The following is a 566,244-nucleotide window of genomic DNA, read 5'->3' as shown; positions in this document are numbered from 1 at the left end:
CGATAACTTTTCCGTGCACCACAAATGGCAGTTTTATTTATTATGTAGGCTTATAAATTTGACATAAATATATATATTGTCTGCTAAGCTCCATTATTAACAGATTTTTTTGTTAAAACATTTTTTTAAATTATTTTTTTTAAATTTTAGTCTTCGGGGTTTAAGATCCAAAAATTATGCGGAGATGGAAAACCCAGAGATCCCTAAAGATGAGGAGGAGGACCAAGAAGAGGATGACGACGAAGAAGAACAGGAAGAAGAAGAAGGTAAAAAAATTAAAAAATTTTAAAAATCAAGAAACTTCAAATTTTAATTTTTTTAAATTTTTAGAAGATGAAAATTCAACACGAAGATCTTCAAGATTAAGAGGCAAAAAAACAAGTACAAAAATCTCAGTTTATAAAATTAACTTTTTTAAAAGTATTTTTTTTTAAACTTTATTGAATTTTGATATTTTCAGCAAATAAATATCGGAAATATGACGAAGATTTTGAGGAGGTTTTAGATGACAATGAGAGTTGGGAAAACTCGAAGAAAAAGAAACAGAAAGTTACCCCAAGCAGAACAAGTAATTTAAAACTTATTTTTATGTTTGTCCTCAATATGAAAATGTCGACTTTTAAAAGGTTAAAGGGTTAAAAATAAGGCCAAAAAGTTAAAAATTAGGTAAAAAGTCAATTTTAAAGGGTCAGGAGGTCAACGTAAAGTCGCAAGGTCAAAAAATAAGGTCAAAGGGTCAAAAAAACAAGGTCAAAAGGTCAAAAAAAAATTTAAAAAATCTTAAAATTTCAGGCACACGATCTCGAAGCAAGAAAAAATATGTTGAGTCATCCAGTGAAGAAGAGGAAGGGGAAGATCAGGAGGCATCTGAGGAGGAGTCAGAAGAAGATCAAACTTCTGAGGAAGAAGAAGAGATTGATGAGTCGGCTGTGTGTCGTAGCATTGTGGAGAAACTAATGAAATATAAATACACCGAAATTTTTAGGTTAGTATAGCTAAGGTTCTGGGTTCAATTCCTGCTGGAGGTATTTTAATTTTTTTTTCTTTTTTTGTTAAATTAATTTAGGGATCCAGTTGATGAAGATGAGGTTCCCGATTATTACGACGTCGTTGCAAATCCAATCTCACTGACGGGAATCCTGGACAAAATCGACGGCGTAAATCTCAGTTCGGACTCGGGTACGAGAAGGTCGAGCCGACGCAACCAGGCACCGAAGTACCAATGCGATAACCTTATGAGCGACGTACGGTTATTACTCGATAACGTTGAGTTATACAACCAAGTCGATTCGTACCCGTGTAAACAGGCTTCGAAATTAGAGCAGGCCTTTGTGCGTTTGTGTAAAGACAGCTTTTGCGAACCAGCTCAACATAAAAAACTGCGTAGTCTATTTCGAAGGTCTTATTCGCACTAAAAACTCGTTTTAAAATTAAAAAAAATGGAAAAATTAAAAGTTTAAATAAAATCTATTACTTAAAAATCTAAAATAAGAAAAATTTTTATGATTTCCGGAAAAAAATGCATTTAGACAAACTAAAGTTTAAAAAATACTTTTTCCTTTTCAATCTTATATTTCACTAAAATATAACTTATTTGTACGAATGTCTAAAGGGCTGTCATTATTTTTTACCAAAAAATCGTTTTCGTTGTTGGTGAAATTTCAGCCGCTAGGTGTTGCCAACGAGTAACACTCAGACGAACCATTTTGTTATTTTTGTACCAAAATCGATTGTTGTACCTTGGCGTATGTTTTAGTAAATTCCCCATGGCTTAATGGGTAATAAAAATCAACAACTGCCAATAATATAAAGTAATACTTGAAAAAAAAACAGTATAAACTAATTTTACCAGTGATAATATGTAAAAAAAAAACAGGCTCCGAGTTCAATTCCCTCTGCTGCCACGCTGTATTACCCTTAACCTATGTCAAACCTAAAAAAATTTCAGAGAATGAATTATCATGCAATTATTATTAATATTATCCCAAACTGGCAAAGTCAACTTAAGACTGGGTCTGGTAACTTATGTTACTCTACGTTTAGGCCGTGAAGTCGACCTTTCTAAATTGTAAACCTACATATTATTACCATCTTTATAAATAAACGATTTTTAATGTCATATTTATTAAGAACGAATTGTGAATAAATAAAAGGGAAAAAAAGACATAAATATTTATATAAGGCGCGGTACAATCAAATAGGTAACAAAAATAAACAAAAAGATAGCTTTTATATTAAAAATAACACCTTCATCTTTAGACTTAAAAAAACAACAAATAATAAAAAATACAAAATTAACACTTTGACGTTTTTAATATAAAAACTAGTTAGCAAATTTAAGCACTAAAATGTGGTGTGTTATACGTTAAAAACATATAAAAAGTGATTGTTAATATTTTTAATTTATTAAAAGTATTATTTTGATGTCTACTCTTGGCTTAAAAGCAAATAGTAAGTTGTATTTTGTTATTAAATCTGTTGTTTTACACAAAATAAAAAAGTAAAATTTTTCGCTATAACGAACAAGTATTTCCAATAAAGTTTTGTCCAATCATCGGCCAGGTTCGCGTCACGTGGTTTCTCCTGTGATCACGTGACCGTTGTGGCCGAAACGAAAAAGGGGAATTACAGGGGTAAAGGGTGTCAGAGCGCCCCAAATTGTCATGTGTAGGGGTGGATCCTGAAAGAACTGCTGTGTCCCTAAAAATCACAACAAAAATTTAAAAAAATATTTTTAAAGAAAATTGTAAATTTAAAAAAAAAAATGTCATTTCGATATACTAGGTTCGATTACCGCTATAGCTAGATTGAAATTTCTTAAAGGTAAGTATTTTGCAATCAGGCAATATCGCTAAAACATTAACATGAAAAATTGGTTTAGGTAATACAAAAACTTGGTCTCGGTAGTAAAAGTTAGTTTAAACTTGCATTTATATGTCAAATAACGGCGAAAATTGGAAATTTTTTAGAATGTTAAATTTTTTACAATCTAAAATATGTTTATACGCCTATACCCTTTTTATTAAATTTTAACGTTTTTGTTTTTTTTGTCCCGAAAAAAATTTCTTATTTTTAAATTACATCTAAACGCGCGCTTTCACTAGGTTGTTTTGTCAAACAAGACTTATTTACCCTTGCTAAATTGTTATAATGATTAATGATGTTATGCTGCAAGAACAAAGTCAAAATTCAGACCAAATTGGGCAGAAAAATGATTCATAGTAGGTGCGCATACAAAAGATTTTTAATAAGTAAACGTTAGTTATCTAATTTAATTTTTTTTAAAATAGCTGAATTACAAACCTAAAAATATCGCCTATTTTTAATATAGTATTCCCCCATTTAAAAATGTTTAAATTTTCTTTTCAATGAACCGTATTAAGAAAGCAATAACATAATTTAACTTATACACTTTTTATTTAGTTTTACAAGTTTAAGTTTTTGTAAAACAGTTTACCACATTTAAAGGCCGCTTTAAAGCAGTGCCAAAATGGGTGTGCCGTTTATGCCTAGTTTAAAATAAGTACTTTCGCAATATCAAAACATTGAAAATATACGGGTTTTTGTCACGAAAATTTAAAAAACCGTAAAAATAATGAAAAATTTGGCAGGTAAAAACAGTTAAAAGCATATGACCGAAATATAAATCCTACAAACAAAAATTCCAAATTAAAAACGAATAAAAATAATTAGAATAAATTATTGAAATTCGATTCTATTTTAAAAGTGGTTAATTAACTTAAGTATCAATTTCCTATGACATTTTAATATCCTGTTATATTAGCGACTTTATTAGTTAACATATTGTTCAATTAACAAACAACATATGGTTTAAGTTAGCTAAAAGTTCAAGTTATATTACCTCTAAATGTCTAGAAACAATTATTGAACATTTTTTTAAATTTTTGTTTTTTTTTAAGGATTTAAAATTTAAAATTAAATTTTTATGTTAATAAAACGTATTTAAAGAATTTTAAATTTTGTTATAAATATAAGTTACGAATATTTTAAATGTTTTATTAATTAAAAATTTCTTCATAATTTTGTAATTATTTTCTTGAATAAAGTGCAAGTGACTTTTAATAATTAAGCTATGCCCTACCGCTGGTAAACAACATCTATATATTTTACTTTCATAAGATCAAGGTAGTAGTTAACCAAAATTGGCGCCAAGTAAAGGTAGTTAGAATTAAGTATTAGGTTTAGGTTGTTATGTATAGCGCGCGATTTTTGAGGATAAACGTAAAACCGCCTATGTCTCAAAGCGAGTGAAAATAACGCGCGGTCCTTTGGGGCCGATATCGCTTCGATTGAACTTAGGTTAAATCTTACCTTCTTGGTAATAGACCCAAATCCCAGGAGTCGAAGCTTGTTGGAACGCTTAAATTGGCAAAAATACATTCCAAAGATGAATCTACGCTTGTTTCTAGGCCTTGGTTGTTGTTAAAAGGGTTGTAAATGCTATTTTCTGCTCCGTCAGAAGAGCTGTAACTTACGCAAGGCGTACGAGACCTTTCACAATTCTATAAAAAACAAAAATTTTGGTAAAGATTGTAATTAAGTAACTTTATTGGGTAAATTTGGGGGTAAAGTAAGAAAAAATTTAACAAAAACCATCCTTTTTGCGCAGCTTTAACATAGGTTAAATTCCGATTTGCTTATTATACACAAAAATTAGTTAAATAACTTCAAAATTGCCTCCTTTTTTAGCGCTATAAATGTATGTCTACAAATACCTTTTAAAGGCCAACTACCATGTACTGACCTTTCTATATACAAGTTTGTGCGCTAATATATAAGGTTATAGGAATGATGTAATTACTTGTTAAATTTGTGGTATATAATTAGCGTTTAAATGGCAAGATTAATTCTTAACATTTTGGCGTTATTTTTCAATTTTGAATAGTTTTTTTCATTGTTTAATAAAACTAAGCAATTTTTGAGCAGTATTTTATAGAATTAGGGTCTTAAAAATTTAATAGTTTAGAATTGAATAAAAATGTAAATTTTAAACGATTTTTACAGATTTTAAAAACCAAAAAAAGAGTAATTTTTAGCCTTTTTATTTTCGGCCGTTTTTTGTAACTTATAACCGATCTTTAATAATTTTCCGTTTTAAAATTAAAACAAATAAGGCCGGATGGAATAAAATTGTAATAAGGGAATTAAAAAACCACAAATAATTTCAATAAATAACGAACTGTAAAGAGAAATAAACTAAACTTAACACACGAATATAAAGTAACTTAAGCGCATATGTTATCTATTAAAATGGCGTTATAGTAAAAAAACGTAATCTTTAATAATTAAATTTTGTTTTTATTCGTAAAGTTTGTTATATAGGTAAACTTGTTAAGTTTTTTTTTACATATATTTTAACAAAACATCTTATTTAAAAATCCTATTATAAATATAAATTTGTATTTTAATATTACCTTAACACGAGACGAAAAAGTAAAAAAATATTATTTTTAGAAATAAAAAACGCTAAGTTTTGTAACATTTAGCGAGTAAATAAACATTTAATTAATTCTTAAAATTTAAATTTTAAAAAAATGCTCTTTTTAAAGATATTTTTTATATTTTTAAACCAACTAACCTTAGTATGAAAACCCGCCTCCACAAATTCCCGATTTTCCGACCACGTGGCGTTATCCAACCGTGACGAACTCGTTGACCCGAAAATTGACCTCGCGCTGGTGTCGGACCCGTTTCCGGGCCCCCGGTCACCAGTCTCAGTCACCCTAAACAGTCGGTGCAGCCCCGGGGGCAGTTCAGGGGCGTTTTCGTCGCTTAGTTCCGGGGAGTCGGCAAGGTAACCGCTCCCGAGCGACGGACACCGTGAACCGGATACCGGGCGGGACCGGAACGGGTCCGGTGTTAAGTTTTTGTTTAAATAATAATTAAAATAATTATGAGGTAGTCTGGTTTCGGTGTAATGGTTGTTATACAGTCGTTGTTGCCTAGTAACCGATGACGTATATTCGGGCAAATGACTGTTTATAGTCTCGTAGGCTGGAGGTAAGTCGTGTGCCACGAAATCCGTGGCATTTTGGGCCATGGCACATGTGTCACTTGCTGTTTCAAACACGTGTTTTTTCGAGGACGGGCCGCCGTCGTTTTGTTGTAGCGGGGATAGTTTTCTTCTAACCCCGTGTTTTTTCTGTATTCTCCCCGGCCTTTTCAAGCTGGAGTTGGGGTCTGATATGGTGTGACGATTTGAGATTGTTTTAAAGTTATATCTGTCAAAACTCCCGCCTTTAGGAGGGTGAGCAGGGATTTTAACCCATACGGGACGAGTTCCTCTTTGAGGCACAGTGTTGACTGCTCGTGGCCTGCCATGGTCACAAAACCTGGCACATGGCACAACCTGAAATTCGGGGGATGCTATTCGAGGGGCGTCGCAAAATAACTCCCTAAATCTAGGTTCTTGACCCACGAAGTACCCCCTGTTTGTTTCGTTTATATACCCCGAGAAATCTCGTCCCGTTGTCGCCGGGTTTTGGGTTCGATTTTCCCGCGGAGGACCGTTGTAATGTTCCGGACTGTACCGGTAATGTTCTATATCGATAAAACCGCGCGATTGCGTCATCGTATGACTAGATGACGTCATAATTGGGTTGGGTTGTTGTCGTGCGCGCGTGGTTCTCGTTTGCGTGTTATCTAAAAACAAGAAATAAGAATTTAAATTTGTAAAAAAAAAATTTTAAAAAAATGACCCTTAATAATTTAGTAAATAAAGCCTAAATTTTTTCATATAGAACTGATTAAAATTGTTATATTTACCCAGTATATTAAAGTTACAAAGAGGGCAAGTATATTTATCTGATAACCAGGGGTCGACACATCTTTTATGAAATTCGTGGCTACATGGTAATACACGTAACACCTAAAAATAAAATGTAATTATTTTAAAATAGATTTTTAACATAAAAAAACTTGGTTAACACCAAAAATTAAATTAAAATTTGAATTTTTAATTAATTGAATTTAAAAATTAGAGTTTAAATTTTTTTTTTAATTTACTCTAAAAAATTTTTTTTACAAAAAATTATAAATAGTTGTTTTACTTCTAATTCGATGAACTCCTCCAAACAAATCGCACACAAACTGCCACCAGAGGTCATGCTAGAGTTATCGCTCTCGTGCGAAATATTGGTTTTATATTTTAAATTATGATTTCTATGTTTTCGATATTTTCGTGTTTTCATTTTATGTAAAGTATCGGTAGCTAAATGATTTAATTCCTAAAAAAAAAAATTTAATTAAATTAAAAAAAAAAATTTGCTAGAAAACTTTTGGAATTTCAACAGTTTTTATGTATTTATATTTAAATTTTAATAAATCAATTAATAATCCACATTATTCACAAACAAAATTAGATAAAAATTTCTTACGTCATTTTTTTTCCAGCATTTAAACTAAAAAAATAAACAAATAAATATTAAAATAAAGCAAATCCTACTATATAAACTTTTAACTTAAATAAACATAACAGTATCAGTTACAAGTTAATGCACTTAGTTTAATGGACAATATTGGTGGGTGGGCCCAAATTCCTAACAATAAATATGGGAATAAAGTTGAATTTTTTCTCTATTTTTCACTCATATATTTTATAATAATATGTATAGTAAAGAAGTATAGCAAAAATACTATAAAAAAAGGACAAAATTGGGTTTAAAAATCATACTTTTTTATACTATTTCTTATTTTTGGTACAAAAAAGGGCTAAAAATTATAAATATTAATAAAATTTTTTTTTTTATAGGATTTTTATGTTTTAAAAACTTACTTTATATTTTTTAATCTATATTTACTATTAAACATATTAAAATTTAATTTAAATTTGCAATATTTAAATATATATTTAATTACCTTTGTCAGAAGTACTATCAGTATAATAATAATTACTAAAAAACACCCCATAAAAATTGCCATACTCATATATTGGTTAGAATTGTCATCCTAAAATTTAAAATAATATTTTTAAAAAATCGGAAAAAAAAAACTTATTCTTAAAAAAATGTAGTTTAAATTTTAATTTACTTTTAAAAATCAGATTTTCTTTTTTTTAACATTGATTTTTTTAATAACTTACAAGATATAATTTAATAAGAACACAGATATAATTTAATTTATGCATAATTTCAATTTTAAAATAACAAAAAATATTTTTTTACTGGTGCAATTATTTTTCGATGAATTCTGGCTCTTGCTACTTTTTTGTTTCGAATTAATTTCATTAACTGTAAAGCTTCTGATCCTTTTACTAATACTATTGGTCTGTCTAATGATGCAGGTCTTGCTGAGTTTAACTAAAACATAAAAAAAATATAATTTATTAATAAAAAAAAAAAAATTAAATTTTTAAACTTTTCATGTGTTTTGATTATTTAGTTTTTATTTACAAATCTTTGCATTATTTATTTTAATTTTTGTTTATTTATTTATAATTTACTTTAAACAAGGCAGTTGGGTGCTTTGTTACATCGAAAATAACAGCGGTTGCTCCTTTTTCTAATGCTCTTTGGGCCTAAAAATATAAATTAAAATAATTTTGCAAATTTTAATAGAACTTATTTATTTATTACAAATGCTTTTTTAAAATTTAAACTACCCAAGTTAATAATAAAAAAAAGGAATTTCATGCTTTTAAAATTGCAAAATATTAGCCTAAACATTGTGATATCAATTAACAAACAGAAAAAGTTACTCAAACACATTTTAAAAAGTTTGAATGTTAAGTTTTTACCCCTAAAAATTATTAAATAAACTAAAGGTTAGAAATAGGTAACGCTAACATGAAAGATTAATATATTAAAATAAATAAGTTAGTATTCCAATCTGTTTTAATATTTACTTTTTCCAAAGTCAAAAAATTTAAAAAAAAACTTATTCTTAAAAAAATGTAGTTTAAATTTTAATTTACTTTTAAAAATTAGATTTTCTTTTTTTAGCATTGATTTTTTTAATAATTTACAAGATATAATTTAATAAGAACATAGGTATAATTTAATTTATGCATAATTCTAATTTCAAAATTAAAAAAAATATTTTTTAAAACTATAGCGATCAGTCAGTTATGAGGATTAACTTATTTGTATATATTATAAAGTTTGAATAAAACTTAACAAAAATTTTTCACAACTGAAATTTATAATTTAATTTTAAGATTTATTTTTTCAAAATAAATCAAAATATTTTTCATATTAATGTAAACAAACTGGTCTAACCTAAAAACACAAAGTCAATACAAAATAAATTTAATAATAAATCAATACCTGAGTTTAAATTTACGACAATATTAGGTAAACAATATCAGAATATTCAATAAAGATCAAATAAAAAATGACATATTTATAATATTAACCCCGGCAGTTTATTATAATCTTCGAAAATATTTGTTTTAGAAAATCAGGCATAAAATTCGTAAAAATAAATTTTAAAATTATTATGATGGATTGGACAAAAATATATATTTTTTGTATGTTCAATTTATAGGCCTTTAAAATTAATTTAAACTTATTTAATTTTTTTTTACATTTGTTGTGTCTATAATAAGACAGTTTAAATGCGATATATTTTATGTTTTTTAGTTAAAACCCAAAATAATTGAATTTATTATCGTTTTTATACCTTTCCAAATACAGATAAACAAGGAATAGGTTGTATGTCTGGGTGTTCTAATTGTACTACCCCGACCCAGCCAAAATCATACCGAGTTTTATCGTCATTTTTACTACACAAAGTTAATGGGTGAATCTGAAAAAGTTTTTAAAAATTAAAAATATTAGAAAACTACAAAGTAAAATTTATAAAAATTTCAATTATAAGAAATCATAAAAAAAGGTTTTTGGTCAAAAGACAAATAAAACACAATTAAAACAAAGTTAGTATTTAATTAAAAAAACAATTAAAAGTTTATATATATACATATTTATTAATTTCTTCGTTTATTTTAAATTAAAAATACGTTTATTAGATGTCTATAAAAAATTAAACATTTATCGTAATGTGACGTCATAATTTATACAATACGCGGTAAAATACAGCAAAAAATCTAAATTTTTACTTGGACGATTTCTCCTTCCGCCGAGCTACCAGTTCCCGCAGTAGAAAAAATTCCAGTTAGAGCAGTTTCGTGCGTCGTATATTTCCCACTACTAGGGTCAGGTTCGTATAAAACTACTTCCAAAAAGGCAGTTTCCATTGCAAAGGCGCTGTCTAACTTTACCATGACATGTAGTAGCAGAAAGCCTATCAAAAACGCTAGTTTTTTAGGCTTCATACCGTTGCGACCAGCAGTTGAAATGCCGCTAACTCGAACAGTGTCATGTCGTACTTTTACAATCCCTTTTTTACAGTTTTAAGCCGTTTTTGTTGTCCTAAATGTTAAGTTTTTTGCACTTTAACAATCTGTTAACACCCTTAAAGGCGTGTACCCAAAAACAGTTTGTCAATTTTCAAGGCAGAACCGACGATTGAGCTTTTAAACCTTTTGTCGCGGTTTATATTTAAAAACCTTCTAATGTTAAAAATAATTCAAAGTAAATATTACAAAGTTAGGAAAATAAAAACCACATTTTTCCTTCTATTTTTTTAGTAGTACCAAAAATTTCCGGTGTCTACTGATAAGAAGTTTAATCTGTTTATCCTAAAATATACGCTATACCAGTATACAAATATTTAAGTTCAATCAACATGCTATAAACACGTAACTTACTTTATATTATCTAAAAATACTTCGTTTTTTTATAGATATATCTAATAAAAATCAAACTAAAGATTAAATCTTGGTTGTGACTGAATTTATTTATTTAATGAAGGAATTTTTCAGTCCAATCATAACTGACTGATCGCTATAGTTTTAATAATCTGGCAGGGAATTAGTCTAAGCTAAACTACCTTGTTGTAACCTTTTTCTGTTATCGACTATTTCTCTTTTAAATGTGTTCTGCCAAGGAGTAAGCTCTGTGCTAACCGCTAAACAACACAAGCTGAACTACTTTGATGTTCATAAGACTGTGCCTATTTTCTTACGCGCTATAGGAATGTAAAGCGTTGCAATGTAAATAGACCAGGCAGTAAGTCGCGCAGCACATACGGCTATAACATAAGAGAGGTTAACCGTCATTTTTTCATGGCTTAAACTCGATTTACTGGATCGTTTAGCCTCACTGTGTGTAAAACGCACGCGTTTTTATAAAGGAAATCAAAATGCTATTACCATACTCTCTCTCCGCGCTGGGTTAAATGTGCGCGCCGAATTAAGGTTCTATAAAATCAAAGCATGTTCTGTAAAATAACTGGCACTGTACCCAGAGCTTCGGCATTGCGCTTTGAAGCTAGGTCACGTGACAAAAGAGGTCGTCTGCTCGGCCGCAACTGGTTAGTTCGTTAGCATGATCTGACGACTTTACTCTATTTGCTGACGCAGTGAAGCTTAGCAAAAAGATGAAAGACAAAATTTCGATTTAAAATCTTATTGTCGATCGTTTTTCTCTTTGCGTGTGGCAGGGTGGCGTCAAGGGTTCGGATATTATCATAAAAGTGTCGTCTAAAAAGTTTGTGATTTTAGACTTAATGAACCATAATTGATTTCAAGAGATAATTTTGAAAGATTTTGTAAAATTGAATAAAGTTTCTATGAAAAATAAACGTACCAATTTTTAATTTTTTTCGTGTTTTTCCGTGACAAAAATTTAAAAGATACAATAAAGATTATAAAAATGCAAATAAATTAAAATTTAAGATTTAAAACATGCCATAGTTACTAAAGCAGGTACCAATTTTGTGAAAAACTTAACAAAAAAAACAATATAAATTTCAATTGAGTGTACAAAAACAAAAAACTAATTAATTTTTCTAGCTTCTAAATTTTTAACATAACATTCTCAATTGGTCATTAGTTCTTATTCCCTAAAGTATTAACGTAACTTAATTATTTAGTTTGGAATCTGTTATTTATCAAGTTTAAATTAACGTGACCCAGCGTAAACGTTTGGCCTTTCATCTTTAAGTTATTAATTTTGCATAAAACCATATGACGTTGGTTGTTACGTATTTTAATTGGCCAATAGCGTTGACCTATTTTTTTCTTAGTGTTTTATTGAGTCTTTAAGTGTTATTCGGTTTATTTAAAATGCTTTAGTAAATAATAAAAAAAAAATAAAATGATAACTTGAACGGTATTTCTTTCTAGTAAAAATGCAAAAAAAATTGAAAAAAGAGCGTCCCTGGGTGGGCTCGAACCACCAACCTTTCGGTTAACAGCCGAACGCGCTAACCGATTGCGCCACAGAGACGACGTGAACGAACGGCTAAAATTACTGTTTTCTTCGCTGAAAAACGTGACCGTTTAAGACATATAATCTTTATCGCCAACTCGCGATTTAAAAAATCTTGATTTTACAGAAATAAATACCAAAAATTATTATCTGTAACATACATATGCGTTTTTAATATGCCTAAAACATGATTATATGTCTCTAAAGTTTTAAATAGTTCATTTATTGCCTTTAAAAATAAGAAAAAACTAAACTTTTTTGTAATTTAGTAAATTAAATAAATCATTTGTGGTTTTTGATTTGTTTTTATAAGCAGCTTTAAAGTTGTTTTAATTAATGTGCATATATTGTTAAAACAACATTGCAGATTACCTATATTCTAGCAAATAACTAAAACCAACCTTAAAAAGTTTGTCTACTAAAATGTTATAAAGTTTGAGAACTGCAATTTATATTTTATTAACTTAGCCTGTATGCCTTTATAATAAAATATTATTTTTAATGTTATGTTAATACCTATGCTACAGTTAGTACTTTAAAAAATTTTTCTATGAGTTAAAATTACACATTCATAAATCTTACAGATGACTTTATATATTTTTTTATTGGAACAAAATAATAAAAATAAAACAAAAAAGTTAAAGTAACATGATATAAGTTGTCATGCAAAAATATTTTTTCTTTATTTATGTACTTAATATTAGCTTCGCAAATAAATAATGTTTTTTTATGCAAAAAATGGAAAAAAACTGCATAGTCAACAAAAGAAGGTTTTACATTTACCCCAAAAAAATAATTTATTTTGTTTCTATATTCGCTCTGATAACCAAATAGCAGCTGTACAGCCTGCCTGTATAGTTGATTTAATTACTTTAAAACCAGGAGCCTTTTCAGCATCATTTTCGATCCCATGGTCGTGATGTTCCATTTCTTCATCCCGAAAAGTTTTTATTGTTTGTAAAAGTTTAGCATGTTTTTGTTCACCGTCTTTTTCCAGTTCTAGTAGCTCACGAATTTGTCTAAATTTCATATAAAAAAATTACAAGCCTTTTATACATAATTTAAGCTACATCATGCCATAGTGATTAAAACCTACAGAAGTACATAAGGTACTGGTTTGATCCCCACTGTTGGCATGTCAGTAATACGGAAAAATTCATAAACTTACTCATTATAATGTTCAGTTATAGATTCTTCTACAGCAACAGTACATGCCATAGCTGCTTCTTTACCCAATAAGGCTGTACCAGCACCTAATGCAAAACCTAAAAAACAAATAGTTTTTAATTGAAACTATTAACTAAAAAAAAAGGTTCAAAATTTACAATGTCAACTTTATATAAACAACAATATAAAATTAAAATTACCTGCAATATTCCAAAATGGATGCAAAACAGTCGGTCTTACTCGATATTTTGGAATCATCTCGGAAAATGTTTTTAAATGATTTTTTTCTTGATCCCACATGTGCTAAGAATAAATAAGTGCAAGTCATATGTTGTAATGATACAAAAATATTAGTATACTAACTTGTATTAAAGGTCCCACATCAGTTTTACCAAGTACTGCCATTTGCCCAGCGTAAATTCTATCGGCTCCAAATTCACCTTAATACAAAAATTTTAGGATTTTAATTTGGCATGTGAGCCATTTAATTGTTACTCTTTTTAGAACAACTGTATAAAAAGCTTGACATTCAGACATTGGTAATAAATCCATAGAAACTCATAAAAACTTTAATAAAAAATAGATTGCAAAAAAATTAATACCTGCGTGATCAACTCTTATCATTCTATCGTAAACTTTTTTCGTTTTTTCATCAAAACTTTCATATTTAGGGTACTCTGCTTCATCTGTTGAATTTAACCTAACAACAGCGGTAGTCTGTGGTAATTTTTGTTTTAACTGACAGAAAACTGTCCTAGTTAATACTGTTTTAAACATTTTATTGTGTAAACTTGTTAATTTTCTTGTAAACGTGACTTTTTATTGGGATTTATAACCAAAACAAATAACATGTGGTTAAGGACGCTTCTTTTTTATGGTTGAATAATTTTGACTACCTACTGCAAATTATTACAGATTTCTCACTAAGAATACTGTTGAATAAACTTTTTTTACAGGTTTACGAGATAAAACAAGCATATTAACGTTAAAAGTAAAGGAGCAAATGTTCATAATAATTCATAACTTTAAAACCTTTCAATATTGCATTTTAGTTTTTACTTAAAAGCGGTTCAACGCAAAATTGAGGACAACAACCTGCATGTACTTGTTTACCAACCCGTAGAGTTGTTAAACATGTTATATAATCATTTGCAAGGTTTTGTTAATTTGAAAAAGGCTTTTCTAATATGTTTTATTCGTAAATTTTAAGTTTTAAGTTTTACTACGAGATTTTAAAGCTTTTCTCCGTTCCGTGCTTGATTGAACTTGCTCTCATTCACTTGATTGGTCACGTGATCAGACCGGCCAATAGAAAAGCGTTGTAGATAAGGCCGATAGAGCAGCTGTCGCCATGATCTTTAAAATTATATCATTACGGAATTGAGTTAATTTAGCCTAATTTAACATGTTTTTTTAATGCTTAGGCTTAGTAGAATATAGTTGGCTGTATAAATATGTGATATAGATGTTCTAAAAGTGCTTTGGATTTATCATTAGCTTGGATTTTACTTGGAGTATTCGAAAAAAAAACAATTTTACGGTTTCTTAAATAAGCATGTGTAGACAGTCGTTGAAATGTTGTCTACGACATAATTAAGCTTTATAATTCGCAATGAGTACTTCTAATTCAGTAGCAAACGGGGCACGTTTGGATGACTGTCATTCAACTGTGTTTTCATTGGTAAGTTGAAAGATAATTTTGTTCCTCAAATTTTCAAGTTTAAATTTTGTCTGATTGTAACCTGTTTTTGTGTATTCACTTTTTGTTTTTCTTTACTCTGACATTATTATTGTCAGAAGTTTGTATGTTAAAATGAATGCAATTCAGACAATTATAAACTTAAATTTTTTAAAAATAAAAAAAAAATTTTCGTCACAAGTTGTTACAGTTTTAAATGAGAGTGGTACAATTGTAAATCTAACTCGAAAACCTAAATTAACAAGCTAGTTATTAATCTGAGTGCTTTAATAAACATTATGTATACATATTAACAAAAAGCATTGGATTATAATTTTACATAAATACATAAATTAACAAAGTTAAATATATAATATGAATAAAACGGCCAATTATTAAATTTTATAACAAAATTAAGTTTAAAAACTTTGTAAAGATTTTGAACAATTCAAGAAATAGCTTTATAAATCTGCATTTAAAATGTAAGTGGGAACAATAAAATTGTTGTTTGAACTGCATTTCAAAGTCACAAGTTTTTTGCGTGCGATTAATGTGTAAGGACAATACAATGTTTATTTAAAGGGGTTACACATTAACAGTGGACCTATTTAATTATTTATAGATTTTTTTATCATTGTAACTCTAATCTTTGTTTTAAAGAGGATATTAATATTGTTATTTAGATTTTGCTTGTGTTAGTTTTAGAAATTAAAACACAATGTTTTTTTGTTGGAAAATATACAAAATTTTTGGACGGTAAATTTTGGCAGTTTAAAAATCATTTTATTATAAAGGATGGATTTTACAAATTTAGAAATCCCCAAAAACTGGTTATCAAAAATTTTTTAATTTTCATTTTCGTTTTTTTTAATTCAAGAAACAATTGATAGGAAAGTTGTCCTTTAAAAACAAAATGTAAATGCATTGAAAATCAACACATAAACAATGGCTAAGCTCAGGAAATTATGACATAGAACACACTAGTAACTATTTCTATATCTAATGAGTAATCACAATTTTTTAGTATTATATATAGTTAGGCAGTGACAATGCCATTTTATAGTACAAACGCCATGTGTAAAAACTATAGCATCTTTTGAACCATAAATTGGGTAAAATTTGGCTTTATAATTTTTTTAGGGTCGCCCAAAAAAATTTTTAAAATTTAAAAAAATGTTTTTCAATTTTTTTTTTACAAAACTCTTTCTAAGTATTCTGAATATATAGGTTTTTGTAACTATTTGGCATTTTGTGATAAGTAATTAATAATTTTAATGATTGATTGGTTCCAGTTTTTGTAAAACCAATTATATTTCTTATCGCAATTCAATATTTCTGAAAGTTGAGAAATGTTAATTACATTTTTAAAATACTATTTTTATTATAAATTGTATAGCCTACTTACTATATTGTGTATAAATTTACCAATTTTATGACTTAAAAAGTTTAAATTAATATAACAATTTGAGAATTATTAAATTTCACTGTAAATTTTAAGAGCTTTTGCCCCATTAACTTTAAAACTAATAAAAAATATTTGTTTAACGACAGATTACAACTTATAATATACATTACTATAAAAGTACTGTATATATACATATATTAATTTCTAAAATGATTTAAAAATAAAAAAATTGTTGTTTTTAGGCTGATCTTAGTGGAATAAAATGGTGCCGATTTGCTTCTATGTCTGCTGGGCTGGGATTGTCAGATGACCCCGTTTTATCGGGGTTCACTAAATGTCTGGCAAACGATATTCTTGCAGTGTGGCGCCGGGCACCGAAGAAAAGCTCTTCAGTTCCTCTTAACAGCTCAAACCCACAAGTAAAACATATTTTTAAATGTCATTTTATTTAAATCGTTGTTTTTTATAGGGTTTATAACTACCACACTTTACATATAGGCTATACTATTTATAAAACTAACCACAATCTGTACTTTGTACTTTTCATTTAAAGGACACGTATGATAAAGAATTGTGGATTTTTTGGTGGGGGGACGAACCTCATGTTGATGAAATATCACAACACAAAGGATTAAAAGGTAAACTAAACACAAAAAATTATGCGTAAAGTCAGTAAATACTATTAACCTCTTATTTAAGAATGCTGTAAATTGGTAGTAGTGGGAATCAAACCCAGAACCTCATGTAGTGACACCCGATGCCTTTTTTTCACACACTAAAACCAGTTTTGAACTATATTTTATTTTTTAGATGAATTGAGGGGGAGTTGGGACGAAGGGTTAACTTATGAATGTAGGACTTTGCTGTTTAAAGCAATTCATAATCTAGTAGAAAGGTGAAGTATTACCAAAATTTGTTACTCATATTTCATAAAAAATGGCTATTAGAAAAAAAATAGTTGATAGCCTGCACTACGGCCAGATTTTATTTGTCGAAATAGGGTTACAACTTTTAACTAATATTTGCATGCAATAATTTACTCCCATACCACAAACGGCCATTTTTTTTTATTTTGAAGGCTATAAATTAGACATAAATCTATATCAGCCACTAAGCTTTATTTTATTTAGATTGTGTGTGTTTTTTTTGCTTCACATACAAACTTATGTTTTTTATTTTAGATGCCTTTTAAATGAGAATTTTGTGAGACTTGGAAATTGGTTTGTTAAACCGTACAGTAAAGAATATGATGAAGACATATGGTAAGTTAATAGTTAAGGTAATTTTAGAGCTAAGCTAAAATAAGCTTAGTACATAACTGCAATTTTGCAAGGCAATATACCTTCTTAATTTTGTATGTTATTTTTGTAATGTGGTCTATACAGAATTTTTTTAATTTGTTAATTGGTAAAAAAACTTTTTTACTTTTAATATATATATATATATACAACTTGTTAAATTTAATATTTATATGACTAAACGTATATGTGATATACTTTAAGTTGAACACTATAATTGATAAATTATTATACTTTTCAAGTGTTATCAGCCTAACATGGCTTTATACCATAAAAATTTATTAATAAACATGATATAAAATAACTGATCTGACTGGCATTAAAGCATATTTTGTCTGTGATATGTGAATGATTAATTAGTATAATAGATTTGTTTTTTGTTCATTTCCTGGCGTATGTAGTAAATGGAATAAAAAATAGTTTTACAAATGTGATTATTTCAAAACTATTACTATATATATACACTATTTATATATTACAAAATTTGTTAGTAAAATAGCATATGTGAAATCATTTTTCTATATCATTGTTATTTATTTGAGCAAATTTTATATTTTGGCTATACAAGTATGTAGATACTTATATGTATATTTTTAAAAAACTATTATAATAAAAATTTGGTAGTAAAATCAATTTTATTAAACCAGTTATTATCAGATTTAAAAAAAAGCTAATATACTTTGTTTTAGTTTAGCATTAATGTATTTAAATATTAACTATAAGGCCCTAACACACATACATTTTGATATTCTTTTTTGTATGTGTACTATGTAATATAATAGCTGGGAGAGCTTATAAATATTTAATAGCATGTCGTTGAAAATAAAATAACTTTTACTTTCCGAAGGTTGTTTTTTAAGAATTTAATCCATTTTTTAGGGTTCTAAACCAAATTTAAATAACATTTGTTTATCAAATGTAAAAAGTTAAATCAAAATTTTAACTTTGATTTTTTTCCTTTAAATATGCTTTTAATTTTTGTTTTGTATTATTGTAATATACTTTTAGTCTTTTATAAGCTACTATACAATGTATATACAGTCTATGGTTGTTTTTTAATGATTAAATATACCATAGGGAATATAGAGTGGTGTCTAGAATGTAATTTATACAATATGCTTAAAAACAAATCATTAGTATATACTCCTAGTTCATTTTAATACTAACTGATAATTGCGATAACAGTTTTTGTTATTTTGTCAAAAAAATTATGTTAAGATAACTAACTTGAACAGTATGGAATAATATATATGGTAAAAAGTATGTGTTTAATGTAATATAGCCTACTAAAATAAATTTGCTAAATATTCTGATTTATTTTTTAGAAGTAAAATTTGTAATTTTTGACTTGAATTTTAATTTTCTAAACAATCTGTTAAAAGATGTATTACAATTGTATTAGATAAATTTATTTTTCAAAATAATACCGGTTAAATTTTGTGCTAAATTCATTTTTAGTTTTGTTTTATTTTGAAAACGAAAATCGTGTTTTGAAACTATAAATTTGAACCTAACACTACCTAGTATATTATAACATGCATAAGCCATTCAGGAAGTAATAGAAAGAAGGAAAGGCTTAATAGTAACCTTTGCAGTACATAAAACCCTTCTTTAAACACTTTGCTTTTGTATTTGACTGTGCAGGTTTTTATTTGTGTCTGAAAAATCTATAAAAGATTTTAAAATTTTTGCATTTAAAATTGTACTTATCTATTATAAATATTTTTAAATGGTCATAATTTAAAGTTTTTAAAAAAGTTTTACCATACATACCTTATCATTATTATTATTATTATTATAATAGTCGGGATTATTTCGTACTTAAGCATACATGTAACATCCAATATTTACATTTCATATGCTTAAAATTTAATGGTATAAGTTGTGCTAACTTAAACATAAATATTAGCATGAACCTTATGATTTATATAGCCTATTTAACAATATTTTATCATTTATTTAATGATACTAAATTGTTTTTTTAAGTAAGAATGATATTGTTTTGGGGAGTTAAATATTATTGTTTCAAAAGGTTCGGTTATCATGTTGTTTAAAATGTAGGTAATATGATATTATTATTATTTTAAAACACTGCTAATAGTTTGTTTTTTTAATCCTATATGTCTTAAAGGGTAGTACTTAAGTTTAAAAGCAGAACTAACGATGTAATATAAACATAGGTGTTAAAATTCAACAAAAATTGGACAGCATTAATTTTTATATTAAAGCTATTTTATATTAATAAAAAACTTAATAATGTTTTTCAAAATTTAAATTACGATTTGTCAATATAATATTACCGGTTTGAAACCTTAAAAAAATGAACAAGGTCGCCTAAAAAAATGTTCATTCTTGTAAAGCGTTGTTGCATAAGACTACCAATAATATATGTGAACAATCCTGCTTAGCATTTAACTATCAAAGCGTAACGTCTGCTCGCTTTTATATTATGCTGTTTAGTAAAGACTCTTTGATGGCAAGTACTGTTATTTGATGTATATACTTGGCGTTTTTTGTACTTGTTCTAAAAACTGTATGTGTGTGTTTTTTTAAGATTTTTAACTTTTTTTAATAAATAATAATTTTGTTGTTTTAGGTTTTTATAATTTATTTTTATTTATACATTAACATAGAAAATACTAATAAATTTCATATTAATATACACTATATAACACATTAACTTTGGTTTTAACTAGCTCAATTTAAGTGTAATAGCCATGTTGTAAAATACGTTGTAAAAGTGGTTTAGGTGGTTTATATATATTAGCACGTTTATATCAAAAGTACATAAAGCCCTTGTATAGAAAAGTTAAGTTTTTTTTTGAAATCTTTTTTAAATGAATTAAAAATAAACGACTATATTAAAAATATTGTTAAAAAAAAATTTTTTTTTAATATACTAATTTTTTTTGTAAATAAATGTTTGAGTTTTAAATATTTTTTAGAGTTTTATGTATTTTTAGCACCCCCTAATTTTTTGTAAAAGGCGCCTATGCTTAAGTTTACGATGTTATCTTATATTTCGGTCGCACTTTTCAAATGGTAATTTATGTGTGCCGATTTAAATGTAATATAATAATATACTAACCTCAGTTTAATACATCTATATCTTACACCTTTAATTTATACAAAAAAACAGAAATTTTTATAAAAATGTGATAATTAAAATATATATACGTATTTTATTAAAATATTAGTTAAATTTTGTGTCTCAAATATACGTCTCTCGTTATTATTGGGTTACGTATTATATGATTAATAACCGTTTGCCGACCAATTGCGTTGCAAATACTCGATCTTGGTCGTGAAAGAGTCGCGGTTTGGTTTTACTATAATCACGTATTTGAAAACGTTTTTAAATCCAGCTAATTACAACGTTTTTGCTATGAATGCTTTTGCTTGTTTTCCATTTCCTGTGAAAGATATTTTTACTTAAAACTAAGGCTTAGGAAATATTTATTTTTTGTGATTTTTTTTTTGGTTAATATTTTTGTGATTTTTTTTGGTTATGTTTTGTAACTTAAAAATTTTTATATATTTATTAAAAATACTTTAAAAAATTTGTTGATTAAATATTAAAAATATGTTTAGAGTAAACGTATGCATTTATAAATTTAAAAAAGCTTATAAAATAGCTTACGATATTAAAGTTTTAAAAAATCTTTTAAAAAAATAAAAATTTTACTTTATTATAGATTTATTATCTTTTTTTGTTTATATAAATTTAAATAGGTAATTTTTTCTTTTAATATATTGCCTATATTACTGTTATTATTAATTAAAAACAAAGCCATACGTTTATTAGAAATGTTCTTTTATACTTACAATAGAAAACGATACTGTAGTTTCGATTTATTGTATTTCATTCATACTGTGTTTTCAAAATATTATAATCAGTTATATATACTATAGTACGCTTATTAAATATTTTTAATTAATAAAACAAAATGGTAACGTTAAAAACATTAAATTTAAATTTAAATATAAATATAAATAATCAGTGTCTGTTTTCTTAATATCACTATTAAAAAAACATACAAACTTTTTTTTTTTAAATAAAAAATAAAATTTTTAAATAAAATAAATTAAAAAATGGTAAAAGTTTTTAGTTCAAGAATTACTACTTAAAATTAACCATAATTTTTAATACACATTTTTTTACCTAATTTGCAAAGTTAAGTGAGGTACCAATTTAACTCTTAATACACAGGGTAACATAATACCCCAAAAAGGATATTATATTTTATGGGTCCTGGTTGAGGTTTTGGGTAATTTGTTTTTCTTTAGAAACTAGTAGTTGTATAAAATAAATATATGGGCCGTTTTAACGATTTTACAAAAAATATTTTTTTAATTATTATTTATACATTTTAAATGATATATTTTTAATTTATTTATATTTTTTACATTTTTTAAGATGCTTCTATCAAAAAACGATATTTTAATTTATGTTATCTTAAAAATGGTAAAATTGTAAAAAATATTATTTAATTTTTGTGGTAGTTATAAAACAGATTTAAAAGATAAGATAAAATATATATATACATTTTTAATCAATCAATTGTATATATATTTAGGTTATATAATACCCTAAATTAAATCAAATTTTTACGTAATTTTTAAAGTAAAAAACTTAATCTAACCTTTTAAATTTTAAAGCCATTATCAGAATATGTGGTTGCCTTTTTATTATATTGAATAAACATTTTTTATTGGACTTTTTTGCGCCTCGAATTAGATATGAAATACGGTGTGTAGTATTGCCCTCAGGCTATAAGTTACGAAACGGTATAAAGCATAGGCGTGTGGTTGTAAAAAATTATGGAGTGCTCATTTTTTGTATTTAAAATGTGTTAGTATATAAAAACGGGTTTTAAAAATTTGTAAACATGTAAAAATTTGTGAATTTATACTTTTTTTCTAAATGCTGAATTACTAATTTTTAATTTCACAAATAAAATATGAAAATAAACTTGATTGAAAACTACATAAAATAGTGAAAAAAAAAAATTTTAAACCAAAAAAAAAAAAATTAAAAATTAATTTTTAAAATTTTTATGCGTTCCCAAATTTTGTTGCCACTGCTTCTAGTTAGTGTGTGTATAAACTAGCAATTGGTGCACGCTACAGTGCTCTCTTCTGTTATTTCAACGCTGTTATATCTATAGTGTGTTAAAACTAGATGTTGTATATTGATTTTGTACATAACTGTTATCGCTACTACTTACTTATACAGCCGCCGAAATTGACCTAATACAATGTATCTCTTATTGAAAAAGTTTTTTACTTATGTTTTTATGCAAAATAATTTCAACAATATAAATTTAATTTTATGATTTAAAAAATGCCATATTTACTACATTTTTACACATGGTTTTATTACATGACATAGTTATTACATTTTTACACATTGTTTTTAACAGGACATAGTTATTATATTTTTACACATGGTTTTTAACATGACATAGTTATTACATTTTTACACATGGTTTATAACATGACATAGTTATTACATTTTTACACATGGTTTTAAACATGACATAGTTACTACATTTTTACACATGGTTTATAACATGACATAGTTATTACATTTTTACACATGGTTTTTAACATGACATATTTATTACGTTTTTACACATGGTTTATAATATATCATGACATGGTTTTTAAATTTAACCAAATATATTTATTTTTTTTTAAATAAATATGTTTTTAAATGGTTTTTATTATATTTATATAAAACATTTTTTACAATAATATAGATTGTTTACTAAATAGTTTTAATTTACTAAAATGGGCTTTTTTTATTGTCATGTCAGTTTATAACTGATTTATGGTCCTATTTACTACTGGTATAGGTTAATTGATGTTTTGTTTTAGCAACTATTATCTTATTTTGTATATATTGTAATCTAAACTCTGTTATATTAAGTTTAAAAAACAAAGGGTACTGTGTTTGATTCCCACTGCTTGCATGTCATTTTGTTTTTTTAAAAGCAAATTTAAACTGGGTCGGGGTAACAAATGTTACTTTATGTTTAGATTGTAAAGTCGACTTTTCCATATTTACAATATATAAATATGAAAGTAGAATAAAATATTATCTAATATTAAATACGCATTTAATTTGGTTTTTAAGATAAATTTTTTTTGGAAAGTTATTAACATATCTTAATGTGTTATAACTATAGCCAAATTTTTACTATATTACATAGTTTAGTAAATTTTTACCCAATTTTGGATATTTAAATTAAAATTATCAAAATTTAGAAAGAATTTAGAAATTTACACAATTTTAAATTTTTTCTATAGCTTAAAAAATACCATAGAATTTAATAAACATTGTGAATTACGTATTTTCATTTTCCAAAATTCCCTTAACAAGGCATTTATAATAATATCAAAAATATTAACTTTCTATTTTAGCTCTGTTTGAATCATGGTAATTTTAAAACGTGATACTTTGGTATAAGATATATTATGAGTCATTTTAACATTAAAACATCATATTTAATGTTTATATAAATGTAAAAATAGTATAATATAGTAAAAAATATATTTTGTATTTTTTTAAATACGGTTTATAAATTTTTAGATTAAAATTTTTTTGTAATATTTTAATAAAAAAAATTTAACTTTTTTTAAGATTTTTTTATATTTTTTATCTAATTTGTTTTATATCATGAAGAAATATTGTTTATATATTTAAAATATGTCCTTTTTAGCCTATTAAAATATATATAAAGCATATGTTTTTATTTAAAAAAAAAACTGACAATGTTTTTTAAAAATTTATTTTAGTGCGTTATTTAACATAGGCAAATAAAATTTATTGTCATTTTTATTTACTGTGGAACAGTGATATTTGTAATTATATCGGGGATTTTATTAGTTATATTTTGTGTTGTAATCTTTTTCGTGATGCAATGTCTTTGACTTAACTTACGGTCTTGTTTTTAATTAAAAATTAAAATAAATTAGATATCTATTTATTTATATTTTTAGTATAAATTTTGATTAAGAATCTGATATTATAGTATAACATTTTTATTTAATTTTGTATTTTATGTAATTTAATTTATGTATAACTTATTTAAACATATATTGGGTAAAAAAGTTACATTTTTGGTATTATTTAGTTTTTAGTCATTTTTTTTGTATATTTCTTTTTCTTCGATGTGGGAAAGTCGAATGTGCGACCTAAACATAGAGTAACATCAGTTACCCGGACCCAGTCTCGAGTTGCCTGTGCCAGTTTGGGATATGATAGATTAGAATTGCCCAGTAATTATGCTGTTAATTAAGTGCTGGCTCAGCAGGAGTTTATACTGTTTATAGCGCTTTACTCAAGGGCGCTACAGCATGAGATCAGTGGGGATTGAACCCACGACCTCATAGTGTTGTAGCAAGTGTTCTTACCACTACACCACATTGCCGGTCATTATTATTTTATCTGTTCTGAAATTGATTTTGTATTCCTTCAAAGTAAAGGACTTAAATTTATTTTGAATAACCTATTTTGTAAAATTGTTTTATTGTTACGTATTTTAATTAAACAACATTTTATTTTGATAATTAATTGGTCACATATACGTCATTACATTTGAATTTGTTTTTGACCTAGTATTCAATAAAAACTAAACTTTTAAAGCTTAATTGTTAGTTTCTCAAACAGGAAATTGGGCAACCTTTTTTATCATGTGCTTATAATATTGTAATAAAATAATTTCAACATGGTATCTTAAAGTTTTAGATTATTTAAATGGAATATATGTTTATATTACTTGGGATTTATGTTTTGTTTTGCTATTTATTGGAATTTTTAATAATTTTGTGTTTGTAAAAAATGGGAATATTAATTTAGATTGCTTTTTGTCTCAAAATACTTTTTATAATCTATTTTTTAACTTGATTTAAATTATTTTTTTAATTTTTTTAATTTTTTTATTTTTTTTTTTAGTGACCGGTTTTCTTTCTCATTTTCCTTCTTCTTGCATGGGGAGAGTTCAGTTTGTACAACAGTGGAAGTTGCTAAACATCAATCTCTTGAACGACTTACTTATCAACATTTACAAACTGTTAGAACTGGCACAACACAAAATACTGGCAAGCTATTTAAAGTTTTTTTATAATTTATTTTTTTTTGTAAATAATGACGTTAAAAAAGCAGTTTTTTAGTTTTTTTGAGGTCTTTGGTTTGATACCCAATAAAAGTAACTCGATAAAAAGATTAAGGGTTTAATTCTTGCTAAAAGTAACTACTTTATATGGTCTTAGGTTTAATTTCTACTAAAAGTAACTGCATTTAGGTCTTAGGTTTGATTCCCACTAAAAATAACCAATTTAGAAGGTCTTAGGTTTGATTCCCACTAAAAGCAAATAATTTAGAAGGTCTTAGGTTTGATTCCCACTAAAAGCAAATAATTTAGAAGGTCTTAGGTTTGATTCCCACTAAAAGCAAATAATTTAAAAGGTTTTAGGTTTGATTCCCACTAAAAGCAAATAATTTAGAAGGTCTTAGGTTTGATTCCCACTAAAAGCAAATAATTTAGAAGGTCTTAGGTTTGATTCCCACTAAAAGCAAATCATTTAGAAGGTCTTAGGTTTGAATCCCACTAAAAGCAAATAATTTAGAAGGTCTTAGGTTTGATTCCCACTAAAAGCAAATAATTTAGAAAGTCTTAGGTTTGATTCCCACTAAAAGCAAATAATTTAGAAGGTCTTAGGTTTGATTCCCACTAAAAGCAAATAATTTAGAAGATCTTAGGTTTGATTCCCACTAAAAGCAAATAATTTAGAAGGTCTTAGGTTTGATTCCCACTAAAAGCAAATAATTTAGAAAGTCTTAGGTTTGGTTCCCACTAAAAGCAAATAATTTAGAAGGTCTTAGGTTTGATTCCCACTAAAAGCAAATAATTTAGAAGGTCTTAGGTTTGATTCCCACTAAAAGCAAATAATTTAGAAAGTCTTAGGTTTGATTCCCACTAAAAGCAAATAATTTAGAAGGTCTTAGGTTTGATTCCCACTAAAAGCAAATAATTTAGAAAGTCTTAGGTTTGATTCCCACTAAAAACAAATAATTTAGAAGGTCTTAGGTTTGATTCCCACTAAAAGCAAATAATTTAAAAGGTCTTAGGTTTGATTCCCACTAAAAGCAAATAATTTAGAAGGTCTTAGGTTTGATTCCCACTAAAAGCAAATAATTTAGAAGGTCTTAGGTTTGATTCCCACTAAAAGCAAATAATTTAGAAGGTCTTAGGTTTGATTCCCACTAAAAGCAAATAATTTAGAAGGTCTTAGGTTTGATTCCCACTAAAAGCAAATAATTTAGAAGGTCTTAGGTTTGATTCCCACTAAAAGCAAATAATTTAGAAGGTCTTAGGTTTGATTCCCACTAAAAGCAAATAATTTAGAAGGTCTTAGGTTTGATTTCCACTATAAGTAACCCTTTTATAGGATTGTATTTTTTTTTTGACTATAATAATTTTAAATATTAAATTTTTTTAGTTATTCTTGCACCATATGGGTTGGAGGCAAAATTAACCGGAGATTCAGTAAGGTCTCCTCATGATCCAACTGTAAAGAAATTACTGGAGGAGTGGAGACCTTTTTATCCTCTTGGATGTTGCGAAGACTATATGATGGTAAAAACGATTTTGTTTTTTTCAAAATTTTTAGGGAATTTTTATTTTAAATTTTTTCCTCCCCTTGTTAGGATGAAAATGACGAAGATGTTGAGGAGCAGATTCCGGTTCCCGCTGTCATAGAAATAATTATTGGTAAATTATTTTTCTAAATAAAAATTTTTTTTAAAAAAACTTTTTTTTGGAAAAAATTTTAAATTTATTTTTATTTTGAAATTTTTATTTAATTTGTTTTTTAGGTGGGGCTCATATGAATTACCCCTCACACTTCGTGCTTACCCCAGTTGGGGTTAAGAATGAGGGGAAGTTTAATACTCCCCAAATACCTTCATCTCCAGCTAAACAAAATTCTACAACCCAAATGCACCAAGAAAAAGGTAAAAAATTTTTTTTTTAATTTTTTTTTAAATGTTGAAAACTTTTTTATGTAAAATAATTTTTTTTAGGCAAACAGTCGTTTTCGTCAGGCAGGTACAGTTTAGGTGATGCTCGGACACCAACGGCCGCTTCTATTGTAGACGGACCACTGTCAGTTGCCAGTCAGACGGGTCCACAGTCGGTCAATTCAACCCTAAATAATTCACCTGCACGATCCCTAAATTATGCAAGATCTACTTGTAAGTTTAACTAAAGGCCTTGGGTTCAATTCCCACTGTCAGCATTGGAAGTTTTTTTAAATTATTTTATTTTTTTCTAGCTGTAACAAGTAACAGTACTGTCAGTCTCCCAACAGACAGCCAACGGACGAATGTATTACCGACTGCATGTCTATCATCGTCTTTAGTCGACCGAGTGAGAATCGAGAGCCAACTCACCTCTTCTCCTTCTTCTTCAAATGATCTTCCCCCAACATCCGTATCAAGGTAAAAAATGACATCTTTTTTTAGAAAACTTAAAAAAAAAAATTTGGAAATACTTTTTTATAAATATTTTTTTTTTTTTTTAATTTTTATATTTTTACTTTTTAGTTCTCATATTGACATCAAAATGGAACCTCCGGATCAAATAAATTCAACACAAAACCAAAATAAACCAATCTGGAAGTTCAAAGATTCTTTTAAAGGAGTCAGGTAAAATAAATCAAATTTTATTAAATTTTTCACTTTATCCTCGATGTGGAAAGGTCGACTTCACGACCTAAACATAGAGTAACATTTGTTACCCCAACCCAGTTTCAAGTTGACTCTGGCAGTTTTAGTAACTATATATGTTAATATTTAATCTGCTGAATGGTTTTGACTTAGCAGGAGCACATACTGTTTGTTGTGTCTTTGATAAAGGTACTAAAACATAAAAGCAGTGGGGATTGAACTCAGGACATCATGTAGTGAAGCCAAGTGTTCTAACCGTTAGCAGCATAACCATAGAGTAACAATTGTTACCACTTTCAGTAAAAATTTGACTTTTCTAGCCTAATATATATATTTTTTTTTCCAAAATTAAGAATCTGACTTAACAGACTTAATTGATTTCTTTAGGAATGATTGCATGACATTAAACAGTCAGGATATCAACTACAACATTAAACTAGAAAACAACGGCTACCCAATTAAACTTGAAAAACAACAAAAATCCAACAACAACAACTCAACTCCGACTGCATTTCATCGGAGGATTACCGAGAACTCAACCGAGCGTAACTCGGACACAGTGTTGCCAAATTACAATCAAACGTTGCCGCAAATACGAACACCAGCGTTTCCAAATGAAAATCAGACGGAAAATGTCGATTTCGATCCACATTCAGATCAGAATTTTGTAAATTTAAAAACTAACGCGACTCAGTTTTTGCAAAACAGCGTTTCCGATAAATTCAAAGTCCCAGGGTTGTCAAATATTTTACCTGATGATGTTAACGAGTCAAAACCATTTGTATCACTCGGGAATAATAATAACAATGGCCAACAATGGCAAAACAATCATTTATTACAACAAAACAATAACTTTGAGCAATGTGTTGAGAATAACGGAAATATTGTAATTGAAGATTTAGAAGTTAGAAGAACGGTAAGAAAATGACAATTTTTATTTCTAAATTTTGTGTTAGTTTGTACATTAATTTAATCCTAATGTAAAAAGATTAAATTTACAGCCTAAACATAGAGTAACATTTGTTACACTAGCCCAGTCTTGAGTTGACTTTGCAAGTTTCGTATATTGTTGATTATAGTTGCCTGATCATTTTCCGTTAGTTTTTGTGCTCATAAGAAGTAATTCTTTTTCTCAAACATGAGTTGACAGGGTCGTTATTACTTATCAGCAGTGGTAATCGAACCCAGACCCTTATGTAGTGATGTCGAGTATCTTGACCTTTGCAATTTCAAAATTTTTAAACTTTTTTAACTATTACACTTCTACAGGTTGGTGAATATAAATCTTACAAACTACCCAAAAAAATGGAGATACCACTTATTAGTAGACCTTCTTTGAAACGAGATAATTTAGAAAGATGTTTTAAACCTACTAGATCAACCGTTGATTCTTTGTTACAATACCAAAGGTATTTTAAATCATTTTTTTAATATTTTAATATTGCTAACTTTAAAAAAAAAAAAAAAAAAATATGCTCACAGTAGGGATTAAACTTAAGACCCAAGCTTCTATATTTTTAATTATTTAGTTTTTTAAGGTATAGTTTTTTATACTTTTTTTAAATATTTTTTTAGTTTAACCTCAAAAAGATTAAAAGTAGAAATGACGGAAAACTTAACCGAAAATATAAAATTTGAACAAAATCCGCAATTAAACCAACTCGAAAATAATAACCTGAACCCACAACATGTTACCTTTGGTAAGAATTTAAACTTTAATTATAAAATAAAAAAAATATTTGATTTAAAATTTCACAAAAAAAAAATTAAAATTTTTTTTTAATTTTAAAATTTTGGTAAACACTTTTAGGTCCCTCCAAACCCCACCTAGCAGGCATGAGGGTACCGAATGACCCCTACGACTTTGACGATGATGTCGAAGACTCAATCACCCAAAATACTTTTACTAATCTCTCCGAAATTAGCCTCAAACCTGGTTCGCAGTCGTTGCAGACGTCTGGATGGCCGACTTCGAATCCTTCGTGGTCTACTGTCTCGATTAATAACAACAACGACAATAATTATAACCCTTCTGTGAAATCTGTGAGTTTTTGTAAAATTGTTTCTTATTTTATTAAAAAAGTAAAAAAGTGTCATCCAAGTTATCTTAAGCTGAGGCCATGGGTTTGATTTCCACCGTTCTGTGTATTTACTTTTGTTGTAAATTATCACAAAATGTTATTTTATTAATATTTTTTAGTTCGTTTTAATATGATTTTTAAAAGTTGGTTTAATTTTTTAGGAAATTGGTCGTAATGTTTTGGAAGCCCTGCTAAAGTCACCAATAAGATCAGGTTAAAAATAATCTTTTAATATAAAATAACTTTGAAATTTTTGTAAAAAATTTTTCAGAATTTTTTTATTATTCTGTAATAAGAAAAATAATTTTTTTTTTTTATTTTTTTTTATTTTTTTTAGAATTTTTTTATTATTCTGTAATAACAAAAAAAAAATAAGAGTACAAAAAAATAATTTTTTTTTCTTTTTTTTTAAAAATTTTCTGATTTATGAGTAGGTACAACAACAATTTCTCCCTTCCCAGGAAATCTTTCATCAAAATCTATCAAAAAGTCATCAGATTTAGAGGTACATGTAGTGTGATAATGCTTAAAATATATAAATAACGGAGCTTAGTGTAATAAATATATATGTTTTAGTCTAATTTATAGGCCTACAAAATAAATAAAACTGTCGTATGTGGTGCACTGTTAAATTATTGAGGACAAATATTAAATGAGAGTGAGAGAAATGAGAGAAAAAAATTGATTTAAAATTCCGACTTTTTTCAGTTTTCGATGGATGATCTTACCGAGGAGTTATTTGCTGACGAGGACAACACAGGAGGAGCTCCCACTCCTCCAGATGATGTCGGAGACAGAAAACATCTTCCTCCGAGCAACACCAACAACGTTGTTGTATCAGGTTTGTTGTTGTTAGCTTTTTTATCGTTTTTTTTTTATTTTTCTAAAACCAAAATTCTTTTCAGACTTGCAATGCATCCTTCCAACACCTCCTTCCAATGAATCATTCTCTCCTGAGGGGAAATCCCACACAAATCTTACCCACTTACCCCAACATGTAGTTGAACCAGACCTGATGCAACTTCATAGCATCGAGTCGGCCTACAAACACACTCTAGGAGGCGACAGAGGGGATTCTACCATTCAAAAACAACTCGAGTTTTCGTTGCAACGTGGTATTGCAAGCGAATCAACAAAACAATGTCGCACGACAAATCTGTCGATTTTCCCGATTCCGTCGATCTATAAGCCGTTAAACATGAAGTACTTGTACTCTGCGGATAATTCAAATTACGAACTACCTCACAATTCTATAACATATACCCCCTCATGGATGGTAAAAAGTTTTTGCTAAAATATTAATTTACTGATTTGTTTTGATTAAGGTGTTATATTTGTTGATACATTTATAGGCTGCCATGGGAATCTAACTCAGGACTTTATGTTGTAATTTCCAGAGCTTAGTCATTGACTTACGACTGCTTAATTTTAAATAAATTAAAATTATTAGTTTTTAGTTGAAAATTCTGTTTTTCATTTTGTTTTTCGCTCAGTAAATTGACGAACTATCAAAAAACAGTTTTTTTAAGGTACATTTACAGACTGCAATGGGAATCAAACCCAGGGCCTCACGTTGTGATATGCAGTGCCTTGTGACTCTACAACTTTTGCCTAAATTAAAGTTTAGATTCTTTTATTCTAAAAAACTTATTTTTTTATTCAAAAATTTTAATTTTTAGCTTCCTCCTGTAATGCCAGCATCTGAACCTTATATTATCCAAGATCAATCATCAGACTTCCTGAACTTTCAACCTGTGACCCCTGCGACTCCTGGGGTCAGTATCAGTGTAACCCCTGGCACCCCTAACCGCTCATCATCAATCCGAACCCCCGCCTCAACACAACCCCTTCACTCCCCTGCAACATTTTCAGTGCCAACACCCAGAACCCCTCGAACTCCGGGAAGAGGTGGGATTCAAAGTGTTGACCCCCTAGAGTCACCCGCTTCATCGTTACAAACCCCGAACTCCCACTTTGGGGGTAACCGGAGCTTGTGCGTGGACCGTAACGGCAATGCTGCAATTTGGATGACACTTTTGTTGTCGGACTCGGTTTTGAATTTATTTCGGGATCGATCTTTTGATCAGTGTGCGTTGTGTGTTTGTAACATGAATATCAACGGAGACGATGTCGAAATGGGGTATTTACCCAACGTCACAGCTGAGCCCCAGTACAGATGCAGTTGTGGTTTCAGGTGGGTGAAGATTTATCTAAATTTTGGGGTAAAAATTTAAAAAAAAATTGGAGGTAAAAATTTTAAAACATTTTTAGGGGTCAAATTCAAAAAAAAAATTGGGCGTAAAAATTTAAAAAATTAATTTTTAAAACATTTTTTTGCAAAAGTTTTTAACATTTTTGTAAACTTTTTTTAGTGCTGTTCGTAATCGTATGGCCTCCGTAGGAACTGGTTTATTCCTTGAAGATGAACTAGAAATAGTCGGCCCCAAATTTGAAGATGTTATTATGAGGTCATTGAGACCTAATTATAAAAAAGATGCACCAAAAATTGGAAATAAATTGCAACTGGCTGTTAAAGAAACTACAACAGGTAAAAAAGTTAATGTTTTAGAAATATGTATAAAATAAAACTGGCAGCGTGGTGTAGTGGTCGGAACACTCGGCTTTACTACATAAGGTCTTGGGTTTAATCCCCACTGCTTTTATGCTGTAGCGCCCTTGAGTAAGGCGCTATAAACGATATGAACTCCTGCTGAGCCAGCGCTTAATCAGCAGTTTAATTATCGGGCTATATTATCCCAAACTGGCAAAGGCAACTTAAGACTGGGTTGGGTAACTAAGGTTACTTTATGTTTAAGTTGTGAAGTCAACCTTTCTACATCGAGGATAAAAAAATAAGGAAAAAAAATTTGATTCTTAACTAGGATTTTATATAAATTTAAATTTCAAAAACTTTCAAAAACTTTTTTATTTTTTAGATGGTCTCCAAGATGTGTTGAAACTAGCAATGTCATGTTGTGCAACTCCTTTTCATTTTAATGTTTATAATCGAAGAGAAATTAGCGATAAAATGCAACAAAATAATACTGGCTGTGATAACATCATTGTTAAAAGAGGTAATAATATAAAAATTAAAAAATTACAAGATTCATTCAAGCAGTGGGAATTGAACCTATGACCTCATGTAGTTATGCCTACTGTTTTTAAAACTGCATGATTTATTTAAAAAAGTTTAAATTTTTTTTAGTTTAAGTAAAAAGTTAAAAGTAGAAAAATTTAAAAAAGAAAAAATACAAAATTTGAAAAATCACAACATGGAAGCAGTGGGAATCAAACCTATGACCTTATGTAGTAATGCCTAGTTTTTTTTGTCACTACATACATCAATTAAAAAATATATTTTAAATTTTTGTTTTAATAAAATTTAAATTTATAAAAAAAAACTTTAATTTTTAGACCAATGTGAAGCCTTTGCCCAAGCACTTAGTGTCAGCCTTTCATCTGTGGAGAACTCTGGCAAAATTGACCCCGATTCGCTTCTAAATCCTATTCACCCTTGGAAAGAATCTGAACGTAAATATCTTAACTTATTTAAATTATATTTTAAATAAAAAAAAAAAAAAATTTTCAAATTATTTTTTTCGAATATTTTAATAATTTCTTACCACTAGGTGATGTGCTGTCCTGTGCGAGCTCACTTGATGTCTATCGCCTTCTAGTGTCGCTAAAACCTGTCCTCCAGGATGCGATCCAAAGACGAGATATGTCAAGGTCTTACAAGATGACTCAGCATGTTAAAGGACCGCTTACTTGGCGAGAATTCTGTAAAGAAACGGGAAAAAGTAAAAATTTTGAGGATAAAGTCAAATTTTTGCAATAAAAAACTATTTTTTTAAATTTGAGGTAAAAATGTAACTTTTTGTGTCACAGACCACGAGCCGCAACCAATACCCTCGTTCTTAGTCGGCTACGACCAGGACCGCATGTCGGTGTCACCACAGGCGCTCAAATATTGGGAGAAATTGATGTTGTTACCATATTCTCAACAACGAGATGTTGCTTATGTTGTTGTGTGTCCAGATGGTGATAATATCATGGCTGCTACTAAATTGTTTTTCAAAGAACTGAGTTCGTTGTATGAGGTAACTAAATATATTTTTTATTTAAGTTTAATTAATAAATAGAAGAAGCATGTTTATACCAACCTTTGGTATATATATATATATATATTTATACATTCGTGATAAATTGATAAATCTCTAAAAAAACTACTAGCTATTAGTTGATAGCCTGCCCTATGGTTGGCATTATAATTGTCGTAATATTGTTTAACTCTTAACTAACAATTGCCAGTGATAATTTACCAGTGCACCACAAATGGCAGTTTTATTTATTTTGTAGGCTTATATATATATTTGACATACACATCGAGCTACATTATGCATATATATTTATCTTTGGTAGATTATTATTTTTTCTAAATTGCGATAATTATTGTACAATGTTCATAATAACTTTTACGGTTGTAATTATTTTTTTAATTAATTTTACAAATTTTTTTGCATGGAATCTATTCAATAATAATATAATATGTTTCAAATTTAGTATTTTAAAAATTTAGTTATTTTTTTGTTTTTATTTATTAAAATTTTTATTTTTTTTCATAAGGCCTGTAGGTTGGGACGATTAAAACCAATAAATCGAGTTTTAAAAGAAAACGGAATTTTAAAAATATCAAAGAATTCTTCACAAAAATTAGCAAATTTACCGCTAGACCCTGCATTTGAACAATACCTGAATTCAGGTAAATTATTTAGAATTTTAATTTAATTAAACAATTTTAAAAAAATTTAATTTTTTTAAACTCTAAAATTTGTAATTTTTTGCAGCTAATTTAAGTAAAAACAACGGCAAAAATGCAGAAGTCGAAAATTTGATTCTTTATGCACAAACCTGTTTGCATAGCTTAGGTAAAAAAAATCTTTATTTTTTAATATTAGTTCTACTTTACCATTTTTTTTACACATTTTTTTATCCTCAATGTGGGAAGAGGTTGATTTCACGACCTAAACATAGAGTAACATTTGTTACCCCAACCCAGACTTGAGTTGCCTTTAGCAGTTTGGGATATTATTAAATATAATTACCCAATAATTAAGCTTAATTAAGTGTTGTTAATTAAATACAAAATGTCTATTTTTACTTAATTTTCAAATTAATATTTTTTTAAAATTCATTATTTTCCCCTTTTTAGCTCCTTTGTTAAAAGCCGAGGAAAGTCTAGAACTCAACTCATTACATGTTCGTGAAAACAGGTCAAGAGGTCAATATCAGGGCACAAACCCGTCGACCCCCAGCGGGAGAAACACCCCTTTCTCACAGCTGGGGTCACGACCTCAATCCACAGGTTCAGGGGGTCAAATGATGGGACAAAATTTTCAATCCAACTCAAATAATAAGTAAGTTAATTTTAACTTTGAAAAAAAAAATTAAAATTAATGAAAATATTTTTTCCTTTTTTGCAGTACCAAAGAAAATGCCCGTAATTTGTACCCTCCCCCCTATAATGCACAGACAGCGTCGACTATAGTGGTATACATAATTGACCCATTTAACGGAACATTATCACACGGTTTATGGAAAAGTTTTATTTTGCTGCAAAATTCGTTGCCGAAACCTATAAGAGACCATGTAGTGTTACAGGTAATTAAAAAAAAACTAGTCAATCGCTAGCCCTACAGCCGGCATTTTAAATGTCATAATATGGTCACAACTCTAAACTAATATTTGCCTTTGATAATTTACCGATGCATCACAAATGGCATTTTGAGTGATTTTCTGGCATATAAATTGCACAACAGCAATATATATGTATATAAAATTATCGTCTACTAAAATTGGTAAAATGGCTCGGACTACGAGCCAAAAGGTTTTGGGTTTAAGCCGCACCAACGCCACACTATTCACTCTTAAGCCCAGTGTTTATGGATAGCTCAAACTTGTCCTAATTGCACACCCCTATCCCCCCCTAAAAATATATATACATAGAATTGGTAAAATAAAAATTAAATTCTACAAAATAATTTTTTTTAGATAATTCCGATTGAGAATGTGGTCCAAGCCTCGTCAACGAACAAGCAAGAATCGTTTGTCCAATTTATCAGAGGGCTCTCATTTAACACGTACGCACAATGTAGACGTAACCTACCTTATGAGGTTAACATCAGGTCCATGACATGTTTCGGTCCCTCTGCTTGCGATCGAAAAATGATAAAAAATGTAGAACGGGTAAAAATATTTTAGTTTTCGTTTTTGATAAAAATTATTTAAAATTTTTTTTTTTTTTTTCCGACTTTTTTAAATTTTTTTATTTTTTAAATTTTTTTAAATTTTTTTTCAGAACAAAGAAGTCTCCAGTCTCTACTCACCTCCTTACATTCTTTCCGCTCCCAGGAATCAGACTCTTGACACATTTAAGAACCAGAGTGAAGCTGATAACTGCAACGTGCTCTTCGTTACGTATTGTCTGTCACATGACCAGAAATTTTTGCTGGCAAGTGCCACAGACCAGTGTGGTGAAATTCTAGAGACATGTTGTATCAATATAGAAGTCCCAATAAGGTGAATTTAAATATTTATTTGTAAAAATAGTTTTTTTTTTCCGAAACTTTATTTAATTTAAAAAAATTATCGGAAATAAAATATTAAAAATTCCAAATTTTTTTTTAAAATTTATTTTTAGGAGGTTATCGGTTAAACGAAAACACCGCGTTTCTGTTCGGAGCACAGCGATCGGAAAATTATGGCGGTTCTGCATCAACGCAACCACTAGGGTGTCCACTGAACCATGGAGAATTGTCCTCGGAAAGTTGGGAAGGCTGAGTCATGGCGAAATAAGAGGTAAAAATGACGAGTCATCCATTTTTGAAAAAATATTGTGTTTTTTTTATTAAAATATTTTTTTATATTTTTAAATTTTTTTTTTTTTAGATTGGGCAAAATATTTGAATCGTAAAAGTTTGCTGACCAGCGGAAAAGTATCTCAATGTTCACAATGTAGATTACAACAGAACAACGAGAATTCCTCGCTTATTATAAGTGCTTGTTTAACATCTCTAGAACCTGATGCTGCTATCATGCTAATGCCTGGTAAGAAACGAATTTAAATTTTTGAGATAAATTAAAAAAATAAATTTAATTTTACAACAAAATTTCGAAATACATAAATTTTTATAAAAAAAACTTTTTTTACTTTTTTTTTAGATATTGTTCAACAAACTACTTTTGGTCGCTCAAGTGCAGCAGTGAGTCAGTCGTCCCAATTAAAAACACCGGGTGATGTCAGCGTAACCCACATTTACGTTTACCCCACCTCAGCCATGGCTCAACTCCCCGCTCCAAATTATCCAGCAGGGGGCGAAGAAGAGCTCAACTTAGGGACCACTGACACAGGTAAAAAAAATTAAAATAAAATTAAACAAAAAAAAATAAAAAATTTTTTTTTTCTAATATTTAAATTTTTTTTAGATGGTTTGCTTCCTCCTGACATCCTTAATTTCGAAGAGGATGCGATCCTGATGGAGATTACGGGATTGGGAGGACTCATGAACCCAACTTCTCCTGTGAACAATTCTCATTCTTTTAACAACATTGACGATGACATCATCAAGGTATGACATCACGGGTCGAATTTCAAGGAGTCAAATTTAAAAAAATTTTAAAAAGTTTAAAAATATTTTCAGTTAAAATTTCTCAAAAAAAATATTTAAATTGTTTATCCTCTAACCAGCCATCCACGACCGATCGCTCGCTGTCGACAGAAGGGGGTGAGGATGCCTCGTTGTCCCAGCAACCTCTCGCACTCGGCTACCTAGTCTCTACTGCCCCCCCTGGCCCTTTACCCCAGTGGTTTTGGGCAACTTGTCCCCAAGCGCAAAATCGTTGTCCGGTGTTTTTGAGGTCTGCACTTCACATACAAAGTAAGTGGTTTATTTATTTATTTTTAATTTGGAAATAGTGTAATGTTGTGACGTGTTTAAGCTATCTGTAAGTGATGGACTCAAGGGCAAATAGTGTGGCATTGGTGCAGCCTGAACTTTATAATTTTTGACTCATAATCTGATGCCATGACCACTACCACACCACCGAACTTAAACATAGAGATAGGTGGATACAAATATATATGTATGTCCAATTTTTAGGCCTTTAAAATAAATAAAACTGCTGTTTGTGGTGCATAGGGTAAATTATTGCAGGCAAATATTAGTTGAGAGTTGCAATCATAATATGACAATTAATATGCTAAACGTAGGGCATATATAGGGACATCTTGTGATATTAAATATATTTTTGTATTGAATTCATGAAAAGTCACTTTTTATAATATATTTATATTTTGTAGCATCAATAACGGATAGTGGAAGTAGACTGGGAAAAAATGAACACCCACTAGATTCAAGTAAAACTGCTGTTGTGCTTAGGTAATTAATGCTTTTATTATTATTTTATTTAAAAAATATTTTAAATCAAATAATACATATTTTTTTTTTGATAGATTTCTTTTATTAGATTTTTTTTAATTTTAGCAAAATTATTTTTTTCTTATTTTTTTTAACATTTAGTTACTAATGAATTTGCTAATTTTTTTAAATTTTTCATAGATTTGTTCTTGAAAATTACAATGCATTGTCCTGGCTCACTAGAGACCCAGTTTCTAAAGACAGAACTTCCTGTTTGCCCGTACATTGCTTATCATTAATGCAACTTTATAAAACCATACAAAATATTTTATGAAATTCCATAAAATGAGTTTAAAGCACTTAGATTGGTTAAGAAATCGTGTTTATTTTATGGTTTCAATGCAGCACTTGGGTTTAAATATAAGGGAAAAAATGTATTATTAGTTAGTTTAAAATAAAATGGTAGAAAAATTTTTTTTTTTTGAGGTAAAATTTGGGATTTTTTTTACTTAGATTTTTTTGGTCCGATTCAAAATATTAAAAAATGTACACCTAAAATCCATATTTAAATAATATACAAATTAACAGTATTAATATTAATTTTACTTTAAGATAATATTAATTTTACAGATTTTGAAAAAATTTAACATAATTTGCACAAACAAAATCTAATTATAATAAAAAAAAGGTGTCCCTGTAATAATTAAAATCTTAATTTCTGCCAATTTTAAATTCTTGTATTGTACAAATATCCAAAATCTAATTAATATTATTTTTGCTTTTTTTTAATAATTATTTATAATAATTTAAAAAGAGAGAATTCAGCATTTTTGAACTAGTTAACAAAATGTGAAGGTGTTGATTTTTATTTCTATTTAAATTTAATTTATTTGCTTTAATTTAATGAAATATAACAGAAACTCACTTATTAAAGTCAATTAATTCTTTAATCTTTATGAAAATATTTTTTTTTGATTTTGTTTGAAATTTTTTACAAAAAAAAATTTTTTTGGGTGATTTAAAAAAAATTTAAAATTTCGTCAAAAAATTTATTTTTTTTCATTTGGCTCTTTGCTGCTACAAGTGCTAAAAAATTGCTCTCGAACTGTGCAATACCAAAATCCTAATCCCAGAAAATAAAATCAAACATTTAATTTTTTTCAACTCTATAAAAAAGTGTTTTTTTTGGTTGTAACGATTGCTTTAATGTTGCATTTTGCATATTTTTTTTACTGCAAAACAACCCTTTTTCTTATTAAACTCATCCTTTTTATAATAATTTCTTTTTTTTGCTCTTTTTTAAAGATGGTATTAATTATTTAAACTGTTAGTTATTTTTGTACCGCCGTGTAAGCGACGCGGATATTTTTTGAAACGCCGTGTAACAAAACTGCCTAATTTGTAAAGCGTATTTTTCTCGCAAATGCGATATGTACAATAAGAAAAAAATCATTTATATTGTATAAAGATGAATAAAATCAAATAATTCACGTTTTTTTGTCGAATTTTTCGCGAATTTGTTATTTTTGCGCCGTTTTTTACCCGTTTTCGTGCGATTTTTTTTACGCCCAGAAGTTAAAGAGATGTTTTTGTATGTTGCTATAAGAGTTGACCCTTAAAAAACGACTTTTTGTTAGAAAATACATTTTTAAATCGCTCTACAAACGTTTGGGGAAGCTCTGTTTTTTCCAGGGTTGCCAAACAATTACCCTCATTTTTCCCAGGGTTGCCAGATAATTTGAGATGCATTGTATTTTTTCTATCAACGTTTTAGTACTTTTCCATACTGTTTCATTTTTTCGTATTTTTTCTTTTTTTTTGGTGATTTATGAATTGATTCTCTTTTTTGTATATAGTGACGTCACATCTCTCGCTTTTTTTTTCGTTAAATAATAAACAAACTTGTCTTTTACGAAAACAAAATTTTTGATTTTTTTAAAGCTATTTAAAATATTTTAGATCGTTAGAAATTAAGAAATCAGTTTTAAAATGTCCTTGCCTGGTATTAAACCTAGGACCTTATGTTGTAATTGATGCTTGTGTATAAACTAAAGCCTTATGTCACAAATTAAGGCAAAAAATACAACATTTAAATTAATTAAACAAAACTAGATCAGAAAAATTAAAACTAAAAAAAAAAGATTTGATTTGTCTTGAATTTGCGGTTAAAAAATCCTAGATTTTATAAATGAACTAGGGTTTTAATTTAAACAAAATATTATTTTGGATATTAAAAAATTATGTATTCAATCTAAAAATGTTGTGGCAATAACTATTAAACATTTTTACATTTTTTTAAATGACAAAAAATCGATAATTTAAACAGTAACGTGTACCTTAATATTATTTGGTCACTTTCACATTCCATGACGTCATCCACTTGAACAACCTCTTGACGTCATCAATATAAACGTTTTCTGTAAATCGGAATTACATTTTAAAAATACTCTTTTATACAATAATAATTTTTATATAGTAACAAAAACATTAAACTTTAATTTTTTTAAATAAGTTCTTTAACTTTTAATCAATAAGTTTTTTAACTTTTAATTTTGTTATATAAATTTGTTCTTTTATTATACTTAAACATCCAAAAAAACGCTTAAAACAAAATTAGAGGCCTGCTGAAGACTTTTAGGCTAACAACATACACAAATATTTTCTTAAGTTGCCTAAAACGTTTTTTTTTGCCTAATTTAGTTGCTTTAAACGTTTTTTTTCCTTAAAGCGCCGCAGAAAAAAGTGCTTGGCCTACGTTAGACTTAAACGAATTGTTACGAATTTGAAGGAACAGAATAATAACTAGATAATTTCAAGTTTGAGCGTTTAAAATTAGGCTTTAAAAATTAAACTTTAGATTAGATTATGTATCAACTTATAATATTAAGGAAAATATGTATTAAAAAGGCTAAATTTGACTGTTTATTTCTATAGAAAATTTACAGATCAATAAATAAATGACGGACAAAAATGGCGGTAAATTTAAGGACTAAAACAAGTAGCCTTTTTCTGGTCAAAAAAGTATTTTACAAAGAGTTTAAATGTAAAGTTACTAAATCAAGTTATATCCGTGATGTAAAACCACCAATGAAAAACTACATCCGCTTGCAGAACTGACAAACAGCCACTCTGCTGGTTTAATTGAACTTTAAAAGCTGACAAGGTGTCAGTCACTAGACCCCTTTACTGTTCGGCCAAGTATCGAGCCAGCTGGCAGTTATGAACACTTACACTATAGAGTCACGTCGAAAAATAACAGAACTGTCGAAATGTTGCAGGCTAAACATAGCAAAGTGCTCTAATATCCGGATATTTGCGATGGCAGCACCCGGATCTTTAATATTTGTTTTAAAACTTACAGCAGGCTTGAAGTGTTGTTGCTATCTACGGGCTAACAGCTCACGTACTTTTACCGGCGAATCAATTTTTGCGGGTCATGCAGGCATATAAAAGTCAGGAAATTTTGGTTTCTAATTCAAAGGAAGCATTTCGCTTATGCACCTTTATTTAAATCTGTTCTTGTCTAGAATTGTTCTAGCTTTCCAAACTTGCACTGGCAGTTGGATAAGAAAATTCAGATGTTTTTTGGAGCCTTACTGCTCTTAATTACCGCCTTGGCTGCTACCCCCCATAGGCAAGTACAACATTTTCTTAATTTAAATGTAATTTTTAAATTAAGTCCTAAGTTAGTTGACAGTAAGGGTAAGAATTTAGGCTAAGTTATGGCTTAAATAAAGGCGTTAATTTTGCTGGAAAAGGTAAGAGCATTACCACATGGACTCCTGGGTTTGATTCCCACTTCTGCTAGGTTCTAATGTTCTTAAGTAAGCCGCTAACGGTTTTTAGTTCTAAAATTATAATTGGAAAATTATTTTTTGGCAAATTTTTTTTTTATTTTTACACTTTAATTAATTGGTAATTTTTATTCTATTTTTTTAGCATCCATGGCTTTTGTACTGGTAAGTAAAAATATTTAATTTGTGTCATAATTTTAAAATGAAAAATAAAAAATTGTTAGAAGCTAAAATATATTTTATAATGGAAAAAAAGCGCTAAAAATATAACCAACTAAAACTTGATTTTTAACAAAGTCTGAAAATTTTCTATAAAAACTTGTGTTTTAATTTTGCAGAGGTATTCGACCTTGGCTTTTGTAAGAACCTGAAACCCTCGGAGTTTGGAGAAATTGACTGTAAGCGTGTGGACGATGAAATGTAAGTTCGGTTCAAAAATTGCATTTTTTTTGCAATTCCCTTAAAAAGATAAGTTTTTGTATTAGTACTGGGTAAGGGTGTAATATTCGGTCCTAATTTCGAATAGTGTGGCATTGGTGCGGCTCGAACTCGAAATCTTTTGGCTCGTAATGCGACGCTATAACCGGTGTACCACACTACCGGACTAAAGTGTATAAAAACTGCCAAAAATGTAGCGTAACGCAGTGGTTAAAAGCAGTTGTTTTCGCTTTTTAATGTACAGAGTTCAAGTTACTTTTTAACTTCTGCCTAACTTAAAATAGCGTCAAAATATTTTAAAGTAAATACTACTTAAAACTGGGTTCTATACACAAAAATTACAATTTAAACTAAGCCTGGCCTTAAAACGCTGTTTTTTTTAAATGAAACATATTTAAAATAAAGTGATATTCCTTTTTCAAACCATTTTTAAAGCGAACCATTAAAAAAAATAGTTGCAAATTAAAATTTACAACATTCTTTTATATTAAAGCTTCTATTTGTTTACATATGACGTCAGAATTAAAACAATCACAATGCCCTATTCAATACGTCATAGTTCTACAAATGCCACCATGGCAATACAAATTTTAACAAAAAAAAAATCATTTTTTTAGGATTTGTTCGGCCTCGTGCCAAGCAGGTTACAAATTTGAAAACATGGCGGCAGGAGAAATGGTTGTAACTATGTGCGACACTAACGAAGGCACATGGACGAAAACCGAATTTCCGAAATGTGTCGGTAAGTGAAAAGACTTTTCATTTTACTTAATTATTACAAGAGTAACTACTAATGATAAAAACAAAGCGAATATAAGCTAACTGTATAAAATAGTGATTAAATGGCTTGTGTAAAATAACTTATTTTTATTTTTTTCTTACTGTATACGTAAAGTAAGTTGTCATTATTATATTTTTCACATTTTACTGCTAATAGCCTTAAAACAGCCTGGTCTTTTGGACATTGTTTTAAAACTGAGTAATTGCGTTATATTTCTGTTGGGCAAGGGTGTGCTGTTGTGAAGTGTTTTAGACTATCTGTAAACGCCAGGCTTCAGGGCGAATAGTGTGACATTGATGCGGCTCGAACCCAAAACCTTTCGTCCCATAACCCGATACAATAACCAGTCTACTACATTAAAAAAAATTTTCTTACTTTTCAGAGGCTCACTGCGAAGCGATGGCCCCCGAGAACGGGATCGCCGATTGTAGTGACGTCAACCATCTTAAAATTTGTGACCTCACTTGTGACGAAGGCTACCGACCCAGCCACGCTCACTTATTTGTATGTAACTGGGACTCTGGTGTCTGGGAACCTTCATTTCCGGAAAATAACCGATTTCCTGCTTGCATCAAAGGATCGCAGAAGTAAATTTAAATTTTTTTTTTTTTTTTTTTTAATGCTATTGAATATTGTTTTACTTTAAATTTAATAAAACTTTAGTTGGCATTTTTTTTTAAATGGCGATAAGTGCTTTTTGTTGGGATTCAAACCTAAAGCCTTTATGAGTGTAATTCGATACTAGCTAGTAAATCAAATTTTGGGGATTATAACTTAAATTTATTTAGAATATAGAATTTTTTATTGATGTAAAAAAATGGAAAAAATACAGCATTGATAAGACTCGAACTTGGAACCCTTTGGTCCGTAACTATTTGCCATATCTGTTATACTATACCAGTTAACTCTTTTCATTTCTTTATATCACATTAAGATAATCGGGTTTTATATTTTTATTGGAAAAGGATGTGGTGTTGTAAAAAAGGTATCCCTAAACGCCAGGCTTAAGGGCGAATTGTGTGGCATTGGTGCGGCTCGAACCCGAAACCTTTCGGCTTGTAGTCCTACGCCATGACCGGAATACCACACTACCGGGCACTTTAAACTCATTTCTTTATTTTCCAGGTGTAAAACTCTGCGACCTCCAGTGAACGGTTTTGTTGCTTGCAATGTCACAGATGACGAACAACGCTGCTTCCCATCTTGCCCAACTGGTAACTTTTTTATTTAATTTTTTTAACAAATTCGTTATTAAAATAATTTATTAAAAACTTTAAGATAATATTTATCGCGAGTATATACCAAACATTTTTTTTTTGTTTTTTAAATTTAACTTTTGAAAAATGAAAAAAATTAATTAAAAAAAATAATTTTTAGGATTTGAATTTTCATTCAATATTCCAACAAGTGGGTATTATAGATGTAGCGAAGATGGAAATTGGTTGCCTGGCGACGAAATTCCAGAATGTGTGGAAAGAGCTGACGCTGTAAGAAATCTAATCGTTTTATATTTATTTATTATTAGTGTAAAAAGACTGACTTTACAACCTAAACATAGAGTAAAAAATACTCAAACCAGTCTTAGATTGTTTTATTCAGTTTGTTGCAATTATTAAGTTGCCAATTAATGCTTGACTCGATGAATATGAGTATTTTTAAAGTCTTATCAAAAATGCTAAAAAATGGTAGCAGTGGGAATCGAACCCAGGACTCTGCCTTTGTAATAAAGCAAAAACACATTTGTTTGTATACTTTTAAAATTAATATAAACTATATATATTTAATTAAAAGAATATCCAATTATCATTTTGAAATTAACCACCTACAGGTCAACCCGATCGGCGTTGGTCATTTTACTGGTGTGTACACCAACGTGAAAGCACCAGTGGACCAAACTGGTACCTGTTTCACCTGGGGACAACACCATTACCGCACTTTTGATGGTTGCATCTACAGATTTGATGGTTCCTGCACTTACGTTCTCGCGAAAGATATTTCTGATGATGATAGCTTTGCTGTTCACGTCGTGAATGATGGTGATTGTGATGGAAGCAGTGCTACATGCAAGAGGTAGGTCACGTCGTGATAGTGAAATTATGTGACGTCATGTTGTTCGTGATAATGTAGTAACTTCGTGATATGTTACAAATTTCATGAAGTTGTAAATTCGCGATAATTTGTCGTAATAAATTCGTGGTAACTTTAAGACGTAGTTAATTCATGAATTTTTGTGACGTAAAAAATCGTGATAACTTTAAGACGTAGTTAATTCATGAAATTTTGTGACGTAGAAAATTCGTGTTAATTTTATGACCCAATATATATGTGATAACTTAATGTCATAGCAAATTCGTGATAATTTTGTGAGGCAAAAAATTCGTCATAACTCTATGACGTAGTATACCCGTGGTAATCTCCTACGTATAAATTCGTGATAGGCTTGTGACGTACAAAATTCGTGATAATTTTATTAAATGACAAATTTTGTAAAAATTTTCTTTATATTTATATAACAGGAGTTTATTGATCGTATATGGCGACGACTTGCTTCGGTTAGAGAAAGATCCAGAGACCGGGGATCCGAGCGCATACAGCGGGGATTCGAAACTCAATCTACCGGAATATGTTTTCGGGCTTTCCGTTGAACGAATCGCAAATTACATCGTTGTCAAGGCAAGTCAAATTTTTTGTTCAAAATAAATTTTACATTTTTTACCATCAGTTTTCATAAAAAAAAAACTTTTTTTAAAGACATTTCAACGATTATATTTCTAAATTGCACTTGAAAATTACAGATATATAGTAAATAATATTCGTATGTCTAAAACAATGCTCAAAAATGTTTTAAATTTAAAAAAAATATGACCAATAGTTAAATGATAGGCTAAAAATTACTAGTGATGTTAAGAAAACGACAAAAATTAAATGAATTTATATTTGTTTTTCAACTAATAGGATAGTAGCAACAACTTGAATATTAAATGGGACGGAGACCAACAAATTTGGATTCACTTAGATGAAGATTTATTCGGTAAAACTGCTGGACTTTGTGGTACATTTAACAGGTCAATATACAATATTAAATATTTTAATTAGTATTTTTAGGTAGAATTTAATACTAAATGTTCAAAATATTGAATTTTATTTTATCTAATGCACAAAATACTACAAAAAAAACACTTCAAAAACTATAGGCTTTATGTAAATGTCACCTAATTATTGGAATGTTCTATATTTTTGGATAATGGTATTTAAATTGGTTAAAATGGTAACTTTTTAAAAATTATTACCCCTTTGATTTTTTTTAGACTTTGCAAAACTTTTTTAAAATTTTTCACTTTAAGCCAGGTTTTTTTTATAGACGTTCATTTTTTCTTTTCTTTAATTTACTATTGACCATTTAAAGACAAAAAGCAATTTTTTTTACTAATTTAATTTTTAACATTTTTTTATTATCAGGGATCTTACTGACGACTTTACCATCTATGACAACGACAACCCAAGAATTGTGACCGACCTTGCAGTGTTTGCAAACAGTTGGAAAGCACTTTCAACCTGTATTGAAGCAACCAGTGAACCATTCTGTAAATGGGGAGATGGAGCTACTTACGAACAAAGACTTTTAACTGGTAAATTGGTGTTTTTAAACCAGTTTTCGTGAATTATTGGTTACTTTGGTTAGCTGAAAAATTGGTGTTTTTAGACTATTTTAGATTATTAAAAGATAACTTTTTCTGTTGTTAATTGGTGTTTTTTAAACCATTTTTAAACAATTTTTTATTGGTATTTGGGGTGATACTGGGTAAATTGGTGTTTTTGGACCATTTTAAATTTTAGCAACTGGTAATTTTTGTTATCTGGTATATTGGTGTTTTAAACCTTTTTTATGAGTAATTAGTAACTCTGGTTAACAGCAGAATGCAATTGGTGTTTTTAAAACATTTTATTAGTAAAGATTGGTAACTTTGTTAATTGGTAAATTAAGGTTTTTAAACAATTTTATTAGTAAAGATTAGTAATTTTGTTAACTGGTAAATTATGGTTTTTAAACTATTTTATTAGTAAAGATTGGTAACTTTGTTAACTGGTAAATTAATGTTTTTAAACCATTTTAGTAGTAAAGATTGGTAACTTTGTTAACTGGTAATAAAGTGTTTTTAAACCATTTTTTTATTAATGATTGGTAACTTTTGTTAACTGATTTAAATGGTTACTTTTGTTAACTGGTAAATTAATTACTTTTGTCAACTTGTAAATTGGTGTTTTTAAATTAATATAATATTAGTAGTTGGTATCTGATGTTAACTGGTTAACTAGATTTTTAAATTACTTTTTCTTAGTAATATTTTATGTGTTGCGATAATATTATAACCAGCAATTTTAAATGGTAACTTACCAAACCAAATTTATTAAAAATGCAAGCATTATAAAAATTTTATTTCCAAATAATTTTTTTTTTAAATTAGAAAAAATTTACAAAATCTTCTTACCTTGTTTAGGCCAAGCAATCTCGATGTGTGGTTCAATGATGGATACCATCTGTAAAGATGTAGTTGATCCACTTCCCTATTTTGAGTCCTGTAAAGAAGATGTTTGCTTCTACAATGCGGATCCAAGTTCAATGTGTTTATCTATGACATCATACTTCAGAGAATGTTCTAGAAGGGGAGTGAACGTGGACTGGAGGAACGATGAAGTGTGTCCAGTTATGTGCCCACTTGGTAAGTTTAAATTAATTTTTCTATAAAAACACCATATTTGTATTAAAACACCATTTTCCAACTTGTATAAAAGTTTTAGGCACCATTTTTTAAACTTGAAAAAAACATTTTTCCATTTGTAAAAAAACACCATTTTTAACTTAAATATAAAAACACCATATATTACATTGAATATAAAAACACCATTTTCCATGCTGTATAAAAACACCATTTTTATATTATATAAAAATACCATTTTTTAACTTGTAAAAAAACACCACTTTTACATTGTTTAAAAATACCAATTTTTAACTTGTATGAAAACACTATTTATAAAGGTATGGTGTTTGACAACTGTGGTTCATCTTGTCCATTAACCTGCTCTGGTCGTGAATATAATTGTGAAGATCGACATTGTATTGATGGTTGCCATTGTCCCGACTGTACTTACTTACAAGAGGATAGATGTGTAGAGAAGTCAGCTTGTCCTTGCCAGTTTGGAGACAAGGTCAGTTTATTTCAAAACTAAAAATGTTAAAAAATTTTGATTTAATAATTACAAAAAAAAATACCCCAATATGACCCACTTTTAACCCCTTGCCCAAATACCAACTTTCAACCCTTATCCCTAATACCTACTTTTAACTCTTACCCCGAATACCCACTTTTAGCCCTTACCCGAATTACCAACTTTTGACCCTTACCCCAAATACCAACTTTTGACCCTTACCCCAAATACCAACTTTCAACCCTAACCCCTAATAACCACCTTTAACCCTTACCCCGAATACCCACTTTTAACCCTTACCCCAAATACCAACTTTTGACTCTTACCCCAAATACCAACTTTCAACCCTAACCCCTAATAACCACCTTTAACCCGTACCCTAAATACCGACTTTTGACCCTTACCCCAAATACCAACTTTCAACCCTTATCCCTAATACCTACTTTTAACTCTTACCCCGTATACCCACTTTTAACCCTTACCCGAATACCCACTTTTAACCCTTACCCAAAATACCAACTTTTGACCATTACCCCAAATACCAACTTTCAACCCTAACCCCTAATAACCACCTTTAACCCTTATCCCGAATACCCACTTTTAACCCTTACCCCGAATACCCACTTTTAACCCTTACCCCAAATACTCACTTTTAACCCTTAGCCCTAATACTGCTTTTTAACAACGAAAAGTTATTTACTATAACCCCATTTTTTACCTTCTACCCTTTTGGGAAATACCCTTTAATTTCTAAGAATAAATTTGACCTAAGTTTCGGTAAAATATATTTTTTTAAATTTTTGTTTTTCGGAAATATGTCCATTTAGTAAAAAAGTTTTGGGTAGTGTGTTCTATACCAATATTGCATGAAAAACATTTTATTAAATTTTTTACCCTTTTTTTAGAGTTATCAACCCAAGAGCAAAATCCGAAGAGATTGTAATCAATGTGTTTGTGCAAAAGGAAAATGGATTTGCACGAGAAATACTTGTGATGGTGTTTGCAGAACTTTTGGAGACAGGTTAATATTCATCTTGTTTAAAATATAAAAAACCATAAGTTTTAATAAAAATTTTTTTAGCAAATAATGTCTAAAAAATGAACTACGGTTACAATTGATTTTTACCACATTATACCAAGACAAAATAGATTTTTATTTTTTTTCATAGAACATTTTTTTTAAATAATAACTGGTATCAAATAAATTAACCAAGCTCTACAAGTGTATTTTTATTATTTGCATTATGCTAAGATACAAATATTAAATTGTTGTTTTTAAATTTATAACATTTTGCAAAATCTAAAACAATTTTTTTTACATTTCTATAAGTTTTACATATTTTACTTTTTTTTATTACAAAAATTTTTAATTACAAAAATATACTTTTTTTTAGACATTATGAAACTTTTGATGGAGCAGAATACAGCATGAGAGCAGATCAGGATTGTTCTTACATTTTAACTCGATCCAGTGGAAATCAAGATATCTCATTCCAAGTTGTAATTGAGAACTCTAACTGCGTGTAAGTCTCAGAAAATAATTTAAAAAAAATTGTAAATTTATAAAATTGAATAGTCTGCTATTACAAAGAGTTAGAGTATATATATATATACTTTTTATCTAATTTTTGACTTAGAAATTAATTAAAATATTAAATCACCTTATAGAGATAGATTTTTATCTTTTATTGGGTAAGGGTGTGTTGTGACGTGTTTAAGCTATATGTAAACCCCAGGCTTAAGATCGGATAGTGTGGCATTGGTGGGGTTTGAACCAGAAACTATCCAGAAGATGAACCAGAAGACTCTTGTTCGATGCTATACCACACTACCAGGCTAAAATTTATCTTAAAATTGACAGATATTTTTTTTGTAGTAAAACTGCATCAAGTGGTGTCAAAGAATGGCAGCAATGCACCCGTAACCTTGTAGTTACAGTCAACGGACACACAGTTAAATTAATGTCCGGAGGAGTCGTTCTTCACAAAGATAGGCAAGAAAAACTCCCTTATGTTGGCGACTCTTTTGCTGTTGAAGATGTAACATCTCAATTCCAAAAAGTAAGTTTAATTTTAGAATATTGTTAAAGTAAGTTAGTATTTATTATTTATTTTTATATTGTTTAGGCCTGTTATAGCTATTTAAATTTATTAAGTTATCTTTTTTACCTACATTTTTTACCATTTTTTAAAAAGAAATTTACATACAAATTCTATCCTTAATTTCACTAACTTTTAAAAAAAAAAATAACGCAATTTTATGCATTCTTTTTTTAAAATTACTATTTTTTTGTGTTTAGGTTACAATCTGGAATGGTATGACGATCTTATGGGACAAAAAAACTCGGTGTTTCATAAGAGCAAAGAGTAACATGTGTGGTTTGACTGCTGGTCTCTGTGGTAACTTTAACTCTATCCAAGATGATGATAAATGGGCTCCTGATGGTATAACTCACGAGGATGTCTATGAATTTGCTAGTCTTTGGCAGGTGAGTTGGTTACTCTTTGTATTTTTTGCAACATTAAAAGAGTAAATTTTATAGAAGTACTAAGAATCAAACCAAGGATCTTAAGTAACGATGACAAAAAAGTTTAAATCTTGCAAAATTTTTGAAACATCAAATTATGATTTTATATGGAGGCTGTAAGAATCAAACCCAGGACTTCAAGTGATAAGTTTGTACTGGAAATCAAACCTAGGACTTAAAGTACCAAAATGAAGACACTGAAAATCAAACCCACGACCTTAAGTCATGATGGCGAAAAACTTTAAATCTTGCAAGTTTTTGAAACATGAAAGTATTATAAAAAAACATGGGAGCACTGGTAATCAAACCCATGTTCTTAAGTAAAATTACCAAAAACTACAAGTCTTTCGAATTTTTTCAATATTAAAATATTATACAAAATGAAAGCACCAGTAATCGAACCCAGGACCTCAATTAATAATGACTGAAAAACTCTAAATCTTGCGAATTTCCAAAAAATTAACCCAATGAGTATAAATTGCAAAATAATATTAAAAATTTTCTTAAAAAAATTAATTTACTTATTTTTTTTTCAGACATCAACTTGTCCAGGAGCTCCAAGATGGGATCCAGGTCACGAACATCCATGCAAAATTTACTCCATTAACAAACCAGTTGCTAAAGATGTCTGTGCTCAACTTAGAAGACCTCCATTTTTACAATGTCACGACATTATTGAATACCAAGTCAGTCTTTTATTACATGTTATTGTTTTATTTTTATGTCTTTTTGATTTAAGTTTTTTGTCTAAAAAAAAATACCAAGTATTTAACAAGTATTAAATTAGAAGAATAAATATTTTAATTTTTTTCTTTTGATAACTTTATTTTCTAATAGTTTTTGTTTTATATCACCTTAAGGTAATTTATTTTTCGTAATTTTTTGGGGATTTTTGATAATTTTATTGAGTCTTCGGACAGGACCTGTTTAGACTATCTCTAACTAAAGCTCAAGGGCAATAGTGTGGCATTGGTGCGGCTTGAACTCAAAACCTTTTGGCTTGTAGTACAATGCCATTATTAATATACCATACAATAGTTTAATTATGATATTATTCTTACAGCCATACTATGACGCTTGCTTGTACGACTACTGTAACTTACCAACCAATAAAATGGCTTGCGATATTTTTGCAACTTATGCACTTTCTTGTAGCAAACAAGGAGTTGTATTTGACTGGAGAGAGGCCACAACCTGCGAGGTATGTTAAGTAAAATTAAAATTAAATTATTGTATTATCTTCAAGAAAAAATTGTAATAACCCTAATAATAATTTTATTGGACTTTATGACCCAAAGATAGAGTAAGATTTGAACCCGAGCTGTCTTTGGCAGTTTTGGATATCAAAAACCCAACAATATTGCCTGATTGTTAGATTAGTATCGGTAATTGATTATAGCCCAAGCTGTGGTTTGCACAGTTAAAAGTGCTTTACTCAAGGGCGTTACTGTAAAAAAACAGTGGGAATCAAACCCAGAACCTTATGTTCTATACTCTTGAGTTAACCCACTACACCGTGCTGTCAGTGTCAAGATCTAATGCCTTAACAAGTTTACCATTTTAGTTAAGAAATAAAATACTAATTAACAATAAAATTGAATTTAATTATAGGAACCCTGTCCAGGTGGCATGATATGGTCAGAATGTGCAAAATCATGCGAGGCATCGTGTGGGGCCATTCATGAAGAAATTCCATGCAGTGAGGAATGTATTCCAGGATGTACCTGTCCTGAGGGTCAAGTATTAAGTTATGATGGAGCCTGTATTGCAGTGGGTAGCTGTCCTTGTTATTATGACGGAGAAAAATTCTTGCCATCTGAATCAAGAATGTTGGTAAGTAAAGGTTAAAAAATTGAAAAAAAAGGAAAAAAGTTTAAAAAAATGAAAAATAACTGCGCTAAAATTTTTTTTACTTTTTGGTCTAGTTACATTTTTTAACACTATTTGTATAGTCAATATTTTAATTTTTATGTTAAACAAAATATATTTTTTTATTAGGATTGCAATGTTTGTGAGTGCCACAAAGGCAAATGGGAATGCACTGATAATTATTGCCCAGTTAACGAAGACTGTGCAGAAAATGAGGTAAAAAAATAACTAAAAATATTTAAATCTTAAATTTAATGACAAAATATAATTCTAAAATTTTTTGTCTATTTTTATTATAGGAATTTGTGAAATGTAAATGGACAGAACAAATCACATGTTTCAGTATGCATTTACCACATGATGAACCAGTAAAACCAGAGCATTGCTTGTCTGGTTGCCAATGTTTGGATGGTAAGACCATTAAAAAATATTTAAAAAAATATGGTTCAAATTTAAAAAAAAATTTTTTTAAATTTAAAAAATTTTTTATTTTTTTTAGGTTATGTTCTTGATGAGAGCATCATGCAATGTGTAACCAAAGAGCAATGCCCATGTGTGTATGGTGGTAAGAGTTATCACGAGGGTGAAGAGATGAAGAAAGATTGTAACACATGCCAATGCGTTGGTGGTGTATGGACCTGTACTGAGAATGTTTGCCAAGGGGAATGTCATGTTTATGGACCAATGCATATAACAACTTTTGACGGACACTACTATAAATTTGGACAAGTAAGCAGAATTTCTTTTATAACTTTTATTGCACTTTTTCAAAAATTTTGTTTTTTCTTGACTTTATATTAATTTATATATTTTTTTATTTTGAATTTACTTTAGGTTATTACCCTTTTAAAAGCATTTTACTTAAGGATGCCACAATAATTTTTTTTTGTATATACCTTTATCCTCGATGTGGGAAGATTGAATGCGCGATTTAAACATAGAGTAATATCAGTTACTCCGACCCATTCTAAAGTTGTCTTTGGCAGTTTGGGATATTATATAGATTATAATTGTCTGATAATTATGCTGCTGATTAAGTATTGGCTCAGCAGGAGTTTATACCATTAGTAGAGCCTTACTCAAGGGTGCTACAGCAGAGGAGCTGTGGGAATTGAACCCACAACCTCATGGTGGTGTATCAAGTGTTTTACCACTACACCACGATGCTATTTTTAGATTATACCAATGTTTTTGGAATACATTATTGATTACATTTGACATTTATTGTTCTAGAACTGTGAATATATATTAGCTAAAAGCACTGAAGAAAGTATCAACAATTTTAGAGTTAGTGTAACCAATGTACCATGTGGTTCTATGGGCACTGTATGCAGGTTAGATCCTTATTTTTCAACTAAAATAATAAAACTGTTTTTAATATTGTTGTTTCGTGCTAATTTAAAATTTTTATTTCACCTTATAAGTAAAATTTAATAGAATGATGTACTATTTTTACTTTTTTAATTTGTTAAACTTTTGTTTTTTAGTAAATCGATTACTATGATTGTAAACTACGGAACTCCTGAAGAAGAAACCTTAACATTGGTTCGTGGAAAACGAGTTGAAACAAAACGAAACTCGGCATTTTCAGTTCGATTTGCCGGTCTATACATCTTCATTGACACTGACATTGGTGTGACTCTTCAATGGGACAAAGGCACTCATTTAATCTTGAAAGTAACTGGAGAATATTCTGGAAAAGTTGAAGGGTTATGTGGCGATTATGACCAAAACTCAAAGAACGATTTTAAAACTAGCGGTATGTATTAGGTTTTTTGTAATTTCTCATTTTTTGGAGGTTTAAAATAAAAGTAAAATTAATTTTTTGAGCATGTAATTTTAATTTTGTTACATATGAGTTTATTGCTGTTATACAATTTATATTATACTTAAAATTTTATCGAATTTATTAAATTTAATTTGTTTTTATTTTTTAATATTTAAATATTTTTGTCAAAATTTTAATTTAAGGTGGAATTGAGACTGGTGATAGATTGATCATGGCCGAATCCTGGCAAGTTGGTATTTGCAAGGACCCAGTAAGCATTGAAGAAGTGGACGGCTGCCAAAACAACCCCAGTAGACGAGCATGGGCCGAGGCAAGATGCGCTGTCATCAAGACAAAATTCGCTGACTGTCATTCCCACGTAAACCATGAGCAGTATTATGAGCGTTGTATCTTCGACACATGTGCATGTGACACAGGCGGTGAATGCGAGTGCTTCTGTACCTCCATTGCGGCATATGCACAAGAATGTAACAGACATGGCGTACACCCATATTGGCGTACCCAAGATATGTGCCCTATTCAATGTGATGGGTATAGGGTGTACAACCCTTGTGTAACTGCATGCCCTATTACCTGTGAAAACTACAATCAACGTGTACAGGTAGAATTTAATTATTTTATATGTTTTTATATGGTATTGGTGATTTTGCAGAAAAAGTCGAAAAAATCAGTTTAAAAAATATTTTTGAATTACAGGTTGATAAAATTAGTTTTTTTTATTCTTTCATTAAATAATATTGCCTTAAACTGCATTGACTAGGCTAGCACAAACTTAATTTATTTTAAACTTTCAGATTGAAGCGGATTGTATGGACTCCTGCGTTGAAGGTTGTTCTTGTAAAGGAAAACTTGTATATGATCGTGAGGAGAAATGTTGTGTAGAAAGATCACAATGCGTATGTACTGTGTTGGAGGGTGTTCTTTATGGGGAGGGAGATAAAATCTACAGCATGTCAGATGAATGCAAGAGCTGGTAAGCGGATAATATTATTTTAATTAAAGTACATCTATATATATATGGGCTATTTGACTATATCTGTTTTAAAATGTAGCTATTTACTTAACTATCTTAAATTTATGTAACAATTGTTAAGGCTTGAAAGTCTACCTACATTTTTTATATTTATTTATCCATGATGTAGAAAAGTCAACTTCACGACCTAAACATGGAGTTACATCAGTTACTCTGACCCAGTCTTTAATTGACTATAGTAGTTAGGGATATTATAGATTTTATTTGCCCGATAATTGAACTGCTAAATGGGTGGTGACTCAGCGGGAATTTATACCAGTTCTAGCATCTTACTGAACATCGTACTCGGGACCTTATATAGTAAAGCCAAATATGTTTTTTTAACATTACATCTGCGCACTTAATATAAGACTAACTTTACAACATTACCACATCATTATTTACATCTATATTTGCAGATTACTATCATAACAATCACTATTTCTATTTAGTTACTGCATGGACCATGAAATTCACTGCCTAGGTTTACCCTGCCCAGATGATTTTACTCCACCGGTTATGCCTTGTACAATTCGATACTGGGAGAGACGTGATACTAAGAAATATAATCCATTTTTACTTAAACCAACGAGAGAAACTTGTTATTCAGAAATCTGTAAAGCAACTGGTACATTAAGTTATATTTTATTTGTTTAGTATTTTGTGATTTGAAATATTTTTTTGATTTTTTTTGATATCTTTTGTATTTTTGACGTAACCTTTAAATAAACAAATACTTTTTTTTATAATAATTTACGTATTTTAATATTAATTTTTGAACAAAGTATTTTATTACTACCTTAACTAGGTATTTCAAGTTTAGATATTTTATACTATTTTTATCAAATTTGAGTGTTTTAAAGTATTTTTAACAAATTAAAGTTTTTATTACTACTTTTAACTCATTTTTTGCTGTTTTTTTAGAGCTTTGCCCACCAGGCCAACGCAATGAATGTGGTTACCGATGTCGATCCCTCTGCCACGCATGGAGGGTTGCCACCTATGATTGTATTTACGGGGATGATAACACTTGTTGTTTAACCTGCGGACAGACTTTAACTGCTTGCTCAGCTGGACAGGTACTCCGGGATGAAAATCAATGTGTTGACCCACAAGACTGCCCCTGTCTTTTGCCGAACGGAAACATTTTGGCTGTACGTGTTATCAATTTTTAATTTGTATAATTTGGTTGTTGTTTAAATTGGCTTTTTTAAATTAAGTTTTTTTTTTGTATATATCTTTATCCTCGATGTGGGAAAGTCGAATGCGCAATCTAAACATAGAGTAACAACAGTTACTCCGACTCAGTCTCAAGTTGCCTTTGGCAGTTTGGGATATTATAGAGACTATAATTGCTCGATAATTAAGCTGCTGATTATGTGCTGGCTCAGCAAAAGTTCATATTGTTTATAGTAGCTTATTCAAGGGTGCTGAAGCATCAATTTACTGGATATGGATCACAGGACCTTATGTAGTGTAGGAGAAGTTCTGACCACTACACCCTACTGTTGGTTTTCTCTTTAACAAAGTAACCTTTTTTTTCTAGCCTGGAGATAATTGGGACTGCCGTGTGAACTGTGTAAGGTATCACTGTTGGAACAACGTCTTGGAAGAAACGGAATTAAAAGGTTGTATTCCAGAGCCAGTGGCTAAAATCGAGGAAATCCCATGCGAGGAAATTTCAGATTATCAAAGCTACACTGCAATGTCTGTGAAATATCCAGAAAAAGACATTGTGGTCGAGGAGATTATACCAGAGGTTTTCGTGCCAGAGTCTGTACCATGTGTAGTAGCTGATCAGGCAAGAAATAATACTTATGTGCAACACAAATATATGTTAAACTATTTTATTTAAATTTTAAATATGTTTTGCAGGTTTTGGACATCAGCTTTGGAAATACTGAAGAAGCAGTTACCATATTAGAAATGGAAGATAGCAAAACTCAAACTTTTGACATAGCAAAGGCCTTTGATGAACCGTGTTACGACTATCTAGATATAGAATCGCCAAATTTTATCCCATCATCCACTGTTGTTGATGTTCCACTTCCTTATTCAGTTGACTTTGTTTCTCCAGATTTTGTGCCAGCTCCATGCTACACTGATGATCAATTTCCTCATTTTGTTGATGTCCCAAAACAAACATATTTGGATACACCACTTCCTCATCCAGTTGACTTTGCTAGCCCAGATTTTATTCCAACTCCTTGCTACACTGATGCTCCACTTCCTCATTTTGTTGATGTCCCAAAACAAACATATTTGGATACACCACTTCCTCATCCAGTGGATTTTGCTAGCCCAGATTTTTTGCCATCCCCATGCTACACTGATGCTCCACTTCCTCATTTTGTTGATGTCCCAAAACAAACTTATTTGGATACACCACTTCCTCATCCAGTTGACTATGCTAGCCCAGATTTTGTGCCATCCCCATGCTACACTGATGCTCCACTTCCTCATTTTGTTGATGTCCCAAAACAAACTTATTTGGATACACCACTTCCTCATCCAGTTGACTTTGCTAGCCCAGATTTTGTGCCATCCCCATGCTACACTGATGCTCCACTTCCTCATTTTCTAGATGTACCTAAACAAACATATTTGGATACACCACTTCCTTATCCAGTGGATTTTGCTAGCCCGGATTTTGTGCCATCCCCATGCTACACTGATGCTCCACTTCCTCATATTGTAGATGTACCTAAACAAGCATATTTGGATACACCACTTCCTCATCCAGTTACACATTTTGGCCCTGAACCTTGCAATTATGTTGATACTTTTATTCCATCTCAACCTAAAGTACCTGTAGAATTTGTTGGTGATAAATATATCCCAACTCCCTGCACTTTTGGCCCTGAACCTTGCAATTATGTTGATAATTTTATTCCATCTCAACCTAAAGTACCTTTAGTTACCCCAACCCCAATTGATTTTGGCCTAGCACCATGTGATTACTTTGACGGTTACATTCCCAACCAACCCAAAGTACCAATTGGATATGCTGAAGATCAATTTATTCCAACTCCTTGCTACACTGATGCTCCACTTCCTCATTTTGTTGATGTCCCAAAACAAACATATTTGGATACACCACTTCCTCATCCAGTTGACTATGCTAGCCCAGATTTTGTGCCATCCCCATGCTACACTGATGCTCCACTTCCTCATTTTGTTGATGTCCCAAAACAAACTTATTTGGATACACCACTTCCTCATCCAGTTGACTTTGCTAGCCCAGATTTTGTGCCATCCCCATGCTACACTGATGCTCCACTTCCTCATTTTGTTGATGTCCCAAAACAAACATATTTGGATACACCACTTCCTCATCCAGTTGACTTTGATAGCCCAGATTTTATTCCAACTCCTTGCTACACTGATGCTCCACTTCCTCATTTTGTTGATGTCCCAAAACAAACATATTTGGATACACCACTTCCTCATCCAGTGGATTTTGCTAGCCCAGATTTTGTGCCATCCCCATGCTACACTGATGCTCCACTTCCTCATTTTGTTGATGTACCTAAACAAACTTATTTGGATACACCACTTCCTCATCCAGTTGACTTTGCTAGCCCAGATTTTGTGCCATCCCCATGCTACACTGATGCTCCACTTCCTCATTTTCTAGATGTCCCAAAACAAACATATTTGGATACACCACTTCCTTATCCAGTGGATTTTGCTAGCCCGGATTTTGTGCCATCCCCATGCTACACTGATGCTCCACTTCCTCATTTTGTAGATGTACCTAAACAAACATATTTGGATACACCACTTCCTCATCCAGTTACACATTTTGGCCCTGAACCTTGCAATTATGTTGATACTTTTATTCCATCTCAACCTAAAGTACCTGTAGAATTTGTTGGTGATAAATATATCCCAACTCCCTGCACTTTTGGCCCTGAACCTTGCAATTATGTTGATAATTTTATTCCATCTCAACCTAAAGTACCTTTAGTTACCCCAACCCCAATTGATTTTGGCCCAGCACCATGTGATTACTTTGACGGTTACATTCCCAACCAACCCAAAGTACCAATTGGATATGCTGAAGATCAATTTATTCCAACTCCTTGCTACACTGATGCTCCACTTCCTCATTTTGTTGATGTCCCAAAACAAACTTATTTGGATACACCACTTCCTCATCCAGTGGATTTTGCTAGCCCAGATTTTGTGCCAGCTCCATGCTACACTGATGCTACACTTCCTCATTTTGTAGATGTACCTAAACAAACATATTTGGATACACCACTTCCTCATCCAGTTACACATTTTGGCCCTGAACCTTGCAATTATGTTGATACTTTTATTCCATCTCAACCTACAGTACCTGTAGAATTTGTTGGTGATAAATATATCCCAACTCCCTGCACTTTTGGCCCTGAACCTTGCAATTATGTTGATAATTTTATTCCATCTCAACCTAAAGTACCTTTAGTTACCCCAACCCCAATTGATTTTGGCCCAGCACCATGTGATTACTTTGACGGTTACATTCCCAACCAACTCAAAGTACCAATTGGATATGCTGAAGATCAATTTATTCCAACTCCTTGCTACACTGATGCTCCACTTCCTCATTTTGTTGATGTCCCAAAACAAACTTATTTGGATACACCACTTCCTCATCTAGTGGATTTTGCTAGCCCAGATTTTGTGCCAGCTCCATGCTACACTGATGCTCCACTTCCTCATTTTGTAGATTTACCTAAACAAACATATTTGGATACACCACTTCCTCATCCAGTTACACATTTTGGCCCTGAACCTTGCAATTATGTTGATACCTTTATTCCATCTCAACCTAAAGTACCTGTAGAATTTGTTGGTGATAAATATATCCCAACTCCCTGCACTTTTGGCCCTGAACCTTGCAATTATGTTGATAATTTTATTCCATATCAACCTAAATTACCTTTAGTTACCCCAACCCCAATTGATTTTGGCCCAGCACCATGCGATTACTTTGACGGTTACATTCCCAACCAACCCAAATTACCAATTGGATATGCTGAAGATCAATTTATTCCAACTCCTTGCTACACTGATGCTCCACTTCCTCATTTTGTTGATGTCCCAAAACAAACTTATTTGGATACTCCACTTCCTCATCCAGTGGATTTTGCTAGCCCACATTTTGTGCCAGCTCCATGCTACACTGATGCTCCACTTCCTCATTTTGTAGATGTACCTAAACAAACATATTTGGATACACCACTTCCTCATCCAGTGGATTTTGCTAGCCCAGATTTTGTGCCAGCTCAATGCTACACTGATGCTCCACTTCCTCATTTTGTAGATGTACCTAAACAAACATATTTGGATACACCACTTCCTCATCCAGTGGATTTTGCTAGCCCAGATTTTGTGCCAGCTCCATGCTACACTGATGCTCCACTTCCTCATTTTGTAGATGTACCTAAACAAACATATTTGGATACACCACTTCCTCATCCAGTGGATTTTGCTAGCCCAGATTTTGTGCCAGCTCCATGCTACACTGATGCTCCACTTCCTCATTTTGTAGATGTACCTAAACAAACATATTTGGATACTCCACTTCCTCATCCAGTGGATTTTGCTAGCCCACATTTTGTGCCAGCTCCATGCTACACTGATGCTCCACTTCCTCATTTTGTAGATGTACCTAAACAAACATATTTGGATACACCACTTCCTCATCCAGTGGATTTTGCTAGCCCAGATTTTGTGCCATCCCCATGCTACACTGATGCTCCACTTCCTCATTTTGTAGATGTACCTAAACAAACATATTTGGATACACCACTTCCTCATCCAGTGGATTTTGCTAGCCCAGATTTTGTGCCAGCTCCATGCTACACTGATGCTCCACTTCCTCATTTTGTAGATGTACCTAAACAAACTTATTTGGATACACCACTTCCTCATCCAGTTGACTTTGCATCTCCAGATTTTGTGCCATCCCCATGCTACACTGATGCTCCACTTCCTCATTTTGTTAATGTACCTAAACAAACATATTTGGATGCACCACTTCCTCATCCAGTTACACATTTTGGCCCTGAACCTTGCAATTATGTTGATACCTTTATTCCATCTCAACCTAAAGTACCTGTAGAATTTGTTGGAGATAAATATATCCCAACTCCCAGCACTTTTGGCCCTGAACCTTGCAATTATGTTGATAATTTTATTCCATCTCAACCTAAAGTACCTTTAGTTACCCCAACTCCAATTGATTTTGGCCCAGCACCATGTGATTACTTTGACGGTTACATTCCCAACCAACCCAAAGTACCAATTGGATATGCTGAAGATCAATTTATTCCAACTCCTTGCTACACTGATGCTCCACTTCCTCATTTTGTTGATGTACCTAAACAAACTTATTTGGATACACCACTTCCTCATCCAGTTGACTTTGCATCTCCAGATTTTGTGCCATCCCCATGCTACACTGATGCTCCACTTCCTCATTTTGTTAATGTACCTAAACAAACATATTTGGATACACTACTTCCTCATCCAGTTACACATTTTGGCCCTGAACCTTGCGATTATGTTGATACCTTTCTTCCATCTCAACCTAAAGTACCTGTAGAATTTGTTGGTGATAAATATATCCCAACTCCCTGCACTTTTGGCCCTGAACCTTGCAATTATGTTGATAATTTTATTCCATCTCAACCTAAAGTACCTTTAGTTACCCCAACTCCAATTAATTTTGGCCCAGCACCATGCGATTACTTTGACGGTTACATTCCTAACCAACCCAAAACTCCAATTGGCTATGCAGAAGACCAATTCATTCCAACTCCTTGCTACACTGACACTCCACTTCCTCATTTTGTTGATGTACCTAAACAAACATATTTGGATACTCCACTTCCTCATCCAGTGGATTTTGCTAGCCCAGATTTTGTGCCAGCTCCATGCTACACTGATGCTCCACTTCCTCATTTTGTAGATGTACCTAAACAAACTTATTTGGATACACCACTTCCTCATCCAGTTACACATTTTGGCCCTGAACCTTGCAATTATGTTGATACCTTTATTCCATCTCAACCTAAAGTACCTGTAGAATTTGTTGGAGATAAATATATCCCAACTCCCAGCACTTTTGGCCCTGAACCTTGCAATTATGTTGATAATTTTATTCCATCTCAACCTAAAGTACCTTTAGTTATCCCAACTCCAATTGATTTTGGCCCAGCACCATGCGATTACTTTGACGGTTACATTCCTAACCAACCCAAAACTCCAATTGGCTATGCTGAAGACCAATTCATTCCAACTCCTTGCTACACTGATGCTCCACTTCCTCATTTTGTTGATGTCCCAAAACAAACTTATTTGGATACACCACTTCCTCATCCAGTTGACTTTGCATCTCCAGATTTTGTGCCATCCCCATGCTACACTGATGCTCCACTTCCTCATTTTGTTAATGTACCTAAACAAACATATTTGGATACACCACTTCCTCATCCAGTTACACATTTTGGCCCTGAGCCTTGCAATTATGTTGATACCTTTATTCCATCTCAACCTAAAGTACCTGTAGAATTTGTTGGAGATAAATATATCCCAACTCCCAGCACTTTTGGCCCTGAACCTTGCAATTATGTGGATACTTTTATTCCATCTCAACCTAAAGTACCTTTAGTTACACCAACTCCAATTGATTTTGGCCCAGCACCATGTGATTACTTTGACGGTTACATTCCCAACCAACCCAAAGTACCAATTGGATATCCTGAAGATCAATTTATTCCAACTCCTTGCTACACTGATGCTCCACTTCCTCATTTTGTTGATGTCCCAAAACAAACTTATTTGGATACACCACTTCCTCATCCAGTTGACTTTGCATTTCCAGATTTTGTGCCATCCCCATGCTACACTGATGCTCCACTTCCTCATTTTGTAGATGTACCTAAACAAACATATTTGGATACACCACTTCCTCACCCAGTGGATTTTGCTAGCCCAGATTTTGTGCCAGCTCCATGCTACACTGATGCTCCACTTTCTCATTTTGTAGATGTACCTAAACAAACATATGTGGATACACAACTTCCTCATCCAGTTGACTTTGCTAGCCCAGATTTTGCTAAACAAATATATTTGGATACACCACTTCCTCATCCAGTTGACTTTGCTAGCCCTGATTTTGTGCCAGCTCCATGCTACACGGATGCTCCCATTCCTCATCCAGTTGACTTTAATAGCCCAGATTTACTTTTGGTGGAGCCACCCAAAGTTGAAAATGAATTTTCATATGAAATTATAAATGAAGAACCTATGTGTGTTGACTTAGATGGAATAGATAGAGCATATGGTGAATGTTGGTGGAAAAATAATGACCCATGTCAGATATGTACTTGCTTCGATCAACAGGAAATAAAATGTAGAACTACACAATGCGCTGCTAAGCCCGATTGTGCATTGGGAGAAAAGTTATGGCAAGAAAAATCTGATGAATGTTGCGACTTTTATCGATGTGTGGACGGTAAGTTTTTCAACCAAATTGATTTGAATTTAATATTGTTTGGTAAGATTCTTTTTATTTCTAATATTTTAAAACATTTAAACCTGAAATATAACTTTTAAGAGAATATAACAATATGTAATGGTTTTAGTTTAAAAAGATTTTATTAAACAGATACATGTGATATGGAAAGCTGTCCGAATACTGTACCCATGTGTAAATACTACGAAACATTAGAAACTACACCTATAGATTCCTGTTGCTTTTCTTATCAATGCAACTGTGACACAAATAAATGTTTACCAAAGGGTAACCCTGAATGTCCCAATGGTTGTATCCGACTAGAAATTGATTCAAATGTTTGTTGTTCAATAGCTAAATGTGTTAAAACAACCAGCATAATAACACCAACTCCAGGCGGTTTTGGCCCAGCACCATGCGATTACTTTGACGGTTACATACCCAACCAACCCAAAGCACCAATTGGTTATGCTGAAGACCAATTCATTCCAGCTCCTTGCAGCTTTGGACCAATACCTTGTGACCAAGTGGGTGGATACATTCCATCCCAACCTAAAGGTCCTGTAGAATTTGTTGGAGATAAATATATCCCAACTCCCTGCACTTTTGGCCCTGAACCTTGCAATTATGTGGATACTTTTATTCCATCTCAACCTAAAGTACCTGTAGAATTTGTTGGTGATAAATATATTCCAACTCCTAGCACTTTTGGTCCTGAACCTTGCAATTATGTTGATACTTTTATTCCATCTCAACCTAAAGTACCTTTAGTTACACCAACTCCGTGTGGTTTTGGCCCAGCACCATGCGATTACTTTGACGGTTACATTCCTAGCCAACCTAAAGGACCAATTGGTTATGCTGAAGACAAATATATTCCAACTCCTTCCACCTTTGGCCCTGAACCTTGCAATTATGTTGATACTTTTATTCCATCTCAACCTAAAGTACCTTTAGTTACCCCAACTCCATGTGGTTTTGGCCCAGCACCATGCGATTACTTTGACGGTTACATTCCTAGCCAACCTAAAGGACCAATTGGTTATCCTGAAGACAAATATATTCCAACTCCTTCCACCTTTGGCCCTGAACCTTGCAATTATGTTGATACTTTTATTCCATCTCAACCTAAAGTACCTTTAGTTACCCCAACTCCATGTGGTTTTGGCCCAGCACCATGCGATTACTTCGACGGTTACATTCCCAACCAACCCAAAGCACCAATTGGTTATGCTGAAGACCAATTCATTCCAGTTCCAAGCAGCTTTGGACCAATACCTTGTGACCAAGTTGGTGGATACATTCCATCCCAACCTAAAGGTCCTGTAGAATTTGTTGGAGATAAATATATCCCATCTCCTTGCACTTTTGGCCCTGAACCTTGCAATTATGTTGATACTTTTATTCCATCTCAACCTAAAACAACTGTAGAATTTGTTGGTGATCAATATATTCCAACTCCTAGCACTTTTGGCCCTGAACCTTGCAATTATGTGGATACTTTTATTCCATCTCAACCTAAAGTACCTTTAGTTACACCAACTCCATGTGGTTTTGGCCCAGCACCATGCGATTACTTTGACGGTTACATTCCTAGCCAACCTAAAGGACCAATTGGTTATGCTGAAGACAAATATATTCCAACTCCTTCCACCTTTGGCCCTGAACCTTGCAATTATGTTGATACTTTTATTCCATCTCAACCTAAAGTACCTGTAGAATTTGTTGGTGATAAATATATTCCAACTCCTAGCACTTTTGGCCCTGAACCTTGCAATTATGTGGATACTTTTATTCCATCTCAACCTAAAGTACCTTTAGTTACCCCAACTCCATGTAGTTTTGGCCCAGCACCATGCGATTATTTTGACGGTTACATTCCCAACCAACCCAAAGCACCAATTGATTATGCTGAAGACCAATTCATTCCAGTTCCAAGCAGCTTTGGACCAATACCTTGTGACCAAGTCGGTGGATACATTCCATCCCAACCTAAAGGTCCTGTAGAATTTGTTGGAGATAAATATATCCCATCCCCTTGCACTTTTGGCCCTGAACCTTGCAATTATGTTGATACTTTTATTCCATCTCAACCTAAAGTACCTGTAGAATTTGTTGGTGATAAATATATTCCAACTCCTAGCACTTTTGGCCCTGAACCTTGCAATTATGTGGATACTTTTATTCCATCTCAACCTAAAGTACCTTTAGTTACACCAACTCCATGTGGTTTTGGCCCAGCACCATGCGATTACTTTGACGGTTACATTCCTAGCCAACCTAAAGGACCAATTGGTTATCCTGAAGACAAATATATTCCAACTCCTTCCACCTTTGGCCCTGAACCTTGCAATTATGTTGATACTTTTATTCCATCTCAACCTAAAGTACCTTTAGTTACCCCAACTCCATGTGGTTTTGGCCCAGCACCATGCGATTACTTCGACGGTTACATTCCCAACCAACCCAAAGCACCAATTGGTTATGCTGAAGACCAATTCATTCCAGTTCCAAGCAGCTTTGGACCAATACCTTGTGACCAAGTCGGTGGATACATTCCATCCCAACCTAAAGGTCCTGTAGAATTTGTTGGAGATAAATATATCCCATCTCCTTGCACTTTTGGCCCTGAACCTTGCAATTATGTTGATACTTTTATTCCATCTCAACCTAAAACAACTGTAGAATTTGTTGGTGATCAATATATTCCAACTCCTAGCACTTTTGGCCCTGAACCTTGCAATTATGTGGATACTTTTATTCCATCTCAACCTAAAGTACCTTTAGTTACACCAACTCCATGTGGTTTTGGCCCAGCACCATGCGATTACTTTGACGGTTACATTCCTAGCCAACCTAAAGGACCAATTGGTTATGCTGAAGACAAATATATTCCAACTCCTTCCACCTTTGGCCCTGAACCTTGCAATTATGTTGATACTTTTATTCCATCTCAACCTAAAGTACCTGTAGAATTTGTTGGTGATAAATATATTCCAACTCCTAGCACTTTTGGCCCTGAACCTTGCAATTATGTGGATACTTTTATTCCATCTCAACCTAAAGTACCTTTAGTTACCCCAACTCCATGTAGTTTTGGCCCAGCACCATGCGATTATTTTGACGGTTACATTCCCAACCAACCCAAAGCACCAATTGGTTATGCTGAAGACCAATTCATTCCAGTTCCAAGCAGCTTTGGACCAATACCTTGTGACCAAGTCGGTGGATACATTCCATCCCAACCTAAAGGTCCTGTAGAATTTGTTGGAGATAAATATATCCCATCCCCTTGCACTTTTGGCCCTGAACCTTGCAATTATGTTGATACTTTTATTCCATCTCAACCTAAAGTACCTGTAGAATTTGTTGGTGATAAATATATTCCAACTCCTAGCACTTTTGGCCCTGAACCTTGCAATTATGTGGATACTTTTATTCCATCTCAACCTAAAGTACCTTTAGTTACACCAACTCCATGTGGTTTTGGCCCAGCACCATGCGATTACTTTGACGGTTACATTCCTAGCCAACCTAAAGGACCAATTGGTTATGCTGAAGACAAATATATTCCAACTCCTTCCACCTTTGGCCCTGAACCTTGCAATTATGTTGATACTTTTATTCCATCTCAACCTAAAGTACCTGTAGAATTTGTTGGTGATAAATATATTCCAACTCCTAGCACTTTTGGCCCGGAACCTTGCAATTATGTGGATACTTTTATTCCATCTCAACCTAAAGTACCTTTAGTTACACCAACTCCATGTGGTTTTGGCCCAGCACCATGCGATTACTTTGACGGTTACATTCCTAGCCAACCTAAAGGACCAATTGGTTATGCTGAAGACAAATATATTCCAACTCCTTCCACCTTTGGCCCTGAACCTTGCAATTATGTTGATACTTTTATTCCATCTCAACCTAAAGTACCTGTAGAATTTGTTGGTGATAAATATATTCCAACTCCTAGCACTTTTGGCCCTGAACCTTGCAATTATGTGGATACTTTTATTCCATCTCAACCTAAAGTACCTTTAGTTACACCAACTCCATGTGGTTTTGGCCCAGCACCATGCGATTACTTTGACGGTTACATTCCTAGCCAACCTAAAGGACCAATTGGTTATGCTGAAGACAAATATATTCCAACTCCTTCCACCTTTGGCCCTGAACCTTGCAATTATGTTGATACTTTTATTCCATCTCAACCTAAAGTACCTGTAGAATTTGTTGGTGATAAATATATTCCAACTCCTAGCACTTTTGGCCCTGAACCTTGCAATTATGTGGATACTTTTATTCCATCTCAACCTAAAGTACCTTTAGTTACACCAACTCCATGTGGTTTTGGCCCAGCACCATGCGATTACTTCGACGGTTACATTCCCAACCAACCCAAAGCACCAATTGGTTATGCTGAAGACCAATTCATTCCAGCTCCTTGTAGCTTTGGACCAATACCTTGTGACCAAGTCGGTGGATACATTCCATCCCAACCTAAAGGTCCTGTAGAATTTGTTGGTGATAAATATATTCCAACTCCTAGCACTTTTGGCCCTGAACCTTGCAATTATGTGGATACTTTTATTCCATCTCAACCTAAAGTACCTTTAGTTACCCCAACTCCATGTGGTTTTGGCCCAGCACCATGCGATTACTTTGACGGTTACATTCCTAGCCAACCTAAAGGACCAATTGGTTATGCTGAAGACAAATATATTCCAACTCCTTCCACCTTTGGCGCTGAACCTTGCAATTATGTTGATACTTTTATTCCATCTCAACCTAAAGTACCTGTAGAATTTGTTGGTGATAAATATATTCCAACTCCTAGCACTTTTGGCCCTGAACCTTGCAATTATGTGGATACTTTTATTCCATCTCAACCTAAAGTACCTTTAGTTACACCAACTCCATGTGGTTTTGGCCCAGCACCATGCGATTACTTTGACGGTTACATTCCTAGCCAACCTAAAGGACCAATTGGTTATGCTGAAGACAAATATATTCCAACTCCTTCCACCTTTGGCCCTGAACCTTGCAATTATGTTGATACTTTTATTCCATCTCAACCTAAAGTACCTGTAGAATTTGTTGGTGATAAATATATTCCAACTCCTAGCACTTTTGGCCCTGAACCTTGCAATTATGTTGATACTTTTATTCCATCTCAACCTAAAGTACCTTTAGTTACACCAACTCCATGTGGTTTTGGCCCAGCACCATGCGATTACTTCGACGGTTACATTCCCAACCAACCCAAAGCACCAATTGGTTATGCTGAAGACCAATTCATTCCAGCTCCTTGTAGCTTTGGACCAATACCTTGTGACCAAGTCGGTGGATACATTCCATCCCAACCTAAAGGTCCTGTAGAATTTGTTGGAGATAAATATATCCCAACTCCTTGCACTTTTGGCCCTGAACCTTGCAATTATGTTGATACTTTTATTCCATCTCAACCTAAAGTACCTTTAGTTACCCCAACTCCATGTGGTTTTGGCCCAGCACCATGCGATTACTTTGACGGTTACATTCCTAGCCAACCTAAAGGACCAATTGGTTATGCTGAAGACAAATATATTCCAACTCCTTCCACCTTTGGCCCTGAACCTTGCAATTATGTTGATACTTTTATTCCATCTCAACCTAAAGTACCTTTAGTTACCCCAACTCCATGTGGTTTTGGCCCAGAACCATGCGATTACTTTGACGGTTACATTCCCAACCAACCTAAAGCACCAATTGGTTATGCTGAAGACCAATTCATTCCAGTTCCAAGCAGCTTTGGACCAATTCCTTGTGACCAAGTCGGTGGATACATTCCATCCCAACCTAAAGGTCTTGTAGAATTTGTTGGAGATAAATATATCCCATCTCCTTGCACTTTTGGCCCTGAACCTTGCAATTATGTTGATACTTTTATTCCATCTCAACCTAAAGTACCTGTAGAATTTGTTGGTGATAAATATATTCCAACTCCTAGCACTTTTGGCCCTGAACCTTGCAATTATGTGGATACTTTTATTCCATCTCAACCTAAAGTACCTTTAGTTACACCAACTCCATGTGGTTTTGGCCCAGCACCATGCGATTACTTTGACGGTTACATTCCTAGCCAACCTAAAGGACCAATTGGTTATGCTGAAAACCAATTCATTCCAGCTCCTTGTAATTTTGGACCAATACCCTGTGACCATATCGAAGAATACAATCCTTTATCATATGACCATGGAATTTCGCCATTAGATTATGTTAATAACTTAATCTCTCATGATCCTAAACCAATTATAGAAGTAATTGAAGAAATTTTTACGCCCTTTAATACAGATAATTTTAATAACCCAATAGATTTTATTAATCCTAACGTTCCCCAAGCCCTGAAACCTGTTGAAGAAATTGTTGAAAAGATATATATTTCACCAACTCCTTCCACTTTTGGCCCAGAACCTTGCAATTATGTTGATACTTTTATTCCATCTCAACCTAAAGTACCTTTAGTTACCCCAACTCCATGTGGTTTTGGCCCAGCACCATGCGATTACATTGACGGTTACATTCCCAACCAACCCAAAGCACCAATTGGTTATGCTGAAGACCAATTCATTTCAGCTCCTTGTAGCTTTGGACCAATACCTTGTGACCAAGTCGGTGGATACATTCCATCCCAACCTAAAGGTCCTGTAGAATTTGTTGGAGATAAATATATCCCAACTCCTTGCACTTTTGGCCCTGAACCTTGCAATTATGTTGATACTTTTATTCCATCTCAACCTAAAGTACCTTTAGTTACCCCAACTCCATGTGGTTTTGGCCCAGCACCATGCGATTACTTTGACGGTTACATTCCTAGCCAACCTAAACGACCAATTGGTTATGCTGAAGACAAATATATTCCAACTCCTTCCACCTTTGGCCCTGAACCTTGCAATTATGTTGATACTTTTATTCCATCTCAGCCTAGAGTACCTTTAGTTACCCCAACTCCATGTGGTTTTGGCCCAGAACCATGCGATTACTTTGACGGTTACATTCCCAACCAACCCAAAGCACCAATTGGTTATACTGAAGACCAATTCATTCCAGTTCCAAGCAGCTTTGGACCAATACCTTGTGACCAAGTCGGTGGATACATTCCATCCCAACCTAAAGGTCCTGTAGAATTTGTTGGAGATAAATATATCCCATCTCCTTGCACTTTTGGCCCTGAACCTTGCAATTATGTTGATACTTTTATTCCATCTCAACCTAAAGTACCTGTAGAATTTGTTGGTGATAAATATATTCCAACTTCTAGCACTTTTGGCCCTGAACCTTGCAATTATGTGGATACTTTTATTCCATCTCAACCTAAAGTACCTTTAGTTACACCAACTCCATGTGGTTTTGGCCCAGCACCATGCGATTACTTTGACGGTTACATTCCTAGCCAACCTAATGGACCAATTGGTTATGCTGAAGACAAATATATTCCAACTCCTTCCACCTTTGGCCCTGAACCTTGCAATTACGTTAATACTTTTATTCCATCTCAACCTGAAGTACCTGTAGAATTTGTTGGTGATAAATATATTCCAACTCCTAGCACTTTTGGCCCTGAACCTTGCAATTATGTGGATACTTATATTCCATCTCAACCTAAAGTACCTTTAGTTACACCAACTCCATGTGGTTTTAGCCCAGCACCATGCGATTACTTCGACGGTTACATTCCTAGCCAACCTAAAGGACCAATTGGTTATGCTGAAGACAAATATATTCCAACTCCTTCCACCTTTGGCCCTGAACCTTGCAATTATGTCGATACTTTTATTCCATCTCAACCTAAAGTTCCTGTAGAATTTGTTGGTGATAAATATATTCCAACTCCTAGCACTTTTGGCCCTGAACCTTGCAATTATGTGGATACTTTTATTCCATCTCAACCTAAAGTACCTTTAGTTACACCAACTCCATGTGGTTTTGGCCCAGCACCATGCGATTACTTCGACGGTTACATTCCCAACCAACCCAAAGCACCAATTGGTTATGCTGAAGACCAATTCATTCCAGCTCCTTGTAGCTTTGGACCAATACCTTGTGACCAAGTCGGTGGATACATTCCATCCCAACCTAAAGGTCCTGTAGAATTTGTTGAAGATAAATATATCCCAACTCCTTGCACTTTTGGCCCTGAACCTTGCAATTATGTTGATACTTTTATTCCTTCTCAACCTAAAGTACCTTTAGTTACACCAACTCCATGTGGTTTTGGCCCAGCACCATGCGATTACTTTGACGGTTACATTCCTAGCCAACCTAAAGGACCAATTGGTTATGCTGAAGACAAATATATTCCAACTCCTTCCACCTTTGGCCCTGAACCTTGCAATTATGTTGATACTTTTATTCCATCTCAGCTTAGAGTACCTTTAGTTACCCCAACTCCATGTGGTTTTGGCCCAGAACCATGCGATTACTTTGACGGTTACATTCCCAACCAACCAAAAGCACCAATTGGTTATGCTGAAGACCAATTCATTCCAGTTCCAAGCAGCTTTGGACCAATACCTTGTGACCAAGTCGGTGGATACATTCCATCCCAACCTAAAGGTCCTGTAGAATTTGTTGGAGATAAATATATCCCATCTCCTTGCACTTTTGGCCCTGAACCTTGCAATTATGTTGATACTTTTATTCCTTCTCAACCTAAAGTACCTTTAGTTACCCCAACTCCATGTGGTTTTGGCCCAGCACCATGCGATTACTTTGACGGTTACATTCCTAGCCAACCTAAAGGACCAATTGGTTATGCTGAAGACAAATATATTCCAACTCCTTCCACCTTTGGCCCTGAACCTTGCAATTATGTTGATACTTTTATTCCATCTCAGCCTAGAGTACCTTTAGTTACCCCAACTCCATGTGGTTTTGGCCCAGAACCATGCGATTACTTTGACGGTTACATTCCCAACCAACCAAAAGCACCAATTGGTTATGCTGAAGACCAATTCATTCCAGTTCCAAGCAGCTTTGGACCAATACCTTGTGACCAAGTCGGTGGATACATTCCATCCCAACCTAAAGGTCCTGTAGAATTTGTTGGAGATAAATATATCCCATCTCCTTGCACTTTTGGCCCTGAACCTTGCAATTATGTTGATACTTTTATTCCATCTCAACCTAAAGTACCTGTAGAATTTGTTGGTGATAAATATATTCCAACTCCTAGCACTTTTGGCCCTGAACCTTGCAATTATGTTGATACTTTTATTCCATCTCAACCTAAAGTACCTTTAGTTACCCCAACTCCATGTGGTTTTGGCCCAGCACCATGCGATTACTTTGACGGTTACATTCCTAGCCAACCTAAAGGACCAATTGGTTATGCTGAAGACAAATATATTCCAACTCCTTCCACCTTTGGCCCTGAACCTTGCAATTATGTTGATACTTTTATTCCATCTCAGCCTAGAGTACCTTTAGTTACCCCAACTCCATGTGGTTTTGGCCCAGAACCATGCGATTACTTTGACGGTTACATTCCCAACCAACCAAAAGCACCAATTGGTTATGCTGAAGACCAATTCATTCCAGTTCCAAGCAGCTTTGGACCAATACCTTGTGACCAAGTCGGTGGATACATTCCATCCCAACCTAAAGATCCTGTAGAATTTGTTGGAGATAAATATATCCCATCTCCTTGCACTTTTGGCCCTGAACCTTGCAATTATGTTGATACTTTTATTCCATCTCAACCTAAAGTACCTGTAGAATTTGTTGGTGATAAATATATTCCAACTCCTAGCACTTTTGGCCCTGAACCTTGCAATTATGTTGATACTTTTATTCCATCTCAACCTAAAGTACCTGTAGAATTTGTTGGTGATAAATATATTCCAACTCCTTGCACTTTTGGCCCTGAACCTTGCAATTATGTTGATACTTTTATTCCATCTCAACCTAAAGTACCTTTAGTTACACCAACTCCATGTGGTTTTGGCCCAGCACCATGCGATTACTTCGACGGTTACATTCCCAACCAACCCAAAGCACCAATTGGTTATGCTGAAGACCAATTCATTTCAGCTCCTTGTAGCTTTGGACCAATACCTTGTGACCAAGTCGGTGGATACATTCCATCCCAACCTAAAGGTCCTGTAGAATTTGTTGGAGATAAATATATCCCAACTCCTTGCACTTTTGGCCCTGAACCTTGCAATTATGTTGATACTTTTATTCCTTCTCAACCTAAAGTACCTTTAGTTACACCAACTCCATGTGGTTTTGGCCCAGCACCATGCGATTACTTTGACGGTTACATTCCTAGCCAACCTAAAGGACCAATTGGTTATGCTGAAGACAAATATATTCCAACTCCTTCCACCTTTGGCCCTGAACCTTGCAATTATGTTGATACTTTTATTCCATCTCAGCCTAGAGTACCTTTAGTTACCCCAACTCCATGTGGTTTTGGCCCAGAACCATGCGATTACTTTGACGGTTACATTCCCAACCAACCAAAAGCACCAATTGGTTATGCTGAAGACCAATTCATTCCAGTTCCAAGCAGCTTTGGACCAATACCTTGTGACCAAGTCGGTGGATACATTCCATCCCAACCTAAAGGTCCTGTAGAATTTGTTGGAGATAAATATATCCCATCTCCTTGCACTTTTGGCCCTGAACCTTGCAATTATGTTGATACTTTTATTCCTTCTCAACCTAAAGTACCTTTAGTTACCCCAACTCCATGTGGTTTTGGCCCAGCACCATGCGATTACTTTGACGGTTACATTCCTAGCCAACCTAAAGGACCAATTGGTTATGCTGAAGACAAATATATTCCAACTCCTTCCACCTTTGGCCCTGAACCTTGCAATTATGTTGATACTTTTATTCCATCTCAGCCTAGAGTACCTTTAGTTACCCCAACTCCATGTGGTTTTGGCCCAGAACCATGCGATTACTTTGACGGTTACATTCCCAACCAACCAAAAGCACCAATTGGTTATGCTGAAGACCAATTCATTCCAGTTCCAAGCAGCTTTGGACCAATACCTTGTGACCAAGTCGGTGGATACATTCCATCCCAACCTAAAGGTCCTGTAGAATTTGTTGGAGATAAATATATCCCATCTCCTTGCACTTTTGGCCCTGAACCTTGCAATTATGTTGATACTTTTATTCCATCTCAACCTAAAGTACCTGTAGAATTTGTTGGTGATAAATATATTCCAACTCCTAGCACTTTTGGCCCTGAACCTTGCAATTATGTTGATACTTTTATTCCATCTCAACCTAAAGTACCTTTAGTTACCCCAACTCCATGTGGTTTTGGCCCAGCACCATGCGATTACTTTGACGGTTACATTCCTAGCCAACCTAAAGGACCAATTGGTTATGCTGAAGACAAATATATTCCAACTCCTTCCACCTTTGGCCCTGAACCTTGCAATTATGTTGATACTTTTATTCCATCTCAGCCTAGAGTACCTTTAGTTACCCCAACTCCATGTGGTTTTGGCCCAGAACCATGCGATTACTTTGACGGTTACATTCCCAACCAACCAAAAGCACCAATTGGTTATGCTGAAGACCAATTCATTCCAGTTCCAAGCAGCTTTGGACCAATACCTTGTGACCAAGTCGGTGGATACATTCCATCCCAACCTAAAGGTCCTGTAGAATTTGTTGGAGATAAATATATCCCATCTCCTTGCACTTTTGGCCCTGAACCTTGCAATTATGTTGATACTTTTATTCCATCTCAACCTAAAGTACCTGTAGAATTTGTTGGTGATAAATATATTCCAACTCCTAGCACTTTTGGCCCTGAACCTTGCAATTATGTTGATACTTTTATTCCATCTCAACCTAAAGTACCTGTAGAATTTGTTGGTGATAAATATATTCCAACTCCTTGCACTTTTGGCCCTGAACCTTGCAATTATGTTGATACTTTTATTCCATCTCAACCTAAAGTACCTTTAGTTACACCAACTCCATGTGGTTTTGGCCCAGCACCATGCGATTACTTCGACGGTTACATTCCCAACCAACCCAAAGCACCAATTGGTTATGCTGAAGACCAATTCATTTCAGCTCCTTGTAGCTTTGGACCAATACCTTGTGACCAAGTCGGTGGATACATTCCATCCCAACCTAAAGGTCCTGTAGAATTTGTTGGAGATAAATATATCCCAACTCCTTGCACTTTTGGCCCTGAACCTTGCAATTATGTTGATACTTTTATTCCATCTCAACCTAAAGTACCTTTAGTTACCCCAACTCCATGTGGTTTTGGCCCAGTACCATGCGATTACTTTGACGGCTACATTCCTAGCCAACCTAAAGGACCAATTGGTTATGCTGAAGACAAATATATTCCAACTCCTTCCACCTTTGGCCCTGAACCTTGCAATTATGTTGATACTTTTATTCCATCTCAGCCTAGAGTACCTTTAGTTACCCCAACTCCATGTGGTTTTGGCCTAGAACCATGCGATTACTTTGACGGTTACATTCCCAACCAACCAAAAGCACCAATTGGTTATGCTGAAGACCAATTCATTCCAGCTCCTTGTAGCTTTGGACCAATACCTTGTGACCAAGTCGGTGGATACATTCCATCCCAACCTAAAGGTCCTGTAGAATTTGTTGGAGATAAATATATCCCATCTCCTTGCACTTTTGGCCCTGAACCTTGCAATTATGTTGATACTTTTATTCCTTCTCAACCTAAAGTACCTTTAGTTACCCCAACTCCATGTGGTTTTGGCCCAGCACCATGCGATTACTTTGACGGTTACATTCCTAGCCAACCTAAAGGACCAATTGGTTATGCTGAAGACAAATATATTCCAACTCCTTCCACCTTTGGCCCTGAACCTTGCAATTATGTTGATACTTTTATTCCATCTCAGCCTAGAGTACCTTTAGTTACCCCAACTCCATGTGGTTTTGGCCCAGAACCATGCGATTACTTTGACGGTTACATTCCCAACCAACCAAAAGCACCAATTGGTTATGCTGAAGACCAATTCATTCCAGTTCCAAGCAGCTTTGGACCAATACCTTGTGACCAAGTCGGTGGATACATTCCATCCCAACCTAAAGGTCCTGTAGAATTTGTTGGAGATAAATATATCCCATCTCCTTGCACTTTTGGCCCTGAACCTTGCAATTATGTTGATACTTTTATTCCATCTCAACCTAAAGTACCTGTAGAATTTGTTGGTGATAAATATATTCCAACTCCTAGCACTTTTGGCCCTGAACCTTGCAATTATGTTGATACTTTTATTCCATCTCAACCTAAAGTACCTTTAGTTACCCCAACTCCATGTGGTTTTGGCCCAGCACCATGCGATTACTTTGACGGTTACATTCCTAGCCAACCTAAAGGACCAATTGGTTATGCTGAAGACAAATATATTCCAACTCCTTCCACCTTTGGCCCTGAACCTTGCAATTATGTTGATACTTTTATTCCATCTCAGCCTAGAGTACCTTTAGTTACCCCAACTCCATGTGGTTTTGGCCCAGAACCATGCGATTACTTTGACGGTTACATTCCCAACCAACCAAAAGCACCAATTGGTTATGCTGAAGACCAATTCATTCCAGTTCCAAGCAGCTTTGGACCAATACCTTGTGACCAAGTCGGTGGATACATTCCATCCCAACCTAAAGGTCCTGTAGAATTTGTTGGAGATAAATATATCCCATCTCCTTGCACTTTTGGCCCTGAACCTTGCAATTATGTTGATACTTTTATTCCATCTCAACCTAAAGTACCTGTAGAATTTGTTGGTGATAAATATATTCCAACTCCTAGCACTTTTGGCCCTGAACCTTGCAATTATGTTGATACTTTTATTCCATCTCAACCTAAAGTACCTGTAGAATTTGTTGGTGATAAATATATTCCAACTCCTTGCACTTTTGGCCCTGAACCTTGCAATTATGTTGATACTTTTATTCCATCTCAACCTAAAGTACCTTTAGTTACACCAACTCCATGTGGTTTTGGCCCAGCACCATGCGATTACTTCGACGGTTACATTCCCAACCAACCCAAAGCACCAATTGGTTATGCTGAAGACCAATTCATTTCAGCTCCTTGTAGCTTTGGACCAATACCTTGTGACCAAGTCGGTGGATACATTCCATCCCAACCTAAAGGTCCTGTAGAATTTGTTGGAGATAAATATATCCCAACTCCTTGCACTTTTGGCCCTGAACCTTGCAATTATGTTGATACTTTTATTCCATCTCAACCTAAAGTACCTTTAGTTACCCCAACTCCATGTGGTTTTGGCCCAGTACCATGCGATTACTTTGACGGCTACATTCCTAGCCAACCTAAAGGACCAATTGGTTATGCTGAAGACAAATATATTCCAACTCCTTCCACCTTTGGCCCTGAACCTTGCAATTATGTTGATACTTTTATTCCATCTCAGCCTAGAGTACCTTTAGTTACCCCAACTCCATGTGGTTTTGGCCTAGAACCATGCGATTACTTTGACGGTTACATTCCCAACCAACCAAAAGCACCAATTGGTTATGCTGAAGACCAATTCATTCCAGCTCCTTGTAGCTTTGGACCAATACCTTGTGACCAAGTCGGTGGATACATTCCATCCCAACCTAAAGGTCCTGTAGAATTTGTTGGAGATAAATATATCCCATCTCCTTGCACTTTTGGCCCTGAACCTTGCAATTATGTTGATACTTTTATTCCATCTCAACCTAAAGTACCTGTAGAATTTGTTGGTGATAAATATATTCCAACTCCTAGCACTTTTGGCCCTGAACCTTGCAATTATGTGGATACTTTTATTCCATCTCAACCTAAAGTACCTTTAGTTACACCAACTCCATGTGGTTTTGGCCCAGCACCATGCGATTACTTTGACGGTTACATACCTAGCCAACCTAAAGGACCAATTGGTTATGCTGAAGACCAATTCATTCCAGTTCCAAGCAGCTTTGGACCAATACCTTGTGACCAAGTCGGTGGATACATTCCATCCCAACCTAAAGGTCCTGTAGAATTTGTTGGAGATAAATATATCCCATCTCCTTGCACTTTTGGCCCTGAACCTTGCAATTATGTTGATACTTTTATTCCATCTCAACCTAAAGTACCTTTAGAATTTGTTGGTGATAAATATATTCCAACTCCTAGCACTTTTGGCCCTGAACCTTGCAATTATGTGGATACTTTTATTCCATCTCAACCTAAAGTACCTTTAGTTACCCCAACTCCATGTGGTTTTGGCCCAGCACCATGCGATTACTTTGACGGTTACATTCCTAGCCAACCTAATGGACCAATTGGTTATGCTGAAGACAAATATATTCCAACTCCTTCCACCTTTGGCCCTGAACCTTGCAATTATGTTGATACTTTTATTCCATCTCAACCTAAAGTACCTGTAGAATTTATTGGTGATAAATATATTCCAACTCCTAGCACTTTTGGCCCTGAACCTTGCAATTATGTGGATACTTTTATTCCATCTCAACCTAAAGTACCTTTAGTTACACCAACTCCATGTGGTTTTGGCCCAGCACCATGCGATTACTTTGCTGGTTACATTCCCAACCAACCAAAAGCACCAATTGGTTATGCTGAAGACCAATTCATTCCAGCTCCTTGTAGCTTTGGACCAATACCTTGTGACCAAGTCGGTGGATACATTCCATCCCAACCTAAAGGTCCTGTAGAATTTGTTGGAGATAAATATATCCCATCTCCTTGCACTTTTGGCCCTGAACCTTGCAATTATGTGGATACTTTTATTCCATCTCAACCTAAAGTACCTTTAGTTACACCAACTCCATGTGGTTTTGGCCCAGCACCATGCGATTACTTTGACGGTTACATTCCTAGCCAACCTAAAGGACCAATTGGTTATGCTGATAACAAATATATTCCAACTCCTTCCACCTTTGGCTCTGAACCTTGCAATTATGTTGATACTTTTGTTCCATCCCAACCTAAAGTACCTGTAGATTTTGTTGGTGATAAATATATTCCATCTCCTTGCACTTTTGGTCCTGAACCTTGCAATTATGTTGATACTTTTATTCCATCTCAACCTAAAGTACCTTTAGTTACACCAACTCCATGTGGTTTTGGCCCAGCACCATGCGATTACTTTGACGGTTACATTCCCAACCAACCCAAAGCACCAATTGGTTATGCTGAAGACCAATTCATTCCAGTTCCAAGCAGCTTTGGACCAATACCTTGTGACCAAGTCGGTGGATACATTCCATCCCAACCTAAAGGTCCTGTAGAATTTGTTGGAGATAAATATATCCCATCTCCTTGCACTTTTGGCCCTGAACCTTGCAATTATGTTGATACTTTTGTTCCATCTCAACCTAAAGTACCTGTAGAATTTGTTGGTGATAAATATATCTCATCTCCTTGCACTTTTGGCCCTGAACCTTGCAATTATGTGGATACTTTTATTCCATCTCAACCTAAAGTACCTTTAGTTACACCAACTCCATGTGGTTTTGGCCCAGCACCATGCGATTACTTTGACGGTTACATTCCGAACCAATTCAAAGCACCAATTGGTTATGCTGAAGACCAATTCATTCCAGCTCCTTGTAATTTTGGACCAATACCCTGTGACCATATCGAAGAATACAATCCTTTATCATATGACCATGGAATTTCGCCATTAGATTATGTTAATAACTTAATCTCTCATGATCCTAAACCAATTATAGAAGTTATTGAAGAAATTTTTACGCCCTTTAATACAGATAATTTTAATAAACCAATAGATTTTATTAATCCTAACGTTCCCCAAGCCCTGAAACCTGTTGAAGAAATTGTTGAAAAGATTTATATTTCACCAACTCCTTCCACCTTTGGCCCTGAACCTTGCAATTATGTTGATACTTTTATTCCATCTCAGCCTAGAGTACCTTTAGTTACCCCAACTCCATGTGGTTTTGGCCCAGAACCATGCGATTACTTTGACGGTTACATTCCCAACCAACCCAAAGCACCAATTGGTTATGCTGAAGACCAATTCATTCCAGTTCCAAGCAGCTTTGGACCAATACCTTGTGACCAAGTCGGTGGATACATTCCATCTCAACCTAAAGGTCCTGTAGAATTTGTTGGAGATAAATATATCCCATCTCCTTGCACTTTTGGCCCTGAACCTTGCAATTATGTTGATACTTTTGTTCCATCTCAACCTAAAGTACCTGTAGAATTTGTTGGTGATAAATATATTCCAACTCCTAGCACTTTTGGCCCTGAACCTTGCAATTATGTGGATACTTTTATTCCATCTCAACCTAAAGTACCTTTAGTTACACCAACTCCATGTGGTTTTGGCCCAGCACCATGCGATTACTTTGACGGTTACATTCCTAGCCAACCTAATGGACCAATTGGTTATGCTGAAGACAAATATATTCCAACTCCTTCCACCTTTGGCCCTGAACCTTGCAATTATGTTGATACTTTTATTCCATCTCAACCTAAAGTACCTGTAGAATTTGTTGGTGATAAATATATTCCAACTCCTAGCACTTTTGGCCCTGATCCTTGCAATTATGTGGATACTTATATTCCATCTCAACCTAAAGTACCTTTAGTTACACCAACTCCATGTGGTTTTGGCCCAGCACCATGCGATTACTTTGACGGTTACATTCCCAACCAACCAAAAGCACCAATTGGTTATGCTGAAGACCAATTCATTCCAGTTCCAAGCAGCTTTGGACCAATACCTTGTGACCAAGTCGGTGGATACATTCCATCCCAACCTAAAGGTCCTGTAGAATTTGTTGGAGATAAATATATCCCAACTCCTTGCACTTTTGGCCCTGAACCTTGCAATTATGTTGATACTTTTATTCCATCTCAACCTAAAGTACCTTTAGTTACCCCAACTCCATGTGGTTTTGGCCCAGCACCATGCGATTACTTTGACGGTTACATTCCTAGCCAACCTAAAGGACCAATTGGTTATGCTGAAGACAAATATATTCCAACTCCTTCCACCTTTGGCCCTGAACCTTGCAATTATGTTGATACTTTTATTCCATCTCAGCCTAGAGTACCTTTAGTTACCCCAACTCCATGTGGTTTTGGCCCAGAACCATGCGATTACTTTGACGGTTACATTCCCAACCAACCCAAAGCACCAATTGGTTATGCTGAAGACCAATTCATTCCAGTTCCAAGCAGCTTTGGACCAATACCTTGTGACCAAGTCGGTGGATACATTCCATCCCAACCTAAAGGTCCTGTAGAATTTGTTGGAGATAAATATATCCCATCTCCTTGCACTTTTGGCCCTGAACCTTGCAATTATGTTGATACTTTTATTCCATCTCAACCTAAAGTACCTGTAGAATTTGTTGGTGATAAATATATTCCAACTCCTAGCACTTTTGGCCCTGAACCTTGCAATTATGTGGATACTTTTATTCCATCTCAACCTAAAGTACCTTTAGTTACACCAACTCCATGTGGTTTTGGCCCAGCACCATGCGATTACTTTGACGGTTACATTCCTAGCCAACCTAATGGACCAATTGGTTATGCTGAAGACAAATATATTCCAACTCCTTCCACCTTTGGCCCTGAACCTTGCAATTATGTTGATACTTTTATTCCATCTCAACCTAAAGTACCTGTAGAATTTGTTGGTGATAAATATATCCCAACTCCTAGCACTTTTGGCCCTGAACCTTGCAATTATGTGGATACTTATATTCCATCTCAACCTAAAGTACCTTTAGTTACACCAACTCCATGTGGTTTTGGCCCAGCACCATGCGATTACTTTGACGGTTACATTCCTAGCCAACCTAAAGGACCAATTGGTTATGCTGAAGACAAATATATTCCAACTCCTTCCACCTTTGGCCCTGAACCTTGCAATTATGTTGATACTTTTATTCCATCTCAACCTAAAGTACCTGTAGAATTTGTTGGTGATAAATATATTCCAACTCCTAGCACTTTTGGCCCTGAACCTTGCAATTATGTGGATACTTATATTCCATCTCAACCTAAAGTACCTTTAGTTACACCAACTCCATGTGGTTTTGGCCCAGCACCATGCGATTACTTTGACGGTTACATTCCTAGCCAACCTAAAGGACCAATTGGTTATGCTGAAGACAAATATATTCCAACTCCTTCCACCTTTGGCCCTGAACCTTGCAATTATGTGGATACTTTTATTCCATCTCAACCTAAAGTACCTTTAGTTACACCAACTCCATGTGGTTTTGGCCCAGCACCATGCGATTACTTCGACGGTTACATTCCCAACCAACCCAAAGCACCAATTGGTTATGCTGAAGACCAATTCATTCCAGCTCCTTGTAGTTTTGGACCAATACCTTGTGACCAAGTCGGTGGATACATTCCATCCCAACCTAAAGGTCCTGTAGAATTTGTTGGAGATAAATATATCCCAACTCCTTGCACTTTTGGCCCTGAACCTTGCAATTATGTTGATACTTTTATTCCATCTCAACCTAAACTACCTTTAGTTACCCCAACTCCATGTGGTTTTGGCCCAGAACCATGCGATTACTTTGACGGTTACATTCCCAACCAACCTAAAGCACCAATTGGTTATGCTGAAGACCAATTCATTCCAGTTCCAAGCAGCTTTGGACCAATACCTTGTGACCAAGTCGGTGGATACATTCCATCCCAACCTAAAGGTCCTGTAGAATTTGTTGGAGATAAATATATCCCAACTCCTTGCACTTTTGGCCCTGAACCTTGCAATTATGTTGATACTTTTATTCCATCTCAACCTAAAGTACCTTTAGTTACCCCAACTCCATGTGGTTTTGGCCCAGCACCATGCGATTACTTTGACGGTTACATTCCTAGCCAACCTAAAGGACCAATTGGTTATGCTGAAGACAAATATATTCCAACTCCTTCCACCTTTGGCCCTGAACCTTGCAATTATGTTGATACTTTTATTCCATCTCAGCCTAGAGTACCTTTAGTTACCCCAACTCCATGTGGTTTTGGCCCAGAACCATGCGATTACTTTGACGGTTACATTCCCAACCAACCCAAAGCACCAATTGGTTATGCTGAAGACCAATTCATTCCAGTTCCAAGCAGCTTTGGACCAATACCTTGTGACCAAGTCGGTGGATACATTCCATCCCAACCTAAAGGTCCTGTAGAATTTGTTGGAGATAAATATATCCCATCTCCTTGCACTTTTGGCCCTGAACCTTGCAATTATGTTGATACTTTTATTCCATCTCAACCTAAAGTACCTGTAGAATTTGTTGGTGATAAATATATTCCAACTCCTAGCACTTTTGGCCCTGAACCTTGCAATTATGTGGATACTTTTATTCCATCTCAACCTAAAGTACCTTTAGTTACACCAACTCCATGTGGTTTTGGCCCAGCACCATGCGATTACTTTGACGGTTATATTCCTAGCCAACCTAATGGACCAATTGGTTATGCTGAAGACAAATATATTCCAACTCCTTCCACCTTTGGCCCTGAACCTTGCAATTATGTTGATACTTTTATTCCATCTCAACCTAAAGTACCTGTAGAATTTGTTGGTGATAAATATATCCCAACTCCTAGCACTTTTGGCCCTGAACCTTGCAATTATGTGGATACTTATATTCCATCTCAACCTAAAGTACCTTTAGTTACACCAACTCCATGTGGTTTTGGCCCAGCACCATGCGATTACTTTGACGGTTACATTCCTAGCCAACCTAAAGGACCAATTGGTTATGCTGAAGACAAATATATTCCAACTCCTTCCACCTTTGGCCCTGAACCTTGCAATTATGTTGATACTTTTATTCCATCTCAACCTAAAGTACCTGTAGAATTTGTTGGTGATAAATATATTCCAACTCCTAGCACTTTTGGCCCTGAACCTTGCAATTATGTGGATACTTATATTCCATCTCAACCTAAAGTACCTTTAGTTACACCAACTCCATGTGGTTTTGGCCCAGCACCATGCGATTACTTTGACGGTTACATTCCTAGCCAACCTAAAGGACCAATTGGTTATGCTGAAGACAAATATATTCCAACTCCTTCCACCTTTGGCCCTGAACCTTGCAATTATGTGGATACTTTTATTCCATCTCAACCTAAAGTACCTTTAGTTACACCAACTCCATGTGGTTTTGGCCCAGCACCATGCGATTACTTCGACGGTTACATTCCCAACCAACCCAAAGCACCAATTGGTTATGCTGAAGACCAATTCATTCCAGCTCCTTGTAGTTTTGGACCAATACCTTGTGACCAAGTCGGTGGATACATTCCATCCCAACCTAAAGGTCCTGTAGAATTTGTTGGAGATAAATATATCCCAACTCCTTGCACTTTTGGCCCTGAACCTTGCAATTATGTTGATACTTTTATTCCATCTCAACCTAAACTACCTTTAGTTACCCCAACTCCATGTGGTTTTGGCCCAGAACCATGCGATTACTTTGACGGTTACATTCCCAACCAACCTAAAGCACCAATTGGTTATGCTGAAGACCAATTCATTCCAGTTCCAAGCAGCTTTGGACCAATACCTTGTGACCAAGTCGGTGGATACATTCCATCCCAACCTAAAGGTCCTGTAGAATTTGTTGGAGATAAATATATCCCATCTCCTTGCACTTTTGGCCCTGAACCTTGCAATTATGTTGATACTTTTATTCCATCTCAACCTAAAGTACCTGTAGAATTTGTTGGTGATAAATATATTCCAACTCCTAGCATTTTTGGCCCTGAACCTTGCAATTATGTGGATACTTTTATTCCATCTCAACCTAAAGTACCTTTAGTTACACCAACTCCATGTGGTTTTGGCCCAGCACCATGCGATTACTTTGACGGTTACATTCCTAGCCAACCTAATGGACCAATTGGTTATGCTGAAGACAAATATATTCCAACTCCTTCCACCTTTGGCCCTGAACCTTGCAATTATGTTGATACTTTTATTCCATCTCAACCTAAAGTACCTGTAGAATTTGTTGGTGATAAATATATTCCAACTCCTAGCACTTTTGGCCCTGAACCTTGCAATTATGTGGATACTTATATTCCATCTCAACCTAAAGTACCTTTAGTTACACCAACTCCATGTGGTTTTGGCCCAGCACCATGCGATTACTTTGACGGTTACATTCCTAGCCAACCTAAAGGACCAATTGGTTATGCTGAAGACAAATATATTCCAACTCCTTCCACCTTTGGCCCTGAACCTTGCAATTATGTGGATACTTTTATTCCATCTCAACCTAAAGTACCTTTAGTTACACCAACTCCATGTGGTTTTGGCCCAGCACCATGCGATTACTTCGACGGTTACATTCCCAACCAACCCAAAGCACCAATTGGTTATGCTGAAGACCAATTCATTCCAGCTCCTTGTAGTTTTGGACCAATACCTTGTGACCAAGTCGGTGGATACATTCCATCCCAACCTAAAGGTCCTGTAGAATTTGTTGGAGATAAATATATCCCAACTCCTTGCACTTTTGGCCCTGAACCTTGCAATTATGTTGATACTTTTATTCCATCTCAACCTAAAGTACCTTTAGTTACCCCAACTCCATGTGGTTTTGGCCCAGCACCATGCGATTACTTTGACGGTTACATTCCTAGCCAACCTAAAGGACCAATTGGTTATGCTGAAGACAAATATATTCCAACTCCTTCCACCTTTGGCCCTGAACCTTGCAATTATGTTGATACTTTTATTCCATCTCAGCCTAGAGTACCTTTAGTTACCCCAACTCCATGTGGTTTTGGCCCAGAACCATGCGATTACTTTGACGGTTACATTCCCAACCAACCCAAAGCACCAATTGGTTATGCTGAAGACCAATTCATTCCAGTTCCAAGCAGCTTTGGACCAATACCTTGTGACCAAGTCGGTGGATACATTCCATCCCAACCTAAAGGTCCTGTAGAATTTGTTGGAGATAAATATATCCCATCTCCTTGCACTTTTGGCCCTGAACCTTGCAATTATGTTGATACTTTTATTCCATCTCAACCTAAAGTACCTGTAGAATTTGTTGGTGATAAATATATTCCAACTCCTAGCACTTTTGGCCCTGAACCTTGCAATTATGTGGATACTTTTATTCCATCTCAACCTAAAGTACCTTTAGTTACACCAACTCCATGTGGTTTTGGCCCAGCACCATGCGATTACTTTGACGGTTACATTCCTAGCCAACCTAATGGACCAATTGGTTATGCTGAAGACAAATATATTCCAACTCCTTCCACCTTTGGCCCTGAACCTTGCAATTATGTTGATACTTTTATTCCATCTCAACCTAAAGTACCTGTAGAATTTGTTGGTGATAAATATATCCCAACTCCTAGCACTTTTGGCCCTGAACCTTGCAATTATGTGGATACTTATATTCCATCTCAACCTAAAGTACCTTTAGTTACACCAACTCCATGTGGTTTTGGCCCAGCACCATGCGATTACTTTGACGGTTACATTCCTAGCCAACCTAAAGGACCAATTGGTTATGCTGAAGACAAATATATTCCAACTCCTTCCACCTTTGGCCCTGAACCTTGCAATTATGTTGATACTTTTATTCCATCTCAACCTAAAGTACCTGTAGAATTTGTTGGTGATAAATATATTCCAACTCCTAGCACTTTTGGCCCTGAACCTTGCAATTATGTGGATACTTATATTCCATCTCAACCTAAAGTACCTTTAGTTACACCAACTCCATGTGGTTTTGGCCCAGCACCATGCGATTACTTTGACGGTTACATTCCTAGCCAACCTAAAGGACCAATTGGTTATGCTGAAGACAAATATATTCCAACTCCTTCCACCTTTGGCCCTGAACCTTGCAATTATGTGGATACTTTTATTCCATCTCAACCTAAAGTACCTTTAGTTACACCAACTCCATGTGGTTTTGGCCCAGCACCATGCGATTACTTCGACGGTTACATTCCCAACCAACCCAAAGCACCAATTGGTTATGCTGAAGACCAATTCATTCCAGCTCCTTGTAGTTTTGGACCAATACCTTGTGACCAAGTCGGTGGATACATTCCATCCCAACCTAAAGGTCCTGTAGAATTTGTTGGAGATAAATATATCCCAACTCCTTGCACTTTTGGCCCTGAACCTTGCAATTATGTTGATACTTTTATTCCATCTCAACCTAAACTACCTTTAGTTACCCCAACTCCATGTGGTTTTGGCCCAGAACCATGCGATTACTTTGACGGTTACATTCCCAACCAACCTAAAGCACCAATTGGTTATGCTGAAGACCAATTCATTCCAGTTCCAAGCAGCTTTGGACCAATACCTTGTGACCAAGTCGGTGGATACATTCCATCCCAACCTAAAGGTCCTGTAGAATTTGTTGGAGATAAATATATCCCAACTCCTTGCACTTTTGGCCCTGAACCTTGCAATTATGTTGATACTTTTATTCCATCTCAACCTAAAGTACCTTTAGTTACCCCAACTCCATGTGGTTTTGGCCCAGCACCATGCGATTACTTTGACGGTTACATTCCTAGCCAACCTAAAGGACCAATTGGTTATGCTGAAGACAAATATATTCCAACTCCTTCCACCTTTGGCCCTGAACCTTGCAATTATGTTGATACTTTTATTCCATCTCAGCCTAGAGTACCTTTAGTTACCCCAACTCCATGTGGTTTTGGCCCAGAACCATGCGATTACTTTGACGGTTACATTCCCAACCAACCCAAAGCACCAATTGGTTATGCTGAAGACCAATTCATTCCAGTTCCAAGCAGCTTTGGACCAATACCTTGTGACCAAGTCGGTGGATACATTCCATCCCAACCTAAAGGTCCTGTAGAATTTGTTGGAGATAAATATATCCCATCTCCTTGCACTTTTGGCCCTGAACCTTGCAATTATGTTGATACTTTTATTCCATCTCAACCTAAAGTACCTGTAGAATTTGTTGGTGATAAATATATTCCAACTCCTAGCACTTTTGGCCCTGAACCTTGCAATTATGTGGATACTTTTATTCCATCTCAACCTAAAGTACCTTTAGTTACACCAACTCCATGTGGTTTTGGCCCAGCACCATGCGATTACTTTGACGGTTACATTCCTAGCCAACCTAATGGACCAATTGGTTATGCTGAAGACAAATATATTCCAACTCCTTCCACCTTTGGCCCTGAACCTTGCAATTATGTTGATACTTTTATTCCATCTCAACCTAAAGTACCTGTAGAATTTGTTGGTGATAAATATATCCCAACTCCTAGCACTTTTGGCCCTGAACCTTGCAATTATGTGGATACTTATATTCCATCTCAACCTAAAGTACCTTTAGTTACACCAACTCCATGTGGTTTTGGCCCAGCACCATGCGATTACTTTGACGGTTACATTCCTAGCCAACCTAAAGGACCAATTGGTTATGCTGAAGACAAATATATTCCAACTCCTTCCACCTTTGGCCCTGAACCTTGCAATTATGTTGATACTTTTATTCCATCTCAACCTAAAGTACCTGTAGAATTTGTTGGTGATAAATATATTCCAACTCCTAGCACTTTTGGCCCTGAACCTTGCAATTATGTGGATACTTATATTCCATCTCAACCTAAAGTACCTTTAGTTACACCAACTCCATGTGGTTTTGGCCCAGCACCATGCGATTACTTTGACGGTTACATTCCTAGCCAACCTAAAGGACCAATTGGTTATGCTGAAGACAAATATATTCCAACTCCTTCCACCTTTGGCCCTGAACCTTGCAATTATGTGGATACTTTTATTCCATCTCAACCTAAAGTACCTTTAGTTACACCAACTCCATGTGGTTTTGGCCCAGCACCATGCGATTACTTCGACGGTTACATTCCCAACCAACCCAAAGCACCAATTGGTTATGCTGAAGACCAATTCATTCCAGCTCCTTGTAGTTTTGGACCAATACCTTGTGACCAAGTCGGTGGATACATTCCATCCCAACCTAAAGGTCCTGTAGAATTTGTTGGAGATAAATATATCCCAACTCCTTGCACTTTTGGCCCTGAACCTTGCAATTATGTTGATACTTTTATTCCATCTCAACCTAAACTACCTTTAGTTACCCCAACTCCATGTGGTTTTGGCCCAGAACCATGCGATTACTTTGACGGTTACATTCCCAACCAACCTAAAGCACCAATTGGTTATGCTGAAGACCAATTCATTCCAGTTCCAAGCAGCTTTGGACCAATACCTTGTGACCAAGTCGGTGGATACATTCCATCCCAACCTAAAGGTCCTGTAGAATTTGTTGGAGATAAATATATCCCATCTCCTTGCACTTTTGGCCCTGAACCTTGCAATTATGTTGATACTTTTATTCCATCTCAACCTAAAGTACCTGTAGAATTTGTTGGTGATAAATATATTCCAACTCCTAGCATTTTTGGCCCTGAACCTTGCAATTATGTGGATACTTTTATTCCATCTCAACCTAAAGTACCTTTAGTTACACCAACTCCATGTGGTTTTGGCCCAGCACCATGCGATTACTTTGACGGTTACATTCCTAGCCAACCTAATGGACCAATTGGTTATGCTGAAGACAAATATATTCCAACTCCTTCCACCTTTGGCCCTGAACCTTGCAATTATGTTGATACTTTTATTCCATCTCAACCTAAAGTACCTGTAGAATTTGTTGGTGATAAATATATTCCAACTCCTAGCACTTTTGGCCCTGAACCTTGCAATTATGTGGATACTTATATTCCATCTCAACCTAAAGTACCTTTAGTTACACCAACTCCATGTGGTTTTGGCCCAGCACCATGCGATTACTTTGACGGTTACATTCCTAGCCAACCTAAAGGACCAATTGGTTATGCTGAAGACAAATATATTCCAACTCCTTCCACCTTTGGCCCTGAACCTTGCAATTATGTGGATACTTTTATTCCATCTCAACCTAAAGTACCTTTAGTTACACCAACTCCATGTGGTTTTGGCCCAGCACCATGCGATTACTTCGACGGTTACATTCCCAACCAACCCAAAGCACCAATTGGTTATGCTGAAGACCAATTCATTCCAGCTCCTTGTAGTTTTGGACCAATACCTTGTGACCAAGTCGGTGGATACATTCCATCCCAACCTAAAGGTCCTGTAGAATTTGTTGGAGATAAATATATCCCAACTCCTTGCACGTTTGGCCCTGAACCTTGCAATTATGTTGATACTTTTATTCCATCTCAACCTAAACTACCTTTAGTTACCCCAACTCCATGTGGTTTTGGCCCAGAACCATGCGATTACTTTGACGGTTACATTCCCAACCAACCTAAAGCACCAATTGGTTATGCTGAAGACCAATTCATTCCAGTTCCAAGCAGCTTTGGACCAATACTTTGTGACCAAGTCGGTGGATACATTCCATCCCAACCTAAAGGTCCTGTAGAATTTGTTGGAGATAAATATATCCCATCTCCTTGCACTTTTGGCCCTGAACCTTGCAATTATGTTGATACTTTTATTCCATCTCAACCTAAAGTACCTGTAGAATTTGTTGGTGATAAATATATTCCAACTCCTAGCACTTTTGGCCCTGAACCTTGCAATTATGTGGATACTTTTATTCCATCTCAACCTAAAGTACCTTTAGTTACACCAACTCCATGTGGTTTTGGCCCAGCACCATGCGATTACTTCGACGGTTACATTCCCAACCAACCCAAAGCACCAATTGGTTATGCTGAAGACCAATTCATTCCAGCTCCTTGTAGTTTTGGACCAATACCTTGTGACCAAGTCGGTGGATACATTCCATCCCAACCTAAAGGTCCTGTAGAATTTGTTGGAGATAAATATATCCCAACTCCTTGTACTTTTGGCCCTGAACCTTGCAATTATGTTGATACTTTTATTCCATCTCAACCTAAACTACCTTTAGTTACCCCAACTCCATGTGGTTTTGGCCCAGAACCATGCGATTACTTTGACGGTTACATTCCCAACCAACCTAAAGCACCAATTGGTTATGCTGAAGACCAATTCATTCCAGTTCCAAGCAGCTTTGGACCAATACCTTGTGACCAAGTCGGTGGATACATTCCATCCCAACCTAAAGGTCCTGTAGAATTTGTTGGAGATAAATATATCCCATCTCCTTGCACTTTTGGCCCTGAACCTTGCAATTATGTTGATACTTTTATTCCATCTCAACCTAAAGTACCTGTAGAATTTGTTGGTGATAAATATATTCCAACTCCTAGCACTTTTGGCCCTGAACCTTGCAATTATGTGGATACTTTTATTCCATCTCAACCTAAAGTACCTTTAGTTACACCAACTCCATGTGGTTTTGGCCCAGCACCATGCGATTACTTTGACGGTTACATTCCTAGCCAACCTAATGGACCAATTGGTTATGCTGAAGACAAATATATTCCAACTCCTTCCACCTTTGGCCCTGAACCTTGCAATTATATTGATACTTTTATTCCATCTCAACCTAAAGTACCTGTAGAATTTGTTGGTGATAAATATATTCCAACTCCTAGCACTTTTGGCCCTGAACCTTGCAATTATGTGGATACTTATATTCCATCTCAACCTAAAGTACCTTTAGTTACACCAACTCCATGTGGTTTTGGCCCAGCACCATGCGATTACTTTGACGGTTACATTCCTAGCCAACCTAAAGGACCAATTGGTTATGCTGAAGACAAATATATTCCAACTCCTTCCACCTTTGGCCCTGAACCTTGCAATTATGTGGATACTTTTATTCCATCTCAACCTAACGTACCTTTAGTTACACCAACTCCATGTGGTTTTGGCCCAGCACCATGCGATTACTTCGACGGTTACATTCCCAACCAACCCAAAGCACCAATTGGTTATGCTGAAGACCAATTCATTCCAGCTCCTTGTAGTTTTGGACCAATACCTTGTGACCAAGTCGGTGGATACATTCCATCCCAACCTAAAGGTCCTGTAGAATTTGTTGGAGATAAATATATCCCAACTCCTTGCACTTTTGGCCCTGAACCTTGCAATTATGTTGATACTTTTATTCCATCTCAACCTAAACTACCTTTAGTTACCCCAACTCCATGTGGTTTTGGCCCAGAACCATGCGATTACTTTGACGGTTACATTCCCAACCAACCTAAAGCACCAATTGGTTATGCTGAAGACCAATTCATTCCAGTTCCAAGCAGCTTTGGACCAATACCTTGTGACCAAGTCGGTGGATACATTCCATCCCAACCTAAAGGTCCTGTAGAATTTGTTGGAGATAAATATATCCCATCTCCTTGCACTTTTGGCCCTGAACCTTGCAATTATGTTGATACTTTTATTCCATCTCAACCTAAAGTACCTGTAGAATTTGTTGGTGATAAATATATTCCAACTCCTAGCACTTTTGGCCCTGAACCTTGCAATTATATGGATACTTTTATTCCATCTCAACCTAAAGTACCTTTAGTTACACCAACTCCATGTGGTTTTGGCCCAGCTCCATGCGATTACTTTGACGGTTACATTCCCAGCCAACCTAAAGGACCAATTGGTTATGCTGAAGACAAATATATTCCAACTCCTTCCACCTTTGGCTCTGAACCTTGCAATTATGTTGATACTTTTGTTCCATCCCAACCTAAAGTACCTTTAGTTACACCAACTCCATGTGGTTTTGGCCCAGCACCATGCGATTACTTCGACGGTTACATTCCCAACCAACCCAAAGCACCAATTGGTTATGCTGAAGACCAATTCATTCCAGCTCCTTGTAGTTTTGGACCAATACCTTGTGACCAAGTCGGTGGATACATTCCATCCCAACCTAAAGGTCCTGTAGAATTTGTTGGAGATAAATATATCCCAACTCCTTGCACTTTTGGCCCTGAACCTTGCAATTATGTTGATACTTTTATTCCATCTCAACCTAAAGTACCTTTAGTTACCCCAACTCCATGTGGTTTTGGCCCAGAACCATGCGATTACTTTGACGGTTACATTCCCAACCAACCTAAAGCACCAATTGGTTATGCTGAAGACCAATTCATTCCAGTTCCAAGCAGCTTTGGACCAATACCTTGTGACCAAGTCAGTGGATACATTCCATCCCAACCTAAAGGTCCTGTAGAATTTGTTGGAGATAAATATATCCCATCTCCTTGCACTTTTGGCCCTGAACCTTGCAATTATGTTGATACTTTTATTCCATCTCAACCTAAAGTACCTGTAGAATTTGTTGGTGATAAATATATTCCAACTCCTAGCACTTTTGGCCCTGAACCTTGCAATTATGTGGATACTTTTATTCCATCTCAACCTAAAGTACCTTTAGTTACACCAACTCCATGTGGTTTTGGCCCAGCACCATGCGATTACTTTGACGGTTACATTCCGAACCAATTTAAAGCACCAATTGGTTATGCTGAAGACCAATTCATTCCAGCTCCTTGTAATTTTGGACCAATACCCTGTGACCATATCGAAGAATACAATCCTTTATCATATGACCATGGAATTTCGCCATTAGATTATGTTAATAACTTAATCTCTCATGATCCTAAACCAATTATAGAAGTTATTGAAGAAATTTTTACGCCCTTTAATACAGATAATTTTAATAAACCAATAGATTTTATTAATCCTAACGTTCCCCAAGCCCTGAAACCTGTTGAAGAAATTGTTGAAAAGATATATATTTCACCAACTCCTTCCACTTTTGGCCCAGAACCTTGCAATTATGTTGATACTTTTATTCCATCTCAACCTAAAGTACCTTTAGTTACCCCAACTCCATGTGGTTTTGGCCCAGCACCATGCGATTACATTGACGGTTACATTCCCAACCAACCCAAAGCACCAATTGGTTATGCTGAAGACCAATTCATTTCAGCTCCTTGTAGCTTTGGACCAATACCTTGTGACCAAGTCGGTGGATACGTTCCATCCCAACCTAAAGGTCCTGTAGAATTTGTTGGAGATAAATATATCCCAACTCCTTGCACTTTTGGCCCTGAACCTTGCAATTATGTTGATACTTTTATTCCATCTCAACCTAAAGTACCTTTAGTTACCCCAACTCCATGTGGTTTTGGCCCAGCACCATGCGATTACATTGACGGTTACATTCCTAGCCAACCTAAAGGACCAATTGGTTATGCTGAAGACAAATATATTCCAACTCCTTCCACCTTTGGCCCTGAACCTTGCAATTATGTTGATACTTTTATTCCATCTCAGCCTAGAGTACCTTTAGTTACCCCAACTCCATGTGGTTTTGGCCCAGAACCATGCGATTACTTTGACGGTTACATTCCCAACCAACCCAAAGCACCAATTGGTTATGCTGAAGACCAATTCATACCAGTTCCAAGCAGCTTTGGACCAATACCTTGTGACCAAGTCGGTGGATACATTCCATCCCAACCTAAAGGTCCTGTAGAATTTGTTGGAGATAAATATATCCCATCTCCTTGCACTTTTGGCCCTGAACCTTGCAATTATGTTGATGCTTTTATTCCATCTCAACCTAAAGTACCTGTAGAATTTGTTGGTGATAAATATATTCCAACTCCTAGCACTTTTGGCCCTGAACCTTGCAATTATGTGGATACTTTTATTCCATCTCAACCTAAAGTACCTTTAGTTACACCAACTCCATGTGGTTTTGGCCCAGCACCATGCGATTACTTCGACGGTTACATTCCTAGCCAACCTAAAGGACCAATTGGTTATGCTGAAGACAAATATATTCCAACTCCTTCCACCTTTGGCCCTGAACCTTGCAATTATGTTGATACTTTTATTCCATCTCAACCTAAAGTACCTGTAGAATTTGTTGGTGATAAATATATTCCAACTCCTAGCACTTTTGGCCCTGAACCTTGCAATTATGTGGATACTTTTATTCCATCTCAGTCTAGAGTACCTTTAGTTACACCAACTCCATGTGGTTTTGGCCCAGCACCATGCGATTACTTCGACGGTTACATTCCCAACCAACCCAAAGCACCAATTGGTTATGCTGAAGACCAATTCATTCCAGCTCCTTGTAGCTTTGGACCAATACCTTGTGACCAAGTCGGTGGATACATTCCATCCCAACCTAAAGGTCCTGTAGAATTTGTTGGAGATAAATATATCCCATCTCCTTGCACTTTTGGCCCTGAACCTTGCAATTATGTTGATACTTTTATTCCATCTCAACCTAAAGTACCTGTAGAATTTGTTGGTGATAAATATATTCCAACTCCTAGCACTTTTGGCCCTGAACCTTGCAATTATGTGGATACTTATATTCCATCTCAACCTAAAGTACCTTTAGTTACACCAACTCCATGTGGTTTTGGCCCAGCACCATGCGATTACTTCGACGGTTACATTCCTAGCCAACCTAAAGGACCAATTGATTATGCTGAAGACAAATATATTCCAACTCCTTCCACCTTTGGCCCTGAACCTTGCAATTATGTTGATACTTTTATTCCATCTCAACCTAAAGTACCTTTAGTTACACCAACTCCATGTGGTTTTGGCCCAGCACCATGCGATTACTTTGACGGTTACATTCCTAGCCAACCTAAAGGACCAATTGGTTATGCTGAAGACAAATATATTCCAACTCCTTCCACCTTTGGCCCTGAACCTTGCAATTATGTTGATACTTTTATTCCATCTCAACCTAAAGTACCTGTAGAATTTGTTGGTGATAAATATATTCCAACTCCTAGCACTTTTGGCCCTGAACCTTGCAATTATGTGGATACTTTTATTCCATCTCAGTCTAGAGTACCTTTAGTTACACCAACTCCATGTGGTTTTGTCCCAGCACCATGCGATTACTTCGACGGTTACATTCCCAACCAACCCAAAGCACCAATTGGTTATGCTGAAGACCAATTCATTCCAGCTCCTTGTAGCTTTGGACCAATACCTTGTGACCAAGTCGGTGGATACATTCCATCCCAACCTAAAAGTCCTGTAGAATTTGTTGGAGATAAATATATCCCATCTCCTTGCACTTTTGGCCCTGAACCTTGCAATTATGTTGATACTTTTATTCCATCTCAACCTAAAGTACCTGTAGATTTTGTTGGTGATAAATATATTCCATCTCCTTGCACTTTTGGTCCTGAACCTTGCAATTATGTTGATACTTTTATTCCATCTCAACCTAAAGTACCTTTAGTTACACCAACTCCATGTGGTTTTGGCCCAGCACCATGCGATTACTTTGACGGTTACATTCCGAACCAATTCAAAGCACCAATTGGTTATGCTGAAGACCAATTCATTCCAGCTCCTTGTAATTTTGGACCAATACCCTGTGACCATATCGAAGAATACAATCCTTTATCATATGACCATGGAATTTCGCCATTAGATTATGTTAATAACTTAATCTCTCATGATCCTAAACCAATTATAGAAGTTATTGAAGAAATTTTTACGCCCTTTAATACAGATAATTTTAATAAACCAATAGATTTTATTAATCCTAACGTTCCCCAAGCCCTGAAACCTGTTGAAGAAATTGTTGAAAAGATATATATTTCACCAACTCCTTCCACTTTTGGCCCAGAACCTTGCAATTATGTTGATACTTTTATTCCATCTCAACCTAAAGTACCTTTAGTTACCCCAACTCCATGTGGTTTTGGCCCAGCACCATGCGATTACATTGACGGTTACATTCCCAACCAACCCAAAGCACCAATTGGTTATGCTGAAGACCAATTCATTTCAGCTCCTTGTAGCTTTGGACCAATACCTTGTGACCAAGTCGGTGGATACGTTCCATCCCAACCTAAAGGTCCTGTAGAATTTGTTGGAGATAAATATATCCCAACTCCTTGCACTTTTGGCCCTGAACCTTGCAATTATGTTGATACTTTTATTCCATCTCAACCTAAAGTACCTTTAGTTACCCCAACTCCATGTGGTTTTGGCCCAGCACCATGCGATTACATTGACGGTTACATTCCTAGCCAACCTAAAGGACCAATTGGTTATGCTGAAGACAAATATATTCCAACTCCTTCCACCTTTGGCCCTGAACCTTGCAATTATGTTGATACTTTTATTCCATCTCAGCCTAGAGTACCTTTAGTTACCCCAACTCCATGTGGTTTTGGCCCAGAACCATGCGATTACTTTGACGGTTACATTCCCAACCAACCCAAAGCACCAATTGGTTATGCTGAAGACCAATTCATACCAGTTCCAAGCAGCTTTGGACCAATACCTTGTGACCAAGTCGGTGGATACATTCCATCCCAACCTAAAGGTCCTGTAGAATTTGTTGGAGATAAATATATCCCATCTCCTTGCACTTTTGGCCCTGAACCTTGCAATTATGTTGATGCTTTTATTCCATCTCAACCTAAAGTACCTGTAGAATTTGTTGGTGATAAATATATTCCAACTCCTAGCACTTTTGGCCCTGAACCTTGCAATTATGTGGATACTTTTATTCCATCTCAACCTAAAGTACCTTTAGTTACACCAACTCCATGTGGTTTTGGCCCAGCACCATGCGATTACTTCGACGGTTACATTCCTAGCCAACCTAAAGGACCAATTGGTTATGCTGAAGACAAATATATTCCAACTCCTTCCACCTTTGGCCCTGAACCTTGCAATTATGTTGATACTTTTATTCCATCTCAACCTAAAGTACCTGTAGAATTTGTTGGTGATAAATATATTCCAACTCCTAGCACTTTTGGCCCTGAACCTTGCAATTATGTGGATACTTTTATTCCATCTCAGTCTAGAGTACCTTTAGTTACACCAACTCCATGTGGTTTTGGCCCAGCACCATGCGATTACTTCGACGGTTACATTCCCAACCAACCCAAAGCACCAATTGGTTATGCTGAAGACCAATTCATTCCAGCTCCTTGTAGCTTTGGACCAATACCTTGTGACCAAGTCGGTGGATACATTCCATCCCAACCTAAAAGTCCTGTAGAATTTGTTGGAGATAAATATATCCCATCTCCTTGCACTTTTGGCCCTGAACCTTGCAATTATGTTGATACTTTTATTCCATCTCAACCTAAAGTACCTGTAGAATTTGTTGGTGATAAATATATTCCAACTCCTAGCACTTTTGGCCCTGAACCTTGCAATTATGTGGATACTTATATTCCATCTCAACCTAAAGTACCTTTAGTTACACCAACTCCATGTGGTTTTGGCCCAGCACCATGCGATTACTTCGACGGTTACATTCCTAGCCAACCTAAAGGACCAATTGGTTATGCTGAAGACAAATATATTCCAACTCCTTCCACCTTTGGCCCTGAACCTTGCAATTATGTTGATACTTTTATTCCATCTCAACCTAAAGTACCTGTAGAATTTGTTGGTGATAAATATATTCCAACTCCTAGCACTTTTGGCCCTGAACCTTGCAATTATGTGGATACTTATATTCCATCTCAACCTAAAGTACCTTTAGTTACACCAACTCCATGTGGTTTTGGCCCAGCACCATGCGATTACTTCGACGGTTACATTCCCAACCATCCCAAAGCACCAATTGGTTATGCTGAAGACCAATTCATTCCAGCTCCTTGTAGCTTTGGACCAATACCTTGTGACCAAGTCGGTGGATACATTCCATCCCAACCTAAAGGTCCTGTAGAATTTGTTGAAGATAAATATATCCCAACTCCTTGCACTTTTGGCCCTGAACCTTGCAATTATGTTGATACTTTTATTCCTTCTCAACCTAAAGTACCTTTAGTTACCCCAACTCCATGTGGTTTTGGCCCAGCACCATGCGATTACTTTGACGGTTACATTCCTAGCCAACCTAAAGGACCAATTGGTTATGTTGAAGACAAATATATTCCAACTCCTTCCACCTTTGGCCCTGAACCTTGCAATTATGTTGATACTTTTATTCCATCTCAGCCTAGAGTACCTTTAGTTACCCCAACTCCATGTGGTTTTGGCCCAGAACCATGCGATTACTTTGACGGTTACATTCCCAACCAACCAAAAGAACCAATTGGTTATGCTGAAGACCAATTCATTCCAGTTCCAAGCAGCTTTGGACCAATACCTTGTGACCAAGTCGGTGGATACATTCCATCCCAATCTAAAGGTCCTGTAGAATTTGTTGGAGATAAATATATCTCATCTCTTTGCACTTTTGGCCCTGAACCTTGCAATTATGTTGATACTTTTATTCCATCTCAACCTAAAGTACCTGTAGAATTTGTTGGTGATAAATATATTCCAACTCCTAGCACTTTTGGCCCTGAACCTTGCAATTATGTGGATACTTTTATTCCATCTCAACCTAAAGTACCTTTAGTTACCCCAACTCCATGTGGTTTTGGCCCAGCACCATGCGATTACTTTGACGGTTACATTCCTAGCCAACCTAAAGGACCAATTGGTTATGCTGAAGACAAATATATTCCAACTCCTTCCACCTTTGGCCCTGAACCTTGCAATTATGTTGATACTTTTATTCCATCTCAACCTAAAGTACCTGTAGAATTTGTTGGTGATAAATATATTCCAACTCCTAGCACTTTTGGCCCTGAACCTTGCAATTATGTGGATACTTTTATTCCATCTCAACCTAAAGTACCTGTAGAATTTGTTGGTGATAAATATATTCCAACTCCTAGCACTTTTGGCCCTGAACCTTGCAATTATGTGGATACTTTTATTCCATCTCAACCTAAAGTACCTTTAGTTACACCAACTCCATGTGGTTTTGGCCCAGCACCATGCGATTACTTTGACGGTTACATTCCTAGCCAACCTAAAGGACCAATTGGTTATGCTGAAGACAAATATATTCCAACTCCTTCCACCTTTGGCCCTGAACCTTGCAATTATGTTGATACTTTTATTCCATCTCAACCTAAAGTACCTGTAGAATTTGTTGGTGATAAATATATTCCAACTCCTAGCACTTTTGGCCCTGAACCTTGCAATTATGTGGATACTTTTATTCCATCTCAACCTAAAGTACCTTTAGTTACACCAACTCCATGTGGTTTTGGCCCAGCACCATGCGATTACTTCGACGGTTACATTCCCAACCAACCCAAAGCACCAATTGGTTATGCTGAAGACCAATTCATTCCAGCTCCTTGTAGCTTTGGACCAATACCTTGTGACCAAGTCGGTGGATACATTCCATCCCAACCTAAAGGTCCTGTAGAATTTGTTGGAGATAAATATATCCCAACTCCTTGCACTTTTGGCCCTGAACCTTGCAATTATGTTGATACTTTTATTCCATCTCAACCTAAAGTACCTTTAGTTACCCCAACTCCATGTGGTTTTGGCCCAGCACCATGCGATTACTTTGACAGTTACATTCCTAGCCAACCTAAAGGACCAATTGGTTATGCTGAAGACAAATATATTCCAACTCCTTCCACCTTTGGCCCTGAACCTTGCAATTATGTTGATACTTTTATTCCATCTCAACCTAAAGTACCTTTAGTTACCCCAACTCCATGTGGTTTTGGCCCAGAACCATGCGATTACTTTGACGGTTACATTCCCAACCAACCTAAAGCACCAATTGGTTATGCTGAAGACCAATTCATTCCAGTTCCAAGCAGCTTTGGACCAATACCTTGTGACCAAGTCGGTGGATACATTCCATCCCAACCTAAAGGTCCTGTAGAATTTGTTGGAGATAAATATATCCCATCTCCTTGCACTTTTGGCCCTGAACCTTGCAATTATGTTGATACTTTTATTCCATCTCAACCTAAAGTACCTGTAGAATTTGTTGGTGATAAATATATTCCAACTCCTAGCACTTTTGGCCCTGAACCTTGCAATTATGTGGATACTTTTATTCCATCTCAATCTAAAGTACCTTTAGTTACACCAACTCCATGTGGTTTTGGCCCAGCACCATGCGATTACTTTGACGGTTACATTCCTAGCCAACCTAAAGGACCAATTGGTTATGCTGATAACAAATATATTCCAACTCCTTCCACCTTTGGCTCTGAACCTTGCAATTATGTTGATACTTTTGTTCCATCCCAACCTAAAGTACCTGTAGATTTTGTTGGTGATAAATATATTCCATCTCCTTGCACTTTTGGTCCTGAACCTTGCAATTATGTTGATACTTTTATTCCATCTCAACCTAAAGTACCTTTAGTTACACCAACTCCATGTGGTTTTGGCCCAGCACCATGCGATTACTTTGACGGTTACATTCCCAACCAACCCAAAGCACCAATTAGTTATGCTGAAGACCAATTCATTTCAGCTCCTTGTAGCTTTGGACCAATACCTTGTGACCAAGTCGGTGGATACATTCCATCTCAACCTAAAGGTCCTGTAGAATTTGTTGGAGATAAATATATCCCAACTCCTTGCACTTTTGGCCCTGAACCTTGCAATTATGTTGATACTTTTATTCCATCTCAACCTAAAGTACCTTTAGTTACCCCAACTCCATGTGGTTTTGGCCCAGCACCATGCGATTACTTCGACGGTTACATTCCCAACCAACCCAAAGCACCAATTGGTTATGCTGAAGATCAATTCATTCCAGCTCCTTGTAGCTTTGGACCAATACCTTGTGACCAAGTCGGTGGATACATTCCATCCCAACCTAAAGGTCCTGTAGAATTTGTTGGAGATAAATATATCCCATCTCCTTGCACTTTTGGCCCTGAACCTTGCAATTATGTTGATACTTTTATTCCATCTCAACCTAAAGTACCTGTAGAATTTGTTGGTGATAAATATATTCCAACTCCTAGCATGTTTGGCCCTGAACCTTGCAATTATGTGGATACTTTTATTCCATCTCAACCTAAAGTACCTTTAGTTACACCAACTCCATGTGGTTTTGGCCCAGCACCATGCGATTACTTTGACGGTTACATTCCTAGCCAACCTAAAGGACCAATTGGTTATGCTGAAGACAAATATATTCCAACTCCTTCCACCTTTGGCCCCGAACCTTGCAATTATGTTGATACTTTTATTCCATCTCAACCTAAAGTACCTGTAGAATTTGTTGGTGATAAATATATCCCATCTCCTTGCACTTTTGGCCCTGAACCTTGCAATTATGTTGATACTTTTATTCCATCTCAACCTAAAGTACCTTTAGTTACACCAACTCCATGTGGTTTTGGCCCAGCACCATGCGATTACTTTGACGGTTACATTCCGAACCAATTCAAAGCACCAATTGGTTATGCTGAAGACCAATTCATTCCAGCTCCTTGTAATTTTGGACCAATACCCTGTGACCATATTGAAGAATACAATCCTTTATCATATGACCATGGAGTTTCGCCATTAGATTATGTTAATAACTTAATCTCTCATGATCCTAAACCAATTATAGAAGTAATTGAAGAAATTTTTACGCCCTTTAATACAGATAATTTTAATAAACCAATAGATTTTATTAATCCTAACGTTCCCCAAGCCCTGAAACCTGTTGAAGAAATTGTTGAAAAGATATATATTTCACCAACTCCTTCCACCTTTGGCCCTGAACCTTGCAATTATGTTGATACTTTTATTCCATCTCAACCTAAAGTACCTTTAGTTACCCCAACTCCATGTGGTTTTGGCCCAGCACCATGCGATTACATTGACGGTTACATTCCCAACCAACCCAAAGCACCAATTGGTTATGCTGAAGACCAATTCATTTCATCTCCTTGTAGCTTTGGACCAATACCTTGTGACCAAGTCGGTGGATACATTCCATCCCAACTTAAAGGTGTTGTAGAGTTTGTTGGAGATAAATATATCCCAACTCCTTGCACTTTTGGCTCTGAACCTTGCAATTATGTTGATACTTTTATTCCATCTCAACCTAAAGTACCTTTAGTTACCCCAACTCCATGTGGTTTTGGCCCAGCACCATGCGATTACTTTGACGGTTACATTCCTAGCCAACCTAAAGGACCAATTGGTTATGCTGAAGACAAATATATTCCAACTCCTTCCACCTTTGGCCCTGAACCTTGCAATTATGTTGATACTTTTATTCCATCTCAACCTAAAGTACCTGTAGAATTTGTTGGTGATAAATATATTCCAACTCCTAGCACTTTTGGCCCTGAACCTTGCAATTATGTGGATACTTTTATTCCATCTCAACCTAAAGTACCTTTAGTTACCCCAACTCCATGTGGTTTTGGCCCAGCACCATGCGATTACTTTGACGGTTACATTCCTAGCCAACCTAATGGACCAATTGGTTATGCTGAAGACAAATATATTCCAACTCCTTCCACCTTTGGCCCTGAACCTTGCAATTACGTTGATACTTTTATTCCATCTCAACCTAAAGTACCTGTAGAATTTGTTGGTGATAAATATATTCCAACTCCTAGCACTTTTGGCCCTGAACCTTGCAATTATGTGGATACTTTTATTCCATCTCAACCTAAAGTACCTTTAGTTACACCAACTCCATGTGGTTTTGGCCCAGCACCATGCGATTACTTCGACGGTTACATTCCCAACCAACCCAAAGCACCAATTGGTTATGCTGAAGACCAATTCATTCCAGCTCCTTGTAGCTTTGGACCAATACCTTGTGACCAAGTCGGTGGATACATTCCATCCCAACCTAAAGGTCCTGTAGAATTTGTTGGAGATAAATATATCCCAACTCCTTGCACTTTTGGCCCTGAACCTTGCAATTATGTTGATACTTTTATTCCATCTCAACCTAAAGTACCTTTAGTTACCCCAACTCCATGTGGTTTTGGCCCAGCACCATGCGATTACTTTGACGGTTACATTCCTAACCAACCTAAAGGACCAATTGGTTATGCTGAAGACCAATTCATTCCAGTTCCAAGCAGCTTTGGACCAATACCTTGTGACCAAGTCGGTGGATACATTCCATCCCAACCTAAAGGTCCTGTAGAATTTGTTGGAGATAAATATATCCCATCTCCTTGCACTTTTGGCCCTGAACCTTGCAATTATGTTGATTCTTTTATTCCATCTCAACCTAAATTACCTGTAGAATTTGTTGGTGATAAATATATTCCAACTCCTAGCACTTTTGGCCCTGAACCTTGCAATTATGTGGATACTTTTATTCCATCTCAACCTAAAGTACCTTTAGTTACACCAACTCCATGTGGTTTTGGCCCAGCACCATGCGATTACTTTGACGGTTACATTCCTAGCCAACCTAAAGGACCAATTGGTTATGCTGAAGACAAATATATTCCAACTCCTTCCACATTTGGCCCTGAACTTTGCAATTATGTTGATACTTTTATTCCATCTCAACCTAAAGTACCTGTAGAATTTGTTGGTGATAAATATATTCCAACTCCTAGCACTTTTGGCCCTGAACCTTGCAATTATGTGGATACTTTTATTCCATCTCAGCCTAGAGTACCTTTAGTTACACCAACTCCATGTGGTTTTGGCCCAGAACCATGCGATTACTTTGACGGTTACATTCCCAACCAACCCAAAGCACCAATTGGTTATGCTGAAGACCAATTCATTCCAGTTCCAAGCAGCTTTGGACCAATACCTTGTGACCAAGTCAGTGGATACATTCCATCCCAACCTAAAGGTCCTGTAGAATTTGTTGGAGATAAATATATCCCATCTCCTTGCACTTTTGGCCCTGAACCTTGCAATTATGTTGATACTTTTATTCCATCTCAACCTAAAGTACCTGTAGAATTTGTTGGTGATAAATATATTCCAACTCCTAGCACTTTTGGCCCTGAACCTTGCAATTATGTGGATACTTTTATTCCATCTCAACCTAAAGTACCTTTAGTTACACCAACTCCATGTGGTTTTGGCCCAGCACCATGCGATTACTTTGACGGTTATATTCCTAGCCAACCTAAAGGACCAATTGGTTATGCTGAAGACAAATATATTCCAACTCCTTCCACCTTTGGCCCTGAACCTTGCAATTATGTTGATACTTTTATTCCATCTCAACCTAAAGTACCTGTAGAATTTGTTGGTGATAAATATATTCCAAATCCTAGCACTTTTGGCCCTGAACCTTGCAATTATGTGGATACTTTTATTCCATCTCAACCTAAAGTACCTTTAGTTACACCAACTCCATGTGGTTTTGGCCCAGCACCATGCGATTACTTTGACGGTTACATTCCTAGCCAACCTAAAGGACCAATTGGTTATGCTGAAGACAAATATATTCCAACTCCTTCCACTTTTGGCCCTGAACCTTGCAATTATGTGGATACTTTTATTCCATCTCAACCTAAAGTACCTTTAGTTACCCCAACTCCATGTGGTTTTGGCCCAGCACCATGCGATTACTTCGACGGTTACATTCCCAACCAACCCAAAGCACCAATTGGTTATGCTGAAGACCAATTCATTCCAGCTCCTTGTAGCTTTGGACCAATACCTTGTGACCAAGTCGGTGGATACATTCCATCCCAACCTAAAGGTCCTGTAGAATTTGTTGGAGATAAATATATCCCATCTCGTTGCACTTTTGGCCCTGAACCTTGCAATTATGTTGATACTTTTATTCCATCTCAACCTAAAGTACCTGTAGAATTTGTTGGTGATAAATATATTCCAACTCCTAGCACTTTTGGCCCTGAACCTTGCAATTATGTGGATACTTTTATTCCATCTCAACCTAAAGTACCTTTAGTTACACCAACTCCATGTGGTTTTGGCCCAGCACCATGCGATTACTTTGACGGTTACATTCCTAGCCAACCTAAAGGACCAATTGGTTATGCTGAAGACAAATATATTCCAACTCCTTCTACCTTTGGCCCTGAACCTTGCAATTATGTTGATACTTTTATTCCATCTCAACCTAAAGTACCTGTAGAATTTGTTGGTGATAAATATATTCCAACTCCTAGCACTTTTGGCCCTGAACCTTGCAATTATGTGGATACTTTTATTCCATCTCAACCTAAAGTACCTTTAGTTACACCAACTCCATGTGGTTTTGGCCCAGCACCATGCGATTACTTCGACGGTTACATTCCTAGCCAACCTAAAGGACCAATTGGTTATGCTGAAGACAAATATATTCCAACTCCTTCCACCTTTGGCCCTGAACCTTGCAATTATGTTGATACTTTTATTCCATCTCAACCTAAAGTACCTGTAGAATTTGTTGGTGATAAATATATTCCAACTCCTAGCACTTTTGGTCCTGAACCTTGCAATTATGTTGATACTTTTATTCCATCTCAACCTAAAGTACCTTTAGTTACCCCAACTCCATGTGGTTTTGGCCCAGCACCATGCGATTACTTCGACGGTTACATTCCCAACCAACCCAAAGCACCAATTGGTTATGCTGAAGACCAATTCATTCCAGCTCCTTGTAGCTTTGGACCAATACCTTGTGACCAAGTCGGTGGATACATTCCATCCCAACCTAAAGGTCCTGTAGAATTTGTTGGAGATAAATATATCCCAACTCCTTGCACTTTTGGCCCTGAACCTTGCAATTATGTGGATACTTTTATTCCATCTCAACCTAAAGTACCTTTAGTTACACCAACTCCATGTGGTTTTGGCCCAGCACCATGCGATTACTTTGACGGTTACATTCCTAGCCAACCTAAAGGACCAATTGGTTATGCTGAAGACAAATATATTCCAACTCCTTCCACCTTTGGCCCTGAACCTTGCAATTATGTTGATACTTTTATTCCATCTCAACCTAAAGTACCTGTAGAATTTGTTGGTGATAAATATATTCCAACTCCTAGCACTTTTGGCCCTGAACCTTGCAATTATGTGGATACTTTTATTCCATCTCAACCTAAAGTACCTTTAGTTACACCAACTCCATGTGGTTTTGGCCCAGCACCATGCGATTACTTTGACGGTTACATTCCTAGCCAACCTAAAGGACCAATTGGTTATGCTGAAGACAAATATATTCCAACTCCTTCCACCTTTGGCCCTGAACCTTGCAATTATGTTGATACTTTTATTCCATCTCAACCTAAAGTACCTGTAGAATTTGTTGGTGATAAATATATTCCAACTCCTAGCACTTTTGGCCTTGAACCTTGCAATTATGTGGATACTTTTATTCCATCTCAGCCTAGAGTACCTTTAGTTACACCAACTCCATGTGGTTTTGGCCCAGAACCATGCGATTACTTTGACGGTTACATTCCCAACCAACCCAAAGCACCAATTGGTTATGCTGAAGACCAATTCATTCCAGTTCCAAGCAGCTTTGGACCAATACCTTGTGACCAAGTCAGTGGATACATTCCATCCCAACCTAAAGGTCCTGTAGAATTTGTTGGAGATAAATATATCCCATCTCCTTGCACTTTTGGCCCTGAACCTTGCAATTATGTTGATACTTTTATTCCATCTCAACCTAAAGTACCTGTAGAATTTGTTGGTGATAAATATATTCCAACTCCTAGCACTTTTGGCCCTGAACCTTGCAATTATGTGGATACTTTTATTCCATCTCAACCTAAAGTACCTTTAGTTACACCAACTCCATGTGGTTTTGGCCCAGCACCATGCGATTACTTTGACGGTTACATTCCTAGCCAACCTAAAGGACCAATTGGTTATGCTGAAGACAAATATATTCCAACTCCTTCCACCTTTGGCCCTGAACCTTGCAATTATGTTGATACTTTTATTCCATCTCAACCTAAAGTACCTGTAGAATTTGTTGGTGATAAATATATTCCAACTCCTAGCACTTTTGGTCCTGAACCTTGCAATTATGTTGATACTTTTATTCCATCTCAACCTAAAGTACCTTTAGTTACCCCAACTCCATGTGGTTTTGGCCCAGCACCATGCGATTACTTCGACGGTTACATTCCCAACCAACCCAAAGCACCAATTGGTTATGCTGAAGACCAATTCATTCCAGCTCCTTGTAGCTTTGGACCAATACCTTGTGACCAAGTCGGTGGATACATTCCATCCCAACCTAAAGGTCCTGTAGAATTTGTTGGAGATAAATATATCCCAACTCCTTGCACTTTTGGCCCTGAACCTTGCAATTATGTGGATACTTTTATTCCATCTCAACCTAAAGTACCTTTAGTTACACCAACTCCATGTGGTTTTGGCCCAGCACCATGCGATTACTTTGACGGTTACATTCCTAGCCAACCTAAAGGACCAATTGGTTATGCTGAAGACAAATATATTCCAACTCCTTCCACTTTTGGCCCTGAACCTTGCAATTATGTGGATACTTTTATTCCATCTCAACCTAAAGTACCTGTAGAATTTGTTGGTGATAAATATATTCCAAATCCTAGCACTTTTGGCCCTGAACCTTGCAATTATGTGGATACTTTTATTCCATCTCAACCTAAAGTACCTTTAGTTACACCAACTCCATGTGGTTTTGGCCCAGCACCATGCGATTACTTTGACGGTTACATTCCTAGCCAACCTAAAGGACCAATTGGTTATGCTGAAGACAAATATATTCCAACTCCTTCCACTTTTGGCCCTGAACCTTGCAATTATGTGGATACTTTTATTCCATCTCAACCTAAAGTACCTTTAGTTACCCCAACTCCATGTGGTTTTGGCCCAGCACCATGCGATTACTTCGACGGTTACATTCCCAACCAACCCAAAGCACCAATTGGTTATGCTGAAGACCAATTCATTCCAGCTCCTTGTAGCTTTGGACCAATACCTTGTGACCAAGTCGGTGGATACATTCCATCCCAACCTAAAGGTCCTGTAGAATTTGTTGGAGATAAATATATCCCATCTCGTTGCACTTTTGGCCCTGAACCTTGCAATTATGTTGATACTTTTATTCCATCTCAACCTAAAGTACCTGTAGAATTTGTTGGTGATAAATATATTCCAACTCCTAGCACTTTTGGCCCTGAACCTTGCAATTATGTGGATACTTTTATTCCATCTCAACCTAAAGTACCTTTAGTTACACCAACTCCATGTGGTTTTGGCCCAGCACCATGCGATTACTTTGACGGTTACATTCCTAGCCAACCTAAAGGACCAATTGGTTATGCTGAAGACAAATATATTCCAACTCCTTCCACCTTTGGCCCTGAACCTTGCAATTATGTTGATACTTTTATTCCATCTCAACCTAAAGTACCTGTAGAATTTGTTGGTGATAAATATATTCCAACTCCTAGCACTTTTGGCCCTGAACCTTGCAATTATGTGGATACTTTTATTCCATCTCAACCTAAAGTACCTTTAGTTACACCAACTCCATGTGGTTTTGGCCCAGCACCATGCGATTACTTCGACGGTTACATTCCTAGCCAACCTAAAGGACCAATTGGTTATGCTGAAGACAAATATATTCCAACTCCTTCCACCTTTGGCCCTGAACCTTGCAATTATGTTGATACTTTTATTCCATCTCAACCTAAAGTACCTGTAGAATTTGTTGGTGATAAATATATTCCAACTCCTAGCACTTTTGGTCCTGAACCTTGCAATTATGTTGATACTTTTATTCCATCTCAACCTAAAGTACCTTTAGTTACCCCAACTCCATGTGGTTTTGGCCCAGCACCATGCGATTACTTCGACGGTTACATTCCCAACCAACCCAAAGCACCAATTGGTTATGCTGAAGACCAATTCATTCCAGCTCCTTGTAGCTTTGGACCAATACCTTGTGACCAAGTCGGTGGATACATTCCATCCCAACCTAAAGGTCCTGTAGAATTTGTTGGAGATAAATATATCCCAACTCCTTGCACTTTTGGCCCTGAACCTTGCAATTATGTGGATACTTTTATTCCATCTCAACCTAAAGTACCTTTAGTTACACCAACTCCATGTGGTTTTGGCCCAGCACCATGCGATTACTTTGACGGTTACATTCCTAGCCAACCTAAAGGACCAATTGGTTATGCTGAAGACAAATATATTCCAACTCCTTCCACCTTTGGCCCTGAACCTTGCAATTATGTTGATACTTTTATTCCATCTCAACCTAAAGTACCTGTAGAATTTGTTGGTGATAAATATATTCCAACTCCTAGCACTTTTGGCCCTGAACCTTGCAATTATGTGGATACTTTTATTCCATCTCAACCTAAAGTACCTTTAGTTACACCAACTCCATGTGGTTTTGGCCCAGCACCATGCGATTACTTTGACGGTTACATTCCTAGCCAACCTAAAGGACCAATTGGTTATGCTGAAGACAAATATATTCCAACTCCTTCCACCTTTGGCCCTGAACCTTGCAATTATGTTGATACTTTTATTCCATCTCAACCTAAAGTACCTGTAGAATTTGTTGGTGATAAATATATTCCAACTCCTAGCACTTTTGGCCCTGAACCTTGCAATTATGTGGATACTTTTATTCCATCTCAGCCTAGAGTACCTTTAGTTACACCAACTCCATGTGGTTTTGGCCCAGAACCATGCGATTACTTTGACGGTTACATTCCCAACCAACCCAAAGCACCAATTGGTTATGCTGAAGACCAATTCATTTCAGTTCCAAGCAACTTTGGACCAATACCTTGTGACCAAGTCAGTGGATACATTCCATCCCAACCTAAAGGTCCTGTAGAATTTGTTGGAGATAAATATATCCCATCTCCTTGCACTTTTGGCCCTGAACCTTGCAATTATGTTGATACTTTTATTCCATCTCAACCTAAAGTACCTGTAGAATTCGTTGGTGATAAATATATTCCAACTCCTAGCACTTTTGGCCCTGAACCTTGCAATTATGTGGATACTTTTATTCCATCTCAACCTAAAGTACCTTTAGTTACACCAACTCCATGTGGTTTTGGCCCAGCACCATGCGATTACTTTGACGGTTACATTCCTAGCCAACCTAAAGGACCAATTGGTTATGCTGAAGACAAATATATTCCAACTCCTTCCACCTTTGGCCCTGAACCTTGCAATTATGTTGATACTTTTATTCCATCTCAACCTAAAGTACCTGTAGAATTTGTTGGTGATAAATATATTCCAACTCCTAGCACTTTTGGTCCTGAACCTTGCAATTATGTTGATACTTTTATTCCATCTCAACCTAAAGTACCTTTAGTTACCCCAACTCCATGTGGTTTTGGCCCAGCACCATGCGATTACTTCGACGGTTACATTCCCAACCAACCCAAAGCACCAATTGGTTATGCTGAAGACCAATTCATTCCAGCTCCTTGTAGCTTTGGACCAATACCTTGTGACCAAGTCGGTGGATACATTCCATCCCAACCTAAAGGTCCTGTAGAATTTGTTGGAGATAAATATATCCCAACTCCTTGCACTTTTGGCCCTGAACCTTGCAATTATGTGGATACTTTTATTCCATCTCAACCTAAAGTACCTTTAGTTACACCAACTCCATGTGGTTTTGGCCCAGCACCATGCGATTACTTTGACGGTTACATTCCTAGCCAACCTAAAGGACCAATTGGTTATGCTGAAGACAAATATATTCCAACTCCTTCCACTTTTGGCCCTGAACCTTGCAATTATGTGGATACTTTTATTCCATCTCAACCTAAAGTACCTTTAGTTACCCCAACTCCATGTGGTTTTGGCCCAGCACCATGCGATTACTTCGACGGTTACATTCCCAACCAACCCAAAGCACCAATTGGTTATGCTGAAGACCAATTCATTCCAGCTCCTTGTAGCTTTGGACCAATACCTTGTGACCAAGTCGGTGGATACATTCCATCCCAACCTAAAGGTCCTGTAGAATTTGTTGGAGATAAATATATCCCATCTCCTTGCACTTTTGGCCCTGAACCTTGCAATTATGTTGATACTTTTATTCCATCTCAACCTAAAGTACCTGTAGAATTTGTTGGTGATAAATATATTCCAACTCCTAGCACTTTTGGCCCTGAACCTTGCAATTATGTGGATACTTTTATTCCATCTCAACCTAAAGTACCTTTAGTTACACCAACTCCATGTGGTTTTGGCCCAGCACCATGCGATTACTTTGACGGTTACATTCCTAGCCAACCTAAAGGACCAATTGGTTATGCTGAAGACAAATATATTCCAACTCCTTCCACCTTTGGCCCTGAACCTTGCAATTATGTTGATACTTTTATTCCATCTCAACCTAAAGTACCTGTAGAATTTGTTGGTGATAAATATATTCCAACTCCTAGCACTTTTGGTCCTGAACCTTGCAATTATGTTGATACTTTTATTCCATCTCAACCTAAAGTACCTTTAGTTACCCCAACTCCATGTGGTTTTGGCCCAGCACCATGCGATTACTTCGACGGTTACATTCCCAACCAACCCAAAGCACCAATTGGTTATGCTGAAGACCAATTCATTCCAGCTCCTTGTAGCTTTGGACCAATACCTTGTGACCAAGTCGGTGGATACATTCCATCCCAACCTAAAGGTCCTGTAGAATTTGTTGGAGATAAATATATCCCAACTCCTTGCACTTTTGGCCCTGAACCTTGCAATTATGTGGATACTTTTATTCCATCTCAACCTAAAGTACCTTTAGTTACACCAACTCCATGTGGTTTTGGCCCAGCACCATGCGATTACTTTGACGGTTACATTCCTAGCCAACCTAAAGGACCAATTGGTTATGCTGAAGACAAATATATTCCAACTCCTTCCACTTTTGGCCCTGAACCTTGCAATTATGTGGATACTTTTATTCCATCTCAACCTAAAGTACCTTTAGTTACCCCAACTCCATGTGGTTTTGGCCCAGCACCATGCGATTACTTCGACGGTTACATTCCCAACCAACCCAAAGCACCAATTGGTTATGCTGAAGACCAATTCATTCCAGCTCCTTGTAGCTTTGGACCAATACCTTGTGACCAAGTCGGTGGATACATTCCATCCCAACCTAAAGGTCCTGTAGAATTTGTTGGAGATAAATATATCCCATCTCCTTGCACTTTTGGCCCTGAACCTTGCAATTATGTTGATACTTTTATTCCATCTCAACCTAAAGTACCTGTAGAATTTGTTGGTGATAAATATATTCCAACTCCTAGCACTTTTGGCCCTGAACCTTGCAATTATGTGGATACTTTTATTCCATCTCAACCTAAAGTACCTTTAGTTACACCAACTCCATGTGGTTTTGGCCCAGCACCATGCGATTACTTTGACGGTTACATTCCTAGCCAACCTAAAGGACCAATTGGTTATGCTGAAGACAAATATATTCCAACTCCTTCCACCTTTGGCCCTGAACCTTGCAATTATGTTGATACTTTTATTCCATCTCAACCTAAAGTACCTGTAGAATTTGTTGGTGATAAATATATTCCAACTCCTAGCACTTTTGGCCCTGAACCTTGCAATTATGTGGATACTTTTATTCCATCTCAACCTAAAGTACCTTTAGTTACACCAACTCCATGTGGTTTTGGCCCAGCACCATGCGATTACTTTGACGGTTACATTCCTAGCCAACCTAAAGGACCAATTGGTTATGCTGAAGACAAATATATTCCAACTCCTTCCACCTTTGGCCCTGAACCTTGCAATTATGTTGATACTTTTATTCCATCTCAACCTAAAGTACCTGTAGAATTTGTTGGTGATAAATATATTCCAACTCCTAGCACTTTTGGCCCTGAACCTTGCAATTATGTGGATACTTTTATTCCATCTCAGCCTAGAGTACCTTTAGTTACACCAACTCCATGTAGTTTTGGCCCAGAACCATGCGATTACTTTGACGGTTACATTCCCAACCAACCCAAAGCACCAATTGGTTATGCTGAAGACCAATTCATTCCAGTTCCAAGCAACTTTGGACCAATACCTTGTGACCAAGTCGGTGGATACATTCCATCCCAACCTAAAGGTCCTGTAGAATTTGTTGGAGATAAATATATCCCATCTCCTTGCACTTTTGGCCCTGAACCTTGCAATTATGTTGATACTTTTATTCCATCTCAACCTAAAGTACCTGTAGAATTTGTTGGTGATAAATATATTCCAACTCCTAGCACTTTTGGCCCTGATCCTTGCAATTATGTGGATACTTTTATTCCATCTCAACCTAAAGTACCTTTAGTTACACCAACTCCATGTGGTTTTGGCCCAGCACCATGCGATTACTTTGACGGTTACATTCCTAGCCAACCTAAACGACCAATTGGTTATGCTGAAGACAAATATATTCCAACTCCTTCCACCTTTGGCCCTGAACCTTGCAATTATGTTGATACTTTTATTCCATCTCAACCTAAAGTACCTGTAGAATTTGTTGGTGATAAATATATTCCAACTCCTAGCACTTTTGGTCCTGAACCTTGCAATTATGTTGATACTTTTATTCCATCTCAACCTAAAGTACCTTTAGTTACCCCAACTCCATGTGGTTTTGGCCCAGCACCATGCGATTACTTCGACGGTTACATTCCCAACCAACCCAAAGCACCAATTGGTTATGCTGAAGACCAATTCATTCCAGCTCCTTGTAGCTTTGGACCAATACCTTGTGACCAATTCGGTGGATACATTCCATCCCAACCTAAAGGTCCTGTAGAATTTGTTGGAGATAAATATATCCCAACTCCTTGCACTTTTGGCCCTGAACCTTGCAATTATGTTGATACTTTTATTCCATCTCAACCTAAAGTACCTTTAGTTACCCCAACTCCATGTGGTTTTGGCCCAGCACCATGCGATTACTTTGACGGTTACATTCCTAGCCAACCTAAAGGACTAATTGGTTATGCTGAAGACAAATATATTCCAACTCCTTCCACCTTTGGCCCTGAACCTTGCAATTATGTTGATACTTTTATTCCATCTCAACCTAAAGTACCTGTAGAATTTGTTGGTGATAAATATATTCCAACTCCTTCCACTTTTGGCCCTGAACCTTGCAATTATGTGGATACTTTTATTCCATCTCAACCTAAAGTACCTTTAGTTACCCCAACTCCATGTGGTTTTGGCCCAGCACCATGCGATTACTTCGACGGTTACATTCCCAACCAACCCAAAGCACCAATTGGTTATGCTGAAGACCAATTCATTCCAGCTCCTTGTAGCTTTGGACCAATACCTTGTGACCAAGTCGGTGGATACATTCCATCCCAACCTAAAGGTCCTGTAGAATTTGTTGGAGATAAATATATCCCATCTCCTTGCACTTTTGGCCCTGAACCTTGCAATTATGTTGATACTTTTATTCCATCTCAACCTAAAGTACCTGTAGAATTTGTTGGTGATAAATATATTCCAACTCCTAGCACTTTTGGCCCTGAACCTTGCAATTATGTGGATACTTTTATTCCATCTCAACCTAAAGTACCTTTAGTTACACCAACTCCATGTGGTTTTGGCCCAGCACCATGCGATTACTTTGACGGTTACATTCCTAGCCAACCTAAAGGACCAATTGGTTATGCTGAAGACAAATATATTCCAACTCCTTCCACCTTTGGCCCTGAACCTTGCAATTATGTTGATACTTTTATTCCATCTCAACCTAAAGTACTTGTAGAATTTGTTGGTGATAAATATATTCCAACTCCTAGCACTTTTGGTCCTGAACCTTGCAATTATGTTGATACTTTTATTCCATCTCAACCTAAAGTACCTTTAGTTACCCCTACTCCATGTGGTTTTGGCCCAGCACCATGCGATTACTTCGACGGTTACATTCCCAACCAACCCAAAGCACCAATTGGTTATGCTGAAGACCAATTCATTCCAGCTCCTTGTAGCTTTGGACCAATACCTTGTGACCAAGTCGGTGGATACATTCCATCCCAACCTAAAGGTCCTGTAGAATTTGTTGGAGATAAATATATCCCAACTCCTTGCACTTTTGGCCTTGAACCTTGCAATTATGTGGATACTTTTATTCCATCTCAACCTAAAGTACCTTTAGTTACACCAACTCCATGTGGTTTTGGCCCAGCACCATGCGATTACTTTGACGGTTACATTCCTAGCCAACCTAAAGGACCAATTGGTTATGCTGAAGACAAATATATTCCAATTCCTTCCACCTTTGGCCCTGAACCTTGCAATTATGTTGATACTTTTATTCCATCTCAACCTAAAGTACCTTTAGTTACCCCAACTCCATGTGGTTTTGGCCCAGCACCATGCGATTACTTTGACGGTTACATTCCTAGCCAACCTAAAGGACTAATTGGTTATGCTGAAGACAAATATATTCCAACTCCTTCCACCTTTGGCCCTGAACCTTGCAATTATGTTGATACTTTTATTCCATCTCAACCTAAAGTACCTGTAGAATTTGTTGGTGATAAATATATTCCAACTCCTTCCACTTTTGGCCCTGAACCTTGCAATTATGTGGATACTTTTATTCCATCTCAACCTAAAGTACCTTTAGTTACCCCAACTCCATGTGGTTTTGGCCCAGCACCATGCGATTACTTCGACGGTTACATTCCCAACCAACCCAAAGCACCAATTGGTTATGCTGAAGACCAATTCATTCCAGCTCCTTGTAGCTTTGGACCAATACCTTGTGACCAAGTCGGTGGATACATTCCATCCCAACCTAAAGGTCCTGTAGAATTTGTTGGAGATAAATATATCCCATCTCCTTGCACTTTTGGCCCTGAACCTTGCAATTATGTTGATACTTTTATTCCATCTCAACCTAAAGTACCTGTAGAATTTGTTGGTGATAAATATATTCCAACTCCTAGCACTTTTGGCCCTGAACCTTGCAATTATGTGGATACTTTTATTCCATCTCAACCTAAAGTACCTTTAGTTACACCAACTCCATGTGGTTTTGGCCCAGCACCATGCGATTACTTTGACGGTTACATTCCTAGCCAACCTAAAGGACCAATTGGTTATGCTGAAGACAAATATATTCCAACTCCTTCCACCTTTGGCCCTGAACCTTGCAATTATGTTGATACTTTTATTCCATCTCAACCTAAAGTACCTGTAGAATTTGTTGGTGATAAATATATTCCAACTCCTAGCACTTTTGGTCCTGAACCTTGCAATTATGTTGATACTTTTATTCCATCTCAACCTAAAGTACCTTTAGTTACCCCTACTCCATGTGGTTTTGGCCCAGCACCATGCGATTACTTCGACGGTTACATTCCCAACCAACCCAAAGCACCAATTGGTTATGCTGAAGACCAATTCATTCCAGCTCCTTGTAGCTTTGGACCAATACCTTGTGACCAAGTCGGTGGATACATTCCATCCCAACCTAAAGGTCCTGTAGAATTTGTTGGAGATAAATATATCCCAACTCCTTGCACTTTTGGCCTTGAACCTTGCAATTATGTGGATACTTTTATTCCATCTCAACCTAAAGTACCTTTAGTTACACCAACTCCATGTGGTTTTGGCCCAGCACCATGCGATTACTTTGACGGTTACATTCCTAGCCAACCTAAAGGACCAATTGGTTATGCTGAAGACAAATATATTCCAACTCCTTCCACCTTTGGCCCTGAACCTTGCAATTATGTTGATACTTTTATTCCATCTCAACCTAAAGTACCTGTAGAATTTGTTGGTGATAAATATATTCCAACTCCTAGCACTTTTGGCCCTGAACCTTGCAATTATGTGGATACTTTTATTCCATCTCAACCTAAAGTACCTTTAGTTACACCAACTCCATGTGGTTTTGGCCCAGCACCATGCGATTACTTTGACGGTTACATTCCTAGCCAACCTAAAGGACCAATTGGTTATGCTGAAGACAAATATATTCCAACTCCTTCCACCTTTGGCCCTGAACCTTGCAATTATGTTGATACTTTTATTCCATCTCAACCTAAAGTACCTGTAGAATTTGTTGGTGATAAATATATTCCAACTCCTAGCACTTTTGGCCCTGAACCTTGCAATTATGTGGATACTTTTATTCCATCTCAGCCTAGAGTACCTTTAGTTACACCAACTCCATGTAGTTTTGGCCCAGAACCATGCGATTACTTTGACGGTTACATTCCCAACCAACCCAAAGCACCAATTGGTTATGCTGAAGACCAATTCATTCCAGTTCCAAGCAACTTTGGACCAATACCTTGTGACCAAGTCGGTGGATACATTCCATCCCAACCTAAAGGTCCTGTAGAATTTGTTGGAGATAAATATATCCCATCTCCTTGCACTTTTGGCCCTGAACCTTGCAATTATGTTGATACTTTTATTCCATCTCAACCTAAAGTACCTGTAGAATTTGTTGGTGATAAATATATTCCAACTCCTAGCACTTTTGGCCCTGATCCTTGCAATTATGTGGATACTTTTATTCCATCTCAACCTAAAGTACCTTTAGTTACACCAACTCCATGTGGTTTTGGCCCAGCACCATGCGATTACTTTGACGGTTACATTCCTAGCCAACCTAAAGGACCAATTGGTTATGCTGAAGACAAATATATTCCAACTCCTTCCACCTTTGGCCCTGAACCTTGCAATTATGTTGATACTTTTATTCCATCTCAACCTAAAGTACCTGTAGAATTTGTTGGTGATAAATATATTCCAACTCCTAGCACTTTTGGTCCTGAACCTTGCAATTATGTTGATACTTTTATTCCATCTCAACCTAAAGTACCTTTAGTTACCCCAACTCCATGTGGTTTTGGCCCAGCACCATGCGATTACTTCGACGGTTACATTCCCAACCAACCCAAAGCACCAATTGGTTATGCTGAAGACCAATTCATTCCAGCTCCTTGTAGCTTTGGACCAATACCTTGTGACCAATTCGGTGGATACATTCCATCCCAACCTAAAGGTCCTGTAGAATTTGTTGGAGATAAATATATCCCAACTCCTTGCACTTTTGGCCCTGAACCTTGCAATTATGTTGATACTTTTATTCCATCTCAACCTAAAGTACCTTTAGTTACCCCAACTCCATGTGGTTTTGGCCCAGCACCATGCGATTACTTTGACGGTTACATTCCTAGCCAACCTAAAGGCCTAATTGGTTATGCTGAAGACAAATATATTCCAACTCCTTCCACCTTTGGCCCTGAACCTTGCAATTATGTTGATACTTTTATTCCATCTCAACCTAAAGTACCTGTAGAATTTGTTGGTGATAAATATATTCCAACTCCTAGCACTTTTGGCCCTGAACCTTGCAATTATGTGGATACTTTTATTCCATCTCAACCTAAAGTACCTTTAGTTACACCAACTCCATGTGGTTTTGGCCCAGCACCATGCGATTACTTTGACGGTTACATTCCTAGCCAACCTAAAGAACCAATTGGTTATGCTGAAGATAAATATATTCCAACTCCTTCCACCTTTGGCCCTGAACCTTGCAATTATGTTGATACTTTTATTCCATCTCAACCTAAAGTACCTGTAGAATTTGTTGGTGATAAATATATTCCAACTCCTAGCACTTTTGGTCCTGAACCTTGCAATTATGTTGATACTTTTATTCCATCTCAACCTAAAGTACCTTTAGTTACCCCAACTCCATGTGGTTTTGGCCCAGCACCATGCGATTACTTCGACGGTTACATTCCCAACCAACCCAAAGCACCAATTGGTTATGCTGAAGACCAATTCATTCCAGCTCCTTGTAGCTTTGGACCAATACCTTGTGACCAATTCGGTGGATACATTCCATCCCAACCTAAAGGTCCTGTAGAATTTGTTGGAGATAAATATATCCCATCTCCTTGCACTTTTGGCCCTGAACCTTGCAATTATGTTGATACTTTTATTCCATCTCAACCTAAAGTACCTGTAGAATTTGTTGGTGATAAATATATTCCAACTCCTAGCACTTTTGGCCCTGAACCTTGCAATTATGTGGATACTTTTATTCCATCTCAACCTAAAGTACCTTTAGTTACACCAACTCCATGTGGTTTTGGCCCAGCACCATGCGATTACTTTGACGGTTACATTCCTAGCCAACCTAAAGGACCAATTGGTTATGCTGAAGACAAATATATTCCAACTCCTTCCACCTTTGTCCCTGAACCTTGCAATTATGTTGATACTTTTATTCCATCTCAACCTAAAGTACCTGTAGAATTTGTTGGTGATAAATATATTCCAACTCCTAGCACTTTTGGCCCTGAACCTTGCAATTATGTGGATACTTTTATTCCATCTCAACCTAAAGTACCTTTAGTTACACCAACTCCATGTGGTTTTGGCCCAGCACCATGCGATTACTTTGACGGTTACATTCCTAGCCAACCTAAAGGACCAATTGGTTATGCTGAAGACAAATATATTCCAACTCCTTCCACCTTTGGCCCTGAACCTTGCAATTATGTTGATACTTTTATTCCATCTCAACCTAAAGTACCTGTAGAATTTGTTGGTGATAAATATATTCCAACTCCTAGCACTTTTGGCCCTGAACCTTGCAATTATGTGGATACTTTTATTCCATCTCAACCTAAAGTACCTTTAGTTACACCAACTCCATGTGGTTTTGGCCCAGCACCATGCGATTACTTTGACGGTTACATTCCTAGCCAACCTAAAGGACCAATTGGTTATGCTGAAGACAAATATATTCCAACTCCTTCCACCTTTGGCCCTGAACCTTGCAATTATGTTGATACTTTTATTCCATCTCAATCTAAAGTACCTGTAGAATTTGTTGGTGATAAATATATTCCAACTCCTAGCACTTTTGGTCCTGAACCTTGCAATTATGTTGATACTTTTATTCCATCTCAACCTAAAGTACCTTTAGTTACCCCAACTCCATGTGGTTTTGGCCCAGCACCATGCGATTACTTCGACGGTTACATTCCCAACCAACCCAAAGCACCAATTGGTTATGCTGAAGACCAATTCATTCCAGCTCCTTGTAGCTTTGGACCAATACCTTGTGACCAAGTCGGTGGATACATTCCATCCCAACCTAAAGGTCCTGTAGAATTTGTTGGAGATAAATATATCCCAACTCCTTGCACTTTTGGCCCTGAACCTTGCAATTATGTTGATACTTTTATTCCATCTCAACCTAAAGTACCTTTAGTTACCCCAACTCCATGTGGTTTTGGCCCAGCACCATGCGATTACTTTGACGGTTACATTCCTAGCCAACCTAAAGGACCAATTGGTTATGCTGAAGACAAATATATTCCAACTCCTTCCACCTTTGGCCCTGAACCTTGCAATTATGTTGATACTTTTATTCCATCTCAGCCTAGAGTACCTTTAGTTACCCCAACTCCATGTGGTTTTGGCCCAGAACCATGCGATTACTTTGACGGTTACATTCCCAACCAACCAAAAGCACCAATTGGTTATGCTGAAGACCAATTCATTCCAGTTCCAAGCAGCTTTGGACCAATACCTTGTGACCAAGTCGGTGGATACATTCCATCCCAACCTAAAGGTCCTGTAGAATTTGTTGGAGATAAATATATCCCATCTCCTTGCACTTTTGGCCCTGAACCTTGCAATTATGTGGATACTTTTATTCCATCTCAACCTAAAGTACCTGTAGAATTTGTTGGTGATAAATATATTCCAACTCCTAGCACTTTTGGCCCTGAACCTTGCAATTATGTGGATACTTTTATTTCATCTCAACCTAAAGTACCTTTAGTTACACCAACTCCATGTGGTTTTGGCCCAGCACCATGCGATTACTTTGACGGTTACATTCCTAGCCAACCTAAAGGACCAATTGGTTATGCTGAAGACAAATATATTCCAACTCCTTCCACCTTTGGCCCTGAACCTTGCAATTATGTTGATACTTTTATTCCATCTCAGCCTAGAATACCTTTAGTTACCCCAACTCCATGTGGTTTTGGCCCAGAACCATGCGATTACTTTGACGGTTACATTCCCAACCAACCAAAAGCACCAATTGGTTATGCTGAAGACCAATTCATTCCAGTTCCAAGTAGCTTTGGACCAATACCTTGTGACCAAGTCGGTGGATACATTCCATCCCAACCTAAAGGTCCTGTAGAATTTGTTGGAGATAAATATATCCCATCTCCTTGCACTTTTGGCCCTGAACCTTGCAATTATGTTGATACTTTTATTCCATCTCAACCTAAAGTACCTGTAGAATTTGTTGGTGATAAATATATTCCAACTCCTAGCACTTTTGGCCCTGAACCTTGCAATTATGTGGATACTTTTATTCCATCTCAACCTAAAGTACCTTTAGTTACACCAACTCCATGTGGTTTTGGCCCAGCACCATGCGATTACTTTGACGGTTACATTCCTAGCCAACCTAAAGGACCAATTGGTTATGCTGAAGACAAATATATTCCAACTCCTTCCACCTTTGGCCCTGAACCTTGCAATTATGTTGATACTTTTATTCCATCCCAACCTAAAGGTCCTGTAGAATTTGTTGGAGATAAATATATCCCAACTCCTTGCACTTTTGGCCCTGAACCTTACAATTATGTTGATACTTTTATTCCATCTCAACCTAAAGTACCTTTAGTTACCCCAACTCCATGTGGTTTTGGCCCAGCACCATGCGATTACTTTGACAGTTACTTTCCTAGCCAACCTAAAGGACCAATTGGTTATGCTGAAGACAAATATATTCCAACTCCTTCCACCTTTGGCCCTGAACCTTGCAATTATGTTGATACTTTTATTCCATCTCAGCCTAGAGTACCTTTAGTTACCCCAACTCCATGTGGTTTTGGCCCAGAACCATGCGATTACTTTGACGGTTACATTCCCAACCAACCAAAAGCACCAATTGGTTATGCTGAAGACCAATTCATTCCAGTTCCAAGCAGCTTTGGACCAATACCTTGTGACCAAGTCGGTGGATACATTCCATCCCTACCTAAAGGTCCTGTAGAATTTGTTGGAGATAAATATATCCCATCTCCTTGCACTTTTGGCCCTGAACCTTGCAATTATGTTGATACTTTTATTCCATCTCAACCTAAAGTACCTGTAGAATTTGTTGGTGATAAATATATTCCAACTCCTAGCACTTTTGGCCCTGAACCTTGCAATTATGTGGATACTTTTATTCCATCTCAACCTAAAGTACCTTTAGTTACACCAACTCCATGTGGTTTTGGCCCAGCACCATGTGATTACTTTGACGGTTACATTCCCAACCATCCCAAAGCACCAATTGGTTATGCTGAAAACCAATTCATTCCAGCTCCTTCCACTTTTGGTCCTGAACCTTGCAATTTCGTTGATACTTTTATTCCTAATATTCCTTTAATTTCTCCAATTCGCGAGGATTTGTCTTCCTACAATGATCTTTTATCTTTTGGTTCTCAGCCAATTATTAAAGTTGTAGAAGAAGTTATAATGCCTAATAGCCAATTTATTCCTAATACTAATGTTGTTAAACCAGTTCTTTCTGCTACACCATTTGTTGAAATTGTTGAGGAAGTTTTCGCTCCTCAAAATGACATATCTACTTTTGTTCCTTGTAGTTATGTTGATAAATTTATCCCTGGACCAACTTTGGAACCTACTGTACCTTGTGTTTTCGACATCTCTGGCGTATGTCCAGGCTTCCAAGGCACTGAAGATACAAAATGTCCTGTTGGAACTTTGTGGGATGGTGAAAATTGTGTAGCACCACAAGATTGTCCATGTTATAAAGCTGATATGGAATACAAGGTATTAATGTTATATTTTTTGCCAACTTTTTTGGTGCGACATTAATTTCATTTAAGAAAGCATTTCGTATTTAAGTAGTCACTTTATTTCCATACAAAAATACAATCACTATTTTTATAGACCGGTTCGATTTGGAAAGAAGACAATGGTTGCACAAACTGCATCTGCATCGCTGGTGAGATTAAATGTACTCCACAACTATGTGATCCAATTTCATGCCCAGTTGGATATATTGAAACTATACCTGAGGGAGAATGCTGCCCTGTTTGTACACCATCTTCTGTTTCTTGTCTTGATGGCACTAAACAGGTATTGCATTGAATTGTATTTTACAAAAAAGGAATTTTTTTAATTTTTTTTTTAGAAATCTAAATACTGTTAATTATAATTTGTCCAACAAATATTATATAAAAGTTCCTTTCACAACTCCAAAAAATCTACAAACAATTTCAAAAAATAAAAAGTTGATCAGCAGTGTAAATCTGACAATATTATATTTTATTGTTTACACTTAATATATATTTGTATATATCAACTGATTTTAATATGTTTTTATGTTTTAGAATTGAAATAAGTATTGAAAAAAATGTTTTTAAAGGTTGGCGAGTGCTGGTCTGCCGACTGTGAAGATTGTACTTGTACAACAACTGGCGTCGTCTGCAAACCTGTTGAGTGTCCACCAATTGTTAAACCAGTATGCTCAAATGGTTACGAACTTGTACAAAAGGTCGGAGGATGTTGTCCAGTGTTTGAATGTGTTTGTGACCAATCTAAATGCGATGAAGTTGTGCCCACATGCGAGCAATATTATGAACCTACCATTGTGTCTTACGACTGCTGTCCCGTTTATAAATGTACTTGCCAACCCAGCAAGTGCCCAGTCACGTTCTGTGGATTGAATGAACGTAAAGTAAGAATCAATTCAATTGAGGCATGCTGTCCTGAATACAGGTTAGATATTTCTTCATAAGTGTAACATAACGAAAGTTTTTCGACATAAACCCTTTGCAATGGTCTAATAGTGTTCTAAAACACGCTAAAGTTATTTCATTTTTCATCTAAATTAAAACAAATTCTTGAAAAGTTATTGCTAAAAACATTTTTTTAGGAAATTTATTTTTTTAAATTGCCACTGTTGTAATGAATTGTTAAAAGTTATTACTAAAGCAATATCATCAATTCAGTAACTCTTTTAAAAAGGGCAAGGATATTTCAAAGCAAATAAATTGTTTAATCAAAAGTACATCACGTAATCCAAACTACTCTCATGCTGTAGCGCCCTTTAATAATGTAACGAATCCGCCATCTTGTTGTTTACGCCAAAGTCTTATATATTCCTCAGATCACGTGTTTACACATATTCCTCAGATTATATATTCCTCAGATCACGTGTTTTTCAACTGGCAGCGTGGTGTAGTAGTAAGAACTCTTGCTACACCACACATGAGGTCGTGGGTTCAATCCCCAGTGATCTGATGCTGCAGCGCCCTTGAGTAAGGCGCTATAAACGGTATGAACTCCTGCTGAGCCAGCACTTCATCAGCAGCATAATTACCGGGCAATTATAGTCTCTATAATATCCCAAACTGCCACAGGCAACTCGATACTGAGACGGAGTAACTTATGTTACTCTATGTTTAAGTCGCGCATTCGACTTTCCCACATCGAGGATAAAGATATAAACAAAAAACAAAAAAACACCTATTGCCGATATTTTAGCCCTCATCTCTATCACGTGTTCTTTATCACATGATGTATTAGTTTAAGTGTTTCGGATGTATTTGTATATAGTATTCGTGTTGCGAGTTTGTGAACGGTTGCATGTGTATCTATCCGGAATAATACGAAAAACAATCAGACTCGATCGTTACAATAAGGCGCTATAAACAGTATGAACTCCTGCTGAGTCAGCTCTTAATCAGCAGCATAAAAATTGGGCAATTATAATCTATAATATTTCAAACTACCAAAAGCAACTTGAGACTGGGTCGGAGTAACTGATGTTACTCTGTGTTTAGGTCTCGACCTTCCCACATCGAGGATAAAGAAAAATACAAAAAAAAAACTAAATTTTGTTGCAGTTGCCAGACTATCGGATGCCGAGACACTGCTGGTACATCATACGTTATCGGAGAATGCTTCGCCGATCCTAAAGATACTTGTTCTGAATGCACGTGCGTTGCCGACGATGTTATAACATGTGAAAGAAAGGCTTGTTACACTGGACCAGCTCCTACATGTAGTGGTGGAACTGTTGCTACATTAGTGCCAACTGCTGATGGCTGTTGTACTGAATATGCTTGTGACTGTAAGTTGTAATTCATAGGCTATAAGTTGATAGTTAAAATCTAGTTTCTTACATAAATTTATTGTTGTTGGTATACAAATGATTATATATAGAAGTGCTTTAGGTTTTAGTATTACCAACTGGTTAAATATTTTTAATATTAAAAATGTAGCAAAAAAAACAAGATGTAATAAATGAGCCAAGTGCTCTAAATATTATGCCAAAAAATTGTTTTTTCAATTATTTTAATATTTATTTACTTTTTTACTAATTTTACTATTATTCATTTTTTTAACAGGCTTCTGTAGCGGAGTAGACATTGCTTGGAATACCTTCGATTCAAGATCAATGACCAACAACGGTATCGGAGTATTCACTCTTGCTAAAGACCAAGGTGATGAAGACTTCGAAGTTACAGTTAGTCGAGTTGCTTGTGGCGATTCGGTATGTGTTGAATACTTGGAAATATTGGACCGAGTAGCTGGAAGCACTGCACGTCTCGTTGGAGGAGATATGGTAAGCTTTCAATTATTTTTTTAAGATTTTTTGTACTGTATATTCTAAAATGTCATGTATATTCAAAAAAAAAATTTTTCGTTTTTTTTCTTTTTATAATTCTTATGGTATCATATAATATGTAACTACTGCATAACAAAACCTATACGAAAAAAAATTATAAATTTTAAATATTTTTTCAAAGGTTCAAATCGACGGAGAAGAAATGGCCGTTACCAGCGAAAACACGATCTACAAGAACGGCTTCACTGTTTCTTTGACGTCATGCAATGACGTAAAAGTTGTGTCGTCAGCAAGCAGCGTAACAGTTACTCTTAGCTCCGACGGTCATTCCTGGACTGTACGAGTACCAACCAGTTATAGAGGAACTACGCTTGGTCTTTGCGGACAGTGCGATGGAGTAAAAGATAATGATATGTTCTGTGGCGTAGATGTGAGTTTTTTTTAAACTTTTTTGTTAAAAATGCTTAGTATTGAGGTCTGGCTTATTAGTTATCACACAACGTTGTAACAAAAAAACGGCAGCGTGGTGTAGTGGTCAGAACACCACTACATTGGGTCTTGGGTTCAATTACCCTTGCTCTCATGCCGTAGCTTTCTTAAGTAAGGCGCTATAAACGGTATAAAATCCTGCTGAGTCAACACTTAACCAGTAGCTTAAAATAACCTATAATATTCCAAACTTTCGAAGGCAACTTGATATTGAGTCGAGGTTACTGATATTACTCTATGTTTATTTATTTATAGCCTTTAACATTGGTTTTCCATATATTTTAACTTTATTTTTTTTGACTGTTTAGGTTATAGGAAGTGTTGACGATTTTGTTGCATTCTACTGCGACTCACCAGTACCAATGTACATGACTTGTGTCGATTATTGCTTAGAAGGAGATACCTGCTCTACTGTAGCTACCACTACATTCGATAGCTGCCCTGTGGATGCCGAAATGTACGTTTCATCGTGTGTATCAAGCATTTGTAACGGTAAGTGTCAGAACTTTGTCTTATTGTTTTTTTTAATACGTTTAGTCACTACACTTTATGATGTCCTGGGTTTGATCCTCTGTGCTTTCATGCTGTTGCGCCCTTGAGTAAGTCGCTATAAACGCTACAAACTCCTGCTGAGCCAGCACTTAATCAGCAGATTAATTATCAGGCAATTACAATTTATAATATCCCAAACTGCCACAGGCAACTCGAGACTGGGTCGGGGTAACTGATGTTACTCTATGTTTAGGCGGTGAAGTCGACCTTAACGCATCGAGGATAAATAAATATAAAAAAAATATATGATATCCTCATACTTTTACTTTTTTAAAGGTGGAACTGGCTGCGAAGCCCTTTCTGCTTTAGCTTCAGCTTGTAGAGTACAAGGACATTGTATTGAATGGAGAGACGAATTCTTCTGTCCAATGATGTGTTCTGCTGACAAGGTTTACAGAGCTTGCGGACCAAGTGTTATAAAGACTTGTGACAATTACAAAAACTATGAGAACATTGCAAACGAATATGTTTCCGAAGGTTGCTTCTGTCCAGATAATACTGTGAGTGTTTTTATAAATAGATGGTATTTTTGTAAACTTTTTAACCATAGTAGAAATACTTTATTTTATTTATTCATGATGTAGAAATAACGACTTTACAGCCAGTCTTAAGTAGCTTTTGGTAATTTCAGATGTTAATATTTTTGTATATTGCTTGAGCAATATTTAAAAAAAAATATTTAAAAAAAAAAAATAAAAAAAAAACATTTAAAATACAATTCCTAATTTATTTTAATAATTAATACCAAAGCCTAAATATAATTTTTTTAAATTGCTTAGGTACTTCTTAATGGAGTTTGTGTCTTACCAACCCAATGCCCAGTCTGTATTGATGAGTTAGGAAACGGACGAAGCGCTGGCGAATTCTGGACCTTCTGCTCTGATCCTTGCATCACAAGAACTTGCTCTTCCGATGGAACAATTGTACGTTTATCTTTAGTTTGTCTAAGAATGATTTTTTAATTTTTTTTTAGTTTTAATTTTTTTTTAAATAATTTTTTTTTTAGGTTCAATCCGTTACCACTTGCCCAGCTGAACCTACTTGTAAAGAAGACGAAATCTTAGTGAAATTTACCCAAGATATCTGCTGTCCTGCATTCGAATGTATACCCAAAGAAAAATGCGCTGTAAGCATAATAGCACAAGTTATATTAAAAGTTAGAAAATACAAAAATAAATAAACTCTTACAGTTGAAGTGTTTTAAACTTTTTTGGTTACATTTTTGGTAAATGAAATTTTATTAATTATCTTAGTGACATTTATTTATTTTTAGGATGTCATTTGCCCGATTTACAGCCAACCAAAATGCGGCCCTGGCGAGGAAGTACAAAGTATTGTCCACGACGAATGTTGCGTTGAATTTACTTGTGTATGCAACACCGCATTATGTCCAGTATCCAACGTCATTTGTGAAGTAAGTTTTTTTTTATATTTATTTATCCTCGACGTGGGAAGGTCAACTTTACAACCACATAGAATAACATCAGTTACTTCGACCCAGTCTTGATTTGCCTTTGCCAGTTTGGAATATTATATAGATTATAATTGACCGATAATTAAGCTGCTGATTAAGTGCTGGCTCACCAGGAGTTCATACTGTTTATTAGCGCCTTACTTGAGGACGCTACAGCATGAAAGCAGTGAGGATCGAACTTAGGACGTCATGTAGTGAGGACAAGTGTTTTGGTCACAACACCATGTTACAGTTAATTTATAGCAGTAGTATTTCTATACAGTCTATGTGATATAATATGTTTAAAGATAATTTGTTTTTAACGTTTGATTTGTAGGAAGGTGAAACTGCTGTCTCTGTCAAAGGAGATTGTTGTGAATCTAAAGTGTGCGAATGCAACCCAGAAGACTGCCCTGTTACGCCACCTTGCGAGGGAGAAGGAATGCAACTTCAACTTGTTTCGACCGGTAGATGTTGCTCGACCTACGAATGCAGGCAAGTTCATTTTCCAATTTTTTTTTAAAAATATTAAATTAACCAGCTTAGTTGTAGTGTCTTTGGGTTATAGCCCGAAGGTTCCAGGGTTCGAGTCGCGCTAAAAGCAATTTATTATAACATTTTTTTCGTATTTGAATTTTCTTACTAATGAATCAAGATCGTTAAAATACGAAAAATATTTAATAAAGTTCAACTTTTAGATGTGTACGCGCTACTTGTCCTGTATGCGTGCAACCAGTTTGTGGTCTTGGTGAAGTATTGACTGCAGTCAACCCTGGTGAATGTTGTGTAACTTACACTTGTGTATGTGATAAATCAACCTGCCCAGCCGATATTGTATACTGCCCATCAGGATACAAGATTGAGGTATTAAAAATATTTTTTGAATTATTTTGTAGTTTAAAATGGTTAGGGAGAAGCACTTTATCATTTTTTCATTGTATATATTTTTATCCTCGATGTGGCAAGGTCGAATGCGCGACCTTATTATGGTGTAACAACTGTTATCCCGACCTAGTCTCGAGTTGCCAGATATTATAGATTATAGTTGCTCAATAGTTAAACTGCTGATTAAGTGCTGGCTCAGCAGGAGTTGATGGTATGGAAAGCGCATTTAAAATGTTTTTGAACAAGACAGATAGTTTAAAAAGCACATGTAACTACATGTTTATTGAAGTATAGCCTAAAATTGTCTATTTTAATCTATAATTCTTAAAAATTAATAGCTAATATATTTTTTTTAACTAAAATATTTTACAAATAACTTATAATACTTTCAAAACCTATTGTTAAGATATATGCAGTCTTATACTTTTTTTAGCAAACTTTTAAAAATCATTTTTTAAACAAATATAGTAGTATAACGAAGTATCAAAACTTAAATTTTTTTTCAGAAAACTACAACCGAAGGTTTATGCTGCCCAGACTCAAGCGAATGTGTATGCGATGAAGATGCTTGTCCTGTATATGACGGACCACGATGCCTTGCCAGTGAAGGTTACAAATCGATCACAACCGCTAGCGTATGGTGTCCATACAACTTACCAAGCTGTTGTCCAACAGTATATGAAGAAGTCTGTGTATGTGATAGGTAGGAGGTTATATCTATTTCTACAAGTTTAGCTTTAATTTAATATATCTTTTTTTATAGAAAAGTAAAGTTAAGATTTCTTATTTAGTAACTGTTTTGTTTATTTATTCTTGATATGTGAAGATCTACTTAATGACTAGATATGGAGTAACATCAGTAGTTACTCTTACCTAGTCTCGAGTTGCCTTTGGCATTTTGGAAAATCAAAGATTGTAATTGCCTGATAATCAAGCTGCTGATTAAGTGCAGTCTTAGCAGAGATTTCATTTTGTTTATAGCTTAATATTTCTCATCTAAAAGCCTTTTTTGTTAGGTCACCAACCATGGTACTAGAGAAAAATTATCATTTTTTTGACTTTGTTTTTTTAGCTCTCTTTGTCCAGTCGTTGATGCTCCACAATGCGAATCCTACCAAATGTTGGTCTACTTACCAACATCGTCATGCTGTACCGCACCGAAATGTGTCTGTGACGTATCACGATGTGCTGTTGGCGCCACCTACTGTTCAAGCAATAAACATATCGAGATTGTTGTCGAGAACGAATGTTGTGAGCAAGCTACTTGTGTTTGTAATACTTGCGTGGAACCAATTGAATGTAAAGAAGGATGGGAAGCTACCGACTTAACCGACGATTGTGGATGTATTTGCCGTAAGTATTTTTGTGTTTTTTAAGCGTTTTAATATACCTACTTTTAAAGAAATAATAAAGGTGGTTTATTTATTAATTATTTTTTTTTTTATGACTTGTACTACTTGGATGTTTAACTTTACCTGCCCCTAATGGCATCTTAAAGTGAGAAGTTGAGGGCACTTTTGATGTTGAGGGCACTTTTGAAGTTGAGGGCACTTTTGAAGTTGAGGGCACTTTTGAAGTTGAGGGCACTTTTGAAGTTAAGGGCACTTTTGTTAAGGGCAAGTTGGGGGCACTTTCGAAGTTGGGGGTACAAACCTATAAATCGTTTGCGATAACGACCACAAATATATGAAAATAGCAAAACAAATTAGGACTTAGTTGGGTTATAAAAGTTTTTTTATATTTGGCTAAGAAATCGGCATTCTTACGTCAAGGATAAATCTCTTATTTAGGTATACGCTACAACATGCAGGTAGTACTCAACTTAAACTTGTAAAAAATTTTTTGTTAAAGCTAAATTCCCTTTATTCTACAGGAACTTGTACTGCACCACAATACTGTGTATACAACGGCGAACAACACAGCCCTGGTATCACCTGGAAAGAAGATGTTTGCTTGGACTGTTCTTGTTCTGCCTATCCCAACGTTAACGGTGAGTACGAGTCCGAATGTACTTCAATCCAATGTGGTAAATGTAGCTCTGGTTACACTTATGTTCCAATCTCTGGCGCCTGCTGTGGTGATTGTGTACCAGTAACTTGTCACTACGATGGTGAAGAACACTCGGTAAGTTTTAATAAATTTTAGAAGATAAATAAATATCGAAATAAAGCTTAACCGCCTTACGAGTTAAGGTATTTAGGTTTTTAAAACTAAGTTATTTTAACCTAATTTTACTTTGATTGCTGTGGGTCACTAAAGGTGTCTCAACTTAATTTCTGATTAGGATTAGTTCTTGTTTAAGGCACTTTTCTAGCGGGTTAATTTTTTAACTATTTAACTTAAGTTTAATCCGCAACTGGCCTTAACTTGAGTTTACCTCAACTTTAGTAACTCCGTCCTTGCGTACTTAAACTTAATTTTTTATTCAATTTTAAATATTGATATCAATTTTTATCAAAGGTTGGCCAATCTTGGAGTCCAAGCGGTGACACTTGTACTACTTGTACTTGTGGCATGAACCCAGTCACAGGCGAAGTTTACACCACTTGTAGTGCTGTTGCTTGCTTACCAATGGACGAGAATTGCCCAGCTGACTTAATTAGAACTACTCCAGATGGATGCTGTACTTATTGCGATAAAGGTGAATTGGAATTTATTTTATTTAGGTTTTTTACTTACTATTAATAACAATTAAACCACACATTATATACCGTGGCTATGCATGGTTTTAACTTTAAAAACTTGTTGTTTTTGCACTTTTTTATTAATATTACCTGTTTCAATTTTATTTTTAATTTAAAATTTTCAAACTCTTTTACAGAACGAACTACCAGCGAATGTCAACCAATCACAGGCTGCGCTGAAACTCTTACAGTCGACGGTTGCACTAGCGACGAGGCAATTGCATTTACAACTTGCGAAGGTACTTGTATCAGTAAGTCGACCTACTCTTTAGAAGCCAACAACTTTACTAAGATGTGCAGCTGTTGCTCTACTGTGGAGACTGAAGAGCGTACCGCTACGTTGACATGTCCTGATGGCTCTACGAAAGAAGTAACATATAAGGTTGCTACACAATGTGCATGTCACTCAAGCAAATGCGAGGACTTGCCATAGTTCTTATGACGTTTTTTCTTTATTGACTGATTTTAACGGAACTGACGGAACGAACTGACCCGATTTAATTCTTTATTTTGTTTTTATTTTCTTATCATTATTCTCGTTCTTAGTTAATAGATATAGTTTTATCATGTAAGCTGACAGCTTGGCCGATTATGTTTGCGGATCGTTTTTATTTATTTTCTGAAAGTTCAATATTTTTTGATGAATCTGTTTTTTACTTGATGTGCGATTGGTTAAAGGAGGGCATAATGTTGTCGCTTATTATTATGGTGCCAGTTCATAACATTGTGCTTCTTGATTCATTGAATCTGCACCAATTCAGAGCACCTTTAAGGTTAGGGACTTGTCTTTTTCAGGTTCTTCTTTTTGTTCCTAATTGGCGACGTGTATTTGAAATTGGTCGTTTTCATGACCTTGGAACACTTGGGATGCTAAGTCTGGGATCGTTTTTTGTTGGGGGACAGAAAATGAGCTTTTGACTTTGCATTGGTTTCACATTTGACCTCGAATGGTTTTTTAAGAGATTTAATTTCGTATTTTGGTGTCATTTTTTGCATTTTGAACGAGAATAAATATCATTGCAATTAAGTGACTGTATTAAGTTTTAAGTGTCAAGAAAAGTAACATTGTTTATTTTTTTACGATTATAAAGAGTAAGTCTCGAAAAGTCAAACTGCAATGAAAATAAAGAACAAAGAAACAAATCTTTGTGCTCATTAAAATGTGTTAACCCGATAATCGATTCATCTTTCAAAATATTAACCACAAGTTCTTTTTTCGATACATTTTTTTAAATTTTTTGATTACGTACGCAGAATTGCATGTTTGTTTCGAAAGGTAGTGCTAGCTTAGTGGTAAAGACGTCTGCCCTATTATCAAAAACTGAAAGTTCGATTCCCGCGTCAAAAAATTTTTTTTTTTTTCAAAAAGATAACACATTTGTTTTTTTTTATGCAAAATAGGTACTTGCAATCTGCTATCATTTAACGTTTTTAAAATGGTCTCAACCATTTAAAAATTACGATTTTATTAAAAAAACAAAACATAAAAAAAGACTCTTGTTCAACATCTTGCGGTAAAAAAACAAATATATATTATAATGAACTTATTTTACGAATATTATTTAAAAATATTAATATTCATAAAAGGTATGAACATATTTCATATAAATTGCTGTTTCTCAAAAATCAAAATTATTAGCTTTAATAAATGCGCATTAAGCCAAAAATATCACGTGACCTAATTAAACCCAAAATAAATTAGCTCTAACTTTTGTTCTACCAAAAATTTTTGCGAAATGTTTTATCTTGAATGTTAGTTAGGCCAATGTACGTCTAAAAAAATATAAAATTTTAGGTTTTGAGATTTCTTAAAATTTTATTAAAAGTGTCATAACTTTTATGAATATTAATATTTTCAAAAAATATTTTGTGAACACGTTAATTGAACCTGTGCAGTTCTCACGAAGCAGGTATTTTCTAATTTAAAGATTTTTTATTTTTTCAAAAAATTTATATGCAATATCATTGGCCAAAAATATCACGTGACCTAATTAAACCCAAAATAAAAATTAGTTCTAACTTTTGTTCTACCAAAAATTTTTGCGAAATGTTTTATCTTGAATGTTAGTTAGGCCAATGTACGTCTAATAAAATATAAAATTTTAGGTTTTGAGATTTCATAAATTTTTAATAAAAGTGTCATAACTTTTATGAATATTAATATTTTCAAAAAATATTTTGTGAACACGTTAATTGGACCTGTGCAGTTCTCACAAAGCAATTATTTTTTAATTTAAAATTTTTTATTTTTTTCAAAAAATTTATATGCAGCAATATCATTGGCCAAAAATATCACGTGACCTAATTAAACCCCCAAAAAATTAGCTTTAACTTTTGTTCTAATAAAAAATTTTGCAAAATGTTTTATCTTGAATGTTAGTTACGCCAATGTGCGTCTAATTAAATATAAAATTTTAGGTTTTGAGATTTCTTAAAATTTTAATAAAAGTGTCATAACTTTTATGAATATTAATATTTTAAAAAAATGTTTTGTGAACAAGTTAATTGGACCTGTGCAGTTCTAAAAGAGTAATTATTTTTTGATTTAAAATTTTTTATTTTTTTCAAAAAATTTATATGCAATATCATTGGCCAAAAATATCACGTGACCTTATTAAACCCAAAATAAATTATCTCTAACTTTTGTTCTAATGAAAATTTTTGCAAAATGTTTTATCTTGAATGTTAGTTACGTCAATGCGCGTCTACTTAAATATAAAATTTGAGGTTTAGAGATTTCATAAATTTTTAATAAAAGTGTCATAACTTTTATGAATATTAATATTTTCAAAAAATATTTTGTGAACACGTTAATTGGACCTGTGCAGTTCTCACGAAGCAATTATTTTTTAATTTAAAATTTTTTATTTTTTTTAAAAAATTTATATGCAATATCATTGGCCAAAAATATCACGTGACCTAATTAAACCCAAAATAAAAATTAGCTCTAACTTTTGTATTACCAAAAATTTTTGCGAAATGTTTTATCTTGAATGTTAGTTAGGCCAATGTACGTCTAATTAAATATAAAATTTTAGGTTTTGAGATTTCTTAAAATTTTAATAAAAGTGTCATAACTTTTATGAATATTAATATTTTTAAAAAATGTTTTGTGAACAAGTTAATTGGACCTGTGCAGTTCTAAAAGAGTAATTATTTTTTGATTTAAAATTTTTTATTTTTTTCAAAAAATTTATATGCAATATCATTGGCCAAAAATATCACGTGACCTAATTAAACCCAAAATAAATTAGCTCTAACTTTTGTTCTAATGAAAATTTTTGCAAAATGTTTTATCTTGAATGTTAGTTACGTCAATGCGCGTCTACTTAATTATAAAATTTGAGGTTTTGAGATTTCATAAATTTTTAATAAAAGTGTCATAACTTTTATGAATATTAATATTTTTAAAAAATATTTTGTGAACACGTTAATTGGACCTGTGCAGTTCTCACGAAGCAATTATTTTTTAATTTAAAATTTTTTATTTTTTTAAAAAAATTTATATGCAATATCATTGGCCAAAAATATCACGTGACCTAATTAAACCCAAAATAAAAATTAGCTCTAACTTTTGTATTACCAAAAATTTTTGCGAAATGTTTTATCTTGAATGTTAGTTAGGCCAATGTACGTCTAATAAAATATAAAATTTTAGGTTTTGAGATTTCTTAAAATTTTAATAAAAGTGTCATAACTTTTATGAATATTAATATTTTTAAAAAATGTTTTGTGAATACGTTAATTGGACCTGTGCAGTTCTAAAAGAGCAAATATTTTTTGATTTAAAATTTTTTATTTTTTTCAAAAAATTTATATGCAATATCATAGGCCAAAAATATCACGTGACCTAATTAAACCCAAAATAAAAATTAGCTCTAACTTTTGTTCTAATGAAAATTTTTGCAAAATGTTTTATCTTGAATGTTAGTTACGTCAATGCGCGTCTACTTAAATATAAAATTTGAGGTTTAGAGATTTCATAAATTTTTAATAAAAGTGTCATAACTTTTATGAATATTAATATTTTCAAAAAATATTTTGTGAACACGTTAATTGGACCTGTGCAGTTCTCACGAAGCAATTATTTTTTAATTTAAAATTTTTTATTTTTTTTAAAAAATTTATATGCAATATCATTGGCCAAAAATATCACGTGACCTAATTAAACCCAAAATAAAAATTAGCTCTAACTTTTGTATTACCAAAAATTTTTGCGAAATGTTTTATCTTGAATGTTAGTTAGGCCAATGTACGTCTAATTAAATATAAAATTTTAGGTTTTGAGATTTCTTAAAATTTTAATAAAAGTGTCATAACTTTTATGAATATTAATATTTTTAAAAAATGTTTTGTGAACAAGTTAATTGGACCTGTGCAGTTCTAAAAGAGTAATTATTTTTTGATTTAAAATTTTTTATTTTTTTCAAAAAATTTATATGCAATATCATTGGCCAAAAATATCACGTGACCTAATTAAACCCAAAATAAATTAGCTCTAACTTTTGTTCTAATGAAAATTTTTGCAAAATGTTTTATCTTGAATGTTAGTTACGTCAATGCGCGTCTACTTAATTACAAAATTTGAGGTTTTGAGATTTCATAAATTTTTAATAAAAGTGTCATAACTTTTATGAATATTAATATTTTTAAAAAATATTTTGTGAACACGTTAATTGGACCTGTGCAGTTCTCACGAAGCAATTATTTTTAATTTAAAATTTTTTATTTTTTTAAAAAAATTTATATGCAATATCATTGGCCAAAAATATCACGTGACCTAATTAAACCCAAAATAAAAATTAGCTCTAACTTTTGTATTACCAAAAATTTTTGCGAAATGTTTTATCTTGAATGTTAGTTAGGCCAATGTACGTCTAATAAAATATAAAATTTTAGGTTTTGAGATTTCTTAAAATTTTAATAAAAGTGTCATAACTTTTATGAATACTAATATTTTTAAAAAATGTTTTGTGAATACGTTAATTGGACCTGTGCAGTTCTAAAAGAGCAAATATTTTTTGATTTAAAATTTTTTATTTTTTTCAAAAAATTTATATGCAATATCATAGGCCAAAAATATCACGTGACCTAATTAAACCCAAAATAAAAATTAGCTCTAACTTTTGTTCTAATGAAAATTTTTGCAAAATGTTTTATCTTGAATGTTAGTTACGTCAATGCGCGTCTACTTAAATATAAAATTTGAGGTTTAGAGATTTCATAAATTTTTAATAAAAGTGTCATAACTTTTATGAATATTAATATTTTCAAAAAATATTTTGTGAACACGTTAATTGGACCTGTGCAGTTCTTACGAAGCAATTATTTTTTAATTTAAAATTTTTTATTTTTTTAAAAAAATTTATATGCAATTTCATTGGCCAAAAATATCACGTGACCTAATTAAACCCAAAATAAAAATTAGCTCTAACTTTTGTATTACCAAAAATTTTTGCGAAATGTTTTATCTTGAATGTTAGTTAGGCCAATGTACGTCTAATTAAATATAAAATTTTAGGTTTTGAGATTTCATAAATTTTTAATAAAAGTGTCATAACTTTTATGAATATTAATATTTAAAAAAAATGTTTTGTGAACACGTTAATTGGACCTGTGCAGTTCTAAAAGAGTAATTATTTTTTGATTTAAAATTTTTTATTTTTTTAAAAAAATTTGTATGCAATATCATTGGCCAAAAATATCACGTGACCTAATTAAACCCAAAATAAAAATTAGCTCTAACTTTTGTTCTACCAAAAATTTTTGCGAAATGTTTTATCTTGAATGTTAGTTAGGCCAATGTACGTCTAATAAAATATAAAATTTTAGGTTTTGAGATTTCATAAATTTTTAATAAAAATGTCATAACTTTTATGAATATTAATATTTTCAAAAAATATTTTGTGAACACGTTAATTGGACCTGTGCAGTTTTCACAAAGCAATTATTTTTTAATTTAAAATTTTTTATTTTTTTCAAAAAATTTATATGCAGCAATATCATTGGCCAAAAATATCACGTGACCTAATTAAACCCAAAATAAAAATTAGCTCTAACTTTTGTTCTACCAATAATTTTTGCGAAATGTTTTATCTTGAATGTTAGTTAGGCCAATGTACGTCTAATAAAATATAAAATTTTAGGTTTTAAGATTTTATAAATTTTTAATAAAAGTGTCATAACTTTTATGAATATTAATATTTTCAAAAAATATTTTGTGAACACGTTAATTGGACCTGTGCAGTCCTCACAAAGCAATTATTTTTTAATTTAAAATTTTTTATTTTTTTCGAAAAATTTATATGCAGCAATATCATTGGCCAAAAATATCACGTGACCTAATTAAACCCAAAATAAAAATTAGCTCTAACTTTTGTTCTACCAATAATTTTTGCGAAATGTTTTATCTTGAATGTTAGTTAGGCCAATGTACGTCTAATAAAATATAAAATTTTAGGTTTTAAGATTTCTTAAAATTTTAATAAAAGTGTCATAACTTTTATGAATATTAATATTTTCAAAAAATATTTTGTGAGCACGTTAATTGGACCTGTGCAGTTCTAAAAGAGCAATTACTTTTTGATTTAAAATTTTTTATTTTTTTCAAAAAATTTTTATGCAATATCATTGGCCAAAAATATCACGTGACCTAATTAAACCCAAAATAAATTAGTTCTAACTTTTGTTCTAATGAAAATTTTTGCAAAATGTTTTATCTTGAATGTTAGTTACGCCAATGCGCGTCTAATAAAATATAAAATTTGAGGTTTTGAGATTTCATAAATTTTTAATAAAAGTGTCATAACTTTTATGAATATTAATATTTTCAAAAAATATTTTGTGAACACGTTAATTGGACCTGTGCAGTTCTCACGAAGCAATTATTTTTTAATTTAAAATTTTTATTTTTTTTAAAAAATTCATACGCAATATCATAGGCCAAAAATATCACGTGACCTAATTAAACTCCCAAAAAATTAGCTTTAACTTTTGTTCTAATTAAAATTTTTGCAAAATGTTTTATCTTGAATGTTAGTTACGCCAATGTGCGTCTACTTAAATATAAAATTTTAGGTTTTGAGATTTCATAAATTTTTAATAAAAGTGTCATAACTTTTATGAATATTAATATTTTCAAAAAATATTTTGTGAACACGTTAATTGGACTTGTGCAGTTCTCACGAATCAATTATTTTTTAATTTAAAATTTTTTATTTTTTTAAAAAAATTTATATGCAATATCATTGGCCAAAAATATCACGTGACCTAATTAAACCCAAAATAAATTAGCTCTAACTTTTGTTCTAATGAAAATTTTTGCAAAATGTTTTATCTTGAATGTTAGTTACGTCAATGCGCGTCTACTTAAATATAAAATTTGAGGTTTTGAGATTTCATAAATTTTTAATAAAAGTGTCATAACTTTTATGAATATTAATATTTTCAAAAAATATTTTGTGAATACGTTAATTGGACCTGTGCAGTTCTCACGAAGCAATTATTTTTTAATTTAAAATTTTTTATTTTTTTCAAAAAATTTATATGCAATATCATTGACCAAAAATATCACGTGACCTAATTAAACCCAAAATAAAAAACAGCTCTAACTGTTGTATTACCAAAAATTTTTGCGAAATGTTTTATCTTGAATGTTAGTTAGGCCAATGTACGTCTAATAAAATATAAAATTTTAGGTTTTGAGATTTCTTAAAATTTTAATAAAAGTGTCATAACTTTTATGAATATTAATATTTTTTAAAAATATTTTGTGAATACGTTAATTGGACCTGTGCAGTTCTAAAAAAGCAATTATTTTTTGATTTAAAATTTTTTATTTTTTTCAAAAAATTTATATGCAATATCATTGGCCAAAAATATCACGTGACCTAATTAAACCCAAAATAAAAATTAGCTCTAACTTTTGTTCTATCAAAAATTTTTGCGAAATGTTTTATTTTGAATGTTAGTTAGGCCAATGTACGTCTAATAAAATATAAAATTTTAGGTTTTGAGATTTCTTAAAATTTTAATAAAAGTGTCATAACTTTTATGAATATTAATATTTTTAAAAAATGTTTTGTGAACACGTTAATTGGACCTGTGCAGTTCTAAAAGAGCAATTATTTTTTGATTTAAAATTTTTTATTTTTTTCAAAAAATTTATATGCAATATCATTGGCCAAAAATATCACGTGACCTAATTAAACCCAAAATAAAAATTATCTCAAACTTATGTTCTACTCAAAATTTTTGCAAAATGTTTTATCTTGAATGTTAGTTAGGCCAATGTACGTCTAATAAAATATAAAATTTTAGGTTTTGAGATTTCATAAATTTTTAATAAAAGTGTCATAACTTTTATGAATATTAATATTTTCAAAAAATATTTTGTGAACACGTTAATTGGACCTGTGCAGTTCTAAAAGAGCAATTATTTTTTGATTTAAAATTTTTTATTTTTTTCAAAAAATTTATATGCAATATCATTGGCCAAAAATATCACGTGACCTAATTAAACCCAAAATAAATTAGCTCTAACTTTTGTTCTACCAAAAATTTTTGCGAAATGTTTTATCTTGAATGTTAGTTAGGCCAATGTACGTCTAATAAAATATAAAATTTTAGGTTTTGAGATTTTATAAATTTTTAATAAAAGTGTCATAACTTTTATGAATATTAATATTTTCAAAAAATGTTTTGTCAACACGTTAATTGGGCCTGTGCAGTTCTCACGAAGCAATTATTTTTTAATTTAAAATTTTTTATTTTTTTTAAAAAATTTATATGCAATATCATTGGCCAAAAATATCACGTGACCTAATTAAACCCAAAATAAATTAGCTCTAACTTTTGTTCTAATGAAAATTTTTGAAAAATGTTTTATCTTGAATGTTAGTTACGTCAATGCGCGTCTACTTAAATATAAAATTTGAGGTTTTGAGATTTCATAAATTTTTAATAAAAGTGTCATAACTTTTATGAATATTAATATTTTTAAAAAATATTTTGTGAACACGTTAATTGGACCTGTGCAGTTCTCACGAAGCAATTATTTTTTAATTTAAAATTTTTTATTTTTTTTAAAACATTTATATGCAATATCATTGGCCAAAAATATCTTGTGACCTAATTAAACCCAAAATAAAAATTAGCTCTAACTTTTGTTCTACCAAAAATTTTTGCGAAATGTTTTATCTTGAATGTTAGTTAGGCCAATGTACGTCTAATAAAATATAAAATTTTAGGTTTTGAGATTTCTTAAAATTTTAATAAAAGTGTCATAACTTTTATGAATATTAATATTTTCAAAAAATATTTTGTGAACACGTTAATTGGACCTGTGCAGTTCTAAAAGAGCAATTATTTTATTGATTTAAAATTTTTTATTTTTGTCAAAAAATTTATATACAATATAATTGGCCAAAAATATCACGTGACCTAATTAAACCCAAAATAAAAATTAGCTCCAACTTTTGTTCTACCAAAAGTTTTTGCGAAATGTTTTATCTTGAATGTTAGTTAGGCCAATGTACGTCTAATAAAATATAAAATTTTAGGTTTTGGGATTTTATAAATTTTTAATAAAAGTGTCATAACTTTTATGAATATTAATATTTTCAAAAAATGTTTTGTCAACACGTTAATTGGACCTGTGCAGTTCTCACGAAGCAATTATTTTTTAATTTAAAATTTTTTATTTTTTTTAAAAAATTTATATGCAATATCATTGGCCAAAAATATCACGTGACCTAATTAAACCCAAAATAAAAAACAGCTCTAACTGTTGTATTACCAAAAATTTTTGCGAAATGTTTTATCTTGAATGTTAGTTAGGCCAATGTACGTCTAATAAAATATAAAATTTTAGGTTTTGAGATTTCTTAAAATTTTAATAAAAGTGTCATAACTTTTATGAATATTAATATTTTTTAAAAATATTTTGTGAATACGTTAATTGGACCTGTGCAGTTCTAAAAAAGCAATTATTTTTTGATTTAAAATTTTTTATTTTTTTCAAAAAATTTATATGCAATATCATTGGCCAAAAATATCACGTGACCTAATTAAACCCAAAATAAAAATTAGCTCTAACTTTTGTTCTATCAAAAATTTTTGCGAAATGTTTTATTTTGAATGTTAGTTAGGCCAATGTACGTCTAATAAAATATAAAATTTTAGGTTTTGAGATTTCTTAAAATTTTAATAAAAGTGTCATAACTTTTATGAATATTAATATTTTTAAAAAATGTTTTGTGAACACGTTAATTGGACCTGTGCAGTTCTAAAAGAGCAATTATTTTTTGATTTAAAATTTTTTATTTTTTTCAAAAAATTTATATGCAATATCATTGGCCAAAAATATCACGTGACCTAATTAAACCCAAAATAAAAATTATCTCAAACTTATGTTCTACTCAAAATTTTTGCAAAATGTTTTATCTTGAATGTTAGTTAGGCCAATGTACGTCTAATAAAATATAAAATTTTAGGTTTTGAGATTTCATAAATTTTTAATAAAAGTGTCATAACTTTTATGAATATTAATATTTTCAAAAAATATTTTGTGAACACGTTAATTGGACCTGTGCAGTTCTAAAAGAGCAATTATTTTTTGATTTAAAATTTTTTATTTTTTTCAAAAAATTTATATGCAATATCATTGGCCAAAAATATCACGTGACCTAATTAAACCCAAAATAAATTAGCTCTAACTTTTGTTCTACCAAAAATTTTTGCGAAATGTTTTATCTTGAATGTTAGTTAGGCCAATGTACGTCTAATAAAATATAAAATTTTAGGTTTTGAGATTTTATAAATTTTTAATAAAAGTGTCATAACTTTTATGAATATTAATATTTTCAAAAAATGTTTTGTCAACACGTTAATTGGGCCTGTGCAGTTCTCACGAAGCAATTATTTTTTAATTTAAAATTTTTTATTTTTTTTAAAAAATTTATATGCAATATCATTGGCCAAAAATATCACGTGACCTAATTAAACCCAAAATAAATTAGCTCTAACTTTTGTTCTAATGAAAATTTTTGAAAAATGTTTTATCTTGAATGTTAGTTACGTCAATGCGCGTCTACTTAAATATAAAATTTGAGGTTTTGAGATTTCATAAATTTTTAATAAAAGTGTCATAACTTTTATGAATATTAATATTTTTAAAAAATATTTTGTGAACACGTTAATTGGACCTGTGCAGTTCTCACGAAGCAATTATTTTTTAATTTAAAATTTTTTATTTTTTTTAAAACATTTATATGCAATATCATTGGCCAAAAATATCTTGTGACCTAATTAAACCCAAAATAAAAATTAGCTCTAACTTTTGTTCTACCAAAAATTTTTGCGAAATGTTTTATCTTGAATGTTAGTTAGGCCAATGTACGTCTAATAAAATATAAAATTTTAGGTTTTGAGATTTCTTAAAATTTTAATAAAAGTGTCATAACTTTTATGAATATTAATATTTTCAAAAAATATTTTGTGAACACGTTAATTGGACCTGTGCAGTTCTAAAAGAGCAATTATTTTATTGATTTAAAATTTTTTATTTTTGTCAAAAAATTTATATACAATATAATTGGCCAAAAATATCACGTGACCTAATTAAACCCAAAATAAAAATTAGCTCCAACTTTTGTTCTACCAAAAGTTTTTGCGAAATGTTTTATCTTGAATGTTAGTTAGGCCAATGTACGTCTAATAAAATATAAAATTTTAGGTTTTGGGATTTTATAAATTTTTAATAAAAGTGTCATAACTTTTATGAATATTAATATTTTCAAAAAATGTTTTGTCAACACGTTAATTGGACCTGTGCAGTTCTCACGAAGCAATTATTTTTTAATTTAAAATTTTTTATTTTTTTTAAAAAATTTATATGCAATATCATTGGCCAAAAATATCACGTGACCTAATTAAACCCAAAATAAAAATTAGCTCTAACTTTTGTTCTACCAAAAATTTTTGCGAAATGTTTTATCTTGAATGTTAGTTAGGCCAATGTACGTCTAATAAAATATAAAATTTTAGGTTTTGAGATTTCTTAAAATTTTAATAAAAGTGTCATAACTTTTATGAATATTAATATTTTTAAAAAATATTTTGTGAACACGTTAATTGGACCTATGCAGTTCTAACAGAGCCAATATTTTTTGATTTAAAATTTTTTATTTTTTTCAAAAAATTCATACGCAATATCATTGGCCAAAAATATCACGTGACCTAATTAAACCCCCAAAAAAATTAGCTTTAACTTTTGTTCTAATGAAAATTTTTGCAAAATGTTTTACCTTAAATGTTAGTTACGCCAATGCGCGTCGTCTACTTAAATATAAAATTTTAGGTTTTGAGATTTCATAAATTTTTAATAAAAGTGTCAAAACTTTTATGAATATTAATATTTTCAAAAAATATTTTGTGAACACGTTAATTGGACCTGTGCAGTTCTCACAAAGCAATTATTTTTTAATTTAAAATTTTTATTTTTTTAAAAAAATTCATACGCAATATCATAGGCCAAAAATATCACGTGACCTAATTAAACCCCCAAAAACTTAGCTTTAACTTTTGTTCTAATAAAAATTTTTGCAAAATGTTTTATCTTGAATGTTAGTTACGCCAATGTGCGTCTACTTAAATATAAAATTTTAGGTTTTGAGATTTCATAAATTTTTAATAAAAGTGTCATAACTTTTATGAATATTAATATTTTCAAAAAATATTTTGTAAACACGTTAATTGGACCTGTGCAGTTCTCACGAAGCAAATATTTTTTAATTTAAAATTTTTAATTTTTTTAAAATATTTATATGCAATATTATTGGCCAAAAATATCACGTGACCTAATTAAACCCAAAATAAATTAGCTCTAACTTTTGTTCTAATGAAAATTTTTGCAAAATGTTTTACCTTAAATGTTAGTTACGCCAATGCGCGTCGTCTACTTAATTATAAAATTTTAGGTTTTGAGATTTCATAAATTTTTAATAAAAGTGTCAAAACTTTTATGAATATTAATACTTTAAAAAAATGTTTTGTGAACAAGTTAATTGAACCTTTGCAGTTCCTTACAAAGCAATTATTTTTTTATTTAAAATTTTTTATTTTTTTCAAAAAATTTATATGCAATATCATTGGCCAAAAATATCACGTGACCTAATTAAACCCCAAAAAAATTAGCTCTAACTTTTGTTCTAATAAAAATTTTTGCAAAATGTTTTATCTTGAATGTTAGTTACGCCAATGCGCGTCTACTTAAATATAAAATTTTAGGTTTTGAGATTTCATAAATTTTAATAAAAGTGTCATAACTTTTATGAATATTAATATTTTCGTAAAATATTTTGTGAACACGTTAATTGTATCTGTGCAGTTCTCACGAAGCAATTATTTTTTAATTTAAAATTTTTTATTTTTTTTAAAAAATTTATATGCAATATTGTTAACTTAAATTCAAGATAAAGAAATTTGCAATAAAAAATTTTCGTTTTTAACAATTAAAAATATTATATTTAATGAATGCGCTTGAGGCTAACTTAAATACTAGATAATAAAAGAAATGCAAAAATATTTAAAAACAAAAAAGTTTGTGCAAATTTTTTATTCGACTAATTCCCTTATAGCAGTGGTCTTTATATGAATATATAATTGGTGAAAAAAATTATGGATATATGTTTTATTGATTTATAAAATGATCTGGAATAAAAATAAAAAACAATAAAACAAATTTTTGTGCTCATTAAAATGTGTTAACCCGATAATTGACTCGTCTTTTAAAATATTAACAATAATTTTTTTTTTGATAAATTTTTTTTTATATTTTGTGATTACGTAAGCAGAACTGTATGTGTTTTTAAAAAGTCTTAGTGGCCTAGTGGTAAAGACGTCTGACCTACGATCAAACATTTCGAGTTTGATTACCGCGGTTGTCCGCCTTAGATTAAAATTTTCATAAATTGTTGTTCAAGCGTCCTTCAACTAATAATGTACCCTTGAAAAAGTAGTGCCATAGAAACGCTTCAGTAAAAGAAGTTGTTAGTCAATTGAAGTCCAGGTGTTGCAGGTTCAAATCCTGCCAGATTCGAATCCTGTCTGTAAATTAAAGACAATAGTTGTTTATGCAACATTTAAAATCAAACTGTCAAATACAAAAATTCTGTAACTTTTGTTTTATTGATTCTAGACAAAAAATACTTCTGCTTAAGTCTTAGTTATAATATGATGATTTTTTTAATACAATTTCTGTCAAAACTCCCGCAATTCATTTTATAAAAACGGCTCTTGTGCATCATCTTGCGGTAAAAAAAACAAATTACAAAAATTAAAAAAAAATTTGTTTTAAATATTTAAAAAAAAAAAACACTTTCATTCTTTTGTAATTCACCTAAGCATCTTAAAAATCATTTTTTTTAACAAATTTCGGCGATATATTTTTTCCTTCAAAAACAGCGATTTTTGCATTTTCTACAAGAACCTTGGTGTTTTTGCTAAATTTGGCCAAAAACCGAAAAAAAAGTTTGTCCATTTTTATGCAAAAAAGGCATTTTCAGTCTATTTTAAGTCATCTAAACGTATTTAAAGTGGCCTAAATTATTTAAAAATCACGTTTTTATTAAAGAACAAAACATAAAAAAACGACTCTTGTGCATCATCTTGCGGTAAAAAACAAATTACAAAAAATAAAAAATAAAATATTTTTGAAACATTTTTTTTTAAATAACGCCTTTATTCTATTGTAAGTCACCTAAGCATCTTAAAAATCATTTTTTTTAACGAATTTCAGCGATATATTTTTTCTCCTAAAAACAGCGATTTTTTGCATTTTCTACAAGGGTATAATTTTTAGGAAAAAATTTTTTTCGTCGCCGAAAAAATGTTGTTTTTTGGCGATTTAAAAAAAAATATTGTCATAACTTTTTAATATTTTAAGTTTGTGTTTAAAAAAATATGCTCACTTTTTGAACAATATTGTTATTAAAAATAACATACCTTTTAAATGCAATTGGCGAATAATCCAAAATTCATAAATAATTCCAATCCAACATCCAGTATTTCTCAACACGAAGTTTAAATAGATGTACACTTAAACCAACTTATAAATTTTTTTGCTGTTAAAAATAGTAAAATTGATTCTATTTTGTATAAAACTAGCTGTAGTACAATGTAAGTTCTATTATCTTGTCTGCTAAGTTTTAAAACCAAAACAAACGTTACTTGCTTTAGGGGGTAAATAAAGACGAAACTTAAGTCCAGCTGTTTTTGTCCTCAGGTTCAAGCAAGTATTTTTATTGAACACAATAGAAATTATCAAGTTGATCTATTTGCGAGTTCTTTTAACTACATGGCTAGTCACTAAATTGATGCTATTTGGTAATTTTAACTAATTCAACCTGTAAAAATGTGCTTAATTTTAAGATCACTTTAATTTTTTTTATGTGCGTATGTGTATAACATATTTTAACTCTTCATGTTAATCTCACATATTTAAATCGTGTTAAATATTATTGAATGTGCTTTTCAAAACCTTGATTAACCCCTTTTTTCAAACATATATACCTCGTAAGCTATGTTAATTACGATAACCAATATTTCATATAAAAGTAAAGTTTAATAATAAACAAAAACAAATAATTAAAAAAATAGAAATATTTTAAACAATGAAGAAATCAAAGATAGCACCAACAAAATTTATCAGTAAGACTAAAAATCTGATTGATTCCCCGTCGGTAAATTGGCATTATTTTGTTGTACGACTTTCTTAATAACATACCCTGGGGCTGGGGTTAACCGAGGTGGGGCCGGGGTTAGTTTAGGCAGAGCGGGTAATGTTTTTGATAAAGATGGCATTGTTTTTGATATGTCTGGACTGCTTCGTGGGTCATATAAAACAGGGGTTGGTATTTTTGGGGTCGGTAAAGGTGGGGTAATGGTCCTGGGGGTTGTTGTTGTCGTTGTTACTTTGTTGTTGTTGGAAAGTCTGGGGTCATAGGAAACAGTGGAAGCTATTGAGAAAATAAAAATTGTTTTAATTAAACAAAAACTAAAATATTTTTGATTAACTAACACTTAGCAACACAAAAAAAATTTTTTACAAAAAAGTATAAAAAAAATCTAAAAAATTAACCTGTTGAGTTGGGGGAAGCCCCAGAGGTGATAAATCTTGGGTCATACGGTGCCACAACAACAGGGGTTGACACTTTATCCTCATTTTTCGGTGACGTCACGACAGTGGGTTCTTGTTTATGCAAAGGTGAGTCATGACTGGCCCGAAGTAATTTGGGTAAACTTGATACATCTTCGCTGCTACGGATGATTGGTTTTGGTTTTGGAACAGGAGGGGTGATGGGGGGTGTTTTTAAAGGGGTTCTGTCAGATAGTTTTGCTAGATCAAGATTAAGTTCTGGCAAGCTAGGGATAGCAGAAATGGAAGGGGGTTTCACTAATAAAGCAGAGGGTTTTTGGGGAATAATTGAAGATTTTGAATTCGGGGTTGTGGAATTGTTTCTTGTTATTGATGACGACCTGCCCCTTAATCGAGGGTCATTCGGTTTAATTTTAACCCTGGGGTCATTTAATAATGCTTGTCTAGCAAGTCGTGGGTCTCTTTTTTCGGTTGGTTCCGGTTTTACCCCCTCCGAGGATAAAGTTATTTTAAGTCCAGGCAATTTGCTTGGCCCGTTTATGACAATGTCTTTACTGAATGGCGGTAGTTGGCCTTTAAAATACATTTTCTTTTGTCCAAATAATCGACTTAAGGTTATCCTCGGGTCGGGGTGAGTAGAATGAACAGAATCAACATTTTGTTTCGCAACAAGTGGGATTGTTGCAGGTTCTTTGTTCAATTCACTCGACGACAACTTTCGTCGTATCGCGGTGTGATGTCCGTGAGCCGGCGATTTCATGGAAGAGTGACTCGGACTCACGTCGCTACTCGTGCTACTCTTTCTATCACGATGATGACTTGGCTGTTGCCGTGGCGGTGACATCATTGTTTTTGGTGACTCGTGACTTCGTGATTGTGAAACTGATGTTGGAAGGTTGATAACATTTGCAACTTTTGAGAGCAAGTTTGTGTCGACGTTTGAGTTCGATTTTGTTTTGTTCGACATCATTTGGATAATGGATTGTGCCGACGAGGATTTTGATTTGGTTCTGGATGAGTGGTTTTCATCTTCATCGCTTGAGTAGACCCAGTTGTCTCCAGAATTTCCTAAAAAAAATAAAAAATTGAAAAAAAAATGAAATTTTAAAAATAAAAATTATAGACTTTTGTAATTGACCAGTTTTTATAAAAGTAGTTTTTTAATAAATAATTCACCTTTTCCATTACTTTGGTCTTCACTTAATTTGCCCTCATTCGATAAAGTTCTTTTTTGGTTGATTCTCATGAAAAGAGCTTTTTGTTTGGCTGGCAAAAAGTCAGGAGCTTTCACGTTAGGCTCAGATTCTAAATTCAGGTATTTAAAATCAGTTTTGAGTTTTAATAATTGATGTGTTAAATTAAAGTAGAAATTTAAGTAAAATTAAACAGTAAAAATTTATTAAAAGCCTTTATATTATACAAAAATATGGGTAAACAGAACTGTTGTATTGCTTCTATAAAGTAATAAATCTAAAAAATTTAATTTTTATTCTAGTACCTGTTATGACATCATCATCCTGTCGTATGACATCATTATGGCATCTTATAATGTCCTCTTCCTCTTTGATTACTTCCTCCTCTTCATCGTCATGATGATCTTCCGGATGTTGATCCACCTTAGGGGAGGAAGATTGTTTCTGAGATTTTTCTGCAAGAAAAAAATTTAAAAAATCAGAAATTTTTTTTAAGTTAATATAATTTAACTTACATTAAAAATAAAGTTTTTACCCCCAAAAAAGTGCTTACCGATATTTTCTGTCTTGGCGATTGGTTCTTCCTTAGCTATATTAGGAGTGGGTAGCAATCCGACAGAATTATTCTTGTTTCCGTAGAAATTGTCGTAGAAGTTCTTACTACTTGGTTGTTGTTGTTGCTGTTGTAGCATAACTTGTTGTCGTTGAATCCAGGGGGGAGTAACACCTCCTAAAATATATAAAAAATTGTCATTATTTCATTTACTTAAAAATATTAGGCATATACATGTAGTACTATATACACATTGAATCAGCAGTTTGACCCTGACATTGTGGTCTAGTGGTCAAAACACTTGGCTTTACTACATAAGGTCCTGGGCTCAATCCCTCCTGCTTTCATGCTGTAGCACCTCTTAGTAAAGCCCTATTAATGATATAAACTTCTGCTGAGCCTATAATTAATCAGCAGATCAATTATGGGCACTTATAATTTATATTATCTCAAACAGTCAAAGACAATTTGAGACTGGGTCGGAGTAACTAATGTTACTCTATGTTTAGGATGTGAAGTTCACCTTTTAACATCGAGGACAAATAAATACGACAAAAAAATGTACATTCTGAAGTATGTATATTAGCATTTTTTTTAAATATCTTTTTTGTACCTGTAATTGCTGTCATTCTGGCTGCAGCTTGCATTTGAGGGGTTGGTATCATCATAGGGCCATGGGGGACAATTGGGGGTGGAAAGGGTGGCATAATTGGAGGCATGGGGGTTGGTAGTAACCCATTACCTTGGGGTAAGGGTAGCATGTTTACAGGGGGTGGGGGCCGATCAAACAAAGGGTTATTCATCCCTATGGCAACCTGGTGAGCTTCTAATTCTTCATCAGTCATTGTGATAGAAGCAATTGAACTACAATTTAAAAAAAAAATTTATTATTTATTTATCCTCGATATAAAAAGGTCGACTCCCTGACCTAAACATAAAGTAACATCAGTTACCCCGACCCAATTTCGAGTTGCCTTTGGAAGTTTGGGATATCATAGATTATAATTGCCCGATAATTATGCTACTGATTATTGGCTGGCTTAGCAGGAGTTTATACCGCTTATAGCGCCTTACGTAAGGGCACTACAGCATAAGAGCTATAGGGATCAAACCCATGACCTCATGTAGTCAAGCCATGTGTTCTTAGCGCTACACAATGCTGTCGGTTAATTTTTTCAAATACAAACAAAATTTATAAAAATATAAAAGTTGTAACTGCTGGTATTTAATTTATATACTAGTTAAGTTTTCCTAATATAATTCTGTAAGCCTAGCGTCTTTATTCTACTTAAATATTAAATTTTTTTTACCTGACAAACATATTGAAAGGCATAAGAGGTAATTTTCCCGTTTTCCAACTTTTCTTATTTGGTGACTTTTCTATCTCACTGACAATATATAAAACTATCTTATCAGCTGTTTTATTATAGGCAATGTATTGCCACTGTATTGGATATAACTATAAAAAGTCATTGAGACTCTTGATCAGATCATGCTAATTATATGTCTGATATTTTTTTTATATTTGTTACTAAACTTATTTTAAAAGTTTTATACACTGATAATATATAGTCTGATACCTAACTAAATATTGCTCAATTTAAATCCTAAAACTAAAAACTGTTTGTAAAGAACTTAATTAGATTACATAAACTACAAATTTAAAAAATAAATAAATTTAAAAAAATTTTTACCCGCTGTCAATTTTTTTCTGAAAATCTGATGTTGGGCTCACATCAAGATCTAACAGTGATTTTAGGGTTCCACCACTAGCAGGCATACTCATCTGGTTGCCAGGAGTAACCCCGGGTACTGCACTAGGGGGTGTTGGTAGCAGACCATGACCTGGAGGGGGTTTTTGAAGGGGTTTGATTCCCGCTTTTTCAAGTTCTTCCCTCTCTTTTTTGTCTTCGGCTGTAAAGGTTTCTTTCATCTAATAATAAAAAATTATATTTATTTTTAATAAAAATTTATATTTTTCAAATTTAATTAAATTAAAAATTTTATTAAGACATTTTTTTCAATTAATTTTTTTACGAAAATATTTTTTTGAAAAAAATTTTGTGCTCACTTTTTGTATGATGTCTTTAGTTGAATCATTAGGAGGGTCGTGAGAAAATCGACAAGTTGCTTCAGAAAAACAATTTCCAGTATGAAAATACTTGCAAGGGTAATCTTGTGTGAACAAAAATGGGGAGAATTAAGGAAAAAAACTCAAATTTAATTTGTGTTTTGGTCCAAAAAATTTATTTAAATTTATAGCTTAGTTTTTTTGTAATATGTTTAAACTAATTTAATTTTAAATCCAATAATCACTCAGTAAACTTTAAGTTTTTTTAGAAATAATAGATAAGTTTGTAATAATAAAGGATATCATGCATGTAAGTGCAGTTGTTGCCATGGTGACAGTGGCCAGCCAAATAATATTGACACAATTCGCCATTTTTCTTTGGTTTCGAGTTGGTTGAACTATTGTTGTCAAATCTACTGCGAGAATTTCGTGAGTTTGAAAACTTGTCACTCTGAATCAAAAAAAAAAGTTATTATAGTAAATATATTATGACACTTCGTTAAAGTCTATTTTAGTTAATAATATATATGTTTGGATTACACTTATAAATATTTGATTTACCTTTGTTTTTTCATCTTCATTTTCCTTTCTTTCTTCTTCTCTATTTGACCTCCTATTTCTAGTCGAGCTTTGCCGCCTTCGTTCAAACTAAATTAAAAAAAGGTCATTTACAAATAATATTGTTGGATATAGCAATTATAACCAAGCCTTTGATGTGTAATAATAATAATAATAATGTATCTGCAACAAAAACGAAAAAAAACAACAATTCCTACCGATGATGAATTTTTGTGGCCTCTATTTCTGTCATGTCTGTTTGTATTTGAATCATTGTTTCTTCTCTGGCGCTGTGAGTTATTATACCCACTGTAGTAATCATCATTATCAGGTTCTTTACCATTTTTGCTTTCATTCACATTTTCAGCTTTATCAGTTAAACTGTTCTTTTTGTAGCTTTTGTACTGGGCCAAATGTGACTCAAAGTCGCTATAATATGAATCAGAGCCAGAAGAATATTCTTCTTGCGGTTGATTTTGCTGTTGCTGCTGATAATCATTAGTTTCATATGCACCATAATTGTCCATCATATTGTTTTGTGTAGAGTAAGGGTTGTACACCGAGTATTCTGTATCAGCATATGTGTTTGAACCGTAAGAGGCATAGTTACTGTATGTGTCTTGTTCTGATGGCAAGGGTGGTGATAAAGAGCTTTTGTGAGAAGTTTGATAATCGTTGGGAGTCTCGATATCGGGTGACGAGCTGCTGCGATCTTTTCTGGAGTGCTTTTTTCTACGTTTCTTTTTCTTAGATGGACTGTCACCACCTTCATTAGCATCATCCCCCTTTTAAGGAAAAATATTTTTTGTTTTTAAGAACAATTAAAAATTAACACAGCTCTTAAGTAGAATTGTACTAGTAAACTTAAATAACCAAAGTTAATATTCCCAGCATGATTTCCGATTTATTTTTTAAATAAATAAGTTACCTTTCGCTTTTTATGTCTGGACTTCTTTTCTTCATCTTTTTCTCGTTTTTTCTTCCGCTTGTGATGTGATCGTTTGTGGTGTTTTTTCTTTTCATCCTCTTCCGAGTTTTCCTCCTCATTCTCTTCTTCTTTTACCTCCTCTTCAACTGGCTCTGGGATGTCTTCCTCATCTATTTCACCATCCTCCAGAATTTCTCCTTCCTCCTCGATGATTTCTTTTGTGTCAAAGTTTAAAGATTCGGTTTGAACAGTTTCCATGCTTAACATTTTATTTTAAAGCAACTTTTTATATCAATTTATACATGTGTGTACACCTTGGAAAAAGTGATTTTATTAGTAAACTGATAGCTATATTGTTTAAGTATTTATAAACTCTTAAAAAAAAATGAATTAAATAAAAGGGTTTATTGAGTGGATATTGCCACACTTTTGGGTAGAGCCTTTTAATGCATTTAATTAACTGTTAAATAGTTTAGCTTAAATTTAAACTGGGCTTGTATAAGATAAAATGGGCTTCTATTTAAAGTGAATAGGTAGTTCTAAACGGTTGTATAGATGCCTGTACCATAACAGACATAAAATTTTAAATACTGCAAAATTTTTACAAGATGTATTGTTTTTAAAAGACAACATAGCACCCCTAACTGGACCTAAATAGAAAAAAAATTGTCAATTTGTAAGACACATTTGTTTGCTTTTAATGTTTAAATGTAAAGAAGATAGTTTTTATAAGTTTTGCATGGTTGGATTACGGTTTTAATTTTATTAATATAAGAGCATTGTAATGTTTTGTTGTTCAAATTTAAGGTGTCAATAATAAATATTTGACTAAAAAAACGATAATACGATTTAGGTAACTAAGAATAATTCAAGAGGGTTGTATAGGTTAATTTGTATAAAAATATGTAATAGAATCACTGGAATTTGGAATTAACTACAAAAGTCAACTTGAAACAGCCACAAACCCATAGTGATTAATGCTATTTTAATAAATAGTTAACCGTTTGGATATATAGTAATGTTTAGTATTAAAACAGATTAAGTGATGCTAAAAAGCTAGACCCTGCCTAACGATTTTAATCCCGAAGCAGGCGCTGTGGCACCATTTTGGCATGACAACTCACTTTAAGAGAAACAAAGAGAAAGAGAATTTTTAACGACACGCGTCTTCTCTCGTTTGCCTTTTTTCTGCCAGGGGCGGTCGCAAAGGAATTAGGGAGGGAGGCTGTATTCATAATTTTACTTACCTTCGATTTTCATACTTAACAATATTTCATATTAATCGTTGATTGTTGTTATCTTGTATATCCATTTATTTATTATTTAAAAATTAACCTATATTATAGTTAATAAAACGCTAAGTTACTTAGTCAATAGAACGTAACAGCTTTAACAGTGTCATGCCCTGTAGATTTTCACGAATGTTGCCGTTAAAAAACTGACAAACCGCCATCTTTGTTCTTTACAAAACTTGGGCATTAAAATTCAAGTAACACACGAATTAAGAGAAAAAATAAGAGCTTTTCTCTGTTTTCAAAACTTCAGTTAATACTCCGTTAACCATGTAACTTTTTAGGTTGTTTTTGCGAGTATTTTTACCTTACTTTGAATTTCTTTAAAGTTAATGCTGCTTTAATAAATCAATTGCATACAATGAATGTAATACAAATAAGGGCCGACATGGTTTTCGCATTTGAAAATCGAAATTACTTACCGGACTGTATGAATAATTAACGATCGCGCAACTTATTGAAATCAAAATTATAACCGACATTTTAAATTGGGGGTAAAATTTAACATTCAATTTCTGTGTGGCGTGTCATGTAACGAAATATTATGACATCATTAAAAACTATTGTTTGATATAATAATAAACATGGTATTTAAAAATGTATGTCGGTTTTTTATTATTTATTTTATGTTTAAAAATTAAAATGGTTAAATCGTTAAGTTTGTGCGCTGTGCAATGCCGGAAAGTTAACGGATTATAGCTTCGTTGTGTCGCAGTTAAATGTTAAAAAATTGTGGTATAGTCGCAGTAGATGACCCATTTATTACATTTTAGAAATACTAAGCCCTTTATCAGACTACGCTAATTCGTCAACTGAAACGGATTAATTAATCTTCTAACGGTTAAAATGTGGGAAACTAACTTGGTCTTTAGCCTTTTAAACCAACAAAAACAGCTTTTTAATGTTAAATGTCTTCCGATTTTACCGAAAAGTTGGTTAAATTTGGTGTCATTTGTTACGTACCTTTAACTTAACTTTTTACGGGTCCAAGCTTTAAAAACACAGTTAACTTTTACAGTGTAAAACATTAAATAATAAATTGATACAGCAAAAATATCCTTTGGATTATTCTATAGTTCAATAAATCAAAGCAATACTAATTTCAAATACGTGATATTCTAAGCCCCAAAGCAAAATCGAGTACAGTTTAATCTTTACAAACAGCCGTTCACAGTTGCGCAACATTTCGCAAACAAAGAGAAACCAGTTAATAGCAGGAAATGTGAACGCGTAACGACCACGTGACCGCGTCCTAGTTTTCTATTGGCTTACAGCCACGCTACGCCTTGCTGTAATTGCGTGACGTCATATCACAACCGTGTTGGTACCCGTAGAAAAATGGCGTCTACTCTACAAGGCCGCTTCAAGCAAGACGAAACAAACGCGCCGAAATTACACTTTTTATTATCTAATTTGTACAACAAAACATCGCACTAGCTTAACAATGCTTTTAAGTATCTTAAACGTAAGTTTAATAAACATTTTATGCCAATTTAACGCAGTAAATTTAAGTTTAAAATCTATAATCTACCGCTTCGTTGCGACTTCGTTTCGAAACACAATTTATGTATTTTCTTTGTTTAAAGCATCATTAACATTAAGTCCATTCTAAAGTTAATATTACAATTTTACAAAAAAGTGATGATATAGCACAAACCTCTGCCTACAGTACTTATGAGGAGTTTGTGTTTTAGATAATAATAACTTGCTAGATACATTTTAAAACTTGTGAAATATAAAACACAGCAAAAGTAAACGGGTCGACAACTTCGAACTGTTCTCGGACAATGTCGTCACTCGAATGATTTATGTAGAGAGAAGCACGCGCATGCGCACTTTGCTCGAGCGGCGCGCTAGGAGAAAGAAAGAGAAAGGGGAGAAAATGGAGTGGGAGGCGTCAGACTTTGCGCCTTTTTCTTTTTTATCAGGTTGCGTTTAGAAAGATTCCTTTCATGCAGCTGTTTTTGCCATGATTTTAATTTTAACACCGTTTATATCGATTAATTACTGTAATAAACAATTCTACATTAAAGAACTTGCTTAAACCCTTGACACTTCTTGTAAATTAACCCAAATAAACTGCACCCTTTATGCTTTCAATTTTGTGATAATAATTCTCTTTTTTGCGATACCCGAAAACATAAACTTGACAATTTTTATTTGTTGCGAATCTTGTATTGTATTTTCATGTAAATAAATATGCAACGACAATTTATTTGTAAGAAGCTTTACACCTTTGGTAGTGTTCAAATACCGTGTTAGAAGCGTCGAAATGCAACAAAAAGTCATCATGATAAAACTAGTATTAAGTAAAAAACGACTTTTGCGATTATTTTTTTTTTATTTATTTGGTACCAAATACTGAAATTGAAGTCTTCAAACAAGCATACAAAACGTTTTTTAATAAGATTCGCACAACTGTAAACCTGAAAAATACAAAACGGTTTTAGAAATTGGACTTTTATGTAAATTAATCCGACTACAAATCACTTAATAGGCGCTTAACAGCACATTCTAGCGGTAGAGAAAAAGTAACGTTTTTTTAAACAGTGTTTTCTCTTAACCTTAGGATGGCTCAAAATATAATCAAAAACAAAGAAATTTTATAAACATTTTATATAAGGCACTACATAAAAATTACAAAATCTTAATTACCAGTACAAATTTCATAAGAAAAATTTGAAGCATACACATGATCGACCTGTAAAAAAATATATTGTTCATGTTTAATAACCGGGTGTCAAGGACAAAAATAAACCACATTTTTTTAAAACAAAGTTTCTGATTATGTAGATAACACTATCGGGTAAATATATTAAAAAAGTAGCAAAGGAATCCCAAGATTTGAGGGTTTAAATGTTTCCTTACTTAGTTGTGTTTTTATACACAAAATAATATTTATACCTGATCCCCAGCAATATATATTGGATCACTATTTTGAAGTTTGGTCTTTAACTTTGCTAAAGCGTCCTTATCTTTAAACATTATTTTTGCAATTCCTTTTGGGAATCCATTCTGGTTCTGCAATTAAAATATATATTAGGATTTCATTAAAACATTAATATGTTACCGTCGGTTTGGTTGTCTTATAGTTTGAAGTTAAATAAATATGTTTAAGTTTTCACCGGCAGCGTGGTGTAGTGGAAAGAAGACCTGTTACATCACACATGGGGTCGTGGGTTCAATCCCCACTGATCTCATGCTGTAGCGCCCTTGAGTAGGGCGCTATAAATGGTATGAACTCCTGCTGAGCCAGCACTTAATCAGCAGTATAATTATTGGGCAATTATAATCTATAACATCCCAAACTGCTAAAGGCAACTCGAGACTGGGTCGGAGTAACAGTTGTTATTCTATTTTTAAGTCGCACATTCGACTTTCCCACATCGAGGATAAAAATATATATATACAAAAAAAGCCATAGTGCATTACTATGCAAAATTTTAGGTTAAATTTTCATTGCTTCTATGCTAAAACACTCTTGGGTAAGGTGCTAAAATTGGTATGAACTCCTGCTGAGCCAAAACCAATTTGCGGAATATTTATAAAGCAATTAGAATAAATAAAACAATAAAAACTGATAATATTAACTAAAAAATGGGCAGGTGCAATCATTGTTACTGCCACTTTTTTTCTGAGCTCAAAAGTTTACCTTTTTTGTATTAAAAAAAATAAAAACAAGAAAATAATATAAAACAAAACTTACAAAGGGGTATTGAATATCTAAAATATCACCATATTCTAAAAATGCATCTTGTATATCATTTTTATCCGCATACCATTGTACAGGATAAGCAACAATTGTAGATTCAGGGTGTTTTAAAGCACATTCTCTAAAGAATAGCAGCATTTTTTTTTCATTTTTAAGCTCTGCGGGTATTTCTATCGTATTAGGTCTAGTTGAAAATAATCGTCTGCTATTTTGATACGAGAAAAGTACGGTAGGCAATTTTTTGACCATACAGAAATCTAAGCCTCGCCGAATTACACTGGCCATATTAAATATCACTTAAGCAGTACACAGTAAATTGAAAAAAGCAATAAAAACCTAATATTTAATGCATAGATAACATTTCAAAACGCGCACGTGCTTTTTGTAAAAGAATAACAAAATCAAGAATGTTACTTAAATGTGTCCGAAATGACAACCATGTCATAAAAAGAGTGTAAGTTCAAAAATAAAGGCCTTGTTGTATAAATTACTATAAAAAAATATATTTTAATTTAAAATAGTAAAAAACTTAGCATTGAAACCAAATTTAGCTACAACTACAATACTTGAAGGCTAAAATAACAACAAACACAAATTTTTGTTTATAATTTCCGTTAATAGTTGTATTTTATATTTTATACTACTAGGTTCCGGTTATCACAGATTTGAATTTATATGAGATAAATATGTATAAAGTAAAGGCATTTGGCTGCATTCTATTCTGCACTATTGTAATGTACATTATATTAGCTAAAACAGAAATTAAAAAATTGCCAAGCTTTTTCAGTTACAAACTTTACGAAGAAAATACAGAAGAAATAAGTGATCTAGCAGCACCAAACTGTAGTAAGAGTCCTGTGCACAATTACACAATTTGTAAATTGTTGCCCTTTTCCAGTACAAAATGTGGTTTTACATTTAACATTAAAGACAAAAGTGGAATTATGTATAAAGTACCGAACATCGTACATTTAATTTGGTTTGGAAATATGACTTTTAAATTTTATAATTATCTTGCTATTAGATCAATAGCAAGTGTGCAACACCCCGAAAAAATCATTTTATACTACAGCGCAGAGCTGCCTTTAGGTAAGGCATAGCATTAACTAAACCTTGCTATATTTATTAATATGCCTTTGTTATCAGGCCCTTTATGGGAAAGAGCGATGAATGAAATAAACTGTATCGAATTAAAGAAAACTAAAGAGCCCAATATGGTACTAGGAGTTTATGTAAGCCAGTTATCCATTAAAGTTATAACCCAAAAATGTTTTAAAATTAGATTATTCTAAAACATCTATTTTTACATAGCTTACTTAATTTTCAAGGTTGAAGATACGATGGCAAGAACCGATCTAGCACGGATTGAAATTCTTATTAAAAATGGGGGAATATATTTAGATTTGGATGTTATTGTCCTTAAGACGTTCGACCCACTAAGAAAATACCCAATCACATTAGGAAGGTGAAGTTTACCTTTTTAATTTGACAAAGTTATTTAATGGATTAATTAATGTAAAATAGAAAAACTATTGGCTATAATATAAATTTAAAGATTATTAATCATTTTCTAGGTCTGTCCCAGGCAATTTTAATTTAGGAATTGTATTAACCGAGCCTAGAAACAAATTTCTGATTGCATTCCGAAAAGAGTATCCGACCAATTTCCAAAACAGATATTTTCGACAATTCACTACCGGATTTTTAAGAGCATTTTATTATCAAAACGAGGTTATAAACACCTTATATTTAATATCTTTTTTTTAATAGTAATAAAAACTGTACTACAGCATGGAAGCATTGGGAATCAAACTAAGGACCTGATGTAGTAAACCCAAGTGTTTCAACCACTACACCAAAGCTGTCAATTTATTGTAATTTATGTAACAATTTTGTTTGTTTGTAAAGTTTTCAGTTCATATAGAAGAAACCACGATTAATAGACCGCATCACTATATCGAGGAAGACGGTGGTAACCTAGCAACGACGACAAGTCATATGGATATCTCAGACAACTACTGTTTACATCTACATCCCAACTCTAAACCCCTGCGTTATGCTATAGACACGGGGCAACTAAGCCCTTATATTTGGGAATATAACGAATGGTTTTTACGTAAAGCTGACTGTACTTATGGTGCAGCTGCCAGGGTTGCATTGTTCGGTTTCGAAGATTTGGTTTTTCTAGAAGGAGATTGGATTTTTGATAGGCGACCGACTTTTAAAATTAAACAATTCCCGCCAGAAACAAATAAGACAGTTATTCCAAATCAGCAATTTAACCCAACGTGATTTGATTAAAATTCAGCCCTTTAAAACGTTTTTATTCAGTTCAAATACAAAAAACGTTAACTTTTTAAGTTTTTTTAATAACTGGTATTCTTTAGTTTTTAAATATAGAATTTTAGGCGACCTCTTGCGCCATCTCGCGTATAAAAAAACGCGCGATTAAATTTAGGTGTTTTCCCTATTACGGATCGCAAATAGACAACGTGGTATCACAACAAAGTGAATATAAACCCAGAAATAACTTTAATTCTACTTAACTAAAAAATGGAAGCAGAAGATAGACAACTTCTTGTCGTAATATTCGATGTAAACCCAGTTTGGTGGGGATTAAAAGGTTTACAAGGGCAAGGCCAGATCACGCGATGTTTAGACAGTCTTCTGGTCTTCGTAAATTCATATTTAATGCTACGCCATGATAATAATCTGGCAATGTTAGCAAGTCACTCTACAAAAAGGTTAAATATTGTTTATATTTCAGAAAAACAAGGTTAAAATGCGTGCTCTGGCATTTAACCTTTAGTTTAATATATGGTGTAGTGGTCAGAATATTGACTTTACTACATGGGGTCTTGTGTTTGATACCCACTGCTTTTATGCTGTAGCACTCTAAAGTAAGGCGCTAAATTTGATACGTACTTCTGCTGAATCAAAACCGACTTTTATATCTATAACATCTAAAACTGCCAAAGGCAACTCAAGATTGGGTCGGGATAACTAATGTTACTCATTATCTTTATAATGCATACTCTATATACATTGTACTCTTCTTTTACATTTTACAGTGTTTTTCTTTACCCTTCTTCCAAAACAACCCAACACGACTTACAAAAAAACCAAGATTGTCGATATGAACATTTTGCAAAAGTGGACAATTCAGTTATTTCAGATTTTCAAGATTTGATGAGGAATGGTTGCGATGAAAAAGATATCAAAAAAGATTCTATGATTGCTGGGTCGATGGCGATGGCCATGTGCTGTATCCTTTAGTTAACTTTTTATTATTTTAAAGAACAAAAGTGATTTTATTTTCTGTTTTTGACATGGTGTAGTGGTTAAAATACTTGTCTATACTACCAAAGGTCCTGGGTTCAAACCCCACTACTTCCATCTCATAGCACTCCTAAGTAAAGTGCTTTAAATGGTATGAACTCCTGCCAAGCTAAAAACTAATTAGCAGGGTAAATATTAGGTAATATAAAAAGAAAACTCAATCCTGGGTTGGGATAATAATTGTTATTTTATGTTACAGAAGACAGCACTTCTACCTTAAAAACTAATAAATATAAAAATTTAGCAGTTAAAACAGAATTCTTTCCTTAACTTAAGCCTTCCTTTAAATAGATATAAACAGGGTTAAAAGAGAACTAACTTCCCGGTTGAAATTACATCCAAGAATATTAATTGTTAAAGCAGCCGATGATGCTACTTCACAGTATATGAGTTTCATGAACGTTATATTTGCAGGTCTTAATACTCTGTCTATTACTATTATAAAGAAAAATGTAAAAAAACAAACTATTTTCACTACATGAGGTCCTGGGTTCAATCCTCACTGCTCTCTTGCTCTAGTGCCTTTGAGTAAGGTGCTATAAACGGTATGAAGTCCTGCTGAGCCAACACTTTTTTTTTTTTTTTTGTATATATCTTTATCCTCGATGTGGGAAAGTCGAATGCGCGACTTAAACATAGAGTAACATAAGTTACTCCGACCCAGTCTCGAGTTGCCTTAATCAGCAGCATAACTTTCAGGCAATTATATTTAATAATACCCCAAACTGCCAGGCTAACTCGAGACTGGGTCGGGGTAACGGATGTTACCCTATGTTTTGGTCGTGAAGTCGACCTTTCATATCAAGGATAAATAAATATAAAAAATTAGCTGCTGTACCATCAATAAATTTGATTTTTTTTTTGATTGACAGCCCAAAAAGAAGGAGTGGTAATTGATTCCTGTGTACTGGGTGAAGATTCTGGGTTATTACAACAAGCATGTGACATGACCGGTGGTCTTTATCTTAGGGTCACAAACCAAGAGTCCTTACTTCAATATTTATTAGTAAGATTACCAATCCTTTTCAAAATATTTCGAAGAATTTTTTACCCAATTACTTTTGGGCCAATAAAATTTTTTTTTTAGTTGAATTTTTTATGAAAAGATTGATATCACAGCCAAGCATAGATCATTTTTTTTCACACTTATTAATTCTCGACCTAAACATAAAGTAACATCAGTTTACCTGACCTAGTCTCGAGTTACCTTTGGCAGTTTGGGACATTATAAGTTATAAATGCCCGCTAACTATAAGCTGCTAAAGCACCTTACTTAAGGGCGCCACAGCATAAGAGCAGTTAGGATAAGTGTTCTGACCACTACATAATGATGCCGGTTTTTTATATTGGCTAATATTTTTAGACTGCCTTTTTAACTGATGCAGAAATGCGCAAAGAAAACTTAGTCCTATCACAAAACAGTCAAAGTGCTGGTGTGGATTACAGAGCTGCTTGTTTCTGCCATCGGAACCTCGTTGATGTTGGTTTCGTGTGCTCAGTTTGTCTCTCCATATTTTGTCAGTATAGTCCAATTTGCTCCACCTGTGAAACTGTTTTTAAACCACCGCCAATGTCTTTAAAAGGGAGAAGAAAACGAAAAGGGATGCAAAGTAGATCCTCATCTCCATATACAGAAGGAATGTTAAAATAAATTTGATTTTCATGAAAAGATTGATATCACAGTCATGTATAGAGTAAATTTTTTATTGGAAAATGCCAAAAAATTATTTGCTGAAATTTGTGTTTTTTATTTTTTGTCTTAAATATGGTTTGGTGCAGTTATTTATTACAAACACTGCTTAATACAAAATATTCTAACTTGCATTTGTTATTAGGCAAAATAAAATCATAATTTTTTTTCATTAGTTGTTATATAGATTTTAAAAGCAGTGTAAAGAGTTTAACTACACAACCCTATTTTGAAGTAAAATATGTAACCTCAAACCAGTTCAAATTTAGATATTATGAACCTGGTATATTCCACTATAATTAAGCTGCTAAAATGTTTTTGACTCAAGTTTGTACTACTTATAGCATCTAATACAAGGGTGCTACAACATATAAGCAGCAGGTATCAAACCTATGACCTCATGTGGTGATGTTTAGTTTTTAAAAACCTTTAGTTGAAATAAACAATCGCATTTGTAATTCTACATCATTTCATTGTTTGAAACTAAACAAAAACAGTATCAAAAAAGCTGGAAAAGAGAAAAGAAAATGAACCAAAATGTTTGAAATGAAACAGAAAAACCTAAGTGCGAAAAAACTTCACAGAAAATTTTCGGGAACTTTTTTAGATAGAAAATAAAAAAAAATTATTTTGTCTTTTTTTTTGTAGAAGTGTGCCTAAAAGATTTTTTTGTAACAAGCAGAATTATAGAGTAATAGGTAACCAATTGGTTTGGCCAAAACAAAACAAATAGATATTAAATTTTCTATACATATGTATACAATGTGCATTTTAACGACAGAATATGCAAAAAAAAACAAAATAATAATAATATAATAAGGGTAATAATAATAATGAAAGCGAACAATTAATAGAAGAAGGCAACATTTTTTAGGATTTTTAAATTGTAGTAGAGAAAATAACGCAAAAGATCAGTATATATACAGGGTTCAAATTACGGAGAATTTTTGTAAGATTTTTATCCTACCCTTTTTATAAACTGGCAGGCTAGCAAGGAAATAATGTACAAGAAAATTGAGAATGAATTGAACTAAAAATGCTGACTGACTGCAATATATATAGAGCCAGTTGTGTTACAAAATGTGTATGTTTAGTTTTTGATTTATAAAAAAAAAAATTTCCAAATTAAAAAAAATTTTGAAGTCCAAAAAAAATTTTAACGCTACAAAAAAATTAATTTTTAAACTGTTTAGCTTATTTTTAAATGAATTTAAATAAAAATAAACCAGATATATAACTTTTAAAAACAAATATAACTCTTAAAATTGAAGAAATTAATTAAAGTGCGAATGTAATATTATTGGGCAGTGGCAATTCAAAAAGAAATATTAAAATATTTTTTAAGAAAGATATTTTTTTAAGACAATTTGCAGTTTTAGCCTTAATAAAAATTTTTAAACAGTTTTCAAAACATTTTTTTAAAAGATTTTTGTGAAAAATAGATATAAACAATTTGAAATCGTCTTTTCATCCTTAAAAACAATTTTTGTACAAAAATAAGCGGGCCAGCCGTCTTATTTAAGTTTTACAGCGAAAAAACAAGAATAAAGAGAGACTGGTAAAGATGTCGCTTCTTGAAATACAGAAAGCAAATTAATAGGATCCAAAAGCGTTTTTTTTTTCCAATTTTTAAAAATATTTTAAGTTTTTTTATATAATTCAGTCGAAAAATTGATTTTTTCCACCAATTTTTAGAAGCCTCCAAAGTGAAAATATTCTTGAATAATGAAGTTAGAAAAACACTTAAGACTGAAAAAGAAGGTAATTTCTGTGTTCAGTTATTTAGAAAAAACCTTGTAAAAAAACACTGCTAAAAAGGTTGTTTTTTTTTCCGAATTTTTCATAAGCCCACCAATAGGCAAGAACCATTCCAAATTTAATTCTGATCTGGTAGTTTCCATATAAAATTTCATTAGTACTAATTTATTAGTCCCAGTCACCTATTAAAGGGACCATTAGTAGCAAAATTTTTTAAAAGGCTTCTGAAAAAGAGTACTAGTTTTATAGTACTATTAGAATAGTAGGGGGGTAATAATGATAATAACCTTAACTTTTTATACATTAGTGAGCACCATTAGCAGTGACAGAGCTAATAGTGGTGCTAGTATCTTCATTTTGTTGCTGTTTTTGTTTTTCTTCACCCTGAACCTGCATCATCTTTTGTCGAACCTAAAAAAAATAAAAAATAAATTTTAATTCTGATATTTTTTATCCGAAATTTTTTTTGTTTTTTTGTTAAATATTTACTTCTCTAATTTTGAGCTGAAGACAGTTTTTCGACGGAAAAATATCCGAGTGTTTGGTTTGGAATTCATTCGTTACAACACCTAAAAAAGTTAAAAAAATTAACAAAAGTCCCTTAAAAATGATATGAAATTGTTTGAAAATATTTTTTTCTTACTGCTTGGGTAGATCCCATGTTCTCCCAATAAACTCATGACAAGAAGTCTTCTTTGGTCGAGGATTTGGCGTAAAGTGCTTCCCTTTGAATCTGGGGGTTCGTCTGTTTCGTCTGCCATAAAAAATAAAATTTAAATTATCCTTAAATTCTAAAACAAATTTTTCAGTGACTCCGACCAATTTTTTTCAGGGTTTCCAAATTTAAAAAAATAAAATCAGGTTTTTTTAGTTTTTCCCCAAAAAATTCTGATTTAAAAAAAAATTAAATATATTTTTAGAAAGAGTTTTTACCTTTTTTTACAGTCTCTCCGTTATCGAACGTAAAAATATCCGCATCAACGCACTTTCCTGACTTTTTCGCCGAGCTACAAACTGACCCCGAAAGTGGGGTCAAGGGGACTTCCCCTGCTATGCTCCCCTTTCTCCGCTGTCTGCGTTTGTGGAGGGGTGAATTAGGGGTAATAGGGGAATCCGTAGAATTTTTTCTTTTTTTCCTGTAACTCTGCAGCACCACATCTGGGGTAGTGGGTAGCTCCTTAGGGGTTCCTGGGGCCGGAATTAACTCAGGTTTAAATTGGGGTAATTGGCTGAACTGGGCCTTAAAATTTACCTGGTCCAAAACCCTATTGAGGTAAAAAATGAAGTCAAAATCAAAAAATCCATTTTTTTTAATTTTTAGAATTTTAATATTTTTTTAACTAACCGATCTCGCTTTAAATCTTGTTCTTTCATTCTTGCTTTTTGTTCAATCACTTTTTCATTATCAACCGCAACATATTCATTATTAACCGCTATTTTTTCATTATCAACCGCAACACTAGAAAAATTATTAAAAAAATTAGTTTTTAATTTAACTTTTAACTACCAACAAAAAAACAATAAATTGTTAATAATTATCACCTGGTCTCTTCTGCTTCTTCTTCACCAACCTCCGAACTATTTTCTGGAGGAGTCTCTGGGTTCATTATCATCAAACTTTGGCGCCTTCTAGAAGGAAACTTGGTGGGAACGGGGGCTAATTTAATAAGAGGGGAGGGATCGGAAGAGTCTTTAGGGTCACTAGGTGGTGGGGATTGAGACTAAAAATTATAAAATTTAAAAAAGTGTTGTAATTATCATAAATCTTAAAAATTTTAAATATTTTTACCTTTTCATCAATTAACAAATCCGGCGGTGAATCTAACGCATTTGAACTTGATCTTGAGCCAGGATTTGTAATCTAAAAACAATACTCTAATGTTGAACTTTAATGGTGGTGAATAAACAGTGTTTAAGGCTGTGGTGGGTGTTTTTAACACAAGTAATTTGTAAAAGGCACTGGGTATTAACATCTTGAGGTCCTGGGTTCGATCCCTACTGCTCGGCACTAAAAATGGTATGAACTTTTGCTGAGCCCAAAACCAATCAGCAGCTTAATTATAAGGCAATTATAATTAATAATATTTTAAACTGTCGAAGTCAACTTAAAACTGGGTAAGGGTAACAATTGTTACTCTATGCTTAAGATGCAAAGTCAGCTTTTCTAACATCATTTAAAAAAATATTAAATTTATATATTTTTACCGGTGTTGATGATTTAGAAAAAGATTCCGACATGACGGGTACGACTGCAACGGAGGCTCGTACTTTTTGAAACATTGAACCAATTACGTCGTCTGCTTCAGGTTGAGCACTTGTAGTGTCGATTGTCGTCACAAAACTACTCCCTGATTGGTTAACAGTTGCTATGGCAACTGTGCCAGGCGACGTATTCTTTTTATTACTGGTACCTAAAAAAAATTAATAAAAAAAAATAAATTAAAATAAATATAAAAATTTTTTTTTAACGAATTTTTAAAAAAATTTTTTTTTGTACCGGTAACACTCATTATATAGGAGTGTGATATCTGTGTGGTGGGTTGTTTTATTGCCTCATTTTTTCTTTGTTCTTGTGATAATGGGTTTACAAAGGGCATTATTGGGGTGGATAGTGTGGTGTTAAGACTGGTTTGATGGTTCAGCAGATATTTGTCATACATAGTCTAAAAAACAAAACATTAATTTTTATATATATAAAAACAAAAAAAAGTATTTTTAAAGTCTAAAAAATTGTAATATCAATCTATATATAATGAAGCTATATATATAATATAATGTATGTTCAATTTATAGCCCAGAAAGAATAACTGCTGCTTGTGGTGTGGTGTGTGGGTAAATTATTGCTGGCAAATAATAGTGGGACTATATTACGATAATTTTATTGACTAGTAAAATCTAAAATTGGCAATGGGACTCGAAAATTGGTACATACAAACTTTACTTCGAGATAAATGAAAAAATAATAAAAAATCACCTTTTGGTTTAAAGAAGGCAAGTTGGTATCTTTTAAATACAGGTTGCTAGAAGTTTGTGAATCAGTTTTAAGTGCATGGAACGGTTGCCTTTTTCTTGTCGAAGACACCATCCTAGATTGAACAGAAACACCCAAATTACTCGCTAACGAGTTTTCCAACGTCTTAGCCGTCACTCTCATCGAGATACTGGTCCCAATTGGGGGAATCCCCAAGGGGTGGGTTAACCCCAGGTTGGGGATAAGCATGGGTGCAGTGTGGGAGGGTACCGTGACACGATTGGGAGAAAGGGGGCGCGATTTAGGCTCCATTCGTATTTTGATTGGCTGTGAAGTTTGGGGGAACATGGGGACATGGTGCAAGGCTTGCGCTTGTGCTAACAACTCGGCTGGGGTTGATGGTTTGATTCCCACTAACGAGGCCGGTGAGTTTTTCGATGACATCTTTGCTGCAGTGACATTGACAGTAAGTGACATAGAGCTACTGCTTACATTGATTGGCACAGCCATTGGTAAAATCACCGGGCCAAAGCTATGCATATTACTTGTTGGGGTACTTTTTGAAATTGGAGGGGCGCTCGTTGCTGGGGGGTTGTCTTTTTTGGGTGAAAACATTGGCGGAATGACAAAATTCACCGGGGGTTGAACAACTGACTGCACCAGCGTGGATTTATTTTTCACCAGAGACGTCGCTGTGTTTATAGTGGGCATGTTTGATAGGAATACTGGGTATTGCTGGTTCCCTGTTACAAAATAAGTGGTTTGTTGTTTTTCAATGTTAGTTGAAACTGCGTAAGAAACTGGCTGGTTTGTTGTATCAGAAGTTGCAAAATAAACATTAGTTGACGGGATAGTTTGGGCCGTAATATTGTTGTTATTAGCTTGTACTGTAGGGAATATTACAGAACTTTGTGTTGTGGCTCCAATCTGTGAAGTAACAGTATTGTTAGGTGGTTGGTATGTAGTTGAAACCCGTTGTAGTGTTGAGCTGTGAACTTGTAATCCAGTTGCAATTTGTGTCACGTTGGCACCACTTTGTGACATGCTGGCACTGATTTGAGGCACATCGGTACCAATTTGTGGCATGCTTGTACCAACTGGTGGCACAACAGCACTAATTCGCGCACTAACATTAGTACCAAGCTGTGGCACATTTGCAATAACTTGTGGCACATAAGTACCAATTTGTGGCACATTGGTTCCAATTTGTGGCACACTGGTACCAATTTGTGGCATATTAATTCCAATTTGTGGCAAAATTGTGCCACCACTCGACTGTGAAAGCATTATGCCAGTCAACGGCGGGAGTATTGTGTTAGTAATTTGTTGAATCGACGAGTTTTGTTGTTGTTGTTGTTGTTGCATTAAAAAATTGTGTGGCGCAGCAATGTAGACAGTTTGTTGCGGCGTTGTTTTAGAAATTGACGACAAAACATAAGACTGTTGTACTAGTGCTTGTTGATTTAACTGCTGTTGTGGTTGTTGTACCTGTTGTTGTGGTTGTTGTTTAATGCCTATTGTTGTCGGTAATTCTTGTATAATAGGCCTTGGAGAAGGGCTCTTGAAATTAGTTCCTAAAATAACAAAAATGCAATTTAAAAAAAAAATGAAGCGCAAAAAACATCAAAAAGTAAAAAAAAAATTTAATTTACCTGTTGGTTGAAAAGGGCTTGACTCCTTCCTTTCAGAAGATAACCCGTTACCCACAATGGGGCTAGCCGACCCACTTGATAATGGCTTGATAGGTTTGGGGCGTTTATACCCAGGGTTTACACCCTGATTGATGTAAGCACTTTTAGGTAAAAACTTCTGGCGATGAAATCTTGGTTTTGAACCGTCAGGCTCGTCTTCTGATTGGTCAGAATCAGTAACAACCTAAAAAAATAAATTTATTGGTGGTGGTTGCTTAATTTTTTTGTATTAAATTATTTTTTTACCTTTTCTCTGCATTTTAGGTCAATTTCAGACGATGGAGTTCGTGACCTTAAACTTGCATTTGATTCCCGTGACCTTTTTCGACCCCTCCCTGAAGGTGAATGCCAGGCTGGGAGGGGGGCTGATGGTTGGGAGAAAGTCACCGGGGCTGGAGGTGGTAAGGGGTTAATGGGGAAAGCCCCCTGCTCAGTCTAAAATAAATTTTTAGTTAAAATCAAAAGTGTTTTAAAAATAAAATTGGAAAAATAAAAATAAATTTACCTTTACATTTTCATGCTGATTAGTAGATTCTGGTGTTATAGGTACTTGAGCTGAACTCCCCGGTTCGATTCCTGGCTGAGGTATTGAAGATATTGTGCAAGTTACAGAAGCTAAACAAAAACAAAAAAAAATTATTTAATAATTTAAAAATTTCATAAAAAATCCGAATTTTTAAACTTTTTCTTTGGTTACCTTCAGGTGAGAAAGGAATAACTGGTTTTGAGTCGGCAGACCCAACAGAAGATTCGGAAGCTTTCCTGACTCTTGAGATGCTTCCAGACCTTTTCCTCTCTTTGTTGCACCACTTCCACTCAGGATGAGCCTTAAAGTGAGCTTCCTTGACCTAGGTGAGTAAAGTTTGAGTCAAAGTTCAAAAGGGGTTTGAGTTAAAGTTTTTTGAAGTTGAGTTAGGTAAATTTTAAGTTAAGTTTGAGTAAAACCTCAAGTTGAATTTGAGTTAAATTTCAAGTAAAGTTTCAATTAAAGTGAGTAAAGTCAAATTTTAAGTGTAATTTATGTCAAAAAAATCAAAGTTTAAGTTTTAATTTAAGCTTTTTATTCGTTTTGACAAAACTTTAAAAAAAATTCTAACCTGAAAAGCAAGGTCGTGATACTTCTGCTTCTCAGTTGGAAGCAAGGCATACCACCACTCCCCCAGAATCTTACTCACAGTTCTGTTGTCCTGGTTTGGATGTCGTTGGTGGACCAGCGCTCGATGACGTTTACTGAAGATCATAAAGGCATTCATGGGACGGCGAATATGCTCTTTACCAGTTTTCTGCAATAAGTTTATGTTTATGTTTACAAATTAAGATTAAGAAGGTGGATTTTTTTAATGTTGTTTTTATTTGTTTATCCTTAATGTGGGTAGAAACTTTTGTTACCCCAACCCGGCCTCACGTTGACTTTGGCAGTTTAGAATATAATTGATTTTAATTGCTTGGTAATTAGGCTGCTGATTAAGTGGTAAATCAAAAGGAGTTTATATCATTTAATAAATCTATATGGCTCCTTAAGAATGAGTGCTAAAACTTTGAACTGGTGGGGATTGAACCCAGGACTTCCTGTAGTAAAAACAAAATTTGTAATTTACCACAAACTTATTTTTGTTTTTTTACCTTTTTTGGGCTCTTCATATCTTTGTCCTCTTTCTCAGAGAAAGATCTCGACTTCTTTGACGGAGGAGTCCCATCCTCGGAAGATAAAGTCACTCGAGTGTGAACAGGAGACATTAAATATTCATCCGCCGAGGTCGTTATATCACTAGACACATTGGAGTCTGGGTAATGAAAAAATCTAAAAAAAAATTTAAAAAAATTGTTTTTTATTTTTTCGTTATAAAAAAAATTTTCAAAATATTTTTTGTTAAACGTACACATCATCGTCATGTTCCTTGTGCAAAACAGGCTGCTCTGAGACTTCTGCGATGTCATAATTTGACCCCAAATTGGAAGATGTCACAGGAGGGTCAAAGTTGGTTGAAGGTGATTGGTCAAGTTTGGCCGGGACATTACTAGAAAAAAAAAAAACAAATTAAAAAAAATTTTTAAATAAAAAGCATTTCCAAAATAACAAAACAAATAAACTACCTAGTATGTTGGGGTCCTTCTCTTGGGGAAGCCCCACCGGGCAATGGGGGTAGATTATTAGGTTGGGGTTGTGGTGGGGGTGACTCCGGGTGCCTTACTTGCCCCAGAAAGGGTAAAAGTTGGTGCCATTGGTGGACCACCTTACCATGATACTCCGTAATCACTTCAGCCGACTAAAAAAAAATTAAAATAATTTTTTTTTTGATAATAAAATTTTTTTTATATAAACTAGTGACTAGAGACTGACCTCAGGTTGCTTAGCAACAATTTCAGGGGTCACCGGTCTTTTGTTGTCTAATTTGACTACAGGTTCGCTATAACTTGGTTTTATTTGTTGCTGCAGTTGTTGAACTTGGGTTAATTGTTGTTGTGGTTGAATTGGTGATTTGGAGACCAAATTAACCTAAAAAAAAATAATCAAAATTAAATTTATTTATATTTTAAAAGAATCCGAGACACAAATTAAATATAATAAAACTAAAAAAGCCCGAGATTTTTCAAGAAAAAAAAAAATTTAAATTCAAAAATTTGAAACTTACATTTTTTATTATTTGCTGTTGTTGAGCTGTACTAACTTGGGGCTGCACCAATTGGGTATTCCCCGGGACCACAGTGGGTAAAAGGGGGTTATACATAGCAGCCATCTCAGGAGTGACTAAGATGACTTGGGGCGTGACCCCAGTAGCCCCAGAGACAGGGGGTATTATCATGGTTTGATATGGGTAAATTGAGGGTACCATTGCACGCGGGTTACCATCTAAAAAAAAAAAAAGAAATAATTTTGAACTTTGAAATGATGGCATCAGTTGCTTTTTAAAAACATGGGGCCCCAGGTTCGATTCCCAATGCTATCATATTTTGTCAGCCCTATTTATGGTATTTTGTTAACACGCACACCAATGAAAAAGTAAACAAAGGCATTTAGGTCAAGGTTAGGGTATTTTAATACAACTTCCCCAAAATATCAAAACTGATAGACAACATAAGACTGGGTCGGGGTGACAAATTTACCCTTTATTTAGTGAAATCAGCCTTCCTGAAAAAACAAATAGAAAATCAAACAAAATAAGCAAATTTTAATTACCTGGTGCAATCATATACTGAGGTTGATACATTGGATGGTACAACTGTAACACCCTTGGATCAAATACTAATGGTTGCTGTTGAAGCTGTTCTGGGGGATGCACCACCTGGGAAACCACCTCTAGTGTGCTGGGAGCTGGATTTAAAGCTGGTTTATGCTCTAAAAAATTTAAAAAAAATAAATAAATTGAAAAGTTTATACGAATTTAAATATTATTAATAAAGTAATTTACATTTGTTACTAAAAAGGTATTAAAATGCTGTTTTAAAGAAAATTGAAATAAAAATAATTAATTTTTATTTTTTTTTTTTTAATTTTTTTACCTTCACTTCTAAACCGAGCAGCAGCAACATTTAACAACGCGTCCATTGGTTTTTTATTTAGGGGTTCCACCCTTTCATTTTTGCTCTGGGGTAAGGTATATTTGACCCGATGATCTACAGCAACCCGGGAATCATTCTGAGGGGTCACGACCCTATCACCAAGGTTACCTTGGGGTAAAATGTGTTGTGGAGGCTGTTGGGTGGGAATTCCCCTTGAAAATGAGGGGTTGGGGTTCTGGGCAGGGTAAGGTTTCCCATATTTTGACTGGTGTTGTTCTTTGTCCGGGTTCCAGCCTTTTAAATAAAATAAAAATTCAAAAATGTTTAAAAATAAATAAAAACAAATTGTTGAATTTTTTTTTTATAAAAATCCCTTAAAATGATTTTTACCCACCTGGTTTTCGGACAAAGACCCCTCCACTGGTCCCTACAGTTGGGGTCGGTCCTGTTACCGAGACAACAGGACGTGACACAAGTTTAGGGGGTGACACAATTAGGTTATCACCTCCGTGCGAGATAACGTTGGAGGTCACAGGGCTAGTTGTACAAGAGGGGGTCGCGGAACGTGAAGAAACCCCTGGAGTAGTTGGGGTTGGGGTATGACCTGTGGGTAATTACAGAGTAAAAATTAAGGAAAAGAAAAAAAGATTAAAATTAAATTTTTTTGATTTTTACACTTACCTATGCTCTCCACACCAGAGTCGACATTTTCATTTTCGCCAGATTTTGTGGCTCGTAGAAACGTGGCACGTGGCTTGGTGGCACTTGTCGGCATTAGCGGCTTATTAAAGTTCAAGTTGGTAGCAAAAGTTGGCGCTATACTGGCAGTATGACGACTGCAAATTAAACATAAATTTGTTAACTAAAACTCCAAAAATTAAAATGTAAAATAAACAAACCTATATTGAAATGCTTCGGTTGAATTTCTGGGTTTTGGTGTAACCCACCTTTGTCCACTAGTGGATGGGTTTTGGGGGTCTTTTTCTGGCACTTGATGCTTAACAGGAGTTTGAATGATTGGGGCAAATTGCTGTTGGGGTCTTGGAGGTGGATGAAGATCAGATTTGAGGTTGGTCTGGGGCCGACTTTGATTGTGGGGTTCTGAACGGGGTAACCCTAAAAAATTGGGTTATGTTAAAAAATACTTCAAAAAAATTTATTTCTAAAAAAAGAATTATTTTACTTACCAAGTGAAACTAGTAAATGTGCTGCCTCATTATCTTCTATCGCCGTTGACGACCGCTTCCGCTGCTGAGCTGGCAACGTGTTGCGACGAGGGGTAATAGGGTGGGGGGACTGCATGGGTGACAATAAGGGGTCATTTCTACGTGACTGACCCACAATTTGACCTCCCGGTGATAGCCCATGAAAATCTGACCCCAAACTTGCTGTGGCACTTTGGGCTCGGTGTGCGGCACGTGGTGACGACATCTGTGACACGTCAGGTGTCGTGGCACTACTCTTGCTCCGCATGGAGAGATGACGTGAGCAATAACCCTTTCTCTGTGACTCTTTCATGCAATCTCCTTTTGAGCACAGTTTCCTCCATTGCTTGCCTGGAATTTAAAAAAAAAATTAATTAAAAAAATCTAAACACCTAAAAAAATTAATAAAAAAGTATTTACTATCTAAAAAAATGATAAGAAAGTATTTACCATTGTATTTCTTCCTGACCCCGGTTTTGAGGGTGACAATTTCTCCTTTTTTGTATTTTAAATTCCCTGCCATTACCGGGGTCTCGGATCTCGATGAAGCTCGACTTAAACTACGTTCGCTTAACGAAGAGTTAGGTCGTGACCCAATAATTGACCCTGTTAACCCCCTGCTCGGAGAAATTGGGGTGCAGTTCCGGCTGACTGAGCGACTGGTCCGTGGCGTCTAAAAAAATAATAAAAATTTTTAAATAAAATTTGCAATTTTAAACTAATTATATTTCTTATTCAAAATTAAAACAGAGAAAAGAAAAACTACCTCGAGACAAGGACTTGGGATGCTAGCATCACTTGCTCCAGAACAATGTCGAGGTCGATCACTCATCAAACTTTCAAGCCTAAAATAAATAAAATATTTTCAAAATTTTTTTTGACAAATCAAAAATTCCTTTCTTACCCGATTAATCCCGGTGGGTAACTGAACCTCACATCCAGTCTGCTTCCATGACTTCTCGTCTTCCCGAGTGCATGGTGATGAGGAGGGGTTGTGTGGTGATGTGACTTTGAGTCAGGAGCAGGGGTTGTCGCTGCAGACGACTGATTGTTCTCACTGTCTGACTCGGGAGCAGTGTCCGTTTCTTCGTCACTTCGAGAATGGTCGAGATCGATGTCAGACTCCCCGTCATGACTAAGACAAAATTTTAATGATTAATCATTTTTGTAAAGTTTTGGTAAAAATTTTTTTTCTTTTTTTTTTTTAAATTATTTTTTAAATTTTTTTTTTTTTAAATTATATTTTTTTTTCTTACTTTCCAGGTGGTGGTGAGGGTAAGTTTGTGAGATGCCATGGGGCCAAGAAAGGTCGCACACGGTCGTGCGAAACATGAATAATATCTTTGGTGGCAGCGCCAGTCGCTATATCAACCTCGTCGGCCTCAACCTGAACTAAATAGGTCAACTTTTCCGCTCTAAAAAATAATTTTAAAAATTAAAATAAAATATTTCTAAAAAGAAAAAGATTTTTTTTAACTTACTGGTAGTCTCGTACGATAGCAGTTTTATAAACAGATGAATTCACGTGGGGTTTTACACAGACCTTTTGACCCACAGAGATCGGGAGTGAGTCGGGGTTCAAACCAACATCGGCGATAATCTGGGGTAAAAAAATATTTAAAAATTTAAAACCAAAAAAAAAATTTTCTGTTTTAAATTTGTAAAATATTTCATTTTTTAACAAAGTTAAAACATTGCTTTACAATATAATAAATCCATTATTACATAACACTAATTACTCACATGGTTGGTATTTTCAGGATCCATGAAATAATTGATTGTTTTGTCTTTATCTCCCTTAAACAACACTCCAATCTAAAATAAATAAACATCAGAAAACCTGACACAACCTTTTTTACGTGCGGCCACTAAGCGTAATGTTAAAAAAATATCTTTTCCGTTTAAAATATTTCTATATACTTTTAGAATAACATTAATATCACAAACATATTTTATTATGAGTACATAAAATACATATAAACATTAAAATACTTCGAAAAAAAATATAGTTTTACAAATACCAGAAAAATGTTGTATAATATATGCAACTTAATAAAATATACAAAAAAATATATATAAAAATAACAAAGCTTTTTTATACCAACATGCCTAGCCTGCCTAGATATTGCACGACTACACAAAAAAAAACACAATTTTACAAAAATTATTTTAAAAACAAAAAAAATCTTACAACCAAAAACAGATTATCTACATACCTGGCCATCTGATCTGACTTTAATAAACTCGGCGTGTTTATAAGTGTCCCCTCTTCTTGCTAACACAGTTAGACCTCTACATCTTTGTAAATGTGCCTTAATAGAAAACAATATTTTTAATTTTATTGTGAAATTTTTAGAGTTTTTGTAGTGGTAAAGGCATTGACATCACAACATGAGATTCTGAGGTTGATTCCAATTGATTTCATACCAAAGTGTACATGAATAAATAGCTACACAAACTTACTATTAACCTTTTATTTATGCATTTAAAAAAATCAATTTCGAAAAGTTTTTCAAATTTTTAAAGATTTTTTTTTCATTACCAATCTTGAGGTTGGTTGGGCAGGAGTCTCAAATCTTCGCCTTCTTCTTAATCCCTCGTTTGGAGTTCCACCACTGTGGCTCATTGACGACGAAGGACGAGATCCACTAGGAGGAGTACTTGGGATCGTTGGTACAATATTTAAATTCGAACCTTTAAAAAATAATCAAATTAATTTTGTTTTTTTTTACAAAATTTTAAAAAAAATTTTTTTTTTTTTTTTTAAATATTAAAATTACCCAAATCATGGTTCCTTGGTGCCAATGGTGCAATTGGTAATGCAGTGGGGTGCCGGATGGGACCACCCGGTACCGGTGGAAAGGGTTTATATAAATTATTATTGTTTGTGCGAATTGGATTTGAAATACTGGAAGGGTAAACCCGGCCGTCTGTAAAAACATTAATAATTAAAAAGCAGTTTGGTGTTTTTTATATAATGCATATACACATAATTATTTTGAGAAAAACAACAAGAAAAAATAAAAAATTTACAGTAAAACTTACAATTTTTGTCAAAAAATACATTTTTGTAAAAATTCTCCCAAAATTTTAAAATACTTACTTGAGCCTTCTTTAATTGGGTTCAGAGGCCTTTGGTTACCCAGGGGTTTAGAATAAGATGGATTATTGCTTCCCCCACTCACCACATGGTAAGAAGGGTAACCTAGCCCCGCTTGACCTTGTATTAGTTGTGAATTGGGGTCTATTTGGGGGTAGATTTGAGCTAAAGAGGTAAATAAATAAAATCAATTTTACGTAAAGAAAGTAACAACTGAAGGGTATCACAACATGAGGTCCTAAGTTTGAGTCCAACTGCTTTTATGGTATGGGATTTATGATTAAGATATTTTGACATTTTCGATTTACATAAAAATGGTTTTCCTTTTTCACCTGGTAAATGGGGCCGATAGGCCACGTGTGTTTGCCAGAACATAGAAGATGGCGCGGCGGTGGAGGGTGTCACAAAAGTTGGCGTGCTACTATTACTTGTCACTTCAGCTAAAATTAACAAAAAAATGTTTACCAAACATAACTTTGAAGAAGATTTTGTATGCTACTCAAAGTTTTAAAATTAAATAATTGTTACAATTTTTCTTTCTTACCTTTTTGATTTTTGGAATGTGGCCTTGAGCTGTTATTGTTGTTGTTGCTATCGTTAATAACAGAATTAACCGGGGGTGGGGGGTGATAAAACTTCTCCCCTGCCCCTCCACCTGGACCCACAATCACTGATTGCCCCACAGAAGACACCCCCGGAGCAAGGACGGGGCTGGAATGGGCAGAATGGTGTAAGGGGCTTGGAGATTGCCTCACAAAATAGGAAGCCATTTTGGATTCATAAAATTTGTTTTGATTCTAGATGTTTTGGTTTTGCATGCCAACAAATGTGGCCTAAATCTGTTACAAAATAACATAATTTAAACATTATGAATTAACTTTTGTACACAGTAGTAACACAATATTAAAAATAGTACAACAATTCTATGAAAAAATAATAAATTCAATATTACTATTTAAAACATTTATGTATTATTTAATTTTTACACATGACTTTTTATCATGACATGCTTGCAAAACTTATAAATAGTAAAATACCCCCCCTTTTAGACTTTTATAACTTGTAAAATGACCCCCCTATAGATCTTATTTTGTGTGAAATACCCCCCTTAACAATTTTATTATTTGACCAATGTATTTTAGGCTCTCTTTACAATATAATGATATACCGTCTTAAAATAAACAGATTAAACACTTCGGATAGGTACGTTTAAACATACTGACTTAAATAAACAAGAGTTGTGACTGAAATGTGACAAAAACATCAATAAACCGAATAAGTGTTTATTTGAACAATAAAAAACGTCGTTTAGTTGTAACTAAAACAAAAAGTAAATAAATCGTGTCACATTTCGGTTACAACTCTTGTTAATATATGCTGTGCCTTTCGTTTTACCCCCAAAAATTCTATAGCAATTTTTGTTAACCTTTATTTTAATATTTACAAATTAAAAAATAGAAAAACTACTAACTAAACCTGTTTACTTTATATTTAAAAAGAATAACAAGATATAAGTCGTTTTTTTAAAAGAATAAACTCTTTTTAACCTTAACTTAGAAAACCACTGACTGCGTTGCCCTACAAAAACCTTTTATAACAACTCCCCTAATATTAAAGCGCTGTGACATTACTACAACACACAATTCTCTCCCTACATAAAGAAATCCCGTGTTTTGCAGAACGCCGTGGTGTTAATTTTTCGATTGCGACACAGGGAGGTCACGTGACCTGCTCACTGGACCGCAGTGGAATTTTCGCCCGGCGTGAAAATGTCGCCTGCTCGACTGAATGACAATATTTTTTTTTATCTTTTAATGACGCAACGCAATGAAATAAGCTTTTAAATGCAAGAATATATTAGCATAAGGCGTTATTTATGCATGGTTTGTTATATTTTAACTAGATACTTGTAAAATATCACTAAAATACAAATTGCCTTTTTTAAAATGCTTTTCAAAAGTGTTTTTTATGCAAAATTCATTTTGTGAACGAAAATACAGATAATTATAACTAACTCTACTTTTTGACGCAGTTGTTCTTTACAAATTGCCAATTGAATTAAAAAAATAGTTAATAGTAAAAATGTTGTTGTTATCAACGGCTGTAGCATATGTTATTGTTATGTATTGCTACCTATTAAGTCATACTAATATGCACGCTACCCTTTACCTACAGCGGCAACAAATTTTTACCTAACGTACTTGCTATATTCAATATGCTGTAGGTAAAGAGTTGTTTAGTATACACAACTCGACAACGGTAAATATTGAGTAATTTTCGTCCCATAAAAGCGATATTATAGGTAATAAAATAACGCAAATACTAAACAAATACTATAGCAACAATACAGTCAGACAGTTTTCCAAAACTAGCTGTTAAAAGCTTTCAAACAGAGGTATTTATTTATAGTTACTTGATTTATTTTCAAAATATTTACCTGTAAGTTATTATTTAAATACAATACCATAAAACCTTAATTAAAAATTTACCAAAACAGAATTATTTTTAAACGTTTTAATTAGGGACTTTACGCTAACTTTTATATAAACAATATGTCGCTCATTCTAGGCTGTGAAGTTAAAAATTTACATAAAACAATAAAAATGACATTTTTTCTTAAAAGCTATACAAAAATAGTAAACACATAAAACTGTTTGATTATCATTTTACGATATTACAGGCTATTTAAAGTTTAAATAGTTTTAAAACTAAAGTTATTAGGGAAAAACAAATTGATTATATTTACCATTTAAGCTTTTAAACACTGTTTTAAATACGCCTAATATATTAATATACATAATTTGACTTTTGAATAGAATATAATCTATACTTAACCTCTAAAGACTACAAACATAAATACCATAGCGTTTTCTAGCCTAACTTCTACAACCAACCTAACACAAACAAAGGCATCTAGTCACTAGCTTACGTTACGCGTTATTCGATCGTTGTTCTAAGGCTGACGTCATAATAGGAGACCTACTCAATGAGTTGTAGAATTTTTAAAAACGGGGCCTTACAATAAACGCCAGACGATACAGAATTGCCATTTGCGACGTGACGTCATCGGTACAAATAGGTCTACTTATCAATGGCCACCACAACGGGCTTAAGAATTTAAATTCCATTCTGGTAATAAATTACGAATTGAATGATAGACTCTGCTATTGAAAATCGCTGATCTGTGACTTGGTCACGTGCCAAAAAGTTAAAAAGAATCGCATGGCTGCGTTTAAAAAGTTTATTTGCTTTGCGAAATTGCCAAGCTAAAAATAGCAAAACCCGGCAAACTAGGTCTGCAAATTTTACTCTGATTTGCGAATTCCTAAAAACGATGAGAACCTGACTATTTTTGCTACTTTCTTTAAACTAAAAAAGGGCTATACTTGCAAATATTGTAAACTGAAATCATAATTTTGGCATGCAATTCAAAAAAAATATTGGAAAAAAATGTTTGGAATGACAAATTAATCATGATTTTAAAACTACTATTTTTAAACTTTTTATAGCCAGCAGTCTATTGCAAAATAGATTGAAATACATATACATAATCAAATTTTCAACAATAAACAAACCAATAAATAAAACCTAATTTTTTTGCAGCTGCACAAACAAAAAAAATTCCCACAAAATTTTTTTTAAATGTCATTTAATAAACTTTGGGCAAAAACTTATTTTTTTAAAACTTTAAAATATGTAAATTGCCTAAAACTCTGTTTGTGACGTCATACCACCTGACTACCCTATACCCTTGAGCATTTTTGTTACTTAATGCAGCAAAAGTTGAAAAAAATGTTACTTAAAACCAGAAAATCATAAAATAAAAACAATTTTTTATATAAAAACATATTTATTTAAATATTTTACCTGTCAAAATGTAATTTTTAAAGCTGCATACTTAGCACACATTTTTGTAGTTATTAAAAAACATTTCTAACCTGCCTAAATGTCTATTTTAACATTGAATGAGTGAAACGCATTAAGGGAGCTGGCCTTCAGATTTCCAAGAACGAGCCATAGGCGCCAAGTAAATAATCGGGCAAAAATTTTTTTTTAAATTTCAGAAACTTTTACTTTTTAAAAAACGCAATATTTTTTTTTTTAAATTTGTCAAAAAATTTATTTTTTGTTGCCTATGTTCGAAAAATCGAGTAAACAAGCTAACGTCACGCGCCAGTGACGCTTATAACCGGCACGCAGGCGACGCGTGATTGGACAATGGGGATCACGTGATGCAAAGATTGAGACAAAAACCGTAATCTAGTAATTTCGCTGTATTTCGTTACTACAAGGCCTAAGTTAAGTCAATAAAAAAGGTTAGTTACACAGTTTTATTGGCGTCGCCCGCTTTAGGTTATTTTGGAAACTGGGTGAAGTTAAATAACGAAATTTGATTACCTTGCAAAAATACAAAACCTTTTTTCTTTTTAAAAATTCAAATTTAAAAAAATTAAAATTAAAAAAAAAATATTGAAAAATTAAATCATTATTTTTCTTACGATGCAATTTATATTTAAAACTATAAAAAAGCTTAAAATTGCTATTATATCTTCGAAAAACCGCCTATTTTATTTATTTCTACCTAATACACAACAACATATATATCGTTTTACATTTAAAATTGAATAAATGACACCACATTCAAGGTGAGTTGAGTTTATTCCAATTTTTCAACGCGCGACATACGAGTGTGAGTGTGCTTGTGCGAACTACGATTTTTGCTCGCTCGTATCGGCGGGGGATTCCCCGAGATCGATAGAAAATCGATCGTACGATTCCATTCGCCGAAAAATTTGTTTTTGTTATTTTTTTTCTTTGTGTTTGGGTTTACAACGCACAGATGACGCTGTTAATTTAAACGCTTTAATAAACAATACATTAATGATATATACAAAGGAAAAATGACAAAATATGCCATAGTTATTACATTTTTACACATGGTTTTACTGTATATATCATAACATAGTTACAAAATCCAAAACGATATTTGGCCTATTGAAATACTTGAAATGTAAAAGTGATAACAACTAGTTAGTTATACGCAGGCTAAGTTCAGAAATTTGTCTTTACTTGATAATTGTATAAACACTCTATTAAACTAAAACAAAATGTAAAGAAAAAAATTTAATTTCAGCAACCTTATAGTAATAATATAAAGCATATTTAGGGATAAAAAATGGGCAAAATAACTAAATATTATTTTTCAAAATAAATTAATAATTTTAAAGACGTTTTTAAAACACACGTAATACTAAAGTAACTGTATCACATAGTCACGTGCTTTTCGTTAAATAAAAAACAACGTTCTTTGTTTATTTAACCTTTAGCTTATTTTAACAGTACTTATTATCGTTGTTATATAGACCAAAACATGAAAAATTAATTAAAATAATATTAAGTACAGCGCAATTAGCAATTCATATTTAAAATAGTGATTTTTTATAAATAAAAACACCAAAAATAGCCATTCTTATTAAAAGTGAAAAAAAAAAAACGGTTAAAAAACGGCACATTTTGAAATTACAAATTTTTTTTTAATTGAGAATAAAAAATATATGCCCCCAAAATGTTAGACAATGGACAGAAAATATTTTGAAATTTTAGACAGTAGTCTGCCATGCTATAAGTGCTGTATACAGCTCTAATCTTCGGCACGCGCTGGCTGTTTAAACCAAAATAAAATAAAAACAAGCTAAGTTTTAAGCTTTGCTGAATTGAATTGCATATGTCAGGTGATTTTGCAAGGATCTGTGAATATTAATTGAACCATACCTAGTAACATAAATAGAGTTTTTTGATTTTTCTTTTTTTTCTTTTTTTTTTCTTTTTTTTGAAATAGGCAATAAATTTTATTTTTTTGGGCGTAAAATTATTGCCTCACAATTTTTGTTTTTCTATTAGGTCTAGGGTTTTATTAATTTGTGATATTTTTATACATACATTTTTTATATTTATTTTATTGACAAAAAAAAAACAATTCATAAAAATGACAAAGTATCTATACCGTAAATTAGTACAAATAAATCTGATTTTTTGGTGATTATATATTCTACAATATGTTATATATGCGACAGCGTAAATTTTTTGCCGACTATATCATCATTAGGTCTTTGATAACAGTTTTCAAACCGGAAATTACGTTTATGATTTCTGTGCAGACTGCAATTGCCTGCAAATATCACGCGATTTTTAAACAACTTCAAACTCTTAAATAAACCCTTATTAAAAATAAAAGTTAGGCTACCGGAATTTTTGATGGTCTGTTTTGACATACGTTTTTAACTAAAGTTTAATATTATTTTTAAATCAGTAAAAAAAATATTTTAACAAGTTTTTTTTACGCACAAACAAGCTTCATTACTTTAAAAGATATTATATATAGAAAATGGAAAATAAAAAAAATCTTTGGTTTAAAAAAATGCCATGGTTAATTTAATTTTTACATGTTTTTATGATATAGTAAGCATGTTAACCAAACCTAGTACGTATGTGGTATATAAAATAGTTAATATCCCATAAAAAATACTACGGTTTCTAGTTAGCTTATCTAAATTTCGATAACACTTCATTAAGGTTTGATTAATTACATTTATCAATCTACGATGAAAACCACGTGATACCATAAAGAGAAAGAATCACGTAGCGCAAAAAAAGGCTGCTGCAAAGGCTAACGAAATTGCGCAACCAGTCTAGCTGATGTAGAAAACATGTTGTTATACTAACCATATTTCCTGTTAACGTACAATACTATACTACGCTAAGGCAGCTACAATGAAAATGGTGAAATTGTGTTGTAACGTTCTTATACATAGGCTTTAAATATGTAACATTAATGCAAATTAAACAAAATAATATTGTTTTTTTTTTATAGTTAACTATAAAGGTATAAAATCCAAATAAAATTGAATTCAATTCACAGCTTAGGTATTTAAGTTATTAAGAAAACTAAATAAAAACAACACTATTATCTGGTTTTGATCACTAACTTTTTAAAATAAACTTAAAACAGAATTTTTCTACCGTTTCAAGTAGCAGTTGGTATTCCATTTGTTATTAGCTTTGTAAACTCCAAAGCCAATGTTTTTTTGCATAAAGAGTAATATAATCCTAGGAAATTACCCCATCAATAAAAAATGTTATATGTAAATTTGACCTATTGTTTATTACACTATTTATTTTGTTTTTTTTTGTGTTTTTATATTTACACATATGTTTAAAAAATTTTATAATAGTATTAATCAATTTTATAAATTTAATATTTTACATTACCTTTAAAAATTTTTCGTTTTTTGCAGATTTTTCTTGGGTTCAAATGACGGTTAAAATAAAAAAAATCGAAAGTTTAAAACTTTCGAGAATTGTAAAACATGGAACAGTAAGAATTATTTGAAACTTTGAAATAAAATCCAATAAAACTTAAAAACAAATCTAAAACCTGTAAATAAATACAAATATATAATTTAGCATCACATAAAAAACACCAAAAAATTAAATTAAAATAAGAATTGTGATCGGAATGTGTAAATCTTTCAATTAAGGTCTTAAGGTAAATAAAAATCGCACCGCATTTCGGTTACAACTCTTGTTTACATAACTTCATCATAAATGATGACCTTTTTTGTCTGCTAGTAGGCAATAAAAACAATTCCATGAAAAGAAAAGTTAAAACTTAAATGACCGCTGTTTTATTTTTAAATTAACTTAAACTGGTATATATAACATTCCATCAAAACACTTCCAATTTTTTACACATTGACATATAATTAATTAAATTAGTAACATGAAATTTGTCCTAAAGTAATATATATACAAAACAAACACTGTCTATTTAATACACTATATTAAGTAACTTATTATGTAACAAATATTGCAGGTAATTGCTTTAAGAAACGTTAAATATTTACAAAAAAGGCCAAATATATACATTAACTAACAGCTATTTAAACATAATTATTATATACATTATACAAGCTATATTAAACTAACAGTCTGCTAGTATACTAAGCATCTGGATACACAAAACTGTTTTTTGCGTGGTTTTGCTAGTAAATAATGATTAACGAAATTTTAGAAATCTGTCAGTCGGTCATAACTCAAAAATGGTTGTATATAAAATTTAGACATAATTGTCTGCTTGTCCGAAAGGCTTAAAGTTGTTTTACACATTCTGAAATTCAGCCAACAGTTGTGCTAATCATATATTTAGATATTACCTAAAACTAAACTATAATTCTTGCTAAAAAAAAAGACGGACAGACGGTAAATTTCCAATACGAAAATCTAGTAGATACTTTTTGTTGTTTAATTCTTGAATTTTACAGAAAAAAGTTGTTCCTTAACGTTTTTTGCAAACTCACTATGAAAAACTCACAGTTCCCTTGGCTGGAACTGAAATATGCGCAATGCCTGCTAGCTATACTACTCGCGATTGAAAAGAAACAACAGCACAAGAGCGTTTTGCTTTTGCGCAATGAATGGGACCACAAAATACTCTCCGCTCAATGAAATAGTACAGCGGTTCCAATTGGCTGATCAAGCTCGATTGGGCGGAGCCTAACTCGTCATTGGCTAAAAGTAACTCATTCATGATCTACGTCATGAGTCAACGCGAGATGAACAAAAAAGGGTAGTTTGATGTCGATTTAAAATAGTCTTTTATTGCCATTTTAGAATTAATATTCATTATTTGTTACATACAGTTTTAACATATACTTAAATTGTATTATATTAAGTTTTTTTTGTATTATATTACGTTTTATGTTATAAAAATGTATGAATTTACGCATTAAACTACCCTTTGTATTATTTGGCGGATTTACGTAACCCAAACAGCACACTATTTAACTCCCCTTTCTCAATGTGTTTCTTTATTTTCGGAAACCGGCTAGAGCTACTTTATGTTTCTTGCATTTTGCGAGCACTTTTTCAAGAGCGACCAACTTTTTAACGAAAGCCTAGCTCCGTTGAATAAGTTTTTCCTTTACTTAATTCTGCTGATGTAGCAACTGGACCACGCTTAACGTTGTTTACGAATTTAGGACAAAATTCTACGTGCTGAAAAGTAGTATCGCGCTGTAGAACATAATTTAAGCGGTGCTAGGCTATACTGAACTTTGAATCGTAAAATTTAGCCTGTACAATTAACTATATACGTAGTAGGCATACATTAATCAACGTATGGTTAAACATACCCAATATCAATCCATCAATTTATATCGCTTTCACAGTTTTTAATATTTTTTTACTTGGTTAAGTGAGTAAAAATGTGTCTACTATTTTAAAACTAACTTTTTTTTATGTCTACTTACATTAATTATTTAAATAATTTTTATAGTTTTTATTTTAAACTCTCTTAAAACCTATTTTACAGTTTTACAATAAGTTTTAGCCCTTAGTATCAGTTACCTCTATCTAAATAAAAATGCTCTAAAAATAATAAAACAATTTTTAAAACTTTTCGTTACTTAATAACTTGCCTGACTTTACTAATTTACATACCATTTTTTTAAACTAAAATAACAATAGCACAGGTATTTGATTGTCTAATCACGTGATAACTGTAATTGATATTATTGGTCAATTCAGTCTAAAATTAGAGTAGCCAGACAAAAAATTTACAATATAAGCCACTATTCAATAGTAAAAACTGGTAAACGATATCGTTTAAATTAATTTAGGTCATTTTGAATACATTTAGGTTATCTAGTAAGCTAATTGTTTAACTTGTCATACTACAAAAGCTTATACAACTTAAAAACAAACATTTAACTTATATTTACGTAGTAAAACTAACCTTAAATTCAAAACGCAGCAGTTTTAACCTAGCAAACCAAATAGTCAATAAAAGCTATACGACCTTTGTAATTTTCCAGGCCCGCCTTATACTAGAGTTTACTATTTCGTAACTACAATTTCCTACTAGTATGTTGATCTATGTTTACCTGACTTTCGTTGCCTACTCTCTGGAAAAAAGGTCACTGAGGTTATGCTTACACAAAAACAACACAATCAATTTCGTTGCTCAGTTGCGCCCACTCGCGGATGCGCACTTTTAGAAAATATGCTGATTTTGTTCATATGAAAAGCAGTTATTAATTGAATTATTTACATATTTTTACGTAGAAAGATATATTTATATAGATTTTTAACAGCTTTACTACAAAAAAGCAACATACCTTTGTTAATACTTTATTTAGGTAACAAAACTAGTAAATTGATATAAAAAAGGCGTTATAAATACACTACTAAACACTACTTCAAAAAAAAAATATCAACCTATAAAGAAATCACATTTGCCGGGGGTGACGTCATACGATCTACAATGACGTCACCATTCGCGTTTTTAACCCTTAAACGGCCGGAAGCGTATCTAGTCTCTTGTTTACCGTCGGTATAAACGGTCTTACAAGTACCGTCAGGGTATTCCCGTCTTTTATACGTGTCTGTATGCACTTCTAACTGTCCGTTTGCAAATTCGATTCTTTTTTCGCCACTCGGTTTAACAATTAGAATTGTACCGTCCAAAAATATCGTCTCTTCCGTCCCGTCCAACTTCAGCATTTTACTAGAGCCGTCGTCGAACGAAATATGCTTTGACCCGTCCGGAAAATGGCGCTCAATTTGGGAATTCGCGAATTCGATAACTTGCATCCCGTTAGTATGTGTAGTATGCTTTGTGCCTGAAGAAGTATACAAATACATCACAGTTCCGTCAGTATAAGTTGTCTTAACGTCACCATTGGCAAACTTAATTTGAACAGTACCGTCGGTTAGCACATGTTTTTGGGTCCCGTTTCTAAAAGAAATTTCTAAGCTTCCGTCGCTTAGTCTTCGCTCTACCTTTCCGTCGTCGTGTATAGTCACGTGATTATTATCAAGTGTGTTGTCGTTACGGTCTACCAAGTGCGTTTTTCTGGGGTTCAAAGCGGGTCTGGGTTGGGGTAATTTGGGTTTAGGTTGGGGGCGTACTGCAGTTCGTTTTGGGGAGGGGTTAGGCTTCGGGGCTGATAATTTGGGTTTCGATCGAGAATTTATTGACTTTTTGGGTGGAATGGAAGGAGAGTAGTTTTCAATGTCGCTGTCATTTTCCTCCAATGGAACGGAATCAACGATGTCGTTAATTGCATTCCATACTGTACTTGCTTTTCGGTTTTTCTTTGACTGTTTCTCTTTTTCAATTAAAAGGAGTTTTTCTTCAAGATTTTTGTTCTCTGTTGTTAGTTTTGCAGTTTCGTTTGTTAACACCTCGACTTGGGTTCTTAAGCGGTTGTTGGCAGCGGTTAATCTTTGCTCTTTTGATTTGTGGTCATCTTGTAGCTCTGTTATTTTCTTTTCCAACTCTTTAATTAATTCCCTGTCTTGCTTATTAGGTAGGGCTTTTCTTGCCTCGACTAAGTCTTCAAAAATTTTACGATCTTTCTTTAATTTTTTGGTCTCGGCTTTTTTAAATTCATCAAATCGTTTTATCTCCTCTTCTCTCTGCCTCTGAAACTCCTCGAACTCCTCCTTAAGGATGCGGAGCTGGTCTTCTTCCTTGTGGCGTGCAACTTCCAGCTTCGCAGACTCATCTTGAAATTTCTTGATCTCTTTTTCCATCTCTTCGAGTTTTAATTTTAAAAGCGAAGATTGGTTTGTAACTGTATTAGGTTCATCAGCTTCTATAACTGGCTCTAATGGCTTATTTTCACGAACAATTGATGGCTTTGTCTCACTAATTGCGGTTGTTTTTACCCCAGAAACAACAACTTTTGGCTTAATATTTTTTGTTTCTTTGGTACTGGCATCGGCAATATTTCTTAAACTTGGAAACAAGCTTTGCATTAGTTTGTTGGGTAAGGGTGGTGATTTATGGGTGCTATGTTCGATAGAAATGCTATCATCCAATGTAAATTTAACAGTTTTATTGCCATAATTTTCATTACAATATCTCTCAATTTGTTCAAAAGTTTCGTTTGATGTTTTTTCCATTTCGTTATCATGTGATGTTGTGTCGAGGTTAAGAAAAATTGAGTCTTCTGCATCAGACCAGATCGAATCTTGCTCGATATTTGCTGTTGGCTCCGCTTCTGAGATAGTTTCAGCTATTTTTGGTTCTGGAATGAGTTTTAGGGTAGAGGTTGGCTGCTTTCTTGTTATTCTGGCAGTTTTTCGGACACACTGCACAGGTTTTGCCACTGGTTCTTTAATTTCCTTTGTGTTGACTACTATAGGTGGTGACTTACTTCTACATTCATTTAACTCTAATTTTGGTGGCGGTTTTTTGACTTTTATTTCGACGTTGAAATCAAAATTTTCGGTTGAAGATTTTGATGTTGGTTTCTGAACCTTCTTTTTGACTTTAGGTTTCAGAGGTGGTCCTTTAAATCTAGCTATGCCCTGGCCTCTGCGTAAAAAAGTTCTTTTAGGAGTTGAAGACACTGTTTGTTGTTTTTCTTGTGGTTTAGTAGGAGGGTTAGATTTGTTTTGATCTGTTTGTAATTGCTCTTCTAATAATTGCTCAAAAGTTTTGCCGGTCTTGACCGGGACATCGTCAAAGTTAACAGTTTTTGCTGAGACCTCTTCAAAACTTTTTTCAACATTGTAGTGAAGGTCCTTAGGATCAACATCTTCTTCTTCTGAACTATTATCATCCTCCAAGGTTTGATCCTCATCATCTTCTTTATCCGACTCATCAATTTGTTCAATTTCAAACTCCGAAACATCATCTGCTATTACATCATCAATTTTAATCTCGTTTTCATCCAGAGGATGAGTTTTAATCAACTTCTCTTGCTTTTTATCTTCATCTTTGAATGACTCCATCATTGAGGACTGCTCAAGGATGGTATCAAGTCTAAGAGGAGCTAATTCTTCAATCGGAAATGCCAGCTCTTCATCTTCACTGTTATGAGCACTAAGATCTTCAATTTTATATTCACTTGATGCACTTTCTCCGTTTTCTGATGTCGTTGGTGTTAAACTTTGTGCTTTTAATAAAGCTAGTTGAGATTGTTGCTGTTTTTTTAATTCTTCCTGCTGTAAAAGTTGCCATAATCGGATTGCCTGAAGTTTTTGCAAAACTGTTTGGTTTTCTGTGTTTTGGAGCACAGAATTTATGTCTGTTGCATTTAAAGACATAGCGGTATAAGTAAAAAAATGCTATAAACAGTTTAAAATTTATTACAACTAAAATAAAAAAAAATGGAACGAATTTAAATAATTTATAATTCTTCTAACCGTATACAAAAAATGACTTCTAGTCAGCAAGAAGGTTATATCTTAAATTTATAAGTATTTTTTTAACTAACTGGTAAATTATATATTCTAAATAGTTTACAAACGTTTAAACAGTTTCTGCAAAAATCAAGTATTTAAATTTTCGTTCAAAAACAAACGATATGCGTCAAGCAATAAAAACTTTAGACTGTTAAAAATTGCGACGTTAATGTATTTGAATATATCGCAAATTTTCACGGTTTAACGCTGTGTGGTAAACTTTCGTTTGTTTTAAATTTATTTTAGTTTATCCTCAGTACAAAACTCTTTACTCTTTTTTGTCGTTTATTGTATGTTGTTATTTAATAACATTGAAATTATACCCCATAAGCTAATCACACAAAATAAAACAACTTTACTTGATTATACACACATTTTAAACTTTATTTTACAAAGTTGGTTTAAATTTAGTTTCTTTTTCGTAAATGAAAGACAGCTAAAAGTATTTTGCTGTAGCAATCCAATGAAAAAATAACGCCAAGTATGTTGATCAACAAACTAACATCATAAACAACTGACGAAACGGCTTTGGGCATTTTCATCGGTAAGAAATTCGCAAACATATAAGCTGCCAGATCGCTAGAAATGCAAAGAACAGAGCACATCACAATACGTTTAATAGCAGATAATACTCTATCACCTTTGGCCAAAGGTTTAGATCTTAATGTTTGTCCTTTTTCTGTCGGATTCCTTGCGGTTTTACGTGCTGATGCATCACAAAGGTGATTGTTTACCTTATGGGCCAATGTTGTTGAAAGAAAGGTATTGTTGGTTTGGGATGGACTTGAACAATCATCAACTCGAATATGTGAAACGCTCACCATTTTGTTTTGCACAGCTCTGTGCCTTATTAATGGGTAGATAAGTAAACCCGTGAGAACGCTTTGAGATATGAGTGAAGTTGCAACGGTTATAATGTGTGGTACTCTGTTTATAACATCTGGAACGCAGCCATTTTCGGAAGACTTGAAACCCGTCGGCAAAACAAAAAGAAATATACCTAGTAGCGCGTGCAACAACATAAAACAGCCACAACCCCAGCTCAAAACCTTAATTTTGGTCGTGTACAGCCTTCGAAGTGAGGGCTGCAAGTAAAACGTGCGTTGTCTAATCCATAGATAGAAGAAGGGGGCCAATATGGCGACGACGAAAAAAACAATCGAAAGGTCTATTGTGACCTCACAAATGGAATCATTTTCCGGGCTTGAACCATAGCCAATTAGCAGCAAAACTTGCGAAGAAACAAAACGAGGCAAAGTCAAAGGCCCGACTAAAGCTACAGTTCTCATGATTCTTCGCACTTCTTTTTTATTTGACCGCCATTTGCCAGTTTTGTAGAGATAAATTGCCACGTTTATTGAAATCCAAATGTCTGTAGTTATGCATATTGCTATAAAGATCTGGCTTAAAATCCAGCCCCGTTTATACGAGGGTACGCTCGTGATGCTAGATTCAAATTCCTCTGCTGTAGTAGTTGTAAATTCATCAACTAGCGATGCCATTCTTTAAAAATTTTAATGTTATACCAAAAAATTAATCGTTAATTTAAACTAAAAATCTATTTTTATGATTTTTTAAACTCTTTTTTTTCCGTATTTATATTCCTAGCAACATTAAATCTTTCTAATGTGTACGTAATATAAGTTGTGCTGTTATATTGTCACTCTATATTAAGACTTTCTGTATACAAATTTTTTAACTCATAAAAAAATGAATACTATAATAGGGGTGCTCAGACAACAATTGATATGCGTATCACTATAGTGAATGCAGCAAAACTTAATTTTGAACGCGTTACTCATATTCGGAAGTAGAATTTCAATTGGGCTATAGGGTATTTAATAAACACAAATAACAACAAAGGAAAAAAATGAATAAATGCTGGTAATAGCTATAAATAAATCATATTATACTATAAAAATAACATAAATCTACTGTTTGGGGCGGTTACAATGTTATTGTTTGAACATTTTTTTTCAGTTTATCCTCAAACGATTCTCTTTTCTGGTGTTTTATTATATTCAGATAATAAAATATTAATCAAATAATAAAGAAATGATCAAATATATAATTTTATTTACAATTTCGAATGGTATTTTGTGCAAAATTGGTTAAAGTTAGTCAATTTTCCAATTAAATATAGCAAAGTAACACAATTTTAAAATAAAAAAGTACCATAAAATGTAATATAATTTAAATATTATTAACTAATCAATTCGGATGCCACTAAAAAAGCTTCCTGACAGCGGTATCTTACGATCCCACTTTATCCCTAAGGGAGATATCAACAGTGGAATGAATTGTCTTTTAACGCTTTGAATTTTCAGGTCGTAAGTAGTACGTAAAGTCTCGATTGCAAATAGATCAAATAAAACAACCGACTCTATGTCTTTGTATACTAAACCAATGCATTAAATATTGGACATTTTTTTTATCAAAAATAATATTATTATTTTACGACCTGTTTTGAGGATAAAAAGTAGCATGTTTATTTGTGTAATACACTATGACATCATAGACGTAAAAGGTTATTTTGGGTCAAAAAATGGTATGTTATTTATCGCCATATTAACTGATAATTCAAATTTAAATTTCACAAGTTAAAGCAGGTTATATTGATAAAATGCGTTAAATATAGCAACAAAGAATATAATTAAGTAAGCGTTTAAGTAGAAGACCTAGCCTACTATTATGTTTATAGAATAGCATGAGCCTTATAAACTTGACCTTTCTACTGGTTTAGAAAACTTCAAAAAAGTAAATGAATTTAGAATCACACAAACTTTTAAATTTTTTGTACTAAAAATTTATTTAATTTTAATTCTTAGATAGTATTACTATTTTATATCTCCAAGGAGTAACCCGGTCAAAATTTAAATTATAACACTATAGTACATTTGTTTAAATATATTAGATAGGCGATTCAGTTCGTGTTTCGACCATTTACAGTACAATAAAAAGGAAAATAGAACAAAAAATTTTCATTTAATTAAAAAGTTTTTCTATATTTTTATATATATAGGCCAGTTTATAAGTTTTAAAACTAGTAGCAAATTTGCCTAATATTAACAGTTTAAACTTAAGGTAAACTTTACTTTGGAACTAGCACAACTTTAGGAATACTGAAAATATTTACTCATTAGTTATAAAAAAGGTATATAACTAAAAAATAAGTGAAAATACAATAACGGATTTTCAGTGAGGAGAAAATATATCGCTGGCAATCGCGATGTTTAAATAAAATAAGTGCTGCTCCCCACTGGGAAAAAAGTGATTTGTAAGTAGCCAAGAATTTATATAAAACAGCTGAAGTATGTACAGCATGTGAATTAATAACTATTTAATTGGTGTTAAAACCCAGTCAGTTCTAAAATTGTTTAAAGATTCAAGTTAGCTAAAAGAAAATACATTTAGCATATACTTCAAATTTTTTTTAAATATTTTTTTTCGTGGTTTTTAAGCCTAAAATACAATTTATTTTGGGTGGCATTTTTGGCTTTTGAAAGCAGCCTAAGTTTTGTGGTTTGCCTGTTGTTATTAAGCCGAAATATAGAAATAGAAATGTCTTCTATTTTATTTTGTTCTGTAATTTCAGTTTTACCATGACGAAAAAGTTTGAAATTTAATGACTTTTAGAGACTTTATGTCGCACGAAAATGCAGTTCAAAAATTCAGTAATTTTAGACATATAGCAAAGTATTAAAAAAAATTATTTAATAAAAAAAAAATAGTTAAGATTTGCAAATGTAGCTTTGGGGTTACAGAAATTAATTCAAATTTGGCAATAAAATTGTAAAAAAGGTGCTTAAAATAATTTTAAATATTTACTAAAATTGGCTTTAAATTGTGTGTCATGGTATAGTTTAAAACCATGTGTAAAAATGTAGTAACTATGGCATGTTAAAAACCATGTGTAAAAATGTAATAACTATGTCATGTTAAAAACCATGTGAAATAATGTAGTAACTATGGCATGTTTTTAGACATAAAAAAACTTTAAAAATGCATTTTTTTGAAAGTGTAACACTATTCAAACCTATAGTATAATTTTACTACTGAATCGCCTAACAGTCTGCCTATTTTTAAACTATGACCTCCAACTTTGCCAATTACTCAAAATTGTTTAACTTTTCAAGTTATCAAGGCCGTTAAGTTAAAGGGTGATCTTTGTCTAACTAGCACTAATCGCTAACAATTAAAAATTCCCACCGGTCAGCTATTGTGTATAACCCTTTCTCAGCGACGAAACTAAATAAACCACGTAACGAAATTAGAAGTGTGTAACATTCTAGTGTAAGGGTTGTAGGTTTACTATATTAGTTTTTGACAGCTGCGTGTTTTAAACTTTGATTTGTAAAAGCATTTTTGGAATGTAGTTTTTTATTTGATAATATACAGATGTCGGTTGGCAGCGTTGATTAGCTACTACAGAAATAAGTGTGTAAAAACTGATAACAAAAATGCCCGCTAATAGCTACGGACAATCAGTTTAGCCAATTAGAGTTAGTGACCATGTTATAATATACCAGAAAATAATAATTTAATACCTATGTTATGTTTAAATCATAAAATTGGTATTTAGAATAGATCAAAATTTAACGTACAATTTTACGCTCAAAAGGGCATTACAAATTATCGACTATATATATAGTGTTTAGAATCCAACAATTAATAACTTTTCAAAGACGTTTAAAAATCGATAAATTCTCATGTCAAGAACTACAAAGCATTTTAAAACGGATGCTTTTGTAATTATTAGGTCAGCAAAATCGTTTGTAGATATAAGAAAAAAACGAATTAAAATCTAAGCCTTTTAAAATAGCAACATAGTCTAACAGTTTATTGTACTTTAGTTGATCTATTTCGCTTGGCTATTCTTTATGGGAGTTTTGAATACGCGTTTATAAAGAGACGGGTGTTATAATACTCGCTCAAGGGTTAATAATTAAATTTCATTTTTATGCTCTGAAAAGCAACAACGTTTAAGAAAATCTAATCTAGGACTTTATTTAGTTGTGTTAAAAACCGTACGAATTTAACATTATCTAGAAAATAAAAATTACTTGTAGTTAACAGCCCTACAAAAATTTTAGACAGTTAAAGTAACGAGGTATAGGAACCGCAAAAGTAACAAGAACAATATATATTTAATATCGCAATTATTTAATAGTAAAAACCTATCATTTAATATATTTTTAGTTATTATAAGGTTATATATTTTTAAGGCCCGTAAAATTAATTTAAAAATTTGGCCAGGACTTTAACTATAATTGATCCGTAATATATAATTAATTTTAAAAACTAGTAAAAAAGGTATAATATAATCAGTTATTATTTAGAATTTTAAAGTGACAAGCAGGCAGTGTTTAGTATTTGTTTAGGATGTAAAATGGATTCTTTACACGTTTTCAAATAATAATCAATAGTTAAAACGTACTTAACATATATACAAGTGTTTCATACCAAATTTAACCCTTTAGATAAATTGGTGGATGTTGTTACGTTAATTTTGTATGGGAATCTGTGATGCGGTTAGGGGAAGGGTTAAATATGTAGCTAAAGTTTAGAATAAATTTGTGCGGTATGGTGTAATAATTAAAAAAATATTTTTTTAAAAATATTTGATTAGCTAAAAACTTGCTATTTTTTATAAGTCTGTTAAGGTAGAGATGATTTTAAAATGCGTCAAAGATGCTTAAAAATAGAAAAAAATCAATATAGGAGTTTTTAAAAAGGATATTAGATTTTTAAACGTGATTATATTGAAAAATGATAAAATATTTATACTTTCAGGATATTATATTAAATATCAAATTTAATATTTTAATTTTGTGTTAAAAATAATTTGAAAGCGCGTTTAATTCACATTTTTATCAAAATGTCTTAAAAAATGTTTTTTTTATTAAAATAAGATCGCCAAATTTTATTAAAATTGATTTAAATTTAATCGGCCTAGATTGTAACCCTTGGACAACCAAAATCGGCATTGTCTAATTATAAGCAATTTAAATGAAAGTATCGTCGTCGTCAAAGGGTTTTTAAAAGAAGATTATAGCATTGACTTTTTTAAATGGTTTTGAATTGTTTTTATATGGAGCAATGGGTTTATGTCTCACGCGTATTTAAAGATTAATTAGCGGGTGATTTAAAATCATTCAAAACAATTTAAAACAAATTTAATTGAACGAAAAAAATTAAATAAAAAAAAAAGTTTTTTTTTCGATTTTTGTTCAAATTTTTAAAGTTTTTTTAAAATTTGAGGTCTGTTAAATGTTTAATGAAGATATCATTGGGTCTGATATTTTATCTTTCAGATAAAATGTCAAGGTCGTTGCTAGTAGCTAGTGTTACGTCACAGACCAAAAATATAACTCAGTTAGTGAGATATATATTAATTAAACCTTATTAAAAAAAGCATAAAAAAATTTTTTTTTTTGAGGTGAATTTTTAAAATAAAATATAAAAATTAGTGTTTATAATTTAATTTTTTTTTAAATTTAATCTAAAATTGTGAAAAAACGCATTTTTAAATTAATTAAATTTCCGCCATTTTTAGACAGCTCTATTTTCTAGACAGGTAATAAAAATAAAACAATAAAAAAAAGTTATTCAAACAATAAAAATCTCGCAATACTCGCTGTTTAATTTACGTTCAAAACACAAACAAATAGGTCGACAAATAACAGCAATTAAACCGTTTCACGGGTCCCAAAAAAACACTAAAATTAACGAGCCAAAAATCGTAAAAATTTGCGTCATTTTTATGGCATTCAAGTATTACTAAAACACGTAATTTAACGACGCTTATGTGTATAGTTAATTGATGTATTCGAATTTTGATAAAACATAGTTTTTAGATGTTATCGTGATGGCGTTAATTAGATATTAGAATTAGATAAAAAATCATGACGGATATATCAGATTTTTGGTAAAATTTTCGATTTTTTGGCTAGATATTTTTTGAAAATCACGTTAAAATCAAAACCTTTATGTTAGACAAATAAACGGTTGTATATTATCTTAAATTAAAATCAGGTAAGAGTGTGTTTAAAGTATGTTTATTAGATAATAATCTCAACATAAAACAAAAAAGAAAAAAAAATTGAAAATCAAAAAAAAATATTTAAAAAAATTTTGTAGTTATTTTTCAAAGACCTAAATAGTACATTAAGTTACTTTTAACTGTTTTTTTTACATGTTAGTCAGTTTGAAAACAATGTATTAGCCGATTTAGTTGGCGCCTTGCATCTTTAAGATTAACAGGTCAAGTGCTGGTGTTGTTTGTTTATTTTTGTTCGTTCAAAAGTGAAAACACGATTTTTAAAAGTCAAAGTTTTAATCTTATTAAGAGTAACTTAGACACGAAGTTAGACAATGTACGGCCTAAAAAAACGTTATTTTTTAAAGGTTTTTACATTAGGAAAGTATGTCTATGTATTTTAAAGGATTACAGTTTTAGATATTGATTTATTTTAAGCATAAAAAAATTATTGGAATTTTAAAGTTAGCTAGCTAAGCCGAAATGAAGCATTTTTTAAATTATTAAAAAGAGATTAAGGTATTTATTTTTAAAGCAATTTTTTTGATTTTAAAAGTTAGTACATTGTATTTTTTAATATCAAAATGAATTAAAATCGAACGAAATAAAAACTTTAAATTTTTAAATTTAAAAAACTTTTATTTTGAAATTTTATTGCGCTAAAATTCGACGATAACTAATAGTTCTAAATCAATTGATGACGCAGTAATAAATTCAATTTAACAGCGATTAGTTCAACTCACCGTAACAGGGTACAACGGCGTGTGAAAAAGTTAAAAAAACGGCGTGATGTTTTTCGTGATCCACGTGGCGGGTCAAAGGGGCTATAAAAATCACGCCGTGATATTTGATGAATGGACACAGGGCTTTTTTTATTGCTTTTAATTTTTTTATTAATTTGTTTGTTCTCGGTGTGGGAAGGTCGACTTCACAGCTTCAACATAGAGTAACATTTGTTACCCTGATCAAGTCTCAAGTTGACTTTTTTTTTTTTTTGTATATATCTTTATCCTCGATGTGGTAAAGTCGAATGCGCGACTTTAACAGTTTGGGATATTTTTGTTCTCGTGATATTGCCTTATTAATAAACTGCTAATTAATTCATGGTTTAAGCCTAACAACATAGTCAGATCGGGGATCGAACCCATAATATCGGGTGGTTAATATACAATTAATCTCACAAGGTTAATTAAAATGTAAACCCAAACTACCAAAGCCAACTTGAGACTTGGTCAGGGTAACAAAAGTTACTCTATGTTTAGGCTGTAAAGTCAGCCTTTTCACATTGAAGATAAATTAAAAATAAAAAATAATAAAAGAAAGGTTAAAGTTATGAATAGGATTACTGGCGCATTTTTTTAATCGCTCCCCTATTTTCGACCTCCCGCAACGAGGTTAACCGGTTTTAACTCCCCCTAATACCTCATGCAGTGTCCTATTATATTCTAAGAGCAAAGTTTTTATTTTTTTAAATTTATTTTTAAAGTAAATTTGTGCGCTTGTGAAACTTCATTACACAATTTTAAACAACCAGGGTTATTAGATTTTTACACGTGGTTGTTTATATATTATAACACGTTAACCAAACCCAATACAGGAATTTACTATCTAAACTTTAAATGTCCATTCATCTAACTGTATTAAATCAACAATTAACGTCATAAATTAAACATTACACTTAAATAACTTGTATGTTGTATTACTATTTGAGAAATGGAAGTTATGTTATTTTAAACATTTATGACTAAGGTTATACTATTGACTTACTAAACTATTTGTGATTTTAATACGGTATTTTTTTTTGGTAATTTACAATACCCTATACCCTATAATATAAGCCTATATACTTTATTATATCGGCTAGTTAATATTAATATTGTATTTTGTTTAATATTGAAGTAAAGTGTCGATTTTTTTAATAGATAAAGGGCCATTTATTGGGCCCTGTAATAACAAAATTTTACGCCATTTTTGGGATGCATAAAATTTAATTTAAATATTTTTAAAGGGTCGTGATATTATATTAAATATATTTTATTTATTATCAATTTAATACTAGATTAATACAGTTTTTTCGTTAATTTCTTTTTAATATAAATTAATTTAAAACGTATTTACTATAACATATCAATTTCTGTTTGTTTTGGTCAGTCTAAAAACACCTTTTATATTCTAACATAAAAACCCAATACCTATTATATCGTTAATTGCTTAATAGAAGACCTATTCGTAATTTAATATCTGGTCAATAGAGCGTAGTATTTACGATTTCAAAACAACATGAGTAATCAACTGTTTAAAAATGCTTTTAGCGCTTAATTTGAAAGTTTTATGTGGTTAAAAATGGCATTTTTTTCTAGTACATGCCCTCTTTTAGTTAGGCCTGATGTTGATAGTAAATAAATTAAATGTTTTTTTAAAGTAAACCGTTATTTTTGGTGCTTTTATCTAGGATATTATATTACTGATAAAGTTATCAAAAAATTTTTTTTTAACAAACTATAATTATTTTATTTTAAGTTAAAAATTATAAAATTTGATTTTAACATGTAATTTTTTTATGGCATTCTATATCATTTTTAACCGTTACTAAAATTAAAATTGTTAAAATGAGGTTTAGGATTTTATTTTAGATAAAAATATTGATTAAATTTTTAAAGGGATTTCGGTTAACGTAGAATTGTAGTTAAACTTTAACTCAAATTTAATTACCTTAATTTAGTGAATGTTATTTAAAAAACGAAACTTTTGAGTAAAATGTAATTTACAATCTAGCGTTTAAATTCAAAAAAATATATTAAGTTAAAAGACCTAAAATATCCGATTTTGATAAGTGTTAAAAATATATTAAATTATTAAAATATATACCTTTTTGCATTAACATTTTATTATTTAATTTTTAATTGACATTTTATTGTTAATTTTTTAAAATTAACTGTACAATTTAAAAAACATATTTTTAACCTAAATCTTACGTTTTTTTACCTGTTATGTATAAAATGCTTAAAGCATTTAATCAACTTAACCTTTAAAATACAAGGTCTTTTATTGATTGGTGATCAAAATAAATTTTCATTAAACTTCGTTGTTTGAAATTTTTACAGGGCACAACTAAGGCTTGGGTTTATAAAGCGGTCAATCTATTTTTAATTTTTTGACTTAACTAGTTTTAAATTAAATTAACCAAGTTTCGTACAAGAATTTTACGAGTAGAATTAATTAATTTTAAAGTTAACTAACATTTAAAAAATTTAAATTAATGATTTAAAAAAAAAATTGTTTGAAAAAAAAAATGTTAAATTTTGATTTAAAAAAAATTCCAATATTTAAAAAGTTTTAAAATTTTTTTCTTAGATTTTTAATAATTATTAAATTGTTATAATATTAATTTTTTTTAAAACAATTTAAAAAAAAAAAAAATATGTATAGCATATTACTAGCGTTATGTAGTTCTATTATTTTAAATAATGACCTCATAATGAATTCCATTATTACGTCATAATTATTTGCAGTTGCGTGTATTTATATGCATTGGTTTCCAGAATTGTCGTTAATTGTTATATAGAATAGGATAAAATGTAAAAATTATTATTTAAAAATATTATAGAAAAAGGTTTACATTTTGTTTCTACTTTAGAGAAAAATTGAATAAAATAATATAAAGTTTTTTTGAAGTAGTTTTTAATATTTTTTAGCGAAATTTTATTTAAAGTTTTTTAAAATTAAAGACTGTTATTTTGTTTTTAATTTAATAATATATTAAAAGTGATATTGATTTAAAAAAATGAAATTAAGATATTACGAGATAATTTTTACACTTTCAAAAATTCGCAAATAACTTTTACAAATTCGAACTACAGACTTAATATAAACAAAAACTCACGCGCAGAATATTTGTTTTTTCTATTTACATAAAATAGTTCTGTAAATAACAACACTTGCAATTGTAATACGATAAAAATCAATTTATCACAGACTTTTGTTTACATTTCAGCGGGTAGCGATACTTAATTAAACACAATTACTATCTTACTAACTGTGAAATATACACCTTACATTTCAAGACATTTTTTTTCTTTAAATTTTACTATATTAACTGTTTACGGGTTAGAAAAGTGGTTATGCGTCATTGAGCAGGCTTAGATAACTGTTACTGTCTAAGTATTAGGTTACTGTTGTGTTGGTATAAAGGTATAGTAATTTGTAGTTCATATATTAAGTTTAAAGAAACTGTAATTTATATTTAAAAAAATAGTTTTAAAAATAGAAACATTTTTAATTAAATTTAAACGAAAAAAAATTGGCGTTTTAAAATTCGGGATTTGAATACACAAAAATTAATCAAATAAACAAATAAAAAATTAATTTCCAATTATTTTATGGTTCCGTAGTTTTTATTAATTGTTTTATTTATTTTGTAAATCCACGTAAGGATATGTAATAATAAACTAACAAGGTATTCTATACAGATCATAAAAAAAGACTGCGCGATTGCCTTTTTCCCCTTTTTCTCTCTCGCGGAAAAAGAGATTTTGTATTTCAGATTAGTCAGTTAGTAAGTTATAAACCTAACACCTTTGGCCGGTTATCTATCGATTTAAATTGGATATTTTAAGACTGCTTTGCGTATTTGAATGCTGGATATTAATTCGATTTGGAAGTTAGGCAGATAGTCACGTGATTTAGTTGGTTGTATAAATATATTAAGCCGTCGAATTTATTTTTATTTCATTTTTGAAATTCGAAATTAATTTAGTTTAGGCGATTTTTTTTCTGAAAAGGGTAATTAGTTTTTTGTATATTTTTTTATTTAAATTTTGGTTAAGAAAAGTAAATATTATTTAATTAAAATTAAATTATTACAACAGAAAGAAAATAAAATAATTTATATTTAGTTTAGCAATTTAAAAAGTTAAAATTGTTAAAGATTGCAAATTTTAAAATAATTTTACTAATTTTTAATTACATAAAAGTTTAAAATTATAAAGTTGACGTCATTTTTTAATTAAAAAAAATTAATTTTTAATTTTTTTTTTCGTTCAAATTCATCGGTGTGTATACACAATATGGAATTACGTCTTACCACATCACGATAAAGGTTTTATGACGTCATAATTTATTGATTGTTAAGCGAATTAAAATTTGCGACAAGAAAAAAAAGTTGTTTTTTTTTAAATTTTTTTTTTTTTTAAATTTAAGTTTAAAAAGTTTATATATTTATATGTTTATAAATTAAGTGTGTTATTTTTATTAGGCTTAAAATTAGTGGTTAAAAAATGGATTTTTTTGTTATTTAATTTGATTATAAGTTTTATTTTTGATTTTATTTTGTTGGGGGTAAATTATTACTAATTTGTGGCTAAGTACCGTTTAAAATAATCCCTTAACTAATCCCTAAATTTAAATAGGATTTGGTTCTAGATTAATTTACAAAGAGCTTGGCACGCTATATTAAATAACACTTAGTTATTTTTAAAAGTATAAAAAAATTAAATTAAAAAATGTAGAAAAAAATTTTTTTTTTTAGAATTTAAAAAATTTTTTTTTTTTTGAGTAGCAAGAATATATTTAATCAACCGTTTAATCTTTTCATAGAATACGCAACAATAAACGCATTGTGACATTACAATAAAATCGCAAATCGAATCCGGATGTGGCATTTTAAACAAAAATTACAAAATCAAAAAAAAATTGAAATTTTAGAAATTTGAACAATATAAGTTTAAAATCACATTTATTTTTCGACTATGTCGCGTTTCGTTTGTTAAATAAACATACATGTATTGTGATGTCATAATAGCACTTCAGTACGTTTTCAAAGGCTCGATATTATTATAAAGCTTTTAAGATGTAGATAGAAAAAATAAACATTTTTATTTTGCAAAATTTCGAAATTTAAAAACTTTTTGATTTTTTGGGGGCTAATTATGTTTTGTCTATTTGTATATTTCGGAACCCATTTTTAAATGAATATTTTTGTTGTGTTTTGGCTTAGGCGTGTTGGTAAATGCTTGACTGCTTTTAAAATGGGACTAAAAGGGTGTAAAAAAGGGGTTACAAGGGTTAAGAGGCGAAGTTTAATAAAAGCTTTTTGAAGTTTTTTTCAAATTTTAACGATTTTTTTTAGTGGAAAAATAACGAAAACAAATACAAACTCAAATAATAAAACATTTTTAAAGATTGCTAATCTATAAGTAACAAGATTTTAATTGCATTATCGATTTTTGTTTGGTAAAGTTCCAATAAATAACAGTGTCGTTAGTTTAAACCTAAACTGCTGGTAATTACTTTTAAAACACAAATGTTAAAGTCCGTATATATACCCTTGTTAATTGTATTTTTTTAATTATTATACATGTATCTGTACAACTAACAGCACGAACTGCATTATTATTTTACCATTTAGTACAAGATTAATATAACAAACCGGTGTCTAGGGTCCTAAAATATCGATTAAAAAGTCGCCCGTTTATCTAGTCGTGCCTCGTTAGTTATTACTATCTACTTTCTAATTGTATAATGTAAAATCTTTAAGATAGAGTCATATGGATTATACATTTACGTCCATTTATAGTGTGTAGTGACGGATTAGATCATAATGTTATGTTATTGTAGGTGTAGAAATCGTGTTTTTGTAGTAATAGATTAATTTTCCATTAGACTTTGTTGTTTTAAGCGTATATGTTCACTTAATGGAATTATACGTGTTTTAATAGAAGTGTAGTAACCAAAAATATCCACTTTTGATATTCACTAAAGCGTGGTTTCGTTTTATAGAAAGTTAGTTAGTAAATTAATACTTAAAAGCACATGAGGGTGTGTTTAGTTCAAACGATTTCTAGAAATTGGAATTAACCAGGCGGAAGTTACGGTTTATTACATCACAACGCACGCTTGTTAGGGATTGTTTAACTTTCTAAGCCAGAAAGGCGGGTTTAGTTTTTTATTCAGTTAAAACAGTAGTGTCGCAGTCGTTCTTTTATTAACTTTTAGACAGTTTGTTGTATGTAAAAAGCGTTCTTTTAACTAGCTTACAATAAGGTAACCCTTTAGCAATAGACAGGCATAACTAAGCACAGTTTAAAGGGTAGAAACTTGCCTTATATTAGCTAAAGAGTTACAGTTAACACAAAACGCAAGCTGGTTAAAACACAATTTCTAGTAGTTTTTCTATAGTAGTGTAAGTAAATAAAAGGGATTTTTATAAAGGCTAGAGTTCCCACGATATATTACCTTTGTTAGATTGTAAACCTAGCTGTGTTTTGAAAAGGTTTAGTTAACTTTCGTTATTTAATAAGTTGTTAGGTAGCACACTAACAAGCATAAGTCTGGTATCGGGTTTCAACCGGTTGAATCCAGTTTTAAGTTGAAGTTAAGGCAATAATTAAACATTTTTAAAGAAAATTTAAATATTTAAAGTATCATAATTTTAATTATCTTGTTACGAGAAATGCAAATAATATCCTAAACTGGTACAAGTACCTTAAGTTTTGGCAGGTGGTCAAAAAGTATAAAATCTGCTTTTCAAAGAACTAAAAAAACATAAATTAAGAAATAACACTTTACATCAAATAATGTATGTCAATTTTCATAGTAAAATAACAAAAACAATTTTTAAATAAGTTTTTGCTGAATTATAAAATGTAAGCACGAGTTGAGTGGGCTGGAGTATCACTTATTCTTAATTATTTAATTGTTGTTTGGCCTACTTAAAAATTATAACTATATTTTGAGTACTTCAGTTTTGATGTGTAAAAACTTAAAGCAATTTTAATTTGAATAACAATGAATATTTCCCTAAAAATGGTAGTTTTGAACCAAAAAAAAGACAACGATTTTAACAAGTTAACATCAAAATCGGCAGTGCGTTTTATAGCAAAATGTAGGACATTTTTAAGTCCAATCTTGTATTTTTTTTTGTTTTTAAGCAAGTCGTTTATAAGGCCATTAAAACAGCTGTCAGCTAAACATACATTCGCCAAATCGGATTTTGCCAGACGGGGGTCTTTTGGTGTAGGTGGGGTGATTAATGACCCCGGCACTTTAAAAGGGAAGTGGGTAAGAGGGAGTCTGATGACGTCACGGGGTTACCCACTTGTCGTATGACAAGTCATATGTGCATAAGCGTTAGCGCGTGAAAAAAATACTACAAACAAATTGGTTTAAAATTGGTTTAAAATGTGTTGAGTGACGCAGGTTTTCGGTTACTCGACCTCTTAGTCCTTTCTGTGATTTTAACCATAGACCTGAACGAGCAATACTTAATAAAAACGTCGCCACATAATTTAAATATACCACCTGTCGATTTTTAGTCCTAATTTAGTGAGTTTTGTGTTAATTTAAGCGGTATTAGATTAATAGACACATAGTACCGTACTAGTTTTGGCATATATTTTTATGCAACTCCAAAAAAAGACAAATTTTAATTAAAAAATACCAAAAGATAGCAATAAAATCTAATAGTCATACATTTATGCATAAGTTTATACATTTATGCATAAGATTATATAAAAATACGTTATAACTACTGGTAATAATTAATTTGTAAGGAAATGACAAACTTTTTCTCCCGCCCGTGTTGCAAGATCGAACGGTGGTTTATGACGTCATTATGAGAAGTGAATGACTAATTTTCGCTTGTGCAAACTTTAGACGCGAATTATGCCCGAATTCCCTAAACTAATCGTATTAGTTTAAATATTGAATCATTAAAGCGTCTAGAAAGTAGGACAGAAATATGTAAGAAACTACAAAGGAGCTAATATGAAGGTATACGTTATTTAAAACTGTGATTTATAACCTTTTGTCTGTACCTATTACCGTAAATAACCAGTCGAAATTTTGATTAATTTAAAATTTCGTTTTAGCATAGGAAACCCACATAAATTTATTTTTAGGCCATTTAAAACTGGGTTAACTGTTGTTAGAGCGGTTTATTTGATGTTGGATGTGCGTTGTTTGTTTTATTTTCGGTTTAAGACCTAGCCTAGGCTAAGTGACTTTAGTAAATCGGATTAACTAACATGAAAAAACTACAAAAGAACGCTCAAAACATGTTGTTGCTCTTTTTAAGTAAAAAACGGACGAAATTTTGTTTAATTACTACATATATTGTATTCAAGGCCTTTTAAACCTAAAATTTTATATCATAAACGAATTTTTTCTGATATTTGCGAATATTTAGCCTATTTTTCTCCTTTCCCAATTTCCAGACCAAAATTAAAGCCTTGCTTATTGAGGCATGGGCCTATTTAACACCCCAGCGCGTGGATAAGATTACTTAAATCACTGGTAACCTAAATAGCAAGCCCGGAAACAGATGTTTTGGGCTAATTTTTGGCTAAATTTGTCACCTGCGATTTTTACGGGGGTTGCTTTTGCGTTATTTTTTACAGATAGTTTTATTTCCGTGGTATTTATATTATGTCACGGCTGGTTATGTTTTTGTCTGTCTATAGAAAAAAATATGTAAATTGTTTTATAAAAATTCACGATGATTTTTTTTTGGGGGGGAAAGTCAAAAATAATTTGAGGTGTAAAGGTAATTTTTTTTGGAAAGTTATTTTTCACGGGAATTTACTTCTAACGATGTGCGTAAAAACTAAGCTAACAGCTTAAAATCGCTTGTAAACGCTTCAAAAAATAACACGGGGATTAAACATTAGACTCGCTCTTCTTACAATAACTTTAAGTGGTATTTATTTGTGCTAGATGTACTATAACTCTAACCCCCCAAAAAAGATTAATTTTAGCGATTTTTTCCGTGCTATAATTATTCACTTACCAGACAAGGGCGTACGGGATTAATGGTGCATTTTATTTTGACAAAAACTCAATGTAAAGGCTTCGTAAAAATAACTGTCGAATATTTTCGCAAATGTAGGCCAAAAATTCTTTGTCTAGGCTATACAAGTTAAATACCCAAGTTAATAGCATTGTTAAGGAAGTAAATCGTATTTTGGGTTTAAAAGACCTTAGGAAATACGGAAACGAAAATACGAAACTGAACTAAAATGATAGCCAAAAAATGTCGTTAAAAATGTTTACATATACGTCTACGCAGCATTTTTACAGTTTAAAATTTTAAGATAACGTCCCATATAAAGCCAATATTTTATTAAGCACCTATAGCCTAGCCTTAGTTAATTTTTAACCAGCATTGTTTGAGTTGCTGTTCAATATTAAATAACAATTCATTTTAGTCTAACGTTAGCTTAGTAAGGAAAGAATACGCCCGACTTTTATGTTATATTAGGTAACAATACTTTATTATTATGAAACAATATTAATAAAACACCATACGATTAAAAGGCAGTCAAAAATCAGATAGCGTGAATAATTATCCTAGTCGCGTATAGGAAATTAGGCTGTTTTCAAGATAGGTAATTATACCATAGCTAAAACTATAGGAAAAAAAGAACAGAAGTTTGTGAGTGTGTTTTCCTATAGCGGAGATACGGTATAGATTTTGGGTTGTCATTATTATTGGACTGTACTTGTTAAAAGACAACTGCTAGGCTAGGTATGAAGGGTATTAATATGAAAGGAGGCAAAAATGTTATATTTTTAGTGATTTTGAACTAGAATTTTATACCTAAAAATAAGTAAATATGATTAAGGGGTTAATTTAGTGTTTTTAGGTATTTAGAAACTGAATATTTACAATAAAAAGGTATAAAAGAACAGAGCATATACTGCTTTTATGTTTTTTATAAGCTTTTTTAGTTCAAACAGTCGAATTTTTATTGGATCTTAGTCTCAAAGCTGCCAGTCATAAAGGTATCAAGTTTAAAAATATTAACAAATTTCCCTTAAGGGTTAAACTATGCGAAATACGTAATAAAGTAACTATATACATAAGAAAGTGTAAATTTAATAATTAGTACAGATGATATATCAGAATTACCGCCCTATTTTATATATTTTCTATGTCATAAAGTAACTTATTGTTGGAAGACAATAGCATATTATAACAAACAATAGAATATTTCTATACGTATGAATTTCGTGTATTAAAGAGCGAAAAATAATAAACTTTTATTATAGATATCGCCCACTTATAATATAGAATTACAAATGTATAGAATGATAAATTTAAACAATTTTGTTGTTGTTTTTTTTAGAGTAAATTGTGATAATATTTTTAAGTTATTTTAAAATTTGATTTTTCTTACTTGCACATTCCAAAAGAAGGGATTTAAAATATTGGATTTATTTATTTTTTTGTGAACTTTAAAATGAAAGAAAAATGGATATTTATGTTCGTGGTGTTAGCTACAACATTATTCAGTAAGTTTATTTAAAAAAATTTTCAAATTTTTTTTTTCCAAAAAAAGTAAAATTTTTCTCATTTTTAATTTATTTTTTTTAGCTATGACGTCATGCACTGAGCCCGACCCAATAATCGTCGTCCAACCCAGTGACGTCACCGTACGTCAGGGCGACAACGTCACTTTAAAATGTGTAGTCGACTTACTGCCCGTGGACGACCTATCCCCCGTATTATGGACAAAGGGTAACTTTGGAATGGGTTACGATCGAGGTTTGGATCGTAAGTAAAAAAAATCCAATATTTTAAATAAATCAAAAATTTTACATTTTAAGTAAATATAACATTTTAAATTTTATTAATTTATACCATTTATATTCAAAATATTAATACATTTTAAATTTTACATTTCCATTTTTTATTTGCTATTAGTTTATATTTAAAACCATTAAATCCTAAACAAATATATAGGAGAAATGTATTTCTACCATTAAGGTAATCCTATTAGCTCGTTAACACCGTTTACTTTACTAAACAAACTTAAAAACGAAATTGGGAATTTTTGAAAGTGACCATACCTTAATAAATAGTACAATACGGAAAATACTAGTTTGTTTAATTAATACGTACCCTTTATTTTAATTAGTACGGTCTTTTTCTTAAGGTTTAATTGTATTTCAACCGTGGGATGATTTTAAAATTGAGTCCTCAGGTAAAAACATTTTTTTTCGAATTTAAATGCCGTCTACTCACGGTATCAATACGAAGCTAATTGGTAACTCTATACCGACGAAACGCGTTGTTTTTAAACGCGATTTTACGCGAAAGGGTTACCGATCTTATAACGTATAACTCATGGCGTCGTTTCAAGTAGTAATTAATATAATTACGCCAAAAATTTTAACTAGTAACCGCAATTAAAACAAAATATCGTGATATTAACATAACCACGCAAAAAGGAATTTGAGAATATTTTGAAAACAGTGTTTCGATTTATGTAAAAAAATATTTCAACTTTTTAATGTTAACATGGATATAGGAGGGTGTTAAAAATAAAAATTGTCATTTTTTAATTTTTGATTTAAATTTTTTATAAATATACTTCATTATTTTGCAAAATTATTTAAATAAAACATATATATATCTTAAATTTATAAATGTATTTTATTAGAACCATATCATATTAAACAGAATTATTACCCCAAAAAAATTAAATTTACCAAACAATATATATACAATCTAAAAAAATTAACCCTTAATTTTGATTTAAATCTAAAAATTAACCAATTTTCTTTTTAACATTCAGGATGGGAAAGACATTCTATGGTAGGAGATATATCTATTGGCGAATACAACTTATTTATAACAAATGTTAGCGCTGTAGAAGACGATACACAATACGAATGCCAAGTTACTAAGTTTATGTTAAGAAGCTCAAGAGCAACTTTAACTGTTTTAGGTAAGTTTAATAAATTTTTTGTGATTTTAGTGTTAGATTTTAGTTGTATATTAATTATTCTATGCACTTGTATATAAATTTTTCGTTTGGTAAAATTTAAAAAAGTGGTCATTTTAAAATATATATCTTTTTTATATCTTTATAAAATAATAGTTTTTTTTCTATTTTTATCGGAAAAGGGTGTGCTGTTGTTAATCGATTTTTAACTATCCGTAAACGCCGGGCTTAAGGGCGAATAGTGAGTGGCGCATTGGTGCGGCTCGAACCCGAAACCTTTCGGCTTGCAATCCAATGCCATGACCGGTATACCACACTTACTCAAAAAAAATTAATTTAATTTTTTTTTAATTTTTAGTTCCACCGCGCGGCCCATTTATCGATGGTTTGAGAAATAATGATCTTGTAAACGTAGTTGCTAACAAAGAAAACGAGATAGTTTGTCGAGCAAAAGGGGGTAAACCAGCGGCAACGTTAAGCTGGTATAAAAGTAAGCAAAAAAATTTTCAATTTTGAAAAAAAATGTTATCAATTTTTTAACAGTTAAAAATTATTTTACTAAATTTTTAACGAAAAAACAATTTATTTCTTAAAAAAATTGACAAAAAAATCGCATTTTTATAATTTTTTATTAATTTCTCATTTTTTTTAGACGGTATTAAATTAACTGACGAAGTGACCACAGAGGTAACAGGACCGAACGAAATGTTGTACGACACTAGCGCCACCTTACGGATAACACCAAACAAAAACGACGACTCAACTTATGCTTGTGTAATGAACAGCGAGGCTATGAAAGAGGGAGAAATAAAAAACCAAATGATGAAGTTAAACGTTCAAAGTAAAAAAAAAAAACGAAAAAATTTTCTTTTTTAAAAAACGTTTTTTTGTACTGATCTTAAAACTGTTTGTTTTATATTTTTAGGTCCGCCTGAGGTCCTAATATCCCTACCAAGTCAGGTATTAGTTGGAGACCGTGTTACTGCACAATGTAGTGGAAAAGATCAATCCCCTATTTCGTCTTACAGGTAAAAAAAAATAATTTTTAATTTTTTTGAAATATAATAAATTATCATCTTTTTGTAAAAAAAAATTTTATGAAAAAATTTACCAATATCAATTTTTAAATTCTTAAAATACAAAATAACAGTTTTCTTTTTTAAATTTTTTTAAATCACTTTTTATTTTTTTATTTTTTCTAGATGGTATATAGACGGAGATTTACAAAGTGATCAAGTTTCATCGAGTTTTGATTTAATAATAACTGATAAAAATTGGAATAAAAAATTGATTAGTTGTTCAGCTTTAAATGACGCTGGGTCCTCTGAAGTCAGCGAATTGAGATTAAATGTTTTATGTAAGTAAAAAAAAAATAAAATAAAAATTATTTCAAAAAAATTTAAAAAAAAATATTTAAAATAATTTTATTTGTTAGATGCTCCTGTATTCATCCGCGGTACAACTGACGTCACAGCCGAAATCGACGACAATGTAACACTCCGCTGCGAGTGGGATTCGAACCCCAGGCCTGTTATTCACTGGTTACGCGAAGGCGATGACGTAATAATAGGGAATAATGAGGAGTTAGTTTTGAGGGAAGTTGAACAAAATATATCTGGTGGTTATGTCTGTGTTGCTATCGCATCAAACGTAAGTTATTCAATTTTTTTTTGTTTTAAGATTAATAATAAAGAAATTTTTATATTTAATTTATTTTTTTAATGAAATAATAAATTATTTTTTTTATTTTTTAACTATTTTAAAATTTTTTATTTTAATTATTTTTATTGTTTTTAATTTATTATTTTTATTTTTTTTTTAAATTATTTTGAATTTTTATTTTATATTTTTATTTTTTTTAGGCTGGTAGTAGTCGCGAAACATTATCTTTAAAAGTAAGAGGACCTCCGATGTTTAGCAGCTCCAAAACTCAACAAAGTTCTATGGACGACACTGCTACTATTTCATGCGACATTTGGAGCTATCCTGGGCTACAGGAAGTGGTAAGTTTAATTTTATTTAAAAAAAAAATAATTTTCGAAAAAAAAATTATATTTTTTTTTTAATTTAAAAAATTTTTTTTAGACTTGGACTTGGCAAAAAGGTGACACCACATTTTCTTTATTCGGCAACGAATCACAATCAGCAACTGGTGACGTCATTTTAGCTGACGTCACAAGTGGCATGGCAAAATACCAAGGAAAATTTAGCGAGGGCGACAAGCGAGCGATTTTATATGTTGGAAAAATTGAGAAAAATGATTTAATTTCTTATTCTTGTGTCGCAAGTAATTCTTATGGAGTTGAGACCCGGATTATTAAATTAGAAGAAGGTAAATACGTCATAAAATAAAGATATAAATTTAAAATATTTAATAAAAATTACTAAATACCTTAAAAAAATATTTAAAAAATAACAACCATTGAAAAACCATTTAATTAATAAAAACAGCTTAAAAATAAAACCATTTAATTAATAAAAACCATTTAAAATTAAAAACCATTTAAAAAACAAAAACATTTAAAAAACAAACCATTTAAAAATAAAAACCATTTAAAAATAAAAACCATTTAAAAAATAAAAACATTTAAAAAATTTATATTAAATTTGTTTTAGATACTGGAGGCGCGGATGAATTAGTTTTAATGGGGGCAATGATTGGAGGTGCAATCGGCGGATTGATACTTTTAATCGTTTTCATCTGCGTACTAGTCTACTGCGCAAGATCACGGCGCGAGCGAAAATCGACAAACTTCGACAAACAAAGACAGGTAATTATTACGTCACAAAAATGTTTAATTTTTTTTTTGAATTTTATGACGTCCTTTAAACCTAATCATGACGTCAAAAATTAATTTTTTTTAATTTGAACTTTCTGAATTCACTTAAACAAATTATGAAGTCATTCAAAAAAACGAATTTTATGACGTCACAAAAATTTATCATGACGTCATATAAAAATCCCCTATTTTTAATTTTAGGATTCGGAGAAATACTCGGAAGAAGAGATGACGCCAATGACCCGCGTCGATGGTCACGTGACCTACGACCAGCGAGCGTCGCTCTCGTCACAAGATGTCGCGCCGGCGTCGTCTGTGTCAGGCTCTGACGTCACACCAACACCGCACTCTGGTGGCGACGACGGTTATCACACTGAGGGTAAAAATTAAATGTTTTATTATTTTTTGACTATTCTTAGGAGGGGAAGAGTGAATTTTTAAGGGGGGGGGGGGGTTAGAGAAAGGGTGGGTTAAGGGCCGTTAGATATAAAATTAATAAATTTTTAATTTTTTTATTTTTGTCAGAAGCAAATTCATGGAACCGAAGCGAACATGCTGGAAAAAACTCAAACGCATCAGCATCCCCCTCCAAAAGTTTATCCCTCATCGGTTACCCTGGATACAACCCCATTCCTTCACCCCTACACGAGGCAGAACAACCCCTGTACGAGCCCCAGTTCACCCCCAACTATGTTGATATCCCAAGACCCATGTCAGCAAACCGTTATGGGTACGACCAGGGTCCATATGACCCCACTACTTTAACCCACCCCACTGCGGCAATGCGATGTGCCAGCGCTATGGCTGAGCGATTATCACCCCCACCTGTTCGATACGTGCAGCGAAAATACTCCGATTTAGGTCCCAGGGTTAATAACTTCAGCGTGGCCCCATCTATGGATTATTACCCCACAAACGTTCGCCACTTTACCCCCTTACACTCGATGCCGGAAACAAGCCACACGTTTACCCATACCACACATCTACCCGGATCAGGGGGGTATTACCAAGTCCCCCTTGAGAATGGGTCATCAGAATCCTCCTTGGACAAAATAGAGCGGGGTTCAGCACTGAGTGGGTCCGCGTTACCCCAAAGGGGGTTATTAGACCCCTACGAGAACGCGTCACGGGTCAGTAACATGTCGTCGCGCATGAGTCAATCCTCAAGGTCATCGGACTTTTTAAGGCCGTTAACGGCGCGCATGGCGACCCATGTGTGACGTAATAATACGTCATAATGCATGTTTTTTTATTCTTTGAAAATTTTCGTTCAGGGTTTCCGATTCAAAAAAAATTTCAATTTTTTGCATGGGAAATGCGTTAGTGCCTTAAAATTATTTGGCAAAAAACGTTTTTATTTAATTTTAAGTTTTGGGAGAATATTTTTATTTTCAATTTTCTGTTTTTTTTGCCGCTACAATCCCGAATTGTGAAGAATTTTATTTTCTATTTTGTGATAATGGTTCTCAATTTTTATTTCTGTTTTTCTTTTTTTCGAAAATTTTTCAGTTCTTTTATTTGTTATTTCATTAAAATATAGTTTAAAATCAGCATTCATTTCTTTATGAAATAATTAACACATTATTTAAACAGGACAGCAAAATTTTCTTAGAAAAAAAGTTATATTCAATTAGTTCAGCATTTTATATTTAAATTCTAATAAATATCATAAAAAATTGCTTAATCAAATACTTAATAAAAGTATTATTAGTATATACACACTTGAATGGCAAAAAGCTAAAATAACTAGAATAATTGATAATAAATAGATGATTTTACATTTTCGCACTAAATTAACTTGAAATAAATAACTTAATTTTAAGAATTGCTATTTGTCTTAAGGTAGCAAGGAGTCAATTGCACGCGCAAAAAAACAATATTAAAAACTACACCTAAATTATTATACTCAATAATACAAAAAACAAATTTAAAGAAATTATTTCAAAATATTAAAATTCTATTATTTACCCTAAGCCCCTGTTAAAAAAACGACCCAAATTTTTGACATTTTTTAGGATCTTATTTAGATACATTATCGTTCTTAAATATATGATTTTCAAAAAAAGTGCATATTTTTTATCATATAATTTGTTTGTTTTTACAGGTAAATACACTGGATATATTAGTAAGATGCTTTTACATTATAATTAAACATTAACTTAATACTTAATAAGAGTAATATAGATTTATATGAAGCATATTAACACAAATTACATAAATAACAGTAATATAATACATAAACTATTATATTTGCTCTTAATTTTAACAAATTCGCCCATTTTTTTATTTTTGTTTTTTCTGCTTCCGTTTTTGCTGCTTTTGTAGGACGACGTTAATGGTTGTAAAAAAGTTGCCGCAAAAAAGTGTAAAAAATAGAAATGACATCACTAACATTTGCCATTGACCAAAATTATGCTTAGCAGCGATTGTAACCAAACTGTAAGCATTATAAAGTTGCCAAAACTGAAAAAAAGTTAATAATTTTAGAAAATAAGTAAGTTGTGTTAGAATACAAGTATACTTACATGCCCTAGAAACAAAAATGGAAGCAAAAAAGTTAAACCCCTCCACATCCAAGATTGAAACCCCTCTTCAAAAAAAAAAAAAAAATTTAAAAATTAAAGTTTTAAAAAAAAACTAAATTTTTTGGACAAAAAATTTTTTAAAAAACGTAAATTATTGAGTAAAACTACATACCAACAGTTATGTCCATGTCATGCCTTTGCCCTAACGCCCTCAGTCGATACAAACAACCGCTCTGGTAGTAATACTGCATCAACTGAAATACACAAATCATCAGGTTAAAAAAAGGTAAAAAAAAAAATATACCCGAATATAATACCTTACCTGTATTAGGCTCTGGTATATTGAAAATGCCATAAACAATGGCCTGAATTCTTGATAGGCAGCACTATCACTCCTTTAAAGTAAATTTTAATATTAAAATTTATGCATTTAGTGATTTAAAATTTGAATAACGATTTTTCTACTCACCATAGAACGTTTGTTCCACTTAGGCATACAGATACATAATGATGTAATACCCACCAGCCCTTGATTCTAAGATTTCAAATAAAAAAAAGTTCAAAAAAAAAAGTTTAAATAAAAAAAAGTTTAAAAAAGAATTACCTTGAGCCATTGACAATTAAAATGCTCTCCCTAACTGTTAATGTACAATAATACCAGAGTAAAAAGTAGGAGAAAACGGCGTCAAATGCTCTGAGACTTATAAAAAAAGTCAAAGTTACACAGAGCATAAGAGTAGTTAAACTGCAATATAATTTAAACCGCTCATACTCGTCTTTATATCGAAATCTAAAAAAAAAAAATTTTTTTTTGGTTAATTAATTTTTTTGAAATTGAAATTTTTTTATTTTTTAGTTACTTTTCTGAAGTATTGTCCAATGTCATGTTAATTTGGCCGACTATAAGATTCAGGTAAAATCTAAAAATAAAAAATATATTTTTAATATTAATTATAATAAAATATTACAAAAATGACAAAGTATTACATGAAAAATATCAAGAAATATTTAATGTTTACCCACCATTTATTAGTTAATGAATAAACTAAATAAAATAGATTTAACGAGAGTTACATTTTTTACTAGCAAAAATATTGAAAAGACAACGTAACCTTGTTTACATTTACTACGCCAATTTATTACTTTGTAAACCTGGTTTTTTATGTTATTCATTTTCCAGTATTTTTCAAAATTAAATTGTAAGTACCACAGACATTTTTGAAAGGTTCTAAAGGCATTTTTTGTTTCATTGTCAACCATACTAACATGCTATATATATTACCTACTAACATGCTATATATATTATTTTTGTTAACCTTTGTACAACGGTCCCATGTTACCTATGCATGTAAATAAAACGCGCTAAAATGTAAATAAAACGCGCTGTGTGTGTAAAGTGTACTGTAATACAGTTGAGTTTTTTTTACCCATTTTTTCTTGGTAAAAAATTGGACAAATCTTCAAGTGATCTTTTTTTTTCTTCAATTTTCTTTAAAAGTTCAACTTTTTGTTCGTCGTCTGAAGCACTAAAAAAAGTAAAGCACTAAAAAAAGTAAAATTTTTAAATCAAAATTAAACACGTATTTTATTCACAGTTAGTGTGGGGTACTAATTGGTCGCGCACCCGCATCGAGTTGACATCGCATATGTTATCTACGAACTTATTTATTTATAACTAGACAGTAGGCATCATACTAAGGGAAATCCCCGTAAAATCCCCGTACTTCGCTCTATATCAGAAATATAAAAACACTCATTGCTATCAAATTGCTTTTTTACACAATTTACTTTTTACACAATTTACTTTTTACACAATTTACTTTTTACACTTTTTTACACAAACACTCATTGCCAAATCGTATCGTTTTTAGGTGTTTAAAATAGCGAGTTGCTAGTGCTATCATCACAAATGAAATTGTATCGCTTTCTACGCTGACGTAATTTTTGAAATTCGCGAATTTCAGCAATCACAAAGCGCAAGCTGGGAAGACGGTCGTTCAACAAAAAATCAAAGAATAAAAAGCTATAACAATTAAAACAGTAACAGACCAGAATAATTTTTAAGTTTTGTTTATTAAAAAAGTGGTAATGTTTATACAAATCTTATCTAATGCATTGTAGTTTGTTTAGATATATTTTTAGCATAAATAATTCAGTTATCACTAACTAAAGATTTAAGAAAAAATGGGTAAGTTTCAAAAATGAATTGTTTATATTTAACAATGTGACCTGCCAAAAAAAGAAACAATAATTTTGAAAACTAAATTAACAAATTGTTTTTAAGGTGAAATACATTTAAATTAACAAGATAACCTTTATTTGTTAGAATTTTTTAAATACAGCATACCTAATTAAAAATACTTTAAAAGTAAAAAATGTCTTATATAATATGGCTAAATATTGCCTTTTATGTTAAGTTTGTTTTCTGCAAAAAAATTTAAAAAAAAGTACAACAAACGGCTCAGAAAGGGCAAAATCTGTGTGTGTCTGTGTCGTGCGACACGTAAATCGCGAGCGTTGGGACTCTCCCTATTTACAATATTTACCTTCAAATTACGATGTCTCAAAAACTACTTGACCAATTTTTAAAATAATGGTATCCTCGTGCAAGTTGGAAAAATTCCAACATAATTAAAAAAAAACTCTGCGACCGAACCATCTCTTTAACATATCAGTGTATAGCAGACTAGTTGCGGATAGGCAGACAAATAAAAAACATTTAAAAAAATTAATAACATAAATAAATACCAAAAAGAAGTAATTGCTTAAATTAAAAAAAAATAAGTTTTTAATAAAGAAGGGTCGTAAACATTAAAAAAATGGTGTTGTAGATTTTTTAGATAAATATTTAAAAAAATTTTACTTTTAACAAACAATTAAAGAAGGAATGAAAAAGTTAAAGAGTCGACCCTATGACGTAAGGCTCGACACAATACGCCATCAAAAAAAAATGCGACTCGCGTGAAACTGGAGACTTACAGAAAATCGGACCCAACTTAGTGTTTTATGTTTATACAAATTAAACCAAATCGTGTTGTAGATTTTTTAGATCAATATTTAAAAAAAATTTTAGTTTTAAGTTTTAAAAATTAATTATTTTTTACAGTGTGATTTGTTTAAAAGTGGACAATAATTTTTAAAACTAAACTAATCAGTTTATGTGTAACTGTTAAATGTAAGCAAATTTTCGCTCATGTGCGAGTAGGATCAGCTGATCGCGAGAGCTATTTGCTTTGTCCAACACCACCACAATATAAAAAATACTCAACCTATGGAATGCTCTATTTAAAAAATAAACAATGTAACTCGAGAAGTAGAGTGATAACGCAATCCACAGATTTTAAACTGTTAAATATATCAGTGTATAGCATACTAGTTGCACACAGGCAGAAAAATTAAGAACATTCAAAAAATTTGGAAAAATAAATGAGAAAAAGAAGTTATTGCTTAAATAAAAAAATAAGTTTTTAATAAAAAAGGGTAAAAAAAACACCAGACTTAAAGAAAATCGGACCCAACTTAGTGTTTTTATATTTATACAAATTAAACCACATCGTATTGTACTTTTACCAAACAATTAAAGAAGGAATGAAAAAATGAAAAAAGAAAAAGTTTCTAGTGTCAATGACGTAAGGCTCAACATAGTAAATTTATAAAAAAAAAAATGCGACTCGCGTGACACTGGAGCGCCCAGCTGGTAATATATCAGTTTATATTAGACTAGTTGTGGAAAATCAGAAAAATTAAGAACATTTAAATTTATTAACCTAAATAAAAGAAAACGTAATTGCATTCCCAAAACACATATTTTTAATTTGGAAGGGTCGTAAGAATTAGAAAACACACCAGACTTACAGAAAATCGAACCCAACTTAGTGTTTTATATTTATACAAATTAAACTAAATTGTGTTGTAGATTTTTTAGATATATATTTTAAAAAAATAGTTTTAACAAACGATTCAAGAAAGAATGGGTAAGTTTTTTAATATTATTTTTTTTTACAGTGTGATTTTTCATAGAGTGGACAATGATTTTTAAAATTAATCTAATTACAGTTTATGTGTTACCGTTAAATGTTAATAAAGTGTATTTTTCTATCCTTTTTTTTCTTCTATATTCCCTTAAGGGCCAGCCTGGAAAGTAGGGCAGATCTCGTGCGTGCAAGCGTAAAAAACGTACCAAAACGTAAAAAACGTACCAAAATGTGACCGCGTACCAAAATGTTCGGTCTACGCGTGTTTTACTTAAATTTGGCTTAAATATGCTACCAAAAGGCGCCGGTTTTGTGCGTGCACGATTTTTTTTTAAATTAGGCGTGCAAAACGTTAATTTCAGGCGTATCCTTTTTTTTTAATTTGGTATCCTTTTTCCTACGCGTAAATACATTTTTGGGGAATCACCCGTCCATGTTACGCTTGAGTAACGACGTTAAACTCTATAAGGTAATCATCATTTTTAGTTTTTAATATTTATAAACTCTTGCAAATTAGATACCGGGCGGTTAAAATACCCCATTAAAAAAATTTAAAAAAGTATAATTACGTACCAGTTATACAATGTTAACAAATTAAAAATTTTCAACGTGTTTTTAATATGGAAAGAAAGCGTTTAGACAAAAAAGTTCAAAGTTGCAGAAGTTATAAACATAACTTGAAAGATTTAAAAAAAAAATAACATCGTATATTTTAGTTTTGAATAAAGTAAGATAATTTTTAAACGAAAAGTAAAAAAAGGTTCCTAGAAAAAATGGGTAAGTGTAAAAACAAACTAAATTAAAATCCGTCATCAAAAATGTAATTATGTTAACCGTTTAAATAAAATATTTGTATAGCACTTTGTACTTTAGTAAAAAAGGTTTATAACAGAATACCGCTGCATTAGAAAACAGGTGTATTAAAAATTTAGGTGGCATTTTATAAGCTTTGTGGGTATTTTATCTTAATATTTTGTTTTAAAATGGGGAAATGTAATTTGTAAATAATTTTGTGGATGCATTATTGTCAAATACTAAGGGTTTCAAAACCTACTTAATGTGTTAGATGGGTTGTTTCATACGATACAGGGTTGTAATTCATTCGATACAGTGATTCATACGATACAGGTAGCGTTGGTAATCAGCGAACCGCGACATCAGCTGATCAGTAGTATGAAAGTAAACATACCATTACATTATCGCTATGTTTGTCTTAACTGATGTAGTTTCAAAAATTCTTAAATTGCCATCAAAGTGTTTAAGGTATATCTTTTTAACTTACCTATAGCAATGCGTATTTATATTAGTATTTTCATTATTATTTTGTTTTAAAATAGGGAAACGTAATTTGTAAATCAGTTTGTGGATGCATTATTGTCAAATTGAAACAACAAAAGATTTGGGTTTTGGGTTTGGTGACCATGCCATAACATACTTAAAATCTTTATGTAAACATTAATACTTTTGGCATGTTTTAAATCATTAAATTGATTTTTTCATTTTTTCCCATCGCATTGTTGTAATATTAATTGTATATCGTATTTATTATTTACTTTTATCAATGCGCGAAAAAAAAAAAAAAAAAAAAAAAAGATAAAGTAGCGTTAATAGAACAAATACCTCATCACGTCTCCAAAATCCGCGCCACCGGCCGAATGTGCGCGAAACAATGAGCCTGTTTACATGAGCGCGTTTCAAATAATTTCAAGGTCGGTTCCGAATCGCAAAAGAGCGCTAATTTCAAATCCTTATATGCGCTCAGTTTACATGCGCTTTTTAAACCGTGTTGGAGTTTGCTTGTTTCTTGTGGCTTAAGCTAATACCATTGCTACTCGTAGATAATTTAATAAAGTGTAAAAAATATAATAAAAGGGTGTTATCTACATTAGCCGACTGTCCGTCTGGCTGTTTGGATCTGGCAGGCAAAACAAAAAGATGTTTTATAAACATTTTTGCAAACTAAAAGTCCATAGACTTAAACTTGTAAGCTTTAATATATTAAAAATACTGAATCGTTGGCCAAAAAAACAAATTTTTGTTTCTGAACCGTGTTTGAAAAAGTTTGAAAAAGTTTGAAAAAGTTTGAAAAAGCTTTCAAACTTCGCCTTTTTCTCGCGTAGCGAAAACGAGAGAACCGAACTCCAACACGATTTCGTGTAAACCCTTTACACAAACACACTTCGCTATATCAGATCGTTTCGCTTTCTAAGGGTTGAAAATAAAGAGTTAATAGTGGTTGTTCTTACCATTTATTGCACAACTGACATCTCGCTAACTTTAATCGTATCGCTTTTTGCGCTATTACATCGCTTTCTAAGGGTTAGTTCACTGAAAGAAAAATGTCACGATTTTCGCCACTACATTTTTGCGACGAAAACGCCACTACATTTTTAGCAATTACAAAGCGCTAGGTGGGAAGACGGTCGTTCTACAAAAAATAAAATATAAAAAGCTATAACAATTAAAACAGTAACAGACCAGAATAATTTTTAAGTTTTCTTATTAAAAAAAGTGGTAATGTTTATACAAATCTTATCTAATGCATTGTAGTTTGTTTAGATTTATTTTTAGCATAAATAATTCAGTTATCACTAACTAAAGGTTTAAGAAAAAATGGGTAAGTTTTAAAAATTTATTGTTTATATTTAACAATGTGACTTGCCAAAAAAAGAAAGAGTAATTTTAAAACTAAATTAAACAAATTCTTTTTAGGTGAAATACATTTAATATAACAAGATTACCTTTATTTGTTAGAATTTTTCAAATACAGCCTACCTAATTAAAAATATTTTAAAAGTAAAAAATGTCTTATATAATACGGCTAAATATTGCTTTTTATGTTAAGTTTGTTTTTTGCCAACAAAAATATTAAAAAAAAGAACAACAAACGGGTCAGAGAGGGCAAATAATGTATTTCCCCATGTATGATTTTACGACGATAAGCCATTACTTTATTGATTTTGCCAGTATTCTAGCCGGCTTCACAAACAACGATGTTCATTTGCGAAATCTGTATGACGTCGTGCGTCACGTGACTCGCGAGCGTTGGGACTTTCCCTATTACTTTTAAATCCCGATATCTCAAAAACTACTTGACCAATTCTTAATTTTTTTTAAAATAATGTTATTCTCGTGCAAGTTGGGAAAATTTCAACATAATTAAAAAAAAAAACCTGCGACCGAACCATCTCAGCAGACTAGTTGCGGATAGGCAGACAAATAAAAAACATTTAAAAAAATTAGTAACATAAATAAAAGAGAACGTAATTGCATTAAATAAAAAAGTAAGTTTTTAAAAAAACAGACTTACAGAAAATCGGACCCAACTTAGTGTTTTATGTTTATACAAATTGAACCAAATTGTGTTGTAGATTTTTTAGATATATATTTAAAAAAATAGTTTTAATAAACGATTCAAGAAAGAATGGGTAAGTTTCTTAATATTATTTTTTTTACAGTGTGATTTTACATAGAGTGGACAATGATTTTTAAAATTAATCTAATTACAGTTTATGTGTTACCGTTAAAGTTAATAAAGTGTATTTTTCTATATTCCCTTAAGGGCCAGCCTGGAAATCGGGTATAACACTATATTAAAAATTAGACGTAAACATAATACTTGTTTAACAGATCGCAAAATACATATCGAAGTTGACTTTGATAACGGACAAATCATTTTATATGCACGTGGCGTAATAACTTTACCTACCAGCGATGCAGAAACGCGTAAGTGAAATAGTTTTGTTTTTAAACTATAACTTAAAAACAAATTAAAAATAAAATTTATGTTTGTTCATTAACCTAAAATGCGTGTTTGTTTATTAAAATATGGGCCATATTATTTTTAATGTATAAAAGCGTTCCATTTAAAACCTTTTTTTTAATTAAAATAAATTGCATCTTTATTGAATAAAATTTGGTTTAGTCGTTAAAAAATTTACATTTATTTTTTTAGAAACAGATGAGGAAATATTTCTTCATTGTAACAATGACAACCACACTTCCGGTACCATTCCATATTCAGGTAAGCATTTTGTTAAAAATTTACGCCCGTTCACTAATTCTTTGTTTAACCCATTCAAATAATGCATCGATATTTTAAATTGACATTGACTTCTGAACTTTTGATGGACATGTACCGAATGGGTACCAAAGCACAATTCCACTCGATAATATAATTTTATTTTGGTATTGAGTATGTGACATTTTTTAATTAGCGTTTATGCCATAAAAATATATCTACAAATTACGCAAGATCCTCTCTAGATTGTATTTGTGCAAGATTCTCTTTAGTTTGTATTTACTTTTCGGCTTGTAGTGCGATGCCACTATATTAAAAATTAGGCGTAAACATAATACTTGTTTAACGATCGCGAATCGAGTTATTTTTTGGACGAGTTATTTTGTGTGCGCATGATCCAATACTTCCACCTACTGGCGATATTGAAACACGTCAATAAAGTAGTATAGTGGCAAAAAAACCCGATTTTATTATACAAAACTATTATATATTAATTAACATACAATTTTAAGCTATGTTAATATATGTTATATGCTGTTTTAACCAAAACAATTTGAAAATTTAGGTAATTGATTTATTTTCAATTTCGTTTTAATTTATATGAATATTGTAACTTAACTTTTTTAGAAAATGACTTCTGGACTTGGAATGGAATTCTACCGAACAACTACCAAGGAACAATTCCTTTCGGTAATATTTATATAAAAATTCGTTTATTAATAAAAATTTATATTCAATTGCACAAAAAAAAAAAAAACTATAAATTCGTATAATTTAAAAAAAGTGTTTAAAAAATATATATATATTTTTTTTTAGGTGACTAGCTTTTAATCAACTTTAAGCCAAAGATAATGAACAAATTACTATCAATCCAGCCCTCCAAGATAGTACAAATTGTTAGTCTTTTAATTGCATTTTTTTGTATTTTTTTATGTTATTTTGTCCTCCCAAACTAATTTAACTTAAATATATATATGCAAATACCACATAAAATTCAAGAAATTCATTAGAAAATATATATAAGTTAAGCTTCAGTAAAAATTTTTAAAGTTAATATATGCAAGTTTTTTAATTTTTTATAATTTTATGATTTTATTGTTAATCTGTGAACCAATAATATTTTTATTTTTTAAAAAAAATTTAAATTAATTAGTATATACTTTACTTATTGTCAATTTACACTTTTTCAATTTTGTTTTTTATCTGTAAATTCTGTTGTGTATATACTTGATTTATATTACTTTGTTATTCTGTTGTATAAATATACAATCCATAAAAAACTAAAAAGTATACAACAAGTAGGCTACCTTTTAATTGCTGTTTTGAGTAATTTAATTTTCTTAAGTTGACGATCGATTTGTGATTTGCAAGTATTTCTCTGCATGTGATATGCTTCAGCGGTTTTACGATATTCCTTATGTTTATCCTTTAAAATTTAAATCAAGACAATTTTTTTATCTCATGCTGTTGCACCCTCGAGTAAGGTGTTATAAATGGTATAAACTCCTGCTAAGCCAGCACTTAACCAGCAGCACAATTACCGGGCAATTATATTCTATATTATCCCAAACTGCTAAAGGAAACTTGAGACTGGGTCAGGGTTACGATTGTTACTCTATGTTTAGGTCGTGCATTCGACCTTCCCACATCAGGATAAACCAGTCTGGAAAGTAGGGCAGTTTTTGACGTGCAAAACGCCAATTGCAGGCGTGCATTTTTTTCAACAAAAAAAATATTGTGCGTGCACGCTGCCCCACTTTTCAGACTGGAGGATAAAGATATATATAGAAAAATCAACTTTTAAAACATAATTTTAAGTTAAAAATTTAGTTTATTTCTAACCTGAACTTTTTCATAATCCTCTTTTAATGCTTCCCATTCCTCCAAACAAGTTGAAAACGAGACACTTTGTCCAATTCTTTGTGCAACTTCCATTTTTAATTAAAAATTATTTACAGTCTTCCAAATTAAAATAGTTTTAACAACTAGCAGATTGACCTAACAAATTTAAACAAGCTGTAAAAAAAGCTGCAGACTATTTTTTAAAACTAGGATGTCAGCATGTCTGTCAGTTAGATTAACTAAAAATACGGTCTGACAAACTGACACCATCTATAAACAATCCAGAAAACTGGTAAAATTAGCATTTTAAAACGAACTGCTATAGAAAGCAAAATCGTGCATCAGAATGTTTAAATAATATGTTTGCAACTTAAATTACTTTGCATTTATGTTAAAATGTATGTAAGTAGAAAAAAAACCTGAACAAAATCCATTTTATTACGTGCTGACATGCCAGCCTTTACATTTATTTTAATGTCATTGACGCGTCATTAAAGAAGGTAAACACTTTTTGTAAAAATATTCTAATTATTGATTTGTCTAAATCTAGTAACTACCCGCTTGTTATTACTGAAATTATAAACCAAAAGAATTTTTATTTGAAATATTTTTACATACATTTTTTAAAATTTTATTTGCGCTTATATATTAATGACATCTTCGCCTTATGCCTATGACGTAACAATGCCCGATTGTGCTTAACTGCGAGTATAGTGTTTGGTATATCGCCTACGACCATACCACGTTGAGTACACCCCATCTCGTCCGATCTGGGAAGTTAAGCAACATCGGGCCCGGTTAGTACTTGGATGGGTGACCGCCTGGGAATACCGGGTGCCGTAGGCATTTTACTTTTTGTTATAAATTACGAAACAGAATCGAAATATTAACAAAAATATTTAATTTTATTTGTTTAAAATAAACATGTACAAAATGTTTTAACTTTTATTATCACACTAAACTGACCTAGTTATTTGTTTTTATTAATTATTAACTCTATAATAAGTAATTATACGAACCAAAAAGAGGGAAATTTATGAGTTACCTTTCCAATCTGCCTATATATACAGGTCCACGTAGTTAGTTTGTACAGTTTGTAGCGTTTTGAAGGTGAAAAAACGAATTCTAAGCTGTGAAAATGTCAAAACTTATGGTGTTTGCTGCACTAGTTTGTTTGCTTGTTTGGACAAGCAAGACAAATAGCCAAACAGCTGTGAAAAGACATTGGAGAAGACCAGCAGGGCAAGTTGTGCAACTAAGTAGTAAAACAAAGTGTTTGCCCCTGTTGAAACTTATTTGTAACACGAAATTTAGAAGCTGTAAGGCCCCGTTGTTAAGAAAACGAAGTATTTCAACGCCAGGTAATACTACAAGTTGTAAAAAATTTAGTTTAAAGTTTTTAGTTTAAATCATACGTTTGTAATTTTGTATATTAAAAAGTTACAGCGTTTAATTGTCGAGCTTGTACATTAAATTTTAGTAACTTTCTAGTAATCTTAGTTTTGCCCGTTTTTTTTAGTTCTTAACAAAAGATGAATGAATTCACAGCCTAAATCTTAAGTTGCCTTTTTCGAATATTATTGCTTCAGTAAAATCGCTTGATCTGTTTTAAAATGTTGTTGTTTTGTTATTTTAAGTATTTATTTGACTATAACAAATAAACTATCAATTTAATTTTACAGAAAATGGTCAACCAGCCACAGTAAGGCGCTCTAGAGTAAGACGGATATACCGAAGAAAACCTATCAGTGTAAACTGCTCAATGTGTAAAAATCGATGTTGGTAAAAACATAAAAAATCAACAATATATATTTTATATCATTTCTATGTTTCGTATTTTTCTAGTGTATATTTTCCGACTGTTGATGACTGCTTTTGGTATTTCTCTAGACAGCGATGTAGATATTGATAATAACGATTACCCTGACCTGCTGGTGGGCACTTTATCGGATCAGGCAATTTTGTTCAGGTATTTTGAATCCTAAAAAAATATATTTTTTAACAATTTAATTTTTTTTATTTTTTAAAATTTTATAAAAAAAATTTTTAAGTTGAAAAATCGATATTTTTAATTATTTTTTATCTAGAACGCGGCCGACAATTAGCGTCGATTCATCCTTGGTGACGTCACCAGATATTCTAGATTTATTAAAACCAAATTGTAAATACAACGGGAATAAATATTCATGTTTTCAAATTACATTTTGTTTAAAGTATGTGCAAGTTATTTAAAAAAAAATTGGAAAATCAATGTAGTAATTTATTCTAAGAGGTTCTTGGTTTGATTCCCACCGCTTGGAAATCGAAGGAACGGCGGTGATACCGGACGCAGGTTCCCGCGAAATTTTAATTTCTTTAGCGAAGTTTCAATTTTTTGAAGCCCCGGTCGTTAACCAAGCGAAAAAATTTTAATTGAAAAAAGCAGCATACTAGTTGCGGAGAGGCAGAAAAAAAAGAACGTTAAAATTTAATAACATAAATAAAAGAAGACGTAATTGCATTAAATAAAAATATAAGTTTTTAATAAAGAAGGGTCGTAAAATTAAAAAAAAACACTAGTCTTACAGAAAATCGGACCCAACTTAGTGTTTTATGTTTATACAAATTAAACCAAATCGTGTTGTAGATTTTTTAGATAAATATTTAAAAAAAAATAGTTTTAACAAACGATTCAAGAAAGAATGGGTAAGTTTCTTAATTTTATTTTTTTTTACAGTGTGATTTTTCATAGAGTGGACAATGATTTTTAAAATTAATCTAATTACAGTTTATGTGTTACCGTTAAATGTTAATAAAGTGTATTTTTCTATCTTTTTTTTTTCTATATTCCCTTAAGGGCCAGCCTGGAAAGTAGGGCAGATCTCGTGCGTGCAAGCGTAAAAAACGTACCAAAATGTCAGTTTCACGCGAGGCCCCTTTTTTTTCGATGGCGTATTGTGTCGAGCCTTACGTCATAGTGATACGACTTTTTTATGTGTGTAGTAGTAAATAGTGAACTGTTTAGTGTAGTATATTTAAAAATAAAGTTGATTAATTTATTTAACAACTGGACGTACGAGACTTGATTTCGAAATTTATTCCAACTATGTTTTAAAACAAAATATTATTAAAAATACTATTATAAATAAAGCATTGCTATAAGTAGCAAATAGCAATTTGTTACCCTAACTTGACTGATTCTACCATGTAACAAAAGTTATTTTTTTAATTTAAAACATTGCCAAAAAATACCATTTTCTAAACGATTTAAACGGTTAACATAATTACATTTTTGATGACGGTTTTAAGTCACATTTTAATTTAGTTTGTTTTTACACTTACCCATTTTTTCTAGGAATCTTTTGTTACTTTTCGTTTAAAAATTATCTTACTTTATTCAAAACTAAAATATACGAAGTTATTTTAAAAGTATTTAAAACATAAAAAAACTACAAATTTTTTTTAAATCTTTCAAGGTATGTTTGTAACTTCTGCCACTTTGAACTTTTTTGTCTAAACGCTTTCTTTCCATATTAAAAACACGTTGAAAATTTTTAATTTGTTAACATTGTATAACTGGTACGTAATTACACTTTTTTAAATTTTTTAATGTGGATATTTTAACCGCCCGGTATCTAATTTGCAAGAGTTTATAAATATTAAAAACTAGAAATGATGATTACCTTATAGAGTTTAACGCCTGTTACTCAAGTGTAACGTGGACCGGTTTTTAAAAAAATCAATAAACAAAATTACTTCAAATAAAAGGGCCTTTGGGTGGCGTATTTGAGCCAAATTTACGCGTATAGACCATTTTGGTTCTCACCATTTATTACACAACTAACATCTCGCTAATTTTAATCGTATCGCTTTCTAAGGGTTAGTTTACTGAAAAACGTCACTACCTGCGACACTACATTTTCAGCAATCACAAAGCGCAAGGTGGGAAGACGGTCGTTCTACAAAAAATAAAAAAATAAAAAGTTCTAACAATTAAAACAGTAACAGACCAGTATAGTTTTTAAGTTTTCTTATTAAAAAAAGTGGTAATGTTTATACAAATCTTAACTAATGCATTGTAGTTTGTTTAGATATATTTTTAGCATAAATAATTCAGTTATCACTAACTAAAGATTCAAGAAAAAATGGGTAAGTTTTAAAAATTAATTGTTTATATTTAACAATGTGACTTGCCAAAAAAAGAAACAATAATTTTAAAACTAAATTAAACAAATTTTTTTTAGGTGAAATACATTTAAATTAACAAGATAACCTTAATTTGTTCGAATTTTTCAAATACAGCCTACCTAATTAAAAATACTTTTTAAGTGAAAAATACCTTATATAATATGGCTAAATATTGCTTTTCATGTTAAGATTGTTTTTTGCAAAAAAAAAATTACAAAAAAGACAACAAACGGCTCAGAAAGGGCAAAGTTTGTTTGTGTGTCTGAGTGTGTCTGCCTACAAACAACTAAAGAAACAACTACGGCTATTAAACAAACAACTACGCGAAAGTGTGCTTCGCGATATATTTATGACGTCGTGCGTCACTTTACGTCGTGCGTCATTTACCTTCAAATCCCGATATCTCAAAAACTACTTGACCAAGTTTTAAAATAATGGTATCCTCGTGCAAGTTGGAAAAATTCCAACATAATTAAAAAAAAAAACTCTGCGACCGAACCATCTCTTTAACATATCAGTGTATAGCAGACTAGTTGCGGAGAGGCAGAAAAATAAAAAACATTTAAAAAAATTAATAACATAAATAAATACCAAAAAGAAGTAATTGCTTAAATTAAAAAAAAATAAGTTTTCAATAAAGAAGGGTCGTAAACATTAAAAAAATCGTGTTGTAGATTTTTTAGATATATATTTAAAAAAATTTTACTTATAACAAACAATTAAAGAAGGAATGAAAAAGTTAAAGAGTCGACCCTATGACGTAAGGCTCGACACAATACGCCATCGAAAAAAACAATGCGACTCGCGTGAAACTGGAGCGCCCAACTTATAATATATCAGTGTATATTGCATACTAGTTGCGGAGAGGCAGAAAAAATGAAGAACGTTTAAATTTAATAACATAAATAAAAGAAGACGTAATTGCATTAAATAAAAAATAAGTTTTTAAAAAAGAAGGGTCGTAAAATTAAAAAAAAACACTAGACTTACAGAAAATCGGACCCAACTTAGTGTTTTATGTTTATACAAATTAAACCAAATCGTGTTGTAGATTTTTTAGATATATATTTAAAAAAAATTAGTTTTAACAAACGATTCAAGAAAGAATGGTTAAGTTTCTTAATATTATTTTTTTACAGTGTGATTTTTCATAGAGTGGACAATGATTTTTAAAATTAATCTAATTACAGTTTATGTGTTACCGTTAAATGTTAATAAAGTGTATTTTTCTATCCTTTTTTTTCTTCTATATTCCCTTAAGGGCCAGCCTGGAAAGTAGGGCAGATCTCGTGCGTGCAAGCGTAAAAAACGTACCAAAACGTAAAAAACGTACCAAAATGTGACCGCGTACCAAAATGTTCGGTCTACGCGTGTTTTACTTAAATTTGGCTTAAATATGCTACCAAAAGGCGCCGGTTTTGTGCGTGCACGATTTTTTTTAAATTAGGCGTGCAAAACGTTAATTTCAGGCGTATCCTTTTTTTTAAATTTGGTATCCTTTTTCCTACGCGTAAATACATTTTTGGGGAATCACCCGTCCATGTTACGCTTGAGTAACAGGCGGTAGACTCCTATAAGGTAATCATCATTTCTAGTTTTTAATATTTATAAACTCTTGCAAATTAGATACCGGGCGGTTAAAATACCCCATTAAAAAAATTTAAAAAAGTGTAATTACGTACCAGTTATACAATGTTAACAAATTAAAAATTTTCAACGTGTTTTTAATATGGAAAGAAAGCGTTTAGACAAAAAAGTTCAAAGTGGCAGAAGTTACAAACATACCTTGAAAGATTTAAAAAAAATTTGTAGTCTTTTTATGTTTTAAATACTTTTAAAATAGCTTCGTATTTTTTAGTTTTGAATAAAGTAAGATAATTTTTAAACGACAAGTAACAAAAGGTTCCTAGAAAAAATGGGTAAGTGTAAAAACAAACTAAATTAAAATGTGACTTAAAATCCGTCATCAAAACTGTAATTATGTTAACCGTTTAAATAAAATATTTGTATAGCACTTTGTACTTTAGTAAAAAAGGTTTATAACAGTATACCGCTGCATTAGAAAACAGGTGTATTAAAAATTTAGGTGGCATTTTATAAACTTTGTGGGTTTTTTATCTTAATATTTTGTTTTAAAATGGGGAACTGTAATTTGTAAATAATTTTTGTGAATGTATTATTGTCAAATACTAGAAGTTTAAAAACATTTTTAATTATGATTCATACGAAACAGGTAGCGTTGGTAATTCTAGAAATCAGCGAACCGCGACATCAGCTGATCGGTAGTATGAAAGTAAACATTGATAGATACGAAATTTACGAGAAATTACAAAATGATTTGCAAAAGATATACGAAAGATTTTTAAAGTAGTGGTCAGGGTGAAAAAAATAAAAATAAACTGTGACGCTAATTAAGTCCCATACAAATTAGGGATTATGTTGTTTTATTGCAATTTGGAGCATTTTGACCTAAGTTTCAAAAAAAATATCGTTTAGAAAATTGTGTTAGTTAAGTTAGGGTAACGAATTGATATTTGCTACTTATAGCAATGCTTTATTTATAATAGTATTTTTAATAATATTTTGTTTTAAAACATAGTTGGAATGAATTTTTAAATTAAGTCTTTTTAAATTTGCTATAGTAAACATTTTACTTTTTATTATACTACACAAATAGATAGATTTGGCGTGATGTGATGCATATAAAATGATGTTGTTAATAAATGTTTAAAAAAAACTAAAAAAAATGTAAAACCATGTATAAATACTAAAAAAAATTTGACAAGTTTTGAATCTTAAATTTAATTTTATCGTTTTTCCCACGCGCAAATATTTCTAAATTACTAACTAATTTTAAAAAAATATGGGGATCCCCCATTTTCACGTAACGCTGGAATAAACGTTTTTCTATGTGTATTCACGTGACGCTTAATTAATACGTGGTTTTTCTAGTACTTATTGCTACTACGCACAAAAAGTAAATACCTGTTTTATGTTTAAAAAGCAAGCTAATGAGACTATGGAAAATATAGAACGTTTAAATTGAATAACATAAATAAAAGAAGACGTAATTGCATTAAATAAAAATATAAGTTTTTAATAAAGAAGGGTCGTAAAAATTAAAAAAAAACACTAGACTTACAGAAAATCGGACCAAACTTAGTGTTTTATGTTTATACAAATTAAACCGAATCGTGTTGTAGATTTTTTAGATATATATTTAAAAAAAATAATTTTAACAAACGATTCAAGAAAGAATGGGTAAGTTTCTTAATATTATTTTTTTTACAGTGTGATTTTTCATAGAGTGGACAATGATTTTTAAAATTAATCTAATTACAGTTTATGTGTTACCGTTAAATGTTAATAAAGTGTATTTTTCTATCTTTTTTTTCTTCTATATTCCCTTAAGGGCCAGCCTGGAAATCGGGTATAACACTATATCAAAAATTAGACGTAAACATAATACTTGTTGAACAGATCGCGAAATACATATCGAAGTTGACTTTGATAATCGACAAATCATTTTATATGCACGTGGCGTGATAACTTCACCAACCAGCGATGCAGAAACGCGTAAGTGAAATAGTTTTGTTTTTAAACCATAACTTAAAAACAAATTAAAAATAAAATTTATGTTTGTTCATTAACCTAAAATGCGTGTTTGTTTATTAAAATATGGGCCATATTATTTTTAATGTATAAAAGCGTTCCATTTAAAACCTTTTTTTTAATTAAAATAAATTGCATCTTTATTGAATAAAATTTGGTTTAGTCGTTAAAAAATTTACATTTATTTTTTTAGAAACAGATGAGGAAATATTTCTTCATTGTAACAATGACAACCACACTTCTGGCACCATTCCATATTCAGGTAAGCATTTTGTTAAAAATTTACGCCCGTTCACTAATTCTTTTTTTAACACATTCAAATAATGCATTGATCTTTTAAATTGACAATGACTTCTGAACTTCTGATGGACATGTACCGAATGGGTACCAAAGCACAATTCCACTCGATAATATAATTTTATTTTGGTATTGAGTATGTGACATTTTTTAATTAGCGTTTATGCCATAAAAATATATCTACAAATTACGCAAGATCCTTTCTAGATTGTATTTGTGCAAGATCCATTTTAGTTTGTATTTACTTTTCGGCTCGTAGTACGATGCCACTATATTAAAAATTAGGCGTAAACATAATACTTGTTTAACGATCGCGAATCGAGTTATTTTTTGTGCGCATGGTCCAATACTTCCACCTACTGGCGATATTGAAACACGTCAGTAAAGTAGTATAGTGGCAAAAAAACCCGATTTTATTATACAAAACTATTATATATTAATTAACATACAATTTAAAGCTATTTTAATAAATGTTATATGCTGTTTTAACCAAAACAATTTAAAAATTTAGGTAATTGATTTATTTTCAATTTCGTTTTAATTTATATGAATATTGTAACTTAATTTTTTTAGAAAATGACTTCTGGACTTGGAATGGACTTCTACCAAACAACTACCAAGGGACAATTCCTTTCGGTAATATTTATATAAAAATTTCTTTATTAATGAAAATTTATATTTAATTGCACAAAATAAAAAAACTATAAATTCATATAATTTAAAGAAAGTGTTTTAAAAAAATATATATATTTTTTTTCAGTTGACTAGGTTTTAATTCACTTCAAGCCAATCCAAGATAGTACAAATAATTAATCTTTTAATTGCATTTTTTTGTATTTTTGTATTTTATTTTAACCTCTTTAATTAATTTAAATTATTAAAGTATATATGCAAACACTACATAAAATAAACTTAAAATTCAAGAAATTCATTATAAAAAATATATATAAAAATTTATAAAGTTAATATATGCAAGTTTTTTAATTTTTTTAATTTTATGGTCCATTTTATTGATAATCTGTGAACCAATATTTATTCGTAAATTTTTTTTATCTTGTACATACTTAATTTATTGTCTGTTTACGCTTTTACAAATTTGTTTTTTCATTCATAAATTCTGTGTATATATACATCCTTTTCATTTTTTTTGTTTTTGTTAATTGTTAAAAAAATAAATATACAATTAGATAATATATACCTTTTTATTGCTGCTTTGAGTAATTTAATTTTTTTAAGTTGTCTATCGATTTGTGATTTGCAAGTATTCCTCTGTATGTGATATGCTTCAGCAGTTTTACGATATTCCTTATGTTTATCCTATAAATTTAAATTCAAGAGAAAAATCAATGAAATTTTTTATCTCATGCTGTAGCCCCCTTAAGTAGGGTGCTATAAATTATAAATGGTATAAACTCCTGCTAAGCCAGCACTTAATCAGCAGCACAATTACCGGGCAATTATTATCTATATTATCCCAAACTGCTAAAGACACCTTGAGACTGTGGTTAGAGTAACAGTTGTTACTCTATGTTTAGGTCGCGCATTCGACCTTTCCACATCGAGGATAAAGATATATACAAAAAATTCAACTTTTTAAAACATAGTTTTAAGTTAAAAATTTAATTTGTTTCTAACCTGGACTTTTTCATAATCTTCTTTTAAAGCCTCCCACTCTTCCAAACAAGTTAAAAACGAGACACTTTGTCCAATTCTTTGTGCAACTTCCATTTTTAATTAAAAATTATTTACAGTCTTCCAAATTAAAATAGTTTTAACAATTGGCAGATTGACCTAACAAATTTAAACAAGCTGTATAAAAAGCTGCAGACTATTTTTTAAAACTAGGATGTCAGCATGTCTGATAGATAGATTAACTAAAAATACGGTCTGACAAAGTGACAGACATCTATAAACAATCGGACAATCCAGAAAACTGGTAAAATTAGCATTTTAAAATGAACTGATATAAAAAGCAAAATTGTGCATCAGAATGTTTAAATAATATGTTTGTAACTTAAATTACTTTGCATTTATGTTAAAATGTATGTAAGTAGAAAAAAAACCTGAACAAAGTCCATTTTATTACGTGCTGACATGCCAGTCCGCAGCCTTTACATTTATTTTAATGTCATTGACGCGTCATTAAAGAAGGTAAACACTTTTTGTAAAAATATTCTAATTATTGATTTATTAAAATCTAGTAACTACCCGCTAGTCATTACTGAAATTATAAACCAATAGAATTAATATTTGAAGTACTTTTATACACATTTTGTTAAATTTTATTTACGCTTTTATATATTAATAACATTTTCGCCTTATGCCTATGACGTAACGATGCCCGATTGTGCTTAAGGGCGATTATAGCGCACCCTATATTGCCTACGACCATACCACGTTGAGTACACCCCATCTCGTCCGATCTGGGAAGTTAAGCAACGTCGGGCCCGGTTAGTACTTGGATGGGTGACCGCCTGGGAATACCGGGTGCCGTAGGCATTTTACTTTTTGTTATAAACCCACGAAACAGAATCAAATATTAACAAAAATATTTTATTTGATTTTATTTGTTTAAAATAAACGTGTACAAAATGTTTTAACTTTTGTTATCATACTTAACTGACCTAGTGATTTGTTTTTATTAATTATTAACTCTATAGTAAGTAATTATACGAACCAAAAAGAGGGAAATTTATGAGCTACCTTTCCAATCTGCCTATATATACAGGCCCATGTAGTTAGTTTGTACAGTTTGTAGCGTTTTGAAGGTGAAAAAACGAATTCTAAGCTGTGAAAAGGTCAAAACTTATGGTGTTTGCTGCACTAGTTTGTTTGCTTGTTTGGACAAGCAAGACAAATAGCCAAACAGCTGTGAAAAGGCATTGGAGAAGACCAGCAGGGCAAGTTGTGCAACCAAGAAGTAAAACAAAGTGTTTGCCCCTGTTGAAACTAATTTGTAACACGAAATTTAGAAGTTGTAAAGCTCCGTTGTTAAGAAAACGAAGTATTCCAACGCCAGGTAATACTACAAGTTGTTAAAATTTTTTTTTAGTAATTTTCTAGGTTTTTTTAGCTTCGCCCAACTTTTTTTTAATATTTAACAAATGATACATAATTTTTTTTTTCCTAAACGTAAAGTAACTTTTATTTTTGACACTTTTTAAATCTTTAGTTGGCTTGTTTGAATATTATTGTTTCAGTAAAATCGCTTGGTATGTTATTAAAATGTTGTTGTTTTGTTATTTTATGTATTTATTTAATTCATTTTGGACTTTGTTACGATAACAAATAAACTATCGATTTAATTTTACAGAAAACGGTCAACCAGCCACAGTAAGGCGCTCTAGAGGACGTCGAATATACCGAAGAAAACCTATCAGCGTAAACTGCTCAATGTGTAAAAGTCGATGTTGGTAAAAACATAAAAATTCAACAATATATATTTTATATCATTTCTATGTTTTATATTTTGCCAGTGTATATTTTCCGACTGTTGATGACTGCTTTTGGTATTTCTCTAGACAGCGATGTAGATATTGTTAATAACGATCACCCTGACCTGCTGGTGGGCACTTTATCGGATCAGGCAATTTTGTTCAGGTATTTTGAATCCTAAAATAATATATTTTTTAACAATTTAATTTTTTTTATTTTTTAAAATTTTATAAAAATATTTTTAAGTTGAAAAATCAATATTTTTAATTATTTTTTATCTAGAACGCGGCCGACAATTAGCGTCGATTCATCCTTAGTGACGTCACCAGATATTCTAGATTTATCAAAACCAAATTGTAAATACAACGGGAATAAATATTCATGTTTTCAAATCACATTTTGCCTAAAGTAAGTGCAAGTTATTTAAAAAAAAATTGGAAAATCAATGTAGTAATTTATTCTAAGAGGTTCTTGGTTTGATTCCCACCGCTTGGAAATCGAAGGAACGGCGGCGATACCGGACGCAGGTTCCCGCGAAATTTTAATTTCTTTACCGAAGTTTCAATTTTTTGAGGCCCCGGTCGTTAACCAAGCGAAAAAATTTTAATTGAAAAAAGCAGCATACTAGTTGCGGAGAGGCAGAAAAAAAAGAACGTTAAAATTTAATAACATAAATAAAAGAAGACGTAATTGCATTAAATAAAAATATAAGTTTTTAAAAAAAGAAGGGTCGTAAAAATTAAAAAAAAACACTAGACTTACAGAAAATCGGAACCAACTTAGTGTTTTATGTTTATACAAATTAAACCAAATCGTGTTGTAGATTTTTTAGATCAATATTTAAAAAAAAATAGTTTTAACAAACGATTCAAAAAAGAATGGGTAAGTTTCTTAATATTATTTTTTTTTACAGTGTGATTAAAATTAATCGAATTACAGTTTATGTGTTACCGTTAAATGTTAATAAAGTGTATTTTTCTATTTTTTTTTTCTATATTCCCTTAAGGGCCAGCCTGGAAAGTAGGGCAGATCTCGTGCGTGCAAGCGTAAAAAACGTACCAAAACGTAAAAAACGTACCAAAACGTGACCGCGTACCAAAACGTAAAAAACGTACCAAAACGTAAAAAACGTACCAAAACGTGACCGCGTACCAAAACGTAAAAAACGTACCAAAATGTGACCGCGTACCAAAATGTTCGGTCTACGCGTGTTTTACTTAAATTTGGCTTAAATATGCTACCAAAAGGCGCCGGTTTTGTGCGTGCACGATTTTTTTTTAAATTAGGCGTGCAAAACGTTAATTTCAGGCGTATCCTTTTTTTTAAATTTGATATCCTTTTTCCTACGCGTAAATACATTTTTGGGGAATCACCTGTCCACGTTACGCTGGAGTAACGACGTTAAACTCTATAAGGTAATCACATTTCTAGTTTTTAATATTTATAAACTCTTGCAAATTAGATACTGGGCGGTTAAAATACCCCATTAAAAAAATTTTAAAAAGTGTAATTACGTACCAGTTATACAATGTTAACAAATTAAAAATTTTAAACGTGTTTTTAATATGGAAAGAAAGCGTTTAGACAAAAAAGTACAAAGTGACCAAAGTTATAAACATACCTTGAAAGATTTTAAAAAAAATTCGTAGTTTTTTTATGTTTTAAATACTTTTAAAATAGCTTCGTATATTTTAGTTTTGAATAAAGTAAGATAATTTTTAAACGAAAAGTAACAAAAGGTTCCTAGAAAAAATGGGTAAGTGTAAAAACAAACTAAATTAAAATTTGACTTAAAATCCGTCATCAAAAATGTAATTATGTTAACCGTTTAAATAAAATATTTGTATAGAACTTTGTACTTTAGTAAAAAAGGTTTATAACAGGATACCGCTGCATTAGAAAACAGGTGTATTAAAAATTTAGGTGGCATTTTATAAACTTTGTGGGTTTTTTATCTTAATATTTTGTTTTAAAATGAGGAAATGTAATTTGTAAATAATTTTGTGGATGCATTATTGTCAAATACTAAGGGTTTCAAAACCTACTTAATGTGGTAGATGGGTTGTTTCATACGATACAGGTAGCGTTGATAATTCTAGAAATCAGCGAACCGCGACATCAGCTGATCGGCATAAAAGTAAACAAGTAATCGGGGGGGAAAGTAATCGGGGGGGAAAGTAATCGGGGGGGATCCCCTTTTTTAAATTCTTTTATTACGTAATCTTATATCCGGGCCGTATTTCTCTTTTACGTATCGTTTTTCTAGCTTGAATTTATATACTCCAGCGTTGCGGAAAAAATTGGGCATAAACTTGATACTTGTTTAACAGATGGTCAAAACCACGAATTACATATTGAAGTCGACTTTGATAATAGACAAATAATTTTGTGTGCGCACGCATAGAGATACTAATATATACACTAGAGTAGGTGTTGCTAGGCAGTTGTTCACTGCAAAATGTCGCAAATTGAAGGCCGATTTACCATACTGGCCAGAGTTGCCATTTGCAATTTTTGAACAATTTACTTATTATTTTTATGTTAAAATCTAAAAATTATCTAGCAAAGTTAATACAAAATTTCCAAAAAAATGTATAAAATAGCACTATACAAGTAAAACACTTCGATTCTTACAAATAGTTATTAAACAGTCGACCTCTATGGCACAGGTTTGCAAGACCCCTTTAAAATGATAAAAATCAAGAAAATTCGCTTTTTAATGAAAAGATAACATTTTTTTATTAATCAATGATTTAAATAGATTAAATTAAACGTAAAAAAATGTTTATTTTAGTTTCCTAAAAACAATCTAAAAGTTTAAATTTCGCTTTGGCAACTCTGGCGGTGTGCTTGGTGTAAACATGTCACCTGGGTGCGCTACCAGTGACTCGGCGCGCTACCAGTGACTCGGCGCGCTTTCAATGAAAAAAAAAAAAAAGGAAGAAGGAAAAGCACAAGCTAGCAATCACAAAGCGCTAGGTGGGAAGACGGTCGTTCAACAAAAAATAAAAGAATAAAAAGTTATAACAATTAAAACAGTAACAGACCAGTATAGTTTTTAAGTTTTCTTATTAAAAAAAGTGGTAATGTTTATACAAATCTTATCTAATGTGTTGTAGTTTGTTTAGATTTATTTTTAGCATAAATAATTCAGTTATCACTAACTAAAGGTTTAAGAAAACATGGGCAAGTTTTAAAAATTAATTGTTTATATTTAACAATGTGACCTGCCAAAAAAAGAAACAATAATTTTAAAACTAAATTAAACAAATTCTTTTTAGGTGAAATACATTTAAATTAACAAGATAACCTTTATTTGTTAGAATTTTTCAAATACAGCCTACCTAATTAAAAATACTTTAAAAGTAAAAAATGTCTTATATAATATGGCTAAATATTGCTTTTTATGTTAAGATTGTTTTCTGCAAAAAAAAATTAAAAAAAAGTACAACAATAAAAGGCCAAATTTGGTCAGGTCACGTGACCTTCACGTAACTTTACAATGTTTACATTTAAAGGTTAAAAAATCGCCTTATACGAACTTTTTTTCACCTAAATTTCGGTAAAATATTGTTAACGCGATTTAGTTTTTCGACAATATGTTTATTTAATAAAATAATATTTGAAAGTATAAACAGTTAAGTTTTAAGTAACAATACCATTACATTATCGCTATGTTTGTCTTAACTGATGTAGTTTCAAAAATTCTTAAATTGCCATCAAAGTGTTTAAGGTATATCTTTTTAACTTACCTATAGCAATGCGTATTTATATTAGTATTTTCATTATTATTTTGTTTTAAAATGGGGAAATGTAATTTGTAAATCAGTTTGTGGATGCATTATTGTCAAATTGAAACAACAAAAGATTTGGGTTTTGGGTTTGGTGACCATGCCATAAAATAATTAAAATCTTTATGTAAACATTATTACTTTTGGCATGTTTTAAATCATTAAATTGATTTTGTCAATTTTTCCCGTCGCATTGTTGTAATATTAATTGTATATCGTATCTATTATTTACTTTTATCAATGCGCGAAAAACCAAAAAAAAAAAAAATAAAGTAGCGTTAATTGAACAAATACTCCATAACGAATTTACTATACCAACAGGCCGAATGTGCGCGAAACAATGTGGTAATACAAACCACAGAGATTACAAACTACAGAGATGTGCAACTAACCAAAAAAACAGCTAGTTTTATGAAAAATTAGCGAACTGTGACATCAGCTGAGCACCATGGCTAATCGCTAAAAAAATGTAACGCTCATTAAGTCTCATTTTAATTAGGATTTATGTTACGCAATTTAGGCCAGATACATTTCAGTTGAAGAAACGATATACTGTTTTATTTGCCAGCAAGTGTGTTTAAGATGTCAACAACTAAAAAAAACTGTAATACCATGTGTAAATACTAAAAAAATTTGGCAAGTTTTGAATCATAAATTAGATTTAATCCTTTCTCCCACGCGCAAATATATTCTTGGGAAATCCCCTATTTCCGCTTGAGCCAAAAATAACGCCAGTCACGCTTGACTGCTACGCAGGGCAGCGTAACAGAAATGGTTCGCTGATTTTAGAAGAAATCAGCGTCCTGATCAATATGGCCATGAAAGTAAACATTGGTAGAGTAGAGAGAAATGTTCGAAAAGAATTCGCTAGACGAGAAATTACAAAATGATTTGCAAAAGATATACCAAAGATTTTTAAAGTAGTGGTCAGGGTGAAAAAAATAAAAATAAACTGTGAAGCTAATTGAGTCCCATACAAATTAGGGATTATGTTGTTTTATTGCGATTTGGAGCATTTTGACCTAAGTTTCAAAATAAATGTAGTTTAGAAAATTGTGTTGTTTGGCAATGTGTTCATTAAATAAAATAACTTTTGTTATATGGTAGAATCAGTTAAGTTAGGGTGACAAATTGCTATTTGCTACTTATAGCAATGCTTTATTTATAATAGTATTTTTAATAATATTTTGTTTTAAAACATAGTTGGAATGAATTTTTAAATTAAGTTTTTTATATTTGCTATAGTAAACATTTCACTTTTTACTACTACACAAATAAATAGATTTGGCGTGATGTGATGCATATAAAATGATGTTGTTTAAAAATGTTTAAAAAAACTAAAAAAAAATGTAAAACCATGTATAAATACTAAAAAAATTTGACAAGTTTTGAATCTTAAATTTGATTTTATCGTTTTCCCACGCGCAAATGTTTCAAAATTACTAAAACAAATATGGAACAACCCAATTTTACGTCACGTAAGTTTCTACACCAGTTTTATGTTTAAAAGGCAAGCTAATGAGACTATCAAAACCAGTAGAACCATCAAACATTACGCGAATTAAGAATACATTGAAAACAAACTAAAACGGAGCGGATAATGGAGATGTTATCCGTAACTATATAGATTTTGTCTGTGTAAACAGTAGCGGTAACTTAATTTTGTAAACTTTGGGTTATTAAATCGATGGCATTCGACGTAGCCAATAGTAAGGTTGTAAAAAAAAAAATGCGACTCGCGTGAAACTGGAGCGCCCAACTTATAATATATCAGTGTATTGCATACTAGTTGTGGAGAGGCAGAAAAATAAAGAACATTTAAATTTAATAACATAAATAAAAGAAGACGTAATTGCATTAAATAAAAAAATAAGTTTTAAAAAAAATGAGTCGTAAAAATTAAAAAAAAAACACCAGACTTACAGAAAATCGGACCAAACTTAGTGTTTTATGTTTATACAAATTAAACCGAATCGTGTTGTAGATTTTTTAGATATATATTAAAAAAAAAATAGTTTTAACAAACGATTCAAGAAAGAATGGGTAAGTTTCTTAAAATTATTTTTTTTTACAGTGTGATATTTTAAAGAGTGGACAATGATTTTTAAAATTAATCTAATTACAGTTTATGTGTTACCGTTAAATGTTAATAAAGTGTATTTTTCTATCCTTTTTTTTCTATATTCCCATAAGGGCCAGCTTGGAAAGTAGGGCAGATCTCGTGCGTGCAAGCGTAAAAAACGTACCAAAATGTTCGGTTTATGTTTGCGTGTTTTACTTAAATTTGCCTTAAATATGCTACCCAAAGGCGCCGGTATTGTGCGTGCCCGTTTTTTTTTTAAATTAGGCGCGCAAAACGTTAATTTCAGGCGTGCATTTTTTCACCGAAAAAAATCTCGTGCGTGCACGCTGCCCCACTTTCCAGACTGGCTTAAGGGAATAGCTTTTTGATATTGTTAACGGGATAGCGTGTTCGGCTTGGGACGTGTCTAAAGCTATCCGTGAACGCTGGGCTTAAGGGCGAGTAGTGTAGCATTAGTGCGACTCGTGTATTTTAATGGGTAATAAATTGTACTTGATTGACTGGGGCCAACCATTTGTATGTTCTCTTTGTTACATATTTTATATTAGTCGGCCCATTTTCTCTCAGTTACGTATTTCTCTCGGCAACGTTTTTTAGGTAGCTTAAATTAAACTTAAGATTTGTTTAACAGATAATCAAAATGACGAAATACATATCGAAATTGACTTTGATAACAGACGAGTTATTTTGTGTGCGCACGGTCCAATATCTCCACCTACTGGCGATATTAAAACACGTGAGTAAAGTAGCAAAAAAAAAACGATTTTATTATATAAAACTATCACATATTAATTAACATACAATTTAAAACTATTTGATTGTATGTTGTATGCTGTTTTAACCAAAACAATTTAAAAATTTAGGTAGTTGATTTATTTTCAAATTTTAATGAATAGAATTATTGTAACTTAATTTTTTTAGAAAACGACTTCTGGACTTGGAATGGATTTCTACCAAACAACTACCAAGGCGTGATAACTTCACCAACCAGCGATGCAGAAACGCGTAAGTGAGATAGTTTTGTTTTTAAACCATAACTTAAAAACAAATGAAAAATAAAATTTATGTTTGTTCATTAACCTAAAATGCGTGTTTGTTTATTAAAATATGGGCCATATTATTTTTAATGTATAAAAGCGTTCCATTTAAAACCTTTTTTTTAATTAAAATAAATTGCATCTTTATTGAATAAAATTTGGTTTAGTCGTTAAAAAATTTACATTTATTTTTTTAGAAACAGATGAGGAAATATTTCTTCATTGTAACAATGACAACCACACTTCTGGCACCATTCCATATTCAGGTAAGCATTTTGTTAAAAATTTACGCCCGTTCACTAATTCTTTTTTTAACCCATTCAAATAATGCATCGAACTTTTAAATTGACAATGACTTCTGAACTTCTGATGGACATGTACCTAATGGGTACCAAAGCACAATTCCACTCGATAATATAATTATGGTTCGAAATCTTAGATTTCGAAACATATTGTTATTGTCCGTATATTTATTATTATTTTTATTTTTATTCTTACTAATCCGAATTTTGAAATCGAATAACTTTTGTTCTTTAAAACTAAAAGTTCTAAATTTTTAGTATGTTTGTTATTATCCTAACGAATCGCAAACCTCCTATTTACAACTTTTAATTATCACTAATTACTAATTAATATATTTTATTATTAAAATTAAAAGATTAAAATTTCTGAAATTTTAATATGTTGCTGGTATTATTATTTTGTATGTTGCTATTTAAAATGAAGATTTAACTCTAGCTAAATATCGTTTAATCATTATTTTTGTTTTTTTATAAAATAATGAATCAGTGTGAGTTTAACGCGTGAATAATTTAATAGCGTTCTGGTCGCCGTCAAAAATCGTCCTTATCGCTGTCCATTAAAGTAAAAAATAATGGTTGAAAATTTAAGTAAAATGTTAAAATATAAGTAAAAAATGTGTAAAATTTTTGTTTTAATTGTTTTGTTATTATTATATTTCAATACTTGTTTGATTACTAAAAATTAAGATCTGTATTTTGCTTTTAAATTTAGTTTACTTTTATATTACAATATCAATGAGTGCGTGTTCGCTTGTTAAAATTAGGTTTAAATATAAAAAAGTTCATATTTAAATTTATAATTTAATTAATAAACCTACTAAATAAATTATATTTATAAAAAAGAATCAAACGATTTCGAACCATATTTTATTTATCAAATAAATCTAGTTTTATTTTGGTATTGAGTATGTGACATTTTTTAATTAGCGTTTATGCCATAAAAATATATCTACAAATTACGCAAGATCCTCTCTAGATTGTATTTGTGCAAGATCCTCTTTAGTTTGTATTTATTTTCGGCTCGTAGTGCAATCCCACTATATTAAAAATTAGGCGTAAACATAATACTTGTTTAACGATCGCGAATCGAGTTATTTTCCGGACGAGTTATTTTCTGTGCGCATGGTCCAACATTTCCACCTACTGGCGATATTGAAACACGTCAATAAAGTAGTATAGTGGCAAAAAAAAACGATTTTATTATACAAAACTATTATATATTAATTAACATACAATTTAAAGCTATGTTAATAAATGTTATATGCTGTTTTAACCAAAACAATTTAAAAATTTAGGTAGTTACTTTACATTTCGAATTTTATGGCATAGAATATTGTAACTTAATTTTTTTAGAAAATGACTTCTGGACTTGGAATGGAATTCTACCAAACGACTACCAAGGGACAATTCCTTTCGGTAATTTATATAAAAATTCGTTTATTAATGAAGATTTATATTTAATTGCACAAAATAAAAAAACTATAAATTCATATAATTTAAAGAAAGTGTTTTAAAAAAATATATATATTTTTTTTTAGGTGACTAGCTTTTAATCAACTTTAAGCCAAAGATATTGTACAAATTACTATCAAGCCAGTCCTCCAAGATAGTACAAATAGTTAATCTTTTAATTGCATTTTTTTGTATTTTTGTATTTTATTTTAACCTCTTTAATTAATTTAAATTCAATGTATATATGCAAATACTACATAAAATAAACTTAAAATTTAAAAAGTTCATTATAAAAAATAAATATATATATATATCATATTAAACTTCAATAAAAATTTATAAAGTTAATATATGCAAATTTTTTAATTTTTTTAATTTTATGTTCCATTTTATCTATAATCTGTGAACCAATATTTATTTGTAAATTTTTTTATCTTGTACATACTTAATTTATTGTCTGTTTACGCGTTTACAAATTTGTTTTTTCATTCATAAATTCTGTGTATATATATATCCTTTTCATTTTTTTTGTTTTTGTTAATTGTTAAAAAAATAAATATACAATTAGATAATACCTTTTTATTGCTGCTTTGAGTAGTTTAATTTTCTTAAGTTGACGATCGATTTGTGATTTGCAAGTATTTCTCTGCATGTGATATGCTTCAGCGGTTTTACGATATTCCTTATGTTTATCCTATAAATTTAAATCAAAAATTTTTTTTCATGCTGTAGCGCCCTTGAGTAAAGCGTTATAAATGTTATAAACTCCTGCCAAGCCAGCACTTAACCAGCAGCATAGTTATCGGCAATTATTATCTATATTATCCCAAACTGCTAAAGAAAACTTAATAATGGGTCAGGTTAACGATTGTTACTCTATGTTTAGGTCGCGCATTCGACCTTCCCACATCGAGGATAAAGATATATGGGCAATTTTCATTGGGAAAATGTTTTTAAAAAAAAAATTAACTTAAATTATTTGTTTAATTAACTTACCTGTTTCTTTGGTTTTGATATTTAAAGTTTAAATTTAAAAAAATTTAGGCAAATAATTTTTTACAAGTGATTTTTTTTTTTAATTTAAAATGTACAAATTTTTTTGCACTTTTATGGCTATTTAAAGCAATAATTTTAAGTTTATATAAAAGTTAAAAAACAGTTTACAACAGATTTGTAATGTGTTAGTATAAGAGGTTTAAACATATACTTAACATAAGTTAAACAACAAATTCTATATTACAATTTAAAAATCAGCAATTTTTAAGTTTTTAACTTGTAAGAATATAGGTAATTCCGTTACCGAATTTACATTTAAAGTTTTATAACTTGAAATTTAATCAAATACAACTTTTAATATTTTTATATCTCTGATTTTAGTTGTTAAGTACTATAAATAAAAACTAAACTTTAATGTTCCTTATCAATTTTATCTACAATAACGGTAACGGAATTACAACATCAGAGATTTTGTAGAAATGCTTATTCTGCCTGGTTTAGGTGATTTAAAATAATATAATTATTTTTATAAGTAAAAAAATGAAATGGCATGTAATATAATATCCATTTTTTTAATTTTGTGAGAAGGTAGTTTTGAAATTGATAAATTAGTTTTATGGATACATATATTACTAAATAAAATTAAATAAAAAAATTCATAGTTAACAAGTTGATTTTTAACTGATATTTCGCATATTCAAACAATATTATAAGCTATTTTACCCACTAGACTTATTGTTTTTGCATAATTATCCATTTTATTTAGGTGTAACAAATTGTTTCTGCGACATCAATTTTATTACTAATTTAGAGTTTAGCGATTTAGAATTTTAAACACGTTATGTTTGTTTGTTAATTTTATTTGTGGAGTTATGTTTGTAGTTTTTGTTAAAATGGTAGTTAGGAATTTTAAAATTAGATTTGTTTGTTTCTGTTTAAGAGTTTATTTAAAAAAAAACCTAGTAGTTTTTAGTTTTGTAATTCCGTTACCAAGATTTTTTTTAAAATTTTTTTAGTTAGGTTTGTTTCTTATTTTAACAGTACCCAAAACTATTTTTTTTAATTTTATCTGAAATTGAGTAAATTTAAGACTAAAGTTACATGCCAAAATTAGACAGTGTCTTTCTGTTACTTAAAGTGTAATTCCGTTACCAGGTTTTTTTAAGTAAATTTGTCAATAAATAAATATTTTTTAAACCCCAACTAAAAAAAATTGCTATATTTTTGTTGCTTTCAATAAGGACAATTATTTACACATGTTTAATTTAAGTTAATTTTTATACAATTCAGACGAATTGGGATTAAGTATTACCTAACTTTTTATATCTAATTTATTGGCGTAATTCTGTTACCAAACATTTTTCAATTTTTAAGAAGCATAGAAGTTCGAACTGGACTTCTATGCTTATAAAAATTTAGAATGGCAATATATGGGTTGTTTTAACTTAAAAAATGATTTCAATTATATTAAAAAAAAAATTATAAGTTTGTAAACCACAGTAATTGTAATTCCGTTACCGAAGAATTGCCCATATACAAAAAATTCAACTTTTTAAAACATAGTTTTAAGTTAAAAATTTAGTTTGTTTCTAACCTGGACTTTTTCATAATCTTCTTTTAATGCTTCCCACTCCTCCAAACAAGTTGAAAACGAGACACTTTGTCCAATTCTTTGTGCAACTTCCATTTTTAATTAAAAATTTTTTACAGTCTTCCAAATTAAAATAGTTTTAACAATTGGCAGATTGACCTAACAAATTTAAACAAGCTGTATAAAAAGCTTCAAACTATTTTTTAAAACTAGGATGTCAGCATGTCTGATAGATAGATTAACTAAAAATACGGTCTGACAAAGTGACAGACATCTATAAACAATCTGACAATCCAGAAAACTGGCAAAATTAGCATTTTAAAATGAACTGATATAAAAAGCAAAATCGTGCAGCAGTATGTTTAAATAATATGTTTGCAACTTAAATTACTTTGCATTTATGTTAAAATTTGTGTAAGTAGAAAAACACCCCAACAAAGTCTATTTTATTACGTGCTGACATGGCAGCCTTTACATTTATTTTAATGTCATTGACGCGTCATTAACGAAGGTAAACACTTTTTGTAAAAATATTCTAATTATTGATTTAATAAAATCTAGTAACTACCCGCTAGTCATTACTAAAATTATAAACCAATAGAATTAATATTTGAAATACTTTTATATACATTTTATTTACGCTTTTATATATTAACAACATTTTCGCCTTATGCTTATGACGTAACGATGCCCGATTGTGCTCAAGGGCGATTATAGCGCACGCTATATTGCCTACGACCATACCACGTTGAGTACACCCCATCTCGTCCGATCTGGGAAGTTAAGCAACGTCGGGCCCGGTTAGTACTTGGATGGGTGACCGCCTGGGAATACCGGGTGCCGTAGGCATTTTACTTTTTGTTATAAACCACGAAACAAAATCAAATATTAACAAAATTATTTTATTTAATTTTATTTGTTTTTTTATTATCATACTTTCTTTTATTATCATACTTAACTGACCTAGTGATTTGTTTTTATTAATTATTAACTCTATAGTAAGTAATTATACGAACCAAAAAGAGGGAAATTTATGAGATACCTTTCCAATCTGCCTATATATACAGGCCCATGTAGTTAGTTTGTACAGTTTGTAGCGTTTTGAAGGTGAAAAAACGAATTCTAAGCTGTGAAAATGTCAAAACTTATGGTGTTTGCTGCACTAGTTTGTTTGCTTGTTTGGACAAGCAAGACAAATAGTCAAACAGCTGTGAAAAGACATTGGAGAAGACCAGCAGGGCAAGTTGTGCAACCAAGAAGTAAAACAAAGTGTTTGCCTCTGTTGAAACTAATTTGTAACACGAAATTTAGAAGTTGTAAGGCCCCGTTGTTAAAAAAACAAAGTATTTTAACGCCAGGTAATACTACAAGTTGTAAAAAATTTACTTTTTAATTTAAATTATACGTTTGTGATTTTTTTTTAAATTAGAAAGTTCAGCGCTTAATTGTCGAGCTTCTACATTAAATTTTAGTAACTTTCTGAAGTGGTAAGAACACTTGCTACACCACACATAAGGTCGCAGGTTTAATCCCCACTGCTCTCATGCTATAGCTCTTTAATACAAGTTTTTATTCCATTATTTGCGTTTTTTGTATTTTTTTTATGTTAAAACGTAAAGTAACTTTTATTTTTTTACACTTTCCAAATCTTAAGTTGCCTTTTTTAAATATTATTGCTTCAGTAAAATCGCTTGATATGTTTTAAAATGTTGTTGTTTTGTTCTTTTATGTATTTATTTAATTCATTTTGGACTTTGTCACGATAACAAATAAACTATCGATTTAATTTTACAGAAAAAGGCCAACCAGCCACAGTAAGGCGCTCTAGAGTACGTCGAATATACCGAAGAAAACCTATCAGCGTAAACTGCTCAATGTGTAAGAGTCGATGTTGGTAAAAACATAAAAAATTCAACAATATATATTTTATATCATTTCTATGTTTCGTATTTTTCTAGTGTATATTTTTCGACTGTTGATGACTGCTTTTGGTATTTCTTTAGACAGCGATGTAGATATTGATAATAACGATTACCCTGACCTGCTGGTGGGCACTTTATCGGATCAGGCAATTTTGTTCAGGTATTTTGAATCCTAAAATAATATATTTTTTAACAATTTAACTTTTTTTATTTTTTAAAATTTTATAAAAAAAATTTTTAAGTTGAAAAATCGATATTTTTAATTATTTTTTATCTAGAACGCGGCCGACAATTAGCGTCGATTCATCCATAGTGACGCACCAGATATTCTAGATTTATCAAAACCAAATTGTAAATACAACGGGAATAAATATTCGTGTTTTCAAATCACATTTTGCCTAAAGTAAGTGCAAGTTATTTAAAAAAAACATTGGAAAATCAATGTAGTAATTTATTCTAAGAGGTTCTTGTTTTGATTCCCACCGCTTGGAAATCGAAGGAACGGCGGTGATACCGGACGCAGGTTCCCGCGAAATTTTAATTTTTTTACCGAAGTTTTTTTTTTTTTTTCAATTTTTTTTTTAACTTCTAAAAATTTTTTTTCGATTTTTTGAGGCCCCGGTCGTTAACCAAGCGAAGAATTTTTAGTTGAAAAAAGTAGCATACTAGTTGCGGAGAGGCAGAAAAACAAAGAACATTTAAATTTAATAACATAAATAAAAGAAGACGTAATTGCATTAAATAAAAAAAATAGTTTTTTAAAAAAAAAGAGTCCTAAAATTTAAAAAACACACCAGACTTACAGAAAATCGGACCCAACTTAGAGTTTTATGTTTATACAAATTAAACCAAATCGTGTTGTAGATTTTTTAGATCAGTATTTAAAAAAAAATTAATTTTAACAAACGGTTCAAGAAAAAATGGGTAAGTTTCTTAATATTATTTTTTTTACAGTGTGATTTTACATAGAGTGGACAATGATTTTTAAAATTAATCTAATTACAGTTTATGTGTTACCGTTAAATGTTAATAAAGTGTATTTTTCTATCTTTTTTTTTTCTATATTCCCTTAAGGGCCAGCCTGGAAAGTAGGGCAGATCTCGTGCGTGCAAGCGTAAAAAACGTACCAAAACGTAAATACATTTTTGGGGAACCACCTGTCCACGGTACGCTTGAGTAACGACGTTAAACTCTATAAGGTAATCACATTTCTTGTTTTTAATATTTATAAACTCTTGCAAATTAGATACCGGGCGGTTAAAATACCCCATTAAAAAAATTTAAAAAAGTGTAATTACGTACCAGTTATACAATGTTAACAAATTAAAAATTTCAACGTGTTTTTAATATGGAAAGAAAGCGTTTAGACAAAAAAGTTCAAAGTGACCGAAGTTACAAACATAACTTAAAAGATTTTAAAAAAAGTTCGTAGTTTTTTTATGTTTTAAATACTTTTAAAATAGCTTCGTATATTTAAGTTTTGAATAAAGTAAGATAATTTTTAAACGAAAAGTAACAAAAGGTTCCTAGAAAAAATGGGTAAGTGTAAAAACAAACTAAATTAAAATTTGACTTAAAATCCGTCATCAAAAATGTAATTATGTTAACCGTTTAAATAAAATATTTGTATAGCACTTTGTACTTTAGTAAAAAAGGTTTATAACAGAATACCGCTGCATTAGAAAACAGGTGTATTAAAAATTTAGGTGGCATTTTATAAGCTTTGTGAGTATTTTATCTTAATATTTTGTTTTAAAATGGGGAAATGTAATTTGTAAATAATTTTGTGGATGCATTATTGTCAAATACTAAGGGTTTCAAAACCTACTTAATGTGGTAGATGGGTTGTTTCATACGATACAGGTAGCGTTGATAATTCTAGAAATCAGCGAACCGCGACATCAGCTGATCAGTAGTATGAAAGTAAACATACCATTACATTATCGCTATGTTTGTCTGAACTGATGTACTTTCAAAAATTATTAAATTGCCATCAAAGTGTTTAAGGTATATCTTTTAAACTTACCTATAGCAATGCGTATTTATATTAGTATTTTCATTATTATTTTGTTTTAAAATCGGGAAATGTAATTTGTAAATCAGTTTGTGGATGCATTATTGTCAAATTGAAACAACAAAAGATTTGGGTTTTGGGTTTGGTGACCATGCCATAACATACTTTAAATCTTTATGTAAACATTAATACTTTTGGCATGTTTTAAATCGTTAATACTTTTGGCATGTTTTAAATCATTAAATTGATTTTGTCATTTTTTCCCGTCGCATTGTTGTAATATTAATTGTATATCGTATTTATTATTTATTTTTATCAATGTGCGAAAAACCAAAAAGATAAAGTAGCGTTAATTGAACAAATACTCCATAACGAATTTACTATACCAACAGGCCGAATGTGCGCGAAACAATGTGGTAATACAAACCACAGAGATTTTAACCCACAGAGATCCGCAACTAACAAAAAAAAACAGCTAGTTTTATGAAAAATTAGCGAACTGTGACATCAGCTGAGCACCATGGCTATTTGCTAAAAAAAACGCTCATTAAGTCTCATTTTAATTAGGATTTACGTTACGCAATTTAGGCCAGATACATTTCAGTTGAAGAAACGATATACTGTTTTATTCGCCAGCAAGTGTGTTTAAGATGTCAACAACTAAAAAAAACTGTGTAAATACTAAAATACCATGTGTAAATACTAAAAAAATTTGGCAAGTTTTGAATCATAAATTAGATTTAATCCCATCTCCCACGCGCAAATATATTCTTGGGAAATCCCCTATTACCGCCTAGTAATGAGAATGTATGAAAAGTTCGCAAAGCGTCAATGGAAATATGTCGCTTTTACGCGTTCGTCTCAGTTCGCTAATTCTCTTTTCGCATTCTCTTTTTTTTTGTGAAACTGATTCGGCATGAAAAGGGCTTAATAACGCTGTGAAGTGGCGTCTAAAATAAGATATCGGTTTTAAGAATTGATTATTGGTAAACTCTTGCAAATTAGATACTGGGCGGCTAAAATATCCCATTAAAAAATTTAAAAAAGTGTAATTACGTACCAGTTATACAATGTTAACAAATTAAAAATTTTCAACGTGTTTTTAATATGGAAAGAAAGCGTTTAGACAAAAAAGTTCAAAGTGGCAGAAGTTACAAACATACCTTGAAAGATTTAAAAAAAATTTGTAGTCTTTTTATGTTTTAAATACTTTTAAAATAGCTTCGTATATTTTAGTTTTGAATAAAGTAAGATAATTTTTAAACGAAAAGTAACAAAAGGTTCCTAGAAAAATGGGTTAGTGTAAAAACAAACTAAATTAAAATCCGTCATCAAAGATGTAATTATGTTAACCGTTTAAATAAAATATTTGTATAGCACTTTGTACTTTAGTAAAAAAGGTTTATAACAGAATACCGCTGCATTAGAAAACAGGTGTATTAAAAATTTAGGTGGAATTTTATAAACTTTGTGGGTATTTTATCTTAATATTTTGTTTTAAAATGGGGAAATGTAATTTGTAAATAATTTTGTGGATGCATTATTGTCAAATACTAAGGGTTTCAAAACCCACTTAATGTGTTAGATGGGACGTTGTGATTTATGCGATACCGACTTTATCGTAGGCGCAACACAAGACTTTGTAAATCTAGAAATCAGCGAACCGCGACATCAGCTGACCAATAGGGCCCATAGGGCCAAGTAATAAAATTGGTAGAGTAGAGAAAAATCTTCGAAAGGAATTCGCTAGACGAAAAATTACAAAATGATTTGCAAAAGATATACGAAAGATTTTTAAAGTAGTGGTCAGGGTGAAAGAAATAAAAATAAACTGTGACGCTAAATGAGTCCCATACAAATTAGGGAGTATGTTGTTTTATTGCGATTTGGAGCATTTTGACCTAAATTTCAAAAAAATGTCGTTTAGGAAATTGTATTTTTTGGCAATGTGTTCAATTAAAAAAATAACTGTTGTTATATGGTAGAATCAGTCAAGTTAGGGTGACAAATTGCTATTTGCTACTTATAGCAATGCTTTATTTATAATAGTATTTTTAATAATATTTTGTTTTAAAACATAGTTGGAATGAATTTCGAAATCAAGCCTCGTACGTCCAGTTGTTAAATAAATTAATCAACTTTATTTTTAAATATGCTACACTGAACAGTTCACTATTTGCTACTTACTACACTCCTAAAAAAGCTTTGCGGTTTGCGCTACCGCAGCGACTGTACGTAGTACCCTATTTGCGTGAGCGAGTGTATGTGCCGTACCCTATTTTTTATTTTCGCTACAGCGAGTGTAAACTTTTCCAATATCGGTTTATAGCTGGGGAGAATATAAGTGTATAGCTGCTTCTCTCAGGTCAGGTCAACTAGCTGGGGAAAGGCAAAAAATAAAGAAAATTTAAAAAAAAATTAGTAACATAAATAAAAGAGAACGTAATTGCATTAAATAAAAAAATAAGTTTTAAATAAAGAAGGGTCGTAAAAATTAAAAAAAAAACACCAGACTTACAGAAAATTGGAACCAACTTAATGTTTTTAAGAGAATAAAAAGTTATAACAATTAAAACAGTAACAGACCAGAAAAGTTTTTAAGTTTTATTTATAAAAAAAGTGGTAATGTTTATACAAATCTTATCTAATGTGTTGTAGTATGTTTAGATTTATTTTTAGAGTAAATATTCTAGTTATCACTAATTAAAGGTTTAAGAAAAAATGGGTAAGTTTTAAAAATTAACTGTTTATATTTAACAATGTGACTTGCCAAAAAAAGAAAGAGTAATTTTAAAACTAAATTAAGCAAATTGTTTTTAGGTGAAATACATTTAAATTAACAAGATAACCTTAATTTGTTCGAATTTTTCAAATACAGCCTACCTAATTAAAAAATACTTTTTAAGTGAAAAATACCTTATATAATACGGCTAAATATTGCTTTTCATGTTAAGATTGTTTTTTGCAAAAAAAAATTAAAAAAAAAACAACAACCCAGCATATGATCTTCTAGAGGATTGACGAATTACCTTTCGCGATATTTTTATGACGTCGTGCGTCACGTGACTCGCGAGCGTTGGGACTTTCCCTATTTACAATATTTACCTTCAAATTACGATATCTCAAAAACTACTTGACCAATTTTTAAAATAATCGTATCCTCGTGCAAGTTGGAAGGGCGAGTAGTGTAGCATTAGTGCGGCTCGTGTATTTTAATGGGTGATAAATTGTACTTGATTGACTGGGGCCAACTATTTGTATGTTCTCTTTGTTACATATTTTATATTAGTCGGCCCATTTTCTCTCAGTTACGTATTTCTCTCGGCAACGTTTTTTAGGTAGCTTAAATTAAACTTATGACTTGTTTAACAGATAATCAAGATGAAATACATATCGAAATTGACTTTGATAACAGACGAGTTATTTTGTATGCGCACGGTCCAATATCTCCACCTACCGGCGATGACGAAACACGTAAATAAAGTAGTATAGTGGCAAAAAAACCCGATTTTAATATATAAAACTATCATGTATTAATTAAACATACAATTTAAGCTATGTGATTATATGTTGTATGCTGTTTTAACCAAAACAATTTAAAAATTTAGGTAGTTGATTTATTTTCAAATTTTAATGAATAGAATTATTGTAACTTAATTTTTTTAGAAAATGACTTCTGGTCTTGGAATGGAATTCTACCAAACAACTACCAAAGCACAATTCCTTTTGGTAATTTATATAAAAATTCGTTTATTAATAAAAATTTATATTTAATTGCACAAAATAAAAAAAACTATAAATTCGTATAATTTAAAGAAAGTGTTTTAAAAAAAATTATTTTTGTTTTTTTTTAGTCGACTAGGTTTTAATTCACTTCAAGCCAAAGATAATGAACAAATTACTATCAAGCCAACCCTTCAACATAGTACAAATTGTTAATCTTTTAATTGTATTTTTTTGCATTTTTTTATGTTATTTTGTCCTCCCTAACTAATTTAACTTAAATGTATATATGCAAATACCATATAAAATTCAAGAAGTTTATTACAAAAAATATATATATCAAGTTAAGCTTCAATAAAAATTTATAAAGTTAATATATGCAAGTTTTTTAATTTTTTATAATTTTATGGTCTAACCAATAATATTTTTATTTTTTATAAAAAAAATTAAAATTGTATATATAGTATATATATACATTAATTTTTACAATTGCAATTCTCCGTGTAAAAATAATAAAATGATAACTTGTATATACTTTACTTATTGTCAATTTACACTTTTTCAATTTTGTTTTTTATCTGTAAATTCTGTTGTGTATATACTTGATTTATATTACTTTGTTATTCTGTAGTACAAATATACAACCCATAGAAAACTAAAAAGTATACAATAAGTACCTCTTTATTGCAGCTTTGAGTAATTTAATTTTCTTAAGTTGTCGATCGATTTGTGATTTACAAGTATTTCTCTGCATGTGATATGCCTCAGCGGTTTTACGATATTCCTTATGTTTATCCTATAAATTTAAATCAAGAAAAAAATCAATGAATTTTTTTATCTCATACTGTAGCCCCCTTAAGTAGGGTGCTATAATTGGTATAAACTCCTGCTAAGCCAGCACTTAATCAGCAGTATAATTACCAGACAATTATTATCTGTAATATCCCAAACTGCTAAAGACACGTTGAGACTGTGGTTAGAGTAACAGTTGTTACTCTATGTTTAGGTCGCGCATTCGACCTTTCCACATCGAGGATAAAGATATATACAAAAAATTCAACTTTTTAAAACATAGTTTTAAGTTAAAAATTTAGTTTGTTTCTAACCTGGACTTTTTCATAATCTTCTTTTAATGCTTCCCACTCTTCCAAACAAGTTAAAAACGAGACACTTTGTCCAATTTTTTGTGCAACTTCCATTTTTAATTAAAAATTTTTTACAGTCTTCCAAATTAAAATAGTTTTAACAATTGGCAGTTTGACCTAACAAATTTAAACAAGCTGTATAAAAAGCTGCAGACTATTTTTTAAAACTAGGATGTCAGCATGTCTGTCAGTTAGATTAACTAAAAATACTGTCTGACAAAGTGACAGACATCTATAAACAATCGGACAATCCAGAAAACTGTTTGTAACTTAAATTACTTTGCATTTATGTTGAAATGTGTGTAAGTAGAAAAAAACCTAAACAAAATCCATTTTATTACGTGCTGATATGCCCATAGAGATACTAATATATATTAGTATCTCTATGGATATGCCAGCCTTTATATTTATTTTAATGTCATTGACGCGTCATTAAAAAAAGTAAACACTTTTTGTAAAAATATTCTAATTATTGATTTGTCTAAATCTAGTAACTACCCGCTTGTTATTACTGAAATTATAAACCAAAAGAATTTTTATTTGAAATATTTTTACATACTTTTTTAAAATTTTATTTGCGCTTATATATTAATGACATCTTCGCCTTATGCCTATGACGTAACAATGCCCGATTGTGCTTAAGTGCGAGTATAGTGTTTGGTATATCGCCTACGACCATACCACGTTGAGTACACCCCATCTCGTCCGATCTGGGAAGTTAAGCAACGTCGGGCCCGGTTAGTACTTGGATGGGTGACCGCCTGGGAATACCGGGTGCCGTAGGCAATTTACTTTTTGTTATAAATCACGAAACAGGATCGAAATATTAACAAAAATATTTAATTTTATTTGTTTAAAATAAACATGTACAAAATGTTTTAACTTTTATTATCACACTAAACTGACCTAGTGATTTGTTTTTATTAATTATTAACTCTATAGTAAGTAATTATACGAACCAAAAAGAGGGAAATTTATGAGTTACCTTTCCAATCTGCCTATATATACAGGTCCATGTAGTTAGTTTGTACAGTTTGTAGCGTTTTGAAGGTGAAAAAACGAATTCTAAGCTGTGAAAATGTCAAAACTTATGGTGTTTGCTGCACTAGTTTGTTTGCTTGTTTGGACAAGCAAGACAAATAGCCAAACAGCTGTGAAAAGGCATTGGAGAAGACCAGCAGGGCAAGTTGTGCAACCAAGTAGTAAAACAAAGTGTTTGCCTCTGTTGAAACTGATTTGTAACACGAAATTCAGAAGCTGTAAAGCTCCGTTGTTAAGAAAACGAAGTATTTCAACGCCAGGTAATACTACAAGTTGTAAAAAAATGTAGTTTAAAGTTTTTAATTCAAATGATACGTTTGTAATTTTATATATTAGAAAGCGCTTAATTGTCGAGCTTCTACATTAAATTTTAGTAATTTTCTAGTAATCTTAGCTTCGCCCAACTTTTTTTTAATTTTTAACAAATGATACATGAATTCACAGCCTAAACGTAAAGTAACTTTAATTTTTTTACACTTTCCAAATCTTAATTTGCCTTTTTTAAATAATATTGCTTTGGTAAAATAGCTTGATCTGTTGTTTTGTTATTTTATGTATTTATTTAATTCATTTTGGACTTTGTCACGATAACAAATAAACTATCGATTTAATTTTACAGAAAAAGGCCAACCAGTCACAGTAAGGCGCTCTAGAGTACGTCGAATATACCGAAGAAAACCTATCAGCGTAAACTGCTCAATGTGTAAAAGTCGATGTTGGTAAAAACATAAAAAATTAACAATATATATTTTATATCATTTCTATGTTTCATATTTTTCTAGTGTATATTTTCCGTTCTCTTAACATTTGTACAACAAGGTATATAGCTAGTTTGTTATGTTTTATTGCTCTTAAATAACGTTTTGTTTAATTGCCATTTTTGTTTGTTTTCATATTTATTGTTTTGTAAATAAATAATATAAATATAACAAAAAATATTTTTGGTTATTTGGCCAATGTAAAACACTATAAATTATAGTTATTAAACACATTCTTTAAGGTTTAAATACATAAATAGACATCTTAAATTAACAACATTTAAACCGAATTCATAAAAATTATATAAAACAAATAGTATAAGAAAAATAAAACTGTGTAAATGAAATAAATTAAAGTTATATACGATTCGTTCCAACCATTTTATTTTATTGTTCTTAACCAAAAGTTTTATTAAATTTATTGATTGTCCCACAGAATAAATAATAAATATGTTTATGTTTGTTCTAAATTTATCTGAAATTTATGGGTTATAACACTGAATTAAACGTTAAAATATTATAAATTAATTTATTGTTTATAGCAACTATTAAAAAATAGTTTATTTATATTTTTATTAACTTTTGGGAAAAAGTCTTTATAAACCTTTAAACTTACTTATAAACTGCCAAACACTATAAACAAAAAATGAGCTGATCTTCTCAAAAAATTTTTTTTTAACAAATATATTACAAAAGAAAATTTAGGCCTTTTAAGCGTTAATTAAACATAAACTTGGATTTCAATATGCAGTAATAACTACACACAATAAAATAAACACATTATTTACCTTATAACTACAATAAATATGTTAACTTTTCGACGTTTGATATCGGTATTTAACCTGACCGTTTGTTAATAAGGCAAACAAAAAAGCAAAAAATCGAAACCGGTTTAAACCAGTTGAAGCCTGCGTTGTTCAAACTATGTTTTGTTACATAAACGTTGTATTTAATCTAGCAGGTCATTTTGCAAAAGTAATTAGCAAACAGCAGACTGACCAGGAACGACCAGAGGTAGTTTAAAAAAACAGACCAGAGAACTTTTTAATGTTTAAGACACGGCGAGTATAAGTAAAGTACTAAAATCTGAAAAGGCACAAAAAAACTAGCATAAACATCTAAACTAATGCAACTTAATAGACTTGAGTGTTTTATTTATGTTTAAGTCAAAAATTTAAGTTATTAACGCATATTTGCATTTAACAATTTGAAGTAGAAAAATAGAAATAGTATAAAGAAATAATACACGCCCCTTTTTATTTAACCAACCATATCATTCGTCATGCCTTTAACAACAATAACAAAAATGTTTCAATTAAATTTCAAATTTTTATTCTTATTTTTTAACCCTTTAAAAAAACTTTTTAAAAAATAAATTCAAGGACCGACTAGTTTTTATATTTAAAAAGAATGTTGTCGTTTTTTTAGGGGTTTTTGGTTTATGAGTATTCTAATTTTAGCTGTCTACGTGCAAATGTACTCCTAAATAATGGTGTTAAATTTATAACTTTTACTTCTTTTTTAAACGGTGTGATTTCAGAACTTTAATGTAATGCTTTATGCTAGCATTTAAAAAAGTGTACAAGTGATTTTATTGAGCAATATAAGCGATTTTAAAATCTGTTAGTTAGTGATATTTGTATAAAATCTGAAAATGGAGAAATCTTTGCTTTTTAAATGTTTTAAGCAAATCGTGCAACAATCTACTAAACAACTAAGTTTAAAGCCAACCCAGACTGCCCTTCCACATTTAAGGTAAAACTTAACAAGCCTATTTTGTAAATGTTAATTCTTTTTATATTTTGGCTTTAATATTTTTATTAAATTAATTTATCGTTGTTGTTAAAAGGTTAACCCACAGCCTTACCAAAAACTAAGATATGTTACCCTAGTCCAGTCTTAAGTTGCATTTTGGCATTTTTGACTTGAAGATATTATTAACATACTTATTATTAACAATCTGATTATAAACCTATCTTTACTTAAATTAACAATGTATTCTTAGATTTGAGCAACATAGAACACTTCATAATAAACCTAAAGATAAAATAATATTCAGACAGGTATAATAATATATATTAAATTTAAAAAAAAATTTTTCAAAGTTTCATTTTTTTATTCCTGTAATTTATAAAATAACTTACATTAATTTACACTTAGTTGTATATATATTACATTTTTTCTTTATTTTTTGCAGTTATTTCATGCTGATACTTTCACTTACACTTATTTACTCGGCTGCCCCAAAACCAGAAATGCTGTTATTATTGATCCTGTTTATGAAATGGTATTTTAACATAAATTTATGGCTTTTTATGTTTTTTCAGAAATTGATAATTAATGCTTTATAATTATTGTTTTTGTGGGGGGTTAAATTTTTTTAGAAAAATTAATTTTATGATTTTATTTATCTAGGTTGAAAGAGATGTGAAATATGCCAAAGAAATTGGATTGAATTTGATATATGGAAGTAAGAATTTACAAAACCAATTTATAGTTAAAATTAAAAAAAAGATTGTTGTTCTTACTTTTTTACAGCAAAAACCCTATGTTTTTGCTATAAAAAATAGCTCAATTTTTTAAATTTAAATCTTTATATAATGGGCATAGTGGACATCATATATATGTAACCAATGTTTGGTCATACTATATAAATAACACTGCCATTTGTGGTGCGTGGGTAAATTATCACAGGCAAATATTAGTTAAGAGTTTCAACCATATAACAATTAAAATCCCGACTATAGGCCGAACTGACAACTAGTATTACAAAATTTAAACATTTTTTTTAGTGAACACCCATGTTCATGCTGACCATGTGACTGGAACTGGATTGTTACAAAAAGAGTTGCCAAATTTAAAATCGGTTATTTCCAGAGCTTCCGGTGCAGAAGCAGATAAATTTTTTGACGACAACGAAGTAATTAAATTTGGCGAACAGGTAAAATTAAAACAAATTTTTAGGTTAAAAAATCTCATAAATTTAACAAAAAATTTTGTACTTTGATAGAAAATCACTTGTTTAAGAACACCTGGTCACACTAATGGTTGTACAACTTATGTTTTACATGATCATGGCCTAGCTTTTACTGGTGACACTTTACTTATAAGGGCATGTGGAAGGACTGATTTTCAACAAGGTATTTTAGGGTACCTTTAAAATATATATATACCGAATGCATAGTGGACAGAACACTTGACTTCACTACATGAGGTCTAGGTTCGATCCCCGATGCTCTCATGCTGTAGCGCCCTTGTGAAGGCGCTATAAATGGTATGAACTGAGCCAGTACTAAATCAGCAGCTTAATTATCAGGCAATTACAATCTATAAAAACCCAAACTGCCAAAGACATTATGAGACTGGGTAAGGGTAAAAAATGTTACCTCATGTTCTTTCCACATCGAGGATAAATTTTATACAAAAAATACAGTATTTATACTTTTTTAGAACTTTGTAAAATTTTTTGATTTTTAATTTTTTTAGGATGTTCTAACATGTTATATGAATCTGTTCATTCTAAAATATTTACTTTGCCCGATCATTATCAATTATATCCTGGTCATGACTATAGAGGTAAGTACAACAATTAGGTGTAAAAAAAGTAATTTAATATTTTACTAAAATACTTTGAATTTTTTTGTTTTTTTTTGTCTAATTTTTATTTTTTTAGTCTAAAATTTTATCAACAATTAGGTGTAAAAAAAGTAATTTAATATTTTACTAAAATACTTTGAATTTTTTTTGGCTAATTTTTATTTTTATACCTTTTTAAATGTACTAGTCGATGACCCAACCTTAATGCAATTTTAATTGTTGTAATATGGTTGCCACTCTTAACTAATATTTGCGCGCAATAATTTACCCGCACACCACAAATGGCAGTTTTATTTATTTTGCAGAGCTATTAATTGAACATACATATATGTATATATATATGTTTATATGTTTATCATTCACTAAACTTCATTATATTTTGATTATCATTTATTTTTTACTGAACAGTTTATTAAAATTTTTTTTTTTTAGGTTTTACTTCAACTACAGTAGAAGAAGAGAAAAAATTTAACCCCCGTTTAACCCTAACTGAAAAAGATTTTGTCGAATTTATGAAAAATCTGAATCTGGCATACCCTAAACTTATCGGTAAGTTTTGATTTAAAAAAAAAATTTAACGGTTTAAAATATGTTTTTTTAGTAATTTAATATTAAAATGATATATATATATATTTTTTTTGTATATTTTTTATCTTCAATGTGGGAAAGTCGAATGCGCGACTTAAACATAGAGTAACAACAGTTACCCAACCCAGTCTCAGTTGTCTTTGGCAGTTTGGGATAATATAGATTATATTTACCCGATAATTATGCTGCTGATTAAGTGCTGGCTCAGCAGGAGTTTATACCGTTTATAGCGCCTTACTTAAGAGCGCTACAGCATAAGATCAGTGGGGATTAAACCTATGTGGTGTAGCAAGTGTTCTTACCACTACACCACGCTGCCGGTCTCAAATTAACGGTTTTAAATATAGATTTTAGTAATTTATTATGAAATTTATATATTTAATATGAATGTTGTGCTTTTTTTCTAATATTGTATTAAATTTAATTTTTTTATAGATATCGCTGTACCATCAAACCTAAAATGTGGAAAAATTAGCCAAGAGGCTCTTTTGGGCGGAAATAAAATTCTTGAGAAAAAGTAAAAATTTACACAACCCCCTTTTTATAAATACCCCCCCACAGCTAACCCCAGCTAATTAACATACAGGGGGTTATTTGTTGTTTATATTTTTATGCACATAAAATATTAATTTTGTTAAAATTTCATTCTTGCCTAACATTTTAATGCAAAAGTTTAAAAAATAATGTTGTAAATTTTTTAAATTTCTCATGCAAATTGTAACTTTTTGTATATATTTCTTATTCGTAATTGGCTTAAAATTATCATCAAAACTTTTTTCTTTATTTAAATATGTGATCTTAAATTAATACATGTAAAATAAATGCTGCAAAAAAAATGTATGGCTAAATTTAAAAACTATTCAATGAACAAGTTTATATCTTAAACTATAGCTATTTTAATTTTTTTTATGTGAATAGTAGTTGGTATTTTGTGCCAAAAATTTAAAGAAAAAAATTGTGAATAAACAAGTTATAATACCCTGTATTTGTGACGTAACATTATGGGTAGTCGGAAAAAATAGCAGGCCTTCAATAGTGCATGTTATATTAGGTAGTAATTTATACTCAAAACCAAATTTTACAAACGCAAAAAAACGTTTTTTTATTGGGAAGTGGGCGATAAAAATGCTTTTAAAATTCCACAAAAACCACTAACATTTACTTAAAGCACATCAGTCATAAATAAAAACAAAACTATCAAGTTAAAACACAAAAAAATCGGTAATAAAACCAAAATAACGCAACAGCCTAAAACATAAAAAACACTCCTCTATTTTTTCCTACCTCGCGCTCATGTTAATAATCAACCATCTATTAAATAACAAAGGCGGGTTATGTTTGCATAATAGAGTTGTTCAAATAGCAGGCTACATAGCGAAGCAAGTATATTACGTATAAGGCTAGGGCGTTGAATCAAGTTTAGAGTAACAGTAACCAGCGCGTAAAGAAACTTATTTGATCGGTATTCAGAGAAAGAAATACAATTTCCAAACTAGATCGTAGGGTTTACTTATTTATAGGCCCTATTCTGGTTACTTATAAAGCATGTTATTTGTAACACTGTATTACACGCGTGGTTAAGTACAATAAACGTCAAACTAGCCAAAATAAACAAGTGTTTAATTTCAAATACTTAAACCATGACAATTGTTCGTCGAAAACAGTATTGTGTATAATGGCCAAGTTTAATAGTTAAGCGCTTTAAGTGTTTTTTAGAATATTTTGAGTGTGTATTCTAGCTAAAGTATTTATAAAGTAAAGCTAGTTTTATGTAAATATAGATAACTTCAGCTAAATTCATAAATTTAAATCCAAATTTGTTATGTTTTAGTCTTTAGTTTTGAATGAGTTAGCATCAGTATAATAAAAGTTAAGTTTTCAGGCTTACTTTTAAACATATTAAAACTTATTATGACTATTTTTAAATTAATTTTGTTTAACATAACTTCAAATGCTGGTTTTAAAACGATAGTATTATAAGGAAAAAACTGACCCAGCATAACCCCGAATTTTACACCCCCTTCAACCTTCTCTTTAACCATTCTAAACCAATTTGAAACCACTCACACGTTTAAATTAAATAACAGGATAAAAAATTGCCTAAACACACCCAGTAGAACAATTTAACGAATTTGTCAATATTTTTATACATTTAAAAAGGTTTTAAGGCTAAAAACATTGAAAAATGAATTAAAATCAGTTAAAAAAACTTGACAAAATGGGTGAGAACTTAACATACCTTGTGCTGCCTGTGCTTTTATTGGTTAGCTTCACAAAAGGTTACAACTTGGAGGAACGACTTCCACTTTACAAGAAAGGTCCGGACGGAAGCACTTTTGGTTTCAGTGTTGCCCTACATAAAACCATCGACAGCCCTAAAAGTAAGAACAGGGTTTTACTTCAAATAGACCTAAATTAAGCCATTATATTAATTAGTGACGTCATGTATATATTTGAATGACGTCAATATTTTATTATGACGTCATAGGCCAGTTAAAGAGGAACATTCTCGTGGTGGGAGCCCCCACAGCAAACGCATTATCGTCGCAGAAACTCACCCACCGACCTGGGGGGATTTTTTATTGCCCTCTAACTAACGACGAAGGGGACTGCAAGCGGGTGAAAATGGACAAGGGTAAGGACTTTTTTATTTGGACATGAATAGACTCTTTTTTATAGATCTGAGGGTAGAAACTTTTTTATATGAAAAAGGGGAGTACTTTTTACGTGGATAGGATTTAAAGTTCAGGGTTTAAAGTAAACACTTTTATTTGGGTTTAAAGTATACACTTTTGATTTGGGTTTAAAGTAAACACTTTTGATTGGGTTTAAAGTAAACACTATTTTGATTCGAAGTAGAAACTTTTTTATTAAGGTACAAAGTAAACACTTTTTTATTTTGGTTAACGGTAAGCACGTTTTAACAAAATTTTTATATTATGACATCACAGGTGAATCGACGCGAGTTAGCAACAAGACTGGACAATGGCTCGGGGTCAGTTTAAAAAGCCAAGGTTAGAATAAAAAAACTTTAATAAAAAAACTTTAATAAAATCTAAAATATATTTAAAAAAATTTAAATAAATCGTTACCCAAACTACCTTTACTAAACAGGTGGAAATTTGAAAAAATAATTTGCCACAAGAAGGAATCGAACTTGGTACCACAATCGTTCAATTAACTAAAAAATTTACAGATTTTTTAAAGATTATGACAAAAAAAAATTAACCAAAAAAGTATACCGCTGAAAGGAATCAAACCAGGTACATCTTGTACGCAAAAATTTACAAAAAATATCAAAAATGGCCGAAAAAACTTTTTTTTAAATTTTTTTGATAGGTCCTGGAAAATATTTGATCACGTGTGCGCATCGTTACTCAAGCGTGTGGGGACATGGCGACGACGAGAATCAGAGTCTTTGCGGGAAATGTTTTCTACTTAACAGTAAAAAAAAAATAATTTTTACCAAAAAATTTATTAATTTTTCTCTGGCAGATTTTTTTAATTTTAAAACGTATTTTTTATTATTTTTAACTAGATTTTACACATAATTTTCTTTTACAGATACTGGCAAAGGTGGCATAAAAGAAATAACTCCAGAGGAAAGCCAAAATTTATTTATCGGTAACTAAAAAATCTTTCAAAAATTTTTTCCCAAAAAAATCAAAAATAACTTTGTTTGTTTTTTGTTATTGTTACGTCACAGACTCGCCGTGCCAGATGCTCGATGACAAAACAAAGCAAGATCTCACCGGGGCAAGTTTCGCCCAAGCGGGGACAAATATTGCATTTCATGACGATAGTTACGTACTAGGTAAGAATGTTCTAGAATGTAAAATTTTGAAAAGTTGATTTAATTATGACGTCACAGGGGCACCTGGGACCTGGTCGTGGACTGGGGCTATGTTCGATTTTAACTTGTACGATTTTGCGGACGACAACTGGCACGCTCAACTAAACCAGAATTTCTTTCAAACTGATGGTTGCACATCGATTGAGATGTACGATGAAGTGGAAAGATGCGCCAGGTAAGACCGGATGTACCCGAAACGGTGACCGAATCGGGGTCCAGCAGTATGGTTAAATTTACTGGACAGTGTGACCAAATCTACTTAACATCGCGACCAAATTAGGATCCGGTTTGGTGACCGAATTTACTTGGCACCATGCCCGAATTAGGGTCCGGTGGTGTGACCGAAAATACTTGACACTGTGGCCGAAAAAGGGCCCGGTATTGTGTACCAATTACAGTCCTGTAATATGACATGAAAATTGTGACCGAATTTGTAGCAACGGGACTTAATGTGCCCAAAAATTAACCCTTAATAAGCTGAAAAGCATCAAATATATTAAAAAAATCCTTTTTCTTGTTTTTTTAGCATTCCGGTACGAAGAGACAGCTACATGGGGTTCTCCGTTGCTACTAGCAACAAGATATACCCATGGTCAAACAAGACCGTGTTTCTAGCTGGGGCTCCGCGGGGAAATTTTACCGGGGCCGTGGTGTTGTATCAGAAAAAATCCCGAGGTACGTCATCAAATTAAAACTTTTTCTCCCAAAAAATTTAATTAATTTTTTTACAGACAGCGATTTTTTAATTTATCTTTCCCCGTTAACCAATGACGTCATAATGGGCCCCCAGATGGGTTCAAGTTTTGGGTACTCGGTGATTACATGTGACGTCAACGGCGACGGATTAGATGACGTCATAATAGGAGCTCCGCAATTTTATCAATATTCGAAGGAGGGAAAGTTTGGAGGAGCAGTGTTTATTTATTTAAATACAATCGGAAAATTATTTAGGTTTAATTAATTTGTTTTTGTATTTATTTTTTAATTTTTTTGTTCTATTTATTTTTCTTTAAGGTTTAAAAAAGTAATTAATTTTTTAATAAATGTGTTTTTCATATTTTTTTTCTGAATAATTTTTTAAATTTTTAACATCATTTTTTTAAATATTACCTTCAGATAATAGGGTTTACGCATTTTTTTTTGGGGGGGGGGGGGGGGGGGTTATGGGGGTATTTTGGCGTGTTTAAGCTATCTGTAAATTCCTGGCTCAAGAGCGAAAAGTGTGGCATTGGCGCGGCTCGAACCCAAAACCTCATGGTCTGTAGTTTTTAACATAATTTAAATTGAAATTTTAGCAAGGTGACCCCACAGCGCTTATATGGGCCACCAGATTCGTTTTTTGGTTACTCTTTAGCGCCTCTTGGTGACCTAGACCAAGACGGTTACAACGACTTTGCTGTAGGGTCGCCATACGAAGGTTCTAGCGGAAAAGTTTACATTTACCGAGGTAAATCCAAATTTTAAATCAGGTTTATGAATTTTTTAGGGTTTTTTGACGAAACTCTAGAAATGCACAATAACTGCACTATAGTTTTTAACACAGTCATATATATCTTAAGCTTGTGGTCCAGGGTTTAATTCAGGCTGTTAGCACGTCATAGCATATTTAAGTAAAAAGGTAAGTAGTTGGAATTAAACCCACGACTTTTGGTTAAAAAATAACAGTATGCATGGATAAGGCCTTAGCGATTACTATTAAAGTGCGACCAATTCTAACACTAAAACACTAAAGATCCCAGGATCGATTACTGCCAAAGTAAGACCTTAGTGGTCAAAAGATTTAAAAATGTCAACATTTTACAAACATTTAATAAATAAACAAAAAAACTAAACAGCAAAATCAAGCTTATTTTTTACTTGCAGGTCACCCAAGCGGCATAGTCCAAAAATCCCAAATTTTGAACGGGAAAAACTACAGAAAGTTAGGTGGAATGACTGCTTTTGGTATTTCTCTAAACAGTGACGTAGATATTGATAATAATGATTATCCTGATTTGTTGGTTGGGACTTTATCAGATCAGGCAATTTTGTTCAGGTATTTTGAATCCTGAAAAAATAACTTTTTTTTTACCAATTTGTTAATTTTTTTTATTTTTAAAATTTTATGAAAAAAACATTTAGATGAAAATTGTATTAAAAAATTCGAAAATTTTTATTTTTTTTTTCTAGAACGCGACCGACAATTAGCGTCGATTCATCCTTAGTGACGTCACCAGATATTCTAGATTTATCGAAACCTAATTGTAAATACAACGGGGCGAAATATTCATGTTTTCAAATTACATTTTGTTTAAAGTATGTGCAAGTTATTTAAAAAAAAAAATTGAAAAATTATTATTGCAATTTATAATAAGAGGTTCTGGGTTTGATTCCCACTGCTTCCGTTTTTTATTTTTTTTAATAAATATTTACTTTTCAGTTATACGTCGAGGCGTGACGAATTTACTGGCGAATTAGAATTAGAATACAAATTAACATTAGATAGCAAAAGACAGAAGAAAAACAGAGCGTCAAGGGTTTTTTATGGAAAACCAAACGGCCCGACGGAAATCGAAGAAACGGCGGTAATTCCGGACGCAGGTTCCCGCAAAATTTTAATTTTTTTCCTGAAGTTTAAATTTTTTTTAAACTTATTTGTTATATTTTTTTGATTTTTCAGGTCAAATTTTTTGCCCGATCGTTAACCAACCGATATATTTCAACCCAACAGCAAGAAACAAACTACAGCCAATCACAGTTGATATCAGTAAGTTCAAACAAACTATTTAAAAAAAACTAAAAAAAAATTTGAAAAAAATTCTTAAATTAAAAAAAAAATGAATAAAAAAAAACATTTTTACAAAAATAATTTCACAGAATTCTGGCTTGCCACTGACAAGAACAACATAACAGGCATAGCGGGCGATCAGGCAATTTATTCAATGATCAACAACCCTATCTTAAATGCTGATTATTTTAGTGAACGAAATAATATTGTTACCTTGAAAAACGATTGTGGTGACGATGGCTGCCAAAGTGACTTAAAAATCAACGGCTCTTTACCGTCACAAGTGATGATCGGTGGGTTTTAAAATTAAAAAAAAAATTAATTGAAAAAATATTTAAAATTTTTATCCGCTAAGGTGGTGATGGAAGGTTAAAAATGAGACTCGAAATTTTGAACGATGGAGAAGAAGCCCATCAAGCCTACGTCAGAATTAAATTCCCACAGCTAGTTTATTACGATAATTTCACAGTCGTGACGTCATCAGGAAATGACGTCAAATGCGAAATGTCAAAGAAAGGCAAACAAATTTTATTCGTTTTTTAAAGAACCGAATCTGCTATAATTTAAAAAAGAGGTTTTTTTATTTTTTGTAGGTGACTATCTTAACTGTGTACTGGGTAACCCCTTCCCAGGAGGTGGCGCAAGGGAGGTGATTGATTTTAATTTAGACGTCGCAGCTTTGACAATTGACATTAAGCAGGTAAAAATTAAACCCCCAAATTTTAGCGAAAAAAATTTAAAAATAAAAAAGTTGTAGATCAAAATTTTCATTTTCCAAATTCTTCTTATTCTAGATTGTAATAGAAGTAAGTGGGTCAACAAGCAGCATAAACCCCGAGCTTCGGCCATTTTTTCTCTATTGTGACGTCATGGTCGAGATGTCGCTGTCGTTAAAAAGCTACGGCAGACCGCAGCAGGTATACGCAAATATTTGAATATTATGACGTAACTGATAATGACGTCACGAGCCATAAAAACCCAAAACAAAATAAACATTTTTGATTGGTAGATACGATACAGCGACGGACCAATCATAGGGGAGTCTGCGATCGAGTCCACGAAGGAGATTGGACCGTTGGTTGAATTTACTTTTAATATCAAAAACGAGGGTAAGTCACGTGACATATAACATAACCTATAACTGTATTATGATTACTGAAACTTTTTGAATATTCGTTTAACCGAGTTTTTGCCCAAAAACTTCATTTACCGAAAACTGGGCATTTTTATAACCCTTACCCTTATCTGGAAAAAGTTCTTTATTTTTTCGGTAAATTTTCGAAATTAAAGTTTTTGGGAATAAATTCTTCGGTAAATTAGTTTTCGGTAATATGACAGAATACTGCTATACCGTTAAGTCTGCTTTCAAATTAAGGACAAATAAAAAAATAAAAATAATATAAAAACCCACTGGGTCAAAGTAATTTAATTAACCCAATTATCAAGCTGCAAAGTCGGCCTTCAATAATTAAGAATAAACCAAATATTAAATATATTTTTGACAGGTCTCCGACCAGCTGAGGGGTTAGAATTTGTTGTTAATTTTCCCTACGAAATCGCGAACGGAAAATGGTTGTTATACCTCGAGTCTGCTAGGGTTATTGGGGGCTATGGGGGGTATTGTAACCCGGAATATGTAAATGAACTTGTTTTACCATTTGGAGGGAAGGCTAGGACGAAACGAAAGGTATTTTGTATGCTTTAAAAAGTCTTAAAACGGCTAAAAATTGGTTAAAATCATTTTAAAAACGAGACTTTAAATAATTATTTAATTAAATTTGGATATGTAACTGTCTAATTTTACCAAACTATATGATAGAGTTAAGAAGGCGATATTTTTGTCCAAATTATAGGCCTACAAAATAAATAAAACTGCCATTTGTGGTGCGCGGGTAAATTATCGGGGCAAACATTGGTTAAGAGTTGAACCATATAACGACAATAAAAATACTTAAAATAGGGGTCGCTATCGACTAGTAAAACATAATAACCAAAATGAACCATTTAAACCAGCTTATAAACCATTTTTAACCTAGGCCAACGAAAAAGAACCAACAGCTTCTGCAATGTACGCTGCACCAGGCCACGCGGAAAAACTAAGCAGTGTTCGAACATTACAATGCTCGACTAACACGTCACAATGCGTTGATATTGTGTGTAACTTAGAGCCAATACAAGAAGGGGCAACTGTATCAGTAAACTTACAAGTAAGAGCTAGAGTATATATAAAGTAAGGGTAAAAATATACTCAAATTGCAAATAATAGGTAGGTTGAAGCTGTTTTAAATGTAAAAATTAACATGATTCTATATTTTTATTCATTTAAAGTCGTTTTTAGGCTTAAAAAATCCGTTTTTTATTGTAGTCTAGGTTGTGGAAATATACCTTCCTAGAGGAATATGTAGGGGTACATTTAATTAATGTGGAAACACTGGGAAATGTTCGAAACGTTTTTGAAAACGTTCAAATCAAAGGAAATCAAATACAAAGAGTAAGTTTATAAAATTGTTTTATTAAAGGTCGTATTGTGAGCTTTAAAGTTAGTTTTTTTATTTATTTATCCTCGATGTGGAAAGGTCAACTTTACAGCCTAAAATTAGAGTAACATTAGTTACCCTGGCCCAGTTTCAAGTTACCCCTGGCAGTTTGGGATATCATAGATTTAAAAAAAATAATTAAGTTGCTGATTAAATATAGGCTTAGCAGAAGTTTATACCGTTTATAGCACCTTACTCAAGGACGCTACAGCATGAGATCACTGGGATGGAACTCAGGACCTCATGTAGTGTGTAGTGTAGGAAGTGTCCTAGGTTCGATACCCAGTGATATCATGGTGTAGTTTACCACATGGTACCGGTTAGCCTTTTCTTCAGTAAGTTCGGTATTATTTTAGTTTTTTATTTTTTTAGATAGAAACTACGGTGGACAACAACGTCACTAGCGATGACGTCACTGCAGTGTTTCCCTGGTGGTATATATTAATTGCAATCGTGGGGGCTCTGTTAATTTACGTCCTAGTGGTTTTGTGTTTGTTCCGATGCGGGTTCTTCAAACGCCAGAGGTCGCAATTTATTTTATTTTCCATCTTTTTATTTTATTTTTTTTAATTTTTTTTTTGCAGGTATAAACATAAACAAAATCCCGCTTATGACGTCATAGACGAGAATGACGAACAACAACAACACGCGGTCAGAGAGCAAAGTCAAATTTAAATGACGTACAAGTAGTGACGTCACAAAAAGCGCGCTAAAATTCGCAAAATATACAAAGAGGGCTGTTTAAAAGAAGTTAGAAAAAAATTTGCAAACATTTTTTTATAAATTTTTAAATATTTTTTTTATATACACACGTTAATGTAGAGCTGACTTTAACATAATTTAAAGTTTTATTTAATAATTTTGCTTTTATTTTTTATATTCTTTATAATTTAAAATTAGATCCTGATTTAATTTTATCAATTTTTTTTTTAATTTTAATTTTTATGATTTTTTTTTTAAATATGCAAAAAAAAAATAAATTATACCAGAATTAAATTTAATAGATATCCAAAAAAACGTTTTTTAAGCACTTTTGTCAATCCAAAAGAAACAATATTTTTTTTCTTATATATCTTTATCCTCGATGTGGGAAAGTCGAATGCGAGACTTAAACATAGAGTAACATCAGTTACTCCAACCCAGTCTCGAGTTGCCTGTGGCAGTTTGGGATAGTATAGCTTATAATTGCCTGATAATTATGCTGCCTATTAAGTGCTGGCTCAGCAGGAGTTTATACCGTTTATAGCGCCTTACTCAAGGGCGTTACAGCATGAGAACAGTGGGGATTGAACCCACGACATCATGTGTGGTGTAGCAAGTGTTCTTACCACTACACCACGCTGCCGGTGAATTTTAAAACATAAAGAAAAAATGACTTATTTTTTGGTGTTTAACATGACATAGTATTTACATTTTAACAAATGGTTTTATAGTAGTATAAAGACATGGCTAGCATATCTAATTTGTATTTAAATTAAATCTTTAACAAGAAAACGGAGAATGTAGAATTTAGTTAAGCCTAAAAATACAATGCATTCATTTTTGCATGATCAAAACACACGTGACACACAATAATGTTCCAAATTGTTGAATCACACATACGTAACAATGCTTAATAATTCATGCTACTTAATCACCAATAATTGCAACTTTAATATTTAATAGAATTATATCTTTGCAAAAGTTAAATTTTTTTTTTTGTAAATATTTGAAATAATATTTTTTGCAAGTCATGTTTAAGTTTAATTACAAAAAATCGCGTTTTATTATGACGTAATAAAAGCCTACCGGAACAAGCCATTTTAGTATTTATTGGTCACGTCACGAAGTTTGTAAAATCACGCGATTCTGTAAAGTTTTTGTTAATTAAAATTTCATATTAATTGACTACTACGTGTTTAGAATTTGTGTTTTCGAATTTTTTGATACATCCAGGATGTTATTAAGATAATTTGAACATTTTAAACGCGGGTTTTTAAGCGATTTTTAGCCCTAATTTCACGATATATACCCTAATTTAAGTTATATTATTACAATCTGCATTAAAAACTATTAAAAGTACTAAAAATCGGCGTTAGAATCGTGTTTAATTAGCCAATTAAATTGAAAAACTTTTTACTATGTATGTAAATGCCGCTGCAAAACAAAGCAGAAGACAATTCTCTCTCTCTCCTGCTCTCTCGTTTTTCTATTCTCTTTTTTCTCTCGCGCGCTCTCTCGGATTTCCGGAGTGTTAGCGTATGACGTCACGGGCTACTTCCTCTAATATCTACGTTGTTACAACGCGTAGAGTTGTCAATTACTGATTTATTTAGCCTACGACTGCACGGGTATATTTACCAGTTACTGGTTTAGGCTACAGGCAACCATTTTTGTGCAAAAAATTCAACTACTGGACATCAAGGCTATGATGTCATGTGCCGAATTGACTACTAGTAACCTAGGTAAGTGTAGGCGTGGGTTATGACGTCATCGTGAGGTAACAAACGTTGTGATAATATGAATAGATATACTAAGAAAGTATTCTAGAATATAACATTTAATTTAGAATGCAGCAGAATAATTAAAGATTGATTTAAAATCAAAAAGGATATTTTTGAAATAAATTGAATTTAAAAATATATTACCAACTATGACAAAAAGTTAGTAGTTTATTATTATTATTATATTTTTACCACAAATAGAAAGATTTTATGCCAAAAGTTTAAATTAGCTTACCTTTTTTAAATATTACCCTTTATTTAAAAAAAAAACTAATTGTTAGAAATAAATACTTAAATTCCATGTTGAGGATATTATTTAAAATGATTTATAGAATTCTTAATTTTGTATAACTCATTTCTTAAAACCGTTTATGTTAATTCGCAGTAATTCTTATAATTTCCTGTTTTAAACTCAGTTTACTATTATAGTCATATCCAGGAAAAATTAAACAGCATTACCATCATATTAAGACAACAACTTAAATATTTAAAAGCTAGATAAATATTAGTTTCTTATTTTGAATTAATTTTTTAATTAAAATAATTTAATTTACTTTTTAATTAAATTAATACGGATCAAGGCCTAACGCACATAGTGATGTAATTACAGCCTAAATGACCTCACCAAAGGGAGCGTGCATCACTATTGATGCTACATAAGCCATAACGTCACAAACAAAGTTATATAACGTCACACTTAAACTTAACGTTTAACTTATCTTAACCTACCAAAAATGTAAAAAACTCACCTTAAATGACGTCATAATTTCGTTTTCAGATATGTCGTCCGACAGCGAGTCGAGTACGTCGCCTCCTTGGCTCGGCGAAGTTTTCGGTGGTAACCGGCAAGTTCATTTATGGCACTTTATCCTCGAATTGTTGCAGAACGACGAATATTGCGAGATCATCAGCTGGGAGGGAAGAAACGGAGAATTCGTTATCAAGGTAGGCACTTTAAAATGGATAATACGGCAAATACTTTTAATTAAATATTATATTTATCCTCGATTAACCTTTTTTTAGCATATTTATTAAATTTTTGTATTTTTAAGGCGCCAGGCGAAGTAGCAAGGTTATGGGGTGAACGGAAAAGAAAACCCGACATGAATTATGAGAAGTTAAGTAGAGCCTTGAGGTAAGCAAGTTATTTTTTCTGCATTACCTTAATAGGATAGGTTTTTAATTTTTTGAGGGAAAGGGTGTGCTGTTGTAGTGTGTTTGACCCATTGGTAAACGCCTTGCTTAAAAGCGAATATTGTGGCATTAGTGCGGCTCGAACCTGCTACCTTTCGGTTCGTATACTTTTTTAAAAACTGAAAAAACAACGTCAACAACAAAAAAAAACTATAAATAAATTAAAAAAATATTTAATGCACTGTCCTTTTTCCTTTTTTAAAAAAGAAAATTTTGTTAAATTAACAATTTAAAATGCGCCAAGCAAAAGATTCTGTTAAAAAAATCCAATTTTTTTTGGGAATAACAAAACGTTTTGAAACATTTTTAACCACATATTCATAACATGCGGAAATGAAAAAAAGGTTAATATTTACATATTAGAAATTCCACCATATAAGGTTTAATGATAAAAACCTAGACATACATTTTTAAAGGTTATATATAATTAGTTCAATTGGAAACAATAAATAATTATTAACGTGTCTAAATTACGTAATAAATTGACGTAAAAACTTAATTTTAAAAATTTACCAAAACCAGTACAAATATTACCCAATAAAACAAAACTAAACAATACTAATTTTAACAAAGCTAAAACTGGGTTTAAAGTGTTTTTAATAATGTATTTATTTATCCTCTATGTAGGAGGTCAACTTCATGACTTAAACATAAAGTAACATTAGTTACCCCAACCCAGTCTCAAGTTGACTTTGACAGTTTGGGATATTATTAAATATAATTGCTCGATGATTAAGCTGCTGATTAATTTTTTGTGGCATCGAAAAAAAACTAGGTTTAAGACATCTTTCTTAGGAACTTTACGGCATGTGGGCGGTGGGAATCAAACCCCCAATCCCTCAACCAATACGCCAAGCTACCAATTAATTTTAAAATTTAAATTCACTTAAACTTGTACAACTTAAGACTTTAAAAATAATATGGGTTATCCATTTAACAAATTAGTTTTTCAAACCAACGAAAATCTAACAAACCCAATTTATTTCTTTTCTTACAGATATTACTACGACAAACAAATACTTTATAAATCAAAGGGTAAAAGATATACTTATATATTTAACGCTACAACATTAGAAACTAGGCTCAAGCAAAAGGAGGGAAAGAAATTGTTGAAAGGTAATTTTGAATGTTAAATTAATACCAAAATATCTTTATTTTTTACGTAAACAAACAAGAAATATCTTTAAATCTCTAATCTAAAAAAAAAATTTTAACCATTTTGCAACCTAAACTAAAAAATTAAATTAACCATTTTAAACCTTTTTTAAACCATTTTAAACGACTTTAAACCCTTTTTAAATCATTTAACCCATTTTAAAGTCACGTGATCTAATGACGTCATTATTTTACAGAAGACCCTACGGATATGACGTCACTCTTGGACAGCCCGATTTTAAATCGAAAACAGAACCCGAAAACTGCGACATCGCGTGGCGGGATGTTCGGCGAATTCCAACTCCCCCGAAAAAGTCAAGAGTTTAAACATTCCGACGTGATGACGTCACCGCGCACCCACCACACGACCCCGGACTTTAACCGCGTCAGAAATGACGTCAAGACTGAACACGTGGGGTCTGCGTTTCGACCCTGGCCCACCAGCCCCGATTTGTCACGTAGTCGTTACGTCACAGAAAATTTGGGGAAATTCCCGTTTTACCCCATCGATTTACTTTCACCCAAGGAGAAAATCCGAATGGCGCTAGACCTACATCATAGACGGACATTGTCAACGTCGTCGCATATTCCGTTACGTCAGAGCCCGTATCGTTCACACTCACCAGCGAGACATGCAAGTTACGAAGGTGAATTTTTTTAAATTTATCCTCGATTTGCCGAAAATCAAATTTAGAAAGCCGCAAATTATTTAAAAAAAAAAATTGAAGAATAAAACAAGTGATTCAAAAAATGTAGACAAACAAAAAATTAAAAAAATTATTAATTGAGTTTGTCAATTATAAATATTAGGCAGTTTGGGATATTATTGGTTATAATTGCCCGACAATTAGGCTGTTTAGGTGCTGGCCCAGCAGGAGTTTTTAAAGTTTATAGTGCCTTACTTAAGGACGCTACAGCATGAGAGCAGTGGGGATCGAACTCAGGATCCCATGTAGTAAACCCAAGTGTTTTGACCATTACACCACGCTGTCATCACAACATATATTTTAATAAAAAAAATTTCACAGAAGTATTATATTATTAAAATTAAAAGAAAAATAATTTTTTAAAAAATCATGATTTTTTAATTAAATTTTTGTTTAGGTCTGAACGCTACCCCGCCCAAAACTTTTCATTTCCCGCCAAGGGAAAATCGAAATTCCCCTTTTTCCAATCATACCATGACAACAGGTACTTTTTACTACGTCTAATTTACTAAATTCGGAAATTCAGGCCTTAATTAAATTTCAAGTCACGTTAAAATTAATTCGTGCTGTTTGTGATCGAAACCGAAAAGAATTTTTTTAACTTTAAATGGAAATTTTGGGCCAAAATTTGGATCTCGTTATTTTTAGAAATTACTAATTTTTAAAAAAATTATTTTTTTTTAATTTTGGGCACATAAATTTAATATTAAAAATAATTTTTTATTCTAATTTATTATTTTTTTCAGGGTTTCCGAATTCGTACAACGACCAACATAGACATCAAATAAAATCCGAATCCGGAATTTTTACATTTAATCCGGGAGAAATAAAGGTAAAAACTAATTACAATTTAATTTAAAAAACACCCCAAAATTCAAGTACATAATAGTATATCTGGCAATTCAACATAACTATGCAATTGTAATGTCTTAAAAGCCAACATGGTGTAGTGGTAAGAACACTTGCTACACCACCATGAGGTTGTGGGTTCAATCCCCACTTATCTCATGCTGTAGCGCCCTTGAGTAAGGCGCTATAAACGGTATAAACTTCTGCTGAGCCAGCACTTGATCAGCAGCATAATTACCGGGCAATTTCAATCTATATAATATTCCAAACTGCCAAAAGCAACTCGAGACTGGATCTGGGTAACTGGTGTTACTCTATGTTTAGACCAAAAAGTCGACCTTCCCACATCGAGATATAAAAAATAAATATAAAAAAGGCCAAAAAATGTGAAAAAAAGAAAATAAAACCTATTTGACCCCTGCTTGCACTACTTTAGATTAAATCCAATAAATTTAAAAAATATTTCCTAAAATTGGCAAAAAAATTCCAATTCCGGGGATTCTGTCATTAAACTATCTTTAAACCTCGCATTGAGACTCTGTCTATGTTACGTCACAATGCGCATGACTGCGCGCGTTCTAATTTTAGCCGACCGGAACTCGATAGTGACGTCATAATGATTGTGACGAGGCACGCTGCTGCGTCTTTACCGGAAGTTACAAAATTCTAACTCTTAATTGTGATTAAAAAAAACTTTGAAATTGAATGCAAAAAAATTTGGCAAAATCAATAATTATTTATAATACCTGATGTTTGGAGTTCAAATCCCACTGCTGGCATGTTGTGTGGCTCTTAAAAATGCAAAAGAAGTGTAGACTCTTGCCAGTTCTAAAAACCAAGGACGGGTTAACAATTATGCAATATTGAAATTAATATAAAATCCTAAACTTAAAACTTAAGTTAAGGTATATACTAAGTTTGAAAAAATTTAAACTTGTACAACTTGAGGCTAGGTTTGGGATATCAAAATAATGAATTAGAGTTATCTAAAAAGCACCAAATAAACCCCTAAGATAGACATCTTTATTTTATGGTTAATTCTAAAACAAACTAGTCATCTCAAAATATAATATTTGTTGTAAAATTCCCAAAGTGTTTTATATTAACGAATTTGCATAACTTGACTAACACGTTTATTTTATTGCAGGCATTCATACAGGAGGATGTGACGTCACGAAAGCATAAGAACGAACGAAGTATGTCGTTAGGACAATGGGATAATAGAAAGGGTAAATACTTTATAGCAAAATTAAACTAAACAAAACCATTTTTTTTTTCAAATAAACCAGTTTTATATAAAATGGTTTCTCTAAAGACTAAATTACAATAAACACCACATCAACCAAGCTTAGAACCACATTAACCAATTGACAATTAAAAACAACCATTTTAAGATATATGGTTAATTTAAAACCCAAACTCCACGAAAGAACCACATTCTATAGTTATGGGTGGTTTATTTATAAAACACCATATTAACCATTAACAACCCATCTTTGTTTTAGATGGTCGAAAATATTCGGACCATATGCAACCATTGAGTGCCTACCCACGTACCAACCATCATATGGTTGATTCAAATGGTACTAGGATGGTCGAATTAAGAAAACCAACACCATCTGAATTACAAAGATCACGACAATCTATTTACGGTAAGGTCGTTGGTTTAATTCCCGGTAAAAGCAAAATGTATATTTTTTATCAAAAACAGAATGTAACACCCCGAAAAACCCAAACGACTAAAACAAAAAATAACAGCAAAAAACTAATTTTACCAATTGAACTTTTGCAAAAAAAACAACACCAATATTAACAATGACAAATTTTAACAATCACAAAACACAAAAAAGAATGAAAACTACAACGAAAAAAAAAGAAATTCAGCAAAAAAACTAACCATAACAAAAGAAACAACAACAAAAATTTACAACAACAATATTTACAAAAACAACAGCAACAATTCAAAAATATACACACAAACAAAAGTTATTTTATTTCGAAATAAAGATTAGTAAGAATAAAAATAAATACCTAACATTTCGAACCATAATTAACCCCAATCTCTTTATTATACAGAACGATCACGTTACAATAGAGCACAACATCACGATAGAGAACCCCTCAAGAAAGGATATATTGAATTAAAACGACCCCACAGAAATTATATTCCAAATTATCGTTCAGAACCAATTTCAATACCAAGATATTACTCTAATAAAGGTATAAATGAAAATTAAATAACAATCAAAAAATGTTTTGTCTTTTAATAAATAAATAAATATAAAAAATGTTAATTTTTAAAAGTTAATTTTTGGGGATTGAAATTATTGTTTGGAAACCCTATTTTTATTATTTGGAAACCCTGATTTCAAAAACTTTTTTTCTAGTAGGTGGAAGCGTGGACGACCTGAGACTTCAACGGAATCGAACTTTGAGCGAAGTTCAGACCGAACCAATGGATTTAAGAAAAAAACAAAACAAAGATCAAGGTGAGTTCAACAAAAGTTGTTACCCAAATAAAAACAAAAAAGGTTGTTACCCAAATAAAAACGAAAAAATTTGTTACCCAAATAAAAACAAAAAAAGATGTTACCCTAATAAAAACAAAAAAAGTTGTTACCCAAATAAAAACGAAAAAATTTGTTACCCAAATAAAAACAAAAAAATTTGTTACCCAAATAAAAACAAAAAAGTTGTTACCCAAATAAAAACGAAAAAAGTTGTTACCCAAATAAAAACAAAAAAGTTGTTACCCAAATAAAAACGAAAAAAGTTGTTACCCAAATAAAAACGAAAAAAGTTGTTACCCAAATAAAAACAAAAAAGTTGTTACCCAAATAAAAACAAAAAATTTGTTACCCAAATAAAAACAAAAAAGTTGTTACCCAAATAAAAACAAAAAAAGTTGTTACCCAAATAAAAACAAAAAAATTGTTACCCAAATAAAAACAAAAAAGTTGTTACCCAAATAAAAACAAAAAATTTGTTACCCAAATAAAAACAAAAAAGTTGTTACCCAAATAAAAACAAAAAAAGTTGTTACCCAAATAAAAACAAAAAAATTGTTACCCTAATAATAACAAAAAAATTTGTTACCCTGATAATAACAAAAAAGTTGTTACCCAAATAAAAACAAAAAAGTTGTTACCCAAATTAAAACTAGAAAAGTTGTTACCCTGATAATAACAAAAAAGTTGTTACCCAAATAAAAACAAAAAAGTTGTTACCCAAATTAAAACTAGAAAAGTTGTTACCTAAATTAAAACTAGAAAAGTTGTTACCCTAATAAAAACAAAAAAAGTTGTTATCCAAATTAAAACTAGAAAAGTTGTTACTCAAAATGAAAACAAAAACATGTTACCCAAATAAAAACAAAAAAGTTGTTACCCCTAAAAAAAAGTTGTTATCCAAATAAAAACAAAAAAGTTGTTACCCAAAACATGGATTTAAAAAAAAAATGTTTTTTTAGGTTTTTCGTCTGGGCGCAGCAACAGCACTAACACCTTACTTGATATCCCCACATTGCTATGCTACAGTCATACGTCACCAGTCATGACGTCATCGCTACGTGGCTCGGCGTGTTCGCTCTCGTCACCCCTACGCGGGTTAAAGTTGTCAGATTCCACGAGCCCCGTACCCCCGAGCCCGTCGCGTAAGCGGCACGGCATTGTGACGTCATCAACTAGGGACCACGATGACGTCATGGACACGCGATACGAGCGTTACCATGGCGACATGGCGTCGCCCGCAAAGCGAAGAATCTCGTCCCAGGTCCACGTACCTCGGGAAGTCCCCGGTTCACCCTTTAGATCGATCGCGCGGGACGCAGCCCCACATTCCCTCCCCTCTAGCCCCGTGATGCCCCCCAAGTGGCGTTTTAAGCAAATGTATAAGCACGTGACAACTCCCAGTAACATTGGCAAAGACCCTGAATTGACCCCCAACAAGTCTGGGGGTTATTTTGGTCGATTTAAGCTTACCCCACAACACCAAAAACTTGAAGCCTACCAGGACGACGACCAACTCATCGTCATCTCCGAAGATTATGACGTCACGATGGGCGATAACGTGACGACTACGGACGATGACGTCACGAATCGTAAAACCGCGTCGACAACGACCTCGCTTGTTAAAGCTGACGTCGAAAACTACAAACACGACGACTCCGACGATGACGTCATAATAGGAAAAAAACTTCTTTTAGCGGACGCTTCCGTGACCACAAGCCCTCTGGCGCCAACAAGTGTCGAGACGATGTCGTTGGATGAGGAATTAAGAGAAGACAAGGAAAATTCTGACAACGAAATTAAAACAGGTTTGTGAAAATATTTTTATTTAAAAAAATTCCTTTATTTTAATTTTAAATCATTTTTAGATCTTGACGCCAATAATAACTTCGAAGAGCGAGGAAGCACCGACAATGACGTCATAACGACACACAATGACGTCACCAAACAATCGAAACCCCCAATCTCAAAGTCAAACCCGCAAATCGCTATCTTCGAAAGTGGAAACAAGAATTTTTTTAAGTCGTTATTCGTACTAGATAAAAAACCGCGCTCTTGCCCTGCTACGCCATCTAACGTTCGGTGTATGGGGAGTACTGAGGCGATAATTCGGCCGCGCAGTGGCGGTGCAATAGTAGGTTAAAACAATAAATAATTTGCACTGGCAAAATTTACTTTTTAAGTACAAAATTTGCATTTTTTCTGTTAGTATTACGTTATAAATAAATTTGCACATAAAAATGTGTTTAAAAATTAGTTATTGTTTTACACTTAATTTAAAAATACAGTAATTAAAAAAAATTTGTTATTTTTTTCCGTTTTCAGTATTATTTTTTTTTATTTTTATTTATTTTTTGAGCTTGAATATTTGCACATTTTAATATGACGTCATTTCAATGTATCTTATTTGCGCAAATACTGTATTTTAAACTGTAAAAAAATCTCGACATAAAATAAAAGAATAAAATAATAATTAAAAAAAATTATTTAAATATTTCGCAAAAAATATTTATGAAAAAACGTTTTAAAAACTAATAAATATTAAGGCATACAGAAAACTAAAATATGAACAATAAGCTAGGACTTTACTTTATAAAGAAAATGATCCAAACTTTAAAAAAAAGAACTTCCTTTTTCATGATATGATAATACAAGTGAGTCAGAGGCATACCAGGAAATGCCTAATAGATTTTCGCAACGTTATAAAGTATAACGGGTAAAAATTAGCAATTTTAAAATAATAAATAGATAACAAACTGCTATACCAAAATTAATAAAAACAGACCTAAAATTAGATCGAAATCTATAAGAAAAACTAGCTAGTTTAAGCAAAAATTTAGTGTACAAAAGCTTAGATTTCCATATTTTCCTACTTAACCATAATACAACAATAGGAAATTGTGTTATTACAAAGCGTGGGTGGTTGAATATCCTATAAGAACTACATATATAACATGTATAACCTATGTTATTTATTAATTTACGAGTGGCAAAGTTAGCCTAACAGAAAGTCGTTACTTTTAGTAGTAACTTAATTTAGATTTAATGATTTAAACCAATGTAAATATAATAAAAAGTACAGAAAAATTAAAAATAGAAAATACTAAATTTGAAAAGCTATAAATTAACGGGCGTTTATATTATATATATGCCTTTTTTTAAAACACAAATTTTTTAAATTTAGAAAAAAAATTTAAAAAAAATGTAATTTTAATTTGTCGTTTTGATATATTACGTAATAATGGAAGACCTAAACGGTAGGTCACGTGATATATTTATTACCTATACCAACTCTAAATTAGGTAGTCCTAAATAAATCTATTTTAAATGTTGGTTAAATAAATATTAGCTTATGAAACATTTATATTTAAAATGCTAATAAATCTATAATACAACTTTCATATTTAACTTTCATAATTTATTTAAATTCTAACTTTACAATAAACAACCTTTATATATATATAAACTTTTGTTTTAGATAAGGAATATAATGTTAACTCGCTGGCCAAAGCAAGAAAATATTCAAGAAGAATAAAACTTAAAAATCTGCCAAGTAGTAATTTGGAGGTCACTGCAATAGTAAGGGCATATAAGTAACAATAATTAGTGTTTTTAATGCATATGAGTTAACATTTGTGGTACATATTTTAAAAACAAAGATATGGATTTCTAATAAAAAGCGCTTTAAAAATAATTTAACTAGTTTTTAACTGGCAATGTAGTATTTACTATCTAAAGGTCCTGGGTTCGATCCCCACTATTCTTATTTTTATATCGTTTTTAAAGAAATGTGCTAATAATATCAACTACGGACAATCCTGAAAAGCAATTCGCAATTTGAAACTAAAGCCATGCGTGGGCATCGAACCCAAGACCCGGCGTGTTAAATTACGCTTTGTTTATTTAAATCCCTAATAGACTAACTATACGCTAAATATTTTATTTTTTAGACGAGAAATAGAGCTTCTGCTAGACATGCCGTTCCGATCAAAGACCGTATTAAGTTATTAAACGTGGACGGTGGTGCGCCCACTGCCGGGAGGAAAATTTCGATCCGGGTCCGAAAATCGGTTAAAAAACAAAACCCTGAAGATAGCCCGAGAAAAGAACTTCGAAAAACATTTGACAGTTACGCAAAAGAGGGTAAACAAAAACTAAACATAACTTGAATTTTAGTTTACAAATAAAAACCAAATTTTTACAAATAATCCAATTAGATACTACGGAAAACACAGAAAATCCAAGTGACCAAAAACTGGTCCGAAAAAAAATTTCGTCTCGCAGACGAGCTTACCAGGCGGATCAAAATTTCCAAAAGCCTTACACGGCGCATCAAAAAAATATGAACGACCCAAACGACCATGAAAACACGCAGAATGATGATAAAAATTCGCATGGTAACAATGACAAACAATCTGCCCAAGACGAAGTGACGGGAATTGCAAGAAAAATTAAAATGTCGAAACGAATAAAAGCAAGCGAACGTAAAAGACCGGAAAAAGATAATCAAGAATCGATACAAGGTAAAAGTTAAATTAAACCTTAATAGTTAAATATATAAAACAATTAATGCCTTATAGACACAAACATTATCACAGAAATAACAGGTTATTTAGACTAGCACAATTTTATTTTCAAAGTTAGAACAGCTTTTTAAATTACATAAAGTTTTTTTCTAAATCACTAGATATTTATAATTTTAGTTACTTTGTCAAAGTCATATATTAGCAATATTTTTATACTCAAAAATTAATAAAGTTGGTGTCACTGAACACAAAAATGATTTTAACTTTAAATAATTTTACCTACTTTTTTAATTATACAACTTTAAAAAAAAATTTAAATTAAATAAAAAAAAGAAAAGGAAAGCCCTGTTTGTGTTGACGTAAAAATTACTAACTTGTATACATTCACTACGCTACTTGGTACTTTCTACGTCACACAAAAAAAATATGGTAACCTGGTTTTTTATGTTAATCATTTTCCAGTATTTTTTAAAATTTTGTAAGTACCACAGACATTTTTCAAAGGTTCCCAAGCCATTTTATGATTTATTGTCAACCATACTAACATGCTATATACATAACTTGCAAAATTGCAAAACTCTGTAACATAACACTTTAAAATGACTTTATGCAGCAAGAAAAAAATTAGTGTTTATTATTTATGGAAATTCAACCTTATTAAACAATACTATAAACCCATAAGCCAAAATACTACAATTCTTAAAGCAATACAAAATCATTCAAATTTTTTTTTAACTATGACGTGTTTGGAACTATATAAAAATTTTTTTTTTTCATTTTCCATTGAACTATTATATGGTTTATTGTAAAAAAAATTAAATTAAAGCAGGACAATAGATTTAAAAGTTGAATAAACTGTCACGACATTACTACGTCATAAAATACAATAAACCATGTATAAAACATCATCAGTATAGTGTTATATAACGCATGGGTTTACAAGTTGACAAAATCATTAGTTTAAATCATTAATTCTTATTTTCAATACATTAATGTGATAATAAATGCCTTTAAAATTCCTTTAAAATTTTTAATTGCTGTAAAAGAATCAATTTTAAAATTTAAAATTTTTTTAGATTTAAATTCTGATGAAAAGCCGACCCAACAAAAAATTATCCGAAAAAGTATCTCGACTCGTAGAAGAGCCTTCCTAGCTGCTCAAAACGATGACGCCATCACGAAACCCCATGACGTCAATGAGGACCAAGACAAGAAAGATCAAAGCGTAGAATCAAAACCCAGAAAAATTCGTATGTCAAGAAGAGTAAAGAAGTTTAATCAATTAGCTCTACCGGGCCAAGATCAAGGTAAGCTTAACTAGCTTATAGCCCATGCATTAAAGCATAACAAAACTAACTTCTGACGTATTTAACCCGTAATATTCTAATAGGACCTCCTGAAGATAATTCACCACAAGAGGACGCTACTGACGCAACAGACGACTTTCTAAAGAGACGCGGCAGACTAAGAGTTTCGCGAATTCAGCGCCTACAAACTAACGACAACCGAAAACGCTCAATAAAACGCGTAGTACGGGCGTCAGCGAGGCACAGTGTACCTTTAGCACAGCGTATAAAAGCCTTACAAACAGGTGAAGAACAGAGTGATGGTAAACCTTCGAATGAGCAACCATCGCGCGAAGTTACAGATCGTTCTGGATTACGAGAGAAATACATTGACACATTCAACAAAATGGCGGCCAACAACGACGAAGCGCCGCCTAAACGTAAATCGATTCGCGTTGTTCGTAAATCTGCGCGCCACAACGCTCCTGTAAGGCAAAGAATGTATCAGTTGGATGCATCGACGACTGAGAAAGATGTAGAAGCTGAAGAGTTGAAAAAAACGCGGCTCCAACAGGCTGAAAATGAGATTGTGAAGAAACCATTACCTCTACCAGCTAAAGGGTACACTGTTGAAACCGGAGCAGACGAGGTAACAACAACACAAGACAAAAAAATAAACACAGATAATGACCAATATTTTGACACTACCACGCCAAAAGACCATACACCAGAAAAAGATCACACAACAGAAAAAGACTATACACCAGAAAAGGACCATACACAAGAAAAAGACTATACACCAGAAAAAGACCATACGCAAGAAAAAAACCATACACAAGAAAAAGACCACACACTAAAAAAAGACCATACACCAAAAAAAGACCACACTCTAAAAAAAGACTATACACCAGAAAAAGACCATACACAAGAAAAAGACCATGCACCAGAAGAAAACCACACACCAAAAAAAGACTATACACCAGAAAAAGACCATACACAAGAAAAAGACCATACACAAGAAAAAGACCATGCACCAGAAGAAAACCACACACCAAAAAAAGACCATATACCAGAAAAAGACTACAGACAAGAAAATGACCACACACTAGAAAAAGACCACCCCCAAATGGTAACAACAGAGAAAATTGTACACCAATCTCCAGTGACAAAAACACCAACTCCTAAAGCCAGATCACAAAGTTTATTGAAGACCACAACCAAATCACCGGAAAAACAGTTAATAAATAAACCAATATCAGCACCTAGATCTGTAAAAGAACCAGAAACAACTGACTTGGACCAATCTTATAACCATGAACCTAAAAAAACACCATCTGTTAAACCTATTTGCCTTGGTGACCATAGCGATATACCAGTATTAGAACATGAAAGCAAAACACCAACACCAAAACAACCAGATCTTAACATAACAGGTCAAACAACACCAGATTTAGAGGTTAACACAACACCAATAAAAAACAAAAATGACATTGAAACACCATTAAAGAAAACTAATGACGAAAAATCCATTACCAAAAAACCAGCACACCATGAAGAAAAAACACCAGACAACCAAATTCAGGAAAATATACCAGTAGCAAGTCAAACATTTAAAACTGAACCAGTTTATCAAAACAACCAACAAATAGAGAACCAGCAGCTAGAAAACACCAGAAAAACTGCACCAGAGATGGAATCAGCTGCAACACCATTAGAAAAAATTAAAGAACCAGAAAACACCATCCAATTTCAAGAACCAGTCAAAATCACAACAGAAGCAATTGAAGAACCAGTATTATCATTGACTGAAAGGGAAGACTTGGACAAACAAGATCAAGAACAAAAACCACTTAAAACCGAAACGGAACCAATAAAAGAACCATTATTAACTGAAGAAGAAGAATTACACAAACAAGAAAAAAACATAAATCTGGACAAAAACAAAGAAAAAATTATCGAAACCATACAACAACAATCTTCACTACGAAAAAAAGATCGAAACAGCAAAAAAATCCCCGCATCCGAGGTTCACTCCATCAGATCCCTAACCAGAGAGAGATCAAACTCGTCAACAGACTCATCTGGCGAAAACACGAGCGAAGATAGTAAGGAAGAGGAAGAGTACTATTTCAATGATGACAACGAGGATAAAGAGGTTACAACAAAACGACAATATAGCAGAATCTTCTCAGATGAAAGCATAATCGATCGATCGGAAGTTGTTGAATATCATCCTGAAGTTTATACTTTGTGTGAAAAATCAGAAATACAAGCAGAGAACGATGAAATTTGTAAAAACAAACTAAATACGATGGAAGAAAAAAAAGAAAAAGCAACAAAAACATTAAAACAGACACAGCAAATTCAGGAAAGACCTCCAGCCTTTATGGATAAAGAAGGTGCTTATACAACTGAAAAATCAAAACAAGAAGAAAAATATATAGCTACAAGAGAAAAACAGAAACAAAACCAAAAAAAAATTGCAAACTTGGAAATGGAAACACAAAAACATCAAGAGGTTGTGACCCAAGCACAAGAAAAACAACAAAAATTATCAAACTTACAACTAGAAGAACAAGAAACTAAATCTGTTACAGCAACAAAAAAACAACAAATAGAAAAAGAACAAGGACACTTAGCAACAACCACAACAGTGAAGCAACAGGAAAAATCAAAATCACAACAGCAACAAAAAGAAAAGTCCTTAAATGATAAAGAAACCATAGAAACACCAGAAAAACATGAACCATATACACCACTTACAAAACAAGAACAACCAGAAAAACAGCAAAAAAGCCTACAAGAAGAAAACTTAGCCTCAACCAGACAAAAACAGCAGGAACTTTTAACAACAACAGAAAAACAACAGAAAAAAAATTCTGCTACATCACAACAAAAACAGCAAGAAAACCAAACAACTAAACAAATACAAGAACACCACTCAGCACAACAACAACAAAAACAGCAAGAAACAAAAACAATGACAGAAAAACACCAAGAACTTCTTTCACCTCCTGCTGATAAAAATGAAGAAGCAATTTACACGGATGACTCGGAATTCACGGGAGACAGTGATGAAGAGATTGTCTACGTGGATGAAGATGGAAATGTTGTGGAGTACGACTCGGATGGAAATGAGATCATTTACGTCACTGAGGATGAGGAGGAAGACGAAGAAGAAGAGGGAAGTGAAGATGAAGAGGTTGGTGAAAAAAAAATTTTTTGAAATAAAAATAACTTTTTTTTAATATTTATTTATCTTGGTGTAAGAAAGTCAACTTAACGACCTAAACATAGAGCCACATATTTTACCCCGACCCAGTCTAAAGTTGGTTTAAACTGCTAATTAAGTATTGGCTCAGCAGGAGTTTAAACCCTTTAAGTCGCCTTTTTCAAGGGCTCTACAGCATAGAAGCAGTGGGGAACAAACTCGGGACCTTATGTAGTAAAGCGTTTTGACCACTATACCATAAATCATTAAAATTTTATAACAGGAGAAAACTAAATAAAATTTTTCTCAAAATTTTTATTTTTCTAGGTTGTTTATGTTTACGTCGACTCCGATGGCAACGAAGTCGAAGGTGAATTTGACTCGGATGGAAACGAGATCATCTACGTCTCCGAGGAGGAAGATGAAGAAGAAGTGATCTACGTGGATGAAGATGGAAATTATGTTGATGCTGATGGAAACCCTGTCGATTACGAACCAAACAGCGACGATGAGATTATTATTGAAGAGGAAGAAGAATAGGGTTTCCAAACAATTAAAAAAATCAGAGTTTCCAAATAATTTTTGGAAAAAATCAGAGTTTCCAAATATTTTTAAAAAAATTTTGGGTTTCCAATAAATTTTAAAATTTTTTATTTTTTTCTTTATTTTAAAAAAGGATTTTCTTTTTTGTTTTTACAAACTTAATTAAGTTTAAGATTCGATTTTACAGAAATTACAAAAAACGTTTTGGGAAAATCAGGGATAAAAAAATTAATTTTTTTTTTAAATTTAAAAACATTTTTTTTACTGTAAATTAATGTAAATACCTAAGTTTTTATGTATATGTAAACCAAGTTATCATTTGTATTTTTTAATTATCATATTAATATATTATTGTATCTAAATTTGTTAATATTGTTTCTAAAATCACTTATACATTAAAAATTTTTGGGTCAAATTTTGTTTTTAAATTGAACTAACGCTGCGAAGTCATCAGATTAAATAAATGTAAATATTAAAAAAATTATTAAACACTTTTACACCACCATGCACTTAAACCTATTTATTCAAGAATAATCAACTTGTAAATTACTTAATTTTAACTCAAGGGTCCTCCAAGTGCAATGTTGTAAATATTTGTAAATATTATTCTCTGTTAATCAGAAAGTTATAAAAATATGTGAAATAACTTTAAATTTTATGATTAATTTGTTTTTTCTTAGATTGGACAAGGGCTTTCTTTATATTTTTTGTTTTAAAACATACTTATGAGTAAATATATATTGATTTGAAACAATTTACGCTAATATATTTTATGTGATGTAAAGTAAAAAAAATATGGGGTATTTTTTTTAAATTTTACTTTTCTAAAACATGAATTACTTTTTAAGACAGAATATATCAATTATGAAACAATATGTGAATATAAATTCTATCCTATACAACTTGTTTAATTTGTATTATTTTATTGTTGCTTCACTATAATGTATACTGTGTAATTATTATATTTCATTGTAAATTTTGTTATTTTGCTAAATTTTTAAATTATTAATTATTAAGTGATACAACTATAACTACCTAGTGTTTTAAAAATAATATTACTTATTATTTTAAAACGCTTTTATTAGAATGAACTTATTACAAAAAATGTCAAAATCTATTTAAAATTAAAAATATTCATCATTTATATTGTAAAATATTACATCTATGCTATTATTAATCAATTTATTAATTGTTGTTAAAACTGTTATTTGTGTTATTTATTTAATATTTGTAAATAAAATGATTTGATAAATTTAGGAAAAATTTTGAGAATATTTACAATATTAATTTTAAAATATTACAGGTTTTAGTTAGTTAAAATTTAATTATTAATTGGTAAAAAAATTGATGTTAAATTAAGTTATTTATTCATTCTTGCTTTTTTGAATTAATTTTTTTTTTGATTTTTATACTTTTTAATTTGTGTTAATGGAAAAATGATTAAAAAAAATTTGTTAATGAAAAATTAAAGTTTTGCCAACAACTAATGAAAATTAATTAGTATTGATTGTTATTTTAAAAAGATCTAATATTAAAAATTAATTAATTGTTTATGATAGTGACAAATTTTTGATATTTTGGGTTAGTTTTCGAAAAAAAATTTTAATTTTGATTTTTTAAAGTTCGGTCAAAATAATTCTGGAAGACGAATTCCAGCCTGTCCTTGTTTGACCTCTGACATAGTTGCCATGGCAATGACCAACCCAAAACTCAATTTCATGAAAACCAGCACTTAAATGGTCGCAAATACCAACCACTAAAAAGTGGTTAAAAATAAATTTAAGAAAAAATTGGTTCACAATATTGGTTTAAAATTTTGGTTTAACTTTTTAGACTTTTAAATTGAATTTTTTAAGTGATTGATTCTTTAGTGTTTAAAAAAAAGTTTTTTTGTTTTAAAATACTCTTACAGCTTCTTGGAGGAAGAATTTGAATTTTAAATTTAAAACACAAAAACTTCAACTTTTTAACTATTTTACAAACACATAAAAAACAAATTAATTTCACAACAAAATTTTTATAAATCTGCAATAGTTTAAGATAGTTAAAAACCCTTAAAAAATGGACAAACAAACAAACAAAACTAAAAAACCACAACAAATTCGCCAAAAAATAAAATAAAAATTAAATTATGGACAGAAAAATTAGGAGTCGATAAAATCCCCTAAATTTTACCATGAAGTTAAAATAACATCATACTAATACACACCCTAGTTAACACTTTGTTAAACTATTTTTATTAAACAGCCTTTTTTTTCCACAAAAATAACTTTAAATAAAAGACTAATATTAACTTACCGCTCATAGTTCTGTGTATGTTTATTTCTTGTGAACCAGAGTTGAGGTAAACAAGTCCATCAATCGTTTGAGGATTTCTACATTCTGCACCATCAAAAGTAAAATACCTAAAAAAACAAGTAAAAAAAAATTTACAATCAAATTTAACGACTGATAATTTAACTAAAATTTGTTAAGTGGTCTATACCATGTTATAAAGTAATATCTTATGTAAATATTTAACAATTTTGGCATATACAGGCGTTTTATTTTTGTCATTTTTTTGTATTGCATCAATGTTTACTTAACTCATTTAGCAGCTTTATTATCAAGCAATTATAACCTATACAAAAAAACTCGAGACTAGGTCAGACTAACAGATGTTGCTCTATGTTTAGGTCGTTAAGTTGACCTTCCCACATCTGCAGAAATAAATATAAATATGTAATAAAATTGATCTTACCATCTGTTGCAGCATTCTGTGTTGTTTTTACATTTAACTCTGGTTGAACCGTGCCATTCAACTCTTAACATTGATGAACTATACATCTAAACATATGAAATATTTTAAAACCTATTGCTAGTGGGCAAATATATATATATATTTTTTTGTATATATCATTATCCTCGATGTGGGATGGTTGATTGCACAACCATAAACATTTACTCTGACCCAGTCTAAAGTTGCTTTTCAAGATTTAGTATATTTTAAGATTTAGACAACAAACCTTTATTATAGAGCAGTGTTGTACTCTTCCAAAGTTTGGGGCATAATTGTAGCTGTCCCAAGCACATTGCTTAACCCTTGAAGCCTTTGGGCTGCCCTTAAAACAAAAAATAAATCAGTTAGACTTAGTTACAATCTTGTTAGCATTGACTCATCCAAAAAAAAAACTTTTTTTTATTTCGTTATGTCCGATCCAAAAATGCCAACATTGTCATTGCTCATTGAGGTTCTGAGTTTAATTCTTACTGCTTTGATGTGGTATCTATTAGTTATGTGGTGATTGTCATTTTTTATGATCGAAATCATACGTAACCGAAAAATCAGTAACTTCATAATATTTAGTATAATTTACCAAAACAGAGGGAACTTTTACTTGCGCGGAAAGAATGCGCTGTAAATAATTTTGCGTTGAATTAACAAATAAAAGTATACGTAACACCATTTGAATTATGACGTTACAATATCCTCAAAAAGTTTATAGAAATCTATGTGGTTAAGGCATGTGAAGTGCTGGTTTATTTGTGACCGAAATTAATTTACCATTTTAATCGGCGCATCACTAGTATCTATACCTTAAGCCGATTTAAAATTACATTAAAGCAGCAAGTATCAAACTTAGAACCCCAAGTAGTGACGTTTAGAGCCTTTTACTACAACTTGTATTGAGTCTTTTACAATGCCGGTAATTTTTCCTACCCCTGAATTCTTATCAAAACTTCTTCCTGGCGCTCCTGGTGCTCCTCTTTCTCCAGGGACCCCAGGGAGTCCGTCTCTTCCTGGAGGACCTTGGATAAAAGCATGGATGGAAGGACAATCTTCAAAAATCTCAGTCTTTACTGTTGTGTCCTAAAATCAAAAATTTATTTTTATATTGAACAAATTATTAAAAATAACAAAATCTATCAAGAAATAAGAATGTTACAACAACACACATATTATGCTTTCTATGGTTCAAATAAAAATTGTCAAGTCACAAAAAATAGAATAAAGTACACTTTTTAAGTATTTTGATATATTTAGTGAACACATAAGGTCCTGGGTTTAATCCCCACTGCTCTCATGCTGCAGTGCCCGCATGTAAGGTGCATTAAACAATACGAACTCTTGTTAAATCAATTCTTTAACAGCAGCCTAATTATCGAGCAATTATAATCTATAATATCCCAAACTGCCAAAGGCAACTCGGACTAAGTCAGGGTAACAAATGTTACTTTCCTGGCTCAGCAGGAGTTCATACCATTTATAGCGCCTTACTCAATGGCGCTACAGCATAAGATCAGTGAGGATTGAACCCACAACCTCTTGTGTGGTGTAGCAAGTGTTTTTACCACTACACCACGCTGCAGATTTAGGTCATAAAATCGCCCCTTTTGAGAATAGATAAATATATATAAAATATAATTATTAATATTATTAGGTTAGACTCTGCTTACATCTGCTGATCCTCCTTGCCAATCAACATTAGGCGGTATATTGAAGTCATCAAAATCTGTTTCGTTTATGTGGTTAATTGTTTTCTCGATAATATCCTGAGACAAACAACAAGAAATAAACAAAACTAACAACAAAGTTATTAATTTCAACATTTTTGCTAACATAAAAATCAATTAAATTTTTTTATAATATTTTTTAAAAATACAACTTTATATAACAGATTAAACCATTTTCTGTTTCTAAATGTTGTAAAATTTTTTAATTTGACAAAAACCAACTAAATTGACTGTTTTATAGATGATCATTCAGTTATTTAAAAAACAATTCGAAAAAATCTGTTTAAAAATGCAAAAAACTGCAAACTGAACAAGTAATTAAATCAGAAGACAGATGTAATTACTTCCTGAAATGTTTTAAATTAGCCAATCTGTGATTATTAAACTTGCAATTTGCCTTAAAAAGAATTAAATTCTTGTGCAACTGCTGCATAAGCATTTTTAAATCATGACAGATTTTTCATTAAAAATGTTTACTAAAAATCCTTTTGTTGCTTTTAGTAGCTGTAATATTAGGTTCTAGGTTCGATCCCCACTTTGTACACAATTCCAGCAGTTTAGTTATAACAAAAAGTTTTTCAACCTGCCAAAATCAACTTAGGACTGGGTTGGGGTAACTGATGTTACTTTATATTTAGGCTGTAAAGGCAACCTGTAAAGGCAACCTACCACATCAAGGATAAATAAATGTATATATTCTTACCTAAAACTACTGTAAGGGTCATTGTTATTCCAATAGCTATACTAAAAATAACACAATCTTACCTTTGTAAACCTTTTAAATCCTATCCTTCTATTTTCATTTAATCCAATATTATTTAACAAAATTATTTTTACAAATATCTGTTCAAAAGAAATACAAATTAAATGATAAACATGGTAATTAGGAATTAAAAATACACCTTTGAATAAAAATATTTTGCATATAATTAAATTTTAACACTAATTGCAAATATAACATAATGAACATTAATTAAATATGAAATTATAAAGTAAGACATTTACTAAACTATTGCAAAGATATTAAAAAAAATTACAATATTACTTACTACCACTACACAAAAGTTAATTTGCAACTTAAAAAAATTTGAGGCTTAAAAATAAAAGACAGTATTAGTTATAGCAATAACGAAATCTTGATGCATTAAGAAAATAGAACATATTTAACAAAATATTAAATTTTAAGTTTAAATAGGTTATTTATTACAGTTTATACCTTATCTATTTTAATTTAATTTATTCTTAACGTCAAAGTAAGTCAAAGTCAGAAATTAATCCATCAATTTTTCCAAACGATTTTGTTCGTCTTTAGAATAATTTCCATTTCTGCGTTTAAACTTAGGATCAAATGGGCTGTTAATATAAACAGTAGCAGGGTATCTTTCGTTCATTCTTTCTATTTCATATTTGCCTTCCAGAATCCAATTATCTGTTACACCAGGATTCTTAACATATCTGAAACAAAATATTATTTAAACTGATATATTAGCGATATTTTTATACTCAAAAAATGATAAAGTTGGTGTCACTGAACACAAAAATGGTTTTAACTTTAAATAATTTTACTTACTTTTTAAGTTATACCACTTTTTAAAAAAAAATTAAAATTAATTAAAAAAAAAGAAAAGGGAAGCCAACATGTTATATACATAACTTACAAAATTGCAAAACTCTGTAACATAACACTTTAATATTTATTTATTCTCAATGTGGGAAATTTTAAAGCCTAAACATAGAGTAACATTTGTTACCCTGACCCAGTCTTAAGTTGCCTTTAGCAATTTGAAATATTATAGATTATAATTGCCCGATAATTAAACTGCTGATTAATTTTGGCTAAGCAGAAGTTTAAGCCGATTTTAATGCCTTACTCAAGGGTCCTACAGCATGAGAGCAGTGCAAATGAAACCTTGGACCTCATGTAGTAAAGCCAGGTGTTCTAAACACTATGTAAGCATTATAAATTATGATAACACAACTAACCCATAACCAATGTTACAGCCTAACGCATGACCATAATCAGCATTCCTTAAATAACCGACTATTTTATCATCTCTCCAAATCACTTCTTTTCCATACAATGGCACATCACTAAAACAAAATGTATTCATTAAAAAAATACAATTATTAATTTTTTTTCTATTTTACAGCACCAGCACAGTGTTTAAATAATACATGAATAGGCAGTGTGGTGTAGTGGTCAAAACACTTGGCTACACTACTTGAGGTCATGAGTTTTATCCCTTCTGCTCCAATGCTGTAATGTTTTTGAGTAAAGTGCCATAAACAATAAAAACTTTTTGCATCAAGAAAAAAATAAATGTGAAAAAATAATTACTGTAAATCACCAATCACAGAGTGATTTAAAAGCAAAATTATTAGGCTCGAAATTTTTAAAAATAGTCAAGAAAACTTAGAACTGGGTCAGAACATTTAAAAGTTTTTTTATACTGAAACAAATAATAAAATAAATAAACAAAAAACTTACCAATCACTGGTAAAAAATGCCAATTTTTTGTCCAGGGGTTTTGATTTAATTTTCTTTAAAGCTTCACTACCGATAAAATTTAAATCTGGGTCACAAAACTTTAATAACCCCGACTCAACTGGGTTGTCGTCGCTTCTGATAGTGTGCCCCCAGTGGTGAAAACCTAATAATAATAATTTCAAATTAAAAACTTTACGAATTTTTTTAAAATTTTTTGTTTTTTTTTACCTGTTTCTGTGCTCATAGACTCCATTGCTCTATAACCTGCCATACAACCACCCTGTTTGGTCACATGACCCATTATGACATCATAAACATCATTCACATATTCCTTTGAGCAATTAATCTCAAATCCCAATTCACCTAAAAATGACAACCTAAAAATAATAACAAACATTTCATTTTTGTTAAAAAAAATTATTTACTTATTTATTACCTGGTAATAACAACTTTGTGCCCCGCAATTTCAAAGTATTTCCATTCCCCGTATTTTAAATCGACCATATCTGTTGAGGACTTCATTACTTCTAAACTAAATTAAAATCATAAAATCATAATTTTTTCTTTGTATATATTTTTATCCTCGATGTGGAAAGGTGAAATGCGCAAGCTAAAAATGGAGTAACGTCAGTTACTCTAATCCAGTCTCGAGTTGCCTTTAGCAGTTTGGATTATTATAGATTACAATTGCCCGGTAATTATGTTGCTGATTAAGTGCTGGCTCAGCAGGAGTTCATACCGTTTATAGCGCCTTACTAAAAGGCACTGCAGCATGAAGGCAGTGGGAATTAAACCCACAACATCAAAGTGTTCTTACCACTACAATTTTTAGAAATAATTAAAAATATTTCAAACAGCCAAAGTCAATTCGAGACTGGGTCATGGTAACAAATGTTACTCTATGTTTAGGTCGTAAAGTCGACATTTTTACATTAGAAATATAAGTAAATTAATTAAAATTACCTTTTGGAACCTTGTACACTTAGTATACAGTAACCATCAGTTATATCCATAAGGTTGCAATTCAATTTATTTTTAGCCATGAAATGCTTAATGTGTTTTGTCAAATATAAAGTAGATGATGAACTTGCTGTTATGTAATAACTGGTGTCTAAAAAATAAAAAAGATTAAATATATTTATAGAAAAATATAAATTTAAATTATAAAAGCATGTAAAAAAATCAAAATATAAACCCTAAAAAAAAATTTTTTTTACCGCCATTTTCGTCTTTCATTTTATTTGCAATCACGTCTGCCTCGATTCCACCATTTTCATTCAACATTAAACAATAAGTAAACCTCTCTGACTTTGCAATATCACGAGTCAGCAATTTTTTAACTGCTACGTCAGCGTCTTTGCCAGATATCACAAACTTGCTCATAAAAGAAGAATCAAATAATGCGACGTTTGTACGACATGTAAGACATTCATTTTTGATCTGTTACAATATAAAAATATTAAAAAATTACAAGAGTACGACAAAAAATTAGCTATATTTGTAGAGGATAGAAGAGAATTAGTTAAGACCATAAAGTATGAGAGAGATTTAGCTAGGACCGTAAAGTATGAAAGAAAATTAGATGAGACCTTAAAGTATGGGAGAGAATTAGCGAGGACCTTAAAGTATGAGAGAGAATTAGCAAGGACTGTAAAGTATGAGAGAGAATTAGCTAGCAAAATAAAGTATTAGAGAGAATTAGCTAGGACCGTAAAGTATAAGAGAGAATTAGCAAGGACTGTAAAGTATGAGAGAGAATTAGCTAAGACTGTAAAGTATGAGAGAGAATTAGCTAAGACTGTAAAGTATGAGAGAGAATTAGCTAAGACTGTAAAGTATGAGAGAGAATTAGCTAAGACTGTAAAGTATGAGAGAGAATTAGCTAGGACTGTAAAGTACAAGAGAGAATTAGATAGGATCGTAAAGTACAAGAGAGAATTAGATAGGATCGTAAAGTATTAGAGAGAATTAGCGAGGACTGTGAAGTATAAGAGAGAATTAGCAAGGACCTTAAAGTATGAGAGAGAATTAGCAAGGACTGTAAAGTAGGAGAGAGAATTAGCTAGCACGATAAAGTATGAGAGAGAATTAGCTAGGACTGTAAAGTACGAGAGAGAATTAGCTAGGACTGTAAAGTACAAGAGAGAATTAGCTAGCACGATAAAGTATGAGAGAGAATTAGCAAGGACTGTAAAGTACGAGAGAGAATTAGCTAAGGCTGTAAAGTATGAGAGAGAATTAGCAAGGACTGTAAAGTATAAGAGAGAATTAGCTAGCACGATAAAGTATGAGAGAGAATTAGCAAGGACTGTAAAGTATGAGAGAGAATTAGCTAGCACGATAAAGTATGAGAGAGAATTAGCAAGGACTGTAAAGTACAAGAGAGAATTAGCAAGGACTGTAAAGCATGAGAGAGAATTAGCTAGCACGATAAAGTATGAGAGAGAATTAGCAAGGACTGTAAAGTATGAGAGAGAATTAGCTAGCACGATAAAGTATGAGAGAGAATTAGCTAGGACCGTAAAGTACAAGAGAGAATTAGCAAGGACTGTAAAGCATGAGAGAGAATTAGCTAGCACGATAAAGTATGAGAGAGAATTAGCAAGGACTGTAAAGTATGAGAGAGAATTAGCTAGCACGATAAAGTATGAGAGAGAATTAGCTAGGACTGTAAAGTATGAGAGAGAATTAGCAAGGACTGTAAAGTATAAAAGAGAATTAGCTAGCACGATAAAGTATGAGAGAGAATTAGCTAGGACCATAAAGTATTAGAGAGAATTAGCTAGGACCATAAAGTATAAGAAAGAATTAGCTAACACGATAAAGTACGAGAGAGAATTAGCGAAGTAATTAGCAAAAAAAATTAGCAAAAACTGTAAAGTAGAAAGTTTGTTTAAAGATTGTAAAGTAAGTAATCGACATATTTTACCCAATTTGCCTAAAAAAAACGAATTAAATACATGGTACCCTTTAAAAATAAAAAAACTTTCTTACAATTTTGTGACTGTCTTTAGGGAAGTCGTAAGTACAATCCTTTAAAATAACGTCTCCATATTTATTTTCTTTATGAGCAGCATAACCATATTGACCATAATAATCATAACTTGGTACATCTAGTTCTTCTGGGTTGGGATGGTCTTTTATGTAGTAAGCTGGTCTTTCGAAACCATAACGCGCACCAGTAACAGCACCATTTTGTCTATGTTTCTGGTGATATTTAACATAATAAAAGTATTACAAAATTTTAAAATTATTTGACTTGGGTAAATTTTTTTGCTTTGCAGAAGTAAGAACTTTTTCAAGCAAGTTAGAATAAAAATAGTTAAAACTTATTTACATTAACAAAGAAACACCATTAGCAACCTCAAAAAATCTAAATAGTACAAACTCCTGCCATGCAAAAACCAATTGGCAGCTCAATTATCAAGCAATTATAATTAATAATATCCCAAACTGCCAAAGGCAACCCAAGACTAGGTCAGGGTAACAATTGTTACTCTATGTTTGGGTTGTGAAGTCAACCTTCCCACATTGAGGATAAAGATATAAAAAAAAACATTTTAAACTGCTGAAAACAACTAAAGACTGGGTCAGGGTAACAAATGTTACTCTATGTTTAGGCCATAAAATCAATTTCTCCACATAAAAAAAAGTTTCTACCTCTTGTAAAATTGAGGATAATTAAATATGCAAAAAAAGTTGTTACCTCATGTAGTGGACTGAATCTCTGATTCCTACCTCCATAACTCTGATCATGAGCAAATACTGAACTGTAACGCTTTGCAAATTTTTCGTGACATTTTTCTGTCAACCATTTGTTAGAGTTAGCCAAAGTTGTGGGGTACCTCCTAATTAAACAAAAATTTAAAGATTTAATGCAGCGTAGTGTAGTGGTAAGAACACTTGCTACACCACACATGAGGTCGTGGGTTCAATCCCCACTGATCTCATGCTGTAGCGCCCTTTGGTAAGGCGCTATGAGGGATATGAACTTCTGCTGAGTCAGCACCTAACTAGCAGCAAAATTACCGGACAATTATAATCTATATAATATCCCAAACTGCCAAAGGCAACTCGAGACTGGGTCGAAGTAACAGTTGTTACTCTATGTTTAAGTCGCGCATTCAACTTTCCTACATCAAAAAAAAAAATATAAAAAAACAATGAAAACAATTCTTGACCTTATGTCACAGGTAAAAAGATCAAACTCCGGCCTCCCGTGCTCCACCCAGTGGGCAAGTTGTCGCCCCGCTCCTCCCCCAAGCATCATGCCCCCACTGTTGAATGCACTTCCTGTGAAGAAACCTCTAACTTCTGGGGATTCCCCCATACTGGGGTGGCCATCATGGGTGAATGATTCTAAATAAAAAAATTAATTTGCAGTAAACTGTTTACAGAGTATTTTTATTTATTTTTTTTTTTTATTTTAAGTTTTTTTATATATCTTTATTCTCAATGTGAGAAAGTAAAATGCGCAACTAAAACATAGAATAACATCAGTTAATACAACCCAGTCTCGAGTTGTCTTTGGCAGTTTGGAATATTATAGATTATAATTGCCCAATTTTTGCTACTACTTATGCTACTTATTAAGTGCTGGCTCAGCAGGAGTTTATATCATTTATAGTGCCTTTTTTATGGCGCTACAGGATGAGATTAGTAGGAATTGAACCCACAACCTCATGTGTGGTGTAGCAAGTGTTCCTACCACTACATCACGCTGCCGGTAAATTTTATTAATTATAATTGCTAAAAATTAATCTGTAAAGTACTTTACTAAAATTACCTGGTCCACAGACAGTTGATCTTATTCCTACTTCATTGATGGCAGGAATTCTGTTGATAGCAGCTTCAATATGGCCATCAAACTGATCCCAATCCAAGTCATACAAACCAAATGAAAAATCTTTTGGGAGCTGAGTAAACAAATTTTAAAATTAATTTTTTCTAGTTCTTTGTTTTGATTGTGCAATATAATCAATAATATCTTAAAACTGGCAAATTAATTCGAAACTGGGTCAGGTTTCTTTTCATTTTTTTTATCCTTAATGTGCGAAGGTCAATTACATGACCTAAACATAAAGTAACATATGTTACTCCAATTTAGTCTTGAGTTTCCTTTGGCAGTTTGGGATATTATAGATTAGAATTGCCTGATAATTAAACTGATGATTAAGTGCTGGCTCAGCAGGAGTTCATACCGTTTACAGCGCCTTATTCGAGGGCGCTACAGCATGAGAGCAGTGAGAAATAAACCCAGGGCCTCATGTAGTAAAACCGAGTGTTTTAACCACTACATCATGCTGCTGGTTAAATCTTAGTTGTGTTAATTTAAAACTTACATCTAGTATAGGAGTAGGATTCATCTCATACCCTCCAAACTGTAAAGCATCCCCTTGTGGCTTAATATAAACCGTGCCATGGTCTTTAACCATTGGTGTATTTAAAATTCCTTTAATTCCTTTAGTAACAACATAAGCATGTTTGTAGTTGAGTTGTGGTAATCTGACACCAACCATCTAACAACAAAGATGAAAAATTACAATTTAAAAGGTAAAACAATAATTGTATGATCTATAAAAATAGAATACAAGAACTGTAAAACAATATGTTACAATATATTATTGACTACAATAGGCTGTTTCAAATACAAAAAGTTTTAAATTTAAAAACGTAGTCTTATATTTGTATTTAAAATAATAACAAAAACAAATTAAGAATAGGCCTAGTGTGTTCCTGTTAAGATATAACATAAAACCATGTGTAAAAAACTAATATCTATGTTATGCTTTCAACCATGAAATTAGTTTTTTTATTTTTATTCATTTTTTTTTTACATTATTTATTCTATTATTAAAATTAATTATTTTTTGCATTAGGGAAATTACCTTGGCAATATAGGGGGCCCAAGCCCCGGTGCAGTTCACCACGTTGTTTGTTTTGATTGTACCCATGTCTGTTTCCACGGCGACAACCTTTTTTAGCCCCAGGTAGTCATCGGCGGTAACCACATCAGTGACATCACAACCTTCAATAACCTGCGCACCATATTTAGTTGCAGCTTTAATGTAAGACATACAATAAGTCGCTGGATCTATAGTGCCATCCCCTGGTGAATAAACTGCTCCGTAAACGTCACTGGTGTTGAGTAAAGGATGGATCTCGTTGATTTCTTTTGGTGATAGGGTTTGGATTTCAACTCCAAATGCTTTGGCAAACTACATAAAAGTTACTAACAAGAATTATTTTAACAATATTTTATTTTTTATTATTTATTTATCCTCGATGTGGGAAGATCACTATCATGACCTTAACATAGAGTAACATCAGTTACCCTGACCCAGCTTTAAGTTTTCTTTGACAGTTTTGGATAATATATGTTAAAATTGCCCATAATTATGCTGTTGGCTCAGCAGGAGCTTATACCTTTTATGGCATCTTACTCAAGGGCACTCCAGCATGAGAGCAGTGAGGATTGAACCTATGATCTCATGTAGTAAAGCCAAGTGTTTTACCGCTACACCATGCTGCCAGTAGTTATACCGTTAACATGCTTGTACCCCAAAAAATATTTTTACTTAGTATAAGTAACAAAAAAGATTAAAAATTCAAAACAGAATAAAAAAACACAAGTTACAATAAATAATTAAAAAAATTTAAAATCGAGGATAAACTTAAAAATAAAATAAATACCGTGCTTGATTGAGTGCCATCTTTCATCTGCTCCCTGCTCTTAAAAGTGTTGATTGTTCCCGTGCGGATCCATCCCGCATCCTCTCCCGTCTCCTCTGGAAGGATCCGAGAGATCAGATCTCGAGTTTGGAGATGCATCAAAGACTCGGCTTCGGTATTGCGATAACTCCATAAAATTCCTAAAAATTAAAATGTGATGAAAGTTGACAAAAAATTTAACAGTTTTTGAAAGTTCGCACAATTTGTTTTATAGGCCTATCTATTTTCTTTATAAAACCCAATTAAACAGTCAGACAATGCAATTTATTGAATAATATAAGGCCCGGCAGTGTGTAGTAATAGGTAAAACACTTGGTTTCACTTAGTGAGGTCTTGGGTTTGATTCCCAATGTTCCGATGCAGTAGTGCCCTTAAGTAAGGTGCTATAAACGGTATGAACTCCTGCTGAGCAAGCACTTAATCAGCAGATTAATTATCGAGCAATTATATCCTGAAATATTACAAATTGCCAAAGCAATTTAAGACTAATTCTCAGTAACTGATGCTACTCTATGTTCAGGTCGTGAAGTCGACCTTTTTAAATCGAGCACAAATGAATAAAAAAAATGTAATATTTACCTGCTGTATGCCAAGTTGTGCCAGAAGTGATCCTACTTTTTTCCAGTAAAACAACTTTTCCCAAATTTGCTTTTGCGAGATGATAAGCTGTGCTACAACCCACGCTCCCCCCACCTATAACAACTACATCAGCAAAATCTGGAATCTTCCCTTTCAATGTTCCTTCATTTTTATTGTGAATAGAGCTCTGGTAGGGGACATTTTTATCAGTTGCTCTTATACTAGAGTAGCGGAGAATGCTAGCCCCAATTTTCCGGTGCGCTAATAGTTTTTTAGCACCTAACATTTTTCTCTACTAAAAATTAATAAGAATAGGTTAGCAAAACAAAACAAGAACCCACAATTTTCTAGAATAGTAAAAAAAGTATTTAAGTAATCTATAATTAAAATACAGAGTGTTTTAATACAGTAGAAAAGCACAAATTATAATTACAATGGCACAATTTAACTAATACAAAAAAAATAACACAATTGGACTAAAAGAAGTCACTAATAAATGTTTTTCTAACAAAATACATTAAACCAATTTTAACCAAATGTTTTTTACAAATTTTTTCTGAGTTGAGCTTGTCCTACTAATATTAGTACGAAAAAACAAAATTAATTCACCTAAAAAATTAGTTTTTGCAAAAATTATATATATATATACACACTAATTGTAAATTAAAGAGCAATAGTTTTAAATAATTTTTCTCTAATTAATAAATAGAAAACTAATTTTAGTTATAAATATCCTACTAAATAAAATTTCAAAATTAAATTAATCATAAGCTGGTAAGCCAAACAACTCTGGTTTAAACTCCGTTAAACTTTTTAAAACAAGTGTTGCGTTGGTTGTCATTTCTCTTGGTATATGGTCATCTGGTACCATCACCACCTGCATACCAGCAGAGAGACCAGATAAAACACCATTTGGTGCATCTTCAAACACCAGACATTTCTCATCGTCTGGAACTGGTGAAAATCGATTTCTTGGGATATCATAAGCGTCAGAATGTGGTTTTCCATTCTTGACCTCTGGGTCACTGCCACAGAGCACTATAGGGTCAAAGTTCATGAAAAATTCCCGATGGTGATTGGTTTTTGCTTCGTACGCTTCCCGAGACGACCCTGAAGATATCCCAAATGGTATTTTATGTTTTTTTAGGTGTTCAACTAAGCGTTTGGCTCCAGGCATTAATTTTGATTGTGCAAATACAGCACTGAGTTGTACAGCCAACTGTGATTTCCATTCTTCAGGCGTCAACGGCAAATTTAATTTTTCAATCACATATTTTGAAGCAACGTCCGGTTTTTTTCCCATTATTGGAATTTTAATTGACCAATCGTAGGTTTTTCCAAAAGGGTCACAGATATTCTGATAAGCAATTGAGTATAAATCTTCTGTGTTTAACAATAAACCGTCCATGTCAAAAATCACATGCGTTACTGGTTTAAACATTTTTATGTTAAGTATAGCTCTAAATTATAACAAAAATCTAAAAACAAAGCAATAGTTAGAGTAGTTTATACATCACTATATGAGGTACTTGGTTTGATTCCCAGCAAAACCAGATAATTTTTAAAAACAATAGAGAATAACTTAAATAGTGAGGCGGCCTTTTAACAATGCAAAAAATCAATATATATATATTTAACATTGCTCGCCATTTTATTCTGTAGGACAAACTTGCTTATTTCTTGAAACTTGAAATTTGACAAATTATGATTTTCTTCTTTAATTAATTAATTATTGCTATTGCTTTGTGGTAATACCAAATTAAACACCAAAAAAATTGTTGTCCCTTCTGCAACGTTTAACGTTGAGGTTGAAGTTTTATTAATATTTTTTTTCTTTTCATAACCGTTGTTTGTTAAGTAAATATTTGAACACTTGTTTACTTATTAATTCAAGATAAGCGAGCAAAAGTGTTGCTCAAAGTAAAGCAGCTAGTTAAAAACTAAACTAAAATTGCACGTGGTTAAATAACGTACGATTCCCTTGAAAACCCATAGTTGGCCTTGTAGATACTTGCAAGCCACGTGCACATAGTGCGCATTGTAGGTGATTTCCCTAAACCTGTTTCGTTAAAAGCAGCTTATGTAAATGTAGAGAATATTTTTATTATCTGACTAACATTAATTTACTGTTAAGTTATGGAAAAAGATTTAGGAACTAGAAAAAAATGGGTTAACTGGCAATATATATATATTATACCCACAAGATAAAAAGTAGTAACAGCTCTCGTGCATCATCTTACGGACAAACAATACAGAGAATGGGTTAGCCTAAGCTGACTATATTAGTTTGTAAAGTGACTTAATAATAGTCGTTTTCTTGGTGATATATTAAACACACATATTGCTATGCATTGGATTAAATTTATTTGTTATTTGTAAGCTAGCAGTTAAAGATTACAAGCACAAATTTTCACAATTACAGGTATTTTTTATGACAGTAAAAAAGTACAATTTCAGAAAATTTATTATTGTTTTATTTAAAAAAAATATCAAAAATGGCAGCTTTTATTACTAGATATGTTAGCAATTACATAAATCTAACTTTTAATGAAACCTTTTAATTATTTTTGGTCGAAAAAATTGTAACTGATTCATTTAAATATAAATTAGAAACTGTCATGATAGAAAAAATCTGTTGTAATATTTTTAAAACACGACAATTTCAAAAACCACAATTTTTTTAAATACAAACTACCAAAACATGTTAAAACACTTGTTTTAGCATTGTAATCGTACTCAAAAACTTTGTAGTTAAATTTTTGGGCAAAAATTTTGACTAAAATTCCAAAATTTCATTTTTTCAACGAACGCTTCTTACAGCTCTTCTCGGAGAATGCCTGTCGCCGTGGTTACGAGTTGAGCCCTTTTCTCGACCATTCCTTGTGTTCTTTTCGTCACTACTGCTGCTTGAATCGCTGTTGTTACTGCTGTCCGATGAGCTATCAGACGACACGCTGCTCCGAGGTCTTTTCAGCTTCGAGGCAATACTTATAACTTCAACTTTCCGTACCCCTAACTTTGGTGGTTGGGATTTTTCGTTTTCACCGCTGCTGCTGCTCTCGGAACTTGAACTTGGTTGCCTTTTTTTGTTTTTCTCTCTTTTTTCAGGTGTAGGGTCTTTCACTTGCCTTTTTTTAGGCCTTTCTCTTTTTTCAGGAGATGATGACGGTGGTCTCACTTTTTCTTTTCTGTTTTTTTCTCTTTTTTCAGGTGATGAATCTTTAACTTGCCTTTTTCTGTTTATCTCTTTTTTTTCGGGTGAAGAAGAGTCTCTCTTTTTTTCTCGTTCTCTTCTTTCACGAACAATCTTTTTTTCAGGACTTGACTCATCAGATGAGGATGATGATGATGAGTCATGACGAATAATGATGTTTTTGCTGCGTCGTGATTTCTCATCTTTCACATCATGACTCTGTTTTTCTTGGCGACTTTTGTTATTATCATGGCGCGACCTTTCCCTGTGATCACGGTTTTCACGATGTGATTTATCACGATTTTTTGGACTTAAATCATCATGATTTTCATAATTTTTGTTTCTATAATTGTTATGATCTTCACGATTGAATTCACGTTTCACAATTGGTGATGAATCTCTTTTTTCATGTCGTGATTTACGATCATTGTGTCTTGTATCACGGTTATCACGATATGAATCTCTTTTTGACTTGATTTCATGATCATCACGCTTAGAATCATAATCTTGCTGTTCACGCTTAATAATATGACTTCTTTCGTTATCACGATTACGTGAGTCATATTTTCTATCACGATCACCAACATCATGTGATTTATCAGTTCTATCACGTGATCTATCTCTTCTATCACGTGACACATGATCACGATTATCATAGTTTCGTGAATTGTCATTCTTATCATGATTATCACGATGTCGTGAATCAACTTGTCTATCACGATTTTCATGATTTCGTGACTTAATATCTCTGCCATAATCAAAGTTTTGTTTATCGTGATATATATCACGTTCATCACGATTTCTAGCATCACGCTCATGAACATTTTCTTTTTCATCATCAGAACTCATGTTCATAATTTCCTTTTTTCTTTTCTTTGATTTTTTCTCTTCTACCTCTTCAGATTCGGATTCAGATGTTGATGCCTTTTTCTTTTTGTGCTTTCTCTTCTTTTTGCTTTTCTCTTTTTTGTGTTTTTTCGAGGACTTCTTTTTTCTTTTTTTGCTCTTTTTTATTTCCTCTTCTATTAGTATAATAAATTCAAGTTTAAAAATTTTTTTTTTAATTTTTAGAAATTGTTTTTTTATTTTTGAAAATGTCTTACCACTTGACGAAGAAGATGCTTCATTATCTGAAGAATCCTCTGATGAGGAAGCATCAGCAAGAGCAGCAAGTTGTTCCTCCTGGAGTTTCTGCTTAAGAAGACGTGAGGAAGTCTGAAGATGATCACGGAGTTCATCCCTAAAAAAATATTTTTTTTTTAAATATTTTAAAAAATAAATTTTATTTTTTATTTTTTTTTACTTACGTGACGCCGCCCAATCCAATAGAAGTAAAAAAATTAATCGCAAATCTTGTGTTTTGTGGGTCATCCCTTGGAAACAACCCCTCAAAAAAGGGGGCTAGTGTTCTAGAATAAAACAAAAAGTGAGTAAAATTTAAATTTAAATTTTTAGGAAATTTTTTTTATTTTTTTGCTTACGGATCTTTAAGACGCTCGTTAAGTTTTGTGATCCCCATATACTCTGTTATTTCCTGGAAGAGAATCTTGATGAAGATACGAGAGGAAGAAGTGGTGCTCTCCATCGAAAGGTGAATGTTGGAGAGGACACTCCATGGGAGGGCGTCAGAGTGCAGGAGGTGGGCAAAAAACTAAAAAAAATTGGAAAAAATTTATATTTTTTTTTGTTTTAAATATTTTAATCTAAATTTTAATCTTACCTTTGACACATTTCTTAACTTATTTGTCTCCAACCGATGAATGGAGTCGTATTGCTCAGCGAACAAACGCTCAAAATGTTCCATAAATTCTTTGCGCAATAAACAAAATCTCTAAAAAATTTTAAACAAACATTTAATTTTTTTTGATACTCAAAAAAATCACTTTTTGTTTTTCTAACTTACCCCGCCAAGAAGACCAAAAAACTTCTCATAAGTTCTCTGTTGTGAACAACAATCTATAATCATGGAGCATATCTCCGACTAAAATAAAGAAAATTAAACATTTTAATATTTATTATATGATAAATATTACGTCATAGCCATTTGAAAGTAAGACCTATTTATGTATTTACGAAAAAATATCCAAAGGGCTCAGGGTCTGAACATAGAGTAACATTTGTTGACCCAGTCTCAAGTTGATTTCAGCAGTTTAAAATATTATGGACTAAAATTGCAAATTAATATGTTGCAGATTGTTTTTATTGGCTTATAATAAGATTATAGCATTTATAACGCTTTACCTAAGGGTGCTACAGCATGAAAGCACTGAGGATCAAACCATGAGCCCTAAGTGGTGATGCAAAGTGCCAATATTACCAATTTCTAACTGAAACTTACATAATCCTGCTCAGCAAACTCCATCTTCAATATTTTGTGAGCACATTCCTCAAATGATAAACTAGATTGGATTGCAAGGTAGATTGTTCTTCTTAATGCAACTAAGTTGGTTTCAGTTTTGTCAGTAATTTCCATAGTAGCAGGTGTTTCACCTAAAAATAGTTAATATCAAATATTGCAGTTTTTTGTTATTATAAATTATTTAAAAATTATATTAATTTTTTACCTTTTTATGTTTTTAAAAAAATTTCAATTTTTTTCCAATTATTTTTTTAAAAATTTTTTCAAATTTTTTTCTTACCTTCTTCTTCGTCCTCTGAGGACTCTGAGGAAGAGCTCCCGCTTCCACTTTCATCATCATCACTGCTCTCATCCAAGATGTCTAAAGATAAGGAGAAATAAAAAAATCAAAAATAAAAAAAAAAAATTTCTAAATTTAAAAACGAAAAATAAACAAATAAATTAAAAAAAATGTCAAAAATTTAGTTTTTTACCTTTCTTAATCTGTTTATAATTCTCCTCGCTTTTTTCAAATTCTGGATCTACTTTAAAAACGTTCATTCCAGTCTCTAGTGCTTTCAAATTATCGTCATCCAATGTCAGCATGTGAGTGAACTGCTCACTTTCACTCACCAGATCTAACTCGCTTATAACAGAGGGATGCTCTTTAAAACCGTCTTTACGGATGGCAAACATCACCTAAAATTAGGGGTAAAAAAGAGGGGTAAATTAGAGTATGTTGTTGGGTACAGGGCGACACCTTTTTACTCTACTTCACATAAAAAGTAAGTGGAAGTTTAAAGTTAGTATATGACCCCCTTTAAAAAAAACATAGCCCCAGGACAAGTAGCACAAATATCCCCCCAAGGAAAAATAAGCCCCCTAGCACAATGGCTCTTATAAAAAAATACCCCCATAAGACAAATACCCCCTTCCCAAGACTTCACAGTAAAAAGTTACATTTGACCCCTTTGACAACGACCCCAAAAAGTCCAAACTAACCTCTATCATGTATTGCACTCTCTTGTCTAATTCTTGTTCATGTAGAATAGCTCTCAATCTCTCGAACACTGCACCCAAACCCCTGGGTGAAACCTCACCCAGTTTCATTCCAACTTCTTTCAAAAACCCAACAGCAACCTAGAAAAAAAAAATTTTTTTAAAAAAGGTGTCATTTTTCAAAAATTAAAATTAAAAAAAATTCAGAATGAAAATAAAAAAAATAAAATTTTTAAACTAAAATATTTTGTTGAACTTAAACCTTTTTCTTACCTCAACTGAGTCATTAGTTGGAGTTTCGAGTAACAAAGTTAATATTTGGAGTCCAAGAATCTCGTGGGCAACTTGACAGTTTATAAGATGGGCGATAAACTGAACTGAATGCAAACATTTATCCTAAATAAAAACACTTTTAGTTACAGGGCCAGTAAAAACTACTTAATCAGCATCTTAAAAAGTTTTTTATATAAATTTATACATAAAGTAACATCCATTACCCCAACCCAGTCTCGAATTGCCTTTGACAGTTTGGGATATTATAGATTATGATTGTTCGTTAATTAAGCTGCTGATTAAGAATTGGCTTAGCAGGAGTTTATACCGTTTATAGTGCCTTACTTAAGGGTGCTACAGCATGAGAGCAGTGGGGATCAAACCCAAGACCTCATGTAAAGAAGCCAAGTGTTCTGACCACTACACCACACTGCTGGGTATTAATCTACTTTATAGTTACTTTGATATTTCTTCTGTAGGATCTTCTAAATTGAGTTACAATCCTTCTTAATATTAGTTCTCCATTTTGTGGAAATCGACAGTTGATTATAGATGTAAGGGCCGCGTAAACTCGAGTAAAAGTCGGCGAAGCATTCTGAGCTAAGATAATCGACTGCGCCATAATACCCCTGTAATTTACAAGCGATTAATTATTTTTTTAAAAGGTCGACTTTATGACCTACTTTGTCAATTTTTAAAATTTAAAAAACTTATTATTTACATACCTTCCTCTTACAATATTTTCTTGAAATATTTCCCTCGAAATTTCCTTAATATTTGCGACGTTAACTTTGTTGATCAAACCGTTTATACTTTTCTTTAAAGCCTCCCAACTTAAACGTTGATATTGCTCACTGAAAAAAATTTAAATTTATAATTAAATTCAAAAAATAAATAATGAATTTTTTGTAGTTACCTGTTTTTGTCGGTTATTGCTTCCTGCATCATCCTTAACTTTGCAGGATGAATATAAGCTCCTCCAGTCCTTGTATTTAGCTCATCTGGCTTCTTCTTCTTTGCTGGAGGTTCCTCTTCTTTTTTGGGAGGAGACTTCTCTTTTCTAGAAGGAGACTCTTTTCTCCTTCTAGGAGAGTCTTCTCTTCCTCTCCTGAAAGAATCATTCCTTCGTTCTCGTCGTGGAGATCGTCTTCTAGATGGAGATGATCTCGCATCTCGACGTGGTGATCTTGATCTTCTTCTTTGCGGAGAGCGATTGTCTCTTCTACATGGAGATCTTGATCTTCTTCGTACAGGAGGTCGGTCATCCTCCCGACGTCTCTCTAGGGATCTAGATCTGCGTCTTCTTCTAGGAGGAGATTTATCATCTCTTTTATCCCGTTTTGGAGATCTTGATTTTTCTCTTCTTTTTGGAGAATGATCTTCTTCTTTTGATCTCTTTGGAGATCTTTTCGGGGACTGATTCTCACTGCTCTTTCGAGCTGACGACCCCTCTTCCTTTCTTTCGGGAGATGAGTCACCACTGGAGTCATCATTACTGGAGGAGGACTTACTTCCATTGCTCCTACTTCTTCCCATTTTTATTTCAATTTATCAACTTTGTAAATATTTTTAAATTACTTCTTTTCTATATATTCCAAGGATCTAAATTCAAGTAAACATAAAAGAATTTAATTGAAATGGTGCCTAACATATCAAAATATTTAAATAATAAATTACATTTAAATACATTTTCCCTTTAAAAATGAACTTTTTCAAAGTTTTTTAGCATTTAACATAAAATTTACCACAAAAACTTAAATACCAAGCCATACATAGCAGCTATAACTTAACAATAATATCATAAATTTTTTCCTAAAGTCCCCAATATCAAATTTAAACATACAAAATATTTTTACACTGAAAGAATGAACGAAATGTTTTGAATTTTCCTATAAATAAAAAAGTTTATTTTTTCGATTTGTCCTCATCTTTCTTCGGAGTTGGACGCTTTGTAAGTTCACTCACAGCTTGCCTTACAGCTTCACTTTCTGGATCAACTCCTGGGAGACTCTCAAGGACGCTCTGGAGGAATTCAGGATCGGTTATCACATCTTCATCACTTTCATATTCATCTTCTTCCATCTTTCCTGCTTCTGACTCCATTGGAGTTTGAGGGATGCTTTCACTGGGAGTTGTTTGCATTGACATCTGCATCGCATATGCAATCTGTTCTTCCTCTGTCATTGCTGCGATATCCATATCTGCTCCGGTTGTTGCTGGAGGAGCTGTTGCCGGAGGCTCCATCATCTCATGATCCATCGACATAGCAAGAGCGGCTTGCAACATATCATCCTCCGAGACTTTGTTTCCTCCCGCAGTTGCGGGAGCAGATTGTGTCTCCTGTGCTGCATTCTTACGCCTCATCTCTTCTTCCTGACGATGACGTTGCTCCTCCAAAGAAACTCTTAAAGCAAGAGCAAGCTCTGGATCAGAGTTGGGATCAAATCCAAGATCAAAATCAGCACCTCCTTGTGCTGAAGCTGTCGAACCCTCTTCCACCATAATTGGAGAGCTCGATATTGCACCAGAAAGCATGGAACCTGGTGGTATTGTAACCACGTGCGATCCAGAACCATCTTTACCGTTTAAAGTGTTTACAAAGTTGGTTAACTTATCGTTGTTTAACGCTTGTTCTCCAAAGCTCACAATATCAACCGAAACCTTCTCTTTTTTCAGTTTCTTGGCAACTTTTTGCATTTCTTTTTCGTCATCCAAAACAGGGCTTCCGACAAAAACTATCAATCTGGTGCGATGGTTTTTACTCTGGCGATGTTTTAAAGCAAGATGTCCGACACGAATTGCGTTCAACAATTTTAATTCACCATTAGGTTGAATAAGATTCAATTTTGACAGCAATTTTCCCGAATCAGTCGTCAAGGTAACATGAACTTGCATATCGGACATGCTTAAAAGAGCGACGGTATTTTCAGGGTTAGAACGAAGTTTTGCTCGGCAGACCATGTTGACAGCATCTTGTTGAGCTTGGATACGAGTAGGAAGATAGTCTCCGTTGCGCATATATTCACTGTTGTCAATGCATACCACTGTACTTTCCAAAACCATTTTTAAACGTTTTTTTTAGTTTTTATTTAAAGTAAATACTGTTAATAAATTAGGTTAGGTTTGAAAATAATTAAAAAAGCTAATAGTTTAGTGATTTAATTAATTGCAAAAGTATAACTATATTTTTATTTTTATTTTTTTTGTATATATCTTTATCCTCGATGTGGGAAAGTCGAATGCGCGACTTAAACATAGAGTAACATAAGTTACTCCGACCCAGTCTCGAGTTGCCTGTGCCAGTTTGGGATATTTTAGAGACTATAATTGCCCGGTAATTATGCTACTAATTAAGTGTTGGCTCAGCAGGAGTTTATACCGTTTATAGCGCCTTACTCAAGGGCGCTACAGCATGAGATCATTGGGGATTGAACCCACGACCTCATGTGTGGTGTAGCAAGAGTTCTTACCACTACACCACGCTGCCGGTTCGACACAAATATACTGCTGTAAGAGGCTGTCAGGCACTCAGGCTAAAGTAGACCTAATACAACAGACTGACACACTGATAAGATCTAAAGGTTAAAAAATATCTTGCTTTATTTTAAAATTTAAGTCTGACAACATTAGGTCTCGTCAGAAAAAGTCGGTAAAAATAAAGGCAAATACCAACTTTGTTCATTTTTAAACGAAAGCCAGACAACTACGATCACTTTGAACTTATTTTATTAGAGTTATTTATCTTTCAAGCAAAACCACAGGAGAAAAATTTTTCAACCTGCACGACAAAAATTCGTAAATGATATGACAAAAATTAGTGAAGTTACCCATTTGCGACGGCACTTTCTTTATTAAATATCCTCGTTGTAAAAAAGCCTCTTCGTATTATTTTTACTAATACTAATATATTAACTTTGTTTTGTTAATCAATAAACTCTTTTTTTTAATAAAATATCATTTTAAATAAAATACCTTTTTAAATAGCCGAAATATCGTGCACCACCATAACCTGGGATTTTAATAATATTTTACGGTAATACTGTTATTTTAACTTTGAATGCGAAGTGGTCTGTCATGCAAAAAGTTATAAAATAAATTGTTTAACTTAATTATCATTTAATTGTTCAAGTTAAAGCGCAGTAATTTGTATTTGTTGCTTAAGTTGTTGCTCTAGCCTTTTTCTTTCCTTCTTCGAGCTGTTTTCATCTATTTGAAAGTTTGGGTTTGCGATCTAAAAAGGTCAATTAAAAAAAGTAAAACTTATTTGGTACGAGATAAAAATTTTCAAAAGAATATCTGATACTTAATACCATATATTTACCTTTGTAAAGCTACATGCATATTTAAATCTATTTACTGAATTTAGATTGGCCGATATTATTTAGCTTTTTTACTTGAATTCTAGATGCTAAAATCAAATCTTTGTTAGCTCTAAAATGAAGCTAGGTTAGATCTAACAAAACATCCTAATATCAAATATTGATGTTATGATATACTATTCGACTATAAAGTCAATTGAATATTAATATAGTACATGGATGCCACTTTATAATCTAGTAAATTTAAATTAAATGTTCATATTTAAAAAGTGTTAAAATGTTTCTACTCTATGATCTATCCTACCCAAAAAAAAAAATGTGAAAAGTTGTAAAACAAAATTAATGTTAATAAACTCTACAAGCAACTAATATTGCTCTAAAAACTCTACTCACAACACCCAAAATAAAACTTGTGAATTTATTAGATGAAACCAAAAACTACAAATGAAGTTAATAAAAAAGGGGTGATATGCTGTGAAATCAAGAAATAGGGTGATCTTCCATCAGGATATGGGTCTCTTTATCCCCGCTTACCCCGTTTTTGCTGCCCCATTCCGCCTCAAAGCTTTGGAATTCGCTACCGACACCACATCTTGTCATCTTTCGGAATGATTCTGGCAGCCATTTTAACAACCAGTGATCAAAAATTGAATAAACTAGATCAGGGTTAACAGTCTTTCGTTGACGCCAACCACCTTTAAAAATATAAAGGTTAAATATTTAATATTTATTTAAGTATATTAAAAGTCTACCATTGGTAACCTTTCACCTAAAATTTGTGATGCAATATAACATTTAAAAAGATTTCAATTATTGAGTTTTTTGTTTGGATCAAGAAATTTTTTAATAAAATTACTAATAGCTTAACAAAAGTTAAAACTATATATATTATGCACTTTCAACATTTAAACAACCTTACTAAATTAACTAACAAAGGCCGAGCAAATTCAAAAGTACAAGCAAATATTTTTGTATTATCATGTCAAGTGTTTAACTAGGTAAATATCAGGGTAGTTTTAACTTATGTAATTAATATAACATAGTTTACCAACAAAAAGAAGAAAGTTTGGTAGAACGATTTACCATCCACTTTCTGCCTTATAGATTTTGAGTTTAAGCCTGGATATAGCATGTATTATTATCACCCTTCAAACATTTAATACAAGCATATACTTACATGTAAGTAAACTAATAAGCAACCCTATACCAAGAGTAGCTGCGAATCCTAGACAGCTATAATACGCGTACGAGATGGAATAAAGATCAGTTGCTATGGCTGGGTATGGTTCGGGTGTGGTTAGTGACGTAGTTGATAAGCTCGTGACGTCATCAATGGTCACTACACTTGTGGTTACATTTGTTAGCATCTGAATAAAGTTGAAAAAAATTTTTTTGTCAGTTTGTTGACTTATATATTTAAGTTTCGTGGTGTAGTAGTCAGATCACTTTCCACCCTACATTAGGTCCCTGGATCGATCCCCAGTGATCTCATGCCGTAGCGTCTTTAAGGAGGCTCTATAAACGGTAACAACTTTTGCTGAGCCAGAACCTAAACAGCAGCACAATTGCCGGGCATCTCTTATCTCTATAATATCTCAAACTACCACAGGCAACTCAAGACCGGGTCGAAGTGACCTGACTGATTTTACTCTATGTTTAGGTCGCGCATTTGATCTTCCCACATCGAGAATAAAGATAAATACAAAAAAAGTTGTTGGTAGTTTTTAATCAGATTGTTAACATAGTGTTTTTAAATGTGTTTAGTATTAAAGTTCGGTTTTGATTGCTGCTACAACGTTTTAGGTTCTTATATGTCTAGTCAAAAATAATGTTAATCAACAAAAAAATGTCGTAAACAACCATGTGAAAAGCTTGCTGGTCTACCTTCATCAAGTTTTGATAAATAAATAGCCGATGTTTTAGCTGACTTTTCAAATTATATAAAACTTATATTTTTTTTAAATTCAAAAAAAATGTCAATCCTTTTTACTTACAGTTGGTTCTACTTCACATTGGTCAACATATCTTGGTAGAATTCTCAAATATTCGTTAGTTAATTGTGGGTAAGCTTTACTACCGACATAAACCCAGACCGTGAATATTAAACCCGATAATAAACCAGAAATTGCCCCCTAAAATAAAACAAAATGAATGTTACTTGATGTGTTGAATTGTAAGTTTTAAATTTTTTTACATATACCAAAAGTTTAAAATATGTTTAATTAACTTAAAAACCATTTAACCTACTATAGAGTTAGCGAATGGAAATATCAATCCCAAAGTAAAAAGTCCAACCAATGGGCCCCCAACAAGACCAAAAATACTCAAGGCTGCCTCTAGTACGCCACCTAGCTGCGAGGCGACCCAAGCCATGGCGATACAAAGCATCCCAAAAATAATAACAGAAACTAAAAAGAAATAATTTATACGAAAATTTTACATTTTAAATATTTTTGTAAAAGTTTAAAATTAAAATAAAGCCAAATTCAAACTGTAGAGGCAGATTAAAAATTGTATGGTAAACTATACAACATATTAACATAAAATTAAACAATAGTCTAGCGATTTGAAAAGTCTTGACTTAGTTATAATTTAGAGTGAAATAAATAGTTTTAAATACTGACTTTTAGAAAAAAGGGTATATTTTGTGTCGCTCCAATTTGTGTGAGGTTTCACAAAATCTTCCAAAGTTACACAAGCCATTGCGTTGATACCAGACGACACTGTACTGTAATGTTAACAAAACATAGTTATTTTGAAGCAACTAATCGAGCAAAAATTGACAAAAAGATGCCAAAAATTCAACCAAGTCAATCAATAAAAATATATTTTGACAACATCTTTGATATATTATTTATTTTATGATTAGGCAGAGTGTTATCAATACTTTTACATTAAAAGTAAATTATAAAAAGTATTAAATTAAACTCTACAATATATAATAATAGGAATAAGATATAGATACAAAATCTTTATAGAAGGTGCCCATACAAAATCACACACAGTATTTTATATATTATAAAACTCAAAATTAAGTTTGAGATACCTTAAACTTCCCGAAAAAACACAAGACACAACCAAGCCAGTCACACCTGGGTAGCTTTGGAACAAATCCAACGACAAATATGGAATCAACTAAAAACAAAAATGTAAATTTTCTTGTGGTAATACTTAAGTTACAAAACAGTCATTAAACCAGTAAAAAGTAATACATATTGCAAAATCAATAGGCCGTATATGCATTTAACCTTGGTATACCTAAAGTAATATAGTGAAATATATACAAAACATCTTATTAACTATACGTGTTATCTACAAGTTTTTTTACTAAAAATGGTTTAAATGGTTATTTCTTTATTTACATATAAAAACTAAGATTTAAGTTAAAATAACCTGATCTGCCGCGCGAACGTCGCCAGTAGAAAGCGGATCACAGCCATGATAATAAGCATACATCACAATCCCATTCAACATTGAAAGACTGATGATCACAACTAACCCAACCCAGTTCAAATACAGAGCTCTGTGCATTAAAAACAGCAGGTTAAATTTAACAGTTTAATAAAAAGTAATAACGCAAGAAAATTTTTGAGGACAACTTAACGCGCAGATGTTTGTTAGTTGGAACCATAACAAACAAGTTTTGGACCTTTATAAATGAGTGTATATAGGTTTAAGAGCCTATATAATTTGAAGAAGATAGCTTGTGAAGTTTTCAGCGACGTACAAAAATTAGGTTAAACAAACCCAAGTTTGTACGAGTCAAACAAAATTACGACTAAGCAAAAACAGTTTAATTTTGTTTGGAACACAAAGTCAAATACTTGAAACGCAAGGGGAGGATTAAAATTCACGTCATCCTTTGAAAAAAATGCAACGCAAGCGAAAAAGGGCAATTCAAAGAACTTAAAAATGGGGTTTAAAAATTAAGCAATCTTTAAATGTAAAACAAATAAATACTGTTTTGATAAAAGTTCACCAAGATCCAAATCTAATCAAAAAAATAGGGGAAAGGGGGAGGACAATTTACTAAAATTATATTTGATTTACCCTTTAGCCTGTTTAACTGATTTGCAGCAAAGATAGCGTTGGACTTGTGACTGACTTACGCCGTATATGCCAAGCCACAGAAATGTGCCACCGACCAAGATGCTCCAAACCGTGTGACGATAATGAACATCAGTTTCAAAGCTAATGTAAAACATAAAGTATCATGTTAGTCTATGTACAACGTGTTACAACATATTAGCAGTCAGTCTAGTACTAAGTAAATATGTGAATACATCTATTAAACATGTATTTAACTTATATAACATTACATATGTTTTAAGTTAAATATCACGCAATAATATAATACAACACCATAGCGTAACATACTTTCAATTTGGAATTAAAATTTTATCTAAACGAATTTAAAATTAAAATATGCAAAGTTTTCTGAGAAGTTTTAAATCTTACTGAATGAAATCAATCCTTCCATTTTCCTCGCAAACTTCCCAAGCCTTATCAAACCCCCCCAAGTCGATACTTCCCTTAATTGCAATACATAGAAATCCGATCACCATGACAACCGCCTGGAACACGTCAGTCCATATCACAGCTTTGATTCCACCCTTAACAAAAATAACATCTTGGATCACTTTGTTGGATAACGCTAAAGTCAATATTTGCACGTAACGCGGTAAAAAATAAGTCAGTATTTTGGCGGGAATATCTTGTTGAACCGGTTTTTGAATATTAAAAGATAACCAAAGTAAGCGTCTTATAACTAATTTAAGATGCTTAGTACTGGTATCAAGTATTATACTATAAACGAATAACTTACAAAAGCATAGAGTTTACCATTTGCTTTATATTAAGTCTAGTTATCTGTTAATAAATGTAAAAAAGGCAAAAATGTTAAAACTTACTAATGTTGTATAAAATGTACAGACTATTCCAGTTGATAAAACAGCTGTCCATAAGTCCATACCAGCAGCTATAACAAGTATACAAATATTTGAACAACTATTATTTTAAGTTTTATATATAGAAAGGGTACCAGGGTATAAAAACATAATAAACCAATAAATAAAAAGCAGACAAACCCTTATAAAGCTACCTTTAAAGCCATCGCTACTTACAGCATTTTTTTATAGACTACCAGAAAAAAAAGATTTTTATATTTCAAAATTTAATTTTATGAAAATAAATTTTATGATTTACTTAATCTATTACAGCTAATTTACCTTGATTAAGTGCTAACGCTGGTGCATATATAACAATCCCAATATAGATGATATGCTCAAGTATAAAAGTTATTGTGCCAAGTACTCGTACAGATTTATTAAACCTTTTTTCTAAATACTAAAAAATATAAAAGTGATTTAAAAAATTTTTTTTTTAGTTAAGTTAGGTTGTTTTAAATCTTAATGGATTAGGTATTATTAACTATTTAATTATGTACAATACAATACGCAGTGGGGATCGAAACAAGAACCTCAAGGAGGGGAAACCGGGTCTTAACCGCGGAAAACTAAATATTCGTCATTTAAAATTCCCTTACCTCATATGTGCTTGAGATTTTTAAGTTATAAAACATTGGAATATAAATCTCTGATGTTATTATTGCTACAATCAACAGTGAAGCCAAATACCTAAAATCAAAGATTTTTAAAATGTTAATTGTGTTTAAAATTTCAAACTTCCCACATCAAGGATCAATTAACTTAAAAATTATTTTTACATTCTTTTTTTGGCAATTTGTATTTGTTCTTGGAGAAAACAAAAGTGAAATATTAAATTGAAATGCTACTATTTGACTTTAAATTTAAATCTTATTTATTAAAGTGTTATATGTTTACAAGACAATTTGTTTTAAAGTTTAACTATTCGATTAAAATTAATAAAATTTTATCCCATGATGTGCCTAATAATTGAGATATTGCGGTTCTTTAAATTTGGTGGAACTTTTTTTGTAAAAAAAAACTTTTTTCTAAAAATTAGTATTTACTATTTTACTGCAGTTGGAACTTAGTTACGCAAAAATTACTCAAAATCAACATATAATATGCAATGGTAATTTGTACATAAGTTTTTAATTAAAATAATAAACCTATTTTGTTGAAAACACAAACTTCACAGGACAATGTTTTGATATTACTACTACATTACTACATACACGTAAGCAATAAACACAATAAGAGAAAAGCACAACTTAGTGTAACGACCTGACCTTGATATTAGTTCATAACTTAAAGGCTGTAAACTTTATGACGCGTCATTGTCAACAAGTAGTTATTTGTAGAGCAGGCTTGTATTTACTGCGGTACGTGAGAATAATAGTGTACGCAGTATAGTGTGCGTGATAACGTAATTAGTTTTGTAAAATTTAACTTTAATTACGATATTTTTTAATGATTTACTGTATTTATACAAGGTATTTTTTGATAAAGCTATGATTATTTTACGATTTAATTACAATTTCTTTTGTTTTGCTTGGAAAGTATCTTGTTTTTTTAGACTTTGGAATAACGAATCTGTTTTTTTTGTGTTTTGTTTTTCATGATGGAAGAAAGTTTTTTTTTTGATCTAGTCATAAGTTGTCTTATATAAGACAAGAAACCAAATATTTGTTACATATTTACTATGGGCTGACGTCATCTTAACCACAGCCTTAATCAGACGGCGCGTCATGGATTTTTCGTAAATAAATAATATGTTTACTGGTCTTTATGGTGCCAAAATACATGGTACTTACCACCAGTACATGGTTCCAAAGCGGTACACCTCGGCAGGGGTACCGAGCACCGTAATAGCCGACATAAAGCTAACAGTAAGAGACAGAGAAACTGGAATCATCCCCATTTTTCTAAAATAAAAAATGTTTAAAAGTTGTTTCAACACTCGTAATTTATGTTGGTAATATGTCATCAAATAAAAAATTAAAAAAAAAAAATTAAAATTGTCGTAGCAAAATAAGCTAGATTTCTTTTAATGTTAAAACTATTTAAATGTTTAAAAATAAAATTTATAAACATACCTTCCGCCTAGTAGATAATTTTCAGTCCCACTTTTCGACTTTCGATCCTTGACTGCAAAGAAAACACCGATAACCGCCGAAATACCAAGCGTGGCACCGAAAACTGCATAATCCGCCGCAGTTAGAAGATTATTTTGCGACATTTTTAAGTTTTTTTAAGCTTTGTTTTAATATCCTTAAACTAAAAAAATAACCTATTAAAAAATCATTAGTAAAGTTTAAAAACGAAACAACTTTTTACTTTTTTTTAACACATAAAATGGTATAAAAAGAATAAAACGCGATAGGTTTACATGTATATATACTATTATATGGATTACAAATACACAAAATTACTAAGTAAAGTAAGGTCTATCTTTTATCCAATCTAACCACATTAATTCTGCTGTACTAACGCTTTAATAATAGACGCAGTAAAAAATAATTTACAATTTTAGTCATCGTAAATTACGTAATAAATTTTGGAAATTTATATTAAACTGAGACAAATAACCGATTATTTCATATTTTAAAACTAATCCTAAAACATTGCATTTTTTTAAACAGCTATTCAAAAAATTAAGTATACGTTATAAGGCCTCTGCTTAAAATTTGCAACTGGCAATTTTGAACAAGTGGTTAGCAAATGAGCAAACAATTCCACGCTTCAATTCCCATAAGAACTAAGACTGTTTACATAGCAACAACACCATTTAAGACATGTACTTAGCCGTAAATAAAGAAATAAAATTCCTAAATTTAGCAGAATAAATAACTAAAACCATCAATTTTTTGAAGTATTTAAATAACCTTGTAATTTATGTTAAAAACAAATTGAATGTCTCCTATTAAAACTATCTGTTATATATTTTTTGTATTTTATAAATAAAAACCTGAATAAACAAATTTGTGTTTTATCTTGTAGCAAAAAGCCGACTTTGAAACGTAGAAAATAGGACAAAACAACAAAAAATTGCAGATTTACTTTAACTAGGACGCAGTGTAATTTCAAAATTAGGTCATCAGAAATTTGATGAAAAACAGGCAAAACTTCTGATTCTTTTACCTATCTCTAAACTAATATGAAAAATAATTTTTGTTAGTCCTTCACTACATAATATTTTTCTGACATTCTTAATTATTATTTTAAATTAAATTTCATGAAATATGTTGTGTTCAGTATACGTGTCTTATCACTTAATCTAACTAACTATACCATATTTTCTTTTGAAACACCAAGTCCAAACGAACTACAACTTGAAGTCAATTGTAAAAACATAACATTAAACTACAGCTATATGTGCATGTCGCTTATATATACAACGCTATGCTTGAATTGAAGTGCACATTGCCTTTAAACATACTATGCGAAAAAAACGGAACGAAATTTTTTCGTTTTCTTTCGTCTGCTTGAAAGTACTTACATATGTACTGAAGTGAAAAGGCGTTTTTAATAAGACGTAAGGCTGTAAACAAATTCTAAATAGCCCAAGTTTTTAACAATACCGGTAAAAATGCCCTTTATTTTTATTTTCAAATTTTGATTTTTTGTAGGTTGACATTTTGTTGGTTTAAATTGTGTTTTTGCGGTTTTAGTTAAATTTTGACGTTCTCGGGTGTTAAATTACCGTAGAACCGTGGGAATATTTAGAAACACCCTTGAGTTAAATGCAAAGTTAAACAAAAAGGTAAAAACAGTTTAAAATTTTAAAAATTGAAAAAAATATTTTTTGAAAAAAATGTTGTAGCTTATCCTGATCATATTGCCTTCATGTTACTTTTTATGTTTTAAGATGCAAAATATCTTATTTAAATAAAAATCTGACAAAAAATTCAATTTTATTTATTAAAGGGTCATTCAAAAGAAAAAGAAAATTCAGTTTTAACATTTTGCATTTATTGATAGTATGCACAGAAATGTGATATACAAAATTCAATAAATTAAAAAAGCATTTACGATTTAATTAGTTGCAAACATTTTTGAATGTAATATCTATTAACTTGAACAAATTCATATTTCGCTGGTTTTTCGTCAATCAAATAAAGATATTTTTTTTCGGATTGAAATAGCCTTAGTGCACCAATGTAATAACCTTGCGTATACATACATAAAGCATTTTCTCTTATTACCTTTAAAAAACGATACGTATGATTTGAAAATAACAGATCTATGTGCTTTAAGTAGCATTCAAATGCTTTATTGAAGCACATCTGCGCTTTAATTGGCCTTTGTATTCGTTCAAAATAACGAGCGTGCAAGAAAAATAATTTTCCAAGAAACATGTCCAAATCTTTTATTAAAAGGCTTGTAAAAGCTGGAATAGTAAACGACCAGTCTGTTATAAAACCTATTTCAATATATGACCGAATTTTTTCAGATATATCATCTAGTTGAAAAAACCTAGCAAAACTTAATGCTACAGAAAACCATTTATTGTCATTCATTATGGAGTAACACCGCATAGATTTTCGCAACTTAGCAAACGTTAACAATCCGAATCTGAGTTGCCTTTTTAAATAAAGTTTCTTTAGGCAAAGTGGTAGTTCGAAATCCTGTGAGAATAGATTTTGAATCTGGGTTTTCAAATCAAAAATGGTAACTTCAATTCCTTTAATTTCGGACTGGACTTGAGCTTCGTTGTCCTTTTGGTCCATTTTGTTTTTACAGATTTCTAATTTTTGTTCCAAGACTTCAGTAAAATCAGCAATGCAATAAAAAAGAAGAAATACTTGTGAAATATAAAAACTAATTTTAAGTGGACTCAAAATATTCCTTAAACTTGCAATATTTCTTAATAATGAACTGATATAAAAGGATATATCAGTGGGAGTATTGTTAAAAAATTCTTTTTGAAGAAAAGACATATCATCAAAAAAAACTTCATCATTACTAGCACTCATTACGCTATGACACGATATCATTGTCTGAACAAGATTCTTTTTCTTTTTCTCTAAATTTTCATTGGCATTTAAAGAGTTTTGTAACTTTTGTTGCTCATGTATATCACACAAATCATTACATAAACGTTGTCCTCTTTTAAACATTTCTTTTCCATACTTTACAAAATCAGAAACATCAGAAACGTAAACAGAAGGTCTATATATAAAACCTTCCACTGCAGAAGAAATATTTAGAGAAGAGTTGTTTAAAGGCATGTCCAGGCCGAGTGAGCTCAGTATACTCATATCAACTAAATAATTGTGAAATCTTAAAGTACTACAAGCTAAGTCAACAACATCATCATGTCTTGCAATTGAGAAGCAAACATTTGTTAAACTGTTGCAGATTCGAAATGTGTCAAATATGCTGGTTTTTCCAACCAGTTCAGTCATACCAGATACTTTTTCTTGGTCTTTGTTTAATATCTTTTGTATAACAGGAACTTGTTGAGCAGATTGCTCACACGATTTTAATCGAATTTCGCAGATAACAGCAAGGGCATATTTTAAATTGTGGCAAGCTTCTTCGGTTATTTTCTTATCTTGAGTCAATTTGCCGATGACCTCAATTGTTGAGCAGTCGTAAATACCGTTAAGATTACCTATGAAGGATGTCAGCAAAGTATGGCGGTATAAGACAGCTTTGATATTTTCAGTTTCATGTGATTCTATAACCTCTTTAATTGCATCGAAGTTAAACAAAAACGTTCTGATGTTATACAAATCACTTTGCTTGGCTTCTTCTGTATTCATAAAGATTTTAACTTTTTCCACGTATTGATTGTGTAGATCTTTACAGCCTGACACAAAAACAGACTTAGCTAAAACACGAGATAGATGTCCTTGACATTTAATAGTCATGCTTTCACAGTTTTGACTATCTCTGATAAGAATATCCAACATTCCTGATATAGTTTGTATTAACTCATGGTTGTCAAACATTGTTCTAGGGTCGTCGTAGTTTTCGCGTTGAGATGGATCAAGCCCTAAAGGATGGATACTAGACGTCGAAGTATTGCTATCAAATTGGATTCCACACGGCGTAAACACGTCATAATATCTTGGTGAGTCTTGTCGAGAATGCGCCAAACCTTCGATACCTAACAAACCTAGCGGGGATTCGCCAATATTTATAATGACTGTTTGAAAAATAACTGCAAACCATCGAAACATTTCTTTCGCCTTTTCTAATTCTGTGTCTGACAAATTGTCGTCCAAGAGAATTATATTTTCAAAATCAGAATAATGAGTTCCTTCATTTCGAGCTAAAGACCCGAGTGCAACTAATGCAAATTTTAATTTGTTCGTAGAACCAAAAAGAATGTTTTCACATTGCTCTGAAACAAACTTCATAATTTTAATGTAGTTGTCGTTTGTCTGCTTAAGTATATGCATTACTTTATCAATTTTTCTACATTCTAACTTATGACTTTTGTTCCCGGGTACGATTTGGGGTATTTGTGGCAACAGCCTCTTGACACTTTGTCTTAATGCTGTAAATCGTCCTTTAACTTTATAGGTTAATTCACTTAACTTAGTTTCTTTGATTGCTGCACCTGAATGTTTCAATAGATTTGACCAAAGATTCTCAATGTCGTCTGTTATCAGAAAATCATTTTGAGTTCGTAATTTCGCAGCAACCAGTAATCCAAATGACTTAATAAAATTTCTTTTGTTATTATCATTAACATGTATTGCACGATTTGCATATTCTTTACCGAGTTGGTTCAGCAACTTTGAAGATTTTTGTTTGTTCTCATTAGTTTCAACTAATCTGTGGTTCACAACTTTACACGTTTCAAAAAACTTGCTTATAATTTCGTTAAATAAAACATCAGACATGTTTTTGTTCTATTTGTAACCAATGTTTTATCAAAGTAATAACTAGTACACAGAGTTGCCTTTATTATATCATGATTGTTAATTAGAAAAAAATGCGTATAAACTTTATATATTAACGTAACAGCCTTAATTAAAATTATTTTATTAGCACAGCCAACAATGCTGTTTATCTTTTAATCTTTTAACTTTTGTTTTAGTTAATTAGTAAGCAAATATTATAAAAGTTTTTGTAATATATTTGTTTGCAAAGGTTGCCTATTAGCATACAAGAAAAATAATTATAAAATCAAAAGTGAAATCAGAAACCAAAAATTCCAAGCAAATATTGGGTTAATTATTTTTTCCTTTATGTATTTGCATATAAACTAAATTTACTGTAAACTCCTTTATAGTTTTAATAAATTAGATAAAATACAGATTATGATGTAAAAAAGGGTTGATCAACATTAGCTTTGAAATTGTTTTATAATTTTTACATGCTTTAATATTAACAAAACTTGAATAAAATATGTTCTTAGTGAATACTTGTTAAATATATATCATGAACTAAAAAATATAATAACAAACAAATTATTGCTTTCAATAAGTTTGATACAAACTTTTTTCATTAAAACTTAATTTTTTTAACAAGAACAAGAATAGTATGGCTAATGATTTATATAAATGTTAAGGGCAAATTTTTCTTACGTATTTAAATGGGTACTTTAAGTAATTTTAATTTTTGGCAGTTTACTATTGTTAGTAAGTAAACATTATAAATATGTTTTGATATAGTTGTTTGCGAAGCGTTTTAATTAGAGTATAAGAAAAATAAATACTAAATTAATTAAGAAATTCAATTAAAAACTTAAGACCAAGACAAACTTAAGTAAGGTTATGAAATTTATTTAATTAACTAACACATTTAAAAACGTATTTACTTTAAAATTTAATTTCTTGAGAGTTTTTCCAAACATGCATTAAAATGATTGAACTAAATATTAAAGCCCAATGTCAACATTACAAAACCAAAAAGTAAGTAAATGTAAATATTTTCTAATACTAAGATATTTTGGCGGTGGCGTTATTAAATTTACGAGTCTAATTGATTCATTTTCAAAACTTAGATCTCTTGAACTGTTTGTCCTAAATTTGCTTGGTCATGACCATAAGAATTGACTTGCTTATAGATTACTTGTTTAAAAAACAACTCGTTTGGCCGAAGTGTATTCCCAAAATGACATTTGTCACAAGACGTAAGTTAATAGAATATGCCTTTTTACAAGTATGGAATTAAACTGTCTAAAAGTAATGAGCTTTAAAAAACTTTTCCAAATGCGATGATTTTTAAAAAAAGTAACTAAATCTAAAACCTTTTAATTTAGGTACTTATCTGTTTAAATAAGTCGTTTAAATACTTGATAACGTCGTTCAAGTTGTTGCTATGACATTATTTAGTATGTTTATGACGTCATCGCTGCCGCTTGTTTATTCGTTCGTATCTGGGGGGATCTTCGTTGGACGATGACGTGTTTGGTGACGTCACTTGCCGCGATCTGCGACTTCGTTCCTCGCGAGTCCGATGACGTCTGCTGTGAGTGACGTCATTTTTGTCACGTGGTGAGGACGAGTTTTCTTCCCTTCTTCTTTTTCGGCGTCGACGACGCTTCGAAGGATCTGAGTCTTTTTCTTTACTAGATCGTGACCGATTTGTGGCACCTGTCACATGTTTGTTCGGTGGCGTGGCATTTCTACCACGTGACATCACGTCCCCTTCTTTCCCAGGTCTCTTACGGCGACGTTTTCGTCTTTCGGTAGAATCTCTTGCACTACCTTTTTCTTTGTTTGTTTTTGTGACGTCATCGTTATCTCGTTTTCGAGACTCTGGTCTTCTTCTTTTTTTTCTGCGGGTTTTCTCGTTTTTCTTTTCGTCTTCGACCATAAATGTTGCACTTTTACCAGTTACTGTTGCAATATCTTCATTTCTTTTCATTTTTTTCTCGTTTTTTCTCTCTTTCATCTTATTTAAATATTTAAAAAAACCAAGCTTGTTGCTTAGGAGAATAAGGATAAAAAACGCGGCAATCAAGGCTATTACTATCAACACAGTTTTTATTTGTGGAGAAAGGGAGCTCCCCTTTTCCTTTTTCTTGTAAGGAATATGAGCATCCTCATGTTGTACACCTAGAAAAAAAAAAAGTTGTTGTTGTATACAAAAAATAATATTGTTGTTTGCAGTTATAGCACATAGCCTAAGTTACACACCCAGTTACCCGAACTGTATTTTACTATTACACACATTGTATTTGTTAATTACGATCATCATTCAGAGATAGTATAATAAGACTTACTGTTAATAGTTACAGCAGTTGAATTGGCTTTAGGATTCCTCCTTTTTACTTGTTGTTTCTTTAAAGGATTACCATTCTCATCATATCGTGGATTATCATTAACTGGTAGTCCCAAGTTACGACGCCTATTTATAGCCTCGGCCCGTTCACTTTGGGTCATCCCGTCCGCGACAGTGTTGCCATATTTCACCGGGTTGTTTCGGTTCAGTTGATTCAGCACTGAGCCAATGCTCTGATGGTTTGGGTCGGAGTCGTAGCTAAGTGGACGCTGATTGGTTGGGGACGAAGGCGCGTTGTCTGACGCGGTTGCTAAAAAAATAAAATTTAGTTTTGGGTTTAAAAAAAAAACAAACTTAAATTTGGTTTAGAATGGAATCAAACTTAAGACCTCTTGTACCTCGCATAACAGGATCTTCCTGAGTCATTGAGTAACTGGCTAGGAATCCGATATAATCACTTAAATCCGATCTAGCGTTAGAATGCAAGTTAACTCGTAAGACCTGGCCTAAAACAATTAAGATTGTAATTTTAAAAATGTAAATTTACAATATGAACATATGATTAAGTCAATTTTACAGGTAACATGCAAAAATTTAAGATACAACGTCTTAAATTCTGCCATGTATAAAGATCCTAAGTTTACATTTTAGTTGCACAAATTAAGCAATATACTTGGTTATCAATATTCTAAAATATAAAAGACAAATCAAGACCTAATCAGGGCAACTAAAGTTCATTTTACGATTATGCTTAAATGCCAGCTTTTCCATATTAAGAATTACCCAATAAAAACATTTTAAGATTATAAAAACTATAACTACTCCTCTATTATTGCCCTAGAAACTATCTTACATATTTAATTTTGTTTATAAAACCCACCGGTCGATATCAGGGTACCCGGGTTATCCCGACCGCACACAGTAAAAAAATTGGCCGGGTCTTCCGGGTCCTTATCTCCGTTCATGATATCAAGACCTTGCCAGATACATTTGTTGTCGGCGGTAGGTGGCACTAGAGCGAAGCTCGAAAACTGGATTTTGACTCGAAAATTTTGAGGCGCTTCGATTCTGAATAAAAATGTTAGTTTTTAGATTTTATTTTTAAGATAAAAATAAGCCACTTGTTATACTAAATTTAAATTTTAGCCTGTAATGTTAGATGTAGCATTAGTTAAGGTAAACTGACGGCGTGATTTAGTCGTTAACGCTTTGCTTTACTACAAGAAGGCCTACGTTTAATCCCCTTCAGGTTGTCCCTGAGTAAGATCATATAAATAATACAAAACTTTACTGAGCCAAAAACCAATCAAGAAGGTAATTACCGTACAATTATAATGAACAATTCCCCAAACTGTTTAAGTCAACTCTAAGTATAGTTAACGGAAAAAAAAACTGGACATTAGGTTAATAAACAGGCAATATATCACAGTCAACCTGACAATAAGACAGAATATAAAAAAATCATTTGATAATTATAAATGTGTTTCGAACATGAAAGATAAATTTATAACCCTGTGTTTCCAAATAATTAGATATTTCTCACCTCCACGAGCATTGTGTTTGCGACGGAAACCTATTTGGAAACCCTGGACTTTTAATTTCTTGCCATCTTAGACTTGCCTCCAAACCATCATGTGTACAACCTTAATAATAAACCATTTGTAAAAAAAATTGGAAACATAATTTAAAAAAAAATTATTGGTATATTAACAAAAATGTAATATTAAATATTAAGTGACCAAATTTTATTAATTTGCTAACGATTTATAATTACAATTTTATTTTTACAAATTTTTTAACTTACTTGCGGCATTTGCGACGTTGTCTAGCCATAGAAATAATATAATAACCCGAAAAACTGCAGATGACATTTTTTAACTCCTTTAAATTATCCAAAAAAATTTAATTTCCCATTTGTTCTTATATTCTAACTGCACTATTAAATTTAGTTTCGTTTAAAACTAAAAAATAATAGAAATACTTTAAAATAACTCAGTTAATTCTATAGCAGTACTAAAAATAATGTTTAAAATTCTAATATATAGCTTATTGAAATAAACAAGCAACTAACTGCCATAGCAAAGTAGATTAAAACGTACGACTTCACTAAAATCTAAAAACAGAATGTCAAACAATAAACTACATAACTAAAATAATAATTTTTATAAAAGTTTATTGCCCTTTTATGATTTACTTCTTAAAATCTGTCTATACCAATTAGTTTTATTAGTTTTTCTAAAAAAAACATCAAAAAAATAATAAAATAAGTATACCTAAATAAGTTTTAAATATTATATAATAAATCTTACAGTTTATTTGATTTTATTATACCATCTAAAACACTAACCATCTAGAACACTAACTTTTCATAGTTTTTCACAAAGAAAATAACTTTGTCATTTAAACTTAAACTTTTTTTATACTTAATTACATATGATGAATTTGTTCTAGCTATTATACGTGTGTGACATTTCAGTTCGTCTCTTTACTAAATTTGTAATCGCCTGAAGACATAAATTGATATCTTTACGAAAAATCATTATTTTGTCTGACGTTTTAAATCGTCGAGCGCCTAATTAATTTAGTCGTGTTACAATATATTAAAAAAGATACAATATATTTGACCAATATTGCTAATTCTACTAATAAAACAATGATTAATTTTACTTTGAAAATTTTTTAATAATACTTTATAAAAAAAAATTTATTGTTTTTATACAAATATTTTTAAATATACGACAATGGCCGATTAATTACAAAACAGCTACAAATAATTATCCTATTATGTCACCATAACAACTATGCATATCTGAAAATCAAAACAATTTATTTTCGACAGTTTTTTAACAACAGCCTAATCCTATTTTTATCTGAAAATTAGGCTAAAAATGGGCTGTTGTGGTAGCAGAGGAGAAGACCCGGACGAAAAATATAATGAATCTATTAAATTTGAGTTAACAACTCCCAGAAAAACAAGAAGACCTCGTGATGTTTTGTTTCTTTTGGTTTTTATTGGGATGTTAGGAGGTAAGCTACAGCTTATCTAGCACTTAATTAACATTTTACCTAAAAACGCTTTATATGTTCTAAGCTATGTCCGTCAACCCTTTAAAATTAATTTACAATGCAACTAAGTAACTATGTTTTGCTAGTTTAGTGCCGTTCTACTAGTAGTAATGTCTTAAGTGGCTTGCTGCTGGATTTTAGATATAATTTTAAATGGATTACTCAGGCGTAATGTTATACAACGTTTAAGTTTAACTATGTTGCAAAATTTTATTTAGGCTAATTTTAAATCACTCTTTTTTAATAAATAATTACGCATTTATCCTTAGCCTACTACTAGTAATTATCATTTTTTTTAAAACAAATTAGTGATAAATTTAATACGCTAACTTGTTTTACTTACCTAGGAATGGGCTTTTTGGCTTATACGACTTGGCAGCTAGGCGATCCAGCTAGATATATCCACGGAGAAGATTCGTGGGGTAATGTATGCGGCCGAAAAGTTAATCGTGAACTAGAAGGAGTAGAACACTCAGGCAAGGATATGTCAAACAACACGTTCGAGTTTAGAATGGCGTTATCTGATGTCCGCAACGCAATGGATCCGACAAAACTCTTAACAGGCGGTGTTCTGGCACCTACTATATGCGTATCAGAATGCCCGGCGGAGTTAACATATTGCGGACAGTTGCTTACGGATAACGGATACAACTTAGAGGCGGATGTGGTTTCGGATCAAGTGTGTACGATGGCGTATGGAGTTATTTTACCCCACATGGCTGTTTTAAACCGCTGCATTCCAAGCCAGTTAGTGCAGGTAACTATGCACATAGTAGACCAAGTTAATGTTTTTTTTAAATATTTATATTACTTGTATTTAGATGGGCACTGCATTAGCTGATATTGCAGTCCAAATAGCAGCTCCAGAAATTGCTAACCAAGATTTTGCCGACATGACTGACGAAGTGTCGGACAACCCTTTGGGCAACTCCCCACTTGACATAGGGGATACCCAAGTGCCAGACAGCATCGGCGGCTTACCCATGAGCCCAGGGGGAATTTATGACTTCACCCAAAATGTTGTGGATAGTATTATGAAATACTGGAAAGATATAATCTATTTGATTTTGTTTTCCTGCGTTATAGTGTTGGTGATTATCCTTCTTTTGCAACTATTTACAAGGGTTTTAGTGGTCGTTATTATTATAGTGGCGGGCTTTGGTAGTGTTGCAGTTACATCGTTTTTCTGGTACAACTACCTAGTTGCACAAGGCCATATTAACAAAACGGTAGTAATGGGTGCCATTGATTCAGCCGTTCCGGCGGTTGGTGGCGCCATTAATACGATCTCTGGCGCAGTAAGTGGTGGAAACTCATCGATCGGTTCAAATTTAAACATTAACATTTCGAACCTCTTGCAACCGCTTTCAATGGACAGTCTCCGAGATTCTAACTATTTGCTGCCAATCGCAATTGTTTCACTAGTTATAACAGTAAGAAAAAATCAAAATACTAACTTTTATTTTACTCTATATTTGGTAAAAATAAGATATAAATGTTCTTTTTTTCAGTTGATCATCCTTATACTTCTTGTTTGGCTTCGAAAAAGCCTTTGCCTTGTTATAAGCTTATTCGACGAAGCAAGTCTTGCTGTATTTAGCATGCCTGTTATGTTAGTCCAGCCTTTTTTTACTCTGGTAGCTTTTACTGTCGTTATTTGCTATTTTTCCTATGTTGGCCTGCTGATTGCAACGACAAAAAACGTAACTGTTGTAGGAGGGATGGTAGTGTACCAAGATTATGATAACTTACCATTTTGGTGGCTTATCGCTGCTCATACTTTTGGTTGTATTTGGATGATTGAATTCGCGTCAGCCTGCCAACAAGTAAGTATCGGTAACATAAATAAAATCTATTAATGGTGTTGGTAAAACTTACATTTATTTTACAGGTTATTTTGGCTGGTGCTATTAGCGGCTGGTTTTTTGAAAAAGGAGAAACTAAAAAGAAATGTAACTTGAAGCTTTGCCCAACTTTGAAACCTACAAAAGACCTGATTCTCTACAACTTGGGATCTGTAGCTTTGGGGTCTCTGATTGTCACTATAATCCAATTCATAAGGATAGTTGTAACCTATATTCAATCCTGGTTCAAGGGGAAAGAGAACAAGTACATCAAGTACCTGTTAATATGCATCCAATGCTATCTGGCTTTCCTGGAAAAGATAGTGCGCTACATAAACCGCAATGCCTATATCTGTATTGCAATGTACGGCGACGGATTTTGCGGTGGTGCCAAAAACGCCTTCACATTACTACTACAAAACGCTCACCACATGCTTGCCCTTAACTGCGTAAGTGCGTTCTGTCTGTTCCTAGCTAAAATCGCAGCTGCAGCCTTGACAGGGCTTGTTGGAATGCTTTGGTTTACGCTTTATCTTGGCGTGGCTAGCGCCACAGACTACATTGTACCTGTCGTTGTAGCATGCGTTGCATCATTTATCGTGGCGTCATGCTTTTTAGGTGTGTACGGCATGGCTATTGACACAATATTCTTGTGTTTTTGCGACGACCAACAGCGCAATAACGGTGCTGACAGACCGTACTTCAGCACCATGAGGTTACAGAAGTACATGTCAACAAAAAGCGGTGAAAGAAACACACCTTCTGGGTCAAGCGGGCCTAACAACAAGCCTACTATACACAAGTTTAAATACAGAGCAAGGGTAGCACTTGCTAGGGAAGTTAAACCACAGTCTAGTACTTGCAATACAGTTCCTATTGAGTTTCTACTCCATCCTAACATACCTTCTTCTTCGATCGAGACTCAGCGTCCCCACCTAGCGGGCAGTATTCGTAGAAAAAATTTGTCGCATGGTTTTCATGAGGTCTAAAATAAAATAATACAGAAATTGTAAAATAATTGGTCAATTACTGCATAATTTATTAACTTTTAAAAATGTTTATTAAATTTTGTAATATATTATTAGTTTTACAAAACTCAAAAAGAAACAGTTTAAAATTATTTTTTAAATTAAATTTTTAAATTGTTTTAATTTTTCTAATATTTTATTCTGAAGTATTTTTATTTTAATTTAAAAATTAAAACAAATTTTTTTTTAATAATTAAAAAAAAATAAAGAAATAAAAACATTTTTTTAAATATAACATACATAAAAAATATAAGAACAAAGATTTCTAATTTTAATTGGGTTTTTCTAAAATAAAAATATCGATTTATTAAACAGTGGTTTTTAAAGGTTATTATTGGACAAAACAACATGCCACACGAAAAACGTCATAATACGTAGAAAAATTTCTGACCAATTATATCGGCTCCTACTGTATACGCCTTCTTTACTTGTAGTGTATAAAAGTGAGAGAAAAGAAAAAAGATTTTTTTAAAGGCGCTCTTTTTTACGATAGTTAAATAGAACAATTTTTACAATATTATTAAAATAGTTTAGTATTTTATGAAGTACAAAGGCATTTATTATGTTACTATAGAAATTTAGTAAAATTTAACAAGTTTAAACTTGAATTTTAAGTAAAAAAATGGCAGAGGGGCGCCTTTAAATGCCGGCGCGCAGTTTCAATTCATTATATTTAAACCAGGCTTTTAAAAAGTCGAAATATTTCGTCATTCGCTATATCAGCCGGGGGCAAGAAAAATTTTATTTAGGTTAAATTTGTAATAACCTATAAGCCAAAATAAGTCCAAATTTTAGGTGCGTGAAGCTAATAGGCATTTAGACTTTTAATTAAGCTAATATTTTTAAATTCGCGTTATGAAAATCAATACTTGAGTATGTAAGCTACGTAAATTCGCAGCAGATGTGTTATTTTTGCCCAGTTGTTTTTGTTTTATTGTTAAATTAACGGGGCAGAGTTATTTTAGCAACAGCTGTAACTGACTGATTGCATTACCGCTTTAGGTTTTCAAGTTTTGATTAATTCAAACGCATACACTGCGTGGTTTCATTGAAATAGTTTTCAATAATACAGGATATAATAAAGAGCACAAGCCGGTGCTTATATAGAAGGCAATATTAGGCCTAGCCTAAAGTTAAATTTAGTTTAGTTTTTATTGAAATTCGTTAAAAATTCTAAAAAAAGTTGATTGTTGTCTTGACAATCAAAGTGTTGCCAAATTGATTATTAGAAATGATTAATTTATATTGTATTTATGTTTAGGAATTTAGGTTTTGTAAATTTAGATTAATTAACAAAGAAAATTATGGCAACTTGTGGAAGGTTACGAGTTTTAGATCAATTATCAAGAATTTCGCCCATTATAGTAGTAAGTAAAACACTTTATTAAAAAATTTGTTAAACCGGTCGATTTACAAAATTCCCAGTAGTCTAAATAAAGAGAGAAAATCATTCTAAAAGTTTTCTAAATCGGCTCCACGTGGTTTTTACTGTAAAGTCAATGGAAAAATACCGACCAGAAATATCAAGTTACTGAAGCATTATATTTTAAAACATAATTTCCCACATAAAATCATCTATACATTTAAAATGACCTAGTTTTAATATTAGGTTAAGTCAATTTTGACAGCCAGTGTTATTTAAGCGTGTTTTGTAAAGCTACTTAATTACTACGCACCACATAAAATAAGCATAGCGGAAATTGCGTAGAAAATGACTTGAATTATTCAACACACTATTACTTATACATAGCAAAAATAATATAATAACATATATACAAAACATATTAAAAAAAATTGTTTAATGCCAAAAAATAACAGGTTTGGGCCAATGCAAAAACAGCAAATCAAATACAACTGCCTATGTAATAACGTACCGGTTTCTAATTACAGATAGTCGTGTTTAAAACTGACATTTAACCTTACATTATCCAGACAATTACCATGACTTTGAAATATTTTTAGCCTCTACTTGTAATGTTTTCTATATTGCATTTGTGCAAAAATAATCTAAAAAAAATTATTTTAAAATATGTTTAAAAATGTGTAATTAGTTAAATTTAACTTGTGTATTTTAAATTTGTTTTTAGATTCAAAGATTTGCCTCAAACAGCACCTTTAAAGTGAGTAATATTATAAAAAATAGATATATATGTCACATCACGCTATAAATTACATGTCATAATGACATCAATAAAAAAACGAAATCAATAACCCTTTAGCGACGATGGGTGTTTAATTGTGCCTACAAAGGTATGTGTTGTATAGAAGAGAGTTACAGTCTGTAAACCGGAAATTGAAAATTGTTTAAAAAAATTGGAGAGCTTTTGAAAAGCTTGTCATGTCTGCGAATTCATGTTAAAGTGGTGACCACGTGATGTCAAAAATCGATTTTAAAATTTAGTTTTCCCAATTTGTGGCGCAATTTAATTATTTTTTTATTTTCAGGCTTCGGACTTGACCTACCGGTTCACCCGGCGCCCAAACGAGAAACCGGAGAACCCGGACAAATGTTTATTCGGAAAACAATTCACCGACCACATGCTGGCGATAAAGTGGGACAGCAAAAAGGGGTGGGGGGCCCCAGTTATTAAACCCATCGAAAATCTCAGTCTTCACCCATCGACCTCGGTCTTTCATTACGCAACCGAGGTAGGCACTTTTTTTGTGTTAAAAGTGTTTATTATTTTGTGTCAAATTTTTCGAGAAAAATGTATTTTTTAATGTTAAAAAAATGACAAAACTGGGTAGAAACTTTTTTGAAATGTTCGTTTAAAGTGTTTACTTTGTAAGATTTAGAAAAAAAATTTAATTTTTTTTTTTTTTAGTTGTTTGAAGGCATGAAAGCCTACCGAACAATGGACAATCGAATCGCGATGTTTCGACCCATGGAAAACATGAAAAGAATGGAAAAAAGTGCAATGAGAGCTTGTTTACCGGTAAAAACAAAACTCTAAATTATTTTTTTTACTTGACATACTAAACATACCATTTTTTTGCTTCAACATTGATAAAAAAAACTACATTTACATTTAAATTAAGTTAAAATATACGTTTTTTTTTTGGCGCAAAACTTTACAAAATGTTGTATAAATATTGTTTTTAATAAGCCCTATATAGCATATAGCTATACAATGTAATATATTACAAAACCCTATACAAAAGCGTATTCGTTTTTGGCTATTACATTACATTTCCTGTTTTGTAAAACAAAAAATACAAAAAAATATTATATATGGGCTCAATACACTATCGTATTACAATGGATGTATTATTTTACCACATTTACCTTGTTCTTTAATTTTTTAATTAAAATTGAACAAAGACACAAGAAACTTTTTAAACTTTGAATAAAAGTTAATTTTTTTAAATTTCTTGGTTGAATTTTTAACGCATCTTTTGCCAAAATTTTAACAGGGCACTATAGGTCATTTTAGTTATTATAAACGGTTACTTCAGGTCATTTTATCCTAAACTCTTTACAACCCTCTTAAAATTTTAAAATGAAATTTATATATATATCTGTTCAGGTGTTAAAAGTAAAATTATTTTATATGGCATTTAAAAATTTACAACAAGCTAATAATTTTTTATTAAAACGTTTTTAAAATTCCAAAAAAATTTGCCAAAATATTTTTTATATTTGAAAAATTCCAATTTTGTTATTAAAAAAATATTATTTTACATTAATTTTACCAGGAATTTTAAACACTTTTTAAGAGTTAATTTACCCAAGTTGCCCCAAAATTTTAACATACTAATACTACAAAAATATATATATTTATTTTAAATATAATTTTACAACAAAATTTTTAATGTTTTTAGACTTTCGATAAAGCGGAATTATTAAAATGCTTGAGCGAGTTAATTAGAGTTGAACAGGAATGGGTTCCATATTCAACAAAGGCTTCACTCTATGTTAGACCCACTATGATTGGAACAGAGGTAGGTCACGTGGTTTGCGTATGCGCGGATAATCAATTTTTTTTAATTTTTTGTGCAAAATTATTTTTTTTAATTTATTTTATTTTTTAGGCATCGCTTGGTGTCAATATCTCAAACTCGGCTTTACTTTTTTGTATTCTCTGCCCAGTTGGTCCCTACTTCGACACGGGGGCTTTTAACCCCATTTCACTCATGGCTGACCCACGCTACGTCAGAGCTGCAAAAGGAGGATCGGGGGCTTTTAAATTAGGAAGGTGGGTAAAAAAAATTGGACTCAATATTAAATTTATATTTTTACCCATTTTTATTAGGGACCCCTAGTTTTTTATTAACCCCACAATTTTAAGCAAACTAAACCCATTTACCCCCTTGTTTTGTTGTACCCCAATTTTTTTCACATATTACCCACTTTTTTACCCATTTTTTAATAACCTTTCAACCCAATTTTTTTACCCTTCATGTATTTATCAAGTTCATAAATTCAATGTTAATTAAAAAATAAAATTAACTTAGGTATTTAAATTTAAATATAGGTCTTACTAATTCAAATTGCATGTAAATCCCTTCAGGTCTTGTTTACTGGATTATGCTCATGTTAACTAGATTAGATTACATTAAAATATAACGCGAAGCCTCTAGGGCAATGACTCGACCGAATTTAACCCTTTCAGCGCGAAAGTTTAACCTTGGCGTTATATTTAGACGTGACAAATACGCCTTCGTTTTTAAAAGGTTAAATACGCAGATAATTCTGCAATAGCCTTAATATATCACGGTTTTGATATGAAATCAAAGTTTATTAAAAATTAAACATAAATAAATTAAATTAAAATTTTGCCTAACAATGACTTTTAAACTAATGATATTTGTAATTACTTAGAGTACACTGCAATATTATGTAGGCAATAATCAATATTAATAATTAATATTTAATGTTTTTTTGTCTTAATTTATTTTTTTAATTATTTAGAGTAGTTTAGAGATTCTTAGATTTTAGTGTTTAAAAATTAATTAAAAAAATTAAAAAAATAAATCATGTCAATGACCCTTTATATTTTTTAATGCCCGCCCCTTACTTTTTGTCCCCCTTTATTTTTGTACAAAATTCATATGACCACCCCTTATTTTTATATGATTTTTGATGACCATCTTATTATTTTTACCCCCCTTTAATGACAACCCCTTTATTCGTAGCAACTACGGCCCCACGATTGAGATCCAGCAAGAAGCGGCTCGCAGGGGTTGTCAGCAAGTTTTATGGTTGGAGGGCGAGGACCATAAAGTTACAGAAGTCGGGACAATGAACGTTTTTGTTTATTGGATTAACGAAGATGGCGGTAAAAATATTTAAAAAAAATTTTTTCTTATTTTAGCCCAAAATAAATTAAAAATTGATTTAAAATCACAAAAATTATATATAAATAAGTTTAAAAATTTTGAACAATGTTTTTCCCAAAATATTTACCTTTAAAAATCAGTCAACCACTTTAATATATTAACATATTTTCGCGCGTAAATTACACGCTTCATTACCCCCAAAAAAGCAAAAAAATAATGACTTGCAAAAAATAAAACATTCTTGCAAAAAACGCTACAAAATTTAATTTTAGAAATATAAAAATTTATTAAAAAATTCTGAACGGTTCAAAGCTCGTTTAACAATGTATTAAAATTTGTTTTTATCAAAAAGTTTTATAATGTATCAAGAATTTTAATATTAAACATCATATAACGGTTTATTGGCGTCCTTATACTTAATTAACCTATATTATAACGCCTTATTAAAAAGCTACATCAAAGACATAGTTTAAAAGAATTTAATAAATTTCAAAGAAACTAGTAAAATAAAAACAATTTTTTGCACCTGTGCTTTAAAAATTTAACAACGTATTAAGTAATATAATAATACGACAAAAAAACATGTCTATGGCAATTTTATGGTTTATAACATGCCATAGTTATTACATTTTTACACATGGTTTTATACCATGCCATAGTTATTTCACTTTTACACATGGTTTTTAACATGCCATAGTTATAACATTTTTACACATGGTTTATAACATGCCATAGTTAATATATTTTTACGCATAGTTTTTAACATGACAAAGTTATTACATTTTTACACATGGTTTTTAACATGACAAAGTTATTACATTTTTACACATGGTTTTTAACATGACATAGTTATTACATTTTTACACATGGTTTTTAACATGCCAAAGTTATTACATTTTTACACATGGTTTTTAACATGCCAAAGTTATTACATTTTTACACATGGTTTTATAACATGCCATAGTTATTACATTTTTACACAACGTTTTATAGAGGCCAACCCAGCGTTTCTACTTGATATAAAGCATAAATATTCCAGTAATCTATAAACAAACTTGTTATTGTACTTTCACAAAAGCACTCTCTCTAATTCCCGCCCTCTTTTTTAACCAATCAAAACGCTCGGATTTAAGGCCTGACTAGGGGTGTTTAAAAACCAATGTGAAGCCAAGGTTATAACTCGATAAGATTAACGTTTTTTAAGAAAGCGTTTTGAGTTTATTATCAAGGTTAATGTCATGTGGTTTGTTCACAATAAATTTAACATTTAAAGTAGTAATATTACTTAATTTTAAAATAAAATAAATTAAATATTAATAAATAATTATTAGTAAGAGTTGTTTTTAAAGTAAATTAAATTAAAAATTGGGTGAATAAATTAAATAAAATATATCTGAATAGTTGATATTAAAAAAATTTACATAAACAAAATAAAAATTGATTTTTTTTGCCGAATTTATTTTCGTTTTAAATAACACTTTTTTCTTTTGTTCTAAACATACCACGTACTTTTTAACGGAATTGTTGCGAGAATGTGACGTCATAATTATCGGAATGCGGACGTCACAATCGATTCATTGTAAAGAAAGTCAATATAATTAACCCTCGCGGCTTCCTACTATAGCAAAGTAAATACAAAAGGCGCCTTGAATAACACCTATTGTTTGAATATTTTAATATTTATTTATCCTCGATGTGGGAAGGTCGATTTCACAGTCTAAACCTAACATTTCACCATAATTGATAATATACTAAAAAACCATGTGTAAAAACTTAATAACTATGTCATGTTAAAAACCATGTGTAACAATGTAATAACTATGTCATGTTGAAAAACTATGTGTAAAAATGTGATAACTATGTCATGTTGAAAACCATGTGTAAAAAATACTATGTCATTTTAAAAACCATGTGTAAAGATGTGATAACTATGTTATGTTAAAAACCATGTGTAAAAATGTAATAACTATGTCATCTTAAAAACCATGTGTAAAAATGCAAAACTATGTCATGTTGAAAACCATGTGTAAAAAATACTATGTCATTTTAAAAACCATGTGTAAAGATGTAATAACTACGTCATGTTAAAAACCATGTGTAAAAATGTGATAACTATGTCATGTTAAAAAACCATGTGTAAAAATGCAAAAATATGTCATGTTGAAAACCATGTGTAAAAAAAACTATGTCATTCTAAAAACCATGTGTAAAAAAACACATAAATTTTCCCCTTGTCTATATTTACTTATGCGTTAATATTTGATGACTACATAGTATCCGGGCTACTACTGTTTACTGTATACTTACTACTATTTACGATTTAACGCAATATTTACTTTCGTTACAGGGGTTCGTAGTATTTTGTCTGACGGATAGATTATTTAAGTGATTCATAAAAAAATTCGATATTTTTTTAATTCTGGAAACAAAATTTATGTGTTTGGAAAAATACTGAATTTTTAGGGAGAATAAGCTCGTTATCATCGTCTAGTGGACAGTATAAAGCGTCATTTTAAATTCTAAATGTTACATTTATGTTTTATAGAGAAAGAATTAGCTACAATGCCTCTGGACGAGGGAATTGTGCTTCCGGGGGTTACCCGCTCATCCCTAATGCAGTTGGGTAAAGAGTGGGGTCAATTCAAGGTCACTGAAAGGATTATTACAATGGGTGACGTCATGACAGCGCTTAACGAGAACAGGGTAGGTGAAGTCATTGATAGGGAATTTTTTTTAAATTAGGGGTTATTTCGGGACGTTTATAATAGTAATAAATTGTGGGGTTTAAATTGGTTTTGATTTTTTTAGGGGGTAATTTTAGTATTGTGGGTAAATGTTTTGTAGGGGAAAAATGTTGGGGTAAAATTACCCCAAAAAAATCTTCCCCCACAAACAGATGACCTATTAAAATTTAAAATCCGTTGGAGTAGTTGTTATTAGGGTAGGCATTAAAAATAAGAGTGAAGAGGGGGCTACAAAAAATAGGGGTAAAGGGGGTTGTCGTGGGTAAATAATCAAATATGCCAAACCAAACTTAAGTTTTTTTTTTTCAAAATTTTAACTTTTTTTTAGTTACTTGAAATGTTTGGGGCGGGGACTGCTTGCGTTGTTTGCCCAATCGATCGAATTTTGTTTAAAGACCAAGATTTATTTATTCCAACCATGGAGAACGGGCCCGAAGTTGCATCAAGATTTTACCAAGAATTAACAGACATACAGGTACTTAAATGTTATGGAAAATTTGCAAATTTTTTTAAGTTTTTTTTTTAACATTTATTTTTTTAGGATTGTTTTTTAGAAAATTAAATTTTTTTTATAAATATTTTTTTTGTTTATCCTCAGTACGGGCGCGTTCAACATGATTGGTCCCAAACGGTTGTGGAAGAAGCGGGTTCAGTCGACGAAGCCCAAAACCCAATTTAAAAACTTTTTTTTCAAAACAATTTTTTTTTCTAAAAACAAATTTTTCACTGCGCGCTCAATGAAACACAAACGCTTAAAATTGTATTTATTAAAAAAAAAAAAAATTGCAAAATGTTATAACAGTTTATTTTTTGGGATTTAAATTTTAATAATTTTTTCAATTTAATTTTTCTTTAAAAAATATTTAATAATTTAATTAAAATACTTAATTTTTTAGGCGTATTCTTGCGAAAATTGTTGTAATATGAATTTGTACGATATTATTTAGTTTTTGGGCATTAGTACAAGTATTTATTAAAAAGAATTTAAATACCTAATTTATTAAAGAGAAAAATATTAATTTTTTTTGCAAAAAATTGTCAAGTTTGTTAAATTTTGCTTTTTAGTTTAATATTAATTATCAACATAGTATTAATTCCTAATTTTTCGTTTTTTTTCCAATGCTTTTTCCTTTAGACGCTGTGGCCCGTTATTAAACGTCTAGTAAATAACAATAACATTGTAAAAGTGTAGATATTACGCTTGTTTGTTTATTATCTAAACAACCATTGTAAAAAATAATAAAAAAGAGAGAAAAATACACAAAAATTGTCATACTTTAAAATTGTTTCTTTTAGCTGTTTTTTTCTAGAGGTGTTTTGCGATTTTTTTTCTATTGTACCATTTTGTTCCTATATATAATTTTTAGTCTGTAAGACTATTTTTTTCTGTATGTAAATACTACAAGCGCAAATATGCTTTTGTATAATTCAGTTCTGTATATTTTTAGTTTGTTTTTTAATAGTGTCGTTCAAATTTTTTTGCAATTTTTTGTTTCCAAATTAAAAATTACAGAAGAAAAAATATAAATATTTTTGAATTTTTTTTCTTAAAAAAATTGTTTGTATATTGTTCTATGTTCATAAAAAATCCTAAAACGTTTTCCTGATTTTCAAACTTGAAATTTTTTTATTTATATTTTGTTTACTAGCGCACGTATTTTTCAACAAGTTGTTCTTTTTTTGTTATGTAAAAATAAAGTTTAGAAACAAAATAAGCATTTATAAGCGTTGTTTTATTAATTAATTAGGCCTACAGCTTTAGCACAAGACATGCAGTATGTATTTTTTTGTATATATCTTTATCCTCGATGTGGGAAATTCGAATGCGCGACTTAAACATAAAGTAACATTTGTTACCCCGACCCAGTCTCGAGTTGCCTTCAGCAGTTTGGGATATTGTAGATTATAATTGCTCGATAATTATGCTGCTGATTAAGTGCTGGCTCGGCAGGAGTTCATACCGTTTATAGCTCCATATTTAAGGGCATTGCAACATGAGAGCAGTGGGGATTAAACCCACGACCTCATGTGTGGTGTAGCAAGTGTTTTTACCACTACACCACGCTGCCGGTATTACTTTAAAAAACGCATACTTTTACGTGCTTTTAATTTGACAGCAGCCTTTAATGTCTCCTAATATTTTACATGGATATATTAACAACGCAGGCTTATAGCATTACCTATAACACTTTTTAGGAATAATAAATAATTTACCTGATTTATATTTGTATGAATTTGATTACGTTAAGGTTATCCGTTTAGTCTTTAGTAATATATTTATTTTTTTCTTCATCTTGATATCCGAATAACTATAAGTTTACTTAACTTAATTACTTATACCTGTAACATAGTAACCTAAAAAATAAATAAACTGCAAAAACAAATTCTATACTAGTATATAAATAAGATAAACAAAGTAGATTTAAAAATCGGCCATAACTCGAAACAAAATTTTCCTATCTAGGTATACAAATTACTTAATAACAAACTTAGTTTTATATAACAAAGTTAAAACATTACATTAGCAATAACAGATGTTACAACCTCTTAAACAAGGCACGATTTAGGCTAAAAACGCGCGCCAGTAAATTTAATTCCGCGTTTTTTTAGTTTTCCCTCCATCTACGATTATAAAAAAACTTTTTTTAGATTTTTTCTTGGTCATTAAACTTTATAGTCAATTGGAAATTAGCATTAACTATAGCTGCGTTTAAGTTACGCTTAATAAATAAAGGCATGACAGTATAAGTACCATACAAAAAAGTAACCAAATGAAATGAAAGTTTTAGAATATACCAAAATGTTAAAAACGGACAGTTAATAAAGAAAAAAGTTACAGGACATTTAATTTGATTAGGTAGGTAACTAACACATTTACATACTATTTACAATTACTTATTTTAGATTTATTTTAAATTTAAGTTTTAATTAAAAAAATGTCTGCAGACAACAATCAAAATGTTTTCATCTTTCTGGCGATCTCTGGTCTAACCATTGCTTTAATCTACACCTTCACTCCTTCCGAGCTGTCAATCAAACCGGAAGGGAAATCCCCCATCAAGTTCACGACCCGTGACGACGACCAGCTGGCCCGGCATCACGTGACTTACGCTACCAAGCGTATCGAGCGGGTCTCGGAGAATGTTCACGTTGCCATTGGCTACGGAATAGCAAATATGATAATGGTAGAAGGTAAGATGTTAATTATGACGTCACAGCCACGTGCTTTGGTGTCGAATAATGACGTCATAAATATTTCTGCATAATTTTTCAATATGTAACATATCCCTGTTGAGATTCGAACCTAAGACCTTCAGAATCGTAATTTTGTAAAGATTTGTTTTACTTCAGGTAATGATGGTGTAATAGTTGTCGACACGATGGAGACGCAAGAGGTCGTTGTCGAGGCGTTCAAGGATTACAGGAAAATCTGCGACAAGCCCTTAAAGGGAATAATTATCACACATTTTCACGGAGGTTTGTTTATTACGTATTAATGACGTCATAATTATGCAACGCTTGTCGTGACGTCATAGCTATGTGCAATACCATTGAAGATTTGCGTTATGTTATTTTGTTTTAGTTTTTGCTACAAATTAGTTATAATAAATAATGACATGACACTTTGATGACGTCATATAAATTGATGACGTCATGTTTAGATCACCTGTTCGGGGCGGAAGGTCTTATAAGAGAATACAGCACACCGGAAGTGGATATTAATTTGTATATGCATCATACAACACTACATTTACATAGAAACTTATATGGCAAGAAGTTTTAGAGAAAAAAATTTAGAATAAAATTTAAAAATTAAATTTTAAATAATTGGATCTCTTATACTTTGCGGTTCTTAGTAAAACTTAGAACCGTAAAGTACGAGAGAAAATCAGCTAGGACGGCAAAATATCAATTTTTTTTAAGAACCGTAAAGTACAAGTGATCCTTATATTCTTTTAACATTTCTATTCAGTTAATATCCCCCGGAACTTTCGTCAATTCGGGGTCTTTATCCGGCCCCAATCCGGGATCCAATTGAGCGCCGGAGTGGGACCGAGACTGATGATGAGTCGTTCAATACATTTGGTTCCCTCGCCTACTCATGTGTACAAGAACAACGCTACTTTCACTTTAGCAGGTGAGTTCTTTGCGTGTGTGACGTAATTGGGTTTTATGTGACGTCACTTCGATTTTGTAAACTATTGAGTGTATATGTGACGTCATTGGGGAATTCCTCTAGGTTAATGTAACACCGGTACATCTATGATTAAGTTAATTATGACGTCATTTATAAGCATTTCTTTAAGTTTTATGACGTCATCAATAAAATACATTTTCATATTTTTTCAGGTTTGACTTTCGAACTTTTACACACGCCGGGAGAGACCGACGACCAAACCACGGTCTGGTTCCCGGAGCTCCGGACCCTCATGCCCGGGGACAACATCTACGAGGCGTTCCCGAACTTGTACACAATCAGGGGAAGTCCCCCTCGGGACGCTAAGAAATGGTTCAAGAGCCTAGACAAGATTCGACTTCTAGGTGCTGACGTCATGGTCCCGTCCCACACCCGGCCTGTGATTGGTCGAGAGGAGGTGCGTGACGTCATCACGCATTATCGTGATGCCATACAGTTTGTGCACGACCAAACATTGCGATTGGCTAACAAGAACCACGTGGTCGATGAAATTGTCGAGATGGTAAAACTTCCAAAGTCGTTATCAACACACCGGTTCGTGCAGGAGCATTACGGGACTGTTGAGTGGTCGGTTCGGTCTGTGTATGAAGGCGTGTTGGGATGGTTTGATGGCGACCCTGTTAATTTGCATCCGCTTTCACAATCCAAACGCACCCAGAAGTTTCTGGACTATCTAAGCACACGTCATGATGCGTCGCTGACGTCACTTGGTCACATGATCACTGAGGCGCGAAAGATCTTGGCCACGTGTACGGAAGTGCTGGAGAAGCGTGGGAAAGTGGAATTAAGCGAGGTTCAGTGGGCGCTGGAGTTAGCTGCTATGGCATTAGTTGGAGCTAGGAAAAGAGATCCCAAATTAATTGACCTTGCCAAAGAAACAAAGGTGAGGTCAAAAGAATTCTCTAATTTTGTATAAAAGAAAGGTTTTGGTGTGTAACTATCGTTTTAGACTTGATTATTTACCGCTAAACCAACTTATTGTTTTAGATTCAAGCCCTTAAAGCAATGGCAGTTATGTCCTCTAGCGCCAACGGACGGAATTACTTTTTGTCGTCAGCACAGGAACTCGAATACGGCTTCGAAATTGGCCTGAGTCTTCAAGCAAAAAGAGCCTTTGCGAAGAGATTGAACTTGGATACGTTTATGGAGTTATACACGTTAGGTGTCAGCCCAGAGTTATGTGACGACACATTTTTACTCACTGTAGAAATTGAGTTTACCGATTTTGACAAGACATATTGGTACACTCTTCGCCATTGCGTTTTGGAATACCAATCGGATATAAAAATGCTGTCGTCGCCAACCGATGTGAAAATCAGTTTGTTCTCCAATTTATGGCGGAAAATTGCAATAGAAGAACGCCAACTAACGGATGTGTTTAAATCGGGAGAAATGAAAGTAAATGGCGATTTCGGATTATTGATTAAGTTTATTGGTGTACAGGATTCTTATTTTTTGTAACAAGAAACTGTTTTTGTTGCAATATTTTTGAATAAATAAAATGCAGGCTACACAAATTTCGTTATGGTATTTATACTTATATTAACTTAGCAGTAAAATAAATACTTTATAAAATAAGAAGTTAAGACTAGGCCTACTGGCAACCAATATTTTTTATATCTACAGGCTATGACCGCTTGCCTTAACCTATTTAAATGTAAATGAAATTTTGGTTACAAAAAAACTTAAGTAAAAATGTTTAAGTTTAAATAATCTATCACTGGAACAGGTTAACAAAAGACTATTTATTTATTTAAAAGCAACTTATGGACATAAAACAACATTAATTTACATTTTGAATCAATAATTACACAAACACCTACATTTAATGTTTAATATTTGTAGTACAACCCACTATTTATTTAAAACAATGACAAATTTATCAACGTGTTAAACTCAAACAAGGTTTTAGTAGGGTATTGTACAAACTTATGTAAAAGGACCTCCCTGGTTTTGTATGTAAATGAACCTCTATTTGTTTAACCTTTCTTTGTTTCTTGCCAAGTTGTTTTCAGATAACTGGATATTTCTTTTTTTCTCTTCATGATTTGGCCAATCAGTAGCTTCTTTGTAAACTTTGATTGCTTCACTGTATTTAGAAACTGCTTCGCTGTATCTTGAATTGCGTTCATACCACACACCAATGTTATGTAAGAGCTGTCCATAAACTGAGTATTTTCGTTTATTCTCGATCGTGTCCATTAACTTAAGCCCCTCTGTATATGTTTGAAATTCATCGATATTTGCCAACCTCTCGCAATACCCTATGTTACTCATGCATTTACTAAGTTAAACCACTTTTAGTTTTGCATTCACTCCAGGCAAGTCTTTTATACTAGATTTAAGTTCGCACATAAGTGGGATCACGTGGTGCTGGACCACACTTTTCTTGTTTTGTTTTTCCTTTAACATTTGTTCTACTGATTCACTTATTCCCCAAACACACAACCTCTTATTCTTAACATCATTGTCCGGCTCGTTATTATCCTTGAATAGGGAAAATGCGATCGAGTAAAATAGAATGGACTTCAGGTATTTGTTCTGGGCACGAAGATTATCAGATACAGATTTTATTTGTGTTGCAGTTAGCCGAGTTTTGCTTTGACATATTAGAGTTAGCTTGTCTCTGATCGGAGGAACACGATAATATGCTTCAGTTTTCAAACAAGCATTATAGGAAAGTATAAGATTTGAGATGCTCTGTATTTCTGGGTGGTATTCAGAATGTTTCGTTGATGCAGACAAAACTGCATTGAACTTTTTTTTGTTATGCGATTTGCGAACATGTTCTAAAAAGCACGAAACATTGATAATTTTTAGTTATTTTGCCGGGTATGCCAGTTTGCAAATACTAAATTTAAAATTTTTAAAATAGGATTCTTATTTTTAGGCCCCTTTTTAAGTTTGTATGTGTTTAACTTACAACTTAAAAATATATGAACTTATGTAAATGGGATCATTTGAAATCTTACCATAGTGGTCGATAATTTCTAACAACTCTTCTGGTGTCACAAATTCACCTAAAAACAGAATATTTACATCAGCACAATAAAACTAACAAGTTAATTTAAACCAGTTAAGAAAGAAAAATTATAGCAGGGTATGTCAGTCATGGCATTGGGTTTCGACCCAAAATATTCAGAATTTTAATTGCCACACAATTTGACCATACACCTAGTGTCTATGGATTGGTCAAATCACTGTCAAATAATGTACCCTTTTTCACAAAAATAAACAAAACCCCAAACAAAAAAATAAATTCAAAGTAGTCTGAAAAGTCTGCTATATAATTCAGACTCCTTTTTTATGGTTAATTTACTTATGTTCTATTAATAAACTATTTTCATATTGCAACTTTTCTTAAAAAACAATTTTTATTTTGCTAATTATTGTCTCACCAACTTTTTGTTCAGTTTGGGTTGATTGCAAATCAGTGACAGGGTCTGCTCTAATATTACCCGCGTTTTCTTGTGGTATTGGAAAATGGGATACTTCACCTACAAAATTTAAAATAAAGATAAATCCTAAAGTTTAATTGTTGTTTATAAACTTTAGGTTAAAACAAAGTTTTAAAGTTACCTTGATGTTCTCCCTGTTCTCCTGTTACTCTAAAAACACAATTATAAAACATTAGTTTGCAATATCTTTTTTAATTAATGTATTTTTAGTATTTACCTTTTATTATAGTAACTAATATTATTCAGAGATGTAATTTGTGTTGGATCTAATCTCTGCATTTTCAGATTGCTGTCGCTTCCACAATGTTAATGGTATCAACAGACTCTAGCTCTTAAATTGTTTGTTACCAACAAAAGTGTGATATCACATTACCAAGGCATTCGCCTTAACTTTAGTGATATCATTTACCTTGTTTTCGTTTATTCAAAGCTTGTTTTGTGACACACCCAAACAAGAAACAGGTATGTTAGTGTGACATAAGGTCAGGAAACAATAGGTTTTGTGTTCAAGTCATACCAATGCCACACTATTCACCTTTGAGCTCAACATTTACAAATAGTAAACACACTTTTATTGACATTAATGAACAACATTTGTTTAAATGCATTAGTTTTCTTAAAAAGCACTGTAAATATCAAATGTGTTAAATGTAGGGTTCTGTGTTTGATTCCCACTGCTTCAATGTGTTTTTTACAGGCTTATAAAATACTGGGAGGGTAAGGTTGGTTTACCCAAACCATTTAAACTAAACCGTAGCTGTAGCTTATTTATTATGTCATATAGAATTTGTGCTATAAAAACGAACAAAGAATTCATAATATTCAGAAAACTGGAAATAAATAAAAATATCTTTTGTAAAACGAGCAGCAAGAATAAATAATAAATTTACGACACTCTTAAATAACAAAAAAAAACAGAAATTATGACATCACAAGGTCACTGACATAACATTTATGACATCACAAGATCATATAACACTAGGGTCACCAAGTATGGAAATAAAAACAAAGTAGAAAGAAATAAACACGAAAAAGCTACCTTAAAATGAAAATGCACCATTTTTGACTTATTTTGCTACAAACTGATACACTCTATAGTATTATATATATCTTAACATAGTTTTACTTCAAATTTGATATACAATATACCCGCAATGGGTTATTAGTAATAAACAGGCCACAATATTTAATATACAACATAAAATTCAGCAGCAGCATTTATATAAACATTAGAATGGCTTTTTGAGCACGAAAAAGGTAAAAGAAATAAGAATTAAATGCCATGTATTACATATTATACCATTTAAGAATATTCAAACAGTATAAAATATTTTGTACTTTTATTTTACAGCTAAATCTGAATTATTTTAGTTTAAATTGTTTAAGTTTTGTTATATATAGTGATATATATTTCTATGTACAATGGTAAAAACTTTAGTGCATTTTAACAAGAATACTTAAGTTAAATGGGCAAGAATAAAATAGATAGATTTAATATAAATACTAAAAGAATAATAAATTATGAACGGTTTTTAAAAAACCTAATAATCAGTATATATATTAAATGCCTAAAAAAATGTTATGATATATTTAATGGAAAAATCTTAAGTTTTTTTATCTTAATCTGAGACTATTTAAAAAATACAATGTAGTATAATTTCCCTTGCCCAATTTTTTAAATTTCTAACTCTTTTTTACAGAAAATTTTCAAGAATGAATGAAATATTTTAAGTCTATTATAGAATTTAATATATTTTTATGTCCAAAAATGGCTCGTACATACGTAACACTTGTTGTATACAAACACCTAATACCCGTACTATATTGCCTATAATAAAATAAATTATTTATGTTATCATTTGACCTGTCTTTTAGTTTTATTATCTTTGGTTATTTTAACCCCAAATTTATTCTTTTTTGCACCAATTTTTTTCAACATTCCGTCAGAATTTTCTGATAAATTTTCATTTTCCAAATGATGCGAAAACGTCTTTTTCTTATTTGATGTTATTGTTAAGTTTTTTGTCCTCGTTGCTAGTTTACTGGCAGGTGTCACGGGCTGTGGCACATTTGAGCGCAAGTTATTGGCACGAGTCGATAAATTGGTGACTCGAGTCACAGGAGTATTTAAAACAACGGAGTTTAAAACTGGTTTGTAACGCCTTCTCCTAAAAAAATTTTTTTTTTAATTTTAAGAAAATTATTTTTTTACAAAATTAAACGAACCTTGCGGCTTGAACTGCGTTAGTTAAAGGCCTTTTACTCTCTGGAGGTCTTGGTAAAATTTTGTCGTTATTTCTTTTATTCTTTTTAGGATCGGTTGTATGTAATCTTTGTTTTAAATCTGAATTTGCATTGTCTAAAAACAAAAAAAAATGTAAATTAAAATATTCAAAAACTTGAAAAATTTAATAAATTGAGAAAATTTTTTACCTGTCGATTTTTCATCATCGCTGAACAAGGATGGTGACTGAAAGTTGACCACTCGGACAGGAATTCGACTAAAAAAATAAAAAGTGGTTATCTAGGGTGGTAAAAGTGTTTACTTTCTGGAATATGGGGATGTAAAAGTGCTTACCTTTGTCTGGGGGGTGTTTTAGGTAACTCAGAATTACCAACAGAATCGTTATCAATGATATTTTCAATTCTTTTAGTTGGTACTATAACACCATTTTGTCGATTCACGTTTGAATCAACGAATATTTGTTGAACAACATTATTCTGCTCATCAACAAGTGGTTCATTTTCTTGATCAACAAATTCTATATTCATTAAATTTAGTTCGTCAATTTGTTGATTATCATTCCTGTTGTCAACTACATTTTGTTGTGCGACAAATTGTTTCGACAAATGTTGTTGGTCAACAGTTTTCCTAAATAAACTCTGATGGTCGTTGTAGTTGCGATGATCTGTTGAAGCTTTTAAATCGACGCCGACATGTGTCGCAGCTGCTGCAAAAGCATCTGCCATGATTTGTTCTTGAACTAAAATTATCAAAATTGTTACTGCATCTTTATATATAGGCATAATAAATAAATAAAACTACCATTTGTGGTGCGTGATTAAATTATTACAAGCAAATATTAGTTAAGAGTTGCATGCATATTACAACAATTAAAATCCCGGGCTATCAACTAGTTAATAAAAGAAAAAATTTTTTAAAAAAGGTTTCACACTTTTTAAAATTGTTCTTACTTTGTTTGTGTTCGTCTGATGACACTGAGGTGGAGTATTGACCGTCATGTGACGATTGTGCCACATCAGAGCAACTACCTCCATTCATTTGGAGTGGACTACAAAATCAAAAAAAAATAAAATACATATATTTTAAAAAATGACTAAAAGGCTAGAAAAAAAAAAAAAAAGTTTTATTAATTTTACTAAATTAAATTATTTAAATAAAATAAATACACTAAAGTTAAATTTAAACCCATTTTTTAAGTTGAAGCTAGCATGTAAACAAGTTTACCGAGAATTTTTGTGTTTTTGCAGCAATTTTGAGGGTTTTGGTTGGAATCTTCTTTTTCCGACAGAATCGCTTGAATCGGAAACATCACTGACAGAACGTTGAAGGACACGTCGTGAAAGTGGAATTATTCCGCTCAGTAATCTATTATTGGTTGCTTTTTGTCCAGAGTCACTTGACCTGGTTGAAATATGGTTTATTTGGTAAAATATAGTTAAATTTTGGGTAAATATGGTTAAGTACTGGTAAAATATGGTTAAACATTTGTGAAATATGGTATATTTGGTAAAATATAGTTAAATTTTGGGTAAATATGGTTAGGTACTGGTAAAATATGATTAAACATTTGTGAAATATGGTTAAATATTGGTAAAATATGGTTAATGGTTAGTAAAATATGGTTAATTGTTGGTAAAATAAGGTAAATTGTTAGTAAAATATGGTTAATTGTTGGTAAAATATGGTTAATTGTTAGTAAAATATGGTTAATTGTTAGTAAAATATGGTTAAATATTGGTAAAATATTGTTAAAAATAAATAAATTATTGATAAAATAAAAATACATAATTCAATAAATTTTTGATATAGTGAATATTGCAAAAAGGTTTGGTTAAAAATTGGTTATGTTGTGGAGTGGACCATTATGTATTAAAACTTGGTAATACATCCGGTAATTATATGGTAAATTGTAGGTAAAATAAAGAGAAAAGCATATGGCAAAATTGTAAACTTTTTGGTATAACAAAAACATACCTGGGGGATGATAAAAACAAATCTTTCGATTTTGAATCTAATTGGTTATCACTTCCCTCTGCACTATAACCTTTCATACTCTTATCACTGTCTGAACTCTGTAAGCTTTTACGCTTGGCTTGGGACTTTGAAAATGACTCTTTTACACCAAAAATGTTATTATCATCTATCCGATTATAACGCGGTAACTTTGATAATTTTTTTGGGGTAGTATGATTGATATTTGTATTTTGATTGGCAGTAGTTTTGGCAAGACCCGGCGTTTTGAGTTTTTCTGTTTCAGTAACATCGTTGTTAAGGTGCGGCATATTTGTGTCATCGTTCTGTGGCACATTATGTGCCGTGACATTGTTTGTTAAGTTAAGTTGGCCTAAAGAATGGTTTTTAATTTCTTTTTCAAATGTGTTAAGTAAAGGCAATGGCGTGGCTTTTGGTATTGAATTTACATTCAAATCAAAGTTATTTTGTTTCGTTAATAATTTAAATATCGGTAGCGAGGATAAATCCTTTTTATTCTCATCATTTTCATTTTCCGGAAGTTTGTTTTCCAATCTAACTTTTTCATCTGAAATTTCGATTTTTTGTAAATTATTCGATTCAATTTGGTTTTGGTTTTCTTCTGGTAAACGTTGCTGCGTATTTTTATCCTCGATACTTGTAGCCACTGGGTGGGGGTGCAGAGGGGTTGGGGCTATTATTAACCCAACTTTTTTGTCGTTAACTTGGCCTTGCATAACAGGCAATAGTTGCTAAAAAAAAAAAAAAAAAAATTTAAAGTCTTAAAAAAATAGAAAAAAAAATTTCGCTTGTTATATTTATAATATTATTAAGTTTATATACCTGTATGTATTCACCACTAGGTGGAGACTCTTTTTTATTTTCATCTTTTAATTGCTTCTTCGAGTTAAAATCGCTTCCATTTTGGATATGACGTTTTGACCCAATTTCAAACTAAAAAATAATTTAATTTTAAAAAAGGCCCCAGCATGGTGAAGCAGTCAGAAGACGTATCTTCATTACAAGAGGTCCTGGGTTCAATCCCCATTGATCTTAAGCTGTAGTGCCCTTTGAGTAATGTGCTATAAACAATTTGATCTTCTGCTAAGCCAGCACTTAATCAGCAACTTATAATTATTGGTAAAATACAATCTATAATATCGAAACAGCCATAGTCAACTTGGGACTGGGTTGAGGTAACAAATGTTTAGGTCATGAAGTCGACCTCCCAAAATGAGGATAAACAATTATAAAAAACTACCCTTCTTTTATTAAGTAAATAATGAAAATAGTAAATATAATTTATTTCTACCTCATTTTTGTTGTCTACTGTTTCAATTTTAATTTCATGTTTGTTATTTTGATTTTGTTGAACAGGTTCCAGGTTTAATAATTCCGGTTCTTCACTCTCAAAATTATCAGCTTTTTCCTGCTAAAAAAAATAGAATAAAACACAAAACAATATTAATTGCACAATCATTGTTCGAAAAACAGTTTCCACATTTTAATTTTAAAATAAATATTTAAATATTTAACTTAAATTTTCCAAAACATACATAATAAAATTAAACCATAAAAAATATAAAAAATTAACAAGATTTAATAAAAAAACACAAAAAAGTTTTCAATAAAAAGTTAGAAAAGTTTTGTTTTAAAATAATTTAAAAAAATAAATATTTTACTTCATTTTTTCTTCTTACAACTTGCGGGGTCGGTAACTTCCTTCTGGGGCTTCCCCCATTTCCCCCCCTGCCTGGGTGAAGTTCATTGAGCAAGCGGGGAGGTTGGCGAGGGGTAGGATCGACCTCAATGTTGTCTTCTTCTTCCAATTCGTGATCCGTGTTCGCTGCTTCCACTGCTCCAGACACCATCTCCATTCTAAAAAAAAAAATTTTAAATAAAAAATTTAAGGACCGTAAGAACTGTAAAATAAATATATTAGTTATTCCTGTTATAAAATGATAATAACATATCATTTAATTTGTTTTTTAAATATTTATTCTCGACGTAGGAAGGTCGAATGCACGACCTTAACATAAAAAAACATTAGTTACCCCAACCCAGTCTTAAGTTGCCATTGACAGTTTGGGTTATTATAGATTATGTTTGCCCAAAATTTAGCTGCTGGTTAAGTGCTGGCTTAGCAGGAATTTATACTAGTGTTTATAGCATTAAACTCAAGGACACTACAGTATGAGCGCAGAGGTAATTAAACCCCGAACCTCGTGTAGTAAAACCAAGTGTTCTAACCACTACACCATGCTACCGGTCATTAAATAAACAGCAATTTGATTGCTAGAGTTAGAATATATAGATATTTAAGGGTATGTGTACATATAATAAAATATTTAAGAAAAATATTATAATCAATTTAATAAAAATCAAATTTATAAACTAAAACTATTGTTTAATTGTAACTTAAGTTATAATAAAACCATTTTAAATTACTAAATAATATTTGATTAGAACTAAGTTTAATAATTACTAAATTACATAATAAGTCCACTTCAAAGAAATATTGGGTTTTAAACTGCTAGGTTTAAAATAAATAATCAATAATTGTTACAATATAGCATACTTGATGATGTAAATTGTTTAAATATTTTAAATTGCTTGATATTTGTAGTAATTGAGTTGTCAAATTAAGAAGTTTTAAATTTTATAAGTAGTTTACTATGCACTACACCTATATTTTAAATCTTATTAGGTTTTTAACATTGACTTAAAAAAAAATTAGAAATTATATCAATTTTTAGAACTTATTTTTATTATTAAATTTCTTTTAAAATTCAAAAAAAAAAAACTTTTTTAACAAATTTAGCGCAAATTTTTTTTTATATTTTTAAAGTTGGCCTACAGTTATAAATATCCACATGTACAGTAAAGTTAACTGTTTTATGCCATGCATAATACATGAGCAAAGCTACACTAGCTTCTATAACATAAAGCTCTTTTCTTGTATTGATTATTTATGACCTAATGCACATGTTTTTTTTTTTAATATTCCTAAATTTTTAAAAGTATTTGTAATAGTAATTTAAAAATTGAAACATTTTTTTATTGTTTTAAAGTTGATTTTTTAGCAATTGTCAATTTATTAAAAAAAATTTTACCAAAATATATTTCAAAAAAAAAAATTAAAAAAAACATTTTTCCACTCACCCAGCTGGACCGGCAGTTTGCCGGTCACCTCTAGGTGGGGTCGAAGTTGTCGTTGTGGTAACAGACCCCTCTCCACACCCCCTTTCCCAGTCGAAGGGGTCAGTTTCTTGGATGTTTTTACGATTAATCGCATGCTCAAATAAATCAAAAACAAGCTGAAAAATTAAGAAAAAAACTAATTAATTTGCAATTTATTAATTAGACCTTGACACTGACTAAGATTTTTCTTATTCTAAAAATCAATAAATTAAAACTAAAAATTCTAATGAGTCATAAAATCCCCAAAGATGATACTAATCAATATTTTTTTACAAAATTAAAATCTAATAAAAAATGTATTCGACTACAAAAATAGACCTTAGTTGTATTATTTAAATACAAATATACCTCATCTTTATGTAACAAGGACAACAACTCAATATATTTAACAGACCCGGTTTCGAGTTGACTTTGGTAGTTTTAGATATTATTTTCCTAGTAATATTAATTAATTATTAAACTTCTAATTAAATTTTTTTTTAGGAAAATAGGCATTGGTTTGAGTAAGTACTGCCAATGCCTTACTCAATAATAGCAAGACATGGCAACAGCAGGAATCGAACACCAACCTTTTTGAGGTAATGCAAATATAGCAACTACATCACAAAGAGTAATAAATTATCTCAGTAAAAAGTTTATTTATTGTTTAGGTTTTTATAAGTATATTAGTTTACCTTATAGTTGGGTTTATCGTAATACTGTAATGAAGAGATGTGATGATAGATATCCAACATTTCATGTGGCATGTGTTTTAACAAACTTTTATCATCGTATTTTTCCTTTAATATTCCAACCTTTAAAACAAAAAAAATTTTAAAAAGAAAATGAAAAATAAATACGAATATAAAACTATTACTAAGCTATTTAATTATACTCTAAAACTTAATTAACAGACCACTTTTAAAAAACTTATATCTAGTAAAGCTTGTGTAGGTCAATTTTAAATGCCTTAAGATAAAAAAATGCCAGTTGTGGTGCATGGGTAAATTATTACTGGCAAATATTAGTTGCAAGTTGCAGCTAAATTACGACAACTAAAATGTACTACATAGAGCGGGCATTCTAAAAATATTTTAAATTTTTCAATTTTTTTCTTAAATTTTTTCCACCTGTTCTTTGTCTTTAATTTTCCTCCATGGAAGTTGTCCGTTAACGAACTCCACCATCATGTACAATAAAGACCATAAATCGTCATGACAACCCATCTCTCGATTTTTATGTGCGTTTATTGAAGCATAACGAACTGTTCCTCGGAAACCGGCAACAGGCCGAGCCTAAAAAAAAAAAATTAAATATTTTTATAAAAAAAACATCAAAAATGTTCAAAATAGATTTTTTGGTTTTAGCGAATAAACAAACCTGTCTAATGTCTCCCGTTGCAGTTGTGTATTGTCGAGCCAATCCAAAATCTAACATATATACTGTTCTGCAGGTTGCTGAAGTACGTCCCATCGCAAAATTAGACGGCTTTACATCTCTAAAAATACAAAATAATTTTTTTTTGTTTTTCAAATAAATTTTTTTTTTTTATATTGTAATGTCTTTGAGTAGGATGTTATAAATGGTATGAACTTCTGCCAAGCCAAAAACCAATTAACAGGTTAATTATTAGGTATTTATAACCAATAAAATCCCAAAATGCCAAAGTCAATTCGAGACTGGGTCAAGGTAACAAATGTTACTCTATGTTTAGATCATGAAGTCAGACTTCTACATTAAATATAGTAAAAAAATAGGGTCGACTTTACAGTTAAATACAATAATGATTTTTTTCCTTATGGCCCTTATTTTCTTTTTTTGCAATAATGGAATTATTATTTTATTTTTATAAGGAGGCAAACTTTACAGCACAATAATTGGACAATTTAGTTAAAAATAGCCAGCTCAAAAAAATACTTGCCAATTTAAAACTTTGTTTTTAAATTGTAACTTTCAATCTTATTTTATATTAAAAAAATATTTACACATAAATTAAACAAAAACATATTTAGGTGTACGCATTATTTTATTCGTATTTGCACATTTCTAATTCTTGCACATTCTAAAAGTAATAAATAATTTATTATTGGGAAAATAGTAGTAGGGCTTAAAGTATTGAATCAAAAAATCGTTAAATTAAACAAAGTAATTATTGAAATATCGAATTACAATTCCATGTAATTGAAATAGAATGAACGTTATTTAGTGAACGCCTACAATAATTTAATCCTTTTGTATTTCACTAACTGTTTAATTAAATACAAAAATACTTATTTTTCGTTTTTATTTTTTTAATACCCTACATATACTAATAAATGATTGATATTAATTATATGACTTATAAACAAGTTATTTGTAATTAAGGTTAACTACCCATATTACCCCTAATAATTAAGGGTAATCTACCGAAACCATTTACCCAAAGAACATATTCCAAAGTACTAAAATTTTGACAACAGTTAACCAAAATTTGGGTCAACATTATTTTTAAAAAGTAAAAAGCAATTCCATATAAGAAGTTGGGGTAGAAAGGAGAAAATAGAAAATATATAATGGTCAATAAAATTAGGCTTTTGGGCATATGATTTTCAGAAATATTTTATGTTATGTTAGTAGTTAGCACCTATAATTTAGTTGTGAAATAGTTTTTGAAAAATGTTTTTATCAATTTAAAAATATATTTTGTATACCTGTGTAGAAATCCAACTCCATGTATGTTTTGTATTCCAAGTAAAATTTGTTTTCCCAATCTTAAAGCAGTGCTAACTGTGAACATTCCTTTAGGCTGACTTCTTCGTAATTCTGCTAAATTCCGCCCCTAAATTTAAAAAACAAAAAAATTTTAAAAAAAATTTGAAAACTTTATTTAAATAATTTGAGTTAAAAATTAAAACTTTGTCAGTTTTGGTTAATTTTTGTCTTACCACTAATGACATGACAACATAGTTGAATCTTTCATTCCTTCCACAAGCGATAAATCTGCAAACATGATCTTTACCTTGCAAGGCTTTTAACACAGCTACCTCCATTTTTAGAACCTGCAAAAAATTGCAAAAAATATTGACAAAAAAATTAACAAAAATATTAATAAAAAAATTTAAAATTTAAAAGTTTATTATTTTTGTAATTTACTTTTTTTTTTGTATATTTTTATTCTCGATGTGGGAAAGTCGAATGTGCGACTTAAACATAGAGTAACATCAGTTACTCTGACCCAGTCTCAAATTGCCTGTGGCAGTTTGGGGTATTATATAGATTATAATTACCCTAAAATTATGCTGCTGATTAAGTGCTGGCTAAGCAGGAGTTTATACCGTTTATAACACCTTACGCAAGGGCGCTGCAGCATAAGATCAGTGTGTTAACATTAACACAAATATAAAAAAAAATGTATAATAGCCTTTTTAACTATATTACAGAAAGTATAAATTTAAACTAGTGATTTAATGACATAATTTAGTTTATAAATAATTTTATGTTTTGTGTAATTAGTAAATTATAATTAATTTTAAACATTAACATTTCCTATAGTTTAGTCTATCTGAATAGGTAAAATATAAACATCCTAAATTAAAACACAATTAAACCTAAATAATAACAACTTAATTGGCAATTAAATAAATTAACAACCAATTATTACAAAAATATAACAATAGTGTAATAAAATCAAAGTGTCAATATTTAATTAAATTAAATAAACTCAATTTAATTGATTTACTTTTATTTATTCTTTTTTATAAAAAAGTTTAAATTTTGGAAATAAATTTTCAAAGTTACCTGTTTAGATTGTCTTGCCGATTCAGCTTTGATGGCAACTGCTTCTCCATTATTAGTGTCAACTGCTTCAAAAATCTCACCTAAAAAAAATAATTATTTAATATTATTTATTTTACTTTTTTTGGCAACTTTTGTTACACCAACTAGAATTTTTTTGTTGTCTGGCTAAAAGATTATATTGAATTTTTATCGATGGTCAAATGATAGAAGTGAGAATAACACTGCCAGACACAAGACATTTGCTTTTTTTTCCATATCTCCTTAAGGTGATAGTTTTATATTTTTTATAGGGGAAGGGTGTGCTGTTATGATGTGTTTGAGCTATATGTAAATGCCGGACTCAAGGCCAAATAGCGTGGCAATGGTGCGGCTTGAACCCGAAACCTTTCGGCTTGTAGTCCGCTGCCATGACCGCTTAACCACACTACCGGACTGTATGTTATACATTAGGTTAGTGATGTGTGCAGGGAAAGGACCTTTAGCCTTAAGTGGCCTTTATCATTTTTAAATATTTTTGATATTTCCAAAACCTTATTTTGGTGTTAGTAAAAATATGTGTAATTATTGCCTATAACACCATGAGATGCCAATGTTGAGAATTAAACCAAAGGCCTTAGGTTCATTTGTCCAGGGCCTCAACTAGGGAATTTCAAATTCACCCGTCTACCCATTTCTATTTTAATTTAATAATCCCTGGTAAAATACACACAAAAACTTATTTTTCATTATCGAACTTTTAAAAATTATTAATTCAAAATAAAAATAACACTTACCGAAACCACCTCCACCGATTTTCCGAGTCTAAAAATAAATAAATGTTGTTTTCAATATTTTAAAAATACAAACAAATTTAATATTATATTACTGGTAACATTAAAAATATACAAATTTCATAATAAAACACCTAAAAAGTAAATATTTAAACAGGTTTATATAATAGATTAAGAAATGTCCAACTTAGAAACTAAGAATTATAATTAAACCATTTAGCATTGTATAGGGTTAAGATTACGAAATGCATTGCCTAAATATTTTAAATAATGAAAAAATAATAGAATTTCAGCAAAACTTGTAAAGGTAACTTAAACAAAAAAATAAAATCTTTGTTACCACTTTCCATCTGTCTTTCACATAATCTCCAGTATCCAATAAAGCAGAAGAGTTTTCTGACGGCATTTTATTTATTTTTCCAACTTATCCATTACCGTCTTTTTTTCACAACTTTTTAGTTGTTTTAATGTAAAATAAATCCAATTTGGTCTTCAGGTCATTATTGATTTTCTGATACTTACAGTTTTAAATCAAGTTTTCTTAATTTACCTTATAACAAAAATAAAGGGAATACGATTAAGTAAAGATAATAAACAAATACGATTTGAACTTTTAAAGAAATAATAAATAAAATATAGAAAAATTAATAACATTTTTACTAATTGAAAGTGTTTTTTCAATTTTTAGGCATTACAGTTGTTCTTGAAACTTATAAATATAGTTATAACACAAGTTATAACTAAAGAAAAACATCAAAATTGGATTGGGTATGTATTTTATTTTAAACCCCAACCCCAGTTATAATAAAACGCTTAACAGGAAAAATAAATATTCTAAAAACTAACATATGTATTATTTTATGTATTATTCTTTTTGTCAAATTTTATTTTGAATATCAGTAAAATATGGTCTTAAGCTGACATTTTATGCGGCAATTTCGTCACCGTCCCCCCTCCGCGTTTTTTTGCAGGCCGAACCTTCTGGCCAAAACTTTTAACAGCCAAAGCTTCTGGCAACCTTTTGTGAACACTTATAGTGATCACAGTTTAAATAAGATCTAATAATAGTGCATTTTAATATCATTTTTTTATAAAGAGTTGCCAATATATAGCATTGCATCCACCAGATTACCATCACAATGTTTTAAACCTTTAATTGCTTTATTCCTTTCTATATTAAGTTGTTTCATTAAGGTTTCAATATCTTGTGAGTCTAAACCCTTTTCATCTTCACATTTTTCACCTACTGCCATAAAAATCTTACAATTTTTCGTGAAAATTAAATCCATTATGTTTTCGTCGGTTACTAATTGTCCTTTAGTTAGAATTTTTATTTTCGAAATCGGTATAAAAAGTTTTTGGGATATTATTTCAATTGCCTTTTTAGGATTATTTATACATTTTGGAATCTCGATTTTTAGCTTTTCATGGTTGCTTTTAACAGTAATTGTCCGGTGTTCTATAGGTTTTAGATTTTCTTTTTGAATTAAAATACTTTTATCCCCGTTTTCGCTAAATTTATCGATTTGTAAATTACATTTTTCTTTGTGTAATGGCCAGTCTTCGGATTGGCAAAGTCTTGAGCAATAGAACACCTTTCTACATCTCGTACAACGTTTCATTGTCGAAAAATGTAGCCCACATTTGGCACAACTTATTTTTAAAGCACTTTCCATTAAGTTTTTGACTTTACACGTTACTTAGCCTATCTAAACTTTTTTTATTTATAAACAATAACGAAAGAAAATTCCTTAATTAACGAACCGTATATTTCAGAGTTGCCAAATTTTTTTTATTTTTAAAATATAAACAAAAAATTACAAACCTACAAATTTGTTTTTAATTTATTTCCTTACTAGGCATAAATTATTGTTTAAAAAGTACTAGAAATATTAATTTATACTAGTAGTAAACATATACAATACATAAAGTTTTAAAAATTTTAAACTTATAAATTCATTTTATTAAAAAATATTACAAAAAACATTAAATATTACAATTTTTTTAATTTGACAATAAAAAATAGGTTCATACTAAAAAATTAATTAAAGAATGTATTTAATAATTGCATTAAATGACAATAAATATGTAAAACATTGTGATTTACAATTTAATAACATAAAAAGGGGTTTATAACATAACATTATCTTTCTTAAAAAGTTTTGGTTTTAGTTTATGGCTAATTCTACTAGCCCCACCCCTTGCCCCAGCTAAATTAAGAGCATCGGGCCCCAATTGCAAAGCACCATAAGCCCCCATAACAAAAACATTACTATTTAAACCCCATTCTAGATCATCAGTTAACACTGGTAACCCATCTATTATTTGAGTTGGAAAATTTTCTAATATTTTTGAAAATATTTGGTTTTCTTGAATGTTTATTTTGCTTCCAGTTGCAAGCAAAATCAGGTTCACGTTTATACTTTCATTGTTACTAAGTTCTACCATCCAATTTTCTACAAAAAAAACATAACTTTTTAAATTAATAATACATAAGATAAAATGGCAGCATGGTGTAGTGGTCAAAACACTTGGCTTACTACATGAAGTCTTGGGTTCAGTTCCCACTGCTTTTGTGCTGTAGCACCCTTAAAGAAGGCGCTATAAATGATATAAACTCCTGCTAGGTGAATACTTAATTATTTAGGTCGTGAAGTGATCTATTCATGTTAAGGATAAATAAACGTTAAAAAAAGTCAAAATATTTTTAAAAATCAACTTTTACCATTTTCTTTACAGCAAGACCATACTTCTGTTTCAGTGAAAATTTCAATTTTTTCCTCAGTTTCAAGTTGTTTTAATTTATCAAACACAAAAGGAGTTATACTGCCACCTTGTCGGGCTTGTTTAATAGCCATTAAGCGTTCCTTTTAAAAATATTAATAAATTTATTATATTTTTGTTTACATTTCTTAACTAACTCTTTATGTTAAAAGCAATTTACACAAAATTTAGGTTTTAAAAGACTAAAGTAGGCATACTATTAAGGTGGGTAAGTTATACTTTTTAACATTATAACAAAAGTTTTGATAGTATTTAAACAATTTAAAACACAAATAATGAAATATGATATAAACACAAAAAATGAACTTACATTTGGATCCTGCATGGAATAAAACTCGGCTAATTTAATAAACCTGCTCCTTCCAATCCATTCCAAATCAAGATCAAATTGCTTGACTTTAATTTCAGATTGACAAACTAAATAAACCTAAAACAACAAAAGTATTTAAACATTGTACTGATGACTACAATAATTCCATTTCTATGTAATGAGGATTCAAATTTAATTTTATACAAATAAAGGGTATGTTTGAACTGTATAGTCATCCTTTTTATACTAGGAAAATATTTAAAAAGAAAACATAAAAATAAATATAAAATTTATAAAGTTAAAAAATAAAGAGTAAATATAAAAATAAGAAAACATTTTTTTTACCTTATTAGCTCCCATCTCTATTGCTTTAATAACCAAATGTCCAGAACTTAAACCACCCCCCACAATTAAAACATTTTCTCCCTTATAACAAACTTGATCATTTTTAAAACAATTTTTCTCAACACTATTCAAATTTGTACTGGATTTATAAGAAATTTTATTTAAATCTAAATCACAAAAATTTTCCAGTTTTTCTTCATTAGAAATTTTTGGATTGGAAATACCAAGGGCTTTACTTTGGAAAATTAAGTCAGTCGTGTGTAAAATAGAATTGTCTTTTCCGTACAAATCCATTGCCCAATCAGGTATATTTTTTGTACCAATATTTCCTATACTTATAACAATATTTTTTCCAAATAATGCTTCTCCATTTTTTAAAGTTATTTTAAACAGGTTTGCATCTGCATCAGAATTTTTTGATTTTTTTGTTTCTAATTTTTTATTTAAATTGCTGCTTAAGCATTGTATATCAACAACTTCTCCTTTTTGCACCACATTTTCAAGGTTGTGCAACTTGACAATATGTTTACAAAAATCCCAGAATAACTCAACAGAAGGAATAATAAACGGTCCTGTAAATTTACCCCCTCTAAGGTCCCTGCTAATGTCATGAACTTCAGTTAACCTTTTTTGGTTTGTTGCAAATGCAATTAAAGCATTTAGATCATAAGCTTCAGGCTGAACTGATATTGTTGATCTTAAATGTGAAATTCCTAAAATGTCGAACTGTTTGGACCATTGATTCATCCAGCAACCATATCTTAAAAATAAGTTAGAATACTTTTTTTTGTAAAAATTTAACCTCGATGTGGGAAGGTTGAATGTGCGACCCTAACATAAAGTAACATAAGTTACTCTAACCCAGTCTCGAGTTTGGAATATTAATTATGCTGATTAGGTGCTGGCTTAGCAGGAGTTTATACCGTTTATAGCGCCTTACTTAAGGGCGCTACAGCATAAGAGCAGTGGGGATTGAACCCACGACCTCATGTGTGGTGTAACAAGTGTTCTTACCACTACACCACGCTGCCGGGTAAAACTTAAACGAGCTACTATAAATAAAATAAACCCCTGCTAAGCCAAAAATTTAAAAGCAATTTAATTGTCGAGGATATTAATCAATAAAATCCCAAACTGTCAAAGTCATCTCAAGAGTGGGTCAAAAAAAATGTTAGTCTATAGTAAGGTTTTCAAGAGGTCCTTCTCACATCAAGGATAAATTAAAAACTTTACTGGCATTGGTTATACAGTTATCCATTAAAATTTGAATATTCTTAAAAACAGGTAAATAAATAAATTACCTTTAAAAATAAAAAAATCAAATTTATAAATTGAATATGTATTAAATACATACTTATCAATAACACATATCTTCTTTAAAACCTCTTCATTATTTTGATTAGAACGTAAGAAATTTGATATTTGACGAGGTGTTCTTTGTGTTTGTGGATTATCTTTAATTTTGGCTTGATATTTACCTTAATAAATACAAATAATATGGTTATTAAGCCCCTAAAACAATAATTTACCATTTAAAAATTAGATAGTAAGATGGTACAATCAGTTGCATTGATTTTACTCGAAAAAGAAAAATTACCATTTTTGCAGCTAAAAAGTTGTCTATTAGATGGCCTTTCTTCATATTTATCAGGTACATCAACTAGCAGCCTTGTTAATAAACTTAAAGAGTGTGGCCCAGCACCAATTACAACTATATCATAACATTTTTCAGACATTATATATAAGATTTCATCAAAACAAAATCACGTGCTATTTGGCATTCGGGGTTTAAAGTTAGGTGATTTCCCGCTAGTGTGCTAGTGTTGTCAGTTTAAAAGTATTTTATCACTTTTTCTAGAAATACCTAAAGTAGATTTACTTGAAAGGATTTTTTAACAAAATTTAATGGTTTAAACTGTTTTTTTGTATTGGCTGTTAACCAATTAGCTCAAGTTTTGGTAAAATTTTGTAGAAAGGGTAAACATAAGTTACTTTATACAACGCAATAAGCATTTCATCAATAAGTTCGAAGTCCAATTTTGTTTTTGCAATGCAGTGCAATTTTCTGTAAGTTGAGCAAAATAAAAACTACCAAGACTAACTAACCTACTTAATAACAGTTCAGTAAAGGTAGATATATTATAATTTATAAACTATATATATTCTGTTTTTTACAACTTTTTGAATTTTTTTTTATGCTCTAAGTTTATTTTACGTATTTTTATTTTGCAGATCTAACGATTTCATTAGACAATAAAACATAAACAGCCAAGCAATGAAGGTAATATTTGCTGGTTTGCCTAAAACTGGCACAAAATCAATGAATGCTGCACTAACAGCGCTGGGATATAATGTGTTCGATTTTATGGAAAACTGCGAGTTTCTAGATGAGGAATGGAGAAAAATATTTAAAGAGGGGGGGACAATTCAAGATTTTAGACGAATGTTTGAAAATGTTGATGCAGTTACTGATGTCCCTGGCTGTATTTTCTGGGAGGAACTTAGCCAGGCATTTCCCCATGCAAAAGTAAGAAAATTCATTTTCCTAATAAACATTTGATTTAGTTCTTTTGGTCAAATAAACATAAAATATCTAGAATTGTCTTAATTCTTACAAGAGCGTCTTAGTATAACTGTTTTGTTAGCTTTGGATTATTTTTGAAATCTACAATTTTATGTGTGTTTTTAAATCTTTATCCTCGATATGAAAAGATCAACTTCACAAACACTGGTTGGATTTATTAACTTGACCTAGTTTTAATTTGCATAAAGGCATTTTAGAATATTATTGAAAATGTAAACTGATATTTAATCTGCAGCTATATCATGGAAGCAGCGGGGATCGAACCTATGACCTTATGTTCTGAAGCCAACTGTTCTTATCATAACACCACATTGCCGTAAGGCGCCTAATAAAGGATACTAATTAGGTTTTTATTGTTATGATAACAGTGTTATTCAAACTGAGTACCTAAAAAGAGATGTCCAATATCTTAAAAATATATATTTTGTAGATAATATTTTCGACTAGAGAAAGTGAAGATGAATGGTTGGAAAGTATTGTAAGACAGAATGCCTCCTTTGACACTCCTTACATTAAAATGCTGCGAAGATTATCACCAACATATTGGAAAATAACAAGATTCTCTAATGCACTTTGTGAGTCAAAGTTATTATTAAGGGTGCAATGAAAAAACAACTTTAATATTTTTATATAGTGATCTTTATTTAGGTCAAGTAACATTTGGATTTGTTGCAAGGCAACCTTTATTTGGTAAAACAGAATTAAACCCTCTTCTTCTGAGAAGAACATATAGGCGACATAATGCATATGTTTTAGAGGTAAAATATTTAAATATATAAATGAAATATAATTAGTTATATTGTGAAGTTTTATATTTTAAACTACTTCATTGCAACATTTTTTGTTGGGCCTTAACATAAAGTAACAATTGTTACCCTGACCCGGTCTTAAGTTGTTGAACTTAGCAGTTCAGAAAATTATTGATTATCTTCTTATGTAATTATTGTGCTGATACCATTGCGAAGCCCTACTAAAAGGCGCTACACTATGGAAGCAGTGGGAATTGAACTGAAGATCTTATGTTGTAAAGCCAAGTGTTCTAACCGTCACACTGCTAGTCAAATATTACAAACTTTTAAAAAAACTTTTTTTGATTAACAGAAAGCCCCAAAAGACAGATTTCTTCATTTTAACCCAGAAGATGGTTGGGGCCCACTGTGTGAATTTTTAGGGGTCCCTATACCCGACATGCCTTACCCCCATGAAAATCAAAAGGGGTCACTTATTAACAAACTGTTAGCAATTAACCCCATGCTGTTAAGGGTGCAGTGGGAGTCAAAAATTGCTCTTGGCGCACTAGGGGTCCTGGGGAGTTTTCTGTGTTACAGGATAATTTTTGGGAAAGTCCCCACTTCTAAGAAAGTCCCCACTTCTACATTAGTCTCTTCTGGGAAAAATTATTCAAACTATTGGCAAAATGAATTAAATTTTCTTAGGTTATTTTTTTTCTAAATTAAAAATGTAGATAAAATTTAATTTTATAATCATGGTGTAGATATTTAGCATTTCTATTAAAACAAATCATTTTCAGCATATAAATTAAGCAAAATAAAAAGTTTAATACGCATTCATTAAAAAATTAATTGATATATGTTAAATTAATTGCTGTACCCTTAATATTACAATATGAAATTGTAGCACAAATTGAGGGCATATTTATTCTTGCAAACAAAAATTATAAAATGAAGTTTTATTGTGTGTCGATAATTGCACAGAGATAATATAAAAGTTCTACTTGTTGTTTTTTGATTATTTAATGTTTTTTATAAAGGTAAAATAAAGTGCAAGTTAGTATTTAAGAAGGCGTTAAAAATTGGTAATAATTAGAGATAGCAAGTGTAATGCTAAAGTGCTTATTGTTTTAGAAAGCAAAATGTTTGGCATATTTGTTAATAAAAAATAGGTTATTAAAAGTTACGTTTAAATAGTGTCATTTTATGTTGAAGATTTTTTACAATCGAGGATAAAAAAACCGTTCCGGACCTAATCCAGTCTCCAGGTGACGTTTTTCCGGTGGCGATTCGATACCCACCGTAAACAAGTAACGCGCTTAAAATGCTGCACGAAAACATCACTTCTCTTTGTATTCGTAATAAATACTGATTTGCTTTCAACTGCCCCTTGAAATCAGCCCCCTTTTTATTTTTATGAGGATAGGGTTGATCAGGAATATCTTTACCCAAGAACTTGCAAAGAGGGCCCCAGCCCTCCTTTGGGTCGAAAAAAAGAAATTTGTCCTTTGGGGCTTTCTGTAAGTAAAACTGTTCCTAAACTATAAAATTTCCTATCTTATGTTAAAAATTAACCAATGTAGGCTTAAAACAAGTTGACTGATTATTAGTATTTTATTTAAAAGATTTTAATGCTTTACCTCAAGTATATAAGCGTTGTGTCTTCGGTACTTTTGTTTTAATGTAGTGTGATTGACTTTTACTTTACGAAACCAGCGCATTTCTGGAATATGTCCAAGCCAGGCAATACCTTAAACGAAAACTAATAAAGCTGATTTTTAAAAACAGACAATAGCAATTTAAGGTAAGTTATAGTTTTTTATCACTAGACAACAGAAATCGCATAATGCATTACTTAGTGCCCTCACTTACTGCTCGAAAATAACTGGTTTACTTACTATTGAAGTCGTTAAAAGTGCTCATATGCCAGAATGTTGGAGAAAATAACTTAAAAAGTTTAACGTGCCAATCCATTGCATCCCACTGCCCCACAGCACTTCTTAACCATTCTTCCTCTTCTCTTATAGAGAATATAATCTAAACCATGTTAACTATATTTAAAGGTGTGCGCAGTTAACTGAAAAAGTAACTTTGTTAAATCTGTTACTTCGTACTATGTTTCACTATCATAAACTATATTTTGTTATACTTTATAAGGATGCGTAAGGCCAAATTCTACTTTTACGATATTAAAAGGCCAATTTAAAAGGTCAAAGATAATCAATATCTTAAACTGGAAAAGATATGAAAAGAACATAGAAGAAAATATTCCTTACTTTTGCATTTGGAAAAGCTTCGCTAATTTCTTCCCAGTACATACAACTTGGCGTATCGGTAACAGCATCAACATTTTCAAACATTTTTTTAAAATCTTCTACAGTCCCGCCCTCCCTAAATATTTTTACCCACTCTTCACCCAGAAACTCAAAGTTTTCCATGTAATCATATACATTATAACCCAGTATCTTTAATGCAGCATTCATTGATTTTGTGCCCGTTTTAGGCATGCCAGCAAATATCACCTTCATTTTTTACTAGTTGTAAACACCTTATTTGCTAAGACTAAAAAATCTTTAAACGGCCTGCAGGCTAATTAATGGCCCGGTTAACCATGATCAACCAAGCTTATCTTTTGCGAGGTAGCAAAAATAAAATCAAAAATAGTTTTATTCTGGGTCAGTACTCTCTCTTTTATGTTTTACTTATTTAATTTAAATTCCGTACAATCACATACGCTATAACCTAGCATCGCAGCATTTGTTAATTATGTGCCAGATTTAGCAAATATTATTTCATTTTCGATTGGTGAGTTACTTATCTATATTTATATGTTAAGTAGACTAAACATTTACCTACGGGCTAAACATTTGCGAAAATATGCCCAGACTTATAGTAATGTTGTTTAAAAAAACCTGTACGTTTATTATTCGCCAAACTATTACAATTAAGTAGTTTTTCTTATTTTATAAGTTTTTTTGTGTTTATAAACAAAAAGTTGACGTGCACTGACATTTTTTTCCGCCCTATTAAATTTTGTTTCCTGTTTATTAATACGTTTTTGGTTGATATTTAAATTGATTAATAATTTTACTAACGATAGGTTCAAGGTTTTTTGTTAATATTATTAAATAGTCAGCAGTTTGATGTGATTGATATTAAAAATAGCAATGTCGTGATTGATATTGAAAATAGTTCGTGTTAAACGTTTTGTTTTAGCCTAAAATATTGCCTTTTTATGTTAAAGATTTAAAATTTTTTATTTTTTTACAATCGAGGATAAAAAACTTGCTCCGGACTTAATCCAGGCTCCGGGTGATGTTTTTCCGGTCACGATCCGGTACCCACCGTAGATTAGTACCGCGCTCAAAATGCTGCATGAATACATTACTTCTCTCTGGAACCTTAATAAATACTTGCTTTCATTTATCAGGTCCTCAAACATGCCCCCCCTTTTATTTTTGTGGGGGTATGGTACGTCAGGAATATCTTTACCCAAGAATTTGCAAAGTGGGCCCCAACCTTCTTTGGGGTCGAAAAAAAGGAATTTGTCTTTCGGTGCTTTCTGTAAGTAAAAATTTCACGAAACTACAATATTGTCTATCATACGTCAAGAATAGTTTCACGTAGGCTTAAAAACAAGTTGACAGTTTCTTTAAAATTATTAAATGCTTTACCTCAAGTATATACGCGTTGTGTCTTCGGTATTTTAGTTTTAGGGTAGAGTAATTAACTTTTACTTTACGGAACAAACGACTTTCCGGAATATGTCCACACCAGGCAAAACCTAAAACGGTAATATTTAAACACTGCTTAAATAACTCTACAGTATACGTTATTTCTTCATCACTTGACATCAGGAATCGCATAATGCATTACTTAGTGCTGTCCCCATTGTTTTTAAGGTATAATATTTTTAATTACCTTAAAGGAGATCGTAATGTTTCTTAAATCTGCCAAACCCTATACTATTTGACCTAATGATTATACAATAACAATTGGTTGTGAATATGCAAATATGTTAGTGCGAAAATAAGCTTAACAAACGGCAACGCGTAAAAAGGCTTGGCAAAAGCAGCGTATATTAAGCTAAACAACTTGTAAGTAGCATTTGACCATCGAAAAATGATACAAAAACTGTAAATAAAAAAGAAAAAACTACTTTACTTACTATTAAAGTTGTGAAACGTGCTCATATACCAAAAAGTAGGAGAAAACATATTAAAAAGTTTAAGGTGCCAATCCATTGCATCCCACTGCCTGTCAACACTCTTTAACCATTCCTTTTCTTCTCTTATAGAGAATATTATCTTAACAGTGTTAATCATTTTTAAAGGTTGTTACAGTTATGCAAAAAGGTAATTTTGTTAAACGGTAATTCGTTACACAGTACACTAACTTCGTTAACGTTATTGGTAAAATATAAAAAAGTATTTTTCTTACTTTTGCATCTGGAAAAGCTTCGCTAATTTCTTCCCAGTACATACAACTTGGTGAATCAGTAACTGCGTCAACATTTTCAAACATTTTTCTAAAATCCTCTACAGTCCCGCCCTCCCTAAATATTTTCACCCACTCTTCACCCAGAAACTCAAAGCTTTCCATGTAGTCATATACGCTGTAACCCAGTATTTTTAATGCAGCATTCATTGATTTTGTGCCAGTTTTAGGCATACCAGCAAATATCACCTTCATTTTTCCTCAGTTGTATGTACCTTATATGCTATTACTAAAGTTATACATTAAACGCTTGCAGACTAGGTAGGCAAAGCAATGACTCGTTTAACCACAATTACACAACCTTATCTTTGCTACTTAGCGAAGTATAAATTTGAAAACAGTTTTATTCCAAGTAATCTTACTTTTAAAATTATAAACAAAAAGTCGCATAAGCCTACTTTTATTTTTTATAAACAAAAAGATTTTGAAGTTGAATTATATTGAAATTATAATTAATTTACTGACACGCGTAAACGTATTCTTCCTGCCTATTTAAATAAGTACATCAAGTGCTTTTACTTGCCTATTTCAATAAGTACATCAAGTGCTTTTAATAACTTGTTCATTGAATTTGCGGTTCCATGTAACAACTCTTTTTACATAAGAACTTTAACCTGTTTTTTGGTATATTTATGTACAAACTAACCAATAAAGACAACTTAAATTGATAAATTCGATACAAAACCGTAGAAACCTTTATCTTGGGGCTGAAATAAATTTATAAATTCTGAAATATCATAAAGCGCTAATATTGTAAATCACAGTTATAGTTTATTCATTTTTATTAAAACTGAAAAGGTGCAATAATGCTTTAAATCAAAACTAAACGCATTTTACCAAGAAAATTACGATTTTTTATCCAAATCTAGAAAGTATAAAGAATATAACTGTTTAGTCGAGTTATCAAATTTAAGGCTTTATATTTAACAAGGGTAGCTTGTTGTTATTTATTTTAAACTATTAATGTGGCTTTGTAGATATTTACACTAAACATTTATAATTTTATTTTTGCACAATCGAGAATATAAAACTTGTTCCGGACTTGATCCAGGCTCCAGGTGACGTTTTTCCGGTCACGATCCGGTACCCACCGTAGATTAGTACCGCGCTCAAAATGCTGCATAAAAACATTACTTCCCTCTGAAGCCTTAGTACATACTTGTTTTCGTTTAACTGCTCTTTGAATACGGCCCCCTTTATATTTTTATGAGGGTAGGGAACGTCAGGAATATCTTTTCCCAAGAACTTACAAAGTGGGCCCCAGCCTTCCTTGAAATCGAAATTAAGAAATCTGTCCTTTGGTGCTTTCTGTAGGTAAAAAACATGATAAAACTCTAACGTAAAGTAGGCTTGAAATTTAATTTTTTTTATTGTCTTACCTGGAGTATATACGCGTTGTGTCTTCGGTAACTTTGTCTAAGATAAGTGTGATTGACTTTAGGTTTACAAAACCAGCGCCTTTCTGGGACAAATCCACACCAGGCAATACCTTTAACAGCAAGACATAAATACTGACCGATATAAACAATATTACAGTATAAGTCTTAGTTCATAGTGCATTACTATTCACTGTCCAGACTGCTTTAAGTTATATTTACCTTAAAGAAGATATCACTAGTTTAATTTTTTAAAAGCTAGTAACCACCCGACTTAAAGTGATTGTGTCACTTACTACTTAAATTGTTAAAAATGCTCATATGCCAGAAGGTAGGCGAAAACATTCTAAAAACTTTAAGGTGCCAATCCATTGTGTCCCACTGCCCGACAACACTTCTCAACCATTCCTCTTCTTCCCTTATAGAGAATATTATCTAAACAGTGTCAAAATATTAGCCTAACAAGCTCTTGAACAACCGTTTTATACAAGAAAATATTTACCCTTACTTTTTAGACTGTAAAGGTCAAATAATACAATATTAGACAGGTCAATGGTATAATAATTTGCCTATTTAGAGGTAAGATATAAATAAAACGTTTCTTACTTTTGCCCCAGGAAAAGCTTGACTTAATTCCTCCCAGAAAATACAACACGGTACATCAGTAACTGCATCAACATTTTCAAACATTTTTCTAAAATCTTCAACAGTCCCGCCCTCTTTAAATATTTTTATCCATTCCTTATACAGAAACTCAACGTTTTCCATGTAATCATATACATTATAACCCAGTATTTTTAATGCAGCATTCATTGATTTTGTGCCCGTTTTAGGCAAACCAGCATATATCACCTTCATTCTGTATTAGTTGTAAACAACTAACTGAAACTAAAGTAATGTTTTAGCGGCCTGCAGGCAAGTAGGGCAAGTAGCGGTCTTAATAAAAACCAGTTAATCTAATCTTTGCTTGGTAGTAAAATGTATAGTGTTTATTGTTTGCCAAGCAATTAGAAAAGTTTCTTTTTAGGTCGTCTGTTCTTTTTTGTTGTATTTCTTATTTAAACGCACATTTTGTAAACAAGCCAAAAAGCTTACTTAACCATAATGTTCAATAGCCTATCACGTTTTAGTTTTGATTGATTATGTAATGTTTGATTACTAATTTATTATGTAACGCTGTTGTCGTTTATCGTAAATTACAACAAGGATAAATTGATTTACTTTAGTTAAATTATAAAAGATCATAACGCTTTAAAACGAAACCAAAAGTTTACAAATAGTTTGAAAATCACAAACACTTATAAACAAACTTCTATAAAAAGAAACTTTATTATTTAAGTATGGTTAAAGCGAAATGAAATAAGTACCATGGGTATTAATATATCCTGCTATTGTGTAGTTGTATTAATTTAAAGTCTTTATAATAAACATATGCTGGTTGGAGTTATTTATATTACTAATAGTAACGTAGTTTTGTAGATTAATATTTTTCATGCGTAATAAGTTATAGCATTGTTGTTAGTTGTGTCTGTTTTATTTCTTACCGTTTCAAACTTGACTTTAGACAACAAAATTTAGATAAAAAACAGAACAAACTTTAGATAAAAAACAGAACAAACTTTAGATAAAAAAGGGCAATACTTATACTAGCGTCTAAAATATATTAAAACATAACAAGAAAGATATATCATGATAGGCTCAAATATAGGATTTCTACAATAATCAAAATCAAAGTTTAAAAAATAATATGCAAAAGCCTTTAATTTGTTAAACGCACAACCTTAAAATTTTCGAATTCAACAAGTTGCCTCTATTATAGAACGTATAAATATATTTCAATATGAAAGTCATCTGTGCTGGCATGCCAAAAACTGGCACAAAATCACTAGGTGCTGCACTACAAATACTTGGCTACAACGTCTACGATTTTATGGAGAATTATGAATTCTTGGGTGAAGATTGGATGAAGATATTAACAGAGGGCGGGTCGACAGAAGATTTTGCAAGAATTTATCAAAATATTGATGCAGCCACCGATTTGCCTTCTAGTATTTTTTGGGAAGAACTGAGCCTGGCATTCCCAGAAGCAAAGGTTATGTGGCTTAATATATAAAGTTACTAAAAGCTCTTATCATCGTTTAAGTATGTCATAGGGCCTCTTTATATCTGGTTAATTAAGCCATTTCTAAGAAGTGGTAAATATAAATGAAAAATAGTTTACTTTTGTCACGTTGTAGACAAAATCTTTATTTATATTTGCAAAAAATGAGGTAAATTCGAAATACTTTTATAAAGGAATATAAAGAAACATTTTACTTCTAAATCCATAACATCTGTTTCTACTTTAATTAAGACTTTTAATATTTTTGGTAGTAGAAAACAAAATGCAATTTTTTTAACAGATTATATTTTCGACTCGGGAAAATGAAGATGAATGGATGAAAAGTGCTCACAAACAAAATGAATCTTACAACTCCGTTCAAATCAAATTATTGCGTTGCTTTTCGCCTACATTTTTGCCACTTCACAACTACATGGATCAATTAGGTATAATTTTTAGCAAATGCCATTATCATTGGAGGCATTGGGAATTAAACCTAAGACCTTGTGTTTAGTAGTATTCAACGCATTAAGGCCCGTTCACACGGCGTACGCAACGCAACGTAACGTAATGTAAGATTTCGCAACCATTTAAAATGAACAGAGTCGTTTACACCCACGAAAGTTTGCGTAAGTTACGTAAGATTTCGTTAAGTTTTGTAGCCGAAGCGAAATTTACGCAAGATTTCGTAAGCGGTATACTTTAACTAGATATTTTGTATTTGTTAATCCCTAGAACTCGTAAAGTTACGTAACGCAACGCAGCGCAACGCAAGCTTGTCGTGTGAACAGGCCTTTACAGTAAAATTATTGTGTGCTAGTTAGACTTTTCAGTAACACAGCGTATACAGTAATTTAGGCTACTAAAGGAAGAAATAACTGTTCCTTTACGTTTAGCAATGGCTGCTTATGGATATGTACCAAAATATCCCTTATTTGGCAAACGGAAAATCAATGAAACGCTGCATAAAAAGGCTTACAGAAAGCATAATGCTCATGTACTAAAGGTCAGTAATTTTACTAATAAACTTTATTTATTACTTTTACTTGAGAATAATTTATAGTTTATTATCTTATTTTTATTTTACAACTTTCTGTTTAATTTTATTTTACAAAAAAAAAAAGTCGTATTTATTGTTATTTATATACTAAACGATGTAACATAGTAACCACAACTTTTTGATGCTAACTAACTTTATCACAATTTAATTTTATAGGCCGCTCCTAAAGACAGATTTTTGCAATACAGCGTAAAAGAAGGTTGGGCACCTTTGTGTAAATTTCTAGAAGTAGATATTCCTAATATCCCGTTTCCCCATAAAAATCAAAATGGAGAAATTACTGCTAAATACTTAAAAGAGAACAGGCTACTTATAAGAATGAAACGAGAAGTTATTTTAGCAATTACACTGTTAGTTGTTTTGTTGGCCTATTTTTGGTACTATATTTGTGTTAAAGGTTATTCGTATTTTTCTTAGAGAGCGTTTAAGTTCAAATAAGTTGTCCTTATTTTTCAAAGTTTTTATTACATTATAATCATATTATATGCATGTTTATTTATATAAATTAATAAAAATTGCCAAAGTTTATTTAAATTTTATATAATTGTGCATTATGATAAAAAATATTGTAGATTATTACTATCCTAGCAATTCAGTACACATTTTAAATATTTAGGTTTTGTTGTTATAGTATATATTAATATATCTCATATTACTTTTTATTATTAATATTTAATTAAGATACACTTTAAAATACTGTCTTTGTTAATTTTTAAATAAAAGTTTACGAGAATATAAAATTTGTGGTCGGTTGTGGCAGTTTGTGGTGATTTTATTTATCCTTCAATTTAGTATTTGATTGATACCGTTACCAAAAGAAAACCTGAAGTAAACCTAAATGAACTTTGGCACTCCCGATTTTTATGGTTTTTAAGTAAACGTTGTCCAAAATTGTTATTTAAACTTAACAATCTACAGATACTCATTAATTTAACTTAAAAGTACTAGTTTTTGTGTTATACTGTATAAGAATGTGTTTAATAGTTAGGCTAAAGATATAGTCAAGAGTTAAAAGTTTAATTTTCTGTTTTACGTTTTTTGTCAGACTGCCAGACTGTTTGTTAGTTGTTAAGGTTTATATTTACAAGTTTTAAATGTCATTTTGTCAGTCAGTTAGTTTGATATTAAGTCTTTTTATTTATTTAGAACTCTTTTAGCTGTTAGGATCTCAACTGTCTTGCAATTCAAAGATCCAAAATTACTTAATCTTCAACTTTAAATTATACTTTGTGATGTTACTTGTTCCTTATGGATCTTAAAAACTTAAATATTTACAAAAAAGGATATATCTTTTACATTATAGCTTGGTTTACAGCAAAAAAACTTGAAAAAATATCCCAAACTGCTATATGCAATTAAAGACTGGATTTAGGCAACAAATGTTACTCTAGTCTGCTAGTGGAGCCAGTATTTTAACATTTAGGTTAAAAAAATATTTTTGTAGTTGGTTTAAAAGTAGTTTCCTATAGTTTCACATTTGTTTTTTTTAAGTTTATTTAAGTGTAAACTACCCACTATTAATATGAGTCATTTGCTAAACTTTTTATCTTATAATATGTGGGCTTTGATATTAATTAATTGCGTGGGTAATCGAAAACGATTAAATTTTAAACAAAGTTTTCAAAAAAAAGTTATATCGACTATATATATATCTAAAAAAAGGAATTTTTGTGTTTATTTATTCTTTATGTGGTGAATTCAACTTCAGTCTTCACATAGAGTAACTTTTGTTACCCTGACCCATTTTCAAGTTGGCTTTTGCAGTTAGCGATAATAATAACTTTAATTATAACTAACTTGCAGATTGCTTTTTGACTCATTAACAGTTTATATTGTCTATAGCACCTTACTTAAATGTGCTACAGCATGCAAGCAATGGTAATTGAACTCAGGACCTAATGCAGTAACGCTAATGGTTTTATGCCCTCTACACCATGCTGCTGGTAAAATTCTAATAAAATTTATTTTTTTCTAGATAAATATATGTTCAACCTTAGGATGATAGTTATAGCACTGACTAACTAAATTGCATTTAAACAAGAATGTAAAACCATAGCAAGAAAGTACAGAAACTGTAAAATATTACCCAAAAATTGCAAAGTAATCAACAAAAATGAACAGCATGGCATTGGCGAAAGGGGACTCAAAATCTATTATCGTGGAAGACCGTTTAAGGGGTTTAGAAGAAATGGTTTTGGGGGCAGATGATGATAACCCTGATTGGTTGAGTATTGAGACGTTGTTGGATTTATTAGTTGTTTTATTCGATGAATGTTGTAACTCGACGCTGAGGAAAGAAAAAAGTGTTGCAGATTTTATAGAAAGAGGTCAGTTTAAAAAAAAAGATTTTAAATTTTTTGTTTTTTTCTAACATGACACTATAAATACTTCATGTTTTTATAATATAAATTCTAAACGCTTTCAAGATATTGAAATAGAAAAAACATAGTAGAAACTGTCTTAAAATTAAATATTTAATATATATGTGTATTGTATATTAAAGGCATAAATAAAAGATCTGTAGTTCATATTTTCTTAACTTTTTCTAAAAATTAAGTATGCACTCTATATATATAAACCAATACCAAGTAAAATATAAAGATTTGTTTCAAATTCATATTTGTTTATTTAACTTTTATTAAACATTTAAAAATAAATTTGTTTTTTTTTCTAGCAAAGCCCTACACGAAACGAATAAAAGAGGAACGCTTATGTAAAAGTGATTTCGAATTTCTGAAAGTCATAGGAAAGGGGGCATTTGGAGAGGTAATATAACAATAACAAGACTACAGTTTTATTCACATAATGGTGTATCGATAAAAATTGTAACCTAAACCTAACTATAAACACTAACTGTATGACTTGTTTTGTTTATAATAAACTCGTCATATTAATTGTTTAAAAAAATGGAAAAAAATTGGATAATATTAGGCTAATTATGATAACAAAATAAAAAATTTGCTGAAAAAATTAAATTTTTTAAGGTTGAAAATACTATAAAGTATATATATATAGCCTATAAGAAAAGTTATTATTTTTACCATGAGAATTTATTTTTTATTTTAATATTCTATTAAAAATCTTCTAATAAAAACTGCTGTAAAATATAATTTATTATACCAAACTGTTAAATGTTGATGGTTAAATAAATCCATTTATTGTTTACGTTTCTTAGTATTTAATTTTTATGGTATTGTTAAGTGTGGTTATTCATAATATAGTGACATCCTATAGTAGGACATGGTATATACTGGTTGAATATATAATTGTGTTATGTGTAATGGAATAAAATATAAGGTTGAAATTGTAATTTTTTTTTATTTTTTGGCTATTTTTGATATTGGTTTTTGGTTACATTCTTATAACAAAAAAAAATTAAAATGCAAAAATTTGTTAGAATTTGTTTTTTCAATATTTAATTTAACACTTTCAAATTTTAAATAATAAAGTGTTTAACACTTATAATAAATTATTATCCTTTTTTAGATTAAATTATTATATACTTTTTTTTCTAATTTTTTGAGTTAAATTTTTGCAAATTTTATTAACGTTAATTTTTTTTAGGTTGCCTTGGTCAAAATGAAACAAAATTCTCGGATCTTTGCGATGAAAACTTTGAATAAATGGGAAATGTTAAAACGGGCCGAAACGGCGTGTTTTCGTGAAGAAAGAGATGTTTTAGTGAAAGGGAATACAGATTGGATTACCAGACTACATTATGCTTTTCAAGATGACTGCAATTTGGTAAAAAAAATTTTTAAAAATAAGTAAATTTTTAGATATTAGACTTTAATATTATTTATTTTTTTCTTGTATATATCTTTATCCTCAATGTCGAAAGGTCGAATGCGCGACTTGAACATAGAGTAACATCAGTTACTTTGACACAGTCTCGAGTTGCCTGTGGCAGTTTGGAATATTATATAGATTATAATTGTCTGAAAATTATGCTGCTGATTAAGTGCTGGCTTAGCAGGAGTTTCCACTGTTTATAGCGCCTTACTCAAGGGAGCTACAGCATGAGAGCATTGGGGATTGAACCCACAACCTCATGGTGGTGTAGCAAGTTTTTTTACCACTATACCACGCTGCCAGTTTTTATATGCCAACAGTGGTAAACCTATGATTATAAATCAAAAAACTGTTTTTTTTACCTAAATTTTTTTATTAATTTTTAGTATCTAATAATGGACTATTATGTTGGCGGTGACCTTTTGACCTTACTGACTAAATTTGACGACAGACTACCTGAAGATATGGCAAAATTTTATGTTGCTGAAATGATTTTAGCAATAGATTCAATCCATCAACTCAACTACGTTCACAGGTAAACAAAATTTTATTTTAAATTTTTTGAATTTTTATAAAAAAAAATAATTTAAAATTTTTAAATGATTTACAAAAGCTTGTTCTATTGTTTACTATTACGTCTGATTTAAATAATTTTAATTTCTTTTTTGCCTTTGTTGTGAATTTATTTGTTTGTTATTTAATACTATTGAATAAAACAATAATGAAAAACCTAATAATGAATAATGAAAGTAATTTAAATTTATTTTAAATAATAATTATTGTACAAAAAAAAATTATTTATTTTTTTGATAATACATTTTTAATTTTTTTAATTTTGTTCAGTTATTTGAAATTTTTTTTTATAAAATTATTTGAGAAAAGTGTTTTAAATTTGATTTTTATTTAATTGTATTGGATAGCTTACTTTGATAATGGTAACAACTGTTTAATCGATTTTCACTGATTTTAAAATGTCAAAATATATAATTGTTTGTACCCTAAGGTCTTAGAAATTGATTTATTTTGATAAAATATATATTGTGATTTGAAATTTTTTAGCTATTTAAAACATGTAAAAAAATCAAAATTTTTTTAAAGATTTTTTTGTTATAATATATGTCAATTAATGTTAATTTACAAAATATTTGTAACTAATAAAAAAATGATAAAATTAGTATTGAAAAGGCATGATGAAAAACATAAATCTTTTTTTGAAATCCATTTTTATTGATATTTATGTCTTAAAGACCCTATGAACTAAAATAATTATAAAATAAAGTTAAAAAAAATTACAAAAAGTTGATTAAAAATTTATTATTTTTAAAAATTATTTTTATTGTACACATCGCAGTAACAACCCTTATTTTATCACAGGGATATTAAACCTGATAATGTATTACTGGATGTAAATGGTCACATCAGATTGGCTGACTTTGGATCTTGTTTGCGTTTATTAAAAGATGGCACGGTAAAAAAATACTTTTATAAAACAAAAAAGTGCAAATTTATTTTATTAATGTAATTCTGTTATTTTTATTAGTGATATTTTTTTACACATTAATACAAAATATAGAAGTTTGTAAAGTTGTATGAATTTTTAGAGTTAAATTTTTTATATACATAATCATTTAAATAATTTGTTTTAATTTAGGTTCAGTCAAAGGTAGCAGTAGGTACTCCTGATTATATCTCACCAGAAATACTACAAGCTATGGAAGATGGGAAAGGAAGGTAGTTACCTTATTTTAAACTAAATTACACAAAAACGGATCTAATAACCTACAAATTATACATAAATATATATAAACTGATGGATTGGTTTAGTGGTTAGAACACTTGGCTTCACAACATAAATTATTGGGTTTTGGGTTTGATTTCCACTGCCCCCATGCTCTAGTGCCTTTGGGTAAGGTACTATAAACTTTATAAACTTACACTTAGCTCATAACCAATTGGTGGGTTAATTATCTGGCAATTATGATCAATAATATTTCAAACTGCCAAAAATAACCTGAAACTGGTTTGGGTTACTCTGTGTTTAAGTCGTAAAGTTGGCCTTTCTACGAGGATAAATTAAAAAATCTTAGATTATTTTTGGTAAAATTTTTTTTTATTTTTTCAGGTATGGTTCTGAATGTGATTGGTGGTCCTTAGGGGTCTGCATGTACGAAATGTTCTTTGGGGAAACCCCCTTTTATGCTGAGTCCCTGGTGGAAACTTATGGAAAAATTATGAACCACAGGGTAAGGAGATTTTTTGGAATTTATCAATTTTTATTCTTTTTTGGCTTCACAGACTAAACGCGGGGTAACTTATTAATTTTAAGCTAATAAATGTTATTTTGGGCTTTATAAGAATTATTGTTGACATTTAAAAAAATGCTATGATATGGAAGCAATGAGAAACAAACCCATTATCCTATGTAGTTATACCTAAAGCCTTTAACCACTGTTTTATGTTGTCTGTCATAGGGAAATATTTTAGTCTTAAGTTTGGTTTGCCAGTTTTGGGATATTGTTTACCTGACAATATTGCCTAATTAAAAATTGGTTTATTTTAAAGTTTTTAAATTAGATTTTGGTGAACATTGGTTTTTATTCTTTATAATTTTAACAAAATAATAATAGGACAGAAATATGGTATATATATTTAAAAAAAAATTAAATAAAAAATGATTTATTAAATTTAACAATTAAATTTGTATTTGAACTTTTAATTTTATTAAGTTTACATTAATTATCAGTAATCAATATCATAATGGTTAATTATTAATAAATGAATAAAGTCCAAAATTACATAAGATTTAATTTATAAAATTGACAGATTTATTACTAATATACATATATACGCTGTGTTATACAAAAACAAATTAAAATTTGTTTTCAAATTCTAGGTATATCATTATTTTTTTTTAGCGAAACTAAATGTTGGGTATTTTTATTTTTTTTTTTATTATGTTATTTTTATAAATGGGTATTTGTAATATATATTTTTTAGCTTTTGTTTTTTCGAAATTTTGTGGAGAACTTGCATAAAAAAAATTTATTTGATCTAAAATTAAAAAAAATATTTAAATAATGTACAAAAACGACTTGATATTTGTTTATGTAATGTAATTATTATTTTTTAGAGTCATATTTATAAAGTTTTTTTTTTAATTTAATTTTTAAAAACCCATTTTTTGAATAGAATTTTTTTGAATTTTTTTAAAAGCCTATTTTTTCAAATTGAATTTTTTTTGAATTTTTTTGAATTTTTTTTTCTTTGATGTTAAAAGTAACTAATTACTTAAACACTTGGTTTTGTAATTAAGGATTAATATGGCTTAATTTGACATCTAGTATGTACTTAAAACATCTTAAGATTGTTTACAATTTCAGTTCTTGATTGCTTGTTCATTGTTACATTTAAAAAACAAATTTAAAAAAAAAAATTCAGTTTAAAAATTCAATGTTTCAAAAAAAAATTTAATTAATATTTAAAAGGCAGAAAAATTTAAAAATAAATTTAAAAAATGTTGTGATAAATAAAAATTTTAAATGTTTATAATATTTTTTATTTTTGTGATTTATTTTTATTTTAAATGAACAATTAATTAAATATGATCTCAAACTATTGTAATTTTAGGAGGTTTTTGTTAAAATTGTCTTCTAAATTGACAATTTGTTAAAAATAAATAATTGTCTCATTCTATTAAAATGTGAATTCAGAACTTTGTTTTTATTTAAAAAATTGTTTTGAAATAATGTCATTTTAAAACAATGCAGCAGTATTTTTTTTAACATTTTTAAAAAGTGACAATTTTAAATAGTACCGGTTAGAGCTTTTACAAATTTTTGTCTAGAATAATTTGCCTCTAAATCTATTTTTTTTAAAAAAGGTATACATTGCTCAAACATACTTAATGCTTTAACTGTACTATATATTTTTTTTTAATGTAAAAAAAACATTATAAGCTATTCATTAAAATTTTACATTTTTTATTATTTTTTAAAGTTTTTAAAAATTATTATTATTTTTTTTTCAGGAGAAATTTCGATACCCTTCACATTTTACTGATGTATCGGATGCAGCTAAAGATTTAATGAGCAGGTATGTAAAAAAATTTGTTTTAAATTAATTGTTTATAAATAATTAAATAATTCTTATTAATTTTTTAAGATTTTATATTAAAATTGCAATTTAAAAAAAGAATTTTTTAATACTTATAAAAATAAAAATAAATTTTAAAATTTTTCCAACTTTTTTATGATCTAAATTTTTTCTCAAAGTTTTTTGATATTTACATTTCACTTTATCACTCTATTTACTTAACTGAACTACTCTACATTTAAAGATTACCATCAATTTATAGCACTTAATGATATTCTAAATGTCAAAATATTAGGTCTTTAAGGCTTTAAGCTATAAAAGTTTTACTAAAATATCTAAATTTGGTAAAAGAGTAATTACCGGTTTTTAGTAAAATTTATGTTTTAAAAAAGACCTAAAAAAAGGTTGGCCTATTATAAAGATTATTTTGTATATTATTTTTTAAATATTGTAACGTTTTTAGAGTATTTTTTATTCATATAACAAAATATAAATTGCGTAATGGTCTTCGACACAAGATTTAAACTTTTTTCTGTGCTTTCTTTATTTTTGTTTATTTAAAAAAAACTAGTTGATAGCCCCTTCTAAGGTTGGCATTTTCATAATATGGTTTCAACTCTTAATTAATATATGCTTGTGATAATTACCTGTGCACCACAGGTGGAAGTTTTTTTTTTTAATATCTTTAAATTGGACGTAAATATATATTGTATGTATACTTACATTTTTTGTTCTTTTATATATAGGTTAATATTTTTAACAAAAAACTTTTTACCATGACAAAGAAAAACCCCAAAATTAATTTTTTAGATTGGTTTGCGACTCAAAATCTCGGCTGGGGTCTAACGGGGTCAAAGACTTTAAAGATCACCCCTTTTTTGTGGGGATTGACTGGGATAACCTGACCAACACCACACCCCCATATCAACCTGAATTCTCCTCGCCTACGGACACTTGTAACTTTGATGTGGATGACATGGAGACGAAGCCCTCAACTCCGGACTCTCAACCTCCTCCTCCAAGAAGCGCTTCTGCAGCATTCAGTGGGAATCATCTTCCGTTTATCGGATTCAGTTTCACCTCAAACTCGTAAGTTTTGAACAATTTTTTTTTGATTTTTTTATTAAAGATTTTTTTTAATTGGCATTAATTTGTTACATTTTGTGCTTTATGGTCATTAAAATGGAATTATGACAGTTAAATTATAAGTCTTAGTCTATTTTATTACTTTTACAGTTTTTTAAAATATTTATACCCTAATATTAGCTATTTATTATATATTTAATAATAGCTTATTAATATTTTATAATTGTGATAATTTATATATATTGTTCTTGTTACTTTTACGGTCTTTAAATTTTTCTAAAAATAATTCTAATTTAATTTTTTTACATGTATTTTTATAATTTTTTAAATTTATTTTTATAATTTTTTTAAATTTATTTTTATAATTTTTTTTGATTTTTTTTAGTGTAATATCTGACACGGGGAAACATAAATTATCAAAACTAACTCGCAAGCTATCAAGTTTAACAAACAACTTGGAGAAAAATGACACGAACTCTGACTCAAATGTTTATAAGCGAAGAATACAAAGACTTGAACAAGAAAAAAATCAACTGGAAAAACGACTGCAAGGTTCAAAAAAAGGATTTTTATTTTAATTGTGGTTTTAGTTGTTAATAATAATTAATAATTATTAATTTAATTTGGTATATATTGAATTTGGTATATTAATAATTTAATTTGGTATATATTTAAATTTTTAATAAAATATAAAAAAAAAGATTTGTTAAAATTTTAAATTTAAAAAAAAAATTATTAAAAAAAAAATTTTTTGTCAAAACTATTTTACGAATCTTCATTTTTAGAGTCTGCGAACATTATCCAACGATCTCCATCCCACAATGATGCGGGCGATCCTGAGGAGGTAAAGAAGTTAAAAGATGAGGTTAACTTTATCCACAAAAAACTTGCGGATGCTGATCTTGAATTGCAAGCAGCTGACGTACTGAGAAAAGATCTTGAAGGTTTGGAAAAAAAAATTTGTGTTTTTACATTTATTTATCCTCGATGTGGGAAGGTCGACTTAACAACCTAAACATAGGGTAACATTAGTTACCCGGACCCGGCCTCGAGTTTCCTTTGGTAGTTTGGAATATTATATAGATTATAATTGCCAGATAATTATACTGCTGATTAAGTGCTGGCTCAGCAGAAGTTTATATCATTTATAGCACCTTACTCAAGGGCACTACAGCATGAAAGCAGTGGGGATTGAACCCAGGACCTCATGTTATGAAGCCTAATATAAAAAGTGCATTGTCAATATTTTTTGCACTTAACATTTTACCTAATTTTTAACGAAAATCACATTTTTAGACGTCCACCAAAAAGTCAAAAATCTAGAACGTAGCAACCGGCATTTAAAACAAGAGAAAGATGAACTCCATCGTGATATTGTAGACTCAAGAGAGAGGGTTAAAGATCAAACCAAGCAACTAAGAGATGCTCATTCACAACGCAGACTTGCAATGGAGGAATTTACAGATATTAATGACAGGTAGGGTAGAGTTTATAAGTTTTCGGACATGACACTGCTTCCTAAAGTAGACCCCTCTAAAACTATGCCCCCTAAAACCCGACCCGAAAAATATTGCCCCCTTAAAATATTGCTCCCTAAAATCAAGCCTCCTAAAACACTGCCCCTAAAATATTGCTCCCTTAAACATTGCCCAATAAGAGATTGCTCCCTAAAACATTGCTCCCTTAAATCATGTGACCTAAAACAACGCCCCAAAAATATTGTCCCCTAAAACATTGCCCAATAAGAGATTGCTCCCTAAAACATTGCTCCCTTAAATCATGTGACCTAAAACACCGCCCCAAAAATATTGCCCCCTAAAACATTGCCCAATAAGAGATTGCCCCCTAAAACATTGCTCCCTTAAATCATAGAATTAACAATAAAATTTGTAATCATTTTTTTTTTGAAAATTATTATTTTTTCTTAGATTTTCTGACTTACAATCTCAGAAAAGTAAACTGAGTCGACAGATGAGAGACAAAGACGAAGAAAATGAAATAATGTCTCGGAAGCTCGACCAAATACGGCAAGATTTACGAAAATCGGAAAAATTAAAAAAATCAGTAAGTCAATATTATTTATATCCAAATTTCTTTTTTAAATTTATTTTATTTCTTTTTTTTGTTTTTTTTTTAGTTGGAAGAACAGAATGAAGAATTCCAAGACCAAGTTACTGTAAAATCGAAGCAGGTGACGTCGCTCAACGAAAAACTTGTTTTATTAGAAGATGAACTAAACAGCAGAGCAAAAAGAAAACCTTCCATTACAGAAGGTAGGTACTTTTACAGAATCACAGGGTAAAGACTTTTATATTAATTTTTTTTTTTAATTTACAGTATTTTAAATTAATATCTAAATCTTTCAAAAAAAATGTTTTTTTTATTTTTTTTAATTTTTGAACATTGGTTTCTATATATGTTCTACCTTTTAAATTTACAATGCTAGTAGATGGAAAACAAGGAATGGATAACCATTTTAACAAAAACGAAGAAATTATTGAAAGATTAAAGAAAAATCTAGAAACAATGGAGGTAAAATAAAAAAAGTTTTTAAAAAAATTAAGATTCAAAAAAAAAAATTTCGTAAAAAAAATTTTTTTTAGTCTGATCACCGATCGAACTTATCCAAGCGTGAAGCTCTCCACTTAGCTGAGGTTAAAAGGTTAAAAAGTGAAACGAGGGAAAGCGAAGGTCAATGCAGTTCACTCCAGCGAGAAGTTCTTATACTCAAAGACAAGGTGGAGAAAGTAAGAAGGGAGTGGTGAGTTGTGTAGTTTTTACTCAATTTGAGATTTTTATTATATTTTACTTAAATTTTATTGTTTAATGTATAAAAAAGCCTTTCTTAAGGTTTACTTATATTTTACTCAAATTTTCTTGTAATATTTTGCTCTAAAACTGCACTCAGAGGGCATTTTAAAAATTACTATTCAACTGAAATATTACTTAATTTTTACTTAAATGTAACTCAAATTTTACTCAGTTGCATCACTTGAGTAATGCAAGAGACAAATTAAAAAGTGAAGCTAAAGTCTATATCAAGTTTTATCTTTAAACTTAACTTAAATTTGACTCAAAACTTAACTCAACTTCAACAGTACTCAAGAAATGCAAGAGACACTCAAAGAGCTACGACTCAAACATGAGCGCCAGACAAAAGTCCTCTCCGACAACAACTCAGCTCTGCAGAGTGAAGTCGAAAGATTGAGTGCTGAGTTGGAGAAACTCAACTCGCAATCTCGCTCCTTTGAGGAGGAAGTGAGAGAATTGAAAGAGAGAAAGGAGTCAGTGCAACAATGTGAGCAACAAGTTGCTGAAATTATTCAATGGTGAGTAAAACTTGTGAATTTTAAGTTAAACGTTACTTAAGAAATGAACTTAACTCAAAAATTAAACTTAATTCAAAAAATAATCTTTAAACTTAACTTAAAAAAACTCGATTTTAAAATGAGCTTAACTCAGAAAATAAACTTTATTAACTTAAAAACGAACTAAACTCCAAACAAACTTAACTCCAAAAAAAAACTTAATTTTAAAAGAACTTAACTCCAAACTAAACTTAACTCTAAAAGAAACTTAACTCTAAAAATATCTTATTTTCAAATGGACTTAACTTATAAATAACTAAACTTTAAAAGTAGAGTTAACTTTAACTCTGAAACAAACTTAACTTTAATTTAACTCTTAAAAACAGGGTTTCCGATGAAAAAGATGCTCGTGGTTACCTCCAAGCTTTGGCCGGCAAAATGACAGACGAAATGGACCATCTGAAACACGCCAACACGCGGACAAACACAATGGACAAATGGCAGACTCAAAGGCGTCAGAAGGTCGACCGACAGGCGATTTTAGAACTACAGTCGAACTTAAAGTCAGAGGTACAAGCCAAGCAAAGCATACAAGAGGAATTAACGAAAGCAACAGAAAGTTCTCTAGTCCTAGAAAGGTTGGTTCAAATTGTTATGAAGTGTTTAATTAAATTAAATGAGTAAATACTTTTAAATGTGGTTAACTACCACCTATTTTTTAACCTGTTTTATAGAATCTTCATTAAGTCTAAACTTTTTCAGAGTGGGTAACTACCTCCTAATTTTACCCAACTTTACAATATAATATCTTACAATATATCATCTCAAACTGCCAAAGGCAATTTGAGACTGGGTCGGAGTAACTGATGTTACTCTATGTTTAGGTTGTTAAGTCAACCATTGATTCTACCATTGAGGATAAAGATATATATATATATATAAAATAACCCTAACTCAAAATTTATTTCTGGTAGTACCAAAATATTATTTTTTTATATCATCGAAATATTTTTTTGTTTAAATAACCAGGAGACTGCAGGAGAGTTTGGGTCAAATCAAAGAGATGGAAAGTGAGAAATTACTGATGCAGGAGCAACTCGAAATCTTAAGAAAACAAAGTGAATTTATTTAATTTTTACTACAATTTTGATTTTAAAAACAAATCTAAAATTAAAACTTAAAAAAAAAAAAAAAAAAAAAATTGACCCCTAAATTTTACCCCCTTTTACCCACAGATTCAAGTGACAACGGAAGACCTCTTGATCAGTTGTCGTTGTTTAACTGGAGTGACCCCGGAGAAGAGACCACCCGTTCACCAACTGACGATACAAAATCAGATTCCAACGAAAGTTTTAGGGACTCAGATATGGTAAGGTTAAATTAATTGTGATGTTTTTTGGTAAAACGAATTTAGGTTAATTTTAGAATTTCTGAACCAGTTTGAAAATATTATTTTGGGGTATATTAAATTTAAAAAGGTCAACTTTACAGACTGAACATGAAGTGAGATTAGTCTTTAAGTTAAGTTAATTTAGCTAGTATTGAGTTGACTTTGCCAGTCTCGAGTTAATTTGGCCAATTTTGGATTTGATTTGGCAGTTTTGAGTTGACTTGTCAAGTCTTGAGTTGATTTGGCTAATTTTGAAGTTGATTTGGCAGTTTTGAGTTGACTTGTCAAGTCTTGAGGCCTATTTAGTGATTCTACAACAAAAAGCAGTTGGAATCAAACCCAGAAACTAGTTGATAATTCGAAAAAATAAAACCTCTTATATTATTTTTTATTTTAGGATTTAGAGTCTTTATCCTCAAAACCTTCGTCTCACATGAGTGAACCTACTCACAGACCGAGTGCTCATCGCTTTGTGGTCAAAACTTTCCCATCGGTAAGTACTTTAAATTTTTTTTAATAAAAATTTTTAATTTTTTTTTTACTTAAATTTTTTTTCTTTTTTTTGTTGTTTTTAATAAATTTTTTTGTTCTTTGTTTAAATACTTTTTTACTTTTTTTTCAAACAGCCGACGAAATGTAACCATTGTTCGTCATTAATGGTGGGCTTATTAAGACAAGGAACCACTTGTGATGTTTGTTCATTTTCTTGTCATGTTGCTTGTGCACAAAAGGCTCCTGCTGTTTGTCCCATACCACCTGATCAAGGTACCTTTGTTGATAATTGTTGAAGTTTTAAATGTTTAAAAAAAATTTTTTATTCCTTATTTGAGTTTTTTGCCTTAATATTTAAATGTTTTAAAAAAATATTTGGTGTGTTTATGTATCCTCGATGTAGGAAGGTCAACTTCAAGACCTAAACATAGAGTAACACCACTTACCCGGACCCGGTCTTGAGTTGACTTTGACAGTTTGGGATATTATAGATTAAAATTGCCCAATAATTAATCTGCTGATTAAGTGTTGACTTAGTAGGATTTCATGCCGTTTATAGTGCATTACTTAAGGGTGCTACGGCACGAGAGCAGTGGGGATCGAACCCAGGATCTCATGTAGTGAAGCCAAGTGTTCTAACAAAAATATATTTTATTTTTATTTTTTGTAGTTTATAATTTAATGTATTTAAATTTTATTTTTTTTTAGCCAAACGTCCTTCTGGTATAGACCCACATAAAGGAATAGGAACAGTTTATGAAGGCAATGTCAGGGTAAAAAATAAACTCAAAATATTTTCAAAAAACTTTAAAAAAATTTTGGTCTGCAATGTTTTTAAAAAATATTTTTCTGTGTTTTTTTACTAAAACTAGTTAATACTTTATTTACGTAGTATTTTTAAATTTGAAAATGCAACATTTTTTATATAAATTTTTGTTAATTTTGGGAAATTTTTAGATTCCTAAACCAATGGGTGTAAAAAAAGGATGGGTTAAACAATTAGCTGTGGTTTGCGACTTTAAGGTATTTTAAAACAATTTTAATTATTTTTGTGTAAAAATAGATATCCTTAAATCTGTTTTAAAATAATATTAACATGATATTAATTTTTTTAAACTATTATCTTAAATCTTTAAATAAAAATTTACTATCATTTACGTCGTCATTATATAACGGAGCTTAGTAGATATATATATATATATATATTCATGTCTAATACAAAGGCTTTATAAATAAAATAAAACTGCTGTTTGTGGTGCATGAGTAAGTTATAAATTATCGCTAGCAAATATTAGTTGATAGTTGCAATCATATTACGACAATTAAAATGTCGAATTTGGACTGGGCTATCTGTTAGTACAATTATTATATAATATTTTTTTTTAAATTTAATTTTTTCTTTTAGTTATTCTTATATGATGTAAGTGAAGGTAGTAAAGGAATGCCAGGACAACCAAGTGTGATAGCAAGTCAGGTGATTGATATGAGGGACGATAAATTCGTCGTTGGATCGGTTACTGAGTCTGATGTTATTCATGCTAACAAGAAAGATATTCCTTGTATATTTAGTGTAAGTGTTTTTTTTTAAATGTTTTTAGTTATTTTAAACTAACTGTTTGCGTTTTTTAAAATGTGATATAAGTTTAACCGGCAGTGTGGTGTAGCGGTAAAAACACTTGCTACACCACACATGAGGTCGTGGGTTCAATCTCCACTGCTCTCATGCTGTAGCACCCTTAAGTAAGGCACTATATACGGTATGAACTCCTGCCTAGCCAGCACCTAATCAGCAGCTCAATTATCTGGCAAATATATATTCCCAAACTGCTAAAGGCAACTCGAGACTGGGTCAAGGTAACTGATGTTACTCTATGTTTAGGTCGTGAAGCCGATCTTTTCACATCGAGGATAAAGATATAAAAAAAGTTTAAAAAAAAGTTTTTTTTAATTTTTTTAATAATTTTTAAAATTTTAATAAAATTATCTAAAATTAAAATTGTAACCTATTCGTGCCACAGGTCGTGGCATCATGCATGTGGCGGCCTAACTTGTGCTCAAGAGTTTTGCTCTTAGCCGAAACGGAGACCCAGAAAAACAAATGGGTTGGAGCGTTAACTGAAGTTCACAGAATTCTTAAAAAACATCAACTTAAAGACAAATCAGTAAGGAGAAAAAAAATAAAATAAAAAAAAATACAAAATAAAAAAAAGTTTGAAAAAAAAAAATTTTTAAATAAAAAATCCCTTCTTTACCCCAGGTATTTCACCCCATGGAGGCATATGACCCCACCCTCCCCTTTATTAAGAGTTCATTAAGTGCGGCCATTTTGGACCCCGACAGAATAGCTTTGGGCACAGAGGAGGGGATGTTTGTACTTGAACTTCGGACAGACGGTTTGTTTTGTTTTGTGTTTTAGCCTAAATTAAAGTTGTAACTAAAATGTGTCAAATCTAAATTAGAGTTGTAACTGAAATGTGTTAAACCTATTTTAGAGTTGTAACTGAAATGTGTCAAACCTAAATTACAGTTGTAACTGAAATGAGTCAAATCAAATCAGAGTTGTAACTGAAATGTGTTAAACCTAATTTAGAGTTGTAACTGAAATGTGGTCAGTTAAATTTAATAAAAAAAGGATAAATTTATAGTTTGATTTATTTATTTAAAGTTTAAAGGGGTTTAAAGATAATAATGCATCACATTTTAGTCATAACCCCTGTTATAATAATGTTTGCGTACTTTTTTGTGCTCTGTCATTTTTTCTTTTTTAGTAAAGTTTTTTTTATTTTTCACAGAGATTGTAAGAGTCGGAGAAACGAAAAAAGTCTTTGCAATTGAGGTCCTTCACCAGGAAGATCTTATCGCGGTGATCTCGGGGAGGAACCGACACATCCGACTTCATTCCCTCTCCTCACTGGAGGGAGCAGAGGGGGATGTGGTGAAGATCGAAGAAACTAAAGGATGTACTCTTCTAACAAGTGGAGCTATTAGGCAGGGATCAACTACTTGTCTCTGTGTGGCCATGAAAAAGTAAATTTTTATTTTAAAATTTTTTTGTAGTCTTGGGTTCAAATCCCAGCGAAAGTATTTTAAAATTTTTTTTTAATTATTTTTTTTTATTTTAAAATACATAGATCAAGAATAATTAAGTAAATTAAGTTTTTTTTTTATTTAAAAAAATTTTTCAGGCATGTTTTTGTATATGAACTAAACCACACCAAACTTCGGCATCGTAAAGTCAAAGATATTATGCTCCCTAGCCCCGCTCAGTGGATGTCTGTGATGAACGAGAGACTTTGTGCTGGTTACGTCTCCGGCTTTGCTCTGTTTAGTATACAAAGCAGTGGAAAACCAATTCGTAAGTCAAATTATTATTTTTTTTATACTAGTCGATAGCTCACCCTTCAGTCAGGATTTTAATTTTCTTAATACAGTCGCAACTCTTAACTAATATTTGTCTGTGATAAATTACCCGCACACCACAAATGGCAGTTTTATTTATTTTTTAGGCCTATAAATTGAACATACATATATTGTCCACTAAGCTTTATTACATATAAATTTTACCCTAAACAATTAATTTTTTATTATAAATTTTATATACACTCCGGTAGTGTGGCGAACCGGTCATGGCGTCGGACTACGAGCCGAAAGGTTTCGGGTTCGAGCCGCACCAACGTCACACTATTCGCCCTTGAGCCTGGCGTTTACGAATAGCTCAAAACACGTCATAACAGCACACCCTACCCCAATAAAAAATATAAAACCTATCACCTTAAGGTGATATGGAAAAAAAAACATTTAATTTTTTATTATCACAAACCAGTCTCGAGTTGTACTTTTTGATATTTTTTTACTTTTTGAGTTTTACTTGTTTCTGAGTTGTAATTATGATTTTTTTCTACAGCGTTATTGTTCTACGATGATAGTTCTTTAGCCTTTTTATACCAGCCCTCTGTTGAAGCATTTTGTGCAGTCGAAATTGGTTTAAAAGAATGTTTACTCTGCTTTGCAAGTATGTTAAAACTTTTGTAAAAACTTTTTTTCAAATTTAAATTGTTTTATATAAAAAAAATTTTTTTTTAGTAATGAAAAAAGTTACTACAGTCGGGATTTGAACTTGAGATCTTAATCCCAACAATTTTTATTATAAATATTAAAAAAAAAAAACTTTATTATAAATAAAAAAATAAAAATTTAAAATTACCCTAGGCGGGATTTGAACCGGGGCCATGCAACTAACAAAAACTTATTTTTTAGATTGTGGAGTATATGTGGGTTGGAATGGTAGAAGGTCAAGACAACAAGAACTAATGTGGCCTGCTCCTCCTACTGCAATAGGTTTGTAGACAATATTGAATAAATCTTATTGAATATTTAAAAAAATTAAAAATGAAAAAAATAAAAAAATTTTTAAATTAAAAAAAAAAAAAATTAAAAAAAAAAATTGAATTTTTAGTATATAGTGCCCCCTACCTTATTGTTTACTCGGAAAACGCAGTGGATGTTTTTGACCCTGCTGCCATCGAGTGGATACAAACAATCCCTTTAAAAAAGCTCCGACCTTTGACCCCTGATGGGTCGATTAACCTCACGACCTCACCTGAGCCCCCGAAACTTGTGTACCTAAAAAATAAATTTGAAGGTAAAGCCTGTTTGTTATAAAGACCATTATGGACCAAAACATCATCATCATTATAAAACCAACAATTTTTAAAAATTTTGCGACCATTTTTTAACCATCTAACCATTATCTAAAGACCATATTTCAATCATTTGAGAACAATATTGCAACCATCCCACCACTATTAAAGAACCATTTTTACCACTTCGGGGAAAAATAGTATCCATCTAACCATTTTAAGACGTCCATTTTTTAACCATTTAAAAATAATGTAATCATCCAACCATTCTTGAAAAGACCATTTTTTACCCATCTAAAATATTTTAACGATTTAACCATTCTCAAAAAGACCATTTTTAAACCATTTAAAAATAATAAATGATGTGATCATCCAACCATTTTTAAATCAACCAAAAAAGAGTGTCCAATTTCTTTCTAAAAAAAAACAATTTCTTTCTGAAAAAATATTCTAATCATTTTTTTAAACTATTTATAGAAGGGGAATTAATTTTACCAGAGTTACTGTCAGTTGGTCGCCGCCAACTTTTAAGGAAAAACAAAAAGCGATCAATTTTCAAAGTACCACCAGAGGAGCATAGGAGCAACCTGAGAACGTAAATTTAATTTTCCCTGTTCCCAAAAAAATTAAAAAATTTTTTTTTTTTTTTGAAATAATTTTTTTTTTAAATCAAATATTTTTTAGGGAGCTTTTAAAAAACCCAGAGCGTCGGTCCCAGTTGATATCAGCACCCCATAATTTTAACCACGTCGCACATATGGGGCCGGGGGACGGAATTCAAATTCTTAAAGACCTTCCCGTTGTAAGTACAATTGGTGTATTTTGCACGTGATAATTTCAGTTTAATTTGGAGTTTTTGACTATTTATTCTGGGTTTAATTTGACAATTTTTTCACAGCAATATTTTAAGGTTAACTTAATTAAAGGAAAAAATTTAAATATTTTAAATTTGAGACTTAAAAAAAATTTGAGATTTTAAAACCAAAAATTATTGATAATTTTCACCGTTAAATTGTAAACAAAGGTTATGATTATTTTGTGTCAAAATTATTTACAAAGAACTTAAGGGTTTTACAACAAGGCTTATAACCAATATGTCACAACTGCAAAAGTTGTGACTACATTTTGCAAAACAAAAATTGAAACAACATTAACGTTAAAATTATAAAACAAGGGTTGTAACCATAATGTGTTTTACAACAAAAGTTGTGACAACAACATTTAATAAATCAAAAGTTGTAACCCATAAAAAAATGCATCCCTATTGCTATATTCAAAAAATAAACAAGAGTTGTGACACATTTGTGTGCAGCCTGCCACGCCACAGTCTCACAGCCACGACCTGATCTCGTCTCCGTCCAACTTTAATCACGTTTATCATCTGGGTCCGGATGGCACCATTCAGGAGTCCTCATCTTCTTCTATTGTGGAGATTAGGGTAAAACTTTGCAAGTTTGTTGCATGATAGTCTTGTCCATTGTGGGGGTTGAATGATGGGAAATTACCTATTATGGGGTGATAAAAGGGGGCGACTACTACATATTGGGTTGACTAAGGGGTAACTTCCTTTTGCAGGGTTAAGAAATGGGCAATCGCTATACATGGGGTTAAATAAAGGGGTAACTACGTATTTTGGAATAAAGGGGTAACTACGAATATAAAAGAACAAGAATTTATTGGGTAATTTTGGGGGTCAATAGTCCATGGTTTGAGGATTTGCATTGAAAATCCCAATATTTATTTTCAAAATTCTTCACCCAAATTAAAAGTATTAAACTTAGCATTTCCTAATAGTTTAATACAAACTTGCGTTATTGCATGTTCTTAATAGAAAAGAATTTTGCATGGGTAGCCAATTAATAAAAACAAATTTAACACAAATTAAACAAAAACGAAATGGTAAACACCACAAATAGTTAAACTTTTACTTTAATTTATACAAAATATTAAAGACAATTAATTTAATATAGTTTGCACGTCCTTGATTTAATCTTTTAAGTTTTATGTTGCTTGTGTTGTGTGATATTGACAAGCATGTTTTTAATGTGGTTTGATTAACATTCTAATCAAACTTTAAAAACTAATACCACTTGAGGTTTTAGGTTTATTCTCCATTGCTTATTTAGTGCCCTTATTAAGATACCATTTTTCACTACATAAGGTTATGGGTTCTATCCCTGTTGCTTTTATGCTGTAGCACCCATAAGTAAGGTACTATAAACGGTAAAAACGCTTGCTAAGCCATAAACAATCATCAGATTAATTATTGAGCATTTATATTCAATAATATTCCAAACTGCTAAAGGCAACTGGGACTAGGTCAGGGTAACTGATGTTACTTCATGTTTAGGTCATGAATTTAGTCTTCCCTTATTGAGGATAAATTAAACTAGTGTCAAAAGTTATACTTACATATATTTATGTAATATTTAGGTTAAAAAGCTGTTTCTCAAAACTATTAACAATGCATTTTAAATTATAAACTACAAGGTCTACAATTAAAAACAAAAATCGGTCATTACTTTTTTATCGGTAAACATTATAAATTTGATATTTTAGGACAATCGACAAATAGCTCGAGGCAGTCAGAGTTTCCACCAAGAAAGATCAACTCAACAAATGTTTTCAAACACAAGTGGTTCCTCACAGAGCTCTATGAGGTAACAACTAAATTGAGGACAAACTGATTATGACAAAATTTTAACAAAAATTGTGGTTTTTGGAACTAAAATTTAAACAAGGGATTTAACTGTTTTGTGACAAAAATTAAATGATTTAACACTCGGGGTTGTGACCATTTTGTGGCCATCAACAGGAGTTGTGGCATCATTTAGTTTAATTTAAAAGTCCCTGAAATAAAAATGTAAAACAAGAGTGGTGCCCAATTTGTGATACCCAATCCCAAAAATTTTATACTATTTTAAAATGGGGGTATGTGGGTAAAATAATACAAAAAAAGATAAAAAATGGCAAAAAATATTTAAAGCTGATTTTTTCCTCGTAATAAAATAATTTCCAAATAAAAATAATTTAAGAAGTATGCGACATACAAGCGAAGGGCACCAACAATTCTCTCCAGAGAGGAATAATCAGCAAAGATTTCATCAGTACGGAGATTTTGAACGCGATGACTCTGACTCGAGACTCTCTACAGGTGAGTTGGATTTTACAGGTGAGTTGGAGTTGGATTTTTAAATCAAAAAAAAAATTATGAACTTCAAAAAAATTTTATCAAAAATTTAAAAAAAAATTTATTTTAGCATCTAACAAAAGTTCGGACTTAAGTTCGCCCCCGAGCCCCCCATTTAACAGCAAATTCACCTTGGACTCTGAATCCGGGTCTTGGGACGCCTGACCTTCTTATCCTTACCCCCAAACTGACCCTTGTTCATATAAAAAGCCCCTAGTACCCGCTGGCCTCATATGCACTACTGCAGCGATTTCATATACTTTCTTATGGCTGAGTGCACTTACAATTTCTTCTTATGATGTCATAATGGTCTTTTATATCCACGCACTATCTGTTGATGACATCACAATTTTTTGGGTTAAAAAATTTCGGAAAATTTTTTTTTTGTCAAATATATTTTGTTATTTTTTTGTAAAAAATTGTCCAAAATTCACTAAAATCTCGGCCAAAAATTTTATTGTCTATTAACAAAATGGAAGTTCTTCAAAAATGGTGGAATTTTCTGGTTGAAAATGCTTCAATTTTGTTACTGTGCTTGTCGAACTAAAAACAAAATGGTTGAAATTAAAACTTTTTTACTATTTTTAACATTTTTCGTCAAAATAAAAAATATTCGCAAAATAACGGAGCTGTAAAAATTGACAACCTTTTTACACTTGATTGCACACTAAATTATCTGGCAACACTGTTTTCAAAAACCTAAACGGTGCTAAAGATAAAAACAAAATAAGAAAAAAAGAAAAAAAATGGAAACTTTACCTTAACAAATGCCTGGTGAATCCATAATCTATTTATGCATGTTATATTATTTCTCCATCTTTTTAAGCTATTTAATTTGATTTTTTGTATAAAAACCTACCCTATTTTTGCGTAGTTAGAATTTAATCAGTATTTTATACCATCTTACGTTCTAAAAAAAAGTTTAATTTGTTTTTGTGTTTTTTTTTGTAGATCTTTGACCTTCTCCTATCAAATCCTGTTTGTTTTTTGTGTTGTTAGGCTAATGTACAAAATAAAACGCGCGTTCATTTTTGTTAGAAAAAAGTTTCACTGAAAAAAAAAACAATTTTTTTTCCTGAAAACGCTGTAATTTCGCTTCTTATTTTGCACCCCCCTTATTTTTTTACCCGAAACCAAATAATTTCTATAACAAAAAAAACAAGATGTCAAAATCAAGTGAGTTTTTTAGTGCTTATTTTTCTACTGTCCTCTGAATGTAACCTAATAATTTCTCCACCATTTTCTAAGCTTTTTTAATTGTAGATTAGCAATTAAATTTCATTTTACCAATATTTAGACTCAAAATATCATTAATTTTTTTCTAAGATTTTATTAGAGTTTATACGGTTTGTTCTTAGACAAAATTAATGTCAAAAAAACTTTTTCTCTCTGTCAATAATTGTTGAATAAACGCTGTTATTATATTTTTGTTGTTTTAAATAAACCACTGACAACAATAAATTTTTTTTTCATTTATTTATCCTCAATGTGGGAAGGTCTCCTTCACAGTCTAAACATAGAGTAACATTCGTTACCCTGACCCAGTCTCAAGTTGACTTTGGCAGTTTGTGATATTATTAATTTTAATTACTCGATAATTAAACTTCTAACTAGTTTTTGGTCATTGGCAGAAGCATTTATAGAGGAATATTATAAAAGGAAGCAGTTGGAATTAAACTAAGAGCCCATGGTCATAACCAATTTGTTAAATTTTACATTTATTAGCTTTTAATATATTTTTATATGGCCATTTGCATAGCATAAGATTAATTTTTTATCAAGTGCTTAATGCATTACAATGGCTAACAGTTTAAAATCTTAATTTAAAACATGTAATTCTTTTATTATTGAACTTAATTGGATATAAAATTTATTGTTATTTTAATAATATAAGATTATTTGTCCTATGAGATAGTTTCTAAAGCAGACAATACTAACATAAATACAAATAAATTTTTACTTTTATTTTTGATATTTATTTTATTAAAGTAATCATAAATTTTACAGATTTTATTTCAAAACTAGCATCACACAACAAAAAATATTTCAAATAACCTCCCAAAAATTATGGCAAAAAAAACAATACACAATATAAAATTCCCATTTTTGTTTTTGACACAAATTTAAAAAGCGAAAATTAAACAAATAAATTATTATTTTAAATAATTCACCAATACCAGCAAAAACATAAAAATTGCACAAATTTTTGCAATTCATTCGCCAAACTTTTATGATTAAAATTTGAAACTAAATAGTATGATCTGGTTGTGTTGTTGTTGGCGTTGGAATGTTATTTTCGAGGGCAAAAGCTGGCACACGGACATCAAACTGTTCACTGTCTTCCCTCTCAAATCTAAACGTCCCCCTGTGCACATAGAAATAATATAAAATCACAAAAAAAAATGATTTGATTTTAAAAATGTTATTATACTGGCTGTACAATTTGTGGTTAAATGAGCTTTACTATATGAGGTCTCTGGTTTAATCCCCACTGTTTACATGTTGTTTAACCAAAAAATAAATTATTAAGTTTTTTGTTTTATGAGTATATTAATTGTATTTTAATTATGAATAATTTGAATTACCAAGTATGGCCAGTAGGGGATGATATAGAAATGTGGCTGCTATATTGAAAAGCTGGCTGGTCTGAATTTAAAAGCGGCTCCTGTATGTAAAACACAAAAAAATTTGAAAAGGTATTTTTATCAGTTTTCTTTATAGTAATATGTGTTGCCCCGACCAAGTCTTGCAAAAAAAACCTGAGGTCCTAGGTTTAATTTCCACTGCTTCCATGTTGTAGTAACTATTTAATCTTTAAAACGAATCATAGTCTAAAAAATTTTACTTACTCTTCCAACTACCCCTCTACCTCTTATAGTTTTAACTGAACCGTTACTAATAATTCTCCAATGCCGTTCTCTTAGCCTTGCACTAATAGGAGACATATTCTCAATTCTTATGCAGTATCTCCACTATAAAAAAAAACATTTAAATATTGGACATAAATATGTTTATTTAATTTGCCATTTATTATTTTATTTTTTAAAACACTCACCCAGTATTCTGAAGGCTGTGAATTTGCCATTTCCTGAGTAAAAAACAAAAAAATTATTCAAATTAAAATAAATAGTAACAGGTTTTTTTTTGACCTGTTATGATAATATTGAAAAACAATAGTTTAGCATAAGAAAAAAGTCACAACTATTTTTATGATTTTACATATAACATAGTTATTACATTTTTACACATGGTTTTATAGTATATACAAAAAAAAACAAATCAAAAGTTAAAATAAAAATCTTTTTTTGTACCCTTATTCCCAGGAAAAATGGAATCGCTGTTACTCTTATACCATTGCTTGTTTCACGATGTACTTTAGTTAGCTCCAAGCAAGTGTGGTTTTCCTTTTGCCATGCATTTAAAGTATCAGTAGCTTGCAAGGCTTTAAAAGCACAATACTTTAATACTAAATTTTTACAGATCAACTTTAGATTATTGTGTAGTTTTTTAATTAATATTTTAAACAGCAACGGTCAAAACACTTTGCCTTACTACATAAGGTTTTGGGTTCGATCCCTAGTGCTCTCATGCTGTAGCACCCTTAAGCAAGGCACTATAAACAATACGAACTCGTGATGAGCCAATACTTAATTAGTAGTCTTATTTTTGGGCAATTATAATCTATAATATCCCAAGCTGCCAAAGGCAACTCAAGACTAGGTCAGGATAACCAATATTATTCTATGTTTAGGTCGTGAAGTCGACCTTCTCATACCAAGAATAAATAAATTTCTTTAAAAATTTTAATTCTTCATACCTAAATTGTCATTGCCTGATGCCTCGAAAAACTTATCGTACAAAACATGGCGAACAGCAACATTCTCATATGATTGATATGGTAAAATATCTTCATGGCTTACATAATCTATGCCAGGGATTGTATGTAGAAGTCTTGTGTTATTTGGGCCAGCAGCTGTTAAGAATGTGACAGCTTCACTTTGAGCTGCCTAAAGTTGAAAATAATTAAGGTTGGAAAAGGTGCCAAAAATCGGTTGAAATTTAGGTTATTTAAATATGTGAAATTTTACTTACAATATGTGGACTATCTCTTGAATCGATTAAAACTTGATAATATGTTTGAATTTTTGGACTGGAGTTTGTGGCTGTGGTAATGTCATCATTACTGAAAAATTTGTATTGTTAATTACGAAATATTTATGATAACTCCTTTTGCGTGGTGGGTTAAAACACTTGGCTTTACTACATGAGAGGTCCTGGGTTTGATCCCCACAGCTTCCATTGTTGTGATGCCCTCAAGTTACCTGTATAAACTCTTGCTGAGCCAAAAACTATTTACCAGCTTAATTTTCGGGTGATTATATTCTATTATATCCCAAACTGCCAAAGACAACTCGAAACTGGGTCGGGGAAACAAATGTTACCTTTTTTCAGTATGCTGTCTTTTTGTAAAGTCGCAAACCGAGGATAAATATATAAATAATAATTAAATTAATGCTAAAAATTCACAAACTTTTGTGATGGAGTTTTAATTTCGTTGCCATTTCTCTCATAAACCCGAGCCGTCCATGGGTATAAAATTATTCCTCGATATGCAAATATTCGATGCAAGAACATCTGACCGGTTTGGTATTTTGTGTCAGTTTTACATCTTTCAAATGCACCAATCTGTTCCAAAGTTGTAGACCTACAAAAATTGAAAAAAATTGTGGTTAGAATATTTACGAAAAAATTCACACAAAAAATTTTTTTAGTCATGAAAAATTAAAAAAATTTATGATTTATCTTGAACAAATTTTTACTTACTTTGTAGGTCTTGATAAAAAACGAACACATTTCTTGCAAATAAACTCCTGTAGTTTACTTGAATTTGTAAAAACCAAACTAATAGACGATTTGCTGAACATTTTTTAAAATTTTTTGCTAAATTAACCAACTTAAAAATACCCAGAACAATTTAAAAGTAAAATATGTTTCTTAAAGTGACAATTTTTGCTGTTAGTTTTGATACAAACGAACTACAAATAAAAAAGTTGCACAAAGAAAGAAAAAACTAAGAGGCATATCACATTTGGGGATTTTCGTGACGTCATATGTTTCTGTTGATTATCAAAATTTAAAAAACGAATTTAGACAATTAATTTAAATAAATATTTAATTTTTAATTAAGTATATGTTATTTTAACTAAGGTACTCAACTGGATTTGTAAAATATTTAAAAATTATTAAATTTTAGTCAATAAAATTTAAAACCATGTTATTTTGTCACGTAACGGCGAAACTTTTCCTCGTTAGGTTTTTCAATTTTGCTAAATCACGAAGAAATTTAAAAATTTCGTTTTAGTCTTAAAAATTTGTTTTAAATTTGGATGACTCTCGTTTACTAGATGGTAAGTTAGAAATAATGTTATATTCTATTAGTTTTTATATTTATTTGATAGTTGAGTGGTCACTAATGTGTTATTATATTGTTTTTTGTGTATTTTTAACGTCGTAATTAAACATAAAACTTGAAGCGCTTTACGTTGTGTTTTTTTATTTTTTTTTATTTTCGCTTTTGGCCATTGATGACAGTGAATAGAAATATACACAATAAATATTACAACAATGCGACGAAAAAAAATGACAAAATTTAATGATTTAAAACATGCCATAAGAATTAATGTTTACATAAAGATTTTTAGTATGTTATTGGATGGTCACCAAACCCAGTTGTGTTTTGTAGTTTTATGTCTTTAAATGTTAAGGTCATAAGTGCAATTCTGACTGCTGGAAAATTTTAAGGTTATACAATTTATGAAGGGGAAGAATTTGACTTATTAAAAAAAAAGTATTTTTTTAATATTTATAATTTTTTTTATTTAGGGTCAAAACCAAAGTGGTGGTGGTCCCAACGGTCCTGGAGACGGGAAGAAAGGAGACAAGGGAAAAGAGAAGAAGAAGTATGAACGACCTCTTCCAACAAGAGTCGGAAAGAGGAAGAAGAAGTCAAAGGGTCCGGATGCTGCAAATAAGCTCCCAAGTGGTAAATTAAAAACATTATTTTAGTTAAAAATTTTATAGAGTTTAACTTTTTAGTAAAAATTTAAAAAAATTTTAAAGTAACTCCACACACTCGATGTCGCTTGCGATTACTAAAACAAGAAAGAATTAAGGATTATCTTCTCATGGAGGAGGAATTTATCAGGAATCAAGAGAGATTAAAACCACAGGAAGAGAAACAAGAGGTTAATAAACTTTTGACAATTTGAAATTTAATAAATGAAGCACTAGACTACATTTTTTCTCCTTTTTTTCAATTTTCCTCTTTTTTTACCAAAATCCAGGAAGAGAGAACCAAGGTCGATGATCTTCGCGGTTCACCAATGTCAGTGGGAACACTGGAGGAAGTAATTGACGAGAATCATGCAATTGTTTCAACTTCTGTTGGATCAGAGCACTATGTCAGTATTTTATCTTTTGTAGATAAAGATCTGTTGGAGCCAGGATGTACTGTTCTAATGAATCACAAGGTAACTATAAGAAAAAACAGTTTTTTAATAAAAACTACTATCTTAGGCCTGCAATAACCTGTTCTCGGTAGTTAATCCATTTATAGCCCCCCCCCCCCAATTCTCTTTGGAATGACTACTTCTTTGTTGAATTATTTTAAAGTGGGCATATATGCCAAGGACTTGACAGGCAAACAGGCAAACCGGTAGCATGGTGTCATGGTCACTTGGCTTTACTACATAAGGTCCTGGGTTTGAATCCCACTGCTTTAATACTGTAGTGCTCTTTAGGTAAAGCATTCTAAATGGTATAAACTTCTGCCGAGCCAACACTTAATCAGCAGCTTAATTACAGGAAAATTATAAATCTTAATTTTTAAAACTGCTTAAGGTAACTTAAAACTAGGTCGAGGTAACTAATGTTACTCTATGTTTAGGTCGTTCCTACATTAAGGATAAATAAATATAAAACTAAAAAAACATTAAGGCAGGCCTTAATAATAACAATTACCAAAGATAAAACAGTAAAGTATTTTCACAGCGAGGATAAATAAATATGGACTATTATATTTAGGTTCATGCAGTTGTTGGGTTCTTGGGTGACGATGTGGACCCACTTGTGACAGTGATGAAGTTGGAGAAAGCTCCCCAGGAGTCCTATGCTGATATTGGGGGTCTGGATACCCAGATTACTGAGATTAAGGTGGGGTTAAAGGGTCTTAAAAATGTCATTTTACTTAACAAATTAAAAAATAATATTTTAAAAATTTTTTAAATTGACCCTAAGGAATCTGTAGAGTTACCCCTCACCCACCCTGAGTATTACGAAGAAATGGGAATACGCCCCCCAAAAGGGGTTATATTATATGGGGCTCCGGGTACAGGCAAGACCCTCTTGGCTAAGGCGGTTGCTAACCAGACCTCGGCAACTTTTCTAAGGGTCGTGGGGTCAGAATTGATCCAGAAATACCTGGGTGATGGCCCAAAGTTGGTTAGGGAGTTATTCAGGGTTGCAGAGGAGCATGCCCCATCTATTGTCTTTATCGATGAAATTGATGCTATAGGGACTAAAAGGTGGGTGCCATTTCAAATGTATTTGGTGATTTAATATTATTGGATTTGTGTGTTTTTGTGTTTGTTATTGTGTTAGTATGTGTTTTTTGCCTATAGAGTAACTTTGACACTTTCACTGCCCTGACCTAGGCTTAAATTGCCGTAGCAATTTAAACTCTTTTTCCGTAGCAGTTTAAACTCTTTTTTCTTAGTTTTTATCCTTGATGTGGAAAGGTTGACCTCACAACCTAAACATAGAGTAACATCTTATACCTTGACCTAGTCTCAAATTGCCTGTGGTAGTTTGGGATATTTCAGTTTATATTTGCTAAAAAATTAAGCTGCTGATTAAGTGGTGATCTAGCAGGAGTTTATACCGTTTCACTAAAAGAGGCTACAACATAAGAGCAGTGAGGGTCAAGTGTCTAAACACTTAATCATGCTGCCATTTAAATATTATTAAGTATATTGCCTAATAATTAAACTGCTGTTTTATTAGCTGTCTAGTTTCGGGTAGTATTTATATATAGGTGAATAAAATAATTTTTTGGGCATTTACTCTTTCAGATATGAATCCAATTCTGGAGGTGAACGTGAAATTCAGCGAACCATGTTAGAACTTCTCAACCAATTAGATGGCTTCGATTCTAGAGGTGATGTTAAGGTGATTATGGCGACCAATCGGATTGATTCTCTGGACCCCGCCCTTATTCGTGCAGGTAATCGAAAATTAGAATTTTTTTTTGAATTTTGACCAAATGTCTTGAGTTTGACCCCACTGCTTGCAATTTGTAAATTTTTTTTTTAAGTTTGTATATTTATTGACACCTCACCGTATTAGGAATAACTCACAGAATTTGGAATAAAACCAAAAATCAAACATTTAAGGTCGAATCGATCGGAAGATTGAATTCCCGATGCCCGACGAGAAAACAAAGCGTCGTATTTTTAACATCCACACAGCTAGAATGACTTTATCTGATGATGTTAATGTAGATGAACATGTTCAGGCTAAAGATGACCTATCTGGGGCTGATATCAAGGTAAAAAAGAGAAAATTTTAATTTGTTTTTTTGGGGTTTTATGTTAAATTTTTGTTTAGCAGTTTTTAAATTTATATTTTTATTTTCTTAATGTGGAAATGTTGACCGGCCCTTAGCATAGAGTAACAATAGTAACCCCGACCAAGTCTCGAAATGCATTTGGAAGTTTAGAATATTATAGATTATAACTGCTTATAATTAAGCTGCTAAATAAGTATTGACTCAGCAGGAGTTCATTAGTACCTTACTTAAAATGCTATAACATAGAAGCAGTCAGGTTTAAATTTCACTTTGTAAATTTAACAAGTTTTTTTGTGATTTAATTCTGCAGGCTATCTGCACTGAAGCTGGATTGTTGGCATTAAGGGAACGTAGAATGAAAGTAACTGGAGAAGATTTTAGGAAATCAAAGGAAAATGTTCTTTATCGTAAAAACGAAGGGGCACCCCAAGGATTATATCTTTAAATTAAAACCATTCTAAACTTTAAAATCTATTTTTTCTTTGATTATTTTTTGCAAAACTTTTTGCTGCTTAAACATTCTTTTAAAAGAACCAGAAAAATTGGAAAAATTTACACAAAGTTCAGACTATATTCTTTGTTTTGTTAGTAGTTCAATAAAAATGCAGCAAAAAACTATTTTTGAATTCCCAGTAGTTTAAGATATACATAAACTTGTTTATTTACAAAATAAGATAAGTATTTATAATTATAATAAACTTTGTAAAAGAATTAAAATTGGTTTACAATTAGCCAATAAACATAAAAATTCCCTATCAAATATCAAAATGGTGCCTATTTTAAGCAATAGTGGTTTAAAACTTGATTAAAAAAATGTTGGAAAACTGTTTTACAAAGTTTAAGAGTTCCTTTTCTAAATCTAAAAATAATGCTCCCCATAAGCATCCAGGTTGTCCCAAAAATCACAATTTGGATAAGGGTTGTGCATTAAGTGATCCCCGGAATCTATTAACTGGATTGCCTCATAGTTTTCACTAGTGTCGTGGTTATTAAAGGAATTCCATTTAATAGCACCTATCTCCTGACCATGGCTCTAAATAAAATTAAAACGCATTTATAGTACATAAAATTAGAAATCTAGTGTTTAGAATCTGAGTTCTTGAGGCCTTAAGTTAGATTCCCGCTGCTTTCGATGTGTCATTAAGGCAGTAACATTTACAACGATATTCTAAAGTTTAAGTTAGTGTATGATTATTAAACGGTTATGACAATATGTAACTACCGTTTCGGACTGGCCATTAGGGTCACTATATTTTGCAAAGTTAGTCCAATAATGAACCATTCGTTCGGATAACACTCTTTCAGCGTCTGTGTAGTTGTAGTGCGTTAAGTCCTCAACATGGAAAACGTAGGCCAGCTCAGCGGCATGGCAAACGTGGTCAAAGCACATAGGCACATCCCAAACCTCCTAAATAGCAACACACAGTTTAGCACTGTAAGATATTGTTTTGAACATTTACTTCTTGAGTTTTAAAACCTAAATATCTATACAGTTAGCGACTTTTAACCATTATTATATCCGTTTTGGAAGGCTTTAAAAGTGCTACAATAAATGACTTTTTTAATTCTTTTACATAAACCTACCCTGAATGACCAGGTTTGATTAAAAATATACCACCATCTTGGTATATCAACTGTTGTAGCAAGGGCCTTTCTTTGGGGACAAATAAATAAGAAATCGGTGGCCAATTCGGCCAACCAATATCGATTGTCACATTCTTCGTCCACGGCACACTACAATGTCATAAAATGGTTACAATTTTTGCTTAATTTATACCAAAACGTGTTCAGAAATCTTTTGTAAAGTTTGCGCTGAATTGCTGATTTTTAAATTAGTTTTTAGCTTCATTTAGTAAACTTAGTTTAGGATTGACTTTTTGTATTGTGTACTTACTAATGGCGGGTATTTGTTCAGAATTTTACCAGCGTTTTGCTTAAAAACGGCTGCTATTACAGCAGTGTAAACTGCTGTGCTCATATTATTTGGGAAAGCCAATGCGACGTATATTACTGTTTCTTCTGACACTGCCCCGATGATCATGGGTTTTTTCTGTTGCTGATTCTACATGTAAAGTCAAATGCTAAAAATGGTTTTAAGGCAAGTATAAACTGCCTGACTTTAAAGAGTGATTTTTACTGTTTAAAATACGAAATTTTTTGACCAAAAAATTGTGTTTACCTTTAAAAACAGGTTTATTGGCTGATCAGGCACAACGTCCCAATCAATCACCGGGCTCCATGGTTGAAATATTAAAGTGATTTTATTGATGTCAGTTACTGTAAGCGAGGTCTCGTTAAACGCCTTTTCCAATTCTGGTAAAGTTCTGTAAATCATTTAAAATTTATTGCTTGGCAAGCATGGAGGAGATAGCTTATGAGCTCAATTTTAAGGCTTGATTTTTTATGGCTTGCATGTCTAAAGAAATGTCGGGTATTATATCATATACCTAAACCAAAGCTAAAACATGCTTTTTCTTTTTTTATTAAACGTTAAAAACCAAAAAGGACTTTACTTTGCTCTTAAACAGGTCATGTTGTTTGGTACACAGCCAGCAGCTTCTGCAAAAACGCTACCAAACTTTTGCGCATCTGTTAAATTTCTCAACGGTAAGCCAAACGGGTTGCTTTGCGAGATTGACTTATGAAAAAGATGATCACTTATGCTTGAAGTTAGATGTACTCCAATCGATTCGGCGCCAGCACTCTGGCCAAAAAGGGTTACCTAAAAAATTAAGAATTGAAATTGTATTTGCTACTTGTAAACAACGTAGGCAGCGATATAGAAGTTGTTAAGTCACTGGCCAATTCATAAAAGCTTCACTTGGTTTTTAACACCAAGGACATCTAAGTTGTGGTTATAAAAATTGTTTTTTACAAAATGTTGCCTGCCTGGTTTGGATCGCCACCGAAATTGCGAATATTTCTTTGTATCCATTCCAACGTTTTAACTTGATCCCAGATCCCAAAGTTGCCTTTTGATTCTTCCTCACCATATCCTTGCACCAAAAAGCCAAGATGGGCAACCCTAAAAAAATGTTTTTTATTCAAATAAGAGGAAGTATTGTTTAGTAAATCAGCCCATATACTACTTTTTTTAAAAGTTACCCCAAACCAGCCTTAAGTAGCCTTTGGCAGTTTGGAATATCATAAATTATAACTGCCCGCTTAATAAGTTGCTGATAAAATGCTGGCTTATTAGGACGTTATACCCATTTATAGTATCTTGTTCAGGGCGCTACAGCATGTGATCAGGGGGATCGAACCCAGAACCTCATGTAGTAAAGCCAAGTGTTTTGACTACTACACCACGCTGCCGGTTATCTAATGCTTTTTTATATGATTTTTGGTTTAATACACACTCTTTGACATGTTTTAAGATTTTTTGGGGTCATTTTTAGTTACTTCAAAGTCGTACCTGTAATTCGTTGTCACAACTATGACATCACCTTCATTCGCCATTTCCCGTCCGTCATATAAAGTCACACTCCCCGCTCCGTTCTGAAAATTCCCGCCATAAAACCAAACCATAACTGGCAGGCTGGCTGAATCAATTTTATAATGGTTTGAATCTAAAACATGATCGGGTTTCGTTTTTGAAATTAGCCGGGATGGAACCCAAACGTTCAGGTAAAGACAGTCTTCGTTTTCCTGGTTTCAAAAAAACAGAATAAATTTAAAATCATCCAGTCTTATCCGTTAACATGTTTTTTTTTTAAAAAAACGGCAGTGTGGTGTACTGGTAATACAATTGCTGTGCCACATGAGGTGGTGGGTTTAATCCCCACTGCTCTCATGCTGTAGCGACTTTGAGTAAGGCGCTTTAAACGGTATGAATTTCTGAACCAAAACGAAGCAGTTCATTTATCAGAGAATTCTTATCAATATATTAAAAACTGCTACCGGAAACTTGAGACTGGGTCAAAGTAACTGACGTTACTCTATGTTTAGGTCGCGCATTCGACCTTTCCACATCGTGAATATATACAAAAAAAATTTATTTTGTGCAGGTTTTTAGCTACTGACAAAATAAGCTGAAGCCATGGGTTAAAACCCAATTTCTTGAAGATCATTGCGAAATAAAAAAGGAGAAATTTTGCAAAAATACGGTTTAAGTAAATTTTATTGTTAAAATAAAAAACATAAAAATCACTTCGTGAGGGCATGAATATTCTTCAGCTGGCTGGCTACAAATTTGAGGACAAGCCGGCCTTGTGTAAGTAGCGTTCCAATACCTAGTATTAAAATCAAGTGGGTTTCTGGGTTTACGCCACCGATATTCGCCTACTGGGGGCTGACTGAATGGAATGCCGTGAAACATTCCACCTTGAGGAATAACTTGTCCGACAATGTTTCCCTCTTTGACTGTGGAAATAATATTCAAAATATTTTTGAAAAAAAGGTAAATTATTTTTTTAAATTAGTTTGACGGTTCTATGTCCCTAGACAACTCAGCCCTTAGTAAATTAACCTTATAACACTTTGGTTTATTTTATTAATATATCTTTTTTTTCTCGTTTAATTTATTTAAAAAAATAAAAACTTCAAGGGTTAAATGTCCGTGTTTAAGTTGTTTTTTAGGGTAAAACTGTCCCATATTTAATAAACATTATACCTATGTGGATATTAGTAAATCCATATTATTCTAAATCTCCGTATCGTCTAGTAAATTAAATATTTAAAAGCTAGGACATGTTATTACCAAAAAATAAGATATAAACTTCTAAAAAATTGTATTAAAGTAAATTTTATTATTTTACCTGTTGTGGTGACTACATTTTCGTATTCATTTTCCACTGCTTCGCTTGGTAGAAGAATAACGATAGGCACTATTATCGCAACCGCTACTGCCAACCCAACAGCAGCAAATATAACCACTTTATTAATAGCCATTTTAAAGAAATATTCAAAGTTTTATAAATATATCTAAAATATTATCAATTTTTTATTAAAGATAACTGACTTACTTTCGAATGTCAAATATGAGTTGATAAGCTAACAGATAATAAACGTCAAATTTTTCGAAGGACAGTAACTGTGCCTGGTTTTTATTGTGTAATAAATGACGTTGTATTTGCCTAAAACAAAGCCATTTGTTTGTTTTTATATGTAATAATAAGGTTGACAATGTTTATCGACCATTAACATTTTGTCTATATTGTTTAATAATTATTTAAAACGACTTTAAAACTTTGAGCAGAAACTCAAATCATGTGCAACGTGCGTCACAGTAGTTAATTATTGACTCTTGAGGTTACTAAAGTTGATTAACCTCGTTTTATTTTAATTAAAGTTTCTTTTTGTAACAAATGGATGGCAAAGTTAAATGGTTAAACTGGCAGCGTGGTGTAGTAGTTAAAACACTATCTACACTACATGAGGTCGTGGGTTCAATCCCTACTGCTCTTATGCTGTAGCGCCCTTGAGTAAGGCGCTATAAACGGTATGAACTCCTGATAAGCCAGCAACTAATCAACAGCTCATTTATCAAGCAATTCTATTCTATAATATCCCAAACTGCTAAAGGCAACTCGAGACTGGGTCGAGGTAACAGTTGTTACTCTATGTTTAGGTCGCGCATTCGACCTTCTCACATCGAGGACAAAGATATACACAAAAACAATTTTGACCGACAATAAAACATTTTTATTTAATCCAGCTTACCTTAACCTTATTCTAGAAGATACTTTTTAATTTCAAAAATAATGTTGACCTGAATTTCAGTAAATTGTGGTTTTTGAAATTTTGATTTTCGAAAAAATGTTTATTCGGTAATATAACAGAATACATAATTTGACCTATAATTAAGTAAAATTGATTTAATTTTGTAATTTTTTAATAAAAAAACATTTTTGAAAAAAATTGGTTTTCAATCTATGTTTACTTGCGGACAACAAACGATCAAATTCGATTGGTATTAAAGTTTGAGTTGATTGGTTGAATTTATACGCCCAATTGGAAACGGTCTGGTGGTTCCAAATAGAAAATTCCCTATTGTTGAATTGTGGTTCTGCAATTTTGCTATGTTTAATTTTATCTTATATATTAGAGGTTAAACTCTAGAAAGTACTCCTAACTATCGTAATATATTAATTAGAATACAGTATTAAACAGCAAGCAGGACTAGAAATGTTAATTAATTTACTAACTTTAGTATGTAAAAACAAACATGGCCCTATAGTGTTTATTGAAAATTATGTTTATTTGTTAGTTAGGAGGTAGGAGAAATGGAACCTGATAACATTTGGGTGTACGACCCTAATTTGATTTTGACCAGTAATAGTGGTGGTAGGTTTGCTTTTGGGGCGTTTGGCACATTTTTAAGTCACTGCCAGACACAAAAGCATGGCAGAATAGTGGTAAAATGCAATATATCATCAGGAACTACGGAAAACATTACAGCTCTTAACAGAAAGTAAATTTCTTGATAATGTTTTTAAATTGTAAATTTAGTGAACAGTGGGGCTTAAAATCATATTATTTGTTTTATTATTATTAACAAATATGTTGTTGAAAGATTGTATTTTAAAATTTAACAATTTTAGTTGTGTAGGTAGTCTGCAATCTTAATTTGAAGTTTTGTTTAAATAAATTACAACATATTATGTTAATAATTAAGTATAAAGCCTCGATAAAATTTCAAACAATAGCTTTCTTTGTTTTAATGATACTTATTTCACCATATTAGGTTGTTGATTCAATTTGAGACACTACGTGAATTAACACACGCCAATCTGTTGCAATGCCACGGAGTGACATTTTGGGATAATTACTGCGGTATTATGATGGACTACATGCCCATGGGTAGCCTTGCTGATCTTATTATTGTCCAAAAGGAAATTTATGTACATGTTAATGTCCTAGCTCGTATGGCATTGGAAAGCAGCTCAGCTTTGGCATATTTACATAACTTTGCTCCGCACAAGAACTTGGTCCATGGCGATATAAAGGTAAAACATAGCCTTAGTTGCATATATGGTTTTTCTTGTTATTAAAACGCAGATTAATTAAAAAAAAAATCTGTTTACACGAGGGATCGATCTTACAACCCCAATTATTGTGTTTTTAATTGTCTATAATCAACAATTATATTTTAATTTTGTTTAAACTAACTGTAAACGTATTTTACAGCCGCAAAATATGCTTTTAACAAGTCATCTTCAAATCAAAATTTGTGATTTTGAAACTATAGAGATGAGAGAAACTACAGGGGCATCTCGCCGCTCCACTTCGACACAGTCTGCACCATTCCATCACACAGCTCTATTTACTGCACCAGAATACTTGCGAGACTGCCAGTTATCAAGAAAACCCAAAATGGATGTCTACAGGTAATACATATATTTTAAGTCTACAGTGTAGACTTTAATATTGTTTTAAGTAAATCTGTAAGATTTTTAAAGTTAAGTTAACGTGTATTGCTTTATATTAGTTTTGCCAAAAACTTTTGCATGATTTTAATTGCATTACTTTTTATTTAGCTACGGTATGGTATTGTACGAAATGCTAGCTAGAAAACCTGTGTTTTACCAATGCTTCATCGACCAAAGTGTTATAAGAGAAAACATAATTGCCGGCAATAGACCAGATCAAGGCTTTATTGACGAACAAAAAAATTCTTGTTGTTACTCTCAACAAGACAAGGCTTTGTTTGAAACAATGGAACAAATAATGAGTTATTGTTGGAATGGTGACTCAAACCAGCGACCCGATATGCTTCAAGGTAATATTATATTAAAGAATAGCAGGTCTTTTTTGGTGGTATTTCGCGCATCAATGTAAATTTACAACAAACATTAAAGTAACAACCAAACGCTGAACAGTTTTTGGTTTTTGCTGCATCAATGCTTTATAAAAAACCATAGCTTTTTTAAATTAAATATATGTCTCCTCAGTGAAAACCACGTTAGAAAACTCGATGAAGGATTTAAAGATGTGTGATGTTTCTATGCAAGCATGTGAAGTAGCCAAACAAGTAATGGCAAAGAAAGGAGAAGTGAAAACAGGAGTTATGAACGTGCCGATATGGAACGCTGGGATGCAAACTTTCGGCAATAATAATCAACAACAGCAACAAGTTGATGGTATTTTTTTAGGTTATTAATATTGTAAATTCTAAAATAGTATCATAAAGTGACCTCCTTTATTTTTTTTCATTTTTCTTCTTCACATTTCTCCTCTTGGTTAAGTTTTAGTTTATTTTTAGATTATCTTACGGAAAGTGTTACATATCCTATGGAAACTTTTTTCCTACCACTAAACCCACAACAACAACAACAACATCAACAACAACTAGTTTCTTCACAACAACAACCTGTTTCTCCACAACAACAACCACTTTTTCAACAACAACAACAACAACCTGTTTCTCCACAACAACAACCATTTTCTCCACAACAACAACCAAATTATTCTCGACAACAACCCGGTTATTTACAACAACCATTTTCTCCAGAACAACAACAACCAAATTTTGTGCAACAACCACGTAACCAACCACAGAAGCTATATTATCAACAACAACCTTTATCCTTGCAACAACAACAACCAAATTATCCACAACAACAAACAGGCTATCAACATCAGGTTTCTTCACAGCCACAACAGTCGGAATACCAGCAGCAACTATCTCAGAATGAGTCTGGTGCAAAGTCTACAACTTCAGGATTTATAAAAACACCAGATTATCAAAAATCACATCAGGATGAACAAAATTTTTTGGGGGAAACATTAGACAATCAACCATTTAATACAGGTAGATTTAAATAGAAAATTAAAACAAGTTTTGACCGGCAGTGTGTTGCAGTGGTCAAAACTTTTGCTTCACTACATGACGCCGTGAGTTCGATTCCCACTGCTTTTATTCTTTAGTTGGTTATTTATGGGGAACTTCTTGTTAAAGTTTTTTTTGGCTAGGGAATTACGTATTTTATTTTTATTACATTAATTTTTAAACACAATTGTTTTATATAGGATGGATATTTGTACTGACAGCAAACGGCATATACAGATTCGATATCAAGAAACGAAAGTTTTCTAGTCTGCCAGTAAGTAATCAGTAATTAGTTTATTTAAATGAAAAAACATGCGTTTTAGGATTTCTGGTAATTAATTTTAGGCCTCAAACTCACAAATAGTTAACACATTTAAGCATACAACTTTATTTAATGTGTTTTTCTAAAGACAAGTTTGTTTGTATGTTTTATAGGAAATTGAAAAAGGCAAAGTGTTTGGAAAAAGTGGACGTTTAGCTCTTGTGGATCACGTTTTGTATTTTATAGAGGAGAAAGAAATGTTTAGTTTGGATCTTGAGGATTCTAAAGCTGCTTGGGCTAAGTGTGCTTCACCAAATAAGACTCATACTAATCCAAAAATAGCAGTTTTTAAAGGTAAATATTGACTTGTTTTGAAATGGTGTGAACAATGTGGTGGCAACAACAAAATTTTCTAGGCGCAAAGCTGTAGCGAAAAAACATCATCTCATAGTTTTTTTTGTACCTAATAAAATGTATTTTTGTGTTGTATTTTTTGTTGTATATAAATTTATTCTCGATGTGGGAAAAAAAGGTCGAATGCGCAAGCTAAACATAGAGTAACATCAGCTGCTGATTAGGTGCTGGCTCAGCAGGAATTTATTCCGCTAATAGCGCCTTACTCAAGGGTGCTACAGCATGAGATCAATGGGGATCGAACCCAGGACCTCATGTAGTGTAGAAGATCACTACACTACGCTGCTGATATTAGCAGCACCTTGATAAATCTTAACACTTATACTAATTAAACCATATGCATTAAAAGCTAAACCATGTTAGAATATGACGTTTTTAGGCCAGATTTTTTACGGTGCCGACAGCAAATTAAACTTGGACGAAGTGAACCCAGACCAATCCTCTGTTAATGTTACTCTGAATGAAGACCAACAAGATTGTCAACCGAAATTCGACGACCATATAGAACGATACATTCCAGGCAAAAACAGTAATTGGGCTGTTCAGATGTACATGGCGTTTTCTGATAGCTGTAATAATATCGTAGCTACAAAAGGTCTGTTAATTTTCGGGTTCTTATGCCATTGAAAACCGACAGCTGGGTGTAGTGGTTAAAACACTTAAAAAAGATTTACCTAATTTGATTAGGCTACTAATGGTTACCATTTGTTTTAGACAAGCTGCTGTACATTACGAGTTCAGACACTCATTTGGGCCTAAAAGAAATTAATCCAGAAACCAAAGAAGTAACTTCCGTGGATTATTCATTACCTGAAGGGACAACATTGCCTTTAAAAGTTCCTGCTGTTCTAAGTGCCGGGATGATCTATTTTCTTGGTAATTATTTTTTATTTAACTTAATAGTCAGCATTTTTGTGAAGTTATTAAAAGACTTTACTTAACAACAGACGGTCTCAAGGTCTTGGGTTTTATTCTCACTGCTGCCATGCCGTAGCGTTAACTAGTTCGGTGCTTAAGACAGAATTTCTACATAACCTTAATGTACATTTTATTTTGCCAATTTAGTTACAATAAAATCCAAGAGTGTAGGATAAAAAAAATTAAACCGCTACGTTGGTTCTTATGATATATATTTACTACAGGCACCAAAAATACAAAAGCTTGGTTTTTGTTAAACAAGAGTTTGATTTCCCCGACAGATTTGAAAAAAACGCCATCTGAAGTAAAGCATGTGTGTGATCTTAATGGGATATTGTATGGATTCGGGTAATATTTTAACCTAATTTTATTAAGGAAAATCCTACTTACAAAAAGATAAATGTAATTATTAAATATTCAAGAGCTGCAGATGCACATGTTTGGAGTTATGACCCGGAAAAGGATGACTGGAATTGGGATGCAACTGAAAAACACTCTGAGATTATCCACATTACAACTTAAACTAAATTACTGCAATGTTTACCCATTAATTAAACCTTGCCAGTTTTTGGGTAAATTATTCCAACTATCTAAATAGCCAGTTTTTGGGTAAATTATTCCAACTATCTAAATATTTTTTAAGTAATATAAAATAAAGTATATTAACTTTATATAGACCAAGGTGTATTTAAAAAAGTTTTTAAAAAAGTATAAAATGTACATATAACTTAGCTTTTTCTAGCAGAAATTTTTTTTTAATATAACCATTTTTTAATTGTGTGTTTTGTAGTTTTTAATAATTTTGTACAAAATAAAAATTTTAGCATGCTATATTTTTTTTGATTTATAATTAAAGGCAGAGAAATCTTGTAAAATTCTCCATAGAATCGGTTTCCGCATGAGTTGTTCAGAAAAATCTAGACGAACGTTGGTTCAAAAATAAAATTTTGTTCTAGCACGTTCTCTTACTAAAATGTCCGTTGTTAGGTTGAAAAGTAAGCAAAACTACTTATTAAATCATCAATTAGATAAACAAGAATAAAATTAGGATAAGAATATTAACATGGTTGGCAATTTTTAACACGCGTTTGTCTAAAAGTCACAGATTAATTTGTCACGTGGTTTTGCTTTTAGTTGTTAAGGGCGTAGAGGCAATACTAGAAAACGTAAAATTATCTGCTAAAAATAAATATGACTAAAAAGGGCCACGCAAATGAGAAGATCTTGTAGTAAATTTTGAAAGTCATGTAGAGAATGATTTTTAGTAGGCATTTATAATTTCCTTGTTTACGTACTGCTGTACGTATGACAATTTTTAAAATTGAATTATATATATTTTATTTTTAAGGCGACTATTCATTTTGTAGTAATAAGCCATTCTTTCCGTTACTTGGAGGATAAATAAATACAACCAGACAAATAAGCAGAATAATACATTTTTTAATTTTATACATTTTATATTTTTAGATAGAACACATTTTATATCTTTCCAAAATTTCCGACTTATACACATAAAATTAATTTTTAAAAATGCCTCAACCCAAATCTTTAATGAAACCTAAATCAGGTGGCAAAGCTGGACAGTTTAAGGACAAAGAAAAGCCAGTTCAAATTCGTGAAAGTAACATCCAAGCTGCAAAAGCTGTTGCTGACTCAGTCCGTACAAGTCTTGGACCTAAGGGGATGGATAAAATGATTCAGGATGAGAAAGGTGATGTCACAATCACTAACGACGGTGCAACTATTCTGCAACAAATGAAAGTGCTCCACCCGGCTGCAAGGATGTTGGTCGAGCTCTCAAAAGCTCAGGATGTAGAGGCAGGCGATGGTACGACTTCCGTCGTCGTGATTGCTGGAAGTCTTTTGAATGCAGCATCCAAGCTTTTAGGAAGAGGACTTCACCCCACAACGATTTCGGACTCTTTCCAAAAATGTGCAGCAAAATCTGTTGAGATTTTAACAGAAATGTCTCAACCGATTGAGCTCACAGATCGTGCCACCCTACTTAAGAGCGCAAATACTTCGCTTAACTCAAAAGTTGTGTCCCAATATTCAGGCTTGTTAGGTCCTATGTCTGTTGACGCAGTTCTTAAGGTTGTTGATGATAACAACGCTGCAAATGTTGATCTTCGAGACATCAAAGTCATCCCGAAGATCGGAGGAACAGTCGATGACACGGAATTGATTAATGGATTAGTTTTATCTCAAAAAGCAGTTTCAGGAGCCAGTGGAGGATTAAGACACGTCGAAAAAGCAAAGATTGCTCTGATTCAGTTTTGTTTGTCTCCACCGAAAACCGATATGGAAAATCAGGTTGTATTATCTGATTACACACAAATGGATCGTGTTTTAAGAGAAGAGCGCCAATACACTCTTAACCTAGTGAAACAGATCAAAAAGGCCGGATGCAATGTTCTCCTTATCCAGAAATCAATTCTCCGAGATGCTTTAAGTGATCTTGCTCTTCATTTTCTTAACAAGATGAAGATCTTAGTGGTCAAGGACATAGAGCGGGAGGATATTGAGTTTGTGTGCAAGAGTACCGGGTGCAAGCCGATCGCGAGTATCGATCATTTTACTCCTGAGATGTTGGCAACTGCAGAGTCAGTAGAAGAGGTGAACGTTGGAACTGGAAGAGTCGTCAAGGTAACAAATTGTGAAAATTGTAAAATTTATCGAATTGGAAAAAGAAAAAAAATTTTCAATTTAAGGATTTTTTTAGGTTACAGGATGCACTGGAGGAGGAAAAACTGTCTCAATCCTCGTACGAGGAAGCAACAAACTTGTGCTACATGAAGCAGAACGCTCCATTCACGATGCTCTCTGTGTGATCCGATGTCTAGTAAAGAAGCGAGCAATTATCGCTGGAGGAGGAGCACCGGAGACGGAGCTGGCTATCCAACTATCGCAGCATGCTCAAACTTTGAGTGGAATGGAAGCATATTGCTTTCAGGTAAATAAATTTAAATAAAATATTGTAAAAAGTTGAAATTGCATTATTAAAAAATGTGATGTTCAAGTGATTCGTATTTTATCAAAATCTTGAATTTATTTTTTATTTCGAATGCCAATTCTATTAAAATCTTTAAGAAATCGTTTTTTCGATTTGTATTTTTAAAACCTTTTTTTAACTAAATTTTTGTCGCACAATTACTATTTTCATTCTTGACTTTAGGCCTATGCTGATGCTCTAGAGGTCATACCTTATACACTATCAGAGAACGCTGGCCTTAATCCAATAGGTACGGTGACAGATCTTCGTAACAAGCATGCTACTGGTGACAAAAATTCGGGTATCAACGTTCGAAAGGGTGGTATATCTGATATGGTTCAAGAAAATGTATTACAACCATTACTGGTGTCTACAAGTGCCATAGAGCTGGCGACCGAGACCATTCGAAGCATTTTGAAGATCGATGATATAGTTAATACAAGGGGTTAGGATTGGAGGAATGTTGTGCATGATTTTTGGAATTATTATGTTGTGAAAAGTCGGCGTATTTTGGACGGTTTTGTTTCTGTGATATATAAAAGTTCATAAAAAATTATTGTTGGGTATATATTCTTACTTGAGACGGATTTTATTTTATCCTTTTCCACATAAACGATATAAATTGGTATTAACTACCAAACTCCTAAATAAGCTAACCGGCAGCGTGGTGTAGTGGTAAGAACACTTGCTACATCACACATCGGGGTCGTGGGTTCAATCCCCGCTGCTCTCATGCTGTAGCACCCTCAAGTAAGGCGCTATAAACAGTATGAACTCCTGCTGAGCCAGCACTTAATCAGCAGCTTAATTATCGGGCAATTATAATCTATAATATCCCAAACTGCCACAGGCAACTCGAGACTGGGTCTGAGTAACTGATGTTACTCTATGTTTAAGTCGCGCATTTGACTTTCCCACATCGAGGATAAAGATAAATACAAAAAATTAAGTAAGTTTTCTGTTTAAATGAAAAATTTGGTGACCGCTAGATGGGGCTGTCGAGTAGGGGATATCACGAAAAAACTTGACATTCGAATCAACATGTTTAAATTTATATTTACCTAACTTTATGTGAGTGTACAAATTAGATTAGATAATTTAAAGTATAAAAAAAGGTTTACGGTTTAGAAATTAAATTAAAAACTGGTATTTCTATATACTGAAATCGCACCAGTTTTGGCTTTTGAATTAATAAATTGTGTAGCCAGTGTTTAAATCTGAATAATAATAGAAAAACGGTATATGTAACTAATAGTTGCAGTTAGTGGTGACATATTTGCAATTGTCATTCAAAAATAATTTTTTAAAACGTCAAGCAAGGGTAATTTAAGTTTTTTTCCGGTCATATCCTTAAATACACTTCAAAAACAATAACATCTACGCGCTGAAAACCACCGTATGTGACGTCACTTTAATAACCTGTGACGTAACGGAGGGAAAGAGGCCATTGTGTTAGAGGAATGAGCAATTTCCTGCAGCGTGCATTGAGAAATGTGAACCATTAAATTTAGAGAGAAAAAGGGAAAGTTAACCGTGTATGTTTCAAGTTAGTCAAGTTTTGGGAAGGTCAATATACAGCTTATTATAACAGAGAATAAAGTACGAAGGATTAAGAATCAAAGATTTTTAGGTGAGCTAGCTTAGGCTTACTGCTTAAAAAACCGCGCGAAAAAGAAACAAAAGTAGTAACTAAAACTACACATGTTTAATATTTATGAGAATTGTTTTTTATTTTTGAACCCCAACCTGTATTTATGACTCTTAAACCCTCTATTAACTGTTATTCTGCTAGAGTTAACAGTTTGGTGATTATACTGTTATTAAATGGCAAAAATTTCTGCAGTACAAAAACACCTTTTTTTAAAAACAGTTTGTCTCAAAACTGTTATTTAAACGCTAAAATTCAGCTTTTGTTTATTTTTATGGGCGTTTATAACGTTTAAAAGGCACAAAAGTTTAAGAGAAAAATCAAAAAACAGCTGTTTTTTTAGTTCTCCCTCTAAGGCAAAATTCGAAATACTAAATAACAATGCCCTAATTAAAAATGCGCGAGTTACAAACTATAAAAACTATATAAGGCAGCAGCATATGCTCTATAGCAGGGCTGTTACACTTTGTTTTGGCTTCGGAACAGTTTTGTTATCAAAATAGAACCGAAATTTAATTAAGGTGACATTTGGAAAGGACCTGTGATATAAAATCAATAAAAAACACTGAAATTTGAGTTTTTAATCTTCGAAATAAATTCCGTATGTTTTATTGCAGACTGTTGTATTTTAAACAATAAAAAATGAATTGAAATTGCGTTAGTCTAACGAACTTTCAAATATTAGAAAAGAATGATGCAATTACTTTTTAAGATATCAGCATATTTTCAGTAGTGTTACAACATACCAGCAAAATGAATGTTACACATTTACCTACTGCCAGTTCAAACTGGTCAAGAATATACGAAGAAAACTATAGTGAAACTGGTAGCGGGTTAGACTGGAAAATATACAATACAACAGCAGATATTCATAATCATATGATTGATATTACAATGTATGATTGCAATGTTTGGGGCATGCCTTCAAGGGTCGTATTACAAGTAAGTTTTGAATTGTTATTACAGGTTTATTTTATATACTGAAAAAACTAGGTCGTAGTAAGTATGTCACTACCTTATAATAAGGATAAAATATAAGCCTATACATATCAAATAGAATTAGCCCAAATTTTTTTGTTTTTATTTTAAAAATTTGAAGTTCCTTATTTTCACAGGCGTTCGTGCTTTTGATGCTGATCTTCAACCTAGCCGCTGCTTCAATCGTATTCGCAGTACCAATCAGTGTGAGGGGAAAGCATGTTTCGTTTCTATTTACCTGCGTTAGAATATTGAACATATGTGACATATGGCAGGTGATCACATTAAAATTGTATGAAATATATTCTCTACAGTAGGCTATAGCGTTTATTGTAAATAAAATAATATAACAACTAATTAAAAGCTATTTTAGACCATATTTAAAAACAAATTTTTTATTTTTTATTTAATTTTAAAAAGCTTGACAATATTTTATTAAGTTTCTGGTTTTGCTATATTAAAAACAACGAAAAATTTGTATTAAAATTGTTTTTAATAATATTGCTTAAAACTTTTCAAGTGTTTTCAAGTATTTAAGCTTTTAAATGGCGCTAAGAACACAACTGATACTGAACAGACGCTTAAAATAACTTTCAAAGTAAAGTCGATTTCGTTGACGTATTAGTTTAAACTGTTCTACGAAAATCAAATATTTTATAAATTGTAATATTATGATTTTAATAGTCACCTGTGAAAATTTAAAATCAATTCAATAGTTACCACACAAAACATACACTATTAACATTTAGGATATACTATATAAACAATAGGTCATTTCTAAACAATACTTGTTAAATTTAGCAAAGTTTTCTCAATTAAACTATTTATAATTCTTACAGTCTTGGGTTAGATTCCCATTACCGCCCTTGTTTTACTACTGGTAATTACTTATATTAAGTTAATACCCATTTAGCAGCTTAATATGGTCAAAAATGGCAACTTAAGACTGGGTCGGGGTAACAAATGTTACTGTAAAACCGCATAGATAAAAGAAATACAGCAATAAATTCTAAAAAATAACAAAAACTTATAATTTTTTTAGTGTTTTGTGATATTTTTTGCACCACTGGTTGTGCCGTCTGACTGTCACCCTAGCCCAGTTATTTGTAACTTCACTGGTTACTTGTTCGCAGTTGGTACTCTGTTCTCACCTATAGTAGCTATCGTTATGGCTCTGGACAGAGCAATAGCTGTTTATTTTCATGTTTGGTTTAAAGCCCACCCCTATTTGAAGGTAAAAAATGACAATTTTGGTTATTTTTTTTTTAGGTTTTTTATATATTTTTTTAAAGATATTTTAATTTTAAATACATTTTTTTTTAACTTTTGTAAATATACATGTATGTATATAAATATGTAAGGACTAAGTCAACTATTTATTTATTATTTTTTCCTTTGTTTCCTTTTTGTTTTTTTACTTTTTTGTTTACCTGTTACTTTCAAAATATACGTACCGATTACCTAATCGCAATTCCTTCCTACAGAGCCAACGTTTATTAATTACACAAACAATTATTTTGCAAATATAGCAAACAAAAATTACCTATACAAATTTGGACATTAAATATTTGTTATTTGGCCACTTTTAAGAGGCCCTCAATCAATATTGACTATATGATAAAAAATGATATAATTGTTTATATTTTTGTACTACTAATGTAAATATTTATAAAGGCCAAACGGTTATTAATAGGCAAAAGTAATTTTTTTTTAATGGCCTTTTAAATTTAATGATATATATAATATAAACAACTAAAAATTGGAAATTTTTAACATTTTAAAGCCTCAACATAGAGTAACATTTATTACCCCAACCCAGTCTCGAGTTGACTTTAACAGTTTGGGATATTATTGATTATAATTGCCTGATAATTAAACTGATGATTAAGTGCTGGCTCAGCAGGAGTTTATATCGTTTATAGCGCCTTACTCACGGGCGCTACAGCTTGAGAGAAGTTGGGATCGAACCCACGACCTCATGCAGTAAAACCAAGTGCTACAATACTGCTACCATCATTATTTATCATTTTTTAAATTTTTTTAAAGCAATATTTTAAATTTTACAGGTAAAATATTGCTGCCTTGCTGCTATATTAGGCGTATATGCTTTATACTTTACTCTGCCATTCTACACTGACTTTGGAAGTTATATAGCAGTACCCTGGTTATCTTTATGCTCATTTGAATGGGGAATAGAATACCGGTCATTTAACCTTATTTTAGCTATTATGACAACATTATTGATGATCGTTTTGATTGGATCAAATATTGCTATAATATTAAGGGTAAATATTTCTGTTTTTTTCTAATGTGGTGTAGTGTTTTTGTGTTAAATGTAATGATTAGGGCACTGGGAATTAACACGTGATGTTCATGGTTCGATCCCCACTAAGGGTTATTTGGTTTTGGGGCCTAAAACAATTTTATTTTTTACTTTTTTAAATAAATTTTTTTCAAAAATTTAAAAAAAAGTTAGTCGAAAAATTAAAAAAAACTTTTTGAAAAAAATTTTAACTTAATGCAATTTAAACTTTTATAATTTAAACCATAATTAAACGAGTGGCCTTTCGTTTAAATAAAACATAAGCTAAATTATCGCGATAAAATCTACATAGATATACGCCAAATTATGACGTCATAAAGCCAGATTGTTACACAAAACTTTAATTAAATAACACAAATATTACAATTTCTTACATAAAACTATAATTAAAAATAATTAACAAAAAATAAGCCTTTGTTGAATACATATACGGTCTAATTAGCTTTAATTGTATTTGATTAAACCAGCAGCGTGGTGTAGTGGTAAGAACAATTGCTACACCACACATGAGGTTGTGGGTTCAATCCCCACTGATCTCGTGCTGTAGTGTCCTTGAGTAAGGTGCTATAAACGGTACAAACTCCTTCTGAGCCAGCACTTAATCAGCAGCATAATTATCGGGGAATTATAATCTATAATATTCCAAACTGCTAAAGGCAACTTGAAACTGGGTCAGAGTAACTAATGCTACTCAATGTTTAACTCGCGCATTCGACTTTTCAACATCGAGGATAAAGATATATAAAAAAAAATAAAATAAAAATAGTGTCTAAAACTAGCATAAAAAAATAAAAAAATTAAATAAAAATGGCCGTATGTTAAGATTGTTATCCTATAATTATTACATTTAAATTAATCAAGTTATAACAAATAATTTATGTACTTGATTATATGAACATTACATCGACATAAAATTGGTTTTAAAAAGCAAGCGGTCCTACTAAAACGAAAATAATATCATGAATATTTAATGAGTGCAGAAATGAATATTTGTAATTTTGTAATAATGCCAAAATTAATTATTTCTGTTTTTTTTTCTTTAGATTAAAAAACGAAAACAGCAGTTGAAGCTACTGCGTGGAAATTACGAACTAAGGTTAAAACAGAGAGAGAAAGAAAGAGAGAGGACGAAAAAAAGGTAATTTTAAGACAACTACGTCATGCAACTAATTTTTGGGGAAAACTATTCCTAACCTAACAACCTTTTAGAACAGTTACCCGGCTTGGGTAACCCCCTATTCACCCATAAAACAACCCCTCTTTTTCTATAGGCTAGCTTGTCCCTTAGTACAACTACTTCTGTGCTGCAATTACCCCTTTTAACTTTTACTAAACTAGTACAACTAACCTTTCGACCTCACCCCTTATAAATTTACCCCTAGAATAGCCCCCTTTAAACTACCCCCTCTTTTTATAAAAATAAAAAACTTGACTCAGAAATAACCCAAATTAACACTGGGTAAATTTGATTTATTTTGTGCAGGTGGTTATCTAAAAGTAACGACAACCTAGCAGATGTTTCAAGCGAAGTCGAAGGTTCAGCACTAATTGACCCCCTCAACCCAACCATCACCCACAAAAGTGTCTTCCAAAAGAGGGTATCAAAGAATCGCCCCCCGCCTCTAAAAATCCCTGATACGTCGAACAACCACAAACCCCCTTCTACTGGGGAAAACACCTCAACTTTAGCCCCTTTAATTCGTGTGAACACGGCGTCTAGTGTTCGATCCCCGCTGACGGCGTTTAGCGTTTTGTCACCAGCCCCAGCCACTTCCAACCTGTTACCCCCTTCACCTCTTATTCATTCGGGGTCAGATGGCGAAGGGGTCTCCCCAATGATTTTAAGAAGGAGTCAAGGAAGTAAAATATAATTTTTTTATTTTTTGCTCAACTTAAAAAAAAATATAAATAAAATAAAAATAATCATTAAATCATTTTCATTTTACTTTTTTTTATTTAAAGTGAGGTCTCGTTCTTCGGGCAAAAGTCTTGACACTTTTCTGAGTGACAATGCTAACCACAATGTGTTCCTGCCATCATTTACGTTTTCCAAACCACAGACACCAAACCTGCTCCGGCAGGTCTTGGAAAATCCTGCTGGTAAAATTAATTTTATTAAAAAAATGGTCTTTAAGAAACATGGTCTTTTTATAAGATGGTTTTCAGGAAGAATGGTCTTTATAAAAATGGTGTTTGTAAACATTGTGTCTATATAAAGGTTTTGAAAAAAATTATCATTATAAATATGGTCTTTATTAAAAATGGTCTTTATGGAATATGGCTTCTATAAAAAATCTTGTTTTTTCTTGTTGGTCTGTAAAATGGTTTAAGTTGCATTTATAAAATTTTTTATAATGATTTTAAACTGAAGTTTTGCTTTTTTAGGTAAAATGTCGGATTCAAATCGAAATTCTATGCTTAAATCAAGCGACGAGGTAAAAACTTTATTTATTTATAATTTACAAAAATAAATTAAAAAAGTTTTTACTAAATTTAAAATTTATTTATTTTTTTGAAAAAGAGTGAGGGTTGCCAGGCGACCCCTCGTGGGCAGCAACACTCCTCCACGTCCTCCTTCTTTACCTTCCCCATTCAGACGATCCGAGGAGCAAGTTTTCGGAGGAAAAAGAAAAAACGTCGGATCGTTCGCAAGAGCGCCAGTCGGATCACGAAAATGACGACAGCGATTTGCATGGTCTTCCTTGTCCTCTATCTCCCTTTTGTGGTACGAAAATTTATTTATAATATTTCTATTATTTTTTTATTTACAAAATTATTTTTTTAAATTTAATTTTTTGTTTTTTAGATTCGAAAATTGATTCAACTGGTTCCACAAAATTACAATTCGGTTTATATACCACCAGCTCTAGAGATTGTCACACTAATGGGGCCTTTATTATCACCCCTATTTAACCCAATTGTTTACGTGTTTTTTAACCCCCATTATAGAAATGATTGTGCGAAAAAAATTAAGTACGTAAACATTTTTGAATTTTGTTGTTTGTTTTTTGATTTAACCTCGATGTGGAATGGTCGAATACAGCTTTAACATAAAGTATCATTACTTACCCTAACCCAGTCCTTTTTTGATATTTTTTATAAAACCCATGATCTTGGGTCTTAGTCAAAAGTGCTACGGTATGGAAGCAGTGGGAATCAAACCCAGGATCTCAGGTCATGGTCAAATGTGCTACAACTAAAAGCAGTGGGAATCAAACCCAGGATCTTAGGTCCTATTTAAAGGTGCTACGACTGAAAGCAGTGGGAATCAAACCCAGGATCTTAGGTCCTATTCAAAGATGCTACGACTGAAAGCAGTGGGAATCAAACCCAGGATCTTAGGTCCTATTCAAAGATGCTACGACTGAAAGCAGTTAGAATCAAACCCAGGATCTTAGGTCCTATTCAAAGATGCTACGACTGAAAGCAGTTAGAATCAAACCCAGGATCTTAGGTCCTACGACATGGAAGCAGTGGGAATCAAACCCTTGACTTAAAAATGTCTTAAAATCTCAAACGAATTTTAATTTTTTAGATTTATTAAAGAAAAACTTTCGTGCGTAAGTCCGTTCACCACTAGTCGTACTACCGCCTCCCAGTGGTCAAAAAGTCGTCACAAATCCGAGGATCACATGATCAGTCGTAGTCACGTGATGTCGCGTGCATCCAGCCAGAACGATGACGTATTTGAGCTAGAAGAAACGGGCGCAAAGGTCAAAATTTTTTCAAACGAACCTTCGTTGCAATTGCCCGATTAATTTTCGCAGTTTTTTAAAGAAAAAAAATTTAAATCAGGTATTTTACAGACTTTTTTAAATGCTTTCCTTAAAAAAAAATTTTGTCTATGGTAATTTTATCATTTTTTCTACAATTTTTGTATTTAAAATTTTTTTTTAAGTTTTAATTTTTCAAGATTTTATTAATTGTTTTCGGTAATTTTACGGAATTTTTTAGTTTTTAATAATCTTTATAGTCCAGTTTAAACTCTTAAATTAACGCAAATGACTAAAAGTACCAAAACAATCATTAATAAGTTCATTTTTTAATTTTTTTGCACTAAAAACAATAAAATAATTCAACGTACTAAAACATAAGCGCATTTTCTATGACAAATCTACATTCAAAATGTACTATACTTAAACGTGATCGATAGGGTATTATATGACATCACTACTGCACTACTTATATTTGTTTAATTTAACGTGATCGGTGGGGTCATATATGACGTAATTAGAATATATTTCTTGCAAAATAAACACTGTTTAATAATGTAAATGCACCGTATACTAGCCAAGCATAACCCCCAAGATATTTCTGTAAAAAAAAAAAGTTTAAAAATAAATTAAAAAGTTTAAAAAATAAAAAAAAAAATTATAAATTCCCCAAATTTTGTTGCCCCCCCCCAAGTTTTACCCCTTCAATAATTAATTCCATTATATTTAAAATATTACCCTATAATATTTTTTCAATTTTAGCTTTTAAAATTTTTTTGTCCCAAATTAATTAACTTACCAATAAATAGGGGGCAGTAAACCCAATGAAACTAGAAGCTACCCAAAAAGTTGACCCCGCTAATAACATGATCATAGCTCCAGCGTTTGGGTAAATATTGATTATTTTTACAATAAGGGGAAAGGATACTAAAAGGGGTCCAATACCAGCTCTATAAAAATTTAAAAAATAAAATTATTTTTTTGGACAAATTTAAAAGTTTTCGCAAAAAAATTAAAAATTTAGGCTAAATTAAATTAATTACGATTCAAAAATAATTTTTTGTTTTTTAATAATAATGTAATATGCAGTTTATTAAAAATGCCAACTTTATGATATTTTTAATTTTGCTTGCTGCATATTTTAACTGTACTTCGCGTATTTACTATTATTACCGAATTAAAATAATGCTGTTTTCTGCTAAAACAAACTTTAAAAGGGTTATTTAATTTGTTTATATAGTTTTTTTTATTTATCCTCGATGTGGGAAGGTCGAATGTGCATAGAGTAACATCGTCAGTTCCCCCGACCCAGTCCCAAGTTGATTTTAACAGTTTGGAATATTATATAGATTATTGCCTGATAATTAAGCTGCTGATTAAGTGCTGGCTCAGCAGAAGTTTATACCATTTATAGCGCCGTACTCAAAGGCGCTACAGCTTGAGAGCAATAGGGATCGAACCCGGGACCACATGTAGTGATTTTAAATACCAAAAAAATCGCCCAAAAATCAGTTTTAACATTTTTTAGGATAAACTAATAAATATTAAACCCACCCAAGCATAAACACTGTCATGCACAGCACACTGAGATAAGGTATGACGTCACTTAAATGCTGGGTTAACATGGCAACAAACATGCTTACACAACCCACAATAATAAGGGAGTTCCCCGAAAGTAGGAGTTTGCGAAGGGAGACTCTTTTAAGCAGAAAAATTGTCTAAAAAAAATGTTTTTTAAATTAAATTTTTGTTAAAATTTAATTTGGATTACTAACATTTTACCAAAAACGGCGTTTTAACAACAATTTTTTTTATGTTATTCCCCCCCCATCCCATTAACCCCTGACCCTTATTTAGGATTTCCTCTTTAATTTTTAAACAAAATTTGACCTAAATTTCAGTAAAAAGTCGATTTCAAATTTTAGGTTTTCGAAAATATGTCTATTCGGTCAAATGGTGTATGGAATTTATTTAAATTATTTTTACAAATAATTTTATTTTTAAATAAAAATTAAACAAAGTTGGTAATATCACGAACCCCGATAAAAGCAAGTACTGCCGCTTCTGCGCACAATAAAATCGAACATAAAGTTGCATATTGAGGGGAAATCCCCGCTAGTGTGAATAGTTCGTCTCTAAAAATTTCGAAATTTTTCCATAAGTTTTGTGATTTTTAAAAATATTTTTAAATAAAAAATAAGATAAAAAATTTTAGAAAAAAAAAATTTTTTTTTCAGAAATTTAAAAAAAAAAATTTTTATATTAAAAAAAAAATTTAGGATGACAAAAAAATATTAAAAAAAAAATCTTTGGAATATAAAAATTTAAAATTAAAAAACAATATAAATTTACCCGTATAACATAATAATCACGAATCCATTCGACTGAGTATTAAGAGTTAACATTGAACCTTTAATAACAAGCGTTCTATATTTAGGAACTGATATTAACTCTCGTAAGGACACTCTTTTTAATCTTAAGTTTTTCTCAACTTCTTCGCTTATAATGCTGAGTTCTCGTTTGAGTGAATACTTGAGTAAAATTTAAAATTTTTTGAAGTTAAAATTCATTTTTAAAAATGTAAAAAATATCAAAAAAATTTTTTTTTACTGGATTTGATTTCCTTAACGGCTCCAAATTTTTTAAAGTTTTATTTTTTTGCCCCTCGCGTATTAACTGTGCTGGTGTTCTATGCAGCCAGGGATTGTTGAAAAGATAAAATAGGGAAAAAATGGCGGGGACGGACACCAAAAATGGCCACTTGTTGTCGCCACCGAGTAACTAAAAAAAAAATAAAAATTTTAAAATCCTAAAAATAAAATTTGTAAAACCGCTTACCGTTAGTGGCTTTAAACTATGGTCCAAATACCTATGACGTCACAAATATATTGACGTCACTTACCCTTTCGTGTCCGATGACGTTCCCGAAAATAAAACCTATTGCCATCAGCCACCCCGGAGAGCTTTGGGCCTTGGGTAGTTGTTCTTTGCAAGATAGTTCGGATACTAATATGTTAACCATGTCTAAAAGTTAAAAACATTAAGTAAAATAACTTAGCGAAAAGGGTATAAACAAACGGAGTCAGTACTTAAGGCTGTAGGTTCGATTCCCACTGCTTCCATGTCAAAATTTTTTTAAGCAGGGCGGTATAAACGGCAGTAACTACTCCTTCGTTTAAAAAAACAATATACAATATTTAAACTTGTAATTTTGTTATATAATTAATTTAAAACTGCCAAAGTCAGCTCAAAACTGGGTTGTGTTAACAAATGTTGGTTCACGTTAACTGTCCGTACCTAGACAAAACTGATAAACACTACGTACCTCCCAAATTTACTTGTAGCTTGTACGTAACTCTCCTACGCAACGCCTTTTTCGTTTTAAACTTAGATAGGGTTGGGGTAAGGGTATATATATTTGAAGACTAAAATGATGTCTGCGTACTGCCAAATTTGAGACAAAATCGAACTTATAACTGTTTAATTAAACTATATTACAGTTTAATTAAATTATATTACACTAAAATGTAAACTAATGTTTATTATTCGCATAGGCTACATTGCGAGAGAGCTATCTCGTAAATATTACGTAACTCCTAAATTCACTGGTTTTGAGAACGTAACTTTTTTTGTTGAGTTACGGACAATTAACGTGATCCAAAATGTTATATAATGTTTAAAACGCAAATTGGCCTCTTATGTTAAGGATCAATACATTTAAAAAAATTTCGAAATTTTGCAACCTCAAAAAATTTACGCAAATTGTTGTTACCAATTAACATTTAACGGTCGTAAAAATAGGTTACATTAAGCATATTGTGTAAACGCGTAAAAATTTTGTAAAAAAAAACCTAAAGTAAAAATAAATATTATAGCCTGTTTTGAACAAAATTTTTAAATATTTTACAAAATAAAATTTAAATTTTTTACTCATTCCGAATCCTCTGGCGAATCCATTAATAAGTCGACCAATGATAATAGCTTCATAAGAATGAGATATATAAGTTATAAGTCCCATTAGAACAACGGAAAATATATTTATACAGTGATACCATACCATTGATTTTTTCCTGCTCATTTGTGTAGCAAAAAAACTAAAAAAATAAAAGAAATTAATATGAAAAATCGCAATTAACATTTTTAATTAAATTATTTAAATATTATTTATCCTCGATGTGGAAAGGCCGACTTTGCGACCTAAACATAGAGTAACATTTGTTACCCTCACCCAGTCTCGAGTTGCCTTTGGCAGTTTAGGATATTATAGATTATAATTGTCCTGGTAATTATGCTGCTGATTAAGTGCTGGCTCAGCAGAAGTTCACACCATTTATAGCGACTTACTCAGGGGTGCTACAGCATGAGAACAGTGGGGATTGAACCCACGACCTTGTGTGTGGTGTAGCAAGTGTTCTTACCACTACACCACGCTGCCGGACCATTAATAAACACTTTACTTTAAAAAAAATACATTATAAAAGCAGTGTAAATTCAATAAAGGGCCTAACGTACTCAAGCTAAGCGAGTCTAGCCGTCTAACCATAATTTTAAGTTCTTAGTATAAGTCTTTATATAACTTGTAAACAGAAAAAAAAGTAAAAAATATAAATTTACACTGTTGCCAATGAACCTAAGATCGCACCAATCATTACCATACTTAGAGTTGTAGTTAAAAGAATTCGAATTTGGGAATCTGAGGCCGATTCGTTGAATCTAACCTAAAAAAATTTGAGCATTTTTAAAAACAAGAATTAAAAAAATATTGGAATTTGGTTTTTAAAATTCCTAAAAATTTTTTTTTTTTTGTTAAATTTTTATTTATTTATTTTATTCTTTTTTTTTACCACGTAACATTCGTTGAAGAATCGATTCAAGGCAGGAGTTGCTGGATTGAGTGACGTAATCACCATTCCAAGTTGTACAAATAATGTTATATTGGTCATATAAATAACATAAGTACACCACGACGAATTTTGAGGCTAAAAAATAAAAATTTTTATGTCAAAAAGAGCTAAAAATACATTAGTAGTATATGTGTCTAAACTATTGTATATAATTTGTTATAAAAATGTTGTTTTTAATTAAAATTAATGAACCTTGTAGTCTTGTTCGTTTGAGTTCAAATGTTCGAAACTTCCCGACTCGCTTTTTCGTTTGTCCTCATTTTTCGAATCGTTGTCATTATTAGAAAACAAAATTTCGACGTCGTTATTATCCATCTAATATAAAAAAGAAATACTAATAAAAAAATAAATTATTAACATTTATTTTCCAACAATATTTGTTTAGTTTGTTCTGAAATTTAGACAATACACTAATCAGCAGAATAATTATCAGGCAATTATATTCAATAATATTTTAAACTACCAAAGGCAACTTAAGACTGGGTCGGGGTAACTGATGTTACTCTATGTTTGGGCCGTAAAGTCGACCTTCCCACATCAAGGATGAATAAATTTAACAAAACACAAATGGAAGTTTGACATTTACCTTTTTTGGTATGTCAAGTTGTTTTTAAAATTCTGTTTTTGAAAGGTTATTGCGTTAAATGTTTTAGCATTTGCGTGAATACGCACGCTAAACTAATATACCGTGTCAAAAGTAAAAGGTCCCCTTCCCACTTGCACTTCACATTAGGCAATTACAGACTATCTATTTATAGCATAAAACTTACCTTTAAAAATTTCCCGTTGTTTTTCTTAATTTTTTTAAATTTTGCAATTATTATCACATTTTCTAAATTAAAAATAATAAAAACTTAAGCTAAAAATCTTAAATAGAAAGCTGTATATAATTAACGTTTTTAGTTTATGCAAAAAAAAAAAATTTTTCTCTAGCAACTAGAAATTTTTGGCAATTTGTATCTCCAGCATTTTTTGGTATTTTTTTGAACTAATTATAGAATTGTATTTCACATTCTACAGTGTAATACAATGCCCCTAACTTATATTTAAATGTATTAGACATTTACCAACGTTAAAGGCATTGCAAAAAAATAACTTAAAAAACAGGCAACCTACTGATAAATTAACATTTATATCACAGGTTTTTTTACAACACCGTAAAGCTACCTAATGATACTGAATACAATTTTCACTAGTCCTACAATAATATATCTTTAGTTTGCAAGTGTGGCGTATCCATAATAACGGGAGGGGCTGCATAAATTATTTAAAAATTCTCGGAACGTAGCCTATGATAGGTTGCCTACCTTAAATTAGGTTTGATAAACGTGAACTTTATTTTATTTAAACGCGACATTGGCTTAAGAAATTAGCCCGGTCAACTGTAAACACCCGTGGCGTTAACGACTGAATAGGTAAGACTTATGTGCTTATTTTTATACAGATTATTTGTGGTTGATGACTTTCTATTTAAAGAGTACTCGGAATCCTTTATATGATACAGTATATCATAATAGGTTACTTTTTCTGAACTGACGCTATTGACTGAATAAAGCACTAGCACTATAAGTCTATATTTACTGTACAATTTTAGATTACTTTAAATTATTCAGAATCAAATGGGTTGTAATATACAAAACCACATGCTAAATAGCACAACTTTTACAAAATAGTTGCTTCAGCTAAACATCTACAGTAAACGTAAGATTTGCTGAGCAGTTATTTATTTTAATATACTGTAATTATTTTTCTAACCACCGTTAAACCTTTAATTTGTTTGGATAGATATCGCAATTAGAAATGCTACGGTGGGCTACCTTATTACTTAGCCATGCTTAACAGACTATAAACACAACTTTTGTAAGCAAAAAGCTTTGTCAGCTGCAACTGTTTTTGAAAGCTATTTAAAAATGCTATGCGTCAAATTTACTGACAGGTTGCATGATAACGCTGTTATTGCAGATAAAATCAGTAAAATGGCTACATAATATACCTAAAATTAGTACTTTTGGCGGCCCTATGTTACAAACTATAACCTACAGCCATAAATTTTAGGGCTAGATGTTTTAAATTACAAAACACAAGAATAATATGCATTGTGGATTAATCAACTAGCTAACAACTAGCGCTTTATGACGACGGAAGTAGGTTATTATGATACCAAAGTACTGCGGCCTGTCGTTGCTGTTCAGCCAGTGTGTCAATCAATTTTAAAATTTCCTTGTGTAATAGTATGATATTTTAAAAAGTTGTGCAAGTTTTACAAATTCAATTTTTTTTAATAAAATATAAAAAACTCTTTTTAGAAATGTTATAAATTATATTTTAGGCTTGATTTTCTGTTTGATTTCGGACTATCTAATACTACTTTCAAAACTTTAAGAGCCTAGATTTACTATTTCTATAAACAAAAGGGTATTAAGTACACATAACATTTCTTGAGTTACATTAATAAAACAACTTTTGTATTATTTAATCCTTTCTTTTGTACTGGTAGGTGAAATATTCCATGAATCATAAATATTTCGCCTTACTATTTACTACAATTTTACCCATATTTTTATAATCATTATATAACATTTATTATTTACGGTTTTCAAAATGAGAAATTTAACGATGCTTAACACCTGTATATTTTTATTTTTTTACAATTAACATTAATGATTAATAAAGTAAATAATTTTTTTTTTATTAAGGATTACTATAAACAGTGTTTTAAATATTGTATTAAATAAAAAAATGTTGTTTTTTGATTTTTATTTAACAAAATATTGAGGATAAAATAACACACATGGAAAGAGAACAGACGACAACATAATGGTGGCAATATGGAGCTTTATTTGCATAAACCAATGTCGGTGTGACCTACAAACTTAACTAACGTCACTTATAAAATATTAAATGTTAAAACATGTGCGTAACAGCAGTGTATGTGCTATAATTAAGCTCTTTGTTTATATGTGTGGTGTAAAATAAGTTGTTATCAAGGCGTTAAAAATAATTTAAAGTCAAGTTTTGGTCAGTAAAATTGTCGCTGCCAGATTGTGTTTTAATTCAGTCTGACTGTCTGACACTAACAGACAGGCAGGCAGACAGACCAACAAATCAACAGTTAGGCTGTCAGGCATTTTTTTAAATTTTGACCACTTTTTTTTAGAATTTAAAGCCTAATTTAACATAAAATAATAAAGAGAATAAAAAAATCCACGAAAATGACGTGAAATTTTATGGAATATATCAAAGTCAAATTAAATCTTCAAATTGGAAAATAAAAAAGTCTCTAATCAGTCGCAATCAGACAATAAACTTTTATGTCGGGTAACATACCGTTACGCTTACATCGTTTATTATCAACTTGGCAACCGCCAGAACTTTTAAACAGAATGTTTTCTATGGTCACATATGGACGATTCTTAGCTCGGACTTTAGTTAATGTCGTCGGACCCGGTGATGTGGATCACGTTCCGATAGTTTCAGGGTTTCCGAGAAGATCGATTCAAAATTGCTCGTATTCGTCACCATCCTCAGGTAAAAATTTATTTTTATAAGACTTAAAATCTTAAAATCGATTTAAAAAAACTTTAAACAGGCTAAAATAAGTTTAGTGTCAATTTAAAACTATTTAATATCATTGCAGCAAAAAAGTGTTAAAGTCGGGGTTAATTATAACCCCCAATTACCCGTAGAAATAGCTTAAGTGTATAAAATAAACAAATTAAAACATTGATATCACATTTTTGTCACAACTTTGGTCCAATCGAGCATTAGGCTTTCTCACTTATTAAGGGTGGGGGATAAGGGCCTTTAATTTTTGGGGTGATAGAAAAAATAAATAATCATTTGCTAAAGAAAATATGATTATAAAAAAGTTTTGCTGGATATATATATAAATAAATATATGTTTAAACAATTTATAAAATCACAATTTTTATTAACTTGGGTATTATGATTTTAAAATTTTTAATTGTAAATATTGAAAATATATTAAGCAGTGTTTAAGCTAATTTTGATGGTTTTCCTAAAAGTAAGTTTTATAATGTTGTAAATTCTTATTGTTTTTACTATGTTTTTAAAAATAATTCATTACAAAAAATTTTATTTACACTAGCAATTTAAAACTTTATAATTATGTTTGTAGTTATTTAAATTACTAGTTATTAAGATGTTAAATAAATAATAAAACCTAAGTTGTTTACATCATTACACATATTACAGTAATCACGTTAACTTACATAATATGAATACGTTTTAACAGCACAGGAAATATGTCATATATAACTAGTTAGGCACAACTGGCTTGATATTTTGAAATTGTTTTTACATCTTTTGGTAGACTTAGTCGTAATTGTACATAATTTGGCTCTTTCATTGGATTTATGCTTAATTTTACATAGTGATTCTTTTTTTATGGGGTTTAGATTAAATTTTACATAACTTAGTCTGTTTTAAATCTTGTGTTTTTTTAATTTAAAATTTAAATGCTATACTGATGCCTATGACCTAGCTTATCATAGTCTATTGGTAATATTTTAAACCAAAAAATTATAAAACCTGCCTAAATAATTTTTACAATGAAATTTTTATCGGCTGAGACAAAAAATAAAAATCATATGTTGAAAAAAAAAAATTATAATCAATCTTTTTACATCTATAAACTTAAATAAAAGTTAGCAGTAATAAAACTTAACCTATGGGTAATAATTTACATAAAGTTGTTTATTTTTTTTTTCTAGTTAAGCAAACCTATCCTTGTCGATTAATATCAGCAGTGTCGGGATTTTCTAAGTTTGATTCCCCGATTCAACGAACTTCGAGGGTTCCACCGACTGCTGTGTCGATTTTAGACAAACGACTGTACGGGGATGATGCCTGTTTTGTGTCCTGTTACAAGGCTGCCGACGTCTTAGGTAAAATAATTTTTTCGGTTTTAAAATAATAAATGTTTTATTATACTTTTTTGCACTGTTGCCTTGAAGCTCTTGACAATTTAGTTAAATTTCTTGTATTTTTTGTCAAAGTTTTTTTTTTAGCATTTATATATATAAATATATAACCTATTAATTATAATTAAATTAACCAATTTTTGATTCTAAAATGTAAAAAATTAAATAAACATTGTTATTAACTAAAAGACGGATATTTTGTTTTCTAAATTTGAGAAATAAAACGTAATAAATTAAAATTACAAAACATGCTATGTTTTTTTTCTATTTTAACCCTAAATTCCCCATTTTTCAGGAGTTGCTGACGGGGTTGGGGGTTGGCGTGCGTTTGGAATTGACCCATCTTTATTTTCAAAAAAACTGATGGCAACTTGCGAAATGTTGGTCAAAACAGGGAAATTTATTCCCAGCCAGCCTACACAATTATTAGCAACTGGATATAAAGAACTAATGGAAGACAAAGTTCCTTTAGCAGGTAAGTTTTTAAAATTTTTTTTTTTTTTTAATTTTTTTTTACTGTATTTTGTGTTGTTAGGTTTATAATCTAAATTTTATAAATGTATATATATATACTATGTTTGGTATTAAAATAATTAAAAAAATGTATTTTATATATTATAACTTTGGTATGCAATGCCCTTGAGTATAAAACAATGTTAAATCTTTGATCCCAATATTTTGATTTCTCAAGGGATAAATATAAACTCATGCAAGGTTACAGCATATAGTTTTATGTAACAACTTTATTTAAATTTTATTGATTTTTAAAATGAAACAAAATGAAACAAAAAATTTAACGACATGAAACAAAAAAAGTTGCTTTTATATCCAATGTATACTCTAATACTTTATGAGAATATATGCTTTGTTAAACAATAGAATTGATTTTGATATATATTTTTTTTTGTTTATATACTTCTATCCTCGATGTGGAAAAGTCGAATGCGCGACTTAAACATAGAGTAACAACAGTTACCCCGACCCAGTCTTGAGTTGCCTGTGGCAGTTTGGGATATTAAAGAGACTATAATTACCCGATAATTATGCTGCTGATTAAGTGCTGGCTCACCAGAAGTTCATATAGCACTTTACTTAGAGTGCTATAGCATAAAAGCGGTGGGTATCAAACCAAGGACCTCATATGGTGTAGCAAGTGTTCTTAGCACTACACCATGGTACAATATGGTTGCAACTCATTTACTATATTTTGGTACTAATTTATCAACCCACACAGTACAAGTGGCATTTTTTTAAAGGTCTGAATTTAACATACATGCATATAAATGTTTGACGTGCACTAAGCTCTATTATATAGGCAAGGTTTATTGTATTATGTGTGTTGTTTAAAGTTCAATACAGCTTCCTTATTCTATTTATATATATATATATATATATATATATATTATATGTAAATAACACTATATAAAAAAAAATTGATATTTAGTTTTATGTTTTAATATGAACCTCTATTAGTTGTAAATGTTTCGATAAAGTTTGATGTTTTTTCTAATTGGTTTGTAAATAATTGATGTTAAAAGGACAGTAATTGCTGAAAAAACTGTGTTTTAATTAAGATAAAACATAATATTGTCACTTACAATTTTTTAAATTAAATTTTAATTAGAATAAGTTAGTTTAAATAATTTAAAAAAAAAATTATAATGAAGTGGTCATGTGAAAATATATTTTTTATGTTACCTTTCTAAAAACGTCATAAAATTATATTTTTCCTAAAATTAAAACAATTTACTAGCTAGACATATAGGTTATACTAAAACAGAATGCTTGTCACAATATTTTTTTTAAATTATTAAATAATTAACGATTGGATTTAAATTAATATTAATTAATTAAACCCGGCTTTTTAGAGACCAAAGTTCAATTAAATAATAGATTACAACAAATATTACAAAATCATGTGTTTAATAAATGTGCTATTAACTTCCTGATATAAGGGGGCGTATTTAGCTGTAGGCCAATAGAAACTAAATATAACCCATTTAACTTTTGCTATTTAGGTTTTTAACCTAGATTTTAAAGCGTTTTGATTTTTTTTAAGCATATATATTGGTTTTAAATCTTGTATATAAATATATATGAATTGAGCAACTTTTTCATAATTGTATAAAAATTATTTTTATACAACATGTATAATATATACAAAGATAATATATTTTTTGCTTATTTATAAAGACCATAAAACTTGTTTTTTAATTTTACACATTATAAACAAAATTTATTTTCTAAAAACTTTGAAAAAAAAAGTGGTTTAAATTTCTTTCGATTATTTTTATTTGTCTAGTTGTAAAGCTTTTTCATAGTTTTTTTTAACTTTGGAAATTTCGTTTTTTATAATTTGACATTTCAAGATTACAACCATGCAATTTTTTGGTTGAATAAGTTTTAATATCAAGTTACACATTTTAATAATAGAATTGTGATCTTAACTATATATATATATAAATTTTTTTTAATGTAAGTTAATGGGTTTTATATGTACAATATTATATACACTTTTTAAGGTTAATTTATTAAAAACATAAGCTACCCTTTTAAGTTATCCAAAAAAAGTTTTAAAAATTGTTTTAAAAAAGAAACTTTCTAAATTACTGTAATATTTTGTAAATACTCTATCATATGTAATATTTATAAGTAAAAAAAATATGTCAATAACTTAAAATCAGAAAGGTTCTTTTAAAATTTAATATACCACTGTTTACTTTTTGAATTTTACTTTTTTAAATTTTAAAACATAATCCAATATTTATACCGGCAACATTATGTGGTGGCCAGGACACTTTACTTGTCTACATGAGGTCCTGGGTTCGATCCCCACGGCTCTTATGCTGTAGCACTCATAAAATAGGCGTTATAAATGGAATAAACTTCCGCTAAGCCAATACAAAATCAGCAGCATAATTATCAAGTAATTATAATCTCTAATATCTTAAACTGCCAAAGGCACCTTGAGACTTTGTAGGGGTAAATGATGTTACTCTATGTTTAAGTTGTAAAGTCAACCTTCCCATATTGAGGATAAATAAATAACAAAAAATATATGTTTTAAATTTAGGTAGTAGCACAGCCTGTATAGTTGTAATGGACAGAAACCGACAAACTCTGCACACGGCTAATTTGGGTGACTCTGGCTTTATGGTGGTTAGAAAAGGAGAAGTGATTCACCGCTCCAGTGAACAACAACATTATTTTAACACCCCTTTTCAGCTTTCTATGCCCCCTGAAGATCATAGGGGTGACGCACTTAATGATGCGTAAGTTTTTTTTTTCAAGTTTTTATGTTTTTAATTTAAGAAATAAATTCTAAATTTTTTTTTTAATTTTTTGATTTTATTTTAGAGCTGAAGACGCTGACACTGCGACCATTGATATAGAATTAGGTGACATCATTCTGACGGCTACAGACGGATTGTTTGACAATCTGCCGGACAGCATCATTTTAAAAGAACTATCTCAATTAAAAGTAAAAACTTTTTTTTGACTTTTTAAAAAAAATTTTATTTTTTTTACATTTTATTAAATTTTATTTTAGCAGGATAGCAAATATGAAAGTATTAAACAAATGGCATGGAGCATAGCTGAGCAAGCGAGGGATTTATCTTTTGATCCTGATTATATGTCGCCATTTGCCAGACAAGCTAGGCAAAGCGGTTATAATGTAACAGGTAAATCCTTATATATATTGTACTGTATTTATTTATTCTCAATGTGGAAAGGTTGACTTCACGATTCAAACATAGAGTCCAGTCCCATCGGTTTTGAGTTGACTTTGGCAGTTTCAGATATTATTGATTATAATTTGCCAATAGTAAATGTGTTAAGTGGTTTCTGTTTGGCAGATATTAATACTGTTTATAGCGCCTTATTCAAGGATGCTACAACATGAAAGCAGTAGAAATCGAATCCAGAACCTCATGTAGTAAAGCCAAGTGTTCTAACCACTACACCACACTGCCAGTTATATATATAATCGTAAAATGCTTGTCTGTAATAAAAATCAAACCAAAGACCTTTCGATTTTCAACCTATACCTTATGTAATTTGTATTTAAAATTGATTTAATTTTTATATTTTAGGTGGTAAGCCAGATGATATAACAATTCTTTTATCAATGGTCACAGCTGACTAAAAAATCAAAAATATTAGTTCATTTTAAACAATATAGCAATCATAGTAGCTTTATAGAGATACCATCACACTATTTATACAACTTCTAATGATATTAAGTAATATAGGATGATATTTTTTAACAGAAAAAAAATAATATTTATTCTGTTTAAATGAAGATACTTTGTTTGTCAGTAAAAAAATATTGAAAACAATTTTTGTAAGGCAACAGAAATAATAAAAACGCTATTGGTATCATGTCCATCATTTCAAAAGTTTCATTCTCTAAAAAAAATTTCGATCAGAAATCTCTGTTTTTGGTATAGCCATAAACTATAAAGAAGCTGTATTGGGATTCTATATGCAAAAGAGCTGCATGATTTTTGCTCTTTTGCGGGTTGAATTTATAAGCAACCTTCTGTATATGCTTTTTTTATATTATAGTTTAAACATGCATTTGTACAATTTATTGTTCTGTAGCCTGTTTTTATTTCTAAAATGAGGCTAAAGTTTTTTTTTTTTTTAGAACTAGGCTGATATTTAAATTCTACTTAAAACTTTGCTTAATAAAGTTAGGCGTTAAAATTTTTGATTATTTTTTTTTCAAAATAAAAATTTTTTCGCTATTTTTTTAACACAAGATTAAAAAAAGTTTTTTTTTGTTGTATTTTGGGCAGAATATTTTTAAATTTAGTTATTATGTATGCACTGTGAGTCCACTTATTGTTTTAACTTTTTAAATATAACTAATAAATTGTTAAAAAATATTTTTTTCTTTGCAAACCATATATATTTTGGTACCAATGGTATTCTAGTTAATGGTGTCATATGGTCATAAAAATTGGTAGTTGTTACAAAATACAATTTTTTTAATTTACATTTAAAAAAAAAGAAATTTTTTTAATTTACATTTGAATTTTTGGGATTTATTGTCTTTTGTTTTAAGTATTATTTGCGTGGTGATATTGGTTAACCTCTTTATAATATATTAATTATGTTGACCTCTCAAACTAACTCTTATACTCAATATAACAAAAGTTGGATTGTTTTTTTTAATCTTATAATAAAGTATAACCAAAGCACCACTACAATTTTTTGCAAGTGATAGAAATAAGTTAGTATTAATTATAATTTTAATTAAAACATTAATTTTGAAAATAAAAATCTGCGCAATTTTTTTTTTCCCAATAGTTCATATTTTGATCATCTAAAAAATTCAAATTTAAAATTTCTTTTAACAGTTTTAAATTTGAAATAAAATAGAAAACTTAATATATAGGTTTAATATTTAAACATATTTTATATATATAACAAGTAAATTTACAACAGATAACGTTGTTAAAATAACAGCAATATATAAGTTCAAAGCAAGTAACATTTTAATTGTGACGTAAAATTTAATATACTTTAAGATCTACAAATTTACTCTTTTTTTTTAAATGGCACATATATCACTTAAATATCCAAAAATATAAATTTTTGTCAATACATGAAGAACTTGATATTAATAAAACTCAAATATTCTTTTTTAATTTTCCAGCATTCTTATAAATAAATTTATATTCCAAAAATCAAATAAAAGTAAAAAACTAATTTCCAAAATGTTGCTATCCGAATAACAGCAGACAAACGATCGTTACACAGTTCATAAAAATAAGAGGCACCCTCATAACAGTTCTTACAGAGCGTATAAAGTTGATTAATTGGGTTTTCATGCCTGGGTCTTCCCCGAACCCCCCCGTACTATGCTGATCCGACCCCCAACCAATTTTGCTTAAAAATCGTTCTTCATGTAAAATGGCTGCAGCGTTTACAAATAATAACGCCGCCTCAATTAAAGAATATAAAGTAAATCCCATTGTTTTTGTTAACAACAGTTAGATTTAAAAATTATTCTTGTTTTGACACTCCAAAAAATTAAAAAATGTAAAATTTTTTGTCCTAATTGCTAATTATATCTAAAATTAAATAAAATTTAATGGTTATTTTAAATATTGAAATGGGTAGTTTGAAATATTTTGGAAATAAAAAACAAGTTTTACGATTGCAGTACTTTAAAGCAATTGGCATTAAGCAATAGGTTCAGGGTTTGATTCCCACTTCTTCCTTTTTTTTTCTTAAGTCTTCCACAATCAGACAATGCATAGTCTGATAGCTTAAAAACTAATTTAAAAAATAAAAGCTTAGAAAACATTAGCTACTGTATATGGCGTAAAGCTAAGCTAGGGTTATCAAATTTACTCTCTTAACAAAGTTGTAACGTAATATTCCCTCATCGAGGATAAATAAAACTTTAAAAAAAGTAAACAAAACGGTGACGTAAACAATTAAACTTTGTCAAGCATGTCGTTTCGAGAATTATTATCCCGTTGTCCTCAACGATTTAAAAGTAATATTAAAGAAACATATTGCTGTAATAAAGTATAATACTGATTAAAAAGCTATTAAATAGGCATTAAAGTTAATGAAATACGTATGGTAGGAAATGCTATTGTAAGATACAATAAAGTTTTATGTATGCACTGCTTTTGTTTACTAGCTTTCTAAAACATACGAATTTGATACAAAACCCAGTTGCGCAATTGAAATGGAAAAAGGAAAACTATCCCACGTTTATTAACATATTTACCAGGTGCTTACATCCAAATAAAGTTTTAATATTTAGGAGTTTTAACTAGTTCAACAATATTAAAAAGGGAGTAGCGACAGTTTACAAGTTGAAGCTATGAAAGTGTTTTTTTTTATAGCGCGGGCGAAAATGAACATAAAAAGTTTGCTAGTAAGTTACGGCGTAGTGCAATTCAGTTGTTTATTAGCAAGCTAGGTCTAACATAATGTATTATATGTTTTCAATATGGTGGTATCTGGTTATACTTAGAAAAGTTGACAGCGATTTAGGTGAATACAACTAAACATAGTTCTACTTTGAAGTGGCTCTGCTTGGTTGATTTTTATTTGTTTAATCTATTTACATATAAATTGGACGAAAAAATATACCAACGTTGCATAATGGACATTTGCTGACTTTGGTCAAGCAGTAGAGGCCTATCCGATAATTATACTATTCAATCATTGGTTTATCTGAGTGTTTTTCTAGGTTAGGCGAGTCAGTGAACTAGTGATTTGTCCCTTTGATTGCTACTTAGCCAGTCGTCCAAAGGCTTTCAAACCAATCGGCCATGAGACAAAAAGATGACGTTGCAAAAAAGGACAAAGAAATTAAAACGAACAGACTGTGGTACCATAAGCTGTTCGGCTTATTCTGCAGCGTAGTATCTGCAATATCGTTTGCCGGTGCTGGCATACTTTTTAGAATGACCGAAAGCGCTACCCCATCACTAACATCACTTGTTATTTTTGTACCTCAGTATTTGGTACTTCTGCCAGTTATTACCGCCAAAAAAGTCAGCATCACCGGGCCGGATAGAATGACGTTTGGGTTATTGTTATTAAGGGGGTTTATTGGTTCCTTGGTTGTTGTTATCACAAATTTTGCTCTAACAAAAATCCCGTTAGGCGACGCGGCGACACTTTTTGCTGTAAACGTCCCAGCAGCTTCGATCTTGGCCCGTATCTTTCTAAAAGGTAAATATTGACATAGACAGAGTTAAAGTTTAACATGTTTATAACAGTATCCCTTAAGTTGAAATACAAAAGAAACCTTATGAAGTAACCTAATTTTTAAAACTGACAAAGGCGACGTAAAATTGGGTTGGCATAATTAAATTACGCTACAAGTCGGCCTTTGTATATTTAATTAGGTGTTTGCTTATTTTACATTAATCTAACTTGAAAATATAACATGCTTTTTTTATATATTTGTGTTTTAGAACCGTGTGGCATCTTAGAAGCCGTCATGATAGTTTTTACAGTCGTTGGCGTTGTTTTTATTGCCGAGCCGCCCTTTATTTTTGGAACTTCAACTTCGGAAGAACTAGACGCCAGTGAACGAATCATTGGAATCTTTTTTGGTCTTGCCGCTGCTATTTTGTCCGCATTTGTAATAATTTTAATAAGAAAACTAGGAAAAACTGTGCATTTTACGCTATCAACTTTTTACTTTACTTGGACTGGGCCATTAACCTGTACACTGCTTATTCTTTTAACCGAATCTTTTACAATACCATGTTTAGTAACTTTGGGTTATATGTTTGTGATATCAGGCTTTCATTTTTTAAGTGTTTTAATATTCACTCTAGGTTTAGAATATGAAGAAGCCGGGCCTATTACCTTAATTTTTACGACTCAAGTTGCTTTCGGGTATTTCTTCGAGTATATTTTCTTGCAAACGTTGCCGACAATGTACGGTGTAATAGGCAGTGTGTTAATACTGTTTTCGTCTTGTTGTCTTATTATTAAAAAGATAAGGCAGTCGTGATAAAAATAAACAAAACGTTTTAATAATGTACTTCGTTGATAAAAGTACTAGCATAGTAGGATTGGCATATTGGTTAAAATGCGTACAATATCCAAGGCCCACTATTTGTATTATGGGTGTTCAAAGATACTCAGTAAAAAAGTTTGTCTACTAAATATTGTTTTTGGAAAATTATTTTTAGGTAAATGTCAATGATTTTTCTTTGATACAATATTTTTTTTGTAAAAAACGTAGCAAGGGCATAAAAATGTTATGTAAGAAAAGGTGGCAAAAGTTTTTATGGCAGAACCTTTACTTATGTTACTACCTCTGTTTCTAGCAAAACGCACGTTTTTTAAGTTTTCTCTAAAATTATTAAAATTAAACAAGCGCGTGGCAAAAAATCTAATTATTTGCATTTTAAGCAATTTGGGTTGAAAAATGGAAGGTAGAAGTAAAGGATTTATGAATTTGTTTTGGGATTTGGCAAACAGCAATGAAGATAAGCGAATAACAGGGGCTGAAAAGTTGTATGACACTTTGAAACAATTACAACTAAAGGTAAATATTTAAATATGTATTTTTCACTGTTATGCAACTATTAAAAAGATAAATTTGCATAAGAGTAATAAAGAAAGTACCTAGTTTACTGCCAATTGGGGTTATGACTTATTTATGAAAGAATTTTGTAAGCCATTTGGAATTTTTATTCTCCTGCAGCATTGTCAAATGGTGTAGTGGTCACTGGTCAGAACACTTGTCTTCACTACATAAGGTTTTGGGTTAGACCTCCACTGCTTTTATGATGTTGCGCTCTAGATTAAAGTGCTATTATTGTTACTAACTTCTTTCAAGTTGGCAGAATAATTATTAGGCTGTCAGGCAATAATCAATAATAATTTGTAACATTCAAACTTTCGAAGGCAGCATAAGACTGGTGGGGTAACTGTTGTGGTGTTACTCTATGTTAAGGTCATGAGACTGACCTTTTCACATCGAGGATAATAAAATTACAAAAAAATTATAATTTAAATATTAAAAAAATTTTAAATTTTAAAATATTTCCAAATTATTTAATTTTTAGGATGCTACAGAACTGCATAGTGATGTAAAATACACCATTGAACGGTTAGTTGCTGGATTAGCTTCTTCAAGGGACTCCGCACGGCTTGGTTTTGCAACAGCGCTGACAAGTATTCTAAGACATCTTCCTTCAACTGTTTTTACAGCAAATGATTTAATCAACCTGATGAATGAAAAACTAAAATTGTCAGGAAAAACTAAAAATGTAAAAAAATTTTGTGAAATATTTTTAACTTGGTGTAATGGTGTTTTCACTACACGAGGTCTTAGGTTCAATTTCCACTGCTCTTATGCTGTTGTGTCTTTAAGTAGGATACTATAAACGGTATGAACTCCTGCAGAGCTAACACTTAATCAGCAGCATAATTATTGGGCAATTATATTCTATAATATCCTAAACTGCCAAAGGCAACTCGAGACTGGGTCGGAGTAACAGTTGTTACGCTATGTTTAGGTCGCGCATTCAACCTTCCCACATCTACAAGAAATATATACAAGACTAGGCATATTTTATACGATTTTTAATGTTCCAAAAAAAAAATATTTTATTTTATAATTTAGGAAGACAAAGATATAATGTTTGGCCGTGTTTTTTGTCTTCTGTCCTTGATCGAGAGCAAAAAATTATTCGATTTTAATGACAATGAGGAAAGTCTAACGAAAACTTTTCAAGAACTTTTAAAGTTGAGCAAAAAGAAATCTTATCTGAGTCAGATTTGTTTTCATGGTGTAGGGCAAATTATACAACAGGTAAAATTATTTTTGAATTTGAGCTAAAATTGTAAATTTGTCCATTTTCTATTAAAATTTTCCCAATTTGCTGTTAATTTATTTTTGCCAATTTGCTTCTTCACAACATGAGGTCCTGGGTTCGGTACTCAATGCCTTTATGCTGTAACTAAGTAATATAGGTAGTGTTTATGGCGTTAAACATTGTTTTTTTTTTAAGTTTTAGGGTCCTGGGTTAAATCCCCACTGCTTCTTAAATATAACAGCCTTAAGCAGATTGCTTATGCTACGGTTGCTTATTTTTAGCTTTTTTGTATTTATCCTATAAAGTCAATCTTTTAAAATTAAGGTATATAAACCTAAAAAAATTTTTTTTTAACACAGGTAACTGCTCCACTGTTTGAACGAGATATCTGGCCACTTTTGGCGCCATTTTTTATCGGCGGTTGGGAAAACTGTACCCCTGAGCTACTTCAGTTGTTAATTGTTTGTTGTTGCCATCAATCTCAGATTTGTAACAAAGAGTTTTTAAAATCGTATAAATGGATATCAGACAAGGCTAAGAAACCAGAACTGATTAGTAAGTGTAGTTTTTAGTTAAGTTTTTATGCATCAATGACTGTAACAATTTAAATGATATATTATATAAATATAGTGATGTACTTGGAATTTATCAAAACCTATTTTTATGGTTTAAACATGACATTTTTTTTACTTTATTTTACCTGATTTTACATGACCCGCAGTGTTGTAGTGGTTAGAACACTTGGCTTTACTACATGAGGTTCTGGGTTTGATCACCACTGCTCTCGTGCTGTAGAATTCCTAAGTAAGACGCTATAAACGGTATGAACTCCTGCTAAGCCAACACTTAATCAGTAGCATAATTATTGGGCAATTATAATCTATAATATCCCAAACTGCCAAAGGCAACTCGAGACTTGGACGGGGTAACTGATGTTACTCTATGTTTAAGTCGCAAAGTCGTCCTTTCCCCAACAAAAAAAAAACAAAAACATTTTTTTTTAATTTTTTAGCTCAGCACAATTTTAAGCATCTTGCTCGTATAATTGCTGAAACTACATCTTGTCACCCCATGGTTAACCCGATCACTCGTAACATTCTCTCAACCATAGCTCAGCATGGCAAGAAAAAACTGGGAGCTTTTTGGTCCGAGTTTTTGACCCCAACCTTACTTTCGTCAACCCCCGAGAGAAAATATTTGGGGTTTAAATTGGCCGTGTATTCACTTACTCTAATCGACAGTGAACAGGTATTTAATATTTGTAAAATTTAGTTTATTTTTTAATGAACATTTTGTAAGGTTACTGACAGCTACAGCGTTGGGTCTACAGCGTTGAAACAATTGGAATTGAACCGGCAGCGTGGTGTAGTGGTCTAAACACTTAGCTTTACTACATTAGGTCTTGGGTTCAATTCCAATTGTTTCAATGCTGTAGACCCTTAAGTAGGGAATAAAGTCCTGGTTTAATTTTAACTACTTTTATGCAGTAGAGCTTTTAAAGGTCTTAGGTTATATTCCAACTGCTTTAATGTTGTACACCTTTAAGTAGGGCTTGAGGTCTTAAGTTTAATTCCAAGTGCTTCTAGCAAATCATCAGCAAATCAATTATCTTGCAATTATATTCGATAATATCACAAACTACCAAAGTTAACTCGAGACTGGGTCAGAGTAACAAATGTTACTCAATGGAAAATGCTGTTTTTAATATATATATATAACTTATTTTACTTTAGCTTTAAAAATTTTTTTTTTTATATTTCAGATTCCGTTAATATTTTCCAGTGATCTGCTTATAAACTTGTATCATGCTTTATTGAACAAAAAAAATCCCTTGAATTTATTCTGCAAAAATAATCTCCCAAAAGATTTTGCCGAGAAATTAGCTCTGCCAGAAGTGGGACCCGATGTCCAATATGCTTTACTGTTTCAACTATTTTCAAGGTAGATTAATTTATCCTCGATGTGGCAGGGATGACTTCACAACCTAAACATAGAGTAACATCAGTTACCTTTGCCAGTTTAAGATATTTTTGATTATAATTGCCCAATAATTAATCTACTGATTGTTTTTTATTAAAGTAGCTAACTTAAAAGATGCTATTATATGCCAGCAATGGGAATAAAACTTAGACCTTTAAGTATTAATGTTTTGTACATTAACCAATGCACTCTGCTGTTTTTTTTATATAATTCATTGAACTTTTATTAAAAATTATGTGCTATATTTTTAACCCAATTATTAACCTTAAATTAATACATTATTTATTTTTTTACAGTCCTGGTGGAATACATTTAGACAGCATGACCCATACTGCCATCCTCAGCTCAGTTGTTTCAAATTTCAAGTACCCAGCTTTAATGAAGTATATTAAATGGTTGAAGAAATTGTTTTTAAACGGAACAGATGCAAATACTGGGATTAAAGAAATCGATTTAATTATGGCAAGAAGGTAATTTGTTATTTATGTAGTGTTTAAAACACTTAGCTTCTGTACGTAAGGTTTTGGGTTAAATCCCCATTGTCTCCATGCTTTAGCATTTTTGAGTAAGGTGCTATAAAACAGTATAAACAGTATAAAGTGAACATCTAATCAGCAGATTAACTATCCGGGAGTTTTATATATATACATCAGCAGCGTAGTGCAGTTGTAAGAACTCTTGCTACACCACCATGAGGTCGTGGATTTAATCCTCACTGCTCTCATGCTGTAGCGCCCTTGAGTAAAGCGCTATAAAAGGTATAAACTTCTGCTGAGCCAACACTTAATTAGCAGAATAATTATCAGGCAAATATGATCAATAATATTCTAAACTGTCAAAGTCGACTCGAGACTGAGTCGGGGTAATAAATGTTACTTTAGGTTTAGGCTGTGAAGTCAACCTTCTCACATCAAGGATAAATAAATGCACTTTTTGCTAGAATTTGTAATAATAATTTTTGTTTAGATGGAGTGCAAGTCAATTGTCCAACTTAACTAGAATGTCTTCCTTACCACGAAATGAAAAGTGGATTACAGAAATTACAAAATTTCTTTTTTTCCATTCACATTTTAAAGGTATTACAAAAATTTTATTTTAAACAAATTTTTTGTGTTTTTTTAAATTTGTTGGTTTGTCTAAAGGACTAATAATAAAGCCAATGTACTAAAGGCCAACCTTTAGTAGTATTTTAAGTTTAAATTTTACTACAAAAAGGTATACAAAACCAATCAGCAGCTTAATTGTATTTATCTTTATCCTCGATGTGGGAAAGTTAAATGCGCAACCTAAACATAGAGTAATCAGTTACTCTGACCCAGTTTCGAGTTGCCTGTGGCAGTTTGGGATATTATAGAATATAATTGCCCGATAATTATGGTGCTGATTAGGTGCTGGCTCAGCAGTAGTTTATACTGTTTATAGCGCCTTACTCAAGAGCGCTACAGCATGAGGGCAGTGGGGATTGAACCCACAACCTCATGTGTGGTGTAGCAAGTGTTCTTACCACTACACCATGCTGCCATTTTTTTATTATTAGGCAATTATAATCTATCATATCCCAAACTACTAAAGGCAATTAGAGACTGGGTTGTGGTAACTGATGTTACGCTATGTTTAGGTTGTGAAGTTGACTTTCCATATCAGGAATAAATAAAATAATTTTAAAAAAGTTTTTTTTACGTCTAGTTACTAATACAACAAACAGTCAAGATATTGAGGAATTAAAAGTTGGTGATCATTTTATGGAATTATCCGAGCAAAGTTACAAACACGTTGCACAGAATTTTGTAACAGTGATGTCGATACTTAATAAAATATTACCACTGCCTGCTGATGAAACGGTAACAAATAAATATTTTTTTTATAGGTATTTATTTAAAATTATTTAAATTTATAAAAATTTTATTTTTGATTTTTTTTTGGTTTGTTAAGCCTTTCTAAATTGTTTTTTTTTTTAAATTAATTCAGTTTTTAGAATTATTTATTAACTACATTTTAAAAATTAAGACCTAGTATATTTTTGTCAAATTTTAATTTCTAATTTTCAATTTTTTTAGACTTCTTTTGAAAAAACTGGGTCAAAAATTGCGGGGTTAATGTCCGATGGAAGTTTTTGGATGTCAATGATCATCAAATATTCCGACAAATTACTTAAAACAGAAGGTTGTGAGTGTATTACTGAGTTAACTGATGAAGTAAAAAAGATTTGGGCAAAATCGATGGAGAATATTAAGAAAATGGAAAAGTTTAAAAGTAAATTTTTTTAAATAAACTTTTTAAAATAAATTAAATTAATTAATTATTATTTTTTATTTTTTTATTCTTTTTTTACACAAATTTTAATTTTTTGAAAAAAATTTTTTAACAATTTTTTTTTTCTTTAGATGCGAAGACGAATCAATCTTCGGAAGCAACTGCACTACAGCTTCTCCTGCTTCATATTAGCATCCAGCTTCTCTCCAGTGATCCGGAGGTTCAGTCTGTGTCTCAGGATGTCCTCAAAGATCTTGGGGTCATCATTGAGGAGCGGTTTTCCTCCAAGAAGAAGAAAAAGAAGAAGGAAGATCAACCTCACTGGGTTGAGGTAAAAAAAATTTTTTTTTTAATTTAAAACAGTCTAAAAATGTTTAATCAGTGGGAATTAAACCCTGGACCTTATGTAGACAAGTTTTAATACTCAGTGCTTCCAAATGAAAATCAAATTTTTACTAAGGCAATTTATCAAAATTTAGATCAAAGTTTTTTGGAATTTAAAAACCTTTTTCTAAAGTTTGGAAAAAAGGGGGGTTTAATAACCAGGGGGTTAATATAAAATGTCACATTGCCTGTAAAATAGTGTTTTCAAAAATAGTTATGATTGTTTAATTTTTGACAAAATGTTTATTCGTGAAAAAGGTTTTTAGTAAGCCTTTTATGTCTGTGATACCACAGAGTGTCTTAAATAATATTTACGTAATTTTTAATTTTTGTTAAAATTTTTAGGTAATAATTGAAATATTGTTGAGCATGTTGTCACAAGGCTCAAACAGTGTCCGGGTGATTGCAGAACAAGTTTTTAAACTTGTCGGGCCCCATCTGACGACTGCTGGACTTAAACTTGTGACCGACGTAAGTTATTTTATTATAATCATTTTAATTTTAAAAAAATAAATAAAAAAGTAAAAAAAAAATATTTTTTTAGGTTTTGTTGATAAAGAATAATGATCTGTTGAAAGAAGAGGAAGAGCAAGAAGAGATGGAAGAGGATGGGGAAGAGGAGGAGAAAGAAGGTAAGAGGTTTTTTTGAGAGAAATTTTTCTGACATTTTTAAAATAAAATTTTTTAATTTTTTTAACATTATTCAGAAGATAATGATCCTGAAGATTCAGACTCAGATGCTGATTCAACCTCTTCCCACTCTTCCTCTGAGGAGGACACAGACAATGAAGATACTAAAGTGGACGAGGAGTTTAGAAGGAGGATCAAGGAAGCTCTTGGGGATGCGGGACCTTCAGACGAAGAAGATAAAAAGAGTGATGAAGAGGTAAAAGAAAAGTTTTTAAAAATTTTAAAATCTTCTTTTATTAAATTTTTTTTAATTTTCTAGGAGGAGGAAGATGAGGACTTTAGTGATGATGCAATGATGAGGATCGATCCTCTTTTAGCTGACATCTTCAAACAAAGAAAAGTAAAAAAATAATTTTTTAAAAATTTCAAAAAAAAAAATTTCAAAAAATTATTTATTTTTTATTTTTTTAAATAATTTATTTAGAAATCAAAAAAAGCGACGGAGAAGCACACCAAGCTCCAAGTCACTCATTTTCAGCTCCGATGTTTAGATTTACTCGATATATTTATAACGAGACACCATGCAACTAACCCACTAGTTCTTGATCTTGTACCACCCCTGTTAGAGTGTGTTGAGCTAGCATCTAAGGATCCTAGTAAGGGGTTGTTGGCAGATAAAGCAAGTGTGGTTTTAAGGTAAAATTATTTTTTTATTTTATTTTTAGGAATATTTATTTTTTGTTTAACAGTTTTTGGGAATATTTTGAGTTTTAAATTTTTTCGTCTATTTTTATCAATTACACTTAAAGTGTTATATTAGAGAGTTTTGCAATTTTATAAGTGATGTATATAGCATGTTAGTATGGTTGACACTGAATCATAAAATGCCTTTAGAACCTTTAAAAAAATGTCTGTGGTACTTACAATTTAATTTTCAAAAAATAGTAAAAATGATGAACACCAAAAACCAGGTTACCATATTTTTTAGTGTGACATAGAAAGTACTAAGTAGTGTAGTGAATGTACAAAAGCTGGTACTTTCTACGTCATCACAAACAGGGCTTCCCTTTCTTTTTTTTAATTAAATTAATTTTTTTTTTAAAGTTGTATAACTTAAAAAGCGGGTAAAATTATTTAAAGTTAAAACCATTTTTGTGTTCAGTGACACCAACTTTATCATTTTTTAAGTAAAAAAAACGCCAATATATTAGTTTAATGAGGTTTTGATCATAAATTGTTTTTATTTTAAATATAATGGACATTTATAAAGATAAAACTTAACATAAAAAATATTAAAAAACTTAGTTATTACACAAAAAAATTATAAATTCACAAGAAAACATATTAAAAAATTAAATTATTTTTTTTGTTCAACTTTTTCGCTTTGGGCTCTTGATACTTGGCTCCCTCTTGTGGTAGGATTTTTTCTTCTTGTCCTCGAAGATTTACTTCGTCTTAAATCCCAATAATCATTAGTTTTGTTTGTTTTTATATGATCTCTATGATCATCATTTTCATTGTTTAAAGTTTTCCAGGATTTTGACATTTTGTTGTTACAACTGTTTTGTGTCTGTAGATTTTTGTTGTTTTTAGGTTGTGTGTTTGTATGAGTGTTTGTGTTATTGTTAGAGTTATTTTCTGTGTGTTTATATTGTGTAGGATTTGAGATTTTGTTGTTTTTGTTTGTACTGCCATCTATATTATTGTTCAAGTTATTGTTTGTTGTAATGTCTGTAGCGCTGTTTGTAATAATGTCATTATTTTTGTTTGTGTTGTTGTCTGAATAATTACTGTTACTATCATCATCAAAATTAAGTTGAACTTGGCATAAATCCAATTCTCGATCTAACAAAATATTCTTCATTTTTTCGTTTGGCGCTAAATGCACCGGTGTTATATCATTAATGTCACACGCCACTGAATCGGCGCCGTGTGCCAGCAATAACCGTGCCACGCTGGTCGCTTGGCGGCTAACAGCCTTGTGCAGCGGAGTGGCAAGGTTTAAGTTACTGGCATTAACTGGCGCGCCTTTTTTGATTAGAATTTCTGCCACGTCAGTGTACCCATATGTCGCGGCATAATGTAACGGCGTGTTGAGGCATCTGTCGATCGCGATGATGTCAGCGTTATGGTTGAGTAATATTCGGGTGACCTCGGTGTGACCTTGTTGAACGGCCTGGTGTAGGGGAGTCCCCAGTTTTGTGTCTTGTCCGATATTAACGTCAGCTCCATGTTCCAAAAGGTTCTAAAAAATTTTGTAAATTAAAAAAATATTTGGATTAAACCGCTAATTGGTTTTGGCTCAGTAGGAGTTTATACCATTTATAGCTCCTTACTTAAGAGCGCAACAGCATGAGGGCAGTGGGAATCTAACCCAAGACCTTAAGTATTAAAGCCAAGTTTAACTATTACATCTTGGCTACCAGAAGCATCATATTTAATAACATAAAAATAATAGGAAGCAAGGAAAATTGTTGTTAAAGTTAATTTATTATACCTTTATTATTCCTTTATGACCTTGTATAACAGCCATATGAAGTGGGTATTCCATTAAGTGATTTTTTTTCACATTTTTCCAAACTGGTTGATTTGTAGACGCCCCGGCTTTTAACATCATTCGAACCTAAGTTAAATTTAGAATATAATTTGTTTATTATTATTTTTTTTTTATTTTGGTTTTTTGCACATTGATAAAAGTAAATAATAGATACGATATACAATTAATATTACAACAATGCGACGGGAAAAAATGACAAAATCAATTTAACGATTTAAAACATGTCAAAAGTAATAATGTTCACATAAAGATTGTAAGTATGTTATGGCATGGTCACCAAACCCAAATTATAATTTAAATGAATTAAATACACTAGTTATTATAAGGGCATGTAAATTGGGCCTTTATTTGTGAATTGAACTTTATTATATATGGAGATATTTATATTTATATGGGTTTGTGGTATTTAAAAAATTTTAATAATGAAAAATGTAACAACTAATTTTGTAATTTGTTAGTTTGGATAATTAGTTTTTAATTCTAGAAATTGTTTGCCTAAAAAATATATTTTATCTTTAATTTTTTAAGTTTTTAAAAATCTAGAAAATTGGTAAACTTTTGATTTTTAATTAGTTTACCAGTGTTTCGTTTCGTTGTGTTATAACCATGCTTAAAAATGAACAATTTGATTCTCCATAATCATTTGGGTCTGCCCCTAAAAAAATCAAGAAACAAAATATAAAGATTTTTTTGTTTTTTTTGTTTTTTTGCACATTGATAAAAGTAAATAATAAATATAATAGACAATAAATATTAAAACAATTCGACGGGAAAAAATGACAAAATCAATTTAATGATTTATTGTTACTCTAAGTGTCAAATTTTTATTTTTATTGTTTGTCATGGTAATTACTCTTTACTAACATTTTTCTGTGATATTTTTTACCCGCACACCACAAATGGCAGTTTTTTTATTTTGCCTGACTATAAATTGGACATAGGCTTATAATCCCCTTTGTAAAAAGATTTTATTAATTTTTTATATTTTACCTTGGCTCAGTAGTTTTTTGACGGCTTTTTCATTTTGTAGCTGAATTTGTTTTTCTAATTCTTTCTCCTTATTTTTACAACACCAATTAAAAAACATTTTAAGAAACTTTTTTTTAATTTAAAAAAATCTAAAAAAAATTACTTTTTAAATATATAAATTGAATTTTTTAAACTTTTTTTTTTATTTGAAATAATATTTTTTTATAAAAATATTTCTGATAAACTAATTTGAAATTAAAAAAAATATTTAAAAATTCTAAAATCTAATTAAAATTATTATTTTAGCTGTATTAAAAAAAATTAAAAAAAACTTTTTTTTAACAACTAAAATTTTGCAAAACTTTTCAAAATATTTTTGTCCTTTTTATATTAAACAAACCATGACAACTTAAAAGTTATAATTCTAAAACCTTTCTGGTTGTCTGAACCCAAATACTCTTCTACTTTTCTTTTTATAGAATTCCTAATTTGTAAATTTAAAAAAATAAAATTTTCTCTTTTTTTAAATGTTGTTGAAATGACTAATGGTTTAAAATGTAGGGATTTGAAAATATGTTTTTTCTTGGTTTTATTTTTAGAAGTTTACAGTTTCTAGAATTGTTTTATTTTTGGTTTTTAGATTATTGATTTTATTTTTTTAAAACATTTGATTTAGTTTTTTTTGTGATTTTTTAATAGAAAATTATTTTTTTTAATAATTGAATTTTATATCAAACATTGTTAATAATTTACTTAAATTTAATTAAAAATATATGATCTATTTTAATAATTCACATTTTTTTATTTTTAACTAAATATTTTGTCCAATTTTTATTTTCTATATTATTACAATTTTGCCAATACAAATAACTCTTAATTAACTAGATTTAAAACATGCCATTTATCTAATATCAAAAAATATGTATTGACATATACCAGATTTATATGAAATGTAGTTTAATAAAACATACAATAAAGTAATAAATTAAATTCTTGACAACAGTACCCTTTATTCTACCTCCCTATATCTCTACTACTAAGAAAACTACTCCCCAAAAAAAATATAATTCTCTTTTTTTGGGTTCAAATTTTTTTGACCCAGTTAGCTCTTTGTTTAATTTGGAATTAAATTTTTATTGCCTTTTTATTATTCTTAAAGACATTAGAATTTTATGACTTTGAGTTTTTAAAAAAATCTTTAAATAAATATTTGTGGAATTCCTAAAGACTTAAATTTAAGTTAAGTAAAGTTTTTATGATATTTTTATGGCAACGATCTTTTGTTGCTAATCTAAATAAATTGTAAAATCAAATAAAAACCTGAAATTTTCTAAAATCAAAATTTCTTTTTTAAAAATCTATTTTTGGTCTTCTTATTTTTTGTTTAATTTTTTGAAATATTACTAAAAAAGATATTTAAAAATATCTAAACTCAATACTAATCTCTATAGCTAACCACACATAAAATAAAATTTTCTAAAATTTTTTGTCGAAAAACTTACGTCTAGCCTTTACAGCTTAAATATTTAAACGTAACCTAGCAATTAAATACTTAAATCTTAACCTTTCTACATGGGTGTTATAATTATATTGGTGTCTGGTTATAATGTAATCACACATAAGGTGGTAGCTGTATTTTTATTTAATTATTACCGGTAATTTATAATTGTATATTTCATTATGGTTATGTACGTAACGATTTTTTGTATGGTATTTAAGCTAATTTAATACATTTTAGATGTTTAAATTAGTTTTATTTTAAAATATTTATTTTTATAAATTTTTTTTTTATAAATTCCTCCATTCTTTATAGATTTTAACCCATTTTAGTCTAAAAACCTATTTTTTAACTGAAATTTGACCATTTTTGCCCTCAAACTAAACAGAATTGACACACCTTATTCTCTAAATTTCTAATTTCTAAAAATTCAAAGTATTTCCAACAAAATTAACGCCTTTTTAAGTTTTAGATTTTTTCACGACTCAATAAATTTATAATAACATGTGATTGAAATTCTTAAGAGCCTAATTGGGAAAGTTGTTTTTTTAACCAATTAGTTTTATTTTCGAATCGAATGTTATTAAAAATACAAAGGGAGTAATTGAATTATTTCTTATTAATTTCTGAAACCAATTTTAGTTTAAATGGTGAAATATATTTTTTTATATATTTTATGATTTTTTTTTGATAAATATTTTTTATGATATCATTATTTTATTTTTAAAATTTTTATATATAAAAATATATAAAGTGTAAATCTATTTAAATACTAGAAACATGGTGTAGTGGTTAGAACACTTGGCTTTACTACATGAGGTCATAGGTTTGATTTCCACTACCTTTATGCTCCAGCGCCTTCAAGTAATGCACTATAAACAGTAAGAACTCCTGTTGAGCCAACACTTAATCAGCAGAAGAAATTAATAATAAAAAATAAAAAATAAAAAAAAAAAACTTAAGACTGGGTTAGAGTAACTAATGTTACTCTATGTTTAGGTTGTAAAATCAACCCCTCCACATCGAGGATAAATTAATATATTAAAATATTATTTGTTATATTTTAAACATTTTTTTATTATTTTTAGGGTGAAGTTATGCAAAATGAAAGGCTATCCTCACGACTTATCAGAAGACGAAATAACTCGTTGCCACGACAACATAGAAGCAATATTGAAGAAATGTCATACAACAAGCGGGGTTTTTATGTCCCAGCTATCTTCAAATTGTTGTTTGTTTTATCTTAGAGTTCTGAGTGGAAACTCAAATGAGAAAAAGGGGTAAAAAAAAAAGTTAGGAAAAAAATTGGGATAATTTTTTAATACAATAAAAAGGGGCGCAAGATTGCTTAAAAAAAATTACGATAAAATTGATTTATTTACATAATTTGTAAAACTTTGATATAAAAAAATATGTTATGTTTATAGTAAAGCAAAAAAAGTTTTTTGTTAATGTTTTTTAATAAATAAATATTTTTCCAGTAAAAAGTTGAATCAAAATTAAAGTATTTTATTTTGATTGAATTTGAATCTAAAAAACATTTTATTTTCATAAAAAAAATTTAAACAATTTTTTTTAGACCGAGTGGTGCAGTTGATACAGATCGTATCTGTTCCCTTTATGACTCAGCTCTAAAAGATTATATGCTGACTCGTGAAAGTCGACTTCAGTTTTGTGTCATCCAAGAATTTGTTTCTCGATATCCGGCCATTGCTAAATCTTTAGCGCCATCGTTGATAAATTATGTCAAAAATGGAGTTCAAATCTATAGAAAGGTAAACAAATATGTTTATAAATTTATTTATCCTCATTGTGGGATGTCGACTTTGCATCTCAAACATAGAGTAACATCACTTACTCTGACCCAGTCTCAAGTTGACTTCAGCAGTTTGGGATTGTATAAAGTATAATTGCCTGATATTAAAACTGCTAATTGGTTTTTGGCTTAAGAAAAGTTCGCATCATTTATATTACCTAACTTAAGGATGATACTGCGTGAAAGCAGTGGAGATCAAACACACGACCTTATGTAGTAAAGAAAAGTGTTTTTACCACCTTATAAGTGTAACACTAGTTACCCAGACCAAGTTTTAAGTTACCTCTGCCAGTTTTAGATATTATTGACTTACTGCTTTGGTGATATTGCATGATAATTGTCGGTTTTATTATTAAACCATTTCAAAAATTTAAAAAAAAAATTTACATTTTTAGACTCAAGCGATCCAGTTATTATCAAATCTCCTGAACTCATGTCGAGATTCCGGGGACAAAATAGCAGAAAGTGTGATTACACTTACTCAAGATGTTGCTAAGACCATTAACTCGCAATCCAGCACTGAGGTTAAACCTAAATACCTTGCTGAACTATTAAGGTAATTATGAATTATTTGGTAACTGACAAAAGAATAAATGAAAACAATGGCAGAAGTGTGTGATTTAGTAAACTTGGCTTTACAACTTAAAAAAATTATTCAAAAAACTTAGCAAAGGTTAGTAGTGTAATAACATAACTGTGGTAGAAATTGCCATAATAATTATTTATTTATTTTAGATTGTCAAATGGTTTAAAATCTTTTCAATTTTTGTTCCAGACTTTGCTTTCAATCATACCAGCACAAAAAACTTAAGCCTGATTTTGATTGGTCAGGTTTGACCCACTATCTTCAAGAATTACTGCAAACAGAGGTCGTGTCAAGGTCGCAGGAACTAGTTAACCTAACTTGGAAGATTTTGACTCCATTGGGGATAAAGTAATTTTTTATTTTTTTGGATAAAAGTTTATTTCAGTGTACAAAAATAATTTTAAATTGTTTATAAAACTTGAGATCATGGGTTTAATTCTCACTGCTTGACTTTTTTAACATAAATATTATTTATTCTGAATAAGTAAATATTCAAATTTTTGTTATGATTTTTTTAAAAAATTTTGTTTTAAATTTTTAAAATTGCAGTCGTGTAAAGGCAGTTAAACCAGTAAAGAAACCGAAAAAGGAAAAGAAAATAAAAGAAACTGACCAAAATAATAATAGTAAGTAAATTAAAAATCTTTTTATCTTTAAAACCAAAAATATCAACTCATTTTTTTCTTTTTTTAATATTTTTAAAGAAGAAAATGAAGATTCTGAAAATACTGAAAGCAGAAAGGAGAGAGTGAAGAGAATTCGCAAGGAAAAGAAAAAGGCACAAAAAGAGTCCAAGGCCAAAGGAAAAAAGAACAAGAGACAGAGGGAAAGAAAAATGGAGGCAGAAAATGAAACGGAAAATGTTGAAACTGTCAAAAAATCAAAAGGAAAAAAAAGAAAAATGGAGGCAGAAAAAAATGAGGACAAATCAACAGTTGAAAATTAATTAACATTCAACTGTTACATATTTCATAGATTTTAACTACATTGTATTGTAATTTCTATGCTAAATCATGGTGAAGTGTCAATAAAATCAAAAAATAAAAACACAAATAGATTGATTAAGTAGAAAAATTAGAACTTGTATAAATTTCTCAAGCTATCTTTCTTTACATCTATATCCTAATTCTATATTTTATTATATGGTAAGTGTTATTTCAAAATAGATTTATATTAATTTTAATTATCGCTAATCTAAGTTAAATGTTTTACAGGTTTTACCTTAAAAAAGGAGGATTGAATATGAAGTAAAAATCATTTGATTTTTTATCAAGCAATTCTGGAGGATATTTATTTGTAGAGCAACCTAAACATTGAGCAACTGCTTCACACCAATTTTCAGGATTACCAAACCTACAAATATTTTTAGTAAATTGTTGTACTGTCTCTTGACTTACCTGTTTTATGTATTACAGATTAACATAAGGAAGAATTTTCAAAGTCTAAGAAAAAATGTAAAATAGCAGCGGTGGTAATCGAACCTAGACACATAAGTCCTAAAAATAGTATTTTATGTTCTTATCTTTACTTTGAATTAAATTGCCCTTGAGTTTTATATTTTAAAATATAAAATATGTAAAAATTTTTCTGTTAGAAAATACAACATCATTGGAAAAGCAGGTAATTTATTTTATGCCGAAAAAAAAATTAAAATTGGTGCCCTTGCGAAAAAGAACATATTTAACAAAGAAAAAAAACACAATTTAAAAAAAAAGCTCGTATTTTTGTAAAGCAGAAAAAGGGTGACACACTAATAATAAAAAACACTTTTTAATTGTTTTTATAACATATTTATATATATATTTTGTAAATAAATAACTCTTTTGGCAGTAGCCTATACAAACTAAAGTTTATACAAAAAATATCAATCACAAAGTCACAGAAAAAACATAAATGTAACAGTTTGGCAAAAATGGTGAAAAAAAAATATCAAAAAATTTTTACACATCACCCACAAATAAATAATATACCCCTACACCCTTTTAAATTAGGGGGTAAACAATTAGTGGGGCGACTTAATTTTTAGCGAAAGCGTCTGTTTGTAATACTTTTTTGCCCCCCCCCTAAATAAATAGGGGGTGTTATTGAACTATAGCCCTGAAGACGTTATTGATGTAAATTCCCTAGTTGAATTATTATTTTTACCTAAAAGTTGCTCTTGTGCATTAGACTGTAATAAAATATCGGCCGACCCTAACAAAACATGGTTCATATTATGCTGTGAAATTCGAGTGCTCTCGTCTAAAAGGTTTTTTAACATAATGTCCGTAGCTTCTTGGTTACTGTAATCTGACCCACTTGTAGTTGTAGATATAAGAGGTTTCTGATTTTGTGTGTTGGTGTGATGTGATGTGGTCATATTGTCAATACTGGTATGGAGTTCAGATACAAAATCGTCGTCCTAAAATTAAGAAAATTGTTATTTTCATGTAAACTAGTCAATTACTTTTAATTTAATTGTCTTTGTATGGTCTTAAATTGTAACTAATATGTGCCTGTGATAATTTATCTGCTCACCACAAATGGTAGTTTATTTATTTTAAAGGCTTTTAAATTTGACATACTTAAGATTTATATATATATAACCAATCAAATAAAAAAATTTAATATTTTTACCTTATTGCCCCCTGAGTTGAATCGCCCGCCGTTGCCTCTGTTTCTCATCATGGCATGTTTGTGCCGTGACTCATGCAGGTATTTCTGTCGGATATATTTTGAAAAATTAATACGGGTTCACAAAATTTTGGCCAAAAATAGACAAAATTTTTTTTTATTGAGTTATTGAATAAAAAATGTATTTAATATATTTGGTTTTACAGTTGTTTAAAGTTTTTGTGGTGTCTTACCTTTCTTTCTTTTGGTAATCTTCCGTCAGCTTCTAACTTGGCTCTAGCTTGTCTCCTTTTTAAAATTCTGTGATATTGTTTTGCGTTTACATATAGAGGTTCTTCTTCCAAAACCTCAGCCCCGGTAGTCGAACCTGAACCTAGTTGCACCCTTTGTAAGGTCCCGTTGCCATTTGGGACCATCTGTGGGTAAATAAGGGTAAAAATAAATTTTTGATGATTATAAATTTTTGATGATTAATAAGTCCTTAGTGTTTAAGCAACACTGACTTATGGCATTAGCTTTTATTTTTTCTTAATAGTTTAACTCTTACCATTATAATTCCACTATTTTGCATTCCACCCAAGTTTATAGAGTTTGCTGTGACGCTTTGTGGGTTGACTTGTTGTAAAACAACCTGGCCTCCTTGAGTACTGTTGCCAACCTGAATTTAAATAAAAAATAATAAATTTTGTTACCTGAATTGATAAAATTCTGTAGCGCTAAATATTCTAAGTTTAAATTAAGATTTTTTTAAATATAAAGTATATATATATTTAAAATTTTATCTTTTTTGAGACAATATTAGCGTTAAAGATGGTGTCATAGGATTTTTACATAATGGTGTCTAATTTGGTTTATCTAATCAACTTTAAATTTTAGAATTACTTGAATTAGTTGTGTTGGGTTTGAGTTATTTCCATCTGTTTGTAAAATAACTTGTGCCATACCAGCAGGAACCTAAAAATTTTATATAAAAGATTTGGTTGAGAAAGTAAACTTTTGGTTTGTGAAATTTTAGGTGTTTAGTTTTTGTTGAACCTGTTGTTGTTGCTGTTGTGGTTGTTGCACAACAATTTGAGCTGCGTTGTTGTTTAATCCTTGTACTTGCAAACCAGTTGCAGTTTGAATAAATTGAATATTACTTTGATTTTGACCGATATTTACCTCCTAAAAATAAAAAAATTATAACCCCTGATTTAATTAACTGGCAGCGTTATATAGTGGTTAGTACATTTAGCTTTACTACAGTGTTCTTGGGTTCAATTCCCACTGCTTCCATAAGTAAGGTGCTCTTAAGCTTATAAATTCTTGCTGTGCAAACACTTAATCAGCAGCTAATAATTATCGGGCAATTATATTCAACATAATATCCCAAACTGATAAAGGTAACTTGAGACTGGGTCAGAGTAACTGATGTTACTCTATGTTTAGACTAGAAAGTCGACCTTCCCGCATCGAGGATAAATAAATACAAAAATAAAGATTATTGACTTATTTTTTGATGTTATTTACCTGAACAGATTGGTTTAATTGGTTGTTACCAGATTGTATTACAATTTGTTGTTGTTGTTGTTGTTGAACTGGTTGTTGAATCAGTTGATTCCCATTCATCGTAACCAACTAAAAACATTATTTTTTAAGGTTTAAAAATATTTTAACACCACTTGTTAGTAGGTATAGTTGTTTTTTAAAAATCAATTAATTTCGGGGTGTTAATATTGAAAATATTTAGGCAATGAAATCTGTGTTTTTTTTCAGTAAAAATAATTACATTTTTATTTTTTATTGTTTTAATTGCATTTATTAGGTCAACTATTTTACAAACATAGGCATTATATTAAAAATGATTTGAAACACAAAAACTTGGATAACAGAAATTAGGACGAAAGTTATTTTCGAATATATGATATAGGCCTATTTTTTTAGACATCCAAGTTATTCTTTTTTTTGATATTTCTGAATTAGATTTTAATTTTTGTAAGTTGAATTAAATATTTGTGGTTTAATTAACCTGAAACGTGGGTTGGCCATTAGGTCCTGTTGTTTGAACAAGTTGCGCTTGTATGGAGTTTTCTCCACTAGCGACATTAACCGTTTGCCCTTCCATAATTTGTCTGTTTGTCGTTGTACCGCAATTGCTTGGCAAGAATCTGTAACAAATAATAAATTATTTTTTGCTTTATTTTATAATGTTATTTTTGCTATTGGGTATAACTTTTTTGAAAATATGAGATTCTGTAATTTAATTTTAATTATAAATTATTGTCAGTCTAAAAACCATAAATATTATCTTTACTTTTAACATTTTGATTATTTTTAAAGTATTTTTCTTTTGTATCTTCATAATTAAGTTTTTGTGGTCATTTAAACGCTTGTAGCAATGCGCTTTTAGGCGGACAGAAACAAAAATAAAGTTATGTCAAAAATTTTGTCTGCTTAGCCTAAAAACTCGAATAGCAAAAAATAAATAAAAACTAACAGAAAATACAAAAACGCTTTAGTTAGTGCTAGTGAACAAACTATTCAGTTATAAATATCGTTGAATTGACTTACTTTTATGATAACCTTTCTGATTGGATCTGGGAATTTCTTGAATGGCGAATAGAAAATGGCCTCCAAAATTGCCCGACCACTGACAGAACAGGTCGCGTTTGGCCAATCACAAGCGAGTATCGCGTCACGTGATCTATTCGGCAATTACGCAAATTCCTGTTAAATAACAAAGAAACTATTAATTTAATTTTTTTAATATATAATATTTAAAATGAAAAGTTTTTTAATTGATAACTAGATATTTAAAACTTGTGTTTTAAAAAAGTATTATATAAAATCAGATTGTCGTTTAATTGCAATCCCAAATCTGATTTATTGCCAATTTTTATTCCGTTTTTTTACATAATTAGAAACCTAAATATTCTTTTTTAATACTAACTTTTCATTTTTTAGCTTATAATCTATTTGATTTCTTAAAACATATAAATTTTTTCCCCAAAAAACATAATTTTTTTCAATATTCTATTAAATTTAAAACGAAAAACATACAAACAAATGCTAAGAAACTAATACAATATTTTTATTGGATAAATTCACTTTATAGCATTTCAAGCTACACAAATTAACACCGGTTTTCGAACAGTTATATTTTTTAGGGGCATTACAAATTTCGCAAAATTTTTTCTTTAAAACTGGTGATGGTTTTGTTGGTTTCAAAGGGTAGTCGTAACCTTCTGGATAACATAAAGACCATGTGTTAATAGTACTTATATATTTAATCATTGATTGGTTGTTTTGTGTTGCATTTTTTGACTTGTCTTTATTTTGTCTTGTCCCTTCGACTAGTTTTTTAATCGTTTGGTTTTTATTTTCTTCAGCTCTTTTGACAGCCTAAAAAATAATTTGTAAAAGTGTTATAAAAAATAAATTAGCTTTTCAAAATTGAGGAAAAATAAATATTCGGATAATTTAAAATTTATTTTTTGAATTACCTGTAATTTTCTTTTCCTATTCTTTTCATCCTTTTTTATCTTTTGCTCTTCTGTTAGCTCCTCTTTAGGAAGAACCACCTCTTCGATTAAATTATCATTCCGATCTAACTTTGCTCTTTGACGAGCAGTGAGAAGTGGATCTTTCCTCCTTGGAAGATCACCTTTGTCATCCAGTTCTCCTTTCTCCAAAGCATCTAGCCAAGCATCTTCGTCATCTACCTAAAAAAAAATTTGAACTATGTTAATTCTGTCTGTATTTCTATACTTTAGTCTAAACCAGGCAATAGCTCGCCAGTCAGGATTTTAATTGTTGTAATATGGTTGCAACTTTTTACCAATATTTGCCCTTAATAATTTACCCTTGCACCAAAAACGGCAGTATTTTAAATTTTGTAGGATTATTAATTGGACATACTTATACATACATAAATATTACGTCCACTAGGCTCCATTCTATATGGATGTAGAACTTTGAAGTATTTATTTGTTAAATAAATGCCTTTTTTAGTTTAAGTTTTTACCTTGGTTGATGTTGTTGTAACATCAATTTCTGTAGCTGAACAAAGTACTTCATTTGCCTTAGCTAGTCTGGAATTTTTAAATAACATAAAATTTTATGCAAAAGATTTTGTATATATATAATTAAAATAACTAATTGAATATATTATAAAAAATAATTTTTTTTACTTATTTATTTTGACCAATTAGAATTTTTTTTACTTATTTTCAGGCAACTTTGATTTCGGTTTAATTTTAACTTTTAAAATTGGTTTTATTTTCACTGGTTCATCAAAGAATTTCTTTTGTCTTTTTTCTCGACTTGATCTTTTTAACATTCCTTGATTTCCACCTTTAATTATCAAAAGATTTATTTTACTTATTAAATGTTGTAGCTTTAAAATTAAAAAAATATTTTGTTTGGATTTTATGTAGATAAATAGTTAAGCAGAAATTAAAAATATTACAAAAAAAATCATATAATTTTATGTCTTGATATATGTAAATAAAAAAAATTGATTTTAAATACAGATTTTGCATAAGCTTATATAAATGATGTTAGTTTGCATTATTATTTATTATTTTATCACTTTCTTTTTTTTACCTTTTTTAGTAGGAGGTGAAAATTCCATTCTATTAATTTTAATATAAATTTACTAAAATAAAAACATCTATATTTTTTGTGTAGATACATGAATTAATATTATTCAACCAATATGTAAATTTAATTTAAAATTCGTTTACAATTTTATTAACATTTTTAAACCTTGGTAATAATATATAGAATGATGCATAAAAATTTAATTTAAAAAATAATGTTCAAAATAAATAAAAACATATTTTAAACAGTGTTTACATTATTTTTAATAAAAAATAATTTTTTTTATGTTAAATATATAATAATCAATATAATTCCAAAAATAAAATAAAAGTTTTTTATGGTAAATACGGTCGCTTAACAACATAAATTCGTCCCTTAGATACGGTTGCCATGTACATGTGATTCGAAAAAATCAGACTCAGTCTATTAACTTGATCACTTTGATTTCCGAGCTTCACTTTCCAAGCTAATTTTACCATTCTTGCTAAAACTTTGGCCGTGTTAACATCGTTTATTAAATCCCCATGTGAATTAAGTACGGCACCTTCTTCGTTTACTATTAGAAATCCAAGTTGGTCGGATATTGCCTCCATGTTCTTAACGTGAATATCAGCATCTCCCATATTTGTAAAATTGTAATTAAGATTTTTTATTTAAGAATTGAGGTTGGGTATTATTTTCTGGAAAAATAAAACAGTTTTTAATATTCTCTACAGAAAGAATAAATACATTTTTTCATATAGGGACATTTAGAAAAAAACAAAATGGGGTTGTACCTAATCTAAATATATGACCAATGTATAAATCGATTACTTTAATTGAACTTAATTCCTTTACCTCTCTAACTTTATTATAAATCGTTTGTGGATTTTATACACTTTAACAGTCTAAATAACAACTGTTTTTATTGCGTTAGGTTTCTACAAAAATTATGACATTTTTATGTGTTTTAATACAGCTTGTTCAACAGTAAAGTCGTTTTAAGTTTGGTTACTGTTTGGAAATAAAAGGACCACGAGTTGAGGATAAACGATATAAACAAACAACGGTTTTGACTATTGTGGGTTAATAACAAACTTTTTGTATCACGAGTTTTTCTTTTTTTTATATCCTTTTTTTTGTCCTCAATATTTTTATTTAATAGTATTTTTAAAACGTTAGAGCGTTTTTATTATTTGTTGATTGAAATTAGATTTTATTGGTAAAAATTTTAATTACAATTTTGTTTGTTTTTAAAGAGAACTGTCCTATAAATCTTTAAAAATTTAATACCCCCTATGCTTGTGTTAATTGACATCTTTTTAAGTTTATAAAAACATTTATTTTAGGTATCTAAAACATTTATTACGTTTTTATTGCACAATTAAAAAAAGAAAAAACTTAAAACAAAATGGGTAATTTACAACAAAAATATTTATTTGACAATTTTCATTGTTTGAGGGCTTTTAAAAGCACGGTTAGTTTTTCAATTAAGTCACCGTCTGGTTGTTCCTTCTGGTCAAGCGCGTCTTGGCATCGAATAATGGCAGCATTCTTGTGGGTTGAAAGGTCGCCAGTATTAACAACTCTAGCTAGGTTGTAGCACGCCCAAGCGTATAGGTTACTAGATTGGCGAATTCCTGCTTCTAGGGCGGCTAAAAAGTCATCCGCGCTTCGACTGTAATCACCCTTTGCAGCTTGGTATTTTCCACAATAGACTAAGCATTTTGGCGCCATAATCAACTCCTTGTTTTTAATGGAAAGTGATTTTAGTTCGTCGTAAGTTTCGTCACCAGATTTAATAAATTCAGGGTCGTTTTTGTGTGAGTTCAACAACCGCGCATTGATTCGAATAAGAAATCGCCGTAGAATCATTTTAGTGTACTCTGAACCTTGGATTTCTTTAACATGACCATGCTCGTAGTAGTCATCGTCAGAACCTACATCGTTCTCGCATTCTATTAAAGACAATAGGATTTCACGACACTCCAAATGTGTTTTATCTTTTTCTAGAGTATTGGTCTTGCTAAGACCTTTTATCATTATAGGGACGACGCTTATAGAGGCTAAGTGCTCGAATAAGATTCTGACTTTGGTATCTTCAAAACATTGCCTTGATATTTCTCTCGACAGTTGCGAATAAAACTTAAAGCGGTCTCGAAAATCTGGCGTTATGTCAACGTTGTAGTATAGTAAAACGCGACCCCAAGTGTGCAAAATCGAGGCCAGCCTTTCGCAGAATATCATTCGACAATGCCTGTCTTCGTTTAGAAACAGAGTCGCACAGTTTCTTATGTCTGTGATGGTGTCAGTATTTAGGCCCACGGACTTGTTGTACCTTTCTCGGATTTTGTCAATGTCGTCAGCCTTTTCGTTTTCTCTTGTTTTCAAGTAATCTAATTCTTTGTCTTTCATCTGCAAGATATTCGAAATGTATTCATCCAATACTCCTGACCCAAACGACGGTAAAATCTTGTCCCCTGCTTTAATGCTGCCCTGGACAATGTCATTAGCTAGTTCTTGGTAGGGCTTATCGGGTTTTAAACTCACGGATTCTATGCTAGTAGCGTTTTTCGTAAGGATTGATATAAAGTTAAATATCACTTGCGTTGCTTTGTTTAGGCTATTCTCTGAACTCTCTTTGTAGGACAAAGTACCGAGACTCCTTACAATGCCTATCACTTCATAAAGATGACACATCAACATCCAAAACAAGAAATTGCTCTTGTCTAAACTTATTGTCTTATCAAAATTCATCTTTTCTTCAGCGTGGCTGATTACGGCTTCAATATGCGGCGCCATTTTGTTCATAAACTGATTGTCTTTAGTTTGTCGCATGTCTTTATGGACCATGCTAGCCAAAGCGGTGACCGTTTGCTTCAGGTATTCTAGATACGATGTAGGTTCTGACTTAATTGCCATTTGGACAGCTGTAGCTACTGCTTGATGGTACGAAATTACACAATCGCGGTTACTTTTTTTGGCTCCGTCTAGTTTACAGATTCCACTGTCCGATAAATGGGTGATCGCCGCCCCCGCTTCAACCCTATTTTTGTGACTTAGCGCTTTAACTGAAATATCTTCATCTTGGCGATTTTGCTGTAAAAATCGCTCGAACATTAGCGGCGGAATACCCGCATGGTGGCAGTACGACGCCATTTTCATGAGCGTCCACGCGTTGTCCGCTAACGCACTAGCGCCATCTACCGGTTTAAGCAACGTAACAATAGCTGTAAACAGATGAATGACGTGATCTCCGTATTCGGCTTTTAAGTGCTCTATCTCGCTATTGTGAGCAAATAATTGGGTTTCCGGGTCAGTGAAATAATCCAAATAATCCTCATAAGACATGTCCACCTGATGGCAGTGTGCCCTTACTGCTATAAGGCCAAGCGGAGAGCAGCTTATTTTTTCAGCGATTACTTTCACCGCTTGCAGCTCTATATCATCATTGTCACGGGGTTGAAGGAATTCGATAGCTTCGTCAATGCTGAACCCATCTACTTGATAGTATACACAATTCTCTAGTGATTTAGTTCTGCCATATCCTGGCAAGCCAATGTTTTTGTTGCGGGCAGTAATATATAAATGTATACACGACTCCGCTTTTAGGCACGAAGTTACAAATTGTTTCAGAAACTTTCGTTCGCTTCGAGTCGGGTCTTCTATTAGTATGAGTACTGGTAGTTGGATCGTGTTTAAAATATCGATAAACGGATCGGGGTAACCGTCGTTCAAATGGGCCTTGACTGCTTCGAGGTTTTGTCCAGGCGGCAGCAAATTATTGCTCTTAATTTCATTTAGTAGTTTGACCAATTCGTCTTTGATAACATGGCGTTTGTCAGAGCACTGAATATGGAATTTTACAAACAAGTCTGACTCTTCGAATGGGAATAATTCAGCAAGAGAACAGCCGATTTCTGATTTCCCAGAGCCCGGAAAGCCATGAATAATGCATACCAAAGGCTTCTTGATATCATGAATATCATTTTCTATTTTCTGAAACAATTTCGTTTTAACAAAATCGGTTGTTGGTCTTTGAAATCTGGTAATCTTATTCTTTAAGGCCTGAGGAAGGGGCTGTTTATCTACAAAATACCTAAAGACTTACAATTTCTTTGTTGTGTAAAAGGAAATAGGTATTAAATTAAAAAAGATAGTGGCCTAGAATGATGCTTTTGTCAACTTCTCTGTACAGGGAATGGCTAAATTTATAGTTCAAGCTATTTTTTTGTATATATGTTTATCCTCGATATGGGAAAGTCGAATGCGCAACTTAAACATAGAGTAACATCAGTTACTCCGACCCGGTCTCGAGTTGCCTGTGGCAGTTTGGGATATTAAATTGGTGGTTGATATTTTACTAGTACAATCTCAAGCTGCCGTTGTCAGTCTATTTTGTCTAATTATTATTCTAAAACGAGCAAAAATTTTAAACTTACCTCCATTTTCCAAATTCATATTAATTTGATAAACTGTATTACAACCAAATATTGAATTTTTCTCAATTTTAGTTCCATTAATGTTAAACACAGGACCTAAAAAACAATATTTCAAGTAGAAATTTAACACACAATGTTGATATTATAGCTATTTTACATACACCTAGTCTTATTATCTACATAAAGCCGTTTTATTTTAGCTAACGTTATCATTAAGCAAATATCAAATGTTACTGTTATTCAAACAAAAATTAGGCAATAAAAGGAGAATGTAATAGCCTAAAACGCTATGTTTGTTAAATGTTATTTTAATATGTCAAAAAACATAACAACAGTTAAAGTAAGAAAATTCAGTTTGTTTTTACTATTTTTTAATTTAAATATTGTTTTTTTCTGTATTCAGAATGATGAAACTGAATTTATTTTTAAAGCTAAGTATTTGAGGATAAAGTATATAGGTAAAATGACGTCAATAATATGCAAATAAGTTAAGGCCTAACTCTTAATCAAACAAATTAAACTTTAACCCTTTGTTTTAACCTTTAGTGTTAAACTAATAGTAAAATATATATATATATTTTTTTGGTTTTTCGCACATTGATAAAAGTAAATAATAAATACGATATACAATTAATATTACAACAATGCGACGGGAAAAAATGACAAAATCAATTTAATGATTTAAAACATGCCAAAAGTATTAATGTTTACATAAAGATTTTAGGTATGTTATGGCATGGTCACCAAACCCAAATATATTGCTTTATTATTTTAATACTAAATGTGTTTTAGTAAACAAACTATTTCTAAAGTCGTTTGTTTTTATAATAAAACAAGCCTTTTCTAACATATGTTTATAATAATGCAGCTACAGCCTACATAACTATTAATAATTTAAACCATATGTGTAGCGTACGCTTTAAATATAACGAAAGTTTTTTAAAAATCGTGGTATGTCAAAATTTGCAATGCCAACAAGTTGTTGTTGGTTACTTAACGCAATTCGAAAGCTAACCGCGTAATAGTTTATACTTATTACGTCATAAGGCAAACTTGGGGTTACTACGTGTCAAAAACGAGCTATTTTGAGACACTACTTTTTATCTATAATTTGTATGTTTAAGCAATGTTACGACAGTTTTAAAGACAGGTGAAATTAGGTAGTATACACAAGCATAGGCAAGTTTATAATTAGGGAAAAGCATCAATAAAGGCCGTAAAAATAATAGGGAAAATATATATATTAATTATAGCTATTATAAAATAATGATAACATATTATTAGACATATAATATTAGAGTTAGAATAAGGGTATAAATAAACTGTAAAAGTAGTTAGACGTTTTATGAGGCCTTTAAAAGCGAAGTTTACAAATTGTCTTGTGCAAATTTTGTAATAAAACTTGCGCGATTTTTTTTAATTTTTGGTGTCGCTGTTTTATGTGTTGAGAAAATGTTATGGAGAAATAAATGGTGGTTAATTGCCCTTTTCTTATTGTTTTGGACAACCCCTTTTTTGTTTATTTTTAAAAAAGTGTGTAAAGAAAATAGATTTTAAAACAAAACTTTAAAATGTTTTGAAATATTGATTTCAAATTAATATGTTTTTTATATACAATTCCGTATAGCTTATATGTTATTCCAGATGTCTTTACAAATTATGAATTCAATAGCCTGTTAAATTTTAAGCTTTTTATTGTTGTTTATTATGGCAAAATCTTCTATTTTTAAATGTAGGTTATCGGATTACAAAATTTTAAAACCATTGAAATTTAATACTATAAAATAAAAACTAGAAACTGTATAAATTTAAACCAAATTTTTGTAATTTAAATAAAAAGTTTTCGTAAATTAAAAAAATTTGAGTAATTGTGATTTTGTTATATTTATATAAATGATATAATATTAATGGTTTATTTTTTTATAATTTTTTATTTTTGTTTTTAATTTTGTTAAATTGTTGTCGTTGCATTTTATAAATCGATTTCGCTTATGCGAAGTTTAATTACTTCCGTTCTACCTAAACCATGTAACGTTATACGAATTTGCCTCCTTAATATAAAATATTAATATTAAATATATTAAAAATACGTTAAAATCAAAACTAGATACCTTAAACGCTTTTAGAACAAAATTTTACTTTTCTAAGTTTAAAAGCCGTTGCAAAATGTTAAAATTTTCAAAACGTTTTTTTTTACAATATAGGCGACTTTAACATATTTTTTATATACAAATTTTAGTCATAAATATGCCATTTCTTACAATGTAAAAAAAATTGATAATTTATGAAGTATTACCTGTTGTCGAATCCAATTTTGGGTATTTAAATTCTGGGTCATTTTTTACCCAATCGTTAGAATATTTTCGTTTTTTTCCAATTCTTAAATCCATTTTGATTTCAATTTCAAATGTCGAATTATAAAATGTTTGTAATTTTAAAATGTTTACTAGAATAAACACCTAGCTAAGTAGCAAGCTCAATAATATTTAATCAGCGCATAGTAATTTCAATAAAAACATAATTTCAATAAAAAAACATTGCGCCAGAAAAGGTAATGAAATACCATAAAAATCCCTCACTGGGACTTCCCCTTACTTTTTAAACGACAAAAACTACCTAATAAATAGATTTACATTTGTTTTTTTTCCCACAACATCATAACACTGTACATTTTAACATAAGTTTAAGCTTATATTAACTTTGTTAATAAATTTGTTGCCAAAAATGTTTTAAAATCTAACTATTTATTACGTCAACAAAAACATATTGCTCCTACATTTCTTTGCAGGCACAAACACTTTTTTACTTGTGTTAATTTAAAATTTTATTTTTATGTTGTTTTGTATCTATGGTACTTTGGTTTTAAATAATAATTAATTTATATTAAAAATTTCAAAAATAAATTGGCAACATTTCATTATTCGGAGCCCAGAAATATTTAATTTTCCAGAAATATTTAAAGTAAAATTTAAATTTGGTTTGTAAAATAGTAACGGTAGTACGGTACTGTAAAATGTACTCTTTTTTGCATTAAAATATAATCTGTTTGCATGTATATTTAAGGATGTCGCGTAAAATTAATTGGTTTTCAAACAGTTAAACTGTTAAACGCCTAAAGTTTGTAAGTTGAAAAGCGAAAAAATAAATATGTGCTTTTGATCACGTAAACGTTTCCGTACAACATATACGCCCAGTTTATTAAATATTGGTTTATATCGCTTGTAACTGTTTGCTGGTCAAAAGAATAAAGTTTTAATTTTATATAGTTTATTGTTTTTGTTTAGGTTTATAAAATATAATTTTAAAGTTACTTGCCCTAAAACAATTTTTTTAAAAATGGAGAAGGAAAAAGAAATAATGCCTGGGGTAAGAAATTAAAAAAAACATATTTAAACTAGTTATTTAAAATAGTTTAAAAATGTTTATTTGCATAATTTATGCTGTATTTTGAAAATGTGATTTTTTTATGATCTGGTTTGTGATTTTTTTTTTAATTATGCATACAATATCTTATAATTTTTAATTTTTACAGGAAAAATTGCTAAACCCTGCAAACTATGGACCAGAGGAATATTTTGTCATATTTTTGGGTGCTTTTATTTTATTTGTTGCAGTTAAGCATGCAATTTTTCACACATTCTATTTCTGGTGGTTTCAATATGGTAGATTTTATATTCCTGATAAATTCTGGACATTAGTTACTGGTAAGTTAGTTATTTTTTTATCTTTATCCTCGATATGGTAAGGCCAACTTGACGACTTGAACATAGAGTGACATCAGTTACCCTGACTTAGTCTCGAGTTGCCTTTGGCAGTTTGGGATATTATAGTCATAATTGCTTGATAATTAAGCCTTTGATTAAATGCTGGCTTAGCAGAAGTTCATACCGTTTATAGCGCCTTACTCATTGGTGCATCATAAGAGCAGTGGGGATTGAACCCATGACTTCATGGTGGTGTAGCAAGTGTTCTTACCACTACACCACGCTGCTGGTATATTGATCATAAAGACTCGATGATTAATTTACTAATTAGTATTGGACCCAGCAGAAGTAACCACTGGCAATATAAAAAACTTTGTTTTTTTTTATTTAAAACCTGATTATGTCCATTTTTGTTTAGGTAAAACACTTCCACAGAGAGTGTTACAATTTGTTAGAAACAAACTTGAAAATAACAAAACAATTTCACTTGAAAAATTAAAAGTTGTTGTGAATGAATATTTTGAAACTAAAGAATTTGCACCAAGTTTAGGTGTAAGAAAAGGTAAACTTATTTCATTAAATCTTTTTAATTTTACCTTTTTTAAAGGAAAGTTTGTCCTATATGATGTAATTTTTGATTAATGTATTATTTTTAGGTAAAATTGTAAATGAAATAGTCAGTAAATACAAGCCAAACACTAGCTTAGTTGTTGGTTGCCATGTTGGTTATGTATTATTGGAGATATTAGAAGCATTACCTGATAATGGAAACATTATCGTAATTGAATCGGACGCGAAATTTATTTCTACTGCGAAAGCATTGCTTGAAATTGCAGAATTAGAAAAAAGAGTAAGTGTAAAATCCTATTAGTTTTTTAATCTGATAAATTTGTCTTTAAATTTAAATTTATTTTGTGGATTTATTTATCCTCAATATGGGAAGATCGATTTCACGACCTAAACATTGATTACATCAGTTACCCTGACCCAATCTCAAGTTGTCTTTGACAATTGTAAATATAAATGTACTGTACACATATATATAACTGTTATAATTGTCCAATGAAAAAATTTTCTGAGTTGTTTTTTGGCCCAGTAGGAGTCCATGCTATTTATATATCATCTTACTTAAGGGTGCTACAGCATAGAAGCAGTGGGCATTAAACCAAGAATATTATGACATAGCACCAATACAAGGTAAATTCTATTACTAATTTTATAAATATTTTTTTTGTATTCAGGTTACTTTTCTATGCGGAAATGCAATAGATGTTATTCCTGGTTTAAAAAGTAATTACAATATTTCAAAATTTGATTTTGTGTTTTTAAATCGGACAAAACATGATATGGGATCTCACGTTCCTTTACTTAAGACTATGGAGGTAAAATAATTGTAAATTTTCGTTTTAAATTAGTGATAATATATTAATGGTACATTTCCTTATTTTCTAAACTAAATATGCTGGTGTAGGATATTGCTGTCATATGAGAACTTCCTTTATTTAATACAATTACATTTTATTTTATTATTTTGGACTTTTTTTTATATATGTATATATATATTTTTTTTTTTGTATACATCTTTATCCTTGATGTGGAAAAGTGGAATGCACGACCTAAACATAGAGTAACATCAGTTACTCCGATCCAATCTCGAGTTGCCTTTAGCAGTTTGGGATATTATAGATTATAATTGCCCGTTCTTATGCTGCTGATTAAGTGCTGACTCAGCAGGAGTTTATACTGTTTATAGCGCCTTACTTAAGGGAGCTACAGCATGAGATCAGTAGGGATTAAACCTACGACTTCATGGTGGTATAGCAAGTGTTCTTACCACTACACCATGCTGCCAGTAATATTTGTTTATTCTCGAATGGAAAGGTCTATTTCACATGAAGCAGAACTTCATACTGTTCATAGTGCCGTACTTAAGGATGGTACAGCTTTGGAGCAGTGGGAATTGAACAATGTCTTCTTACCACTACAACCACACTGCCGGTTTTATGTTTATCTTCACTTAAAAAAACATTTTTTTTTAGAAAAATGAATATTTTCACCTGAACCCAAAACGAGAAAGTGGCGAGGGTGAGAATCGAACCGTGATCCTAGCAGACAAAGTTGTCATGCTGGGAGACCCAGAGTTTTTAAAATATGTTCGTCTCTCAGACAACTATGAAACAAAGTACCACCAGATGGCACTAGAGCATAGTTCTGATGAAATTGTCGACGGAATGGAAATGGCGATTTATCAAGGATAATAAATTACTGAAAACCCTGTTTTTATTATTTGGCAACTCTGAATTTTTTTTTTAATATTATATTAACTACATACTTTAAAGGTTTTAAAAGAAGGCGCTACACAATTTTTTTATGTTTAAATTACTTTATTTTGGTTAAAAACTTCAATGTTCGTGTTTATCTAGTTTTGTTAATTTTTTATTTGTGTTTTATTTATGCTAGAAAAATATTTTTTATTTAAATTTAAAACCAATTTTAGGAAAATTTTAATAAATATTCCGTAGCTTGTTACCAAGTATTCCCTTTTACGTGATTTATTTAACGTTTTATTGTCGTATTATAACAAATATTATATTTGATTAAATATACTTACTTTAAAAGAATAAATATTGGTTTAACAATTTCATGAACTTTTAAAGAAAATTTTTTTTTTTTTTTGTATATTTCTTTATCCTCGATGTGGGAAAGTTGAATATGCGCGACTTAAACCTAGAGTAACATAAGTTACTCCGACCCAGTCTCGAGTTACCTGTGGCAGTTTGGGATATTATAGAAATTATAATTAACCGGTAATTATGCTGATGATTAAGTGCTGGCTCAGCAGGAGTTTATACCGTTTATAGCACCTTACTCAAGGGCGCTACAACATGAGATCTGTGGGAATTGAACCCACGACCTCATGGTGGTGTAGCAAGAGTTCTTACCACTACACCACGCTGCCGGTTAAAATAATTGTTTTAAGCAAATATATTAAATTTTTTTATTTTCATTTGCTTAAACCAAAAGTTTATTTTAATAAAAAAAAAAAATTTAATTTTTTTGCCTCGACCGGGATTCGAACCAAAGAATTTTGATCACGCCTTAGCGCCACGTGACGTCACGTCGTCACATGATTGTTAATGATTGACAGGTCTCACATGACTTAATTGTGCGCGCCTTATGAGACAACAACAGGCTTAACTATGCAGTATAAAATTTTACCTAAGTTGCATTCTACGCTTAGTCATAACTTATATTTAGGATGAAAAGCAAACTGTTTTTTGCCGCAGATAGCTTATTATGTTGTAGGTGAATTGTTAAAAGAGTGTTTAATTATTTTAAAATTATTATCAGGTTTTTATGTTAGTTTTGCGTTGCAAAAAATAAAAATATGAGTGGGTCAGATACAAAATATCTTATTGAAGGCGAAGTTACCCAAAACCAGCCAACTGGGTTGCAATCTGGATATCCAAACCCAAATTACAACACAGACCCGCAATATGGGGGCCAACCCAATCAGCCCCCGTTATACCAACCCTCTTACAACCCCCATTCGCACAATTTAGTCACTCAAACGACTGTGCAATGCCAGCCTGTGTCTATGCATGGCCAGTACAATCACAACTCAGTGATTTCGCATCAACCAACCCGTATTTGGAGAGCGGGATTGTGTAATTGTTTCTCGGACTGCAGTATTTGTAAGTAATTTTAGCTAAAGTATCTATTTATATTGATTTATCTTCAATTTAGAGACGCAGACTACGAATAAACATAGGATTATTTTTTTATTCTGGCTTTGTTTATTTTTTAATATTGACCTGTAATAGGGTATTTCTTGTTTTTAATATTCCTTTTAATCTGCCAAAGTATTTTAACTAGTCCAAAGTAACAACGGCAGCGTGGTGTAGTGGTAAAATTACTTGCTACACCACACATGGGGTCGTGGTTTCAATCCCCACTGACATCATGCGGTAGCGCTCTTGGCTTGGGTGCTATAAACGGTACAAACTCCTGCTGAGCCAGCACTTAATCAGCAGTATAATTATCGGGCAACTGTAATCTATATAATATCCCAAACTGCCACAGGCAACTTGAGACTGGGTCGGAGTAGCTAATGTTACTCTATGTTTAAGACTTACTAAATGATCCCTCCATCGTCTTTTTTTAAAAAAAAAAACAGTTAAAGAAATTTATTTTTTTTATTTTTACAGGTTTGTGTGTATTTTTTTGCCAACCCTGTCACACATGTAATATTGCTAGCAGAATGGGCGAGAGTCCTTGCATAGCTTGCTTCTACAGCGGTAACGTTGCTATGAGAACCAAGTTCAGAGTGATGCATAAAATTAACGTAAGTAGCTATAAAAAATTTGTATTTTAATATTTAAACTAGTTAAATAATCAATTTAAAGGCATAAAGCCATTTTAAAGGTCGGTACGTTTTGTAATGTTTTATTAACCATTTTTAGTCTTAAAACAATTTTTCTTTTTTTAGGGAAGCATCTGCGACGATATTTGCGTGTCGATGTTCTGTTCTTCTTGTGCTTTGTGCCAATTAACCCGGGAAATGAACGCAGAAGGATATCCTAATGCTACTTGCTGCGGAGCTTGCTAAATTAATAAAAGTTCAAATTTTATACGCGTTTTTACAATTGAAATTTACAATCTTTTTAAAATTGGCCTATAAATTCTTTTAATTAGTATGTTTATGCATTTAGCCCTTTTTTAGATAATCGAAGCCATTTTTTGCTTTAATCAGTAACCGTTTTTATCTTAACTTATTCTATTTTTAGTGATAAGTTCAAACTATAATTGTTTATTTAATAAGTTTTAATTATTTCATATAATTGTATATGTATGTTAATAAGTGCAATAAACCTTTGAGTCCGATTTTTTAAAGAAATTAAGTTAAGTTAACATAAGTAGCGTGGTGTAGTGGTAAGTAAGAACACTTGCTACACCACCATGAGGTCGTGGGTTCAATTCCCACCTATCTTATGCTGCAGCACCCTTGAGTAAGGCGCAATAAACGGTATGAACTCCTGCTGAGCCAGCACTTAATCAGCAGAATAATTATCGGGTAATTTTTTTTTTGGATATTTCTTTATCCTCGATGTGGGAAAGTCGAATGCGCGACTTAAACATAGAGTAACATTAGTTACTTCTACCCAGTCTCGAGTTGCCTTTGGCAGTTTGGGATATTATAGATTATAATTGCCCGATATAATTATTCTGCTGATAAAGTACTGGCTCAGCAGGAGTTCATACCGTTAACGGCGCATTACTCAAGGGCGCTACAGCATGAGATTAGTGGGGATTAAACCCACGACCTCATGGTGGTGTAGCAAGTGTTCTTACCACTACACCACGCTGCCGGTAATTATAATTTATAATATTCCAAACTGCCAAAGCCAACTCGAGACTGGGTCGGTAAACTAATGTCACTCTATGTTAAAGTCGCGCATTCGATCTTCCCACATCGAGGATAAAGATATATACAAAACAAGCAAAAAAAATAAGTGACTTCAACTTTTCGTCTAATAGCAGTTACAACTGATGTCTTATTATTGTGGTTTTAGCGAAATTTTTTTTCACGTTTTTTATATTCAGCAATTTTTAGATCAACAAAAACAAGGAAGTTAGGAAGTCCTACAGTGCCTGGCTTATATTATTATAAAATATATATAAGACTGAATATATTTAAGGAATATAATAATAATTAATACGTGTATAAGGGGACAAGGGCCTTGAATATTTCTCATCGTATTGTTGTAATATTAATTGTCTATCGTATTTATTATTTACTTTTATCAATGTGCGAAAAACCAAAATAAAAAAAATATATATATATTTTATATTAAATCTTAAGGCGTTTAAATCTGTAAATCCCCAAAAAATAAATCGTAATACTGTAATATATGTAAAATAAATATCTTAAAAATAACTGCATTATTAGCTGATTAAATACAAAAACAATATCCAAACATTTTTAAATCTAATTTATGCTATTATATCCTTTGTTTTGTTTAATTTTTATAGATAAATTTATTTATTCATTTTAATAAAATGGGGGTTACGTATATTTCTCAATTAAAATTACCAGAAGGTCAAAGCATTCAACAAGGTGTAGAAGAAATGCAGAAAAAAATTGAGGATATCGGTGCTCAAAAAGCCGGACTTTTTTCCGTAGAATGTGAATCTTTTAGCTCGACAAACACACAAAACAGCAAAACGCTCCATCTAGTATTAAACACTGAATTCCCGGCTTCACGCTTCGCTAGTTTTGAAGACGGCTCTTTTTTAATAACCGACGTGTTATTAGGGACTTTTTTATCGAAACTAAGAAGCTACTGGCAGCCTAAAAAAGGGGGTAAAATTATAATAAAGGGTCAACGTTACGAGTTATGTGATTTTATTATCAAAGTAGGAACTGTATCAGTGGGTTCTTCTAGTACAAAAGGAATTGCAATTGAGCTAGAATACATAGCATGTCTGTACTCTCGTGACTGCTGGAATTTAATCGCGGAATTTTTAACGACTTTAATCGGTGATCAAACACCGTCGACGATTCCTCAGATTCTGGTGCAACCTAAAGCTACAGATTCTTATTCACCATCTGTGACTATCCAGCAATATATTGAACTTTTTAATATTATGAGAAAGACTAATGTGACTAACAAGTCGACTGGGAGATTTTTTGATCATTTTTAAAAAATGTATTTTTTATTTAAAATTTAGTTAAAGAAAATTGTTAAGTAAGTTAAATTTTGCGGGGGTATTTTTAAACATTTTTTCTATTAAAACGCGCTATTGTTTAAAGAACTATTGTTTAGTTTCATTCCTTTTGGTTTCGATTTAGCTGATTTTGTAGGCTCCCATTTTTTATTTTTTTTAATAATGTTTTTTTCTGAATACAGGTGCTTATTTAAATTTCATAAAAAAAAAGGAAAATATGTAAAAATAATAAAATTAGTTTAAAAATGGAGAAAAATGACGGATTTGTTTGTTTCAATCATGCCAAGGAAACACTCAAGAAAATTAAGGAACATTTAAACAATGAACAGCTTTGTGATGTCACAATTATTGGTAAGTTATACTAGACTATATCATTGGCAATCAACAACACCACATTAGATCCTAGGTTTGATCCCCACTGCTTACGTGCTGTAGTGCTCTTTAGTAAGGTGCTATTAACCGTATAAACTTCTGCTGAGCCAGCACCTTATTAGCAGCTCAATTATTGGGGAATTATAAACTATAATATTCCAAACTGCCAAAGGCAACTTAAAACTGGGTCAGGGTAACTGATGTTACTCTATGTTTAGGACATGAAGTCGACATCAAGGGTAAATAATTGTAAAATAACATCCAAAACTGATGAATACAATTCTAGACTTGGTCTGAGTAACAAAAGTTACTCTTCGTTTAAGCGGGCCTTTTCATAAAAGCAGTAAAAAAAAATAATAAAATATATGTTACCTAGAAATTTGTACAAAACTTCCCTAATAAAATTTACCCTTTTATTATTTAAATTTAATTCTAGTGGGTAACAAAAGAATACCAGCTCATCGGCTCGTGCTGTCATCAGTCTCTGAATATTTTCGTGCAATGTTTAACAGTAATGTTGTTGAGGCTAACTTAGATGAAATTGTGTTAAACGACGTAGAACCTGTGGCCTTAGAAAGTCTTATCAAGTACATGTATGTAGGTAAGGGTAAACCTAATCAATGTTTAGTTAAAAAAATTTTGTCCGGAAAAATTTTTTTTTTGTTTTAAATGTTGAGTTGACTTAGTTTTAATTTGCCTTTGCCAGTTTAGGTTTTATTTATTCAGTAATATTGCCCCTGTCTAATTATCAATTTGTGGAATTTTTTTTTTTTAAATATATATTTTTTTAATATTTTACTAAAATGTTTGATGACTGGAATTAAAATAAAGATTTAAAATTACACAAAGTGTCTATAAAATCCACCTTAGCCAGTTTAGGTTATTATAAGTCTGGCGTTAATACCTCTGTCTGATCATCCATCCGTTGATATATATATATTTTTTTTTTATTATTTTTTTTTTAATATTTAACTAAAATACATAGTCTGGTATCTGGAATTAAAATTATTGGCCAAAAATACACAAACTGGCTATAATAAGTGTTATGTAAACACCCTATACTAGGGTTTATCTTTGTTTGTTTAATATTGTAATAAATCCTACTTATATTCTTTATCACCTTTATAAAATACCTCATTTTTGCGCGTTAAGGTTAATATAAGTGCATTGGGTTACTATTAATCATTATTTTGTCTTATATTCTCTTGGGTTTTTCAGAATTTTAGAATTTTAATTAGATATTGAAAAATGGATTTTTGATTTAAGCTTTTTTTAATTAATTGTTTAATTATGTTTTTAATTTATTTTATAGTTTAAGTGTATATATATATTTTTTGAGGATTTTATTTTATATAAAAAGTAGCGCACTAAAAATTATTAAAAAAATTTAATTTAGTTTATGTTTTTATATAGATGTTAAATTAAGTTAGATGACCATGTTATCTAATATAAAACTATGTTTTAAAATTCACTAACTATGGTATGTTTTTATATTTTATACAAGATTTTTATATTTTGGACCATGTAATATAAAACCATGTATAAAAATATATTAACTATGGCATGTTTTAAAATAGAAATTTTTGATTTTTTAGACTATGTTATAATATCAAATAAATCATGTAATAAATATATATAATAACTGTTTATGTTTTAGGCTCTAATACTGGTTTTGTCAAAATTTTCTTTTGTTAAACTTTTTCGTTTATTGCATTAAAAATGGTGGTGTTATTGGTAATCCATAAAATATAATTACTATTTTTGTTTACATTTTGTTAAAGGTGAATTAGAAATGTGTGAGGAAAATGTAGAGACCGTTCTTTCAATTGCAAACATGTTAAGATTAGAACCTGTTGTTGATGCTGGTTGTGCTTTTCTAATGAAGCAATTACATCCCTCAAACTGTCTGGGTATCAAGCAATTTGCTGACATACAAAGTTGTGTAGAATTACATAAAGCTGCCCATAATTTTACTATGGTAATATTTAGTTGAAATGTTTTTATTGTACATATCTTTATCCTCAATGTGGAAAAGTCAAATGCGTAACTTAAACATAGAGTAACAACAGTTACTCTGACCCGTCTCGAGTTGCCTGTGGCAGTTTGGGATATTATAGATTTTAACTGCCTGATAATTAATTATTCTGCTGATTAGGTGCTGGCTCAACAGAAGTTAATGTTCGGTTAACAGCAATTTACTTAAGGGCAATACAGCATAAGAACACTGGGGATCCAACCCAGGACCTCATGTACTGTAGGAAGTGTTATAATCACTACACCACGCTGCCGGTTAAGCTTGGGGCTTTGGTTTAAAAAATATATGCATTCAAGTGTTTTTTATGTTACTCAATTTTAAGTTTTTTTTTTAGATGTGCTATTTTTACTTCAATAATTGTTTGTTAACAAAACGAAATTTTTTAGTAACAAATATTAGCTGGCATATGCAAGATTTTTTATATTGTATAAATATGCAGTAATGTCGAAAAATTCTTTATTGTTAAAAAATTGTGCTTATCGAATCAATATTATTTTCAGTTTTCATTTTTATAAATTTATTTGCAGTTAGTTTTAAGTTTCTATTTTTTTGTTTTAAGTATTATATTAGATGGTAAGCATTAAGTTTAAAAATATATAAATATTATTTATATATTTTAATTCTAAATAAAAAATTTTTTAACATTTTTTAATAATTTTTTTTTTTTAGGAGAGTTTTACAGATGTTATAAAAAATCAAGAGTTCCCAATGCTGCCATACAGTCATGTAAGTTATTAGCAGAAGGTTATTTAAAAAAAAAAAAAAATAGATAAGTTTTACAAAAATAAAAAAAGTTAAACAAAAATTTTTTCTAATTTTTAACCAAATTTTTTTTGGTAATTTTTAACCAAATTTTTTTTCTAATTTTTTTACAAATTTTTTTTAATTTAAATAATTTTTTAGGTTTGTAAATTACTGTCTAGTGATGATGTTAATGTTCCGAGCGAAATAACAATGTTTGAAGCATTGTTAGTGTGGGTAAAACACAAGGAAAAGGACAGAAAAAAGTATATGTCCGAACTACTTACTCACATCAGATTAACACATCTACCTAAAGAAGTATTTTAAAAAAAGTTTGATATTTTATTAATTAAAAATTCTCCTTCTTAAATTCTGATCCTGGGGTATTTTTGAGGGTAGTTTTTTTCTGGGGGAATTTTTGAGGGGTAATTTTTCTGGGAATTTTTTTAATATTTGTCTGGTGCGGATCTAGTGACCAGGACTCTTGGTTTTACTACACGGGATCTTAGATTCGATTCCCACTGCTTTCATGCTGTAGAGTCCTTAAGTAAGGTGCTATAAATGGTGTGAACTCCTGCTGGGGCAGTACTTAATCAGCAGATTAATTGTTGGCAATAATAATGAATAATATTTCAAAGTTAACTTGAGACTGGGTCAGAAGAACTAATGTTACTCTATGTTTAAGACCCACATCGAGGATAAATCGACAAAAAAACAAAAAGTTGCATAACCTAAAAAAGTTTTACCTGAAAAATTTTTTAAATCCTTTTTTTTAAAAAACCAAAATTATTTTTAGTATTTAGTCAACCAAGTGCAAACAAATACATTGGTGAAAAATGACTTAGCTTGTGAGCATCAAATAATTGAAGCTTTTACCTACCACCTACTCCCACAAATTAAGCCATGTGTAATGCAACCTAGAAAGTCTACTACTGGACATCTTTATGCTATTGGTGGTATGGACACATCTAAAGGTAAATTTAAAATATTGTTTTTTTATATTTTTGTTTTTATATTTTTTTATTCTTGATGTGGAAAGGTCGACTTTATGACCTAAACATAGAGTAACATCAGTTACCTCGACCTAGCCTTGAGTTGACTTTGGCAGTTTTGGATATTATTGAATATAATTGCTCAATAATTAAACTGTTTATTAGTTTTTTAGCTAAGCAGAAGTTAAAACTGTTCATAGCACCTTTCTCAAGGGTCATATGAAATGCTAACAGTGGGAATTAAACCCAAGATCTCATTTTCTAATTTATTTTACTTTTAAATTAGTTATTTTTTAAAAAAACCTTAAATAAGCTTTTTTTCTTTTTTTTAATACCCTTTTTCTTTTTTAATTTTACCTAATTCTCTTTTTCTCCTCTCTCTTTTCTTGCTTAAAGTTGGTTTCTCATGTAAGTAGAAAGCATGTGAATTGCAGAATCAGCATGTTTATTATATCACAAAATAGTCTTATGTTTCAGACTGTATTTAACTTTAAAATGAATGTGAAAACTGGCATTGGCATGTATAAGTATTGGGGTGTTTTATATATAAAAATTTAATTGTGTTTTCTTTTTTTAGTATGCAAAAAGAATGACTAACTTATATGTAAGGTTTTTTTATCTTAGTTTATTTTTAAAATTGGGTTAAAGGCAATAATTTTATCGAATAATAATTTTTTTATTCTGTCTTAGTCTCAAAAAGACTTTACCAGTTTTTGAATGTTATTGGTCTAATATTTCTTAAATTCTTCCAATTGTTTTTATAAGCTTAACAGTATGGATGCATTATTTAAAAACCTAGTAGCAGCAAGAATCTAACTTAAAACCTTTGCTTGTAGAACCGTAAAATTTATTGCCTAACTGGTATTCTAATTATTTTATTTTTATCAAATTTTTAATTAAATATTATGTCAATTTTTTTGAAAATTATTTTTTAAGGTTTTTTTTATTCATTTATTTTTTTAATTTTTAAATTTAATTTTTATTTTATTATTTTTATTTTATTTTTACAAGGTGCCACAAGTATTGAACGTTACGACTCTCGTACCGACGACTGGGAACACATCGCTAACATGACTGGTCGGAGACTACAGTTTGGTGTTGCTGTTCTTGATGACCGATTATACATAGTCGGTGGGCGTGACGGACTGAAAACTTTAAACTCGGTTGAGTGTTTTAATTCGAGGACAAAGTTGTGGAGTTCGATGCCTCCAGTGGCAACACATCGTCATGGACTAGGTTAATATTTTTAAACCGTTTAAAATTTTATCATTTTAACTTTAAATTCTACCATTTTTACCCAGAAATTCTACCATTTTTTTATGAAAGGTCCACCATTTTTACTTTAAAGTTTCACCAGTTTTACTCCAAATTCCACCATTTTTATCAACAGTTCCACCATTTTACCCCAAACTTTTATCATTTTTGTCAACATTTCCACCATTTTTATCCTAAAAATTTCATCATTTTCACTAAAAAAAATCCACCATTTTATTTTAAAATTTCTACCATTTTCTTCAGGCGTTGCAGTTTTAGGGGGTCCCATGTATGCTGTTGGGGGCCACGATGGATGGAGTTACTTAAACACAGTAGAAAGATGGGATCCACAAGCAAGAGCATGGAATTATGTTGCCCCAATGTCGGTGTCTAGAAGCACTGTTGGTGTGGCTGTGTTGTTGGATAAGTAAGTAAAATAAATTATTTTTGGGTATTTTTAAGTTTAGATTTTACAAATTTTATTTGTTTATTGTTCTTAATATAAAATGTTAATTTTTCTATCATTTTTTTTACAGTTTTATTTATTTTTAAATATTCTACCATTTTATATGTTTTTAAACGTTTAAGTATTTTAGAAATTTAAAAATAGGTGAAAAATTGTTTAATTAAAAAAGTCTACCATTTTTAAACAATCTGTCATTTTTTAAATAATTACCAATTTTAATTACAATTCCACCATTTTCAAACAATCTACCATTTTTAAAAAAATGATTGGTTTTAATTACAATTCCATCATTTTCAAACAACTAATCATTTTCAAAAAAATCAACATTTTTAAATACTATTCCACCATTTTCTTTTAAGGTTGTATGCTGTTGGGGGCAGAGATGGAAGTTCTTGTTTACGTTCAGTTGAATGCTTTGACCCCCATACCAACAAATGGACCAACTGCGCCCCCATGTGTAAAAGAAGAGGTGGTGTAGGCGTAGGGGTGTGTGGGGTAAGGCTCTACGCAATTGGGGGCCACGATGCCCCAGCCAGTAACCAGTTGTCAAAACTATCAGAAGCTGTGGAACGGTAAGTAAATTTTTTTTAATTGAAAATTTTTTTTTTTATTTTAATAAAAAATTTTTTTTTTTAAAGATATGACCCCCAAATAGACCAGTGGACTACGGTTGCATCTATGAGCGTACCCCGAGATGCGGTGGGGGTTTGTGTGTTAGGGGGGCTCTTATACGCCTGTGGGGGTTATGACGGTAAGAAATTTAATATTTTTGTAACTTTTTATGAAATTGTTTTTATATTTTTTTGGCGATTTTTGTAAAGTTGTGTTATTTTAGTACTTGAGGTCCATGGTTTAATTCCTGCTGTATATATATATTTTTACCTAATAAGATATTCAAAAATAAAAAAAATTTAATTTTGGTGTAAGTAAGGGATTTTTAAAATTAGGTGTTGTGTGCCTGGGGTTCTAGATTTGATTCCCAATTTAGCCAACTATTTTTTTTATTTTTTTACTATTTTAATTTTTTTCTTAATTTTAAAATTTTTCTAACTTTTGATTAACAAATTTAATTTGTCACCACAAAGGGCAGTCCTATTTGTCGGAATGTGAAGCATATGACGCAGCAACAAACACATGGAAGATGATAGCTTCACTTAATACTGGGAGGGCAGGAGCAGTTGTTGTTCGAATCAGGAATTTGGATTAAATTTTGTGTTTTAAAATGGATCAAAATGGTTACCACTATTGGTTTTGATTGGTTTGATTTGGTTTATGTGGTTATATGGTTAAGAATAAGAAATATGGTTAAAAATAGAGACTTTTTGAATAGAACTGGTTTACTTTTTAAATAAAACTGGTTTATTTTTTGTTTAACTTTGGTTTTGTTTTACAAAATGGTTAAAATTGGTTTTAATTTTAGAATTTTTTTTTGGGTTAACTTTATTTTTTAAAGTGAAAATTTACTGTTTTTTAAAAATTATTTTCTGCAATATTTTGGCTAGTAGTTAAATAATATATATTATGTTGTTATTTTATAATAATATATTTTTGGTAAATTTATTCTAAAAGTTTTAACATAAGATTTCTATAACATAAATTTTTTTGAGCTATTTTATTCTAAATTTTGGTTAATTTATAAAAAAAAAACTTTTGTTAGTAACCTTTTAGGGTTTAGCTTTAACTGTATAACAGAAAAGTTGTTTTCCTTAAGAAATTCAAGATTATGTAATTTCTTTCAAATTGTTTATTAATTTGTATGTGTTTTTGTTAATTTATGGCAAATTTATTAATCTAAATTTTTGAGCTTTATAATTTAAATAACAATATGACTAAATTTATTTTAAATATATTTTTATTTAATTTAAGTTTATTAAAAAATGGAAAAATAATTGAACTAATATTAGAAGCACTGTGTTAAAAAATCTTTTAATTTTTGAACTTTTTTTGAATTTTTTTTGAACTGTATTTCAATAGTGCAATGAATAGTTTTTGCTGCATTTTTAGTGGAAAAGTCACATATTTTTGTTTCAAAATAATTATTACAAATTTTGTATTTTTTAGTGATAGTATTTCTGTTTAGTTAAATGTATTTATTTTTAAATTGTAATTTTAATAATATTGCTTAAAAATTAATATGTTAAACTGTTAGTATTGTACTGTGTGTAAATTTTTGTTATTTTTTTGTTTTTTTTTGTAAAATATTGCTGTAAAATTCATGTATTTACTTTTAAATGTACTGTAAACTTTTTTAATGATGTTACAAATATTTTTGACTAAAATATTCTAAAATTGATATCCTAAAAAGAATTGTAATTTAAATTTTTTTTTTAAATGTTATTTTTAATTGACAATTTTATTATTTGTAATATTATAATATATCTATGCTTCTTTTTTTCAATTCTAATTGCTAAACAATTTGTAAAAAATTAGAATCATTTTGACATAACTGCTAAAATTTCACAATTTTTCACAATTCCTTTTCCGTATTTTTAGATTTTGAAATTCAATAATTAGGGTTATAATTATCTATGTATAATGTGTTAACAAACAAGTTTAACATACTTAGTGTTATAAGAAGGTATAGTTTGATTACTACAGCAAAAATGTCCAACCAAAAACCTAAAACAGCTGGGATTATTATAATAGGTATGTAAATAGTTTAAAATAGTGTCAAAAAATTATATTAAAATAATTCTTTTTCAGTTATTTTTAAAGCCAATTAGGAAAAAGATTAGAAAAATTTAAAAAAAATATAATTTATAATTATTTAAATTTTATATAATATATAATTGTTTTAAATAAGTTTTTATTTTTTTGTTAGGTGACGAAATACTTAAAGGCCAGACTGTCGACGCCAATTCAAATTATTTGTGTAAATTTCTTCATTCGAGTGGAATTACTGTAAAAAAAATATCAGTCATTGGTGACAATGTTAAAGTTATCTCCTCTGAGGTTGGTGTAAAAGTTGAAATTTTTCAAATAAAAAATTACCCAAAAAAATTTTTTTTAGGTTCAGCAATTTTCTTCGACTTATGACTTTGTACTAACCTCTGGTGGTATTGGGCCAACACACGATGACCTAACACTTGAAGGCGTGGCACGAGCCGTGGGTGAGGACCTGGTCCCACATTGGACACTACTCCAACTTTGTAAAGAGTAAGATCTTATTTAATAAAATAGATTTTGTAAAACTAAATTTTGTAATTTTTTTTTTTTTGGTAATTAAATTTAATAACTTGCTTAGTTTATTTTTTTCATGACCGGCAGCTTGGTGTAGTGGTCAGAACACTTGTTTTGCTACATGAGGCTCTTGGTTTGATCCTTACTGCTCTCATGCTGTACAGTCCTTGAGTAAGGCGCTATAAACGGTATGAACTTCTGCTATTGAGGCAATCATAATCAATAATATCCCAAACTACCAAAGTCAACTCGTGACTGGGTGAGGGTAACTGATGTTATTCAATGTTTAGGTCGTAAAGTCAACCTTCCCACATCAAGAATAAAAAAGTTTAAAACGAGCAATTATTTTAAAGTTTTTTTATTATAGATATTTTGGTGACAAGCCATTGGATTCACCAGAAATGAAATTAGCCCATGTTCCCAAATCAGCAAAAATTAATTTTGGGTTAGATTCCTTAAAAGGAGAAAAACTTAAATTCCCGTTAGTTTCTGTCAGAAATATTTACATTTTTCCAGGTTAGATTATCTTATTTTTTGATATTTAATTTACATTTTTTTCTTTTTTTTTAAATTTATTAAAGCAATGTTAATCTATTTTTTAATTTAAATAATTTAATTTTTTATTAGTTTTAATAAAGTTTTTATATAGTTTAATTCATTTTTAAACAGTAAACAAAAAAAATAATAGTTTTTAAACATTTGAATAGTTTTAAATAGTGTTTACAAAATTTTTCTACCAACTTTTCAATATACGAAATTTAAGATGATGTTATATTTCATTCATCACGAAAAATATTGTAATGAAACTTAATTAAGTTTTTTTTAATTTCCTGTTTACGTAGGAAGTAAAAATCATGTTTTGATTTTTTAGGGATTCCAGTTCTATTACAAAGACTTGTACAAAGTTTGGGTCACTTGTTTAAAACTGAAAGTATGTAAAAAATAAGTTAAAAAAAATTTAAAAAAAATTAATTTATTTAGAAAAATATTCAGATTTTTAACTTATTTAACCCTTTAATTAATTTATTATTATTTTTTGTTAATTAGTATTTTACTAGATAGCATTTTTTTGTTACGTTTAAAATTTTATTTTATTTTTTAATTTTTTAGATGAGTTTTATACAGAAATAATTTTAGTTGACGCCGTTGAAACACAAATAGCAGATTTATTAACTATCTGTGCTGATAAGTAATTAATGTTCACAATTTTTTAGTTAAAGATTTAATTAAAAAAATTATTGTTTAAAAAAAAAAAATTTTTCAAAAATCTTGATTTTAATTTTTTTGTTAATTTTTAGATATAAAGACACTGGTATAACTATAGGCTCCTATCCGGACTGGTTTAATAATTATTACAAAGTTAAACTTATATTAGAATCCAGTAATATGGAGGTCACTAACGCTGCTACAAACTTTTTAAAGGAAAACTTAGACCCAAGTTTAATAGTAAATAGTAAGTGTTTGTTAATTTAAAAAAAAGAAAAATAAAATTTTTAAAAATTAAAAAAATAAAAATAAGAAAAATTTTTTAAAATGAATTTATTACTGGTTAATTTATTAGTTAAGATGTTAAGCTTTGTGATTTTAAGATTAAAGGTCCTGGGTTCGATTCCCACTGTTTGCCTAAAAGTTTAAGATAGATTATTTAGTACCCCTTTTTAAAAATATTTTTTATTAATTTTTAATAATTTTTAAGATAAATTAATTGTACATTTTTTTGTTTTTAATAATTTTTTTCTAATTATTTGTTGTTATGTTTTTTTTAGATTATGTTAACAATAATATGGATCAGAATACTAAAGAAAAAATTTTGCCGTTATTTAATTCTAACACAATTCTACAAAACAAAATTAATAATGCGGTAACAATTTTTTGTTAATTTAATATTTTTTAGTATTTTTAATGTAGCTATGTATATATATATATATTTATTATGTATAATAAACTACTAAAATTTAAATCTTGTTGGTTAGAACACTTGTATTTACTACATGAGGTCTTGAGTTCGATCTCCACTGCTCTTATAATGTAATGCCCTTGAGTAAGGCACTATAAACGGTATAAACTCCTGCTAAGCCAAAACTTAATCAGCAGCATAATTATCGGGCAAATATAAAATTTTAATGTTCCAAACTACTTAAGGCAACTCGAGACTGGGTCAGGGTAACTGTTGTTACTCTATGTTTAGGCCGTAAAGTCAATCTTTCCACATTGAAAATAAAAAAATACGAAAAAATTAAGTATATTTATTTTTTATATACCCACTTTTGTTTACAGAAATTTATTACTAAAATTTATATTTATTTTCAGATGAATATTATTGATAAGGCATTAGATGAATATGAGGTAAATGACATTAGTATTGGTTTTAATGGTGGCAAAGACTGTACTGCATTATTACACCTCTATTGTATTGCTATAAAAAGGTATCTTGAATTTTAATTTACAAATTTTTTTTTTGTTTTTTTTAATTTTTAATTTCATCTTGTTGTCTTTTTTGTTTTAGTAAGTATCCCAACAGTAAGAAATTGCAAGCAGTTTACATTAAAGATAAATATCCTTTTGAAGAGTTGGAAAAATTTATGGCCGAATCTGTTATAAGGTAAACACTTGATTTTTCTAAATAATTTTAAATAAAGTTAAAAATAAATAACAGTCATTTTACTGACTCAGTCTGTGTTGCAAAATGGCAGCAGTTGGGATCAAACTCAGAACCTAATGTAATGCTGTAACTTGAAAGTAGTGGGATTAAACTTAAAATCTTTGTGATGCTACAACATGGCAGCAGTAGGGATCAAACCAAGAATCTTGAAATACATCAATTGAATTAATTTTTCGTGTTTTATAACATAAAACTTCTTTAAATTCTAGATACAACTTAGATATAACAACACTAGAGGGAGATATGAGATCAGCGTTAGAAACTTTAAAGTCAGACCAACCTAATATTAAAGCAGTGTTGATGGGAACACGTTGTACTGACCCTTACTCAAAAAATTTGTCAGCTTTTACTGCAACCGATAAGGACTGGCCACAATTTATGAGAATAAATCCTCTTTTAGTAGGTTTTAAATTAGATTGTTAAATTTTTTTTGTATATTTATGTGTTTTCATGTTACATTTATTGTTTTATTTTAGGATTGGACTTATCATGACATTTGGCAGTTTTTGAGGACATTATATTTGCCATACTGTGTGTTATATGATAGAGGGTAAGTACAATTGATTACCGATGATAAAGATAGCACTTGGCTCTAATACATGAGATCTGGGGTTCAATTCCCACTGCTTTCATGCTGTAGTGTCCATGAGTAAGGCGACATAAACAGTATAAACTTTTGCTGAGCTAATATTTAAATAAAAGTTTAACTATTAGACAATTACAATCTATAATATTGCAAACTGGCAAAGTCAACTTGAGACCGGGTCGGGGTAACAAATGTTACTTTATGTTAAGATTGTGAAGTCAACCTTTCCACATTAAGAATTAATAAATGTAAAAAAGTATATATATTTCTTGAACTTAAAAAAACAATTTTTTAAAATAATGTCCAACAAATTTTTTTGAATTTTAAATTACAGATATACCAGTTTAGGCAGCAGAGAGCGCACTAAGAAGAACGATAAATTAGTTTTTACCGACAAGTTAGGCAATAAACTTTACAGGCAAGCTTATACTTTAAAAAACCAAGACATGGAACGAAATGGACGACTTTAAAAAAAAAATTAAAATAAAAAACATTTTAAATATGCAAAATGTTTCTAAGATGTATTACAAATTACCTAATCTATAGTTATACAGTATTTTAAACTTGCAAAAAGGGTATTTTAATTTTTTTCTAAGCCTTTATTTACAAACTATAATACCTATTTTCATTTAAAATAAAAATAAATAAAAATACATAGAGTTTTAAATTTATATTTGCCAAATTTTTTTTTTGTAATTTTAATAAAACTGGGTTTTATAGTAATAGTACAACTAATTTTTAAGATAATTTTAATATAACTCTTATATATAAATATATATTTCTATTGTATATTGGCCAGTAGAAAATTATGCAAACAATATTGTATGCAAATAATTTAAAAAATTTTATTCTAATAATGCAATATTTAATTTGTGGTTTAAAATTGATAACATTTTAATTTTTTTAGCTGACTTACTAAGAAATATATTAAGCAATTAAAATACTTTTAATTTAATTGAGTTTTGAAAATTTTTCTTAAAAAATGTAAAAAAAAGATTTTGTTATAATATTAAAGTTTTTATTTTAAAAAACATTAGTTTTAAATCATTTTTTTGACTTTTATTTGAAGTCATGTACAATGCCTTCTATCAGCAAGGAATCGAATTTCACCTTTTTTGTTTTACCGTGTCGATTTAATCGATTAGGTAAACACTGCAAAAGAGCGAAAAAAGTCGCGCGCACCACAAATAGGAGTTTATTATTGGGAGAGGGGTGCATCGCTTTTTACATTATCGTTACTCTGGTTTCAACTCATATATCGTGTAAATCTTTCGCCTTTTACTAAAGATTTCCGTGGGTTGGAGCATTTCAATGAGTCTTACGAATTTTTCGTAAAAATCCTAATGGGATTTTTCTTATAATTTAATCGTCTAATCAACAAGCAGACCGAAGGTATTTTGTGTACATTTATAAGTGCGACTTTCAAAAATGCTGCGTTTTTTAAATTTTAAAATCAAACTACATACTCTTCATTTAAGCGTTAACTAAACTAATGTTAGACGTATATAGTATTTTTTAAGAAAATTTGTGTTTTAAATATTTCAAAACAATTAAAGTTTATATAGCGAGAAAATTTATTATTTTAAACTCTTTTAGGGTCTAACTTTATAAACAAAATATATTTTTGTTAAATTGATCATAAGTGTTCAAGTTTAGGCTGCTTATATTTCAGTAGACCACGTTTAAAAAATTATAAATTTAACACAGTTTTAAGTATTTTAAAACGCACCAGAGCATAACAATTTATGTAGATTCGCAGTTAAAAATATTGGTGCATTTTTGAGGTATTTAAATTTAAAAAAGGGTTAGTAAAATTTTTTAGAATAAAAAATTGAAAATTCAGGTAAGGTGCAAAAAACGTAATTGAGAAATTAAAGCCAGTATTAAAGAATATGACGGCGTAGTTATAACAATCACATTTTACCGAGTCGTATTTACCGATTAAAAAAACGCCAGAGAAAAAAGACGCGCGCACCACAAATAGAAGTTTTGTATTCACCAGTGGGTGAATAGTATTTCTCTCATATCGTTACTCTGGTTTCAACTCATATATCGTGTAAATCTTTCGCCTTTTACTAAAGATTTCCGTGGGTTGGAGCATTTCAATGAGTCTTACGAATTTTTCGTAAAAATCCTAATGGGATTTTTCTTACAACTAAATTACTATCTAAAAATTTAAAGTCGTCAAATTACGCTATGAAGGCCTAACTAAACAAAACATGCGTTTTTTAAATTAAGCATTAAACGTTAAAGTTAAGTCTGCCCACAGTATAATAAACAAGGAATCAGAATTTGCTAAAAGCATAGCTCTTAGAAATTGCAAAAAGTACAGGTATTTGTTTATAAAAAAGCATCAGAACACAAACATCCATGCAGGCTAAAAAAGAGCATTTTTAACCATCTATTTAAATTGAAAAAAGGGGTTAATAAGATGATTTAGAACATATAAAAAGTTACATTGTCATAGCACAAATGTAAAACACATGCATTAAGGACAGTTTAAGTTTTAAAAGCATTCTAATTTTTAAACAAAAATCTACCCAAAATTAAAAAGGTTAAACCGGTAGTATGGAGTATTAATTACGACAAGGCCCAAAAAATTCGAAAATTTTGTTCTTGTACACCTCTAATAAGTTATAGGAAGGAAATATCCAGTTCCAGGATGGTAGTTACGTCACTAATCACTAAAAATTACGTCATATATAGTTGAAAAATGTCAGAAATATTGAAAGTTTTAGTTTGCGTAGTCAGACAGCAATTTCTTTTGTTTTCGTTTGTGTTTTTAGAGGCCATTGTTACGTCATAGGTCATTATTATGACGTATTTAGTAGCGCAATGGGTGCTCGAAAGGCCCTTCGGGCAGTTAAGTACTGAATTACCGAGATCAGACAATAACCAGTTAGGATTATAAGTTTAACAAGTACTGTAGAAATATCTATGTGTTAAATCGTATTAGAAAGTAAAATGTATTTATACTGAACGTATATTGTTCAAAATAAGAGTGTTTCTACTAGGAGTGCATATTGTTTAGACTGTTTAAGGGTTGTAGTTTTGGTATTTAAATTTAGGTGACCTTGTATAGGTAGCTTTTTTTTCCGAAATTTTAAAGCCCTACAGAGTAAGTTAAAATGCTGCGAAAATTGAAAAAGGTAATTACGTATTTTAGGAAAACCTCCCAAAAAATATGAGAAAGTTTGAGAACCGTAAAATTAATATGATTTAATTTAAAGAATTGTGAAAAATGTAACCAATTTAAAATTAAATTTTTAAGTAACGATGCGTTTAAAGATTGGGTACTAAATAACAGGTTATATCTTATGTTACTATAGTTTAGCCTATTAACACATACAAACTATTTAACCCAATTAAGGTCTAAAAAACAATTGACTTAATTTAAATTAATTTGAACATAGTTCTTTTTTTAATAAAATGAGATATACATTTTTTTTCAAAATATTTTGTCTACGTGAGTTGCCTAAAGTCTGTTTTGCATAGTCACGATATAAAAATAGGCCTAAAGGTGAGCACGTGTTGCAAAAGTCAAAGAAATTGTGCAGTGCCTTATAAATAGGCATCACAAGATTTTTACTGCATTATATGTCAGTTGCTTTTCTAGCATGTCTTAAAATTGTATTTCATAAAGTTTTTTTAAAGGTAGAATTGCTAAAATTAAGGCGTAAGTTATTTATAGGATTTTAAAAACGAGTATTTTTTTTTGATAAATATTAAAAGTTTGCTCGAAAAATTATGTAGTTAGACCGAATTTAAATTTTAAATATATTCAATGTAACAAAGAAAACTAAATGTATTAAAATAGCGATTCAATTGCAAAGAAAAATATTAAATTCGTGCCATTACTAAGCTATACGTCATCTTATTATTAAATAGATAGTCCCTATCGGAAAACGTGCAAAAATAGTTCATAAAATTCTTAAATTAGTCGAAGCAAATTGACGTATGTCATTTCTATCACATGTCCAGAATTGAATTTATTTTGATTTGACTAGGACAGAAAAGCATAGAAAAATTGGTTATTGATATGAAATGGTTTTTCGATTAAATGCGGTTTTAGATTATAATTTTTGGACCCTATATTTATTTTTAGTTTTTATTATTTTAATTTTTAAAAATGGCGTCGGAGATATTAATCCAACGTTCAGTTTTCAACCAAAAAGATTTTAAGACAAAATACAACATTTCTGACCGAAAAACTGACGTCACATTACCTCAGGTCAAAGAAAAGGTCAAGAGTTACTTCAGTTCAAAAGCAAAGGACCCTGGAAAAACAGCAAAAGGATTTTTCTTTAGTATTTTTCCTATTCTAACCTGGCTACCGAAATATCCAGTTAAAGAATGGCTGGTACCTGATTTAATTAGTGGACTAACAGTAGGCGTAATGCAAATACCACAAGGTAATTTTTTATACAAATTTATCCTTAATGTGAGAAGGCCAACTTTACAGCCTAAACAGACAGTAGCATTAGTTAACCTGACCTAGTCCTTAGTTGCCTTTGACAGTTTTGGTACTTTTTGATGCTTTTGATGCGATATTTTAACTGCAAATTAGTTTTTAATTCAAGTAAAGATAGTTTGTAGCGCCTTACACAAAGGTACTACAGAATGGAAGCAGTAGTGATTAAACCAATGACATCGACAGTTTAATTCAACATTTTTTGTCGATTTTTAGCCACATCATAAGCGTATATTTCTGTATAATACCTTATAATATTGGCCATGTATAAAGTTTTGCTTTGTTATTTTAACTTTTTTAAAAACTTACGTTTGTAAGGTTTAATAAGTTATAAATTGGTTCGCATTTTAACAAACGGTGTTTTAGATTTATTTATAGATTTCTAAGAATGCAACTAAATATGGTAATCTGCGTCATTTTGTAATTTATTTATGCTTTGTATATAAATAAGTTACCCGTATGCGTAATGTATTAAAAGAAATGCTCACTAAAAGTGCCTAAAAATTATATTGGTATAAAATAAAATATTTTTTGCTAAAGGCCGAACATAATTATCAGACATCTTCTTTTGTTTAAAAATCTTGTGTTTTTACACATACTGTCTAAGTAATATAAACTGTTTAAATGTTTGCTAATTAAAAGGTTGTTTTTACAGGAATGTCTTATGCGTTATTGGCGGGCCAACATCCGATATTCGGTCTATATACTGCTTTCTTTCCTGTTCTACTATTCACTTTGTTGGCCACTTCTCGACACGTTTCAATGGGTAAGTAAAAGTTGTTACGACATTTAAAGATATTTATACGATTAATACAGGCATATTACATACTATTGACTATACGCTACGGTATGATAGCAGTGGTTATCGAACCCACTACCTCACGTTTGGATGCCAAGAGCTGTAACCACTTCGTTGCCAATTAAAAAAACAATTTGGTAATTATTTTTATCTAAAGTCATTTAAACAATTAAATATCACAAATTTTAGGTGCATTTGCAATTACCAGTCTTATGCTTGGTTCAGCGGTTTCTGGTTTAGTCCCCGACCCAGTTTTTAACTCAACAACTACTGGCGCTATGGAGCAAGTAGCTTGGGACGCTGTTTACGAAGAACGAATTCAAATTTCAGTCGCCGCGAACTTTATTGTTGGAATTTTCTTAGTAAGTAAAAAAGCATATTTAGAATATTTTTAGTCTGTTTAATTACTGTTTATAAGGTGTTACGTACTAAATCTTTTAGTTATCTGACTGACTCTATTAACGTGGTCCGTCCGGTTTATAAATCTGAAAAAAGAGAACATTTTTATAACTTACTAACCTTACCCTAATTTTCCTTTGCGATTTCCGCCCTTATCTGTTTTCCGCATTTATTTCAGTACTAGCCGTTTGAACCTGCGGATGACCATAATAGAGCTCCCTTAAGGGTCTTGGTCTAATAATATCTGGCGTTAATTACTTAGAAATTGGCATTAAAAGGCATACATTCCACTAAAAATTAAAAGTTGTGATCAATTATGATGTTTAAATTGACGAAAACTATTTTAGTATTGTTTTTTTGTGCCATTTGTTGCTACATAAGACCTTAACAATATTTAAAACTAGTGCAATTTAAGACTAGACAGATGTTACAAAATGGTATATTATTTTTAGGTTGTAAAATTGACTTTTTCACATTGAGGATAAACTAAAATATAAATTTTTTTTCAGTTATGTCTCAGTTTCTTAAACCTGGGGTCTATCGTGATTTATCTTTCTGACCCCATGATAAGTGGGTTTACTTGTGGGGCAGCAGTTCATGTGTTCGTGTCCCAATTAAAGGGGCTTTTCGGAGTTAAAATCGGAAGTTATTCGGGTCCCCTGAATGCTGTTTATGTGAGTAAAAAATTAATAAATTTTTTAAGTATAATATTGTCGTATATTGGTAAGGCAAAATTTTAATCTTTTTATATAATACGGTTTTAAAAAATGCTTTTATGCCGTTGAGAATATATAAATGGTATGAACTTTTGCCGAGCCAACACTTAATCAGTAGATAAATTATCGGGCAATTATAATCGATAATATCCCAAACTGCCACAGGCAACTTGAGACTGGGTCGGAGTAACTGATGTTACTCTATGTTTAGGTCGCGCATTTGACCTTCCCACATTGAGGATAAAGATATATACAAAAGAAAATAGTATAAAATTTTTTCTTATTAATTTAAAACAAAATTATTTAAAATTACATTTTTATATTCTCCAAGGCAATTCGTGACATTATTATAGCTTTAACAACATTAGATGAAGCAGGACATACAAAAACATCAGCCACTGTGGTTATTTCACTAATTTGTGTTGTGTTTCTTCTGATTGTTAAGGAAATAAATGAAAGATATAAAAAGAAATTACCTCTTGGCATTCCAATACCTGGAGAAATTATAGTGGTACATAATTTTGAACATTTTTATAAAATTTTTTAATAAATTTTTAATAATTACAGGCAGCATGGTATAGTGGTAAGAACACTTGCTACACTACACATGAAGTCGTGGGTTCAATCCCCACTGATCTCATGCTGTAGCATTCTTGAGTAAGGCGCCATAAACGGTATGAACTCCTGCTGAGCCAGCACTTAATCAGTAGTATAATTATCTGGCAACTATAACCTATAATATCCTAAACTGCCACAGGCAACTCAAGACTGGGTTGGAGTAACTGATGTTACTTTATGTTTAAGTCGCGCATTTGACCTTCCCACATCGAGGATAAAGATTTTTACTTTAAATAAAACTATTTTTGAGAAAGTTATTTAAATACTTTTACTTTTTTTTTAATTTTTAAGCAAAAAATTTTTTTTTTTCTAAATAGGTAATAGTGGGTACTGGGGTTTCGTATGGGGCTGATTTAGCGGGACTTTACGATGTTTCTATAGTTGGAAATATACCAAGCGGGTAATAAACAATTTCTTTTTGTTAAAAAATTTAAATTATTTTTTTAAATTATATACCCTTTTTTGCATTTTTTTACAATGTTTATAATAGAGCGTTGTGGACGATATAAAGTTATATTCAATTTATAGTTGCAGGCAAATATTAGTTGAGAGCTGCAACTAAATTACGACAATTACAATTCTGATTGACAAAATTATCTATACATTAAATATATATTTATATTTACTTATTTTTTAAAGACTACCAGTCCCTGCCCCACCCCCACTTGAAAAACTCCCTTCTGTTGTGGGGTTTGCGATCCCAATAGCGATTGTGGGGTATTCTGTTGCGGTTTCTATTGCAAAAATATTTGGAAATAATTTCGGGTACTCTATCAGACCTAATCAGGTAATTTAATTATTTTTATTATATATTTTAATTTATCCTCGATGTGGAAAGGTTGACTTTATGACCTAAACATAGAATAACATCAACTACTCTGACCCTGTCTCTAGTTGCCTTTGGCAGTTTGGGATATTATAGATTATAATTGCTTGATAATTTAACTGCTGATTAAGTGCTGGCTCAGCAGGAGTTTATACTGTTTATAGCGCCTTACTCAAGGGCACTAAAGTATGAAATCAACCAATTTAAGTGGTATCTTATTTATTTTTGTAAATCATAGCAGCAGAAGCCAAGGGTATTAAACTGAAGACTATGTGTTTTAGAAAAAAAAAACTTTTATGTGTTAAGTTAACTTTAATATTATTACATAGAATATTTTATATTTTAGGAGTTGGTTGCGTATGGGTCATGTAATTTACTGGCCTCCTTTTTCTTTTGCATTCCTTCTTTTCCTTCTATGTCAAGAAGTTGTGTACAGGTATAAAAATAATAAAGAAATAATTTAAAAATCTATATAAAAAATTTTGTTAAAAAATTAAATTTTTTTTATGTTTATCATAATTTTTCAAATCAGAAATTGAATGTTGTAAAATTTTAAATTAAAAAATTTTAATTTTATTTATAGGTAGATAGTGGTGGAAAAACTCAATTGGTGGGTTGGATTTCAGCTTCACTTATTTTACTGGTTCTACTGGTTATTGGACCATTATTTCGAACCATTCCAAGGGTAAGACCATTAAAATTTAACCATTTTTACAGCGAACATTTATAAAATGCAATTATCTCGAAAAAAAAGAAAAATTTTTCTTGATTACTTTATATAAAAAAAAAAGCAATAAAAAAAAGATAAATTTTTATTGATTAGTTATATTGAAATTTTTGTCTTGTTTTAGGCCTGTCTGGCAGCTATAATTGCTGTAGCAATTAAAGGAATGTTGAAAAAAGCTAAAGATTTAAAACCATATTGGAAAACCAGCAAATTAGATGCAGCAGTTTGGATCGTTTCATGTCTGTGCACAATATTTTTGGATGTCGTAAGTTACATTTTGTGACAGTTTTTAGTTACTAATAGGTTGTTGCTACCTTGGTTTATACATAAACAAGTGTTGTAACTGATTTGTGGCAAATAAGATTAACGGTTTATCAAATATTTTTTTACTATACATTTGTTCGGAAATATGTGCCCAAATTTTAAAAAATATTATATTAAAATTAACAAAAATAATTTTTTTTTATCTTAAAGTTTTTTATTAATTTTTTGTTTTTGAAGGTTTTTGGTTTGGTTGCTGGCGTTGCATTCTCACTTTTGTGCGTCGTCTTTCGAACCCAATTTGTTAAATCTGAAACTTTATGTCAAGTCAAACAAACTGAAATTTACAGAAGATGTAACAACGAACATCAAGAGGTAAATAAAATATTGTTTTAATTCTCGATCAGCAGTTTGCTGTAGTGGTTCGCACACTAAGCTTTCTACATGAGGTCCTAGGTTTAATACCTACTGCCTTCATGCTGTAGAATCCTTGTGTGAACTCCTGTTTTCCCAAAAACCAATTACCAGATTAATTATCAGACAATTATATTTAATATTATCCTGAACTGTAAACTTGAGACTGGGTTGGGGGAAACAAAAGATACTTTATGTTTAGGCTATTGATTTTTTTAAATGAATAATATAACGCCTACATTTTAGAACGATTGTTATGTATATTTGGACATTTTAAATGGATTGTAAATATTTTAAAAAAATTTATGCTTTGTTTTTAGAGTAACGTTGATGATTTTGTAGTGATGGCATTCAAAGGTCCACTGCATTATGTAAATAAAGATCGGTTTAGAAAAGCTGTCGTAAAATCAAGTGGCATCGATCCTGCGTTAGAGTCTGCAAGATTAAAAACAGAAAAAGAAAAATTGGAAAAAATTAAAGTAAATTTTTTTCTGAAACTTTTTACAAAATTAAAAATTTTTTATTAATTTTTAATGATTAATTTTTTTTTGTTACTAGAAAAAGACTGAAAGGGAATTAAACGAAACAGAAATTAATCCAAAAAATAGTAACTCCACTATAACTATTGAAAATATTCATTATTCAGGTGAATAAAAATACATTTTTTGTTTTAATAATAAAAATGTAAATAAAATGTTATTTAATATAATAAAAAAAAACATTTTTTTGAATTTTTTTAGAAATGGATATGACTACGCTCACCAAAATTAATATTCACACTGATTCATGCAGGCCTAATGTTAAATGTGTGATAATTAATTGTGGTCTTGTGAGTTTTATGGACTCGGTTGGACTAAAATATATTACTAAGGTAAATTGATTTTTATTTAAATTTTCAAAAATATTAAGTAGCTAATTTTATTTTTTAATGATCATTTCTTGATGTGGGAAGGTTGACTTTACAATGTTAAGAGTAACATTAGTTACCCGACCCAGTTTCAAGTTGCTTACGGCAGTTTAGGATATTATTGAATATAATTGCCTGATAATTAGAAATAAGTGCTAGTTCAGCAAAAGTTTGTATTGTTTATAGCGCCATATTCACGTGCACTACGGTATAACAGCAGTTGGGATCGAACCAAGAACCTCATGTAGTGTATCCAAGTGTACCACTACACCACGCTGCCGTTTTTTGTGTGTTATAGTTGAATTTTAAATTAAAATATTTTTACTTTAAAATTTTTTTTTTAGATTTTTCAAGAGTACAAAAATATTGAAATTAAATTATTGCTAGCTGCAGTATCAGGTGAGGTTTAATTTATAATAATTTTTTTAGTAATATTTTCTTACATTTTAAGAAAATAATATTTTTTTAATTTAAAATCTCAGACGACATTCAACATATTTTACAACTCGGCGAATTTCACAAAAAATTTGGCGATGACGTCATTTTTCTGACGACGCACGATGCGGTCACATGGTGGCGTAACCACGTGACCAACCAAGACGACAACAGAAGCGAAACAACGACGTTTTAGACAAAAATGAAAGATATGACGTCATAATTACTATAACGTTACTTATATTAATAACTGTTTTTTTCATATTTTTATATAATTTGCAATATTATGAAATAAATGTTCTTAAAATGATTTTTTTTTATATTTTATAAACAATATTTACTTCTTGCCAATATCATTTTCGCTTGATAACTTTTTTAGAACCAATTTTAAATTGTTTTATTCACCCTAAAAGAAAACTAATAATACATCATTTTGACCAATGTTTAAATGTTAAGTTAGCACACGTTTTATTCCTTTAAATGTAAAAATTGCACTCAATATGAAAATAAATGTAAAACATATGTTAAACTAAAAATTTAAAGGTCAAAAATATTTTGCAAAACTGTTTTATGTATTTAATTACTTATTATTGCTTGTGTATTAAATTAAAACTTAAAAAAAGCAAATATGTTGTTTTTTGTATTGTAACAAGTGGTTTATACATTGTACGGTCATATATATATTCACAAAATATAGTTTTTAAAAATTGCGCCAAGTGGGATTCGAACCCGGGATTTAAGATTACATTTCGCAAGTATGTTTACAAATTTTAGATCACGTGATTTTGTTTTGAAAAATCAGCTGTTTAATTTACGTAGTGTTTGATTTATGCCTTAATCTAATTGTTTGCTTTTAATCAGTTCTTTTAAACTTTTGGGTAAAATGCACGAAGGATTGATTGTCTTCAACTAAATCAGGTAAAGTAATAAAATTTGGATTATTGATACCTAGATTTAAGTATAGCCTTGGTGTTTTTGCTAAATTTGACCGAAAATCAAAAAAAAAATTTTTTTTTTTGCAAAATGGACTCTTGCAGTCTATTATAAGTCATTTAAACGTTTTTAAAGTGGCCTAAATTATTTAAAAATCACGTTTTTATTTAAAAATTAAATATGAAAAAACGACTCTTGTGCATCATCTTGCGGTAAAAAAACGAATTACAAAAAATTAAAAAAAAAATTTGACACTTTTTTTAGCAAAAAAAAAACCTTTCAATCTATTGTAAGTCACCTAAGCATCTTAAAAATTATTTTTTTAACGAATTTCGGCGATATATTTTTTCCTCCCAAAACAGCGATTTTTGGCATTTTCTACAAGGGTATATTATATAGCCTTGGTGTTTTTGCTAAATTTGACCGAAAATCAAAAAAAAAGTTTGTCCATTTTTATGCAAAAAAGGCACTTGCAGTCTATTATAAGTCATCTAAACGTTTTTGAAAGGGTCCAAACCTTTTAAAAATTACATTTTTATTAAAAAATAAAACATGAACAGAAACGACTCTTGTGCATCATCTTGCGGTAAAAAAAAAACGAATTACAAAAAATTTAAAAAAATTTTTTTTTAGAGTTGCAAGAGTTGCGTACTTACTTTAAAACTAACAAATATGTTAAAACAAATAATTACGTCATATTTTGTGATTGGAATATTCTACTTATTTTAAAATTAAATTTTAATAAAAAAAATTTTTTTAAGTCGTTAGCCGGAATCGAATCTAAATCCTTGTTATAACCAAGCCTAACGCCACCTAAGAGAGATACTCGTTTCTTTATCTTAAAATAAAACCAACGCCTAATTGACTACAGACTTTTTTTAGAATTTAATCTAAAAACAAACAAATTTTGCCTTTAACGTGTTATCATCAGTTTGCTTTGACTGTTTTAAAGTTTTAGTTTTGTGAGTTCACTGTATTGTAACGTTAATTAGTCTCGCTGCCATCTCTACGTTTACCTATTTCGTAAACTTCAAATCTCGCACTAAGTTCAGTATATAACATATGTATTAACAAAACGAGAACCAACACTATAAAGCAACCAAACACAACCGTTCATCAGGCTGTACACCTCGACACCCTCTCATCTATTCATTTTTTACACTTTAACTTACAAGTCACGTGATACAGACAACAAAGATAAGATGTGCCCACGTGACTAAAGGTGTAAGCACGTGACTAGGAATAGATATCAAGTTCTAGTAAACAAGTAAATGGTGAATTTGTTACAGTATTCGAAAATCGTAAAAAGGTATGCAGTGATAAATAAATCTACAAACTTAATATGATGTTATATTTATCTTAGTATTGCTAGTTTGCAGAAAAAGATAGCATGTATGGAAATTTAATTTATGTTTGCTCACTCGACAATTACTTCGTCTTTTGAATTATTAACATAATTTTTTTTTAATAGAATTGTATTTTTTTGTTGTTATATACGCCGTATTGCATTTTTTTGTGTATTGTCGTGGTTAAGGCGTATGACTTACAGTTTTTCACTCTAAGTTCGATTCCTTCGGTTGTCGGTATAATTTTTTAAAATTTTTCATAAGTTGTTATTTAAACGAACACTACATTTTAAGGGTACCTTGGTAGTTAAGGGCCGCTCAAATAACAAATTTTGAAAATTTGATTCTGAACGGAAAACAGATTCTGAACGGAAAACAAATACATCGAACAAGGCGTTAGTAATCACAGACTCCTCAACCACAAGCTTACCAAGACATTTTAAAAACACTTGCAATTTCCCAGCAATTTTTATAAAATATGCTTTTTTTTATATTTTTAAAATAAGTTTATTGGCGTATTAGGTCATAGGGTCACTTGGTGCGAAAATTAGTCGAAACAAAAATTTGCCCTCATAACTTTTATAAATATTAATATTTTCGAATGACATTCTTAAAATAAGTTCATTAGGCGACTGGTGTTATGATAGTAAAAGGAATTTAAAATTTGAAAAAAAAAATTATCGAAAATTTTTGTACCAATCTACATATGCGTATTAGGTTATAGGGTCACGTGGTACGAAAATTAGTCGAAACAAAAATTTGCCCTAAATTTTTTGTTTTTAATTTTTTTTGCAAATTTCTTTATCTTGAATTTAAGTTAACCCAATGCGCATTTATTAAAACTTAAAATTTTGATTTTTAAGAAACAGCAATTTATATGAAATATGCTCATAACTTTTATAATTATTAATATTTTTGAATAATATTCCTAAAATTAGTTTATTAGGCGACTGGGGTTATTAAAGTAAAAGAAATTTAAAATTTGAAAAAAAAATTATCGAAAATTTTTGTACTAATCTACATATGTGTATTAGGTCAAAGGGTCACTTGATACGAAGATTAGTCGAAACAAAAATTTGCCCTAATTTTTTTGTTTTTAATTTTTTTCGCGAATTTTTTTATCTTGAATTTAAGTTAACCCAATGCGCATTTATTAAAACTTAAAATTTTGATTTTTAAGAAACAACAATTTATATGAAATATGCTCATAACTTTTATAATTATTAATATTTTTGAATAATATTCCTAAAATAAGTTCATTAGGCGACTGGGGTTATTATAATAAAGGAATTTAAATTTTGAAAAAAAAAATTATCAAAAATTTTTGTACCAAAATACATATGCGTATTAGGTTATAGGGTCACGTGGTACGAAAATTAGTCGAAACAAAAATTTGCCCTAATTTTTTTGTTTTTAATTTTTTTTGCGAATTTCTTTATCTTGAATTTAAATTAACCCAACGCGCATTTATTAAAACTAAAAATTTTGATTTCTGAGAAACAGCATTTGATATAAAATATGCTCATAACTTTTATAAATATTAATATTTTTAAATAATATTCTTAAAAAAAGTTTATTAGGCAACTGGGGTTATTAAAGTAAAAGGAATTTAAAATTTGAAAAAAAAAATTATCGAAAATTTTTGTACTAATTTACATATGTGTATTAGGTCAAAGGGTCACTTGATACGAAGATTAGTCGAAACAAAAATTTGCCCTAATTTTTTTGTTTTTAATTTTTTTCGCGAATTTCTTTATCTTGAATTTAAGTTAACCCAATGCGCATTTATTAAAACTTAAAATTTTGATTTTAAAGAAACAGCAATTTATATAAAATATGCTTATAACTTTTATAATTATTAATATTTTTGAATAATATTCCTAAAATTAGTTCATTAGGCGACTGGGGTTATCATAGTAAAAGGAATTTAAAATTTGAAAAAAAAAATTATCGAAAATTTTTGTACTAATCTACACATGTGTATTAGGTCAAAGGGTCACTTGATACGAAGATTAGTCGAAACAAAAATTTGCCCTAATTTTTTTGTTTTTAATTTTTTTCGCGAATTTTTTTATCTTGAATTTAAGTTAACCCAATGCGCATTTATTAAAACTTTAAATTTTGATTTTTAAGAAACAGCAATTTATATGAAATATGCTCATAACTTTTATAATTATTAATATTTTTGAATAATATTCCTAAAATAAGTTCATTAGGCGACTGGGGTTATTATAGTAAAAGGAATATAAAATTTGAAAAAAAAAAATTATCGAAAATTTTTGTACCAAAATACATATGCGTATTAGATTATAGGGTCACGTGGTACGAAAATTTGTCGAAACAAAAATTTGCCCTAATTTTTTTGTTTTTAATTTTTTTTGCGAATTTCTTTATCTTGAATTTAAGTTAACCCAATGCGCATTTATTAAAACTTAAAATTTTGATTTTTGAGAAACAGCATTTGATATAAAATATGCTCATAACTTTTATGAATATTAATATTTTTAAATAATATTCCTAAAAAAAGTTTATTAGGCGACTGGGGTTATTAAAGTAAATGGAATTTAAAATTTGAAAAAAAAAATTATCGAAATTTTTGTAACTATTAAGAAACAAGACTTTTTATGGTGTTGCTCACCTGATATTTGCTTTATCTTTTAAAATGTTAAAATTATTTTTTTTGATACATTTTTTTTATTTTGTTATTATGTACGCAGAATTGCAGATGTCTTTGCATAACCATAGTGGCCTAGTGAATAAGGCTAAAGCGTAGCGATCTTGCATGCCGGGTTTGAATCCCACTGATATACGATGCATTTCTAGACTTCCGATTTTATTAAAAAAATATGAATCTAATAATCAATGCATATAAAGTCACAAGGTAGCTTGATATGAGAATTAGTCAAAACAAAAATTTGCCCTAACTTTATTGTTTTTAATTTTTTTTTCGCAATTTTCTTTATCTTGAATTTAAGTTAACCCAAAGCGCATTTATTAAAACTTAAACTTTTGATTTTTGAGAAACAGCATTTGTTATAAAATATGCTCATAACTTTTATAATTATTAATAACTTTGAATAATATTCCTTAAATTAGGTCATTAGGCGACTGGGGTTATTAAAGTAAAAGGAATTTAAAATTAAAAAAAAAAATTATCGAAAATTTTTGTACTAATCTACATATGTGTATTAGGTCAAAGGGTCATTTGATACAAAGATTAGTCGAAACAAAAATTTGCCCTAATTAAACTCAAAATAAAAATTACCCCAAACTTTTGTTTTATTAAAAATTTTCGCGAAATGTTTTATCTTGAATGTTAGATAGGCCAATGCGCGTCTAATAAAATACAAAATTTTAGGTTATGAGATTTCATAAATTTTTAATAAAAGTTTCATAACTTTTATGAATATTAATATTTTCGAAAAATATTTTGTAAACACGGTAATTGGACCTGTGCGGTTCTAACACAACAATTATTTTTCGATTTAAAATTTTTAATTTTTTTTTTTTTCAAAAAATTTGTATGCAATATCATTGGCCAAAAATATCACGTGACCTAATTAAACCCAAAATAAAAATTACCTCAAACTTTTGTTTTACTGAAAATTTTCGCGAAATGTTTTATCTTGAATGTTAGTTAGGCCAATGCGCGTCTAATAAAATACAAAATTTTAGGTTTTGAGATTTCATAAATTTTTAATAAAAGTTTCATAACTTTTATGAATATTAATATTTTTGAAAAATATTTTGTAAACACGGTAATTGGACCTGTGCGGTTCTAACACAACAATTTTTTTTCGATTTAAAATTTTTTATTTTTTTTTAAAAAATTTGTATGCAATATCATTGGCCAAAAATATCACGTGACCTAAATAAACCCAAAATAAAAATTATCTCAAACTTTTGTTCTATTCAAAATTTTTGCAAAATGTTTTATCTTGAATGTTAGTTAGGCCAATGCGCGCCTAATTAAATATAAAATTTCAGATTTTAAGATTTCATAAATTTTTAATAAAAGTTTCATAACTTTTAAGAATATTAATATTTTCGAAAAATATTTTTTAAACACGGTAATTGGACCTGTGCGGTTCTAACACAACAATTTTTTTCGATTTAAAATTATTTATTTTTTTTTTTTAAATTTGTATGCAATATCATTGGCCAAAAATATCACGTGACCTAATTAAACCCAAAATAAAAATTACCTCAAACTTTTGTTTTACTGAAAACTTTCGCGAAATGTTTTATCTTGAATGTTAGTTAAGCCAATGCGCGTCTAATAAAATACAAAATTTTAGGTTTTGAGATTTCATAAATTTTTAATAAAAGTTTCATAACTTTTATGAATATTAATATTTTTGAAAAATATTTTGTAAACACGGTAATTGGACCTGTGCGGTTCTAACACAACAATTATTTTTCGATTAAAATTTGTTATTTTTTAAAAAAAAATTTGTATGCAATATCATTGGCCAAAAATATCACGTGACCTAATTAAACCCAAAATAAAAATTACCCCAAACTTTTGTTTTACTAAAAATTTTCGCGAAATGTTTTATCTTGAATGTTAGTTAAGCCAATGCGCGTCTAATAAAATACAAAATTTTAGGTTTTGAGATTTCATAAATTTTTAATAAAAGATTCATAACTTTTATGAATATTAATATTTTCGAAAAATATTTTGTAAACACGGTAATTGGACCTGTGCGGTTCTAACACAACAATTATTTTTCGATTTAAAATTTGTTAATTTAAAAAAAAAAATTTGTATGCAATATCTTTAGCTAAAAATATCACGTGACCTAATTAAACCCAAAATAAAAATTATCTCAAACTTTTGTTCCACTCAAAATTTTTGCAAAATTTTTTATCTTGAATGTTAGTTAGGCCAATGCGCGCCTAATTAAATATAAAATTTCAGAATTTGAAATTTCATAAATTTTTAATAAAAGTTTCATAACTTTTATGAATATTAATATTTTCGAAAAATATTTTGTAAACACGGTAATTGGACCTGTGCGGTTCTAACACAACAATTATTTTTCGATTTAAAATTTGTTAATTTAAAAAAAAAAATTTGTATGCAATATCTTTAGCTAAAAATATCACGTGACCTAATTAAACCCAAAATAAAAATTACCTCAAACTTTTGTTTTACTGAAAATTTTTGCGAAATGGTTTATCTTGAATGTTAGTTAGGCCAATGCGCGTCTAATAAAATACAAAATTTTAGGTTTTGAGATTTCATAAATTTTTAATAAAAGTTTCATAACTTTTATGAATATTAATATTTTCGAAAAATATTTTGTAAACACGGTAATTGTGGACCTGTGCGGTTCTAACACAACAATTATTTTTCGATTTAAAATTTGTTATTTTTAAAAAAAAAATTTGTATGCAATATCATTGGCCAAAAATATCACGTGACCTAATGAAAACCAAAATAAAAATTACCTCAAACTTTTGTTTTACTGAAAATTTTCGCGAAATGTTTTATCTTGAATGTTAGTTAGGCCAATGCGCGTCTAATAAAATACAAAATTTTAGGTTTTGAGATTTCATAAATTTTTAATAAAAGTTTCATAACTTTTATGAATATTAATATTTTCGAAAAATATTTTGTAAACACGGTAATTGTACTTGTGCGGTTCTAACACAACAATTATTTTTCGATTTAAAATTTTTAATTTTTTTTTTTTAAATTTGTATGCAATATCATTGGCCAAAAATATCACGTGACCTAATTAAACCCAAAATAAAAATTACCTCAAACTTTTGTTTTACTGAAAATTTTCGCGAAATGTTTTATCTTGAATGTTAGTTAGGCCAATGCGCGTCTAATAAAATACAAAATTTTAGGTTTTGAGATTTCATAAATTTTTAATAAAAGTTTCATAACTTTTATGAATATTAATATTTTCGAAAAATATTTTGTAAACACGGTAATTGGACCTGTGCGGTTCTAACACAACAATTATTTTTTGATTTAAAATTTGTTATTTTTTAAAAAAAAATTTGTATGCAATATCATTGGCCAAAAATATCACGTGACCTAATTAAACCCAAAATAAAAATTACCTCAAACTTTTGTTTTACTGAAAATTTTCGCGAAATGTTTTATCTTGAATGTTAGTTAAGCCAATGCGCGTCTATTAAAATACAAAATTTTAGGTTTTGAGATTTCATAAATTTTTAATAAAAGTTTCATAACTTTTATGAATATTAATATTTTCGAAAAATATTTTGTAAACACGGTAATTGGACCTGTGCGGTTCTAACACAACAATTATTTTTTGATTTAAAATTTGTTATTTTTTAAAAAAAAATTTGTATGCAATATCATTGGCCAAAAATATCACGTGACCTAATTAAACCCAAAATAAAAATTACCTCAAACTTTTGTTTTACTAAAAATTTTCGCAAAATGTTTTATCTTGAATGTTAGTTAGGCCAATGCGCGTCTAATAAAATACAAAATTTTAGGTTTTGAGATTTCATAAATTTTTAATAAAATTTTCATAACTTTTATGAATATTGATATTTTCGAAAAATATTTTGTTAACACGGTAATTGGACCTGTGCGGTTCTAACACAACAATTATTTTTTGATTTAAAATTTTTAATTTTTTTTTTTAAATTTGTATGCAATAACATTGGCAAAAAATATCACGTGACCTAATTAAACCCAAAATAAAAATTACCTCAAACTTTTGTTTTACTAAAAATTTTCGCAAAATGTTTTATCTTGAATGTTAGTTAGGCCAATGCGCGTCTAATAAAATACAAAATTTTAGGTTTTAAGATTTCATAAATTTTTAATAAAAGTTTCATAACTTTTATGAATATTAATATTTTCGAAAAATATTTTGTAAACACGGTAATTGGACCTGTGCGGTTCTAACACAACAATTATTTTTTGATTTAAAATTTTTTATTTTTTTTCAAAAAATTTGTATGCAATATCATTGGCCAAAGATATCACGTGACCTAATTAAACCCAAAATAAAAATTACCTCAAACTTTTGTTTTACTGAAAATTTTCGCGAAATGTTTTATCTTGAATGTTAGTTAGGCCAATGCGCGCCTAATAAAATACAAAATTTTAGGTTTTTAGATATCATAAATTTTTAATAAAATTTTCATAACTTTTATGAATATTAATATTTTCGAAAAATATTTTGTAAACACGGTAATTGGACCTGTGCGGTTCTAACACAACAATTATTTTTCGATTTAAAATTTTTAATTTTTTTTTTTAAATTTGTATGCAATATCATTGGCCAAAAATATCACGTGACCTAATTAAACCCAAAATAAAAATTACCTCAAACTTTTGTTTTACTAAAAATTTTCGCGAAATGTTTTATCTTGAATGTTAGTTAGGCCAATGCGCGTCTAATAAAATACAAAATTTTAGGTTTTGAGATTTCATAAATTTTTAATAAAAGTTTCATAACTTTTATGAATATTAATATTTTCGAAAAATATTTTGTAAACACGGTAATTGTACTTGTGCGGTTCTAACACAACAATTATTTTTCGATTTAAAATTTTTAATTTTTTTTTTTTAAATTTGTATGCAATATCATTGGCCAAAAATATCACGTGACCTAATTAAACCCAAAATAAAAATTACCTCAAACTTTTGTTTTACTAAAAATTTTCGCGAAATGTTTTATCTTAAATGTTAGTTAGGCCAATGCGCGTCTAATAAAATACAAAATTTTAGGTTTTGAGATTTCATAAATTTTTAATAAAAGTTTCATAACTTTTATGAATATTAATATTTTCGAAAAATATTTTGTAAACACGGTAATTGGACCTGTGCGGTTCTAACACAACAATTATTTTTTGATTTAAAATTTGTTATTTTTTAAAAAAAATTTGTATGCAATATCATTGGCCAAAAATATCACGTGACCTAATTAAACCCAAAATTAAAATTACCTCAAACTTTTGTTTTACTAAAAATTTTCGCGAAATGTTTTATCTTGAATGTTAGTTAGGCCAATGCGCGTCTAATAAAATACAAAATTTTAGGTTTTGAGATTTCATAAATTTTTAATAAAAGTTTCATAACTTTTATGAATATTAATATTTTCGAAAAATATTTTGTAAACACGGTAATTGGACCTGTGCGGTTCTAACACAACAATTATTTTTTGATTTAAAATTTGTTATTTTTTAAAAAAAAATTTGTATGCAATATCATTGGCCAAAAATATCACGTGACCTAATTAAACCCAAAATAAAAATTACCTCAAACTTTTGTTTTACTAAAAATTTTCGCAAAATGTTTTATCTTGAATGTTAGTTAGGCCAATGCGCGTCTAATAAAATACAAAATTTTAGGTTTTGAGATTTCATAAATTTTTAATAAAATTTTCATAACTTTTATGAATATTGATATTTTCGAAAAATATTTTGTAAACACGGTAATTGGACCTGTGCGGTTCTAACACAACAATTATTTTTTGATTTAAAATTTTTAATTTTTTTTTTAAAATTTGTATGCAATATCATTGGCAAAAAATATCACGTGACCTAATTAAACCCAAAATAAAAATTACCTCAAACTTTTGTTTTACTAAAAATTTTCGCAAAATGTTTTATCTTGAATGTTAGTTAGGCCAATGCGCGTCTAATAAAATACAAAATTTTAGGTTTTAAGATTTCATAAATTTTTAATAAAAGTTTCATAACTTTTATGAATATTAATATTTTCGAAAAATATTTTGTAAACACGGTAATTGGACCTGTGCGGTTCTAACACAACAATTATTTTTCGATTTAAAATTTTTTATTTTTTTTCAAAAAATTTGTATGCAATATCATTGGCCAAAAATATCACGTGACCTAATTAAACACAAAATAAAAATTACCTCAAACTTTTGTTTTACTGAAAATTTTCGCGAAATGTTTTATCTTGAATGTTAGTTAGGCCAATGCGCGTCTAATAAAATACAAAATTTTAGGTTTTGAAATTTCATAAATTTTTAATAAAAGTGTCATAACTTTTATGAATATTATTATTTTTGAAAAATATTATGTAAACACGGTATTTGGACCTGTGCGGTTCTAACACAACAAATATTTTTTGATTTAAAATTTGTTATTTTTAAAAAAAAAATTTGTATGCAATATCATTGGCCAAAAATATCACGTGACCTAATTAAACCCAAAATAAAAATTACCTCAAACTTTTGTTTTACTAAAAATTTTCGCGAAATGTTTTATCTTGAATGTTAGTTAGGCCAATGCGCGTCTAATAAAATACAAAATTTTAGGTTTTGAGATTTCATAAATTTTTAATAAAAGTTTTATAACTTTTATGAATATTAATATTTTCGAAAAATATTTTGTAAACACGGTAATTGGACCTGTGCAGTTCTAACACAACAATTATTTTTTGATTTAAAATTTGTTATTTTTAAAAAAAAAATTTGTATGCAATATCATTGGCCAAAAATATCACGTGACCTAATTAAACCCAAAATTAAAATTACCTCAAACTTTTGTTTTACTAAAAATTTTCGCGAAATGTTTTATCTTGAATGTTAGTTAGGCCAATGCGCGTCTAATAAAATACAAAATTTTAGGTTTTGAGATTTCATAAATTTTTAATAAAAGTTTCATAACTTTTATGAATATTAATATTTTCGAAAAATATTTTGTAAACACGGTAATTGGACCTGTGCGGTTCTAACACAACAATTATTTTTTGATTTAAAATTTGTTATTTTTTAAAAAAAAATTTGTATGCAATATCATTGGCCAAAAATATCACGTGACCTAATTAAACCCAAAATAAAAATTACCTCAAACTTTTGTTTTACTGAAAATTTTCGCGAAATGTTTTATCTTGAATGTTAGTTAAGCCAATGCGCGTCTATTAAAATACAAAATTTTAGGTTTTGAGATTTCATAAATTTTTAATAAAAGTTTCATAACTTTTATGAATATTAATATTTTCGAAAAATATTTTGTAAACACGGTAATTGGACCTGTGCGGTTCTAACACAACAATTATTTTTTGATTTAAAATTTGTTATTTTTTAAAAAAAATTTGTATGCAATATCATTGGCCAAAAATATCACGTGACCTAATTAAACCCAAAATTAAAATTACCTCAAACTTTTGTTTTACTAAAAATTTTCGCGAAATGTTTTATCTTGAATGTTAGTTAGGCCAATGCGCGTCTAATAAAATACAAAATTTTAGGTTTTGAGATTTCATAAATTTTTAATAAAAGTTTCATAACTTTTATGAATATTAATATTTTCGAAAAATATTTTGTAAACACGGTAATTGGACCTGTGCGGTTCTAACACAACAATTATTTTTTGATTTAAAATTTGTTATTTTTTAAAAAAAAATTTGTATGCAATATCATTGGCCAAAAATATCACGTGACCTAATTAAACCCAAAATAAAAATTACCTCAAACTTTTGTTTTACTAAAAATTTTCGCAAAATGTTTTATCTTGAATGTTAGTTAGGCCAATGCGCGTCTAATAAAATACAAAATTTTAGGTTTTGAGATTTCATAAATTTTTAATAAAATTTTCATAACTTTTATGAATATTGATATTTTCGAAAAATATTTTGTAAACACGGTAATTGGACCTGTGCGGTTCTAACACAACAATTATTTTTTGATTTAAAATTTTTAATTTTTTTTTTAAAATTTGTATGCAATATCATTGGCAAAAAATATCACGTGACCTAATTAAACCCAAAATAAAAATTACCTCAAACTTTTGTTTTACTAAAAATTTTCGCAAAATGTTTTATCTTGAATGTTAGTTAGGCCAATGCGCGTCTAATAAAATACAAAATTTTAGGTTTTAAGATTTCATAAATTTTTAATAAAAGTTTCATAACTTTTATGAATATTAATATTTTCGAAAAATATTTTGTAAACACGGTAATTGGACCTGTGCGGTTCTAACACAACAATTATTTTTCGATTTAAAATTTTTTATTTTTTTTCAAAAAATTTGTATGCAATATCATTGGCCAAAAATATCACGTGACCTAATTAAACACAAAATAAAAATTACCTCAAACTTTTGTTTTACTGAAAATTTTCGCGAAATGTTTTATCTTGAATGTTAGTTAGGCCAATGCGCGTCTAATAAAATACAAAATTTTAGGTTTTGAAATTTCATAAATTTTTAATAAAAGTGTCATAACTTTTATGAATATTATTATTTTTGAAAAATATTATGTAAACACGGTATTTGGACCTGTGCGGTTCTAACACAACAAATATTTTTTGATTTAAAATTTGTTATTTTTAAAAAAAAAATTTGTATGCAATATCATTGGCCAAAAATATCACGTGACCTAATTAAACCCAAAATAAAAATTACCTCAAACTTTTGTTTTACTAAAAATTTTCGCGAAATGTTTTATCTTGAATGTTAGTTAGGCCAATGCGCGTCTAATAAAATACAAAATTTTAGGTTTTGAGATTTCATAAATTTTTAATAAAAGTTTCATAACTTTTATGAATATTAATATTTTCGAAAAATATTTTGTAAACACGGTAATTGGACCTGTGCAGTTCTAACACAACAATTATTTTTTGATTTAAAATTTTTAATTTTTTTTTTTAAATTTGTATGCAATATCATTGGCAAAAAATATCACGTGACCTAATTAAACCCAAAATAAAAATTACCTCAAACTTTTGTTTTACTAAAAATTTTCGCAAAATGTTTTATCTTAAATGTTAGTTAGGCCAATGCGCGTCTAATAAAATACAAAATTTTAGGTTTTAAGATTTCATAAATTTTTAATAAAAGTTTCATAACTTTTATGAATATTAATATTTTCGAAAAATATTTTGTAAACACGGTAATTGGACCTGTGCGGTTCTAACACAACAATTATTTTTCGATTTAAAATTTTTTATTTTTTTTCAAAAAATTTGTATGCAATATCATTGGCCAAAAATATCACGTGACCTAATTAAACACAAAATAAAAATTACCTCAAATTTTGTTTTACTGAAAATTTTCGCGAAATGTTTTATCTTGAATGTTAGTTAGGCCAATGCGCGTCTAATAAAATACAAAATTTTAGGTTTTGAAATTTCATAAATTTTTAATAAAAGTGTCATAACTTTTATGAATATTATTATTTTTGAAAAATATTATGTAAACACGGTATTTGGACCTGTGCGGTTCTAACACAACAAATATTTTTCGATTTAAAATTTGTTATTTTTAAAAAAAAAATTTGTATGCAATATCATTGGCCAAAAATATCACGTGACCTAATTAAACCCAAAATTAAAATTACCTCAAACTTTTGTTTTACTAAAAATTTTCGCGAAATGTTTTATCTTGAATGTTAGTTAGGCCAATGCGCGTCTAATAAAATACAAAATTTTAGGTTTTGAGATTTCATAAATTTTTAATAAAAGTTTCATAACTTTTATGAATATTAATATTTTCGAAAAATATTTTGTAAACACGGTAATTGGACCTGTGCGGTTCTAACACAACAATTATTTTTTGATTTAAAATTTTTTATTTTTAAAAAAAAAATTTGTATGCAATATCATTGGCCAAAAATATCACGTGACCTAATTAAACCCAAAATAAAAATTACCTCAAACTTTTGTTTTACTAAAAATTTTTGCAAAATGTTTTATCTTGAATGTTAGTTAGGCCAATGCGCGTCTAATAAAATACAAAATTTTAGGTTTTGAGATTTCATAAATTTTTAATAAAAGTTTCATAACTTTTATGAATATTAATATTTTCGAAAAATATTTTGTAAACACGGTAATTGGACCTGTGCGGTTCTAACACAACAATTATTTTTTGATTTAAAATTTGTTATTTTTTAAAAAAAAATTTGTATGCAATATCATTGGCCAAAAATATCACGTGACCTAATTAAACCCAAAATAAAAATTACCTCAAACTTTTGTTTTACTAAAAATTTTCGCGAAATGTTTTATCTTGAATGTTAGTTAGGCCAATGCGCGTCTAATAAAATACAAAATTTTAGGTTTTGAGATTTCATAAATTTTTAATAAAATTTTCATAACTTTTATGAATATTGATATTTTCGAAAAATATTTTGTAAACACGGTAATTGGACCTGTGCGGTTCTAACACAACAATTATTTTTTGATTTAAAATTTTTAATTTTTTTTTTTAAATTTGTATGCAATATCATTGGCAAAAAATATCACGTGACCTAATTAAACCCAAAATAAAAATTACCTCAAACTTTTGTTTTACTAAAAATTTTCGCAAAATGTTTTATCTTAAATGTTAGTTAGGCCAATGCGCGTCTAATAAAATACAAAATTTTAGGTTTTAAGATTTCATAAATTTTTAATAAAAGTTTCATAACTTTTATGAATATTAATATTTTCGAAAAATATTTTGTAAACACGGTAATTGGACCTGTGCGGTTCTAACACAACAATTATTTTTCGATTTAAAATTTTTTATTTTTTTTCAAAAAATTTGTATGCAATATCATTGGCCAAAAATATCACGTGACCTAATTAAACCCAAAATTAAAATTACCTCAAACTTTTGTTTTACTAAAAATTTTCGCGAAATGTTTTATCTTGAATGTTAGTTAGGCCAATGCGCGTCTAATAAAATACAAAATTTTAGGTTTTGAGATTTCATAAATTTTTAATAAAAGTTTCATAACTTTTATGAATATTAATATTTTCGAAAAATATTTTGTAAACACGGTAATTGGACCTGTGCGGTTCTAACACAACAATTATTTTTTGATTTAAAATTTGTTATTTTTAAAAAAAAAATTTGTATGCAATATCATTGGCCAAAAATATCACGTGACCTAATTAAACCCAAAATAAAAATTACCTCAAACTTTTGTTTTACTAAAAATTTTCGCAAAATGTTTTATCTTGAATGTTAGTTAGGCCAATGCGCGTCTAATAAAATACAAAATTTTAGGTTTTGAGATTTCATAAATTTTTAATAAAATTTTCATAACTTTTATGAATATTGATATTTTCGAAAAATATTTTGTAAACACGGTAATTGGACCTGTGCGGTTCTAACACAACAATTATTTTTTGATTTAAAATTTTTAATTTTTTTTTTTAAATTTGTATGCAATATCATTGGCAAAAAATATCACGTGACCTAATTAAACCCAAAATAAAAATTACCTCAAACTTTTGTTTTACTAAAAATTTTCGCAAAATGTTTTATCTTGAATGTTAGTTAGGCCAATGCGCGTCTAATAAAATACAAAATTTTAGGTTTTAAAATTTCATAAATTTTTAATAAAAGTTTCATAACTTTTATGAATATTAATATTTTCGAAAAATATTTTGTAAACACGGTAATTGGACCTGTGCGGTTCTAACACAACAATTATTTTTCGATTTAAAATTTTTTATTTTTTTTCAAAAAATTTGTATGCAATATCATTGGCCAAAAATATCACGTGACCTAATTAAACACAAAATAAAAATTACCTCAAACTTTTGTTTTACTGAAAATTTTCGCGAAATGTTTTATCTTGAATGTTAGTTAGGCCAATGCGCGTCTAATAAAATACAAAATTTTAGGTTTTGAAATTTCATAAATTTTTACTAAAAGTGTCATAACTTTTATGAATATTATTATTTTTGAAAAATATTATGTAAACACGGTATTTGGACCTGTGCGGTTCTAACACAACAAATATTTTTCGATTTAAAATTTGTTATTTTTAAAAAAAAAATTTGTATGCAATATCATTGGCCAAAAATATCACGTGACCTAATTAAACCCAAAATAAAAATTACCTCAAACTTTTGTTTTACTAAAAATTTTCGCGAAATGTTTTATCTTGAATGTTAGTTAGGCCAATGCGCGTCTAATAAAATACAAAATTTTAGGTTTTGAGATTTCATAAATTTTTAATAAAAGTTTCATAACTTTTATGAATATTAATATTTTCGAAAAATATTTTGTAAACACGGTAATTGGACCTGTGCAGTTCTAACACAACAATTATTTTTTGATTTAAAATTTTTTATTTTTTAAAAAAAAATTTGTATGCAATATCATTGGCCAAAAATATCACGTGACCTAATTAAACCCAAAATAAAAATTACCTCAAACTTTTGTTTTACTAAAAACTTTCGCAAAATGTTTTATCTTGAATGTTAGTTAGGCCAATGCGCGTCTAATAAAATACAAAATTTTAGGTTTTGAGATTTCATAAATTTTTAATAAAAGTTTCATAACTTTTATGAATATTAATATTTTCGAAAAATATTTTGTAAACACGGTAATTGGACCTGTGCGGTTCTAACACAACAATTATTTTTTGATTTAAAATTTGTTATTTTTTAAAAAAAAATTTGTATGCAATATCATTGGCCAAAAATATCACGTGACCTAATTAAACCCAAAATAAAAATTACCTCAAACTTTTGTTTTACTAAAATATTTCGCGAAATGTTTTATCTTGAATGTTAGTTAGGCCAATGCGCGTCTAATAAAATACAAAATTTTAGGTTTTGAGATTTCATAAATTTTTAATAAAAGTTTCATAACTTTTATGAATATTAATATTTTCGAAAAATATTTTGTAAACACGGTAATTGGACCTGTGCAGTTCTAACACAACAATTATTTTTTGATTTAAAATTTGTTATTTTTTAAAAAAAAATTTGTATGCAATATCATTGGCCAAAAATATCACGTGACCTAATTAAACCCAAAATAAAAATTACCTCAAACTTTTGTTTTACTAAAAACTTTTGCGAAATGTTTTATCTTGAATGTTAGTTAGGCCAATGCGCGTCTAATAAAATACAAAATTTTAGGTTTTGAGATTTCATAAATTTTTAATAAAAGTTTCATAACTTTTATGAATATTAATATTTTCGAAAAATATTTTGTAAACACGGTAATTGGACCTGTGCGGTTCTAACACAACAATTATTTTTTGATTTAAAATTTGTTATTTTTAAAAAAAAAATTTGTATGCAATATCATTGGCCAAAAATATCACGTGACCTAATTAAACCCAAAATAAAAATTACCTCAAACTTTTGTTTTATTAAAAATTTTCGCAAAATGTTTTATCTTGAATGTTAGTTAGGCCAATGCGCGTCTAATAAAATACAAAATTTTAGGTTTTGAGATTTCATAAATTTTTAATAAAATTTTCATAACTTTTATGAATATTGATATTTTCGAAAAATATTTTGTAAACACGGTAATTGGACCTGTGCGGTTCTAACACAACAATTATTTTTTGATTTAAAATTTGTTATTTTTTAAAAAAAAATTTGTATGCAATATCATTGGCCAAAAATATCACGTGACCTAATTAAACCCAAAATAAAAATTACCTCAAACTTTTGTTTTACTAAAAACTTTCGCGAAATGTTTTATCTTGAATGTTAGTTAGGCCAATGCGCGTCTAATAAAATACAAAATTTTAGGTTTTGAGATTTCATAAATTTTTAATAAAAGTTTCATAACTTTTATGAATATTAATATTTTCGAAAAATATTTTGTAAACACGGTAATTGGACCTGTGCGGTTCTAACACAACAATTATTTTTTGATTTAAAATTTGTTATTTTTTTAAAAAAAATTTGTATGCAATATCATTGGCCAAAAATATCACGTGACCTAATTAAACCCAAAATAAAAATTACCTCAAACTTTTGTTTTACTAAAAATTTTCGCAAAATGTTTTATCTTGAATGTTAGTTAGGCCAATGCGCGTCTAATAAAATACAAAATTTTAGGTTTTGAGATTTCATAAATTTTTAATAAAATTTTCATAACTTTTATGAATATTGATATTTTCGAAAAATATTTTGTAAACACGGTAATTGGACCTGTGCGGTTCTAACACAACAATTATTTTTCGATTTAAAATTTTTATTTTTTTTTTTAAAATTTGTATGCAATATCATTGGCAAAAAATATCACGTGACCTAATTAAACCCAAAATAAAAATTACCTCAAACTTTTGTTTTACTAAAAATTTTCGCAAAATGTTTTATCTTGAATGTTAGTTAGGCCAATGCGCGCCTAATAAAATACAAAATTTTAGGTTTTTAGATATCATAAATTTTTAATAAAATTTTCATAACTTTTATGAGTATTAATATTTTCGAAAAATATTTTGTAAACACGGTAATTGGACCTGTGCGGTTCTAACACAACAATTATTTTTCGATTTAAAATTTTTTATTTTTTTTCAAAAAATTTGTATGCAATATCATTGGCCAAAAATATCACGTGACCTAATTAAACCCAAAATAAAAATTACCTCAAACTTTTGTTTTACTGAAAATTTTTGCGAAATGTTTTATCTTGAATGTTAGTTAGGCCAATGCGCGTCTAATAAAATACAAAATTTTAGGTTTTGAGATTTCATAAATTTTTAATAAAAGTTTCATAACTTTTATGAATATTAATATTTTCGAAAAATATTTTGTAAACACGGTAATTGGACCTGTGCGGTTCTAACACAACAATTATTTTTCGATTTAAAATTTTTTATTTTTTTTCAAAAAATTTGTATGCAATATCATTGGCCAAAAATATCACGTGACCTAATTAAACCCAAAATAAAAATTACCTCAAACTTTTGTTTTACTAAAAATTTTCGCAAAATGTTTTATCTTGAATGTTAGTTAGGCCAATGCGCGTCTAATAAAATACAAAATTTTAGGTTTTGAGATTTCATAAATTTTTAATAAAATTTTCATAACTTTTATGAATATTGATATTTTCGAAAAATATTTTGTAAACACGGTAATTGGACCTGTGCGGTTCTAACACAACAATTATTTTTCGATTTAAAATTTTTATTTTTTTTTTTAAAATTTGTATGCAATATCATTGGCAAAAAATATCACGTGACCTAATTAAACCCAAAATAAAAATTACCTCAAACTTTTGTTTTACTAAAAATTTTCGCAAAATGTTTTATCTTGAATGTTAGTTAGGCCAATGCGCGCCTAATAAAATACAAAATTTTAGGTTTTTAGATATCATAAATTTTTAATAAAATTTTCATAACTTTTATGAGTATTAATATTTTCGAAAAATATTTTGTAAACACGGTAATTGGACCTGTGCGGTTCTAACACAACAATTATTTTTCGATTTAAAATTTTTTATTTTTTTTCAAAAAATTTGTATGCAATATCATTGGCCAAAAATATCACGTGACCTAATTAAACCCAAAATAAAAATTACCTCAAACTTTTGTTTTACTGAAAATTTTTGCGAAATGTTTTATCTTGAATGTTAGTTAGGCCAATGCGCGTCTAATAAAATACAAAATTTTAGGTTTTGAGATTTCATAAATTTTTAATAAAAGTTTCATAACTTTTATGAATATTAATATTTTCGAAAAATATTTTGTAAACACGGTAATTGGACCTGTGCGGTTCTAACACAACAATTATTTTTCGATTTAAAATTTTTTATTTTTTTTCAAAAAATTTGTATGCAATATCATTGGCCAAAAATATCACGTGACCTAATTAAACCCAAAATAAAAATTACCCCAAACTTTTGTTTTACTGAAAATTTTTGCGAAATGTTTTATCTTGAATGTTAGTTAGGCCAATGCGCGTCTAATAAAATACAAAATTTTAGGTTTTTAGATATCATAAATTTTTAATAAAATTTTCATAACTTTTATGAGTATTAATATTTTTGAAAAATATTTTGTAAACACGGTAATTGGACCTGTGCGGTTTTAACACAACAATTATTTTTCGATTTAAAATTTTTTATTTTTTTTCAAAAAATTTGTATGCAATATCATTGGCCAAAAATATCACGTGACCTAATTAAACCCAAAATAAAAATTACCTCAAACTTTTGTTTTACTGAAAATTTTTGCGAAATGTTTTATCTTGAATGTTAGTTAGGCCAATGCGCGTCTAATAAAATACAAAATTTTAGGTTTTGAGATTTCATAAATTTTTAATAAAAGTTTCATAACTTTTATGAATATTAATATTTTCGAAAAATATTTTGTAAACACGGTAATTGGACCTGTGCGGTTCTAACACAACAATTATTTTTCGATTTAAAATTTTTTATTTTTTTTCAAAAAATTTGTATGCAATATCATTGGCCAAAAATATCACGTGACCTAATTAAACCCAAAATAAAAATTACCTCAAACTTTTGTTTTACTGAAAATTTTTGCGAAATGTTTTATCTTGAATGTTAGTTAGGCCAATGCGCGTCTAATAAAATACAAAATTTTAGGTTTTTAGATATCATAAATTTTTAATAAAATTTTCATAACTTTTATGAGTATTAATATTTTTGAAAAATATTTTGTAAACACGGTAATTGGACCTGTGCGGTTCTAACACAACAATTATTTTTCGATTTAAAATTTTTTATTTTTTTTCAAAAAATTTGTATGCAATATCATTGGCCAAAAATATCACGTGACCTAATTAAACCCAAAATAAAAATTACCTCAAACTTTTGTTTTACTGAAAATTTTTGCGAAATGTTTTATCTTGAATGTTAGTTAGGCCAATGCGCGTCTAATAAAATACAAAATTTTAGGTTTTGAGATTTCATAAATTTTTAATAAAAGTTTCATAACTTTTATGAATATTAATATTTTCGAAAAATATTTTGTAAACACGGTAATTGGACCTGTGCGGTTCTAACACAACAATTATTTTTCGATTTAAAATTTTTTTGTTTTTTTCAAAAAATTTGTATGCAATATCATTGGCCAAAAATATCACGTGACCTAATTAAACCCAAAATAAAAATTACCCCAAACTTTTGTTTTACTGAAAATTTTTGCGAAATGTTTTATCTTGAATGTTAGTTAGGCCAATGCGCGTCTAATAAAATACAAAATTTTAGGTTTTGAGATTTCATAAATTTTTAATAAAAGTTTCATAACTTTTATGAATATTAATATTTTCGAAAAATATTTTGTAAACACGGTAATTGGACCTGTGCGGTTCTAACACAACAATTATTTTTTGATTTAAAATTTGTTATTTTTTAAAAAAAAATTTGTATGCAATATCATTGGCCAAAAATATCACGTGACCTAATTAAACCCAAAATAAAAATTACCTCAAACTTTTGTTTTACTAAAGATTTTCGCGAAATGTTTTATCTTGAATGTTAGTTAGGCCAATGCGCGTCTAATAAAATACAAAATTTTAGGTTTTGAGATTTCATAAATTTTTAATAAAATTTTCATAACTTTTATGAATATTGATATTTTCAAAAAATATTTTGTAAACACGGTAATTGGACCTGTGCGGTTCTAACACAACAATTATTTTTTGATTTAAAATTTTTAATTTTTTTTTTTAAATTTGTATGCAATATCATTGGCAAAAAATATCACGTGACCTAATTAAACCCAAAATAAAAATTACCTCAAACTTTTGTTTTACTAAAAATTTTCGCAAAATGTTTTATCTTAAATGTTAGTTAGGCCAATGCGCGTCTAATAAAATACAAAATTTTAGGTTTTAAGATTTCATAAATTTTTAATAAAAGTTTCATAACTTTTATGAATATTAATATTTTCGAAAAATATTTTGTAAACACGGTAATTGGACCTGTGCGGTTCTAACACAACAATTATTTTTCGATTTAAAATTTTTTATTTTTTTTTAAAAAATTTGTATGCAATATCATTGGCCAAAAATATCACGTGACCTAATTAAACCCAAAATAAAAATTACCCCAAACTTTTGTTTTACTGAAAATTTTTGCGAAATGTTTTATCTTGAATGTTAGTTAGGCCAATGCGCGTCTAATAAAATATAATATTTTAGGTTTTGAGATTTCATAAATTTTTAATAAAAGTTTCATAACTTTTATGAATATTAATATTTTCGAAAAATATTTTGTAAACACGGTAATTGGACCTGTGCTGTTCTAACACATTAATTATTTTTCGATTTAAAATTTTTTATTTTTTTCAAAAAATTTGTATGCAATATCATTGGCCAAAAATATCACGTGACCTAATGAAAACCAAAACAAAAATTACCTCAAACTTTTGTTTTACTAAAAATTTTCGCGAAATGTTTTATCTTGAATGTTAGTTAGCCCAATGCGCGTCTAATAAAATACAAAATTTTAGGTTTTGAGATTTCATAAATTTTTAATAAAAGTTTCATAACTTTTATGAATATTAATATTTTCGAAAAATATTTTGTAAACACGGTAATTGGACCTGTGCGGTTCTAACACAACAATTATTTTTTGATTTAAAATTTTTGATTTTTTTTTTAAAAATTTGTATGCAATCTCTTTGGCCAAAAATATCACGTGACCTAATTAAACCCAAAATAAAAATTATCTCAAACTTTTGTTCTACTCAAAATTTTCGCAAAATGTTTTATCTTGAATGTTAGTTAGGCCAATGCGCGCCTAATTAAATATAAAATTTCAGATTTTGAGATTTCATAAATTTTTAATAAAAGTTTCTTAACTTTTATGAATATTAATATTTTCGAAAAATATTTTGTAAACACGGTAATTGGACCTGTGCAGTTCTAACACAACAATTATTTTTCGATTTAAAATTTTTTATTTTTTTTCAAAAAATTTGTATGCAATATCATTGGCCAAAAATATCACGTGACCTAATTAAACCCAAAATAAAAATTACCTCAAACTTTTGTTTTACTGTAAATTTTCGCGAAATGTTTTATCTTGAATGTTAGTTAGGCCAATGCGCGCCTAATAAAATACAAAATTTTAGGTTTTTAGATATCATAAATTTTTAATAAAATTTTCATAACTTTTATGAGTATTAATATTTTCGAAAAATATTTTGTAAACACGGTAATTGGACCTGTGCGGTTCTAACACAACAATTATTTTTCGATTTAAAATTTGTTATTTTTTTTCAAAAAATTTGTATGCAATATCATTGGCCAAAAATATCACGTGACCTAATTAAACCCAAAATAAAAATTACCTCAAACTTTTGTTTTACTGAAAATTTTTGCGAAATGTTTTATCTTGAATGTTAGTTAGGCCAATGCGCGTCTAATAAAATACAAAATTTTAGGTTTTGAGATTTTATAAATTTTTAATAAAAGTTTCATAACTTTTATGAATATTAATATTTTCGAAAAATATTTTGTAAACACGGTAATTGGACCTGTGCGGTTCTAACACAGCAATTATTTTTCGATTTAAAATTTTTTATTTTTTTTCAAAAAATTTGTATGCAATATCATTGGCCAAAAATATCACGTGACCTAATTAAACCCAAAATAAAAATTACCCCAAACTTTTGTTTTACTGAAAATTTTTGCGAAATGTTTTATCTTGAATGTTAGTTAGGCCAATGCGCGTCTAATAAAATACAAAATTTTAGGTTTTTAGATATCATAAATTTTTAATAAAATTTTCATAACTTTTATGAGTATTAATATTTTCGAAAAATATTTTGTAAACACGGTAATTGGACCTGTGCGGTTCTAACACAACAATTATTTTTCGATTTAAAATTTTTTATTTTTTTTCAAAAAATTTGTATGCAATATCATTGGCCAAAAATATCACGTGACCTAATTAAACCCAAAATAAAAATTACCCCTAACTTTTGTTTTACTGAAAATTTTTGCGAAATGTTTTATCTTGAATGTTAGTTAGGCCAATGCGCGTCTAATAAAATACAAAATTTTAGGTTTTGAGATTTCATAAATTTTTAATAAAAGTTTCATAACTTTTATGAATATTAATATTTTCGAAAAATATTTTGTAAACACGGTAATTGGACCTGTGCGGTTCTAACACAACAATTATTTTTCGATTTAAAATTTTTTATTTTTTTTCAAAAAATTTGTATGCAATATCATTGGCCAAAAATATCACGTGACCTAATTAAACCCAAAATAAAAATTACCCCAAACTTTTGTTTTACTGAAAATTTTTGCGAAATGTTTTATCTTGAATGTTAGTTAGGCCAATGCGCGTCTAATAAAATATAATATTTTAGGTTTTGAGATTTCATAAATTTTTAATAAAAGTTTCATAACTTTTATGAATATTAATATTTTCGAAAAATATTTTGTAAACACGGTAATTGGACCTGTGCTGTTCTAACACATTAATTATTTTTCGATTTAAAATTTTTTATTTTTTTTAAAAAATTTGTATGCAATATCATTGGCCAAAAATATCACGTGACCTAATGAAAACCAAAACAAAAATTACCTCAAACTTTTGTTTTACTAAAAATTTTCGCGAAATGTTTTATCTTGAATGTTAGTTAGCCCAATGCGCGTCTAATAAAATACAAAATTTTAGGTTTTGAGATTTCATAAATTTTTAATAAAAATTTTCATAACTTTTATGAATATTAATATTTTTGAAAAATATTTTGTAAACACGGTAAATGGACCTGTGCGGTTCTAACACAACAATTATTTTTTGATTTAAAATTTTTGATTTTTTTTTAAAAATTTGTATGCAATCTCTTTGGCCAAAAATATCACGTGACCTAATTAAACCCAAAATAAAAATTATCTCAAACTTTTGTTCTACTCAAAATTTTCGCGAAATGTTTTATCTTGAATGTTAGTTAGGCCAATGCGCGCCTAATTAAATATAAAATTTCAGATTTTGAGATTTCATAAATTTTTAATAAAAGTTTCTTAACTTTTATGAATATTAATATTTTCGAAAAATATTTTGTAAACACGGTAATTGGACCTGTGCAGTTCTAACACAACAATTATTTTTCGATTTAAAATTTTTTATTTTTTTTGAAAAAATTTGTATGCAATATCATTGGCCAAAAATATCACGTGACCTAATAAAACCCAAAATAAAAATTACCTCAAACTTTTGTTTTACTGAAAATTTTCGCGAAATGTTTTATCTTGAATGTTAGTTAGGCCAATGCACGTCTAATAAAATATAAAATTTTAAGTTTTGAGATTTCATAAATTTTTAATAAAAGTTTCATAACTTTTATGAATATTAATATTTTCGAAAAATATTTTGTAAACACGGTAATTGGACCTGTGCGGTTCTAACAAAACAATTATTTTTCGATTTAAAATTTTTTATTTTTTTTCAAAAAATTTGTATGCAATATCATTGGCCAAAAATATCACGTGACCTAATTAAACCCAAAATAAAAATTACCCCAAACTTTTGTTTTACTGAAAATTTTTGCGAAATGTTTTATCTTGAATGTTAGTTAGGCCAATGCGCGTCTAATAAAATACAATATTTTAGGTTTTGAGATTTCATAAATTTTTAATAAAAGTTTCATAACTTTTAAGAATATTAATATTTTCGAAAAATATTTTGTAAACACGGTAATTGGACCTGTGCGGTTCTAACACATTAATTATTTTTCGATTTAAAATTTTTTATTTTTTTTCAAAAAATTTGTATGCAATATCATTGGCCAAAAATATCACGTGACCTAATGAAAACCAAAACAAAAATTATCTCAAACTTTTGTTTTACTAAAATTTTTCGCGAAATGTTTTATCTTGAATGTTAGTTAGCCCAATGCGCGTCTAATAAAATACAAAATTTTAGGTTTTGAGATTTCATAAATTGTTAATAAAAGTTTCATAACTTTTATGAATATTAATATTTTCGAAAAATATTTTGTAAACACGGTAATTGGACCTGTGCGGTTCTAACACAACAATTATTTTTTGATTTAAAATTTTTTATTTTTTTTTTTTAAATTTGTATGCAATCTCTTTGGCCAAAAATATCACGTGACCTAATTAAACCCAAAATAAAAATTATCTCAAACTTTTGTTCTACTCAAAATTTTTGCAAAATGTTTTATCTTGAATGTTAGTTAGGCCAATGCGCGCCTAATTAAATATAAAATTTCAGATTTTGAGATTTCATAAATTTTTAATAAAAGTTTCTTAACTTTTATGAATATTAATATTTTCGAAAAATATTTTGTAAACACGGTAATTGGACCTGTGCAGTTCTAACACAACAATTATTTTTCGATTTAAAATTTTTTATTTTTTTTCAAAAAATTTGTATGCAATATCATTGGCAAAAAATATCACGTAACTTAATTAAACCCAAAATAAAAATTACCTCAAACTTTTGTTTTACTGAAAATTTTCGCGAAATGTTTTATTTTGAATGTTAGTTAGGCCAATGCGCGTCTAATAAAATACAAAATTTTAGGTTTTGAGATTTCATAAACTTTTAATAAAAGTTTCATAACTTTTATGAATATTAATATTTTTGAAAAATATTTTGTAAACACGGTAATTGGACCTGTGCGGTTCTAACACAACAATTATTTTTCGATTTAAAATTTTTTATTTTTTTTCAAAAAATTTGTATGCAATATCATTGGCCAAAAGTATCACGTGACCTAATGAAACCCAAAATAAAAATTACCTCAAACTTTTGTTTTACTGAAAATTTTCGCGAAATGTTTTATCTTGAATGTTAGTTAGGCCAATGCACGTCTAATAAAATACAAAATTTTAGGTTTTGAGATTTCATAAATTTTTAATAAAAGTTTCATAACTTTTATGAATATTAATATTTTCGAAAAATATTTTGTAAACACGGTAATTGGACCTGTGCGGTTCTAACACAACAATTATTTTTCGATTTAAAATTTTTTATTTTTTTTCAAAAAATTTGTATGCAATATCATTGGCCAAAAATATCACGTGACCTAATAAAACCCAAAATAAAAATTACCTCAAACTTTTGTTTTACTGAAAATTTTCGCGAAATGTTTTATCTTGGATGTTAGTTAGGCCAATGCACGTCTAATAAAATATAAAATTTTAGGTTTTGAGATTTCATAAATTTTTAATAAAAGTTTCATAACTTTTATGAATATTAATATTTTCGAAAAATATTTTGTAAACACGGTAATTGGACCTGTGCAGTTCTAACACAACAATTATTTTTCGATTTAAAATTTTTTATTTTTTTCAAAAAATTTGTATGCAATATCATTGGCCAAAAATATCACGTGACCTAATTAAACCCAAAATAAAAATTACCCCAAACTTTTGTTTTACTGAAAATTTTTGCGAAATGTTTTATCTTGAATGTTAGTTAGGCCAATGCGCGTCTAATAAAATACAATATTTTAGGTTTTGAGATTTCATAAATTTTTAATAAAAGTTTCATAACTTTTAAGAATATTAATATTTTCGAAAAATATTTTGTAAACACGGTAATTGGACCTGTGCGGTTCTAACACATTAATTATTTTTCGATTTAAAATTTTTTATTTTTTTTCAAAAAATTTGTATGCAATATCATTGGCCAAAAATATCACGTGACCTAATGAAAACCAAAACAAAAATTACCTCAAACTTTTGTTTTACTAAAAATTTTCGCGAAATGTTTTATCTTGAATGTTAGTTAGGCCAATGCGCGCCTAATTAAATATAAAATTTCAGATTTTGAGATTTCATAAATTTTTAATAAAAGTTTCTTAACTTTTATGAATATTAATATTTTCGAAAAATATTTTGTAAACACGGTAATTGGACCTGTGCAGTTCTAACACAACAATTATTTTTCGATTTAAAATTTTTTATTTTTTTTCAAAAAATTTGTATGCAATATCATTGGCAAAAAATATCACGTAACTTAATTAAACCCAAAATAAAAATTACCTCAAACTTTTGTTTTACTGAAAATTTTCGCGAAATGTTTTATCTTGAATGTTAGTTAGGCCAATGCGCGTCTAATAAAATACAAAATTTTAGGTTTTGAAATTTCATAAACTTTTAATAAAAGTTTCATAACTTTTATGAATATTAATATTTTTGAAAAATATTTTGTAAACACGGTAATTGGACCTGTGCGGTTCTAACACAACAATTATTTTTCGATTTAAAATTTTTTATTTTTTTTCAGAAAATTTGTATGCAATATCATTGGCCAAAAGTATCACGTGACCTAATGAAACCCAAAATAAAAATTACCTCAAACTTTTGTTTTACTGAAAATTTTCGCGAAATGTTTCATCTTGAATGTTAGTTAGGCCAATGCACGTCTAATAAAATACAAAATTTTAGGTTTTGAGATTTCATAAATTTTTAATAAAAGTTTCATAACTTTTATGAATATTAATATTTTCGAAAAATATTTTGTAAACACGGTAATTGGACCTGTGCGGTTCTAACACAACAATTATTTTTCGATTTAAAATTTTTTATTTTTTTTCAAAAAATTTGTATGCAATATCATTGGCAAAAAATATCACGTAACTTAATTAAACCCAAAATAAAAATTACCTCAAACTTTTGTTTTACTGAAAATTTTCGCGAAATGTTTTATCTTGAATGTTAGTTAGGCCAATGCGCGTCTAATAAAATACAAAATTTTAGGTTTTGAGATTTCATAAACTTTTAATAAAAGTTTCATAACTTTTATGAATATTAATATTTTTGAAAAATATTTTGTAAACACGGTAATTGGACCTGTGCGGTTCTAACACAACAATTATTTTTCGATTTAAAATTTTTTATTTTTTTTCAAAAAATTCGTATGCAATATCATTGGCCAAAAGTATCACGTGTCCTAATTAAACCCAAAATAAAAATTACCTCAAACTTTTGTTTTACTGAAAATTTTCGCGAAATGTTTCATCTTGAATGTTAGTTAGGCCAATGCACGTCTAATAAAATACAAAATTTTAGGTTTTGAGATTTCATAAATTTTTAATAAAAGTTTCATAACTTTTATGAATATTAATATTTTCGAAAAATATTTTGTAAACACGGTAATTGGATCTGTGCGGTTCTAACACAACAATTATTTCTCGATTTAAAATTTTTTATTTTTTTTCAAAAAATTTGTATGCAATATCATTGGCCAAAAATATCACGTGACCTAATAAAACCCAAAATAAAAATTACCTCAAACTTTTGTTTTACTGAAAATTTTCGCGAAATGTTTTATCTTGAATGTTAGTTAGGCCAATGCACGTCTAATAAAATATAAAATTTTAGGTTTTGAGATTTCATAAATTTTTATTAAAAGTTTCTTAACTTTTATGAATATTAATATTTTCGAAAAATATTTTGTAAATACGGTAATTGGACCTGTGCGGTTCTAACACAACAATTATTTTTCGATTTAAAATTTTTTATTTTTTTTCAAAAAATTTGTATGCAATATCATTGGCCAAAAATATCACGTGACCTAATTAAACCCAAAATAAAAATTACCTTAAACTTTTGTTTTACTAAAAATTTTTGCGAAATGTTTTATCTTGAATGTTAGTTAGGCCAATGCGCATCTAATAAAATACAAAATTTTAGGTTTTGAGATTTCATAAATTTTTAATAAAAGTTTCATAACTTTTATGAATATTAATATTTTTGAAAAATATTTTGTAAACACGGTAATTGGACCTGAGCGGTTCTAACACAACAATTATTTTTCTACTTAAATTTTTTATTTTTTTTCAGAAAATTTGTATGCAATATTATTGGCCAAAAATATCACGTGACCTAATGAAAACCAAAACAAAAATTACCTCAAACTTTTGTTTTACTAAAAATTTTCGCAAAATGTTTTATCTTGAATGTTAGTTAGCCCAATGCGCGTCTAATAAAATACAAAATTTTAGGTTTTGAGATTTCATAAATTTTTAATAAAAGTTTCATAACTTTTATGAATATTAATATTTTCGAAAAATATTTTGTAAACACGGTAATTGGACCTGTGCGGTTCTAACACAACAATTATTTTTCGATTTAAAATTTGTTATTTTTTAAAAAAAAATTTGTATGCAATACCATTGGCCAAAAATATCACGTGACCTAATGAAACCCAAAATAAAAATTACCTCAAACTTTTGTTTTACTGAAAATTTTCGCAAAATGTTTTATCTTGAATGTTAGTTAGGCCAATGCACGTCTAATAAAATACAAAATTTTAGGTTTTAAGATTTCATAAATTTTTATTAAAAGTTTCTTAACTTTTATGAATATTAATATTTTCGAAAAATATTTTGTAAACACGGTAATTGGACCTGTGCGGTTCTAACACAACAATTATTTTTTGATTTAAAATTTTTTATTTATTTTTTTAAAATTTGTATGCAATATCATTGGCCAAAAATATCACGTGACCTAAATAAACCCAAAATAAAAACTACATCAAACTTTTGTTTTACTGAAAATTTTCGCAAAATGGTTTATCTTGAATTTAAGTTAACCCAATGCGCATTTATTAAAACTTAAAATTTTGATTTTTGAGTAACAGCATTTGATATAAAATATGCTCATAACTTTTATGAATATTAATATTTTTAAATAATATTCCTAAAAAAAGTTTATTAGGCGACTGGGGTTATTAAAGTAAATGGAATTTAAAATTTAAAAAAAAAATATCGAAAAGTTTTGTAACTATTAAGAAACAAGACTTTTTATGATGTTGCTCACCTGGTATTTGCTTTATCTTTTAAAATGTTAAAATTTTTTTTTTTGATACATTTTTTTTATTTTGTTATTATGTACGCAGAATTGCAGTTGTCCTTGCATAACCATAGTGGCCTAGTGAATAAGGCTAAAGCGTAGCGATCTTGCATGCCGGGTTTGAATCCCACTGATATACGATGCATTTCCAGACTTTTGATTTTATTAAAAAAATATGAATCTAATAATTAATGCATATAAAGTCACAAGGTAGCTTGATATGAAAATTAGTCAAAACAAAAATTTGCCCTAACTTTATTGTTTTTAATTTTTTTTTTGGGGGGAATTTTTTTATCTTGAATTTAAGTTAACCCAATGCACATTTATTGAAACTTAAAATTTTGATTTTTGAGAAACAGCATTTGATATAAAATATGCCCATAACTTTTATGAATATTAATATTTTTAAATAATATTTCTAAAAAAAGTTTATTAGGCGACTGGGGTTATTAAAGTAAAAGGAATTTAAAATTTGAAAAAAAAAATTATCGAAAATTTTTGTACTAATCTACATATGTGTATTAGGTCAAAGGGTCACTTTATACGAAGATTAGTCGAAACAAAAATTTGCTCTTATTTTTTTGTTTTTAAATTTTTTCGCAAATTTTTTTATCTTGAATTTAAGTTAACCTAATGCGCATTTATTAAAACATAAAATTTTGATTTTTGAAAAACAACATTTGATATAAAATATGCTCATAACTTTTATGAATATTAATATTTTTGAATAATATTCCTAAAAAAAGTTTATTAGGCGACTGGGGTTATTAAAGTAAAAGGAATTTAAAATTAAAAAAAAAAAATTATCGAAAATTTTTGTACCAAAATAGATATGCGTATTAGGTTATAGGGTCACGTGGTACGAAAATTAGTCGAAACAAAAATTTGCCCTAATTTTTTTGTTTTTAATTTTTTTTGCGAATTTCTTTATCTTGAATTTAAGTTAACCCAATGCGCATTCATTAAAACTTAAAATTTTGATTTTTAAGAAACAGCAATTTATATAAAATATGCTCTTAACTTTTATAATTATTAATATTTTTGAATAATATTCCTAAAATTAGTTCATTAGGCGACTGGGGTTATTATAGTAAAAGGAATTTAAAATTTGAAAAAAAAAAATTATCGAAAATTTTTGTACCAATCTACATATGCGTATTAGGTTATAGGGTCACGTGGTTCGAAAATTAGTCGAAACAAAAATTTGCTCTAATTTTTTTGTTTTTAATTTTTTTTGCGAATTTCTTTATCTTGAATTTAAGTTAACCCAATGCGCATTTATTAAAACTTAAAATTTTGATTTTTGAGAAACAGCAATTTATATGAAATATGCTCATAACTTTTATAATTATCAATATTTTTGAATAATATTCCTAAAATAATTTCATTAGGCGACTGGGGTTATGATAGTATAAAGAATTTAAAATTTGAAAAAAAAATGCTTAACCGTATTAAAATGCTTAACCATATTACCTGCAACAGCAAGTTGCTACCGGTATTTGCACCAAACATCTATATCACACAGAATTAATTAAATAACAAGTTAGCGTGAACACAGGCTCAACTATCAGAGTTTATACAACTGAGTTACCCACATTTGGGGTAATCGGAGAGGTCACCTCTGTCGAAGTGCAATAACTGAGCTTCGCCCTGGGCCCACTGACTGCATGATCACAGTGAAGAACCTCATCAGGTAACTATGCCGCGTTAACCGCAATCAGACGGCTGCCTCATGAATTATAACTTTCCATTTGTGGTGCTTGCGCAAATATTCTCTAAAAATTAAACAGGTTTTTATATTATTTTTTTTAATTAAAAAATATACGCTACAGTGGCATATAACGGTCATGACATTCCATTACTAGCTGAAAGAAATCGGATTTAAGCCTAACCAACAAAGCAACACTTTTCGCTTTTATTCTGACGTTTTGCGTATAGCTTAAGAATAAATGTATATTGCTTAACTAGATTACCTGCAACAGCAAGTTGGTACCGGCATTTGCACCAAACATATATATCACACAGAATTAATTAAATAAAAAGTTAGCGCGAAAACAGGGACCACTATCAGAAATTTTACGACCGAATTACCCACATTTGGGGTAATCGCAGAGGTCAGCTCAGTCAAATTGCAATAACTGAGCTTCTCTCTGGCCCCACTGCCTACCCTCATCAGGTAAGTATGCCGCATTCATCGCATTCGGACAGCTGCCACAGGAACTATAACTTCCCATTTGTGGTGCTTGTGCAAATATTCTCTAAAAATTAAACAGGTTTTTATGTTATTTTTTTATAAATTGGAAAATAGACACTGCAGTGGCGTATATATTTTAGAAAAATTTATTTTTTTTGCTTTTTATGTTTAAGTTATTTGTTGTTTAGTTTCTTATTAATGTTGCTGGTGTCAGTGTGTCTTCTAATTACAGTTTATATTTATTTTTGACGTCCCCCTTGCCATATTAAACAACAATTTTAATGTTGTTTACATTACATTGTTTATATATTGATCTTGTAGCTGATATAAGACAACAGGGGTCATGATATTTTCCAAAATCAAATAATTATTATATTTTCTTATAGTAATTAGAAAATCGCAAAATACAACAAGATATGAGTAGAAGTATTGAAATTTAATTTCCATAAAAGATAAACAATCGTATTTACATTTACATTATTATTATTATGCAACTTCCAACGAACTTATAAAAAAACAAAGTTTGTTAAAGGTATAAAAAAACATTAAATGCTTGTATAGTTAAGTGAATTATTAAAGGCACCTATAAGTTGTTGCATAATTAAAAGTGCATGTATTAATATAACAAGCAAAAATAAAATTGGCTTAGTTATTGAATTTGGTCAGGTTTCCCATAAAAAAGAAGGCAAAATTTACTTTGTTATTCGTTTTGTTAAAAAAATGTTTCAATTATTAACAAATATTTAAATAAGTGCGAAACAATGAATATAATAAAACTAAAATTAGTAAATAAAAAGATTACAAATGCAAAATGAACTTTTTATCGAAATTGATTGCCGTTGATTAATTTTCAGTGATTAAACCTTGAAGAATGAACAAAAAAGGCGGACAATTAAAACAATAAAAAAAAACTTTGAAACTTGATAGATAAAAAACAACCCAAACTCATAAATATAACAACTTTTTACAAGACTTCGTCTAACACACAGCGTTAAGTTATCGTTTTTTAGTTTGTTTTAAGAACAGAAAAAAAGTCAAACATTTTCCAAATCGGAAACATCGACTTTGACTTTTACAAACAAAGTGTCTCCTGTGACGTAGCTGCTTCCGTCTATGACGTGTTGAGCCACAAAAAGAGGACAACCGGATGCGATGTTCATGTCCGATTGTGGTTTCTTGAATGAAGAAGATGAAGGATCGGGTTGGAATGTATTCAAGAGATGGCAGCGGTCTGGTGACTGATCCATAAGCATCAAAGTCACCTGAGAAACATGTTTTTATGTTTAATAATCTTTGACGAGTTATAAGCAACTAATTTGCCAGGCATATCACTTTTCTAATACTTACTCGTAAGCCCATATACTAGTTGATAAGTTACTTCAAAATAGAGTAATATTAACAAATGTTATAGGCTAGACCAGGTATAAAACGACCAAAACTTTGATTACATATTAATTATTTTATTTGTTTTACCTTCTGTCTGAATGGCCATGGCAGAAGAGCGTCGTATTCTCCCTTCATAACAACAAAGAACAAAGATATGTGAGTGCCTTGACCTGTTACAAAATACATATACAATAAAAAAAAACATAAAAAAAATTTCTTTTAGAAAAAAGATAAAATTGTTTATAATACACCAAACAATTATATTTTTGTAATTTTACCCATTCCGTCTCCGTTAAGATAAATCCTGGCACACATTTTATATCCATATTTACTTGTGTAGAAAGGTTGAGAATAAAGCGACAAAGATCGACCACTGATAGCTACCCATTTTTTTCTTTGATAATCTTCAATTTTCCAAATCAAAGTGCAATTGTAACTAGGGTTTTCTATAGCCTAAGTAAACCCCCCAAAAAATTATAACTAACTAATGTTCACGTTTTTATTGTTCACGTTTTTTATTTTTATTTTTTTTTAATATTCACATTTTTATTTAAAACATAATTATGATTTTTTACCTGAAATCCCAAATCTCTTCCAGAAATGATGTTGTCATAAAGGGGTAAATATCTTGGTAAAGTGTCAACCCAATGTCTTAAGTTTTCTAATAGATAATCACAAAAACGTTAATTTTTTGTAATTTTAATTTTTTGTAAAAAGCATTTTATTATTACCGTCAGATGACGCTGTAATGTAGTCAGCATTACAAAATACACGGCGAACGGTTAATTCCCCTCTTTGCGTAACTTGTATGGGAAATGGGGCCATTATATCAAATGGATTCTGTTTAGTAAAAAATTGTAAATGATTAAAATTACTTTAAGTTTTTTTTTCTTATGCTTTACGTAGTTTAATAAAAAGAATATGTGAACATCTATAACAATTAAAAAAAAAAAAAAAAATTTTTTACCTCTTCAATGATTTGCATTTTGTTGTTTTGTAATATTTAACACTTTTTTTATATTTTTTCTCTGTAAAATTACAAAATTTTTTTTTATTTTTAAACGCAAACAACGAAATGTGCACTGCATTTCTACGCGAACTACCTTCCTTTTACCAGTATTCTCTCCGTTTACGCAAACTATTCGCTACGAGAACAACCTAACGTTGATTACCAAACAAATTCTTCTCGAAAACTAACAAACTCCCTTTTACCAGTCTCTCCGTTTACGCAAATTATTCGTCTACGCGTACTACTTTACGTCGATTACGCAGCAAATTCTCCTCGAAAACTAATAAACTCCTTTTTTTATCGGCAATACACTATGTTGTACAAAGGCAGAGCTATTTGATTTCAGTTTAAATCAGGTGAGCGAAGAGACCTAATTCTTTTTAAATGATATATGGTGTCAGTAACATAGTCCACTTAACTTAAAATATCCCTTTAACATAACTTTAAATACCATTGTTGTTTATGCACAGCTTGTTACAACAAAAATAAAATAAAAAAAAACTGCCAAACAATTGGGAAAATTTTAATATGCGATGATTTTTCTTAATTAAAGTTTTTTTCCGAATAATTAAAACACACTGAATGATACTTTATTCCTCATGCAATTTAAAATTTAAAAAAATTAGGTTTAGTTTTTACGAAAAATAACCTTAGCTAATTAGGCGCACTGCGTTTTATACTTAAAAAAAAAACATAAAAAGCTATTCAACTTAATATTATTAATTTATTAATTTTTTTTTACAAACTTAAGTTAAAATTAATATAAATATACCGCTTATAATATATAAATACTATCGTATAACTCATTAAATGCTAACTATAAGTTATATAAAACCAAAATAAAAACTATAATTAAAATAGCACCATAGTAAGTTGATATTGAAACTATAATTAAACTTTGTAGTATTTTATACTTTAATATATTTTGTTACAATTGTGTCACACTCTAAAGCCGCGTACATGCACAAGCGCGTACATGAGTTTGAAATGAATCGCACAAGCGCGTACATGAGTTTGAAATGAATCGCACAAGCGCGTACATGAGTTTGAAATGAAATGTATACGTGACGTCAAATCGGAACCGAATTTAAGTTGTTTCAGACATTTATGTAAACAGGCTTAACAACTGATAACAGAACAAAGCAAGCTCATATACTCCTCAGCAACATGATGTCTCAAGTTGAAAACAAACAGAGCGTAAATGAAACGCCGTAGAATAAAATTAAAAGAAGGATCTTGAAAATATTTTAATTATTTTAATATAACAATTAACAGTTTTTTTTACCCTCTGCACTGGTTAAACTTTTTTTAATGCAAGTAAATATTGTTATAATCCTAGAATTTTAACAAACAACTATTGTAAAAATTAATTTAAATATTTAACAGCGATTTAAAATTTAAGAAATCATATTAATAATATCTTTACTAACGCAAAAACCAACTAAATGTTGTACAAAAAATGTCCAAACGAAATATTCACTGTAAAAATGTATTTTTATGTTTGTGTGAATAACAGCATTGTATTTGATATGTTATTTGTTTTTTTAGAAAATTTAAGTGACACAAATTAACAAATTTTTGTTTCCATTAGATGTAGGCTTAAAACTCTTTCAACGACGAGTTACAGCATCTGAGCTAAAGGTTGAATGTTTTACAATTCGCCAGCAAAAAAACTTTTTTTAACACTTCTCTCTTATTTCCTTTTTTAAAGGTTCTTTTTTTTAGTGCTAAAGTCACAAAACACACACACACAAAAGTCACAAAGTTCAATGGTATTTTTTGCAAAAGCGTTAATGCGAAACAAACTACAAAAAGTGTAAAAAAACTGTTTTAAAAAAACCTTCAAACAACAAATCGTAGAAAATAATTAAGTATTAAAAATTGCGGTCAGTTTATGCCTAATTAATAAACCGTGTTAAAGACAATGTTATAAATAAACTCTTAAATTTTAATATTTTAAAATACTATTAGTATAGTGTATAAAAACTTTATAAAAAAGCATAGCATCTTACTGTTTGACTTTAAATATACGTAACATAAACAATTTTTTCGTGACGAAAACTTGTATTATATGTTAAAACATGGTGTTTATACAAAAACTACAACTTAAGGTAAATACATATAAAAAATAAAAAAATTGCCAAACAATTTAAAAAATTTCTATATGTGACAATTTTCCTTAAAGTTCTTTTCCGAATATTTAAAATAGACTAACAAATACTTTATTTTTTATGCATAACAAAAATTTAAAAAATTGTTTTGTGTTTACGAAAACTAACCTTAGCTAATTAAGCGCACTGCGTTTTATATTTAGCTGCTAAAAAACATAAAAAGCTATTCAACTTACTTTTAAAAAGTTTAATTATTAGACTTAAAGTTTTTTTTACAAACGTAAGTTAAAGTTAATATAAATATACTTCTTATAAAATTTAAATAATTTTTTTTAACCGTTTAATTCATTAAATGTTTTCTACAAACACCTTTAAACGTATCCATCCACCTTTCAGCTCGACAGTTTTGATGCGACTACGCAGAAGGTGGCAGAGAATTTATATACCAGTCGCGTAAAAAGCAAATATGAATACCCTTAGTACAGGGATCATGTCAATAGAACGGAGTTTTGAAAATCCACAATGTACATAACTTAAAGGGTGTGTGTTTATTTTAACTCAATAAACAATTACATTTTGCGCACGCAATAAAGCCTTAGTATAGAAAAACACGTTTTAGAAAAACACTGTCACGCTGATTAAATACAAATCCAAATTAACCATTTTTTATATTCTAAACGACAGTTTATTAAGTAAATTTTAGTTTATTTACTTTGGGCATAGCAACTTGTCTTCGTTGTATGGCTAAATATCACAAAATTTATTGGTTTTTCTAGAAGCACTTATGTCGCCAACATTTTTACATAGCAAAACGTGTAAAAAACTTTTTCGCAATAAAATTTTAAAATTTTAATTGACAAATAATATTTTTCAAGCTTGTAGTTATTGGCGAAGAGTATAAGATATTTAGACGGTGATATAATTAATTAAATAACGATTATTTGACCCTGCTTATATTCACGAAACATTAAAAAAAGTAATGTCTAAACTTTACTGGAACTAACACAGTAAAAAATAAATTTTCATTAATAACTTTTAAATTTACGCAAACCTAAATAGCTTACGCACCTTTTTACTAAAAAAGTTAATAAAAATAAATGTGCGTTTTTGTAGAATCAAGCTTTTAATTAAATATGATATTGCATAAAGTGTATATTTAATATCCCGGGACGAGTTGTGTTCCTTTTACGGCAGACTGCATCTAATATTCCCGTCAAATACTTACCAAGCGGGTAACCTAGCAAGCAAACTTTATTTTGTTTAAAAACGGATGTAAACTAGGCGAGAAACCGCATTTTGTAATTTAAAACCTCTTAAATACATCTGACAGTACTAACACTACTTTTCCCTTTCATTCAATAAACTTTTTATTAATAATGTCGCATTTTTTTAGTATTTTAACACCACTTACATTTTTATAATAAATCTGTAGCTAATCATAAAACGCATTTAATTTAAATCTGGAACTGACTTTAAAGGATATATTTCTTTTTCTATTTTAACTCAATATACAACTACATTTAACCCATAGCAACTGTTCGGATATATATATAAGCATCTTTCAACCACAATGCTATATGCCCAATTGTTTTCTCTACACCAGAGGTTCTTAACCAGGGGAGCGTCAGGTATTTTCCAAGGAAAATTCAAATCTGACTCCAAATTTAAAAATTCAGAGCAAAAAAGTTGATAAACAGATCTTGGCACAAGAGTTTATGTAGTCATTAAAATAAGTATAACTTCGGTAGAAAGAGGTAACTTACAATAGTCATATAACTGCAGTTAATTAGAAAAATCGACAAAAAATACATTTTGTACGTATTAAAAAAATGAGAGGAGGGAGGGTTGAAGGGTATTGTCAATACTTAAGAGAGGCGTGGTTAGAAAAAGGTTAAGAACCATTGCTCAACACTGTTTAAATCTTATATGTCAGTTTTATCGTTCTTAGTGTCCCCAAATTATATATATGCCCCGTTTTTTTATTTCAGAAATCACAAAAGATCGTCGAAAAGTAAATCGGCAAAAATAGAAGAGACTTGCACAAAACCACGCGCCTATGTAAAAGCAAAGCACGCAAAAGGCGTCTCGCGACCGGAAAATCTCTCGCGACCGCACAAAAGGCTTCTCGCGACCGCCAAAAAAGCAGATATTTAATGATGTATGATAAATGCCGCAATTTAAACTACAAAACCTTCTTAGCTGTTGAAAATAATGTGTATTCTTTTATTATATAGTACACATGACTATTCGTACTTAAGGCCGCGTGGGTAATAACACCCGCAGACCAACACCTGATCACAAACTAATCCAAGTTTAAAAATGACTTGACTTAACATATGAAAAAAAACAAACTTTAAAAACTACGTTTAACTTTATAGTCCTTTCTTGTAGGTAATTACAATACGTACGTTACACACTTTTGAAGATTTCAAAAAACCCTCTGAGCGAGGCAGCGAACCCGGTGTGAAATTGTAAACCCCTTTTCTTTTTTTTTAATCTTTCTCTCATATGAAAACCAAACATTTAATACGAAACGACTACCGGTCAATCGTATACGTACGTACGACCCTTAAACAAAGGAATCGGACTTAATCTACCTGACGAAAATATATATTTGACGGATCAACGGATCGAACGGATTAATGGATCGAGTTTTTTAACTGAATCGAATATATATTAAATATATATTACATAACTCAAATGCATATTTGACGGATATTTAATTAAACAAAGAAGTTTCGTGAATTAAACCCTTACCCTAACCCTCACCTATTCAGTTTACCCATTAACACATCCGACCCATTCGATCCTTCTATCCATCTAATAGTCAATCAATCCATACGATCCGAAAATATATTCTCGTCAGGTGGATTAAGTTATCATCTAAACAAAGCCATACTCAACAAACACCACATTGAAACAAATCGTAATCGAACACTTCAATATAAGTGAAGGGTCTTTGAATGTAATTAAGCGACGGAATGTATCTTTAATAAGTGGTTTATTTAAGGAATTTGCAGAGAAAAAAATAATCTTTTTTTTAGTTTTTTTTGACTGGTTTACAGTTAATAAAAAAAACAAATAAAAACAAATTTTATTCAGCTGCGATTTAATATTTTATTCAACCAATAAGCTATAATAAAATACCTAATCTATTTTTTTCTTTAAACGTTGTTTATTTAATTTATATTCTATAAACTTAAAAATTTGGTATCTCTACGTTAGCAAACCGCGTTTGTAATTTTAACTGTACAAATAAAAACATTTATTAAAAATTCCAATAAATTATTTATGTGTCTACATAACACAATGTAACTTTTGCAACTGTTGGTGTTTTAATATTCTTAATAAATAGTTAGATCCAAAGTGTGTCAAGGGCACTCTAAGTTGCTTACCTGACTCCACTTTCATTTGATATAAAACAATTATAAAGCACTAGACAGCCTGTCTCTGTAGATTATCAGAAGGTACTGATGGACCCATAATGACGTATCCACCTTGTTTAACGAACAATTTAAATATTCAATAGAACTTAATGGCCGTGCGTGGTTTTTAAATAATAAATAAAATATATACCCAAACCATAACTTTATAATCACTTTGGCATCGACCATAATTTCGAAAATGATAATCTGTGTTTAGAAATTAAAAGGCATTTCCCAGAAAAGCGTTAGAAGTAGGGTTAATTTAATGTTTTAAAAGTTGTTTTATTGTCGGAATTATGACGTTTTCGGGCGGAACCTATGAGTAAAAGTAAATTTAGCAAATGCAGTCAACTAAAAGGCCATCTGCTGTATTCTGTAAATTAAAGTCTTTAAAGCTGTATTAGTTTTAAAAACAAAAGTTTATATGTCAAAAAACAAATTCCTGTAAAAAAATATAAAATACTATTAACAAGGTGTGAAAATATATTTGTTTGTCGTATGAAAAATATTTGTTTGTCGTCCTATATTCTCTAGCCGTCGATAAAATCCCCGCGGGGAATTACCGAAAGGTGAGAACCTACAAAGATATAAATAAAATCAAGTAGACACAATAAGTGCGTATACCTTACAGGTGTAAACACCTTAATAACATATTATAGAAAAGCACTTATTATAGCAAAGCAGTTTTTTTTCAAGTTTTGCGTAATTAAATGAAAATTATAAGTTTCAAAAAAAATATTCAAAAAAAGCTAAAATTAAACAAGTCAAAATTAAACAATTAAACAAGTCAATATTTTTTTTCAATCTGTTTTAAATAATTTTGCAATATCTGGAACTAGCAGATCATCTGAATTCGGATCTCAAATCATTAAAAAAATTAATAATATAACTTTAAAAATGATTAAAGCTGGTGACAATTGCGAGCAAAGATTATCTAAGCAAATACTTCTATTACTGGTTATATTTGGATTGTAATTTTTTGGTGTGGTTTAGATGAATATTTCGTTAAAAAATAAATGCTTATAAAAAATACACTTTCTCGATAAGGAGTGTCATTAGGTCTCATAATTGTAGTTAAAGTATTTTCTTATTTATTCTTTTTTTTTCTTATTTATTCTTTTTAATGCCATGATATATTTAACAAAATTTTTTGTATTAAAACTGCTAAAATAATTGCAAACAGTTGTTTTTAAAATACCTTATTCCTATAGAATTTTAACTTCAAAAATGTAAATAAAATGTTTGTAATAGAGGCCACTACCGCCACCACACGACTGTCACCCAACAAAAAAAAATGTAAACACTATGACAATTATATTCACCTATTTTACTAAAGTTTTTGTGTTCATATTTTTCGTCGTTTTTAGTTATTATGGTTTAAAATCTTAGATTTTGAAACATATTGTTATTGTCAGTATTTTTATTATTATTTTATTCTTACTAATCCGAATTTTAAAATCAAATACCTTTTGATCTTTTATATATAAATCTCTAAAATTTTAACATATTGTTTATTATATCGTGTTCCAACCCTCCTATTTTAATAATTTAAATATTACTAATTACTAATCAATAGGTGTTTGTTTATTATATTTAAAACATTTAAACTAATTTTGTTCTGATATTTTTTTAGTCCAAATTTTTAATACATTTTTAGTCCCATGATTTATTAATTCAGTTAATATTCATAATTAAGTATTGTTTATGGATCACTTTATTTATTAATATAGATTAATTTTTAAAATAATCAAATGATTTCGAACCATATTTTATTAATCAAATAAATCTAGTTTTCAATTTTTATGATGCTGTTGAATATTTTACTTTTTTATTAGTAAATTTGTTTTTTTAATAAATCTAATATTATTTTCCATTATGCCCTTTTTTTAATAATGTATAGAAGTTCAAGACATGTATCATTATTTTACGCGTGCCCTTACTGGCTTTGGTAGATACCAACTTGTTGTATTTTTCTGTCGTGTTCGCATTGTGGATACTCAATTACCTGTGATATTGTAGAGTTACATGATTGATTGTTATAATTATTTCGGTTTTTTATTTGGTTTAATTGTTTAATTTGATTCGACTCCGTTTACCGATTCCATTTGTTATTATTATCTGGTTTGGTATTTTGTTTAACCTTTATTTATAAACGACAAGAGGTAACAGTAATTCTTTTATTGTAATACGACCAAGCACTTACACGGTTTGATTAAAAGTTACGCTACAAGATCAGCTAGATCGCTAGACTGGCGTTACGGTTACAGTAAAATAGCACGGTTTGTAGGTCCAGCTATTGCGAGATGCGACGGTGGCCAACTATCGCTAGATTGGCCCGACGATGTAACGGTGACCAACTATCAGTAGATTGGTGAAGAATGTTTAAATTGTTCCAGTATTTATAGCAAAACCGAGAGACAGTAAAAGTTCGTTCGTTGTAAAGCCGCTGGCCTTCTCCGTACAGGTTACGTGGCTAATTCTCGTTAAGGGCGATTTTAGAGTGCATTGTTTAAAGTTGACGCCCGTTGCAACAAGAATAACTGTTGTAGGTGTCCGGTCAATGACATTAAACTAGCTTGAATTTAAAATATATAAACAAACACATTTAACATAAGTTTGAAGTTTGTTATAACAATTTAAAATTTGTCAGAAGTTTATAATACCTCTGGCAAGTTTAAAATTGTTACTAGTTTAGACTTATGTGTGTAAAATATTTTCAAGGTCCGAAATTTCAACTTGAACTTTGATGTAGATTGTGTCATCCTTAACGTAACTACTTCCATCAGCAACATTATGAGCCACAAAAAGAGGACAACCAGAACCGATGTTCATGTCCGATTGTGGTTTCTTGAATGAAGAAGATGAAGGATCGGGTCGGAACGTGTCAGAAAGATGGCGACGATCTGATGCCTGATCCATAAGCATCAAAGTCACCTTAAAAAATTGCGTAACCAGTTTATAATGCCTTTTTCTAATAATGGTATGGGGTCATGACATCATAATGTTAATTTAGGACCATTATTATTAAATTTAATTTCCCATTTTGGCATATTTTGGATAAAAAGTGAAATAGAAACAAAAAACTCTAAATTGCTGTAAAATAAAATATTTATTTGTCTTACCTTTTGTCGGAATGGCCATGGCAGAAGAGCGTCGTATTCTCCCTTCATTACAACAAAGAATAAAGACATGTGAGTGCCTTTACCTGTTATAATATATAAGCATGTCAAGAAATTAAGTTTTATTTAAAAATATGTTATACTCCTGTAATTTACCCATTCCATTTCCGTTAAGATAAATCCTGGCACACATTTTGTATCCATATCTACTTGTGTAGAAAGGTTGAGAATAAAGCGACAAAGTTCGACCACTGACAGCTTCACATTTTTTTCTTTAAAAATCTTCAATTCTCCAAATCATAGTGTCATTATAACTCGGGTTTGCCATAGCCTAAGTAAATAAAAAAGGTTGTAACTAACTAATGTTCACGTTTTTATTTAAACATAATTATAATTTTTTACCTGAAATCCCAAATCTCTTCCAGAAATGATGTTGTCATAAAGGGGTAAATATCTTGGTAAAGTGTTGACCAAATGTCCCAAGTTTTCTAATAGATAATCACAAAAACGTTAATTTTTGTAATTTTAATTTTTTGTAAAAGGCATTTTATTATTACCGTCAGATGACGCTGTAATGTAGTCAGCATTACAAAATACACGGCGAACGGTTAATTCCCCTCTTTGCGTAACTTGTATGGGAAATGGGGCCATTATATCAAATGGATTCTGTTTAGTAAAAAATTGTAAATGATTAAAATTACTTTAAGTTTTTTTTTCTTATGCTTTACGTAGTTTAATAAAAGAAATATTTGAACAAATATAACAATTAAAAAAAAAATAAAAAGATTATTTTTTACCTCTTCAATAATTGGCATTTTGTTGTTTTGTAATATTTAACACTTTTTTATATTTTTTCTCTGTAAAATTATAAAACATTTTTTTATTTTTTAACGCAAACAACGAAATGTCGAATATCCAACAAAGTCATTCCGTTCAAGTGCACTGCAGTTTTACGCGAACAACCTAACGTCGATTACCCAACAAAATCTACGCGAAAACTAACAAACCCCTTTTTTACCATCTCCCCGTTTAGGCAAATTATTCGTTTACGCGAACTACCTAGTCAACAAATTCTCTACCTAGTCAACAAAAGGTCGACTAGTCAACAAATTCTCCTCGAAAACTAACAAACTCCCTTTTATCAGTATTCTCTCCGTTTAGGCAAACTAATCGTCTACGCGAACAACCTAACGTCGATTACCGAACAAATTCTACGCGAAAACTAACAAACTCCTTTTTATCAGTATTCTTTCCGTTTAGGCAAACTAATCGTCTACGCGAACAACCTAACGTCGATTACCGAACAAATTCTACGCGAAAACTAACAAACTCCTTTTTATCAGTATTCTTTCCGTTTAGGCAAACTAATCGTCTACGCGAACTACCTAACGTCGATTACCGAACAAATTCTACGCGAAAACTAACAAACTCCTTTTTATCATCTCTCCTTTTAGGCAAACTATTCGTCTACGCGAACTACCTAACGTCGATTACCGAACAAATTCTACGCGAAAACTAACAAACTCCTTTTTACCATCTCCCCGTTTAGGCAAACTATTCGTCTACGCGAACTACCTAACGTCGATTACCGAACAAATTCTACGCGAAAACTAACAAACTCCTTTTTACCATCTCCCCGTTTAGGCAAACTATTCGTCTACGCGAACAACCTAACGTCGATTACCGAACAAATTCTACGCGAAAACTAACAAACTCCTTTTTATCATCTCTCCTTTTAGGCAAACTATTCGTCTACGCGAACTACCTAACGTCGATTACCGAACAAATTCTACGCGAAAACTAACAAACTCCTTTTTATCATCTCTCCTTTTAGGCAAACTATTCGTCTACGCGAACTACCTAACGTCGATTACCGAACAAATTCTACGCGAAAACTAACAAACTCCTTTTTATCATCTCTCCTTTTAGGCAAACTATTCGTCTACGCGAACTACCTAACGTCGATTACCGAACAAATTCTACGCGAAAACTAACAAACTCCTTTTTATCATCTCTCCTTTTAGGCAAATTATTCGTTTACGCGAACTACCTAACGTCGATTACCGAACAAATTCTACGCGAAAACTAACAAACTCCTTTTTATCATCTCTCCTTTTAGGCAAACTATTCGTCTACGCGAACTACCTAACGTCGATTACCGAACAAATTCTACGCGAAAACTAACAAACTCCTTTTTATCATCTCTCCGTTTAGGCAAACTATTCGTCTACGCGAACTACCTAACGTCGATTACCGAACAAATTCTACGCGAAAACTAACAAACTCCTTTTTATCATCTCTCCTTTTAGGCAAACTATTCGTCTACGCGAACTACCTAACGTCGATTACCGAACAAATTCTACGCGAAAACTAACAAACTCCTTTTTATCAGTATTCTCTCCGTTTACGCAAGTTTTCGTCTACGCGAACAACCTAACGTCGATTATTTAACATATTCTCTTCGTTAACGCGCCTGTCCAATCAGTGCCATGTTTTTCTCTTGATTTATCTTTGTTTAACAAAACGAGCTAACAAGTGCGCAAAAGAACACGGACTTTACGTCATACCCGCTTTTTATACTCCCCCTTTTTTCTGCTTTGTTTACTCTTCTCTCAGATTTGGGAATGGCAATTGCAGTGGTTTTTATTCTACCTAGTTACTTGTTGTTTTGTTAACTTTGTTAAAAGCTAAGCGTGCAATATTATAAACAACATGTAAATGTTTTAATATGATAAAAAATCAAATCCATTATAGCTTTTAATACATACTGTCAAAATTTACATAAATACTCTTAAATTATTTAAATATTGATTTGTTAGTCGTATAATCGATGAATATATATATAAATATATACATTAATTTATTTTTTTTAATTAGCTATACACTTACAGCCAAATAGGTAAAACGCAAGAATAGCAAATGCAAAACCAGAAAAAGGCACCTTAATGAAACATTTTTGTCTATAAATTTGCAGGGCGGTGTATAGCTTTACGTAACAATTTAAAAATGTATTTTGTGCTTAATTTAAAAATGTATTAAACTTATAAAAATGTCAGCTGGTATGTGATTCTATATTTCTTTATTAAATAACGAAATTTATATTTTTTTTGAAAGTAAAACTAGTATATGAAACTGTTAAATTTTCAAGGCCTTAAAAATAAACAAGTATTGATCCGTAACCAGTCGCAAGTTTCAGCGTCTGATCCACATTTTTCCTGTCTTAATTTGCCGGCGAAAAATTCTTTCTTTCCTTTTCTCTCAAATTTTCCCTTTTTTAATGACTCTTTCTTGTAAAGTGCACTGCAGCGCGAATTCCACACAAATATTTGTAGATTACCAAAAATAATACTGTGTAGTCAGTCAACTTAATATAATGTTGTTTAAAAAACAGGAGGGTAATAACTTAAATTTTCTTTTATAAACTAATTAATAAGAATAGTATTTTTTTCAAAACTACAATGTTGCCCCAAACTACTGCCTAATTAAAATCGCCCCAAACGACAGCCTTCTTCCGCCTCAAACTACTAAATGGCTGTTTAAATAATAAGCTAAATTTGTTTCAAGGTTAATTATGATAATAAATTAAAACAAACGCAATAGCAACCTAACTTTAAAAAAATGCGAAATAGATTTTAAAAAAGTAAACTTAGTTTTTAACCCATACCCGACCATTACAAAGCTTCGCTTTTAAACCCCCAGTCTATTACATAAATGCTAACTGAATAGCAGCAATTCCACAGTTGCCGATTTAATTTCTCTTTTTTCTTAAATCTTGGCGTACTATGTTTCTTGGTGTAACAAGAGCGTGGCGTATTATGTTAAGTGGTCAGGTGTCTTACTATGTTTATTGATGTAGCAAGAGAATACAATGCTCCGTAACTCTGTCACGTGGTCGCTACATGACACCAGCATGACAAAATTATAACATGTAGTTCCCATAGAACCGTATACTAAATAAAATAAAGAACGTTCTTTAAATTATATCAAATATTTTAATTGTAATAATCTCAAAGTTTTAACAAACAACTATTAACATATAAAAAGTAAGTTAATTTTATAACAGCGATTTAAAATTTAAGAAATCATATTAATAATATCTTTACTTACACAAATACCAACTAAATGTTGTGCAAAAAATGTTTAAACAAAATATTCACTGTAAAAATATATTTTTATGTTTGTGTGAATAACAGCATTGTATTTGTTATGTTATTTGGTTTTTTAGAAAATTTAAGTGACACAAATTAACAAATTTTTGTTTCCATTATATGTAGGCTTAAAATTCTTTCCACGATAAGTTACAACATCTGAGCTAAAGGTTGAATGTTACAATTCGCCAGCAAAAAAAACTTTTTTTACCACTTCTCTCTTATTTCCTTTTTTTTAAGGTTCTCTTTTTTAGTGCTAAAGTTCACAAAGTTCGTTTGTTTTTTTTGCAACAGCGTTAGTGCAAAATCGATTATAAAAAGTGTATATAACTGTTTAAAAAAACCTTATAATCAAGAATTAAAAATTGCGGTCAGTTTATGCCCAATTAATAAACCGTTTTAAAGACAATGTTATAAATAAACTATCTTAAACTTTAATACTTTTTATTCGTATAGTGTATAAACACTTTGTAAAAAAGCAAAGCAACTTACTATTTGACTTTAAATATACGTAACATAAACAATTTTTTCGTGACGAAAACTTGTATTATATATGTTAACATGGTGTTTATACAACAACTACAACTTAAGGTAAATACATATAAAAAATAAAAAAATTGCCAAACAATTTAAAAAATTTCTATATGTGACAATTTTCCTTAAAGTTCTTTTCCGAATATTTAAAATAGACTAACAAATACTTTATTTTTTATGTATAACAAAAATTTAAAAAATTGTTTTGTTTTTACGAAAACTAACCTTAGCTAATTAAACGCACTGCGTTTTATATTTAGCTGCTAAAAACATAAAAAGCTATTCAACTTACTTTTAACAAGTTTAATTATCAGACTTGAAGTTTTTTTTACAAACGTAAGTTAAAGTTAATATAAATATACTTCTTATAAAATTTAAATAATTTTTTTTAACCGTTTAATTCATTAAATGTTTTCTACAAACACCTTTAAACGTATCCATCCACCTTTCAGCTCGACAGTTTTGATGCGACTACGCAGAAGGTGGCAGAGAATTTATATACCAGTCGCGTAAAAAGCAAATATAAATACCCAATAGAACGGAGTTTTGAGTTATAACTAAAAGTTATAACTAAAAGGGTGTGTGTTTATTTTAACTCAATAAACAATTATATTATGAGCACACACCAAATGAATATATCGCACTTTGGACCTTATCAGACTTGTAGCGTTACCACACTGTCGTATTATTCGATTGTGGGACAAACTCGCAAGTACCCGCCACGCTATTGTTATTGTTGATTAAAAAAACTGTGCACATTCCGTTTGGGACTATTCAGCGTTTAAAATTGTTAAGATACTTATTGCCGTTATTTAATAAACGTGTTTTGCTAAGTAAACTGTGTCATTATAACTTCAAATCTACAAGGCCTTCGATAGACATTTAAGGTAGTAGCAGTCAAACCTGTTTCCACCGTTACGTCTTTAGGCTCTACACTTGTTTAAAACGTGACAAACACAAACTAGGAAAACTAAAATAACTCTTTTTTGCTTATTAAAAATATATAATTTAAAGAATTTAACATTTCTGTGTTTTACTATGTTTGTGCAAACAACAACATTGAATTTGTTATATATTGGTCAATATATACTTACTGTACACCAAAAATTGTTTTTTTTTTGTCACATGTTATTTAGTTAGTTTTCATTATAAAGGTTTAAAATTCTTTGAACGACAAGTTTTAGCATCTGAGCTTCAAATTTGATGTTACAATTTGCCTGCGATAAAACCTTTTTTTATACATTCTCTCCCTTTTTCCCTTTTTTAAAGGTTCTCTCTTATATTGCTTCTAATGTCGAGCGTTTTTACTAAAATTTAAAAGCAAAATCTTGTTGGATCTACAATTTCAACTAATATTTAAAACTTCGAACAACAATTTGGTCAAAATAATAAAGCACTATAATAGAACCCTTTTTATACTTATATAATAGGAAAATTACGATAACGTAATGAATATACTAACTTAAATTTTATTCGTTCAAAATTTTATTTCTGAAAAAAGTTATGCTTAGTTTTTTTGGTAAAAATATAAAATAAAAACAAAACTACCTATAAATTAATTTTAGTGCGCTGCATTTTAGTATAGTCACGAATTAAAATTATAGAAAACCATTTAACTAAATTTAACCATTTAACTAAAATGTTGCAAATAACACAAATATACTATCTATATTATTTTAATATTGGTTTGTTCATTGTATAATGCAATAAATGTTTTGCACTAACACCTTCAGTAGGCACTACCCTTCTACTCGACAGCTATAATGTGACTACGCATAAACTAGCAAAGAACCAGTCAAAACAAAGAGCCACCTTTCGAATTCTCTTTACCTAGCAAAGTAACGGTGTATGTAGTTGTATGTACTACACCAAAGTACATATATAAACACAAGTAGTGTAACTGATTCAACCGCATTGTTACGTCATTTTTTCGATTTATGGAGGCTAAAATGGATATCAGAAATGCATTGCAGGTATAGGAAAAAACTCGAATATTTTGAGTTACAAAAATTTCTAACATGGCATCTGAAAATTTAACCAGAGTATTATTATACTAATTTTTTGACACTTTTATACGCAAAATTTTTTTCTCTCAAATTTTTCTTTTTTTAATGACTCTCTTTTGGAAAGTGCACTACAGGGCAAATTCCACAGTACCTGGCTATCCAATTTCATTCTCTATATTTACGCCAAAATGAAACGCCAGGAATATAGGCTATGTTACGCGGCGAATTTAAAACCTTCGTTTTTTCAATTTTATTCTCTATATTTACGCCAAAATGAAACGCCAGGAATATAGGCTATGTTACGCGGCGAATTTAAAACCTTCGTTTTTTCAATTTTATTCTCTATATTTACGCCAAAATGAAACGCCAGGAATATAGGCTATGTTACGCGGCGAATTTAAAACCTTCGTTTTTTCAATTTTATTCTCTATATTTACGCCAAAATGAAACGCCAGGAATATAGGCTATGTTACGCGGCGAATTTAAAACCTTCGTTTTTTCAATTTTATTCTCTATATTTACGCCAAAATGAAACGCCAGGAATATAGGCTATGTTACGCGGCGAATTTAAAACCTTCGTTTTTTCAATTTTATTCTCTATATTTACGCCAAAATGAAACGCCAGGAATATAGGCTATGTTACGCGGCGAATTTAAAACCTTCGTTTTTTCAATTTTATTCTCTATATTTACGCCAAAATGAAACGCCAGGAATATAGGCTATGTTACGCGGCGAATTTAAAACCTTCGTTTTTTCAATTTTATTCTCTATATTTACGCCAAAATGAAACGCCAGGAATATAGGCTATGTTACGCGGCGAATTTAAAACCTTCGTTTTTTCAATTTTATTCTCTATATTTACGCCAAAATGAAACGCCAGGAATATAGGCTATGTTACGCGGCGAATTTAAAACCTTCGTTTTTTCAATTTTATTCTCTATATTTACGCCAAAATGAAACGCCAGGAATATAGGCTATGTTACGCGGCGAATTTAAAACCTTCGTTTTTTCAATTTTATTCTCTATATTTACGCCAAAATGAAACGCCAGGAATATAGGCTATGTTACGCGGCGAATTTAAAACCTTCGTTTTTTCAATTTTATTCTCTATATTTACGCCAAAATGAAACGCCAGGAATATAGGCTATGTTACGCGGCGAATTTAAAACCTTCGTTTTTTCAATTTTATTCTCTATATTTACGCCAAAATGAAACGCCAGGAATATAGGCTATGTTACGCGGCGAATTTAAAACCTTCGTTTTTTCAATTTTATTCTCTATATTTACGCCAAAATGAAACGCCAGGAATATAGGCTATGTTACGCGGCGAATTTAAAACCTTCGTTTTTTCAATTTTATTCTCTATATTTACGCCAAAATGAAACGCCAGGAATATAGGCTATGTTACGCGGCGAATTTAAAACCTTCGTTTTTTCAATTTTATTCTCTATATTTACGCCAAAATGAAACGCCAGGAATATAGGCTATGTTACGCGGCGAATTTAAAACCTTCGTTTTTTCAATTTTATTCTCTATATTTACGCCAAAATGAAACGCCAGGAATATAGGCTATGTTACGCGGCGAATTTAAAACCTTCGTTTTTTCAATTTTATTCTCTATATTTACGCCAAAATGAAACGCCAGGAATATAGGCTATGTTACGCGGCGAATTTAAAACCTTCGTTTTTTCAATTTTATTCTCTATATTTACGCCAAAATGAAACGCCAGGAATATAGGCTATGTTACGCGGCGAATTTAAAACCTTCGTTTTTTCAATTTTATTCTCT

The 566,244-nt window shown here is 30.8% G+C and overlaps 62 protein-coding genes, 8 non-coding genes and 2 pseudogenes across 92 annotated transcripts in view; 36 read left to right on the top strand and 36 right to left on the bottom strand.

Annotated features, from left to right (window-relative positions):
* Positions 1–2,402, top strand: part of LOC145752422 (tyrosine-protein kinase BAZ1B-like) — an 11,762-nt gene extending 9,360 nt beyond the window's left edge. The window contains exons 21-25 of the mRNA XM_082568708.1: positions 151–266; positions 331–381; positions 461–568; positions 793–985; positions 1,067–2,402. Of these exons, the coding sequence (XP_082424834.1) occupies positions 151–266; positions 331–381; positions 461–568; positions 793–985; positions 1,067–1,415 (817 nt within the window). The 3' untranslated portion in view covers positions 1,416–2,402. The remainder of the gene's footprint in view (positions 1–150; positions 267–330; positions 382–460; positions 569–792; positions 986–1,066) is intronic.
* Positions 2,115–10,862, bottom strand: LOC145752423 (uncharacterized). Of its 2 annotated transcripts, XM_082568710.1 has the most exons (12): positions 10,727–10,862; positions 10,076–10,388; positions 9,640–9,765; positions 8,462–8,536; positions 8,184–8,318; positions 7,879–7,968; positions 7,398–7,421; positions 7,071–7,247; positions 6,787–6,889; positions 5,600–6,663; positions 4,333–4,523; positions 2,115–2,700 (listed from the first exon to the last, which is right to left on the bottom strand). In XM_082568710.1, exons 2-12 carry the CDS (start codon positions 10,289–10,291, stop codon positions 2,514–2,516), a joined length of 2,388 nt encoding a protein of 795 aa, XP_082424836.1. In that variant the 5' UTR covers positions 10,292–10,388; positions 10,727–10,862; the 3' UTR covers positions 2,115–2,513. The 2 variants fall into 2 exon arrangements, with proteins under 2 accessions (XP_082424836.1, XP_082424835.1); XM_082568709.1 differs by having other exon boundaries at positions 10,076–10,850.
* A 1,372-nt stretch (positions 10,863–12,234) lies between these two features.
* On the bottom strand, positions 12,235–12,308 carry Trnan-guu (transfer RNA asparagine (anticodon GUU)). The gene has a single exon. It is a non-coding gene; the product is annotated as a tRNA-Asn (tRNA).
* A 587-nt stretch (positions 12,309–12,895) lies between these two features.
* On the bottom strand, positions 12,896–14,314 carry LOC145752093 (NADPH-dependent 3-demethoxyubiquinone 3-hydroxylase, mitochondrial-like). The gene is made up of 5 exons (XM_082568302.1): positions 14,060–14,314; positions 13,821–13,897; positions 13,658–13,760; positions 13,459–13,555; positions 12,896–13,309 (listed from the first exon to the last, which is right to left on the bottom strand). Exons 1-5 carry the CDS (start codon positions 14,232–14,234, stop codon positions 13,099–13,101), a joined length of 663 nt encoding a protein of 220 aa, XP_082424428.1. The 5' UTR covers positions 14,235–14,314; the 3' UTR covers positions 12,896–13,098.
* Positions 14,315–14,865: 551 nt separating this feature from the next.
* Positions 14,866–40,982, top strand: LOC145752064 (mediator of RNA polymerase II transcription subunit 13-like). The gene is made up of 39 exons (XM_082568261.1): positions 14,866–15,138; positions 16,783–16,959; positions 17,094–17,178; positions 17,351–17,435; positions 17,722–17,802; positions 25,799–25,944; positions 27,346–27,482; positions 27,554–27,617; positions 27,722–27,859; positions 27,929–28,099; positions 28,180–28,345; positions 28,451–28,552; positions 28,961–29,489; positions 29,843–29,982; positions 30,149–30,273; positions 30,384–30,616; positions 30,816–30,867; positions 31,089–31,159; positions 31,363–31,495; positions 31,560–31,930; positions 32,334–32,848; positions 33,027–33,202; positions 33,591–33,728; positions 34,069–34,185; positions 34,284–34,454; positions 34,543–34,754; positions 35,281–35,416; positions 35,502–35,582; positions 35,867–36,071; positions 36,138–36,315; positions 36,706–36,900; positions 37,013–37,233; positions 37,355–37,512; positions 37,603–37,761; positions 37,876–38,064; positions 38,140–38,282; positions 38,402–38,591; positions 39,014–39,092; positions 39,273–40,982. Exons 1-39 carry the CDS (start codon positions 15,070–15,072, stop codon positions 39,403–39,405), a joined length of 6,471 nt encoding a protein of 2,156 aa, XP_082424387.1. The 5' UTR covers positions 14,866–15,069; the 3' UTR covers positions 39,406–40,982.
* A 1,581-nt stretch (positions 40,983–42,563) lies between these two features.
* LOC145753539 (uncharacterized) lies at positions 42,564–98,868 on the top strand. The gene is made up of 37 exons (XM_082569945.1): positions 42,564–42,705; positions 43,011–43,030; positions 43,204–43,285; positions 43,921–44,045; positions 44,467–44,671; positions 45,210–45,298; positions 45,462–45,571; positions 45,913–46,154; positions 46,601–46,757; positions 47,040–47,149; positions 47,544–47,713; positions 48,584–48,805; positions 49,123–49,292; positions 50,198–50,313; positions 50,687–50,815; positions 51,169–51,352; positions 51,592–51,780; positions 52,356–52,505; positions 52,883–53,020; positions 53,431–53,652; positions 53,818–53,904; positions 53,988–54,099; positions 54,188–54,417; positions 54,922–55,022; positions 55,176–55,447; positions 55,660–56,078; positions 56,272–56,450; positions 56,942–57,117; positions 57,414–57,643; positions 58,036–58,290; positions 58,365–65,001; positions 65,155–66,195; positions 71,170–71,457; positions 81,577–81,900; positions 95,458–95,781; positions 98,311–98,642; positions 98,794–98,868. The coding sequence occupies exons 1-37, from the start codon at positions 42,650–42,652 to the stop codon at positions 98,866–98,868; spliced, it is 13,968 nt and encodes a 4,655-aa protein (XP_082426071.1). The 5' UTR covers positions 42,564–42,649.
* Positions 98,869–124,179: 25,311 nt separating this feature from the next.
* On the top strand, positions 124,180–135,499 carry LOC145753209 (von Willebrand factor-like). Its single transcript, XM_082569607.1, has 18 exons — positions 124,180–125,603; positions 125,724–125,912; positions 126,202–126,554; positions 127,685–127,911; positions 128,189–128,406; positions 128,591–128,839; positions 129,207–129,390; positions 129,727–129,950; positions 130,230–130,373; positions 130,457–130,576; positions 130,724–130,864; positions 131,241–131,398; positions 131,602–131,767; positions 132,295–132,491; positions 132,861–133,141; positions 133,662–133,912; positions 134,249–134,429; positions 134,610–135,499. The coding sequence occupies exons 1-18, from the start codon at positions 125,286–125,288 to the stop codon at positions 134,903–134,905; spliced, it is 3,897 nt and encodes a 1,298-aa protein (XP_082425733.1). The 5' UTR covers positions 124,180–125,285; the 3' UTR covers positions 134,906–135,499.
* A 14,585-nt stretch (positions 135,500–150,084) lies between these two features.
* LOC145752363 (uncharacterized) lies at positions 150,085–156,240 on the bottom strand. Its single transcript, XM_082568638.1, has 12 exons — positions 155,932–156,240; positions 155,222–155,788; positions 155,007–155,093; positions 154,749–154,896; positions 154,446–154,552; positions 154,069–154,307; positions 152,988–153,238; positions 152,375–152,551; positions 152,127–152,276; positions 151,805–151,933; positions 150,611–151,696; positions 150,085–150,488 (listed from the first exon to the last, which is right to left on the bottom strand). The coding sequence occupies exons 1-12, from the start codon at positions 156,196–156,198 to the stop codon at positions 150,187–150,189; spliced, it is 3,510 nt and encodes a 1,169-aa protein (XP_082424764.1). The 5' UTR covers positions 156,199–156,240; the 3' UTR covers positions 150,085–150,186.
* Positions 156,241–159,394: 3,154 nt separating this feature from the next.
* LOC145753187 (uncharacterized) lies at positions 159,395–161,302 on the bottom strand. Its single transcript, XM_082569587.1, has 4 exons — positions 160,930–161,302; positions 160,128–160,244; positions 159,879–159,924; positions 159,395–159,649 (listed from the first exon to the last, which is right to left on the bottom strand). Exons 1-4 carry the CDS (start codon positions 161,218–161,220, stop codon positions 159,624–159,626), a joined length of 480 nt encoding a protein of 159 aa, XP_082425713.1. The 5' UTR covers positions 161,221–161,302; the 3' UTR covers positions 159,395–159,623.
* A 319-nt stretch (positions 161,303–161,621) lies between these two features.
* On the top strand, positions 161,622–163,227 carry LOC145753538 (uncharacterized). The gene is made up of 5 exons (XM_082569944.1): positions 161,622–162,024; positions 162,082–162,167; positions 162,264–162,400; positions 162,510–162,666; positions 162,844–163,227. Exons 1-5 carry the CDS (start codon positions 161,622–161,624, stop codon positions 163,225–163,227), a joined length of 1,167 nt encoding a protein of 388 aa, XP_082426070.1.
* A 227-nt stretch (positions 163,228–163,454) lies between these two features.
* On the top strand, positions 163,455–166,063 carry LOC145752765 (general transcription factor IIH subunit 3-like). The gene is made up of 5 exons (XM_082569099.1): positions 163,455–163,679; positions 164,007–164,200; positions 164,566–164,688; positions 165,147–165,280; positions 165,638–166,063. Exons 1-5 carry the CDS (start codon positions 163,489–163,491, stop codon positions 165,923–165,925), a joined length of 930 nt encoding a protein of 309 aa, XP_082425225.1. The 5' UTR covers positions 163,455–163,488; the 3' UTR covers positions 165,926–166,063.
* A 352-nt stretch (positions 166,064–166,415) lies between these two features.
* LOC145752242 (protein capicua homolog) lies at positions 166,416–187,619 on the bottom strand. 2 transcript variants are annotated; one of them, XM_082568488.1, is made up of 39 exons: positions 187,460–187,619; positions 180,735–181,029; positions 180,523–180,630; positions 180,194–180,355; positions 179,871–180,020; positions 179,633–179,784; positions 179,307–179,402; positions 178,834–178,905; positions 178,572–178,690; positions 178,347–178,505; positions 177,995–178,225; positions 177,857–177,935; positions 177,541–177,763; positions 177,073–177,441; positions 176,785–177,001; positions 176,567–176,721; positions 176,280–176,489; positions 175,886–176,179; positions 175,563–175,721; positions 175,018–175,235; positions 174,726–174,881; positions 174,479–174,651; positions 174,265–174,402; positions 174,008–174,185; positions 173,482–173,667; positions 173,082–173,232; positions 172,890–172,999; positions 172,631–172,819; positions 172,346–172,568; positions 170,697–172,267; positions 170,220–170,385; positions 169,928–170,133; positions 169,512–169,583; positions 169,265–169,443; positions 169,068–169,181; positions 168,656–168,987; positions 168,366–168,476; positions 168,212–168,291; positions 166,416–168,133 (listed from the first exon to the last, which is right to left on the bottom strand). In XM_082568488.1, exons 2-39 carry the CDS (start codon positions 180,958–180,960, stop codon positions 168,026–168,028), a joined length of 7,842 nt encoding a protein of 2,613 aa, XP_082424614.1. In that variant the 5' UTR covers positions 180,961–181,029; positions 187,460–187,619; the 3' UTR covers positions 166,416–168,025. The 2 variants fall into 2 exon arrangements, with proteins under 2 accessions (XP_082424614.1, XP_082424615.1); XM_082568489.1 differs by having other exon boundaries at positions 172,896–172,999.
* A 2,846-nt stretch (positions 187,620–190,465) lies between these two features.
* On the bottom strand, positions 190,466–193,338 carry LOC145752271 (uncharacterized). Its single transcript, XM_082568527.1, has 2 exons — positions 191,229–193,338; positions 190,466–191,120 (listed from the first exon to the last, which is right to left on the bottom strand). The coding sequence occupies exons 1-2, from the start codon at positions 193,304–193,306 to the stop codon at positions 190,466–190,468; spliced, it is 2,733 nt and encodes a 910-aa protein (XP_082424653.1). The 5' UTR covers positions 193,307–193,338.
* Positions 193,339–193,851: 513 nt separating this feature from the next.
* Positions 193,852–195,088, bottom strand: LOC145753537 (uncharacterized). The gene has a single exon (XM_082569943.1). The coding sequence runs from the start codon at positions 194,944–194,946 to the stop codon at positions 193,852–193,854; it is 1,095 nt and encodes a 364-aa protein (XP_082426069.1). The 5' UTR covers positions 194,947–195,088.
* A 16,522-nt stretch (positions 195,089–211,610) lies between these two features.
* On the top strand, positions 211,611–217,433 carry LOC145752005 (kin of IRRE-like protein 1). 2 transcript variants are annotated; one of them, XM_082568187.1, is made up of 13 exons: positions 211,611–211,772; positions 211,855–212,034; positions 213,059–213,211; positions 213,567–213,698; positions 213,861–214,049; positions 214,134–214,236; positions 214,411–214,565; positions 214,644–214,858; positions 215,071–215,211; positions 215,294–215,540; positions 215,825–215,979; positions 216,190–216,367; positions 216,517–217,433. In XM_082568187.1, exons 1-13 carry the CDS (start codon positions 211,721–211,723, stop codon positions 217,206–217,208), a joined length of 2,592 nt encoding a protein of 863 aa, XP_082424313.1. In that variant the 5' UTR covers positions 211,611–211,720; the 3' UTR covers positions 217,209–217,433. The 2 variants fall into 2 exon arrangements, with proteins under 2 accessions (XP_082424313.1, XP_082424312.1); XM_082568186.1 differs by having other exon boundaries at positions 216,514–217,432.
* Positions 217,434–217,619: 186 nt separating this feature from the next.
* On the bottom strand, positions 217,620–228,531 carry LOC145752127 (transmembrane protein 120B-A-like). The gene is made up of 10 exons (XM_082568342.1): positions 228,351–228,531; positions 227,816–227,934; positions 219,941–220,039; positions 219,374–219,433; positions 219,118–219,303; positions 218,983–219,048; positions 218,836–218,908; positions 218,686–218,767; positions 218,514–218,578; positions 217,620–218,451 (listed from the first exon to the last, which is right to left on the bottom strand). The coding sequence occupies exons 1-10, from the start codon at positions 228,441–228,443 to the stop codon at positions 218,272–218,274; spliced, it is 1,023 nt and encodes a 340-aa protein (XP_082424468.1). The 5' UTR covers positions 228,444–228,531; the 3' UTR covers positions 217,620–218,271.
* A 546-nt stretch (positions 228,532–229,077) lies between these two features.
* LOC145754251 (5S ribosomal RNA) lies at positions 229,078–229,196 on the top strand. Its single transcript, XR_014284130.1, has one exon. It is a non-coding gene; the product is annotated as a 5S ribosomal RNA (ribosomal RNA).
* Positions 229,197–229,986: 790 nt separating this feature from the next.
* LOC145752902 (transmembrane protein 120A-A-like) lies at positions 229,987–238,580 on the bottom strand. Its single transcript, XM_082569266.1, has 3 exons — positions 238,062–238,580; positions 237,625–237,743; positions 229,987–230,331 (listed from the first exon to the last, which is right to left on the bottom strand). Exons 1-3 carry the CDS (start codon positions 238,152–238,154, stop codon positions 230,316–230,318), a joined length of 228 nt encoding a protein of 75 aa, XP_082425392.1. The 5' UTR covers positions 238,155–238,580; the 3' UTR covers positions 229,987–230,315.
* A 226-nt stretch (positions 238,581–238,806) lies between these two features.
* Positions 238,807–238,925, top strand: LOC145754216 (5S ribosomal RNA). Its single transcript, XR_014284113.1, has one exon. It is a non-coding gene; the product is annotated as a 5S ribosomal RNA (ribosomal RNA).
* Positions 238,926–238,958: 33 nt separating this feature from the next.
* On the bottom strand, positions 238,959–251,304 carry LOC145752901 (transmembrane protein 120A-A-like). The gene is made up of 3 exons (XM_082569265.1): positions 251,117–251,304; positions 249,102–249,220; positions 238,959–240,038 (listed from the first exon to the last, which is right to left on the bottom strand). The coding sequence occupies exons 1-3, from the start codon at positions 251,207–251,209 to the stop codon at positions 240,023–240,025; spliced, it is 228 nt and encodes a 75-aa protein (XP_082425391.1). The 5' UTR covers positions 251,210–251,304; the 3' UTR covers positions 238,959–240,022.
* Positions 251,305–251,843: 539 nt separating this feature from the next.
* On the top strand, positions 251,844–251,962 carry LOC145754098 (5S ribosomal RNA). The gene has a single exon (XR_014284006.1). It is a non-coding gene; the product is annotated as a 5S ribosomal RNA (ribosomal RNA).
* Positions 251,963–252,243: 281 nt separating this feature from the next.
* Positions 252,244–268,265, bottom strand: LOC145752460 (transmembrane protein 120A-A-like). 3 transcript variants are annotated; one of them, XM_082568753.1, is made up of 4 exons: positions 268,141–268,265; positions 259,879–260,034; positions 259,450–259,568; positions 258,808–258,964 (listed from the first exon to the last, which is right to left on the bottom strand). In XM_082568753.1, exons 2-4 carry the CDS (start codon positions 259,969–259,971, stop codon positions 258,925–258,927), a joined length of 252 nt encoding a protein of 83 aa, XP_082424879.1. In that variant the 5' UTR covers positions 259,972–260,034; positions 268,141–268,265; the 3' UTR covers positions 258,808–258,924. The 3 variants fall into 3 exon arrangements, with proteins under 3 accessions (XP_082424880.1, XP_082424879.1, XP_082424878.1); XM_082568754.1 differs by lacking the exons at positions 258,808–258,964; positions 268,141–268,265 and adding an exon at positions 252,244–253,207 and having other exon boundaries at positions 259,879–260,066; XM_082568752.1 differs by lacking the exon at positions 268,141–268,265 and having other exon boundaries at positions 259,879–260,066.
* LOC145753980 (5S ribosomal RNA) lies at positions 260,585–260,703 on the top strand. Its single transcript, XR_014283896.1, has one exon. It is a non-coding gene; the product is annotated as a 5S ribosomal RNA (ribosomal RNA).
* Positions 263,225–266,824, top strand: LOC145752179 (persulfide dioxygenase ETHE1, mitochondrial-like). The gene is made up of 9 exons (XM_082568406.1): positions 263,225–263,471; positions 263,722–263,779; positions 263,914–264,003; positions 264,132–264,186; positions 264,509–264,657; positions 264,727–264,856; positions 265,203–265,292; positions 265,746–265,862; positions 266,337–266,824. Exons 1-9 carry the CDS (start codon positions 263,371–263,373, stop codon positions 266,420–266,422), a joined length of 876 nt encoding a protein of 291 aa, XP_082424532.1. The 5' UTR covers positions 263,225–263,370; the 3' UTR covers positions 266,423–266,824.
* Positions 268,067–275,881, top strand: LOC145752459 (integrin alpha-7-like). 2 transcript variants are annotated; one of them, XM_082568750.1, is made up of 24 exons: positions 268,067–268,282; positions 268,390–268,536; positions 268,853–268,915; positions 269,241–269,345; positions 269,466–269,525; positions 269,608–269,715; positions 269,773–269,929; positions 270,281–270,429; positions 270,486–270,705; positions 271,050–271,201; positions 271,618–271,789; positions 271,924–272,049; positions 272,174–272,334; positions 272,414–272,500; positions 272,611–272,814; positions 272,877–273,038; positions 273,115–273,221; positions 273,316–273,438; positions 273,531–273,630; positions 274,027–274,208; positions 274,558–274,728; positions 274,887–275,012; positions 275,431–275,582; positions 275,643–275,881. In XM_082568750.1, the coding sequence occupies exons 1-24, from the start codon at positions 268,120–268,122 to the stop codon at positions 275,731–275,733; spliced, it is 3,288 nt and encodes a 1,095-aa protein (XP_082424876.1). In that variant the 5' UTR covers positions 268,067–268,119; the 3' UTR covers positions 275,734–275,881. The 2 variants fall into 2 exon arrangements, with proteins under 2 accessions (XP_082424876.1, XP_082424877.1); XM_082568751.1 differs by having other exon boundaries at positions 268,067–268,293; positions 268,395–268,536.
* Positions 275,882–277,178: 1,297 nt separating this feature from the next.
* Positions 277,179–286,335, top strand: LOC145753536 (uncharacterized). Its single transcript, XM_082569941.1, has 14 exons — positions 277,179–277,290; positions 277,374–277,502; positions 278,320–278,486; positions 278,594–278,676; positions 279,733–279,851; positions 280,088–280,537; positions 280,995–281,081; positions 281,344–281,429; positions 282,594–282,675; positions 282,952–283,098; positions 283,523–283,666; positions 283,834–283,935; positions 284,916–285,761; positions 285,822–286,335. Exons 1-14 carry the CDS (start codon positions 277,179–277,181, stop codon positions 286,094–286,096), a joined length of 2,829 nt encoding a protein of 942 aa, XP_082426067.1. The 3' UTR covers positions 286,097–286,335.
* Positions 286,336–287,137: 802 nt separating this feature from the next.
* On the top strand, positions 287,138–294,433 carry LOC145752476 (uncharacterized). 2 transcript variants are annotated; one of them, XM_082568772.1, is made up of 7 exons: positions 287,138–287,210; positions 287,432–287,532; positions 287,904–288,096; positions 288,171–288,476; positions 289,556–289,786; positions 289,870–292,967; positions 293,304–294,433. In XM_082568772.1, the coding sequence occupies exons 1-7, from the start codon at positions 287,195–287,197 to the stop codon at positions 293,514–293,516; spliced, it is 4,158 nt and encodes a 1,385-aa protein (XP_082424898.1). In that variant the 5' UTR covers positions 287,138–287,194; the 3' UTR covers positions 293,517–294,433. The 2 variants fall into 2 exon arrangements, with proteins under 2 accessions (XP_082424898.1, XP_082424897.1); XM_082568771.1 differs by having other exon boundaries at positions 287,140–287,255.
* Positions 294,434–294,603: 170 nt separating this feature from the next.
* On the bottom strand, positions 294,604–298,196 carry LOC145752477 (collagen triple helix repeat-containing protein 1-like). The gene is made up of 6 exons (XM_082568774.1): positions 297,957–298,196; positions 297,220–297,369; positions 296,525–296,620; positions 296,260–296,345; positions 295,818–295,924; positions 294,604–295,275 (listed from the first exon to the last, which is right to left on the bottom strand). The coding sequence occupies exons 1-6, from the start codon at positions 298,119–298,121 to the stop codon at positions 295,136–295,138; spliced, it is 744 nt and encodes a 247-aa protein (XP_082424900.1). The 5' UTR covers positions 298,122–298,196; the 3' UTR covers positions 294,604–295,135.
* A 1,088-nt stretch (positions 298,197–299,284) lies between these two features.
* LOC145753535 (sarcosine dehydrogenase, mitochondrial-like) lies at positions 299,285–307,940 on the bottom strand. Its single transcript, XM_082569940.1, has 15 exons — positions 307,813–307,940; positions 307,195–307,373; positions 306,390–306,719; positions 305,844–306,020; positions 305,288–305,417; positions 304,683–304,860; positions 304,208–304,349; positions 303,496–303,708; positions 301,719–301,941; positions 301,465–301,612; positions 300,938–301,033; positions 300,730–300,878; positions 300,502–300,664; positions 299,997–300,104; positions 299,285–299,468 (listed from the first exon to the last, which is right to left on the bottom strand). Exons 2-15 carry the CDS (start codon positions 307,330–307,332, stop codon positions 299,285–299,287), a joined length of 2,379 nt encoding a protein of 792 aa, XP_082426066.1. The 5' UTR covers positions 307,333–307,373; positions 307,813–307,940.
* A 444-nt stretch (positions 307,941–308,384) lies between these two features.
* LOC145752636 (pseudouridine-5'-phosphatase-like) lies at positions 308,385–309,275 on the bottom strand. Its single transcript, XM_082568940.1, has one exon. The coding sequence runs from the start codon at positions 309,251–309,253 to the stop codon at positions 308,573–308,575; it is 681 nt and encodes a 226-aa protein (XP_082425066.1). The 5' UTR covers positions 309,254–309,275; the 3' UTR covers positions 308,385–308,572.
* A 913-nt stretch (positions 309,276–310,188) lies between these two features.
* LOC145753723 (uncharacterized) lies at positions 310,189–316,165 on the bottom strand. Of its 3 annotated transcripts, none has more exons than XM_082570154.1 (14): positions 315,532–316,165; positions 315,341–315,469; positions 315,076–315,244; positions 314,616–314,738; positions 314,346–314,483; positions 313,838–314,042; positions 313,645–313,725; positions 313,344–313,495; positions 312,909–312,986; positions 312,726–312,836; positions 312,487–312,656; positions 312,313–312,414; positions 312,109–312,245; positions 310,189–312,024 (listed from the first exon to the last, which is right to left on the bottom strand). In XM_082570154.1, exons 1-14 carry the CDS (start codon positions 316,149–316,151, stop codon positions 310,613–310,615), a joined length of 3,627 nt encoding a protein of 1,208 aa, XP_082426280.1. In that variant the 5' UTR covers positions 316,152–316,165; the 3' UTR covers positions 310,189–310,612. The 3 variants fall into 3 exon arrangements, with proteins under 3 accessions (XP_082426280.1, XP_082426276.1, XP_082426279.1); XM_082570153.1 differs by having other exon boundaries at positions 310,190–312,027; XM_082570150.1 differs by having other exon boundaries at positions 310,189–312,245.
* Positions 316,166–316,506: 341 nt separating this feature from the next.
* Positions 316,507–317,712, bottom strand: LOC145753725 (26S proteasome non-ATPase regulatory subunit 4-like). The gene has a single exon (XM_082570156.1). It carries the CDS (start codon positions 317,676–317,678, stop codon positions 316,521–316,523), a length of 1,158 nt encoding a protein of 385 aa, XP_082426282.1. The 5' UTR covers positions 317,679–317,712; the 3' UTR covers positions 316,507–316,520.
* Positions 317,713–318,456: 744 nt separating this feature from the next.
* LOC145753257 (sodium-coupled monocarboxylate transporter 1-like) lies at positions 318,457–326,145 on the bottom strand. Its single transcript, XM_082569661.1, has 15 exons — positions 325,956–326,145; positions 325,674–325,784; positions 324,480–324,570; positions 324,163–324,280; positions 323,845–323,912; positions 323,393–323,547; positions 322,985–323,125; positions 322,328–322,457; positions 321,981–322,069; positions 321,559–321,662; positions 321,182–321,342; positions 320,929–321,066; positions 320,112–320,301; positions 319,469–319,629; positions 318,457–318,846 (listed from the first exon to the last, which is right to left on the bottom strand). The coding sequence occupies exons 1-15, from the start codon at positions 326,096–326,098 to the stop codon at positions 318,745–318,747; spliced, it is 1,902 nt and encodes a 633-aa protein (XP_082425787.1). The 5' UTR covers positions 326,099–326,145; the 3' UTR covers positions 318,457–318,744.
* A 5,200-nt stretch (positions 326,146–331,345) lies between these two features.
* Positions 331,346–335,002, bottom strand: LOC145753724 (uncharacterized). The gene is made up of 6 exons (XM_082570155.1): positions 334,850–335,002; positions 334,589–334,688; positions 333,926–334,113; positions 333,444–333,551; positions 333,047–333,355; positions 331,346–332,879 (listed from the first exon to the last, which is right to left on the bottom strand). Exons 1-6 carry the CDS (start codon positions 334,914–334,916, stop codon positions 332,167–332,169), a joined length of 1,485 nt encoding a protein of 494 aa, XP_082426281.1. The 5' UTR covers positions 334,917–335,002; the 3' UTR covers positions 331,346–332,166.
* A 931-nt stretch (positions 335,003–335,933) lies between these two features.
* On the top strand, positions 335,934–338,944 carry LOC145753534 (choline transporter-like protein 1). Its single transcript, XM_082569939.1, has 5 exons — positions 335,934–336,072; positions 336,459–336,868; positions 336,933–337,544; positions 337,623–337,937; positions 338,003–338,944. The coding sequence occupies exons 1-5, from the start codon at positions 335,934–335,936 to the stop codon at positions 338,942–338,944; spliced, it is 2,418 nt and encodes an 805-aa protein (XP_082426065.1).
* A 1,298-nt stretch (positions 338,945–340,242) lies between these two features.
* LOC145753795 (branched-chain-amino-acid aminotransferase, cytosolic-like) lies at positions 340,243–348,708 on the top strand. Its single transcript, XM_082570241.1, has 10 exons — positions 340,243–340,350; positions 341,071–341,103; positions 341,429–341,632; positions 341,809–341,919; positions 342,806–342,925; positions 343,016–343,179; positions 344,120–344,262; positions 346,809–346,966; positions 347,336–347,482; positions 347,606–348,708. Exons 1-10 carry the CDS (start codon positions 340,288–340,290, stop codon positions 347,684–347,686), a joined length of 1,224 nt encoding a protein of 407 aa, XP_082426367.1. The 5' UTR covers positions 340,243–340,287; the 3' UTR covers positions 347,687–348,708.
* Positions 348,709–349,943: 1,235 nt separating this feature from the next.
* LOC145753533 (linear primary-alkylsulfatase-like) lies at positions 349,944–352,666 on the top strand. Its single transcript, XM_082569938.1, has 6 exons — positions 349,944–350,199; positions 350,359–350,484; positions 350,670–350,777; positions 350,981–351,145; positions 351,358–352,088; positions 352,193–352,666. Exons 1-6 carry the CDS (start codon positions 349,944–349,946, stop codon positions 352,664–352,666), a joined length of 1,860 nt encoding a protein of 619 aa, XP_082426064.1.
* Positions 352,667–352,933: 267 nt separating this feature from the next.
* LOC145753021 (uncharacterized) lies at positions 352,934–355,001 on the bottom strand (annotated as a pseudogene). Its single transcript, XR_014283804.1, has 5 exons — positions 354,881–355,001; positions 354,785–354,813; positions 354,604–354,702; positions 354,178–354,225; positions 352,934–353,994 (listed from the first exon to the last, which is right to left on the bottom strand). The product of XR_014283804.1 is annotated as an uncharacterized LOC145753021 (transcript).
* Positions 355,002–355,414: 413 nt separating this feature from the next.
* Positions 355,415–367,151, bottom strand: LOC145752039 (uncharacterized). Of its 2 annotated transcripts, none has more exons than XM_082568227.1 (19): positions 366,947–367,151; positions 366,610–366,637; positions 365,837–365,916; positions 364,984–365,097; positions 364,750–364,877; positions 363,440–363,557; positions 363,190–363,354; positions 362,755–362,874; positions 362,042–362,196; positions 360,562–360,757; positions 360,192–360,311; positions 359,723–359,833; positions 358,883–359,631; positions 358,133–358,309; positions 357,859–357,956; positions 357,242–357,647; positions 357,097–357,164; positions 356,890–357,022; positions 355,415–356,831 (listed from the first exon to the last, which is right to left on the bottom strand). In XM_082568227.1, exons 1-19 carry the CDS (start codon positions 367,010–367,012, stop codon positions 356,519–356,521), a joined length of 3,345 nt encoding a protein of 1,114 aa, XP_082424353.1. In that variant the 5' UTR covers positions 367,013–367,151; the 3' UTR covers positions 355,415–356,518. The 2 variants fall into 2 exon arrangements, with proteins under 2 accessions (XP_082424353.1, XP_082424354.1); XM_082568228.1 differs by having other exon boundaries at positions 360,192–360,308.
* A 61-nt stretch (positions 367,152–367,212) lies between these two features.
* LOC145753015 (uncharacterized) lies at positions 367,213–368,294 on the bottom strand. Its single transcript, XM_082569395.1, has one exon. It carries the CDS (start codon positions 368,280–368,282, stop codon positions 367,695–367,697), a length of 588 nt encoding a protein of 195 aa, XP_082425521.1. The 5' UTR covers positions 368,283–368,294; the 3' UTR covers positions 367,213–367,694.
* Positions 368,295–368,736: 442 nt separating this feature from the next.
* On the bottom strand, positions 368,737–371,781 carry LOC145753532 (uncharacterized). The gene is made up of 6 exons (XM_082569937.1): positions 371,643–371,781; positions 371,400–371,523; positions 370,046–370,805; positions 369,701–369,817; positions 369,332–369,473; positions 368,737–369,062 (listed from the first exon to the last, which is right to left on the bottom strand). Exons 1-6 carry the CDS (start codon positions 371,779–371,781, stop codon positions 368,737–368,739), a joined length of 1,608 nt encoding a protein of 535 aa, XP_082426063.1.
* A 217-nt stretch (positions 371,782–371,998) lies between these two features.
* Positions 371,999–374,338, top strand: LOC145753259 (uncharacterized). 3 transcript variants are annotated; one of them, XM_082569664.1, is made up of 5 exons: positions 371,999–372,112; positions 372,278–372,572; positions 373,060–373,204; positions 373,278–373,387; positions 373,731–374,338. In XM_082569664.1, exons 2-5 carry the CDS (start codon positions 372,321–372,323, stop codon positions 374,079–374,081), a joined length of 858 nt encoding a protein of 285 aa, XP_082425790.1. In that variant the 5' UTR covers positions 371,999–372,112; positions 372,278–372,320; the 3' UTR covers positions 374,082–374,338. The 3 variants fall into 3 exon arrangements, with proteins under 3 accessions (XP_082425790.1, XP_082425788.1, XP_082425789.1); XM_082569662.1 differs by having other exon boundaries at positions 372,067–372,175; XM_082569663.1 differs by lacking the exon at positions 371,999–372,112 and having other exon boundaries at positions 372,149–372,572.
* Positions 374,337–375,888, bottom strand: LOC145753260 (uncharacterized). The gene is made up of 4 exons (XM_082569665.1): positions 375,637–375,888; positions 375,259–375,397; positions 375,001–375,110; positions 374,337–374,878 (listed from the first exon to the last, which is right to left on the bottom strand). The coding sequence occupies exons 1-4, from the start codon at positions 375,886–375,888 to the stop codon at positions 374,537–374,539; spliced, it is 843 nt and encodes a 280-aa protein (XP_082425791.1). The 3' UTR covers positions 374,337–374,536.
* A 728-nt stretch (positions 375,889–376,616) lies between these two features.
* Positions 376,617–380,091, bottom strand: LOC145753531 (uncharacterized). Its single transcript, XM_082569936.1, has 8 exons — positions 379,840–380,091; positions 379,530–379,668; positions 379,237–379,346; positions 378,949–379,165; positions 377,801–378,057; positions 377,529–377,667; positions 377,035–377,144; positions 376,617–376,922 (listed from the first exon to the last, which is right to left on the bottom strand). Exons 1-8 carry the CDS (start codon positions 380,089–380,091, stop codon positions 376,617–376,619), a joined length of 1,530 nt encoding a protein of 509 aa, XP_082426062.1.
* Positions 380,092–381,073: 982 nt separating this feature from the next.
* LOC145753530 (uncharacterized) lies at positions 381,074–382,841 on the top strand. The gene is made up of 4 exons (XM_082569935.1): positions 381,074–381,325; positions 381,636–381,780; positions 382,231–382,340; positions 382,551–382,841. The coding sequence occupies exons 1-4, from the start codon at positions 381,074–381,076 to the stop codon at positions 382,809–382,811; spliced, it is 768 nt and encodes a 255-aa protein (XP_082426061.1). The 3' UTR covers positions 382,812–382,841.
* A 1,535-nt stretch (positions 382,842–384,376) lies between these two features.
* LOC145753061 (serine/threonine-protein kinase MRCK alpha-like) lies at positions 384,377–405,833 on the top strand. 7 transcript variants are annotated; one of them, XM_082569445.1, is made up of 38 exons: positions 384,377–384,721; positions 385,069–385,160; positions 385,959–386,138; positions 386,573–386,721; positions 387,561–387,654; positions 387,838–387,917; positions 388,309–388,429; positions 390,214–390,278; positions 391,089–391,367; positions 391,750–391,916; positions 392,150–392,308; positions 392,661–392,841; positions 393,293–393,428; positions 393,502–393,637; positions 393,814–393,896; positions 393,968–394,125; positions 394,463–394,693; positions 395,059–395,310; positions 395,702–395,790; positions 395,908–396,041; positions 396,460–396,555; positions 396,689–396,827; positions 397,263–397,327; positions 397,512–397,577; positions 397,960–398,124; positions 398,573–398,716; positions 398,812–398,947; positions 399,347–399,581; positions 399,740–399,909; positions 400,459–400,566; positions 400,812–400,892; positions 401,011–401,196; positions 401,672–401,789; positions 401,879–401,996; positions 402,507–402,632; positions 403,754–403,854; positions 404,230–404,366; positions 404,455–405,833. In XM_082569445.1, the coding sequence occupies exons 1-38, from the start codon at positions 384,508–384,510 to the stop codon at positions 404,547–404,549; spliced, it is 5,286 nt and encodes a 1,761-aa protein (XP_082425571.1). In that variant the 5' UTR covers positions 384,377–384,507; the 3' UTR covers positions 404,550–405,833. The 7 variants fall into 7 exon arrangements, with proteins under 7 accessions (XP_082425571.1, XP_082425574.1, XP_082425572.1 ...); XM_082569448.1 differs by having other exon boundaries at positions 393,811–393,896; positions 404,233–404,348; XM_082569446.1 differs by having other exon boundaries at positions 393,811–393,896; positions 404,233–404,366.
* Positions 405,834–406,367: 534 nt separating this feature from the next.
* On the bottom strand, positions 406,368–409,429 carry LOC145751996 (polymerase delta-interacting protein 2-like). 2 transcript variants are annotated; one of them, XM_082568177.1, is made up of 9 exons: positions 409,209–409,429; positions 408,916–409,089; positions 408,477–408,567; positions 408,202–408,391; positions 407,696–407,850; positions 407,440–407,472; positions 407,234–407,356; positions 406,970–407,049; positions 406,368–406,749 (listed from the first exon to the last, which is right to left on the bottom strand). In XM_082568177.1, exons 1-9 carry the CDS (start codon positions 409,307–409,309, stop codon positions 406,632–406,634), a joined length of 1,065 nt encoding a protein of 354 aa, XP_082424303.1. In that variant the 5' UTR covers positions 409,310–409,429; the 3' UTR covers positions 406,368–406,631. The 2 variants fall into 2 exon arrangements, with proteins under 2 accessions (XP_082424303.1, XP_082424304.1); XM_082568178.1 differs by having other exon boundaries at positions 407,696–407,826.
* Positions 409,430–409,696: 267 nt separating this feature from the next.
* LOC145753677 (26S proteasome regulatory subunit 4) lies at positions 409,697–413,637 on the top strand. Its single transcript, XM_082570099.1, has 9 exons — positions 409,697–409,792; positions 410,268–410,427; positions 410,505–410,629; positions 410,729–410,914; positions 411,468–411,596; positions 411,681–411,967; positions 412,514–412,665; positions 412,835–412,989; positions 413,321–413,637. The coding sequence occupies exons 1-9, from the start codon at positions 409,790–409,792 to the stop codon at positions 413,453–413,455; spliced, it is 1,332 nt and encodes a 443-aa protein (XP_082426225.1). The 5' UTR covers positions 409,697–409,789; the 3' UTR covers positions 413,456–413,637.
* A 232-nt stretch (positions 413,638–413,869) lies between these two features.
* On the bottom strand, positions 413,870–417,900 carry LOC145753529 (cAMP-regulated D2 protein-like). Its single transcript, XM_082569933.1, has 10 exons — positions 417,768–417,900; positions 417,161–417,381; positions 416,426–416,658; positions 415,900–416,035; positions 415,524–415,732; positions 415,190–415,334; positions 414,901–415,072; positions 414,595–414,728; positions 414,233–414,418; positions 413,870–414,043 (listed from the first exon to the last, which is right to left on the bottom strand). Exons 1-10 carry the CDS (start codon positions 417,898–417,900, stop codon positions 413,870–413,872), a joined length of 1,743 nt encoding a protein of 580 aa, XP_082426059.1.
* A 1,322-nt stretch (positions 417,901–419,222) lies between these two features.
* LOC145752618 (uncharacterized) lies at positions 419,223–424,199 on the top strand. The gene is made up of 12 exons (XM_082568921.1): positions 419,223–419,422; positions 419,696–419,957; positions 420,139–420,338; positions 420,489–420,730; positions 420,903–421,091; positions 421,214–421,762; positions 421,981–422,054; positions 422,216–422,396; positions 422,836–423,051; positions 423,171–423,332; positions 423,599–423,722; positions 423,797–424,199. The coding sequence occupies exons 1-12, from the start codon at positions 419,235–419,237 to the stop codon at positions 423,894–423,896; spliced, it is 2,487 nt and encodes an 828-aa protein (XP_082425047.1). The 5' UTR covers positions 419,223–419,234; the 3' UTR covers positions 423,897–424,199.
* A 620-nt stretch (positions 424,200–424,819) lies between these two features.
* Positions 424,820–426,922, top strand: LOC145752294 (T-complex protein 1 subunit delta-like). Its single transcript, XM_082568554.1, has 3 exons — positions 424,820–426,020; positions 426,097–426,327; positions 426,550–426,922. Exons 1-3 carry the CDS (start codon positions 424,905–424,907, stop codon positions 426,814–426,816), a joined length of 1,614 nt encoding a protein of 537 aa, XP_082424680.1. The 5' UTR covers positions 424,820–424,904; the 3' UTR covers positions 426,817–426,922.
* A 1,719-nt stretch (positions 426,923–428,641) lies between these two features.
* On the top strand, positions 428,642–435,740 carry LOC145751994 (uncharacterized). Its single transcript, XM_082568175.1, has 11 exons — positions 428,642–428,956; positions 429,130–429,267; positions 430,035–430,226; positions 431,059–431,277; positions 432,359–432,453; positions 432,799–433,175; positions 433,278–433,415; positions 433,701–433,750; positions 433,837–434,040; positions 434,122–434,288; positions 434,851–435,740. The coding sequence occupies exons 1-11, from the start codon at positions 428,768–428,770 to the stop codon at positions 435,071–435,073; spliced, it is 1,992 nt and encodes a 663-aa protein (XP_082424301.1). The 5' UTR covers positions 428,642–428,767; the 3' UTR covers positions 435,074–435,740.
* LOC145751995 (solute carrier family 2, facilitated glucose transporter member 5-like) lies at positions 435,348–440,811 on the bottom strand. The gene is made up of 12 exons (XM_082568176.1): positions 440,703–440,811; positions 440,125–440,247; positions 439,873–440,007; positions 439,643–439,746; positions 438,959–439,122; positions 437,931–438,052; positions 437,639–437,809; positions 437,381–437,559; positions 437,067–437,163; positions 436,583–436,746; positions 435,828–435,978; positions 435,348–435,629 (listed from the first exon to the last, which is right to left on the bottom strand). Exons 2-12 carry the CDS (start codon positions 440,245–440,247, stop codon positions 435,546–435,548), a joined length of 1,494 nt encoding a protein of 497 aa, XP_082424302.1. The 5' UTR covers positions 440,703–440,811; the 3' UTR covers positions 435,348–435,545.
* A 2,282-nt stretch (positions 440,812–443,093) lies between these two features.
* Positions 443,094–450,082, top strand: LOC145751944 (protein phosphatase PTC7 homolog). 2 transcript variants are annotated; one of them, XM_082568104.1, is made up of 7 exons: positions 443,094–443,460; positions 444,666–444,839; positions 445,171–445,350; positions 447,949–448,147; positions 448,233–448,356; positions 448,429–448,558; positions 448,970–450,082. In XM_082568104.1, exons 1-7 carry the CDS (start codon positions 443,244–443,246, stop codon positions 449,020–449,022), a joined length of 1,077 nt encoding a protein of 358 aa, XP_082424230.1. In that variant the 5' UTR covers positions 443,094–443,243; the 3' UTR covers positions 449,023–450,082. The 2 variants fall into 2 exon arrangements, with proteins under 2 accessions (XP_082424230.1, XP_082424229.1); XM_082568103.1 differs by having other exon boundaries at positions 448,426–448,558.
* Positions 450,083–451,903: 1,821 nt separating this feature from the next.
* Positions 451,904–453,378, top strand: LOC145753528 (solute carrier family 35 member G1-like). The gene is made up of 2 exons (XM_082569932.1): positions 451,904–452,585; positions 452,831–453,378. Exons 1-2 carry the CDS (start codon positions 452,180–452,182, stop codon positions 453,376–453,378), a joined length of 954 nt encoding a protein of 317 aa, XP_082426058.1. The 5' UTR covers positions 451,904–452,179.
* Positions 453,379–453,722: 344 nt separating this feature from the next.
* On the top strand, positions 453,723–468,908 carry LOC145751810 (myb-binding protein 1A-like protein). Its single transcript, XM_082567917.1, has 22 exons — positions 453,723–453,918; positions 454,442–454,645; positions 455,002–455,190; positions 455,554–455,749; positions 456,207–456,442; positions 456,957–457,135; positions 457,471–457,644; positions 458,141–458,250; positions 458,861–459,015; positions 459,232–459,427; positions 459,559–459,758; positions 460,157–460,282; positions 460,356–460,443; positions 460,519–460,697; positions 460,761–460,841; positions 460,926–461,137; positions 466,554–466,745; positions 467,045–467,240; positions 467,677–467,837; positions 468,057–468,215; positions 468,417–468,493; positions 468,572–468,908. The coding sequence occupies exons 1-22, from the start codon at positions 453,799–453,801 to the stop codon at positions 468,811–468,813; spliced, it is 3,672 nt and encodes a 1,223-aa protein (XP_082424043.1). The 5' UTR covers positions 453,723–453,798; the 3' UTR covers positions 468,814–468,908.
* LOC145751811 (uncharacterized) lies at positions 461,704–464,116 on the bottom strand. The gene is made up of 4 exons (XM_082567918.1): positions 463,989–464,116; positions 463,577–463,653; positions 462,939–463,064; positions 461,704–462,686 (listed from the first exon to the last, which is right to left on the bottom strand). The coding sequence occupies exons 1-4, from the start codon at positions 464,083–464,085 to the stop codon at positions 461,799–461,801; spliced, it is 1,188 nt and encodes a 395-aa protein (XP_082424044.1). The 5' UTR covers positions 464,086–464,116; the 3' UTR covers positions 461,704–461,798.
* Positions 468,909–469,481: 573 nt separating the features above from the next.
* LOC145752815 (uncharacterized) lies at positions 469,482–473,073 on the bottom strand. The gene is made up of 9 exons (XM_082569160.1): positions 473,031–473,073; positions 472,489–472,627; positions 471,990–472,097; positions 471,516–471,644; positions 471,363–471,434; positions 471,028–471,138; positions 470,714–470,896; positions 470,484–470,567; positions 469,482–470,268 (listed from the first exon to the last, which is right to left on the bottom strand). Exons 2-9 carry the CDS (start codon positions 472,582–472,584, stop codon positions 469,957–469,959), a joined length of 1,095 nt encoding a protein of 364 aa, XP_082425286.1. The 5' UTR covers positions 472,585–472,627; positions 473,031–473,073; the 3' UTR covers positions 469,482–469,956.
* Positions 473,074–473,528: 455 nt separating this feature from the next.
* Positions 473,529–475,378, bottom strand: LOC145753527 (INO80 complex subunit B-like). Its single transcript, XM_082569931.1, has 5 exons — positions 475,065–475,378; positions 474,683–474,812; positions 474,484–474,550; positions 473,963–474,181; positions 473,529–473,861 (listed from the first exon to the last, which is right to left on the bottom strand). The coding sequence occupies exons 1-5, from the start codon at positions 475,090–475,092 to the stop codon at positions 473,529–473,531; spliced, it is 777 nt and encodes a 258-aa protein (XP_082426057.1). The 5' UTR covers positions 475,093–475,378.
* Positions 475,379–476,489: 1,111 nt separating this feature from the next.
* LOC145753525 (uncharacterized) lies at positions 476,490–481,877 on the bottom strand. The gene is made up of 3 exons (XM_082569930.1): positions 481,779–481,877; positions 479,483–479,578; positions 476,490–479,128 (listed from the first exon to the last, which is right to left on the bottom strand). Exons 1-3 carry the CDS (start codon positions 481,870–481,872, stop codon positions 476,490–476,492), a joined length of 2,829 nt encoding a protein of 942 aa, XP_082426056.1. The 5' UTR covers positions 481,873–481,877.
* An 875-nt stretch (positions 481,878–482,752) lies between these two features.
* On the top strand, positions 482,753–485,727 carry LOC145752951 (catechol O-methyltransferase-like). Its single transcript, XM_082569331.1, has 6 exons — positions 482,753–482,848; positions 483,015–483,186; positions 483,605–483,748; positions 483,843–484,036; positions 484,428–484,568; positions 485,226–485,727. The coding sequence occupies exons 1-6, from the start codon at positions 482,819–482,821 to the stop codon at positions 485,442–485,444; spliced, it is 900 nt and encodes a 299-aa protein (XP_082425457.1). The 5' UTR covers positions 482,753–482,818; the 3' UTR covers positions 485,445–485,727.
* Positions 485,728–486,404: 677 nt separating this feature from the next.
* LOC145753008 (cornifelin homolog B-like) lies at positions 486,405–488,070 on the top strand. Its single transcript, XM_082569386.1, has 3 exons — positions 486,405–486,881; positions 487,395–487,531; positions 487,676–488,070. The coding sequence occupies exons 1-3, from the start codon at positions 486,575–486,577 to the stop codon at positions 487,793–487,795; spliced, it is 564 nt and encodes a 187-aa protein (XP_082425512.1). The 5' UTR covers positions 486,405–486,574; the 3' UTR covers positions 487,796–488,070.
* A 1,154-nt stretch (positions 488,071–489,224) lies between these two features.
* Positions 489,225–490,096, top strand: LOC145753732 (mediator of RNA polymerase II transcription subunit 20-like). Its single transcript, XM_082570168.1, has one exon. The coding sequence runs from the start codon at positions 489,247–489,249 to the stop codon at positions 489,889–489,891; it is 645 nt and encodes a 214-aa protein (XP_082426294.1). The 5' UTR covers positions 489,225–489,246; the 3' UTR covers positions 489,892–490,096.
* Positions 490,097–490,101: 5 nt separating this feature from the next.
* LOC145753731 (kelch-like protein 5) lies at positions 490,102–497,269 on the top strand. Of its 2 annotated transcripts, XM_082570166.1 has the most exons (12): positions 490,102–490,266; positions 490,724–490,888; positions 492,069–492,265; positions 492,992–493,048; positions 493,226–493,381; positions 493,860–494,037; positions 494,452–494,463; positions 495,067–495,291; positions 495,574–495,736; positions 496,135–496,347; positions 496,414–496,526; positions 496,861–497,269. In XM_082570166.1, the coding sequence occupies exons 1-12, from the start codon at positions 490,161–490,163 to the stop codon at positions 496,980–496,982; spliced, it is 1,707 nt and encodes a 568-aa protein (XP_082426292.1). In that variant the 5' UTR covers positions 490,102–490,160; the 3' UTR covers positions 496,983–497,269. The 2 variants fall into 2 exon arrangements, with proteins under 2 accessions (XP_082426292.1, XP_082426293.1); XM_082570167.1 differs by lacking the exon at positions 494,452–494,463.
* Positions 497,270–498,272: 1,003 nt separating this feature from the next.
* LOC145752240 (bifunctional FAD diphosphatase/FAD synthase-like) lies at positions 498,273–502,922 on the top strand. The gene is made up of 13 exons (XM_082568485.1): positions 498,273–498,421; positions 498,597–498,727; positions 498,786–498,931; positions 499,323–499,471; positions 499,827–499,886; positions 500,066–500,144; positions 500,254–500,408; positions 500,722–500,816; positions 501,266–501,381; positions 501,462–501,557; positions 501,827–502,016; positions 502,094–502,167; positions 502,538–502,922. The coding sequence occupies exons 1-13, from the start codon at positions 498,304–498,306 to the stop codon at positions 502,671–502,673; spliced, it is 1,545 nt and encodes a 514-aa protein (XP_082424611.1). The 5' UTR covers positions 498,273–498,303; the 3' UTR covers positions 502,674–502,922.
* A 516-nt stretch (positions 502,923–503,438) lies between these two features.
* Positions 503,439–503,556, top strand: LOC145754022 (U5 spliceosomal RNA). Its single transcript, XR_014283934.1, has one exon. It is a non-coding gene; the product is annotated as a U5 spliceosomal RNA (small nuclear RNA).
* A 676-nt stretch (positions 503,557–504,232) lies between these two features.
* LOC145754010 (U5 spliceosomal RNA) lies at positions 504,233–504,350 on the top strand. The gene has a single exon (XR_014283923.1). It is a non-coding gene; the product is annotated as a U5 spliceosomal RNA (small nuclear RNA).
* Positions 504,351–505,907: 1,557 nt separating this feature from the next.
* On the top strand, positions 505,908–513,282 carry LOC145752147 (prestin-like). The gene is made up of 16 exons (XM_082568366.1): positions 505,908–506,615; positions 507,330–507,440; positions 507,663–507,835; positions 508,382–508,546; positions 508,920–509,099; positions 509,524–509,606; positions 509,846–509,993; positions 510,379–510,468; positions 510,616–510,717; positions 510,884–511,024; positions 511,261–511,395; positions 511,755–511,913; positions 511,993–512,080; positions 512,175–512,305; positions 512,686–512,740; positions 512,824–513,282. The coding sequence occupies exons 1-16, from the start codon at positions 506,333–506,335 to the stop codon at positions 512,970–512,972; spliced, it is 2,193 nt and encodes a 730-aa protein (XP_082424492.1). The 5' UTR covers positions 505,908–506,332; the 3' UTR covers positions 512,973–513,282.
* A 32,778-nt stretch (positions 513,283–546,060) lies between these two features.
* Positions 546,061–546,224, bottom strand: LOC145753987 (U1 spliceosomal RNA). The gene has a single exon (XR_014283902.1). It is a non-coding gene; the product is annotated as a U1 spliceosomal RNA (small nuclear RNA).
* Positions 546,225–546,563: 339 nt separating this feature from the next.
* Positions 546,564–546,707, bottom strand: LOC145753999 (U1 spliceosomal RNA; annotated as a pseudogene).
* A 1,044-nt stretch (positions 546,708–547,751) lies between these two features.
* Positions 547,752–549,088, bottom strand: LOC145753524 (TNF receptor-associated factor 3-like). The gene is made up of 6 exons (XM_082569929.1): positions 549,071–549,088; positions 548,835–548,943; positions 548,679–548,764; positions 548,382–548,556; positions 548,191–548,273; positions 547,752–547,979 (listed from the first exon to the last, which is right to left on the bottom strand). The coding sequence occupies exons 1-6, from the start codon at positions 549,086–549,088 to the stop codon at positions 547,752–547,754; spliced, it is 699 nt and encodes a 232-aa protein (XP_082426055.1).
* An 8,257-nt stretch (positions 549,089–557,345) lies between these two features.
* On the bottom strand, positions 557,346–558,095 carry LOC145753523 (TNF receptor-associated factor 3-like). The gene is given in 3 exon segments (XM_082569928.1): positions 557,346–557,582; positions 557,771–557,853; positions 557,924–558,095. Coding segments are annotated over 3 exon segments (492 nt in total).
* Between the last annotated feature and the right edge of the window lie 8,149 nt (positions 558,096–566,244).

The sequence above is a fragment of the Corella eumyota genome, chromosome 5 (genome assembly GCF_963082875.1).
Source record: "Corella eumyota chromosome 5, kaCorEumy4.1, whole genome shotgun sequence".
NCBI lineage: Eukaryota > Metazoa > Chordata > Ascidiacea > Phlebobranchia > Corellidae > Corella > Corella eumyota.
This window is presented reverse-complemented; position numbering and strand designations above follow the sequence as displayed.

Bases quoted from the DNA above. Each gene is read 5' to 3' on its own strand.
- LOC145753724 (XM_082570155.1), bottom strand. From the start codon at position 334,916: ATGTCATCTGCAGTTTTTCGGGTTATTATATTATTTCTATGGCTAGAC. The intron at 334,114-334,588 runs GTGAGAAATATC...ATTTTTATTCAG, and splicing joins CAAACACAATGCTCGTGGAG to AATCGAAGCGCCTCAAAATT. The intron at 333,552-333,925 runs GTGGGTTTTATA...TAATTGTTTTAG, and splicing joins GGGTACCCTGATATCGACCG to GCCAGGTCTTACGAGTTAAC.
- LOC145752423 (XM_082568710.1), bottom strand. From the start codon at position 10,291: ATGAAGCCTAAAAAACTAGCGTTTTTGATAGGCTTTCTGCTACTACAT. The intron at 7,422-7,878 runs GTAATTAAATAT...TTATTTTTTTAG, and splicing joins TGATAGTACTTCTGACAAAG to TTTAAATGCTGGAAAAAAAA. The intron at 2,701-4,332 runs GTAAGATTTAAC...TGTGATTTTTAG, and splicing joins TTGGGTCTATTACCAAGAAG to GGACACAGCAGTTCTTTCAG.
- LOC145752363 (XM_082568638.1), bottom strand. From the start codon at position 156,198: ATGTTAAGCATGGAAACTGTTCAAACCGAATCTTTAAACTTTGACACA. The intron at 155,094-155,221 runs GTAGGAATTGTT...TTTTTAATTTAG, and splicing joins GCCACAAAAATTCATCATCG to TTTGAACGAAGGCGGCAAAG. The intron at 151,697-151,804 runs GTGAATTATTTA...TATTTTTTTTAG, and splicing joins AGACCAAAGTAATGGAAAAG to GAAATTCTGGAGACAACTGG.
- LOC145753677 (XM_082570099.1), top strand. The intron at 410,428-410,504 runs GTAAATTAAAAA...AAAATTTTAAAG, and splicing joins TGCAAATAAGCTCCCAAGTG to TAACTCCACACACTCGATGT. The intron at 411,597-411,680 runs GTGGGGTTAAAG...ATTGACCCTAAG, and splicing joins CCCAGATTACTGAGATTAAG to GAATCTGTAGAGTTACCCCT.
- LOC145752902 (XM_082569266.1), bottom strand. From the start codon at position 238,154: ATGGAAGTTGCACAAAGAATTGGACAAAGTGTCTCGTTTTTAACTTGT. The intron at 237,744-238,061 runs GTTAGAAACAAA...TTAAATTTATAG, and splicing joins AAGATTATGAAAAAGTCCAG to GATAAACATAAGGAATATCG.
- LOC145751995 (XM_082568176.1), bottom strand. From the start codon at position 440,247: ATGGATAATAACGACGTCGAAATTTTGTTTTCTAATAATGACAACGAT. The intron at 437,560-437,638 runs GTAAAAAAAAAT...ATTTTACTCAAG, and splicing joins CGTTAAGGAAATCAAATCCA to TATTCACTCAAACGAGAACT. The intron at 437,164-437,380 runs GTAAATTTATAT...CGAAATTTTTAG, and splicing joins GTGATTATTATGTTATACGG to AGACGAACTATTCACACTAG.
- LOC145752460 (XM_082568753.1), bottom strand. From the start codon at position 259,971: ATGGAAGTTGCACAAAAAATTGGACAAAGTGTCTCGTTTTTAACTTGT. The intron at 259,569-259,878 runs GTTAGAAACAAA...TTAAATTTATAG, and splicing joins AAGATTATGAAAAAGTCCAG to GATAAACATAAGGAATATCG. The intron at 258,965-259,449 runs GTACTTATTGTA...ACTATGTTGAAG, and splicing joins CTCAAAGCTGCAATAAAGAG to GGTTGGCTTGATAGTAATTT.
- LOC145753209 (XM_082569607.1), top strand. From the start codon at position 125,286: ATGCCTAATAGCCAATTTATTCCTAATACTAATGTTGTTAAACCAGTT. The intron at 128,407-128,590 runs GTAAGCTTTCAA...ATTTTTTCAAAG, and splicing joins GTCTCGTTGGAGGAGATATG to GTTCAAATCGACGGAGAAGA. The intron at 131,768-132,294 runs GTATTAAAAATA...ATTTTTTTTCAG, and splicing joins CATCAGGATACAAGATTGAG to AAAACTACAACCGAAGGTTT.
- LOC145753008 (XM_082569386.1), top strand. From the start codon at position 486,575: ATGAGTGGGTCAGATACAAAATATCTTATTGAAGGCGAAGTTACCCAA. The intron at 486,882-487,394 runs GTAAGTAATTTT...TTATTTTTACAG, and splicing joins TTTCTCGGACTGCAGTATTT to GTTTGTGTGTATTTTTTTGC. The intron at 487,532-487,675 runs GTAAGTAGCTAT...TTCTTTTTTTAG, and splicing joins GAGTGATGCATAAAATTAAC to GGAAGCATCTGCGACGATAT.
- LOC145752005 (XM_082568186.1), top strand. From the start codon at position 211,721: ATGAAAGAAAAATGGATATTTATGTTCGTGGTGTTAGCTACAACATTA. The intron at 211,773-211,854 runs GTAAGTTTATTT...TATTTTTTTTAG, and splicing joins GTTAGCTACAACATTATTCA to CTATGACGTCATGCACTGAG. The intron at 215,980-216,189 runs GTAATTATTACG...TTTTAATTTTAG, and splicing joins ACTTCGACAAACAAAGACAG to GATTCGGAGAAATACTCGGA.
- LOC145753537 (XM_082569943.1), bottom strand. From the start codon at position 194,946: ATGGCATCGCTAGTTGATGAATTTACAACTACTACAGCAGAGGAATTT.
- LOC145752618 (XM_082568921.1), top strand. From the start codon at position 419,235: ATGGAACCTGATAACATTTGGGTGTACGACCCTAATTTGATTTTGACC. The intron at 422,397-422,835 runs GTAAATATTGAC...TGACGTTTTTAG, and splicing joins AAAAATAGCAGTTTTTAAAG to GCCAGATTTTTTACGGTGCC. The intron at 423,052-423,170 runs GTCTGTTAATTT...CATTTGTTTTAG, and splicing joins TAATATCGTAGCTACAAAAG to ACAAGCTGCTGTACATTACG.
- LOC145753529 (XM_082569933.1), bottom strand. From the start codon at position 417,900: ATGGCTATTAATAAAGTGGTTATATTTGCTGCTGTTGGGTTGGCAGTA. The intron at 417,382-417,767 runs GTAAAATAATAA...TTTTGAATATTA, and splicing joins AAATGTAGTCACCACAACAG to TTTCCACAGTCAAAGAGGGA. The intron at 416,036-416,425 runs GTACGACTTTGA...ACATTTTTTTAG, and splicing joins GTTGTGACAACGAATTACAG to GGTTGCCCATCTTGGCTTTT.
- LOC145752476 (XM_082568771.1), top strand. From the start codon at position 287,195: ATGGAAGACCTAAACGGTAGGTCACGTGATATATTTATTACCTATACC. The intron at 288,477-289,555 runs GTAAAAGTTAAA...AAATTTTTTTAG, and splicing joins TAATCAAGAATCGATACAAG to ATTTAAATTCTGATGAAAAG. The intron at 289,787-289,869 runs GTAAGCTTAACT...ATATTCTAATAG, and splicing joins TCTACCGGGCCAAGATCAAG to GACCTCCTGAAGATAATTCA.
- LOC145751811 (XM_082567918.1), bottom strand. From the start codon at position 464,085: ATGTTTTTTAATTGGTGTTGTAAAAATAAGGAGAAAGAATTAGAAAAA. The intron at 463,065-463,576 runs GTAAACTAATTA...AATTTAACTTAG, and splicing joins CACAACGAAACGAAACACTG to GTTCGAATGATGTTAAAAGC. The intron at 462,687-462,938 runs GTATAATAAATT...AAAATTTTTTAG, and splicing joins GTCATAAAGGAATAATAAAG to AACCTTTTGGAACATGGAGC.
- LOC145752240 (XM_082568485.1), top strand. From the start codon at position 498,304: ATGTATAATGTGTTAACAAACAAGTTTAACATACTTAGTGTTATAAGA. The intron at 499,472-499,826 runs GTTAGATTATCT...TTGATTTTTTAG, and splicing joins AAATATTTACATTTTTCCAG to GGATTCCAGTTCTATTACAA. The intron at 500,145-500,253 runs GTAATTAATGTT...GTTAATTTTTAG, and splicing joins TTAACTATCTGTGCTGATAA to ATATAAAGACACTGGTATAA.
- LOC145753530 (XM_082569935.1), top strand. From the start codon at position 381,074: ATGAAAGTCATCTGTGCTGGCATGCCAAAAACTGGCACAAAATCACTA. The intron at 381,326-381,635 runs GTTATGTGGCTT...TTTTTTTAACAG, and splicing joins TGGCATTCCCAGAAGCAAAG to ATTATATTTTCGACTCGGGA. The intron at 381,781-382,230 runs GTATAATTTTTA...CTTTACGTTTAG, and splicing joins CAACTACATGGATCAATTAG to CAATGGCTGCTTATGGATAT.
- LOC145751996 (XM_082568177.1), bottom strand. From the start codon at position 409,309: ATGTTCAGCAAATCGTCTATTAGTTTGGTTTTTACAAATTCAAGTAAA. The intron at 409,090-409,208 runs GTAAGTAAAAAT...CAATTTTTGTAG, and splicing joins TTTTTATCAAGACCTACAAA to GTCTACAACTTTGGAACAGA. The intron at 407,473-407,695 runs GTACAAAAAAAG...TTTTTTACTCAG, and splicing joins CATTTTTCCTGGGAATAAGG to GAAATGGCAAATTCACAGCC.
- LOC145752271 (XM_082568527.1), bottom strand. From the start codon at position 193,306: ATGTCTTTAAATGCAACAGACATAAATTCTGTGCTCCAAAACACAGAA. The intron at 191,121-191,228 runs GTCAATAAATTC...ACCCCAACCCAG, and splicing joins CCTTCCATTCCACCCAAAAA to ACCCGCTTTGAACCCCAGAA.
- LOC145753723 (XM_082570150.1), bottom strand. From the start codon at position 316,151: ATGGGAAGAAGTAGGAGCAATGGAAGTAAGTCCTCCTCCAGTAATGAT. The intron at 312,837-312,908 runs GTAAGTTAGAAA...AAAATTTTTTAG, and splicing joins TTTTTGGTCTTCTTGGCGGG to AGATTTTGTTTATTGCGCAA. The intron at 312,246-312,312 runs GTAAGTAAAAAA...ATATTTTTTTAG, and splicing joins ATTGGATTGGGCGGCGTCAC to GGATGAACTCCGTGATCATC.
- LOC145753538 (XM_082569944.1), top strand. From the start codon at position 161,622: ATGTATAAAGTAAAGGCATTTGGCTGCATTCTATTCTGCACTATTGTA. The intron at 162,025-162,081 runs GTAAGGCATAGC...CTTTGTTATCAG, and splicing joins CAGCGCAGAGCTGCCTTTAG to GCCCTTTATGGGAAAGAGCG. The intron at 162,667-162,843 runs GTTATAAACACC...TTGTTTGTAAAG, and splicing joins CATTTTATTATCAAAACGAG to TTTTCAGTTCATATAGAAGA.
- LOC145753061 (XM_082569444.1), top strand. From the start codon at position 384,508: ATGAACAGCATGGCATTGGCGAAAGGGGACTCAAAATCTATTATCGTG. The intron at 398,717-398,811 runs GTAAGGAGAAAA...TCTTTACCCCAG, and splicing joins ATCAACTTAAAGACAAATCA to GTATTTCACCCCATGGAGGC. The intron at 402,633-403,753 runs GTAAAACTTTGC...TTGATATTTTAG, and splicing joins CTTCTATTGTGGAGATTAGG to GACAATCGACAAATAGCTCG.
- LOC145753536 (XM_082569941.1), top strand. From the start codon at position 277,179: ATGTATGTAAATGCCGCTGCAAAACAAAGCAGAAGACAATTCTCTCTC. The intron at 281,082-281,343 runs GTACTTTTTACT...TATTTTTTTCAG, and splicing joins CAATCATACCATGACAACAG to GGTTTCCGAATTCGTACAAC. The intron at 283,667-283,833 runs GTATAAATGAAA...CTTTTTTTCTAG, and splicing joins AAGATATTACTCTAATAAAG to TAGGTGGAAGCGTGGACGAC.
- LOC145753015 (XM_082569395.1), bottom strand. From the start codon at position 368,282: ATGGAAAGTGCTTTAAAAATAAGTTGTGCCAAATGTGGGCTACATTTT.
- LOC145752064 (XM_082568261.1), top strand. From the start codon at position 15,070: ATGAGTACTTCTAATTCAGTAGCAAACGGGGCACGTTTGGATGACTGT. The intron at 31,931-32,333 runs GTAAAAAGTTTT...TTTAATTTTTAG, and splicing joins CATATACCCCCTCATGGATG to CTTCCTCCTGTAATGCCAGC. The intron at 36,901-37,012 runs GTAAAAATATTT...ATTTTTTTTCAG, and splicing joins TGATAAAAAATGTAGAACGG to AACAAAGAAGTCTCCAGTCT.
- LOC145753187 (XM_082569587.1), bottom strand. From the start codon at position 161,220: ATGGCCAGTGTAATTCGGCGAGGCTTAGATTTCTGTATGGTCAAAAAA. The intron at 160,245-160,929 runs GTAAGTTTTGTT...TTTTAATTGCAG, and splicing joins TAGATATTCAATACCCCTTT to AACCAGAATGGATTCCCAAA. The intron at 159,925-160,127 runs GTATAAATATTA...ATTTTTTTACAG, and splicing joins TATATATTGCTGGGGATCAG to GTCGATCATGTGTATGCTTC.
- LOC145753533 (XM_082569938.1), top strand. From the start codon at position 349,944: ATGTCTGCAGACAACAATCAAAATGTTTTCATCTTTCTGGCGATCTCT. The intron at 350,485-350,669 runs GTTTGTTTATTA...CGTCATGTTTAG, and splicing joins TATCACACATTTTCACGGAG to ATCACCTGTTCGGGGCGGAA. The intron at 350,778-350,980 runs GCAAGAAGTTTT...ATTTCTATTCAG, and splicing joins TTTACATAGAAACTTATATG to TTAATATCCCCCGGAACTTT.
- LOC145753528 (XM_082569932.1), top strand. From the start codon at position 452,180: ATGAGACAAAAAGATGACGTTGCAAAAAAGGACAAAGAAATTAAAACG. The intron at 452,586-452,830 runs GTAAATATTGAC...TTTGTGTTTTAG, and splicing joins GGCCCGTATCTTTCTAAAAG to AACCGTGTGGCATCTTAGAA.
- LOC145752242 (XM_082568488.1), bottom strand. From the start codon at position 180,960: ATGGCTTCCTATTTTGTGAGGCAATCTCCAAGCCCCTTACACCATTCT. The intron at 180,021-180,193 runs GTAAGTATTTTA...ATGTTTTTACAG, and splicing joins CCCAATTAAAGAAGGCTCAA to ACGGCCGGGTTTACCCTTCC. The intron at 169,182-169,264 runs GTGATAATTATT...TAATTTTTCTAG, and splicing joins GAAGAAGCAGAAGAGACCAG to TGTTGCGGTTGATAATGAAA.
- LOC145752147 (XM_082568366.1), top strand. From the start codon at position 506,333: ATGGCGTCGGAGATATTAATCCAACGTTCAGTTTTCAACCAAAAAGAT. The intron at 509,100-509,523 runs GTACATAATTTT...TTTTCTAAATAG, and splicing joins TACCTGGAGAAATTATAGTG to GTAATAGTGGGTACTGGGGT. The intron at 511,025-511,260 runs GTAAGTTACATT...TTGTTTTTGAAG, and splicing joins GCACAATATTTTTGGATGTC to GTTTTTGGTTTGGTTGCTGG.
- LOC145753731 (XM_082570166.1), top strand. From the start codon at position 490,161: ATGGAGAAAAATGACGGATTTGTTTGTTTCAATCATGCCAAGGAAACA. The intron at 492,266-492,991 runs GTAATATTTAGT...TTTTTTTTTTAG, and splicing joins CTGCCCATAATTTTACTATG to GAGAGTTTTACAGATGTTAT. The intron at 496,348-496,413 runs GTAAGTAAATTT...TTTTTTTTAAAG, and splicing joins CTATCAGAAGCTGTGGAACG to ATATGACCCCCAAATAGACC.
- LOC145753524 (XM_082569929.1), bottom strand. The intron at 548,274-548,381 runs GTAAAATTACAA...ATTTTGTAACAG, and splicing joins TCTTAACGGAGACGGAATGG to GTCAAGGCACTCACATATCT. The intron at 547,980-548,190 runs GTAAAACAAATA...CATGTTTCTCAG, and splicing joins CATGGCCATTCAGACAGAAG to GTGACTTTGATGCTTATGGA.
- LOC145753725 (XM_082570156.1), bottom strand. From the start codon at position 317,678: ATGGTTTTGGAAAGTACAGTGGTATGCATTGACAACAGTGAATATATG.
- LOC145752179 (XM_082568406.1), top strand. From the start codon at position 263,371: ATGGAGAAATCTTTGCTTTTTAAATGTTTTAAGCAAATCGTGCAACAA. The intron at 263,780-263,913 runs GTATAATAATAT...TATTTTTTGCAG, and splicing joins ATAAAATAATATTCAGACAG to TTATTTCATGCTGATACTTT. The intron at 265,863-266,336 runs GTAAGTTTTGAT...ATTTTTTTATAG, and splicing joins GGCATACCCTAAACTTATCG to ATATCGCTGTACCATCAAAC.
- LOC145752127 (XM_082568342.1), bottom strand. From the start codon at position 228,443: ATGGAAGTTGCACAAAGAATTGGACAAAGTGTCTCGTTTTCAACTTGT. The intron at 218,909-218,982 runs GTGAGTAGAAAA...TTTACTTTAAAG, and splicing joins AGTGGAACAAACGTTCTATG to GAGTGATAGTGCTGCCTATC. The intron at 218,579-218,685 runs GTATGTAGTTTT...TTTTTTTTGAAG, and splicing joins TGACATGGACATAACTGTTG to AGGGGTTTCAATCTTGGATG.
- LOC145753532 (XM_082569937.1), bottom strand. From the start codon at position 371,781: ATGTCTGAAAAATGTTATGATATAGTTGTAATTGGTGCTGGGCCACAC. The intron at 371,524-371,642 runs GTAATTTTTCTT...GTATTTATTAAG, and splicing joins ACTTTTTAGCTGCAAAAATG to GTAAATATCAAGCCAAAATT. The intron at 369,063-369,331 runs GTAAAAGTTGAT...TTTTTTTTGTAG, and splicing joins GTCTTGCTGTAAAGAAAATG to AAAATTGGATGGTAGAACTT.
- LOC145752765 (XM_082569099.1), top strand. From the start codon at position 163,489: ATGGAAGCAGAAGATAGACAACTTCTTGTCGTAATATTCGATGTAAAC. The intron at 163,680-164,006 runs GTTAAATATTGT...TACATTTTACAG, and splicing joins GCAAGTCACTCTACAAAAAG to TGTTTTTCTTTACCCTTCTT. The intron at 164,689-165,146 runs GTCTTAATACTC...TTTGATTGACAG, and splicing joins CATGAACGTTATATTTGCAG to CCCAAAAAGAAGGAGTGGTA.
- LOC145753525 (XM_082569930.1), bottom strand. From the start codon at position 481,872: ATGGATTTAAGAATTGGAAAAAAACGAAAATATTCTAACGATTGGGTA. The intron at 479,579-481,778 runs GTAATACTTCAT...ATTGTTTTTTAG, and splicing joins AAAATTGGATTCGACAACAG to GTCCTGTGTTTAACATTAAT. The intron at 479,129-479,482 runs GTAAGTTTAAAA...GGTATTTTGTAG, and splicing joins TATGAATTTGGAAAATGGAG to ATAAACAGCCCCTTCCTCAG.
- LOC145751944 (XM_082568103.1), top strand. From the start codon at position 443,244: ATGTCGGGTAACATACCGTTACGCTTACATCGTTTATTATCAACTTGG. The intron at 448,148-448,232 runs GTAAGTTTTTTT...ATTTTATTTTAG, and splicing joins GGTGACGCACTTAATGATGC to AGCTGAAGACGCTGACACTG. The intron at 448,559-448,969 runs GTAAATCCTTAT...TTTATATTTTAG, and splicing joins AAGCGGTTATAATGTAACAG to GTGGTAAGCCAGATGATATA.
- LOC145752459 (XM_082568751.1), top strand. From the start codon at position 268,120: ATGGGTGAGAACTTAACATACCTTGTGCTGCCTGTGCTTTTATTGGTT. The intron at 269,346-269,465 runs GTAAAAAAAAAA...TTTCTTTTACAG, and splicing joins GAAATGTTTTCTACTTAACA to ATACTGGCAAAGGTGGCATA. The intron at 273,631-274,026 runs GTAAGTCACGTG...TATTTTTGACAG, and splicing joins TTTTAATATCAAAAACGAGG to GTCTCCGACCAGCTGAGGGG.
- LOC145752951 (XM_082569331.1), top strand. From the start codon at position 482,819: ATGGAGAAGGAAAAAGAAATAATGCCTGGG. The intron at 483,187-483,604 runs GTAAGTTAGTTA...ATTTTTGTTTAG, and splicing joins ATTCTGGACATTAGTTACTG to GTAAAACACTTCCACAGAGA. The intron at 484,037-484,427 runs GTAAGTGTAAAA...TTTTGTATTCAG, and splicing joins TTGCAGAATTAGAAAAAAGA to GTTACTTTTCTATGCGGAAA.
- LOC145753535 (XM_082569940.1), bottom strand. From the start codon at position 307,332: ATGCATCTCCAAACTCGAGATCTGATCTCTCGGATCCTTCCAGAGGAG. The intron at 305,418-305,843 runs GTAAGTTTTAAA...TTGTTTACTCAG, and splicing joins ATCCTACTCCTATACTAGAT to CTCCCAAAAGATTTTTCATT. The intron at 303,709-304,207 runs GTAACAACTTTT...AAATATCACCAG, and splicing joins GATTCAGTCCACTACATGAG to AAACATAGACAAAATGGTGC.
- LOC145753257 (XM_082569661.1), bottom strand. From the start codon at position 326,098: ATGTCGCAAAATAATCTTCTAACTGCGGCGGATTATGCAGTTTTCGGT. The intron at 324,571-325,673 runs GTAAGTACCATG...CTTTGATTTTAG, and splicing joins TTTGGAACCATGTACTGGTG to GTATTTGGCTTCACTGTTGA. The intron at 322,458-322,984 runs GTAAATCAAATA...TTTAATGCACAG, and splicing joins TCAGTTAAACAGGCTAAAGG to AGCTCTGTATTTGAACTGGG.
- LOC145753531 (XM_082569936.1), bottom strand. From the start codon at position 380,091: ATGAAGGTGATATATGCTGGTTTGCCTAAAACGGGCACAAAATCAATG. The intron at 379,669-379,839 runs GTAAGAAACGTT...GACACTGTTTAG, and splicing joins AAGCTTTTCCTGGGGCAAAA to ATAATATTCTCTATAAGGGA. The intron at 376,923-377,034 runs GTAAAGCATTTA...TTTTACTTACAG, and splicing joins ACAACGCGTATATACTTGAG to AAAGCACCGAAAGACAAATT.
- LOC145752294 (XM_082568554.1), top strand. From the start codon at position 424,905: ATGCCTCAACCCAAATCTTTAATGAAACCTAAATCAGGTGGCAAAGCT. The intron at 426,021-426,096 runs GTAACAAATTGT...GGATTTTTTTAG, and splicing joins GAACTGGAAGAGTCGTCAAG to GTTACAGGATGCACTGGAGG. The intron at 426,328-426,549 runs GTAAATAAATTT...TCTTGACTTTAG, and splicing joins TGGAAGCATATTGCTTTCAG to GCCTATGCTGATGCTCTAGA.
- LOC145753260 (XM_082569665.1), bottom strand. From the start codon at position 375,888: ATGAAGGTGATATTTGCTGGCATGCCTAAAACGGGCACAAAATCAATG. The intron at 375,398-375,636 runs GTAAGGAATATT...AACATGGTTTAG, and splicing joins AAGCTTTTCCAAATGCAAAA to ATTATATTCTCTATAAGAGA. The intron at 375,111-375,258 runs GTAAGTAAACCA...TTTTCGTTTAAG, and splicing joins CACTTTTAACGACTTCAATA to GTATTGCCTGGCTTGGACAT.
- LOC145753259 (XM_082569664.1), top strand. From the start codon at position 372,321: ATGAAGGTAATATTTGCTGGTTTGCCTAAAACTGGCACAAAATCAATG. The intron at 372,573-373,059 runs GTAAGAAAATTC...TATATTTTGTAG, and splicing joins AGGCATTTCCCCATGCAAAA to ATAATATTTTCGACTAGAGA. The intron at 373,388-373,730 runs GTAAAATATTTA...TTTGATTAACAG, and splicing joins ATAATGCATATGTTTTAGAG to AAAGCCCCAAAAGACAGATT.
- LOC145753732 (XM_082570168.1), top strand. From the start codon at position 489,247: ATGGGGGTTACGTATATTTCTCAATTAAAATTACCAGAAGGTCAAAGC.
- LOC145751810 (XM_082567917.1), top strand. From the start codon at position 453,799: ATGGAAGGTAGAAGTAAAGGATTTATGAATTTGTTTTGGGATTTGGCA. The intron at 454,646-455,001 runs GTAAAAAAATTT...TTTATAATTTAG, and splicing joins TGTCAGGAAAAACTAAAAAT to GAAGACAAAGATATAATGTT. The intron at 468,494-468,571 runs GTAAGTAAATTA...ATATTTTTAAAG, and splicing joins AACTGACCAAAATAATAATA to AAGAAAATGAAGATTCTGAA.
- LOC145751994 (XM_082568175.1), top strand. From the start codon at position 428,768: ATGAATGTTACACATTTACCTACTGCCAGTTCAAACTGGTCAAGAATA. The intron at 431,278-432,358 runs GTAAATATTTCT...TTTTTTCTTTAG, and splicing joins ATATTGCTATAATATTAAGG to ATTAAAAAACGAAAACAGCA. The intron at 432,454-432,798 runs GTAATTTTAAGA...TATTTTGTGCAG, and splicing joins AGAGAGAGGACGAAAAAAAG to GTGGTTATCTAAAAGTAACG.
- LOC145753527 (XM_082569931.1), bottom strand. From the start codon at position 475,092: ATGGAATTTTCACCTCCTACTAAAAAAG. The intron at 474,182-474,483 runs GTAAAAACTTAA...ATTTTTTTTTAG, and splicing joins TTACAACAACATCAACCAAG to GTAGATGACGAAGATGCTTG. The intron at 473,862-473,962 runs GTAATTCAAAAA...ATTATTTTTTAG, and splicing joins ATAGGAAAAGAAAATTACAG to GCTGTCAAAAGAGCTGAAGA.
- LOC145752039 (XM_082568227.1), bottom strand. From the start codon at position 367,012: ATGCCGTCAGAAAACTCTTCTGCTTTATTGGATACTGGAGATTATGTG. The intron at 365,098-365,836 runs GTAACTTTGAAA...AATTTTTTGCAG, and splicing joins CGGCAAGACAATCTAAACAG to GTTCTAAAAATGGAGGTAGC. The intron at 357,023-357,096 runs GTAAAAAATTTT...TTTTGTTTTTAG, and splicing joins CGATGATGAAAAATCGACAG to ACAATGCAAATTCAGATTTA.
- LOC145752636 (XM_082568940.1), bottom strand. From the start codon at position 309,253: ATGTTTAAACCAGTAACGCATGTGATTTTTGACATGGACGGTTTATTG.
- LOC145753534 (XM_082569939.1), top strand. From the start codon at position 335,934: ATGGGCTGTTGTGGTAGCAGAGGAGAAGACCCGGACGAAAAATATAAT. The intron at 336,869-336,932 runs GTAACTATGCAC...ACTTGTATTTAG, and splicing joins TTCCAAGCCAGTTAGTGCAG to ATGGGCACTGCATTAGCTGA. The intron at 337,545-337,622 runs GTAAGAAAAAAT...TCTTTTTTTCAG, and splicing joins TTGTTTCACTAGTTATAACA to TTGATCATCCTTATACTTCT.
- LOC145752815 (XM_082569160.1), bottom strand. From the start codon at position 472,584: ATGGAAGGGCAAACGGTTAATGTCGCTAGTGGAGAAAACTCCATACAA. The intron at 471,139-471,362 runs GTAATTCTAAAA...ATTTAAATTCAG, and splicing joins ACCCAACACAACTAATTCAA to GTTGGCAACAGTACTCAAGG. The intron at 470,269-470,483 runs GTAAAAATATTA...TCTTAATTTTAG, and splicing joins TCAACTCAGGGGGCAATAAG to GACGACGATTTTGTATCTGA.
- LOC145752093 (XM_082568302.1), bottom strand. From the start codon at position 14,234: ATGTTTAAAACAGTATTAACTAGGACAGTTTTCTGTCAGTTAAAACAA. The intron at 13,898-14,059 runs GTATTAATTTTT...TTTTGTATTAAG, and splicing joins GATAAGAGTTGATCACGCAG to GTGAATTTGGAGCCGATAGA. The intron at 13,761-13,820 runs GTTAGTATACTA...ATTTATTCTTAG, and splicing joins ATGTGGGACCTTTAATACAA to CACATGTGGGATCAAGAAAA.
- LOC145752477 (XM_082568774.1), bottom strand. From the start codon at position 298,121: ATGTTAGCAAAAATGTTGAAATTAATAACTTTGTTGTTAGTTTTGTTT. The intron at 296,346-296,524 runs GTTTGTTGTCTA...TCATATGTTTAG, and splicing joins AACACTGCTCTATAATAAAG to ATGTATAGTTCATCAATGTT. The intron at 295,925-296,259 runs GTAAGATCAATT...TTGTTTTTTTAG, and splicing joins ACAGAATGCTGCAACAGATG to GTATTTTACTTTTGATGGTG.
- LOC145752901 (XM_082569265.1), bottom strand. From the start codon at position 251,209: ATGGAAGTTGCACAAAGAATTGGACAAAGTGTCTCGTTTTCAACTTGT. The intron at 249,221-251,116 runs GTTAGAAACAAA...TTAAATTTATAG, and splicing joins AAGATTATGAAAAAGTCCAG to GATAAACATAAGGAATATCG.
- LOC145753795 (XM_082570241.1), top strand. From the start codon at position 340,288: ATGGCAACTTGTGGAAGGTTACGAGTTTTAGATCAATTATCAAGAATT. The intron at 342,926-343,015 runs GTAGGTCACGTG...TTTATTTTTTAG, and splicing joins CCACTATGATTGGAACAGAG to GCATCGCTTGGTGTCAATAT. The intron at 347,483-347,605 runs GTACTTAAATGT...GTTTATCCTCAG, and splicing joins AAGAATTAACAGACATACAG to TACGGGCGCGTTCAACATGA.
- LOC145753539 (XM_082569945.1), top strand. From the start codon at position 42,650: ATGTTTTTTGGAGCCTTACTGCTCTTAATTACCGCCTTGGCTGCTACC. The intron at 42,706-43,010 runs GCAAGTACAACA...CTATTTTTTTAG, and splicing joins TTGGCTGCTACCCCCCATAG to CATCCATGGCTTTTGTACTG. The intron at 53,021-53,430 runs GTATGTTAAGTA...ATTTAATTATAG, and splicing joins GAGAGGCCACAACCTGCGAG to GAACCCTGTCCAGGTGGCAT.